At 44.9% G+C, this 567337-nt stretch overlaps 24 protein-coding genes and 1 long non-coding RNA gene across 128 annotated transcripts in view; 7 read left to right on the forward strand and 18 right to left on the reverse strand.

The window, feature by feature from the left end:
• Positions 1 to 68979: 68979 nt before the first annotated feature.
• On the forward strand, positions 68980 to 73267 carry pnpla4 (patatin-like phospholipase domain containing 4). Of its 2 annotated transcripts, none has more exons than XM_040187034.2 (7): positions 68980 to 69082; positions 69576 to 69766; positions 70314 to 70408; positions 71335 to 71470; positions 71723 to 71788; positions 72683 to 72835; positions 72925 to 73267. In XM_040187034.2, the coding sequence occupies exons 2-7, from the start codon at positions 69587 to 69589 to the stop codon at positions 73054 to 73056; spliced, it is 762 nt and encodes a 253-aa protein (XP_040042968.1). In that variant the 5' UTR covers positions 68980 to 69082; positions 69576 to 69586; the 3' UTR covers positions 73057 to 73267. The 2 variants fall into 2 exon arrangements, with proteins under 2 accessions (XP_040042968.1, XP_040042963.1); XM_040187029.2 differs by having other exon boundaries at positions 68981 to 69159.
• Positions 73268 to 74846: 1579 nt separating this feature from the next.
• sts (steroid sulfatase (microsomal), isozyme S) lies at positions 74847 to 82170 on the reverse strand. Of its 4 annotated transcripts, none has more exons than XM_078094389.1 (11): positions 81995 to 82150; positions 81264 to 81433; positions 80836 to 80977; positions 80169 to 80290; positions 79825 to 79947; positions 78657 to 79068; positions 78302 to 78438; positions 77088 to 77225; positions 76085 to 76244; positions 75704 to 75825; positions 74847 to 75439 (listed from the first exon to the last, which is right to left on the reverse strand). In XM_078094389.1, the coding sequence occupies exons 3-11, from the start codon at positions 80862 to 80864 to the stop codon at positions 75072 to 75074; spliced, it is 1611 nt and encodes a 536-aa protein (XP_077950515.1). In that variant the 5' UTR covers positions 80865 to 80977; positions 81264 to 81433; positions 81995 to 82150; the 3' UTR covers positions 74847 to 75071. The 4 variants fall into 4 exon arrangements, with proteins under 4 accessions (XP_077950515.1, XP_077950575.1, XP_040042930.2 ...); XM_078094449.1 differs by lacking the exon at positions 81995 to 82150 and adding an exon at positions 81841 to 81943; XM_040186996.2 differs by lacking the exon at positions 80836 to 80977 and having other exon boundaries at positions 81995 to 82170.
• An 11406-nt stretch (positions 82171 to 93576) lies between these two features.
• LOC120820775 (uncharacterized) lies at positions 93577 to 95620 on the forward strand. The gene is made up of 6 exons (XM_078091293.1): positions 93577 to 93856; positions 93943 to 94076; positions 94170 to 94306; positions 94400 to 94493; positions 94628 to 94966; positions 95462 to 95620. The coding sequence occupies exons 1-6, from the start codon at positions 93724 to 93726 to the stop codon at positions 95618 to 95620; spliced, it is 996 nt and encodes a 331-aa protein (XP_077947419.1). The 5' UTR covers positions 93577 to 93723.
• Positions 95621 to 112431: 16811 nt separating this feature from the next.
• On the reverse strand, positions 112432 to 117409 carry LOC120829098 (uncharacterized). Its single transcript, XR_013453685.1, has 2 exons — positions 113582 to 117409; positions 112432 to 113484 (listed from the first exon to the last, which is right to left on the reverse strand). It is a non-coding gene; the product is annotated as an uncharacterized LOC120829098 (long non-coding RNA).
• A 2292-nt stretch (positions 117410 to 119701) lies between these two features.
• Positions 119702 to 145170, reverse strand: LOC120818807 (E3 ubiquitin-protein ligase HECW2). Of its 2 annotated transcripts, XM_040175690.2 has the most exons (30): positions 144597 to 145170; positions 139056 to 139999; positions 136487 to 136594; positions 136220 to 136314; positions 135353 to 135428; positions 135085 to 135254; positions 133935 to 134077; positions 133455 to 133555; positions 132131 to 132984; positions 131879 to 132020; positions 131401 to 131556; positions 130282 to 130432; positions 130054 to 130157; positions 129833 to 129957; positions 128846 to 129031; positions 128424 to 128576; positions 128221 to 128323; positions 128036 to 128132; positions 127879 to 127962; positions 127572 to 127681; positions 126769 to 126889; positions 126551 to 126664; positions 125257 to 125409; positions 125036 to 125134; positions 124592 to 124721; positions 124050 to 124196; positions 123796 to 123910; positions 123524 to 123609; positions 123303 to 123415; positions 119702 to 122219 (listed from the first exon to the last, which is right to left on the reverse strand). In XM_040175690.2, the coding sequence occupies exons 2-30, from the start codon at positions 139468 to 139470 to the stop codon at positions 122108 to 122110; spliced, it is 4563 nt and encodes a 1520-aa protein (XP_040031624.2). In that variant the 5' UTR covers positions 139471 to 139999; positions 144597 to 145170; the 3' UTR covers positions 119702 to 122107. The 2 variants fall into 2 exon arrangements, with proteins under 2 accessions (XP_040031624.2, XP_040031625.2); XM_040175691.2 differs by lacking the exon at positions 139056 to 139999 and having other exon boundaries at positions 144597 to 144739.
• A 442-nt stretch (positions 145171 to 145612) lies between these two features.
• On the reverse strand, positions 145613 to 155703 carry gtf3c3 (general transcription factor IIIC, polypeptide 3). 2 transcript variants are annotated; one of them, XM_040175697.2, is made up of 19 exons: positions 155357 to 155703; positions 154642 to 154717; positions 153708 to 154039; positions 153498 to 153621; positions 153235 to 153426; positions 151218 to 151383; positions 150992 to 151139; positions 150388 to 150559; positions 150051 to 150151; positions 149784 to 149955; positions 149279 to 149481; positions 148884 to 148985; positions 148460 to 148586; positions 147779 to 148004; positions 147610 to 147664; positions 147073 to 147208; positions 146583 to 146707; positions 146305 to 146457; positions 145613 to 146228 (listed from the first exon to the last, which is right to left on the reverse strand). In XM_040175697.2, the coding sequence occupies exons 1-19, from the start codon at positions 155447 to 155449 to the stop codon at positions 146106 to 146108; spliced, it is 2826 nt and encodes a 941-aa protein (XP_040031631.2). In that variant the 5' UTR covers positions 155450 to 155703; the 3' UTR covers positions 145613 to 146105. The 2 variants fall into 2 exon arrangements, with proteins under 2 accessions (XP_040031631.2, XP_040031626.2); XM_040175692.2 differs by having other exon boundaries at positions 154633 to 154717; positions 155357 to 155667.
• A 2169-nt stretch (positions 155704 to 157872) lies between these two features.
• On the forward strand, positions 157873 to 160692 carry LOC120817046 (adenosine receptor A1-like). The gene is made up of 3 exons (XM_078096636.1): positions 157873 to 158370; positions 158923 to 159107; positions 159249 to 160692. Exons 1-3 carry the CDS (start codon positions 157954 to 157956, stop codon positions 159964 to 159966), a joined length of 1320 nt encoding a protein of 439 aa, XP_077952762.1. The 5' UTR covers positions 157873 to 157953; the 3' UTR covers positions 159967 to 160692.
• A 304-nt stretch (positions 160693 to 160996) lies between these two features.
• On the reverse strand, positions 160997 to 357621 carry dmd (dystrophin). 35 transcript variants are annotated; one of them, XM_040172735.2, is made up of 86 exons: positions 357358 to 357621; positions 299044 to 299105; positions 283049 to 283141; positions 281684 to 281764; positions 280513 to 280605; positions 274403 to 274504; positions 273395 to 273465; positions 272430 to 272548; positions 269259 to 269455; positions 265012 to 265140; positions 261979 to 262074; positions 261346 to 261444; positions 260910 to 261091; positions 259847 to 259997; positions 257797 to 257916; positions 253530 to 253631; positions 251832 to 251939; positions 251497 to 251676; positions 249378 to 249550; positions 249243 to 249278; positions 248621 to 248744; positions 246390 to 246468; positions 244667 to 244779; positions 243395 to 243523; positions 241068 to 241260; positions 237253 to 237398; positions 232659 to 232759; positions 231872 to 231983; positions 231673 to 231786; positions 231414 to 231569; positions 231148 to 231318; positions 229860 to 230042; positions 229293 to 229427; positions 228359 to 228508; positions 224874 to 225035; positions 222898 to 223008; positions 222355 to 222528; positions 222109 to 222264; positions 221859 to 222029; positions 221486 to 221665; positions 221230 to 221352; positions 220807 to 220977; positions 220120 to 220242; positions 219894 to 220028; positions 219163 to 219315; positions 217666 to 217836; positions 214110 to 214232; positions 213613 to 213785; positions 213368 to 213503; positions 210672 to 210847; positions 210313 to 210460; positions 209967 to 210092; positions 209292 to 209441; positions 209079 to 209177; positions 208888 to 208987; positions 207735 to 207904; positions 207509 to 207626; positions 206964 to 207175; positions 206683 to 206837; positions 204794 to 204983; positions 201084 to 201256; positions 200850 to 201006; positions 199765 to 199876; positions 198414 to 198685; positions 197193 to 197339; positions 194380 to 194442; positions 192932 to 192995; positions 191600 to 191663; positions 189065 to 189100; positions 176757 to 176818; positions 176588 to 176662; positions 174786 to 174987; positions 174601 to 174686; positions 173869 to 174026; positions 172551 to 172717; positions 171155 to 171266; positions 170430 to 170566; positions 169832 to 169870; positions 169421 to 169486; positions 167497 to 167562; positions 166205 to 166363; positions 165644 to 165887; positions 165394 to 165508; positions 165143 to 165232; positions 164515 to 164540; positions 160997 to 163416 (listed from the first exon to the last, which is right to left on the reverse strand). In XM_040172735.2, the coding sequence occupies exons 1-85, from the start codon at positions 357437 to 357439 to the stop codon at positions 164518 to 164520; spliced, it is 10977 nt and encodes a 3658-aa protein (XP_040028669.2). In that variant the 5' UTR covers positions 357440 to 357621; the 3' UTR covers positions 160997 to 163416; positions 164515 to 164517. The 35 variants fall into 35 exon arrangements, with proteins under 35 accessions (XP_040028669.2, XP_077951883.1, XP_077951833.1 ...); XM_078095757.1 differs by lacking the exon at positions 194380 to 194442 and having other exon boundaries at positions 191600 to 191660; XM_078095707.1 differs by lacking the exon at positions 194380 to 194442.
• Positions 357622 to 362051: 4430 nt separating this feature from the next.
• Positions 362052 to 384381, reverse strand: LOC120822623 (transmembrane protein 47). The gene is made up of 3 exons (XM_040182421.2): positions 383883 to 384381; positions 368626 to 368766; positions 362052 to 366386 (listed from the first exon to the last, which is right to left on the reverse strand). Exons 1-3 carry the CDS (start codon positions 384109 to 384111, stop codon positions 366208 to 366210), a joined length of 549 nt encoding a protein of 182 aa, XP_040038355.1. The 5' UTR covers positions 384112 to 384381; the 3' UTR covers positions 362052 to 366207.
• Positions 384382 to 416634: 32253 nt separating this feature from the next.
• LOC120816615 (mitogen-activated protein kinase kinase kinase kinase 4) lies at positions 416635 to 443350 on the reverse strand. 42 transcript variants are annotated; one of them, XM_040172466.2, is made up of 32 exons: positions 443010 to 443316; positions 442550 to 442615; positions 435632 to 435688; positions 432875 to 433000; positions 432556 to 432666; positions 432383 to 432473; positions 432141 to 432271; positions 431984 to 432038; positions 431819 to 431897; positions 430872 to 431047; positions 430707 to 430779; positions 430389 to 430599; positions 430116 to 430277; positions 429752 to 429838; positions 428926 to 429360; positions 427632 to 427784; positions 426747 to 427040; positions 426166 to 426266; positions 425926 to 426053; positions 425621 to 425715; positions 423450 to 423628; positions 423163 to 423271; positions 422478 to 422750; positions 421195 to 421312; positions 420848 to 421015; positions 420559 to 420702; positions 420327 to 420461; positions 420141 to 420241; positions 419912 to 420061; positions 419665 to 419824; positions 419442 to 419581; positions 416635 to 419345 (listed from the first exon to the last, which is right to left on the reverse strand). In XM_040172466.2, exons 1-32 carry the CDS (start codon positions 443064 to 443066, stop codon positions 419262 to 419264), a joined length of 4449 nt encoding a protein of 1482 aa, XP_040028400.1. In that variant the 5' UTR covers positions 443067 to 443316; the 3' UTR covers positions 416635 to 419261. The 42 variants fall into 42 exon arrangements, with proteins under 42 accessions (XP_040028400.1, XP_040028346.1, XP_040028338.1 ...); XM_040172412.2 differs by having other exon boundaries at positions 420848 to 421018; XM_040172404.2 differs by having other exon boundaries at positions 420848 to 421018; positions 423163 to 423292.
• Positions 443351 to 446386: 3036 nt separating this feature from the next.
• Positions 446387 to 449779, reverse strand: chst10 (carbohydrate sulfotransferase 10). The gene is made up of 5 exons (XM_040174248.2): positions 449176 to 449779; positions 448983 to 449092; positions 448665 to 448890; positions 448444 to 448549; positions 446387 to 448352 (listed from the first exon to the last, which is right to left on the reverse strand). Exons 1-5 carry the CDS (start codon positions 449327 to 449329, stop codon positions 447800 to 447802), a joined length of 1149 nt encoding a protein of 382 aa, XP_040030182.2. The 5' UTR covers positions 449330 to 449779; the 3' UTR covers positions 446387 to 447799.
• A 949-nt stretch (positions 449780 to 450728) lies between these two features.
• rpl31 (ribosomal protein L31) lies at positions 450729 to 452535 on the reverse strand. Of its 2 annotated transcripts, none has more exons than XM_040174261.2 (5): positions 452410 to 452535; positions 451756 to 451859; positions 451550 to 451675; positions 450879 to 450991; positions 450729 to 450792 (listed from the first exon to the last, which is right to left on the reverse strand). In XM_040174261.2, the coding sequence occupies exons 2-5, from the start codon at positions 451857 to 451859 to the stop codon at positions 450761 to 450763; spliced, it is 375 nt and encodes a 124-aa protein (XP_040030195.1). In that variant the 5' UTR covers positions 452410 to 452535; the 3' UTR covers positions 450729 to 450760. The 2 variants fall into 2 exon arrangements, with proteins under 2 accessions (XP_040030195.1, XP_077954141.1); XM_078098015.1 differs by having other exon boundaries at positions 452293 to 452533.
• Positions 452536 to 453578: 1043 nt separating this feature from the next.
• On the reverse strand, positions 453579 to 463574 carry zc3h13 (zinc finger CCCH-type containing 13). 3 transcript variants are annotated; one of them, XM_078098017.1, is made up of 21 exons: positions 463372 to 463574; positions 462649 to 462825; positions 462467 to 462570; positions 462182 to 462296; positions 461972 to 462083; positions 461667 to 461833; positions 461365 to 461513; positions 461042 to 461242; positions 460789 to 460956; positions 460291 to 460661; positions 459641 to 460117; positions 459269 to 459520; positions 458675 to 459161; positions 458384 to 458580; positions 457004 to 458209; positions 456293 to 456882; positions 456094 to 456256; positions 455869 to 456006; positions 455175 to 455375; positions 454881 to 455044; positions 453579 to 454694 (listed from the first exon to the last, which is right to left on the reverse strand). In XM_078098017.1, exons 2-21 carry the CDS (start codon positions 462814 to 462816, stop codon positions 454494 to 454496), a joined length of 5631 nt encoding a protein of 1876 aa, XP_077954143.1. In that variant the 5' UTR covers positions 462817 to 462825; positions 463372 to 463574; the 3' UTR covers positions 453579 to 454493. The 3 variants fall into 3 exon arrangements, with proteins under 3 accessions (XP_077954143.1, XP_077954144.1, XP_077954142.1); XM_078098018.1 differs by having other exon boundaries at positions 456094 to 456882; positions 458468 to 458580; XM_078098016.1 differs by having other exon boundaries at positions 456094 to 456882.
• Positions 463575 to 464261: 687 nt separating this feature from the next.
• On the reverse strand, positions 464262 to 466971 carry cpb2 (carboxypeptidase B2 (plasma)). The gene is made up of 11 exons (XM_040179654.2): positions 466814 to 466971; positions 466655 to 466730; positions 466457 to 466581; positions 466273 to 466381; positions 465986 to 466087; positions 465737 to 465841; positions 465520 to 465630; positions 465337 to 465427; positions 465028 to 465230; positions 464841 to 464925; positions 464262 to 464748 (listed from the first exon to the last, which is right to left on the reverse strand). Exons 1-11 carry the CDS (start codon positions 466888 to 466890, stop codon positions 464555 to 464557), a joined length of 1278 nt encoding a protein of 425 aa, XP_040035588.1. The 5' UTR covers positions 466891 to 466971; the 3' UTR covers positions 464262 to 464554.
• Positions 466972 to 467024: 53 nt separating this feature from the next.
• alg11 (ALG11 alpha-1,2-mannosyltransferase) lies at positions 467025 to 470474 on the forward strand. Its single transcript, XM_040179613.2, has 5 exons — positions 467025 to 467323; positions 467984 to 468205; positions 468345 to 468716; positions 469007 to 469572; positions 469655 to 470474. The coding sequence occupies exons 1-5, from the start codon at positions 467277 to 467279 to the stop codon at positions 469936 to 469938; spliced, it is 1491 nt and encodes a 496-aa protein (XP_040035547.1). The 5' UTR covers positions 467025 to 467276; the 3' UTR covers positions 469939 to 470474.
• A 65-nt stretch (positions 470475 to 470539) lies between these two features.
• spp2 (secreted phosphoprotein 2) lies at positions 470540 to 472547 on the forward strand. Of its 2 annotated transcripts, none has more exons than XM_040179694.2 (6): positions 470540 to 471072; positions 471153 to 471265; positions 471425 to 471547; positions 471904 to 472014; positions 472140 to 472188; positions 472280 to 472547. In XM_040179694.2, the coding sequence occupies exons 1-6, from the start codon at positions 471021 to 471023 to the stop codon at positions 472360 to 472362; spliced, it is 531 nt and encodes a 176-aa protein (XP_040035628.2). In that variant the 5' UTR covers positions 470540 to 471020; the 3' UTR covers positions 472363 to 472547. The 2 variants fall into 2 exon arrangements, with proteins under 2 accessions (XP_040035628.2, XP_040035637.2); XM_040179703.2 differs by having other exon boundaries at positions 472283 to 472547.
• Positions 472548 to 472996: 449 nt separating this feature from the next.
• Positions 472997 to 504351, reverse strand: raph1b (Ras association (RalGDS/AF-6) and pleckstrin homology domains 1b). Of its 8 annotated transcripts, none has more exons than XM_078098021.1 (17): positions 504041 to 504351; positions 487610 to 487729; positions 487169 to 487274; positions 486874 to 487068; positions 486207 to 486637; positions 485520 to 485591; positions 484977 to 485051; positions 481901 to 481978; positions 480087 to 480246; positions 479728 to 479849; positions 479435 to 479500; positions 479199 to 479342; positions 478611 to 478721; positions 478192 to 478290; positions 477975 to 478095; positions 477579 to 477715; positions 472997 to 477477 (listed from the first exon to the last, which is right to left on the reverse strand). In XM_078098021.1, exons 2-17 carry the CDS (start codon positions 487727 to 487729, stop codon positions 474571 to 474573), a joined length of 4944 nt encoding a protein of 1647 aa, XP_077954147.1. In that variant the 5' UTR covers positions 504041 to 504351; the 3' UTR covers positions 472997 to 474570. The 8 variants fall into 8 exon arrangements, with proteins under 8 accessions (XP_077954147.1, XP_077954150.1, XP_077954148.1 ...); XM_078098024.1 differs by lacking the exon at positions 485520 to 485591 and adding an exon at positions 485778 to 485813 and having other exon boundaries at positions 504041 to 504340; XM_078098022.1 differs by lacking the exon at positions 504041 to 504351 and adding an exon at positions 492217 to 492249.
• Positions 504352 to 505703: 1352 nt separating this feature from the next.
• On the forward strand, positions 505704 to 507921 carry LOC120821291 (uncharacterized). The gene is made up of 4 exons (XM_040179681.2): positions 505704 to 506050; positions 506552 to 506830; positions 506924 to 507063; positions 507452 to 507921. Exons 1-4 carry the CDS (start codon positions 505972 to 505974, stop codon positions 507566 to 507568), a joined length of 615 nt encoding a protein of 204 aa, XP_040035615.2. The 5' UTR covers positions 505704 to 505971; the 3' UTR covers positions 507569 to 507921.
• Positions 507922 to 507951: 30 nt separating this feature from the next.
• Positions 507952 to 513153, reverse strand: fastkd2 (FAST kinase domains 2). 2 transcript variants are annotated; one of them, XR_005712506.2, is made up of 11 exons: positions 511997 to 513153; positions 511809 to 511912; positions 511591 to 511699; positions 511294 to 511417; positions 511053 to 511192; positions 510776 to 510948; positions 510506 to 510669; positions 510172 to 510404; positions 509730 to 509826; positions 508863 to 508977; positions 507952 to 508613 (listed from the first exon to the last, which is right to left on the reverse strand). XR_005712506.2 is itself a non-coding variant. In XM_040179596.2 (11 exons), the coding sequence occupies exons 1-11, from the start codon at positions 512630 to 512632 to the stop codon at positions 508497 to 508499; spliced, it is 2016 nt and encodes a 671-aa protein (XP_040035530.2). In that variant the 5' UTR covers positions 512633 to 513152; the 3' UTR covers positions 507952 to 508496. The 2 variants fall into 2 exon arrangements, 1 of the variants encoding a protein (XP_040035530.2); XM_040179596.2 differs by having other exon boundaries at positions 510168 to 510404; positions 511997 to 513152.
• Positions 512592 to 515633, forward strand: mdh1b (malate dehydrogenase 1B, NAD (soluble)). 2 transcript variants are annotated; one of them, XM_040179621.2, is made up of 10 exons: positions 512592 to 513424; positions 513507 to 513619; positions 513723 to 513857; positions 513931 to 514073; positions 514148 to 514316; positions 514399 to 514735; positions 514822 to 514963; positions 515041 to 515210; positions 515294 to 515433; positions 515522 to 515633. In XM_040179621.2, the coding sequence occupies exons 1-10, from the start codon at positions 513403 to 513405 to the stop codon at positions 515564 to 515566; spliced, it is 1416 nt and encodes a 471-aa protein (XP_040035555.2). In that variant the 5' UTR covers positions 512592 to 513402; the 3' UTR covers positions 515567 to 515633. The 2 variants fall into 2 exon arrangements, with proteins under 2 accessions (XP_040035555.2, XP_040035563.2); XM_040179629.2 differs by having other exon boundaries at positions 513340 to 513424; positions 513687 to 513857.
• Position 515634: 1 nt separating this feature from the next.
• On the reverse strand, positions 515635 to 521633 carry retreg2 (reticulophagy regulator family member 2). The gene is made up of 9 exons (XM_078098044.1): positions 521288 to 521633; positions 520694 to 520797; positions 520332 to 520362; positions 519891 to 520020; positions 519606 to 519690; positions 519123 to 519260; positions 518789 to 518877; positions 518564 to 518699; positions 515635 to 518402 (listed from the first exon to the last, which is right to left on the reverse strand). The coding sequence occupies exons 1-9, from the start codon at positions 521539 to 521541 to the stop codon at positions 517642 to 517644; spliced, it is 1728 nt and encodes a 575-aa protein (XP_077954170.1). The 5' UTR covers positions 521542 to 521633; the 3' UTR covers positions 515635 to 517641.
• Positions 521634 to 522149: 516 nt separating this feature from the next.
• prkag3a (protein kinase, AMP-activated, gamma 3a non-catalytic subunit) lies at positions 522150 to 524889 on the reverse strand. Of its 9 annotated transcripts, none has more exons than XM_040179667.2 (13): positions 524734 to 524889; positions 524583 to 524622; positions 524355 to 524467; positions 524187 to 524268; positions 524025 to 524083; positions 523806 to 523851; positions 523647 to 523701; positions 523423 to 523549; positions 523156 to 523321; positions 523018 to 523079; positions 522759 to 522905; positions 522465 to 522656; positions 522150 to 522378 (listed from the first exon to the last, which is right to left on the reverse strand). In XM_040179667.2, the coding sequence occupies exons 1-12, from the start codon at positions 524776 to 524778 to the stop codon at positions 522540 to 522542; spliced, it is 1059 nt and encodes a 352-aa protein (XP_040035601.2). In that variant the 5' UTR covers positions 524779 to 524889; the 3' UTR covers positions 522150 to 522378; positions 522465 to 522539. The 9 variants fall into 9 exon arrangements, with proteins under 9 accessions (XP_040035601.2, XP_077954211.1, XP_040035610.2 ...); XM_078098085.1 differs by having other exon boundaries at positions 523791 to 523851; positions 524734 to 524886; XM_040179676.2 differs by having other exon boundaries at positions 523018 to 523055; positions 524734 to 524882.
• A 375-nt stretch (positions 524890 to 525264) lies between these two features.
• Positions 525265 to 529050, reverse strand: cnppd1 (cyclin Pas1/PHO80 domain containing 1). The gene is made up of 8 exons (XM_040179642.2): positions 528757 to 529050; positions 528149 to 528251; positions 527846 to 527927; positions 527639 to 527759; positions 527394 to 527522; positions 527242 to 527303; positions 527034 to 527151; positions 525265 to 526929 (listed from the first exon to the last, which is right to left on the reverse strand). The coding sequence occupies exons 1-8, from the start codon at positions 528817 to 528819 to the stop codon at positions 526300 to 526302; spliced, it is 1308 nt and encodes a 435-aa protein (XP_040035576.2). The 5' UTR covers positions 528820 to 529050; the 3' UTR covers positions 525265 to 526299.
• Positions 529051 to 529237: 187 nt separating this feature from the next.
• abcb6a (ATP binding cassette subfamily B member 6 (LAN blood group) a) lies at positions 529238 to 536476 on the reverse strand. Of its 2 annotated transcripts, XM_040187488.2 has the most exons (20): positions 536129 to 536476; positions 535255 to 535778; positions 534245 to 534385; positions 533960 to 534149; positions 533706 to 533798; positions 533425 to 533617; positions 533201 to 533322; positions 532956 to 533065; positions 532807 to 532872; positions 532545 to 532670; positions 532359 to 532435; positions 532208 to 532271; positions 532043 to 532128; positions 531877 to 531934; positions 531684 to 531788; positions 531335 to 531509; positions 531139 to 531251; positions 530895 to 530989; positions 530649 to 530717; positions 529238 to 530541 (listed from the first exon to the last, which is right to left on the reverse strand). In XM_040187488.2, the coding sequence occupies exons 2-20, from the start codon at positions 535768 to 535770 to the stop codon at positions 530391 to 530393; spliced, it is 2550 nt and encodes an 849-aa protein (XP_040043422.2). In that variant the 5' UTR covers positions 535771 to 535778; positions 536129 to 536476; the 3' UTR covers positions 529238 to 530390. The 2 variants fall into 2 exon arrangements, with proteins under 2 accessions (XP_040043422.2, XP_077954253.1); XM_078098127.1 differs by lacking the exon at positions 529238 to 530541 and having other exon boundaries at positions 530645 to 530717.
• Positions 536477 to 547715: 11239 nt separating this feature from the next.
• Positions 547716 to 567337, reverse strand: part of nrp2a (neuropilin 2a) — a 48554-nt gene continuing 28932 nt past the window's right edge. Inside the window, exons 8-18 of the mRNA XM_078091359.1 lie at positions 566122 to 566646; positions 565646 to 565825; positions 565400 to 565544; positions 560586 to 560666; positions 560308 to 560412; positions 557120 to 557385; positions 556400 to 556496; positions 554917 to 554949; positions 552775 to 553050; positions 550086 to 550148; positions 547716 to 549987 (exon numbers count right to left, since the gene is read on the reverse strand). Of these exons, the coding sequence (XP_077947485.1) occupies positions 549683 to 549987; positions 550086 to 550148; positions 552775 to 553050; positions 554917 to 554949; positions 556400 to 556496; positions 557120 to 557385; positions 560308 to 560412; positions 560586 to 560666; positions 565400 to 565544; positions 565646 to 565825; positions 566122 to 566646 (2076 nt within the window). The 3' untranslated portion in view covers positions 547716 to 549682. The remainder of the gene's footprint in view (positions 549988 to 550085; positions 550149 to 552774; positions 553051 to 554916; positions 554950 to 556399; positions 556497 to 557119; positions 557386 to 560307; positions 560413 to 560585; positions 560667 to 565399; positions 565545 to 565645; positions 565826 to 566121; positions 566647 to 567337) is intronic.

Here is a 567337-nt window from a genome sequence, read left to right on the forward strand (position 1 = left end):
CTCTGATTACTAACCGTGACACTTCCACAGGAGGTATGGGTTCCAAAGCAATCAACACACAAGCACACACACACACGGCTATTTACTTTGGGATGATAAGCTCATTAACTCTATGTGGCTGATTGGCATCACCCTAAGCTGTAATTCCCCGGCCAGCAATTTGTCCCGGGTGAGATATCAGCAATCACCATTTTAAATGAGGGAAAGTGATATGAAATGCTAATTCAGCAACCAGGATCAATACCGTCACCCAGAGGACCGAAGTCAAGCAGAGTGCTTCAGACTGCCGTCCTTGGCCCCCCAGTGAAAGACATGACAATTCTCCATAAAACTGAAAAAATACCACTTAATCTGGATGAATACAGATTTTCTGGTTACCTACAGGTCCCATTAATTAAAATTGTTTTGTAGAAACCTTGAAGCACAGTTAACCACAAAATAAAAATAGACATTTTTCCTCTTATGTACACAAGGTCTTCCGATTATCTTGTGTAAGTAGGTCATGATTTCTGAAAAGAGACATTGTAGTTAGGGTTGCAAAATTCCGGTAAGATTCAAAATAGGAAACTTTACTTGGTAATAGTAATTTAACTGTATTTACCTTGTCAGTAGTTTGGCCTCAATAGCCCTGCTGTGCATGTGATGAAGAAATACTTTTATTTGGCGTATTTGATCAAGTGAGGTGAGATAAAAAAAAATTGGTTTACAATAGCAAGCTACATCCTTTACAAGGAAATACAGCATTTGGTGCATTGCATACATCTTTAAAATATAGTTTGGAATTTGAATGTAATTTAGTTCTGCCTTTCATTTGCAGTAATTACTTTTATACATGATAAGTTGCCCAACTTGCACTTTTTGATGGACCTTAACAGCCGCGAATAATCGAGGTGATGATGTACCTTTGTGTGGACATACATACATCCTACTCTCACTGCTGTAAAAAGTCAGCCTACTGTATACAAACAAACGTGGTAATAAAATGAACATGGCTTCTGTATACAAAGTAATCAATTTGCTAGGTAATGACAAATATGTTTAGAAACAACAGAACATTTTATGTTTACGTTTCTGGCATATAATGTTCCCAACTAGCTGCATCCAGGGTCCAGCTGAGTTATGCTTGCATAGTCTTTCCTAAATTCATGCAAATTTCCCAAATTCCATAACCTCCCATGGAAAGTTTCCGGAAATTTACTAGAAATTGTCCACTCCTTTGCAACCCTAATTGCAGTTGATGTTTGCAGCACTTTTATGTTGGAGAGAAGGGTAAAAAGCATGAAACAAATAATATATTCTATTTGGAAATACCAGGATATCTGAAAAGTTTCATTTTTCCTTGAATGCATTATATCCTTATTTGGATATTCCATGCTCTATCTCTCTAAAGATTGTTGTTTAAAAAATATGGTAAATATTTCTATTTTCATGATTATGAAAAATGGGAAAAAACAATAGGCACTTCATTTTACTAAATGTCTCTTACTAGTCAAAATAAAGTAGGAGATCCTGAACATCCTGGAACAGCAGTGTTGACATTGTGTGTAATGTTCAATTTAGTTCAGTTTAGGACCAGATGGAACTATGATCTATCTAGATGACATCTTCTAACTAGTTTAGCTTCAGGAAGTAGCAGCTCCACGGTTGAGAACGCAGCTCTGGAGGCTACGAGACGTTAGTTGCGCGGTGTAATGTAATGTATAAGGTAATGTTTACTCTGAGAGGTGGCATGAGTCAACGGTAGACTCCTTCAGGACTGAGTAGCGATTTCAAATGCGCAAACTACGGGAGTAATAGTTTTACAATCAGTACCGGAGAGGAGTACGGAAGCGCGAAGCAGAGAAGCGCTTCAGAGGGGGACGTTGACTCACGTATTAATGATAATTTGGGTAGTTTTGAACTTCTAATTTCCGGGCTAGAAGGATCCACTGTGCATGGGTGAGGATAAAGTGCTGCTCAGGTGCCTTATTGCTTTTATAATACGGTGCCAGCGAATTTATACATAGTAAATAAATAGCGGCAGCACGATCATATTTCTGTAGCCTTTAGGAATGGTCCCGGTACGTGCAGGTAACCAAGGCACGGGACATCGAGGCTCGCCTGCGACATCTGGGTTACTATGAGCCCGTTCGACCAGGTGAACCAGCATCGCAGCCACGGGGCTTCACGCGACAACCTCTGTATGACAAGTCAACCCTCCACATCCACGCAGAGCGAAGGAGCGCGGCATCGGCAGTGCCGGGTCTACAATGGGATAGGCCTTCCACACAAGCAGCTAACACTTCGTCCACAGAATCCTAAGCAATAACAGCAGGCGCCTGTTGCACATGCGTGCACCAGAGGTTGTAGCATGGTGACGTGTCATGAGAAATAAATAAATTAAAAATTAAAAATAGAGAAGAGAAGATTAGCCCTCGGCTTCGTCGTTGTGCAAATGACAGGTTGACAATCACAATTGCAGTCGCCAACTGTCCGACTTCTTCCGAAGGCTAAGCTACTGAGGAAGGTGTGCAGCTTTAGGTTGGTCAGAGAGGCAGCCCAATGGGGTTGCTTCTCACATGCTGCTAGCTGGACATGCCGGTTTATTTGTCCCAACCTCCTCAACCAAAGCTGGGGACAGGAGCCGTACTGACAGAGCGTTGGATGGCAGTGGGTCCAACAGCAGCTTTCGGGTGCAGCAATGTTAAGACAGATGCAGGCCATCTGTGTGTTTTGGGGGGTTCCATCAAGCCACGGCAGGCCAGACCATAGCTCCCCTTTTTCAGTTGATTCCATTTGGTGTGACAATCCAGCGGGGTCGTTAATATGCGTGGTAACTTATATGCGTCAACTACGGGTAAAAGGCTTTGCCTTACGGGCTGTACCACTTAAGGAAGTTAGCCCCAACAGTACTCAGGGAATTATTTTATTATTATTATTTTAGGGGCAGCTACTGCAACTACAAACCAAGGTATCTCCTATTCATCCCTGCCACCAATGGGAAGTTGGGCTGCTGCAACCCCGACATTCACCAACTTCAAGGATGATGAGATCGGTTCAGGAAAGCCTTAAAAGGTCGGTAAGTCATGCATTTATTGATGTCATCATTCACATAGCTCCTTGTATATCGGCATTTCGTTTGCCCGGTGGCCCGTGGTACCAGATATCATTCATGCATGTTTGTTTCAGCTCTAAGTAGTCCGCACCGTTTATTCAAGGGGATCTTCGCTCGTGGCCCTAAACGTCCTAGCATGGCAGTGATAGACTCTGAAATTAAAAAATAATCTGGTCTCACCTGACCCGTTTGCAGTTCTGAAGAAGGAGGTCCGTCAGTTGACCTGCCAACCTGGGATCAATAGGTTTGTGGTCTTTTGTGACCAGTCCAGCTGACTTCATGGAGATGTTGCGGGCTAACCGGACAAGTCAAGCTAACACCGCTTTTTTGTAGCCTAACGCGACCTTCTAGCGGACTCCAGTCACACCTCATGGATATGGGGAAGCAAGAGTCGGCATGTTTCTTAAAACTGGGGTCATGAACAGAGTGGAGATCTACTTGGCTACGGAAGCCGCTATCTGCCTTGCTGCTGTTCTGCATGTTAACCGCCCTATCTTCGCAGGTTGAGCACCAGCTGTCGAGTCGGATGTTACCTTCCTGAGTTCTTTGAACACTCACCCTAGCTTCACATCACCGTGGCAGGTTGCTAACTGTCTCTGTAATTCTGGTCTCCAGACGTCCTACGGGCAGACATGCTGCTCCGGACGTGGCGCGTACTTCGAGCTCTAATAGAGGCGGTCCTACACACGCCCAATATGGAGGCCCTCGCTGGCGGGTGTCTCGCACTGATTGCCGCTGTGCTGGTTTTGAATCTATACCACAACATCTCAAGATCCACCTCCCCATTATTCTCAACCTAGAATAACTGCTAGAGCTGCAGCAGCTAACCAAGGCATTACCGTGACAAGCCGGCAGCTGATAGGGTGGTGGTCATCGTCTGCTGTGACGTTCCACTTTTGCCCTGACCATAACAAGCAAGCAAGCAAAGCAAAGCACTCTCAAGCCAAGATCTGTGAAGCCATAAAGAGCTGGTAAGCATGCATATAACTGGTGGTGGTGGTGTTTTCCCTTCTGGCAATGTTGGAAGGGCACTTCAGTGTCCCCTTGCAGGGGACCACCATTGTTCCTTACAGTCTCCCTTAAATCTAATCTTCTAGGTGAACGTGACCTGGCTTAACGTGTCTGTGTTTCCTGGGTTTGACGTTACCTGGCTTAACGTGTCTGTTTCCTGGTCTAACGGGACCACATCTATTTCCCAAAAGATGTCTGGATGGACCAGTCAAGCTGACAACACTGTGTTTCGCGGTCTCACGGAACCAGTCAAGCCGACTACCTTTCTGCTTTACGGTCTCACAGGGCCAGTCAAGCTGACTATCTTTCCATTTTGCAGGTCCCGCGACCGGTCACTCTAGTTAATAGCAAGTGCCCGGTCTGAGCTGACCCATCAAGCAACGGTGGTCCGTTCAGCGAGGCTAACCTGACCAGTCAGGGACACCCATGTAACCATCTGTTTTCCCGGTCTGAGCGAACCCGGTCAAGTTGTTCTGTGAGGGGCCCTCCGCAACTAAGTCTATTCTGCGGTCTCCCTTGACCCGGACTGTCCTGTTCTGCGGTCTGCCATGACCACCTCCGTCTTGTCTGCGGACCTAAATGACCACAACCCGTCCTTGTCTTCGGTCAACCTTGACCCTAACCTATCCTGTCCTTTGGTCTAGCAGACCCTCTCTTTTACTTCGGGATCTTTTGAAAGCCCACCATGCCTTACTGTGGTCCAGCTAGACCCTCGCTATGTCCTGCGGCTTCCCTGGCCCCCGTGTCCTTGTCTGTGGTTCAACTAGACCTTCCTCTTTCATTGTCCTGTTAACCTTTGCCATGGTTTCTCGGCTCCAAGTGACCTATATATGTATATGTATATGTGTGTATATATATATATATATATATATATATATATATATATATATATATATATATATACACATACATACATACATACATACATATGTCCCCTTGTGACACCAGCTCCGGATCAGGACCTTCAGTGGCCGTAAGTATTAATTTTATTCCATCAAATAAACCTGGTTTTGGGGGATATGCCTCGTCTCGGCTCGAGATCCCGGCCCCTGGTCTATCCTGCGGCAGGATGAAGTCCAAGCCCCAAACAACTTGCAATATCATATTATGCCTGTTATAATAAAGCATTGTTCAAATTTCAACAAGTCTCTCCGGATTGAAATGAAGCTTAGGCGAAAATTCAGTCAGGAAGACTGGACAGGCTGTGCCGTTCCCTGGTGGCCTCCTCTCTCCCTGGGGTTGCAAGGCCAGCTGATTAGGGGCGGGGGCGGGTAGTATCAGACGTGGGTGTCGTTACCGTAAACCAATCGCATTGGTGCAGGCAAACGTTAAAAACTGTTCTCTCTTTTTCTGTCAGTTGTCATTTCAGCACGCTCCAAAGGTGACCCGCCACCACCCTGGACACCTCCAATCTACAGCAGAACCTGGCATAGTAGGAGAGTTATGCAACTTGGGCTCTACCACCACCACCAGTGTCTGGACTCCCAAAGGGGGGGATATGCCTTGTCTCGGCTCGAGATCCCGGCCCCTGGTCTATCCTGCGGCAGGATGGAGTCCAAGCCCCAAACAACCTCTCAATATCATATTATGCCTGTTATAATATATATATATATATATATATAATATAATATATAAGCATTGTTCAAATTTCAACAGGTCTCTCCGGATTGAATTACAGCTATCTTGAAGGACTGTGGTACATGTCCTGTCAAGAAAGATTCATAATATCCAGTAAAGACGTACTAACTAAAGAAAAAACTTCCTTAAGTAGCTTTGCCGGAATCAGATCTAAGAGACAAGTAGAAGATTTAGACTTGGAGTGTTTTTGATCTGTGTAGTTGCATGCTGCCCTGTCAGCATGGTCTGTATTTTGTGCACTTTTCACCTCCTCTCCATATTAGTTCTACTCATGAAGTGAACCTTTTTTGAAACTGCTTTGACGAGTCCTGAAGCTGAGGATGTGTGGTATTATTTTTTGGTGTTCGATCAAATGACTCAGAGGGAGGCTGTAAGCACTTGAGACTGAAGTGTTTATCAAGTGGCTCTCCACCACTAATGATAATTATGATGCTTATTTGGAAGCATCTCCCTTTTCAATTAGAAGGTTGATTACAGGAAGAGTGAGCTTATATAAAACAGTTATTTTGATCTTGGAGAAATTAGTATACGTCACACAAAATTGTGTTATAGCAGACCCCTTTTCTTCATTGAGCACTGTAAGTCTTTTTTTTTACACATACACACACACATATGAACATATCTTCTTACTTTCTTGCTACCACAAGTGTAATTTGAATCATTAAAATACCTAATTCGGAAAAAGATGTATATTTTTACTTAAATATTTACTTGGATTAGAAAAATATTTTAACAATAGTAGTGTACATTATGTACAGGATGCTTCAAACAACTGTACTAAACAGTTTTACTTTGCTTAATTGTAATTTTTACTGAACATAATCATATAAGACACTTATAAAACCCCAAATTGCTCATACAAGCTGTGTCTATAAATTTCTCCGAATAGTTATTCCTGATGGGCAGGTGGCCCCCTGAATGGTAGCTCATCAGTGTATGAATGGATGTGAATGGGTGGATTATGACATGTAGCGTTGAAGCGCTTTGAGTGGTCAGAAGATTAGGTACGTGCTGCACAAGTACCATCCATTAAGTATTTATTGCGTAGTGAGGGCTAAAGGTGGATGAGGTCATGGTGAATTGAGAGCATCATAAAAAAAGACGCTACGTGAGATATGGATTGAAGGGATGAGTCGATGGGGCACGGGTTTGAGAAGTAAGTCGGCGTCAGCAACGTGCAGTCTGGGCAGGGATAAAAATGTTTTTTAAATAATTGTATTTTATAAACTTGTATTTGTATGTTTACTGTTTATTCTTTAGATATACAATATGTGTGTTATTTCAATTGTTGAAGCCAAATGTAGCAGTCATGCATAATGAAATGCAAAACAAATGGTACAATAAGCAGTGCTTTTACTTGCTCATTGCGGACAACAAGCGAAAAAAACATATTGCATGTATGCACTTCAATCCTGTATTCTTCAACATGTACGTCATAAAGCACAACTTTGTTGTCCCTAAATAAGAGCAATTCTTTCGCACGTCTTATGTGTATGTAAAAACAAGACATCGGTTACCAACGTCACATAACTTGATGTTATGTTATTTATACTATAACATTTCTATTGTTAGATTTAAAAGAGAATTATATTACTTTTTTTTATTTTAAAGTGAACTCCTGCTTCACCCGCTGCCGGCTCTCCCGTCTCATCCTGAATAAATGAATTTTCGTCGGCCTGCAATGCATGATGGGTAGATAGATCAGAATCGTTCTCCAAATCGCTGCCAGGAGGCCTGGGTCCTTCGATCACATTCAGAAGAGTCGACAGAATGATGAGCATCCTCAGGAGGAAGCAGCCAACCAAACAAGACACAGCTGAAGTCTAGGTTATGTGCTATTTGAAGGGTGTACCAGGGGTGTTAACCGCCTACCTCTTTCTGTTAACAGTGGTTTCTGTTAAATAGACAGGTGGTCATGCAGATGGTTATGAAATTTCAAATATATGATATGAAGAAAATTATATCAGGTTTTCAACACAACCATTTAATAAAAACATGGACATTGTTAAAAAAGCCCATCATACCCCCGATCACCTTGAGGCTAATTATGTTGTTCAGGCAGGCCACAGAGAATGATACACACACGGCATACGGGTGACGGGGACGACATTTTTTGAGACATCCATTGACCTACAGAAACAACTGGCCCTCTGTGTGAGGGCAGAGAATGGGCTAATCGTGGTAAATCACGATCCAGACTTGCACCATCATCTGCCAACTTTTAGCATTTCTTTATTGCAAAACCACTAGGTATGTGCTGTTGACAACGAAATGGGAAGATGATTAAAGAAGACATCTGATCTCTTATCCAGCATTAAAGCTACAAATCCATCGCTCGTTGGTCGTTTTAAGATAAGATACAATAATCTTTTTTTCGTCCCGTATAAGGGAAATTTACAGGATCTGTTACTGACTGAGGTTTCGGAACTGACGGCGGCATAAAAGAGAGACTCATCAAATTTGAGAGGATACAGACAGGAGACAACATAGCAGCCGTGTTCAGTTGGAGGAATATGGAAGGGTGAAAAAACAGTGCTGCCGTTGTGGGCTTGGGGTTGGGAGTCAGAGTTTACAAAAATGTAAAGTTACGATCAATTTTTTAATTTACCGTGAATACCTATAGTTAAAGGGAAATCACTTTAGAAAGCGTGTATTTTAGACTTTTTTTAAATCATTTGTGCTGCGTATGATTTGGCTGTTTCCTCTAGCAATGAAACAGTTGTTTATCTCCATATAGTATGCTCACTTTTTGGCTGGTAAATGTTAAAGCAAGGGTCCTGAAGTAATCATGTATTAAACCCCCACATCATGGGTAATCGTAATAGTGAGAGAAACAGGAGTGTGAGTGTTGATGATGATGGAATCTATAACCTGAAAACATACCATGAAAGGGTTGAAATTCTCAGAAAAATACGGATACCCAGACTGGACAATTTTGAACGTGAGTACTGATTGATCACAAAGTAAATGGACAATAACTTACTGAATGAACATCATACTGTATTGAAGAAGTAAGAGATTGAGACCAAGAACTTCTGTTTCTGTGTCTCTGCAATCTGAATTATTTTTGCAACAGAGCGGCTGCTCTGGTCTGTGTGACATTACTCAAGCGTTTGGGAACAAATGTTCAGGGACCACTTTAGCCAGAAGCCGCTTGATTATTGTAGTATTTGTCCTGATTATTGATTATTGTAGTATTTGTGCGGTATGTCAGAAAAATCCTTTTCTCTGTCTTCTGCACATTTTTTTTTACTGTTATCCATTGATCAAAATATTTCAAAATATTTTTCTTCATTCATTCATGAATGTCTTTGACCATTAATTGTTTAATATGGGCATATGGAGTGCATGATATGAAGCTGATGAATTTGGGGACAAGTTACTTAGGATGTATAATATAAAATTGTACAGTGGCAGGTGTACTCAAGATTTATAAATCTAAAATTTTTCCTGGGCTTACATTCACAAACATTTAGTGTTTTTTATATTTTTGAAATGAAAATTATTATAGACTTGTCTGCATTTATGAAATCTTATGAATTATATTATGCTTCTTCTCAAGTGCTCAAGTAATGCAGGAGACCCAGTGTGACGACTCGCAGGGACAGTGAAGATTAACTTCCTGTTTTTTTTCTGTAACCAGTGCACTTCCTGTATCTAGTTCCTCGCCCTTCGTTTCTCCCCACAGCTGAGTTTAGTTTGCAATTACCTCCACCTGTATTTAAGCCTCAGTTCCCCCCTCTTGTCTGTGTCAGGTTATGTTTTTTCCCTCCCCGAGTAGCATGTTTTGTATTCTGGTATTCCAAGTGTTAGTTTGTGGTTATCTTGTTGTTTTACTTCTTTGCCAGGCCCTTTTCCTTTTTTTGTATTTCTAGCAGAGCGTGTGAAGTCCGCCTGTGCTACCTCTTGTTTCACATTACTTTTTTTCTGCACGTAAAAGGTTCCAAACCTGGAAAGAAGTTTTACGTTGCCTTATTGCTCTGCACCTGAGTCATTGACGCCTCACACCCAGCCTGTTGGGAACAGATATCCATTTAGAGATATTCAGTATGCACGAAGGCTTAAAGTGTTTACTGAGCGAGCTTTCGGGCTGAGTCTTGACAGGTTTGTTGTTCCACTGTTGAGCAGTTAAAAGGAAAAATATTCACTGCTGTTGCCTTACTTTGTCTCCCCAAAACGTGACTTGTTTTTTTAATGGTTTATTTAGAGTTGTCTAAGCCCCTTACGTAAAACCAATCTGTTTCACAAATCTTTTGCTGGATCTTGTCCTGTAGTTCTTTGTTTCCTTCATCACTTTTTAATATGGTGCTTAAATAATTGGTGGATAATGGTGGTTTATTTGAATTCATAATGATCTTATTTGAGAAACTATCCTCCAGGCCTATAGATTTTATTGTTTGAAATCCAACTCTAAAGTTCAGGTTCAAAATTCTTTAAATGTGCACAGAATATCACTCAGGAGCAGCAATATCCATTTCCGTAAGCTGTCGACAGCAGAGATCTTCTCCTTGTCAAGTGTAACCCTTTGCTACATCAAAAATTATATTTAAGATCATTTAATGCCAATCTTGTAAATGTGGTGTAGGGAAAGTTTTGAGTGCTAACTGTTGTGGTGCTGATGGTCTTTGTTATGCTGTCACATGACGAAACACTTCTCTATGTTGATGCCACGCCCCCAAGCCAGAAGTCTGAAAGTTAAAAAAGATTTGAATCTGAAAATATGGAATCTGCAACTCAAAAATAAATTGAAATGAAAATAAGAACAGCTATTTCATTCAAAACAATTCCAGTATTTTTTTTCTGGTCCAAAAGCGTCACTCAAGTCCCCTAACCGGGCTGGTGCTGCTAACTTTGTAAAACTTAAATTAAGAATGCCGCTGGAAAAGGAAAGGATTTGAAATCAGAAAGAGTATGACAGCAAGCAGTGTTAGAAAAAGCTTTACCAATGAAACAAATGAGCCAGTATTAGGAGAGAGATCAATTTAATTTGGAAAACAAGAGGCTCAGTTTAATGACTGTGTTGTGTGACGGGTCACAGAATGTAATTTGCTCGAGATGATAATTCCAATGACATTTTCAGTAATTTACCCATGATGCCAAATTTTAGTAAGACGTTTTTTTACTCTCGTTTGAACGGGCTGCAGACATGTGCTGCTGTGTGTACTATATTTTTATAGCCAACCCTCGGTTCCTCATGCTTATTAGTGAGCGTTTTTTAAACAAATCAATTTTTGTCTTCCTTGTGCGCATTGTGCCGGGCTGAAGGGGGATGGTCGAGTTGCATGCAGATGTTATTGTGCTGTTTGAGTCACGTTAGCTACAGCTATGCTGTGCGTAGGCAAAGCTAACCCTAACATTGACTCTAGGGCTGGGCGGTGTGAAGGGGGATGGTCGAGTCGCATGCAGATCTTATTGTGCTGTTTGAGTCACGTTAGCTACAGCTATGCTGTACGTAGGCCAAGCTAACCCTAACATTGACTCTAGGGCTGGGCGGTGTGGCTAAGAATCCATATCACGGTATAGTTTTTTCAACTAAACACATTAATTCATTGACCCCTACCCAACTCGCTCTAACTGGCCGGCGTGTTAGCTTGTGTTAGGGATTTAAGCAAGAAGTGCACCCCTAGTGGTGGAAATTATAATACGTGTAATAATGTTTAGTGTTAGAATTGTAGTTTGTGTGTTATTAGATATTAGTTATTACATTAGCATGTTAGATGAAGTGAATGCAATTTTTTGCAAACACAAGGTATAGTCATTTAAATCATATAAACACTGTACACATTAACATTCTGTCACAATGTGATGTTAAAACCTGGGGACGGATGCTAGTTGCCATCCTTTATGGATTTCTCCCAATTTTCTCCCCAAAGAGGGTTTTTAGGGAGTTTTTTTCTCCTGTCAGGTAGTAAATGAATGAATGTGAAACTGAATGTAAGGCAGCCGATTGAGGCAAATGTCTTGAGAATTGGACCACATGAACTGTTTTAGATCTCATGAAGTAGTGTGATGAACTGTGATTATTAATGATGTGTTGTAATTAAGGTGTACTAGTTATAAGATGAAAACAAACTATGCACGCTTTGTTATATTCACTCATTGAGGCATAAAGCCAACTGTATCTACATTGAATGTTTTGGAATGTGAGAGACAGATAGGACAGAGAGGTTTCATGTTGCAGCAGCAGCTTCACACCTCGATGTGAAGGGGACAATCCAGGAGGGGACACTTGGAAGGAGAAGCCAATGACATTCAAACGCACCCAAGAAGACACACCTCAAGAGTTTTCAAAGGACCAAAGCGGGGAAAGGACTGTTAGAATTTTCCTGCAGCTGCTTTGATAAGTCACTTTAGACTTGCTCAGAGAATTCTCTATTTCGCAAAATATTTTACTGTTCGTTTTGTATTTCACTTTGTAATTGTATTCCTTATAATGTTGTTTAGTTATTAAATACTTTTCAGATTTTTGAATTTAAGCAAGCTGACTCTTTTGATTCTTCGTTTCCGGCCGGGACGAGAACAAAGGAGTGAGGCCTCCCTCGAGGGCTTTCCCAAACCCTTAACACTTGTTAGCGTGTTAGCTTGTTGTGGCTGCTAGTGTTGCCACCAACGGCTCGACAGACTTTGCAATAAATCGTTTTCTGAAATGACTGAGAGCAACTTCAGTTGTTATGGCGTAACACCGGTATGAACGGTACGTGAGAAATTGATACTGTACGGAAATCTTACACCGGTATATCGCCCAGTCCTAATTGACTCTCTTTGTTTAAGCTTGTATTCAATGTGTACAACAAGCCCATTTCTCTTTGATCACATTTTTACAGAATGCCTCTGTTCTCAAGCTCTAATTTAATTCACATCCTCCTGCCTATAGAGCATTTTTGAGAGTTGTTTTCAAAAGTTCTCTACAGGAAGTTATATTTCTGCGACTGATGACAGTGTTTCTTTCCCTTAATAATTCAAGATGTTCCACTCAATCGAGTTCATCAGCAACGAAACCGTAGCAGTGGTGCCACAGAGCCGGTACAATGATGGTGACCGCCTTTGTCCTTGTTGCAAGAGGGCCGAAAGGGTGGACAGGGGAGTGAAAAATGCAGAGAAACCTGGAACTGACTGGAAGAAATATGAGAGCAGAGTCCTTACATCATACGGTACGCTAATTATCTTGATGAGGTGGGGTGGGGAACCCAGCCTTCCAGCTGGCTCCGCCCCAACCAAACAGCCAATTAGTGGCATCACCTAAAAAGCACCTGCCACCTCATTCCCTTTTGGCCCTGTGCTAGAAAGAGAGACTGACTGACTGCTGTTTTGCAATTATATATTATGTAATCTTGTGTTTTAGTTTACTTTCTGCCCTTTTGTTTTCCCCAGTTGTTTTGTTTGCTGTGTCGAACCAACTTGCTTGGTTTTAATAATCTTAAACGCGTTTTTTTGTGATTTGTGATTACCTTGGTTTTATTGTTTTTTCAAATCCACCACCTCTTCCACGTACTCCATCGCAAAACCATCGGTGTGGGATTAAATCAGGACCAGGCCCACCTTTTGGACTCTCCTTTTAGTGTCCGCTGACTGTAGCACCCCTTTGGGACAAGAATCAGGGTCAAACACCGTTACAAAAATATAATTATTTATTAGAAGAACAATATGAATCTCAGGACATAACAGTTTGATACGCGTCCACCGGAACCCTACAGAATGAGCTACGTGCATACTGACCTACTGTCACAGACATATATGCTTTTATTTCACAAAAACAGTTAAATCCAAAAGGAAAAGTGTGTTACTTCCTTGAAAATAAATAAACAAAACATAATTAATCATGAATAGCTTCACTTCTCAAGTAAACAAAAACTGAATGTCACTCAATGTTACAATGTATGCTCCGTCACCCAAGTGTGAAGGAAGATCTGCTTCACGCTCAGTAATAGATACAAGTATTAATAAATTAATGAATAATAATGACTATATGATTTCATTAATGAGATTATTATGTTTTTACAAACATGACACCACCAAAGGATTATATGTTTTTGATGTTTTCTGGCGTTCTGTTGCAGAGCATATCCATCATTTCGTTTTTCCAGTGGTTTGTACGTGTGGTGTCCCTCCATTTCCAATTAATGAGGATTGTTTTATGAACAACAGTGAGAGCTAAGGGGAGTAATGGGCTCATCTGTCCATGAGTGATAGTGGTAGGTCTACCAAGCGCTGGAGGTCATCGTTTATTGTTTTGAGTATTGAAGTTGATGGTGAACAGCTCTGACAGCCTGTGGGGAATATTTACTCTTAAATATGTGATGACACTTGTGCATAGAGAGAAAGATGGTGTATGTGCTGCCACATCCCAACTGTTACTATCTACCGGATGGATGGTTAATGGAGTAGTCAGAGGTATAAGAAAATAAGATAGTAGTAGTAGTTTCCTGTAGGGATTTTGAAGGAAAAGAAGCATAGAGACCGATCTTGTGATGTGTGTTGAGTGTTGCATGTTCGATCCCTTTTTATTGGGATGTTCTGACAAATGGCTGCAGCTAACGGCTGGTGGGGAGAGAGTCGACATCCTTTCCTAATCCCCTTGCCTAATCCCCCCGTGCAATGCGAAGATTTGTTAGGTTTGTCCATTGGCAATAGCAGTGGGTGAAGGTGAAGTAGACAGAAACTAAACCCAGTTAATGATAATCTCGTCTCCTTCTCCTCAGTGCTTCTCAGGTTAGGGACGAGCTGCGTCCTCACTCACGTCTCCTGCCTTCCTCCTTCATAGCATATGGCTGAGTGAAAGGGGGTTGGCTGGCTCGGTGGACTGTTGGTGAAGACTTTGTTCATACACTTGTTTTGTATGTCTGTGTGATAAAGTCGTCAACAAGTGAGGCATTTTACAAAGCAGGCTTTGAAGGTGTTCATAGGGTATTCTTTAAGCTTGGTCAGTCATGCAAGCTGTTTCCCTTTACTTCCAGTGTCAATGCTAAGCTATAATAATCATGTTCCCGCTCAGTACTCAACACACAGCCCTGATATCTATATCTATCTAACATCTCACTCTGGGGAAGAAAGGGGAATGAATACATTTCCCAAAATCTTTATCTATTCTGTTTATCTATTTCTCTGAGCTTCATTTTGTTGTAGTTGTGGAACAGTAAATGTGCACATTTACGTCAAAATCACTTTGGACATAGTGAGCGCCAGCTCATTCTTTTGGCAGTGGAACAGGTCCAGAAAGTGTTGCTTGGTGGCAGAACATATTCTTGGCTGTCTTACTTTTTGCCTGGGAGGAGACTTGTTGATGATTGCAAATTACATTTTTCTGCATGTGATTCCCATTTCAGTGACAAGAGAGCGTTATGTAAAGCAAGCTCACTTATTGGCAAACGAAAGGAACGGTCGGGGAAGACTATTCTCAGGGTGAAAAATAAAAATCACTAGCATGAAAGCCTCTTGGGGTGAAGGTTTCTCAAAACACACAGTGGAAGGATCTGGTTAAGCTCACAGATGACAGGAAGCGCAGATAATCAATTGAATACATAGTTTTCCTATTTTCAGTCATTTTCATAAAAGTATACACACATACATAACTACTTGTTTAAATACATGAAGACCCCATTGATATCTGGCATTAACCTGCAGATGTATTAAAAAAGTGGGACGAATAGAAATAACCAGCGCATCAAAACTAGCTTTATGTCAAGATGGATAATGTTTTTATATCATGGGAAATCGGGTTGTCAATGCATTCGCTGTTCAATGGTTGAATTCAGGGATCCCTTAAGCCAGTGGTTCCTGGGGGGCGGTGGCCCAACAGGGGGTCGTGGTTTCATCACCAACTCTATCAAAGCCACAACGGTAAAGAAAAAAACAAAAACAAAACTGACATGAGGACTTGAAATACGCTGTGTTCGAAACAGGCCCCCCAGAGTGGTTCAGGGTACAAATGGACCAGCACAGCAAAGAGGCAGAGAGAGAGAGAGAAAGAGAGAGGGAGAGGGTGTGTGAAAGGGAGAGAGCTGGGGGTCGGTTGGGGGGTCTTACATTGTTCTTGTTGTTGGGCATAGCCTCACGCGGGGCACCATTTTAATAGCTAGTGTGAAATTAAATCATTGACATCAAAATAATTCTTAATAATCACTAATATAATTCACAAAATAAATAAATAACGGGGCACCACCATAAAAAGGGACTAATAACCAAACTATAAATCAAGTCTCATAATTGATTTTCACTCATTCACTCAAGGAATTGAAGGTTTGAGTTTGTACACTGGCTATGTTTCCAGCCAGCACTACAGTACACATATGGACAAAGAAATCACAGAAAACTGCTCCTTAAAGAACAACAGGGTTTATTAGCTTCCAACAATACAAATCAGATCGATGCCTTCTGAAATCAAAGCTACTATACGATATCCTAATATCTAAACAACAAATAAAAAGGGGGGGGGTTAAGGAAGGGAGCTAGCTGGACGCTAAGCTACCGACCACATGGCAAGCCATGTTGCTAGCAGGCTGTGTTTGTAAACCTGTCTTTAGGTAACTATATGTGTGGAGGTTTGCTGGTTAGTTTATTAGAAATCAAAGAAAGAAGGAAAGACTCAAAGCAAAGCCGCCATATTCGGAACAGTGGGGCACAATAGCGGTTAACTTTGTCACGTTACACAGTTCATAATCATACCTAATCTCTCGTTAAACAATACAGTAAACATCAAACCAAATAACGACACATGCTAATCTAACTTCTGCCCAGACTTAGCCTTACTGTGCGTTGATAGGGTTTTCTCCTCGAGTCTCGTTTAACTCGGTGTCCGCTCTGTCCCTTGTTGCAGGGATCGATTGGGGATGATGAGGACTGTTGGGTTTCTTGTAACACGCAAGTTGATTCCAAAGTTTCAGGGGCTTCATTTCCGAGCTTGCGTGAAGGACCGCCTCATTTACAAACGTTGCGTACGCACAAAAGAAGGCGTACGCCCCTCTCTACGTAATAGTTGGTATTCATAAAAAGCAAACTTGACGGAAAAATGTGCGGTCCCTCACGCAAGCTTGGACCAATGCGGACGCACAAAAACAGGTGAAATGAGAACCGTCGGCAAATGCATCCATCGGTTTCCTGCTGAGAACCATGGCCTCTTTTTGGCATTAGTAATGCCCATATGTGCCCTCCAACAAGCATTTTACTTCTCCTTTCCACCTCGCCAATGATCATTTCGACTTCACACTGAGTGAAGTTGCGTTTCTTCGTTTTCCTCAGTGTTTGTCATGATTTCGCAATCGATAAATATTAATTTGTGGGCGTTACACAGACTATATATGGGCAACTATGGGCGTGACAAGAAGCCGCAAAAGCTGCGCTGCATTTAGAAGTGATTTTGATTTATTAAGGGAGACGTGCGTGCGCACGCTTTTATAAGTCTGAATATTTCTGTGCGTACGCACGTCCCATGTTTCATCCGTGGCCTACGCCACTTCTGCCACAAATCCTATGCAAGGTTTTATAAACGAGGCCCCAGGTCTCTGAAGTTTTCCTTCTTGGTGAGATGCTTGGGCCAGAAGTGAAGACTTGGGCCTTGACCTCACACCGACTTGAGGCCAGTCCTGAAAGGGATTTGAAGAGGCTCAGAGAAGAGAAGAAAGTTCAAGAGGGGGAACTCACAGACCATAGCAGAGGGACCACTGTGGTGTCCCTGGCTTAACCAACCGATTCACCAAGAGAGAGAACTCACACCTAAAGCCTAGTTTACGGTTATGCGTTATTTAGAACACCTCCGTGTTTGCAAAAGCCAAAATGTTTCCACACGCTGGATGGATAAGTTGGTTTGTAAATGTCTCGCTCGCAGTCGTCTCCTCCACGCTGTGTTTTGTTGTTGTTCAGAGTTTCACGCGGCTGCCGCTGCGTACTGATGACGTCACAGACAGGCAGACTGAGTCGAGTAACGTTTAACGTGTCTAAAGTGCTAAAAAACAAACACACACACACACATCCATACCGTTTTTGTACTTAAATCCAATGTGCAGTTTCCAAGTATCGATACTATCGATTATGTAGCATTTCAATCGATTTGTAATCGATATATGTCGTCCGGAATGCCGATTGAAGAGCTACGGAATCATGATCACTTCTACAACAATGACTGCTGCAGCCACTGCCGTAGACGGTTTATCAATCTGGTAAACGCAATATCTCAACAACGCCTTCAGGGAATTCCCTAGATGTAATTGAAACTGGGTGAACAGATTTGATTTTGTGGTTAAAGGTCAATAGTCTCTGTGACCTAAAGTCTATCCTGTTCTTTTTACTGGCACACCTACCCCAACAGCTATTACCCTCACCCTACCAAATTATCTAAAGTACAAGGATTCCAGATTGAGGTCCATGGGAAATCCAAGAATAAACTGCTGAAAGAAACAATCATCATTGCGAAAATGTCTTCTCAAAATGTTATTACTGATGGAATTACTGCAATCTGACAAAAAGTTAACTGTTGGCTCTGGAAAGTCAAAATGAATAAATGTCATATGCCAGCTAAACATTTTTTTTGCGTATTTCATACATCAATATGCTAATTAGGACAATTTCACTATTGTAGAATCATCTGATGAGAGATGGACACGTGCATGTAAGCTGGTTGCTGTAATAATGTAATGTAAGCACAACGAGGTATTTCTAGTGTGACATTACGTGAAGTGAATGTCAGTTCCAGACTCTAGCAAAGAGTCCTGTGTTAAATAATGTCCAGCTAGAGACTATTGGGAACAAAAATGATCTGCAGCACACACTGCCATACAACAAAAGGCCATAACACAAAAAACAGTGGGAAAGAACCATCTATAAAGCTGTACGAAAACTAATTTCTGTCAACAGTGCACTCTGGAGTCTGCAAACATATTACAGCTGTTTGAAAGATATGTTGCTCCAGTGTAGAGAGATGCACTGCGATTTGAGATGCATGTTTTTACATTTAACATATTACATTAAAGAAATAAAATTCTAAATTATTTTGAAGCACTCTTTCAACCATTAAGACAATCTGCTGTAAAATCATATTGGTAATACATACTTGAAGTATCTGTTTCTTTGCAACACCCTAATGTAAACAATTATATGATTATGAATCTTTACTGCTTTGTTCTAAATGTGACCCTGGGCATTCATGTATAATCTTATGCTTTTAAATCCAAAGCATTATTGCTTCTCCAATTATACATGGTTGGCTGTACAGCAGGTACCGAGTGCTCTGTGGTGGTTGTCTTGATGAGTTTTCAGAGCATAACGGATTAACTGAGAGATTAATAGTAGATTACTCTAGTCTCATTAAGGTTTTCACTTTTGTTGTTTTGTGTTAGCCTTATGCAACATATATTTTATAACTAAGAATTACTTTTGGTTTGTGTGCATAGAAAAACACATTAGAGGAAAGAAAGATCACTTAAATCAATAAATTACTGTAACACAAAAAAGTACAAGACCACCAACCAGTTACTGAGGTGAAACAACTCCCAATAGCTTTGGCAGACAGCAGGAATGCTTAAATGACATTACATAACACTCCCCAAATCCAGAGGTGTGTGTGGGGGCTTTAAGATTCAGTGCCTGAATCCTCAGGATGAAACGCCCAGGTGGGCATCCACCCCCTTTTATAGGCTCTGCCCTCTAACCTTTTAACCTGCCTTGCCACAAGTTAATGAAATGAACAGTCAAAAACACCCACTTTATATTTAAATCTTGTATGATTGAAAACTTCAAACAGAAACGTTTTCAGTCTTAATCTGAAGCCACTAAGAGTCTCAGCAGATCTGCTGCTTTCTGGGAATTTTTTTCCAGATATGTGAAGCAGAAGAACTGAAGCTCTTTCTCCATGTTTGGTTCTGACTCTGGGAACCCTTGTTGTCCCTTGGTTTGCTGTGCTGCAAACAGGCTACAGGTGCATCACACTGTGCTTCTCTCTGTTGCATCTTGAAACCTTGAGAGGTCCGTGATCGGCTACGAAACCGCCCCCAGTGTTTTCACTGTCACTACACGGCTGTGCCAATTGACTCTGATTTGGAGGAAAAGCCTCCGCAGACAGTATTTTGGGAACGGCAGCGCTGGTTTCACTACACACGTAAATTTAGAAGACGACAGGAAGTCTTTCTACTAATGTATTAGAATACACAGAGCTCTTGGAGATAAAATGTCTCAATGAATTTTCCCACAGTTGTTTTAAAACAAATGCTTACTTAAGGTCCAAATTTAGCAACTAAAGAAACTAGTTAAAGGCCTCAGCTGCATGCCCTTCCATTTACATATATTACATAAAGGAAAGTGGATTTGTGATAACACACACAGCGTGGGTGAACAGAGCGGAGCATCTGGGTTCTCTGGGAGAGCCTGCAGGAATATTTAGGGAGCGCTCGCGATAAGGACTGGCTTGTATATTCAGACTTTTCGGAGGCACAGCAGAAATAATATTCTGCCCTACTTTTCCACTTTCCAACATTTAACCCCCACCAGTCCGTCTCACGAGAAATTAACTGCTTTCTTTATCAAAGACATTGCCGGAGTGAGTCAGAATGAACACTTGCACGTCTTCAGTGTATCAACAGTCGGCTACAAGGTCACTGAGGCTTCATCACACAGTCCTATAAAAATAATCAAATATGATATATAGAGATGTTGTGACAATCCAACAAAGGTCTTTGTACACATTATGTATTTTTACCCTTAATTGCTGCATGTTTAGAAGTGACAACCTCACATTGCGTCAATCACATTTCATCCCTCAGAACAACGTTCTGAACAGACTCCATTTTCTGTGCTGTTGTATATTTGTAAGAGTTGTTTGATTAGTCAAAGTCACTGTAAATGCAAACTTCATTATCTGTTAAGCTGATTAAAAACTGTCAATTTGTAGCGCAGCACAAACAAAGCAAAGAATGTGACAATAAAGATTCTAGGTTTGACATAAAACATGTGACAAATGAATAATAAAAAAACACTAAAATACAAACTGGGTGAAGACTCATGGGGCTCACAGGTGTTTCATCTCAGAATTCTGTAACAGATTCAAACAAAATGATTTCTATTCAAAAGTATTATAGCTTGACAAATCCTGGATTTGAGGCTGATATGATATAAATATTTGTGGGTACACATAAATGTACCTGTAGTGTGAAGGACAGTGTGCAGTGTAATTTATCTTTAAGACTTCTCTGTTGGACAAACTAAGTGGAAACACAGTTTATACAGCACTTCACAATTCAGGGTTGTTTTAATTTATATATATGTATATATATATATATATATATATATACATATATATAGAATTGTAAATAGCTAATGGTGGGTTGGCACCAGACACGAAGCGAAGGAGAGTAGATTACAGACAAAGTCCATTCAAAGACTTGAACGCTAAAAGTTTCTCGCGAGTTAAGATTTATTGGCTTCATAGACTCATAGACTGTTGAAGTCTGTTTGAGCGCATCAATTATAAATAAAAGGGACAAATGTAGGGATACCATTTCTGTTAATTAAATGAAGAGTTATAATTGACAAATGACTAAAAAAATCTACGTAGTGGAGGTTGTTTCATCACAGTTTCTAGGTCAAGGTCCTGGTTTTATTTCCCTCAATACATCATATTGTAATTTTGAATATATCAAATCAGTACTAATAAAGCCTCTGAATAGCTACTAACCATGAGACCAGATGTTTTTGATGAATTATTAAGAGCTTTAAATGTAAAACGACAATTCAAGATAAATAAGTACTCCTTTGTGCTCACAAACTATTACTGCAAGGGCAATGACTCATTTGTGAAAACGGGTTATTCGTTCAAGTGCACAAATGACTGCTTCAAAGCCAGGACATGAGGACTAAAGGCACTGAATGTTTTTAGTGCCTTGAATAAATTTAGAATCAAAAAGCGTTCTGGCACCTGCTGGGTTAAGGAGCTTGTTGAATGGACTTTTGTTTCCCTCAGGAAAAAAGGTTTTCTACATAAACTAAGAAAATGTGATGCTGTGTTCTCGTGACATGGCTCTGGCCCTGATTTAAATGGAGCGTTGTTCACCAACACTCCTGGTCTGTGAGGCCCTTTGGCTCAGTCAGTCTCCTGAGCCCTGACGTATTGTGTAAAAAGCACAAAGCAGCTCGTTGAAAATAGAATTCATTAAAACATAAATGCGGCGTGGACGGTGCGTATTATGTTGAATTATTCCTTGAGGGGTATGCACTGTAATCGCAGGGCTCGCTCTGTATGGGACGATGTGAGCACTCTGTGCATTCCAATTCCTCCAGAAAACATCAATATTGTCCCCTGGTTGTCCCTCGCCGATGGTAGAAATTATTTATTTTCATGAATGGTTTACAGGAGAAGCGGAGCAGGGAATGTTCGGTATTAGAGTGCCAATCAAGCTTCACACCGCTCCAGATTCCGTCTTAATGTGATAAGCTTGGTGGCGCTTTGGTGTGGAAACGGGAGAGACAGGCGGGACTCCCGGTGATTGCAACGAAAAATAGATCACCAACAGGAGAGAATGTGCCGTCTACAATGACACATAGAAGACCTGACAACATATGCTACCATACCGACACGTAGGACCGCCACGGACAATGTTAATGATTTCTCCACATCCGACCACAAACAAAAGGTGCTTTTTTTTAAATCTGTGCATAGTAACACTGGACATGCAATCGAGAAGCTTGTTTCCCACAGTGACAGAAGCGCCCTTCACAAAATGAAAAGGTTTAACGAGTATCGGACTTGTTGGGTCCACACAAATCAATTTCACGCGTTCCACAAAGTTGTATACAGATTCTGCCGAGAACATAACTGACAGTTCAAAGCTTTTAGTAATAGTTTTCAAAAAAATTCTAAAGTATCAGTAAATATTAATAAGAAAAAATCCTGCATTCCAAATCTTACCCAGTAGGCTGAGTGGCAGAGAAGCAAAATGCAACTGTATTTAATTGATGTATGTCCAAATTGGACAAATTGGAGGGTTCGCTGATGCTGGATAGTTCATGTATCATGTTTTATCCATCCCAAGCCACTTGTCCGTTATACGGGGACACAGGGGGGGTTGGAGTCAATCCCAGCTGACTTCAGGCGAGAGCCAGGGTACACCCCGGATTGGTGTACACAGAGACCAGCAACCATTCACACTCACATCCATACAAATACAGGCAGTGTAGAGTCTCCAATTAACCTGATCCCCAGAGCATGTCTCTGGACTGCGGGAGGAGAACCCACGCAGAGCCGGAGAGAACATGCAGACTCCACTCAGAAAGGCCACTAGGAGAAGTCTAACCCGGGACCTTCTTACTCTGAGGCGACAGTGCTAACCACCACACCGTGCCGCCTATCATGTTTTAATTATTGTATTCTGTGGATCTGTTACCAATGTATTATTAGATGTATTACCATTGTTATTGTTCCATCCATCCATCCATTGTCAAACCGCTTATCCTGCACACAGGGTCGTGGGGGGGCTGGAGTCCATCCCAGCCAACTTTGGGCGATAGACAGGGTACACCCTGGATTGGTCGCCAGCCAATCGCAGGGCTACACAGAGACACACAACCATTCACACTCACACATCTACGGGCAATTTAAAGTCCCCAATTAACCTGATCCCCAGAACATGTCAGAACAGAACTGTGGGAGGAAGCCGGAGAACCCGGAGAGAACCCACGCAGACACGGGGAGAACAGGCAGACTCCACACAGAAAGGCCACTGGGCGGAATCGAACCCAGGACCTTCTTGCTGTGAGGCGACAGTGCTAACCACCACACCGTGCCGCCTATCATGTTTTAATTATTGTATTCTGTTACCAATGTATTATTAGATGTATTACCATTGTTATTGTTAACCAACGTTACCAATAACATGTTTCATTCAGTTGAAAATAATAGTACATGGTTTCTGGTGCAGTACCGCACTCAAATTATTTTTGTCAACTGAAGAATGAAAGACGAATATTATAAGCACTTATGTCTTCATATTTAAATGATCTACCAGAGGGAAATCTATTCAATTATATTAATTTAATTTTGCATGGACCAAAATTGAAAATGACAGATTAGCCTCAGTAGGTTTTACAGTCGGTGCACATGTGACATCCTCTATCCCAGACGCCTCACATCGGCACAGTAAGAACTCCCCAAAAGCCCGATGTGTGAGCAGGATAGTAGTTACAGCGCTAAAGACTTCAGAAAGCTTAAAGGAAATGGAGGAGTAAAGCCTTTCTGCTGGCCTAAGCATTAAATCAGCCTTATTCATAGCTGACTGCTGCAATCAGTTGTAAACTTTGTAGAAAAGACCAAAGGATGACTTAAGAAACTGAGCGTTTTACTGCAGCAGTCAAAATGAAATTACCTTTTGTAATAACAACATGTATTATTGGGTGAATGGCACAGTATTTATATGTTATATACAGCATTTAAGCAACGCAAGTCATGTCTAGTACAACATAATACATTTCCCCCACAATTCTGTTCTGAGCAACGCAAATTGTCCTCTTTCTTTTATATTGATGTGTACAAATTCCTTTTCAGGATTTTAAGTTAAAGTTACTTTCGGGCAACGAAACAACATAATTTTCAGACAAACATCAAGGTTGGACCATCCCTTAATTAGATTCATGAAAACCACAAAGGAACATTCCTTCAAACACTTCAAATGTTTGCCTTCAGCATTGCTGTTGTCAGTTCACTTTCCTCACCGCCAACAGCTGCCAGTGTAACGGAGGTCTCCATTAACCCACTTCATTCAAGTTGGGCAAAGCAATTAACAGAAGAATAATAATAATATCAAGACATACCGTGTCATTTTCAAATAATACTTCAAAGAAGTTAATCCGCAATTGAAACTAATGATCTCATTCCATTTTTTTTCCCTTTCTACTGTAAAATATTTTACAGTGTAGAGAACATACAGATGTGTGCAGCTCATTTACCTTAGATGCACATAGTGTTAACTGGCCTCAAATAGTTAATATATTGCTAACTGCCAGAGCTCCGGGTGTGGAGACTGGATCACTCCAAGTGCTTCCGTGGATGGAGAAGCAACTCAAATGAAGAACAACCAGGTGGAAGTGGACCGGTTTAAAGTTTAGGCTGATGCAGCAGATTGCAAAAGGAGCTCCTCTCTGCCAGATCACTTAGAAGTTAGCCTGAGGAGAAAACGTTAGAAGCCCCCCCTCTCCCCTCGAGTGTCATCCACTCCCCTCAATCTGGGTAATAGAAGTTTGTGACTTTCAGCACTTCCAGGGCCAGGAGCACAGGAGAGCTCTTTTGCTAAAGTTGAAGACAGATTGACTTCCTGCACATGGAGAATGAGTCAACTGAGTCATGGTGGGCAGATGTGATCTGATCTTCCTTTGATTTGATCTTCCCTGACACATGACTGGAACAGAACACGCTTGTGTGTCAGTGCTGTGCAGGACGTAAAGGTCAGCTAAAAGTATATGGGACTGTGAGACATTAATTATCCTGTGTCTTTGCCTGAAATAAACAATTTACTCAATCACAAGTGTTGAAGGTCTGACATCTGGTCACAGTATGAATCTGAGTGAAAGACTTGACATTTAAACTGGGTGCAACAACCCGGGAGTAAATGTATTTTCTTCACAAACTGGGATTTGTGCTGAAGGGAAAATGGAAAGGGAAGGGATTGTATTAGTTTTTATCTAAATGAATGTTTTTTATGTTACGGCATGGGCTGGTCTCAGAAAAAAAACCCTCATACCTTGAAACAAATTTTTCGAATACTCCAATATGAAGAATGAAGAATGTCCCATCGGACAGAAAGCTCGTGCTTCAAACAGCAGCACGTTATTCTGAAAATAACTGTTCACATAACCACATGGCTGATTAGTATAGATGCAGTTGAAAACGCTAGACGCAAAAAATAGTAGACCTTGAAAGAATCAGCAAAGGAATACGTAGTGTACCTTTAATGCAAGCGCATGTACTTTGTGGTGATATTCATATATTCACAGGTTTCTATGCCAACCATTATGGTTGAGACAGTGAAAGTGATTGTGAAACTGTCAACACATGAGCGTTCTACAAAGCATCAAACCCCAAATCAGTCCATGCTTCTATGCTGCCACTTTGAAGCAAAGATTACTAATCGTATGGAGTGAAATCCATTAGAGAAGGAAATCAGTGACCTCAATCAAAAGGAATGCAGTGGAGTTTGATATTGGACTCGGGCCGGAATCACGTGAAAAAAAACTCACAGCGCCATCAGAGAAAGCAGAAGGCAGAAACTGGGTAAATGGCATTACGTCATCAGAAACCCTTGAATGCACTGAACATCATGATCAAAGCAGAGCTTCTAAAAAAGGTTTTCCGAGCGGATTCATTAGAGATTCGTTCCATGAGAGACTACGTCTGAATTATAAAACTGTCACAATCTCCGGAAGCAAGTTTAGATCCAAGCATGGATAAAGAGATGGGGAGCAGCAGGTGAAGTGGAATTTCTTCATTAAAACTAATAATGATAAGCAGGGGCGTTTCTAGGATTCAAAGAAAGGGGGGGCTTAGCCCCAAGGGGAGTGGCCTATTTTTTTAAGGCCCATTTGGGGCCGCGGATATCCATTGTTTCAGACAGTTCATCGATTGGTTTAATCAGAAAGAGTGTGATTTTGCGCGGTAGTTTTTCTTGCATTCAGTATATGATAACACAAGAGACAGAATGTCAGGGTCATAGTGAAATTTGACAACACAAATAAAGAGAGAAAAAATGTTCTCTGCTTTTATTTTAAAGGATTGCAATGTACAGAGAAAAACACTATAGTTCTAGATCCAGGATAGTATTAGAGGCAGATAAAAAAAAAACACAAAAATACATTTAAAAATTATTTTTTTTTAAATCCAATGCACATGATATTTCAGACAATTGGGACAGGGGTGGTATGGAATCACAGGAAAATGATTATTTAGTGGGTGGAAGCATCAAAGAATGCCTTCCATTTTTGAGGGTGGCAAATCGGTCTATCGGTGTGTTGTGACTCAGTCCCCCTAGAATGTCGCTTTCAATTGACATGGCTGCAAGACTGTGAAGCCTTTTCTGCCCCATTGTCTTACGCAGCCAGGAGTGCAGCCGACACAGTGCACTGAAGGACCTCTCACATGAGCAGCTGCTCAGGCACTGTTAAGGCAACTTGAAAGATTGCCTTCAGAGAAGGAAACATGTCGGAGTCGAGGAGGTTGTGCACAGCTAGCATATCTCGGGGTGGACATCCAGCCTGTTTTACGGGCAAGGAAGTTTCTGGCCACCAGAACCTCCTCTTTTTTCAGATTAATGCTGTAGTGCTTGGTAAGCTCATCCAAATGTGATTCACTTAAGAAGTTCTGAGATTTAGGGCTGCATGCCTGGATGCCTTTTAGCAGGCCTGCATCTACACTAGAAAAGCTTCTCTGACACGTACCTAACATAAACAGCCAGCTGCTCTGACCGTGCATCCCTTGCCTCATCTGCCATAATGGCATACATTTTGGACTTTGTCATCTCAGATACAATGACACTGTTTACTTCTTGAGCACAACACTCAATCATCTCATTCTGAGATGTTGGTGAGATGTAGGTAGCATTTGAGGGAGGGTTATATTTTTGAAGGAAAGGATCAAACTCAAAATTAAATGGCAAAAGTTCCATGCAAGCAAGAAAGTTGCCTGTTTGTGCTGTCTTGGCCTTCATCGCTGCCACGAAAAGGGAGTCCCTGTCGCCCTAACATGGAGGTGACTGCAACAATTTGCCTAAGATACTCCCTTCTCTCTACTATCTCACTTGCATGTGCAGATGCTATCATCTGTGCAACGTTTCCCTGTCGGCTAGTTGCCTGGTAGCTTTGCCATGCAACAACACCGTCCCTATGTGTCTGTGCCATCTCGTGCTTGCCAAAGATAAACAATGCTTTCTTCCAGTTCTTGCAACCACTACTGACCAAAGCATCATGTTTGATGTTTTTGCCAAACAATCTACATGGGAAGCAGAAAGCTGCATTATGGTTGACTGAATATTCCAACCAACTGTGCTTCTCAAACCAGTTGTGGTGAAATGACCTGTTCTGAGCACCAAAGCTGTCCTGTGGGTAACTCTTCAGCTTAACCTGTCTGGGCCCTGTGTCTTTTTCACCTAAATCATTAGTTGCTGCAGCTGCTTGGTCTCTTCCTCTCTCTGACTTGAGCAGCTTTCCTTTTCTGCCTCAGCCTCTCCTTCTGCATGAGCCTTTAAGATAAGTTCAAACATTGAAACATTAACTGATCAAAATCCAGAAGCCAATTTTATGACCTGGCATTAAAAAAATAAAAAAACAATCTAGTTTAGGCTATGCCTTGGAGTAGCCTAGGCCTGACAACAAATGCCTATACATTTCTACCACAGTAGAAGAAAAATAAAAAAACTCCACTCAATTCCTTCTAGACCTGTAGACCACTAACCTCCATCACACCGGCTCCTTCAGCCCTGTCAATCTCCTGATTCTCTCTCTCATCTGAGCTGCCACCTCTCCTAAAGAATGTTCTTATTGGATTGGATTGGATGATATACCGGCACAATAGCGTTATGAGGGACACTATGACATTGAGTTTTCACTAGCATTAACTGATTATAAATAACAACATTCTATAGGGACTGATAATATTGTTTTAAAATACTAGAGAGATACATCAATGCAAAGAATAGAGAGATGTTGGTAGTTATTTCTTGTATTTCGAATTCGCTAGTTTACACTCTTGCTAACTCGGGACAGTTTCTAACAAAGTAGCAAGCTAGCTTAGTTTTAACATAGCCCACTACAATATTCGCTTTCATTTGCCTCATATCAAGTAAACCTAAAGCAGGTAACACTCGTTAACAACTACAGATAGACACGTTCTGTAACTTCTTGTAGGCCTACTTACAATTTCACTCCGTGCATCATTTACTTTGAACTCCTTGGCTATAATACTGGCTGCCGTTGACGAGAGACGGTACTAGTGCCCGAGTTTGTATCGTAAAGTATGATGAAAGGCTATTGGATTATAATTTGAAGGGGGAGTAAACATACAAACCAGAACGCACGCACATATGTAGCATGTGAGAGTTATAAATAACTTGTCCGTGTGGGAAACAATAGTTTCATTTTTTTTTTTAATTTTTTAAGCCAATAATGCCAAATGATTTGGGGGGGCTGAAGAACATTTTAGGGGGACCCCCCTAAAATAGGCCTAACGACGCCCCTGATGATAAGTGATCATGTGACGCCAGTGTAGGACAGGCAGCAAGACCAAGCTGCCGGACCTGAGGAATGGAGTCAGATCGGGCCTCGGGGGGGCTCCGTCATGGCACTAGGCAGTAGGTGGTGGGCTTCTGAGCAGCTGAGGCTCTGCAACACTCGGCGGCTTGAGAATTGACCTCTCTACACCAAGTCTTTCTTTGTAGGCTCGACAGGATGCTAGCTGACGATGAACAAGACTAGACGCTTTGAGGAACTCCCTCTGCCAGACGAGCTCCCCGGCAACGGGTTTTGGGCTGGAACAGGCCCAGGACCCGGGACCAAAGGCTGATGAAGTTTAATCGAGGCCAGCTGCTACTAAACACAGATTCAACAGGTGAATACAATGTCTGAAAAGCTGGAGTAAGGTAATAAAAGGTGTATATTACTGTTGATAAAAGTCCAACAACTGCAATGTCTGTTTTCGCCTTAAACTCTGAACCCCAGGCAGCTTTTAATGGTTTAAATGGTTCAAAGGGGGCAAAACCTTGAAATGAGACACATAAAATAATGTTCATCGCATTTGACCTGAGGACCATTATATAGATGGATACTAAGACAGTTTTTACATCATCTGGCTGTGGTTGTTGTTTAGGCAATTATTTCCAGAAAACATGCTTTTCTATCCTGCATGCAGGTTTGGGTTTTCAGAACAGAACATTACGAAGATAATTATGTCTTGAAATGAAAGGAAAATGTAATGTACCCATTGGCCCTCCATCGGTTGGAGGTTGTTGACACCAGAGACCCAATTGAGTCTTTTCAATGGGGTCTTTTTTTTGACTAGTTATAATAATGCCAGATACCAATGGAGAATCACAGGATAGCTTTAAAAAAAAAAAAGAAAAGTCCAATTACACCAAGGTGTCATTGAGTTCATTTGCTACCAGACACACAGGAAAGGGGCATCTGGTCCATTAGGTGACTCACATGATCACACGCTTTAAAAATGGTCAGGATGATTCAAAAACCTGACCGCTGGCTAGATCCTTTTGGTTTACCTTCTATTAAAACGCTGTTCGGCCTATAGGAATTTGAGGTACACAGGAAGTTATAAATAAATAAAAACAACCAGATGTGATCATTTTCTTTTTTATATATATAGACTAGAGAAATATAATGGATCGTAAGCCCTGATATCCCCAGATCCAACCTGAGGCTTACGCGAGGCCAGCAAAGGGCACCAGCATCCCCGTCCCCCCCCCCGTCCCCCTAAAGGAGTCCCTCCGAGGTGGAGCTCAGACGGGTCAGAGCCGAGGCTCATCTCTCAGCATTGATATGTAAAAAAACGGCGTGTCTCTATTTACGTCTCACTTGTGTTTCTCCACCGTCGCTCCATCTCTACGTTTTCTGTGTGATGCACCAGAGACATGAGCCCCAAAGGGAAGGGGGGCGGGAGGGGGCAAGGGGGGGGGGGATATAACACTCAGTCTCTTTCTGTGCGCAGACAATGCGACACGGCAAATAGGACTGGTCCCATTTGTGTAATTTAGGAAGCGGCCGATTTGCATAAATTATGGCTTCGATCATCGCTCGACTTATCGATATGTTCGATAGGACGTGGGGGGGGGGGGCTCCTCGACAGCATCTTTTGAAAAACAAAGCGCGGCAGTGATTACTAAAACATCACTACTAGTTTACAGAGCACATTCCCCACACTAATTAGCACAATATAGTCCCCCCCCCCCCCCTTCTGACCCAGTAATGTGTCTTTTTGCATACAGATGGTGTGTGGGTGCAAAGCCGCCGCTGGATGCAATCAGCAGTTACATGGACGTGTAACTGCATGTGATACTGAGGCCACAGTAGGAGCACACAGCTGGGCCGCATGTCGAGTCAGCGTGGAGTTAATTAAAGTAGGCTTATGGGTAAATACGTATATATTGAAGCACTTGACCTTTTACTGTCTGGAGACTTTCCAGACAGTAAAATGTGAGGTTTAGAGCCACAGGGGGCTTTCGTCACACAGAGTGTAGCGGATCAGAGGAAAAAAATTGACTACAAATTGGATCGAGCAATACACGTAATGTCAATATTGACAGGGCACGTCTTTTATTTGACTTATTGGTGTGATGTCGAAAAGCACACCTCACCCATATGTAGCCTTTGAGGGTCATCGACTGAACATGCATTTACGGACCTCATCGCCAGCTTAAATTTTCCCCTCCACTTCCCGCTGATGTATATAATGAATCAGTCATAAAATAATTAGCCAAAATAACTCAATGGAACAGAATTTCTGAACAGTCGAACATCTTTCTAAAGAATGACGCTGCTGAAGTTAAATGGATTACACTGACAGGCGGATGTAATACATTAATGGCTATTGGATGGAAGAAACGTATAACATGTAAACATTTAATTCAGGGCTGTTGTATTACACCACACTGCAATAGCTTTATAAAGGTGTCATTAAGTACGGAAAAGGTTTGATATAGCAAATTAATCAGTTGATGTTTTAATGGATAGGGCTACATTCCACATACACACCTACCATTCAAACAAACAAAGGCTGACAATCAGTGTGGTAGTCCTCGTCCAGCTAAATGCACAAACATCACTATAAATTACATTTCAAATATACCTGAACCTCATCTGTGTCTCTACATCAATAGTGATTAACCCCATTGTATTTAATGTCTATAATACCGTAAGATAAGGGACATCATGAGTGATTAACCTCATAGTATTAAATATCTATGATACATCAATAATGCTGCAGTTAGATAGAACTCTGACATTGTCAAACAATAAAACAAGTAGAAATATTTTCAATTTTTACATCTGAAAAAGATGAAAAGATCTGAAACTTGAAGATATAAATTATAATTTGAATCTGACCAAAAAATATAATAAAGCTAAATGAAGACTTAAAAAAAATAATAAAACTGTCAACCCAAAAATACTTTTCTTCCATTTATTTTTATTTTGAATTTTGATACATTTTTCAATGTTCAAGACCAAAACTTTCAGCTTCACATTTGTAGTTCAAATAATCAAACCTTTCGCCCTGGATTTGGCTCCATTTATGTAATGGAGACGGCACCTCACATCTCCCACATCCTGCAAGCTAATAGTTAAGAAGGCTCAAGGTTAACAAACTGATAACAGAAATGTTGCTTAAACAACTAACTTCTAAAATTACATTCTGTGACTTAACTGTGTTGAATTTTATCAATACTACTATATTTATGTTGATTTTCCCGGCCATTCTCATGTTCTTCGACCAGCCGTTGTCTTTACTTTAACCACCAAATTCTCAGTACCCCCTTCTCTCTCTTTTATCTTAAATATGGATTATTCATGGGTTCATTCTGTATCCTTTTGGCCTTCTTGATCTAGTTTTTTAGTCTAAGCATACCCAAGTACCTAAATGCTCAGGGAAGGCAAGCAAGTGTTTAGATTGACTTCACCTTAAGACCATCCCTGCAACAGTCTTTATGGCGCACCAGAGAGTATGTTGACACAGGAATATGAAGAAGCATTGAAATGTGTGTAGCAGCCGGGATTCCAAAAGAGGGAGGGCAGACAACCGGTAGAGAGGGAGGGAGGTGATGTGTTGAGTCAAAGTAATACATAACTTAAAAAGCCTGGGCAATTTAAAGTCCCCTGATCCCTGTCTAACCGGAGGAGGAATCCAGCCTTACCTCCACAATATTATACAATATTCCTTCAGTGTAATACAGAGGTACTTGAAATGTTTCAGGTATACACAACAAAATCGTCTTGGTTAGGATTAGAGGATTTATTTTCATTTTGGTGAAATATTGATAGAGTAAACACATTCTTAAAGCAATAAATCATTGTTTCTTACCAAAAGGACCTTTCCCTCACACCTAACCATGTGAACTCCTAAAAACAGAACCATGCATAATTGGACACATTTTGCAACTCCAAATTTTCTCACTTCAACCCAATTGTATCCTGGATTTTGACCCCACCTGTAGAATGCGTTTCTTTCCTCATGTCTTTTAGTCGAAACCTGCAGTTTTCCTCCATCGTGCAGTCTTCTTCACTCTATGGACGTCGACCCAGTCTCCTGGCTGTGTTACATAATCTCCGGAGATTATGTAACATCATCAGGTTTACAGAAGACTGTCCTCACAACAATCAAACGCACACACACACACACACACACCTACCAATTAGGGAGCCTTGGGCTTTATCAAGGCCATCTTGCACCAGATTTTGCCGCTCAACCCTCCTCCTACTCCGCCTCCCAGCGATAGGAATCTAAAATACTCCTCTGCTGTCTGTTTTATCAGCAGCCGCTCTTAATGTGGCTCATTACTCTCACAGACTGGCCTGTAGCCAGGGGTAGAAAGATGGAGGACACCCTCAGATCCTTCCTCCTGACACCGGCCTCATTTGGAAAAAGCCCCGTGTGAGGTGCGTGTTTTCATAGCTGCGTTCCCACAGCTATTCCTGTGCGTCGTCGTCTTGAACCTGCCTTTAAAGGAAAAGTTGCAAGTCTTAAGAAGCCAATTTAGGGGAGTTTTCTAATATCATAAGAGATGTGTAAGTCACCCGTAAATGTCACAAAGGGTCCTTTTAACTTTACTAATGCTCAGCAGTTTATCACTATTCAAACTGTAAAACATTAATTCATAAATGTGAATGGTGAGTGAAAGAGAAATGACGCAGACAAGAGTTTAGAAGGAAATTGTATCCAGTGCCTTCTGGTGAGAGCCTGGTTTAACGCTGGACACCGTGTCTCCTCTTCTTGGATAATGAGGCGGCAACCAGAATAAGTCAAGCCAAAGCCTCTGTGTCTGGTTTGAGTTTGTTCTTATCGGTGTGAAGGTCAGAGCGAGGCGAGAGAGCGGGGCTGGTTTGTTGATGCCTTACTGTTAATAATATTAGCCTTGCAACGTGTGTACATTCTAATTTCCTTCGCTTGTATCCATGCAGTGTTGTATTGTACTTAGAATCAAACATTCATTCAAAATAAACACCTAGATCTTACCTAGATATTTTTTTTGTACTACAATTAATTCTTCCTGTATAAATCTGGGGCCTACATGACCCACAATGCGTGTGTGTGTGTGAGTGTGTGCGTGTGACCAAGTGTCACAGTGCCTCTTGCGGTTGCTTTTACTCCTACTGGTACTGTTCTTGCTGGCGACTGACCCTGTCTTCAATGAACAACGGTTCTTTCCCCAATACAATCCCACTGGGACCTTTTAACATGGAGGGCATCGCGCCCAAGGGCGTAAAGCTGGTTTCACAGCACAGTGCACAAAAATTAGGCAGCCAGCCACTGGTGAGTCGTCTGAATCGTTTGCTCAACGCTCACATTCCATCACAAAGTCCAGAGCTTCTCACCTTTACACTTCACACTTCATTATGGTTCTTACAATGGCAAACTCTGGGAATATAAACACGGTAAAATAAGGAATTGGTTGCTTTATGTTATTACTTTGGCTGAGTCGTGAATAATGCCCTGCCTTCCTTTCGATGGCTGTGACATGAATACACTCACAACATCCATTCTCACTCTTGTTTGTAAATCCACCCACCTTGACATAGTGTGGCAGCGTGCAAGGGTCCGGCTAGAGCCGTGGAGCATCGCTATAGCAACAGTTACCATGGGAGGTTTTATGTCAGCTGAAAAAAATCCACTGCATAGATGGATATCGGTAGCATCTCTTAGGCAAGTGATTGTATTACAGCGGCAGACAGGACTAAAGCACATCTATTTCAGAGCAAGGTTCTTTGGATTGTGTTAGAGAGCTGAAAAAAAAAGAAGGCAGGTCCAGGAGCAGCTCAAGCGACAGCCGCAGAGAAAGTGCCCCCCCAAATGACAGCAGAGAGTACTGCATGTCCACGGTGCACAGGCTCCCCGTGAGGAGCTGCTCGCAGTCCCAGAGGACTCACCTACGCATCACGTGCAATTCCCGAGTGCTCGCACGCCCCCACAGGCGCTAAACCGGCCGACGTGCACGCCAACAAACACTCGCAGGTAAATGTACGCACGTTACTCCCATCCAGGGATACAAGGACAGAAGCATCCTATGGCCGGGGCTTCATTGAAGAATCAATTACCAGCCATTTCTCAGCAAAACTGTCTGGCTAGGTAGATGTTGATAGCATATGTTTCAAAAGCTTCTCAAGCTGAATGGAATGTATATACATAACCGCGTCAAGAAGTCAGGTCTGCAATTAGATTTTCTTTATTTTTAGAAGAAGTATCATTATCCAGACAGGTTAGTGCTCTTCGTGTTATGCTTTGAAGTCTCCTTAAACATGAAGTGAATGGAATGAGTTAGATAGACCACTCAAAGCGCTCTGACACTAGATGTCATTCATGCATTCACACACTGTGATCGCCACATAAGGTGCCCCCCCCCACATCAAACCTATATAACTATAAACCGCTTTCAAAGCCTACAAAGTGGATTCTCCTCGACTGAGTGTCACAACTTCATGGCTTACTGAGACACTCAAACAATGGAGCAGAGCTGTTAGGAGAAACTTTTGTAGCACTGGACTCGTGGGGACAACACCTTTTTTTGTTCTTTATGGCAAACCGGTCCCGTATATGGCCCAGACAAAAAGATAAAAAGTTCTGGAGCACAAAAGAACCCAGTCTGATGCGCAGCAGGACGTAGCATTTGTTGCAGTATGTCTCTACCACTAGTAACTAAACAATGGTGAAACCAATTGTCTCTAATTTTGTGTTCTCTTTTCTGGCGTCCTCTCAGTTCTTACAGCTCTAAGCAGCCTCTATTTCACTGAGCAGCGTTCCTCGCTGATAACCATCCGAGCCCTAAAGATGAATAACACCGTGTTGGTGCTTTTATTACAGTGTAGACACAAAGATGTGGCCGCTAATTACTGACCTCTGCGGGTCCAAAATCAATCCACGCCGCCAACAACAAGGTTCTCAGGTCATAGCGGTGGAAAAACTCAAGCTCAGAGTTATTATAAACCCTTCTGACACAAATAGACACGGTGTCTGCTGTGCAGAACCGCTGGTGTGTAAATTGTCGGGGGAAAAAATGAAAAGAAAAAAGATGTCGGGCCAAATGTCATTTATTTTAAAGAAAACTACAATGCCGAACGGCGGCTTGACTTTTTGCCGAATGGTGGCTAACCTTTTCAGGTCAGATCCACGGATGGAATATAAATAAGTGAAAGAAAGGGCATCTGCATTCTGCCTATTGTGTCAGAGAGAGGCTGCTGTGCTCTGACAGAGCAATGTCAAAACTCAGCGGTGACCCTGCCTGACCCCCCTAACTGAAAATATGCTCATTAGAGAAAAAAAAAAAAACGACACCTATGCTAGTGCTTCACAGGCGGTTCAAATATTTTTATAAGTGATTGCCGAGCGCACGGAGGCAACGTGTGAGCTCTGGGTTGAAAGAAAAAGTCTCAAACAGTAAGCATCATATTTAGAATCCTCCGGTTTTACTTCCTACTATGGACATTTAAATGAGATAATGGTGGTGAACTGGAGTTCAAATGCTTCCCTTGCCAACAGATGGATTCTCTTACAAGATCAAGAAATAATTTCGTAATCAAATATCACACGATCAAACCACATGAAGAGAAGAGGTTCAAAACTACAGCAGCAGGCCACAGAGAGGTTAGAGTGAATGCTACGGTCAGTCAGTCAATCAAAACCACTAAATTAAGTGTAACGAGCGTCAACGCCGCATGTTTCCCCGAGGTTCGACACCGGGGGGGTGGGGGGGCGGGCCGATCACGGCGTGAGTTCTCTGGCTCGACACGGGAGACAGGCGGAGTAAGAGGAACTCTGGGCAGAAGACGAAACGGACTGACAACACAGGCCTGCAGGACCAGGGTGCAAATACAGCTGGTCCAATTGGCCGTAACCGTGCACTGCTCGGGAATGTGGCCGTGGGCAGCGTCTTGAGGTAGGACACCAAGAACACACACACACACACACAACGGGCACATGGCAAAACAAAGCAAACAGGGGGATGACAGACACGAGGGAAGGAGACTTGGGGGGGAAACATGCAAAACACACAAGGGGTCAGACAGGGATCCTGACACATTCTGTTCTATGAATCTATGCATAAGACATAAATAATACATCTTATACAAATATATATCGTCTCATATCTGAAAAAAAGGTCATGTCAATTTTCTGTGAAAATGATGTTGTGCTCCCACCAAAGCATGAAATAAAGGCAGCGCTGCAAAAGGATGAAAAAAACCCTGGAAGGAGTTGGTCCTTAATCTTATGTGCAATTTCTCGCTCTTGGTGAAATAGCCCTGATATCGGATTGGTCAGCCGCAGACACCACACAAGTCTTTGTTCTCTGGACGGAGAGATGATAACAGATTTAAATGTTAAATCCCTAAAGTACAGCTGGGACGCAGTTAGTGTGACCATATCCGCAAAGGAGGACACTGAGTTATTTTGTGAGGCTGTGAATAATTACTCAGGACTCTGACACACAAAGCCCGGGCTTTAGTTCGGCCACACATCATCCCCTTAGCTGTGGGCGAATCACAGAATATCTCTGGTTCCACCTTCGCGAAGCGGTCCACACCCCGGAACGACTGGTGGTGCTTTACAGCGTGGTAAAGCTTACACAGCTCAGCAGCCGACACTTTGTTATCCAACGGCGACGTACCTTCTGTTGCTGCTCGGTTCCCGCGTGTCTTTTAATGGCAGCTTATGTCAACATCACAGCGACAGAGCAGCAGAAGCCATGAAAGGAGCCTCGACTGCTTTTTGAAATAAAGTCATGTTCTTTTTTCCGTTCTGGGTTGAACGACGTCGGACGTTTTGGCGTGTTTTCTGCCATGTGTTGACTCTCTGCCATGTGTTGACTCTCTGTAGTCAGCAGCGTAGATATGACGTAACCAGCACACGGAGCTTTCATTACGTTTGTAACCAATGACAAAGGGTTGAACCTAACCAGATGTTTATTTGACAACGCTTTTAGCCAATAATTTTGTTGGATTGTGTTCCAGAAAAATATTCTATATATTCTGGACTCTTTAGTCCCAGTGCAACTCCAAAAAGGAGGACGACTACCCATCCGGCTTGATGCTGCGCCGGACTGGCATTAAAAATCTGGACTGTCCGGCCTAAATCCGGGCGTTTGGTTACCTGAGACGCAGTTGGGGTCAAGCCACCAACTACCGTTGACTAAGGCACTCACCAAGGCACTCATAAAAATAAAAATAATGCCGCACACCTAGAAAAACAGAGTCCGGGCTACAAAGGCAACTTATCTGTTTCGCATTTCTCCAAATACAACACCAACAAGCCCTTAAAGAGTTTTTAAAATTCTTTTGCAAATCAGTCCAAAGGGCCTTTATTCTGACAGATAAAAATGCCCATATAGGTGATGTAGTTCCAGAGAAACTCAACTTTTTATCATGGGATCTGCCAATTTTCAGAGCAGAGGCCAGTAACCTCTAGGTCCAAAGTCTCTCTTTCTGAACCAACTCTCGTCGGTGAGAAGTTAAGACTAGTTTTTCTAGTAAACTTTCTTTCCGGTTTGGCTTGGTAGAACGATAGGATTAAGGATTTAGGCTCCCAGCTGGGTCTTCAACCCAACACTTTCTGAACTCTTGTTGGGGACCCATGTTCTCACTGCTCCTGCGAGCTCCGGCCCCCCGAGTCCTCTCTCCCGGCCTAAGCAGCTCAACCAGAAAGAAAGCTTCTTCTACCCCCTTGATCCGGATTGCGTGTTAAAGGGCACAAACAACTCTTGCGTTCCCAAGAAACCCAATAGTTACACAGCTTAACACAGCAAAACCTATCAAGGCATAGTAAGGCTATGCCTGTGCAGAAGCTAGATTAGTATTTATTTATTTATATATCATATATATATCATAGATTTAGTTTAATGTTTTCATAGTTCTTTGTTTCCTTCATAAGGAGTGAATTTGGTTTTGATAATCTTTCGTAGTGCCTCCAGTTTTAACGAGTGTTTTTGTGATCTTGCCTCCGTTGAAAGAGTGCTTACCCGGTATTTTGATAAAGTTAAAAGCCTTTTTGTTTTCCTCCTAGAGTGGAGCGACATTTGATTGATCATTTTTATAGCCACATCCATCCATCCATCTGCAAACCGCTTATCCTGCACACAGGGTCGCGGGGGGCTGGAGTCCATCCCAGCCAACTTCGGGCAATAGACAGGGTACATCCTGGATTGGTCGCCAGCCAATCGCAGGGCTACACAGAGACACACAACCATTCACACTCACATTCACACACCTACGGGCAATTTAGAGTCCCCAATCAACCTGATCCCCAGAGCATGTCTTTGGACTGTGGGAGGAAGCTGGAGAACCCGGAGAGAACCCACGCAGACACGGGGAGAACATGCAGACTCCACACAGAAAGGAGGCGACAGTGCTAACCACCACACCACGTGCCGCCCCTTTTATAGCCACACTTCTTCCTAAATTGTTTATTGGGAGAAGTGTGATCTAGATCATTTTTAGCTCGTATTTATTTTCTCTGCCTTGGAGAGATCCAGTCTTACTAATAAAGACTACAAATCCCTTAAAACTCTGCAACTGTGTTCTGCCGGGTCGTGACATGTGTTTACTGGACAGATGTACTTTGTACATTGTACTATGCTTCCAGTCACCACCAAACTTAAACCTTCAATTCCTTGCTCCTGATTGAATAGATTGTACATACATGCGATATATGAGACTTGATTTATATATATTTATCTCCTGCTAATAGCATCCTTCTTTGTAACCCTCAACCATTAAAAACACAACAGAACCATTGAACAAATACTTGGGTGTCACAGGAACAACCAGTGAGTGAGATCAAAATAGACCTTCATTTCTCTTGCGTCTTTTGCATACAGAGCAACAGGTTTGACTGAATATAAAATACGTTTTTTTGGACCATAAAACTAGTATGTAAAATAAATCCTTTAAGACAACATGTACTCAGTGTTATCCCAACATAGACACTCCAACTTCTAACTGAAAGCCAAGTTAATGAAAGTCTTTCAGGCTGCTCTGACGGCTGAAGGCTTTCAGAGAGAGAATAGCCAGCGTCAGCCTTCACCGTTTACTGGGGGAAAGCATTCATTCTTTGATTTCATGTTTTATACGAAAGGTCAATATTGGAATGCAACCCAATTTCTGATAAGGTCTATTCAATGCACCTTTTATTTCCACACAAAAGTGTGAACTAAATGTGTACAGCAGCTATTGCAGGTCCCCTTGGGAATCCACCAGAAAGAAGATATACTTGTAATACCAACATTATATCTCAATCTATCTTACGTTTGCTAGGCTTATCCTACCCACCGAAAAAAAGCTTCTTGGAGTCAGGGGACTTTGAAACTTTTCCTCCCGTAGAAGAATGTGGTTATTATCTTGTATAAGTTGTGGTTAAGATCAACAGGATGAGCAAATAATCGATCGAATCAAACGACAGCCCCGTATAAAGTACTGTATGAGTCATTTCTATGCATTCCAACGACACATGTGTTGTGTATTGATATTAAGTTTATATCAATTCCGTAGGAATTAAGTTTCCTACGGGGCCGACTCAAGGTACTGATGCACCCCAGCATGGGCCTACACCCTCACCACTCAGACCCAGAGACAGTGGAATTGTAGACTTACCCGTACGTCGTCATTACCCCACAAGAGAACGACGACCCCCCCCCGGACAGATTGAACATGTAGTGTAGAGACTAACCTCCAACATTGGGGCAGAATACCCCCCAGGGTCAAGTCTGGGAATGGAGGTTGTCTACCATCTTTCCCTAGTTCAGGGGAATGTTACTTTTGTTTATCTGTTAAAGGTAATTTGGTAAAGTTGTTAAAGCAGAGGAGCTGTTATAATAAAAAGAAAAGATTGTTTACTTCTTTATGGTTGGGGAGTTAAAAGTAGAGGGGGAGGAATGTTGTGTATTGATATGAAGTTTGTTCCTACGGAGCATCCATATTGAAAAAGGAACCGGCACTGGATGCTGGGTATTGTTTGTCTCGTGCAACGTCCATTAAAAGAACACCCGTGATTTTCCTACAGGGTCTCATGTCTGATCATTTTGTTGTATTTGCAGAATCAGCTACACAACAGTATGGATCAGTCCTGTACATTCCAATGGCAAGGCCATTTAAGGTATGAGTTAATCCTTTAATTGGAATGAGAGACCCACATAAAGTATGGGTCAGTCATGTACATTCCTCTGATTAGTAGACGACTCCTGAGCCACAGCCACAAATGTCGACCTTTTTCTATAAATCAAATCTGAACTACATACTCTAGAATTAGATCAAATCCACAGACTGACATAAAAATAGACATTTTACTAAACTGGCATACGGTATGTGAAAGCGGGCTAATGCATAATTTCAATAAGCTCTGTAATATGCCCTTGTTGTTTGAGGCCAGTGATTTCACTAATTATACGGGCTTCCCTGCTCAGCATTTCCAGGCCGACTGCGATCAATGAAATTATCTGAACGCCCCACATGGACCAGGGGGTCTAAACGCACACTGGACAGGGCTAATGTCAGTCTGCCTCTCTGGGTATTGATTCTTCTACACTGTGCGGCCACTTGCTCACAAGCTGTGATTGAGCATTTCAATTGAAAGCAGAGAATGCCTCACGGCCTCCTGTTTATAATCAGTTTGTATGTTGTTCGAATTACTCAACACACGGCATCTGCATCCTTAGAGACTTGCCTGCCCTACAGCATACAAGCATGAAATGATGTTATATGTGCGTGTAATGAGGAAGAGGATTCCCTATAAAAAGTACACAGCTGCAATGTCTTGCTCCACATGTATAATATGTATACATAATTGAATATATATAATGAATATATATATAATTGACTAATACGAAATACTTTCCTATCTCCTAGCGTCGGGCCTAACAACACCGCCGAACTGTTACATTATTGGTATAGTACAGCCTCTTGTACCTTATTGCTTAAATGAGATCCCCCTCCATGAAGTCGCTCGGTTGTATTGGTGGCAGCGGTGGTTCTTGTAAACAGACTATGGACCGCGATGGCTATTTAGCGCTTTGGCGAGTTTTAGTGAGCACTTAGTCTAGCTCAGCGGTCTCCGTTTGGAGATGAAGACCCGTTTAACAGCTCGGGGCTGTTGGGCAGACGGACGGCCAGCAGAGATGTCGATGCGGACCTGCCTGTTCCGTTTTCTCGGCTGGATGGCACAGTCCGTCACAGTAGTCTTCTCAAAGCACATCTAAATAATAAACTCATTGCAAGTGTAACCACCGGTAGGTACAGAGGGGCGGTTATCGTCCTGTAGAGATTTTAATTAATCCACCACGGACCCACAGATGACCAGTGTAAACAGACCAAAGCAAAAATATTCCCCCAGAGTACAATATTCATTTGAGTTTCTTAAAATATCAAAAAGGTAACAATTCATTTCAATAATTCCTGTCAGCTCTGGGAATGTCGTCAAAGAAGGTTTTAATAAACAAATTCAATTCTATTGGGGTTGTAGGTTGCAGCAGGCTAAGAAGGGGAAAAGAAAGAGGGGAGGGGGGGTGCAAGCTCTAGGACAAGGCCCTCACTCCCTCCAGTGCCACATCCACTTCTACGCAAAACAATGTAAATCAAAAACCAAAAACATGCAACTAAGAAGGGGAGGAGAAAGTAAGAGGCCCAGTCCAACCAGCCCCACCACCATCCGGGTAGCCATGCTGCTGCCAGCCCCACGCACTCCTAAACAGAAACAAATACAAAGTGTATAAATTAACTTCTGGGGGACAAATCATAATTTGTTCAAGACACAGAAAAACTACCACAACGTAATCTAACTGAAAAAAATGAAACAAATGAGACACAAAACAGAAACAAAACAAAACCAAGCAAAACAGCAGTGCTTCACGGCCTGGGCTGCATTCTCTCCACCTGGGACGGCTCCCACCTGGTTTGGGCCTCCTTGAGGCACTGGGACTGGGGCAAAAACCAGAGAGTCACTAAGAGAAAATGTATTCTTTCTAAAACACGGGTAAAACTAAAAAAAGTACCAGCTCAAAACAGGTTGTCAAAACCAGACTCCGACACGGGAAGAAAGCATGCTCCCGAAGTGTCGTAAAATGGAGCCTTTATACGACTAATTGGTGAACCAGGAAGTGGGAGGGGATTAAACCTATGGTATCACGTGAGGGACATTTCCTCACTGGCTACACAAGGTGCTCAAACCTCACGCATTAACTGTGAGACACACGCATTTCAACCAGTTCACAGGCCACATCTGGTTGAAACCGTGTAGGAAAACCCGGAGGACAGACAAGAGAGAAAAACTGGTCATGAATCCAAAAAATAAGAGACAAAGAGAAAGAAAAGACTGTTCAATGAAAAGTGGAAGTCCGGTTGAGAATGGATGGTTTATGATCGAGCCCAAAAAAGAATGTGTTGCACAGATTGTAGGAGGTTTAAGAGGGTCTCTTTTGTAGTTGGGACAAGCAATTTCACGGTGGAAACAATAAAAGGACCATGAAGTTTCCGTTGGCCATGTCAAAAGGGCCGGGGCCTCCTCCAGACGTTCCCAGTTCACCCTCACTACACGCTTTTGGTTTACCGGGTCTGTCCCAAGTCTTCCCCCATCCTCTGACCCAGCTCACCACCAGACGGTGATCAGCTGACAGCTCTGAGCCTCTCTTGGATGGATGGATGTCAAAAGCATTGCAAGTAAACAGACAAAGACAACTAAGTATTGCATGTAGGTCCCTGGTCCTCATGAAGTCGGCGGCATAATCACACCCTTGCAAACAAATGCTTTGCTACTTGTTGAAAGCCAAATCCTTTCATGTAATGATTTTTACATGTCATTTAGCTCACACAAACACTGCTCCTGGCCCGGCCCCTCAGTCAAATGTTCGAACCCATTGTGGCCCGCGAGTCAAAGAGTTTGCCCAGCCCTGGGCCAGACACAACCACGATCTAAGGAAACCTGCGAGGTTATTAAGTTATTAATGTGCATTAATGTTGACAATTATAGTAATGGGAATGGAAATGGTGTTAGAAGCGGTAGGTGTCAGCAGGGCCATGGCAGGAGGCAGGACCAGAGTCCAGATAGAACCATGATCCATGGAAAGCAAAGAAATCCGGGGGAGAACCTGAATCAGTGATGTGCATTATTGAGATGTGAATTTTTATGGAAGGAAAGACAGAAGAGAGGCGCATGGTGTGTTCTAAGAAATCCCCAAAGCAGTCTAGGCCTATGGCAGCCTATCTAAGGGCTGGGCCAGACTAACCTGAGCCAGCCCTGACTATAAGCCTTTTCAGAGAGGAAAGTCTTAGGTTTTGTGAACCTGAAAGTGGAAGCTGGTTCCACAAAAGAGAAGCTTGATAACTGAAGGCTCTGGCTCCTCGACACAGCTCTCTAGTAGGGAAATATGATATTAGAAGCTCCTTAAGATAAGACGGCTCTTGGCCAGCAAACGCCTTGTAGGTGAGGAAGTACCTTGAATTCTATTCTTGATAAAACCGGTAGAGTGCAGAGAAACTAATACAGGACTAGTATGACCTCAAGATGAATTGGACGTTTGCGCACAAACATCTTGACAATCATCTGACTCAGAACCCGATGTGCCTCTGTGTGAGACATCACAGACTTTCTGTTGTCTAAGTAATCTTGACTACGGTGAAACATTATTTTTTCCCAACATTTGGAAACTTTCAAATTAAGTACAATAGATCTGGAAAATTCAGCATTCTATCATTTTGATGCAGAAGTTAATTCACTGTCTACATTTAAAATAGGTTTTTCGCACTATTGTCCTATTTGCACAAGACTAGTTTTACCAAAGGGGCTTGAGATTTAGAAATGCAAATCAGATGAGATGTCTTTTTACTTTTTTTTACTAGTTTACTTTTGTAACTCTTGAAAAACCTCTTTCCCATGGCTAGGTGTGTCTCTGTGCTGTGTAGCAAGATGAGCTTCTTGAATTTGCCCATACAATTCACAGACATGGCATATTGCATTTACAAGCATTACAAATAATAGTCCTGTGCAAATAGGGCTTCATATGCATAGGAAGAATTAGAGTGAGGGGTTTGAAAGTGTTTGCTAATGGCGGGGAAGGTTTATTGCAAAGATGCAATTAAATGCATTATAGGGGAGGTACAATCCAGTGTTCTCGAAGCTAGTAAGTTAGTAAGTCTCACAACGCTACATTTCGGAGTGATGTGGTATCAAACAGCAATTCAGCTCTACACACTGCAATATAGAATATTATTAACACATTTCTAACTTTCTTTCTTTTCTAAGAAAGTAATATGGGAGTTTTTTAATTGTATTGGTCGGTATTGTAACAAGAGTGGATTTTCCATTGCATCATCTATGCCAGTGTTATAATAATATTTTTCAAGATAACAAATACTGTGTGTTGTTCTTTAAGACCATGTAGGAAGTGAAAATACCTCTAATCCCATGTCTTGCTTGACTTTAGTTATTGATTCGATTTGTATAAACTGCTTTAGTGGAATGTAACGCCATGGAACAAGGCAAAATGAGTCAATATTTAATCAGTCCGAAAAAAACACTGTATGAAGACGCAGCATTGTATCTAGCTTCAAAGCAAGTAGCAATAATTCATGACGTTGATGTGTATCAGTTTCTTAGTGAAAGAGGGGACATTGTGGGCCTCATGTAAATATGGATTTTCAACTTTACCTTCCAGAGATGCCCAACCTCATGTCAGGTTAGGCCATTTTCACATCTTGTACTAACGTGTGACCTGTAGCTCAACATTGATTATTCCTTATACTTAACTGTTAATTTTATGAATTCTTTTCATGCTCTTGTTATCTGCACGGCCTCACTTGCAAAAGGTAACACTGATGTGACCATATTTTTTAAACCAGTGTTTCTTTAGCAGTAGTATTTCTTTAACAAATTCTGGAGTTACAAAACATGACTGATGTTCTATGTCAGGGGTGCCCAATAGATCGATCACCATCACCGAACGGCCGATTGGAGATTGGAAAAAATAAAATCATGTCACGCATGCACGGTTGGCCGCGGGAGCTAACAGGAAACTAATGCTAATTAGCAATCCTTGCTTGCTCATTCAAAAGCAATCCTGGCTGACTCCAATCAGTGCAAGTCATCCGAAGGTAATGCCCAAGAATGTACGGAATGGTTGTGACGGTTTCCTCGCTTCTGGCAGACAGGAGGCTTGTTTTTAAAAAAACATAGTTTCCTTTGTTTACCGCTACTTCTCATTCGCCCAACTACTACCCCCGTCATGCCCAGAATGCCGCTGTCTGCTGTGCAGCCACAGATGAGGATAAAGCAACTATTGAGTGCCCAGAAGCCTTGTGGAGGCTCAACCTTCACTGCACTGTGGCTCTATGGGATGGTGTCACACAGCCGGGGAGAAAAATGCTCTCTTGACAGAGCAAACCTTTGGAGCGCCCTCTTTAAGAATAGCTGATGTGATCAACGTTTTATAGAGCACACAACATACCGAGAGCAAGGCACCCCACGGCAGAGTTGGTGTGACAAACTAACCATATCCTGATGGTAGTGAAGAAAGAAAAAAACATTGAGCGAAATTATTCTTTGACCAAAAGGAGTTCGTCAAGACTTCAGGCCTACAGTAAATGATGGATTTGGCTGACAAGACGCCAAGACCTTCAGCAGGCATAAACCCAGGGAAGTCCTCTACTTATGATAGAGGCTATCTGGAGGATCGGTGTTTAAAGTATAATCAAGTCTGGGGCGACCGATTAGTGCGGCAGCATCTCCTCTCTGGACCTCTCTTTGACAGCAAAATTCCTGCAATATGAAGGTTGATATGGGTGCAACTTTCTGCTGGGTCATCACCATCCATACCTACATCCTAAAAATCCATCTTTTTAATTGTTTACAAGAGCACAGGGAGCGTCATAGATCCGGCATATTCATGTTGCTTTAAAAGAACAGCTTTTAACTAAATGTCCTCCTGGGGAAGCATTTCAGAGTTCCTTTGGGAAACACGTTGTGAAGCTGGATAGTGTTTCAGGAGAAAGGGATTTGGATTTCTTGTAGGTCCTAATGGAGGGTGGGAAGGTTTGCTTGTATCTTGTACAGTAGTTAGAGGTGAAGTTGTCCAATTACAACAAAGTCGCTGAACTTTTAGCCCTTTTCTTTCAAGTCGCAGAAAGTGATTGAATGTTGACTGAGCCTACATGTGATATAAAACCCTGTTTCCTTTTTTCCTTCTTGCCCTGCCTGAGCATCAAATCAAAGAATCCCAATTACAGTTTTTCCACTGCCTTCCTCTTGAAGGTTATTGAATTTTCCTCTCCTCAAATAGTTTGTCCGCCATTTTTTTCACTTCTGCTGCCTCTGAATGTCACATCCTGGCACAGTGTGCTCTGATACAGTGTTGCTGCTTTAGCCTGAACTTAATATGTGATCAAATACAATTCAATCTAGCCTGCTTGTTGTGTATTTGTGGAGGAAAGCTTCCGTAATTTACGTGAACCTTAAGTAACCGATCTTTAAATCAGTCTTGCAGGATCAGGAACATTTATTACCAAAATATGTTAGACATACAGGGAATTTGACTTGGATCAGGGCTTTGCAAGAAAATGCCCCCAATACTAAGCCAACATGATTCATGTTCCGACGAGGCAAATAATCCTCGTCATCTCAGACTGTTATGTAGATCTGCGGTGATATCACGGGTACGGGTCGACACTGTGGAGATGGGATTGTCCGTATGGCCTCAGCGAGCCGTGACCTCCCCCCTTTCATCTGTCACATCCATTCTGTTTCCGTTGTGTGGTTTGTCCTTCCCTCTCTGCTCAGTTTTCAATTTCTCTGTGACCCCTCACATCTTCCCCCCCCCTAATGAGTTTTTTCTTTTCTTCGATTGACAGGAACCATTTGATCTTTGAAATAGATTTGCTTTATCTGTGTGACCTTGAAAGTCTCTCCAACTTCACTTGTAAGGGAGTGTTGAGAAGGGGATGCAGGGCTTTCTCCTCAATCTGCGCATAAAAAAACTCTTAAGGGCATTATCAGCAGGGCCGAGCTCTAACAAGTTTAATTACACCCATACTCACCCAAGTCCTATCACATTCCTTTCTGGGCAAACACAACCCCACTCATCCAATGGATGTGACTCAGATAATATTCCTTCAATATTTTTCTGAAAGTACCTCTTAATTATTACTTTGGTCTGGTTAATGAGTCTGATATCTGAAATTGGACTTTTTCAGTTTCCTAAATCCTTGAATTTGTGTCCCACACATGCGCTCTGTTTCTAAGCTCTGCTTCCTTGCCACAGGCTTTCCACTCAATAACTACCCAATCTTCTAGAAGAACCGAAATTTAGGGTACTCGATATGAATATATATATATATATATATATATATATACTATGCAAATTAGTACAATAGTATACATCTTGGTTTGTCCTTTGATGCTAAACCCATGGCAAATAACACATGAAACAACATCAGCGCCGACTGTTCGCTCTCCTGGCTACTGAATCTAGTGATACCATTTATATTTCTCTCAGACAAACAATGGCGAAGTTAGAGTACCCGCCAGGCCATTGCATAGCAACATATCAGTTTGAAGTAATTAAAGGGTTTCCATTGTATGTGTCTTCAGAAGATAATTTAACAAGATTTAACAAGAAATGAAGCATTGTTATGGATCCATCCATGTAACGGCGTATACAATGGTTGAAAATAGCTTCACCGTAACCTGCTACACTAGGGGTGTCAAACCTGTTTTAGGTAAGATGGCACCTATGTTCTACACTATTCAAACACTGCTTACATAATAATGCATCAGTAAAACCAACCTGGTAATGCGAGTTATCAAATATAGCTAGAATGGGACAGGGGCTGTCTGGTGTCATGGACGTAGAAAATTATGCTGTCACTCATCGATTCAAAACACTGAAACATTTCTGCTAGTTTACAATGCTCAATTAAAAAATACATTATCCATCCTCCATTATGTCAGTAGACTACTGACACCGTTGCCTTGAGTCCCGCCAAGTCTTTCTCCACAGCGCACCTAATCCTCTTAACTCTATATGATAAGCACAACTTAAGGAGCGAGACATTTTTGCTGATCAACCAGTAAAGCTAAGAGAAAAAAAACTCCAATTCCAATGGTGACGGAGGTCTATAGCAAGTAAATGCTCACCGAAGTGGTTGCAGAGGAATCATTACACTCCAGGGGGTCAGCCGACCGATGTTACATCTTGGACTGGCTGCCAGTCAATCACAGGACTTACATAGAGACAGACAACTATTCATTTTCACATTTACACATCAACGGGCCATTTAGAGTCGCTAAGTCTGCTTTTTGGACTTTGGGAGGAAGCCGAAGTACCCGGAGAGAACCCACTCAGAACATGCAAACTCCACATGAAAAGCTTCAAACCCAGGCCCTTCCAGCTGTGCTAACCATCACACCACTGTGCTGCACTCATTCCCACATACAAGGTTGAAATTTTGCATTTGGGATATCCAAAATCAAACTCGTGACAATAGCGACAAGTAATGCACGTTAATAAAAATAAATCAGCACACATTCAGAAGACAACGGAAAAACTGTTAAACACGTTTGTTTCGGATCAGAGGGGCAGCTGATTTAACACGTGAGACTTCAGGATTAATCTTAGCCTGGCTGTTAGTCTGGTCTGGAGCAGGCTAGCTGCAATAAATCACCATGGTTACTTGGCTGGGTTTAATTCAACCTGCTTTTGTGCAACCAAGTCAAAGCTAAATTCATCCACGATAAGGTGAATATCCCGGCTTAATCCCTTATCCTGGTTTTGTGCAATAGTCCTCAGATGTCTTTATTTCCTCTTATAAATCAAATACACAGAATATACATATTCCAGACCAAGAAGCAGGTCTACAGTTTTATCCCTGATGTCCTCACACAGCTCTCTGGTCTTGGCCATTGCGGATAGGTTGGAGTCTGTTCAATTGAGTGTGTGGAAAGGTGTCTTTTAACGTGATCTAACGGGTGCATTTAAAACAGGTAATGAGTGGTAATCAAATACTTATGTCATGCAATGAACTCCAAAATATATATATTTTAAATCCTAAAATGTGATTTTCCATATTTTTGTTTTAGATTCCGTCTCTCACATTTGAAGAGTACCTATGATAAAAATGACAGACTCCTACATGCAAGTGGGAAAACCTGCAAAATTGGCAGTGTATCAAATATTACATTAGATGTCATTTAGCTGATGCTTTTATCCAAAGTTACTTACATTGCATTTTTAACCCATTTTTTTTTACATTTTACCCAGGGAGCAATTAGGGGTTGGGTGTCTTGCTCAGGGAGACTTCGCCATGGAACATGGAGCAGCCAGGGTTTGAACGGCGCACCCTCTCTAATCCATGCGCCACCGTCGTGAGATACTTGATCTCCCCACTGTATATGTACTATATGTACCTAACATCTGAATTCATTGCGTTTGACCTGATTGATTTAGTACAAAATAATTTAATATTTGGTAATGCATTGATCATTTTTTTTGCACGACTTTCACTACTAAGAGTTTTTATAATTATTTTTAGTGAAACTATTTACGGAGAAAATTGTATATCGTGTTTTCACTATATGTTTGCTGTTCATTTGATTTACTATTCCTTTTTTTGGCATATGTGCTGGCGTATTTTTTAATTTGACTTAACTCTTCCACTGCTTTCCTACAGACCTGTGTCTCTTTTGCCTTTCTTTCCAAAACGCTTTATCCCAATCTCCTCTTATGTCCACAATAACAGCCATCTTGATCCTCACCTTCAAGGAAGGGCACTCAAGAGAGACTTCCCTCCTTGCTGTGTGTGAGCAACCACCTTCTAAAGCAGCCTCTCTCTCCTCTGTCCTTATCCTTCTTGAACTTCCTGGTGCATTTGACACAGTGAACTACCAGATCCTTATTTCCTCCCTTTACTTCAGGAACTAGTGGTCTCTGGCTCTGCTCTCTCCACTCTCTCATCCTACCTCAACCGCCGCACTTAACGGGTAACTTGGAGAGAATCAGTGTCTGAACCTTGTCCTCTCAACACTGTCTCACCGCTGTCGTCCACTGCCATGGCTTCTCCCACCATACCCATGCGGATGACACCCAACTAATCTTTTACTCAATCTGAGAAACCGGTAGCAGCAGCAACTTGCCTGTTTTACTGACATCTCTCAGTCGATGGCCACGCACCACTTGAAAATCAACCTTAACAAGACTAAACTTTTTTCCTTCCCGATAAAGGCTCTCCCATCAGCCTGTTAAAGGCATGTTGCCTTTGACAACTCCATCCTGACTCCAGCCCTGACTTCCTGCCCTGAAGTCCCTCAAGACGCGTCTTGGGTGGAACTTACCTCCCTGCCCTCTCCGCTCTGCTTGTTGCTCCCTCACAGGAGCCAATCAACGGTGTCCCAACTGTTTGCTCTTCTGGCTCCTAAATAGTGAAAAAGCTCCTCAATGACATCAGGACAGCAGAAAGCCTCTAGTTAGCACTTACGATGGCACTTACTTATTGCAATTTATAGTTTGGCCTTTTTTTGATTGGAATAAAAGTGTAAAGTGTTAATGTAAACATGCTGTTTTACCAGTAAACGTAAGAAAATATGGCTATTCACACTGATCAGAGTCAGCGTATGGCCTGGTACATGTAGCAAACTTGGGACTAATGTTTAGGGTTTACCTTCCAGCACCTACAGGAAAAATGGTAATACGTGAATGCAGGTAGGTACACATGCCTACTAATGTAGACTAAACTACCAACTAGAAAAGGCATTTCCTGCTGAAAATGCGTTGGAATGCAAAAAGCTGAAAGCTGCACTGAATATTTAAAAATAGCTGAAAATACAGAAAGTTGAAGGGAAATTGAATACATTTGCTGAAAAGCTGAAATGAATTTGAAATTGCTGAAAATACAGAAATGGGAGAAGCTGAAAGGAATTTCAATAGATGTGCTGAAAAAGCAGAAATGAAAACAGCTGAAATAAATTTGAAATATTGCAAAAAAATACAGAAATGAATATTAAGAAATTGCTGTTGATAGAGGCATAAGAATAGCTGAAATTATTTTAAAGAACTGCTGAAAATACAGGAAGTGGGGAAGCTGAATTTCAATAGATTTTCTAAAAACAGAAGTTGCAGGAGCTTAAATTTGTTTAAAATTGTTTGTAGTAATATTAGTAGTAGTATTAGTTATAATTGTGGTATTAGTAGTACTAGCAGTATAAGCAGTAATAGTAGGTTTAGTATCAATAGCAGTAGAAACAGCTGTAATACTATTAGCCATAGTAGTATTTGTAATAACATTAGTAGTAGTTGTAGTATTAATAGCAGTAGAAATACTAGTAGTATGGTAGTAGAAGTATCAGTTGTAGTACTAGAAGTACGAGTAATATTCGTAGTGGGAGACAGAATGTTTGTTATTCACACTTAAAAGTTTTTAATTAATAGGCCTCATCACAGACATTACAGTAAAAATTCCCTCCATGGGGCTTTTATTTTGAAATTATTGGATTGGGTGGGTTGGGGGGGTGTAGATAGAGGGAGGGAGGGTGAGAGGGTGAGGAAGGGAGGGGTGGTGAGGAAGAGATAGAGAGGGAGAGGGGAGGAGAATTAGACAGACTGACTGACTGAGTGATTAACATTGAGAAGAGGTCAGGGTGGAGGGGGGAGGGGGGCGAGTGTCTTTATCATATTGGTCTGTTGACAGAAAGCATAGCTGCGTCATGTGACTCCACTAATCAGCTCATAGGAGCAGCTTTGAGTCACAGACAGATCCTGCAGCGTGTGAGCGAGTAACCACGACAACGGCGCACCTATTGGATTGGGTGGGGTGGGGGGGTGTAGATAGAGGGAGGGAGGGTGAGAGGGTGAGGAAGGGAATGGTGGTGAGGAAGAGAGAGAGGGAGAGAGAGAGGAGGAGAATTAGACATACTGACTGACTGAGTGATTAACAGTGAGAAGAGGTCAGGGTGGAGGGGGGAGGGGGGGCCAGTGTCTTTATCATATTGGTCTGTTGACAGAAAGCATAGCTGCGTCATGTGACTCCACTAATCAGGTCATAGAAGCAGCTGTGAGCCACAGACAGATCCTGCAGCGTGTGAGTGCTCGTAACCACGACAACACCGCACCTGTGCGGCTGCAAAAGGGGAGACATGGCAGCAAGTTACACAGAATCCACACCTCAGACAAATGGGAACCAGCGAAAAACTATAACAGCTATCTAAAAAATACGGCGTTTGTATGAGACCCAGGACTCTACCGAACGCGTGGAAGTGCTTTTTATGTCTGTCCGGTAATAAATACGGCTCCTATGGCCGTTTACAAAACGTGTACCTTGTGGATTTTTGTGAGAAATATGTCGGCAGATTTGTATTGGAGCCTATGGGGCTTTTGCCAGAGGTTGTGTCACTCAAACACTCCTTGCGCCAAAACTAAAAAACTCTGGGATTCCATGAACACATTAATCCAATCAGCACAACCATACCCTCATTAATCTGAAGAAATGAAGCCTCTAGAGTGTATACTTTGGCTGCAAGGACAGAAGTTCCATACTTTTTTAACCAGATTTCTGCGATGCCCCACACTCTAGCCTCGAGCTCTCCACTCTAGCAGACGCAATACACACTCATGTAAAAGTCAGAAACGGAGCGAAAAACTAGTGAAACATAATCAGTGATTATGAAAAAAGTACAATAGATATCAAGAAGCAGTTTTTTTCGTAAAATAGTTGAGACTTGTGTGAACATTTGAGAGTTGAAATGGTGTCTGTAGCTGAAAGATTGGCGAAGCTGAAAAATCTGAAAGTTGAAGAAGTTGAAGAGGATTTGAAAAGCAAACTCCATTTGAAAACCATGTTAAAATATTAATGATTATTGATTTATATAAATTCAAGCTTAAGAGCTAGAAAGCTGAACATACATAGCCCTCAAGCCAGAAAGAAGCTGAATATTTTAAAATTTGAACGGTTTAAATAGCTGAAAATGGGAAGCAGTTGAAAGGGGGCGCGGAAGAAATATAATAATAATAATAACTAGAAAATGCATTTCCTGCTGAAAATGCGTTGGAATGCAAAAAGCTGAAAGCTGAAATGAACTTTTTAAAATAGCTGAAAATACAGAAAGTTGAAGGGAATTTGAATACATTTGCTGAAATTATAGATATTAGAAAAGCTGAAATGAATTTGAAATTGCTGAAAATACAGAAATGGGAGAAGCTGAAAGGAATTTCAATAGATTTGCTGAAAAAGCAGAAATGAAAACAGCTGAAATAAATTTGAAATATTGCAAAAAAATACAGAAATGAATAGTGAAAAATTGCTGTTGATAGAGGCATAAGAATAGCTGAAATTATTTTAAAGAACTGCTGAAAATACAGGAAGTGGGGAAGCTGAATTTCAATAGATTTTCTAAAAACAGAAGTTGCAGGAGCTTAAATTTGTTTAAAATTGTTTGTAGTAATATTAGTAGTAGTATTAGTTATAATTGTGGTATTAGTAGTACTAGCAGTAATAGTAGGTTTAGTATCAATAGCAGTAGAAACAGCTGTAATACTATTAGCCATAGTCGTATTTGTAATAACATTAGTAGTAGTTGTAGTATTAATAGCAGTAGAAATACTAGTAGTATGGTAGTAGAAGTATCAGTTGTAGTACTAGAAGTACGAGTAATATTCGTAGTGGGAGACAGAATGTTTGTTATTCAAACTAAGAAGTTTTTAATTAATAGGCCTCATCACAAACATTACAGTAAAAATTCCCTCCATGGGGCTTTTATTTTGAAATTATTGGATTGGGTGGGTTGGGGGGGTGTAGATAGAGGGAGGGAGGGTGAGAGGGTGAGGAAGGGAGGGGTGGTGAGGAAGAGATAGAGGGAGAGAGAGAGGAGGAGAAATAGACAGACATACTGACTGACTGAGTGATTAACAGTGAGAAGAGGTCAGGGTGGAGGGGGGAGGGGGGGCGAGTGTCTTTATCATATTGGTCTGTTGACAGAAAGCATAGCTGCGTCATGTGACTCCACTAATCACGTCATTGGAGCAGCTGTGAGTCACACACAGAGATACTGCAGCGTGTTTACGAGTAACCACGGCAACGGCGCACCTATTGGATTGGGTGGGGTGGGGGGGTGTAGATAGAGGGAGGGAGGGTGAGAGGGTGAGGAAGGGAATGGTGGTGAGGAAGAGAGGGAGAGGGGAGGAGAATTAGACTGACTGACTGACTGAGAGTGATTAACAGTAAGTAGAGGTCAGGGTGGAGGGGGGAGGGGGGGCGAGTGTCTTTATCATATTGGTCTGTTGACAGAAAGCATAGCTGCGTCATGTGACTCCACTAATCAGGTCACAAGGAGCAGCTGTGAGCCACAGACAGATCCTGCAGCGTGTGAGTGCTCGTAACCACGACAACGACGCACCTGTGCGGCTGCAAAATGCAGAGACATGGCTGCAAGTTACACAGAATCCACACCTCAAACAAATGGGAACCAGCGCAAAACTATAACAGCTATCTAAAAAATACGGCGTTTGTATGAGACCCAAGACTCTACCGAACGCGTGGATGTGCTTTTTATGTCTGTCCGGTAATAAATACGGCTCCTATGGCCGTTTACAAAACGTGTACCTTGTGGATTTTTGTGAGAAATATGTCGGCAGATTTGTATTGGAGCCTATGGGGCTTTTGGCAGAGGTTGTGTCACTCAAACACTCCTTGCGCCAAAACTAAAAAACTCTGGGATTCCATGAACACATTAATCCAATCAGCACAACCATACCCTCATTAATCTGAAGAAATGAAGCCTCTAGAGTGTATACTTTGGCTGCAAGGACAAAAGTTCCATATTTTTTTAACCAGATTCCTGCGATGCCCCACACTCTAGCCGTCGAGGTCCCCCTCTAGCAGACGCAATACACACTCATGTAAAAGTCAGAAACGGAGCGAAGAACTAGTGAAACATAATCAGTCATTATAAAAAAAGTACAATAGATATCAAGAAGCAGTTTTTTTCATAAAATAGTTGAGACTTGTGTCAACATTTGAAAGTTGAAATGATGTCTGTAGCTGAAAGATTGGCGAAGCTGAAGAATCTGAAAGTTGAAGAAGTTTAAGAGGATTTGAAAAACGATCTCCATTGGAAAACCATGTTAAAATATTAATGATTATAGATTTATATAAATTCAAGCTTAAGAGCTAAAAAGCTGAAAAGTCATAGCACCCCTCTCCTGAAGGAGCTGAATAATTTAATATTTGAATGGTTTTAATAGCTGAAAGTGTGAAGGAGTTGAAAGGCGGCGCGGAAGAAATAGAAGAAAAATAATAAGTCGGAATAAAGATTCGAAGAACAATACTTGGAATGCATCTCAATGCATTCCAACAATAATAATAAGTTGAACTAGAAAAGGCATTTCCTGCTGAAAATGCGTTGGAATGCAAAAAGCTGAAAGCTGCACTGAATATTTGAAAATAGCTGAAAATACAGAAAGTTGAAGGGAATTTGAATACATTTGCTGAAAAGCTGAAATGAATTTGAAATTGCTGAAAATACAGAAATGGGAGAAGCTGAAAGGAATCAATAGATTTGCTGAAAAAGCAGAAATGAAAACAGCTGAAATAAATTTGAAATATTGCAAAAAAATACAGAAATGAATATTAAAAAATTGCTGTTGATAGAGGCATAAGAATAGCTGAAATTATTTTAAAGAACTGCTGAAAATACAGGAAGTGGGGAAGCTGAATTTCAATAGATTTTCTAAAAACAGAAGTTGCAGGAGCTTAAATTTGTTTAAAATTGTTTGTAGTAATATTAGTAGTAGTATTAGTTATAATCGTGGTATTAGTAGTACTAGCAGTATGAGCAGTAATAGTAGGTTTAGTATCAATAGCAGTAGAAACAGCTGTAATACTATTAGCCATAGTCGTATTTGTAATAACATTAGTAGTAGTTGTAGTATTAATAGCAGTAGAAATACTAGTAGTATGGTAGTAGAAGTATCAGTTGTAGTACTAGAAGTACGAGTAATATTCGTAGTGGGAGACAGAATGTTTGTTATTCAAACTAAGAAGTTTTTAATTAATAGGCCTCATCACAAACATTACAGTAAAAATTCCCTCCATGTGGCTTTTATTTTGAAATTATTGGATTGGGTGGGTTGGGGGGGTGTAGATAGAGGGAGGGAGGGTGAGAGGGTGAGGAAGGGAGGGGTGGTGAGGAAGAGATAGAGGGAGAGAGAGAGGAGGAGAAATAGACAGACATACTGACTGACTGAGTGATTAACAGTAAGAAGAGGTCAGGGTGGAGGGGGGAGGGGGGGCGAGTGTCTTTATCATATTGGTCTGTTGACAGAAAGCATAGCTGCGTCATGTGACTCCACTAATCAGGTCATTGGAGCAGCTGTGAGTCACACACAGAGATACTGCAGCGTGTTTACGAGTAACCACGGCAACGGCGCACGTATTGCATTGGGTGGGGTGGGGGGGTGTAGATAGAGGGAGGGAGGGTGAGAGGGTGAGGAAGGGAATGGTGGTGAGGAAGAGAGGGAGAGGGGAGGAGAATTAGACTGACTGAGAGTGATTAACAGTAAGTAGAGGTCAGGGGGGAGGGGGGAGGGGGGGCTAGTGTCTTTATCATATTGGTCTGTTGACAGAAAGCATAGCTGCGTCATGTGACTCCACTAATCACGTCATTGGAGCAGCTGTGAGTCACACACAGAGATACTGCAGCGTGTTTACGAGTAACCACGGCAACGGCGCACCTATTGGATTGGGTGGGGTGGGGGGGTGTAGATAGAGGGAGGGAGGGTGAGAGGGTGAGGAAAGGAATGGTGGTGAGGAAGAGAGGGAGAGGGGAGGAGAATTAGACTGACTGACTGACTGAGAGTGATTAACAGTAAGTAGAGGTCAGGGTGGAGGGGGGAGGGGGGGCTAGTGTCTTTATCATATTGGTCTGTTGACAGAAAGCATAGCTGCGTCATGTGACTCCACTAATCAGGTCACAAGGAGCAGCTGTGAGTCACAGACAGATCCTGCAGCGTGTGAGTGCTCGTAACCACGACAACGGCGCACCTGTGATCATTAACGATCTACTGCAAAAGACAGAGACATGGCAGCAAGTTACACAGAATCCACACCTCAAACAAATGGGAACCAGCGCAAAACTATAACAGCTATCTAAAAAATACGGCGTTTGTATGAGACCCAAGACTCTACCGAACGCGTGGATGTGTTTTTATGTCTGTCCGGTAATAAATACGGCTCCTATGGCCGTTTACAAAACGTGTACCTTGTGGATTTTTGTGAGAAATATGTCGGCAGATTTGTATTGGAGCCTATGGGGCTTTTGGCAGAGGTTGTGTCACTCAAACACACCTTGCGCCAAAACTAAAGAACTCTGGGATTCCATGAACACATTAATCCAATCAGCACAACCATACCCTCATTAATCTGAAGAAATGAAGCCTCTAGAGTGTATACTTTGGCTGCAAGGACAAAAGTTCCATACTTTTTTAACCAGATTTCTGCGCTGCCCCACACTCTAGCCTCGAGCTCTCCACTCTAGCAGACGCAATACACACTCATGTAAAAGTCAGAAACGGAGCGAAAAACTAGTGAAACATAATCAGTGATTATGAAAAAAGTACAATAGATATCAAGAAGCAGTTTTTTTCATAAAATAGTTGAGACTTGTGTGAACATTTGAGAGTTGAAATGGTGTCTGTAGCTGAAAGATTGGCGAAGCTGAAAAATCTGAAAGTTGAAGAAGTTGAAGAGGATTTGAAAAGCAAACTCCATTTGAAAACCATGTTAAAATATTAATGATTATTGATTTATATAAATTCAAGCTTAAGAGCTAGAAAGCTGAACATACATAGCCCTCAAGCCAGAAAGAAGCTGAATATTTTAAAATTTGAACGGTTTAAATAGCTGAAAATGGGAAGCAGTTGAAAGGGGGCGCGGAAGAAATATAATAATAATAATAACTAGAAAAGGCATTTCCTGCTGAAAATGCGTTGGAATGCAAAAAGCTGAAAGCTGCACTGAATATTTAAAAATAGCTGAAAATACAGAAAGTTGAAGGGAATTTGAATACATTTGCTGAATATTTAAAAATAGCTGAAAATACAGAAAGTTGAAGGGAATTTGAGTACATTTGCTGAATATTTGAAAATAGCTGAAAATACAGAAAGTTGAAGGGAATTTGAATACATTTGCTGAAATAAAAGATATTAGAAAAGCTGAAATTAATTTGAAATAGTTGAAAATACAGAAATGTGAGAAGCTGAAAGGAATTTCAATAGATTTGCTGAAAAAGCAGAAATGAAAACAGCTGAAATAAATGTGAAATATTGCAAAACAGAAGTTGCAGGAGCTTAAATGAATTTTAAAAAGTACAGAAATAACAAAAGCTGAGATGAATAAAAAGAGGTTTAAAATTGTTTGTAGTAATGTTAGTTGTAATTTGGGTATTAGTACTAGCAGTAGAAGTCGGTTTAGTATCAATAGCAGTAGAAACAGCTGGAATACTGATACTATTAGCCATAGTAGTATTTTTAATAACATTAGTAGTAGTTGTATTAATAGCAGTAGAAATACTAGTAGTATGGTAGTAGAAGTATCAGTTGTAGTTCTACTAGAAGTACTAGTAATATTCGTAGTGGTTATAGTAGTATTTGAAAGAGCAATGCGTATTTCAACGAAACCACTTCATGGTTAAGGTACAGATAATCATTGAGGCTTTTAGTTTGTAATGATGGAATTGGGTGAGGGGGGGTTGGGAGACAGAATGTTTGTTATTCAAACTAAGAAGTTTTTAATTAATAGGCCTCATCACAAACATTACAGTAAAAATTCCCTCCATGGGGCTTTTATTTTGAAATTATTGGATTGGGTGGGGTGGGGGGGTGTAGATAGAGGGAGGGAGGGTGAGAGGGTGAGGAAGGGAGGGGTGGTGAGGAAGAGATAGAGGGAGAGAGAGAGGAGGAGAAATAGACAGACATACTGACTGACTGAGTGATTAACAGTGAGCAGAGGTCAGGGTGGAGGGGGAAGGGGGGGCGAGTGTCTTTATCATATTGGTCTGTTGACAGAAAGCATAGCTGCGTCATGTGACTCCACTAATCAGGTCATAGGAGCAGCTTTGAGCCACAGACAGAGATCCTGCAGCGTGTGAGCGAGTAACCACGACAACGGCGCACCTAATGGATTGGGTGGGGGGGTGTAGATAGAGGGAGGGAGGGTGAGAGGGTGAGGAAGGGAATGGTGGTGAGGAAGAGATAGAGAGGGAGAGGGGAGGAGAATTAGACAGACTGACTGACTGAGTGATTAACAGTGAGCAGAGGTCAGGGTGGAGGGGGGAGGGGGGGCCAGTGTCTTTATTATATTGGTCTGTTGACAGAAAGCATAGCTGCGTCATGTGACTCCACTAATCAGGTCACAAGGAGCAGCTGTGAGTCACAGACAGAGATCCTGCAGCATGTGAGTGCTCGTAACCACGACAACGGCGCACCTGTGATCATTAACGATCTACTGCAAAAGACAGAGACATGGCAGCAAGTTACACAGAATCCACACCTCAAACAAATGGGAACCAGCGCAAAACTATAACAGCTATCTAAAAAATACGGCGTTTGTATGAGACCCAAGACTCTACCGAACGCGTGGATGTGTTTTTATGTCTGTCCGGTAATAAATACGGCTCCTATGGCCGTTTACAAAACGTGTACCTTGTGGATTTTTGTGAGAAATATGTCGGCAGATTTGTATTGGAGCCTATGGGGCTTTTGGCAGAGGTTGTGTCACTCAAACACACCTTGCGCCAAAACTAAAGAACTCTGGGATTCCATGAACACATTAATCCAATCAGCACAACCATACCCTCATTAATCTGAAGAAATTAAGCCTCTAGAGTGTATACTTTGGCTGCAAGGACAAAAGTTCCATACTTTTTTAACCAGATTTCTGCGCTGCCCCACACTCTAGCCTCGAGCTCTCCACTCTAGCAGACGCAATACACACTCATGTAAAAGTCAGAAACGGAGCGAAAAACTAGTGAAACATAATCAGTGATTATGAAAAAAGTACAATAGATATCAAGAAGCAGTTTTTTTCATAAAATAGTTGAGACTTGTGTGAACATTTGAGAGTTGAAATGGTGTCTGTAGCTGAAAGATTGGCGAAGCTGAAAAATCTGAAAGTTGAAGAAGTTGAAGAGGATTTGAAAAGCAAACTCCATTTGAAAACCATGTTAAAATATTAATGATTATTGATTTATATAAATTCAAGCTTAAGAGCTAGAAAGCTGAACATACATAGCCCTCAAGCCAGAAAGAAGCTGAATATTTTAAAATTTGAACGGTTTAAATAGCTGAAAATGGGAAGCAGTTGAAAGGGGGCGCGGAAGAAATATAATAATAATAATAACTAGAAAAAGCATTTCCTGCTGAAAATGCGTTGGAATGCAAAAAGCTGAAAGCTGCACTGAATATTTAAAAATAGCTGAAAATACAGAAAGTTGAAGGGAATTTGAATACATTTGCTGAATATTTAAAAATAGCTGAAAATACAGAAAGTTGAAGGGAATTTGAATACATTTGCTGAATATTTAAAAATAGCTGAAAATACAGAAAGTTGAAGGGAATTTGAATACATTTGCTGAAATAAAAGATATTAGAAAAGCTGAAATTAATTTGAAATAGTTGAAAATACAGAAATGGGAGAAGCTGAAAGGAATTTCAATAGATTTGCTGAAAAAGCAGAAATGAAAACAGCTGAAATAAATGTGAAATATTGCAAAACAGAAGTTGCAGGAGCTTAAATGAATTTTAAAAAGTACAGAAATAACAAAAGCTGAGATGAATAAAAAGAGGTTTAAAATTGTTTGTAGTAATGTTAGTTGTAATTTGGGTATTAGTACTAGCAGTAGAAGTCGGTTTAGTATCAATAGCAGTAGAAACAGCTGGAATACTGATACTATTAGCCATAGTAGTATTTTTAATAACATTAGTAGTAGTTGTATTAATAGCAGTAGAAATACTAGTAGTATGGTAGTAGAAGTATCAGTTGTAGTTCTACTGAGGTACTAGTAATATTCGTAGTGGTTATAGTAGTATTTGAAAGAGCAATGCGTATTTCAACGAAACCGCTTCATGGTTAAGGTACAGATAATCATTGAGGCTTTTAGTTTGTAATGATGGAATTGGGTGAGGGGGGGTTGGGAGACAGAATGTTTGTTATTCAAACTAAGAAGTTTTTAATTAATAGGCCTCATCACTAACATTACAGTAAAAATTCCCTCCATGTGGCTTTTATTTTGAAATTATTGGATTGGGTGGGTTGGGGGGGTGTAGATAGAGGGAGGGAGGGTGAGAGGGTGAGGAAGGGAGGGGTGGTGAGGAAGAGATAGAGGGAGAGGAGGAGAAATAGACATACTGACTGACTGAGTGATTAACAGTGAGAAGAGGTCAGGGTGGAGGGGGGAGGGGGGGCGAGTGTCTTTATCATATTGGTCTGTTGACAGAAAGCATAGCTGCGTCATGTGACTCCACTAATCAGGTCATAGAAGCAGCTGTGAGTCACACACAGAGATACTGCAGCGTGTTTACGAGTAACCACGGCAACGGCGCACCTATTGCATTGGGTGGGGTGGGGGGGTGTAGATAGAGGGAGGGAGGGTGAGAGGGTGAGGAAGGGAATGGTGGTGAGGAAGAGAGGGACAGGGGAGGAGAATTAGACTGACTGACTGACTGAGAGTGATTAACAGTAAGTAGAGGTCAGGGTGGAGGGGGGAGGGGGGGCGAGTGTCTTTATCATATTGGTCTGTTGACAGAAAGCATAGCTGCGTCATGTGACTCCACTAATCAGGTCACAAGGAGCAGCTGTGAGCCACAGACAGATCCTGCAGCGTGTGAGTGCTCGTAACCACGACAACGCCGCACCTGTGATCATTAACGAGCGGCTGCAAAAGACAGAGACATGGCAGCAAGTTACACAGAATCCACACCTCACACAAATGAGAACCAGCGCAAAACTATAACAGCTATCTAAAAAATACGGCGTTTGTATGAGACCCAAGACTCTACCGAACGCGTGGATGTGCTTTTTATGTCTGTCCGGTAATAAATACGGCTCCTATGGCCGTTTACAAAACGTGTACCTTGTGGATTTTTGTGAGAAATATGTCGGCAGATTTGTATTGGAGCCTATGGGGCTTTTGGCAGAGGTTGTGTCACTCAAACACTCGTTGCGCCAAAACTAAAAAACTCTGGGATTCCATGAACACATTAATCCAATCAGCACAACCATACCCTCATTAATCTGAAGAAATGAAGCATCTAGAGTGTATACTTTGGCTGCAAGGACAGAAGTTCCATACTTTTTTAACCAGATTTCTGCGCTGCTTCACCCTCTAGCCCGCGAGGTCCCCCTCTAGCAGACGCAATACACACTCATGTAAAAGTCAGAAACGGAGCGAAGAACTAGTGAAACATAATCAGTGATTATGAAAAAAGTACAATAGATATCAAGAAGCAGTTTTTTTCATAAAATAGTTTAGACCTGTGTCAACATTTGAAAGTTTAAATGGTGTCTGTAGCTTAAAGATTCGCGAAGCTGAAAAATCTGAAAGTTGAAGAAGTTGAAGACGATTTGAAAAGCAAACTCCATTTGAAAACCATGTTAAAATATTAATGATTATTGATTTATATAAATTCAAGCTTAAGAGGTAGAAAGCTGAACATACATAGCCCTCAAGCCAGAAATAAGCTGAATATTTTAAAATTTGAACGGTTTAAATAGCTGAAAATGGGAAGCAGTTGAAAGGGGGCGCGGAAGAAATAGAATAATAATAATAAGTTTAATAAAGATTAGAAGAACAATACTTGGAATGCTTAAAGCATTCCAACTAATAAGTTGAATAAAGATTAGAAGAACAATACTTGGAATGCTTAAAGCATTCCAACTAATAAGTTGAATAAAGATTAGAAGAACAATACTTGGAATGCTTAAAGCATTCCAACTAATAACTAGAAAAAGCATTTCCTGCTGAAAATGCGTTGGAATGCAAAAAGCTGAAAGCTGCACTGAATATTTAAAAATAGCTGAAAATACAGAAAGTTGAAGGGAATTTGAATACATTTGCTGAATATTTAAAAATAGCTGAAAATACAGAAAGTTGAAGGGAATTTGAGTACATTTGCTGAATATTTGAAAATAGCTGAAAATACAGAAAGTTGAAGGGAATTTGAATACATTTGCTGAAATAAAAGATATTAGAAAAGCTGAAATTAATTTGAAATAGTTGAAAATACAGAAATGGGAGAAGCTGAAAGGAATTTCAATAGATTTGCTGAAAAAGCAGAAATGAAAACAGCTGAAATAAATGTGAAATATTGCAAAACAGAAGTTGCAGGAGCTTAAATGAATTTTAAAAAGTACAGAAATAACAAAAGCTGAGATGAATAAAAAGAGGTTTAAAATTGTTTGTAGTAATGTTAGTTGTAATTTGGGTATTAGTACTAGCAGTAGAAGTCGGTTTAGTATCAATAGCAGTAGAAACAGCTGGAATACTGATACTATTAGCCATAGTAGTATTTTTAATAACATTAGTAGTAGTTGTATTAATAGCAGTAGAAATACTAGTAGTATGGTAGTAGAAGTATCAGTTGTAGTTCTACTAGAAGTACTAGTAATATTCGTAGTGGTTATAGTAGTATTTGAAAGAGCAATGCGTATTTCAACGAAACCGCTTCATGGTTAAGGTACAGATAATCATTCAGGCTTTTAGTTTGTAATGATGGAATTGGGTGAGGGGGGGTTGGGAGACAGAATGTTTGTTATTCAAACTAAGAAGTTTTTAATTAATAGGCCTCATCACAAACATTACAGTAAAAATTCCCTCCATGTGGCTTTTATTTTGAAATTATTGGATTGGGTGGGTTGGGGGGGTGTAGATAGAGGGAGGGAGGGTGAGAGGGTGAGGAAGGGAGGGGTGGTGAGGAAGAGATAGAGGGAGAGAGAGAGGAGGAGAAATAGACAGACATACTGACTGACTGAGTGATTAACAGTGAGAAGAGGTCAGGGTGGAGGGGGGAGGGGGGGCGAGTGTCTTTATCATATTGGTCTGTTGACAGAAAGCATAGCTGCGTCATGTGACTCCACTAATCACGTCATTGGAGCAGCTGTGAGTCACACACAGAGATACTGCAGCGTGTTTACGAGTAACCACGGCAACGGCGCACCTATTGAATTGGGTGGGGTGGGGGGGTGTAGATAGAGGGAGGGAGGGTGAGAGGGTGAGGAAGGGAATGGTGGTGAGGAAGAGAGGGAGAGGGGAGGAGAATTAGACTGACTGACTGACTGAGAGTGATTAACAGTAAGTAGAGGTCAGGGTGGAGGGGGGAGGGGGGCTAGTGTCTTTATCATATTGGTCTGTTGACAGAAAGCATAGCTGCGTCATGTGACTCCACTAATCAGGTCACAAGGAGCAGCTTTGAGCCACAGACAGAGATCCTGCAGCGTGTGAGCGAGTAACCACGACAACGGCGCACCTATTGGATTGGGTGGGGTGGGGGGGTGTAGATAGAGGGAGGGAGGGTGAGAGGGTGAGGAAGGGAATGGTGGTGAGGAAGAGAGAGAGGGAGAGGGGAGGAGAATTAGACAGACTGACTGACTGACTGAGTGATTAACAGTGAGAAGAGGTCAGGGTGGAGGGGGGAGGGGGGGCGAGTGTCTTTATCATATTGGTCTGTTGACAGAAAGCATAGCTGCGTCATGTGACTCCACTAATCAGGTCATAGGAGCGAGCAGCTGTGAGCCACAGACAGATCCTGCAGCATGTGAGTGCTCGTAACCACGACAACGGCGCACCTGTGATCATTAACGATCTGCTGCAAAAGACAGAGACATGGCAGCGAGTTACACAGAATCCACACCTCACACAAATGGGAACCAGCGCAAAACTATAACAGCTATCTAAAAAATACGGCGTTTGTATGAGACCCAAGACTCTACCGAACGCGTGGATGTGTTTTTATGTCTGTCCGGTAATAAATACGGCTCCTATGGCCGTTTACAAAACGTGTACCTTGTGGATTTTTGTGAGAAATATGTCGGCAGATTTGTATTGGAGCCTATGGGGCTTTTGGCAGAGGTTGTGTCACTCAAACACTCCTTGCGCCAAAACTAAAGAACTCTGGGATTCCATGAAAGCATTAATCCAATCAGCACAACCATGTCCTCATTAATCTGAAGAAATGAAGCCTCTAGGGTGTATACTTTGGCTGCAAGGACAGAAGTTCCATATTTTTTTAACCAGATTCCTGCGATGCCCCACACTCTAGCCTGCGAGGTCCCGCCTCTAGCAGACGCAATACACACTCATGTAAAAGTCAGAAACGGAGCGAAGAACTAGTGAAACATAATCCGTCATTATAAAAAAAGTACAATAGATATGAAGAAGCAGTTTTTTTCATAAAATAGTTGAGACTTGTGTGAACATTTGAGAGTTGAAATGGTGTCTGTAGCTGAAAGATTTGCGAAGCTGAAAAATCTGAAAGTTGAAGAAGTTGAAGAGGATTTAAACACGATCTCCATAGGAAAACCATTAGACGAAATATTCATGATTACTGATTTATATAAATTCAAGCTTAAGAGGTAGAAAGCTGAACATACATAGCCCTCAAGCCAGAAATAAGCTGAATATTTTAAAATTTGAACGGTTTAAATAGCTGAAAATGGGAAGCAGTTGAAAGGTGGCACGGAAGAAATAGAATAAGAATAAGTTGAAATAAAGATTAGAAGAACAATACTTGGAATGCTTAAAGCATTCCAACTAATAAGTTGAACTAGAAAAAGCATTTCCTGCTGAAAATGCGTTGGAATGCAAAAAGCTGAAAGCTGCACTGAATATTTAAAAATAGCTGAAAATACAGAAAGTTGAAGGGAATTTGAATACATTTGCTGAATATTTAAAAATAGCTGAAAATACAGAAAGTTGAAGGGAATTTGAGTACATTTGCTGAATATTTGAAAATAGCTGAAAATACAGAAAGTTGAAGGGAATTTGAATACATTTGCTGAAATAAAAGATATTAGAAAAGCTGAAATTAATTTGAAATAGTTGAAAATACAGAAATGGGAGAAGCTGAAAGGAATTTCAATAGATTTGCTGAAAAAGCAGAAATGAAAACAGCTGAAATAAATGTGAAATATTGCAAAACAGAAGTTGCAGGAGCTTAAATGAATTTTAAAAAGTACAGAAATAACAAAAGCTGAGATGAATAAAAAGAGGTTTAAAATTGTTTGTTGTAATGTTAGTTGTAATTTGGGTATTAGTACTAGCAGTAGAAGTCGGTTTAGTATCAATAGCAGTAGAAACAGCTGGAATACTGATACTATTAGCCATAGTAGTATTTTTAATAACATTAGTAGTAGTTGTATTAATAGCAGTAGAAATACTAGTAGTATGGTAGTAGAAGTATCAGTTGTAGTTCTACTAGAAGTACTAGTAATATTCGTAGTGGTTATAGTAGTATTTGAAAGAGCAATGCGCATTTCAACGAAACCGCTTCATGGTTAAGGTACAGATAATCATTGAGGCTTTTAGTTTGTAATGATGGAATTGGGTGAGGGGGGGTTGGGAGACAGAATGTTTGTTATTCAAACTAAGAAGTTTTTAATTAATAGGCCTCATCACAAACATTACAGTAAAAATTCCCTCCATGGGGCTTTTATTTTGAAATTATTGGATTGGGTGGGGTGGGGGGGTGTAGATAGAGGGAGGGAGGGTGAGAGGGTGAGGAAGGGAGGGGTGGTGAGGAAGAGATAGAGAGAGAGGAGGAGAAATAGACAGACATACTGACTGACTGAGTGATTAACAGTGAGAAGAGGTCAGGGTGGAGGGGGGAGGGGGGGCGAGTGTCTTTATCATATTGGTCTGTTGACAGAAAGCATAGCTGCGTCATGTGACTCCACTAATCAGGTCACAAGGAGCAGCTGTGAGTCACAGACAGATCCTGCGGCGTGTGAGTGCTCGTAACCACGACAACGCCGCACCTGTGCGGCTGCAAAAGGGGAGACATGGCAGCAAGTTACACAGAATCCACACCTCAGACAAATGGGAACCAGCGAAAAACTATAACAGCTATCTAAAAAATACGGCGTTTGTATGAGACCCAAGACTCTACCGAACGCGTGGATGTGTTTTTATGTCTGTCCGGTAATAAATACGGCTCCTATGGCCGTTTACAAAACGTGTACCTTGTGGATTTTTGTGAGAAATATGTCGACAGATTTGTATTGGAGCCTATGGGGCTTTTGGCAGAGGTTGTGTCACTCAAACACTCCTTGCGCCAAAACTAAAAAACTCTGGGATTCCATGAACACATTAATCCAATCAGCACAACCATACCCTCATTAATCTGAAGAAATGAAGCCTCTAGAGTGTATACTTTGGCTGCAAGGACAGAAGTTCCATATTTTTTTAACCAGATTCCTGCGATGCCCCACACTCTAGCCTGCGAGGTCCCGCCTCTAGCAGACGCAATACACACTCATGTAAAAGTCAGAAATGGAGCGAAGAACTAGTGAAACATAATCAGTGATTATAAAAAAAGTACAATAGATATGAAGAAGCAGTTTTTTTCATAAAATAGTTGAGACTTGTGTGAACATTTGAGAGTTGAAATGGTGTCTGTAGCTGAAAGATTTGCGAAGCTGAAAAATCTGAAAGTTTAAGAAGTTGAAGAGGATTTAAACACGATCTCCATAGGAAAACCATTAGACGAAATATTCATGATTACTGATTTATATAAATTCAAGCTTAAGAGGTAGAAAGCTGAACATACATAGCCCTCAAGCCAGAAAGGAGCTGAATATTTTAATATTTGAACGGTTTAAATAGCTGAAAATGGGAAGCAGTTGAAAGGTGGCACGGAAGAAATAGAATAAGAATAAGTTGAAATAAAGATTAGAAGAACAATACTTGGAATGCTTAAAGCATTCCAACTAATAAAGATTAGAAGAACAATACTTGGAATGCTTAAAGCATTCCAACTAATTAACTAGTTTCCCTATGTAGACGTTTTATTTTGAAAATCTGGAGCAGAAAAGGAAACGTGTTGCCACTGTGGCGGATTCTTTCTTGACCCCGACGTAACCGGAAGTGTAACAAGAAACAAGGTAATGTGTTTACAGGGAGCAGCTTCGCCCTTATCGTTCACCGTGAATAAAACTAACACGAGGGAACGCTGGATACGGCAAGTCCTCTTCTTCTACTCATGCGAGCTCACGTTAGCTCACGTCAGCTCACGCGAGCTAACGCTAGCTGACGTGAGCTAACGTGAGCTAACGTGAGCCACCTCTGCTCTGCAACGCTACGTGCGGGTGTTGAATGCTACTCTGACTGACCTGTCTACGTCATCGTTTTTCTTAAAGAGAAACCATACGGAACTCTGTACTGTAATGAAAATAGTATAAATACTAGTAAATCATGTATAGCTCCATTTGATACTTTGTCACTTTACATAATTGTATTAGTATTTCTTATGAAGATCATTTTAAATTGAAGACATGTCAAAATATAAGCCGTATCTACTGAAGAACACACGATATGCATAAGTATACGATATGCATAAGTATTCAGTGATTAGCCCCCACCATTCCCTCCCTGCAGGTGGTTTGGAGATGACCGTCCTGAACTTGTCTTTTGCGGCATGCGGCTTCTTGGGAATCTACCACCTGGGAGCCGCAGGGGCCCTTCTCCGCCACGGGGACAAGATGTTGGGCTCCCTCGGGGCCTGCGCGGGGGCCTCTGCAGGAGCCCTCGTGGCTGCAGTGCTGATCACAGCTCCCGAAAAACTAGAGGTAGGTGTTTGCCCCCTCGGTGGGGTCGGGGGGTTCCCGAGGACCCAGAGGAAAACGGGCACCGAAAATGTTTCTAGTAAGTTGTAGTCCGAAGTCACACTATGATCACTATTATTCTGTAAGGCTGATCTCGGAGAATTGATCTCAAATATCCATCCTCTTTATTGTAACATGGTCACTCTTAAAAATGTATAAAGCAACATCCAAAGATTATACTTGGAAAGCTTCATTTGGATGTCAAATAAAGATACAACTTCATAATTTAAAGTTCTTGAACTGTACCTAGGAAGATTACTGTCGAGGGCCTTCGTACTGGCTCTAGATTCCCGAAATGTGAATGTGTAGAAGTGAATGAACCCGAGTGAAAAATCGTTAGATTGTGTTACTTTTTTGATGTGGACAGGAAACTATATTCTATTGTCATCAACATCTTCAACCTGAGCTTCTTTCAGTTATCCAGACACCTTTACTGGGCATCTCCTGACACAGGTCACGACCTTGAATGAGGGGATGATGTCGTCATTACTGCGTTTGCGCTCTTCTCCAGAACTGCAAAGAGTTCACGTACAGGTTCGCCGACAGCGTGAGGCGGCAGCGCTTCGGAGCAGTCACACCGGGATACGACTTCATGCTTGCGCTGCGGTAATACACACATCTGTGTACCATCACCACTAAAGCGAGGTGTCCGATTTGTTTTAAGAATTTAGTGAAACTGATGGCACGATAATGTAGGATTCATGAGTTTATGGTCTCAACCTCTGTTTTAAGTCTTCTTCAATACATTGTGTAGTGAACTATGCTCTATTAAGGTCACACCGTAAAGGTCGATTTGACTCTTATTTCATTGTAAAATGACGGAAACTTCCGGGTGAGAAGAAGTCTGAATGGCGAGGGAGAAAAAGGTGGAGACGCGGAGACCGGAGAGGTCCACCAACCCAAGAGATGCAGCCTCTGCTTTGGAAGCTAAGGGCTACTTCGGTGCTTCGAGGACAACGAGTGATACGGACAGAATAAAGTACCCAAGACAGTCTGCTGACATTGCAGTTTTTTTCTGACGAGCGTCTCCCATTATGTCCACTCCCATACATCGTGTTTTTGAGTAAATACCTGCTTTTGTCATTTATAAGACATCATAAGCAAAAAAAACAGTTTGGGATAAAATAAAAATAAAATACAGGAAATGCTAAATGTGGGATGGAAATTCAAGTGACATAGAGAGCAATAGATGCTATTTACCTTATGCAGCAGATATCTGTTTCCCTTCACTAAGTCTGTTTGAATAGTTTCTCCTTCATATTCAGAACATTTTTAAGTCTGTTTAAATCTGTTAAAACACCTTTTTAGATAAAGAAAAGGAAACAACTAGATAAAATAGCAACTAAAGTCAAATTCTGAGCTGTGATTTGTTACCTCCATCATTAGTGCGCTTCTCGATTCCCTATATGATCAATAGCAGAAGGGATATGTAGATGAGGCAGAAGAGCACCCGGGGCCTATGATAGCCCAGCGGGGACCTCATCCTCACAAACCGGACAGATGAGCAACATCTGCGTGTGCATTGTGTCCAGGGAGGGCATCGAGGACATCCTGCCCAGCGACGCTCACAGCCTGGCCACGGGGCGCCTCCACGTCTCCATGACGCACTCCAGGAGCGTCAGGAACCACATCATATCCCAGTTCACCTCCAGGGAGGAGCTCATAAAGGTAACCCCCCCCCCCCCCCCCCCCCTCTCCCTTTCAACATAGATGTGACAGTCGGGTTCCTTCCTTCTTCAGCTGACTTTAAAACTGCACAATATCGATCAGCAATGGCACAAAAAGTGAAAGTTCTGCGCGTGTTGAATGGTGACAAGGGCAAACATTCAATGTCGAGTTGTTGACTATTATTGTTTCATGTAACTCTGGGTGAAAGTGCTGAAACCCCCCCCCCCCCCTTTCCCTGTGTTGCCTCTGCAGGCTCTGCTGGCCAGCAGCTTTGTGCCGCTTTACGCTGGACTCAAACCGGTGGAATTACAAGGACAGGTAACAGGCTTTTTTTAACCTCAAGTCCAGGTCTGTTAATTTGGGGAAGTTTTGTTCTTCAAACAACAAACAAATATGTATGTCACTTTGTCATTTGAGAGGGCCCGAATTGTGGGGGATATTAAAAAAAAAAGTGCTGTATCGAGTATTGACAACTGCCGCTACAATACAATTGTATCTGGGTGCATTCAGATTGCGATTATAAACCTAAACCAAATCGTGCATAAAAGCCATTTGGAAAGAATCCCAAACACAATTTATACAAAAACGTACTGTTTTTTTTTTTTTTTTTAGCGACACCTTGTCGGGTTCTTATGCTGAGATTAATTTTAATTCAGAACTGACATGATAACAGACGTAACAACATCATCCAGATCTATGGATGATTTGAATTTTGAATATGATAATGTTAAGCATCACCTGTCTTCGATAAAGTCCTGTGAGTATCAAAAAAGCAGAAACGAAAAGCTTTTTCCATGAGTTCGTCTTCATGAGCCTGTAGAACCGACCGGTAAACCAACCAGACCAGCTCCTGTCACTTTCCTTTCAGTATGAGGTAGTGATGTGGCTGCCATACATGTATGTAAGAATATTCCAGTAAAGGCATAATACCAGAAGTCATACTGTTGAGGAGATACATCTGAAGTTATCTGGGACGTCAACTTTTGGTCCTTGGTCTCTTTTTTGGAAAATCAATTACACTCAAAATATGGAGCTGTCGACAGAGTCTTTAACCAAAAACCAAAACTGTATGCATCAAGAGACACGGGGTTACTCGTCTATGTAAATTCTCGACATGATATCCGCATTTTACTAGAAATCCTTTGGCCTTTTGCTTTTAATATTTAATCCACAGAATGACAATCTTCATAGGCTCTGGTTCTGTTCTATTAGAAATGGATTGACGGGGGTTTCACTGACAGCCTTCCCATCCTCCCCACGGGACGCACAGTCACTCTGTCTCCGTTCGCCGGACTGCAGGACGTGTGTCCTGTCCACAGGGGGCGCTTCGCCACTCGGCTCCGGCTGGCCAACATGGACATCATGGTGAGGCTCAGGTCATCCCTCAAAAACAGTATTAAACAGACTCAATGTAGTGCTCTTCCAGCTCACAAAGTTCTCTTTGGTTTCCTCAGTTTTCCGTGGAGAACCTCAAACGTCTGAACCGGGCTCTGTTCCCTCCGGCCCACTGTGCCATGCGCTCTTTGTGTGAGGACGGGTTCAATGACGCTGTGAGGTTCCTCAAGAGCGAGGAATGGATGAGCTGACGGGCCAATTCGAAGAACACTTGCTCTATTTATTACCAGGATTGCAATTTTTAAAAATAAAATGTATTTTTTTTTAAATGCTATTCTTATTTATTGTATATTATGTTTTATTACCGTAATCTATTTCTGTACTTCAGCTGCTACAACACTTACATTTCCCCCATCGCCCATTCCAATAAAGGAATATACATGTATATTAATATAGAAAGCAGTGTATCACGCAAACATTCTGTGCTTTTTTTCTTCTGCTCTTCTAGTTTTCACGATGTTCTGCGGGAGGACAATAATAACGTGAACATCGGTAATGTTTATGGTAAAGTCCCCGAAGCTTTAGGTTGGAGCGTTAAATACAAACATCTCTTTATTTGCTGCGATATTTTAGGCAAGCGGGGGGACTTTAGGGCTGGATATTGGGCATCCCTATCCTTTTTTTGTACTTTCCCCGGGGCAGGGACAAGACGAGGGAATCCCAGGGACAGGCAGGGTTTGAAACAGGAAGTAAATTTGGGGACGTCTAGCACGATACTGAGGACGATCTGGCTGTGATTTGTGTGGTTTACGTGCAGCAGATTGGGCTGAGGACCAACCGGTGCACTATACACCATAACATTCAATTGTATTTTCACCCGTACAAGTGTATGATTCTGTAGGTCAGAACGACTTATTGTACTTTGTTTGTGTTAGACCACAAGCGATGGCCGCCCCCCCATGAAGGAAAATTTTGCTCAATAAACACCATGGGCAGAAGGACTTGCTGAAGCTTGAGGACCAGGGCTAGGCTGCTCTGGTTTAACATTTACTGTCCCTGTTGTGTTCAATAAATATATTCAACCAGGGTCCAGACGGAACTACGATCTACGATGACCTGCGAGTCGAGAAAGCAACAACTGAAAGAAGCTGAATTTGTGACGTGCATTAATAAAACGTGGAAGGTGAGAGAGGAGCTTGGTGTGTCCTGAGTCCCCTGGCAGTGTAGGCCTATAGCAGCTTAACTAAGGGCTGGTCCAGGCGAACCTGCGCCAGTGCAGAGAACCTAATACGGGGCTAATATGATCTTTTCTCAGTTCTCGTTAATGCTGCAGCATTCTGAATCAACTGGAGGGGATTAAGAGAGCAGCCTGATAACAAATAATTACAGTAATCCAGTCCAGAAGTAACCAAGGCATAAACACATTTTTCTGCATCACTTTGAAACAGGAAGTTCCTTATTTTCGATATATTACGTGGATGAAAAAAGGCAAAAAAGGCAGTCTTCTTTTTATGAGAGTTGAAGGTCATATCCTGGTCGAACAGATTCTTGATGGTGCTGCTGGGTACCAAAGCAATTCCATCCATAAAAACTATCACATGACAGCTGATTTTGAAGGTGCTCTGGGACTATCTAGATAACGTCTTCTAACTAGTTTAGCTTCAGGAAGTTGCAGGTCATCAAAGTTTTGATGTCTCCAAGACATTGTTGAAGTCTAACAAGCTGCTCTTCTGGCTTGATCGACAGATACAGTTGATTATAGTCTGCATAACAATGGAAATTTATGCATCTAATTCACTCATGAGTACATGTGTTAACAATAAGTACATCATTGTAGTGAACAGTAAGTGTGTTTTTGGCCTCGCATCTCCATGTTGTGGCTGATTTTTTTCAGGCTATTCTCAAAATTCTGTTTTTTTTGTGTGGTTTGTTTCTTCAGCAGTAAAATATATACTGGGTTTTACAGACCAGTCACAGGGGTTCCCCTTTGTCCTGACAGAACGTTTCTGTCTAGATGTTTGACAGTGCCAAGAGGCTGATATATCATCCTGATGAAATCATTTTTTATTACAGTTTACAGTATTTATCATCAGTTCATACGTGTCTGAAACAGTTTGTATATTTACAATATATTGCTTGCACAAAATTATTTCAAAAGAAATTGATTTAACGCCTAATGACACTTCTTCACTCCTCTTCAGTAGAACATGACACTCGCTGACCCGGTTGCAACTCAAACGTGGTCTTTGGAGTCAGCTGTGCATTATTAATCGTCTCCACGCTCTTCATCTCGCTCACACTGACAGAGCTGTGCCAGCGTGGAGCAGCAGGGCTGCAGCCAGGGCTTCCACATCAGGTTCCACCACGACATCTGGCTCTCCACGGGCTCCACAGACCGCCGATGCTGCTCCACGGCCGCCTCCATCGCGGCCAGGACAGAGTGAAAGGCCGGCTCCTCGTCGGGGGTCAGCGGCGTGCTCTCCGACGGGTCCCGCGTGAGGTCGAAGAGCAGCGGAGGGTCGTGGTAGGTCACGTAGCCCTTGGAGCAGAAGCAGGTGTGCGTGTGGAAACAGGCCGTCTCGTTCTCCGGGTAGAAGTTTGGCGTGAAGTAGAAGGCTTTCCACACGGAGCTACCTGAGGAAATGGGAGGCAAAGCCACAAAATGAGACTCCTTGGACAGAGTAACCTGAGAAAAGTCCAAGCTGCAGTTTTTCTTTCTACACTTCAAAAAAATAATAAAGAATTTTACATTCTCTGTAGATATAGCGGTTTGTTGGTTGATATGAAGCATCATTTTCATCATTATAATATAGAAATATATAATGCAGGGTGTTTGTAAGTAATACATGAGGGTGTATTTCTTCGCTGTGTGCACATGACACTGGATTTCCCGCTTACTGTTTTGGGGATGCCATCGGACCGCGTTCAAATAGATGTTGCAATAGTGGAACAGAAATTCATGGGTCGGCCTTTCAACTCGGCCCTGAAGCAAATCCACGAGGTCGCGGCCATCTATTTCCCTGAAGACCAGAAGACAGGAGCTCAATCAAATTGGTCTCATTACTGTCAACAGCCTTCTGATGCCCTTAAAGACCCCCCCCCCCACCCCCAAACACACACACACACACCTCTGTTTCCTGGCTCTCACTGGCATTGAGCCCAGAGAATCACTCAGGCTCTCCCCCCATCCTCTGTCCTTTTTTGTGACCTAGATTTTGGGATGCGCTTGTTTTGCCTGACAGGAGGAAGTGACGCCGTCTCACTGTTGCCTAACCTTACCGGTCCACTGGGACTGAGGCTCCGCTCAGCCGCACCAACGTGGGGAACAGGTCCATGTTGCTGGTGGGCTCGTCCACCTCTCTGCCACTGGGGATGTTTCCCGGCCAGCGCAGGATCCCCGGCACCCGGATCCCTCCCTCCCAATTTGTGGACTTCCCTGCTGCTCAGAGGAAGTACAAGAACACAAATAGATTTCACGTTGATAGTTAGATGGACGGACGGATGGATAGCAGGCCGTCACTGCCTCACAGAACACTACTCTTCCTATCAGGTCTGAAGAGATGATCGATCCAAACCTACACGGCTCCTTTCTGGGTGGAAGTCAAAGGGAAACCATTGAGTCTTTGAGGACAAACCAGTGCAAATGACTTTTAAGGAGGGAGTCTCAGAAGTGATTTTGGACGGATGGGGAGTGCTGCTTAATGGGATTGGGATTGTGGGATTGTTCTGTTAAAAGTGATATGGAATCTAAGTCGATTTCAGATTATTATTTTCCACATCTATTACTTCAATATAGGCCAGTTTCACTCAAGTATGTGAAACAAAGAAAAGTATTAATTTAATTTTGGGACTAGAGCTGTGGACCAATGATAGAGCGTGGTGTAAATCCTGTGATTCCCACAGAGGAGTGGCCCAACAATTTCTCAATGAGTTAGTTTTTGTTATAATTCAAGATGAAATTAAGTTCTATATCTGCTTCCATAATATTGAACTTTCTTGTTCTTCTGGCTTTGTATCCTTATGGTTGAAATGCACTTATTGTAAGTCGCTTTGGATAAAAGCGTCAGCTAAATGACGTGTAATGTAATATTTGTGCTCAATAGGTGGTGCTAATCCTGTCCGCATACAATGCTGAGCTTTACATCTTCGAGACATTTAATTGCTTGATCGTTTTTCTTCGTGTTTCGTGATCGTTAAAACGTTGAATTTGCAGATGTGTCCTGACTGAAATAATAACAAATCAAATTTCGGCCTTAAATAGCTGTTCGGCATCGTGCTGGACCTTTATATATTCCATTCCACCCTCTGTTGACCTCGCCCGTGGCGGAGATTTCCTCCACGTGGGCGCCCTGGTCTGATGTCAGGTAAACCAGAGTGGTTTCTCTCAGCTGGAGTCGGTCCAGAGTCTTCATGATCTCACCTGAGGACACATCACACGCACATGCAGGCGTGATTGGACACATTGTAGGTTCTTGGAATTTTTAACTGGTTCTGAATACATAAAATGCAGAACAAAAGATAAAAATGAATAAAATAATATATTGCTGCTCCCGAAGGTTGTGTGTGTGCTGCATAAATAGGTTAAGTCCTGATGGGCAGATTGGCATTGTAGCCCTGTGACTGCGTGAATGTGAATGGTGTTTAGTGTTAAAGTGCCCTTGATTGGTTGGAAGACTAGAGAAGAGAAATACGAGCAGTCAATTTACGCGTTATAAAAATATTAAAATCTGTACTAATAACTGTAGCATGCAAATCTATTTTGGTCTAATCTGTTCTTTATTCTAACCTTCAGTGGATGGAGACTAATCAAATGTAAGATTAATGTTTGATGACTATTGTTACCAGTAACAAAGCAAACACACAAATTTACAGCAGGCCTTGATTTAACCAAAATAAGCACTTCTGCCCACCCCAGGGCTTGTAGCTGCACTCCTATTTGTATCGGGTACAGACACAAAACTCCTCCCTGGAACATAAGCATCCAGTTGTGGGACTGTGAGTGTCCACATCTTAACAAGCACTGATTATGTGAAGCCCACAAACTGGGGCTCTTCCTCTTCTTCATTCCGGTCATAAACACACTCATTTGAATTCCAATGCAAGTGAAGGTAGAACAAAACAGACCGTAATTCATTTAGAAAATACATTTTACCCTCCAGCTAGTAAGTGGGGGGGGGCACATTGAAGTCAGAGGTTATCAACTCCCCCAAAAAGTATGTAGCTGATATATATTTGAACCATCAAGCGAATAACAAATAGTAATATTTTATGTAGTAACAGTGTTTACAGACTTCCTGTAGAAGTCTGTAACTCGGGAATCCCCACTTGTTAGTCTACTACTACTTTTACTAATAGTAAAATAAATCAGTCAATTACGGTTTCCCTTTGTTTTGGAACGCCATATTTATATATATATATATATATATATATATATATATATATATATATATATACATACACACACACACACGCACACAGCCGATTGTGCCGACCCACCTACGCTCCAGTCCACTTCGTGGACGGCATCTCCGTAGATGCCGTGACGGCTCGTCCCTCTGAAGGCCGCCGACGCAAACATGGCTGTGTGCACTTGGATGAAAGAGAAGAACAGGAGGAGAGGCCCTGCAGAGTTCCTGCACAATCAGGAAAATATAATATATTATAGTGAACCATGGATTGGGCTGCGGCTAATGATTACCGTCATTATAAATAAATCTGACCTAGTCACGAGTTGACTACTTCTAAACAATTCGTGTCCATAAGCATCACTGAACATGTGGGAAGATTGCAATTCCTATCATTAAACCATGAGCCAGTTTCCTGATCACAAGAAGACGGGCTGACGTCGTACCTCTCCAAGAAGTCCACGGCCTCGCGAGTCGTCCTCTGGGTCAGGTTCTCGGACGCGAATGGCTGCTCGACAACCAGGTGGTTCCTCATGAGTACGCAGTTGAGGTACGGCATCAGAGCCACGAATCCCACCGCCAGACCCGTGACCAGTGCCGCCAGACCCAGCAGGCCCAGGACCCGCCCTCCGCGAGGGTTGATGGCGCCAACGTGGCAGAGCGACCCGGCAGCGACCAGGACGGCGGCCAGCGCCCGGTATGGGATGTATTTATGGAACTGGAAGACGGTGCCGTGGCCAGACCGGCAGTCTCGCAGGTTGGTCAAGGGGATGCCGAAGAAGTAGTCGAAGCCGTGGACGCTGGGGTGGTGGCAGTGGTCCTCACTGCTCTCACAGTTTAGTCCGAGGTGCCACTTTCCTGGAAACAGCAGAGGGGAATCAAAAACAATCCCAGGAAACATTCCGCAAACACACACAGAACATTAATGCGCAGAAATGCTCAGTTTGTTGGGTACTGTGCAGGTGATCGTTGTTCAGAAGAGGCAGCAAATAAGCCAAAGCTAATCGCTGAGCTAATTGTTTAGCTGGGGATGTTTTTGAAAGATTTGTGAACCTTTATTAGATTTTCTGGAGCTGCGGGTGCAGTAATGAGCCAGAGGACTCCGTTGGCATTGAAATTGTATATTTAACAATGGTTAATCAAGTTGTCTGCCGTTTTTGTTAAAGACCATTTCAGCCGTCTTCCTTGTTCCAAGATTATGTTGATGACAAAATGATGACACATTATATTTCAGCAACAAATATGCAGTATGTGAACACAGCTTCAGAAGGCATTGCTGGAATCTTTGCCTGAGGCCCTTGGTTTGTTACAAAATGTGTGCTTGAAATAACACTTAGTTTGCAAAAATGTGTTCTTATCGGGGGAGTTTAACCTTTTCATCAGTCATCGGAAGTGGCTTTTGAGCCAAAAACAGTTATTCCTGATTGGTTACTTTATCTATAAATTATATATAATTAAACTCATGACTACTTAACACCACATTGATTTAATATGAAATTAACTTATGTTACAGCTCATAAACATGAGAGTGAAAAATATTTGATCCTCCTAATGGCATTAACCCTCAGCATCCACATTTCAGAGCTTCTGAAATCAAAGAAGATGGAGATTTACCAATCAGAGCGGTCTTATAGCCCTGTTGTTTTGCAATATTAGCAAAGGTGATCTCATGGCTGGGAAGACCTCCAGAGGCTGCGTTAAATAAAAAGACTCCGGGTCTGTGATAACCGGCCACACCTGTGGGAAAGGAGACACCATTGGAACCACGGGACAGTTGTAGGGCAGTCACTTCCTATATAAAAAAAAAATGAAAAGATTTAAAATGGGATCAGTCATTATTTGTTTGAACTGTGTGTGCCACCACAGTTTGCTGTGTATGGACTGGTCAGTTCATTAATGGGATTCCAGCTGGAGGAGGAAGAATCGTTTTGTTGATGGGTCGCTGTCTCTGAACTGGCCTGATCGTATCGGGTATCTCCCTGTGAGAAACGCCGCCCTGCTGGGGGTGCAGAGGCTCGCTGCGGCGATGTGGTGGGTCAGCTTCACACCCTCCTGTGCCAGCTGGTCAATATTGGGAGTTCTAAAAAATAATAGAAGTGCAATTTTACCTGTCAGGCAAGACAGTTTGCAGTGCTATTGGTAAACTTCTCTATTCTTCTGACCACTCAAAGCCCTATGACACAATGCATCATTCACCCATTCACACGTATTCCTACACTGATGGCTACCATACACAGTGCCACCCATTAGAACTAACCAAAGTGATACATTCATAGAGAAATAATAATTTGATAAATACAAACAATCTTTCCAAAGTCTTTCCAAAATCTGTTTCCCCAGTTACTGTTTGTCCAGTTACACAGTCAGTTTGTGGATAAACTATATTATACATATTATTTACATTACAGGTCATCTAGCTGACGCTTTTATCCAAAGCGACTTGCATTACATTTTTAACCCATGGCTTTATACATTTTGCCCAGGAAGCAATTAGGGGTTAGGTGTCTTGCTCAGGGACACTTCGACATGGGACATGGGGCTTGAACCTATATATATCATTTATTTGATCTAAAAGTCGCTGTCCAGTGCAAACTCGGGTTCCTCCGTAGGATGGCGGAGCTCCACCTTAGAGATGAAGTAAGGAGCTCAGACATCGGGAGGGAAATTGGAGTTGAGGAGCTACTCGTTCAAGTCGAAAGGAGTCAGCTGAGGTGGTTCAGGCATCTAACCAGGACGTTGCTCGGGAAGATCCAACTGGAAGGAGACCCTGCGGAAGACCCGGAATACGCTGGAGGGGTTATATCTCAGGGGGGGGGGCATTCAGTGTATGAATGAGCATGAATGAGTGAATGTTTACATGAAGTGGTAAAGCGCTTTGAGTGGTTGGAAGACTAGAAAAGAGAAATACGTGTACAATCCATTCATTGGTGACTAGACATGCAGTCAAAGGCCTCTCCAAACTAGGAAGGGACTGGAGTGAAAAATAAGTTTTTTTTTTAAAGGAATCAGTCATGAAAACAGTTGCTACGTTATAGAAGAGCGACATGTTTCACCTCAGAGTTGTGTTGCCATAGCAGCCTAGGTCTCCGATCCCCAGGTCATCCACCATGATCAGGACGAAGTTGGGCTTGGTGCCCTCCAGAGGAGACACGCAGCTCAACCATAAGAGCAGCAGCACGGAGGACGGCTGCATTATTGCCTTCATGACGTTGCGGCAGAAACCCTAGAGAAATCACAAAAAATGATTTTGTATTTTCTTTAGCTACAAGTGTGATCTTGCTATGGTACATGTTTGAAAAGTGTTTCATAACGTGACGTTTTTTTAAGCCTGTTAAGAGGAATGGTAAAAAATGAAAGCCCACTTTCTAAGGACTTTTCAATTGTCTCAGATGCGCAAAGGCTCCGGCTGATTCGAAGATCGTTCTTTATAATAAGAATACACAATACCTCCTCTCAAAGGTCTACATGTGATCAGGTGACCACGTGAGTGATGTTTTAAACATTACTCTCATTAACATGACTGTGTGTGTTTCACGTATCCTCACACAGCGGTTCGTACCACATGTAGTAACGTTTTTTACAGTTTTCCTAAGAAAGGCCAGTAACACTCAATTTAAACTCGTTACGTACGTTGGGCGCTTTTCAAAATAAACTTCCACTTCCGCGGGACACTGTCGGGTTGAGGAGGCTAAACTGCGTCCTTACGTCTAGTTTAACCACCGCCGAATGTGTCGCTAACGTCACCCGTTGTTACGGTACCGTTGCCCGTGTGTTTCACACGTACCTCCTCTGCTTTTAAACCGCATTGGACTCTTATCCAAAGGGCGTTTGCGTCCACGTCTTCCCCCGCGAGCGTCCTTTGCCCGAGACGCAAGGAAACGAGGAAACGAGATTTCCGAGCGAGGAGCCGAGCTTTGCTGCGTCACGTGACGCGGTGTCTGCTTGTGATACGGCTGTGCTGAGGTTTATAGAGTTATGCTGTACTGATGAAGGAGCACGGTTATTATCACCAGAAAGCAGCATAGTACTGTGTACCGGGTCCGGCCTTTTGCATTATTTATTCTAAGGTCATTATTTAAAAGACCAAAATAGAAAATGTGACGTCTTGTACTGCAAAATATTGTTTATGTTTATGTGGGAAATAATGTAATTCATATGAACCGGTAAAAAAATGATCAGACTCTGTGAAGGATACTCCCAAGTGGTCCTCACGGCTCTCCCAAATTTCTCAATGCCCCCCCCCAAAGGCCTTAAACCCTGAAGCCTAACTCATGTCTTCTGGTTGAGTGTGGTGAGTTTTTAACCTCCCTTTGCATTGAATTGTGAGTTATTCCCTTCTGGAGAGGAAGTAAAAATGTGCAAAAATTGCAACTAATCCAAACCAATTCAAAATAGGTCTTTTTCTATAAATTGGGGGCAGAGTGGATTTTGGCATAAATGAATGTTCCTGATGAATTTTACTTCCATTTGTATCTCAAACAGATACACAAGCCAATTCGATGAAATATGTTTAGTAAATCCATCAAAATAGTTTGCCTGCATGTTTTATTTGGAAAGGTACCCTCTTTATAAATGAAACCAAATGAACCAAATGAAACCGAGTGAACATATTTAGAGTAAAAGGCTCTTTCCTTTTCTCTCATTGGTTACACTAACATAATACAGTAGTCTTTTGAATCAGATTCAATTATCATAACAATGGGAACATTCAGACCTCCTCATGCGACTCTAAAGGGTACTGAGGTTATACGTTTTGGAAGAAATGTATTTTGCTCCCCACCATTGAGACCCATAGAAGACTATTAACAAGTAGTGTGTGTGCATCCAAAGCGCACAATAAGGGCCTGCGGAGGCAATGTCACCCCCGTCCCTAACCCATAGAAGAAAGGATGTTTTGAATGTGGTCCTTCAAACCCGGTTACTTTGGATACCACTGGACTGCATTTTTTGAAAAAAAGACAAAAGCACATTATTACAGCGAGTCCTAGAACATTGGAGTAAAGAACCGTCGAACAAAGTTTATCTTTAGAGTTTATTCTCTACTCAGACGTCATATAATAAACAGCGTGCCATGAAGTCTGCAGGCGCAGCCCTTCAATGCGCCTTTGTCCATCTGCCTCGTATTCGACCAGCAGGCCCCGCAGTGAGTAGACGAGGCACATCCTCCGTCTTATATGAACCGTCTGCATTAAAGCCCTTTTGTTTAAACCCCTTTCAAATAAAAAAAAAAAGTAGTTGGAGGTGGGTTTGTCATATGTGATGGATTTTAACCACCTTCTTTGTGTTCTCAGATTGTATTTACTCAGTGAGCTTATTAAAACTTACTCATTATTACTGGTAGAAAAGCACACATACACGCCTCCAACAACCAGTGCTTTTACACTTCATGTCATCATTCACACATTCATGCTGATTCACTGATACATTCCTCACCCAGGCCTTCAGGGATGTCCTCCACAGTCCCACCCGAAGGAATACCACCTGTGATCTCTTCTCTCGATGTCTCGCTTTTCTTGAAATGTCCGTCTTGAAAATGGCGTTGTACATCTGGGACTAAATTGATCTCTTCTCCTCCATTGTGGAGAAGTCATTGTGGGTTGAAACACAAATTAACTCGACTTGATGATTTTCCTGTGAAGACAGGAGTTTAAAGATTCTGGCATGTAATAAGCAGAAATTTCCGGTTTCTTCAACTTTTTAAAGGATAATGAAGAAAAATGAGAGAATGAGTTAGTTTAGGATATCATATATTAGGATACATTGTATCTGGAATCTTTTCCTTTATGTTGACTTTCATATAACATTTCAGGTATAAACTGCAACAACAACTCATCTAGCTCATGCAGAGAAAGGGATGAGAATAGCCGCACTTTTCAGTTTTTAAATACAAGAATTCTCTGACACACTGTTGCATCACTAACAGAAGTGATAGCAGACACTTTTCACCCCAGATAGTTTCTAGTAGTCCATTCATAAAATGCTTGAATGCAATAAACATGTGAGTTTTAACCTAAAGCAGGCGGAGCAAAGAGCATGTGCACGATAAGATTGTGGAGGTCAGTGGGGAAAAGTTCATATCACAGGATACACACAGCGACAGATAATCTAGGACTGTTTGTTAACAAACAGTTTTTAACTTTTTTTTTAAACATTATAGCTTGTGATAGTTTCCCCTTCAGCTTCAGATCTTTGTTTCTTCTGTTTCAGACTGATGTACTGCTTCGTTCATTTATCATCAGACTTATTTGACCCTAATTGATCCTACACTGTCAACAGGATCGATTCCCCGATGGTTGGGTCGGCACGTGGGATTTGTTGATGATAAGAAACATTTTAATTAAACAATATTAAGCATCATTCATTCAGAATCCTCCCAACTGTGTCTGAAATGACTCAGCGTACATCTAGACTGTTTATATAAAAAGCCATAAAAGTGTGCTGTTGGAAATATTCCATCCCGAAGTGAAGAGTGCTGTTATTGGGTGAACTCTGCAGTCCTTTATTCTGAGGTTCCCAGCTACACAAAAAGCAGCATTAGTAGATGAAAAGTTGGGTTTTGGGATGATGTTGCATTCTCTGCACCTCAGCATGGATTGTTCACAAAATGAAGATATATTCAGATATCTTATCTGGTTATACATTTTAAAAACTTTAGCAGTTTTCTCTTTTTTTATGTTGTATTTCCCCTAAACGACACCCGGTTGCTCCCTATGTAAAAACAATATTTTTTAGATGTAATTGAGCTACTTTAGATCCTTTTTATTGTATCAAATGAAAACAGACATCGGGACACACTGGTTTTTTACGGGTGCATGATAGTGTGATTTTGGAGGGATCAACTTCATTTATTTGAAATGTTCGAACTGCAAGTGTACATACTTTGTGTACACAAATATGATATTTAGAAGAAAATCAATTTCATGTTTTCTTCAACTGGATTAAGTTGGATTGCTAGAACTTTGGGTTTCCTTCTCTTTAATCCCTATTCTGTTTCCCCCTGGTCTTCTCTTGGCCTTTTCTAGTTTCTCCCTCTCAGCTGGAGTGCAAAACCAGTTTATTCCAATTGTATCATTATAACATACAGGTTTAAGATCCATTGACATTGTAGCAGCTGATTTGAGATTTCCTGCTCGTTTTATAGACTGGGAGATAAATGATGATGACGCCCCTTGTCTCCAGCAGAGAGCAGTGTTGCTACACAGGACAAACACATATGCAGTATATATATACACGACTGGTGTTGAATGCAGAGATGGGCCTAAGCCAAAGGAGCAGCTCCAATCATCCATTTTATTGGTGGGATTTCGATTGACCTCTCTGATCTCAGCAATCAACAGCAAATAAGCATTCCATACGCACAATCACAGAACTATTGTGAAAATGTGCCTTTTATGTGCAAATGAAAAATATTTCCAGGCTTATCAGATATTTGCTTCGCAGTAAAGTCTCTTTTTAAGACAGAATTTCAAGACTATTTCTCTCTGCATGTCTCCAGACAGGGATGGGAGTTTTCATCAAGTCTGGTTTCTTTTTGTGATATGTGTGATATTGCACATCACATGCATGGTACGCCCTAATTTTGCTGTCAGACACATGAACAGGCACAACTTTCCCAATCTTCTGCAGGCTTCAGATTCCCTTCATCTCTCTGACCTGGAGGGTGTCAGTGTGTGGGGTCGGTGTACGTGGGTGTGAGTAAAGCCTAGTTTATGCTTCGTTTTCAGAGAGACACAAGTACGCGCAGACGCAGGAGCCCCCAAGGCTGGCGCATGTTTCTGCGTCTGCGTCGTTGCGTCGCCGCACACGTTTCTATTCATGGTTCTAAAAGGCTTGCGTGTGTTGCAGAGCAATTCACCGCCAGAACAACAGGTGGAGTAACGTGTTTTTGTTAGACGACCTAGAGCATTGGTCACCAAACTAAGGCCCGCGGGCCGACTCAGGACCGCCACCCCCCTTTGACTGGCCCCCCAGCCCCTCTGCCCCCCACTACTTGAACCGGCCCAATGAGACAATCCCCAAAAGTCGTCATGGCATGACGGTCAGTTCACTTCCGATTCACTCGCTTGTTGCAATGTTGCCTGGGGCGAAGTCGGTGCTGACAGTGTTGGCAAGTTACTTCCAAAATGTAATTGTACTGTCACTCGCTGACTTTTTTCCCTCTGTGCCGAAATGTTTAATAAAATAAAAATTAAAAACACTTCCGCGCAGGACTTCACGTTAAAGTGATCTGCTACTGTAGCAGAGCTGCAAGTTTAATTGAAAGAACGAGCAGCGAGAGAGAGAGAGGCGGTCACTCTCTCTCTTCGGAGCCTTCACCATCTCCAAAATAAGCGCTGTCTTGCTCTCTTTTCCTCGCACATATTGATAAAAATAGTCATGGCATGTGCCGAAAAGTGATGGAAAAGTAGTGGTTAAAATGTGTATGAAACCTGAATATGGTGCTTCTTGTGTTCAATCCCTCATCATCATCCCTCCATGCCAGGGCTCCAGAAGGAGAGGAGATTGCTGTTGCTGACTCTGCCTCCATCCCAAAGACAATTCATCAACAAGTGCAAATCCAGCTCAACTACATATACTACTGATTTTGATTCCCATTATTTTGTATTATGGTTGTGCTTTAGTTTTGAGCCTACTGCTCATTTCATTTTCACCTTCACCTAAAAAATGTTTACTGAACATGCTCACCTGGACAGGCATACGAGCTGGCCAGTTGTTGTATTACTCATGTTATTATAATTTCAATGTTTTTTAAATTAATTTTATTAAATAGGCCTATTTCTTTGACCTTAAGTGCTTCACACAATTATTATTAATATCAACAGGCCTACCTATAATTTATAATTTTCACTCACCTTTGCCAGTGTCAATCACCTCAACTAGGCAGATGTTTCTTACCTTGACAGCTTCGATGTAATTTTTATTTGAAAATAAATAAATGGAATATCTGTGATATTTCAAATTAAAACAAAGTGTGAAGACTCGATTACTACTTTTAAAGATAAACAAATATGTGCCAGGAATCAAGTGTTGATATAGTAGTGGGGGTCGCTGTGCCAGGCTAGTAATCTCTACTACACAATGAGGCCTGCTGGTGGTCATTTTGATCTGGGTCATACAATTCTATGTTATATAGCTGACCCGGCCCCCCATCACAGTCAGGAACGATAATGTGGCCCCCAGAGAAAAAGGTTTGGTGACCACTGACCGAGAGAGTCACGTCTATTTATTTATTTGTTTATTTATCACAGACTTCATTGCCCCGTGCATCACACTGCTGTTTTTCATCGCGGACACATTTGTCCCGTATTTTCCTCCACAACTTTGTGCACCTCTCGACCGGCGTTTGCGGCGATCTCCCTCCGTGAATCCAATCCGCTTCTACAACCCGTCAATGATGGCTTGTATAAGCGGTCATATTTACGCATTTCTTCCGACAAAAGTTCTTCAATCCGATCCGTTCTCTCGTAAACATTCTTCGTTTTAATAACGGCGGTATCGGGCTATGAAAGCGGAAATGTGAGACTCTGTAAAGGACGTAGTTAGCGGACCAATCGCAGCCTGGTGCGCTGCGGGAGGCTAAGCCTATGTAACGGAGTTAGAAACTGTCATTTTCAATGCATTGTATCTTATTTTTGATTATTATTCAACAATCTTGTTGAGCGTGTGTGTGAGAATTTTATTTTGATGAGTTAAATTTGCGGAAATTGCGATTCATCTCTCCTGCGCCTCCTAGGCTTCCGTAGTCCCGTTTTTCCTTCACAGAAGCGTCACTCTGTTGAAGACCCTGTGTGTAGGGAGCTGATGTGCGGAGACCAGAAGGCAATGTCTGTGTTTTATTGTCTTCTGCAGGAGCAAATAAATGCTGAAAAGATCAGTACCTGAGTCGACTACTTCCATGCCCTAAACACATCTGTTACACTGGTGCCGTGACCCGCATCTTCAGATCAGCTTGATGCTCGTGCCGTGGATGCTGTGCTGACGTCCTGATCCGTACTTCGTACTCAAAGAAAAACAACCAAAAAATGTATCCCATAAGGATGAAGTGGTACGAGAGCAGCGCAGGCCTCTCAACCCAACAACTGGCAACAGGGTGCCGTGCACACTCCACAAGACCCAAACACAAAGTGCAATGCAGTACAGGCTCATGACACACACAAAAAAACAATAAGCACAGTGAAACATTATACCAACACACGTTTTTTTAGCCATAAAAAGGCATAAGCCACCCACTCATAGTATTAAAAAGTAACAACATAGGACCCGGAGTTACAACCGCCTCAACCTTGAGCTATTCCTGGACAACATCCTCCCTGCACATAGTCTGTATAAGCCTATTCACAGGATTGATTAAGCGACCAAATCTTGACCTGACCTGCGCATTAAAATGACCAGGGTGTGCGGATGAAACCTGGACCACAGTATGCAAAGAGTCAGACGTGTTATCTGTCTGTGCCATGGTATCGAGTGCAAAGTCTGACTGCCTAACATCCGTCGAGACGTCCGCAGCAGTCGAAGGGCAAGAATAACAAGTCACAGATTGATCAGTGGTGCTGCCCTCAAGTGAGATAGTTGCGTTCTGGGGATCAGAAGCAACACTCATGTCAACAATGCACGACTCAGCCAGGCTTGGCCCAGACAACTGAGTAATCCATTCAATGGTTCTGCTCTCCAAAACCACGGGCATGGTCTGGCCCGTGTTTCACCCTCCTGGATTTGGGACAAAACCGCACCTATGCCATCCAAGGACGCATCGGTTGACAGCATGTAGGGACGGTTGAAATCGGGGTGAGCACTGTGGACCAGTGAAGCTTTCAGACTTTCAAAAGCCTGTCCCTGCTCAGGTGTCCAATCAGCCACACACAGCTTCCTGCTCGACAGTTTGTTTTTGGGTTGTTTACCTCTCCTCTTTGCACCTTTCAACAGGTCGAACAGCGGCTTGGCCATAGCCGAGTAACCGGGCATGAAGTGTTGATAGTAATTTACCATCCCTAAGAAAGACCGTATGCGCTTTGGGGACGGAGTCACACCATCAGACTCCATGAGGTCAGTGCTCACCATGTTAGTGATGCTTTCAACCTTGCTGGGGTCTGTTAAAACACCATTCGCATCAACAATGTGGCCAAGAAACCTTACAGACCTCCTGAGGAGGAAGCACTTTTTAGGAGATAACTTCAAGTTGTGTCTACGCAGCCTCTTAAACACCATCTCCAGGCGCAGCAAGGCAGTCTCCTCATCAGGTGCAAACACTAGGAAGTCATCCAAGTAGCATAAGAGACTCAAATAGTTTTGGTCACCAAAAATGCTCGTCATCATGCGCATAAAGCTCCCGGGACTGTTGCAAAGGCCCTGCGGCAGACGGTTGTACTCATACAGACCCATGGGGGTGGTAAAGGCAGAGTACTTCCTGTCGTCCTCGTGGAGTGGCATGTTGTAAAAGCCGGAAGTCAGATCCATTGTGCTGAAAAGGCAGTTCCCCCCCAGCGCTGCTAAACAATCTGCCTGGTGTGGAAGAGGATGAGCATCCTTCAGTGTCCTTTTATTCAACCAGCGAAAATCTGTACAGATGCGTAGATCCTTGTTCTTCTTCCACACAAGCACCAATGGTGAGGCGTATTCACTAGTTGACTTTCTGATGATCTCCTTTTCCTCCATCTCGCTTAGTAACTGGCGCAAGTTTTGGTACTGGCCAGGGGCCACTCTCCTGTATGGGAGTCTGAATGGTCTGTTATCTGACAGGTGTATGCGATGTACAAAGTCCTTTGCCTCTCCACAATCGAGATGATGGTGCGAAAAGATGTCCTCATACTGCATCACAAGGTCAGTCATCTTCGTCTTACAGTTTACAGACACTTCCCACGACTCAACGTCAACAGTACTGAGCCCAATTGAGCAAAGCTTTTCCATGGCAGAGCCTGCATCAGTAATAGGAGGCATGGCTGATTGAGTGCAGCCGGCCACCTCTATTGGTTCAACAACATCCATGTCCTCGAGCGCTGCACATGTAAAAACATCAGCTAGTTTTGCATGTCGCCTCAAGAGCACAGGTCTGTCAGATGTATTGATGAGCTTCAGCGGAACCTGCCTGTCTCCCCAAAGTGTGGTTACAATCTTTGCGACCAGAACCCCTCTGGGAGCCGAGCGGGATGAAGTGGGCTCTGCCATGATGGTGCTACCTGGAGAAATCCAGAAAGAAAGCCAGCCGTAAGCAGACTGCAAGGTGGTCATCAGTCATGGTGGATCTGTATTTTGACTTGATGATTTTCATATGTGAAAAGGCAGACTCACACAAATATGTTGATCCAAAAAGTGTAGTCAAATTCTCTGCAGTTTGTCTGAGGTTGGGGTACTTCTCTTTCTGCATTAGATTCCAGAATTGGACATTCATGTCAGGTGTTGCTCTGGATTTGAGCTCAATGTCATTCTTCAGTGTGAGGATCTCATTCTCAACAGCACAGCTATCAGGGTTGAAGAGTGATGCCACTTTGGACGTTATACAATCCACATCTATATTTCCCCCAAATGGAAAACAGATAGCTGACAACAGGCTCAATGGATGCAAAGTCAGTGAAGCGCCTGTCAAATTCGGACAAGATGCTCTGCACTTGCTCATCATAACGTGCACTCTCAAGCTCCGCCCAGTCTTTGCCCATAGCCTGGACTGACAACTCTCACGCATTGGCCGTGAGACCCACGCATTTGATCGGTTTCACACGCGCTCACGCCACACCTCCGATTTCTCGCGCCAAAAAAATTGGGAGACTACCATTGAAAAAGAGGGGCGCCAGAACACAACAGTAATGTAAGGTTCCCTTTCCTGTCCATGGACACGTTTTCAACGCGCTCGGTATCGCGCTGCGCCGATACGTCCGCGCGCTCCCATCAGCGGAGCAGAAAGCGCGTCGTCGGTGTTCGTCTGCACCCCCCCCCCCCCCCCCTCTGCCAGTCTCACGCCAAGGTTTTTGAAAAAGTCGGCAGCTCTGTTTCCCTGTTTCTAAATAAATCTATTATAATCAAATTGATGTCTCGAGTTCCATTATCGAGAGTCGCTACAGTAGCGTGTTAGGCTGCGCTGGTAGGCGCATTGCATTATGGGACAATCTTTGGATCCATTTAAATCCCTATTTGTTATGTTCATGTTCTAGTGTTTAAGTCTATGTGAGTTTTTCTAGGTTCTGTTGTGTTGTGCTCAAATGTTACTGTTTAATGTGTAAGAGTGTGGGCACCATGACCCAACTTAGCTCAACAAAGTGTCCTGGGTTCAAAATTTCTCGCAGTCAACGGCAACCCCAGTTGCAACTCCAGACCGCGCTGCGTTAGATTGTCCCAGACTCGGGCTAGCAATCTCATCCATGTTTACTTTAACGGCCATTTACAGCCAATAGATGTACTTGCGTTGTGTATTTAGAACCAAAACCCAACAAAAAAATATATATATATATATATATATATATAAAATTCTTGATTGTCAAAAGTGGATTAACTTTTTTAAAACACTCTGCCCTAGTTCACAATCTTTTAAAAACCAGACCATATAAATATGACCATAGACCTTGTGTCAATTTGGAATGGTAAATGGTAATGGTAAATGGCCTGAACTTGTATAGCGCTTTTCTAGTCTTCTGACCACTCAAAGCGCTTTAACACTACATGACATGACATCATTCACCCATTCACACACTGATGACAGGAGAACCATACACAGTGACACCTGCCATCAGCAACTACCATTCACACACTGTAGTCGCAGCTACAGGAGCAATGTTGGGTTGCCCAAGCAAGTGTCTTGCCCAAGCAGGTTAGCCGGGCCTGGGATCGAACCGACAACCCTCTGATTGGAGGACGACCGTGCTCCCCACTCACCCACAGTTGCCCATAATATTTTCAATGGCGTGCAATCGATGAGTGCTCATCTATGGTAAAATTCAGTGGGAGTGAATGTAACGGAGTTAGAAAATTTGCCTCAGAGGTCTTTACAGTCTGTACACATGTGACATCCCCTATCCAGAAACCATCACATCGACACAGGAAAAACTCCCTAAACAATGAAAAAGCATTCGATGGAGAGAATAGAAAAGGGAAGAAACCTCAGCGATAGCCTGACGTCAAACATTGGAGTGTTGAAATTTCAGGGTTAAAAATTTCCGAGTTGATTCAGTGTTGGAGTTATTTGGCAGAGTTGATCATGTCAGTGTTAACCCAACTCCGCAGAGATGTAATTAAGCTCCGCCCAAGCCTTTCACCTCTTCGGTTAGAGACAGAGAAGACAAGTCTGCGCCATTTTCTACCTCTCATGCAGTACTACACGGTAAGTGCAATTAAGTTAAACTTACTGAAAAAATTACAAATTAATGCTGAGAATTTCAGTATGAACAATTAAATATCCACAGAGAATATATGCCTTACACAGCCGTGTTTGTTGCCAGGACTGAACAGTAAATTGGTCCTCGTGGTTAGCTAGCTAGTTAGCAGTGTACGGTAAGCTAGCTAACAGTTTGTTACTAAAACTATCTCCAACTTTATCAATAATGATTTAACAATTCACAGGCATACTCAAAGCTAGGAAGTACAAAGCATTATGATTTTTAACTATATAAAATCTTGTTTGAGGCTGGAGCTAAGGTTTTTTTTTCACTTTGAAGATCTTCAAAGGGACCTCAAAAAACGTGTCCCAACATGCAGACGGTGTTTCACGTGTCTAGTTCACGTGTCTAGCTATCCATCACATTCTATGACCTGCAGTGTTGGAAAAAATACTAATTTACTTAGGTAAAAGTATGTAAGTATTACCATTACTATTATTACCAAGTTAAAGCTAAAGTACAACATTAGCAGAAAATCGGGGTGTGACTGATATATGAAACACATTTAAGTGCATCATTGAATACTTATGAGTCGGTGCATAAGCAGCCGATTTTCTGGAAAGTAGTACTTTTTCCAATACTGCAGGTCACACAATCTGATGGGTCACCAAAAATGGTGTAACACTGTCGACTTTTTACCGTTCTTGCTTGAATGTTTATTTACTTGGTTAAATTTCATTGCATGTCTCAGTCAAAATGCTGGTCCAGGTGAAGTACAGCCAACAGCAGAAGTATGTAAAGTTGGATGAGGATGAAGGACTGTCTCACTTTCTGCAATTCCATGAAAAACATGGAATTGCAAAAAAGGTTTTAAACCACATCCATGTTCTTTTTAAAGCTCTTTACATGCCTTTATCAGACTCTTATACTGTAAATGGGTGTACATTGCTAAACATTTTCAGTTCTGCAATGTGTGCTTCATAAAGTATATATAATAATATACACCAAAACAGTCAATAAAAAAAAGGCAATCATCAATTTTTAAATTTGGACTTGGAAGGGAATGGGTTTTGTGAGGGACAAATGCTCTATGTCTATTTAATGATTATACAGTGTTGGATGTATGTATTTAACATGAACAGTTATTGGCTGTGAGGCAAGAAACAGTGCGGACTTCAAAAGCACATTCAGTTTGACCTTATCTATTCCAGTCATGGAGAGATTTGGCCTGCCACCTGATGCAAATGTTATATACAAGGATGCAACAGGGACAGAAGTTGATGCAGAAATATTCAGCGACCTCGTTGGACAAGGCAATGTGGTCCTGACAGTTTTCTCAGATCAGGGTGAGATATCAAGGCAGGTATTATAAAGCACTCTACACCTTAGTATATCATTTAATAATTGAAATGTTATTTATCTATTGCTTTAGAATTCTCTGATTTCTCCTTGTCTTCTGAGACGTCTGACTCAAGCTTCAGCTCAAGTGCATCAACTATAATCCTAGATGTTCCTAACAAGAGACAAAGAATTGAGGATACACGTGATGCTGTGTCTGCTAAACAGGTTGCTTAATGCTTTCACATTTTTTCACTCTGAGTCACTAGAAAAGCTGTTTATCACCATGTTTTGTATTCTCATGTTTTGGTTTTTAATAAGTTGATAGAAGCTGTGCTCAGAGGCAAGTCTGGAGGTGAAGATGTACTACAGGAGTACCAAACAACAGAAACCCTAACAGATGCTGCAAGAAGACAAATGGTTAATATCCTGGTGGCTCACATGATTGACAATCATGGGTATGTTTGTTTCACATTGTTTTTATTTGTGCCAAATAAATGCATGACCATTGCATAAATGTACAAATTTACTAATTTAATATCTCCTCTCAGGCACTGCCCCACTAAAACAATCAGAGAAGATTATGCACGTGGGATAGTGATGCTGTTCCCTTCCCTTAAGGATCCATACTCCAAGAAGGGCTATGTAATAGGCATTATTATTGTTTAAACTTTCATGTCTTGTTGTGACCCAAAACTGTGTGGATGACATTGATATTTGAATTCCGTGAGATTTCTCATGAGCCTGGTATTACAACACATTTCTTTTTTTCATTTCAGGAACACTTCTATGATGCTGCAAGCAGCACAGGATACATTTCTTGGCGTCTGAAAACAGTCCAGAGGAAGATTCGTCAAGGATCTGCACAGCCACCAAATGGCCCAATTGACTTTTCTCCAGGAGGCCCAAATTGCCAAAGGACTGTTAATGTTGAACGGCAGCTTGATGATGATGCTTGCCAAGAGGCAATGTCTTTGCTTAACCATACAGCAGACAATTTCCTGATTTTCCAGAAGATGAGAGAGACCTTTCAGCATCGTCAGAAGCTTGTTAATGACCCAGGCAGAAGTGTTGATATACTCTCCAGCTTCCCAAGATTCCTGGATACAAAAGGATTGGTAAGTTTGGGATGAGATGTTTGGAATGGCTTGAAATTTGAAGTATTTCCAGTAGTAGTAGTAGTAGTAGTTGTTGTTTAATATCTTCTTTCCTAAAGGTGGACCAAGACTTCCCTCTCCTATTTGACGAAGACACATCCTCCAGACTTCTTCAGAAATGGGATTTGTTCTTCAAGCCAAATGTCATTAAAGAGGCTAAGCGGCTCCTTTCACCACCTCCAGGGGGACTGAAGTCTCCAAAAATTAGTGCATGTGATGCAGTTGAAAGACTTGTTGTATTTTATAAGGTAATTATATTATTAAGGGGATTATAATAATTTGTCATGTCAACTTCTTAGCCACATATGTAAATGAGGGTTGTGGATTGTAATTATGTCTTCATTCCCATCTGGCACTAGCCAATAAGATGTTTAAATAATCACTTCTATAATGTTTTTTTATTTGGCTGCACATTATTCTTGTGTCTAATGTTCAGTTTTCTGATCTCAACCATAGTCATGCTGCAGTTTGGAGGAGCATCTCCGCAACCAGCAGGGTCGGCAGCCGTACCTCCTCGCTGTTGGGCGTCAGAGGAGCAAGATTGACAGCTTCTACATCACCATAGATCTCTCGTCTCATCCCATGCAAGGCAAACCGCTCCCTCGGGGCATGTGATGAACTTTTCAAAGCACATTTTGTGTTTAATTTGTCTTACGATGTGGCACGTGTGAATTTTTATACATTCCTGCAGACAACAGTGTATAACATTGATGTGGGGAAAATTAAGGAGTCACCCAGAGTTAAAGACTTGAGAGCAAGACTGCTTAACCAGCCAGTAGCATTCTCACCCTGTGAGTAAGAAGCTATAACAATGCTGACCTGTTTCATGTGTTGACAAATTAGCTATTTACAGAGAATTTTTATGACCATCATCATGCATTCAGAGTATTACGAAGTGCGGAAAGATGTTTACTAAAAATGTCTGGGCTTAAATTTCATAAACCGTTTCATAGTCAAAGCTCATACAATGTTTTGGATGAAAGTTTGTACATTATACCTTCATTCACAATGTTTTAATTCAACTGACTGCAAGGGAGAAAAGGAATACATGTTTTTGAAAATGTTTTTGTTTATTGTGATGAATTCTTATTAATATAAGTATATATATTTAATTAATACATTTAAAATTAATTAACATTTTTTCAGTGTAGATAATTGACATTAGGGAGTGTAATTAACACTACCAAAATAGTTAAAAAAATTAACTCGGAGCAGTGTTAGTTGTCTAATCCCTCAGTGTTACTTTAACACTGTTTTGTGAGTTAATAAAGGAACTCTGGTAGAGTGTTAAATGTTTTAACTATTTTGAAAGTGTTAATTTAACTCTGGAGAGTGTGGAGCTAAATAAACTCTCAAAAAGTGTTGAAATCAACTCTGTGGGAGTTAATTCAACACTGGACTTTTTGCTGATATATATATATGTATGTACATATATATATATATATATACATATATATAGGTGATATATAGGTGATGCTCTGTGTTCATGGATGGAGATGGCATCGTTCTCTCCATGTGCCACATCCCAATACAAACAGCAGGGTTGTTGCCATTGTGACGACCTGCTTACCTTTAAAGCATGTGACACCCTCCGTCCTTAGACCCTCGTTCATGTGAGGAAGGAACCTATAGAAGGACTATAGAACAGCGGAGACCAATAAAGATGATGTCATCACCAAGTAGCCCTGTGAGTTCTCCTGAAGAAGCTGCTGGTGGAGTTTCGCCGTGTCAGTATGAGCACATGAGATTCCTAGGTGCTTTAGCAACGGCTACTTAAGCCTACAGATGATTTGTGTTTGTCGCTGTCTCCTTTTATCTTTCCATGTGTGTGATTTAATGTCAAAATGTCTGTAAATTGTATGGAATCAGTAACCAATCACAACATGGAATGTGGGATTGACTTCAGTTAAAGAGTATCAAAAAATAGCTTTCATACATCACATTTTTCTTGTCTTTTTGCCAAAAAGAAGTAAACATTAAATGGAACATCGCTGTCAAATAAAAGCAGCACTACATCGGCTCTAGAGCTTGAAGGAAGGACGGTAAAAGTTTGGATTTGTTGTAATCTGTAACCTCACCGATGGAATAGCGAGATCCTACATTGGAACTACCAAACCACTCGCTGACCCTTTTTCAAATGAGACTATATGGTGTATGTGTGGTTGGTTAATGAGGAGTAGCAGTAACCAAACAGAACAACAACGCTGCATACCATGAGCGCAAAACGAATCCATACTGAAAAAATAACGAGCCTCTCGTCTGTCAGAGGCGAAGGGAACAACTCAGTCATTCCACACATTCTTGGTCATTACATTACACGGATGACTTGCACTGTTTGGAGCCAGGTTTGCTTTGGAATGAAATCAAATGATCCGTTAGTTAGCACGAGTCGATCACTAATTAGCACGACCAAGTTTTCTGTTCCCTCGGTCAAACCGAGCAAATCATGAAAGCATCTAAAGCATCATTTCTTAATTGAACGTATTGTCTTTTACGTTGTTCATTCTGTACATCAAGCGCTTTCGGTCTCTCTAAAGGTTCTTCCCTTTATTATCGAATGCTTTTTTATTTTTGGGGGAGTTTCTCCTGTGCCGATGTGAAGGTTTCGGGACAGAGGATGTCACATGTGTACAGACTGTAAAGCCCTCTGAGGAAATTTGAATTGAATCAAATAATCATGGCAAAAACTGGCAGCGCCCCACTGCGAGGGCCACGAGCAAAGTATCCCAGACAAGTGTAGAAAATGTATGGGCTCATTTTAGGTGCCTCATCACTCTAATCAATCAGATTATATTTCTTTAAATGTGCTAGCCGGCAGTCGGCTTCATGGATGCATCATCATCCAATGAGATCTTGCTGATGAAAATAATGATCTCAAAATAAGTAGATAAAAAGAAGCCCAAAGAGTCTAATTGATACAAATGAATAGTTATCAGGATGTATGAGCGCTTATGTATGTGTATACATGTATGTGTAGATGACCATATAGAACTAGGAGTTTTATTATGTGTGTGTGAATGTGTACGGCTGGTCCCTGTGTATCTATTATTCATTATCGGACATTTGATCAATTGAAGCAGTGAAATATGGAAATAAGTTTATTAAGCGCCAAATAAACAAACAGAACAAAAAAAGTGCACGACATGCATGTGTTCATGTAACGTTACAGCCCGAGAAGGTCTTCTTGTAAATAAACGGTTCCTGTCGGCAGCATCGATAGCGCTCGTACAGGGCGTCATCGTGATGTCGTAACAGATCTTTGTGATGTCGGAGAACTGTCTCTCTATAAAACGTTCATCTAATTATTATCGCTCCTTCATCAATGAGGAAGAGAGCTGCCCTTTTTTCCGAGGGAGTGGCGAACTAATCCAACTGGCTCAAATGAACCTGCTATGGAGGTATGAACAAAAAAGCCTTTTCTTTTCTCAAGCGATGAGACGCTGCACGATACAGAGTTAAGGCGGCGGAAACCACAGCGCTGCACTGCCACCTACTGGGCATAGATAGCACCACACGCAAGCAATGTTCTTCATTCAAAATGAATACAAATTACATGCAAACGTGACCAGATGCGATGATATGATCATCATCGCGTGACCGCGATAATGGTCACATGATCACCATCGCGTGACCGCGATAATGGTCACATGATCACCATCGCGTGACGCACACGGAATGTTGTGTGCGTCACGCGATGACGCACACAACATTCCGTGTGCGTCACGGTCACATGATCACAGGTGAAAGATGACTAGAAATAGAATCCAATGAAGTCATCAGTCTCTCGAATATAATGCCTGGAAGTCATTAACATTCTTCAGTCTGAAGGAGGCACACACAAGAGACACACTCACACAAGAGACACACTCCATATTTTAGACTTTAATCTTCAATATTTGGACACTCGAAACTACAGAACTCACGGTAAATTCAACAGCTGGAATAACACAGGGATAACATTATATAAAAGTGAATAGAACCACCTGGAATATATCACAATGTCCATCCAGGGCCACAAGGTCATGGGGCCACATCACCCAACTCCTCCCCAAGTGGAGAGGACCAATGCAAACAGAGCCAGTCGCTACAGAGGGCTGATCAACCCGCGACAAAAGGAACAGCAGATATCACAAGAGACACTGCGCAGACCTTGGGTTCCACCGAGCCACAGTGACTTGGGCAAACTCTGTCCAACTCCCCCACAAGAAGGGGCGAGGACGAAAACACAAACTGGCACTCAGTACAGAAGGCTGATCAACCCAACAGAGTCCTCTGTGGAAACAAGTCGTCTGCAGAGGAGCGATGAGGGAAGAAGAAACCTGGCAAAGGATGAATACCAGGATGTTCTGAGGACAAGACCGAGTGTATGGGAAGAGGTCGAGGCCGTACACGATGAGAGAAACATTCAGAGCAAACTTGTACAGAATGAATTGGGGGAATATCGACGTCTCAAAATGGAAAAACTACCTCCAGTTCGTCACCAACGCATGTCAAAGGAGGAATACCAAGATCTTCTGAGGACAAGACCGAATGTATGGGAAGAGGTCGAGGCCCTACACGATGAGAGAAACATTCAGAGCAAACTTGTACAGAATGAATTGGGGGAATATCGACGTCTCAAAATGGAAAAACTACCTCCAGTTCGTCACCAACGCATGTCAAAGGGTGAATACCAGGATCTTCTGGGGACAAGACCGAATTTATGGGAAGAGCTCGAGGCCGTACACGATGAGAGAAACATTCAGAGGAAACAGAATGAATTGGGGGAAAATCAACGTCTCAAAATGGAAAAACTACCTCCAGTTCTTCGTCAAAAACGCATGGCAAAGGAAGAATACCAAGATCTTCTGAGGACAAGACCGAGTTTATGGGAAGAGGTTGAGGCCCTACACGATGAGAGAAACATTCAGAGGAAACAGAATGAATTGGGGGGAAATCAACTACTCAAGCTTCGACAACAGCAGATATCACAAGAGACACTGCTCAGACCTTGGGAGAAGGGAACTGTTGTAATTGAGACAGTGAAAGAGTTGGACAACTTCAAGGTGTCCACCCAGGGCCACAAGGTCATGGGCAAACTACGTCCAACTCCCCCACAAGAAGGGGCGAGGACGAAAACACAAACTGGCACTCAGTACAGAAGGCTGATCAACCCAACAGAGTCCTCTGTGGAAACAGGTTGTCTGCAGAGGGGCGATGAGGGAAGAAGAAACCTGGCAAAGGATGAATACCAGGATCTTCTAGGGAGAAGACCGAGTGTATGGGAAGAGGTCGAGGCCGTACACGATGAGAGAAACATTCAGAGTAAACTTGTACAGAATGAATTGGGGAAAAATCGCAGAAGACTTGTAGACAGAGTCAAAATACGTTTAGCAAGGCGTTAAGAGATGCTAAACGACTGTACTCTGAGAAACTCCAACAACAGTTCTCAGCAAGTGACTCTGATTCGGTTTGGAGAGGCCTCAAACACCTCACTAACTACAAGCCAAAAACCTCCCACTCCATGAATGACCTCCACCTGGCAGACGAGCTGAATGAGTTCTACTGCAGATTCGAAAGACAAGGTCCTGATCCCATCCCCCACAGCTCCACCAACCTGCCCCAGTCCCCTTCCCCTCCCTCCCCCAGCCCATCAGGGGCTCACGCCTCTAAATCTATATCACCTTCCCCTCCCCCACCAGCAACGACCCTCTCTATTCTGGAGAGAGACGTTAACCGGCAAGGCAGCCGGACTCCGTTTCCCCTCACACCCTGAAGCATTGTGCTGACCAGCTGTCTCCGGTGTTCACTAACATCTTCAACACCTCCCTGGAGACATGCCTGCTTCAAGGCCTCCACCATCATCCCTGTTCCCAAGAAGCTCAGGATCACAATGACTACAGGCCCGTCGCCCTGACCTCTGTAGTCATGAAGTCTTTTGAACGGCTAGTCCTGACCCACCTGAAGTCCCTCACCCCCCCCTCCTGGACCCCCTGCAGTTCGCCTACAGAGCCAACAGGTCTGTAGATGATGCTGTCAACATGGCCACTACATCCTCCAGCATCTGGACTCCCCAGGAACCTACGCCAGGATCCTGTTTGTGGATCCTTCAACACCATCATCCCGTCTCTGCTGCAGGACAAACTGTCCCAGCTGCACGTGCCCAACTCCACCTGCAAGTGGATCACAGACTTCCTGTCTGACAGGAAGCAGCACGTGAAGCTGGGGAAACATGTCTCAGCCTCTCGGACCATCAGCACCGGTTCCCCCCAAGGCTGCGTTCTTTCCCCTCTGCTCTCCCTGTACACCAACAGCTGCACCTTCAATCACCAGTCCGTCAAGCTCCTGAAGTTTGCGGATGACACCACCCTCATTGGACTCATCTCTGGTGGGGATGAGTCCGCCTACAAGTGGGAGTCTGACCATCTGGTGTCGTGGTGCAGTCAGAACAACCTGGAGCTCAACGCTCTAAAGACAGTGGAGATGGTTGTGGATTTCCGGAGGAACAGAGCCCCACCTTCCCCCATCACCATGTGTGACTCCCCCGCCACTATTGTGGATTCCTTCCGTTTCCTGGGCTCCATCATCACCCAGGACCTCAAGTGGGAGCTGAACTGAAGAACTGGCTAAACGTTTTTGGTTTGGTTTACTCCGTGTGCTACGGTTTTCCTGAAAAAACTTTAAATCAATCAGACTAATGTAATCAAGTTAAGATAAGACATAATTTGGTAGTTTACACTATGGCCGTGCCGTCGGATGGTTGTCATTCTGTTAAACTGGTTGAATCTTTTTTAGTGGGTTTACTCCGTGTGCTACGGTTTTCCCAAAAAAATCAGATGAGCATACTCTCTGGCCCCCCTCCGTGATCCTTACAACCAGGACGAATTGTTTCACAGTCCACTCATCAGCACTAGTGTATAAAGCTTCAGGAAGAACTGGTGAGGAGCTGATCATTTGTCTCTGGGAGAACTTAAACATCAACAAACACACACAAGCCTTTGTAAAGATGCTCTAACTTATACTATTGTTTATTTAATCCGAGGAAGAAACTCAAACCTTAAAATGGCCCTTAATCCATTCCAGGTACCTACAATAAATATTGTTCTTTTTGTACAAATGTAAGAGCTGTTCCTTCCCCCAAAAGGAGCAGGAAGATCTGACCAAGTTGAAAAGGATAACAGGAGGTTTTATACACTTCAGGGAGGTTTGTGCTGCCTCAGCACAGGAGAGCCCGTCCCTCAAAGAGGAGTGTTTGGAAAAGTACCAGAGACGACGTGGGGGAGACACCGTCACCCTCCCTTAATGGACCCAGTCAATCATTACATTACATGTCATTTAGCAGACGCTTTTATCCAAAGCGACGTACAATAAGTGCATTCAACCATAAGGGTACAAACTCAGGAGAACAAGAAACAAGAAAGTGCAATTTCCTCAAATAAGCCAATTTACAATTTGCTATAGATGAGTGACGTTACAAGTACAATTTAAGTGCTACAATTTGTTAGTCTTTAGTCGAGGTAGAGTCTGAAGAGGTGTGTCTTTAGTTTGCGGCGGAAGATGTAAAGGCTCTCTGCGGTCCTGATGTCTTCAGAGAGCTCGTTCCACCATTTTGGCGCAAGGACAGCAAAGAGTCGTGATCTAGTCGAGTGTTTTGCTATCTACAGGATCGAGTTGTCGCAGTGATGTTGGGAATCAGGGAGAGTTGGCTGTCGAGTGTGACGCCGAGGTTCTTAGCGGTCAAAGTGGGCGTTAGCACAGAGTTTCCAAAGTTGACTGTCAGGTCCTGGGTAAGCGAGTCTTGTCGGGGTTGATTTTCAGATGGTGGGCGGACATCCACTGAGAGATGTCAGTTAGACAGGCAGAGATCCGAGCCGCCACCTGGGTGTCCGAGTGGGGGAAGGAGAGAATTAGTTGGGTGTCATCGGCATAGCTGTGGTAAGAGAAGCCATGCGAGCGAATGACAGCGCCAAGAGAGTTGGTGTAAAGCGAGAACAGGAGGGGACCCAGCACGGAACCCTGAGGAACTCCAGTAGTAAGAGGACAAGGTTCCGACACAGATCCTCGCCAGGTTACCCGGTAGGTGCGGCCGTCGAGGTAGGACGAGAGAGGGGAGAGAGCAGAGCCTGTGACACCAAGTTCCTGAAGGGAGGAAATAAGGATCTGGTGGTTGACCGTGTCAAATGCAGCAGAGAGGTCCAGAAGGATGAGGACAGAGGAGAGAGAGGCGGCTCTAGCAGTGTGGAGTTGCTCTGAGACAGCAAGGAGAGCAGTCTCTGTGGAGTGGCCTGCCTTGAAACCTGACTGGTGGGGGTCAAGGAGGTTGTTACAGTGGAGATAAGAGGAGAGTTGATTAAAGATAGCACGTTCAAGGGTTTTGGACAAAAAGGGAAGAAGAGAGACTGGTCTGTAGTTGCTTTCTTCAGAAGGGTTGAGGGTAGGTTTCTTCAGGAGGGGGTTGACTCTTGCGTCCTTCAGAGAATTGGGAAAACAGCCAGATAACAGAGCGTTGTTGATGAGACAGGTGAGGAACGGAAGAAGGTCAGGTGCGATAGCTTGTAGAAGTCACTATTGTGGATTCCTTCCATTTCCTGGCCTCCATCATCACTCGGGACCTCAAGTGGGAGCTGAACTGAAGAACTGGCTAAACGTTTTTGGTGAAAATTGGTGAATTGAGATTTTAAGCCTTACATATGTTTTTTAATATCTGATGTATGTATCCAGTACTTCTTTTGACTACACAATGGTTGTGGAGGACTATGGGCAGCCTCACACCTTCACACCCGCACCAAGCTGGGGGACAGGTGTCCCTCTGTGATGCTCATCTGATGCTGATGAGATTAGATGACAGGAGGACAGGTGGTCCACGCACACTGCAGATATATTATTAAGTAGGTACACACACGATCGCCCACAGTAATGTATAGTGCAAGCATGTATACCCTGTTTTCCATACATTCCAGGAGCACATTATGCTATTTTCTATATTTCTTGACTCCTTGCCTCTTTTTTTTTGTAAGTGAAAAGAAGATTTTCTAACAGACACAACCGCGGGAGAAACTCAGGAGGAGCAAAGACTAAGGTATGTTAATGACATGTGGTTCAATTAAGTACTCTCTCTTAAACTTTAAATCTTGAAAGAGATTATTAGTTTGTGTTTATGCGTGTGATTTTGAGTGGTGAAAGACAGACAAACACAGTCAGAACAGCCAGAACAGCCAGAGCAAATTATAGAAACAACAGAACAACAGACAGGACAAACAAGTAGAATACAATTATTAACAATATAGGTTAGGTTTCAGTTAAGAATTAGTTGAATAGCATTGTAATCAAAATGTCAATGAACCTAAATTGGTCAATTCTTAAACACAGGTCTATTAATTAGGCTATATTGTGGTACATAGACAGTCATTGAGGCACAGCAATAGTTTTCTGGTTGAATGTTCAGCTAAAGTCTAGAAGGCCCCACAAGTCATGAGCAGATGAACATATATCAGAATAAGTTCAGGCATACCACCCAAAAGTCCACTAGAATGCATGAAATAACATCTACCTAAACCAAAAGGTCCTGGGGGTGGACCATCAGCTATGTCTTTGCTTCACAGAATGTAACCAATGTTGTCCATCTCCAGTAGGCCGCCGCTATCAACGACTTTGGGCCCCACAAACCACCAGAATGCAGGGTACAACATGGGTACTACGCCAAATGAATTCCAATTTCCTGATATTTGAGCCACCTAACGTGTGTGGCTGCGTGCGCGGCAAAATTTTGGTCACCCCCGACAAAATCTCACTCCATGTTTTTTTGAAAAGTTGGCAGCTCTGGGATACTTAAACGGCACATTTTGAATGGTTTGTCAACAAATTAACATACACGACATCACGTTGCTTCAATATACCACTTTCCGAGTAACTTTTTTATCAGCTGTTACGTCAAAAACATTAAGTAACGTTGGTTATTGACGTTAGCTTGGTTAGCTTCTGCAGCTAACACATCATGTCGGCTGTATGTGCGCGTGTGTGTTACTGTTGTCGGACTGCGGATAGTTTTGTCATTATATACTCTGTAAGTTACCAGTTGTTGGTGCTGCCGTTAGCCGGGACCAGCAGCAGCTGGTTTACAGCAAAAGAAGTTTACGGAAACTAACTAAACCTTCCACAAAACGCCTCTTCTACCATTCAAAGAAAAGGCACTGTGACGAATGCGTTTACAACCAACGGGATGTGGCTGTTCAGGTCTTTCACCAATTGGCGTTAAGTCCCGCCCATAGTTTCACCTACTCCCGCCCTGCTGTGCTGTGATTGGCTAGTACTCCTGTCCTGACAGAAAAGGTTCATTTTATTGCTTTTAAACCCTTTATTCAATACATGGAGGAGGACGCATACTACCATAGTTGGTAGTAATAATAAAATCCTGTATTTCCCCAAACTCTGCAGTCTTTTCTTACAATGGTTATCCTCAGTGAGGTTACCATGGTAAACAAGAACACTGAATCTCTCTATTATCCCATGTCAAAAAAAACTACCGTCGGAGTATTCAACTAAACTGTTCCAGACGACTGGTTATTGGCTTATTAAACTTAATTTATTAAATGAATACTTGAAACTGTGTCAAATTGAAGTACTTCAAATGAACTTTGATGCCTTTACTTTATGAGGACAGATAAGCAAATGCTTTAAAACACATACAATCAATACTTCTAGGCATATTTCTTTAATGCCTAACTGACAAATATGAATATTCACTTTTGTTACCTAAATGCATATAGGAAGTGCTATCTAAAAGTTTAATTTACTTTTTACTCTAATGTTTCATCCTTATTTAAGTTGCATTGTCTTTTCTCTTGTGTATTGGTTTTGTGTTTACATTGTGTTTGTTTGTCTATGAATTTTAATTTTAAATAATTTCCTTTTGAGATTGTTTTTTTTAAGATGCCTTAAAGACATCTGGCCTGGGACAGTAGATGGAAGCCTCTGTGAGCCAGACTTAGCCTCTGTGGCTCACGTACAGTACAACTGTTCATTAGTGTGGATTGTCCCTGCAAAATAAATAAATACATTTGACGAGTTACAATTTATTCAGTTATATTAAGTGGTCTCAGATATCAATAAATTCTTTAGAGTAAATTTAAAGATCAAATCCTTAATACAGCAGTCAATCTGTGAACAGCAATTTCCAATTTTTTTGACTAGTTTATGAGAAGCATTCCCACAGCATGATGCTACAGTGCCTTGCAAAAGTATGGACCTCCCTTGGCATTTTTCCTATTTTGTTGCCTTACAACTCGGAATTAAAATAGATTTTTATTTGGATTTCATGTGATGGACATACACAAAATAGTCCAAATTAGTGAAGTGAAATGAAAAAAATACCTTGTTTCAAAAACTTCAAAGAAAAATTGATAACGGAAAAGTGGTACGTGCATTTGTATTCACCCCCTTTGCTATTAAGCCCCTAAATAAGATCTGGTGCAACCAATTACCTTCAGAAGTCACGTAATTAGTTAAATAAAGTCGACCTGTGTGCAATCTAAGTGTCCCATGATCTCAGTATATATATGTGTGTATATATATATATATATATATATATATATATATATATATATATATATATATATATATATATCTACACACACACACCTGTTCTGAAAGGCCCCAGAGTCTACAACACCATGAAGACCAAGCACCACCATGAAGACCAAGGAGCTCACCAAACCGGTCTGGGACAAGGTTGTGGAGAAGTACAGATCAGGTTTGGCTTATAAAAAAATAACCAAAACTTCGAACATCCCACGGAGCACCATTAAAACCATTATTAAAAAATGGAAGGAATATGGCACCACAACAAACCTGGCAAGAGAGGGACGCCCACCCAAACTTACATAACGCTGAAGGAGCTGCAAAGCTCCACAGCGGCGATTGGAGTTTCTGTCCATTCACCACTTTAAGCCGTACACTCCACAGAGCTGGGATTTACGGAAGAGTGGCCAGAAAAAAGCCATTGCTTAAAGATAAAAATAAGCAAACACGTTTGGTGTTCGCCAAAAGGCATGTGGGAGACTCTCCAAACATATGGGAAAAAGGTACTCTGGTCAGATGAGACTAAAATTGAACTGTTTGGCCATCAAGGAAAACGCCATGTCTGGCGCAAACCCAACACCTCTCATCACCCCGAGAACACCATCCCCACAATGAAGCATGCTGGTGACAGCATCATGCTGTGAAGATGTTTTTCATTGGCAGGGACTGGGAAACTGGTCAGAATTGAAGGAATGATAGGTGGCGCTAAATACAGGGAAATTCTCGAGGGAAACCAGTAAAGAGCGCAGAGCTCATTCTGGCAAATACAGCTGGACCACTAGTCATCAATGCTGACCACATTCAGTACGCCGTTCGGGCGCCACAGATTCCTCCATGCCATAAGCTCGGCATAAGGTCAACAAGCGAGGTGTTCCAGGTGCAACAGCTGTTTTCCGGGTATCTGTGTGCGATCATAGTTGATGACATCATCATAGGAGGGTGTGATGCCGCGGAACACGATACCAACCTAAAAAACGTGCTCGACCGGGCACGAGAGGTAAACCTCAAGCTAAACCCTCTCAAGTGCAAGTTTTGCTTGGACCACGTCTGTTATGTGGGTCACATATTCACAGGCCTCACGGCCGACCCTGCCAAAAAAGTGGCAATCGCAAACATGCCAGTCACTCAGGATGTCCCAGCCATGCAGCGATTCCTTGGTATGGTGAATTATCTGGGGAAGTTTATCCCAAACCTCAGCGACATTGCAGCACCTCTGAGACAGCTCACACACAAAGACGCTGCGTGGTGTTGGTTTCCACAGCATCAGCAGGCGTTCGACCGTCTCAAGTCATGCTTATCCAGTTCGACAATTCTATCCTACTACGACGTAAGATACCAGTCACACCGACCTGTGATGTTACGGACTCGGTGCTGCATGTCTGCAGGATGGGAGACCAGTTGCCTTCGCGTCTCGCACGCTCACAGACACAGAAACACGTTACGCTCAAATTGAAAAGGAGCTGTTGGCAGTGGTGTTTACATGCATCAAATTCAAGGAGGTGGGAAGCCCACGGTCGTTGAAACTGACCACCAGCAGATTTTATCAGTTAACCCATAATAAAGTCATAAAAGAACTAAACTTCATGAATGTTTTTTGTGACAAGTATCTGTTCCAATCACTCTTTCTAGAAATTATGGCAATCAAGAAATCAGTGGCGGGAGAGCCTGTGATGAAGGGTGGAAGTAAAATGAAATGATCTTTATTCAGCCATACCATTTATTCAATTGTTCACGTCATACTGTATCAAATAGTTAATTTAACTCTATTAAGTGTTGCAAATGAATCTTGACGCTGGATAATGACTCCAGCTCTTTCGTACAATTGACACTGTAAAGGTTGAATCAACTTTTTGCAGTGTGATTTCAACTTCAAGAGGGTTTCAACTCTTTTGTCTAACACCGGAAAATGAACTCTAAGAATTTTGCTGTGTACGTGTCACAGGTATGTATAAGGGAATGTGAAACGTTGAGTGTCCTCATAAGGGGATACGTAAAAAACATAAGTAAAATAATTATATTACGAATTAAATGTAAGTTTGTGGTTAAAACAATGAACAATGGAGTGGTTAGGTCAGCAGTGTAAAATGAAAGCAATGCATGGATGTGTGTCATGTGTACTGTGGAGGGGTAAAAGGTCCAAACACCTAAAATTTCGGTGTAGGGTGGATGAGAGCTAGAGGGAAGAAAGAGAGAGTGCAAGGGGGCCAACTTTTACAGCCAGGAAGGCTCAGGTGAGCAGGTTAAAGCCGACACCCCACCTGTCTGAAAGCAGCCTGCTGATGTTGGCCAGGACAGCCTCCAAATCGGAGGGAGAGGCCCTAAATATGCAATTGTCGTTTTTCAGGAAATAACACGTTGGTATGTTGGCAAGATATAAAGGAGAATTTTTTTTTCCCCTCCCAAAAATGTTCCTTATAATTTGAACCTCACTGCATATTTCTTACAGGTACACTTCCCAGAAATGTAGTATTTTATGAATTACTTTATTATTTAGTTATTTATTTTGAAAATAGTGTTACCACCAAAGATTCTACAATAGGAACCGTGGCGGTCAATATTCCCAAAATTTTAACTGGCTTATTTTGGTTTGTTAAAGTTGCCCTTTGTGACGTTGTCAGAGTTTAATGTACATTCAAATCGGAATTTTCCTTGGACCCAAATTGCAGGGTCCCTGAGCTGAAATATACCTTACCACACAGTTTAAAATGTGTCTTCCGCTTCATCCTCCTCTCATTCAGGATGGTAACCGTCTGGTGGTGTCAGGCTTGCACCCAGACAGTCGGTACAAGCTGGAGGTCAAGGCCATCACGGAGGAGGGGGAAGGTCCTCCCACTAGCCGATCCTTCCTAACACCTGGACACCAAAGCACCCTGAAGCCCAGTAAGACGTGGCGGTATTGAAAGATACTGTTTGCAGAGATGTAAGGATTCTTTGCTTTTAGAGATTGGGTTTGAATAAATCAGAACCAGAACCAGCTTTATTTAGCCATGTATGCAAGCAACTGTTTGACTGTTTTAAGTCAAAATAACATCCTCATTAGTCCATCTCACAGTGACAAAGACTGTAGTTTCTGCCTGTAGATTGGCAAGAAAAGAACCAAGCAGATCAAAGAGCATCACCGTGGCAGAAAGAAAGGCGCCCTCTAATGTTGAAAAGCCTCAGTCCCGTTTGTTATCATCCCTGGTAGGACATTTAGTATGTTTTCTTTTTGAAAGTCCCTTGCTGAGGATTAATCCATCAGAAGCACATGAGCAGTGAGTCTGGTTGTTTTATTGTCATGGTCTCATCAGCCAGGTATACGGTAACCCCTCACAAACAGGCCCGAGGAGGTGAGAAGGCAAACCAGAAGCCAAATCAAAGTCTGAGAGCGCAAATCAGGTCCATGCGAGCGGAAATCAAATATTCACAAGCAAAAGTCCTTCTTGCGCTCGTAAACTTGAATCTCCTCGCTCGCAAAGCTGTCTTCTGCTCACTCGCGGTTTTTCTCTTTGACAGTAAGTGATCGGACCCAGTCACCATGATTCAAGCCTGGTCTTTGGTTTGGCTGGATTTCATCCCTGTTGAGTTATGCATTACCACAACTGTGGAAGACCATTTCCACACAAAACAATGAAGGGGTTGGAAAGGTGAAATTATTAGATAAAACGTTGTTAAAACACAAACAAACAAATAGCTCGCGTGAAAAGGACTTTTGCTCGCGAATGTTTGATTTGTTCGAAATGTTTGAAACCTGTTTTGCGCTCTCGGAAATCGACTTGATTTGCCTTCATACAAACCCTAACTAGAGTGAAGGAGGAAAACTCCACGGAGAATTCAAACAATTTGCAAGTGAGCGAATGATTTGAATTCAAAAGTTAGGACTTGGAAGTAGGTTCGGTGCTCACCAAGCCAGGTTCCACCGACGCAACAATCAGTCAGCGTGAACAGAGTCCAAACGGGATGACGAGGAATCCACAGAACAGTGATCAGTAATGACAAGTGCAGCCTCAGGTTCATGATGGTGATGAATTCTTAACAACCATTTAAATCTCTCCCTGCAATATCTTACAGTGGACCAGGCTGTTATTGATGGAGCTGCTTCACATACTGCAGACATTCCATATCAGAGAAACCATTACTGACTAATTGGTAGCCGTTTGCCCTCTATCCTTCAGCCACAGACAGGGTCAGCCGCCACATCAAGTGTTGGGAGGCTTCACAAGAATCTTATTTTTGTCATATCATTTTTATTCAAACATCTTATTAAAACTTAACCAAAGCAGTCAATATTCAAGCGTGTCACTCAATGACACTAACATGGAGGTATACCACTTAACATTATATTTAGATATAACATATACACAAGATTCAATATCAAACACTCTTTCTGGAAACTAGTCTGCAACACTCTTAAACAACAGTATATAGTTTTGTGCACTTATTGAAGATGTTGTACATCCCTTTGTGTCCCAGCCGTGGTGCGTGTGTGTGTGTGTGTGTGTACATTGTCACAGCATGTAAATACGCTGCCATACCCGTTGTATTACCTGTAGGGCTGGGTTTCATTCAGATACAATCAATACATTCAAAATGAAAGCATGTTTTCACACCAAAGGTTGGTTTCTTATTACAAATGTCAAGCATTTAATATTATATCAAATGGTAAATTAGCACATAACTTGAATTAAACTAATTAAACTGTGGCTTAAGCTTAACTATGGCAGTTTGATTTGATTTATGTCTATCTTAGCTCACCAGAGTCAATGGTAGAAGCATTTACACATTCACACGCATATATATATAGAGAGAAAATCGGATGATCCTCAATCATACATCAGCACCTGAAAGGCTTCTCCCCTGTGTGAATTCCCATGTGTCGCTGTAAAGTTCCACTAAGAGAAAAATCTGATTTTTCTCAAAGACTTGAGTGGTTTTACACCATGGCATCACAATGTCATTTAGCAACAAAACGACCTGCTTCAAGCAACTTACCCGGAAAATTAGTTTGCAACAGTGTTTGAAACCGATATGCGGTTGGACAGGTAAACCGCCCAGCCAGAGCTTTTGCTAATGAAGTACAGTTACAGGTCCAGACAACTTACCCGTCGGGTTCTACTGGAAAAAACAGTAATCAGCAGTGCAGCTACAGGATCTCATACCACACAAAACCTGTGGTAAAATAATACTAAAAATAATTACATTTTAGTCTAGTTTTAGTCACATTTATAATCCATGTTAAACTTATTTTCTTCCCTTCTCAGGCCCCTGTGTTGTGTCTGTACCTGCATAATAGTCTAGCTAGTCCAGAGAGAAAGAAAACACTGTTGAATGAAAAGTGGGGGTCCAGTTTAGAATGGCTGGTTTATGATGAAGAAAATAATGTATTGCACCGATTGTAGGACGTTAAGGGGTCTCTTTTGTTGGGACAGTGGAAACAATAAAGGACCATGAAGCTTCCGGTGGCCACGTAAAAAGCATTGCGATTAAACAGACAAAGACAACAAAGTGTTCTGTTTAGATCCCTGGTCCTCATGAAGTTGTTACACCTTTGCCAATTTTTTAATTGCCTTGCAAATAAATGCTTTGCTATTTGTTAAAATCCAAATCCTTTCATGTAATGATTTTCCACATGTCATTTATATCAGCTCACACAAACACTTCAACCATTTGTTCTTGGCCCGGCTCCTCGGTCACATTTTACAACCCATTGTGGCCGCGAGTCAGAAGGTTTGCCGACACCGGCTATAGACCTGTCCTAGGAGGGACATCTGATGGACAACCAAGTACTGCAAGCTGGACTATTATGCAGTTGTGGACTGTTGTGGAATATTTCAATAAAAGCTCGGTAGAAGAGAATGATTTGTCTGATAAAACAGAGTCTTGATGAATGATCAAAGTTGCAAAAAGTCCATTTATTGCTAAGGACATTCTCCATGCCAGCTACGAGAATCTGCAAAGCAGGTTGAGATAAGAACCCAGGTGAAGCTGAGGGCAGCACACACACACACACACACAAGATCCTCCTCAGTGGCCGGTGCAAATCATTATTAATTGACATAAAGTAAAACGTGTATCCGGAACTATCGTACCGAATAAGATATGAACCAAGGCCATGAAGAGGAGTCCTTTGTTTTGAAGCTTCTATGAGATCGAGCCGACCGTCCTCCCTTCTCAGGGCACAGCTGCAAAGCAACATTTTGTATCATGCTGCTCTTTGCACATCAGGTTCAAATACAGGACACTTGAGACACGGCTTTAGCACCAAACAATGTTATAACATATTTTACCATCACATTCCACTCTTTTGATTATTCTTTAATCACACATAATATTGCAAAAAAATATGTTTTTGTGAGACCATGTCTCGTGTTGTTTAGCAAGCAAGTGTAAAACATAAAATATAGAACACCAGTAATGAACACAGAAACATAAGAAAATAAAAATGTGGGAACGAGTTCCCTCTGGCCTCGTGAGAAGGTTCCATGGGCGTTGTCGCTCCATGATAAGAGAAAAACACTCAGGTAGCGGACTACAGAATCACAGAAATATACTTAGATAATGAAACTGAAGCAAGCAATAACATGAATAAAACCGTAGTGACACAAACGACTACTGTGTCTATGTGGAGGGGTCCTGGCCGTGTTCTTCTTCTCGTGTTGGTCCGCAGGTACACGTTGGGATGTGGAGTCTGCCAACCTTCTTTCTTGTGAGGCATCCGCGTTGTGGACAGTCAACACAGATCACAATGCACTGTGTGTCTGTCGGTCAACTGCCCGTCCGTGGTCACTGCAACGGTGGTGTCGGTTGATTGACACTTGTTGTGGGGGTAGGGTCGCCTGAGCCCACTGCTGGTACTGTGACTGTTTTACCCGTAGCCAGTTTACAGGCCTCGGTCAGAGCGATGAGCTCGGCTGCCTGGGCTGAGAGGTGACATGGCAGAGGACCTGAACACAGCACACCAGAGTCAGAAACAACAGCAAAACCAACACGATTTTCACCAGACTGAGGATTACGGGAGGCGGATCCATCCACATACATTACCATGTCGCTGTTAGTTAGTGGAGTGTCCACTAGGTCAGGGCGAGGAGTGCACTGAGCTTGGAGCTCAGCCAAACAGTTGTGGTCCTCCCCATCCCCAGGAATAGGAAGTAATGATGCAGGGTTAAGGTTAGTACAACGTTTTATTGTGACATTCGGCACGTCGAGGAGACACGTGTGGTACCGCAAATAGCGAGCCGCAGAGAGGTGGGAGGACTTTTGTTCGAGGAGAATTAGGGACACTGAATGCGGAACGAGCAAAGTCAACGGTGCATAGCCAACTATGTCACGTGAGGCTGTGAGCGCTTTTTCGGCCACGGCCACAGCGCGCAAACAATGTGGCAGTCCTGCAGCGACAGGGTCGAGTTTTGCGGAGAAATACGCCACCGGGCGGAGTTTATCACCATGGGGTTGCAGCAGCACAGAAGTCATGCAGCCCTGTCTTTCATCTACTGTTTGAGTAAATGGCTTGTTTGGATTCGGCAGTCTAAGAGTCGGAGGAGTTTGCAAAGCACATTTCATTTGTGTGAAGGCCGCAAGACCCTCTTCAGTCCAGATTATTTCATCGTGTGCTGATTGTTCCCATGGATTAAGTTTGATAACGGTTGTTCCATTTGTGTATGAGCACATGCCCAAAAAGGACGTCATCTGTTTTTTGGTGTTGGGTTCCGATATTGATACGATCGCGGCGATTCTTTTTGGGGAGAGGGTTTTTCCTGCTCCAGATATGTCATGACCTAGGAAACGCACCTTTTGAGACACAAATTGTAATTTAGAAAGGCTAAATGTTTGAGGTAGTTTAAGCGTGTCTGTCTGACACTGTGCCTCATTTGGAGCTGCAATCAAACAGTCGTCAACATAGTCAGAACGTGGAGTGATGACGACCGGTTGGCAGTTGTTGATCAAGCCTACGTCATATTTGTGTGCCGCCCAGAGTGTCTGTGGAACAGAAGCAAGAGCGGGAGAAATCGACGTGGGAGTTGTTAAAAATGTTTCAACTTTGTCGTTGTGCTCATAAAACACATAGACAGATCGACAAGCTGGTGTGAGGAGCACACAGTGAGTTCTGTGAAACCCTTTAGAGGCGGAGCGCAGAACGAGCGGATCGATTGTCTCCTCCCAGGCAGTGAGAGCTTCAAATGGTCCCAAATCCCTCCATTGGTCAAGGTGTCCTTTAGACAGTGAGACATGGGGATAGGAGCCGGGAACTTGAAACAGCTCTTTCTGCGTGGGAGACAGAGAAATAGACACAGCCGATTTACAAGTTGACCAGTACAAAGTAGAACAGGCAATTGCATCATTGAGGGCCTCAAAAAATGTCTCTTCAAAAGAGCCGTCTGGACCCTCTGAGACACATGTTGTGCAATGCAGGTGTTCAGAGTTCATACGGTCTGCATGAGGAGAAACCCGTGCTTCACCAGCCTGGCTCAGCCTCCGAGCATCATCGATCGGGATCCACCACTGATACACAAAAAGAGGATTAGAGGGAGTCTTTTGCACCATTTGGAGTCCACTTTAAGGCCGCCTGGAGATGACGTCAAACAAATACCACATGTACACATCAAGTCTCTGCCCATCAGATTTATGGGACAGAGTGAAGAGAGTAAAAAAGAATGTTTTACTTTTATGTCAGGGTTTAGGTCAGTCTCGTCAGAGTGTACTCTCGTCATAGGTGCAGTAAATTTTTCTGTCACAGTCAAACCTGAAGCCCCTTGAGAATATACAAACCGCCCACTCATTTTTTGATTTGGAAAATGTTTTTCTTGAATTACTGAATGAGGAGCTCCGGAGTCTACTAAAAACATCAATTCTTTCCCTTCCACAATTACTCGTGTAGTTGGCATCTTTGTATGCATCTGATGGAAACATAGCATACGTGAGTGGTGGTGGTGTGGATGTATTCTGTTGCTGTTGCTCTAAGTGAGAAATGATGCTGAGCAAAACAGCATGTTGTTCTGCAGTGTGCGTGCGAGGAAGCAGGTCTTCATTGCAGCATTGTGTGTGCATGTGTATGTGGGTGTGCGTGCGAGGAAGCAGGTCTTCGTTGCAGCATTGTGTGTGTGTGTGTGTGCGTGCGAGGAAGCAGGTCTTCAATCTCCATCCCACACACACCGTCAGTCTGAAGTGCCCAATTGTTGACCCCCTCTGTCAGTCCCAGAGTGGCGTTGTCGTCCACGTGGCTGACGTACCAGGTTTGAACGGGAGGGGCAGTCTTTGTACCAATGTCCTGTTTCGCCACAGAGGAAGCATTCATCGGGTTGCACTTCTCGTGGGGCCCCTCCTTGAAAACGCCGTCTTCTCCCATGATATATTCCATACGCTCGTCCTCTCTGTTGGTCCCTCCCATAAAAATTTCCGGATGGGTGGGGGTCTCGTCCTCCTTCTGCACCCAGTGTCAACTGTTTTAAAGCTTGGAGGATCGCAAGCTGGGCTTTCTCCCCAGTCTGCTTGCTGCGTTTGTCTTGACGATTTGATTTTCCACATGCATTTTGTAATTGTGTCGTGCATGTTTTACCACTTCTGTGAGCCTTGCATCTTCCAGACCCACGACAGAGCGTTCAGTGGCAGTTTTGACGTCTGGCAGAAGCCCGTTCATGAAGGCGTACTTGAGATGAGTTTCCCACACGGTCATGTTGGTTATGTCTGTGGGCTCCTCGAGGCCGCTGTGAATCTGAAAAGCAGCCACAAGACGCTGATGGTAAAATGTTACATCTTCGGCTTTACCTTGTTTTGTGCTGTTGATGGGGGCCATGTTGACTGTTGCCGGAAAAGCTGTAACAACAGCTGCACACACTGCGGTGACAAATGCTCTGTAGGCGACGTTATCTGCATGATCCCAGTCGGGTGCCTCGTGGCGGGAGTCACAGCCCTGACCAGTGACCACCGCTCTGATTTTACTGAAATCACTCGGGCCCACATGTTTGACCAGAAGACGATGGATCTCGGGTCCGGTGGGCATGAATTCTTTACAGAAGGCCAGGAACTCTTTTCCAAAGGCTGCACCGTTTTTGATGTCGGGCAGGTGAGAGGCTGCCTGTTGAATATCAGTCGCTGTCCTGGGTCGGAACACGACACCACGATGCCCACCCGGTTTACTGTCCATGGTGGTGTCGGGACTAAGAAAATCCACAATTCTGCCGGCTGTGCCCCTCCAGGAGGATGGGTCGTGGATTGACCACGCAGAGTCCGGGGTGGACTGAGCTGTGGGGTCAGGTCCGAATGGGTTGAGGGGTGAGCGTGATTTGACGTCGGCACCTCCCTGGTCTCCCAGCCGGGTTTGACTGCGTGTTACAGGTCTGCCAACCGTAGGATCGGGGTTGTACGGTGGTGGTGATTGTTGGACTGGAGGTGGTGCAGGAATTTGATAACACGTGTTCAGGAGAGGACCGCCTGCCCCTGTCAGGGATGGATACAGTGGGGAAGACACACATGGATTATTCTGTGTTTCAATGTCAGGTTTTTCAGTTTTTAAACACGTCATTTTCTTCATCATTTGTTTTCTCTCCCTGCATTCACATTCCATTTTCCATTCCAACTCTTTTGTCCAGTATGGGAGACACTCTGTACATGTTCTCCCGTATTTCTGCTGCATCATTGCCACAATCGGACCCGACGTTCCGTGTGTTTTGCGGACTGGCCACCCATCTTTTATTGGTGGACCCCCCCGGTTTACTTATTACAATACAGCCGTCACCGTAAGGCGTAGTTTCTTTACTCAAGGAAAAACTTTGCATAAACCCCACTCAAAACTCACGCTTCGATATTGCCACGATCTTATTCTAAAGGTAATTCAGTAGAACTCACGTTTGGTTAACAAGAACAGTGATATCGTTTTACCTGCTCCGTGCTGCGGTCTTATTTTACCCGGGTAGTCAAGCGATCTGCGTTACGATCTCGGAGAATTTGTTCCGAGTGAAATCTCTATCGTACACGATCCTATCTACCTTCGCATAAAATGATGCATTAGAAATATCCCGGAATCATGTACTCAAAAAAAAATAAAAAAATATATTATAATAAAAAAACAAACCAAAATGTTAAAAAATAAATTGTATTCCCCAGACTATAACAACCACTTGCTCAGTCATCCGTCTCCGTTATGTTCAACTCTTACTGTTACTTTATAATTAGAATTTCAACTTCTTACCCAAGTTTGTAGAAATTATTTCTTCTTCGCTGGATTCACGTGACGTCGATCAGGACTCCTCTGGTTTCCGCCGGTCCTTTCTCTCCTGTCTAAGGAGGTATGAGGCAGGATCATCAGCTGGTGATCCTGGAAAAGGCCTTTTTCCCCGGACGGTCCCCCGGAGCCCGACGGACGGTCAGCGAATCCTGTTCGTGACGCCAAATTGTTGTGGAATATTTCAATAAAAGCTCGGTAGAAGAGAATGATTTGTCTGATAAAACAGAGTCTTGATGAATGAGCAAAGTTGCAAAAAGTCCATTTATTGGTTGCAAGCAGGAGGTCAAATACACAGGCACGTATCACAGTGCTCTGTGGAAATGAGTCTCTGAGCACTAAAAACGCTTTTTATACACATGTGGAGGACATTCTCTGTGCCAGCTACGAGAAGCTGCAAAGCAGGTTGAGATAAGAACCCAGGTGAAGCTGAGGGTAGCGCGCGCACACACACACACACACACACACACACACACACACACACACACACACACACACACACACACACACACACACACACACACACACACACACACACAAGATCCTCCTCAGTGGCCGGTGCAAATCATAATTAATTGACATAAAAGTAAAACTTGGATCCGGAACTTTCGTACAGAATGAGATATGAACCAAGGCCATGAACAGAAGTCCTTTGTTTTGAAGCTTCTATGAGATCGAGCCGACCGTCCTCCCTTCTCAGGGCACAGCTGCAAAGCAACATTTTGTATCATGCTGCTTTTTGATGTCTGAAGGAGCTCGGCGAGGTGTGTTTGTGTTGCCTCCCCAGTGCTGGGTGGGTGCCAGTCTACATTTGCTGCAGTGACGTGGAGCCGCCTGCAGTGGGAGCTGTCGGACCGTCCTCAGAAACAGAGAAACAGAAGACACCTGACAGAAAGACGGTCGACACGACCACGTGGACCACGGTATTAAAATGAATTCATTCTCTGTGGTTTGATCCAAAATTACTTATCTTTCTGATGTAGATAATTAAATGACACAGCAATGAATTAAATTATTGTGGTAAATTTCAAATTAAATTAAAAAAATGACTGTGCACATATTTTTGAATAAAAAAACATTAGGTAGTTTCTGTGGGTCTGGGGTCTTTTTTACAACACAACACTTTGTGTTTTGTGAACTCATGAGCACAGATGGACTTTTAATCATCGTTGGATGGTTGTTGGTTTTTCTTCAGTTTTCTTTTCATTTTCATGATTAAGGAAAACATAATATTTGAACCTTGTTTTCATTAAGAAACTAAAACTCCATGAAAAGATTAATGCTTTTGGTCATTTAGAAGTTGGATTAGTGGTGCAGTTCAGCCTCTATTATTCCAACAACAACCATTTTCACACCTTTTGTTTGTGGAGCCAATTCCAGGCCAGAAATTGTGATCATTTGAAAAACAAATTTATTCACTTTTTTGAAATGATCAAAACTAGTCATGTGAGGGGCCGTTCATGGCAATGGCGAGCACAAGCAGCAATTTTTCAAGAAGACACACACAGAAAACTCTTTATGGAGCTATTTTTGGGGGATTCTGCAGAAGTCTCCCCTTCGAGCTACCGGCGTCAGCGGTCCTTCAGGGCTCTCTTCCTTCCGTTGATCCTTTACATCGTTCAATTCCTTACCCCACGTCCCCACCGCCCTCCTCTTTTGTTCCTAAGTTCATTCCTGTAACTTCAACATGCAGTAAAACATTTGAACCTCTTTTTCTACAGTAGTGAAACATTACTAATTAACTAATTAAAAGCTTTTGGGTAAGCAAAGAGGTCTAGTGAATTTGAAAGGTAACTATGAAACTTATTAACGTCAGTTATGCTATATTCCTGAATCCAACTAAAAGGCTTTTTTTATGATTTAAAACAATCAGCAGGGAAAAAGAGAAGAGAGAATTGAAAAGAGTCTCTATCATGCTGTGAAAAAAATAGAAGACAAAAATATGAATTTTCATCTGATCTTGCTTTGTTTTACTCAGAGGAAAGTGACATGGAAAGAAGAAGGAAAAACTTGCATAGTGATAACATTTTATATTAGGAGCAGAGTGCTGACAAACATTCATATTCAAAGGTGAGGTGGCCTGTACAGGTGGTGGTTTGGATTAGTTAGATGTGTGGCAGCCGGGTAAGGCTCAAAACTTTGGTACATTCTGGTGTGACTGACGAAGGGCAGTGCGTTCAGTGATGGCAAGAATATATTTTCATTATAAGGTTGCAATTGTTTGATCCTAATTTAATTAAACTGAATTGGCAAAGGAAAACGCATAACAAAATGATATTAGATTTTGTAATCTGAATGAGTGTACATTTGTTAAAAATGTAAACAGGTCCTTGACTCGACAAAATCAGTTGTCATATTTCATGGTCATTTTCTGTGAGTAGCCCACATAATACATTCACTTAAATAGCGTCTTGAAATCCAATTACCTGACGTGATTTTGACACCAGCAGCCGTTGTGGCTCGGGGATTTAGTTTTGGTTGGCTGATATGAGGGGGGGCTGCTCACCAATACAATTGGGGTTGTCCTTACTTTTGAAAAAATGTAATTTTCTCTCTCACATTTCACTGATCCGTCCAAATAGAACCAGTTGAGAAATACGGTGACAATCTATGACTGATAACGCCCAATATCCAAAGCCAGAACCTTATGGTTACGTTAGCTAAAAGGTTACCGTTGATGCTGAAAGTAAGCTGTTCCATGTTTCCCGTTAGCCATGCTACAACATGGAGGAACGGAAGGCAATGGTGGTCGGTCTACTGCGGGTTCAGTAGGAAATATCGCAATAACTATCGTAAAGTTCAGAGTTAAATTTACTCAACTACAATTTGAGCTATTTGTCCTTGAGTATTGAGAATTTTATTACTTGTGCTACGCAGCAAGAAGTTGGTAGTTATTTACCGAGTACACCAATCTAACCATCTGTAACAGTTTATGCTACTAAGCAGGGGGGTCTGGAGCCAATCAATGCCAACTGTAGTAGACTCCAGAAGTACATCAAATAGTTAAGAAATTAGATTAAAATCGGCCCATTACTGAACTATTAGAATAATACAATGTGCACAAATTGTAAACAATATATATTGATGCTAATACTTTCTTCATGCATGTAACAACTATATTTGTAACTGGGATTTAAAGGAAATATGCCTTGTCGCACAGTGGCAGTAAAGGTAGAAATAATGTCAAATTAGGTAACTGAAATATATATGGTTCTCCCTCGTCCATGTGGTCCACCAGATCACATGATTTTGATGCATTGACAGTCAAAAAACACCCCCACAATAGAAAAATCACTTTGCAAAGTAATAAATGATAATGATATAAATATCTTTAAATGAGTAAAAACAAAACATATACACAATTTGTATTTTTTAAGTGCTCTGCTGGTGCCCTAAAACGTAGACAGCCACCCCCCTCCTCGGCCCCCCAGCGAGGCTTTTTAACCAACCCATTTTCTACATCCGCCTCTGAAATATAGACATTCGATTCATGTTGGATGTACATTTTTCTTTCAATCCTTGAGTGTAAACTACTTTTAACAAACTTTGAAAATTGACCTGGATCAAAGCGAAACAATCAGGGAAGATCCAAGTAAATTGATGGTTTTACAAAAGTGAGTGTTGCTTCTTGAACTCCTGGAGTGGTGGCCACATCTTTTTTTTGCCAATTGATCTAAAACTGGTAAAAAAATCAGTCTACATCATGAAGTTTTTCACATTCAAACCACAACATGTCACTGCCATATTATTAGAAAATCACTTTTTCTTGTAGATGAAAATACTGTAAAATACCAAAGCCAAAATCTACTGTAGAAGTTCAGGGTAAAATTGCAAAAACCTTAAAAATGTTGAATGAACTGCGAGAAACCCACTTCTGGATATTGTGTACATTTTAGGTCTATCCACACTAGAATAAATGAGTCTCATTCCACTGAGTGTCTGCATTGAAGGCAGTGATTGTGTACATTTGAAACTCCTGCTATCAAAGAGAAAGTGAAAAAAAAAAATCATCACAATCTCAGATTGGTCAAACCCCAACAGTCACTATTTCTGGTCCCAAAGGCAGTGCGGGTCTCCATTCGTCACATCACAGAGGTGAAAGGGTGTTACTAAGTAGGTTGGACATGTGTTCAGGTGCAACAAAAAACAAGTCTAACTGTGTACATGGGTCATTTCACAGGTTCAGAGCGCATCTCTCAATGGTCTTATCTGTAAATGACAGCCAATTATGAATCAAACACAATTTACTTTAAATCCAGGTTTTTGAACCATAGTCCACTGTGGCTTCCCCTTTTCTCCTGATGACCACCATTAATGAGGAAAGCTGAAATCTGTGTCGGTGGCGAGAATCATTCCAGCCCAAAGGTGCTGGTCTCCTCCACGGCCGTCAGCATCTTCTCATACAGCATTGAGAAGGAGGGGTATGGTGGCAGGTCCAGCCGATTGAAACAGGTATGGGCTCTAGACAGAGATCACAGGGAAACAGACACTAGTTTAAACAAAGTGTAATTCAAGCACATATCTGAATCATTTCTGTCATGGGCACTGAATGTGCTGTACGCATTTTAGGTTATGCATTCTGTACACATGACATCGGGATGGATCCCTCCCCTTCCTTCCTTCCTTTTTTCTGGCTATTGAAGGATGTTTCACTTTTTGAGTCTTTACTGTGCCGGTGTGAGGGTTTTGGGTCAGAGGATGTCGCATGTGTAGCCTACAGACTGTAGAACCTTCTGAGGCAAGTTTGTAATTTGTGATTTTGGGCTATAGAAAATAAAATTAGTTGAATTGAATGTTCCATATTGCTAAAATCTCAGAAGGGCCACGTTAACCCAATATGCACAAGGATTAAACATTTTTTAAAGCCAGGTAACCTTAGAGAGGCGCAGGGGTTGAACCAATCAAGTGCCATTGTTAATACATATGGGGCATTTTTGAGGAAAGTGATACAAAGATGTTTTTAATTTAAATAATAAAAAGGCAGTTGATCCATAACCAGTATAATTTGTTTATTTTTTATTTCTTTAATAATTTTTGTTGCATCAATACATATACATTTTCCCTTTTTAAAATATATTATTTCAATTGAAACATTTTGTTTAATACCACATTTTTTATCCCAAAACCGTTATTTGCAAGTCTTTTTAACTGGAGCCCCGTCTTTTCCTGATTTCCATTTTACAACTGAGCACTGGGGCTCAGTTGTAAAATGGGTGACAGTGTGTAGAAGTTAGTCCTGCTGGGCAGATGACACTTTGCAGGGTCGCCCCTGGCATCAGTGTATGAATGCGTGGAAAAAGGGGTATGATATTTAGTGCTAAAGCGCTTTGAGTGGTAGAGATACAAGAAAACTCAATTTTTGTCCAGAAACATCATCAGTTTGAGCCATTTCACATTTAACCTGAAAACTAGAAAACAACTAACATGGTTAAAGAGAAAATAAATCTCCTACCAGCATCTTTAAAGCTCATAAACGAATGCCCTTTGCACAAAGCTTGACTATATATTATAGACAGTTTAATGGAAACCCCAACGTTGATGTACCTGGGCAGTGCGGAGACCTTCCCCCACTTCTCCACACAGAACCTGCGGGGTCCATTGCTGCCTCGCAGAGAAGCAAAGCCCTCGTAGGGAATGCTGGATGTCCCGGTTACAAACTGAAGAAACCGATGGGAAGGTAGGAACAGAGGGACAGAGAAGGAAAACAAGGTGAAGAGGGCAACGTTTAGTCATTAACACACACACACACACACGCACACGCACACCTGCAGGAGCCGTAGTCTCTGTTCATTGTTGAACCTCTCCACTGCTGCCCAGAACCACCGGATCACAATATGGTTGTCGTGGTAACCTACAAATAACACATGATGTCATGTAACTACAGCAATGGATCACGGCGACTGCAGCCTCTCCACCTCCTCGTAGCACCGTTCAAAGTACATTAGAGCGTATTCGTTTAGCAAAAAGGGCAAACAGTCAGAATGCTAACATGGTGTTATACTGATCACCATGGTAACTAAATCATTGTGTCCCGTACCTCCTCTGTATTCGGTGTTGTTCCTCCAGTCGGATAAGTCAATCTCAGCCGTGCCGGCGATCACCAGCTCCAGTTCCCTCGCGTCAAACACCGATACGAGCCTGGCATCCACCACCTAGAGAACACGCAAAGCAACAAAATAGAATAAAGTCAAAGAATCAGCAATAAGTATAAAAGGTTGAACTTTTATTCATTTAGTCCCAGGCATGAAGAAAGGGAAATGTTAGAGTAGAGGAGGTCAAACCAATCCGTACCTCGTAGAAACCTCTGACCAGGCTGTCGGTCTGCTGCACCACCCCCCTCTCGATCCTCCACTTCACCATCCGCTCAATGTACTCCTTCTTGTTTTTCTCCGACACTGGGATGTTGGCTCCACCGGCCTTCAGTTCCCTTTCTGTTATCTGCAGCGAGCACAGAGGCACAAATAAAGTCCTCAAGTGTTTTAACAATGTGATTACGTCCTCTCCTCCACCTTGTCACACAGAGACCCTCTTTTGGACATGTTTGTGTTAGGTGGTCGTGGGTATGAGAACTCTGCACAAGTTCTATTCATTTGCTCGTACGATATATGAAATACGAGGATCACTGAATACGTGCAGACACGCAATTGTCAACGATCTACAGGACTGTCTGTCATAACTGTCCTAAAGAACTATTGTCAATAAGAGCATTGGCAACAGCTGCCAACGGTGTAAAGTAACACGATACTGGAGAGGTCTTTCAGAGATGTATAAAGAAATGACGTGATCATCGTGTGTGTGTGTGCGTGCGTGCTGCTGAGCACTCAGACCCTGACCTGTCCGAAGACCTCTTCATTTACGGTGAACGTGAGGTCCAGCATGTCCTCAATGTCGTTGTCCTTCATCCACTGAAGGGACTGGTGGAACTCCTCGTCCAGGTACTCCAGGTCGCTCAGGTCACAGGGACTACAGGGGGGAGAGTGTGTGGGACTGTAGCATTAAACACATACTGCCTGGGGCTTTTATTTCAACTCAAGCCAACAAACAGAACGTGTCCTCCGAGCGCCTCAGTTAAAAATAATCAAACTTCTCAGGAAAGCGCTGTAGAAAACAAAGGAAAGCCCCTAACATAACGAAGAAGAAAGCCTGTATCAATAATAAAAAGCAATCTATTATTAAATGGAGGTGAGAGTTGAAATTGTTTTTAAATGCCGCGCTTTGAGACCTTTGTCAATGAAACACTGGGATGAAGGTATTGGGACACAGATGAACACACGTACATGCGCAGTAGGCCTTTATAGAAGGGTCGGGTAAAGAAGGCATCCAGCAGGTACTGGTGGATCAGAGCCAAACCCAGAATACGACCACTGAACCGGAACCTAAAAAACACACACATTAACAAAGTTAAAGTGATCAGGATACCAAAGATCCCGTCTTAGCTTCGTGTGTGTGTGTATGTGTATGTGTGTGTGTGTGTGTGTGTGAGAACACCAAACCTCACCATTCGTGGTGATTGTCTACAAAAGCGGACATTGGGCTGATCTGGACGGTGTAGGTGTCGTTCGCAGAGTACTCAAACAGACCATAATAAGGGTTGAACAGCTCCCTGGAAACCAAGAAGAAGAACTCTCTGGATGGCCCACTGTAGTCCAACCTGCAAGGTACATACTCAGATATCAGCTGCACACATCGCATAGTGAATGAAGGGGGAGCATTGTCTGCTGAGCCCGTCATTTATGTTCTTTACAGACCAGAACCAGATGATTTGGCGTCTAAAATGTATATATTACGGGGTTTCGCCTGATTCAAACTATAATCAAAGTAGACTTAAAGAAATAGAAAACAGAGAGTATAGCTCAGTGAAACGATGATGTTTGGGAACCAAGATGCTGCTCAGGTTTTCTAAAGAATCTGCCAGCCAAACATACAAATCAGCGCAGCATCTACAAACTTTACAACGGAGTTCTCTTTATGTTCGTGGTAGCAGTTGTGGGGTCTGTTGGTGAGGTCCTCAAACTCTAAGTCGAAATGCAGCATTCTGTCTCTCTGTATGCCAAATAGTGAGGTTCTGGACTGTCTGTGATTGTTGTTGTAGTAGTTTTTGATGCGATGGAGAAGCAGTTGTCTGAATGCACTTTATCGAAACAATGGCGAGCCGGGTGCCACTACTCTTCTTAGGCAACGGTGGGAGTCTTGAAGCAGGAGGCAACACTTTCCTATGTAGAAAACGTCAGTGAGGATATCAGCTGTGGCACATGTTCTAAGCACACCACCGGGGACGTAATCGGTCCAAGCAGTTTCCCTCCCATCGGGTTTTTTCACATGTCCAGTGGCCCGGTCCTCTGCAGGAGGGACGGGCCTGATAGCTGCCGCCTTGTTCAAATTAAAGTGAGCAGGCAGTGTATGCCTGATAAGTGTTTTCTGTTATTTGATCTACTCCTGAACCTTTAGGACGTGGAAAATATTTTGAATGTGTAGAAAGTTTTAAACAGCAGAAAACATCTTGCTAAAACACTTTTGAGTAAATGAAATGAATTCATGTGTCATTATGGAAAAAATAAAATATGTGCGTTTGAGGGAGGTTAAAGACAAAAAAGAGGAGGGAAGAGTAAACAGGTGTAAAAGAGAAACTGATCTATAGAAAAGTAAATATTGGAAAGTAGCTTTACATCATGTTTAAATTTGAATGTTTCCCTTTACATAAATGAAGACATTACCGCCATAAATTGATGCGGAAAAATTCCCCACTTTGCAACAAACAGAGTGTATCGAAAACATGGGTCCCTCCTACTCACCCCTCCTCCCCGACGAAGCTGACGTAGAGCTTGCTGCGCTGCAAGTCTTTGCGGGAGTAGCACATGATCTGGTTGAAGGCATCCTCGAGCAGATGATCACGGCGGATGATCAACCTGAGACCCAAACGCGAGTAAGCGAGCAGCGAGTGGAACAGACGCATGCAGAGAAAACAAGAGGAAGAAAGGTCTCTCCTCATAAGAGAGAGCGCTCCACCTACTTTAGCTTCCCTGGTCCTTGGCCGTAGCCTTTGGTTTCCAGTTTCCTGTAGAAGTTGCGCAGTTTGGCCTCAAAGTCTCTCTTGTAGGGCGCTGGGGCTCGGGCGTTCGCCCTCGTGGTGCCTACAGGTGCGGAGAAACAGGGAAGTTGTGTACTCTGCTTTATGTGAAGTGTGTGTGTGTGTGTGTGTGTGTGTGTGTTTGGGAACCAACGTATTGCAAATACAAACGCACAGGCAGTTCAAAGCTGTAGCGAAAGACTCAAACACGCTCAAGAAAGTTTAAGCCATCCAGCGGGATCTTGGAGGGGTGTTAGACCACTGCAGCAGTAAATGATGTCCAGAATTAAATTCCATGTGATCTCCTCTTTTTGCCACTATCACTCCTCTCCATGTTCTCCTGTACGCTGCATCTGTTTCTATTATCCCCTTCCCCGGCTCACAGGTATATTTCATTTATCCCCCTACTGTCATGGTGGGAAAAGGCTATTCTACATGATGCACTAATGTTTTCTGAGAGATTTCAAAATGTGGTGATAATAAATGTTTTTTACACTGATGAAGTTATAGTGAGGAAAATTAGACCATTTGCTAATAGCCTATTTACAAAATGAATTGTCCAATCATAAGCGCGGCAACAATAACTAGGCACAATGAAAATAGGAAATTAAAATGTAAATGGACTTGTGGTTTGATTTTGCGTTTTGCTACTTCAGCAGGGCGTGATTCCGATCGTATTTATGAAAGAAAAACTACTGGCCGATCTAATAAAACATCTTTGTGTAATTAGTTTCCTGTTCACTTACCGGGCGAGTTCTGTGGGGAGGAGACGGGGGATCCCCGGGGTGACTGGCAGTAGCTTGGGTGAAGTAAGGCATGAGGAGGCACATAGGACATCACTTCATCTTCAAACAGACTGGAGAGACAGTGAATGACATCATTAGAGTGGCTAAAGTGTGTTTACATTAAGTTAGGAATGATAGATGAGAAGGTGATACACAGCTGATACAAGTAAATACGTAAGGGAGATGATAAGGAACAAAAATCATGGGAGGGATGTAGACACTTAGGGAAGGAAATAAGAAAGTAAGTGAGGAAGGAAACAGGTCCCACCTTAGTAGCATGACGAGATCAGCATCCCCTGACAGCCGGGCCAATGCTGAACCTCCATCTGTGCGTAAGAGCTGCACCTTCTCCCTAATGGCACAGCAATATTCATTCAATACCCATGCTGGCGAAACCTTTGGGTGTAGCTGGTTTGTGTGCATACCTGAGTGAATGGTTCCTGTTGAATTCAGGCTGCCTCTCCTGCAAAATCTCAAAGATGTTTGGCTGTCGAAGAAACGCCACGATCTTCTCATTGTAAGCTGAAGGAGAAGCGGACGCACTCATGTAGGTCGTCGCCAATCATTTCCAAAAGGTCGTGTGTGTGTGTGTGTGTGCGCGCGTACTCACCCACTGGCACGACGTCTGGGCACTGCCCCCTGTTGGGTGTTGTGAAGGTGCTGGAAGGACGCGGCAGGACGGGCGGGCCAGCGCGACGGGGCTCATCGCCAACCTACGGGGGGAGTGGCAAGGAGGTTGATATATTTTTTTTTTTAAAGGGGGGGGGTTCTCCACCTCAAACCGCTGTAAGCTGCGGGATTCCTCCGTCTCACCTGTCGCCGCGGGCTGACCTCCCCGGCGCTGTGGCTGCGCTGGCGAGTCAGGTGCTGGCGGTGGGCCAGGAGGCTCGGGGGCCGAGTGCTCTGAAGAGGGAGCCGGGGGTCGATGAAGGTGGTGGCCCGGCAGTTGTGGTCCACGAAGAAAGACTGAACGTGTGCACGCCACCAGAGACATGTCAGTCAGGCATTGGACACCGGTTTAACAATGTACGCAAAACTAAAAAACAACATGGAGGCTGCCGCTTCAAAAAGTGGATGTCGCCATTATAATGGAACAAGGGGCGTTCAGATTTATATGGCTGCAAACAACCATATGCTCCAATAAGCTCTCGACCCAAATTTCTACATGCGACTGTATCCAAAACCCTCGAGTTATTCATCTTTGACACAGATGTGGAGACGCGCGTGGCCCCCACCTTGCCGGTGTGGTCGTGCTTCATCTCCCAGCCTCTCGGCAGCTCCAGCTGTTTGTTGGCGAACATGTTGAGGAAGGCGACCAGGTCTCTGTTGTGCTGGTAGCGCTCAAAGTGGTGCGCATCCCGGCGAACCTTACTGATCATATGCTTCAGACACGTGTTGGTGGTGAACATACGGTAGGCACTCTGGGCACGCAAGAGACAAACGGGGGAGAGTTAATAGAGGGGAAACATCCCACCAGAGAAAGATTCTTCTGAATATATATATATATAAATATAATTATTTACTGAATAATGAACCTTCCCAATGTACTTGGCTTTCGGACATGGTAATCTTAGCTTTTCACACAACCAGAAGTGATACAAGAGGATGGAGCTAAATACAAAAAACATTTTCATGAGGGGAAAATATACTCTGTGAAAGGGTGGGAAAACACCCTAAAGCACACCCTGATTTATCGTCTATTTCAACCTATATGGGATCATTTCCAGAATGTTGGTTTTAAGAAAAATCTGAAACTAGCTATAAAGATTGTTAATTACAAACTGTAATAAATTAAGTGAGATCTAGGGTCTATTTATCTATGAATGAAGTGTGTTTTTCAACCAGACTTCCCCCCTGCTGTCCATTAGAAAGCCCTCGCTTCACAATCACCGGTTGCTGGTCGTCTTAAAGTGAAATGTCTCAACAAATACTGGATGAAATGCTGTTTCAATCCGTTTCCGGTCAAAATGTATTAACGCTGGTGATCATTTGGTCGACAATGGGTATACACAAATCAATAACCCAGCTCCTTTTCTAGCCCCACTAATGTCCACGCCGTCGTTTAACGAGTGTCTGGTCAACACAGGTAGAGGTGAAGGTTTTGCTATTCCTGAAAAAAAGTAATCCCCAGATCACAATCTGAGTGTGTGCCGTACGACATGGACGTCTGGGAAAAAGGGCAGTGGTTTGGTTGAGAGGAGAAAGAGGAGTGTTGCCCATACAGGGTTGGAATGCAGCACAGTGAAGAAGTCGGGGCTGGTGAGGAACTTCGCACTGGGCGACTGAAGCAGTAGAGTGAGGCGAGACCTGGGACTAGACTGAGCCACGCCGTTGTCCCTACGCACCTCTGCAACACACACACACACACACAGTCAGACAAAACTCCTCTGTTGTCATGCTTTACAGACTGCATAGACCAGAATGCAGCATGAGACAGGATTACCTGGTGTGGAGGGTTGCAAGTCAGTCTCATCTGCCAGCAGCTCATTAGCTGGCTGCTCCTCCGGTCTGCTGTCATTGGTTATCGTCCTACGTATACTCTGATACCTGGAAAGGAGTGTATTTGTCGGCCATGGTGGTGGATTAACTAATCAAGCTAATGGCATGTTGGGTTGGACTCTGCGGGATGCTTTTACAGCTTTAGAAGTGGAGTGTCCGTGTGTGATCTGACCTGCGGTTCAGCTGCTCCATCTGTTGAATGGAGCTGGACCTCTGGAGCGTCTGCGGGGCGGGGGGGGCGGTGGGACGCTGCCAAGTTGTGGTTCTGTTCACGTGGTCCACGTAAAAGATCCTACCGTGGCTGTCAATACGAGCCTCCCAGTCTGAAAGAAAGAGCGGAAGCAATAGCATGGTTATACTTAGGAGATGCAGAAGTTTGACATTAAAAAAAGAAAATCCAGACTAACATAATAATAGAGATCATACAAACTTCAAACAGGGAAATCCATTTGGCTTACACCCCTCTGCTGTTTGACACTGCAGCACCCAGCAGTCTATGACCTAAATAATATTAGTAAAGAAAGAGCCGACTAACAATAGCTTTGTTGCCACAGGCTCGGCCTTCAATAACTATATCTGAGGAAACAGCCAATGAGCACAACCAGACCGCTCCATTATGAGAGGTCTTCGTTACACACAAAAGTGCATTATTGGTTGTGGGCGGAATTTGATGACGGCTCCCACGGAGACAAGCCCCTCCCCCTCTCCGTTGAATCTAGCGAATGACCACAAATGGTCCCGGCAAATAACGTGACGTGAAAAGAAAGAATGCACCCACTTTCTGTCTTCTCCCAAAGGGGTTCAAAATACACTGCAGGTTGGGGACAAATGTTTTTCCAGCTGAAAAGCAATGTTGTTGTAATACTCATTTCAGCCACCAGAGACTGAAGCGCATGTTCTTATTAAGACTGAGAGCATTCATGTTTCTTCCTTTGGAGTGTTCATTTCTGCATGAACTCTACACACATGCACGCACACACACCCACAATATATGGTCATGCATAATCACCACCTAAAAAAACTCTGCATTAAAACTACTAATACCTGAATGCTCAATCCTTTGACACGGGAGGCATGACAAATATTAATGTTTAAAGGAAATGATTAAAACCCTTGATTTCCTCAATAACTATTATAAAGACCTCCAGTACGGCTACTATACTATCAATGCACCTGTTGCAACATTTTCCCTGTAAATAAAAATAATTATATTCATTGGGGTTTTATTAACCTTTAACTTTTTTAACCTGAAAAATAGGGCAAAAGAAGCCGTGTGCATCGAGTATCTCACCTGTGTCTCTCTCCACCCCCATTGCTCCGTTCTGACTGCCTCTGGCCCCACACGCCTCCTGGCTTTGGGCCGTGCCTCCGAAGGTCTGCATTGACTGCCTCCTCCTCCACACCTCCCCCTCCTCCTGCTCCTCCCGACCGCCCCCGCCTCTCGCTCCTGTAATTCACACGTTGTTGTGTGTGTAGAGCAACCAAGTGGAATCCTCACTATTCATATGGATATTGTTTTTCTACTTGCTGAGAACTAAACACGCTCCTACCAGATGCAGAACAGTGTTTAAAGTCCACCACAAAGACGCTTTAGATTATTTCCCCCCTCGGGACAACTGTGCTTGCATTGGAATGATTTTAAGATTTAAAAGTATGCACAATAACGACTTCTATGAGAGGTGGACCAAAAGTGTTTTTCGGTAACACGTGTAGACTGACCAATTTTATATTATTGTTAGAAATACTGCGCCCATGAACAGTGAACCTACCAACATCAGAAGTCCCTCCTCCTTGGTTAGCTAAGATGCTGCTCCTCGGAGCAGGTGCTGCTACTGGTCCATTTGCCTCACTGCTGGAAGACTCCCCTTCCTCCTCCGCCTTCGGAGCCACTTCTTTTCTGGTCTCCACCTCCTTTGGACACAGGGGGAGAAGAGAGAGCAAAGAGGAAGATTTTCAAAAAGGTTCTGTCCAACTGACTTCAAAGTCACGTAGCATTTAGCCACCAAACTACAGCTGCTCACCTGAATGGGGGAAAGCAGACCCAGTGAGATATTGCACGGTAACTCCTGGTTTGCCCCCATCCTACTGCTTTGCTGCTGACAGGTGCATTCGCCCACAGCCCCCACCTGCCCAGCTGCTGCTGTTTGTACATCAGTCCCCGATGCCTGAGACGAGCTAGAAGTGGGAGTGGGAGCTTCTCCGGTCACGCGTGCAGCTCCGGTCCCGGCTGCAGGCTCAGCAGCTGTCGATGTTCCTGCCTGTGCTTCTGTAGTCTCGTCTCCCGGTTCTGTTCCAGGCTGAATCCTGGCAGAGGAACCTGCCTCTGCTGTGGCCCCGGCTCCAGCTCCGCTCCGTCCTGAACCCTCATTTCCCTGGGGAGATTCAGAAGTAGCCCGCCCCTGTGATAAGGCTGAGTCTGTGCTGTCCTGTGTCCTTATCTCCTGGGGTGTCTCCCTGTGCTGTCCCGCCGTCTCCTCGTCCTCATCCGAGTCTATGTGCAGCATGGCATTGAGCCGCGTGTCTGTCGGAAAGCTGGAGCGGAGCTTTGGCGAAGGCCCCGCGTGTGGTCGCTCACCAGGGCTCCTCGGAGCCTCAATGGTGTCCAGGTAGTCGTTGAGAGACACCTGCCGGTGGGTGTGGCAGCCCAGGGACACAGCGAGCAGATCCTCCTCTGCAGGCTCCCGCCAAATGCTGTCGTCTCCATAGTAACAAGGACCATTGACCAACCTGGAGCCTTCATCTGGGCCTCTTGGAGAAGGTCTGTATGCACCGCGCGATGAGGAGGATTGGTGAGGGAGGTCTTCGTCGTCTGAGGGACTCCCAGAGTCACCGTTCACTGCCCCTAAGACGGCTCCCATAGCCTCCGGGGAGGCTTCTAGGGACGAGAGAGAGAGGATGGATAACAGATTAGGGATAAGCACAGAACCGTGGGAGCCATCTGGTAAAAACAGATGTCGGCCACGGACAGCACATAGCACATGGATCGATAGACAGGAAATGTTTTTTTCCTCTTCTGTTGAGGAAAAAAAGAAACACTCACAGCTTTTACGTTGAAACATATTATATGTTTCTGCCACAGAAATAATCCATTCATCCAATGGGGGTAAATAAGGAATTACTTTAACATATCCAGAGGTTTATATCATAAATTGAATTTGTCGCTTGAACACAACCTGACAGCAAATCCCCCAAATCCCCTCCAGATGTATTAACCCATTCACATGCATTCCCACATTTACTGACAGTCAAAACTATTTTTGGTCGCGTAAAACGCAGTGCACAGATGTGTGTGCTGCTTATTCACATGACTACCAAACAGTACAATGTAAACACACACACACACACCTTCATGTCCTGTGGAGGTGACGGCCACCCTGAAGGAAAGCTGCCCACTCACGTGGTCCGTAGGGAGACGACGACACAGGCTGTGACTGACCGGCTGATCGCTGCGCACACACACGCACACAAGTTATGTCTCTATCACGTCCCCCAAGAGTTCACCCAACCTCCTACCACTAGAAACATCTGCATACACGCTATAAACATGATTCGTCAGAGTTCATATCCCGCCTTCCGTCCCGGATCAATATCATATCAGTGCCTCGACCATGAGCTGATTAGGACGTATTGATCGGTATCGACTTATATATGTGGAGTCACTGTGGCTAAGTGCCGACTGTCAGATGACCGTCGACCTCTTCGAGGAGGCTTTCTACATGCTTGAGTGCTCGTTCAAAATCTTTCATAGATGTGCACCCACATTGAATCGTGCTGTGTGTGTGTGTGTGTGTGTGTGTGTGTGTCTGCGTGCGTGTGGAGCCTCACTCAGTGGTCGGCCCCTCCAGAAGCCTCTGCACAGGGATGATCAGCTGACCCAGAAACCGCTTGATGATTGGTCGGCTCTTGGCAAACTTATCCTTCACCTCCACCTCCAACACGTCAGTCATGAGAGCCACAAAGGTGTATTTCTGCAAGAGTTGCAAAAAAAAAAACCAAAACGATATATAGTATAGATGTATTGATAGTATGTGGACATTTACAAGTCACTTAGTGTGTGTAAATTGTCCACACGCAAGCACGTGAGACCAAAGATATTCAGTGTTATTCAGTGGTAATACTAGATTAACTGTTGTAACAGTACTACAGCAGTTTTTGAACCTCTAAGCACGTTCTAGTATAAATCCAGATTATGAAAATAAGCATTACGAAACATGACATATTCACCCTTGTAGTGTAGTACAGGAGGCTAAAATAAAAAATGTCCCATTAGAGATCTTCCTTGTTGCTCGGAAACAGAAGCTTGTAGTCTTTCAAAATATATAAAGTGAAACTACAGAACATCAAAAAAGGTATTCAAATCTAATTAAGTCATCATTTAAATACACACTATGGCGGATCGGGCCTGGTATAAGCACAATAATGAGCTGTCAAACACTTTAAATTGCTTCTGGAAAGAACTGCACTAATAAAAGGATACATGGTAGTGATGTATGTTGATTTATTTTCATGCGCTGCCACTTGCTTCTTCTTTGTAGTAACGGTTAAGTTCAGTGACTAACTAAAGTTTTAGGTTATACATTCATTCATCATAGGATCAAATATTTCCTTTACTCTATTGATTGAAATTGAGCCCTGAGTCATGTTTGATTTAACTTTTGGAATGGTGGTGCTCTTGACAAATCAGGTGGTTTTCACAGCGGTTCCTCTTTATCCTGACAGAAAAGAAATGTCCAGACAAACAAAGTAGTTCCAGTGTACACTTTCTACCATGGATAAGCCATTTTTGGAGCAGAGGACCAAAAACTGGCTAGCATGCCGAGGCATTAACCGGTTAATGACAGATTCTTTAAAATAAAATAACAACTGGGAAATTTCCCCGAAATGTAAATGTTCCCTCTCTTTGCAACCCCAAAGACCGACCCACTCACACCCCACTGTGCACACGCCACTTTAGTCTGTGTGTGTTTGCGCTGACCTCGCCGTGCCACACCGGGCTGGTGGTGTTGGCTATGATGGAGGAGCGTCTCTCTTGGCCGTGGTGGGTGAACTTGGGGAGGCCGCTCCTCTTCCCGGGCTGAATCGACATCTTCAGGTAGGGGTCCGGGTTAAAAAACATGCCCTTCTTCAGACCCACGGCCCGAATGTCTAGAGTAGAAAAACACATATTTATAAGCAATTGTAAGAATCTGCTACTGGACTACGAGAGCACCACAACACCACTGAATACCACGTGGTCCTCATACCAGATAAGGTGAAGCTGACTAGTTTACGACAGTGCTCAGTCACTGATTGGTCCTCCACTTGGCCTTCTCCGCCCACCTGATGAGGAATCAAACAACAGGGGAGCATTATGACCGCAACCCTCGCATTTCACATATTTAGAGAGGGGGGGGGGGTGTAGATCGCCATGACTTGGTCGATTGAAAAGTAGCTCGCAAGCCGAAAACGTGTGGGTACCCCTGTTGTAAATAGTTACTGTGTAAGTTGGAAATAACAGCGCCCTATTTTTAAACCCTCTTGAGGAATCACAGATAGTTAACCTACGACTAAATCTACCTCATCGTAGGACCTATTCTCAATGCCTGTGGCCCGATTGGATGCATCACTGACTGCGACGGGCACGGGACCAGGGGTCTAAAGTGAGTTTGGCATGAGAACACAGGCGTAAAAGCTTGCGAACAAAGCAAATTTTCAACGGGCGGCGGAAATGACCCAATGGCTCGACGCGGAGGAAGCGCAGCAAAAGAATTTGCCCGGCGCCATCTAGCGAAAGCCCGTCAGCGTTGTGATGCTACGCATAATGTGTGTCATTTCCACAAAAAGGACAGAACAGAGATAGTGGTTACTTCCATGGTGGAAAGCAGAAATGATAACAAAGACAAGCCACAGGGATAAGCCACGCCCCCTTTCAGGCCCAAACGAAGGGGACGCAAAATAGGGCAAATAATCTACAAATAGTCAGGCGAGTGAGCCTGAATTTGCGCTGCTTTTGGGTCTGAATGTACCATTAGGAAATCTGTGACAGTTGCATATGAAAGCGGGATAATTAAATGAGAGGTGACGGACAGAAGGAGGGACCGGAGATGTAGGCGGGACACACAGCAACGTACCGGCACTCCAGGGTTCTTGACGGTGATACACGGCGTCGTCGCTCTCAACGCTCCACTTACGCCGTGATAGTATTTGAAGCAGATCTTGGTCTCCGCTGTGGAGAGAACAGAGGCCCAAACGACCACGTCACTACGACATTGTCACGGTGGTTCTCTCAGTCCAGACATTGCTCCTCCGTATCCTCTGAAGACGTTTTACAACTAGTCTGAAACTGAAAAGACATTGTCGCCTTTAGACAAAACCCAGCGTCAACGGCGTCCACTCACGCTCCATGAAGTTGGGATCCGCCTCCAGCCTCCACACGATCTGCCCTCTCTGGGTGCCATTCACGCCACGGTTCTTGGAGTCCCACACGTTGGCCACGCTCGTCTCATCTGTGAAACACACATCCACCGGTCGGTCCCAAAGATAAACAATGTGCCGTTTCGATTGGAGCCGACGTGTGACACAGCCTCCATCGCGCGTACTCCACATGGAGCTCTTATAACATCTTCTCCTGGTGATGAAGAGGCAGGAGTTTGGAGTCTTGCCAACTGTGCCAAGAGGGCGAACTTCAGAGAGCTCGCTGCCTGAGCCGAGGCCAGTGTCTCCCTGAAGGGGAACGGGGGGCCTTCTTACAGTTACAGCCTGACACTTGATGGAAGGGAACTTAAATATGTACGGTTGACTGAAATGTGTCACGTGGGGATTGAAGCAGACACAAGAATAAAGGAAAGATTAGGAACTATTGTGTAACGGGGTTGATCCTTGGGGAGGTCCCGGAATGAGGATGTACACAGCAGGTGGGTTTAAAAGAACCTTTATTTTGCACACTTATTCAAAGTCAGTGGGCTCCCGGCGTCCAGATGACTGGTCTGGCGGCGTCTCTCCTGCCGCCGGGTCGCCACTACTGTGTTTGAAATACGGGGAGACAAACAAAACCTCCGTTCCCTGCAGCTGAGTCCAATTACGCCTCCACCTGGCACCGTCCCCTCTGCAGCCGGGCCAAACCACGCCCGCCACCACACATTGTGTTATTAGTTTGTATTGTTTGGACATTTTCACAAGAGGTTACCGAGCATGTTCCAGCGACAAAACCAGGACGCAATTACCGGTTCCTGAGGGATGCTCTGCGCTCATGTCATAAACCACCAAACATGTATGTGAACATCTTGTGACAAATGGTCAGTGTCCTTATGGATCAACGCTGATCTGCGCCTGCCCCCCACACACACACACACCAGCATACTCCATCAACCTGGTGAGTGACAGCAACTTCCTCATCCACACACACTGCCCCTTTTTCACACAATAACACAGTCTGAGTGGTGTGTGGCGGACCTACACACACACACACACACACACACACACACACACACACACACACACACACACACACACACACACACACACACACACAGCAGAAGGCGGGGTGAGCTAACAGAACTCTGGAGGCTGCTCCAAAAAGAAATCCCCCTACACAAGTGGATACAATCAAAGAGCTGCACAGTGGTTGATTGAACAGAGGGATTCCTTCACCGACTTTCTATTTCAGATAGATGATTGTCCCAGGTAATACCCCTCTTGTGGTCACCTGAGAGGACCTTAGCTTTTGTAAAATGGCGCATACAGTAGTACATTTGCTGCATATAACTACTCTTTCACACCTGGGACCTAGACCTGCAGGGCTTCACCGACTCCAGATTTTACCAGACAAGTTCATCCGGTGAGGATATGAGGCCACATTGGAATGAACAAAATCAGCATCTCAATTCCTGAGTGCCAAAAACATGTTTTGTCAGGCAACAGTGATATTTGACCTAATTCACCTAATTGAATTCAGTTTAATCATTGCAACTAATGAACATTTGAAGGATTATTTTTGGTCATTCACTTGTACACATCACTCTTGGATGACACCACATACTTGAAATTTAAACGTAACATGAGAAGAAACAAACTGCTCTTTGCAATCTTACACACAAACACATGCACACAATCCATTAAGCGGTTTACGACGCAGAAGTGGGGCTGATGAAGGATGGATCGCTAACGTATTGTTATCATCACACCACCAGACAAACAGCAGAACAGACAAGTGAACCGACAGGCAGGTACACGGATGCACTGAGAAAAACATGGATCTAGGAGAGAAAAGGAGGCTGCGAGGCGGCAATGGGGAAGCAGGAACTGCTGAACAGAGCATCTCAAACCAATTAGTTGTGGCAATGTGCTGCAACAATTGCTCCTTCAATTTGCTAACATCAATTAGACTACAGTGAAAATCTAAGGAATGTATTAAACAGTGGATCTGTCGGCTTTAGCGTAAGCTAACACTATTAGCACGCTGCGCAAAGTAGCTTATCAATAGTAAAGCATCACTAGCTGTTGCCTTTCTTTTTTAGGGAATATAGGTAAAAGTCACTGTGACAAACTGGTGATGAAAAATGTATTTAGTCTCAATGCTTGTAATCGGTGCCACCGGGTCAGATAGCCCAAACCTATTCTGCTTTTTATTTTAGTTTATTTGCTATCAGAACATAATTATTGTGTATATATTTTTGAAGAAGAAGATTACCAACCGATACCAAGCCACAAAAAGCCAGTTTCAGGACCAACATGTTTCTGAGCTGTGTGGCAACTAGTCTTGCACACTGAAGAGCTGAGGCTAACGTTAGCATTGCCAGTATCAATAATGATCATGCGAATGGAAGCGGTGTGTGTGTTGCACTGGCTATCTTATTGATGCCACACAACACAAGGCTTATAAGGTGGTTATTATAGACCATGTCCCCGCCGACCCACCACACGGTTGTGGAAGCAAAGCTCCCGCCCTCCAACCCCTGATTTGCTCACCAATGTGGTACAGGCCGATCCAGTCGGTGGCATCTACTTCCTCCTTGATGTCCCAGGAGATTACCAGGTGGCTGTGGCCTAGAGTCAGCTGGTACGAAGACGCCGCAAGTGAAGAGCGGCTGTCGGACGTCACCAGGTCTGTGTCGCTATTGGCCCGCTGGAGCCCAACTCCCGCGGTTTCTTGTTGGCTCCCTGACGACGTAGTGGGGGAGGAGGGACCAGCGTCTCCCGCTTCCTGGACCGGGCCCTGATCAGACAGGGTGCGGAGGTTATCCGGGCCAATCGTGTACGGCCGGGTGTGGGGGGTGCGCCGACGCACCGCCAGCAGGTGCTCCCGGGCGCTGCCGTTGGTAGAGGATGAGGACGACGGGGACGAGGGACTGGAGGAGGCATTGGCAGTGGCGGCCATCGCCATGGTTTCCAGGAAAGATGGGGAAAGGAAAGGGAGGGGGCAAGAAGCCAGAGAGAGAGAAGGGGGGTTGGTGGTGGTGTTGGTGATGGACTGTCCAATGAAATAAGATCTAACAAAAGGGTTTGGTGCCCTTAAAGTTCATTGCTTTGGCTCTGCTGCACCTCAAGAGTTGCCAGACTCCGCTAGCCTTCATTCAAGGTGTTATAAGGGCCATTTGAACCACAGATGAACTCTCTTTCATTGCTTCTTCCTGTCTCAGATCCGCCATGGATTCCACATTTCCAATTGTGTATGTCAATGCCGACAGAAAGGTGGTGCTCAAGGGCCCTAAAGTAGCTTGTAAACCATGCAGGTAGCAGTTATGCCACCGGGAAGCGGTGGAGATGGAAGATGAGCAGAAGGCAGCCAGAAGGTGAGACAAGGTGCTAAGGATGAGATGGGACCCGGGAATCCATCTGCTGGTCTGTCTGTCTGGATGGCGGGACGACGTTATGATCCGTGGGGAGGAGAGGGGGGGTAGGAGGTGGAAGACCTATCGGGAGAATGAAAGTGAGGGAGACACAGAGGGGAAAAAGAAGAAGTTAGAAAGATGGAAGGGGACAAGAGGACAAAAGTAAGAGCGATGGTCAGGTTTTTTGTGGCGGGGCTTTGAGTGCAGTGGGACAACGTTCACCTTTACATCCATAAACAGAATTACAATGGTAACTTCAGCATGTTATAGTTCCTTTATCTTCATCACTTAAGTACAAGATGAAGTTGATGATACACAAGTCATCTATTTTAGATGGCTTGTGTATCATTTTAAACACAATTTTGCAAAATTCTAACTTTGAGAACAGAAATGATTCCATCATTATCATCTTAATAGACATTAATATCTGGGTCTAAGCATCGGAGCTGGGTCGTCATTCAATCAGAGAATCAGTAGTTCGAACCCCGGCTGGTCCATATCGATGAGCCCTTGTGCAAGATACTATGAAGAAAACGGAGTCTTAAAAGCATTCCTAATAGCCATAAACTGTTGTATTAACACCCAGTGAATGACTGGGTGTGAATGGGCTGAATGATGACGACATGTAGTGTTAAAGCGTGGCCCGGATAATAGAAAAGCACTCTGCAAGTGTAGACCTTTTCATTTTCATCACTCACACAATGAGTGTGCAAAGATATCTCCACACAGCTACATCACAGGTCAACGGGTTCAATTCCACTTACCCAGTGGATAGAAATGAAACCATATCCTGGCAATCTTTCAAAACACAGACAACAATCCTCCTCCGTCCTTCTTAAAGTCTCGATTGATTGATCTCTCTCTCTCTCTCTCAACCGGATGCACTCACGGTTACACCGGCAAGCGGGGGCTCGGCCCCCTCGCCACCCGTCTCGTCGGTCCGACGGCTTCTCGCCATGAGGAGAGTGAATGGGCGTGCACTCGCACACACGCTACACGCCGTCCCCTGCAGCTCATAAACTAGCTGTGCGTCATGTTGCTGATGAGGGAGCTGGAGGACGGTGAAAGAAGAAACGTCCAAATGCCCAAATGTTTAGACTCGAAGCTGCATCGCAGACGTTTCAGCCACTTGGGCAAACTGTAAAAACGACACGGACTTATTACCACGTGATGAGGTTGATATGTAACTCTTTAAATGAAGATTTTCAAAATTGCATTTGATGTAACATTACATTTGATTGGCCAACTACACAGATTTCTCCTCCTGGACAGTATAAAGTCCCTTAAGGCTTTATTAAGTATCCTGCCACCATGTCGTTCTTTACTTTGGGAATAAAAGGACAGCTGGTGCTTTTAGAAAAGTATTTCAAATCAGCTCACGTGTTACGTTTGTGTGTTTAAGTTTGGGCCAGTAGGTTAAATGGTAACTCTGAGAAAGATCTGTGCTGAAGACTGGTTGTAAAGAGGCCGTTTTCTCTTCTGAGAAGGGTGGAAAGTGGGTGATCTGTGCTGGATAGAGCTGAAACAAAGGATTTATGAAACACTTTTCTAGTAGTAAAACTACAGCTTAAAACATACCTTTTTTGTATAAAGATTGGAGATTATTTGGTATGAGAGTTTTTACAAGAAGGGGATTGTCTAAATAAATTAATAATAAAATATGTAACAAAGAATTAGAATTTAAATGAGCAGTCCTGCAGCTTTAAATGTGATTGAATCAGGTGTAAAGTGATGTCATTCCCAAAAGCATCCGCGGTTATTAGACCACTTGTTTAAGCTCCGTTCCTCTCTGATGACATCATCATTGTCTGGGAGTGAATTCATGTGTGAAGATGCTGATCATATTGGGCTCGTGTGTTTTGTGGGCTCTTTTCTGTGGCTTGATCTTGTGTGCGAGTGCTTTGTCCCGTAGTGGAGCGTCACATTCCAATAATCGCATTGGTGTTGGTCACACACATCAACTATAACAAAATACAAAACTAATCTAGTTGATAAGCATGTTTATGATACTTTGATACCGGGATAGAAAAGCACAGAGTCACACACGCGTGCAGATTCCCTCCTACACATCTGGACTGATTATAAATAGCTCAGGGGGGAGGCCACTGTTCAGAATAGTGCCGCTGACCGAGTTTAAAGCCACTTGTACCCAAATAGCCGCCACACACCCACAGACACAAACACACACATCACACGCTGGTAAAATGATCCGGGGTGTCTGTGTAACAGTCTTCCACAGCCGCTCACTTTCTCCTTCTCAGGAAACACCAGTCAAAAACACACGCAGGATCACGCGGATCATGCGATACAGCAGCATGATTAAAACCCTCAGTGGGGGAGGGGGAGGGGGGGGGGGCGTTTATGGTTGACAGAATGCCCCGTCTAATCCGCTTCAATCTGCCGCTGGAACCGGGGCAGCCATGTTTTCTGGCGGGGAGGCGAGATATTTCTCTCAAGAAGTTTCATCCTTCAGAATTGAATTCGTACCCGAGCCTTTGTGAGTTGTACCAGGTCACATGACGCTGAGCCCTTACTGCCCATGTTGATCTCTGCTGCATGTCACCCCCCCCCCCCCCATCCTTATCTATCAGTACCTGTTCCTAATACTGCATCTCTTACTGCACAAGTATTTCCATTTAATGAGATCACAGCTCCTGTATGATGAGCGGAAGGAAAGTCTGCTTATCAGAGACGCTCCAACCCCCCCAATATGACCCCTTGAAGAATGTCGTGTCCCGTTTCCGCCTCGAGGGACTACAAACATGCAGCCCGCTGAATTCAGAGGGAGGAGGCAGGCGGTGTGGAGGCGGCACCTTGATAATGCCATCACACACACACACACACACACAGAGGCATAAAGTGGATTAAGGGTGTGTAGACGGGGTCACAGAGCCGATTCCCCACAGTCCCGCCGCTTCTAAGGCTCATGGCGTGTGTGTGAACTTGTGGCTACACTTTTGAAAACCCAATTCAGCATTTTTTGGCGTGAGGCTCGGGCCGGGGGAAGGCCTGTCAATCACCAGGTAGCCCAGACGACCAAACATACCTTGCTTTATCATCTGCTCTACTGTCAACGGGACAACCGTTTCCTGTTAATGTTGAACCCTCCGTCCCCGTATTGGAAATGTCGCCCTCAGCTCAGGGACATAAGTGCACGCTAGATTGCAGGTTATTTATAAACGTGAAACTGCGCGACTAAATATACACACGACCCAGTGAAAACAGATGCTGATGTCAACGCAGCGCGGGGGGGGGGGGGGGGGGGGGGGGGGTTTAAGCAGACGGGCCGTGTGCACTGGGAGTAATCCATGTACACCCACAACTGGATCTGACTCTACTTTCATGTCGATTTAAGACAAAGGAATGCTGGGCAGAAGGAGCTTGCACCCTCGGGTGTTTCCTGTGAAACTTGATGTCTGCAGGTGGAACATCTCGGGCCTTCTATCCCCGAATCCAAATACCGCCGTTGTCCCCTACTAGGCGGGGCGGCCCGTGGGTAGCGCGTCCGTGCAGATAATGCTACGTGACTGAATAAGTGTCACAGGCCTAAAAGCTGCATCGGGAAAGGTTCAAATATATGATGACACAGAAAAAGAAGCTGTATCAGCCTCATTAAAATCCCCAAAAGTGGAGCCACAGTGGAGACGGCTGACCCACTTGTACAGAAAGGACCACTATTGGACACACATGGATAAACACACACACACAGGCCTGAAATAGCTGTAGCGTGCCTGGAGAACAATGAGGTGGATCATCCAGACGGCGACAGCTTCCCGTCCCCAAAGCGGACCTCACATTCCTGTGCCGGTGGTTCTTCAGTGCCGGAGTAACAGCCAAAAGAACGACTGGTGTGTCACCTCGCTGTGGAGGCTCACTATCGTCTACTTTTATATTTGTGAAAGTCTCCGTTACATCCCGATTCAAAGATCCAACAAGGAAAAACAACTAGAAACAGGCTAAATAAGAAACGCACAGGATACTTGAGGCCCTCCCGTCAGTGGGGGTGTGGTGTATGGAAGTGTGCAGATTTCATACTGAAATGATCCTGACACTACATGTTCAAGCATCAAAGAGAATAAGATGCATAACTCCCCCCCCCACACACGAATCTGAGCCAGCATTCCTTTAATAATCACTGAGAACTCAAATGAGACCCTGCTCAGCCAAAAGAATGGATCCTATTATCAGTTTTCAGTGATAACCACGAGTCGGGGGGGATTGCTCGTGACAGCTAGTTGACCTGCCTCTCCATCACGTGATCACATGCCCCCCGGCCTCCACTGTGGGCTATTGCACGCAGATTACAATTAGTTTTCACATCCTGCGTGGAGCTACCGGGGGGCAGTAGGAGATGAGCTGGTATCGATCCGGTTGTGGGAACACAAGTTCCGGTCAGACTCGCCTTCTTTACGGCGCTTTGGTCATTCGTGCCAGCGGGGCGTCACAATGTGGATTTGATTATGTCTTTGTTGTTGTTTTCCATTAATAGGCCGTGTTTGTCACTGGAGCCCATTCGCTGTCCATCAAAGCAGGATGTCACAATCACCAACACGCGTAATGAATAATGGCTTATTAGGAAACAAAATGTGATAAAATACTCCCGTGAGGGGGCGCGGGGGGTTTGGGGTCGCAACACCTCGATCAGACTGCACCGATCCACGGGAGGCACACGGCTTACCTTTGATGACGCGATTTCAAAACGTGGTCCATCGCCACACCTGCAAGCGAGTATCTCAAAAAAGAAAACCCCCGAAGAAGTCGTTCAATCATGGACGACGGACCTCCGTATAGCCCGAACGCCACCGACTCGTCATCGGCTGCCAGGCCGGGGTCGGGCGCTCCGGAGCCGGTGCGCAGCGGCACCGCACCTCGGTGATCCAGCCTCCGCTCGCAGCGACGCCAAAAGCTCCCGTTACTCGCGTCGCTTCGTGGTTTTATTCCGATTTGGGAATCACGGTTGCCAGGTCTGTCGCCTCATGGCGTCGTCCGCGATGTTGCCAGGCTGCGTTAGAACGTTCATATCTTATTCATGTGTCTGGACCCGCTTCACATCCGCCTGCCCGGTTTCCGCTCCCCTCCTCGGCCGCTCTGCTCACGCGCTGCCGGGCGCGAGCGATTCACGACCCGCGTGGTCACAAGAAAAGGATTCCCCCCCCCACCGACGCCTTTTATTTGTGCGTGTTTAGAGACAGGCCTCGGTGTGGAAGTCCACGCCGACCGAGCTCAGCATCACGAGAACTGCCCTCCTCCCCTTATGGATCATGGTTTCCCAACCTGCGGTTCCTTCGAAAAAAGGGGTCGTTGGACAAAGGGGCACACAAACTGACATATAATATTACCTTTAGCCTATTTTCTAAACCCAGACAGAGTACAGGGTTAGAATAATACACAGTCAAATTGTGTTGTAATTTAATTAAATACATTTAACTTTTTGGGAGTTTCTTCACTGTTTCTGAACGATATTACTGCTGCTTACATTATTCAGTGACTGGGGGAACAACCCCCCCCCCCCCCCCACTGCCCTAGATGGAGCGCAGCGACCCGATGGAAGCAGACTGTTCGGATGGGAGAAAAGAGGGATTTGTCCAGTAATCCGAGTGGATAAATCCCAGCAACAACAAAAGGAAAAGTCTGTCAATTCGGGGGGGGTTTGGCACCTCAAATTAAAAAAAAGGGAAATAAAAAAAAATAAAAATCAATTAACAATTTATTTACATAAATAGTTCATCTTCACAAAATTAGTTATAACGACATTAATGGTTTAAAAAAAAAGTAGATTTTTGCAAAGTAGGGCTGTGCATACATGTACATATAATACAATCAATTGAATCAAACATTAGAACATGTTACATCCACTAGCAAAGGACTGCTGAACTAATGTATAAAAACCAGCCAGCTCTCAATACGGCTGAAAGGATCCTTTGACTTTTTGTCCAACAGTGAAATTAGTACCATCTAAAACATACATCAACAAAGAAAAATCAGTAAAAATAAAAAATTGATTCACTTTCATCATTTCATTTGTTTTTGAATTAATATCCAATTTTATTTGGCTTTTATCAATCTAAAAATAGTTACGTTTTGTTTTATTCATAAATAAATAAAATGTCCTGCCCTTTTTTTGAAGGCACCAATTTCATCCAGTTTTGAATGTACTCACAATGTAAATATATATATTTTTTATAAATCAAATAATGCAGTGTGTGTTTATGAGCTGGTGGGCCATCCCCATGTTCCCGCTGGCCTGGTAGATGAGAGAGAGGTTGAAGGCAATCTCCCTCCTCAGATCCCCATGATCATCAGGGAGACCCTGAAAAAAAAAGTTGTAGAATATAGGTCTATTTATTGTTCCCTTAATAAAAGTAAAACAAAACATGTATGCGTACCTCTAGTTTCTGAGCCGGCAGGTCGAGAGCCGCCTTGTAGTAATGTATGGCCAAGTGCGTGAGGCCTATCTGGTGCAGCGCTCTGCCCAGGTTGTACATGGTCTCCTGACACACTCCGCGGAGGTCCACGTACCGCCACAGAAAGGAGAAGCCCTGAAAGACGCAGGCGTTTAGGAAGAGCGGAGACGGATAGTGAAGTGTGACGCTCTGTAGTGCTGGTTTAATTTAATGTGATCGCCACAATACACAAACAACACATACACAAATAAATAAACTACCTGCATCACCAGCGTATGCCGTTTGTCGACATACTTCTGAGAGGCCATGTGGATAAAGGTGAGACCCACACACAGGCTGTGAAGTGGGACTGTGGGCTGGTTCTGGAAGACCTGGATGTACTGGCCTGTAGACACACAAAATGTGTTGGATAAATACCAATTGGGAGGCCTGCTGGCTAAAACAATCATGGCTTTCAGCTTTTTCCTTCACAAGGTTTTGGAAATCTCCCTGATGATTCGGTGAATCCCCAATTCATGATTCCAAATCCCATTTAAAGAATAAAAAAAATACTTTTTAGTTAAATTCAATTTAAATCATAGACTTACTGCTGCAACACTGTTTTGTTAAACCATTTTGTACTTAATCTACCAGGATATATTCAGGTATATTATTCCATCCTCTAAAACAGAACAAGGAGTGCAGTCAGTTGTAGCGGGCGGACGTGTGTGTGTGTGCGTGTGTGTGTGCGTGTGTGTGTGCGCGTGTTACCCAGTGCGTGTTTGAAGCTCCCCGACACCAGTGCGTTGTGACCGCACAGGAAGCCCAAGGCGAGGTTGGTGGGATTTTTTAACAACATACGTAGACAGAAGCGATGGTGACGCTGGTGATGGGAGGTTATGGTCAGCTGGGGGGGGGGGGGGGGGCGGAAAAAACAATTAGGACACATAGCAGCAAAAAATAATTTGGACCAGCTCAAAAAAGGAGTGTACCATGCGAATATTTTCACCACTATCATGGTACTCATTTGATTACCTCAGTGAGTAGATCCGCTACGCAAAGTCAATCCAAAAATTGACACGATATTGTTAATTGATTTCAATATGAAATAGCTGACAAATTTGGTGAATTGAGTGTTACCAAATCTAGATGGTGATAACAATCGTTCAACTATAAATAAACAGGGCATTTTAAACATATCGTCCAGTGCTTTACTTTAATTCAAAAGATCTAAATCGTCCCTTTAAAAGTAGCGCCCTATGCGATTAAAGGAGGTTGTTTTTTTAATGAAAAGATCTATTTACAGACCTGGTTGAAAATATTCCAAAGCTGAGGCCGATCCACAGATTCCATCAGCATCAATCTGTTGCGAAGAGGACAACAGACAAGTCACGCTGTGGTTTCCAACAACCGCCCAAGAACGACCCACGGTGAGCGACCGGTTCCCCGGCGGACGGAGCGGACGGAGCGAGCCCACCTGATGTAGTTGTAGGCCTTGTAGTGGTTGAGGTCGAGGATGGTGGCGGACAGGCCGAAGCACTCCATCTCCTTCCTCCGGGGCTTGTTGTCGTAGAACGAGTAGAACTCCATGGCGGACTCCACCAGCAGCTCGGCCTCCTCGTAGCGCCGCACGTCGCACAGCGTCAGCACGCAGCTCACCAGCAGCTGCCACCAGTCCTCCTTGGACAGGACGTTGGTCTTGCCTGGGCACGAGGGACGACCACATACACGTGTGCAGATGTGAGACGACTTTATCAAAGTTAAAGAACAGCTGATGATATAAATAAAGTTAATTAGCTGTAGGCTTTTCAAAATATTCTGTTACATGGGAATCAAGAAAAAAGTGAAACTGATAATAATGGCGATGTGGAATTTTCCCTTTTTGGAGGAGGGAGCTTGGTGATGAAGCAGAGGGGGGGGGTAACATCTGCAAATACCTACTTGAGCTAGCAGCTAGCAGGTGAGGGAGTTGCGTGTACAACCAACCGTCCTCTTTAGCGCCCTATTGAGATTAAGTCCCGCCCCCTTTGCAGCAGTCAAACCAAAATTGAGGGGTTGGATTTATATCCCTCGAGTCAGACCGGATCACATATTACATTATGGAATCCCCCACCGGGACGTTAAGGCAGACCGCCAACAGATAACGCACACTTCTTACCGGTATTGTCCAGGTAGGCCGCCTCGTGGTCAGCGATCTCTGGCAGGGTGGCCTTCACCAGCCTCAGGTGACTTTTGCCTGACACGGTCACAGAGCGCACGCACACCATGGCGCGCTGCATGGCCACCTGAGACAGGGAGAATGGATGGTGCATTAAAGTCTACGTTTAACAAAATACTCTGTATAACCTTGTATGATCCAGGAATACGTTGCATTACTCAAGTTTAAGAACAGAACGAGGTGAGAGTTTTGGCCTACAGGATAAAAATCCAACCGGACGCCCACAAGACATTAAATCACACCTACCATATTAACAAATAGTCTCAGCACGAACCGCGACAGAGGGGCAAAAGCTAACACCTGACCTAGATCGACCCCCTCCCCCCACCCCCCCTCTGTGTGTGCACGGGTCAGACTGTGGTACCTTGAGTAGCATGGAGATCATTGTGATCATAGCGTCCAGGTAGTCCTGTGTTTCTCCCTGAGTCTTTAGCAGTGTGGAACGATGCAGAAGCAGCTTCAATTCCTACAACCGCAGCGTGTAAAAGAAATAAGCATTAAAACAAACCCTCAAATCAGAGGAAAAGTCATGCATTATAATAACAAAAAATATATATTTATTAATTTATTGATCTCATACGGTGTCTAATAGTGGATCAGACCATTTTATAAGACCGAACGTTCCATTTCGTCCCCCCTGACCACTAGAGGAGTGCTTAACACCAGAAATCTTTTGTCTGTTATGTCAACAAAGTCACCTGTGACTCTCACACTAATAATAATAATAATAATAATAATGATGATGATAATAGCCCATGCCTTCTGTGCAGCCGATGAGTCCTGGGCCAGCGTCTCGCTGTCGTACATGGACTCCAGGGCCTTGAGGGCGCGCTCGGGCCGGCCCAGCTGCTGCTGCAGGGTGGCCAGGGAGAGGCGCGCCTCCAGGTGCTGCGGAGCCATGTCCACCACTTTGGTGTAGCTCTGCGCTGCCGCCTCCATGTGGCCTAGCGCCTTCAGACACTCTGTGTGGGGAGAGTCACAAAGGCTGCACATTGGGTTTTCCCTTTCACACATACAGCACAATTAAATCCAGTTCTGCAGACCAGATGAAATGTTTCACACACAGAGAAGTATGCTTCCAGAGATCCTGACGTTAACTAAAATGTTCAATTTAACTCTACTCTTCAGTTCATAGGAACCATATGCAATGGATAAGGTCTTCAAATGAACACAATATCTCATCAGATTAAGGACACATTCGCAGTTAAACTATTTAGGCCAGAAATGATCGTTAATTATTTGTGATATTTGACTCTTTAACTACCTGCGTGTCGCAGCCAGACGACAGCCAGGTTGTACTGCTCGGATATGACGAGGGCCGACAGCAGAGGCAGAGCGCTCATGTACTCGCCCTCGTCCAGGAAGGCCTCGCCCACATCCAGGTACAAGTCACCGATCTCATCCGGACTCTGCTCCATCAGCGATGACACCAGCCCCTGTGAGAGGGTGGGGGGGGTTCAGAGCGACGGAACGGGGGTCGTAACCACTTTCCGTTACCAAAAAAGCTTGTTTTTTTTTAAATTCTGTTTACCTCCAAGGGTGTGTTGACATGCAGGTGTATGAGGCAGACAGTCAGCTTGGCCCTAAGGTCCACCGGGGTGCTGTCTGGTACAAGGACATCTTTAATTTCACCTGGAGACAGACTGATGGTTAGAAAACCTGCTTCACCGTGGGAATTTAACAGAAAAGTTTAACCCGAATACATTTGTCATATTTAGCCAAGCAGTTATGGCCCAAACGGTTTCCTTGAGGTGACATTGACCTTTTACCTACAACACCTAATCAGTTCACTCTTGATTGACGTGTTGTCTGTGACAATAAAAGGGAAATATCTGCATATAGATGGACTTTTTTTCAGATTTACTCACAGTTGTCTTTAAGAGCAATTTCTGCCTCAGTCTTTGCGTCTTCTTCATTGGTCTCATTGGTCTCCTCTCCAGCTTTCTCCTCTTCTTCTTTTTCTTGTTGTTGTTGTTTTCTGTCGCACCCTGATGTGGATTCATTGCATTCCAAAACTATACCTGCAAACTGGACCAAGACCTGTGAAAACACACAAAATACACACATTCATTTAAAGAAAGACCAGGATTTATTTAACTCACATCTCATATATACAGGCAACTTTATTTTCTTTTATATAAGTCAAATGTCACCCGTGTTATAAGAAGGAACAACGGTTAGCTGCTATGTAGAACTCAAACAGTTTAAATTCTACAGTTTCTATGGCATCTAAAAACAAAATATACTGCTTTGCATAGTAAGTAGTGTTTTCGACAGCCACACCTAGTTACAAAATGATACAGGTGAAGCTTAATATGGGGATGGAGCGGGAACAAGCAGCACAAATAACGGGGGACTTTTAGTGTGATGAATTACTGGGAAATTGAAGGTTTTTACGACGACAATCAACACTTATTTAAGGAAGATGTGTAACCACTGCTGGCGGGACGGGAACAAGCTCCCGGCTTCTACCTGCAGCGCCTTGTTGTACTGCCGGTTGGCCACGTAGAGCTCGGCTGCCATGTTGATCAAGTCGTCGCTGACCAGGCTGGGGTGTCGCTCCAGAGCTTCCTCGATGACACCGAGGGCCGAGGGCAAGTCGTTACTCTCGTAGTAACTCCTAAGCGGGACACACATGGTATGAATGAAACTGTGTGTGTGTGTGTGTGTGTGTGTAGCAGGTTCGAGTTGACCCTACTTGGCCATGTCCTTGGAGAGCTGCATGAAGTGCTCTCCGTCCTCCATCGGCAGCAGCGACAGGATCCTGCGGTAGCCGTCCATGCACTGCTTGTGCTCCCCCAGGCGCATGTGCAGGCTGGCGCGCTCCCACAAGTAGCGCACGTTGGTGGGGTCGGACTTGATGGCTGCGGCGGGAGAGAGGATGAGAGGGGTGAGGAGGACAAACGCGACCGACGGACGAGGCTGTGCGAGACTGCCTCTGTGGATCGAGAGAAGACGTTATCACCCAGTGGTGGAGAAGAACCATCAGGTCACATGTTATTGGCCGAGAGGAGCATTCCAAAGACAAATGCCGTTAAAAAGCACATTTCTGTACGAGCGCTGAATGCGCATTAACAGGTGGATTTGGTCCAAATTAAGTCTTTATCATCGGTTTATGTGTAACGGCAGCTTGTTATGTCAGATGATTCCGAACCCACTGAAAATTGGTCCTATGGATGCTGCCATTTCATTTATAAATGTAACACATCTACTTTTTGTTACAAAAAGTAAAACTTAGGAAAAAAAAGTCGATCTGTCTGTTTCTTAACAATGAATCATTACCAATATGCAGTGTTTCAGAAGCAGACAGTGTGAATAAATAAATCACGTATGGAAATATTTTTGCTGCATGAAGAAGAAGAATCAATACTGTTTTAATTCCACATTGTGGCCCTCTGACTAGGGGCCGAATGGTGAGTTGCTTAGACATCCCCCCCCCCCCCCCTAGTTCACCCTGTAAAAAACACCAAAGTCACTCAAGAGAACATATTGAGACTACAGTGGACCAGCAACGTTGAGTGGCACACGGACCACTTCAGGATAGTGCCAGGAACATGTTATTAGCTGCCTGGCTACTTCCATCTCTACTCTGCACGGCACACAGTGTGCAGAGGTCCACCACTGTGCCACTAAAGGAAAGTGGTTTGGAATATGAGCGCGCGCAACATAAACAACATGAAAGCATGGCTCCATCCTGCCTTGTATCAACGGTTCTGCTACTGGTGGTGTAATGGTGTGGGGGACATTTTCTTGGCATACTTTTGGCCTCTTAGTAATAATTGAGCACCGTTTAAATGCCGCATCCTACCTATTGTTGCTGACCATGTCCATCCCTTTATGACCACAATGTACCATCTTCAGATGGGTACTTCCAGCAGGACATGTCACAAAGCAATCCTCTCAAACTGGTTTCTTGAACATGTCAATGAGTTCCCTGTACTCCAATGGCCTCCAAAGCCACCAGATACGGGCGATCCGCATCATGGATGTCCAGCCAACAAATCATGTCAATATGGACCAAAATCTCTGAGGAATGTTGTGACTAATATAGTGGGCGGTGAGTATAATTTTTATATATATATATATTTTTTGTTTTTGTTTTATAAAATATATATATATATACAGTAATCCCTCGTTTATCGCGGGGGTTACGTTCCGAAAATGACCCGCGATAAGTGAAATCCGCGAAATAGAAAACTTTTTTTTTTTTTTTACAATTAGCAACTATTACATGTATAAAAATACAGTGACTCGCGTGTAGGCCGTTTCACTGCTCTTCAGACTGGGCCGCTGCATCCTGACTGCGCTCTGCAGTGTTCTCTTCTTCTGAAGCCCGCGGTGCAGGTGTGTTTTTTCGGGAGAAGAACATAGTGATAGGCAGCTGTTGTCGCTCTTTTTTCTTCTTTGCAAAAAGATCCTTGTACACCGACATGCCACCATCGATTACGTTGGAGAACTGTAATGAACGGCTCGGGAGTGAGTTTTTAGCGAATCAGAATGCAGAGCACAATGCACCAAAAAAAAAAAAAATGCAATATGAAAATCCGCGAAATAGCGAATCCGCGATAAGTGAACCGCGAAGTGGCGAGGGATCACTGTATATATTTTGTTTTTGTTTTATAAAATATATATATATATATATTTTTTATACAATATATATATTTTTTTTTTTTCTTAAAAAATTCCTAAAAATAGTGAAATTGTGTCAGACTGACCTTTTGAGTAGCAGACAATGGCCTGTCTGATGTTGTCCTGCTCCAGAGACATTTCTGCCAGTCTGATCCACTCCTCACAGGCGGCGGAGTTCAGGTGGGCTGCGATCAGACCAAACTGCAGCGCCTTGTCCATGTCTAGGTCATCCTCATAGATCATGGCCAATGTGGAGAAAGGCTCATGGGCCAAAGGAGCTGGAAGAGAAGGGGAAGACTATTCATTTGCAAGTTGCAACTCCAGAAACGTGCAGGACTTGGTTACATACCCTGTCTTACGATCTCCATACACATCAGGATGGCGTCCTCCTTCTCTCCTCTGGCGTAGCGAATGTTGGCCTCGCCCATCAAGCCTCTCAGAGCTCGGGGGAGCTTGCTTCGATGACGCCGTTCCTGGACACGCACACACATGAAGTCAAACTGTCATATATCAAGAGCTGGGAAACAGGCTGACAACCCCCACACCTCCTCCTCCTCACCCTCATCATTTTATCGTTCTCTCGGCTCAGCTCCATCTCCAGGGCAAACACGTCCCCCACCGTTGGGTCCTCTGCTGCACAATCCTCGCTCTCTTCCTCCAGCGCTTTCTTTTTCTGGCCCCTCCGTCTTTTTCCCCGCAGCTTCAGCCTCTTCTTCGCCAACACCTTCTCCATCTTCGCTTTTTCCTCTTCCTCGACCTTGTAGTCATCATCTTCATCATCATCAGCATAGCTTAGGCTGTCCTCCTCCGGCTCGTCTGAAGATGGCGGCTCCGGCCTGTCTGCCAGCATGGAGGCAAAGACCTGCTGGACTCCCGGGCTGACTCCCTCCTCTAACAGGAGGGGAGCGTGTTGTCAAGTGATGTCATCAACACTTATAAAGTAATAACATCATATAATAATGTGAATTGTCTGAACCATATCTTCTTTCTGCCTAGTTGCAAACAAGGATTCCCGATTATCATCATGTATTGTTAGTACTATTATTATCAGGAGAGTTTAATGTCTTAATATCTAGATTTGTTTCTCAGGCAATATTAAAGTCATGTAACAAAGGTTTTAAAAAAAACAAGATAATTTGTCGGAACTAATGAGATCAATAGCAGATATTTTCCCAATTTCATATTGCAATAACATACAGCTTAGTGTCATATACGACAGAGAAAACCAGCAAATGTGTAGGACTAAGATATGGAAACAGGTAGGATTTACGTAGGTAACTTTAAAAAAAAAATGTTTTTATTGATTTCGGTTCTCGCAGTGAAAATGGCTCATCTATCTACATTTGAAATTCCTTCTAATGTGTATCTATAAGTACCAGATTTCACTCACGGAAAGTAAAGAATACTTTAAATGGGTCAAAGATCCTGACAGCGCCCCCCCACTTCCTAAACAAACGTAATTGGTCCCGATGTGTCAGACAGACCGTATTTACCAACGTTACTCGGGATCGGGGCAGATGTGGAGGGCTTAGCATCCTCCTGCACACCGTCAGCTGGTACCTCGGACTCCTGAGAGAACAAACAACACACAACGGTACACAACGGACACACGTTATCTACGCAACCACGCAGATCATAGACACGTTCCCTCCTGAATGCCGCTGTGTGTGACGATGCAGATCTCCAGTAGAGGAATGTTAGATCATTCCTGTGACACATGAAAGCTATTATGTAGTGGGATGCTGCTGTATGAGCTATGCTATCTTAGCTTAGCAAAATCAAACAATGCACATTGTTGGTCAAGTGTAATATTAGACTATTATAGTTTAACAATAACGGACGTAGTTACGTGTAAAAAAAACATGTGTGGAGTTAAACATGTTTAAGACGTAAAAGGCTATACTGCCGCCTCAGCTAACTTAACCTAGAAACTTTATCTATGCTAACGTAGCTTAGCTTTAGCTCCAGCTGGGGGGTTAGCAGGTGTAATCTGGAGGGAAGGAAACACCGAGTTTATGTGATACTGACAACAAACAATGCAAGTCTAATAGAATAAGCATAATAGTGGACTGCTAAAGCACTTCAGAATAATTGTCATTGCAAAGTCTTAACAGACGAATCCAACATGAAACAAATGAGTAGGATTTAAAACGTCGCCTTAGCTAAATATTCATGCTAACTTAGCTCTGCTAATAACGTGTGATGTACCGTGGCTTTGCGCTCATCCCTCCGCTGGTCGAACTCCTCGAAGGTGATCCTCCCCTCCAGGTAGTCTATGAGCTCGGAGCTGAAGCCTGACATCTCAGCCCGCGGACGCTACTTAATGTGTGTCTGTCGGAAGCTGACTGGCTACAACGCGTGCCTCTTCAGAGAATAACGCACCATATCGTAACTGAATGTCAACCTCTGACTGAGATAACTGATCCCGGTGACTCAAGGCAGCGTTTCGCTAAAGGCTAAAAACAAATCACCAGCATGGTGCAGTCACGTGACATGCAGTCTACCGGGTCCGGCGTCACGGAACGTGAAACCAAGCGAACGTCATCGCGTCACGTGGCGCACGTCGGCGCCAAGCCGGAAGTGTTCTACAAGCGTTTCATTATTTTGCGCATTTTTGTATTATCAATAACTAGAGAGCAATCAGGTATTGTTTGCATAAATCGTGATACTTGCTGCTGTGTTCATCAGTGAACTAAGTGAATCAGAAAATCACTGCTGTCCGGATGAATAAACGACCGAGCTGGTCTCATTTTCCTTGAACGGTTTTATTAAGCGTTTGGGCGACACCAAGCGGCGAGGAGTGGGAACGTACACGACACGTGTGTTCGTAATAAGAATTCCTACCAAATCTCAGTATAAAATGGAAATAAAGATACATATACACAGAAGACACACATACAGTACACATAGATGGCTATAATATAACTAAACAATTGGGTTTAATTGTGAAAATTACTTTTTAACTAACTACATCAATAAAAACTTACACATAAATTCAGTCTTTAATCGTACAAAACTTGTGTGATTTTACTTTTGAAAATTTGTCATTTTTACATTTATTTTTAAAATACTTTTCACGTTGTGCATTTGTTTCCTAGCGGCACAACATATATTCTACGTTTGGCTTACGCGTTAATTGTTCTTTTATGAAGTATTTCAGCACATGAAAACGCAGGTTAGTTGTACACAATTGAACATATATTACAATATGTTTGTTGTGTCCATTACCGGCTGGAGATTTACATCAAAACATATCTGCTCTTCCTTTTCACCCAGATCCAAATCCCCTGTGGCAACCGCTGCTGTTCAATAAACAGGCTTGTGATTGACATATTCTGCACCGTCTTTTATTACACAGAGAGAGGGATGGAGGGAAAAGTGGTGCTCCTCCTGCTCCCTTCCCAGCTTCGTCCTGCACATCAGTGCACTCTGATGCGCCTCCTCCCTCGGCCTCACATCGTATCAGTGTCCCGGATGGTCTGGACCATGCAAACTTTGTGATGATTGCACCTGAATCCTGTAGTGCAGGTGAGTGCTCTATGTGGACAAAACCTGAAGTATTTCATCCACCGAAAGTGATACTCAGTAAGGAATTCGTCTTGGTTTCTCTCTAACGGACTTGGGAGGCTGGTTGCATATTGTATGTTTCTATCTGTGTTTTTTTTTTTCAATATCGGTTTGGAAACGCAGCCTGATCCTTTGCAGTTATTGGGAATAGGTCATGGTCCTACAAAATGTGTCTGCATTATAACAAAACTAATTAGAGTTAACCCCTAATATCATTTAGAATGCAACTTGCAATTCTTTTTTTTAAATATGGAAATATTCCCAACAGAGATTACAAAGTACCCAAGATTGCATTGTTTTATACGACCAACATGAAGACATAAAATGTCGAATTAGTCGAAAAGCAGAAAATTATCACTTTTTAAAATTTGGCTTTAGCAAAGTTTGGCTTCATTGCGTGATGAGATTAATTAAATGATCCAATAAGTCTTGATCAACTTTCTGTGGACCAACTGTTCTATTAATAAATGCACAAGATTGGCATATGTTATTAAACTGTTCTTTGAGCACTTCTTGGCTCAACGAAGAAAGCAACTGGAGTGCTTGTTAAATACGACACACCATCTGTTATGTTGGTTCTGGAAATTCCCAATGAGAAATTTGGGCTGGACTAAAATGATTACTTTACCAACATATCAAGCGTGAAATCAAGGTAGAACTGAGATTAAGAGGGAGAATGTTGGAGGGTGATTCAAACCAAACTAGAACCACACATCGGGGGAAGCAAAACCAATAATTGTGTGAAGTTTCTAATAAGTCAAGGCTGATTGTCGAAATTACACATTTTCATAATTTGAATTGCTTACATAGCAGGGAAATGAGGATCTACTTAATAATATGTATATATATATAGTGTCTATTCACATGTGGGTAGAGCAACAACCAGCAGGTCTGAATCCCTATTAGTGCGTGTAAATAGTGAACTCTCTGGGACTGTGTCGTTGTTTTTGTCCCTTATCAGGAATCATTTTCACTGCTCAGTTGGTCGGCACAAAAGGCCGCACGCCAAGCCTCATAACAACCACCGTTGCTCCCTCCGTCCATGTGCTTTGGCCCAGATAATTGCTGTGTAAACGAGGACCGCCCCCCCCCCCACCTCCCTTGGCGACGGGCAAATTCAATGAAGTGGAAGATCCGTTGGACTCTCTCATTGAGACCTTCTTTACAAATGGTTCAAAACACTGCCATTATCTTCAGGTTGTTTTCCATTACTGCGGCGTCCCGGTGTCCCTCCCACCATGAACGTGACCCCCGGCGGCTGCTCGGCCCAGATGCCGTATGGGTACCTGCCCCGCACCAAGGGCCTGTACATCGCCACCGAGCTCACCATCGCGCTGCTGGCCATAGTCGGCAACTTCCTGGTCTGTCTGGCCGTCACCCGCAACAAGAAGCTGCGAACCGTCACCAACTACTTCCTGGTGAGGAAAAGCGTTTTCAAAAAGGCGGAACCCTTATCGCGACACACGGCAAGCGGCATAGCGACAGCACGTGTTTTGCTCTGTGCGCATGTGCGGGGGAAGGTGTCGTTGGCGGTGGCGGACACCCTGGTGGGCCTGGTGGCCATCCCCTGCGCGGTGCTGACCGACCTGGGCCGACCTCACCACGACCTGCCGCTCTGCCTGGTGCTGCTCAGCCTCCTCATGGTGCTCACACAGGTAGGTGGGAGCATCAACGCGGCGGCTCAGGGGGGACCAGAGAATGATTTTCTTTTTTGTGACTCATAATGCAGACATTTTTTCAGTATCAGATAAACGATGAAGCGTATGACGCTACACGTCGACATTTACCCACTCACACATGTTCGTACACTGATGGCGGGGGGCTGCCACGCAAGATGCCAGCTGTCATCGAGATTTAAAAACAAGCATTCACACACGCTCATGGACCTGGGGGTCTGGAGTCTTGCGCGGGGACACAATGACACAGAGGAGCCGGGGTTCGAATCTCCGGGGTTCCAGTTAGTGGACGACATCTGATGTCAGAATGCACAGTTCAGTCTGAAAACGGACTGCGATGCACATTTCATCGAATGTCTTCTATGATCGAACGCAATAGTGTACTTGCATTACCATTTCCCGACCCCCCCCCCCCCTGTATTATTTTTAGAATGTCTGTTAATACCGAGTTGATCCGACCTTTGACCTACACATCATTTTAAATCTTGTGTTTCCCCATTTGCAGCGTACGATCTCTGGTTTGTCTTGCAGAGCTCCATCCTGAGTCTGCTCGCTGTCGCAGCAGAGCGCTACATGGCCATCCTCCTGCCCTTCCAGTACCAGCGCGTCATGAGCCCCCGGAATGCCCAGCTGGCCCTGCTGGTCACCTGGGGCCTGGGAGCCATCTCCGGCTCTGTGCCGCTCATGGACTGGAAGAGACAACCGGCAAACTCGGAGTAAGCGAATGAGATGGCTGGATGAGGGAACCTAAAGGACTGCAGGCAAACCCAATGACTGCATTACGATGTATATTCGCACACTTGTTGCCGTTTTTATTTGGTGTTGTTACCATCAAACCCTTTCATCTGTTATTGCAGCTACTGTATCTTCACTTGTGTGGTGGACATGCACAACATGGTGTACTTCAACTTCTTCTGCTGCCTCGTTGTGCCCCTGGTGGCCATGTTCGTCATCTACGGCCACATCTTCGTCACCGTGCGCCGCCAGCTGAGACGCATCGCCGTGGCCAGGGGGGCTGCGAAGGACGCGGGAGGCGTTGCGAGCGGCGGGAGCACCGGGACGGATGACATCGGGAGCTCCATCACGGTGAGCGGAGCGGATCCCGCCACAGGCAGTGACGAGGCGGCGGCATGTGAGGGCGGAGACAGGGCTCGGGCGGAGGTGGAGTCCGGCATCGGGTCTAGTGTTGAAACCCAGACCACCGCGGCCTCTACAAAGCCAGGCCCAATGAACGCCTCGGCAGGACCTGCCAGCTCGGGCTCCGTCGCTCCCGGAGAACCCAACGGGGCCAAATTGGCCCTTCGCACCCGCCAGGAGACGCGTAAAGCCACCTCCCTCTTTCTTGTGCTGTTCCTCTTCATGGCGTGCTGGATGCCCATCCATATCATCAACTGCGTCCTGCTGTTTTGCCCGCGGTGCGATGTGCCCATGTCCCTCACACTGGCGGCCATTTTGCTCTCCCACGTCAACTCGGCCCTCAACCCGATCCTCTACGCGTACAGGATGAGGTCCTTCCGATACGCTTTGATTGGGATCCTGAGAGGATTGTGGAGCTTTAGACCCAAACGACAGTAGAATAGACTAGAGCTCCCAACTCGTCCCATATGGATGCTTGGACCTTCTGGGGTCACCAATTAAAGCATCGGGTGTCTCTTGGCGCCACCATTTCGCCAAGTCTAGGAAAGGCCGCGGTTTGGTTTTAACGCACCAGCGGTTAGAGGCTTATCTGGGGCTTTGTGTTAGTAGCAAATACTACATGGCAAAAACCAAGCGGAAAGTAAGATCCAAGAACACTTGCAGCAGACTTCATTGAGGCTGTTCTTGCCATCTCTTCTCTTCGGTAGATGAGCATAGAAGACACCTTTTTGTTAACCTTTTATCGGACCTCGCATAGTTTATTGTGTAAGTACACTGATGGAAAAGGAATCATCCTTCTAACTCTGTCCTTAACTCCCCGTTATTCCTAAAATAAATTATAAATATGTTTTAAATGTTTTTTCTTATACAAATTTAAAAACTGTACAATTTGTGTTTGAAATCCACGGGAGATATTAGATCTCTTTAGCGGTTTCCTTTTTAGGACTCAATTGGAACCCAAAGGAATTCAGGTTTTACCGGCCTGTCCAAATGCTGTTAAATGAGATAAGGCCGCATTCTACTATTTCATTTTCCCGTTTGAAGGTTGAAATCTATTAAAAATCTTTTCATCCGTGACAAATGACTATTTTCCTTCCCACTGGTGGGGAATCGTTAAGTTGCTCTGTGACGTCTGGATGTGGAAACAATAAAATACTTGCTACCTATTTTCCAACGATGGTTTAAATTCAAAAGCAGCGCTTCACCTGGACAATTCAGGTCAATTGGTTCTAAGTTTAGAGGAACATTTCTGTCAAAATAATTTTGAAAAAAAAGAAGATATACGCATAAACAGTTTAACTTGCACACGGGGAATGAATAAGTTCTTTATGGGGTTTACATGCATACAAGTGTGTAAGTTGCTCCAGACTTGAGGTCAAGCGAGCTGTTAAACTGGAGGTTAGTGTAATTTCTTTTGTTTATTCCGCAAAAAAAACAAGACAAAGACAAAACGAAGAGGCAAGTCAAATCAACATAACTGCGTGCTTTATTGATACACAGTAAAGCATTTTATAATACAGTAGTAAGGCATATATTTGGTGGAATCTGATATGTTGTGAAGTATTGTCGTGTTATTTCATGTTAGAAATGAAGAAAAAAAAACAATTCAGTGTCTGGATCAAAAAATAAAACAAATCCTCTTCGATCGCGCTGCAAGAATACGATAACACAAAGGGCATCACGCACCGGAGTGGTTGTACATTAAATAAAGATTGGAGTTTATTCAGTCACACATGCTAATATCAGAACACCTCACACGGCACACACAAAAAAAAAAAAGCATTTTTAACCAAAGACAAAGACACAGATAGAATAAAACCTCCACGCAGAAAACAAACGTCTAGCATGACCCAGGTGTGACAGTAGTGTGCACGGATTCCCCTGCACGTTCATATTGGAGGGGTGAATCTCAGAAGAGGTGAGCGATGCGGTGAATGCATCCCAACATTCGGCTCGGGCGGCTCCTCCGTCAGCGCTCTGAGGGACGGAGCTCCATTTCATTCAAGATCACATTCTTCTCCCTACAGCAGTACTTCTGACAGGGAGGATCGGCCCACTGGTACTCCTGTACGCGGAGTACTGCGAGTACTGTGTGTACTCCACAGGCCTAAGACGGTGAGAAAATGCTTCTTTTTGGGATCAAATCCTCACTTAAGTTGTACCAGTGCAATAAGCAGGAAGTCTTGGAGATGTGTTCCTCTTTTAACCGCACATATCGGCAGCTTCAAGAAGATGACCGTTTATTCCACACATCACTGACTACGTTTACATGCACGATTCCACTATTATTTAGGACAATATTCAAAATTTGACTTGGCTCATGTTAATAAAATACTTTCTATAGATATTCTAAATTAGGCCCTGTTATGAAATGAGCATTTTCCATTTATGACAGTGGAATCAGCAAACATTTCTCATGTTTATGGGCAATATTTGGATTAGGTTGTTGTTTTTTACACGCGGCTTTCATTCCCAGTGCGACACGTGGCCAAAAGCCTAAAGGATAAACACACCGTACTTCTAAGCAAGATGAAGGACTCCAATAAACAGGTTTCTTTCATATGTGCAAATATCAGCGTTTATCCAAAAGGGTGGTTGAAAGGATGAAAGTAGGAGACGACATCCAACAACCAGTCAGTCCAAACAAACAATGACGTTCCACTTGTCCCTACGTGATAAACAACGAAACAGGAATATAAGCACATTTTTTGTTTCATTAGCCAATACAAACCAGTTAGGAATACTGTCTTTCAAAATAGGGAACATTTAGTGGATGTAAACATGGTCAGTGTCCCAACACAGCCATCAATGAGTTCCACTGAAGTTGCATTGTGGGAAATGTAGGATCCAGTGTTTTACTCCTTCAGGGGGCAATCAAGTTAAAAGGGGTGCTGGAAATCCCCCCGTGGAAGAAAATTCCACAGAGAGATTAAAAAAAAACCCAATTCCTTGCCCCCCCGACTACTTGAGAAAAAAAAAAAAATTGATACTCTTTTCAACAATGTAGCTCAATTGTTGGCAAATAGTCTTCAAATAGATTTGTTTGATTTGAAGCACCCCGTGCTGAAAACCAGTACCGCCATCAAAAACAGGTTGCCATGGAGATGCTGATCGATGGATGGAGCGATGGACGGATGAATGAATAATTCAAAGGTTTTGAGGTTTGTCAAACCAACCCCCCCCCCCCGCCCCAAAAAGCAGAAAAAAAGCCGTTGTATAATGTGGAAATTAGGCACGACCACACAAACGCACACGCAAACAAACTCACACAGTTGCACTGACAACGTACTGTAAAGATCCAGGATGCCTGCATTGCCTTGACAGTAGTGTACGCTGTTATCGAAAGACATTTTCCTCTTAGAAAGCACCCTTATGATTACAATCATTCTATTTTTTGATACAAATATCTGAAATGCTTTTGCTTTTTTCCCGCAATTACAAAGAGATGGCAAATATTCAACTGCACTGAACACACCCATCTGTAGCTCACCTCACTTTGCCCACCCACCCCATCTCGTACTCGTTTTATACATTGCATAGAAGTTTAAAAACCAGCTTCTGTTATTAATAAAACTATTTCAGGACGTTTTAAGAAACTACTGAAATGTACACGTTTTTCTTTAGTTGTTTTTTTTGCTGGAACTGCAATCCTTCATAAAAATAGACGTTATATATTCTCTTTGTAAACTTTTCCAATTCAGTCGATATGAATAGAAAAAAAGCATGCGTTTTTAGGGAGAGAGGGAGGACGCGGGGGATGAGGGTCCGGTCAGTAGGGCAGGGCCTCCTGCTGTTTGGCGCTCTGCTCGTGTGTCATCACGCTGACCAGTGACTCCATGGCGCGGCCCAGATCGTCGGCCATGTGGAACAAGCTGCCAATGCTGCGACCTGGAGGGAGAGAGAGAGAGAGAGAGAGAGAAAGTAAATGCTTACACCCAACATGCTCACATAACAGTTTAGCGTGAGCACGGGTAGAAGTCTGCGCGCTCGTTACGCAACGAGACGTCTGCAGGAGCTTCGTGATGACATCACTACGGAAGCCCCGGGTGCTCGTTGGGAATTGGATCATGGGCTCGTTCCTTGCTCGGAGAGTCCCAAATCTACTTGGAATCTAGCCGCCGTTGGGTCTGAGGTTGATGACATCATCAACGTTCACCGGATCTGGCGAGCCACGGGTACCGCGTATGAACCTCATGATACAGGAAAGCCCTTCAAGCAGCAACACCACGGTTAAACACACAAACACACCAGCTGCTCCAGTTGGAACATTATTAAAGGCCCATTATAGAATATGCATACTAGAATGATACAATGCTTATATGTGACGATACACATGCCAATGAGGGAATAAGGGGAGAGCAGGCGAGTGGGGAAAAGGTTTAGTACGCCACAGAACAGCTACTAGCACATCGGACCTCCGGCAAAGCTTCTGATTCAAATACACAGTGGGGACCGACTTCTTTCCGTGGATCTGTGAACCGCCGGCCCCAACACGAAAAAACCCCTTCAACGGAGGTAAAAGGTCTGCGTATGGGGCCACAACGGACACCCTGGGGGGCCACATGGGAGCAGTACAAAGCTCGCATGGTGGCAGTCCACAGGTAACGCCGAGAGTTCACAGGAGCCACTGTATGATGACATTTCACTCACGGCTCAGAACTAACTGTTCTCATCGCATCAAATTGTGGCGAAATCTCCGGGGACCCCCAAATGCTGAGCGCGTGACCGTAGCGCTGCATGCATAGAGAGCTCTATGTTTCTACGCGCACACACACACGCACACACACACGCCGCTTCTCGCTGCTGTGCAGAACAGGGCGTCGGTGTGAAAGAAGAGGAAATGAAAAGGGAGGAAAAGACGCGTCACTGCACCACGGGGCCACAATCGTACCCACTACAACAGCCTAAAGTCATGAATGAGATGTGGAAAAGGGCGGCTGGAAATTCAGGTGGTGGGGGGGGGGGGGGTCAAGTTAAGCCACTAACCTTTCATGGGTGTCCCCTTCGCCCTGCTGGCTCATGGAGAAGAAGAGGAGGAAAGAGGAAGAAGAAATAGGAGGAAAGAGAAAAAAAAATCAGCCTCGTCGGTAGAGAATGAGAACGACAAGTAACGCTTTACTTAAGGCTCGCAGGGGTCATGAGGCTCTGATTGGAGCGGGAGGGGGACCAGCGGATCTTAATCTTAACCGATTTTTACCTTCAGTAAACATTGGAAACAGTTTGTGGTTGTGTGGTGTGAGCTTCAATACAGCATGAGGTTAACAGGCGGCGAAGCCCGCTGGGGGACCCTGATTCTGTATGATTCTATATGTAACATTCTGATTCTGAGGGTACGAAGCCGTAGTCCTGCAACCAAACCTCTGATTCTGACCTTTGAAAAGCTCTTGTTAGGGCCAAAACCTGAGTTTCAAACCGTCTACTTTCACTTTATCCTCGGCTAGTTAGCTAGACATGTTCATAATAGGCGTCATTCTGATGCTTTTAATAAGTTCAAAGCTGACCCCTTTTATGCCTTAAGTAAAGCTTCACTTCTCAGAAACACGTAAATGCTTTCAACCATGCAGTTGATTTCAAACAGAACAGAGTGGATGTTGTGGATTTGTTTGGTCGGTACCCTGGCTGTGTGGAAACGAATTATTGAGCTGTTCCATCACTTCTTCCAACCCTGATGCATCTTGGGAGGGGCTGGACAGCTCGTCATCACCTGAAACAGTAAGGAGACGTTTTCTCTCTCTCAATTTTCATAAACAAACTCATTGGCACAATTCCTTCACGACTACTTTAAGTCAAGGTACTTTCCAAAAAGTCTGAAACTAGAAGTAGAGTCACAAAAACAAATTAAAGGATTTCCTTGTGTGTTCTCACCCATTGTGTCAGTAGTCTGGCTGGCAGCCACACGTAGCAGAGGGAGGGAGGAGTCGGAGCGCTGAGAGGAGGTGGAAGGAGAGGACAGCGCTGTGCCGTTCACCTTGGAATCCGTCTGACACACACACACACAATACCACAAATAGGTGACGTCCAAGATACTGTGTCTACTTCTTGCAAGGAATCTAGGATCACCACTGGACACCTCAAAGAGTCTCGGCGTGCGGGGGAAGGCGACGCGACGGCGTACCTGCTCCAGCAGCTGCCTCAGCCGGTGCAGTTGGGACTCCAGCTGTTTGTTGTGGTCCTCCAGGATCTGCATGCGGGCCTCGAGGCGCCCCTTGTGCTGCCGCAGCAGCTTGGCCTCGGCAATGAGCTCGGCGTCGCGGGCGCTCTGTGGCGACGCCGGCAGCATCTCCGGGGGCGACGGCAGAGGGGACAGGCCCTTCCTGTCGTGGGCCTTCTTCAGGCGGTCGTACTCGGACAGCAGCTTCCTGCGGGCGAGGGGTTAAGGCCACACGTGAGGTATCATTGGTGATGGACGGGAGGTTCCGTCTCAATATTTTCTTCCTGTTACATTGTGTTCCCTGATAATAAAATGAGTTGTTAATAATAGCAGTGCAGTTTATTTACATAAATAGTGTATACGTTTACATAAGCATGAATTGGGATGCATGGATTTGATTATTAACCCTAATAATAATCACCCAGGTCAATCTAAATACAATCTATTAGATGCACCGATAGAACGTGGAGCTGAAACCCCTCTTAAGACTGGTGATGATGATGATGATGAGCGGAAGTCACTGACCTGTTCTCTTGTTCCAGGTCATTGAGGACCCTCTCCAGCTCGCCCTTCTCCTCCGTCTCCATGGAGATGAGGATCTGGGCGGGGCTTCGGGGTTGGCTGAGGGGAGAGCCTTGGTTCAGAGACTGGCAGTAGTGCTGGATCAACATGTGCTCGTCATCGCTGCACACGCACAAGAAATAAAAGAAAAAGGAAATCAGCAAGTGACAGAGCAGCTCAGCAGACGGCACCACAGAAGGAAAACAAAGTGACACTTGATGTTTTTGGAGCAATTTGATTGAGCCCTGCCAACTATTTTTCCAATGAGGCCAGGACTACAGATGCTGCTTTCAGCCCAGCCAGTCTACCTGAATAATATAAGCGACATGTGCTCGTCACGGCGGGGGGGGGGGGTGGCTCTCCGCTCTAGATCAAAATATCCCGCAGGTCTTTTTGCCTTCATCAAGCGATCTGCATTTGAAGATAAAGTTGACGTGTTACGCCGGAGCCATTTTTTTATGTATTTTTCAAACTGCAAATCTAAATACAGGCTTGATTCCGCGTGGTCTTAACTGTAGATGAAACCATCACCACTGTGTGTTGCTCAGACTGATTGGCCTTAAGGGGTTCTTTTCTACGCTGTGACCAAACTCATTTAGTGTTTGGCTCATTTCCTGGAACCAGCGTAGCTACAAAGCATGGCGAACTAGCGAGTCACTAAATAAGAAAAAGATAACGTAATCCACGCATAGGAAATCAAGGGGGTATTGCGGCATACAGACAAGATTTCTTTGTGGAAGCGGTGTAGCAGGAGAGACTGGTGAAACTATTCTAGCTAGCTAGCTTAGCTGCTAAAGGAATCACGCTCTGTCTGATTAATAACTCCAGATATGATCAACCGTCAGAACGATGTCACCGCCAGCCGTGACCGGACCTTAAGGCCCGCTTTGACCCGCTCTAATTACTCAAGCGCTTCCAGCTCCTAGCGCTTCCTCGTCCTCTCTCTGTACCATGCTAAACTTACGTTTGAAAATATCTTTGCATGAATTTATATCCCAATTGTAATGTCAATAGGACCAATCAGATGCGGTGACGGTGATATCAGGTGCATCGGTTTGTATGGGATAGGATTACGCGAGCACAAAAAACCTCGCCTGGGGTCGTACCCGGAATACTGAGCACATTCAAACATAGTCACTGAGGTCCAACCAGCCAATGGGGACAAAGACAACAGAGCTGGTACACACATGGCGGGCCAATCAGTGAGGGAGGAGGGATGGCAAACAACGAGCGAGCGAACAAGAAGCGTTTCTCACATGCTCTCATTGGGGGAGATACTGTCATTCAGATAAGAGCCGTTACGATTCTCCATTTCTGCTAACCTGCGGAGGGGGGAGAAACAGAGCAGTCAGTCCCGAAGCAGCAGAGTCTCGGGGGAAAGGCCCCTCAAATCAGAATGAATGTGCTGTACTAAGATGAATGGGGGTTTTCTGGAGAGGGTGTAGGAAAGCAATATATTACAATTACATGCAATATATGTAACATTCTGCTGCTCTCCATGTGCAACACTATTTTGAAAGAAAGCTTTGGCGACGTCCTGGAGGAGCGAGGGATCATGGGAGCTCTTCACGACCATTGCTGTCCTCGCAGTCAGCGTCAAGGTTCATTGTTCAAGAGTTTTAGCGAGAGAGGAGTTATCGTGACCAAAAAACAATTAAGATTAGAAATGGTAGGAATACTAATCAGAGCAGTTTCCATGTCAGCGATTTCCACGTGTGCGCCCGAGGAAACGGGGAGTCGTGCCGAGTAATCTCTGCCGACTCGGACCTCGGCGATGGATGGCTGCGACTGCTTCTTGTCCCCTCAGCGGGGGCTTTTCTGGGAGCGGTCGGCATCCTTTGGTGAATAAGCGCCTGACTGACTCAGCTTGGCAACACAGCCATACCAGTGTTTTGTCCCTCTGTGGGTTTCTGCAGAGCAGAGCGCTGACTCGCCAAAAAACACAACGCGTCACTTCATCATGGGAACACACAAGGGCCTCGAGACACAGCGGTTCAGCCTTGTGCTGTTTGTGGTCTTCATTGGAACTGGACTGTTCTGTTTTTCTTCAGTGTGAAAAGCCCATGCAGTGATAATATGTTTATTTAGGTGGGGCTGTATGCAAGTACTCATCCATGGCGTGTCGCCTAAGGTAGATGGCGGTCGGCAGGCACTTGCTGTCGTGTCCTGTCCACTTAACATGCTTTATATTTAGAATTTCTTCACTAATTGACGCTCTCTTTACTAAGCTGACATCCTTAGATGTCTTTGCTCCCGTGCTGGTTGGGTCGACCGCCATCTATTGGCGTTAAAACACTGACGATGGAGAAGCATATGGTTTGTCAATTCTTCATTCCATTTTCATTTGATTTTATACAACAATCATGCATGGACTACTTTGGAAGGACTGGCCTGTGAAGTCCTAAATATCTTGAATATTGATCAAGCATTAGTCGTTCAGCCGTTTAAGGTACCGGGAACCCCAAAACGTGAATAAATACGAATCACTGTTGCCAAGCCATCAGTTTTCCCCTGCTGTTTCTTCACTTCACTAAAGTAAAAATAGAGCTTTAGCCAAATAAGAAGCTTTGCTCTCACCTGGGAGCGTCATTTTCATGTGTATTTTGTGCACCTTCAAGCGCTTTGCACAGTTCTTAACGCACAGCGGGAAGAAACACGATTGGGGATTACGTTTCCGGTACCTTAAACTCATCCACGGGGGAATATAGGAGGCCACCATACGAACCGCATGCAAGCACAGACAACTGCACAAGACGTACGCTTGAGAGTATCAAAATGACTGAGATTCACAGAGTTGCGAGCAATGGCTTCCAGTCACTCAAAGGGTGAGTAGGTGGGGAAGCTTTCACGGGGGGGGAATAGTTGGCTTTTAGATCGACTGACAGAAATATATGAATGTGAACACATTGACCGCAAGCTCCCCAGAATGCATCAGGGAGGAATCAGGGCATCTGATCCCCCGAGAGCAGACCTGCTGCTTGAGACAGACGTTCCTACGCAGCAAGTGTGCTGTGCTTTCGGCACAATTTTTTCCCCTCCAAATTGAGTATCCCAAACGGCATCAATCATATAGTTTTCTGGCGTTTCGGACAGCTCTCTCCGGAGGGCGCTAAAGGGGCGTCCGGTTCGCAACTCTGTGAGCCTCGGCGCTGCCGGTGCTGGATGCAGACGGAGCGTTACCGGCTGGCGTAGTGCTCGATACGAGTATGCGTGTCGTCGTGCGAGAGCTGAGGGGACGATCCGGGCCTGCGACAGGGAGAGAGTAACAGACAGAATAATAAAAAATAAAAATAAAAGGCCGAGAGGGATCCGTGGATCCCGGTGCACACTCGATAAGCAGCAGGCGTGAGCTCCTCTGTAGGTAAACCTCCACACTCCTGGTTGGGAATGCATCTGCTTCGCTTTCCCCCCCCCAAAAAGAAGATCTGAGATCATTGTCTTGACGTCGTAAGCCGGGATCCTGTGGCACTAACCTGAGTGCCCACAAATAGGGACTTGTGCAGAATATTTAATAAGAATAGAGTGTGTGTGTGTGTCTTTTCCTCTGTTTCTTTGACCCCCCTGTGGTGAATGTGCCAGCCAGGTACTCACGCATGGTCTACAGGCCAGAAGTTGATCAGGGTGACAGGACTGAAAGAGAAGAGCGCTAGATGATGACACAGGAAGTGAGAGGACACCGTACAGGAAGGCATGATGTGATCAGTCACAGATTAACAGACAGAAAGGCGTGGGGTGGGGAGGGGGGCTGACAAAAAAAATCATTTTAATTATTCCTTCATGGCTCATTCAGCCTTGAATGAATAATTCTGACAGCCAATAGCTCCATTACATTAGACGGGACATCTTCAGCTTTTTGTAGCATTGCCATCAGTACCCTACGACGGTATATTACAGCTAATTGTAGGTTAACAATAAAAAAAACTCTTCAAGGTTCACCTCTCTCACATCCCTTAACAAGAAAAAATCATTACACATAATCTGAACAAACTCCACACATTTAAATCCACATTTACTGCACAAACACTATGAAAGGTGGATCTGTTGGCCAAATACTCTTCTGTGCAGTAGTAGCAGATCTATTGTGAGTAATGCATATGTCTGAATGTGTCAAGGAAGCTTAGTTTCTCTTTCTGTTTGACCCTGTGTCTGTGTGTGTGTGTGTGTGTGTGTGTGTGAGAGAGGGACTCACGTTTCCATGTTGTCCCCCTCCAGGATGGTCTGGACGGGCAGGTAGCCCATTCGTGGGTGTTTGGCAAAGTAGCGCTTGGTCCTGAATTTGTTCTTCAGCACCTTGGCAAAGTCCCTGACATCCTCCCCTGATGTAGTCTGGAGGGAGACAGGACACAAAGGTGGCTTTGTTCACTCCATGGGAGAGTGTGGGGGGAGGGGGGGGAACAAACACACGCATGCCACTTATTCATTTCAAGCCCTTTTCCTTCACTCTTTAGTGAGTTGTCGTGTCGGAGTGTTTCACTACAGTTCTAAGAAAGAGTCTTCATTTCCATCCTTTACCTTTAACCCTTTACTTACAGCAGCCGTTAGAAAACATGTCAGATATAACACCCCCCCAAAACAATTTCACCAAGTTGTGCTAAGCCAATCGTCTGATAGCTTATGTTTAGCATTGAGACACGAGAGAGGTCTAGAAATATGTGGCAACAGGAGTGCAGCGTTCCATGACCACTGTGCATGTTTCGTTTACGTTACTGGTTACGTCTCATGGAGCAGAATGACAGTGACGGTTACGTAATCTCACTTTTGGTTGTGGGAAATTTGATCCTGGATTTGAATTAGGTTTGTTAGCTGTCTCAAAGGCAGGAGAGCTGATAAACAGAAATGGCTGCTGGCCAAAAAAGAAAGAAAGAAAAAGAGTTGTTTCAAAATACAATGAAAAAAATATGTATGTATTCGTACCGGAGTGCAGTACTCCACCATTGGGTACTGCATCTTGTGTCCCTTAGCGACGCGACCGGAGAAGAAGCAGCTTTGGCAAATGTCATAGTTGAAATGTTTCAGACTCCGATACCTGGGGAGAGAAGGAAGGTAGCGATTGAGAAGAGAGCAAATAGAAAAGCAGCTCTTTTTCTTCAAAAAGACAGTAGTTCAAATTATTTTATCCGTATCAGTGTTACACACATGTGGACCTGGAGTTCTGTCCATCATTCATAAGCAGAGGTTAGGCTATTTACCGCCCTACTGCTGTTGAATTTATCTTTACCGTGAAGCTTATCTGTGTTAAGGTTTGCGTAAGTGGGAAAAATAAATTCCCCTTTTTTGTATTAATGGTTTAAGAAAAGGTGGAAAAAAAGGTTTGCCAAGGTTTGTCTTCTTCATATTATCTCACTCAGTATCACACAGTATTCTTTTCAGCCACAAGGGGCACATTCATGTTTTCTTCCAGCTTGTACGCCTGTGCCTCATTATCAATACACAATACGTGTGCTTTGTGTGCCTTTTGTCCCTTTAAGAAGTCGGGGTAGTGGTCCACCTCAGGCTCTCCCCAAAAACAAAAACATCTGCCAAAATATTTTTTGCCAATGGTCAAAAAGCCAATCAAATGATTCTGACTTCGTTCCCCACTTATTTCAGAGATGAGGAAAACAAAAGTGACTTAAAAGGATGCTCTTCCATATTCTATAATAAAAATATATTTTCACACAATTGTTGGAAAAACAATACCGCCTATATTTATTCCCAGAAGCCTTTGCACACAGGTGAGTTTCATAAAGAAGGAAAGGCAAGGTTCAGTGGTGCGCCAGTAAATGGTAAATGGACTGTACTTGTATAGCGCTTTTCTAGTCTTCTGACCACTCAAAGCGCTTTAACACTACATGACATCATTCACCCATTCACACCCATTCACACACTGATGACAGGAGAACCATACACAGTGACACCTGCACATCAGTAACTACCATTCACACACTGTAGTCACAGCTACAGGAGCAATGTTGGGTTAAGTGTCTTGCCCAAGGACACAACGGCATGCGGGTTAGCCGGGCCTGGGATCGAACCCACAACCCTCTGATTGGAGGACGGCCGTGCTCCCCACTCCCAGTAAACAGCATAATTCTTATTTGCTTTCATTTGGGCTTAATTGAAAATGTAATTAGTTCTGTGTTTTATCGCCTTCTATGTAATGGGATGAATATAATGCTCCGGCCGCAAAATGGCTCCAATTCTGCTCATTTTTTTTCTGATTAGACAGCCAGGTGCGCTTTTCAGGGGCACCATGCGTGGAACACTCACCTATTATGCCTAAGACAAACAAACATGGGTTCTGTAAGACACAATGAAAGGCTCTACGGACCTGAACCCGATGATGGGACACTCCTTGCAGATGTTGCACTTGGCCTGGTGCTTGGCGGTCTCGGCAGCGGCGACTCGGTGCAGAACGGGCAGCCACACCATGGACTGGGGCTCCAGGCGCATCCAGTCCAGGAACATGGCGGCTTCCAGCTCGGGTTTGTTATTGGCCTGGGAGAGGAGGGAGGAGGGAAGGGAGGGGGGGGTTACATTTCAACTGGTTTGCAAAAAAAACCAAAGCAACTCGGATCGGTATGACCAAACCACGGCGGGTCGCAACACACAGGGGAGCGTTGGTACGTGATAATCTGCATTAGTCGTCCATATTCGTTGAGGCTTTGAAACTAACATTCAACTCTGACTGATTTTGTAAGAATGGCAACGCAAAAGTAACAGCGGATGAGTGAATATGTAAGTGTTTGGATTTTTTTTGTGCTTGTTAAAAATAAAAAAATGAATGTTCTGATGTGAAAAATACAGCAGTGGTATTGTGTATACAAAGTGTGATACATTTATTTTCCTACAAAAACTATTAAACAATGGCCACACCTTTCCAGTGAGTGACACACGCACCGAAGTCTATTTTGACGATTTTTGAGTTTAAACTGGACTGAGAACCCTTATCTTCCTCTTTTTTTTCACGCTCATGGGAAAAAACAGAAGACAGACTGTGACGGATTAAGGTCCAAACAATCAAGGGTGCAGACGCTTGGACTTAAAGCTAAAGCTGTTAGCTACCGTTGTTGGAAAAAGACAGTAAGGAAAACTGGACTGTTGTTTTTTTGGTTTCGATCATTTTTCTTACACTCGTTTTCCAACATTACTAAACCCTGGCTTCAGACCGGATCATTTTTTCAAAGATTAAGGATAATCTGGTAATACTGCAATTAGTGGAGTCCTTTGTAGAAAGAATGATGTAAACGTCGGATTTGCTGCTGCTTTTGTGGCTCAACGTTGACTCTGTGTGCCCCCAAGATTTAAGAAAGAAGATTTCTTTCACAAAGAGAACGCTGGCAACCTTCCTTCCCTCGCTGTAACACACCATCACTTCAAACCCCCTTGTGAAGGTATGTTTACATATTGTGTTCAGTCTCTTCCACTTGTCAGACTCCTCCATGTTACATCTGCTTTCTATAAAAAATATTAAAACGGCGTAAAAAACGATAACACATCTGGGGGGCCTAAGGCATTAGTGCCAATGGACTTGTGGGCTTTAGCAGCATTTGACTGCAACCATTAGGAGTGAGAGCATTCGGCACTGTGGGCCCCACAGTCAAAACACGTCTCTCAGAATGAGGCGTCCCTGCCAGCGCCTCACTTACAAACTGGAAGCAGCTGCGGACTGACGGTTCGATGTTCGAGCCGCCGAAGGAGGCGACCTCGCCGAGCTGCCGGGGGATCTGGATGGAGTCGTGGAGAAGAAGACCAAGGCGACGCTGGTCGCAGAAACCGGTGGCGCTGGCGACTTGCCTGAACAAAACTGGAGGGTGGAGGGAGAGGAGGAGGATATGAGTCAAACACACAGAAATAAATAATCTGGAATTAGCACCTGGTTGTTACGTCCATGTTACAGTCCAACTGATGTTGGTGCAAAAAGTCTTTCCTTATGTATCTTGTGAGTGAGATGACTCGAAAGGAAAGCCGGGATTAAATAAAATCCAACAACTGACTACCAGCAGGGCAAGAATACACACATAATCAGTGTTTGTGCGTGCCACTGGCCTGTAGTTTACATCTATACATCACATTTAGTTTTCTGCCTGTCCCCGCCAACCGGGCAAAGCCCCCGGTTGGCGGGGACAAGGCAAGTGTGGCAAGTGTGTGCGGGGGCTCCTGCAGTTACAGTCCTACACTTCTACTCCACTGTTATTCTGAACGGGACAACGAGGGTTACTTTCATTAGACATTTTTTTTGCGCTTTCACCGAAGGTATAAAAAATGTAAAATAATCGCCACAGGTAAATGTCACCTATCGTGGTACAGGGCTCATGGGCTTCGTGTGTGTGTGTGTGTGTGTGTGTGTGTGTGAGTGAGTGTATGTGTGCACTACTCACATCTGTATTTATCCTCCAGGTGAGCCTTGCAGAGCGAGATAATTCCCGTTTTGAAAGACAGCGTCCTGATCTTCCCCGTACGGCCGCTATCAACCCCAAAACATTATAATTACTTTTTGGAATGTTATATCTCAGTGAAACAACAATGAAACAGAACCCTCGGCCGGTTGCAGCGCCACACGTACGTGTCGTAGACGTTGAGCAGCCAGTTGAGGCACATGTCCACGCACAGCGGGACGTTGACCAGGTGGGCGTGGTTCTGCTCCAGCCGCTGGTAGAGGCTGGTCAGACAGGCGACCAGCATTGAGATGTCCAGCAGCGGCTCGTTCTGCTTCAGGCCGTGCTGATCGAACACCTCGCACGCCATCGGCATGCTCAGCAGGTCCACTGCGGATGGAGACATCGCAAAAAAAAGGGGGGGGGGGGCGGGGGGCGTAAGTTAGTTGGAGACTTTAACAGAAACCTGGGGGTGTTCAGGTCCTCCCGCGTTTCTTAAGTCTGCTCGTGCCGCTTCAAGGACGGCGATGAGGAGGCGGACTCCGGGGGGGGGGGGGCGGGATCAATAAAGCACTGCATTATTCAAACAAAAGGGCGGGCGAGCAAAGGGGCAGAAAACATCAGCTAGACGTAATTAGACGTGATAGCAGGAAGGCCTCAGACACCACTCATATTCTCTGTAAGCTCTGCTTCCAAGGATTTCCAACCAGTCAAAAAATGTGTAATTTGAATCATTCATTTAATTTATATTCCCTTTGTGCATGTCTCAGAGCTGTTTACTGTAATACATTGAGCTTTTATCCAGTTTCCAGTCGCTTTTGCCATCCACTTCTAACAACTTGGCTGCTTTAATGATGAAGCACTTAACAGAGTCACATTATCCCTAATTCAGAGTGGTGTCCATCTCCAGCTGCTCAACATGGGTTCAATATTCACTAAACCCGGTAAGGGTTTGTCACAAAGTGTCACCGTTGCCATGAACATACAATTCGTTGTTAAAACAATTAATGACATCAGCTGTAACGAGTTTAGTACGGAGCAGCGGATGAAACTCAAAGGTTTACATGAGAAATGTATTTGTCATAACCTTTGATTTCTTGATTCTTATTTTGCATAATATTTATTCTTATTCTTATGCAGTCAAGGTTTTCAATGTATTTATATATTGTTATGTTTGAAGAAAAAAAAACTGACAATATCAAATCAAATCAATGTCAAAAATCAAATATATATATATATATATATATATATATATATATACACATTTGATTTATTTTCATATATATATATGTATGTTTTTTTTATTATAGAAAATAATTCTACAAAAACATGGTTCTTTTTAGTAGCACTCTCGAATGCTGTTTTGGCAAAAGAAATGAGCTGCTAGTGATAAGCAGAAGAATGAAATGCCTCCCAGTCTATTGCTGGGAGGAAAAGAAGAAAGAAAATCCTTTCGCCCGGGTTAATCATGAAACCTGCTCATTTGTATTTTTAGAAAGTCGTAACATAAATAGGCGCTTCCGTGCAATATGGCACCGTATACGCATAAAAACATCACGAGCAGCTCGTAGGTGGCTCACACTCTTCAGCTCCACTGGCGGGAGACGAGAAGGATGAGTAAACACACATATGGACACACACGCGCACCCACACACACACACACACGCACGCACACAGACTGTGGGAGCAGAATGAACTGGAGAGGAGACGATAGAGGAGAAAAACACTGTGGCATATGAGGTAAATAAAAAGAAAATAATAGAAATAGACTTGGAAATGGAGGAAAAAAAAGAACAAAGAAAAGAGTGGGGGAGGGCGGAAACACAATGGCACTCTTGGTTAAGGGAGTGCACTTGAGGCAGGAGACAAAAACCCTTTCACAGGAGGCATATACGTACATGCAAACTATATATATATATATATATATATATATATATATATATAGCTATATATATATATATATATATATATATAGCCGGAGGGTACTCACAGCAGAGAGCCTTCTGCAGGCGCCTGAGCTTCATGGCTGTCCGGTAGGCCGAGAATCGAACGTTGTTCAGGTCGGCTAAAGAAAAAGCGCGAGTCAGAGGGGGACATGGGGTGAGAAAATAGGAGAGGGCGGAGGAATCCGTCGCCTCATCCGATCATACAACTCTTACCCAGAGACTGGTAGAGCTCGGCCATCTTGGGATGGTCCCAGCATGTCGTCTGGGTTTGGTGGCTGTCGGGAGACGAAAAAAGAGACGGACAGATCAGCTCACGTCAGTTGAGGATCTACAGATTTTGTGATTGATAAAAGGAATGACGGTTTGACACAAGATGACATTCTCGTTTTATAAACAGATGGTAATTTGTACCAATTTTGTTTAAGTTCCCCGACAATATTTTCAACAAGGAATTATCTTTGTGGCGAGGAGGGAGCCCAGCATTCACAAACTATCGCAGTTCCATAGGCGTCTAAAAATACTTTCCCATGGACTTACATGACGAGGAGACATCTTTAACTCAGCAGATCATTATATCAGCATTAATAAAATCTGAACTTCAAAAAACAAAGACGGCTCTCTTAATCAGCTCGTGAAAAACAACGTGGCTCCGTTATCGAAAGAACAACTTGAGTTGTATATTCAAAAGATTATCACAAATGCCATTTGGCGATAAAAACATTTTTTTATGCACATTCCTTTTTTTATCTCTCTATACACTGACAAAAGAAATACAAGCCAGAGACAAGAGCAAAGCGTGGACGGATAAAGCTCAATGAAAGATAAAAACATTCTGTGCACAGGTCGATAACAGAATACTGACCAAATGAACAGATAACAAAGAAATGAGTGCAGACCAGAGGCAGAAGTCCTGAGAGCTTCGTTTACCCAAACAAATCCACCAAATCAAGCTAAACATTTGACAAACAGAGGTCACTGAAACAATGCAAAGAAGGGCTGGGGCGGTATGCCGGTTTCAAATTTCCACACGGTATTCATTTTTCACACACGTCATGCATAGCCGTGAAAACTGCTGTCGCTATTTGGCAGGCGGCAAAATGTATTCTCACTGCCGAGGCCACAGGGGTTACTTGTGGTACAGTGGGGAGAACAAGTATTTGATACACTGCAGATTTTGCAGGTTTTCCCACTTACAAAGCATGTAGGAGTCTGTCATTTTAGCATTGGTACTCTTCAACTGTGAGTGACGGAATGTAAAACAAATCCAGAAAATCACATCACATCCGCTGTACGTGTATTGAGATGGAGTTATGGTTAGAACTTTATATAACCTCCCTTTAACAGGGCGAAACACTAGAGACAACAGACAAATTGTTTGTGACACAAACGATTTGTAACATTAATAATTGTACAATTATAAATTTGCACCGCCGAACTGCATGCTGGGTACAGTTCAGCCACTATCACAACAAGAAGGAACTCCATCGCAACATGAAAACACGGACAAGAGCGATGCAGGAGGAACAACGAGAGACCAGAGATGCACCAACACAACTTGCGCCCAAGAGAGGAGCTGTGTCTGTTTTGGGTTTTGAAAAGTTGGATCACAAAAAGATTTATTGCAAAGTTTGTCGAACCGCTGATTACTGTGTGGTGTTTGTTATCAATGTACATAGGGAGTGATAAGGAGCTGGAAGTGGACTTAGGACCCATGGGAATGTAGGTGAAAAAAACAAGAGACAGAACAGAGGCCACGCCACACACACACCTGCTGCTCGCCGTTACGAGCGGTGAAGTGCTTTTCGGCATCAATGAATTAATGTGTTTAGAGTCTCTTGAATGCATCTAGAGAAAAAAAATATACCGCCCAGCCCTAATTCAAAGACATCTGTTTCTTCTTATGAACTACAGGAGGGGTCCTCTTTGGGTGACACGGACACCAATCTCTTTTTCTCCCTCCATCTTCTGACATGAAGAGAACTGCCCCCACACACTCAGCCGCTGCATCATAGACGGAGGAGATGGATGGCTGCCGTGTCATTCTGCCCTCACAGGAGCCCAGTCCTGGGTCTTCCCCTAAGCCTCCCCGGGGGAGGCGCCCAGCGGGCATCCTTACCAGACGCCCAAACCACCTCAAACGCAAAGGAGCGGCGGCTCGCGGATGACTGAGCTTCTCGGCCGCTCTGAGGGAGACGCCGGCCGCAGGTCTTTCAATCATGACCCGTCCTTCACGACCGGAGGCGAAGATCGACCAGTGGATCGGCAGCTCCGCCTTCAGGCTCAGCTCTCTTTTCGCTACGACGCTGCGGTAACCTCACACCCCGCTTGCCAACTAGACCACTTAGAATGAAGAGGATTCCACTATATCAAATCATTATTATAATAATAATAATAATGCATGTGGTGAAATTCCTCTTTGGTCATTTCAAGTGCAATTAAAAAATGTTCAGTGAAATCTGTTTGTACAAGCCAGATCCTTCAAAGAGCAGAACAGTCCATGAGCCGCGATTGACCGCAGTGAATAATATAATAATAATGATAGAAAACCGTTTGGAATAAAGAATTGTCAAGAAGATTCAATTCCTTTAGCCCCTCTCTGCTTCCGTACAGCAGAACTGCACTACCTTTTATTATTGTGTCTTCATCATAGGTCATAGATATATATGCAAAGATGCCGTTTAATGTGTCCGTTTAATATGGCCATCTTTTACTGCTGCTTATTACTTTAGATATGATTTACATTTATGTTTCAGTTTGATCCCACTTGAGTTCTAATCGCCGATCAGTGGCATCTTTAAACACCCACTTTAAATCGAAAGGCCATCAAGAAAATCGTTAAAACTCCATTTACATTAAAAGGCATGCATAAAAACGAACGCTGTTACTGTAAAGCACGGAGCAGATCCGACATGACGAGGAGATCTGGGCGGCTAATTCCTGCAGTGCCTCCATTTGAACAGTGAAATATCCTTCGCCACAGTACATATGTAGTGTGAGAAGTATAAGATAGTAAAATGTGATGGTAGAGTGCCAGCTGCCTGTTTACACAGAGCCAATAGGAGCCGCTCGGCTCATCCCTGAGGCAATTAAGGGCTTTTTGTTCGGAGCGCATACATTTGAGGGGTATTAAGAGATGCTTTCTGGGGTCTTACGCTCTACATGTCGGATGGTGGATAAATAGGCATTTTTGCTGTGTGCGACCCTGGAAATGAGAGCAGCTTCTCATTTAGTAGCACCTGTCAATCAACAGGTCTGTGAAGCTTCTTTGTTGTTAAGTTAAATATAGGACAGGCGGGGGCCTAGTAGGGTTCCTTTGGGTAGCTGGTGGCGGAGAAAAGGGCGAGCGACCCTTTCCCAGCTCGCTAAAAGAACACACGCCGAGTCGCTCGCACACAAACCGACGGTTGACCTTTGTCTGAAAAGCAGCCAAAAAATAATCCATACGCTGGTTGGTTTCCGTTTGTTTTTCTCTCCCACTGCAGGTAATGAGGGGAGGGTTCCTGCAGTGAGGAGCCGCTTTAAAAAACAGTAAGAAAAACAACCTTCAAGCTCAGAGTCACTCTGTGCCCGTTGGTGGCTAGCTGCTACGAGCCCGATGCTCCAATAACCGCGCAGAATCAAGCTTCACATTACGCAGTCTGCGCAATGTCCTTGGAGGACAAGACTTTTGTCCTCAAGCTTTTTTGTGTTTGGGCCATTGGGTCGACGTAGCAAAGTCTCTACAGGCGTCCCTCTTAGCAGCAACGCTGTCCAAATGTTCCCTAGAAGCCCGAGGTGTTCCCAAGGCAGCCCGAGGGCGGGCTGAGGCACCGGGATCAGATGCCCATTTAGACGGCAGCGGCTGTGCTCCGAGCCCCCCTGCGTGATGCGTGAGCTTCTCAGCCTCAGACCCCTGCTGGGCTCCCTGCTCGCCACAATCTTTTCACATAACTCTTGGATCAACGGATCAAACCTGCCGGTCCATCTCAGGCTCAGTTTAACTCGTGAACGCACCCCAAGGCGAAGGTATCCCTCACTTTGTGGCACAGGCTCACTCCCCAAATCAGAGGGCCCGACTCACGACTCACCGTTCCCCGGGAGAGAGAGCCATGGCCTCAGACTTAACCCTCACATTCCTACCCCCCCCCCCCCCCCCTAGACATTCACAGCCGCTGGAGGGTCGATCCACTAGCAAACAATTGAATCAGTGAAGACCAGCCGGCGTTGTTTGATTGGACGCTGTTGCCAACCACAAGTTAGGGAGAGTGTGTGGGTTGCTGTGCTTGAAACTTTCCCTCCTCGCCCCGACCGAGGTAATGCACCTCCTTCAGATCCCAAAGATAAACAGGAAAAAAAACTAAAAAACAGCGAGGCAATTTCTATCACTGTGATTTGCTTCCAAAGAAAGTCTGAAACAGAGAGACGTTACTGTGGAAAGTGTGATTGTTAAAATTTCCTAAATTGTTTTCTCGGCCAGGCCCAGGGAAAAGAGGTCATAAATAGGTATTGTGCATTAACTTTGAACTACAGATTAACTGTGCGTCTGTCTAGCACACACACACACACACACACACACACACACAACGACAGAACAATCATACATCAAATATGGCCTAAAGGAACCAAACATTTCTATTTTTTTTATTTATTTGAAAACTGACACCATGTCCCCGGGACGAGCCCAAGTGTTGATAATACATCGTAAACTGTCAAAAGATAAACCACGGCACGCCTTCCGCTCGGGGGCGATGTGATTCAAGCTGGCAAAGAACGGGGAAGAGTATTCAACATTTACACCCCCCCCATCCAACCATTTCCCAGCACCAACTGGGATAATAACCAGGGGGGAGAGCACTTAAAACTAACTTATTGGGACGAGACGGCTTAGAAAAAAACACGAGAAACCGGCTATAACCTATATGAAGTTCATTTTTCTCCAGGGCTTTTTCGTCTCTTCCAGAAAACATAAAGCATACTTTGTAGATATTCCCACCCACACACCCTAACCCTGAATACACAATGCTACATATTACAGTTAACAGGCAGCTAAAAGGCTTTTTGTGGCAGTGACAGATAGGCGTTGTGAATAATTGATCCACACAGAGACACGAGTGTCACTTCTCGCTGAAGTCAATTATGCCTCTTGGATGAATGATTAAAAGGTGGTTTATGGGCTACAGCAATGTCTCCCTCTGCACATCATCGAGACCGAGCCCTGGCAGAATGTTTCCAGCACCCCAGGTATCTGAGCGAGCTCAAACAATGGCCATTTTCAGGATCTGATGTGAGCAGGGGGTTAAAAAATGGATATTAATAGGAAGCCGTTTGTGAGGAGAGAACCAAAAACTACAGACCAAAAACTGAAGGATTACACGGAGGTCAAGGATGACGATGACAACATCATTGCACATCTGGATCTTGACACATACAGGACATTTGTGGTGTTTTATATTTTAGTTAAACGGGGTCACTGAATGTTTCAAGAAACATTATGCTTGAAAGAGCCTTTTTTGTCTGTCTCTCAGCCCCAAACTCATTGGTTCCTACTGAAGATTGAGATCTTTGAAAACAGCTGACTGATGCATATTTCAGTTTTTTGATAGATGAGAATAAATCAATCTCAATAATTTTCTTACTAATGCCTACACATTATGAAAGAAAACCCATTTTCAGCAGTGGACTGATTTATAATTGGTGCTTCAGGGGGGCATTTGTGGCAATGAAGTTGTATGGAATATTTAATTATTTTGTCATTTAATCTATTGGTTTATTAGTTAGTGTCTCAAATCGTAAATAGTGGTGAGAGAGATGTCTCCAAAGCCACAAAGTATATTCATAAGACAGAGGAAACCTAAAAAACGTATGAGAAAAAGGTTCGGTTTCATTATAAAAAATAATAATATGAAATATGAATACTACAGTAGCATATTAAAAAAATGGAAAGATCAAATTCTTTTATTCTTATTAATCAAAGGGTGGTATTTTTAACATCATAAAACACTTTTCCTTATGGAATGTTTTCTAATCACCGCCTCCGCTCGCCGAAATCATTGATGTGAAAGTGCATGAAAGGAGGAGAAATGATCTTTCGATGCTCTTGGCCTCTGGAGGTGGAAATAACTGGATAATATAGGATGTTTACTTTGTATACGAGTCGATTCCTACTACCAACCGATTCTCCACACAAGCCGCTTTCATGCACAGCGCAGTGTGGTGGGAACTTCCAACAGTAATGGCAGCTCTGGCTCATCCCCAAAGGTCTGGTCAAAGGAGAAACACAAGTTGTTCTCCCCTTCTGTGGTTCATTTCTCTACCTTTTGGGCTGTGGGCTGCAGCGATTTTAAGACTGGCTAAAGATTTTAGATTTTATTAACTTTTAATAAAAAGATTTTAAAGATTTTATTAACTTTGTCTGTGTAATTCAAAACATTGGCAGGTTACCTGGTCATAATACCGTCTAACCCCTGGATCAGAAGAGAAGAAAAAGGAAAAACTGGCTCACTATTTCAACAAAGGTGAATTGTCTCTACCTAATGAAATTAGGGCATACCGATGGCTAGCGAGTGTGTGTGTGTGCTAGACAGACGCACAGTTAATCTGAAGTTCAAAGTTAATGCACAATACCTATTTATGACTTATTTAAAGTTTACTTCCAGTCAAACTGCTGAAACACCCAGCCATGACAGCTGTTGGATCTACAATTTAGCGGTGCTGAAAATAACTAGCTAGCTAGCTAACTACCTACTGGCTAATGTTCTGTCTAGCGAACACAACGCAGACTATCTGTGAGTCGTCTGTCTCGGTACACATTAATGCATTATTTTGAAGGAAGTCACTTTTATTAGAAAGAATAACGCTGATAACCATACGACAGACAACTTCATTGGAAAAGCGCAACACAACGATTTCACCATTTGCAGAAATTAGCATGTGAACGTTTATAAGGCAAGCCCAATCATAAATCATGGACCAATTCATTCTCTGATGAGGAAAAGTCTGTTGTTATAGGAGGACGGTTTCCCAACTCGAATTAGTAGCATCATTATTTTATACCAGTAAACAGACTCTGGTGGATGTGTGGCCCTCTCACCAGTCACACGTTCCCCAGCGTGCCCACCGAAGACGACCCCCCCGAAGCCTTAGACCACTTTGGTTGATAGATTTAAGTCGAATTGATCCCCCTTCAAGTACAACTTGTTTAAGCCCGTCTTTCCTTCTCAACAAAGTTGTCTTGGACTTTTGCCCGTCTGTAAATAAATGGGTTGTTTGAATAAACTTTTTTGCTGGTTTTTAGTGAGAAACTATTCATATAAAACTTCATATCACGGTATTTTGAAAGATTCTGACGGTATCTCTGTATTTTTTTTTTTCTTCAAGTAAACACATTCATTCATTGACCCCGAATAGGACCGCCCGCCAACCGAACAGCTATTTAGCGCTCGTTGCTCGCTGTTAGCGTGTTGGTGTTTTAGCTTGTTAGCTGTTGCGGCCGCTAGTGTTTGTTGTGGGTAATTAGTTGTGGTAAACATTTTTAACCATGGCTTAATCTCTATGCACGTAAGACGGTAGTTACGCGCTCGGCTGGAAGGTGTAGAAATAATATCTGCAACCTGCCGAGTAGCAACGTCAGTTATTACGGCTATACACTGGTATGGCGGTGCGTGTAAAATTCATACCGTAAGGAAATTTGATACCGGTATACCGGTTAAAGCGGTATAGCCCACCCCGAATCGCTAGTTTAAAATATTCTGCAATACAGCATAATGTTCATTTAGTAAATGATGGTCCCTTTTAGTGTAAAATAGACCCTATTTGACAGGCCGCCACTGTCACCAGAGTTCAGGTTACAAAACATATAGTACTGAATTATGTTAGAACTTAAAACACAAACATTTGAAAGGCCTGGAGTTTGGAGTTTGAATATCGCAAAAATGTTATGTAACATTATAAGAAGTAAAGTTAGCAGCTATTAGTCAAATCTACCTAAAATTTACCTCTGCAGAACAGGGTTTAAAAATCAAATTAATCCAGAATTCTCCTTAAATTCTTAGAAATACCCAAATACAAAATGCATTTTGTCTATTGATTACCAAAACTGAATCCAAATGAACAGGATGTACCCAGTTCTCAATCAGATCGTGACTCCAATACGACCGATATAATTTATTGAGAACAGTTTAATATAACGGCCCCTGATTACTTAGGATGAGTCTACCCTGAAACGTTTTTGTCAGCTTCATGGTCACAAATTCTTTGTCAATACCAATCCGAAAAAAAGCCATTTTAACCAAATGTAGTGACATTCAGTTCTCGCTGACACAGAAATGTCTTCTCGCCGTTTATATTGCATCGAAGCGGCTAGAACTTATTATTCAAAGAAGACGTGCTGCTTGAATGCAAGTAAAGTTTTTTTCATCGCTAACTTCGAATCCAGAAACTGCCCCCTGGAACCCCCCCCCCCCCCCAAAGAAATAGCTTAATTTACACCAAATACAAAGACAGCAACCCCCTCCCGCGCGCGTGCACGCGCACACACACACACACACACACACACACACACACGCACAACAATCATGCCCCAGCACGTCAGCACGCTATCCAGCCTCCCGAGATGAATATCTATGTGCTAAAGCTGGTTTTATCCATCAGCTGCACACACGCACGCGCGCGAACACACACACACACACGCACAAAATGAGATCTGCCTCCAGCCAGTGCGCTTCATCCCCTGCTCTTATTCTAACTCCTGGAGTCACACGGGATTCGTGTCCTGTCCAACACTCTGATTAGCGGACGGTCGCGCACAAGAGGACCTAAACATTATTTTTATTTTTTAGCGCAGGCATCGTTTTTCCGGCTGGAAATAGCTGGTGTCTCCCCGGTGCTGACAGTGCGCAGAGGCTTGTGTTTTGCGCCTTCCCGTGCGCGTGTGTCCCTGTGAAGGAATGCAACACCGCGATGCATCGGCCCCTCTCTCTCTCTCTCTCTCTCGCTTTGAGCCATCGCACACGCACGTACAAATCCCTTCCGGGCGACATGCATACGGGTAAATAAAGGCAGGCCAGCACAAAGGTCCATTTGCATTGCGGTCGCTTTAAAGGATCCAATCCCCCCACTTTTCATTCCAACATGGCAGCAACTAGCCAGTGAAACCGGGGCTTTAGAAATAGGGAATGGACGGTTCGGGTGTGTGTGTGGGGGGGGGGGGGGGGGGGGGGGGGTCCCGGAGGGGGACGGGGGGCTTGAGGAGTCTCAAGTGGACGCACAACTCGCCCGCTTCCCGGGTACAACAGCCACGGCGGAGAAGGGTCCGGATGAGTGTAATGGCTACAAAAAAATACAGTTGTTTCCTTCCTTTTCATTGAATTAAGGTGCCGTTTTTTCCTGTCATGTGACACAGGCTCCATCCCTGAATGCAGAAAACACATTGTAAACTATATCGGGGAATATGCTGGCTGTATAGGAACATGCTAGGCAACATCCTTGTGGGGATCCATCACGGGTGGACTTGAAGAAATGGATTAGCCGCTCACATCCATCCCGGGACCATATTCCCCCACGTCATAAACCCCCCATATCATTTTATGTCACATATCGGCGCAGATTGTTGCCCACAGTGAAGGTGATTTCGAGTTGTCCGCTGAGGGGTGTGTATGTGATGGGGGGGGGGGGGGTTCTCACCGCCGATTCTAGCCATAAACAGCCCCCCCCCCGCCAGGGTGTCGTCTGCGTGCACAGTTTTACTGCATTACGACCAGCACAATTACCATCACCGTTATCAATCACCTCTATAAACAGCCCGCAGACCCGCACTCACTTCCGAAGCTGCTCCCGCATCGCTGGCCGATCAGCGCGCTCCGCGTCCGGGAAGAAATAAACCGAGTCCCGGGTAAAAAACCGAGGGCGATGTCCCGACCCCCTTCGCGGTCCGACCGAGAGTCGTCTACTGCCGGGGAGAGGTGTCCAAGATTACCGCGTGTACGCTCCGTGTGTGAGTGTTCCTCTGCAAGCAGCACCGGTGGGTTGCTCGGGCTGACTGGCCATCAAGACACGGTCAAGCCCGCGGAGTAAAAGGAAGACAACTTCCGCCTTCACGATTCAAAATAAAAGCTTCGGGTTGAAAGATGGCGGGTTTTTTCTTTTGATAAAATAACGTTATATTATGGAAACAAAAATGTATAAATTCACGGATCATTTAAAGCATTGCTGAGCTCCTTCTTTGTCATTGACTAGTGAATCCTGGGGGCCATTCAAGGAGGTCGTGTTGTGTCAGACACCGCTCATAATTTTTAGCCGCCTTCCCCAAGATTTGACCAGATGACACTTTTACCTTGAAATTAACCTCCTCATAGTTTCCGTTTTAGTCCTCTCAGCTTCTGGTAAACTTGACGCACTTTAGATAGCCGAGGCGTAGCTCTGCCCCTCTGCCTCCCTTCCCCCCATCCCGCTGCTTCTGAAGGCAAAGAAGCCTCCACGCAAACCGAGGAGGTTTTTCACCTCACTGACACGAGAGAGAAAAGGGAGAGAGAGAGAGATTGAGAGAGAGAGAGAGAGAGAGAGAGGGAGGGAGGGGGGGGGACTCTTTGCTTTTACAAGGTACACAAGAGACAGGAAGAGAGAGGGAGAGGGAGAGGGAGGGGGGGGGGGCTCTTTGCTTTGGGAATCAGTGTTTAAGGCCTGAGAAATTTGGAATGTTGCACCAGGACGAACAGAGAACAACCTGTAATTTATAGGCAAGTTCCAACTGTTACCAACCATAACAGTATATCTTACCTGTGTGTGTGTGTGTGTGTGTGTGTGTGTGTGTGTGTGTGTGTGTGTGTAGGCGATGACGTTGAGACAGAGAGATTCGTGGATTCAACACATGAATGAACCCCCACCCCATATTGATTTGTAAACTCTGGATTGCGTGCAGGAAGCAGTTGGTCAGCCGTATGTGGTCGTGCTGGACCGTCGAATGTGTGAGAGTGTGTTTGTACGCACGAGGCACGGCAGAGCGAAGCGTGTGGAAGGTGTGATGTGTGGACAATTCCCACACACAAAAGTATTCAGACAGCCCTGTGAACGAGGCCTTCTTTTGGTACCCGGCTTGTTGTCGTGGTTTGAGGCATGTTACTGACTTTTGTAACACTCCAAGGTAGGTGTAGTCTGCTAGATGAATATGCTTAACTCTGGGCTTGTATCAGATGCTTCTACATACAACTACAGAGCCTTAAGGAATGAATGTCAGCTGAGAAAGACCACACAATAAAGAAACTGGAATCTCAGGGCAGAATTAGTACCAGCTATATTGTACAAATTAACAGAACATATGTTGCATGCTGGGTGTGTGATTGTGTATGTGTGTAGGGGCGTTGAAGGTGCATAAACACAATACAATAAGTGTGTCACCAGTTGATGATTTTCAAAAAAAGTCAGAGTCTTTAAATATTTTGAAGCACCTTCCTCCAGACTTCTTTAAAGGATTTACATTGGTGTCGGCTCGGGGTCCAAAACGGTTTCGTCTGCGAACGAGTGACGCGGGAGCAGTGGGGTCAGAATCAATCAGAGGGGGATATAACATTAACAACTGCCATAAATATCAAGATACCCGATACTAGAATTCAATTCAATACCCCTGCATGTCCCCCCTGCGATCCCTCGCTGTGAGCGCGCACGCTGGGCAGCTCCGCCTCCTCCTCCGCTAGAGAAGTCGCTAGATTTGTCGCAAGTAGCTGTTGCAGTGCCTTCTGGGACTTTAGTATGCGTCCCTTTGACCGGCGGGCTAGTTATTATTGACACATTATATTTACTTGTGAGGCCAGATATAACTGTACCAAAAAGTTAGTAAGTTAGGTAGACAAAGATTAAATAAATAAAGACAGTGTGTGAATACAGAATACGAGTAGCAATCTACGTCTCAGTCAGTGATTATTAACATTAGATATTAGAGTCAATTTAACATGATATGTCCTGTGAAGCACAGGGCTTGGAAACATCAGTCCTGAAGTCCCAGACTATTTTTTTTACGAGCTGCCATATTGCCACATCTTTCCAACCCCACGCCTCTAGACGGTAATGTTTTCCTTTCAGGACCGAGCTTAGATGACATCCGATGACATCATCAGGGACATTCCAAGAAGTATTCAAAGTCTCAGTAAGACTGTTAAATGGGTATTTACAATATTTGTAACATTTGTGGAGTGATCCTTCAATATTAAGTTTATTTAAACTGTAAATGTACTCCTGTTTTACAAAAATATATAGGTTTTTATAGATGCAAAATTGCATATCCATGTTGATGGATTAAGAAATGTAGAGGAGTCTCCCTTTTGAAAGTAGTGGAGTCAAAGAATACAATGGAGTGCTTGAGTAAAGGAAGAAGAACAGCAATGACACGTCCAACAATCACATACGTTATGGTGTCCACGTACCTTTGGCCACATAATGTTTGTTTGCGTGTGTTTATAGATTTGTGATACTATATATATATGTATTCACGCCAAGTATAGTGAAGTATGTCGAGCTGTGTGTGTGTGTGTCTGCGTTGAGCGGGCACTCACAGGGCCTCGGTCATCTGGTCAGCTCCAGCTTTGTCACTGCATGTGAAGAGGAGAATCTGTCACTTCTAGTCCCCTCCATCCTTCCTCCTCTCTCTTTGTCTCAGTCCAGAGGGTTTTCTCCCCCCACATTCACGCGTGCGGTTAATTCCACGTCTCACTCGGCCATTACGCGTTAACTCAAACATAACAAACCGATAGTTACTGATTGCCAAGCCCATGCAATCTACCGTGCAAGCTTCCTCCACTGAACAGCGAGGTCGACCAATGGCATTGTGGGATTAGTCCGACCGATGGGCTAGGAATGTGAGGTGGGGGAGTCGAGCCTTCAATTTGTGAGCCACTCATCAAATCATCCTCGTTACAGCGTTGATCCCATTCAGGCTGTGGGTCGCTGTCAATCAGGACACAGATGGATGAAGTCTTGTTGCTAAATGCTAATGTGTGGTGCTTCAGTAGCACAAGTAGAGCGCGGCTATTGAAACAACCGAAACTTGCATCCGTTAGCCAACAATGATCCGTAAAGTTGTCAAATTGAGGATAGTGTATGTTTCATTGATAATGAATTCAACACTTTAATTTGTAATGGGAGAAAAGGGATACTTCTGTCTATCAAAAACCATAACATGATCTTGTGTTATGTATTTTCTCTACATGGTGTTATAATGGCCTGTACGACGCACACACTCAGGTCGATCTGAACAAAACAAGGTCTGGCAACGTTAAAGACTTTAAAGCCACAATGCATTTATCACAGCCCTTTCTCTCAAATATATATTCCGTTTATTAAGGATATTTCATTGATTGTCACCACAGAGCTCACTATATGCTAACACTGCTTCATTGCAGATGCTAACGGTCTGAGCCACAGTAGCATCACTTCACTGCTCCACAAGCGTGTTTGGAGGCATAATGAAGGAAATAATGTGGGAAATTCTGACCCGCTATACAGCCTGTGAGTTTTTACATCAGCTTGAACACATTTTGGGAACCTTGTAAGGATGATCATGTGATCGTCAGCACAAAGGAAAAGGCATAGCATGTGCAACTAAACCATGAAAGTAGCTTAGCATTAGAGTCACTAGCTTTGACCCGAGCACGTTGAAGGATTACCTGACTTTAAATGTAATCAGACATATTTCGCCTGCCCTTCCGAGGTGTCACCAACTATTAGTATTCAGTTACCAAGCAGTGACAAACAAGCTTACTCTTCCTCAAGCTTACCGGTGGCCAATAATTTGTGGTTTTCAATCACAAGTTCCCTGCCTTTACTGTCATTCTGACCCCAAATCATTTAAGTTTAGGCTTAAATACATTTTCACAGTAAAATATTGTGCCATATGAAATGGGACCTCAAACGCTTTGAACTTGATCAGTATGGGAGACTTTTACCAGCAACCCTCACTTGCCCAAGGCGAGTCCTTGTGCACCGTGCTCAAAGGTCACCTGGGATTTGGCTGGATAGTGGCATTGAAGGCTGGGTGAACAGGGGGTTAAAGCATTGAAAGCCCCAAATGTGAAAGTAGAGCTCAATGATTCTGAATCCTGATGCGTCTCTTGGCCACACTTGTCCTTCAGGCACCAGGAACGTCCAGGCTGAGTTTGTTCGGTCATTTGCCGTAACCCACGGCCCATGCTGACCCGGACTACTCGTGGCCAATGCCTCAACCCCAACCGACGCCACTGACCTCAATCAGCCACTAAGGGACGGCCTGGGAAAGGCAGTGGAATTCATATTCACAGAAAACTGGACCATCGAGTGAATTCTTCGAAGGATGATGGATGGATGTTAGACAAGATCAGATATTAAGAGATATTAGCCAAGCTAAAACAACACAGCAGTCACGGGCAACACAAATATGATTCTGTTAGCTGGCGTTAAGAATGCACACGTGGTGATGCGCAGACCCATGTGAGCTCCACAGCAAGACAAACGTATTTAACAATCTGGCCTAGATGTCTGTACATCTAGTGAATGAGTGGATATGCAAAACGTACGAGGTGACAGCTTATGTACCAACATCTATTTTCTACCACAGACAGTACAGGTGTTGGTATGAAATCTTTCCTCAGTGTAGTGCCTATGTGCAGTGACTGTACTGTAGACAACAACTACATGTAGTACAACATGTTCCCCAATGTTCTTGTCTCATTTCACAATTTCCTTGTGAAATGAGACCAAAACGAAGACATGGGAATAACTGATACTAATAGAGCTCATAGAGCGGCAAGTTTTACTTTGGAAGGGTTCATTTAACACACTGAAAGCGTGGCGGAAAAGCAACATCAGGTAATATCAGTGCAGAATTTGGCTCCGTCATAACTCGCAATTATGCTTTTGTTCCCTACAACAAACCGTTCCTAAAGTAAATGCTGTTTTTATACTCATGTGTTTATGTGTTTAAAATCATCATGTGTTTTCTAAAAAGAAAACACATGATGATTTGAGTCCCTCTACCCAGATTTAGTGAGACAGTGCAGCTAACTCACTGGGTCACACTGTGTGTGTGTTTGTGTGAACCAGTGGCAGCTACTTACTTGATGTAGTAGGGCACGTTATTGGGGGAGGTGCCTTGCTCAAAGGGGCTCTCTACAGATCCTGCTGAGACGGAGAAACAAAAGGTCAAAACAAGCGTGCACACCGCATGCTGTTAAACTCAAACTCATTTTACTGCACGAGCGACTTCTTGAGCGCGGCCGTCCTGGGAAACATGCACACGGCAAAACTGCACATGTGTAGTGAAAAGTTTGGTTCAAAGTAATATCTGCGCGATAATGAAAAATGGCACAAAAGAGTTATTGCTCATTATCTCGTTTATCATGCCCACAAGAGTTGGCTGCAGCGGGCTGCGCTCTGTGGGAATAGTCAGCACGCTCGGATCGCCCCTCCGAACCAATCGGATGACGAGGCTCAAGCTACCCGCTGTAATAGCGTTATTGCGCCCCGCGGGTGGAATCTGCCGCGGTTAAAAAAACAGCAGTGCTTCGAGGGACACATGTGGTGCATACCAATGCAGAAAAACGTGTAGAATCTCACATCATCCCTCATTGTACTACTGATTGTGCCCCAATCAGACTCTAACTGTCCTGTTACATTTGCTTATTGCTGAGTGATTAGGCGAGATGAAACATTCATATATGAGACAATAGGACATGATTTCTTTCACTTAGGTTTTGTACTGTGGATATCATGTTTTGTAGATGTGGTTGTTGTTCTGCCACCTTTTCCCTCCTTTAACGCAATATGTCATCAAAGTCTAATTTACATCGTAATTGTTCACTTTCTTTATTTATTTCTAGCCCCCCCCACTGTGGATTATGAATTATAAAACCGCCACGAGCGTCATGTGATTAAACTAGAGATAATTGATAAGAAAAAAGCAGCTAGCTGTTTAATGAGCGGCGCCAGGTGGACATTAAAAAGGGGAAAAAAACATGCTTATGGTCTCACATTGTAATACATAAACAATCTGCAATGTTTAACGGTTTCCAAGGGTTAGTTTCCTCATAATACTACAGGACCTGCGTCCAATTACTTAGTCTTTTTAAAAGAATATAGTCATGGAAAAAGAAGCGGGCAGCTCTTTGCGGCTTACATTAGTTAGCCCAGTGTTCTTTTTTTAGCTCTGCACGGGAAGAGGAGGACACGGCCGCTGCCCTTTCATTCAATGCATCGATCCATGATGAACTTAAATCCAAATGTGAATGTGAAACGAATGAGAGCCTCCCTCATATTGGCTGCAGCCCTCTGTTATGAACACGTTTCATAAACAGATCGATTACGCCGTCGTAGGCTTGTTGAAGAGTTTTCCCTCTCCCTCATCAATGCACCAGACTGCATGCAGGGAGATTTGTGTGCGTTTCACTCACCGTGCAGAAGGACAAAGTCCCTGTGAGCGTCCGTCAGCTGCTTCAGATGCTCATTGACGGACAGCTGACAGAGGAAGATGGAGAGAAAGACATTTAGACAGACTGATGGAAATCAATGGGTACTGTAGTGAGGGCGCAACTTTCTGCTTCCTCAAAGTTAGGAATGGCTTTATGCAATGGCAGGAGTGATTTTGTGCGAGTATCGCTGTGAACCATGACACGTGATGTGCCCAAAGAAAAAAGAAGAGTACAAGGGTGGGCGAGATGGAGGGACCGGTTGGGGAGGAGGCACAAAGACAAGCATGGAGGAGATAATTGAATCTATAGTGGAGGACTTAGAGGGAGGCAGTCTCCTGTGAGCCTCCTCCAGCTCTCAATGAGCCGTCTATCTCGATGGAGTCGAGGCAATTGTGCCAAATCAGGGCCGCTCTTACGTACACACAGGGAGGAGGGAGGGGGCTAAGCCCAGTGGGCGCACACACTAGCTTACAGATTCATTCATCCAACAAAAATACATTAACGATTCTCATTTTTAAAAATGAATTTCAACCCTCTTGGAAAAAGTCATTCGGCATTACGGCCGTTGTATAAATGAAGAAGAAGATGATAGAAGGCGTCCTATGTTAATCCCCGTGGGGAAATTGTCCTCTGCATTTAAACCATTAAACCCACACAGTGTGTACCGCCGTAAAGGCGCCCGGGAAGCAGTTAAGGGTTGGGTGATGATTGAACCTTGCAATTCAAAACTACAACTTTCTGGCTGAGTAAGTAAGCTAGTTTGTGACATCACATAAGCTGTGTGGATGCAAAATCTTAAATAAGTCATCTTTGACTTGCATGTCAAATATACATATAAAAGGTAAAGTGACATTAACAATAATGCAGTTTGAAGACGACACCCTGAAAGGAGGGGATACACAGGCCGGAATGCCCCAGATCACCTCTGGACTCTATTTGGGAATACGTCTCTACCACCCTGCAACTTCTCAGAAAGAGTTGCTTCCATTACGCCTTTGTAATCTGGTGCACAAATTCACATAAAAAGGGGCCGGCACGGCCACCTGACAGCGAGCTGCGTTCTGATGAAACCACCGACGCTTCCCTGGCACGGCATTCTACGCTCTGATGTTACTGGGCGACGCGAGCGGCTCCTGCCGGCATGCAGACCTTTGACAGACACTGATTAGCTGCTGAAAATAAAGAGAACCATCGAAAAGCTCTTAGACGGCTCAACTTCGCTTGATAGGAGTCCTGCTGCCGAGGGACCGAGATGCGTTATTATTACTCGGTTGGAGCGGACCGCTGATGGATGTGCCAACCTTTCATCCACGCCACAAATAAGTTGGGCCGCTAATGAGATATTGTTGGTATGGAACGGATGAAGATAATGAAGGCACAACAACGATGACCAGCCTTTAATGTGACATGAAGCCAAACGATGAAATTACCTTTGAGTCCACCTCACTCAATCCATTTCTGTCTGAGTGGTTTTTCCCCGTATCCATGGTGACCTAAATAGAATTGTACAAACAAGAGGTGCGGGATTGTTGAGGGGGAATTCGTTAAAATGAGCCAGAGTGCACCGTGTCCCCGCACCAACCAGTCAGCTTCAACCCTTTTCGGTACGAGACCCCTTGGAACCTACTGAAGTGACCCGAATGCACCACACACACACACACACACACACACACACACAGCCGTACCCCAAATTTCTGCCACATTTACATTTACAAAACATGAAAGAAGAAACACATATTGGACACGGAGCAGGCACAAGCCCACTTGGACCCACACACACACACACACACACACAGATATCCATCCATCACCCTGCCGATAAAAGTGAGGCCAATATTCCCGGGCAAACCTCCCGCTCTCAATAAACCACCTGCAACGGAAGCAGACTTTTGAAAAGCTGGCTGTTAAATCCCCTTTTTTCTGTCCAAATTAAATACTCAGCTCGTTTCTTACCATTTTTTTTATCCGCTCAGGCCTGTGAAAATGATAAAGTATCTTGCGGTTTCCCACGACAGCTGTATTTACAAAGCCATTAGAAGTGAAGGATGAAAGTAAGAATCCTTCCTTTTTATTCCATACACAATACACCAACAACACAATCATCTCACAATTTATCCAAAACTGGTATTGCACCATCAACTGTTAAGTTTCTAAAAGCCATTCCTCTTTTAGGGAGCAGTGTCTACCATGACAAGGTGTGTCCAAACGTTTGATCGGTACTGTATTTACTTCTTTTTTCAATGCTTTTTTCCACCGATGTCTGTCTACATCCACTATCCTGGTGTTCCCGCCTTCCCTACAAGAAAATGTGTGGATGTGTGTGTGATAGCATCTGGTTGGGCACTAACTTTAGAGACACTGGCCGTCTGGTCAGGTCAGTGCCTTGTCATCGCGGCGGCCATCTTGGCCTGTGAATCCGTCACATCCCTCAGCCCCTCTGGCAGCTGATTGGCTCTGGGTGTCGTCCCCGGTGATAATCACTGTCTGACTAACCACCGGCTTCATTGAGACCAATAGCCGCGCGCTGCCTCATATCACACCTTGTGTGACTACACTAACACACATATGCCAACAGGTCCACACACTCTTTTACGTGTGAATGCAAGTGTGATAGAGTCCTGCAAGGGATGCACCACCCAATGGATTGTTGACATCATCCGCTCCTAGAATGGTAAACCTATGATAAAAAAGTGTAAGAACTACTTTGTCTAATTGGGGATAAAGGGGACCCCCCTGTGAGTGCTATGTGTAAAAATCTGTTTATATGTTTCTGGTGAAGAAATATATCAATATTAGAATTGAAATTTTGAAAATTGCCTCAAAAAATGTCCTAAACATCCCAATAAATCCTATAAAACGTTGATAAACAAGGCTAAACATCTACATCTACGTGATAGCACTGTGTGTTGACAGTAAACATGACAAGTTTCACGTTGATAAGAATAAAGTACTCTAGAGAAGGCTTTCTCACGCCAGACAAATGGCACAGCCAAAAGGCCCTTTTCAAAGATATTCACTTCACTTCTCCTTGCTTGAAACGCCCCATTTCACCGCTTGTCTGGCTCGTCGGATATCACTGAATACAACGAAAGTGACGCGCAAATGATTCACAGCTTCCCCAGCTACTCAGAAGACAAACTGGGTATAGCGTTAAGTGACGCTCAAGATGTTTGATTGGCTGAAAAAACTGACAACCGAAGCCCCCTGACGACGATACAGAGAGAGAGAGGAGTAAGAAAGATGGTGCAGGCTGTAGTCCATTGCAAAAACACAGATTAATCCATCATATCTGTGAAAAGGCAAGATATTTTTATGATTTCTCAGCTTCGATGGCTTTTGGTTTTGTACTATAAGTTCGGCATGGTTTGTCGGAGAGAAAATGATACACACTCCCCGGATTCAGCACAATCTCCCCCAGCTCTGTGTGGTGTCATTTGCAACATTTAGCAAAAATTGTTCAACTGTTGTACCGCTGAGTGCAAAATTTCTGGACTAATTTGCATGGAATATATTTTTACTCTTAGTCCACTGACTAAAGTTGTGTTTGTAGAAATAGGATTTCTGCTTATTGTAGCTGTGTTCATGCTGTACCCCTTTGTTCTGTTCTGGTTATTGACACATATCTGATTCATCCGCTGCGATGGCATGGTGGGTATTGTACTTGTATACTATTGTACTTGCATGGTTTGTCTGAGATATGAATGGTATCACTAGATTCAGGGTGATCTGCTAATGCTGTTTGGTGTGTTTTTTGCCATTATAGCATTTACCAGCGTATGCATGTTTGGACTAATTTGCATAGTATATTTAACACAAAACTGACTAAAGATGTGTTTGGAGCATTTTCATATGAATCATTGCATATTGTAGCCAGGACTCTAATGCTTCAAACCGCAAAATATATTGATGTATTCTAAGGCATGAACAAATGGCCAAGAAGAGTATTCGTGGTGGGAGACTTTTCTTTTCTTTCTCCCAAATTCTAACCACAGTGAAATAGTAGAGCACATGAAAGGCCGTGTCTGTGTGTTTAATCACAGGCTCTCTGAGCTCTGCGGCGGGCAGGTTGGTGCAGGTTTTGCAAAGCTGGACTCCTGCTGGGCTCTATTAGAAATAGTCAGGGTAAATAACGCTACCGTAGTTCAACTAGTGTCATCATTCTTCGACAAAGCCATGGATTTCTCCTCTGATGCTTGTACAGTACATATTCCCATTAGATAGAAGCATCCGTATGCGTCCATACCTGCAGCAGCCTCCAGCGCGTGTTGAGATCTTCGATGCGCTCCAGGTTGCCGGGCGACAGCTGGATGTCGGGCGGACCGTAAGTGGACGCCAAGTGGTTCATGTGCGTTACGTCGTCCTGAATCGGAGCGATCTCCTCCTGGAACTCCTGGAACACAGACGCACGTTCAGCTTGAATTCGGGGTCATTTGTATCGGGCTGCATTGTTTAAAGTGCGGAGATGACATTTGGGTTGTTGGTAGTCCCGCCTTCAGTCAGAACAAACTGATGGACCGTCATGTAAAGTCCAGTTATTTAGCTTGTTTAATGTTTGCAGATTAATGTTTGAAGATTACTCTTCTCTGTCTTCCACTTTAAGCTGTGATGCGTGCAGCGTAAGTGGAAAGTAATGTACATCTGTGACTGTAACACGTGTTTTTAAAATAGGCCGTGGCAACATTTACAAATAGTAAACAGTATGTCATTCTCAAATAAGTATTCTGATCTTGGTACATTTACTAGAAATGGGGGCCAAGCCATGTGTGGCTATGGACGCTCTGGGTGGTATGCTCGTTCTCATTGAGGCTACTATGAGGATAGCAGTTAGCTTAGCTAACTTACTAAATAATCATTCTACAAAACTCTACAATCAAAGAGTCACCAGTGTCTTAACCGTAATCTCACTTCCTGTGGGTGAGTGGGGAGCACGGTCGTCCTCCAATCAGAGGGTTGTCGGTTTGATCCCAGGCCCCGCTAACCCGCATGTTGTTGTGTCCTTGGGCAAGACACTTAACCCAACATTGCTCCTGTAGCTGCAACTACAGTGTGTGAATGTTAGTTACTGATGGGCAGGTGTCACTGTGTATGGTTCTGTCATCAGGGTGTGAATGGGTGTGAATGGGTGAATGATGTCATGTAGTGTTAAAGCGCTTTGAGTGGTCAGAAGACTAGAAAAGCGCTATACAAGTACAGGCCATTTACCATTTACCATTCCTTTGAGTTGGATCTAATTTGTTTTCTTTCATCTGTTGAGTTCCTTACTTGTTTTCCATCTGTAAGTACAGGTGGTTTGTTTCGCTTAAGTACTCAATGTTCTAAAGTGGACAATTATTATTCTTTCCTGCCGGACACCTTTCAATTTCTCCATGTACCCTAAACACAACACATTTATCGTCGTATCCCTCTCCCTTTGCCTCTCGCGGGCCGCCCTCATACTTTTGAAGCAAGCGTCATTCTGTCCGACCTTGACTCTGTCAATGTGCTCCGGCAGGGAGGCGATCAGCAGGGATTCATCCACAGGTTCCCACGACTCCTTCACCATCGCGGCCTGCCGCAGCTGCCCGTCCAGCAGGTCCTCCGCCTCCTGGAGCTCCATCAGCCTATCCAGTGCCAGCTCCAGCCTCCTCTGCCAGTCGTCCGAATCGCCGCTAAGCCCGTCCCACCTGGTCGCCAAGTCGTCCGCCTCTTTGCGGAGGACTCGGCCGACGTTCTGGGCGCGCTCCTCAGGGCTGATGCCTACGGGAGGGCAGAGGGAAGAGGTCTCGGATTAACATCTCCGGGGGCAGCAGATACTGGATCCTTAAAGAATTTGCAAACCTACAATCCCTTATGTTTCTGCCCTGATTCATCTGATATATATTTATATTGCCGGGAAGTAACGAAAAAGGGATTTAAATAAAATAAAATGGACCTTTGATTTAGTGTTGATTTCATTTTTTAAAACCCCAATGGAGAGTGTTTGACGGAACCCTGTGGGCCCGGCTGCAATGCACAGCATAACACGGCCATTAAGGGGGAACCTGCTGTTGTTCAATTGAATGTCTTCACCTGGGCGAACTCAAACGTGATGAAGACGCCATATTCTCAAAAAGAATTCAGCGTTTTAGGTGTCTCCGGGCGCCGCCAGTTGGAAGGCAGAGAGAGGAAGTGAGTTCACCCTTTCTCCTCCGTGTCCCCCGAGTGTCTCTGAGTGCCAAGGCCACAGTTTAAGTTCAGCTGCCTTCCATGAGCCTGGTAACCGGGCTGCCACCATGGTGAACAGGGAAGTCAGTGTGTGTGTTTGTGCATTAAGGCCTGTGTGTGGTTATTACCAAGCTGTTACTAAGGTCCAAAGATCTCCGTGATCCACCTTATCAATCGATCTTTAAAATAAAACTTTATATATTTCTCCTCTTGCTTGTAGTGCCATTCATCAATCTAGATTATTTGGTGTGATTTAGCACAGTGTTGTGTCTTATATAAATATAAAAACAATCAAACTATTTCCCGGAACGAAACAAATCAAACCACAATCACATGACTTGGCCCCCCCCCACTCAGCTACATGATGGACCTGAGTGATGACGTTTAGTTACGTGGTACCAATAACCTCTTTAAAAATACGTAAAGGCTTTACAATTCTACTACACAACTATGTCGTGGAACACAATGTTAGAATCTCATACGCTTTGATTCAACCAAAGGCCCAGTAAACAACACACAGACTTTGGGAGGATGGAACAGGAAATGCAAAACATGTTAGCTCAGTACTCTCTTTTTACTTATTCCTGCGGCATTCTGTATGCAGACACTTGTGTGTGTGTGTGTGTGTGTACCCCTCTGCTCAGGAGACGGCGTGTCCCTGGGCAGCCCAGACAGAAAGACTTCCACATCGTCCAGAGCCTTGGTGACCACTGGCTCTTTGGCTCTCAATTCCCTCCTGAAGCCCTGTGACAACACACATGCACACACGCAAAAACAACACATGAGAGGATTTCTCAATGAACGCTGTTGCCTTTTATTGAAAATAAGGAACTATAAAACATCCCCAGGAGTCAACACATCTTATGGCATATGTTTTTGAAGCATTGGTAGAATGATGCACACTGTAGGATTCAATGGTTTGTCTCCCCTCATTTTAAAACGTGTCTGGATCTATTATGCAACGCTTTGACTAAAAGCCTTTTCACTAATGCATACCTTCTACAATTCCACACTTTGAGACTCATAGTTTTACACATGAAATGAACAAATCAGCAAAGCCATTAATCTCGCTTTTGTATTTTCCCTTTTTTGCATAAAATGAGTTTCCTTTAACCTGTTCTTGCGTTCCCTTTCTTGTGAGCCGCGGGATGTTAGTCAGAGGGACATTAAGTCTGCTTTTACAACAGAACACCAAATCTTTTGTCATGAAAGGATCAATTAGGCTCTTTCTGTTGTTTGCCTGCTGAGCTGAAGGTTCTGAGGCGTGTTCTTTTTATTATGACTCAGCATGGATAATTAGCAAGTGAGAATCCCCGCTGCGCAAGTCCCTGTGGATGTGCATCCTTGGGCAATGATGTGTTCTGATACCATCAGACGCCCAATTGTCCGATAGCAAAAAACAAAAAGTTCACGTTGCCACTTTCCATTGACTGGTTGGTGGACATGCGTGTGTGCCGAGGTGACCCTTGGGCCAACAAGACAACATGAACATGTGACTGAAGACTGATCAGTCAAATGAGTAAAATGTACACCAGAATTGGTTCGGAAAAATGCGTCTTCATATCAAATTTAGTGCCTCAGCTTTTGTTCGAAAGGCAAAGAACACCTTAATTTACTCTGGAAAAAAAACTATGGCCCCAGAGTCAGCAGCTTCTCGAATTCTTTGACCCGAGACGCTGCAGAGACAAGTGTCCCACGTGTGTGTGTGTCCTCCTACCCGGTGCGTGTCCAGCTGTGACTGCACGGCGGGCACGTCGCCCCCGACCGGCGACTCCTTCTCCAGCTGTTGACTTCTCAGCCGAAGCCAGTTGAGCAGCTCCTGCAGCGACATGTGGAGCCTCTTCCACGGGGCCATCTCAGAGTCCAGGTGGGCCCTTGGGACACAAATCCCAGTTGTTGTCGTCTGTTATGCTCCAATCAAAACTCCCAATGAGGGTTCCGGGGGCCTTACCTCATGCCGAGCGTCTTTTCACGCAGGTCGCTCCACCGCTGTCTCATGTTAACCAGACGTCTCTGGAGCAGAGCCCCGTCCTCCGAGCCCCCGAGCGAGGCCACGATCCTCTGGCCGTTCTCATCCAGGGAGTGGTACAACTCCGTCTGGCTGTCGATCTCCACCTGAAGGTCCTGGTGAGAGAGCAAGAGAGAGAGAAACACACTAAAGCCTGGTTTATGCTTCTGCGTTTTCAGAGCGACGCAGACGCAAGACCCCCTTGCGTGTCCCTTGCGTCGCTTTTCACACCTCCTTGCGTCCTTGCGTGTGTCGAGACATTTTTCTAGGCTTGCGTCGCTTTCGACGCAAGCAACGCAAGCCTCCCGCAGCGCACCAGTTGTGATTGGTCTGCTAACTGCGTCCTTCACGGAGTCTCACATTTCCGCTTTCATAGCCCGATACCGCCATTATTAAAACGAAGAATGTTTACGAGAGAACGGATCAGATTTAAGAACTTTTGTCGGATGAAATTCATAAATATGAATAAATATGGGTTGGATTCACGGAGGGAGATCGCCGCAAACGCCGGTTTGCCGGTCGAGAGGTGCACAAAGTTGTGGAGGAAAATACGGGACAAATGTGTCCGCGATGAAAAGCAGCAGTGGCGATGCACGGGGCAATAAAGTCTATGATAAATAAATATACAAATGAATAAATAGACGTGACTCTCTAGGTCGTCTTCAACAAAACCCGTCACTCCGCCTGGCGGTGAACTGCTCTGCAACACACGCAGAACCATGAATTGAAACGAGAGCGTCAACGCAACGACGCAGACGCAAATGCAGAAGCATGCACCGGCCTTAAGAGCAGTAAACCCTGTTGGAGCACACGGTTCATTTTCTTGTTAACAGTGGCCTTCTTTCAGTAAATTGGTCCGTCCACCGCTTGATCACGTAGTGATATGATCAGGATCGGAGAGAGCATTTGAAGGGAGCACCAGGATTGAGCCGTAATGCAGCGCTGTGCTGTGGATGGAGCCCTTCATGATGTGTTAGTCAGGCTGGAATCAGCAGGACTGATGTGACCCCGCCTGTGTCCAGCTCTCCAGCAGGCAAGGCATTACTGGAACTCTTAAAGGAGCTGTGCTTGACATTCGGAGCATTAACATGGCGGCAAACCGCTTTTATCTATGTGACGATTAAGTGCAGTAGGCTCCAACCCTGCTGTGTTTTTTGCTCAGTCCAAGCACCATGCCTTTTCTGTCCGAATACCTTAAAACAGATTCTTCATTCACGTGGGGAATCGGCAAATCAGCAAAAGAGGCGGAACGCATTGGGTGAAATGCGTTCTGGGAACCCCAAAGTTTACACTGGTTTAAAGTCAACCTGTGAACAAGCCACTTGTGTTAGAAATCCGTTTATACGTGTCTTCTGTTGACTTCAATCTAGCAAACTTAACTTGCCTATAGTTTGTAAATGATTGGAAGAATCCCAGATGGTAGAAGAGACATGGACAACAAAAGGATAACTTATTCAGCTCACCCTGGCCCTTTTTATTTGGTTTATGTGTAATTGTATTGTCATTGTCCTTTCCTACTTGCCTTTCAGTTGGTGTGGATTTAGCTCACAGATTTTTGTTCATATGAAAGGCACATATGCCAACAATGTGACAAGTTCCATGTTGCAGAAGCAAAGTGTGTAAAACTGCCCCAGGTGTGGCACATCTTAACTAATGCAATTTATAGGCTAATACTTAATACACTTAATGATTAGCTACATTTTATATCGGACGCATGGCACATTCTTCCTGAAATAAACCCCCCTCGATTTAGAAAAACAATGCCTGTTTGTTAGAGAACATGCCTCCATTGTCATTCCCAACCTGAACATGGTAGACCTTCCTTCGCAGCATCCTCGAAAAACTTTACTCTGGAATCCACAAAAGGAGAATGTCACGGCGGAGAAGAAGAAGAAGCATCATCTTCTGCTTCTTCAAGTCCCTCGAGATTATCACTCAACGTGACTGCATGAGCATGCCCTCTGCTCAAATGAGTGTGGCAAAGAGAGGGATCGGGGAGGGAGGGAGAGTCCAGAGAGCCCACCAAAAAAATGGAGATGGAGTTCTCGGGGGTGTGAGTCGGTACGAGTTTGAAAAGAGGCCGAGGACAAGACGAGGGGAGGAGAGAGGCAGAGAGAACTTGAAAGGGTGCATAAACTATGAGTGCGCTCATTTTCCAATTAAACGTTATCTGCATTCAGTGCCCCTGTGTGTGTGTGTGTGTGTGTGTGTGTGTGCGCGCTCCCTGGATGCTACGCTGTGTTGCTGCCCGCCATTATAATTGGACACAGAAGACTATCTCAGCTCTGCCTACAGTGCTGCTGTTGTATTGACAGTGTGTGTGTGTGTGTGCGGGCGCGTGTGTGCAATAGGAAGTGTGCCTCTGAAAATTGATTTCCAAAATGTTGCGGGTTTGCAGCATATTGTGTGTGTGTGTGTGGGTGCAGGGTGACGGCCGGGGGTCGAAATATGTTCTCTTGCAGAACAGAGCCTTCCCTTTAGCACCCACAATGCAGTGTGGGCGGGGGGGATTTTTACATTTGTCTGCCAGACAGCGACCAGCCAATAAGATGTCTCTATACTACTGTGTCAGCATTCCTGTCATGCCAGCCGGGGTGGGCAGTCGAGAAAGACAGGAAGTCCTATGTCCCTGGGTCACAAACTGGAATATATACAGACTGTCTGATGGGTCACATCTGACAAAATATTAAATTCATTAACATCCACTACTACTCAAATTTGAAAGAAGATCTCTGAGAATACACACAGATACAAAGATTCATGACGTCCTCACATGATGAAATCATCATGAAATGAAAAAGGATTTTTCTTTTTCAAGCAACCCAAAATCCAATAATAAAGACATTTCCCTCACAGTTGATGCGCACTTTTTTACTCTTATAAAGTAAAAAAAATAAAAAATTAAAGCAACTATTTTCCTATACCCACTATTTCCTTGTGTATATGTTTTGCATACAACCTTTGTTCCACAACTTTGCCATGTCGATAACTAGCCTGACCTCTCCTGTCAACTTTAGGAGTATATCATTTCAGGTCCTTTTTTAAAATTTTCATAAAATCAAAAAGTCAATGTCCAAAAGAATATTAGTGAGTACAGGGTGAATTTCATCATTCGTACATTGCTGACAGGACGCCTCACATGGCACAACCTGCCCATTTGTATCATTCACACACAGCACAGGCACAGCAACCAGAGACTATTTTGCGGTCAAGTGCTTTGCCCGAGGACACTAGTGGAGCCGGGGATTGAACCCCCGACCCCGATTAAAAGGCAACCCTGATCTCCACTGACCCACAGTCACCCACAAGGGAGTCAAAATGGTGATCGGGTTTGTTGAGTTACAAATGTGCTTCAGCTGAATTTCATGCGCGTCCCTGTGTTGTACGATGAGTGGAGGATCATTTGCGATATTTTGCTAGTTGCTGCACATTTGTAAAATTCTATCTTCAAAGATGATACTTTTTTTTCCTCACCTACAGGTTTCCGACAGTAAGATTTTGAGCAGTTTAGTGCTAAAAAGCTTTTGTTTAGTTGTTTCCTCTTCTGTTTTACGCAAGCATCAGGAACACAAATCACTGCGGAGTGTCCAGCTGGGCAAAAGCCTCCTTCACTTCAAAGGAATACAGACGTGATGCATTACATCGGGACTTACCTTCCACTGTGCCAGCAGGTTCCTGGCAGCCTCCGGCTGCTCCTGCATCCTCTCTTTGTTGGTGGCGTCTATTAAAACATTGCAGGTGGTCTCGGCCTCCGTCAGCCAGTTGAGGAACTTCTCCAAGTCGAGGTAGGACTGCTGGAGCAACTTCAGAGCCGCCTCCAGAGCCGCCTCCCGGTCCGAAACTCTAGAGGGACACACAATATGAGACGCACATTACCCAGGTGGGCTGACAGTGCACATTTATTCTAAGCTTCATTTTATTTTAGGTTCTAAAAATAAAAGTGGGGCGAATACAGAGCTTTGTGGTACACCATTCAGGCGCTTCGGGTCAGAGAATTGGACATCCCTGGAATAATCAACAATGTGAGGTTTTAGAGTTGGACTCAAGTTCAGGAACGAGTTTCAAAAAAAGGTAGAACAGAATTCCTGCAGAATTAAGATGCTTAAGGAGAAAGTCAAAAGAAGTAGAACAAAAGTCTGAATCATGTTACAAACTATTATCTAAAAAGACATAAAAAAGAGACTGGAGGGGTTGACTGGGGAACCAGTCATAAAAATCTGACAAGTTGTCACACAAGTTTGTTATACACTAGGGAGGTGCAGGTGATGAGACACGAGAGAACTCAATCGAGGGACGGGGCCGAGCATCACACACAGGGTAGGAAGTAAAGTGAACGCAGGACACAAGAGGCAGGGAAATACAAAATAAAACAGACAATTAAACAACAGTTCTATCTTCTTTATCTTCTGGGTGATTCATTGGCACACACCATAAACTCATGAAACACAGGGCCTCATGTACGTACGTACGACTATTTGAAATGATCTTGATGCCAATAATTGGAATATAGCAAAGAGTTTAACAATTGCAGGAATGGAATGTGAACGCTGAGTCAGATATGCAATGTCATGTCTGATTTCTTCCAGTAACTGTAATATTGCATGTCTGCTTAATCTGTACCGCGTAATGATTGTGTGTTCACTCAAACTTTACGCATCCCCTCCCATCTCTTTATGGGAAACTCACACGTTCCCATCGACCCTCCCGTGAATGCATATGCATGACAGGGAAGGCGCAATTTGCCATTTTCCGTTTCAGCAACAGACAGTCTGCACTTCCACCATATTGCGGATTGTTTGTACATACCTCGCCATGTACACGTACATTCCTCTATCACTGTCTGGTACGCTGCAGCCACAATCAAAGACAAGGGCAGGCTGCAGCGTGTCATCCGCTCTGCAGAGAGGGGGATCTCTCCAGGACTGGTTCGCTTCAAGGACCCTGAAGCAAGCTAGAAAGATGTAGCCAACCCCTCCCACCCTGGACAAAATCAGTTTGTCTCCCTTCCATCTGGCAGGAGGCTGCGGTCCATCAGGACCAAGACCTCCCGCCACACAACTAGTTTCTTCCTGTCAGCAGTCGGGCTCATCAACAAAGCCCGGGCCCCCCACCCCCCCACTCCCTTCACATGCACATACACTCTTGTCACTTGTCACTTTCACATACACTCACAGCACCGTTGTGTAGAGTATCTGTGCGCTGGTGCACTTTATTTTTAACTTTTTATTTTTTAACTTTTATTCCTTTATACTTAAATTGTATATTCTATATCCCCCTAACCCATAGTCTTATATTTTATTTAATTCCTCTTGCACTATGTTGTCCTATCTGTCTTGTTGTCTGCTTTTATGCACCAAATTCCTTGTATGTTTGACATATTTTCATAACAAATGCTTTTACGCGCGCGTTACGAAACAAATATGCCTGAATTGGGCACAAAAGCGTTCATGAGGCCCAGTGTTATATTTTGTGATGTCATGAGAGCTTTGGTCATCAATGGGAGGTACATCCATCTACCCATCTACCTATTCAGTGTTCTTACCGCCTGTTGATGTGCGTCCAGGTGACCACCATGTTGTCGTTGACCTGGATGACCTTGTGCGTGTCGTCATTAGCGTAAAGTGTCAGCAGCTTGCCAGCCAATGCGTTGGTTTCATCCACCTGACCCTGCCACTGCTGCAGCTCCCTTGCAAAGAGCTAAGGAAGAAAGGGACAGGGGCCAAGAGGGACACTTACCAACTGGAAGAACTCTCGACTTGTGTTTAATTACAGTTAATAATCACCCTAAAACCGAGATTTGAGCATGAAAGATTTCTCCCCGACCTTTAGCTCTGCATTTTGTTTCTTCAAGGTGTCCACCGTGTACGTGATTTCCTGCCAGCACTCCATCCTCTCACTGGCCCGCTTAACGAGGGGATCCACCCCCTTCTTGGCGTCCAGCCAGTCGGTGGAGTCCCGCTGCATGCTGTGGACCTGCTTTGTCCTGTCGTAGAGTTTCGTCTGGGAGTCCTCCCAGTGAGTCTGAAGCCTGTCAACTACGATGACCGGAAACATATGTATATGTATATTACAGCAGCACATTCAACAACTGTGTTCAGTCTAAGCTGGAAAAGAACTACGAGATCAACCAGAGCTCATAGCTACAGCTCGCTGTGGTCTTTGCACAAGCATGATCTGATGTGGTGGGCGGTGGGATACTGCGTACCCATTTCATTGGTCAACACTACGTTTGGTTGGGGAATTTTGCGCGCAAACAAGCATACAGTGTTAGCCAAAATCTGCACTAGCCAGGTCCAATCATTTAAATTCACAGCTTTCATCATAAATAGCATGCGCAGACTCAGTAAATATCTGTGCGTGGGACATACTGCGTTCAGTAATAGCGTTGCGGGTCTCCTGGTTGCTCGTCTTGTTCTTCAGGTTCTGGGCTGCTGTAACCTGTCTCTCCAGGAGGGGACGCCGCTGGTCCAGCTCCTGCATCGTCACCTGAAAACACCAAAAGAAGGTCCATATTTTTGCATCTGTTAGCAGGGAATCAGCGCCTTGTTCACAGATCACAGCTTCCTGCTTCCATGCAGGCTGGGAGGGTCTGACCTTGAGGCTATTGATGTTGTCGTCGATGTCCTCCAGGTCGGCCACCACCACGCGCTTGTTCTGCACCATGTTGTCCAGCATGGTCAGCCAATCGGTGAGCTCAGCCCAGGACTTGTTGAACTGAGCCAGTGCTGCAGAGTCAGGCAGGGAACTCCCTGTCAGACTTTCATCTGGGACACACACACACAACTTTTAAAATCACACTTATTTATGTCAAGTTATAGCACAGTTCCTGCAGAGATAAGATCAATGCAGAAGTGTCCTCAGAATTGCATTCTCCCTACTGACCACAAGGGGGCGACTGAAAGGTTGCGGAAAGAAGTGTGGTTGTATGGAAGTCTATGGGAAATAGGCAAACTTCTCACTTGATTCTTTAACAGTAAACGCTGTGTTAATATTAGTTTAGCAAAGCAAATAAATTGCCCGACACTAAATGCGAAAGCCAATCAGTGTTGCGTTCGTCATCACCGCCGTCCGGCTTCCAAAGCGTGAATACACTTTATGAAACTCCCGCTCACCGACAGGCACCGAGACACACAGGCGCTTCGCAGCTGAGCCTGAACGCCTGTAAGTTAGTTGGTGTCTGTCCGAGAGACGCTGGCACCGAGCCGACACAACAGCTGCTAGTCAGCCAGTCATCCACTTCCTGGAGGAGTCGGTGAAATTGAAGCTGTGTGCGGTGCCGGATGATGTCATGAACCTAAACACAACACCCTTTGCGGTTCTGACGTTTGTGTAATTTACACAACAAATCACAGCAGAAATAGTGGTTATTTATTTCTAAGGTGGATAGCGGAAATTATTATAACTGTCTCTATGGAGACGAGCTACGGAGATAGCGGGACGAAAATTTGGAAATTTTTGGTGTGAAGTCTTGCTATGTATGTTGGGAGGACAAATATATATGTATATAGTAAAGGTTTACATAAACTCACAGAAAAACCTTTGGCTGTTGTAAAGGACACTATAGGCAACATGTATATAGACATGGAGTTTTAGATTTAATTTTTAATTTCGATTACTTGTCGCTGCATAAGTGTGTGTGGGGGGGCGTACTAAAATAGCAATAAACACAGTTTGAAAATTGAAGAAGAAGAAGAAGAAGTGTGGAAACCATCAAAGCATTACTGCGATGGAGAAGATGGAGTCTTACTGGCTTTCTTGGCGACTAGCGGCACCGCCATCCTCTCCTTGTGCTGCCGCACCAGCTCCAGGATCACAACCCAGTCTTCCCTCAGGTGGACGTACTTCATCTGACGCCACACGCACACAGAGTTACACATCAATGGATTTCTACTGATCCAACTGCTGCTTTTTCTTTCCTTTTCTTTTTTATTTCCTTACCTTGTCCGGTTGGCCGTGAGGACCTTCCTTGTACAGCTGATCGGCCCGTTTCAGAACCGACTCCACTTCTGGCTCCTTGACCTTCACTTCCTCGATGAGCTGCAGGAATGAACGAAAAGTTTCACCTCTCAAAACCGGGGCACTATTGCGGCAGTGTGTGCGCGTGTGTGTGTGTCTGTGAGTGTGTGTGTGTGTGTGTGTGCGTGGCCTCACCCTTGCAGGCGGATCCTCCGGGCCGTGCTGCAGCCTTTCCCTACAGCTTGCCGCCCAGGCTGAGAGGGCGTCGAGTTGAGCCTGAAGCTTCTCCAGCTCCCTCAGCAGAGCCTCGAGCTCCTGCTGCCGCTCAGGCAGAGCCTCGGACACCTGGACGGGAACAGGATTCATTTATCAGGGAAAACATTCTTGTTTTCAAAAATTTTAAAAAACAACGCATTTAAATTGAATTCAACTTTTTAATTAAGATTGTTTTGTTTTCGGTAAAAAAAGTTTCCGAACATAATTGTATGCACCTTTCATACAGGTTGGCTAAAAAGGTTTTGCCAGTTTTGGGGGAAAAAAGTTTAACCATTTTGCTGGTTAAAATAATTTAATTTTTGGATTTGATAAAGGCGGAACGCATCCATTTGTGAGGTATATTGTGCGTTAGCAGGTTGTTCCGATTAAAGCGTAACGAGAAAAAAACACACATTCTGTTAGTTGTATTTATAGAACTTCAGCTTCTCAAGCTCATTTTGTCAAAAGTAATTTTGTTTTCACTTGTTCTTAAGGCAAACACAAGTGAGAAAAACATTTAGACAAAACATGGATCACCACATTTTTTTGGACTCTTGTATCGCTCTGAAAAGATGAACACTTTGTAATCTGATATCCGTAGTGTTCACAGCTAACCTGAGCCCAGCGAGTGCCGATGATCCTGATGTCTCTCTGTCTCTCAGCAGGAAGGGATATCTGTTTGTGTCGGTAGTTCAGAACCTCCATCGCCGCCCTCTTGGCAGGTAGCTCGTCCACATGTGCCTAAACCACACACACAGGCACACAAGCACACACACACAAAAGTCATACAGGCTGCAGAAATAATACAACAGCAGCTTAATGTAGAACAAAACCTCTTTCAATCTCATTATCTACACTAACAAAACCCAACACACACCGACCCACACTAACAAAACCAGATTTTCAAGGTTGGATTTGGTCGGTCTGCATGCACATACACAAACACACTCTGGATGGATACCTGGACTTTGCCCAGAGTGTCTCTGATGTGCTGCGGCTCAGCCGGCTGCAGAGGGGCAGCCAGGACGCCCTCTGCTCTGTCCAACCAGCCCAGCATGGATCCCATGTGTTCCTGCAGCTCGGCGGTCGCTGTGCGCGCCTCCGCTGACCTGCGCGAGGTGAGGGGGCGGCGGCATGAGAGAGAAAAAAACAGAAAGAAGGAAGTGAGACCAGCCAACGTGAGACGGCTGTGACGAGTATGCTGACAGAACATTCCGTTGAAATTAAAATACACCACAGGGGACACTTGAAAATTGATTGTTAATGAAGAGCAACTTGACACACACACACACACACACACACACACACACACACACACACCTCCTCTTGCGCTCGTTGAGCTGCTGGCAGACGTTGGCCCAGCGGCCGCCGAGTAGCTTGAGTTGCGTCCGGAGGCGCGACGCATCGTCTGGCGTGCTCAACTGGCTGATGTCCTCTCCTGCCGCACTCACTCTGCACAGCACCACCTCCTGAAGAGGTATGGCCTCCGTCAGGTCCTGCACACGCACACACACACACACACACACACACACACACACACACAGGGGGGGTGATTAGCTTCATTGTTGGTGTGTGTGTTTACCCGATGGAAATCATTATAAGGTTTTTACTGGATTTTCTTTCTGACCTGACTAACACTCTTGACAGAACACACGGCATTTTATCAGTGTCAAAAAAACAAACAATTGCGGTGTGTTTAAAAGAGTGATTTGGGGAATAAGAGTTTATTTACTTGTGTTTGACTAATACCGATAAGCTAATAGTCTTGCAGCTTCAAAATGATGCGCAGAGACTTTGATCTCCACAACTTCTTCTATATTCCTCATACCTGCGGAGAGCACATTTAAAGGCTTTGAGTGCAGATAACTTTGTGTGGAAAAAAAAAGAAAAAGAGATCCGACCATTCAACGAGCGTGTGCCCGTACGATGGGGGATCTGGATCAGGTGGCAGCTTGTTATTCAGGGTACCAGATGGTTCTCTGTCAACCAACGATTGTTTCTCTCTCACACACACACCTACACACACCCCGGTTGGCACTTGATTGGCACTTGGGCGCCGCATCCTCGTCTGCACAGATGGACACTGCGAGCTGATCACAGCAGCCCAAAGTGAAGTGGGCATGTCTGATAACATGGAGTGTTGGTTACAAAGTAACGCATTACTGTAATTCCACTACTTTTAGCGCTAACGAGCATGTAACGAAGTATTTTTTAAAATAAATGAACGCAGTTACAATTACTGAAATTGAAATGAGTTTGTTACTCGCGTTACTCTCTTTTGTGGCGCGAAGCGGAGGGCCGGCAAATAGTAAGTAAATAGCTGCCTGTCAGCACAAAATAGTTGTGGCCACCAAACGTTGAGAATAGAGTCGCGGTACGTGCATGTAAACAGCATCGCGTCGCTCATGACAAAAGAGCGCCGCCCCGCGGATGCTGCAGGCGCCGCCCCACGCAAACAACCAGGGCTCCACTTTACACGGACTGCAGTGCAGCCGATAAACCGGGCAGAGCTGAACAGATTGATCGCTCGCTATGTTGAAGATGAGATGCATCCCGTCAACTGTCGAGTCAGTTGCCTTCAGGCAAATGCCTGAAACAGTTATTTTGTATTAAGTTAAGTATTAAAAAGGAATTTTGTACCATTGCTTGATTTGAAGGCCGGTTGCCCTGTTGATTACAATAAATAGGTCTAAAAAATATGTTTATTGTGTTTGACTGTTCAGTACTATTTATATTCATTACATTTAAAAAGCAGACATAAAAGTAACTTAAAAGTTACTTTCCAGAGTAACTAATTACTTTTGATACACAGTAACTGGTAAATAATTCAATTACCTTTAAAATAAGTAACTAGTAACTGTAACTAAATACTCATTTTCAGTAACTTGCCCAACACTGCTGATAATACATATGCACGCACGCACACACGCACGCACGCACACATGCATGCACGCACACGCACACACACGCAGACTTGATAATGAGGTAGGACAAATACAGTCATCTCAGGGAGCGTGTGTGAATTCATCCCCCTCATACAGCCTTTGGTATCGCACTCGTATTAAACCTTTCCGTAATCCTTTCATTTCCGCTTTTGGGGTTGACGGAACATCGGAATGTTGACTATGATGACATCATATTGTTACGTCAGGCTTGTGTGTGGAGAGGCGGATGGAACTCACCGCCTTTTCCCCTGCCGACATAAAAGGAATGTTGTGGAAGACTAGTGATGTATTTCGTGCCTTACTAAGAGAAATAGGAGGCAGCTGCATGTCGTGGTGCAGCAGCAGCACAGAAAACTGTGTCATGTTTTCTCCTCTGGAGGGAACCCCAGAATGCACTTCATGGCGTTGTTTACATTTGTAAGGGAGCATCGGCACTGAGGGCACATCACAGGTGACCCTCGAGGATGCTGTGCATCCCGGAGGGCACTTCATAATGTTTTCTCAATTTTAAGGGCACCCGGGAGAAGCATTTGATCACCATTTCTCCATGTAATTTTTTGTATAATTTTTTGTATAATTATGAATCTAGTACAGCATCCAAATTTCAATGTACTCTAAACCATCCAAATGTGTCAGCGGGTTAAAAACACATTTTTCTGTGGTGCATTAAATTCTAACTATAACTAAATCTGGATTTTGAAACTAAAGACAGAAGCACTGAGGTGTGTATCTAACTGTGATGTTTCACAACATACAGACCATGATTGAATCACAGTGACACATTTTGATGTCACGGAGGCCAGATTACGTCTGATATGATGTGAGGCCATGTTATGTCTCATCTCGTTGCTTTCATGGTGTGTGTTGCTTAATCCTGCTTTGACAGGGAGTGTGTCTTTTTTTATGTGATCACTTGACAGTGTAAGAAAAAAACAGTGCAGATGGAGGCAGACTGGAGCTCTGTGCCGTTGCTCAAGGGCATTTTCGCAGCGTCAGTTGACTCCGGTGACGGGAATATGACACAGCCGTGTGTGTGTGTGTGTGGGGAGGGGGGGGTTCAGTGTGGGTTACCCTGAGGTGCTGTTTGTGTCCCGCTGGCTCGCTCTCGGCCAGCCTCAGAGCGCCTTCGGCTTCACTCAGCCACTCCTCCATCGCCCTCTGATCTGCAACCAGCCTCTGCCACTTGCAGCTGCAATCCTGCCAACGCCTACGAACACACACACACACACACACACACACACACACACACACTTTAGATTTTTGGTTCAAAATGTGTGCACCAAACGAGTCACTGTCCACACAAATGCCTCCCTTACCTCAGTCTGTCGTGGTAGAGCTTGTTGAGTTTGTCCCAGTTAGCGTTGAGGAGGCCGGCTGTGTCTCTGATCCTCTGACTCTCCAGAGGTCGCGCCCCCGACGACATCTCCTCTCTGCGGGCCAACACTCCCTCCACCGGGCCCCGCAAGTCCTCCACGTTGCCCTTCACCTCCTGCAGTAGTAGCAGTGAGTTAGTGGGTCTTCATGCTAAGCTAAGCTAGCAGGCCGTGAATCATAATGAAGAGCCAGATTTTAAATCTTCTCATTTGAACTGCTCTGTTCAGAATACAGTCTCAGCACAAGTATCCCTTTCTCTGGTTATCAGCTGTGAAGATATGACTGCACCTGTCGAGCTGCCCTGGATTCATCATTTCAACAAAAGATTTGGTTCTGTGTACATGATTGTTTTTTATTATTTGTATTACCTGGTCCTCGATTGTTCACAATGTTATGGAATACTACATATATTATCGGTGCATGTGAAAGTGGAGCTGACCTTCAGGCACTGTTCCTGCTGAGGCAGGTTGTAATACGCCGCAGGCCAGAATTCAGGAGAGTTCAGCTTGAAGTCCGTCTCCGACACCAAGCGGAGCAGAGCCTGCAGCTCTGTGACGTACTCCTGGACACCCACGCACACAGAGGAGGGCATCGGGAGGTAGAGCAGAAGAACATATTGTTATTCAAAAGAATAAAATACATCAACAAACAAGTTCACCATTGAAATACCTTGCAACTTTGAAAATATATAGAAGCTATGAATCGATCAATGTGTCATAGAGAGAAAAACATTGGACAGACAGATTATGTTTAGAATTTGGATCAGCAGAACATCTTGTAGTATGAAAATATCTGTAGAACTTATTTTTTTTAATACACATTTTAGATGATGACTAGAAGTCCCAGATTGTTTTCAAGGCTGTCAGACACCATGTGACACTTCACAGGAAAGCCCTACTCAAACACGTTATTAATCCGTATTGTGTATCGTGATCGCATTCACAATCATGTCAACTAACTTGGATGTAGTTTAAGATTTTGATCAACTGTTGAAATGTCAAATGGAATCGATACACAACACACAATACAGTAACTGGAACTTCCTCTCCCACAGTGCAGAGGTACTCGGCCATGTTCATTTCACCTCATTGCTCTGCTCCTGTAATCCAAGCAACTGCTTCATGACATTTGTTTTTAAACAACCCAGAATAAAAAAAGGGAAAATCAGCATGGTTAAAAGTACATAAATAATGATAATTTATTGCTAGTCAAGACAGGCCGAATCACTCACCAGCTGATGGAGTACACACTCAATCTGGTGGCTTAAATGTATATTTCCTACCTACTAATGGTAAAGGGAGGAAATATATATTTTTTTCACTGCATCACTTAAAAGTTTTTTTTCTCGTCAAAATGCAGGCCGCAGAGGCCATGACATCCAGATTTAGTTCCTATTAAAGCCTTTCGTTAGATTAGCAATCTGCAGTAATCTAAAGCATCTCAATGACATCAGACACTTGTGAGCAATGAGGTGCAATGGAAGGCCCGTTTCCCTGCTGCCTATTATTGTACACATCACACCGGCTTTTACGTTGGGCACGTTATAAGATATCGAAGAAAAAGTAAAACATTTTGCGGAGAAACTAACGTGATGGATAACGCTACACACAATTAATTAATTAATGTGAAGCTAGAGCATGCGGCTTGGCTTCGCAAAACAGTTTGCACTTTTTTAAAAGATGGGTCTTTAAGCTAAAGACTACTTTCAGTGGAGGAATTAAACACTACCATCTTCCACCACCGCTACTTTAAAAAGCCACTGAGGGAAGATCTCAGAGTAAAAAAATATATACGTTGAAAAACTCACATATTCCCAGGTTTAGTTGTTAAATTGAGAGATTTTTTGGTTTAGTTTTAGAGTTGGATCAATCGCATCACTCTACAAACACTACTATTCAATAACGTGAGCAAAATATATCAACATGTGAATTATATACAGAAGCTTATCGTCGCTCAGGGGCCATCTTTCCTGTACCAAAGGCACTTCAGATACAAATAACTCGATGACTTCACTGTCGACAAGTTTTGTGATGCAAAAATCGATCCTGTGAAGTCCTTCTATTTTGTATTTCTGTAATAATCCTAGAAGATATTTAATTTATTTTTAAAATAAATTTGGGATTTTTCTACTCAAATGTACCAATTTAATCTGGAGTAAAATTGGAAGAGATTAAGTGGTTTCTTTTTTTCAGAATTTTGCCCCTGTTGATTTTTATTTCCCTACAATGTACCTTTTATACTGCATATAACTCATAGACAGATCAAGGACTATGGATGATATCTTCCTTGTCTTTTATTAGTTTAAACACCAGGTGCCACAGGTGGATTGATGGCAATTACCATCCTTTCAGTGTTTACGAGGGTGAGGGCATTGTTTAATGAATATGTGAACTTATACTTAAGGGTAATACTGCGGCCATAAAATTATTATTTTTTAAAAATCTATTAGATTTCTTTGTTTGGGACTGATTAATTGAACCCAAGGGGACAGACTCTCCACTATCCGTCATCCAACGAATCCCATTTCTCAGCAAAAGGCCTAAGCCTGCTCTCAGTGTACACACACACTGACCCACCTGTTCTCACACAGCGTGTTTCATTTGGAACCTTTAAGACGTGTGTTTGGGACGTGAAAGCAGAGCAAACCTTGCAAATGAGAGGAAGCGGTATCAAGGTTTGAGGAAGACAATCCGCAAAATTGAATAACATCGGCAGGGAAACCACTTTCCCCTGTATGGAAATGAAGGTTGACTTAGTTCACAGGTTAGTGGGTTAACGATGTCTCACTATCACTGGGAAGTTTATTCTAAGCCTGTTTGGCTTTCACAGAAATGCCTTTTATCTGCATCTTGAAACTTAAACTAATGTAAGTTTGCACTTTTCTTAGTATTGAAATCAATCTTTTTTTTAATTTTAATTTGTGTCATAAATTCAAGGCTTGAATTTGTGTTTTCAGTCTCTGCACAGAGAAATGTCTAAACTCAAAATGGAGCTTCCTCTGATGAGCTGGTCTGCTCTTCTCTGTCTTCTACACCACTTGGACTAAATGCACATACACTCCGTATTTGTTTCAAATAAAACATGCTTAGCCGCAGTCTCCAGGGGTCGGATGTGTGGCAACGTATTGTTGTGGTTTATTTTGACAGATGCGCCATTAATCCAAGTGGATATCATCTGGTGTTAGTGGTTTATTCATGTGATTGGTTGACAGGATACATACATCTTCAGTGATCGGCAGATCAGGGAACTTTGTGAGTGTAAGGTGATTGGTTGGCTAGCCGAGCAGTGTGTGTGTGTGTGTGTGTGTGTGTGTGTGTGAGCGCACTCGGTGGGAGGGTGGCATGCAGGGACACAAGAGCAAGACAGAGAAACCAATGAGATTTGGACTGTGCTTCGCATGATCACATTAAGACATGTAAATGAGAAGATGCAAAAAAAAAGAACAAAAAGTTACACATTTTATTCTGAAAGTGAAAAATCCACTTTCGACTTAAATTAATTTTATTAATGAACATTACTAAAATTATGTTGCTTGAATGATGTCATCGTATCTTAAAGGGTCAAGTCCAGTGATATTGGTCTTTTCATAACTAAAATATTGAAGAACACGGAATAACCCATGCATAAAATGTTTATTGTTACAGATGAATATGGAGAAACGTCTTCTTTAACTAACTTGATTTTAGTGTACTGCCCTATATTCGCAAGAAAAATGGCTCTACCATGACTTAGTAACAGATTAACTTATTTGTTATTCTATGACTAATTGTAAAGTGCAAGGTTAATATTAAGCTTGATTAACTTCACTGGGTAGTTATTAGAAGCTGTCTGCTAATTTCATGCTAATGGTTAGTGAAATCAATGTCAATACCTAGTTAGAGACTCACAATGTCTTTCACATGTTTCCAGCTCAGTACTACGAGTATTACAACCCGGTCTGATTAGTATAGTATTCTCTGTTAGTGTATATAGAATTCGTGCCTATTGAAACTCACACAGTGTCTCTTGAAGGGTATGAACCTGCCCTCCACCTCAAGCCAGCGCGTGTTGAGCTGGAGTTGGCGAGGCTCCACTAGATTGGTGGCTCCAGCTTCTGAGAGCTGATTGGCTAAGCCCTGCACCTGGTTAAGGTCCTCCTTCTTCTTGTCGAACTCTGTGCCAATTTCCTATTGAACAAAATCAACGAGGGGGGGGGGTCACTTTCTATATGCTGAACCCACATGGGGGGGTATGGGGAGGGTAATGTTGATGCTGAATAATACACATTCACAGACACATAGTGATCATATATAATTAAAATAATAAAACATCAACATTGTTCACACACAGACCCACAACACATTGAGATATCAAGTTTGTCAGTGTCAAACAAGATTTATAGTGTCTCTTAATATTTTACTGAGTGTATCGCCATTTCAACAATCCATAAGAAATTAGAGAGTGCTTTGATAAATGAGGGGGAGCACACTGCCGTCAGACTTTATTTACATGGAGCAGGAGTACAATAACTGGAGTAGGTGGGAGGGGTCTGAGCTGGCGAGGGTTGCAGAGGTAATTGAGAGACAGAGAGACAGGTAAGATGAGCCGAAAGACAGACAAATGGACCGACAGATAGATGGACAGAGAGACAGACAGACAGACAGACAGGAATCTCGGTTGTGGCAATGACAGGGTAGTCTGAGGCGAGCGAGCCGGACGTCGGCTTAGCGAAATGTCATAGTGATCATCTGAAAAGTGAAAGACACACACAGAGAGTCAGGCGGGGCAGAAAAACGGGTGGAGGTGGGGGCTCCTCCGTCAGACCTTTCCACCACCAACTCAAATGCATCACTATCAATGTATAATCAAGGATGTACAGGGCTCAAGGATAAGATGGAATTCTATGGGGCCAAGTCAAGTTCAGATTTCTTATATACATATTACAGTACAGTATTTTATAGCTTTAATCTGATTAAAAAAATTATTTTTTTAAATTTTAAATAAAATTAAGAGAAAGTGAAAATGTATCTTATGATGTACAACAAATATTAACTAGATCATGCATAATATTACATTCTGATTATCAATCCTGAAGAATTGTAACAATTGACCTTGAACTTGGTGGTGCAAAAAATAGTTACTGTTTCACAAATAATGTATTCATAGTTTATTAACGTTATGGTTGAACACTTTTGACCAAGTGTCTTTCCAGCTAAAAGCAAAAGCTGTTGTCTCCCAATGGGGACAAAAATAGATCTTTAAATAGATCTGAAGAAGGTCCGCATCCCAAAGGAATGATCACGAAAGTGAGAAAAAAAAAGAAAAAAGTTCTTTCACAGGTGAATTGTACAATGACAAAAAGATTGAAAGAAACAGGAAGTGAGAGACAGACGGATTGAGATGGAGAGGAGGGGGGATGAGGAGGACAGAAGTAAAGAGCAGATTGGACATAAAGCTGAAACAGACCAGCTTAACAAAAAGAGTAGTTTATTTATGTGTGCGTGTTCTTTCACCTTCACCCTCTCTCCCTCGGGGGGGTCGGGCAGTTGGTCCACGCTGCGCTGGATGTCGTCCAGCCAGGCCAGCAGGTCGTGGGACTTCCTTCGGTACTGGTACCACTGAGGAGCGATGGCCAACGCCTTCCTGTTCCTCAGCACGCGCAGGTCCTGCACGCACACACACACACACACACACACACACACAAAGAGATACAGCAGTTATTGAGTTTTAGGGGCTGGTAAGAGGATTTTGTTCCCTTTGGACTAATCCAGGTGTCTTTATGCTAGGCCAAAGGAATAGCGCTGATTTTGTGAAGGTGGGGGGCTTCTTAACTGGGGTATCTGGAGTTTTACCTAAAGTCGATGTGTAGAAAAATAGGAAAAAGAATAGAAAATATATTTTTTATAAAGATTCAGAGCCACCAGACTACATTGGCAAAGTACTTTTAACATGTGTTCTTCCTCGGCCTTGATCTGTTACTTCAGTATATGACGTTGGCGTTTTAAAGGCTTACTTGAGGCAAAGGGGCTGTCTGACGGCAAGGAAAATAGTGGTAGAAAAAAGCTGCAATGTAGTATAAACTCAAACTGATATAGATATACGTGTCGTTTTAAGTGCAGTTCCTCCTGTGCGTCTCTCTAAAAATGAATCTACTGTAGGTCAATACATCTACTGGTGATGCAACCCCTTTAAAAAATGAATAGAATAAGCTATTCGATCTTAAGATGCAGAAGCCGTGGTCTACCTTGACGGTGCTGTACTTGCTCTTCAGCTCGTTGTGCTTCAGTCGGATCTGCTCTCGCTTGTCCGGATTCGGGACTCTCTTCTGCAGAGTCTCGCCCTTTAACAGTAGCTCCTTCACTGCACCTTCCTCACAGTCCTACAGAACAGACACACACCCACACATGTTCAGTAAAAGTGTGCACATAGAGTGAGAGCGAAAGTCATTATTCCGTTACAGTGTGTGGGACCTTGTTCTCCTGGAAGTCCTCCTCCTTAAGGTTCTCCCCCTGCTTGACCTCCTCCTCCAGGAGCTCCAGCCAGATCTGTACTTCGCTGTGGTATTGCTCCAGCTCCTTGGCCGATGCTGCCGTCTGCCACGCACACAGATGATCATTAGTGGCCTAGAGGAAGTCTATTAGTATGGAGTGGTCGGAGTAGATTTGGTCGGAGTTTGATGTAAATTTAGTGAGAGTTTCTGGTCTGTGGGTTAAAAGCATATTTAGAAAGAGTTTATTTTTATTAAGACTTTGAAGTCAATTTAGGAAGCCTTTGGTTTTCTATCTTATTACATTATTATTACAGATCATTTAGCTGAGGCTTATATCCAAAGCGACTTACATTGCATTTTTAACCCATGGCTTTTTACCTTTTTGCCTGGGGAGCAATTAGGGGTTAGGTGTCTTGCTCAGGGACACTTCAACATGGTACATGGAGCAGCCGGGACTCGAACCACCAACCTTGTGGTTCCCAGCGCACCCTCTCTACCCCTGCGGCACGACAACCCTATTTAGTGGAAGCTTGAATTTAAACTTCATAGAAATAGTTGGATTACAATCAGTAGAAAAAAAGTGTTTGCACATCAGAATGGTAAACAACAGCTGATCCTATCCGCCTGTTAGTGTGTGTGTGCTTATTGGCCGTTAGCCCCTCCCTACCAGTCCGGAGGCGATGCGCTGAGCCACGGTATCGAACCTGCGGTCGAGCCGCTCCACTTTGGGTCCCACCTGGGCCTGGCAGTTCTCCCCCCGTGTGGACATGAGGTCCCGGGCCAGACTCCTCACCTCCTCCACCTTACGCCTGGTCAGCTCCAGCTCCGCTCGCAACACCTTTTTGGGCGGGGCAATAAAAGCGATCATTTGTATGCACAAGTGATTTCATCCTCCACAAGGATGGAAATGCATCTCCACACACAGGAGGAGGATACCCTGTGTGGATTTGGGCATTTTAGACGTTTTACAGCCTCTTAACACCAACCGTTGACAGGAATGAATGGCGTTTATTATCCCCACAACCCGGCATGGATCTCTGAGACGTAGATCACACACAACATGCGTAAAAACAATGAGACGTTTTACAACCTTGAGCACAGCATCGTTGGGTCCCCGGCTGTCTATCTCGTCCATCTTCTTGTCCGCGCCGTCAATCCACCCATTCACTCCCTCTATCTCTCCATCCAACTTCTGCATCTGCCGCTGGTAGTCCTGAGATAGAGAGAGGTGTTGAAAGTGTTTATTTCAACGTCTTCTAACGGTTATTTTTAGACCTTTATTTTTAGCACAGGCAAAAAATACAAAATGCTTGTTTTGTGAATTATAATTTTTCCCTTTCTCCCACCAGCAGCAGGTTGAGCCACTCTTCCGCTCTGGACGTGACCGCGATCCAGTTGCAGTGCAGCAGACTGACTTTGTCATCCACCAGGCCCCCGTGGCCCCGCAGCACCGCCTTGAGGGCCTCGGCGAGCTCCGCCACGGTCTGCAGCTGCGGCTGGCGCCTCTCAGTCTCCCCGTGGACGGACTGCGGAGGAAGAAAGGACAGGGAGAAGCTCGGAGGACCTCTGCATCTCCTCTTTGCACATTTCTATAAGTCGACATACAACAATCCTTCCCCCTGGTGTCTTTCTTTTCCCGACTAGTGTTGAGGGAAAGCAAATAAATAGTCGGTAACGGACAACGCCAAATCCAACCACGCAAACGTGTGCACCTCGTACCTGCGCCCACGCCACCTCGGCCTCCAGGTCGCCAGGCATGCCGTCCACAGCGGAGCGCCGCGTCAGCTCGCCGTCGGTGGCGGCGAGCCACTCCGTCAGCCCGTTCAGCTCCTTGCGCAGCTTCCTGGACAACTTCAGACTCTTCTCCAGCTCCAGTTTACTCTCAGTGACCTCCATGACATAAAAGGGCACAACATCTGTATCCAAAGTGGACACGTGTGTGTCCATGGCCGCGCGCGTGTGTGTGTACCTGAGAGCCCAGCTGGTTGTAGAGCAGCTTGAGGGCGGTCACCCTGTCGTCCAGATCCTTGGGCTGCTCCGTCTGCTGCTTCTGGACTACCTGTCTCCCCGCTTTGATCACCGTCTCCACCTCCCCTTTCACTTCGCTCAGCACCTTATACAACTTCTGAAACACACACAGTGGGTGGGGGGGAGGAGGGTAAGGGGGAGGCTGAACACGGGATCAGGACAACTGATCGGGCGCAATGTGACCCACCATGCACTGGTCCAGCTGCGACTGCACCACGTCCTGCTCCACGCTCCGGATGTCCAGCACCCCCACCTGGCTCTTGACTCCGGCCAGCAGGCGCTCGCACTCGGCCAGGCGGGTGTCAAAGTTGGCCGGCTTCTGGAAGAGCCGGAACTTGGTCCACACGTCGGTCAGCATTTTCTGTGGGAGTAAAGGGGAAGAGAAGTTGTGAAGGGAGAGCCGAGAGGCCGTGTGGTACTGAGGGGGGGGCAGCAACCTGGATACCATCATTTATTAATTCAGTCTGCTTCTCCTTCACTTCTTTCAACCATCACACCTCCAGATGGTTTTCACCTTCAAGCTCGGGCCGGTCAGTGGAAGCGTCGCCCAACGCGTGGATCACACTTGGAAGGTTGCAGAAAAACCCCTGGACACTTTCATAAGGTCTACCAGCTGGACGAACCGACTGGGGCGGGTTCTGTTTTTTATCTCAAGGTTTTTGGACCTTTAGAGTCCAAAGTGTTTTCTCAAGGGGTCTAAACATACATATAGTGTGAGTGTGTGTTGTACCTGGGTAAGGTCGATCTGTCCCAGGATCCTGTGGGACGGCTTCTTGTCCTCGTTCTTCTTCCTCATGTCCTCCAGGGTCGCTTCATGGCCGCTAAGCTCCGACTGGATTTTCTGTAAAAAACGCACAAACAAAGACTCAAAAGCCAGATCGGCTTTTAGGAATGACGGCCAAACAAGGTCTCATATTAAGTTATGTTCAGTCAATTTAATAAGATCCGTCTGGAACATGAAACTAAATCCAATAAAGTTGGTACGGCTTGATAGTGTACCTCCTTTTGCTGGCCACTAGGTGGCAGGAGGCATCAACTAAATTAGATTTTTTAGATTAAGATTCAACTTCATTGTCATTGCACAGGGTACAAGAACTAAAGCAAGGAAATGCAGTTGAACATCCAACCAGAAGTGCAAAATAGCAAAAAGTGCAGAGTATGTGCATATGTAAAGTGTAATAGGTGAATAAATAGATATCACAACGCTTCCTAAAGAAGACGAAAAAAAGTGATATTAGAAGTCCGGCTAGCCACCATCAGACATGACCGAGGCAAATGATGAGAACAGCACGTGTTTTAATCCAGTCCATTAGCATTTAGCACAAATGCTGCAAACTTCAACAACTCGCTGAGCTTCCGCGATGCTGTAGGGAGTTCTACTAGCGTTGTGATTGGAGACCAACAGCCAATCACAATGGACCTTCTTTAATTCTCTGATTGGTTGGTTTTGTGGCACAAATGTAACGCTGCTGCAAGTCGAGCGAGCGCGTGAGTGAAACGTCGAGCGAGCGCAGCGTGAAGAGGTGGAGAGAGCGCAGCAACGGCTGCCTGCGCGCAGAAAACCAGTTTGTGGAGACGGCACCTCAGTAAACTGCGCGCACGGAATATGTTTTTCTTTGCTAAAATATAGTTCTCTGTGCTCAAAACTTAAAATTACGCGCTCAGGATTGTGGCACAAATATAACGGCATACGCGACAGAGCAGCTGCCATACCGTACTGAGATGCAGTTTGTAAGGATGCTCTCTGTGGTACAGCGGTAGAAATTCTCTAGAATCTGAGGAGACAGATGGGCCTTCTTCAGTCTCCTCAGGAAGAAGAGACGCTGGTGTGCTTTCTTTACCAGGGATGAGGTGTTGAGGGTCCAAGAGAGGTCCTCAGAGATGGGGACACCCGGGAACTTTAATGCTGGCGACACGCTCAACCTCCGTCCCGTTGATGTGGATGGGCATGTGTGTGCCAGCTTTCTTCCGGAAGTCTACAATTAGCTCTTTGGTCTTCTTGGTGTAAAGAGGAGAGGACCATCAAAAGCTCTCTCTCACAGACACACAAACTCACACCTGGTCTCTGTCACCCTGCTACCCTTAAATATCAAGTGTTCTGTAATCACATATGCTCATCCACGCCACCGAAATCCAATCCTGATCTCACCCTCCCCCGCGTGAGAAGAGAGAGAGAGAGAGAGAGAGAGAGAGAGAGAGAGATTGAGAAATTGTGGTCTTGTACACACATGGAAGAGAAATAGAGCATTCTACGTTCTCTCGCAGGTTCCCTGGTCCCTGCATGCCCGCCATCCCCCCACACACACTCACACACACTGAAGATCTGTATCATGCATACCTGCAAACTCATTAGGGGTGAAAAGGGTGACACGGGGGGGGGCTTCATTTAACTTCAATCACTATTGCAAAGATCACAACATCACCGTTTCTCCTTGTCCCACTCCATCCTGGCGCTGGCCGGCAGTTGATCCCCCCCCCCCCAAAAAACAACCTAGAATCAACATGATTCACGATGAGTTTGCAGGTATAATCCACAATCCAAGTATTTCCACCCTCATGTCTCTTTGTGTCTGTATGATGAGTATCCCTCGCCCAGTTAGTCCGACTTGGCGGATCCAGCAAAAGGTCGGGTGGTTGTTTTGTCAGCCCTGTTGAACTTGATGTCTTTTAACAAAAAACATTCCTTCGCATTCCACGCCGACTGACCTGAGCCTCCTGCGGTATCTGCAGAGCGTCGATGTGGTCGGCCAGGTACGCAGTGAGGTGGCGGTCGGTGTGGGCCAGTGAGTCCTGGATGTTCCTCAGGGTCTTGTCGTTCTCCTGAGCCCTCTGGACGCTCTTCTCCAGCTCCTTCTGCCTTAGGACCGCCTGGGGGGGAAAAAACAACAACACATCACACCTTGTCAATGTTGCTCACACATCTCAAAACAAAGGAAACATTTTCTACCAACGACTCCCCTGTGGGTTTTTGGACTCCCACTCTGAAGCCCTGAGCTTTAAACGGTTTTGGCCTTCGCCCTCTAGATTTTTTCGCGACAAGTGAACAGCAGTTAGCATGTTTGGAATGCTGCGCAGCGTGAGTGGAAGTAACCTGTTAATCACAAGGTAGCCACGCTCAAAGAGGGCACTCTGCTTCTCACTATGTGAGAAGTCATTTTCTCGGAGACTTGGATAGACATGACTTGATTTTGCAACCGGTAGAGTTTCCCCCTGCTGGCCATAAGAAAGAATGCAATTTTAAAACACTTGAATCAAAGTTGCAATATCTTCCTTCATTGTTTTAAAAGAGCGATTACTAACCTGTGTACGTCGCTTTAAGTCACACACACGCACACACACACACACACACACACACACACACACACACACATGCTGCATGTACCCTCAAGAAGGACGGATAGCAGGGTTTCTCTTTCATGGCGTCTGTTTGCGAGCGGCCGCACCGCAGTTGACAACGCAAAGAAACGACGCTCCTCTGACAACCTGTCCGCCTGGGACAAACATCCGTCTCCCCTGGCAACAACTGAAGTGTTCTTGGTGACTGCCTGGAAGATTAACTAGTGAATGGACCTATCGCAATACGTGAGAGGGGTTACAGGCGAGCATGCTAAGTCTTCTCCGAGGGATAATGACTAAGTTTAGCCCTATGAGCACGCGCACACACACACAGCTCTCCTTGTGTCACCAACAGATGCGTCCCCGCTGATAACGTACGAAATGAGAAGTGTGGGGAGATTAACTATTTAGACAAACATTGATAACAACCTTCCCTGTGGCGATCAACTGCGTTTCGATTTCGATTATAGGCCCATGAATTAATATTCTCATCTCACATTCCCTTATTACTTATCGCTCACTCGCTCTCACATAGACACACACAAACGAACGAGAGACGGAGGACTCGCCGCTCGCTTAACAGCCGCGTGTCAGAAACCGCCGGTGGCGAGGCGGCAAGCGAGGGCTTTTTGTTCCAGCGCGGCCCCCTCATGGCGGGTCCCGGGGGGCCGTTTTAGGAGAAGCTGAAATGAAAAAAGGGTCTCTTTGATCTGTAGAAACGCAGACGCAGATATGGGGAAACCTTGCTTTTTGCTTTTTTGAAGGAGGGGGGGTGGATTTATTTCTTAAGTGGGACATTGATATAACAAGATTATGTACAAGATTATGTACTTATTCCACTGCCACGTCTCTTTGCTCCTGTACATTATGAAGTGTTTCGTGCTTAAAACCAGCCACAAAAGAAAGACATCCAAGAATGTTTCTTCAGCTAGCGATGATTTAGTTTGAATAAAATAAAATAGAGGAAAAGAAAAAGGTTAAGGCCATATTTGGATCTCCATCTGTCTTGTACAGAGTACTCAAACTCTCCTCTTCCTCTTACAGATGACCAACAAACAGGGCTCAGAGCAGGCCGCCATTACCTCGCATGCACACATGCTGACACACAACCAAAGACAATACACGCTGCAACACGTCCTCCCAAAAAAACACAAAAAAGTCTGTAATAAAAGTGTGTGTGTGTCTCTCTCTCACACACACGCACACACAGAGGATGTCACCGATGGGTAGACAAACAAAAGGGAGGCTTATCTGGTTGCGAGGAGAACATTAATCTGCTTCTATTGTGAGAGAGGATCCACCCAGCGGGCAAGGAGAGTGTGTGTGTGTGTGTGTGTGTCTCGGGGTGCGAGTGTAACTAATCCGTCACAGAGGATCACCACAGGAGGCTGAGAAGGCATCGCCGCCAATGACGGCTTACGGTGGCTAGGAGGAAGACGGAGGAAGACGTTGGGAGAGGAAGAGGAGGAGGACAAGGGCAAAGGGGTGGAGAAGAAATTGACGGGGTACGAAATAAAGGGGAGAGGAAGTAGAGGAAGACGTGCAGCAGGGAAGAGAGATGTAGTTTTACTAGTTTTTATCAAGACCATGCTTGAAAAGTTCATCTCACAAAGATATGTGGTGTAAAATGGTGAACTCCTTGGCAACAGCCAAACTAAAATTGTTCCAAGGTAGATGAGCAATGCTCAGCTTTCAGTCAGTCCGTTCTGCTAATGTCACGTCCTTTGCAAAAGCTGTTGCAGAGCGATACCCTAACGCTGTCAAGGTCTTTAGTGGAGGTTGGGAGGAAATAAATTGACAACTTCTCCTTAAGAGTTTTGAACCCATCATCTCCCACAGTGCAGCAGTTTTGACTTCTCTGCGCCATTTCTAACTGAGGGGGAACACGCCGCGATTGGCCAGCACTTTTTCGAACGGAACCCATCTTATTTTGTCTTGCGAGCAGGTTTGCATGCAATTTGTTTGTGTTCAGTTCATTCAGGTGCTGAAATATATTCGCCACGCGCACAACACCCATCACCGCATCGCACCTCTCATCAGCCAAAAACACTTTTAGCAGCTCGTACACAGCGCTTTGCTCTCGGTGTGGAGCAAGAGGGCTTGATGCTCCGCCCCTCATTTCCCCACATAGAGATGCAATAGTGATAGTCAAACTCTCTCGTGCATCATTTAATTCTACCATCTTAAAGGTAATTCTTACGTTACCGAGTATTTAATGACTAGGCCAGCCACTGTATTAAATTGGACATTTTCCCACGGCACACCTGATGATCTCTCACTTCAGCGAGTGTAAAGTGTAACCTTCAAGGCGGGAGCACAGAATACTTTTACTGAAAAGGAAATTAACTAAAATGAAAGGGCTGGGAGGAATAAAATACATTTTAAACAACTTTACTTTTAATTTAAAAAAACACACATTTGAAAAGACGTTTATGAATGGACCGTCCTTGGTCGCTGCAGTAACTTGAATTCCTGAACTGCTCAAAATTCCGCCGTTGAGCCTTTATAAGATAAAGCTTTCGAAGCAAAACTTCACTTAAAGCGTCCCCATGGAAACAGCACTGGACGAAGTCCTGCGTTATTACGATGACTTTTCATCCCATCATAACTACTATGGCAACGGAAGGTGCCCTCCTGACAATACATGGTAACGGGGGGCATTCTCATGACTATAGGCATTCGGGACCGACACGCCACTTTTTTTTTTTCGGGACCGACACGCCACGGATTCGGGAGAAACACAACACAAATATTTGTTGCCGAATCCGACAATGGATTATTGAACTGGCAGAACATTCTAAAAGCATCAAAGGCAGCCCGGGACACCTGTGAATGTACAAGTGGTTGTGTCTTACCCTGGACATGAGCTCGTCCCACCGCGCGTTGAAAAGGTCCAGTTTATGCTGGATTATCTCATCCAGAACGCCTCCGTCCATCAGCGTCTGGGCCAGCTCCCGGATCTGGTTCCTGTTGTCCTCCGGGTGGCGCAGAAGAACCTCCAGGCCCTGTGCACGGGGAGACACAAGCACACATACACATACCACTGGAAAGTTCTTTTCATTTCTTGTTGCATAGAAACTCATGTTGCTGTTGTTGAAGGTGACTCGTGATGATTGACGCAGGACATGATCGTTAAGTGACAATGCTCTGGACAAAGCGAAATAAAAAGCTTTACGCCTTTTCGCATTGTTTGATCTCACCAAAATCCCTTTATAATGTAACATCTAGTCAGTCTGCAAAAGCACAGTTTAAGCACATCTACGGGTCGAGGTTGACCCTAAAACATTTTTAAGAAAGCCAGGAAGAGGAAAGGTTGAGATTCAATTTAAATCGCCTTTATTTTTCATTTTCTTGGTGTGTGTACTGCATAATGTCAACATTAGATGACACACTTTACGTCCTCTGAATGCCTGCTATTATCATTGACTCCTAGTTGACACAAAAAATTCTTTTTTCATTTTTTTTCTGTAGAATTGAAGCCAATGAGGAAGTGCCTCAAACATTCTCATGGAGACCGATTCCTCTGGTTTCAATTCTTCATCAAAGATCTTCATTTATTAAATTGTTATCCAATTAGAGTAGACCATAAAATCAAATTGGATTGAAAAATGTCATACTGGACACATAAAAAACCCACATGGCGGCCCCCGAACACAAGTTTTAAAAACAGAAACAGCCCACAAACTGATGTCAACTTTTAATACCCCCCTGGCTACGCCCTCCAATCTGACATGAAGCTTGTCTTATCGCGCATATCTCCTGGTTCCCGCCTCCGTCTCTAAAACTCACATCGAGGGCCTCCTGCAGCTCCTCCGCTCCTCCCTGGAGGTTTTCCGTCTCGTCCAGCTTCTGCTCCAGCTGGTCCAGGAAGGCGTTTTCCTGCTCCAAGTAGGAGAGCAACTCGCACCAGCACGCCCACACCTCCTGCACCACGGCACGCGCGCACAGTCATCACAGGCAGACCGATTGGCTAACAAAACTCCAAAAGGACAAATATGCTCTATTGAGAATTTATGGGTCAGAGGAATGAAAGACATAAACATTTGTGAGAGCGAGCTAGTCAACCGCACACGTTGGATACCAAAATTACCTGGAAAGTGAGCCCGTCACATGGAGGGAGGAGAGACAAAGGGGAAGGAGGGGGAGAAAAAGGTATATGTGTATGCATATGTGGGTTTGTGTGTGTGAATGTGTATGTAATTCCTGCATTTTTGAAGACACACGCTTAATAAATAAATAAATAGTTAAACGGTGTTGTGTTTACACTGCTATGTCTCCAGGGGGTTTCTTGGGGGGGGGGGGTTCTGTTGTGATCAACCTAACATCAAATGATCCCAGAAGAACTGAATAAAGTACCTCCAGAGTTTTGCATTTCCCATCCAGCCTGCTGCACAGGCGCTGGTAGTTTGCCGTCAGCACATCCAACTCAGAGCGCAAGGCATCGTGGGCCGTGGGCGGAGCCTTGGCGATGAAGCTGTTGACGCTGTCGGTCAGGAGCTTGACCTTCAGCTCCTTGGAGTGGACCTCCTCCTGGGCCCTCTGATGGAGTGACAGAGGAAGTGTTTGCCAGAGTCAAACAGGTCGCCCCGAGGCACTCTGGGAAACTCAGGTCTCAGTTGATTTAGATTGTCAATAAAACTCTCTCAGAAGGCATCCGGACGGGGGGAGAGAGGAGAGGCGGGGGGAAGGAGGGGAGGCAGAGGACTTAACGGATGGAGGAGCGGATACACAAACAACGTGCCTATTGACGAAGCCGCGCGAGTGTAAAGAGATCGAGGGAGGGAGAGAGAGAGAGAGAGAGAGACGAATCAATGGATGCCGGAGTGTAGATAACCGTTTCCCAAAGGAAGGGGGAGGAGCGGGAGTCGGGCAGGATTAAGAGAATAAGCGAGCGAAAAGAGTTTCTTTAGAGAAAGGAGGGAGCAGAGGAAAGGCAGAGGGGAGTGGAGGGGATTAGCATTAGAGTGAAATCCGTTTCCTTGTCAGAACGACCGTGAACAGGCACCGGAAATTGAAGAAAAATGTACACAAGTAAAAAATATTTTTTGACATTGAGGAAATATATATAACCGTTATCTATATACATATCTATGTATATTTATCTATATACAAGTTATTTTCAACACTGTGACTGTCAATCATTACAAATATGGAATGAATAACAGTATGACAGTGTAAATACAGGCGTAAATACTGTGTGGAACACCACCGGAATGGTTGTCTCTGCATCTGGAAAGAATGTACCTTTACGTGTCAGGAGTGAAAGTCCTTTTTGTTGTTTTTATACAGAATATATGGCAAAGGAAGGCTGAATTAACATTTAAAAACAGAGCCCAAAGGAACATTACAAAAGCCATCGTCTCCTCGCTCCCGCCAAAGAGTCAACTTGCAATGACTCGTGGGCGATTCCCTCTCGCAAAGTTAGCGTCTAATGCAGACTCACGGAAAGGGTTGGTCGAGGGCCCCAAATGGCTGCCAGAGAGCCCCTCAAACACTCAACCATGTGACAGCGGGTCACAAGGGGGAACATTGGGATCGGGACGATGTCAAACTCTCACACCGAAATGTAAATTCAGTATTAACCTAAGAAAAAAAACTAAACGGACGTTATCATGGCAGCAATAGACTGTTCATGGGCACGTACCTTGAGCTCCTCCACAGCCCTGCGTAGGTCTTCCGGCGTCTTGTACGTGAAGTCCCTCTCTAGGTAGTCCTCCTCGGCCTGGTTGATCCACTCCTGCATCTCCTGCATCTCCTTCCTCAGGGCCATGGTCTTATCGAGGCCGCCTTTCAGTGCCGACTTCTTAGCGTAAGCCTTAGAGGGAGAAACTCAAAGTCAAAACGGAAGCAGGAAGCAGGAAGCAGGAACCCCCCCCCCAACTCTCCCCTGTCGGGATGAAGGCCACTCGCCTGTTTGCAGACATTCTCCCACTGGCCGTTGAGCTCGTCCAGTTCTTTCTGGATGTGGATGGCGAAGGGGGGCTCGGCTTCTTTCTTTAGGTACAGACCCACTTCGTTGATGCCATTGACGCTGGGTTGAATGGTGTGGATGTCATTCACCAGAGCCTGGCCAGGTGGGACCAAGGTTAAACAGGTAGAGAAGTGACTATTTCAGAAGTATTTGGAGGCTGAATCCTAAGGTCCCGTGGAGACGCGTCGGCCTGCTCACCGTGCACTGCTCCAGCTGCTTCTCCAGAGCTTCGGAGTCTCCCAGGGCCGGCCACTCCTCGTTCAGGAACACGTCCACGTCGGCCATCCACTTCTTCAAAGTCCTGACGTCGTTCTGGGATGGTGGGACGGGGAACGGGGATTTTAAAAATGAAAAGAGAAAAGCAGGCAGATCAAGCAATCATTAAGGCTCCTCTCACCTCAAACTGCAGCAGCTTGGCCGTGAGCTCTTTGAGTCTCTGGCCGTTGTCCGTCAGCGTGGCTCCCAGTCGCCTCCAACGCGCCAGGACAGATTCCATCTCCATGCGATACCTGCAGCAAAGGACACAAGGTGGTTCAGAGACTCTCAGCGGCTTCAAATTCACTCAAGGCTTTTTTCTGTTGGCGGCTGGTTTTCATTGAACCAGGTTCAAGGAGGAGGTTTTTTCAAAACAACTAAAGAAAGGTTTGGGTGGAACCTTGATTCTGGGAACATAAAAAACTTCACTTGACGGAATTAAAAAGAGGATCAGGGACTAAGCCGTGGCATGTCTGCAATTTACTACTGCTTATTTCATAAACTCAAACACTAACTTTTATTGAATTCTTAACTTGTTTATAGTTTTGATTTTGTCTGTTTTGTCAGTTTTGTCTGTTATTGATGTTTTAGTCAATGATCTTTAAATGTCTTTTCTTTTGCCTTGTGCTTTACTTTTTACTTTACTTCTTACATTTTGTTTTGTTGTTGTGGAATAGAATGGATGAGAATGTGTTTTAAGTTGGTCAGTGTCTCATGGCTGTGTGGTTGTTAGGCACTGCTGACACAGCGATCTATCTCGTATGTAGTTTCTCTGATTCAATGGATTCTATAGCTAAAGAAAGACAGACAAAGAACATTTAGATTGGTTTCTATGTGGTTTCTATGTCTAATGAGTGTTTTGAGAAGAGTCGTATTTGACTTGAGTCCAACCCTTCCCACTGTGTGTGTTTTTATTCCCCATATCTCACTTTTGGCTGATGTCAGGTGGAGCTTTTTGGAAGACCTGCTCCACCGCTGAGGTCAGGTAGTCCACCTCCCCTTGGTGTTCAGCCAGAGCCACCTGGAGGGCCTGAGGGTTCAAGCATTAATAAAGCGGGGGCGGGGGGTACACAGAGAGGAAATACAGTCAGAAGAGACAATTTTGTTTGACACTAGGAGGTTGTACAAGCAGCAGGAGGAACTCGGAATTCACAGCGTAGAGAGATAAGGTCATATAAAGTCCTTAAAAGACAGAATTCACCAAATTCCATTGCATCAGTAAAATGTCTCCAATTACAAAGTGATTTCTTGCCCTTAATGACAACTTCAAACTGAAGACAAAAAAAAAATCCCAAAAGCGCAACAAATCAATGGTTTTCCAGATTTCCCTGACACATTTATCAATAAGTAGAACCCAAGTAGGACAGGCCCATCGGCACGTGCTTCATGGGATATGAGCGGGGGTAATGGAAGCGGGAGGGCTGGCGGGTGTGAGAGGCTGCCGCGCTGCTACTGTGCATTACAAGTGGAGAGGTGAGGGGAACCCCCGGTGAACATTTTGGCGGGAGTAAAAGCCTCCGAGGTCTTAGTTTTAAGCCAGGACAGGGCGCCCCTCAGGCGTTACTGGGGCTTACCCACAATCCACCTGCCAAAAAAATGAATCCCAAGCATGGAGGAATTAGACACTGGTTCTGCTCTGGGTTTTGGCTTTGTCTTTGCTTTTGTCCTCCCCTGGACTTACACCCAGCACGTGGACGAGTCTGCTTCTGGAGGTGACTTCCACCTTCACTTTCCCCTCATTAAAGGTCCACCAGACAGGTGACAAGGTGACGTATCACAATGCACAAGAATAGCATAATAACCCCAGTGAATATCATGGTCACCTTCCTCCTATGATGACATACAGTAGGATATGGAGTGGTAGAGATATTACTAAGCAGTGAGGGGAAAAGCATTATCATCATTAAAATCAAGATCAAAATCAGGACTTCTTATCCGCCGATTGGTGTAGATGGGAAGCAGGAAATCATGTTTCCATCGGGTGGATTTATCAAAGCTTCGAGAGCCAGGCGACTCCTTAAAGCAAAAGCATAGTGTCAGATAAAGCTGCACATGGATGCATTACATCCATGTGGCCAGCTGGCCTTACATACATATATAAAAAAGAATAATAAAATAATAAAATAAAATGAAAACAAATACCACGATATCACAAATCAATCATCATAAAATGTAATAATACTTAAATGATAGGTGATTGAATGCTGCAATCTGGTTTTTAGAAACTTCTACCAAGAGCTGCTGTGGAAGGTATTAATAATCATCTGACACTGACAATCGGGGCTCTTTTAAATATCTGTTGGGAGTTCAGAATTCAAAGTTCCAACCCGACAGGAACGCTTATTATTTAAATGAATAAAGTAGCTGGAGTGAGATATGAAACTATCACCTGGGTAATGGAAGCGTTGCCAACCACACACGGGCACACACACACATGCACACAGAGGGGAAAGTCTTGTACTATAAATTAATGACAGCCTCTTAGTATGCAGAAGGAATTCCTAATAATTATCTATAATAAACCTTAATTAATCTCAGCCTATAAGACATCACTCTGCTATGCAACAAGAGCATAATCAGGTCTAAAACGCACACATACAATTATGTACACACACTCACACGTACACACTCACACTTCACTTAAGTTGAAGATAGAACATTTCAGAAAAAACAAAGTGAGAACAAAAAATAACGAGTCCTTGTATTCTTTGGACTGGATAGACAGATTATTGTGCGTGTGTGTGCGTGCACATGTGTGCGTGTGAGTGTGTAGGTAGATATTGTGATAAGCAGAGGCTCTGATTTGCTCCGCCGGGATCGGCCCGGCCCGCCTCTCATCATTGCCGAGTCGTACACAAACACCCTCGCCGGCTCTGGCCTCACGCTCTGCATGTTGAGCAGCCGGGCTCCTCCTCCAGCGGCGTTTGTAGGGGTCTGACATTGGAGTTCGGCTTAGCTGCTGCTGGGAGAGAAAGCTCCGGTTTATCAGACTAGAGGACGAGGAGCTTCTCGGCTCGGTTCTAGAGTGACATGAGTCCACACTTCAAAAGTCATTCATGTGGTTAACCATTAATAAAGGATGATCTTAGCTTAGCGCTAAAGAGCCATTTGCATCCTCCACTCAAGCGTAACCACATGAACTGAGACAGGAAGTAGCATAATGGCGCAAAAAAACTCCCATGTTTCCCACGTTTCTTTGTATCAATAAACTGAAAACAATCGCAAATTATTACCTCCGCTGACAATGTCGCAACACATTGCGATATACTAAATTGTGTGTATACACATACAGACCAAAAAAAGGTTCTCCATCAACACTTTGTTTTGTCCAAGGCAGAATTGTTCTTCCTCAAAAGAGCTCTGTTTTAAAGTATCCGCTCCCACTCATCTAGCTGCATGTTTTTTATTCTTGTTTTGCTGCCGAGTGATATATTCTTAATACTCTGCCTCTGACGTATGTTTCACACTGCAGCACATCTCGTCTTCCCTCCATTCATCTATTTAAAATAATTATGTGTTGTTTGCTTCTCGCGAATGTCTCAATACAACTTCACAATGCAGCACAAGAGTACACTGAGTGATGCTTCTACTCATTCATATTCTCTCCCTTTTACCGCGTCTGCGTGCTTCTTCATATTCACGTTTTTTTTAAGGATGATTTTGTAACATCTGCAGACGCAGACTCTATTAACTGAATATTGTTGTGCATCCCTGTTTTGCATAATGATAATAAATGATCCTTCAATCTCTGAATCTGGTGCAAATAAATGAATATGTGCACTGTCCCCACCAAAAAGATTGTTCTAAAAGGTTTTGTTGCCATTTACGCAGTAATTTATTTTCTATGGCCCAAAATCACAAATTGCCTCATGAGACAATCTGTACCAGTATCATTCTTTGACCCTCACATCGGCAGAGCAGAAACTCTCCCTAAACAAAATCCTTCCACGGGGAAAAGAAAGGAAGGAACCATGTGGAGCGTCAGAGTGGCGGATCCCTCTATTAAGATGGACAGAAGTGTGACGGCTGTCATGTATATAGATGGACATGCAGAAAATGTACAATATGATCAATGCATATTGCAGAAATTACTCAAATATTAGTAGTAGTAAGCCACATAATGATTTAAGATGACTACTAATATTAACATCAGACTGACAATGACCACAAAAGAAGTAATGCGTCAGAAACACTGACTTCTTATAATAATGAGAGCAGCCGTGGACATCAGGCCAGACCACAGCAGCAACAAATGTGAGGCTTCACTACCTCAAGGAGACACAAAAACGGATCCTTCCTCAAGAGGATCCTTTCGCCACAAGCCGTAGAACTTTACTACTCGTAGTAAAAGCGGATTACAGTGTTACGCACTACAGTCTCTACAGACTGCAATGGCAGCTGAGTCACTATTTGCTCATACTAGGTGATGGGATAACACTGCAGCGACCCAATGGCTTGATTACTAATTTTATTTTAATTTCCGACAGCACGCTACACAACACATGGGATCCACGGCAGTACTGCAGGGGGGCGTAGAAATGTTGGTTCACTAGACCATTTATATTTATTTCCTGCAAATTGAAACAGGAATGTTGCGGATGGATGAATGGAGGCAGACGACGTCTTTCAATCAGAAATATAATAGTAAAATGAGAAAAACTTCAATTTAAATAACTTGTATGCATAATTATGATAGAAAATGTTGATATTGCCATTGGTATCAGTTTACAAAGTATGATCATAAATGGCAGCGGCATGCCCCCCCCTCGTCAGGGATAATTCATCTAGATGGTTAGAAAAGATCTCTGAAAAACATTTTACTGCACCTTGCACATGTAAAGAATAAAAACAGGAATATATGAACTTGTGCATCATTACAATAGCTTAGAATTGAATCCACAATAACAACATATATTTACACATGGCACAAGGCCCAGTTTAGTATAGTTTATACAATATATATATAGCACAGGGTCCTTACAATTTGAGGGTCCTGGGCGTGAAAACCTTGAAGACCCCTAATGGACATTAATAAACTAATAATTGTGCGGGCTAGTGAGGGGGACAATGATCAATCAGCTAGTGGACTTAACCTGCTGTCCCCTGCTGTGCATGTGTTAGGTTGTGTAGTACTTTACTAGTCTTCCGACCACTCAAAGCGATTTGACACTTCATGTTATCATTCACCCATTCACACCCATACACACACTGATGGCAGGAGCTACCATACACAGTACCATACACAGTGCCACCTGCCCATCAGTAACTAATAGAAGAAGCAGAAGTTTAAAAAAAAGCTGAGTTAAAGTGTGACATAACTTTATTTCTTTTTATTAAGTACTGGTGCTATAACATCCTGCTTGATAATTGATTTACAAACGAGCTGGAGGTGAAAAAAGTTTTCCCAATTGGACAAATAACTACAACTTGCATCACTTCTAAATGCATTGAGCTCCTTTTGGGTATTAAAGACATGGGTATATGGCTCCTCTGCAGCATGTAGTTGTGTGTGTGTGTGTTTACCTGAACGTCTTTCTGCCTCTGTTCCATTACAGGAAGCTCCGTCACAGCCGTGGAGGGAACGGCCAGCTTGGCCTCGCACTGCTGTAACCATGCCAACAGTGTCAATATGGTTTCCTTGTAACGAGCCGGGGGCAAGCTCTCCAAAACTGCAGAAAGGGACGGAGACGCACGTCAGAAAGGGGCCGCAAACTGCTAATGGCAGCTTTTCTAATTTAATATTCGAAACAAAAATATAGCAGCCGGAATAAATATTTCGTAATTACAAATCGTAAAGAAATTATTTGTATGAATAAATTATTAATTAACAAAATGCAAAACAATAGCATTTATGTAATTGAATCAAATCTGCGATGAATGGAGAGATACATTATGTAACTATAGCTCAGAGAATATAGCTAATTAACATTATTTAAGATACACAAATACTTCTTTTTTTAAATAGGTTGATGCTCCTGTTACTTAGATCCTTCGAATTACTGTAGAATGTAACTTACTTAAGGCAAACATCAAAATATAAATATACAAATAATTATTTGTAATCTAAACAAGGCCAGTGTTTAACAATGCGTTCCGTTTACAGCGACCATGACGGCTCAAAGTGCCTTTCCACGAAATTAACAGAATTAAATAGAATATTTAGTTAGAATCCAACGTAGTTCAAATATGTCTTTGTGTACAATTGAAAAGAACCAATTAAGGAACAAGAACCCTCCTTTGCTTACTTTATTTTATCTTTATATCATTAACTGGGTAATATTACTTGACAAAGGTCATGGCTCCTCTGGATCCTGTTGTTTTTTTCCCCTGCTTTTAGACATCCACCTCACTCATGGTCCCCAGAAGACAATCTCTACTCCCTTTGGTGATCTCAGAAATCAACTTATCACCTATAATGTATACGAAAATCTTGAACATACAAGTTCGTAACAATACATACGAACTGGCGGTGGTTAACCACGCCCCTTCAGTGAACAACATGGCGGACCATGTTGGATTCTTGAGTGAACGTCTCTCCGTCATGTTGGATTTTTTGAGGGTGTTAGGGTTAGTATTCTATTTTTATAAGTTAACATTGATTTCTCGTTAAAAATGCAACCATAACACGTTTATTTTACATCGTTAGACTTCACAAAGTGTGTTTATGGGGCGCAGGTCCCCATCCACACTATAGGGCGACATCATCAGTTGCAGTCCGTATTTATTTCGTATGTATCACTACGAATTTGTATGTTCAAGATTTTCGTATACATTTTTACAAACAGGTTTTGGAGATCAGGCTGCTGCAAACATTGTACTCTCCTGATTTCCTAATTGGGAATACTTTTTTACATCTTGCATTCACTACCATTTCTGACTTTTATACTTTATAATGTTCTCCTCTGGTAAACCTTTTCATTCGTTTTGATGAAGGAAACCTCCCCATCTCATTTCAACTGACTCACTTCAGAGAGAAAACCCCTAAAGGAAAATGTATAATTTACCGGCACATTCCTTCAGAATTTATTTATATTTTTGCGTATGTTTCTCTGTATTTGAATTTGGCACCGTCATCTTTTTTAGCTTTGAGCAGTGAGTGTTTCGGATGTCTCACCCCTGGCGTGGATAAGAAAAGTGCAGCGTGTTGGGAGAAGCTGTCTGAGCAAGTAAAAAATGTAGAATTTGTGGGTTAGCATCTTTTTCTCTCTTGGGTTTATTTTCTCTCTGCTTTGTTTTTCACATTCTCATTTATTCCCATCATTCCCATCCTCTTCAAAGCAAATAGCTCCACGCACTTCTTTTGACAGGGCGTTTGTCCGATTTAGCGTCGCCTCGTTTTGATGGCTGCAGCTTTCGGCCTCTTTATCGATCTCGCTGTCTCGCTGCCAATGTTTTTCACACACAGCATCTTGATCAAAACACGGTGAGAGCAGCACGCAGTTGGACCAAATGGTTCATTCTCACTTTCTAAACCTTTCTGACAATACCGTACACTAAAAGAAAAAAGACACGATTCATGAAAGGTGGAAGCCAAAACCACAAGGGCACATAGGTTTGGGGGTCTTACAATGTTCCTGTACTGAATAGACCTGTTAACAGATTGTGTGGACGGTCAGGCCCACAAAGTCAAATGCCATGAGATGCACTCTCCGAATGTGGAGACACAGCACAGGGACAAAGACACAGCCCAGGGTATAGACACAGTCCAGGGACATGGACACAACCCAGGGACAAAGACACAGCCCAGGGACAAGGACACAGCCCACGGTATAGACACAGCCCAGGGACATGGACACAGCTCAGGGACATGGACACAGCTCAGGGACATGGACACAGCCCAGGGACATGGACACAGCCCAACTACAAAGACAATGCACAGAGACAGAGACACAGGCCATAGACACAGCCCAGGGACATGGACACAGCCAGATGCGTCTGATGGGTCGTGGTTGAATTTGCATTCTGTCCATTCTGTAGCTCTAAAGTGATTTTCGGCCAGGGAAATGTGACAATAACATCAGCTCAACGGCACAACAAGAGACGTCTCATGGCAGATTCAATGATCCAACAGCCGTCTGCGATATGCCTCAATATGGCTCCGGCCTCCCAACCACCACGACACGTGTGTCAGAGTGTTGCGTTGTTGTTGTTGTTGTTGCTATGGGTGGGGACATTAGCCACTCCCAACCGCTCTACTGCAGTGTGGGCTCTAGCAGGCTGCCGAGGCCAACTTTCCACTGCGGGAATCTTTTTTGTTATTTTTTAAAGGGTCTGCCTTTTAAACACGTAATAAAATGACAATTTCAAGGTGCAGATATCCTAAAGCTTGATATCTCAAATTTCTTTCAACACATTTACTTTGGTTGGATGGATTAAAGGATGGTACGATTTTACGTGGCAATTGAAATGCCAGGAAAATGTTTTTTCAGAGAACCTTTCCACCCATTTAGATGAATTATCACCTGAAGTTCATCGTTACACATCTCGAGGGGAGCCAGTCAGAGTCAGCTGTCATTTGTCATTCAGCGATGCAGGGATTTGCCTCCAAAGTGTTAACGTATCAGTGGATACCTGAACATTGATATCATCAATTGTCCCACGAGTAATGGGGTTGTATTGAGAAAAACAACAGAAATGTTCAGAATGTAGTCAATTACGTAGTCGTATTTCGGATCACAGTCAGATTTAAAACAGTGTTACACAGACACAGGATTTCAAATACTTTACTTGTGTTTTCTTTTGCACATGTCATGTATATTGAGCTTTTCAACTGGTTATGATTTGGGATGTTTTTCATTGAATCCTGCTAGTTTTAATTACCACTGGGCTGGAAAGTAGCTATCTAATTTGGCTGCGGTAGATGTCGAGCTAAAGGCTAACCTGCTAGCCAGGAACATGTTAGTTCTAGTCAGCAATAACACAATACAATCACAATAGCTCACCAAGCCTGTTAGCTAGCTGACTGTTTATTGTTAGCTAACCGTCATTTAGCACGCTTTTTGTCTGTCTGCATGCAGGCATAATAATATCGGCTTATCCCACCATTCTTAATCGGAAAATAAGGCCTGAATTTAGAATATCCAAAAGGAATATGATGCTATCTAATAAGCTGCGATTGCTTCCTCCATTCCCTCGCGTCTAGCACTGTCCAGAAGGCTTTGCTCATCAAGTCTTTCAAGGTGAATTCACCATGAACATCAACACTGCTTTGATGAAAATTCCTCCAAATTAACTCTAACCGACTGCACCCATTCGACTGAGATCAAGAGCACCTACACAAATACAGGTGCTACAAGGTACAAGATTCTTCAGTGGAATCAGCGTCCCTCCTCTCTCACCCAGATGTAAGTGCTTCTCTCTCGCCCTCAGATCCTCCAGGACCTTGTGGTAGTGCTCTTTGAAGGCAACGACGTCGGCGTCCAGGAAGGCCGAGGGGTCCTCCTCCCCCTCCTTCTCTTCTCTCAGCTCCTTCAGCTGAGCCTCTAGAAGCTCCACCTGGGGCTGCAGGGAGGCCAGGCGAGTCACCTCCTCCTGCACATGAAAAAGCGCCACGTCACGAATGAAAAGCACGCCTTCACTTTACTGTTTTGGAGAAAAAAAAGGATTCCATGTCGTTGTATTCATACTCCAACACAAAATGATCTGTGGGAAAAAAGTTTTGTGTTCGCATCTCTAAGCTCCATTCCATTTGCCGTGTGCTCGATCAATTGTATTCTACAGGAATGTTAAAGCACAGTCCTTATTGTTAATGAGTAGTAAGCCAAGCAGTAAATTGGACCAGCTCAGAAAAATGTGTAGAAACTTTTCTCCTTTAACTGTACAAAGAGAACAAGATAAAATCCTAACTTTGTCCTCATTGGAGGAACACAGATTTTCAATAACTGCACTTACCTACGTAAATTGGCCTTAGAAGTAATGCTAGGCTCCCACTGTGAACAAATAGGCTGAAAAAATACACGCCTTAATCCACAAATATACACAGCACACAGGACTTTCCACTTAATCTGGTCTTGAAGCGGTGGAGTTTTGTGCTATTAGCTCAAGATAACATAGTGGTGGTATCAATGATAGTAGACTGAGGAGGCCGGATTCAAAGTAGTGAGCTGCATGTCTGTGTACACTTGGGAATACAAATATCCAAAAATGTCAAACAATTACATTTACATTACAGCTACTTTCAATGCTATGAGTATTTGAAGAATTTTACCAGGATTTGTTGCAAACACCAGAAATATAAAATGTCCCCGGGCTCATCCTTGTAGAGCAAAAAACTAGTTTCAACTAGTCCCCTTAAATCCCATCAAAGGGGAGAAGGATGAGTCCAAGTGAGCTGCAGGATGTGGCGGGTTACGGTTAGGGGTTAATGTTCACTCGTCTGTCCTGGGGGTTTAGGGCTCACATCCCCTGTAACACTGAGTCCGTGAGACAACTCTGGACTCCTTGTTAGTGATGATGTGAGAGAAGACAAGCATTTAGAACCTCCACCCAATATAGTTCCACAAGCTGACCATTTGCCATCAGGGAGGTTGTCGTGTAAAGCGTTTTATATTTTGATGAAGTCTGCTCCTGTTAAATATAACGGTAGGAAAGTATTTCTTCATTGGGAAGCATTTGTGTTGTGTGTTCTACCTTTTGTGTGTATAGAAGTATAAATGTCTGTGCGAATGTGCCAATGCAGGGAGCAAGACATACTTGTAGAAAAATGTCAGCGCTCCGTCATTTCAATTCTCCTGCCTTTCGTTTTTCTTTCTTGATACTTTTACTGTTCTTCTTTCTTTAATACTTACAAAGCTGTCAGCCTGGTGTGGTACTTTCTCTCAATACCTCTCTCACTTGAATTATTCCCCCCCTTCTTGCATCTCTCCTCTTTCCCCCCCAGAGCGGCTTGTCACTTCTCCTCCTCTGTTGTTTAGATGTTAGTGAAATCAAACAGCGTGAGTGTTCTATGCCATTCAATAGCCGTCCACCTCAAGACGCCCACTCAGAGACAGGCCCATTTAGTCTGAGGCAACGGTTTCAGAGCCGGACACTCCCCCCCCCAATTTATAAATTGGCCCGATTAAAACTATGGAAATCAACCTTTTTATGCAAGACAGCTATCACTGAGTAGCTTTTAAGAAAACTTTCAATTCCGCCGTCATGGGGGTGTGATTTCCTGTCATATTCATGAACTTTTATTTGTAACTTGATACAACAAAACACTTTTATTGTAAGGAATTTTATAGGAAACCCTTTTTTAACCTTTTTCTTCATTCGTAAACACAGAAGATAAAACAACTTAGATGAAACAAAAGATCAACAAAATACGTCTCTTTTGCATTCCAGGGCTTCCTTGGCAAACAGCTAACCCGTGCCTGTCAAAAGTTTGAAGAATTTGATAACCCCCACTTTTAAAGTTTTATTATTGACAAGTTGCATCTGGTTTATTAATCTGTACACCAGAAGAGAAAGTAATGATTTATCCTTCATCATTATGTCTACTCTTCAATTCTACAATAAGTGGCATTACTTTCTTTCTATAAGAGAATAAGTTAATTGAGTTTAGTCCGTGGTCGGTATCAATTAAATTAAAATGTATAAATAATATCATAATATATAAATATCCAAAAAAACAGCTAACAGGTGTTGCTAAAGCTTGTTGGATCTCCGAATCGTCTTCACTCACCCGGCATCGATCCAGCTGTGCTTTGAGCGGTTCTGGTTCGGATGCTGGTGGCGCCTGGACTTTGAGCCAGTTCTCACTGGCGTCCACAGCCTGATCACACTGCTCATACAAGCCGTAGAAGGCCAGCACCTGTGAGACGGACGCACACGTGGGACGCGGTCAGATTCAAGAGGGAGAGACTCTCTTTGTGTCCCACAAAGACACAAGCAGACGGCCACAAAACATCGGTCTCCTTTCATACAAACCTCTTCCCCTAGTTTGCAGTTGTGCTGCGTGATGAGTCCTTTAAGACGTATATAAGGAAGTATAAGGAAGTATAACTTCAAAGATATATGTTCTAATTTATTTTGGGTCATTATTTTGAATTGAATTGAATTGAATTGAATTGAAGTCTGCGAATAATGTCACAGCCCGCCTGCGACAGGAAGCCGTGGCTATTCAAAAATGTTATCCGCCCCAGAGTAACTGAATTTTATCTCAATAAGCAACCGGCATTGTGTTTAGTTTCATGAGATCTGTAACAAAGGAAATGGGTTCAGACTTCAGACAGTCTGTACATCTCAATGTACATTGCATTCGTTTACAAGCTGATCAATCAAAAGGTATCATCATTTGCATATCTATTCTGCCAGACTAAAAAACTCCACCAAAATATTAGCATTTAACTTCCTCCGCTATTAATTATGCAAATGATCTCAAAAATGATACTCATACAAATAATATCTTTGTACACCAAAGGTTTCACCCATCGTTTTTTTCCCACAAAAATAAAAGGTGATACATGACTAAAATTAAACTATGACCGGTATTTTCTTTCGCATCGGTCCATATGTATATATATATATTTGCAGAATTGCTGTCAACAGTTTTTGTGAAAGAAAAGGGAAATCAAGAAAGATTAATTGTTAGACATAATACATTTACATCTACATAAATAAATACTTCAAAATAAACGTGATAAAACATTTTAACAAACAATTGAACATAAATGTCGCTGCCAGTAATTCCACAAATAATTTAAAAATAAAAAGAACAGACAAAATAAATGGGAAAACAGTTTATTAAGGCAGGATCATGTATAATGTAGTCTGTGTTAAAGTTTTAATATATGGCATCATGTCTACTAAGACTCCTCCATGGGGCTTGACCCGGACTAGGGACGGGAGAAAATCATTGCGGTAGTGCAAAAGTCTTTGCCCGACGACGGGGATCGTCCCGCTCCACCACGGCCACCCCAGATGTGTGTGTGTATGCGCGCGTGTGTGTGTCTACCTTCGTCTGGTAAGCCAACCAGGCCACCCTTTCGGCCAACAGGACACAGAATCCCGACCAGCGCTGGTTCAGTTGCTCCGCTGCCTGTGCAATGTCATCAGCACGACTCCCCTCTGTGGAGGGGGGGCAGAAGAAGAGAGGGGGCTGTCAAACATACACAGGCACGCGCACAAGTGGTCTCTATGTACAGACTACACACAAAGTGTAGTGAATGTCCCGTGTAGGCGAGGTGAGCCATCAATACACGAATTGTGAGCTCTAAAAAGCTGTGTACTCACACACACACACACACACACACACACTCACACACACACACACACACACACACACACACACACACACACACATACCTCACTTTCACTGCTGACAGTAAAAGAAAAAATGTAAATGGACAATTCAGGGCGAATGTAAAAGGCCAGTGCCCGGAAAGTGTGAACCTCTAAAAGGTTCCAGGAGGGAATAATCAATGCTAAAGTTGTACGCGCGTGGATCCACGCCCGGCCTCTAAAAGGGCGGCCTGAAGCCCATCGGCCCGATGATAATTGGACCTGGAAGGCAGCGCCTGGTGTCTCCAGATTGTTGCTTCTTCCTGTAACGGAGCCTCCATTAGGTTCCACTTGCATATCGAGTGCTTGGCGGATGGCGTCTTCCAGTAAAGGCTACGTACTATAAATACAGCAGGAGTGTTAAATGCACCCTGGAAACAAAGATCTTCCACACATCAAAATATCATTTGTGTGTGTGTATATATATACATTTATATATATATATATATATATATATATATATATATATATATATATATATATATAGTAGTGCTGATTAGAATTTTTCTCGTCGGTTAATCGCAATTATTGTGTAAAATTCAATAATACATTTCCAAATAGTGTATTGTGCACTTTCATTGTGTGCATCGCTTTTAAACATATAACATGCTTTTTAACAGCAGTATTCCTTTATACAATAGTAGTGAAAGTATTTATTGTGAATCTCAACTCAGACTTAATTCAATTATGAAAATACAAATTAATGTAATCAAATCAAATATGAAACTAAAGCTACTTGAAGTCTTTTATCCGGGAGCAGCATAAACAGTCTATGTATTTATCAATAATAAATCTATTAATAATCTGTGCTCAGTAGCAGCTGCCGATAGAGTGAGGTGGTCCAGCACTAAGTACGCATCAGGGATTTGCTGAGCAGGGACTTTTTAGTCTGCAAACTGGATTTCGTGGATTGGATTTCCTTTTGGACAACCACACTTTCAGTGATGCAGGTTATTAATACCTTTGGTTCTAACAACTCCGTCTGGAAGCGATTTTAAATGAAAAAGTACACGTAAGTACTACCTTTCTCCATTTCACTCCATGTCAGCGTTAATTAATTAATATGTTAACGCGATAATAACGTTAACGTGCCCAGCCCTAATATATTCTGTATACAGACACACATACAAATACGCAGTGAACAAGTTAAGCAATGCTTTTCTGTCATGTTCTATTTGCATAGTAGTCACAACGGTGACAATGAAATGATCATTTGAGTGTGTCTCTGCTTTAGAAAGCTCAGAAGACTCCACAAGGACATGTCTCTCTCTCTCTCCGTCTGGTCCTTTCTCTACCAGTGTTTCTATGGAGACAAGGAGAGAGGGGGTGGGACAGGTGGAGTTGTTGCCATGGGGACAGACAGGGGCGTGCATGGAGGTACGAGAGTGCACGTTTACCCTGCTCGACCAAGGTCTGCGCCGTGCGCGTCGCTTCCTGGAGCTTACGGTACTTCTCCGGCCGCTCTCTCTCTATCGCCTGTGGCAAAGAGACAGCGAGGGGGAGAGAGATAGAGAGCGAGAGCAATGGGGCAGAGGTAGAGATAGGAGGTTAAAGAACGACAGCAGGATTATTTATTGCAAAGGAAATCGGGAGACTACTACTTCCACTGAGTAAGAGCTCCTGTGGCTTTTTAATCAACCTCTGACGTTTCTACCGCCGCGACATTCGAGGGGACCCGAGTGCGGCCGAGCATTTTGTGGGCACGACGACAGTGAGGTTGGGCGCTGATTATTTAAAGGCGTATTCGCCATGTTAGATGAGGAAATCAGTATCCAGGCAATCGTCGTCAAACAATTTGGGGACAGCGGTTATCTATTAATTTTCCAGTAGGTTGAAGTTACCAACAGCTCACAGCGAAGGGTCACATGGCAAAGAAGTCATGGCACAGTGATTTCATTCTCATCATTTCATATTTTTTGAGTTGTCTGATTTGCTTCTGTTTCCACTATTTATGCTAAGCTAAGGTAGTTCTAGAATTCAGTAGTGTGCGGACATGAGACGGTCTGTCTCATGTTCATCAGCTGTTCCTTTGCAGAGGTTTGGGGTGTGGGGTATAGTGCCATCTAGTGGTGAGGCTGGAGATGGCCACCGACTGAATACCCCTCAGCTCAAGGGTATCTACATAAGGGAACTACAGTGGCAAGAAAGACTAGTATTGGGTTTTCTTTTCAAAGCTCCTCTAGAAACACAGCGGACTCGATATAGATATGAATGGGTCAATTATTTGTAGTTTCAACTGATACGCTCAAACATATAAAATATCGTCGTGGCGCAGGGGGTAGAGCGTGTGCGCTGGGAAGTGTCCCTGAGCAAGACACCTAACCCCTAATTTTTCCCTGGTCCAAAATGTAAAAAAGCCATGGGTTTAAAGTGTGATGTAGGTCGCTTTGGATAAAAGCGTCAGCTATGTGACCTGTAATGTAATAATAAAACACATCATTATGAAAATGAAATGTAGATTACAAATATCCTCTCCAGTAGGGAGAGCCAACATCTTCCCCAACAGGGGAATAAAAAAAACATCCTCCATAATTATTTTGGTTCCTAAAGTGGCTTCCTGGAAGAATTTAAACGCAGGACAAAATATGAGCTGCAGCAGAGAACCCAAGAGGCCACTGAGGTCAGAGGAGATTGAAGAATTTGCCTCCCTTATTAAAATCCACCAGTTTGCATCTCTTACCAAAGTGCAGGGATCATTTGTAATGCTGCTTTTAGATTTAGCTTTCAAACAAGGTTTATGGGGATTGCAGGGGATTGTTGAACTGATGTAGTATGAATGATGGGTGTATTATGGTGTATTAAGAATGACTAACAGTTTGCGTTGTGCCTAATCTACAGCTTTAATTGTTTTTCATTTTATAAGACAGCGCTTGGTGAGCCATTTGGATGCTTTATCCATAGAAGCGCTTCTAATTCAGTGTGAATGAATTCATATGAGGGAGTATTTATACGTTTTGTCCTTTAATTTAAAGTTGAAACAAATGTTGTTGTTTTTTAAGAACAAGCACTAATTCAGAATGCATAACATGGGGAATGGGTTATTATGGTGTTTGGATTTAATGTCTATAAGTTATGGCTCTTAATTCTTACCAAATGTCATTACGCTTTATTTAGTTAATTAAAAAGCTTGTCCAACCAATAGTGTTAATAGGTTGTATTCCAACATCTAAATAGAAAAGCAGCCGCTCGCAGTGATGTGGCAACAATGAACAATCAGCAAATAGACCAGTCACTATGCTAAGCTCACTCAGATATGAGAGCGATATCGATCTTCTCTTCTTGCTCTTATGCAAGAAAGCAAGTGTTCTGTCAGAACTACAAAATCATTCCTTCGAGTCACATGGGAAGACATTGCTGAGATGTTGGTAAAACATTTTATATTATATATACTAGGGGGTTAGCTTTTTGGACTGAATTACTAAGCCGACTGAGATGGAAACTGGTTATCGCAGCGTGTCTCAGCAGATACAGCCACACAGGCCTCTTCAAGCTCCTTCCTCTCACCTTATCTGCCATTTAATGCTTATTCCCAAACGTAAGAGCCAAATCCGAGCCCTAAACTAGGCTTTTAGAGAAAGTGAGGACAGATCAAAATGTCCCGCCTCACACACACACACGGCGTATTCACCTGCACTTTGTCCCGCAGCTCCTGAATGCTGCCGTCCTTGCGTGACACAGAGAACTCGGGGCTCTGCAGGATGGCCTCGCCGCGGGTCATGTAGCTGTGGACCTCTGTGAAGTCCACGTCAAACCTGAGGACACACACGATCGCACGCATGCACGCACAATTGGCAATTTGAAATGCAATGCTGATATCGTTCTTTTGCTTTTGGTCAAGCAGCAATCAAACAAAACTAAAAAGTTACATAGATAAAAGAAAGTGAAAGCGAATGAAAAAAGAAAGAAATCCACCTCGTTTGATTGGATGATTCACTCCAATCAAACTGGAGAACTTGGATGGATCATATCAATAGATTATTATCCTTATTATTATACTTATAATGGAATTGGTTTCACTTTAAGTATCTTTATACAGTCAAATAGAAATACCCATGCAAAGTACCAATTCCTCAGAGCTGTATTTGTAAGTACAGCACTTGTTGAATTGGTACCCTCAAGAGTGAATACTTGTGATGATTCCACCACTGCATGTGTTTTCTTGGGTCAATGCGCTCTACGAGTATCAAGAGGACTTTCATTTCCTACTTCACTACCATCACTGGTTCCATCACACACTCATCATCACCTACCTGCTGAGATAAGACAGCAGAAAGGGGTGCATGGAACTGAACATTTCACACAAGTTACAAGATTTAATAAAACCGTGTAATGATGAATCACAAAGATGTGGCCCTGAGGGTTGCAAAGCGCGCGCGCCCCCCCACCTTTTCCGGAGCTCAGAATCCACCACGACTTGTCTCTTCTTCTGTGGGGGCGGGGACTCCCTGGTCTGCCGCACCGCAGCCGGCACCTTCTCCCTGGATACCACCTTGGTAACGGTCGCCGTGACGGAGTGGGTCAGCTCGGACTGTTGGACCGTGCTGGCGGCCGATGAGAGCTGAATGTACGCGACAACAACAACTGTTTGACAGAGCGCACACAACAGCACGCGGCGTCGGTTTACAACAATCCGTCAAAATAAAACTGATCCCAGATCGACATACGCAGTCACTCAGTCACACACACACACACACACACACACACACACACACTAAGAGTTCAAGCATCCTTGAGGCAATGAGTCAAGGATCAGTTATATCAATCACACATTATCACCAAAAAAGATTACAAGATGTGAGGGGTTGTGTGTGTGTGTGTGTGTGTGTGTGTGTGCAGACTGTTCCAGCAGGCAGGAGCTTTACAGTTAAGCTGCAAGTGCAACTACTAGGGCAGCTTTACTACTGTGGAAGCACACGTGCGTGTGTGTGTGTGTGTGTGTGTGTGCGTGTGTCTCTGCGTGAACGCAGTTGAAGTGGGGAAGACTGCGTGTGCCGGCAGAGGTCAATCTGCTAATCATCCAAATAATTATAATAGACAAGTGATTGCATACGTGAGAGAGAGACAGAGAGATGGAGTAAGCCACTTTTATGATTATTACCGCTCATGCATGAGTTTATGTATATTCCTCTACTCCTCGGCTCATACGGTCTTGATTTACAATATTTCCTCACAATTTTAACACAACACAACACAACAATATATTTAAAACACGTCGAAACAGATATCGTGTTCATAAATCTCTTTAACATCTCTCAGGCCTCCAAATGAGCCTCTCAAAGCATAAAAAAGATTTGAGAGATATGTCGATTATATTAGGAGAGGATGCTGATATTAGGTGAGCATTACTAGAGTGCTCCCTGAGAACAAGCACCTCAGGAATAAAAGTAATTCCAATTATCAATTTGCCAGCGTTACGTTCTCCGAAGGGCTCCAAGAAAGAAAAGCTACCTTGCGGCTACCTTACAATCTTTACTAAATTCCTCCAGCGCAGAGACTTAAAGACCAAGAGGGCGTTCTGGAGTAATGGAAGGACGCGAGACACTGAACATTTCCAGAGGTGATAAACATATCGCACACCCCAGGGCGATGCGGGTGAACAAAAAAATCGGACTACCCTCCCCGCTGGTCTGTACTGCGGCTTTCCTCTGCGAATGTGAGCTTGGTGCATCTTTTATGACAGAGAACGTCTGCAGGGCAACAAAATGAGTGAGACTCATTTTAAGAAGAAAGCTCGTCAGTATGGCTTACGACTGCCTTGGTCTTCTATGATATGAGTCACTTTAACATCATTTCGACTTTTATGCAAGCAGGTATTCTTTTTTTATTAGATTTGCAAAATTGCGCCATTTCTTATGGTCCAATTTTGAACTTTCAGGTGGTGCTTGACATCTCGTGTGACAAATGCTTCCACTGGGAAAAGCTAACTGAATTGTAGCTTGAAATTAAATCAAGAGTATTCTATCAAAGCACTTTATTCTACATGCCTCCTTTAATGTAATAAACGTTTTTTCACTAAGCAGATCCTGTGAGAAAAATGAAAATCTTGCCCTCCTCGGGACAACTGGGAAGCCATGGATGACTCGGCAGTCACATGACATGAATGGGGAATAGAGAAACCTATCTAGACAGTTAACTCTGTATGGCTAGTGGAGACAATATATATATATATATATATGAATTACAATAAACGCTTTTTTTTCATGATTCATAGCATCATACATGTATGATTTGGAATATCTCTTTCACCTTGTGTACACATAATTAGTAACAAGGGTCATTTTTAAGTCGATTTAACAGCAGACAGGACCACAAGTCAGTGCTGCTCAGGAGGAAACGGTAGGTGAAGAGGAAAAAACACAAGACCTTCCGTCTGGTTCGAGTATTGACTAAAGCCTTGCGGGAAACCCACCAACGCTCTGGACTCACTCATCCTGCATCATACAACCGGCTGTGACACGGCGCACACAGGTGGTGAAACCTGACAGAAGGTGTGAGGCGGCGTACCTGGAAGCTGCTGGTCTCCAGACTCTGGATCAGTCGGTCCCAGCGCTGGGCGAAGCTGTCCAGCCGCGCCTCCAGTTTGCTGGCCACCTCTTTGTTCTTGACGCTGGATAGCAGGTCCTGACTCATGGAGCACAGCTTGTCCATGGCGGGACGCTTGGCCTCCAGATCCGCTTTCACCGCCTGGTGGACCACACACACACACACACACACACACACACACACACACACACACACACACACATGCAAACGTCAAAGAAGAGGGACTCACATTAACGTTTCTGTTCCTCCTTTTTGCCCAATGAAAGCGAGAGCAGATGAGCCACATGGAGACTGACAGCTAGACGGCGGAGGCAGGTCACCATCTCGGCCTGGTCCTTCAGGTTGGAAGTCTTGATGGAGCGAACCAGCTCCTCCTTCTGAGTCAGCCACGAGTCAAATAGACACTGCAGGGGGAGGAGAGGAGTGTGAAAAATAATCCACTCTCTGTCCTTAATTATGGGGCTTATAAGTTAACAAAGCAGAACTTAAGAGCTCTTTATTTCTGGAAGGAGGAGGAGACAGGAGACAGGAGACGAGGAGGACAAAGAAGCACAGAGGAAAGAAAGACGTTAGGACAGAGAAGGAAGGAGACAGGAGACAAGGAGGATGAAGAAGCATGAGGAACGGAAGATGTTAGAAGAAGGGAGACTAATAACTACTAACTATTTACTAGTATTTGACCCAAAGATGAAATATGAGTGACTTTGATGCTTTTTCCTGATCTTTGGGAATAATTAATCTAATTAAATTGTGTTGGTATGAATGTCTCAAAGCGATTGCAGCCAATTATATCTTTTATATTATAATCAATTATAAAACAGTGGAGAGTTCACTTCATGATGCATACGTACGTACACACAGTATTCAAATGGACTTAGATAATACATAAATATATGCACCATCACTTTTCATCTGTAAATCTTCAGTTTAACAAAAACTGAATCATCCACAATTTATTATGGTGTTATTGACCAAATATATCAGGAGAAATTCTTGAAATATTCCTCTTTGGTTTTAATCAAGGAATATTCATATAATAAGGAAAACCAACAAGTGTTAATTTCCCTTTAAGTACACCATTAAAATATCATTTTTGTAAAATAAAGCATAAACAAAGGGTGGCCGAGACCCTGGAGGCCATGACACCCATCTGATATTGGGATTTTGAATAAGACTGATTAGTGAATCATAGAGCACGAGCAGATTGGATATTGTAACACATTTAATCTCTTTTAAAAAGTCTGCCGTGGCCAAAAATAAAATGGCCAACTAATGTTTTAGCTGATGAGCATAACATAATGACATGCTGATGATCTCCAGCTGTGCTGTTGGTTTGATACCAGTGAATAAGACGACTGGTGACACATATCACATGTTTCCTACTAGTATTGAAAAACCATCTGGATTATGATTATTACATATCGGGATAAGGACAAATGCATGTTAGCGCTTATCTGAATTTATGTCTACTTAATTCTCTGTGAGACGACAAGAAAATAAAAGTACATATACCGATATATCACACACATACAGACACATATATATACACACACACAGGTTGTATAGTCATTTTTGAAGTATTCATTTATGTCCCAAAGCATCACCATAATACTGAAATAAATAGTTTTGTGTTCATACTATAGTTGATAGCAGGTGTAAACAAGGTCAAAGATTAACAGAACAGATTTGACGTCTTGTTTTTTCGGGTGATTGTAGCGCCAATGATGTGTTTCAGCTCCAGTACGACGCTTCGTCTGAGTGGTGTGTACTGAAGTTACAGACTACTTCTTTCCTTCCTTTGTCACCATCCTTTCGAGAACACGTCTGCCTCAGCTTCAAATTGTCCCTGAAAGCCGGCGGAATGTGGGAGCAGACACGATCCTGATGATCTAATCTCATTACACATGCAGGAAATACTGCTGTGATCGTGCCTCAGCATCTCTCTCTCTCTCTATCTCTCTCTCTCTCTCACACACTAACACACACACTCCTACCTGTTCATTAGTGAAGTGCTGCCATTTCAGTAAAATGTCCTGAAGCAGAATCCAGCGTTCTTCTGTCCACCTACAAATGGCTGCCCAGCGGTCACCTAGCACCTGCACACACAGACACACACATATATATTCATATTTCTGTTGATGTTTACGTTCGCTCAAAATGCCCCTTTGAATTATTTAGCGTGACAGACTGAGACATTTTCATCGTGCGGCTTCAAAAACCAACTGATTCACATCTTCACTTGCCAGGTGCATTTTATTTATTTTTATGGCTCCCAAAAATGACGTTTGATTCTCGTTCCGTTCTCGGCTGATCGGGATCGCAGAAGGACGTACTTGTCTCTTCAGTGTGTGGATGACAGAAACAATGTTGATCAAGTGCTTTGTGATCAAAATACAAGATGGGTGGCTGCAATTTTAGATCATTCTTTATTACGATACATTTAAAGATGTGGGTTTTTTTTAACTTGTGAATTCAATTTATTTATTTATTAATTTAAATATCTCTCTATATATACGCTTTAGTTTTGCCACTAACATTTTATCTAGAACTCGTTAACAAAGAACTCAGTTAATTTTACGTCCTGTTTTATTTTGTACTCGCTTGACCACGCGTCCTAGGTTTGCGTTATTTCCTGCCATTGTTCCAAATGTGACCAATTAGCTCATCAAACTTCTCAGTGCGCCCCTGCACTCCCCAGGCTGTCCCCTGCCCATCAGCCACATTGTCTCAGTTCTTAGAACATCCTCTCGCTCTGGCGTTTTTTTGGGGTTATCTTTTGGATTGTGAAGATAATTCCAACAAATTCTTTTAGATTTAGAACCAACATTAACAGACATAAGTATACAGATGTTTTTCAAAGTAAAACACTGGGAATAGACTTTTCTGCAGCACAAATAAAATTCACAACCACATTGTTTCAAAAGTGAATAATCCACCAAAACTAAGAATCATTAACTTTTTGGTGTTTATGTCCCCAGAGGGCCACCGTAGCTCGCCAACACACGCATGTGCAAAGCTGTGGCCTCGTAGCCTCCATCGGACCCCCGTTGCCTCTGAAGCGGAGGAGCTCATTGGCAGTCGGCTGTTAGCAGAGTAAAAGTGGAAGGAGCCTTCTTCCGTTTTAACAGGCGTAGACGAGAAGCCAAAACAATGAATAAAGGGAGAGACAAGCGAACAGAGAGAGAGTCCCACCAGGTTCATCTGAAGACGAATGGCCAGCAATTAATCAAGTGTCAGCTCCACAGTGAGGAGGAACCAGGTAAGGCCACATTTACATTCAGACACTCTGCTCTCTCTTCTATTGGTCTCTCTCATCTTATCTTTAGTATTCAGACACAAACCTCCAGCACTTCAGAAATAGATTGAATTGTAGTATTTTTATTGATTTTGAGTCTGTTTATTGAAACAGATCAATACGACCGAAGGAATTTAAGAGGCTCACAGCAGCAATGTGTATTTCATCTACTGGTGCAAATTTAGTTTTTTTACCTTGTGGCTTCTTACTTAAGTCTCAAATTTTCACCGGATCGGCTTTTGGCTCCGAGCCACTTCCGTTTTATATTCAAATCTCTTCAACTCTTTCTCTCCCCAAGGAAGCGCTTCAGAACTGATTATAAATGTTTCTTTATTTCCTTTTTTGTGTCGCAAGCAACGACCAAATCTATCTGGGGCCGCTCCCTCGTAATTACTCCAAATATAATGAACTGCCATATCGCCCTCTTTTCTTCTTGTCTAAATTTTCCCACTAATTGACAACTTTCTTCCTGATTGCAAAGAAGTTTGAACCACTTCGGTCCAATCAATGACTTGTTCTCCCTCAGGTCCACAGGTGCTGAGGAATGAAGCTCCATCACCAAGACAATCCCTGTAGGCCTCAAGCTCGAAGCTTTCATCATTTCGATTTTAGATTTCTACCATTCTCAAAACAGTAGTGGACAGAATTACTTTCTCATAAACATTTCTTGGAAATTATAACCCAACAGACCCCTTTCCGGTGATCGCTAACAACAAGGAGTGTCAATTTGGGCCAATTGATTTTCTGACGCTCTTGGAAGGCATATTCTGAAATAAGGGAAGGCGGTACGGTAACATCCACAACCGGCTCCTAACTGAAGCCTGAATCCAACAATTATTTCCCCCTCACTGTGGAGCTGTCACTTGATTAATTGCCCAAAAAACAGCTGGGATCTTTTTTCCCCCAACTAAAGCAAAGTCGGAGACTGAAGCCGCGGCTCATCAGCAAGCTGCTTCAGTTGCACGGCTGCACTCTGTTTCTTCTTGCGCCAACATCTCTGGCCGATCAATGTCAGAGGGAGAAGCCTCCAGGAACCCGAAACCCAGGACCAAGTCGGCAGAGGTGTCAAGTAACGAAGTACAAATACTTTTTTGGGTATCTATACTTTACTGGAGTATTTATTTTTCAGACGACTTTTTACTTCTACTCCTTACATTTTCACGCAAATATCTTTTTTCTTTTTACTTTTTAAAAACAGCCTTGTTACTTCCGGCTTGTTGCAGTTCAAAAACACAAAGACAAAAAACCTGTCTAGATAAATGGTGCTATCCGGACAGAGTGCATTTGATTGTGTTTGGATGAGAAGTATAAACATTTCGCATCCAGACACCCGGTTGGTTTTCTCCGCGATGCGCCGGCAGATCGGAGCGACACCGGGTGGGAAAAGTGGTCTTTGGAAAGTTGGTATTTAGCGACATGGACCCTCCTCCTCTTCCTCACGCAGATTCCATGTAACGTTAAATGAGTATCTTCATGACCGTGGGTTTGTCCTAAATGTTTTATTGAGAGTCTGGCACAACAAAGCGACTTGCAAGTAGCGTATTAAATAAAGTGATGTGTGTCTTAATGTGGCTTGAGAAATGAACGCACGGGGATTCTGTATTTGCTCATGAAGCCTGAACATACGGGTTATTTGGCCAATGTTTTGATAACCGACCGCTGCCAGTTCAGAGTTTCCATCATTATAAACAGGGGCGCGCCCCCCCCCCATGACGTAGTACACTGCAGTCTACCTAATCAATGCGAACAACCTGTGTGTGACTCGTGTCACTGAAAATGGGTTGTGGTTTAATCTGTTTAAGTTAGAGACATTTGTTGTTTTGTTGTTGTGTCTCTGAATGTCGCCATGTTTCCACCATCCCAACGGCAGGTCACTGTCAAGGTGTGGTTCACTTCCTGTCTTATTTTGTAGTTTCCTGCCACTCGTGTCCCCGGGTAACTTCACTTCCTGCCTTGTCCTGTCATCCCATGTGATCGTCTAATCGTTTCCACCTATGTCCAATCACCTGCACCTCCCTAGTGTATTTAAGCCGTGTGTCTCTTACGTCACTTGTCGCGTCATTGTCTATCGTCCTGGATGTTCGTAGTTCCTGCCTGCTGTTTTTCCCCCTGGTTCCTGTGTCTTTGCCCCTTGGCCTTTTGCGTTTTGCCGTTATGAGTATTAAAGTCTTCTTTTGTTACTCAACTCTGCATTTGAGTCCTGCCTTCTCCCCACATCCCTGACAGTCACGTGATCTGCAGGCACCTTCTGATCACATTGTAACGGACGGACGTCTTGTGTGAGCGAGGTTACGCATTAAGAGTTTGTCCTTAATGGAATTTCTTACATTACTTTTATACTTTAACTAGTTTTGAAACCAGTACTTTTAAACTTTTACTTAAGTAAAAAGCTTGAGTCGATACTTCAACTTCTACAGGAGTCTTTTTAAACCCTAGTATCTGTACTTCTACTTCAGTAATGAATGTGAATACTTTTGACACCTCTGCAGTCGGGGACGCCAGGAATGACAGCGGTCAACATGGGAGCCGCCAGCTGCACTTAAGAGCGTGAGAGAGAATCAGAATGCGGCCGGCGCAGTTCCATTTCATCCTTACTGACCGCCAGAGCAGAGGCAGTGCTTAACAGTGGATAATCTTCTGTCTTTGTACCAACAAAGTCACCTGTGACCTTGGATGACCCCCCCGTCGTCTATAAGTTCTGTTGTCATCGTGAGATCAGTCCTACGAAATCCAGGATTCATAGGACCGTAGTTACATACGTAACGTTTGTTTTGAATGGACCGCAGCGATGGGAGTCCACAAGGGGAATGAGGGGGCCGTACATCGGACGCTAAGATGAGCGCTGAGAATCAGCCGCAAAAAAGAACGAAATTGGCAAAAAGATTAAAAAAAATCAACCCACAAGGTATTTGTCTTCCCACCAAGTCTCTGTGTTACCGAGCACAGCCCTCCGGTGGAGGGTTTACCTGTAGCTTGGTCTCCAAAGCGGCCGTGGCACTGTCTCCGCTGGTCTCGTCCACCACCACCACCATGTGGGTCAGAGAGTTCACCCTGACCTGCTCCTGCTCCAGGTCCTCCTGCAGCAGCTGTGAGAGGAGGGAAGAGACGTTGTGTGGTCGGGGTGACATTAGGACAAATGTACACTGTTATACAATCTCTTTCTGGTATCTGGTCTGTACTTTACATCTGCAAAGCTTCCATTTCCTCCAAAAAAAACGAACGCAGCAGTCAAAATGGAATTTGAGGGTGCAGAAGGGACATTGGGGGCAGAAACAACAGACGAAAAAATAGTAGCAGTGTGCTGTGTTTGTTTCTGCAACAATCCTTTGGTTTCAGCAGCGCCTGGTGTTTGGTGTCTGTTCATGGGGGTAACTTAACCTTTCAGAGCCCATTCTTTCCCCACTCTGGAAATGTGGTGAGATTTGCTTTGGAGATTTGTATTATTTTTCAGAGCCTTGTTTGGACTTATGATTGAACGTTTGCTCCCATTTGATAGTGATGATATCAATAGACATTTTATGACACATGTTGACAATGTTACAATATACATAATAATGGCATATCGTCATGAAATGAAGTGAAATATACTCATATACAGTTTATCTATCTTGCCGTACTTAAATGTACACTATTTTGGAAATTCTCTTCTTAACTGGAAAAAAGAAAATGTAGATGTAGTTATTGTTCATCCATCAGAACCACGACGGCGTTTGCGTAAAAATAGGTGGTATTTCCATGCTGAATAGCGGAACTGTCTTTCTGGAGACAAGCCACAGAGATAAGCCCTGCCCCCTTTCCGTCGAGAATAAAGCATATGCGATTGAAGCGAATTAACTACAAAAGACCAGGACCAGGTTTCTGTGTGCCTACGGTCCACATGAGAGCGCCGGGCCCTCAAAAGGCCGTGTGCTGTTATGCATCCTGGTGCAGCGTGTGGTGTGTGTTGAAGCTGTTGCCAACTCGGCGACTCTCTTGCTGAATCTGGTGACTTTCCAAATCCGCTCGGCGACTTGACAGAAGCAGTGAGCAAAAATTTGCCTGGTGTCATTGGAGCCTTTGCTTGAGTTATGTCTCTGATGTGAAAGAGGGTATCGTTCTAAAGTTACTGGGCCTACGGGTGCTGCCGTGAGCCCCTCCGTCCGTCTCCCAGAGAGCAGAGATGACACCTATACAAATAAACCATGTATGGGCAAAACCTCCGCTTATCCTGCCCGGCTTAGCAGAGCGGCATGTAAACGTTTTTTAAGTGATTAAAAAATTAATTGATTCATGTGAAAAAATAAATAAAAGTAAATAAGCAAAATCAAGAAAGTTCATCTGGATTTCTTAACATGATTAGTTTATTTTTAGTCTTTCCTCCTACGGCGTCTAATGCCATTATGCAAATTAGGTGATGACGTCATTCAGCGCGTTCTAGCGACTTTAAGTGCAGCCAATAGGTACTTTCCTTACTGAGAAGTTGCTATCGCTGGCTGAGCGCCTTGCTTCTTTGAAGGCAATTGAGCAGAAAAGCACTTGAAGTCCTTGGCATTTCTTCCACCGCCCGATGCCAAAGCTAAGTGGTTTGCTTCAAGCTTGCATTCAGCAAGCAAAAAGACATATATGACAAATGTGTGGCCTCAACTACTTTATTACAGTTCAGTTAGCGTCCTTTTTAGCCTGTGTTGGTAGAAGAGGAATGCAGAAGCTAAGGATGGGGGATTCGATGGTTGCCTAGTAACAATTGTTGCTGTGTGATCGGACACTTTCCATTGGGTTTAATGTTCTCAGCGATGCTTTTTTCCTCCGAGGTCAAACATTTACTTCTGCTATGTTTGCATCAACAACCTAAAGCTCTCACATTTGTGTGGAGAAATGTTCTTGACTTTGCTATCCTCACAAAGGCTGAATGGATTTCTTCCATTCCGACTGCTTTTGTAACGTCAAACCCCCTGCAATCTTTTCCTTATGAAAAGGGAAATCTTTACAGACTCAGAAGCTCTATAACTAAAGGTGGGTGGGGCCTGGCAAACAGACCTTATGCTCCTCCACTTGGTGCTTGACATCCTCCAGGTCAGGACCCAGCGGTTGGGCCCCCATCCTCTTAATCCGTGCCTCGGTCAAATCCAGCCAGTCCGTGAGGTGCTTTAACTGCTGGTGCTGCAGGTCCATCAGGACCTCGTGGAGTCTGTGGGGGTGAGACACAGTTCATTGAGCTGTCAATCACATGTGTGTCAAAAGAAGTCTAGCTCCGGAGCAGTTCAGAGGGGCAGACGGGGGTCTGGTTCAAACGCGCTGATGCCCCAAGTCGCGATTGCCGCCGAGCTAATTGGGAGAAATAGAAAAGGCCACTAATCCTTTTCTTAGATCCCCCCTTGCTGTATTCCTTTAAGTGGTATTTGGGAGTGCAGGCCTCGTCTGCACAGCTTTGTGGTTGAATCAACAATATTATCAAAGACCGAAGCTGAAGAGTTGATTAAACTTGGCTTGGTGTCAGTTATCATTGGATTCTGCATAATTAGAAAGGCCGCTGCTCTTTGTATCCATGAATGCTGGCTACTGTGGGGATTCCCATTGTGTGAACAGAGATGGAAATCCATTCATAACCCTGAATTAAGATTGAAAAAAGCATGTGGAACCATTGGTGTGTGCGTGTGTGTTTGAACGTGTACCAACATTTCTCAGTAGGGGGAAATGCGTTCTGTTCTGATTCCCCCAAAGTGTTGTTCTTTCCAAACTCTTTGTTAAATAACTTTGTCTCTTTCACGTCAACATTTATTTGGAAAGCTATTGCTCTTTAGATTGTGCTGACACTCTCAATCTAATACGAGTTGAAGGCCAACATTTGAGCTAAATGATAACTCTAGCTCAGCAAGATGCGCACAATGACAAAAAAAAATGCTGATCTTTGTCAGATGTACAGTTTACTATGTTTTTACGCTATCTTGGTTCAGCATATCAAAAGAACAAACCGCCCTGGAGACAAAGTAAAGCTAAGGGTGAAGGAAATGCCATTAGTTTTGCAGGTGTTTGGTACAACAACTTGGTACAACTCAAAGAAGACCACATGAGTTACATTTAATCCAGAGTACTTATCTACCTGCTCTGTCTCTCCATGCTTGCAACTCTCAGGTGCTCCCACCGGGCGTTGAGGAGGTTCATCTGCTCCCTGACTTCCGAGTCCTCGTCTTCACTCAGGTTCCCCTCGGCCAGTAGGGCGGCGCCGGCCCGGAGCACCCGCCCCACATTGCCTTGGTGGGTGGTCAGCTCCACCATGTACCCCTGGTAATAGACGGGGCAAAACAGTAAAGCTTACGAGCAAGAAAGCTTTCAAAACAGGTTTTCTAAAGAAAGCTTAAAAAAATGTGGCAATTCATATTGTGTGCGAGCCACACGATCAATAGTGCTATCTCCACAGATCTTGAGGGTCTTAGGGTTGTAGGAACATGGGTTTTTATATGTGGTATAAAACCAGGCAAAAAGGATGTTCTGAGAGTCAAACTAATGGTAAGGACTAATGCTGCTGTGGTTCTTACCTCGTGAGTGTGAAACTGCTCCTTCACCTCCTCCACATTGTCAGAGATGGAAGGCTGGCCCTGGAGCCCATCTTCAGCAGACAACAGCCATGTCAACACCTACAGATGTCAATCAACATAACGTACTTAAAGGATAATTCTGGATTTCTTATTGTCGACAAATCACGAAGAAGCCAAAGCAATACTTTCCGACTCTGCTTTCAGCCACAAGCTCATTGTTTCTTATCGAAGATGCAAAGGACCACGCAAACGTATAGCTTCATTTTTTTAAAGAATGGACAGTTTTGTCTTTGCCGAACTTGACCCAAACAGGAAGAAATGAAATGCATTTGTGGGGGACTATTATCAGTGGCGGATTAACCCTCGATTGGTGTTCTAGTGAGTATGTGGGGCAGATGAAGTCAAAATAAACTAGCAACTGTGTTCACGGCTGTGAGGGACCACGCTGCACAGAGCCACAGTATGGCCCAATGATGTGTTTCCAAAAGCTCCTGGACATAAGATGCTGCCCTACAGCACATAGGAAAAAGATCTGATGGCAACCAGAAAGATATAACATATCACCTGACTGGTCATTGAACAGAAGAGTAATACAAGATCAGAAACATTTGCGTCACCACAATAGTGGCGTACCTCCTCCAGTGCGGCCTGGTAGTTCTCCAGGCTGGTGGAGCCCGGGGGAAGAGGACTCAGGCCTCGCTGCAGCTCCTCCTGGCCGGGACTCAGGAACTACAGAGGGGAGGAAAGGGTGGCAGGTAACGGGGACATTCGTGAAGCGGGATGTGAGGAGAGGGAAAGCAATGGAGGGTGTTAGGGTAAGAGGGAAAGTATGAGTTGAAAATAAAGAATGAAGGAAGGGGAAGACAAGATGAGGAGAGACGAGAAGAGGCCTGTTAGTGTGCCGACAGGCAGCTGTGGCCTTTATCCAACCTCAACTGTCGCTCTCTCTCTCTCTGTTCCCACAGCTCTCTCTGTGTGCTGCGCTACTGATCTGGACACTAACAATCCCTTCTTATCTGGGCTCCTCCTCCTCTCGCTCTGTTCACCTCCCCGGTAATAAGGGCCGACCCGAGGCCCTTCCACGGCACTGGTTACCGCTCCGGCCTCACCTCCTCATGTCTGCTCCTGCTACTCAGAAATGACTCTCTTGTGGAATGATCAAGGGCGGAATGCGTTTTGGTCTAAAACAAGCACAGCGGGTGTGCTCGGATGAAGCTTAGTCCAACAAATTATTGTCTCTTGCTTCTCGCTCCTTTTTCCAGGTGCCAGCAGTTAAGGCACTTGGAAAAAGGAGCAGGAGCCCCCTGCTCATCGGTGCATGACATATTTGGGGGCCATATTTAATTGCGCGTTGGCGGTTTTACAAGAGCATCTGAACCTTTTTGAAATGTAAAAAGTAATAGCAGATTGGATGAATGATTTTTTTCAACAAACTGCACAATAGAAGGTTGCTGCTTTACAATGTTTTGTATCGAAGCCTCTCCAACCTCCCTTTGAGTGATTTGGTGGTACAATCACATGGAGAACGTCGGAAGATATACTGTACTATCTGCTAAATTATGGAGATTTGCTTTTGATGAGACAAACTTGAATCTCATCAGGCCAAAGAAATTGCATTCATATGTAATTTCTTCTTCATATTGTTGTCAGACACTTTCAACTGAGTCATTTTACAAAACAACTACTTTTAGTGAACGTACGCTGCAGCTTTCCCCCCCTCAACACTGGTCCAATTAAAAGTAAAAAAATGTCTCCCACATTAGTGACTTGGATGACTAATACATTGTTAAAATGGCATCACATGGCCAAATGCAATACATTTCAAAAACTGAATTGTTGAAATATAATGTGGTTGAAAAAATATCCAAATCGACATCGCCCATAGTTTCATATTTAGTCTTCGAATTTGACTACAAAAAAGTATATATACACACACACACACACACACACACACACACACAGTATATGTGTTTGTTTTCACTCGACACAGCTCCGCGCGTGTGTACAGTGCATCCGGAAAGTATTCACAGCACTTCACTTTTTCCACATTGTGTTATGTTACAGCCTTATTCCAAAATGGATTAAATTCCTTATTTTCCTCAACATTCCACACACAACCCACCCATAATGACAACGTTAAAACTGTTTTTTGCAAATTTTTGCAAATCTGTTAAAAATAAAGAGCAAAAACATAACATGTACATAAGTATTCACAGCCTTTGCCATGACACTCAAACTGTAGCTCAGGTGCATCCTGTTTCCACTGATCATCCTTGAGATGTTTCTACAACTTGATTGGCGTCCACCTGTGCTAAATTCAGTTGATTGGACATGATTGAGAAAGGCACACACCTGTATCACAAGGTGTCACAGTTGACAGTGCACAAACATCAGAGCATAAACCAAGCCATGAAGTCCAAAGAATTATCTGTAGACCTCCGAGACAGAATCGTATCGAGGCACAGATCTGGCGAAGGGTACAGAAAGATTTCTGCAGCATTGAAAGTCCCAATGAGCACAGTGGCCTCCATCATCCGGAAATGGAAGAAGTTTGGAACCACCAGGACTCTTCCTAGAATTGGCCGCCCAGCCAGACTGAGCGATCGGGGGAGAAGGGCCTCAGGGAGGTGACCAGGAACCCGATGGTCACTCTGACAGAGCTCCAGCGTTGTTCTACGAAGAGAGAAGAACCTTCCAGAAGGACAACCATCTCTGCAGCACTCCACAAATCAGCCCTGTTTGGTAGAGTGGCCAGACGGAAGACACTCCTCAGTAAAAAGCACATGACTCTCAGACCATGAGAAACAAAATTCTCTGGTCTGATGAAACAAAGATTGAACTCTTTGGCCTGAATGCCAAGCGTCATGTCTGGAGGAAACCAGGCACTGCTCATCACCTGGCCAATACCATCCCTACAGTGAAGCATGGTGGTGGCAGCATCATGCTGTGGGGATGTTTTTCAGCGGGAGGAACTGGGAGACTAGTCAGGATTGAGGGAAAGATGAATGCAGCAATGTACAGAGACATCCTCGATGAAAACATGCTCCAAAGCGCTCTGGACCTCAGACTGGGGCGACGGTTCATCTTCCAACAGGACAACGACCCGAAACACACAGCCAAGATAACAAAGGAGTGGCTTCGGCACAACTCGGTGAATGTCCTTGAGTGGCCCAGCCAGAGCCCTGACTTGAACCCGATTGAACATCTCTGGAGAGATCTGAAAATGGCTGTGCACCGATGCTCCCCATCCAACCTGATGGAACTTGAGAGGTTCTGCAAAGAAGAATGGGAGAAACTGCCCAGAAATAGGTATGCCACGCTTGTGGAATCATACCCAAGAGGACTTGAGGCTGTAGTTGCTGCCAAAGGTGCTTCAACAAAGTATTGAGCAAAGGCTGTAAATACTTATGTACATGTTATGTTTTCGTTCTTTATTTTTAACAGATTAGCAAAAAACAAAATGTGGAAAAAGTGAAGCGCTGTGAATACTTTCCGTGTGTGTGTGTGTGTGTGTGTGTGTGTGTATAAAAAAAAATAAGACTTGATACAACAAACTTTCTCTCAGCGATGGCGCAGGAAAACCAAGTGCAGACATAAAACAACGAGCACAGCCCAAACAGACGTGTGGACATTAGGCGTGCAGGGTTAGCGCTGTGAGACACGGACCTGATCAGTAACACGCCTCCTCTTTTGCTCGGGCGACTGGACATACGCAGCCTGGGTGTAGGCATAGCTTTTATAGCGAGGCTGAGGAGAGGGGCTCCGCACTCGGCCCTGAGCCACACTCACTGTGATCTGAGAGAGAGAGAGGCGGAGAGATGGAACAGGTTCGGGAGAGGGAGATGGGGAAACAAAAAAAAGAAAACAGACGGAGGGTTGCAAAACAGAGCAGACAAGAAAACAAGGAAAAAGGCCAAAATGTGCAGAGGAAGAAGAGGATGAAGCAAGAAGTGAATTGGCAGAGTGGAAACAGGGAGCGAGTGATGATGAGGAAAGATGAGAAGCAGAAAACGGGAGAAAAAAAACAATGGAACATGAATCATCACACATAAGCTCTGTCTCCATCCAAATGTCAAGCTAATTTGAGGTGAACTTTCAAAGCATGAATAACAAATAAAATACAGATTTTGTGCGTTTCCATCACGAGTGTGTCAAAAAACACATTTACAAGAAAAATGGAAAGTCTCTGTCTACATTGGATAAGTTATTTACTTACAGGTCAGCAGAGCTGTAATGGACTGTTTTTAGACTAAAGCTGTTAAGTCAAAAACTAACAATTACTTAAAAGAGGCTATTTAGTCTAAGGAAGAAAAACACCACATTATAGCTTATATGAAGGAAAAGTTGAGTTTAAAATCCAAAAAACACCAAGTATTACTCAAATATACTGTGTAATGGCTGATGTAGTCAAACAGCAGATCGAATCCTCTTTCCAAATATTGCATTATGATTAATTATTTAACCATACATAATACTTAATAAATAATACGCAAATTGTAATTGCAAAAAGTAGCGTGGAATGGAAAAAACTCACAAATAGTTGATAATAATAATAATAACCGCCGATGGTGGTTTTGTAAACGTAAGGTCACCTGTAATCTGATTAGGAAATTAACTTTTCTAACTGTAATACTATTTGGGTGGATTCGATGAATGCAGACATGATGGGAGGGCAGAGGGGGGGACAGAGAGAGGACAGATGTCATGCCGAAGATGGACAACAGACAGTTGTGCACAGTCAAAGCTCGTGTTTTTGAGCAGCCATTTGCTCCAAAAGCGTTCTGCCAAGACTCTGGCATCAAGATGCCTCACACACGATGCTCCCAAACTAGCAGCTCTGGCTAGCAAACTGGTGCAAACTGATCAGTTATTGGTCAGCAAATATAAAAAGTCGTCTTTTTTGTTACTGGCAGAAACAACCTTATTACAAGGTGAGAGAAAATATATGATCTGGGTATTAAGTATCTAACAGCGGTTGTAGTTTCAAATAAATGTTTGGGTGTCGGTTAACTTTCGGCAGCTTCCCCTCTTTTATGCAAATCTGTATTTACCAGTCATGAGACTTATCCGAGTTTCCACGAAAAAAGGCAGAGACAAGTTGAACCATTCTATTCAATTTGAAATTCAGAGCCTCCGCTTGCCTGTCATTGCGCCATAAAAAATGGGGAAACAAAAGCACGCAGACGCTGAGATCACAACACACATGGAGGGAGAGGCACTTTAACATTTAGCACCCTTAATTAGCAGGTGGAACAAAGACAATGGTATTGGCACACAAGTCATTCTAAAAGTTGGCATTTCATTAAAACAATGTTTTTTCTTCCCCTGCTATATCAGACAAGTAGCACAATGTTTATACGCGTGACATACGAAGGGAAGTCCAGCTATTGCTGTGGGCTTCAAAGATAATCAGTCATTTTCCGGGCACCTTTACAGGACTCTGACTTTATTTCCTGCAGAGAGACTGTGTCTGCCCCACGGCCACTTGGATTCAACCACAAGTAAACAAAAAGAGTCGTTCAAAATAACCACACAAAAGCCACTAGCGCAATGAAATCTGAGAATGAAAGGCAGACGCTGTCGTGTAAAGCTGTTCTATTAAACGGTTTGGTCTCAGATAATCATATTGATTGATTGATTGATTGTATCTTTCTGACACCTGGCTGTCACAATGACTTCTGTCAGCCTAAATGAATCCGCTCCTCCGAGTCACACTGATGCTATTCACCTTTGTATGCATGTTTTGCATCCCTGCTCCTGTTTCGACCCTCGCCGCCTTCCCTCCTTTCACTCTTTGAACAACCCGCCCCTTGATTTAAACCTGTTCAAGCAGAGAGCCCGTTTCCAATAAAGCCCACTTTGTTTAGTTTTAAGCAACATTGTGCCACGGGAAGCTCTCCTCCTCCCCGGGTACCAGGTGGTGGTAGCAGTGCGGCGTTGATGTAAGGAGGTGGTGACAGCGGCGCTCTGATGACGGATGAGGGAAGAGGCAGATAATAGCTGCTGTCAGTAACTCTTTTTTTCCTTCCCTCCCGTCTTTGCTCCACATCTCTCGTTTTTATTGCCACCTGACTTGTTTCCTGGCACTCCAAATTTGTCTACTGCATGTCATTTCAGTCCCCTCCCCTGCCCCCGCACCTCACTTTCCCCATCTCCATCCCTCGCTGCACATCCTTGTGAATTTCACCTACCCAACTTTCGTCTCAATGATGATTCCCAGTAGGAAAAGTCCGGCAGTTTTTCTCTATTCTGAACTGAGAGCTGATGAAAACGGAGTTAAGAGGAGGGGAATAATATTACCAGTCTTAACTTAAGAAGGTCTAAAAAGGTCAGCGCAGGTGGATCTAATTTGGGACTTTTTCCTTTTACAGGCGGTCAATTTCAGTTCCAACAAAATCTCACAAATTTCAGACTGACTGAGTCCCGCAGCATCTCATTCATTCACATCGCTCATGACGTCCACCTTAATTGTCCGGTTTCAAAATCTCGCATTGCCTGAAAACGCTAATTTGTGGGATTTCCTGGCCTCATTTCGGCGATCGCCACCGAGCTAAAAACTGAAATGTCAACTAACGGTCGCGCAAAAACTAACTTGTTACTTTGAGTGCGCAGTGATATGGAATGCTGGGATAATGTGAACAGCAACACTCAACCAATCAGAACGCAGGATTTCATCTACCCGTACTATAATATAATTTATAATTCATAATACTCAGCGGGCTGGATCAAAACGCCCAACGGGCCGTGGTTTGCCCACCTTTGGGCTATAGCCTACCAACACGTCATCATAAATGCTTCATATTAAATAATGTTCATTTAATGAACATCACATGAATGCCGTCTTTCCGTTTTCACAGAAAGTTATTATTTTCTGTGAATTTTCCTTCTGAAGCCTGCAAAACATTCGGCTTGTTACAAGTTCAAACTAAACGTCTCCTGTGAGAGAGAATTAAGACTTAATTTGGCAACAATAGTGTTCAGTTAGGAATAAATCAGCCTTCATGCTTCTTTCATCCCACTCGTTTCCCTCCAGATAGGGCGCACACAAACATTTGAGGAAGTTGCACGTTGGCGGGACAGCGGAGGGAATATTGACTTATTTTGCAACGTGGTGCGATAACGCATGTAAAAACTGTCGTCCTTTAGTTGTGTGATATGTAATATAATAGTATTATAAGGTATTTGTGAGGCTTTTTGTGAAAGCAAGTTTGTGACACCAAGCGAGTCTCCATGGCTGAGCAGAAGACGAAAACCATCAGATGAAAGGCTCATGGTGATCGATCATGGCTTCTTACTACCATACAGTAACAGGTTAACAGAGATCACCAGAGCGAAGAGGGGGCTCTCACTATTCAATTAGTTCCCATGATGACTGGGTGGGGAAACGACAATGGCAACAAGATGCCTCGATGACACTAGCTAGGCATCATTATTTTTGGTAACCTTCCTTCCTTAACTGTTCTTGTTTTGTTGGTATGATTGTTGCTGTGAAGTTTTTGTCTTTCCTTTTTTAAATAAAAGTCACTTTGGCACTCTCATCGCTATTATATTGGTATGACATCTGAAACGAGCTCTTAAGACATTATTAAGACATTAGCCCTGACTTGAAGTCTGCAACTATTAATTTCCAATAGACCACAAAGAAAAAAAAACACTTCACAAGGCATTATGGGATTTAAGGTGACGTGGGGTTTGAAATGTTTTCTAACAACATTTCATACAACAGAAGTTTATGAAATGAGGTTATAGACACAGGCCCACCACCAAAGGCAGATTTAGTCCACCAAAAACCTAAAATAACTACATACAGTTAGGCAACAAAAACAGATAGTTTTAGAAAAACTGTCAAAAAACAGAAGGTAATCTTCTAATTGGTCGCGCTGTTTTCAACGGGAACAGCGTGTGTGTCTAACCTGCTGGGAGAAGCGCTGCTGGGTCTGAATCTGGTAGTGCTCCTCGGTCGTCACCCGAGCAACGCTGGAAGCGGACACCCGTGGCAACGTCTCGACCTCTTTGATGGCTTCCATGGAAACGCTTTGGGGCAGTACCTGGAAAAGTGACGTCACGTACATGATGACGCTCTTCTTGTCAGGGTGAGGCACCGCCACATCTGAAGAGCAGGAAGTAAAAGACAAATTAAGTCAAAGTTGAGGTAACGAACTGAAGTTGCAATCGAACAGTAAAGAATACAAAAAAAAAAACATCCTACAACTTAAATACCTTTATACCTTATACCTTATGAATTGTATTCACAAAAGTCAATACAAAATAGAATTTGTTTCTCCATGATTTTGAAAAAAGACTTTGAGTTGTGCAATTTGGAAGAAAATTATGATCCTTCCGAATATCCCAAAATAATTTCATATAAATTGTACAGGATAGAATTTTCAAAATAAATCATTTATATATAATTACAAAAAATACATACATCTCTGAATCAAAGGAACATGAGTGCAGATTAGACAAACTTTTGACGAATCTAACCTTACTAGGTTGCTAGTTGCGGTGAAACTTATTCTCACTGAGGTTACCATGGATGGAACCCAGAAGGACAGACTGGACTACTAACCTTCAATTTGGCACTTTATTATTGCATTTGCCATGTATTTTGAATGTATATTTATGAATTGGGAATGCACATTTGTGCTTACAGTAATACCCAGCGGCGAAGCTGGTAGAGACGCATCACGGCGCACAAGAAGGCGAGGCCGAGGAGGCCCGGGAGCAGAAAGGTGGGAGAGAAGAGGAGGGACATGTAGAGAAAGAGACGCAAGCTAATGAGCTGCCTTTGGTGGCGGATGTGTTGACAGAGTGACGCGCGCAGCGTGGCCGGCTCACCGCTGTGGAGATAAATGAGCGGGAGAAAGGAGGGCGACCGCGTGGGGAGACGGCCGAGTGCAAAAGGAACCAAGAGATGTCCGCGTGTCCCATCAGACAGTCATAATTCTGGCAGCAGAATACTGATTCACCCCGTCATTGTTTGTCTGAGGAAGACTAACGGCTCTGTAAATAACGTGGATCTCGCCAGGATATCTGCACGGTTATGATGTCACAACTACACAATGTACGGAACATTTCAGTTTATTTCCTGTTGCAGTGGAAGTGAACCTTTGACTTAGAACTCCTTGGTACCAACCTGCAAGCCTAAAGATAAATATTATTAATATTAGTTTGTTCGTCTTTAAACTTTTCCTTAGCGTGACCATGATGTGGTTAAGTGGTTTTGTCTCGTTATACATCTTACACCTAACAAAAATAGGAATCAGTGCAATATGCTTTTATGCTATTTATTCACAGCTTTGGTGATAATCCGCTTTTCATAAAAAGACATGCCCTCAAGTGATTTAACTGAAGAAAAGGAATATAACAAATCCCCACTAAGGAACCTGGTGCAATTTATGTCCACACCAGAATATTCATTAAAAAGTGTTTTGAGCATTAATGCACAGCGCGCCCCCCCCCTCCCACACCCCACTCCTGCTCAGAACTGCTTGTTTGCTGTGGGATCGCTGGAGATCCTGTCTGCTGTGTCATTCCGGGGATTAAGCGAGCGCTTCGAGGGATTACATCGTTCCCCCGCCACGCCGGCTCAGAGGCGGAGGGATCAAAGAGGAACACCCCTCCCGCTGAAACTGCCGTTGCATGGAGCCCTATTTGTTTCAATAGGTGATGGAACTATGTGTCCATGGCGCACCCATTAGAGGGGAAGCAGCTGGATCTTCCCAGAGGAACCCGAACAGACTACTAGAGCCAAGTTTTACACAAGGTGTTTCCTTATAGTTACCAGATGGATTTACTTGTTATAGAACTTATCTCATTAAAATCTTTTTAGGCGGCGCAAGTACTGATTCAGGCTCATCTCCCGCCTGGACTACTGCAACTCTCTACTTGCAGGTCTCCCTGCTACTGCCATTCGACCTCTGCAGCTCATCCAGAATGCAGCAGCTCGACTGGTCTTTGACCTTCCTAATTTCTCCCACACTACTCCACCCCTCCGCTCTCTTCACTGGCTACCGGTGGCTGCCCGCATCCAGTTCAAAACATTGGTGCTCACGTACCATGCTGTGAATGGATCAGGTCCTGCTTACATCCTGACACACATTCTCCGCTCTGCATCTGCAAAACTGCTTGTTCCTCCCTCACGGAGAGCAAAACAATCAAGTAGATCACGACTCTTTGCTGTCCTTGCTCCTAAATGGTGAAACAAGCTCTCTGTTGACACCGGGACCGGAGAGAGCCTTCACTCTTTTCTATAGCAAGTTGTAAATTGGCTTATTTAGTGAAATTGCACTCTCTTGTTCTTCTGGGTTTGTAACCTTATGGGTGAAATGCACTTAGTTGATTTGGATAAAAGCGTCAGCTAAATGACATGTAATGTATCAAATACTAAATACTAAGGATCCACCTTTTTATTAATACGTTCTTTTCTGTCTTATCTACCACATCTGTCAAAATAGTAAAGGTCTTGTTTTAATCCTTTCATATATACAATATAAGAACACATTTAAATAAAACACAACTTGCACCATCCAACTTTATTAATATCTAGTTATTGTGTTTCTAAGCAATATTGCTGAAATTTTTCTTGTGATAAATGTAGCAAAAAGAACACCAGCACCACCAGCATTCATGTCAGCGAGCTGCCTGATTGAACCAGGTTAGCTTCACCCACGCTACCTCCGCCGGACAGTTTTGATTAAAGGTCTGTATACTGGTCTCAGGCCAGCGGCCACCCGGGCAGTGATGGACGTCAACCAATTCTGCGTGAATAAAGTGCAGTAAGGCCTCTCGGGGGATTATTTGCAAAAACATATTTCAAAAAAGGACTTTTCCTGCAGGTGGGAACATTTTTAGGCAACTTTTCAGTCAGGCTTCACTGATCATATCCTTCCACCAAGGTGACCTCAAGTGATCCCCATGGTTACGCCAAATCACAGCCTGATCGGGAGGCGTTAAATATGGTCCGAGCCGCAACTCACCCCAGGTGTTTTCTGGAATAATTGATGTGTCTAAGTGTTAGTTGGGGTGACATTCAGTCGAATGCTTTATCTCGGTGAGAGTACTGGGCTGTGTGTGCCAGTTACCCTCGGGGTCCAGCAGCCTGACTATCCCCAGGTGCTGCTCGGCCTTATTGAAGGCGTGTTCCAGTCTGTCGATCGCAGACGTCTTCTTCTCCACCGAGCTCCAGTCGAATAGCTCAGGTCTGCAGAGGCCAAGGGGAGAGAAACGGGGGGTCACGTACCATTCAAGCATCCAAATAACGAAGGCACACCCGAGCATTTAGTCCATCGCGCTCCCCGGATTAGGATGCGTTTTAATCAAGGCGACAAAGAGCATTCTCCAAAGAAAAAAAGTAACTATATAACTTGGATTCATTTTTTAAAGAATGAAATATGCTGCAAGTAACTTGTGTGTCAGCGACCGTGTGTGAGCGCTAGCTGCACACAGTCACCCCCTTAAAAAAGAAAAAGAGAAGGATTCCTCTATGTTATTGGATTGGAACATTTGCTTTGTGAAATCTGTTGATTGATCTCCTGATTTGTATTCCGGTAAGGACACTGAGAATATGCAAACTTACCATGATTTCATTCATTAGTTAATGAACAGATATGGCCTGAGACCCAAACTCTCACAGCTATCCATGAAGGCACCGTTTCAACTCAACGAAGGTGTTCATCCATTGATTGACTTCATTAATTCACTTACGTATTTCTTCATTCAGAGCAGCTAGTGCAGTAATTATTTTTCTATACCAACGTCTTTGGTTATGTAAATAACTGCAGAATCACAGATTAGGTTTAAAGAAAGAACATATATTTCTTCTGGTTGGCTTTCGGAGCAGTCCGTCAGTACCTGACAGGTTTTTTCCCCTCTTTTCTGAGTTCTAAGTGAGAATTGCCTTATTTCCCACCTCTGGGTAAATCTATTTGATAAAACAGGAGAGCTAAGGACCAGAATAAAGGCAGCCAATTGAATCTCCCTCCGAAACCTTTTTGAGATTCCACTCTAACACTAATACAGACACACACCACACAATATCTCCCCGTACCTGTGGCTGTGGATGAGGGCATTGAAGGCCAATCCATCATTCCAACTGCTGGAGAAGTTAACCACATTGACCTGAGGGCAGAGATGGTGGATATTAACCGAGCTAACCTTGACGAGTACGGCACTCACTGTCGAAGCGCTCTCGCCCCAATTGTGGCTTCCATTTTCATGGATACACGTCCGGTCACAGACGTCTGTTCCCTCTCAAAGTGAGAGTGTGCGCTTTGAATGAATGTGACAGAATACCATAGCTAACAAAAGTCTTTGAATGTAACGCGTGTGAAACGTTCTGTGCCGCTGCCGGCCATCTTTGATCAATTTAAGCTTAGGTTGGTTAAAAATAAGACATTTTAATATTTCCAGTTAATCCGTAAAAGGTTGTTCTTGATGGCTAACAAAGGTTATTTCGGCAATGAAACGCATTTTCAATTTGTGCAATTGGTAAAATTCGGGGGTGAAACAACAAGTAAACGCAACATGTCATCCAAACCAGTGGCATATGATTTGTTTTGTGTCCTCTGAGCAGTTTAGATGTGAGGATTTATACATAAGAGAACATTTTGAGCAGAGACAAAAAGCTAGATGGCACTGTACAAACGTGAACAAATACTCCAAAGGACAGAATGCCTATCCCTGGAATTTTAAGCTAATTGGATTTTTCACCCCTGAAAACATATTAGTAGGACTTTGGCTCAACTCTCTCGCTCTGTTTCGGTCTCATACTTAGGGCTATAAAAGGATAATCATCTCGTGGCAGTCATCCCAAGTTTGGATCATCACCAAAAACCCATCGATTATTCTTTGGCCCTGAGCCTATCTGCCAAACATTGTGGAAGAAATCTGTTCATGAGGGGTTTTAGATACCCACGCAGAGGATGGACAACTAAAAGAAGACATACGCTAAAAACATTGCACATCTCCAAAGAAGCCATTGCTTTTTAAATGAAGAAAGTCATTCGCTCCACATTTCCACGGTCAGGTAATGAGCCATAAGAAGAAGGTGACCGACCTGAGGGTACTGGCGCGTGTTCTCACGGACCCAACTCAGCAGGATCTTCTCAGTGTTGGTCTGCTGTAGGCCCGCCATCACATCCTTCATCACATCCTTTACCTACGGACCAACACACACAAGGTACAGCTGTTGTCAATGCAATTACCTTTTACCAGACAATCCCTCTTTCTTTTGATTAAACCTCGCAACAGGAAAAGCTTTTAACTAAATGATAATTTAGAGGGAATATTAGGAGATTAGGGCATTGGGCGAGGTTGACTTTTTGTTCGGTGGGGTGGAAAGGGTTAATCCCCTGAGGAGTAAGTCGTCCCAATATCGCTAGACGGAAATATCCTAGCGGCTATCTGAGGGACTGCCACAATATATTTTGAAAAAGAGCATTGTACTGAGAGGAAAAAGCGTTTCAAAATGATGTTTCTGTTAAATACTTACAACACATTTGATGGGTTCAAATTTGGTCAAAACATTCATGGTCCTTAGTGGATGAATCACAGCGACTCCTGTGATGAGTATGTGCTCAGTGTGTGAGCTCAAAGTTGAGGTTAAAATTGTTGATATAGAAGACAAAGAGAGTCGTTCATTAGTTAATTGGAAGGGCGAAATGAAGCTGCAAAATGCCCCAAATTGCTCCATAAGAAGTCTACCTGGATAGAGGAAAAGGATTAGAGCTTATGCTGATGTGACGCCTGCATATGTGACATCACCTCAAAAAGCCATTTCGGGTGCTTTCGAGTAAAGTTTTGATGTGCCCTGTCAGTGGATACTTTGCATATTCACACACACACGCACACAGTGGCACAAAGTAAGAGGACACCCGTGTTAGCATGCACATATATCTGATAGGGTAGGGCGGATATGGTTGCATCCTCACAGGCCGGTTGCTTTTGGCAGTCGTGACTGACAGTTTTGGAGCACTTTCAGAGCTCAGGGGAGGGAGAGAGAGAGGGAGAGGGGGAGAGAGAGAGAGGGAGATTATACTTTTCACTGCCCGGTTGTGCATTGCTTATGCATATCTTACTCTCACCTTTCTATCGGCTGCACGCGCTCACTAAAACACGCTGACACACTCACTAACACACCTCCTGTTATTCTTCCTGCAAGTAACTCCTCTGCCTCATATCCTGAGCCTTCTATAGTCCCAAACAAACGCACACACACACACACACACACAAACACACGCATGCAGCTAGGCAGCGTGGTGCTAGTAGAGCCCCAATGAATGAATGGAGGCTGGAATGACAACAAAAAAAACAACACTTGCCAAATGAGCCAAAAAAAACTACCTTGGCCAGCTTCACACACACACACACACACACACACACACACACACACACACACACACACACACATACACAGTTGCACAGAGACATATAAAGAAAGAAAGGGGAATAAAGAGTCTATTACACACCACACAAGCTAATAATAGAGCAAGGTGTATTTGGACTTGGGGTGAACTCCCAGGAAACTCACACACACACACACACACACACACACAAATACACACTTTTGTTAGCGATTCCTCATAGAATGTGGCCTGCTGGGTAAAAAAGGCACTCATTTGGGAATAGGTCACTGCATTCATTTCCACTTTAATTGGAGGGCCACTGTGACAAAGACTGCTGTATACACACACACACTGACACAGATACACACACACACACGCACACACACACACACGCACACACACACACACACACACACACACACACACACACAGAAGCCCTGGCGGACGTGCCCACGCACAAGTGAAACGATAACCTCCAGGGCGTAGAAGCCTTTGACAGGATTGTGTGCACGCATACACACACACACACTCACACACCTCATTACGGCATCGTGTTTTGCCATTAATCGCGTCATTAAGTCGATGCCAAAACTCGTGGGATTGAGACATTAGCCACTATTCAACTTAATGGGGAATGAAATACCGTTAGAATGTATTGTGATGGAAGCTATTTAAGATGACTTTACATGAAGTTGGTTTCAAACAACAAGTCTGTCATAAATAATTACCTCTTTAAACACAGCTCAAAGGAACCGTTTGTGGTGTTTTATTGACAGAAGTTGAACTATGTTTTCATTTGTGAAGAAGAACACTGAAACGAAGAAGAGGCTTTCTTTTCTCCAAGGGGTCCTCTTCATGTTTCTACAGGATGTGAACCGAGCAACTGACTCTATTGAACGTTCTTTTTCTTGGAAGGAGGGGGGTTACAATGCCTGAAGGCCACTAAGTTCATTTCAGTGTTAATTTGGTCGACGAAAACTATGACGAAAAATGTTCGTTAACGATCTTTTTTCCATGACTAAGACGTGACGAAAACAATCTTAAAAAATAAAAACTATGACTAAATCTAATCTAGAAGAGACAAAATTGTTGGTGATTGACGAAGTCACAATACTTTTCCCCCCTAAATTCGCCCGCACCCAACAGACAACAGACAGGCAAAGTACGGCGGATATTAACGCGTCATAATGACGTCATCCACGAACCCAGAACGCTCGCTCACATCTGTGCAGCGGTGGTTCTTGTGCACCGACGGACCGCGACGACTATTTTACGCTTCGGCGAGTTTGAATGTGCGCTTCCTTAGTTTTATCTACACTGTCTCGGTTTAGCTGACTGTTAGCAGGCTGAAGCCGCGCTGCTTCAGAGAAAGATGTGTGCGGAGATGAGCCGTTTAACAGCTCGGGGCTTTTCGGCAGACTGTCGGCCGGCAGAGATCCACGCGGACCTTTCTGCTCTGTTCTCTGGCGACGGCAGGCAGCGTTTCCTCGGCTGGATGAGACGGTCCGTTACACGCTTCTCCAAACACGTCTAACGTAATAAAATCATTGCAGGTGGAGGAAAACCCGCAGGACACAAGAGAGAAGAACTGGTCATGAAACCAAAAAATAAACAAAGAGACAAAGAGAAAGAAAAGACTGTTGAATGAAAAGTGGGGGTCCAGTTTAGAATGGCTGGTTTATGATGCAGCCAAGAAAATAATGTATTGCAACGATTGTGGGACGTTATGGTCTCTTTTATTGGGACAAGCAATTTCACAGTGGAAACAATGAAGGAGCATGAAGCTTCCGGTGGCCACGTCAAAAGCATTGCGATTAAACAGACAAAGACAACAAACTGTTCTGTTTAGATCCCTGGTCCTCATGAAGTTGTTACACCTTTGCCAATTTGTTAAATTGGCTTGCAAATAAATGCTTTGCTATTTGTTAAAATCCAAATCCTTTCATATCCAAATCCTTTCATGTAATGTTTTTTCATTGTCATTTATATTAGCTCACACAAACACTTTATGGCCCACGAGTCAAAAAGTTTGCCGACACCGGCTATAGACCTGTCCTAGGAGGGACATCTAATGGACAACCAAGTACTGGAAGCTAGACTATTATGCAGCTGTAGACACAACACAGGGGTCCCTGGGCCTGAGAAGGGAAGAAAAGGAGTTTCATTTGGATATTAAATGTGACTAAAACTAATTACATTTTAGTCTAGTTTTCGTCGACAGACCGGTCTGCGAGCTGGACGCATTGCTCTTAGTGTGCCGGTAATGATGGTAAATGATGGTTATAGCTGGTTGTCATCTACGGTCCACTACGGTTACCGAAGGGCGGCGTTTGTTTTTTGACAATGTTTTATCTCATAATTTCGTCTTTTTATCCCCTTTCTTTAGTGCGGAAATGGGCTTCTACAGTTGTGTGAATGCATCACTCCAGCCAATCCAAAGACGCGGTTTGTAACCAGTCAGGTGTAGATACCTTGGTGACTGGCTCCGCCCCCTCACTGTCAGAAAGAAAAACAGCAAGCGCATAGAAAACACCTTCGAGCGCGAGCAGAGACTAACCTCGCGAGCGAGGAAGTTCACGCTCCGCGAGCGAGCAAATATCTCGCGCGAGATTAACTTTTTATTAATTTTTTTTATTCCGATTATTAACTTTTCTGAATCGAGACCGAATCGTTCTAGAGAAAATCGAGAGAAATCGAAGAATCGATTTTTTTCCCCACCACTAAAAACTAATATGCATTTTTGTCTAAAGACTAAGACTAAAGGCTGGCGCATGCTTCTGCGTCTGCGTCAATGCACTTGTTTCTATTCATGGTTCTAAAGTCTTGTGTGTGTTGCAGAGCAAATCACCGCCAGAACAACAGGTGGAGTAACGTGTTTTTGTTGAAGACGACCTAGAGAGTCACGTCTATTTATTTATTTGTTCATTTATTTATCATAGACTTTATTGCCCCGTGCATCGCCACTGCTGCTTTTCATCGCGGACACATTTGTCCCGTATTTTCCTCCACAACTTTGTTCCTCTCGACCGGCAAACCGGCGTTTGCGGCGATCTCCCTCCGTGAATCCAACCCGCTTCTACAACCCGCCAATGACGGCTTGTAGAAGCGGTCATATTTATGAATTTCATCCGACAAAAGTTCTTAAATCTGATCCGTTCTCTCGTAAACATTCTTCGTTTTAATAATGGCGGTATCGGGCTATGAAAGCGGAAATGTGAGACTCCGTAAAGGACGTAGTTAGCAGACCAATCGCAGCCTGGTGCGCTGCGGGAGGCTTGCGTTGCTTGCGTCGAAAGCGACGCAAGCCTAGAAAAATGTCTCGATACATGCAAGGACGCAAGGAGGTGTGAAAAGACACGCAAGGGACACGCAAGGGGGTCTTGCGTCTGCGTCGCTCTGAAAACGCAGAAGCATGAACTAGGCTTAAGACTAACTCAAAAATAGCTGCCAAAATTAACACTGGTTCATTTGGATGCAATCTACAACTTCACCCCTAGTAGTTTAAAAGATTCATTTGGTTTCTTTTTCTAAGTCGTTTTCAGAACGCTGTCCTCGTCACCGCATTTTTAAACCTACTTTAGGAACCATACTGTAAAATAGAAGGTAAAAGTTAACTGTAAGGTGTGATTTCTTAAAAATACATTTCTTTCTCTTGATTAATAAGCATAATGGTTCTGCTGTTGTTTGTGTCGCATTGTGTTGGAGCATAATTTCCATGATTCCACCCATCCATCTTCATCCGCTCATCCAGGGTCGGGTCAAGGGGGCAACAGCTCCAGAAGGGGACCCCAAACTTCCCTTTCCCGGGCCACATCTACCAGCTCTGACTGGGGGATCCCAAGGCGTTCCCAGGCCAGTGCAGAGATATAATCTCTCCACCGTCCTGCATGGAACGCCTCCCTAAGCCGCCCAGGGAGCATCCTCACCAGATCAAACCACCTCAACTGGCTCCGTTCAACGGAAAGGAGCAGCGGCTCTACTCCGAGCTCCTCACGAATGGCTTAGCCACTCTCCTGAGGAAACCCATTTCAGCCCCTTATATTCATGACCGGGTTCTTTGGTCTTGACCCATTCTTCATGACCACAGGTGAGGGTAGGAGCGAAGATCGACCGGTAGATCGAGAGCTTTGCCTTCCGGCTCAGCTCTAGTTTCGTCACAATGGTGCGGTAAAGTGAGTAATACAGAGGAAAATAATAATTAAATAAATTATCACATTTTTAATATTGTTATTAAAAATCTGTTAATATATTGTGATATAATGATTTATTTTGGGTATATCACTATCTGAGCTTACTTGGGGTCACATGATGATACCCACAGGTACCCATATCCAAGTATATGCTGTATACATTGGTATCTCAAAGTGAACCCAAGACAGTTTTGTCTCCATAGGGACTAAAATGATTTAACCGTCCTCACTGTATTGAAACGTGCTTGTGGTGATCGGACTGCGATCAGATTTTGCCTGACCACATGGCAGTACAGGTCTATCTGATTGGGACGAAGGGATTTTGAGAGGCGATGCTTCCTAATAAAAAGACTCGCCAACATGAAAGCAGTAATTCCAGCTGTTTTAGCATTATTATCTTCACGATGAAACTTTGTGTGGCCCTTTGAATGGCCACTATGGAATAAGGTGCAATTATGAAGGGAAATGAATGTACATATAATTTATACATACAGGGACATTAAACAGCTTCGATTTTCTGTTTGTTTCAGTGCAGCCGGCTGAGTAAATACTCCTCAAGGTCACGGCAAATGAAACAACACAAACAGCTCTCTGAAATGCATGCACATACAAATGCACAAACACACACACACCTGCCAGTGGAGAATGATGCTCCAGATGAGCCCGAGGATCAGTTTGTGATTTCCATCAACAATGTCTGTCGCTCCGATGTTCACCAATTCCACCTAGAGGAGGGATGAAAGGGAGGCTTTAGTCCACAAAGCGCACTTCCTGTCACTCATTGGTTTCCGTCATCTTCGGCTGGTGACCCTTTTGAAATAAAAGGCAACATCCACAACGTGACATTGCATGTTTAACATGAGTCATGAGCAATTTTCTATCCTTTGCTAAAGCAATCGTCTACCCACAGCTCTGCACAGATGAGTATGGAATTAATGGCGTGTTTATGCTGAAAGGCCGTCTCTAACGCAAAATTCAAACGTTAGCACACCTAGCTAACTAGCACTATTTCCAAAGCCATTAGGCGTATCATCTTACAAGATGTTACTACCTCAGGGGTCAGGGCTGGGTGAGATGCATCAGTTCACATGTCAAAAATTCCAAGGTGTATTTGCGGCCTCAGCCCTAACTTCTGACATGGGGTCAATCGTACTCGCTTTCTCAACCCCCCCCCCTCCCAAAGCACCCACAGGTGGCACACTCCTCTCCATCCAGACTGGAAAGTTTCACACTGACCGTTGTTTGCACAACAGAAATAATCGGTCTATAATTGTAATGATAGGTTTATTCTGACTGTGAGACAGAATAAAGAAATGCAGAAACTCCTATTATATAAAAGTTATACATTGATTTGCATTTGAATGTGGGAAATAAGTATTTGATCCCCTACCTACCAGTTAGAAAAAAACCACCATGGCAAATCGTTCTCTTCTTTGTAAGTGGGCAAACTTACAAAATGACCAAGTGCTCAAATAATCATTTCACCCCCTGTATATGCGGCCATTATGTAAAATGATGTACTATTATTTCACCTTACCTATGACAACATATAAAAAATAATTACCTTGTATCACTGTAAGTGCATATTATGAAATGTGTTGTGTATCTATCTTGACGTAAAATAATATATATCAAGATAAATATGGTGAAGAGAAAGCCAGGGAAAAGAGGGAAGGGATGCTCTTTTTAGACAGAAAATGTAAGAGTGAACAGGAAGGTATTTGGAAACATTAATGCAGTCAAAGCGTCATCATATTCAACTCTTCGAGAGAAATGTCTCCGTGCCCCCGCACTTCTACTCACGTTGTTCTTCTGCAGGATCTGCAGAGCGCGGTTGACATTGTTGAGCGAGTGAACGCGTGTGAATCCCCTCTCCAACCTCACCTACACACACACACACACACACACACACAGAGGAAGTCATTGAGGCAAAAAAAGATATTGCCCAGGGGCATCTGAACAGACACATAACAAAGTGTGTGTTAATGTGTGATCGTATCAAACAAAGGAGCGGGGTGATAAGTCTTAATAGCTGAACCCGGATGTCACCTGGTAAGTGGTTTAGCGGGAGAGGCTTTAAATTCTTAAAAAGGTGTAAACACAAACATTACCGTTACAACGTCAAAAATTATCATGTCCAATTGTGGGTTTTTATTTTGTACCGTTTATGCCTGATTTGAACCTCTTCCAGGCTGTGTCCCCACAAGCACAAGGTCAGAGTCACTTGTCAAATAATTCACCTTTTCTGACAAAACTGCTTCAATGACTAAAATGATGAATGAATGAGTAGATATTGTCTGATTTCATGTGTTTTGTTTCACCTTTAAGTCTTAATGATTCTGCCTAATTTTAATACAACAGGCCTCCAACACATGTGCCGTCGTCTATATTGTCTTTACGTCTCCATGCTTTCACTGGCTGTCTCATTTTAACAAGCTAAATAACTGGACTTTACATGACGGCTGAATGAATGAATGAATAAATTGTGTGTAAGTCAGCATCTACAGCAGTCTTATAGAAGGGGTTCATAAAGGGCTCAAAATGTTTGCCAGAGAGCCCCCACACGGCAAGAAAGGCCAAAATAACTTTACAATTGTGGGTATTTATCTGAACTTTTTACTTCCTGTTTTCAATTTGTTCCACACTCATCTCTCATGAGATGACAGGTAAATTCAAATAATCCACCTACTAGTTTTTTTTTGTCAAAACAGCTTCAATGATAAAATGAGGGGTTTGAATGAATAAATCTTTTTCTTCCCTAATTGATCCTTTTTTTGAGGCCTCCACTGGTACCCCTGTGTATCCCCTACCGATGAATTGCGGGCAATTCCCTCGGGCAAAGTCCGCAGAAATCCGAACTCACAGAAAGGAGGTCACAGAGTACTCTGAATGTCTGCCAGAAAGCCCTCAAAAACACGACAACTTGACAGCGGGCCTTTAAATCCATGAGACTGGCATCGGGCCATGCCGTCGACCACAGTGCCCCACTAACGGACTCCACATGCCACAGTGACATTTAGCTTTCCACTTATGTCGCCAATAACAAAGTAAATCATTATTTTAATCGGCTCGACTCAGCATGCATCTCGCCAACAAATGCAAACAGAAAGATTCATAAACAGCACTTTGCATGTTCTTATGTCTGTGTGTGTGTGTGTGTGTTCCTACCAGCTCACGTCCCGCCAGCCCCTCCAACAGCTCCAGCAGGCGTCTTCCATCACACAGATCTGAGAATAGATCCTCCACGGGGAGTTTCCCTGTCTGAAACACACACACACACACACACACACACACACACACACACACACACACACACACAATTATACATTTTAACCGAATGTATCCAGCTTATAAACAATGGGCATTCATACGGAACACTTAAGCGTGTTCTTTAATGAAGAGGCTATGAAACAGCATCTTGCAGTCCGAGGAAGCGTTTGGCTTCATGGCTGTAAGAAACATCTGCAGGTACTGAGGTCAGTTTACTCGTAAGGCGTTCGGGGTCAAAGGTTGGATCCCCGTACCGGAGACATCCCTCGAGTACACACAGAGACGGGCCGTGTGTTTAATCTGAAGACAGCGGATAATAGCCAAGAGGTTTATCACTGCTGGTGAATCTGTGGTTAAAAACCAGCAGTAAATTCACTCTTGGAAATCGCGTACATCTACATTTCATTTGTTTTTCCTCGACAGGCAAAGAAATCAAGGAGCAGCAGCAAAGCTTGTGTAGGATCTGGTCAAGTTCCCATGATGCCTACGTCTATTACACATTACAGAAACATACTTAATAGGGACATCATTTCTTATTGGGTTCGAAGTTTTTTTGTTTGTATTTTCCAACAACCTACCAGGTCAGTGATAGAATCAACACATTACATTACATGTAATTTAGCTGACACTTTTATCCAAAGCGACTTACAATAAGTACATTTCAACCATAAGGATACATACTGAAAAGAACAAGCGAGAAGAAAGTGCAATTTCATCAAATAAGCCGATTTACAACTTCCTATAGATAAGAGCCATTGTGAGAAGAGTTTAAGTGCTACAAGTTGTTAGTGTTTTTAGTCGAGGTAGAGTCTGAAAAGGTGTGTCTTTAGTTTGATGATGTAAAGGCTCTCTGCGGTCCTGATGCTTGTCCCACCAATTAGGAGTAAGGACAGCAAAGAGTCGTGATCTAGTCGAGTGTTTTGCTCTCAGTGAGGGAGGAACAAGCAGATTGGCAGATGCAGAGCGGAGAGTGCGGGTCGGGATGTCGGGTTTGACCATGTCCTGGATGTGAACTGGACCCGATCCATTCACAGCATGGTACGTGAGCACCAATGTTATGACACATGGTAATTGCTACCTATGACATGATTCAATACTGATGAATGTTTAATTAGTGAAACTTCACTATTGCTGGAGAGTCAGAACTGGAAGCAGACGATGCTGCTGTTGAACTGCATTGTTCTTAATGGGTCAAACTATAAGGTCAATAAAAACGGCAGCCAGATTTTTTGTTTATGAAATTATTCCCCAATACGACTTTGTTTCAACAAGTACACAGGTATAAGGCACCACGGGGGCAAGAGAAGCCCCAAGCCATATGAATAACACTGGAAAACAATAACTGAATTAAACCTGTCTGACTCCCGAGAGGACTACAGCTCAATTCATCTTGGTCTTGCGAGTGACCTTCACATGCAGGCCGTTTATTAAGGGGTGTCATAACAGATTTGAGATCAGCTAATCCCGGCTCATTTTTTCCCTCGCCAACACTTGATTTAACACAGCGAGCGGGGTCGAACGGAGGATTCCAAAAATCAGGCAAAAGCCCAGTCGAGTAATTAATCATGAGAAAGTGAGAGACAAATTGGCGAGGACAGCAAAAGGGACAAAGAGGACATTGAAGACGAGTGAGCAGTGCAAAGTTTTACTTGTGCGCCCCATTCACCAATAACTTTGCATCATCTCCGCTGCCATCGTTACCGTGGCGGAGATCCCCTTCCCTGCATCAATCATGAATTATTACGACGGGCGCAATGTGTGGAGTCCTCCCCTCGTCCCCCCCGCAGAGTACAAAAGACAAAATACTCCCGAAGCCAAAAGAAAAGTGAAAAACTTTTCTGCAATGAAGGAATTCGGTTATCAATCTTGTAGATAACCGATTTCTTCCTATCGCCGGCTTTTTCTTCTCGGCCCTTTCATCTCTGCTCTCTCCCTCTGTCCTACATGTCTCACTCTGTCTCACTCTGTCTCACAGCCTCTCACACATCGCTCTCCCTCCCCTCATGTCCTCGTTTCCCTCCCTCTGTCCGTGTCTTTCTCCATCCCTCTCTGGCCCAGACCTTCACTTCTCGACAGAGTGTGTGTGTGTGTGTGTGTGTGTGTGTGTGTGTGTGTGTGTGCGCGCGTGCACGCGCGTGCTTGTGCGTTGGGAGCAGATGTGTTATTTGAATGGGCTGCGTGGGTGTAGGTGATAAGTGAAGAAAAGGAAACACAGAGGGAAGCGGAGGAAATGTTGCTCTAAAGAGGGATGTGCACGTCGGGATGTTACAACGCCGGCTAAAACAGATCCCCCAAAAGAGGTTTTCTCCCTCGTCATCATTTACTGGTACGATGAAGAGGGTCCTTTGGCTGTTCTCCAGCCTCAAATGATGTTCTTGTGTCTGCATTTCTACTTAACTTAAGAATTATAGAAAAAGTAACATCCAAAACAAATTTTCTGTCAACAGATGTTGATTTCACAGCAAATCCAATCCAAATGCTTTTCTGCACTCCTCCCTGTTTCATGGCGCAGGAGCAGAGCCACACGTTACCCACATGGGAAGTGTGTTTAGTCATGGCGCAGGAGCAGAGACACACGTTACCCACATGGGAAGTGTGTTTAGTACCACCATGTCGAAGGATAATTGAGTAGGAAAAAAGAAAGCTCAAATGCAAACCACAAAGCGGCACTTTCCTTCAATCTAGAAACTTGAGTATTTCCGAGCAAGATGATGTTTTCACAGCGAGTGGCTGCGCCGCCTGACCTAAGTGTGGAAAGATGGAATGAAAGCAGAATATTCTTAAGGGCATAAGTGATGTCTACGAAGAAGCTGCTATATGCAACACTCTTTTCTACATAAAGTGAAGTTGTAAAGTTTTCACATGAAGCCACATGCTTTTTGGGTTAAATAAGTTTGTTTGTTACATCGGGTGCTGCTAAGAAAAGTTGCCGTATTTCCCTTTCTCGCATTTCATTTGGAGTTAAACCTTTAAAAAAAAAGGATTAACACAGGGCAGCTGAGCTTTTCTCAAAGATATGGCATTTCATCAGTAATACTTTCCGAGCATTTTTATTTGACTTCTGTAATATTTGTCCCTTTTGTGTTGTATGTCACAGTTTGGGTTCATGTCTGGTTTTATTTTGTAGTTTCTTTCCTCTGTTCTCCCTGGGTCACGTCACTTCCTGCCTTGTCCTGTCAGTCCCCCGTGATTGTCTGTCATGTCATGATTGTTTCCAGCTGTTTCCAATCACCTGCACCTCTCTAGTGTATTTAAGCTACGTGCGTCTCTTGTCGTGTCATTTAATGTTCGGCAGCTCCCGTCCTCGGGCCACTTCCTGTCTCCTGTCCGTGACTACGTTTTTGCCCTTTTGGAAATCTGAGTTCTGACTATACGGCGCACCGGATTATAAGGCGCACCTTCAATGAATGACCTATTTCAGAACATTTTTCATATACAGGGCGCACCGGATTATAAAGGGCATGAGATACTGCAGTCAAACGTTTGACGTCGGGGCGGGTGGATGGGGGTATGGGGGTAGGTGGAGACGGTGCTTTCAGGGTCCGATCGATGCTGCGAGGTTCATAGCACAATACCGCCATTATTAAAACGAAGAATGTTTACGAGAGAACGGATCAGAGTGAAGAACTTTTGTCGGAAGAAATGCGTAAATATGACCACTTATACAAGCCGTCATTGGCGGACTATAAGGACGCGCGGATGGCCTCTGATTCATGGAGGAAGATCTCCGCAAACGTTGGTTTGCCGGTCGAGAGGTGCACAAAGTTGTGGAGGAAAATACGGGACAAATGTGTCCGTGATGAAAAGCAGCAGTGTCGATGGACAGTGCAATAAAGTCTATGATAAATAAACAAACCAACAACTTCCACACACAAAGACGTGACTCTCTAGGTCGTCTTCGACAAAAACACGCTACTCCACCTGTTGTGTTCTTGTTCTGGCGGTGATTTGCTCTGTAACACACGCAAGACTTTTAGAACCATAAATTGAAACGAGTGCGTTGACGCAATGATGCAGACGCAGAAGCATGCGCCAGCCTTTAGAATAACGTATTTTCCCCGTTAAGATGGTTCAGCTACTGTAGAGAAAAGGGCACCGTCTCTCGCTGTTTAATCTCATGAAGTGCTCGGCGAGAACGAAAGCTTTGTTTCTCCAACGCACCCTGAAACAAGCTCCATATCTCACGCCCTTGAGCGCCCGCTCAGCATCTCGCCGTCGTAGACCAAGCTTTGGCATGTTTGGCAGAGCGCCTTGAGCGCCGTGTACAACCAGTATGGATCAACTAATTAACCAATTGATCCATATATAAGGCGCTCCGGATTATAAGGCGTACTGTCGTTTTTTGAGAAAATTAAAGGCTTTTAAGTGCGCCCTATAGTGCGGAAAATACGGTAATAAAGTCCTTTTTTGTTCCTCTGCAAAACTGCGTCTGAGTCCTACCTTCCCCGAGAACACTCCTGACAGTATGACGCAACCAGGAAACGTCTCAGCAGAGTTTTTTCCCAGGAATCGTTCCAGCCGGATACCTCTTTTACTCGGGCTGCGCTCCCGGAGCCCTCGGTGGGCGTTCGGGTCGCCGCTCTCACCGTCCTCCACTTACCATGCCGCCTCCAGAGGAGGAGGCCATCTCGTGGTCGTCCGCCGGCGGATCACACTGGGACCTCGCGGCCCGGCCCCAGGCCACTAGGGGTGGGAATCTCTTGGCACCTCACGATTCGATTCCGATTCAGAGGTCAACGATTCGATTCTAAACCGATAAAACGATTATCGATTCTAAACTGATAAAACGATTATCGATGCATCTCGATTTTCAAAATTTTCTCAAATCTGAGTTTGCTACTCAGTGGTTGCTAATCACTTCCTACTTTATTTGATAATTAAAGAAAATCAACAGATGAATTACCTTCTCTAATTTGTTATAACAGAAAAAGAAATCTTTGTCACAAATATGATTTTCTATCAACAATGCAAGAACCAATGCAGCTTGCATTTCAACACAATATGGAAGTAGTAAAAAAATTTAACACATTAATTTTTCTTTTAAATGAAGAAAAAGCTGCTCTTAGTCTCAGACCGGTCCGTATTTGTAAAATACCGGAAAAAAGTCCAAATCTGTGAATATCTTGCCAACTTTCAATATGGATCGACTTTTTGGAAAATCAAAATAATGAGGTAAGATATGCGCAGGCTCCTCCATAGTTCGGTAAAGTTGGCAAGATATTCAGATTCAGACTGACAGACTGGTCTGCGAGCTGGACGCATTGCTCTTAATGTGCCGGTAATGATGGTAAATGATGGTTATAGCTGGTTGTCATCTACGGTCCACTACGGTTACCGAAGGGGGGCGTTTGTTTTTTGACAATGTTTTATCTCATAATTTCGTCTTTTTATCCCCTTTCTTTAGTGCGGAAATGGGTGACTGGCTCCGCACCCTTACTGTCAAAAAGAAAAACAGCGAGCGAGTAGAAAACACCTTCGAGCGCGAGACTAACCTCGCGAGCGAGGAAGTTCACGCTCTGCGAGCGAGCAAATATCTCACGCGAGATGAACTTTTTTTAAAATTCTGATTATTAACTTTTCTGAATCGAGACCGAATCGTTCTAGAGAGAATCGAGAGAAATCGAAAAATCTCTATTTTCCCCCACCCAGCAGCAAACAACGACTTCCAGCGCTGGGCCGCAGCAGCTTCCCATTCCGGCCTCCCTATCCAGGTCCTCGACTCCCGAACCAGTGCCCCGATCCAAGCCCCTGACCCCGGTGCCGGCCCCACCACCCCCGGTCCCAACTCGCCCAGTACCGGCCCCTCGATCCAGGCCCCCGGTACCGGCCCCTCGACGACTTCCCCGGGCGGCCCGACCAGCGTCTCTGGTTTCCCTCCCTCCCGCCCCTTGTCTGTTCTTTGCCGGGTTTGGGCCATCTGGAATTTGGCCCTTGAGGGGGGTAGTTCTGTCACGGTTTGGGTTCATGTCCGGTTTTATTTAGTAGTTTCTTGCCTCTGTTCTCCCTGGGTCACGTCACTTCCTGCCTTGTCCTGTCATTCCCCCGTGATTGTCTGTCTAATAAAGTCCTTTTTTATTCCTCTGCAAAACTCTGCGTCTGAGTCCTACCTACTCCGAGAACACTCCTGACATTGCTGGTTTATTTTATTTGGACAAAGATAAATATCAAGGAAACATCAGGTGTTTTATCCTTTATAAATGTGTTACCAAAAATTACCAAAGTCATCAATGTTAACATGACAGTTCTGCTTTTCACTTTGACCCAACAATTAATCTTGTAATGTGTGCTGTATAATTGAAGCCCAGGGATATTTCCGATAAAGCATGCACACCAGCCAGCTTTTAATAAATGGTAAATGGACCTGTAATTGTTCAGCGTTTTTCTCGTCTTCAAACGCTTAAAGTGATTTTAAACTACATATCCTTGACAGGAAGTGACCAGAGGAATAACGTCTTGTAAGAGAAGGCGTAAATACGGCTCTGGAAGTGACCAGTTAATCCCAAGGTGACCCCACCCTAAAGCACACTATGCTTTATGGTCTATTTGAATCCAATTACTCTTCCCTCAGGAAAATAAAACCTACATGGACAATTATTCTGTGAGTCTGACATCCAAGAAGAGGGCAAATGGCCTTCTGAGTGCATGACTCCTTGGGGTTTTTTTTAACGTCCAATCATCCTGACCTCTTAATTGACTTGGAGATGAGAACGGGCTGCTGGAAGATGGTCAAAATCCGCCAGCTAGCAACTCTAAAGCTCACAAATGAACATGTTACTTGTGTGACATGTAATTCAATCCCGGGCTCCACTGGGGTCCGTGTCAATGGTTCCTTGGGGCAAAACGCTTAATCCCAGATTGCTGTGACTGGTGTGTGTGGAAGGAATGAATGTTAGCTGATGATGGTGGTAGCGTTTGAATGAATGTGAACGGGTTAATGATAAAATGCTAACGCACCTAACATGCTTGGAAGAATAAAAAAGCGTGATACAAGTACATTCCATTTACCCTTGGACTTTCTGTTTTTGGACAGACAGTCAATAAGGTAAATCAAGCAATTTGAATAAAACTTTTCTTATTCTACCATTATTTTTCAAAGCCAGATAGAAATAGAAAGAAAAGAACATCCAGGTTTATATATCGCTCACTTCAAAGTCTGCTGTTGGGGATGATTGGCTACATTGTTGAAAGAAATCTAATGAAAATGGATAATGAATAAACCCTCTTCATGCTCCAAGAGACTGACACTTAAGTTTTGCGGGTAACGTGAAGGGCAGCCTGTTCTTTGCATCCGACCAACAAAGAGGTGTGAAATCCCCGGCTGCTTTTGGGACACACTCAGTCCTGATTTGTTTCAGCTCATAAGCATCTTTTTATCTTCTTCCAACACAAAAGTGAGGTTCACATGCCAACAGACATCCACCATCCAGACTCTACTGATAACAACCCCCCCCCCACACACACACACCTTTACATTACATGGACCAGAATGCCAAACACTCATTCTTCACTATGTGCCCCGATATACAAGTTGATTTGGTGTCTGGGATTACAGGCATCGATTATCCCGGTATCATGTCATATCCCATCTTGTTTTAGTTATACAGGAATACCAGAAAGTGTGACTCGCTACACAATCTGTACATGGTCACTTCCAGCACCAGAAACTAGTGAGCCATCTTGCTTTCTCATCTTCTCTGTTGAGAGTAAGACGGACCCTACCGGTCGGGAAGGCGCTGCATGCGAGTCCCGTTAGCATTGGCAAATGTTAGCATTTCGCCAATATGTTACACTGTAAAAGTCAATGTTAGCAAAGTTAATCACCAATTACATTGTGAAACTGTAATGTTGGTTCTCTAACAGTACTTTTAACTGCGAGGGATGGTTTTAAAAAGGGAGCGGGGACTTGGAATTGCCAGAGTGTGTCTCTAGGACAATGAAGATGGATAGATGGAGCGATCGATAGTTACTTTATTAACCCCACTAGGGGGTATGTTTTCGTCCAGCAGCATTTATATATAATGCAAGGGCTGTTGTCCCTGCAGTAGGTGGTAGAGAGGGTGGTATGGGTAATCCAATATGGATGATCATTTCTCCAGTGTTTCCCTCACCACCTTTATCATTTGGAGTAAGGTTTTAGTTTGGAGAATTTCTTTATATTCCATACAGGATTAACAGTATGTATGATGCATTAAAATGCATCCAACGATATTTTCAGATTTCAGAAAAAAACACAAACAAGTTTTTGCATTTTGTCCAAAGACATGCTCTGGGGATCAGGTTAATTGGGGACTTTAAATTGCCCGTAGGTGTGTGAATGTGAGTGTGAATGGTTGTATGTCTCTGTGTAGCCCTGCGATTGGCTGGCGACCAATCCAGGGTGTACCCTGTCTATCGCCCGAAGTTGGCTGGGATGGACTCCAGCCCCCCCGCGACCCTGTGTGCAGGATAAGCGGTTTGAAAATGGATGGATGGATGGATGGAAGTTTTTGCATTTTGCATGCATGTTGTAGGACAGTCCCTGACTCCAGCTGGTCTGTTGCCATCTACCGTCACACATGGTGCCATCAGGTGAAAATAACATCTTTGATGCTTTATTCTGCACGCCAGAACAACTCTGGGGAAAATGGCAGGGATGTTACTGAGGCCTTCTTTTTCGAAACATTTTGAACATATAATGGACAAATATTCAGTGGATATCCAGCCAACACTGTAAAAGAGGTTATGTTGATTGTATCAGATCACAGAATGTACATTACTTCTGTGTCTTTGTCTCCTTTCTTTGGATTTGAGTTAGGAGTCAGAGAGGAGGTGGTGAGATATCATCAATGACTAAATGAAAAACACAATGAGAAGCCCTTGTGAGCAGAGTATGTGTGTGTATTTACTGAAAAATCAGTGTAATGTTCTTCGTGCCTGTCATGAACCCATCATCCAAGAAAACAAATCAAGAGGAGGGAGGTTTTAGAATGTTAGGTTGAGTAATTGAATTTTTCAACGGATCATCCTGTGACTCGACTCCTGAATCACAAGGCGGAGACATGACACAAAAGACAAAGCGTAACCCGCACAGTCTCAGCTGAAGGAAGACGACCTTGTGACTGGGTAAACAGAGGGAGGCTTCCATCCGCACATCCCGCTGACTACTTATCTTCATTCTGGAATCCTCCACTGAGATAACAGCCAACGGGACCCGTTCGACAGCAACATCTTCCCGCAGCAGATAAATGGCAGCTGAGTCACCGCTCAGAGCGGCATTATCCTTTCAGATCGCTCTCCTCTGCTTGATGTCCTCACTAACTTTAGGACAAACTCTACATGAAGACAGAACGTCTGTCTCTCAAATGACGTTTCATTAAAACGGAACTAAAGTTCTACTTAATTCTCCTAAAAAGCCAGGTGAAAATCGTTGAATCATCGGCTGAAGATTCCATAACACAGACACTAGTTGGATGAATAACTTGCTACTTGAAAGACATTGAACCAAGTGACACCGACAAAATAATTAGATATAGAATTATTAAAAGTTGAGGGCCTGATGGTCCGTAAATTAACTATAAAACCTCATATAGCCCTTATTGATGCGAGCATATCATTTCGCTCTGGAATCAAACGACGGCCCTCTCTTGGAATGAAGCAGCGCCAATGATTGCTGAAGCCAAATCACTCCGTATTGTTACTGAATGGATACCTCTCTTATTTTAACAACCATCCTTGTGAAATCAGTACCCACATCGTACATCTGGTTCAGAATGGATTCATTAACGGGAGATACCCGTCGGCTACTATCCTTAATAACTCTCATGGCAGAAAGCAGAGCGCAACGTTTCGATCACCGGACGCACAAAGAGATCTTTATCTTTGTAATTACTAACTCACACGCTACAGAAATACAAATTTTGTCACACCTCCCTGAGATGGATCCAGACATCACACTCCAATCCACAGGCATGAGTTAGTAAGTGGATCGTTACAATGTGGATGCAGGCTTGGATTACCTCCCCACTACTACAGAACCATTGACTTAAGAAGATGCTGAAGATAAATACATGACGGGCAGGACGCCTAACAGAGGGGAGCACAACATTTTCGCTTTGTACGGTACGATATACAGGGCAGGTGTTTCGCTGATTCTGAATTACAAAGTGGCTTTTTAATGCCGTGATGTAAGCTGAGATGAAGTAAACTAAGTCAAGGTGAAGAGTTTCACTGCACTCCAGAATGCTGCCGGCAAACTCACAGGCAGGAAACCATGAAATGTAATCTATTTAATTCATATCTTGGAGGATTTTGGTCTCTTTCTTTGCGAGCTGCAGCACACAAACTGGAAAACATGCACATTCCAAGGTCTCACTAATTGTTGTTTCCAGACAGATTTTACTGCATTTATACAGTGTAACAGATTTAGATGATTTTGCTGCCTCCTAATACATGCTTTATCAATGAAGTGACTCATGACCGGATCGCAATTTCCCTCGGATTACGGGCTTTTGCATTATGACTAATAAAATAACTAGGTATAGTCTATAGTTGGCAACTATGAAATCTGACACTGAGGTGAAAGCATTCTCTCTCTTTTTCTGGCTAATTAATAAAAACATGAGGTTATTGAGGAGAGGAACGAGCAAACACAAACATTGTGGTGTAACAAAAAAGCATATATTTACATTAGAAAAGCTCCCATTTTGGATTGTGACCCTGGTTTGGTCGATTGCCATAAAACAGCAATGCTGGAGGGTGCATTATGTTCAGACTTGTGGGATTTGGAGAGGGCACGCCTCCGCTTCCACAAGTAAAAAAATAATGCATGTACACGGATTTGTATTAGCTTCTAAAATAAATGAGTTCTGCCGTCCACTAAGTTTCCTAAAGATCTGGCGTGTAGCTTTTCCATAATCTTTCTTGACGTAGGTGAAAAGATAAGTAGAAGAAATCCATGCCAAGGCAACAGAGGAGCTACAGGTGAAATGTGTGCGTTACAATATGTATAACAATGTGTGCGTTATAATACGCATAACGTGCTCGTCTAAGTCAAGTTGAGCGGTGGTGTCCTATGTGTCTTACTAAAACCAGGTGGCCTTTTTTCCTTGTCGTGTGACGACCTGTTGGAGCTGGTACACATTTCTTACCACCACTTACACAGACCAAACTTACTGCCGGAAAAACAACAACGCTACAAGGACGTTTCTTTCAACATGACTGATGTCATGATTTCCTCTACACATTCAACGACACATTCATAAAATATACTGCTTTAATCCAAATTTGCTAGAAAGGGGCTGCTCGAAAGCAATATTCCCACTGCAACTCACAAATAGCTGTTATATACCTGAAACAACCACACTGTGAACACTGAACACCGATTGCTCATCATAGGAGAGGAAAACAGAAACATGGCGGCTGAGGCCTTGAAGAGGAACGTATCTCTTATTCATAGATATGAATACACAACTAAGTTAAGAAAAACACCAAAATCCTTCAGGTACTATATATTACAGAAAACACCTTCATTCCATTCCATCTTTGGACATAGATCGTTCTGATGGCTATTATTAGATAGATAGATTTTATTGTCCCGAAGGAAATGTGTCTTTGGCTGTTGAGAAAATACAGTCAATAACAGAGCATACATATGTATTGTATGTATGCTACAACAACAGACTGTCGCCAGCCGGCAGGTACATTTCACACCGCCCTTGAAAAAAGACAAAAAGATTTTAAAAAATGTTTAAATAAATAAATAAAAGTCTGCGTAGCAGGGGTTAGGCTTTAGGCTTTAACCGCAGGATGCTCTAAACTGTGGCCTGGTAGAAGAGGAGCAACACTTATTGGTTGACACCAAAGCCCCTCGGCCTACTAAGGAACATTCTCTACCTGAACACTCCATGTCAGTTAGTTGTCGATGTGTACACCCAGGTATCTGTAAGAGTCAACCTGTGCTATGTTCTGCTCATTGATAACCACTGGTGAGTGGTCGCCAGTGGATTTGCGGTCCTCTGTTTTTTTTTACATTGAGGATGAGGAAGTTCTGAATTTCATGTTTGTATACAGCTGTATCTGATGTATCAGACAGGAGACCCAGGATGGCTGTAGTTTGCTTAACCACCCACCTTTTTCCATGCGGCACAACTTAAATTAGCATTTAGATTTAAAGTGGCAACAACTTTTTGAGTAAACAGTAGAAGCTTGTATCACTCAGCGGAGTGTTGACATGGATCGCCAGAGCAAATGATCAGCTGTGGACACATGGATTACTGCATTGCTCGGAATGGGTCAAGCTGCTCGACAATCTATTTAAAGCTGGAGTTACTCCGAGGGAGGGGGGCCGAGGGGGGATCTTAATATGTGATGTGAAGAGCCGGTGTGCGCGACAGAGCTACGTTGGTTTATTTTCCCTTCCAGTAACAACAAGACACAACACCGATCACAAAAGCTGTAATTTCACCCTGCTGCTTCACTCCTACTCTGCACTTCCCCTTGATGGTCACAGCCTTTTATATCTATAACTCCAATTCATTTATGACTTAATCATTTGTAGTGCCCAATGGCCAAAGAAGTACTTAAGACTTGTCTTGAAGCAGAAGTAATTCCACAGTCTAGAAATACTCTATTCTCTATACTCTATATAAAACTGTGTGTGTGGATTTCAACTCGTCCACTTCGAGCAGCAATCCACAGAATCACACCCAGTGTTAGAATTAAGTCCACACCTTCATAAACCTAATTAATGTTTGTGGGGTTTAAATGAGTAGTGTAGAATAAGTAGAAACTGCTCATTTACACTTACTCGAGTCCGACTACAGGTGGGAATCTGACCATCTGGTGACCTGGTGCAGCCAAAACAACTTGGAGCTTAACGGCCTGAAGACTCATCGAGTCCATCCTCTGCTCCTCCATCACCACATTATCCACTCTGCAGAGAGGGTGATCGTAGGGCTGGCCGGTATGGCCAAAAATCCACATAACGGTATTTAGATTCTGACGGTATGTGACGGTGTTGCTTTTTCAAGTAAACACATTAAGTCATTGACCCCGAAAAGGTCCGTCGCCGGCAACTCGAACCGCTGGTTGCCGCTCGCTATTCAACTTGCTCGTAATTGGCCCGTGTTGGTAGCTAGTTAGCCTATTAGCTCGTTAGCGTGTTAGCTTGTTGTGGCTGCTAATGTTGCCACCAAAGCCTCAACAGACTTTGCAATGAAGCATTTTCTGATGTAACGTGACTTACATCGGATTTTCGAAAACTAAAAACCCTCGAAATAGACACAGCTCCTCTCTTGGGCACAAGTTGTGTTGGTGCATCTCTGGTCTCTCGTTGTTCCTCTTGCATCGCTCTTTTCCATGTTTTCATGTAGCAACAGAGTTACCTCTTGTTGTGAGCTGCAGCGGTTCGACGGGACAATTTTATAAATGTACAATTATTAGTGATACAAATTGTTTATGTGTCACAAGCTGTTGTGTTGTTTTACCCTGTTGAAGAATTTTTGTTGTGGGTTATTCATTATCGTTAGAAATTATAACCATGACTCAATCTCAACACACGTAAGACAAGTAGCTCCGACCCCTACACGCTACTCGATGACGTCTAAAAATGTCAAAGCCAACCAGGTCAACCAGAAAATTAACGCCCCGCTGAAACAGCTCTCCAGAGTTCTCCATGTTCACCCACACACGCGCACGCGCAGACGCACACAATCACGTGCACACGCTAGGGGTCAAAATTGCTCAAAAATGATGAGTTTGAATATTCCCTTTAAAAAAACACATATATTCGAATATCTGGTTGCGCATTAGACGCGTCAATAACGACAAATTAACACAACGAGACATAACTACTTGTATAGGTAATTTATTTAAGTTTAAACCGATTTAACAACATATTACCTACACAAAAATAAGTAAATTAACTAACGGCCAAGACCGCAGATCTCTCGCTCGCACACACGCTCTCTCTCTCTCTCTCTCACTCTCCCGCACCGTCCCGCTCTCTGAGCAAAGCGGTTGAAATGAACCACAACAATAAACAAATGCTGAGTGCTGATCAAGAGTTTTGTGCGAGCAATTTAAGGTCGCGATTTTTGTCCCAAATATCTCTGGCTTCAGTCAGTGATTGAAACTGAAGGTTTTACAGTACCGGCATTGAACGCTCCGAGCGAGCTGCTGTAATCACGGAACTTCTCCTTGGCATGGAACTGAAAATAATCAAACTAGTGCATTTATCTGTTGTAGCCGATCTAGTCTATTTCATTCATGCAATATGGTTTTTTACATTTGAATATTCATTTTCACATACGGAAAGTTGTTTTTAACAACTATTCGAATTTAGAATTTCGTTGGCGGCCCTAGTAAGTATGAGCATGATGTTCACATGTAAAGATGCCACAGTTCAATATTCCAAAGCACAGCGCTAGCTCGGGCTCATGCTTGCTGTTATGAACAAAACGGCCCCTCTGTTGTCTTACTATTTAAGTGTCTTGTATTGTCTTTTAAACTGTTGGGATGACACACCAGGAGAAGTGGGTAAACATTCTTCGTTTTAATGATGGCGGTATTGTGCTATGAAAACGGAAATATGAGACTTCATATAGGATGTAGTTAGCAGACCAATCACAGCCTTGCGGGCTGCAGGAGGCTTGCATAGCTTTTGACGCTAGTGTAGAAAATGGGTCGACGCACGCAAGGAGGGGTGAAATGGCACGCAAGGGTCACGCAAGGGGCTCTTGAGTCTGCAAGAACGGAGGCTGAAAGAAGGAAGGAACACAAAGAGTTTCTCGCCCTGAAGTCTCATCCATCTAGGATGGGCTACTCATTAGGCTCCACTGAGTTTGGATGGATGAGGGGATATCTCTCTCTCTCTCTCGCCCATCCCCATTTTTCTATCCGTCTCCTTGCCTCCCATTTCCAAATTTACTCCCCTCTTATTTCTGGTGTGGTGAGGAAGAAAGGAAAGGAAAGGTGGAGATGAGGTAACGAAAGGAGAGACGGGAGAGTGAAGGAAGGAGTCTAGGTGATGGGAGGTAAGGGAGGAGAGGGGAGTAGGGGGGAAAAATGTGAGCGGAGAAGGAGAGAAAAGGAAAGACAGAGGAGAGAAGGAACGGAGGAGGAAGAGGAGAGGAAAGGAAATATAGAGGAGCTCTCTGTGCCTCTTCTGCCTTTGATCACCTGGCTCGGATCAGACGGTGCCTCAAAAGCCTTACTCGCACGCCCATAACAACAGCCATGTGCCGCACGCACACACACTTGCCTAAGTCTTCATCTCCATGGCAACGGCACACCCCGGGCACCCTTGTAATCAACTTAGAAATTGGGAATAAAAGCGATGCGGTGGCACGCATGCGATGCCCGCACACCACAAATAAACACCGAAATGTAATTACAACAACATTCAGAACAAGGTCATTCAGTCCCCATGAGGATGAGCGTGGAATTGTCCGTAGCTCGGCGAGGAACAGAAAACCGCCCAAGATGAAAGGAGGGGGAATACATTTCCTTCTATTTGTTTTCTTCTGAAAAGTTTTTGTTTTACAGAAGAGTTCGGACAGGGAAAAAGAGACTCTCTTCCGGCCCGGCCGGTTCTTCAAATTACCTTTTGTGAACTCTAGGATATGACAGACCTTCATAAAAACCTCAAAACCACGAAACCTTTGCATTTCTCTCCAGATGTCAAAGGTTTTGGTATTGTGAGAAGGGAGAAAAAAAGGTATGGAAACCTTTTTAAAAAAAGACGTCATTATCGAAGCACAGGGCCTCAGGCGTTAAAACCAAGAGATAATGGGCTCTGAGGAGCAAGCGATGGACGTTTATCTTTGGATGATCAAGAAGACAGGACTACGCAGGGACAATAGGAAGCGACCAGAGCCCCCCGAGGGAGAATAAGACATGGAGGAAAGACGTCTTACCTTAGCCAACTGTGAATTCACCCATTTTGTGAAAGTCTTCTTCTGGACGTCTTCTCTTTCATCTGCCGGAAGAAAAAAAAAGAAGCACAATCAGGAAAAATAAAAGATATTAAAAAAAGACTACTCGCAGTAAACTTTGAGAAATAAAACCCCACGTAGCAGACTCAAATTTTCTGACCTACACACACACACACACACACACACACACACAGACGAGTGGTGCTCAGCATCAAGAGGATCCTCTTATTTTGCACAGGACTAATTGCATCCTCATCAAATCAATCAGGGAGTGAGTTGCCCACTATGAGACAAGCCCCCACTCATCATGCGATAACAGTCCTCAAAGGAGCAAATGTGTGTTGATTATGTGATTAGAGCAGGTGTTGTTTCTTTGTTAACCAAGTGTCATTTGGAATGAAAGTAACACTTGGTATGAACAAAGTCTGAAGTTTGCTATAATGGGATTAATAGAAAAAAGTAACCTGTGTGGGTAAATACATGTCAAACTACCAGTGAATTATTATACTCAATAGTCAGTATATACAGAAACCGTAACACCTGTGATACCAACATAAAGGTATCATAGACTTAGACATAGACTCAGTCTTATTTCTGACCACAAAGAACAACAACTGTGATTTTACAACTTCACGGTTCTCTCCAGTCCCACTAGTTTTGCCATTACCTATTATTTCTTTCTTCACCGAGACTGAAGAGCGTCTGTTCTGTCAATCAACTAAAATAGGGGGCCATTTGGAGGAGTTCTGTGATGATATCTACACTGAAACTGAAGAGTGAACTAGGAGTGAGGATAAGGACCAGGAGAAACCGTAGAAGTCATTTACTCAGATACCCAATGATAGTCCCTCCCCCCCTTGAAACAGTCCCTTTCCCACTGTGTGTGTACTTCCATTACAGAGCAGTGCGTTGTGGCCTGTGACACGTGTTACAATGCAAATGGCGACACGGTGAGTCCTAATAACGCCTCTCTCATTTGGCTGGAAACAGGGTCAGTACCCTAACTGCCGATAATAAATGACACTCATCGTCAAACGGAACATCAGGTTAAACATTACATCAGCGCGGCAAACAGTAGTCGCTCAGCGTGTGAGTGTGTGTGCTTGTGTTGACACCAGCAAGGCATTGACTAATGGAGCTGATAATGAAACTTCTCCCTTAATTAAAAGGTCCCGCGTTGAGCGGTGCACTGTGTTGAGACGCTGGACACACACGCAGGTACACACACAGACACACACACGCGCACACACACACACTCACACGCTCACACACACATCCAAAGTAATATAGGGGCACGCTGATGCTGAGCAATGAAGCGCGAATGAAATAGAAGCAAGTAGCACACGATCTAAAGCAGGGGATCCATTCCCATCAGTGTACAGCGTGCAGTGTTTTCCCATGATGCAAATGTAATGTTCTTCCTTGTGTGCGCGTCGTACCGGAGGTGGGCCTTGCAATCTCGTGGCGATATTGACATTGAGCTTTTTGGTCAAACATAGAGTGACGTTTGATTTTCTCTGTATCAATCAAAAACCCGCTTTACAAATACGTGAAATTTAACTCTGATTTTGACTTTGCTCTGCACATACTGTACAAACCGGTTCTCTTGTACGAACCAGGACAATATAAAAATATAAGAAAAACTGGTGTAGGTAGAAACATAGACTATTACTACTATAACAACTATAGATATAGATATAATATATGCAAGAATACATATATAAAAACATAACTTAAACATATACAACAACCACAGTGAAGTGGAGGGGAAGTTCAAATGGAGTTACAGTATGACTGATTAAATGTTCACAAGGGAGACGGCCAAGCCGCAGATAAATATTGATATTGACAAACAATTGACGAAATACTAAAAGCAAGAAAAAAAAACACATGACTTTCACCATACCATTGTTTGTGTTTCTCTTGCTGTACTGTAACAGTTATTCTAAAAACGTTACATAACAAGGTTTTGTCACTTTGCATACAAAACCCTAATTTGCTAAATCCAACCTAAGTGGCTCTGTAGGAAGTTTATTTTGAAAAACACCATATGCACGTAACGAGCACAAACTATCGGGTTCAACACGTACTCCAGAACCTTGGGCGCCGTAGTCTGAGGCAGAGGACCACTGTTTGAAAGAACCCCAGGGGGGGGGGGGGGCAGGAAGCAGTTAAAGATCGACCGAGGGGGGGGGGGCACACATCAATATTCCATTTAAACCACTGTTCTGCCACGGACACCTGCGGCAGCTTCGCGCAGTCGCCACACGTGCACATTAACGGTAACGGCTTAGTATCGGGAGGAGAGAGAGGTAGGAGAAGGAAATACATGTAATCACGGGGAGAAATAAGGGAGAGTAAAGACTGCAAGGAGAAAATAGATGTCTTATAACCAATGAAATGTCTTATAACCAATTAACCAAGGTCATTCGTCCAAAAAAACTCTTTTCATACATTTAGAGTTTTGTCATTTTTGTCTGAAGATGTTATAGGTGGACACTTTAAACTATTTTCTGTTGCTTTATAGACCAAATAATGAATATTCTTCTTATGTTCCTCGGTAGAAGATGTGTGTAGCCGTCTACTCTGAATTGGTAGAAAGGGCCCTGACTTATTTACTTAATTCAATTGTGTTTTTATTCCTAATCAGCGCTATATTATTATTATTCTTGGATCAATAAAGAAACTCAGAGATATAACTTAAGTTAACTTAACAAACTGCTAGACAAATGTACCTTCTCAATAGATGTTCCCACTTTTTAAGCATTGAAAATAATAAACACACCAAGAAACCGTTTAAAATTCAAGTGTATCACTTTAATCTAAGACAATGAATTAAAATAAAACAGGATAATGAGTGTAGTCTTAACTTTGTGTTAAACTATGAAATATTACATTAAATCAAATAACGTTTTCTCTACACACTTTTCCTTTTGACAGTGCCACACACAGCACACCCCAGCTGGCAAATTAACCTTTACGTAACAATAGTTTGACCGGATAGTTAGCTAAAAACTGTCCCGGTCAGGAGAAAGTCACGTTAACTAACATCTGGCCTGGTTTGGTGCTCGGGATCGTAGAAACCCAAAACTTAACAATCATAAAAGTACACAGAGTGGTACCTTTTCTCTGAAATGAGGCAGACAAGGTGACCGGTCCACACGTGTCCGTCCAGGAGCACGATGCAGGGGGGGGAATATTCACGGAGCAGGTGGTTATCCAGTGTTATCCAAAAGAACTCTGCGCATTACCGGGCAACTCAAAGCGCTACCTGGTGGTCCTCTCGGTTAACCGTTGCCAACAGTCCAGACGAAGCCACGGCGATTAGCTGGGTTAGCTAGCAGCAGGCTAAAGTCCGTCCACGTAGCTAATTGCCGTTAGTTAATTCACAGCGTTATCAAAACTTCATGTGGAAGTTCACTTCTACTTCTCACACAGGTAGTCCACAAATTATCTTGCTTATTCATACTTTATGGAAATATTACCCTTTCTTTAGCACTTTTGACAAAAGACGTTTTTCCACCTCTCTCTCCCTCTCCCTCTTCCGCTCCCTCGCTCGCGCTCTTCCACTCTCGCGCCCCCGTCCGCCCAGTCATGTGACCACATACACTACTGGCAGAAAACCTTCAACCAAATCAACTGCTTCTATCAGCAAGGCAACATAAAAAACACCAATGCACTTTTAACATTCTTACCCATGAACTGCATTTCGTTGCCTCAGTACTTGTACCCTGTGCAATGACAATAAAGGTGAATCTAATCTAAAAAAAAAGAAAAAACATTATATTTGATTAAATATGTAGTTTAAACATTAACACTATTAAAACTATTTATCAATACTGGATTTATAAATGTGCTTTGTGTGGAGCTCTTAAAAGAAACATTGAGGATTGCTAGTGTCAAGATAAGTGAGTTCAAATGGCCGTGGGTGGTTTCTTAGTTGGAAAAGAGTCGGCAGGATCTGCAGTGACGGTGAGGAAAATAATTACTCTGACTGGAGTCTTTTCCAGCCCGACTCTTACACACTGACTGAAAATTGCAGAGTGCCCGGGACAGCTCACGGATCAGCACTCTGGACAGCGACTGTGGCAGAGCAGCCGACCGGCGGTGTATAAAACTGACCAGTCAGAGCTTATACGTTGAGCCAACTCATCGCTTCTAAACGGTTAATGGACTGGCACAGCGCTTTTTGGAGTCTCACAGCCACTCAAAGCGTTTTAATTCTACTGGCCATTCACGGCCATTTATACATTGAGGACGGGGGCCATGTGCACATCAGGGCCATTTTACCTAAGATCCACACCAATTTACACTCGAAATGCACAACCTTGGTGGTCCTGGACACCTAAACTTTGAAACGTATGGTTGGTTCATGAGCCTGGGATAACGTCAGCCCCTCCACTCCTCTTGATCCGTCTACCTTTTGTCGTACATTTTGTAATTTGAGGGCATAAAGGACTTTTGTGAAGGTGGTATTTATCAAAAGATTTCCCTCCGGACACCTGCTGGGATTTGTGCTTCGCTGAAATAAAAAAATCTCTTCAATTGATCTTAAAAATGCCGTCCTCTGTTCCCTTGAGAGAAACCATTGGAGAGCCCCCCCCCCCTCCTCCGTCAACAGAGGCCTTGCAGACCTGAAGCCACTCGTCAAACTGAAAAGAAGAAAGAGGGCATGCACTCACGACACAGGCTGCTGCATCGAAGCATTCGTCCGGCCCCCAAAGTCCTGTGAAACTGGGGGGAGGTGGACTCGATTCGTACTTTTAACCCATCGAGTTTTTCAGCTGATGCCGGCAGCAAAAGCGGTAGCTTGTTTCGGCGCCTTGTGGGAGCCAGCTGGAGCGTGTCCGCACGACATGAAATATGGAAATGTACGAGTTCAAGATGCAAAAATGTGCGAGACTTTGCATGAATGTACTCTCCTGGTCATTACTAATGCCCACAGCTAGGCCATTCATCCATCCATCCATTGTCACACCGCTTATCCTGCATACAGTGGCGCGGGGGGGGGGCTGGACCCACAGCTAGGCGTGTCACAACAATCAACGTATTAACTTAATCTAACGATATATGAATATACTCATGAAGCTCGATCATTTTTGGTGCTGCGATATATTATATGCATTTTACATTTAAATGGATGTCACCAACACTCTATTGGTCCTCTTGTATGCTTTCTTTGCCAAAAGTGGAGGGAGGGCTTAGGTAGCATCTCCACACACACACACACACACACACACACACACACACACACACACACACTGAGCAGACACTGACAGGGAACACGTGTTCTGAAGTGTTCTTTTTCGTTACATCTACAGTCCGGATCGCACCAAGCCTGAAGCTTCGCCCCGCTCCGTGTTCCTTGCACTTATTATTTATTTGTTTAATTTATTTAGGATATATTTTTTAACCTTCAGATTCTAATGTCTATTCTAAAGAATAAAACGTTCTTTGTTCATTGAAAGAGCGTACTTGCTATTATATTGTTATGTTGCCATTATGTAATCAGTGGCATAAAATGGTCTGAAAATTACAATAATATCATCTATCGCAATTCATTTTGGTGCAATAATTGCACAACAAAAAGTAGTTATTGTGCCAGCCTTACCCACAGAAACATAAATTCTTCCCAATCAAGTAACAAATACAAGCTCCCTAAATGCATGTTTTACTTGAGTTGTGTTCACATTTTTAAGCCTCAGCAGACAGTCATGTGGCAGATGGCTGACCAAAAGTGCGGCAGTAAAATAAGCTCACGGCATCTTTTGATGAAGCAGCGACGTAGTAAAAGTACTAGGCTGCTCGATATTTTGTTGAACTGATCTCAGACATGGAAAGGCCTGTTGGCACCACAGAGGGAGGCTTATTTGCCATGGACACCGGTGGGGGTTTCTCAGCGGCATTGTTAATAAACACCATGTGGAGTTACAGTTGGACACTTTCATGTTTAACTCCAGCAGGGAGTGAAGAAACGAGGTCCCCAGACAGCAGAGACAGCCGCTGGTGCTTTAGACAGTTTTTAATGGAGCCTAAAACGATCAAAGTATGGCCTCGGTATTGTCTCGTTTGTCCTTATGTCTGTTCCTCTGTTGACGTGGAGAAGTCTGCTCCTCTGAAAGAGTAAAAAATGCACTTCCAGTTTCTTGGAAAATGATTCCATCGGTCCATAGATGTCAAAAGTCTTTGCAGCGGAACAAAACTAGCAATAAAGTAAACTTCAATTTCAATTCAAACCTCTATTCGAACCAAACTGCAGCGAAGCTCTTTTCCCTTTTTTTTACAACTGTATGGTATTAGTGCTATTAAAGATAGCGTTGTTAATGTTGGAAAAATTAGCAGGATTAGCTCCTAACGTAGCAACAATGACAGCCCGCCCCTTCCTGCCTCCCTCCAAAGCTACTCCAATTTTAATTTCTTAAATGAAAAAAAAACACGATTACTGTTAGTAGTCGTAGCGCTCAAACTAGCGACTTGTGAGGACTCTTAAGACGTGCAATATGAAGGCCGTTCAATCATTTCATGGCATTTCATTCAGGCCAAATTAAATAATTGCACGGGCGTATTCCGCCATGTGACAGCCGCGGACAAACATATTTGATCTGCTGATTGCTGAAGGGATGAAAAGAACATGTTGACAGCTATAACAAAGAATGCGCTCAAAGAAAATGACCAATTGGAGCTTGAAAGTTTTACGAAGCTACAGATCTCCCCATACAGGCCGTCAATTCTCAGCTAATGTATCCTCTTTATGAAAGGGCCGATGCTGCTTTATCTTTCAGCAAAGGCAGCCTTCATGGCCACTGTCCATCTCATCTCACAGCTCTTAATCCTGTGGTATTTTACCCTCAAGCACCCACATCGCGTGGCATTATGCAATATGCTGTACGTCATGTTTAGGGCTCAGCTCCCAGCATGCCGAGCCTTTCCGTTTTCTCAGCGAAAGAGCTGAGCTCACACTCGAACGAGACGATAATGAAACGAGGCTGACGCTAAATGTCATTTATGCGTCACGTATCTGCCTGGACATTATGCAGAACCTGTACTTAACTGTATGTCTGATGGAGCGGCACTGTGTGTGTCGGACGGATAACTCCGCAGTAACCGCGCCATCCATCACGAAGGCCGGTCCTGATGGAGCTCGGTGAAAGTGTAGGAGCCCCGCGAGGCCGAACCAGCAATCCGTCTCCGGTGTGGCCCCCACGCAAACGGCCATGTTTGTCACTGTTTTGACACAGGCTGCCTAGCAACGGTCTCGGCCGTTAGCCGGGGAGGAAATCAGAGACCAAAATCCAATCAGATCGTGGTCATTACCGAGAGATAAGACGAAGAGATGCTGCAAATAGATGAAGAGAGAAAGAGGGAGAGACATAGTGACAGGGGGAAAGGAAGAGTGAACCAGGAAGTGACAACGAGAGAGGGAGAGGGAGAGAGAGTAGGATGATTGGAAAGTTAGGGGCATGACAAGCTTATGTCAGCCTCAATGACAATTAGCACCACACACACACACACTTACATTCTCACACAAGGCTAGCTACGTTTTTGACACACACACACACACACTATAAGTCCGACTGGTAATTCTGAATATTAAACGCAGATGTACTCCAACCCTTTCCCCCCGCCTCTCAAGCCCTGAGGGGCTGGGCGGGTTCCATAGTTGCGTGTGCGCGTGTCCGTCGGTGTGTGTGTTTCTGCGTGCGTCTGCACTTGCCCAAGAATAAAATACATGTGCAGGCCCCAAAACGTGGTGCTGATGCCTGTCATCTGCAGTCGGAGCACCACAGGGGGAAAAAAAGAATAAATTGGGCGGAGTGATGGCCGACAGATGTCGATGAAACAGTGATGAGCTATTTTTAGAGAGAGAAACTCAATTTACCTCTTTTATTAATACGTTTCCTCCAACTAGGGCCAGTACTGTACGGCACACTTTTTATATTTTAAAAACACAGAATTTGGAATTTCTTCTCAGGTGGGAAAAATGTCTGCCTGTCCTCAGTCCACATATTAAACACAAACAATTTGTAGGACCCTTTCGCATCAACAAGAGAAGCACGGAGATTTGGACTAACTCCGATGTAAACCCAGCTTCATCCGTGTTAGAAGCTCAGAGCAGCTGACAGCATATTTGGGGGGGAGAAAGTCCCTTAAGATGACCCAGTTATTTGTATGATGTCAGGTCATAAAAAAAGTTGGATGAAATGAGACTTTGAGATTAATGGGCCAAACATCTGTTTTCACTCCTGCCCCGATGCATCACCCATTGGTTTTATGGACTGTGGAGCCTGCTTGGTGGCTGTTGCTCAGTTTCAACTTGTCCTGGAGGGAGGACACTTAACACCAACCCGAAGGCTGTATCAATGAGTGTAATTTTTGTGCTGGTCGTGATGGGGCACGTGGCACCGTGAATGATGGCCCACGCCGCTCTCAGTCCATTTACCAACTGCCCAGCTGTTGGTAAATGCCTTACAAACCCACGTGCAACGCTAGGATGTATGTAAATCATTTTGATGTCACGACCCACAAATAATATACAAAGTGACACGATTACATTCCACATGGTACACGCATTCAAATGTTATAAAATAAACCGCTCTCCCTAAAGTCGGATCAGGCTTTGATAGAAAAGGGGATTGGAGGGAGAGAGCACAGATGACGAAAGATGGGAAAAAAATGACCACAATTAAAGAAGATGGAAGAAGAGTATGGATGCAGTACGACAGAGGGATTGGAGAGATAAAGGAGAAGGGAAAAGTCATTAGAAAGGAGGTGTGGTAATAAACTAGCACGACACGGTATCAGTACAATAAAAGAGGCTGTGTGAAAGGAAGATGAGTGAAGATTCATTTTTCCCCTTGCTGGTTAAAAAAAGAAAAGCTCCTGTAATAATGTACATCCACACCCCGGCTGGTGGAAACATATGGGGCTGTTTGAGAGTGTGTGTAAACAATGCACTGTGTGTGTGTGTGTGTGTGTGTGTGTGTGTGTGTGTCCAGCATTCAAACACAGCAAAGCAACAAAATGTGACTCAAGAGCAGCAATATTTGATTTTGCGGCTATTTCTGCAGAAGTGTTGATGTCAACAAATATACACACACACACACAGACACACACACACACACACCCAAACACAGAAGGATTGTAAATCTGCTGATGGACAAAAGTAAACAAAGTAAGTACACGCCAAAGGCCACAAAGCACTTCCAGAGCGAGGCAGAAATAATTAGCTTATTATATTAACTCATTTTTGCTCTTTTCTTGTCATTAGAATAAACAGAGAGAGCCACAGTTTACTGGGGGCGTTCATATATAATGTGGATTCCAGACAAAAAGGCTATTACAAATGCAACAATTTTGTGTTTAAATAAACACTTTCAAAGCTCACTTAGGTTTTCCCAGTCAAGTACACTTTTGTTTTGCTGGAAAAACAGAAACAAATCTCGTTCCTCCTTTTTCCAGTGGACAGGAGACGACAGTGCGTCCCATTCCCATAATGTCCCACGTGGTTATCGTCAACAAGACCTACAGTGTCCCACTACCGTAGACGTAGACTGTGTTTATGAAGTGGCCAGGTTCCAGGTGCATCTACTAGTGGTATTAACTGGATGATTAACTTTGTTAGCATAAAAAAAGTTCTGACAAAAAAAATGCACTTCAGGGAAGCAGCGGCCTCCTTAAATTATTTTAGCACGATTGCATGTTGAATAACGGTGTGGTAGTGACGCTTCAGTGGACCAATTTACTAAATTAACATCATGCCGTCCAGAGGGAGACGTGGAACTAGCGACTTGGATGATAAACTCATGTTTACACTTTTTACTGAGGTAATAAATCAAGAGAGAAAATGGGTCCTTTTCTCACAGACTTCTATAGTAGAAGTCGTTAGAAGTCGTTTAAGCGATTTTGAATTGGCTTTTCTGCCAGAGGTCACTGGAAAGTCATTCTAGTATTTGACGGTACTTGATTTAAAGTCTTACACTAATAATGAAGATTAAAATAAAAGGTTTGGATCTGTAAAATTTGTAAACATTTCTCTCGATAACGGAATATTCCCTCTCTGCCGTTTTGATTTGATTTTGAAATTGAACACAATTTAAACCTCTCTCAAAACATTCATGTTAACGAAATGATTATTGGTAATAGAAGCATTCAAACTAAGGGGATAACCAATGATTTTAAATACATGTCAATGCATAAATCCACTGAAGTCTTTTACTGCTGTCCCATGCGTGTGTGTCTGCATGTATGTGTTTGACATGACGTGGCAGCCACCTGTTTTAGATTAACCCAGTTTGCTACTTTGCCAGGTAAGGATTAACCACCCCACAAATGCAGATTAAGCACACATACACACACACACACACACAGATACGGGAAGCACTCACACAAGCAAACACACACACACACACGCACACAGACCGTAGGGAAGGAGACAAGATGGAAAAGGTGCAGCGGAAGGGTACAGTGACAAAGAGGAGAGAGCGAGACAAATAAGGTTGCAGACACTCCACACAGACAAGCACACGCACAAATACTCAGCTCCTGTTGACGGATTACGCGTACTCTTTAAACCTTCTACTTACCCACTATCTCTTACACCAATTTATGTCTTCATTAAAGCGGACGTTCTTGTAATTACCTCTTGAATAAAAAAGTAATCTTTCCTCCGGTTGTGTTTTCCACCACTGGGAATCTTTAGGGAGGGAAGTAAAGTGCTGCATTCACACATCGTGAACAGTAAACCTCTGCAGTTGTTGATGTTTGCGTAAACACACTGCCTAAACAAAGTCTCCATCCGTCATTCCTTCCGCTTCGATCTCGCCAAAATGTCTCCTTTGTCGGTTCATTTTCATCATTTGGGAGCGCTTCTCTGTACTTAATCACCCCTGCAATTGGAAAACTGTTCCTATCTGCTTTCAATGGAGGAGGGGGATTACTGGTGCTGGAAACAGATTTTGGGCCCAATTGAGACCAAAATAAATATCATATAAGATATTTCATATCAGAAAATTGCTCAAATCCCCCAAAATGTGACTGCTAGCAGAAGAGGTAGATAGCTTTTTTACTGCTCGTGTACACACCGTGGAAGCATTTACCGGGTTGCACGGCTTTTACTAAGGGATATCTAAGGGAATACCCACAATGCACTGCTCCGCAAACTCTTGTTTGAAATTCTAAACACACCACTTGTGGCTAAATTCAGGGAACTTCTTCAAATGTCTACTATCCGGCATTGGTTGCATCAACACTCATACGGATGCAAGTTCATCCAAAACAGACATATATAGAGTCCAAATACCGTGTGGTAGCGGCACACATGCACTGGTACACTAACTTGGTACAATGACTCCACTTCTCACTCGATTCATTACCTCTGTAAACATTGTGAACATGAGTTTATGGTCTTAACAGATGGCTCTAAGTCCTCAATCCAGCACGATGTTCACTTCCTTTCATTAAGTGTGAAGTATGCTTTAGGGCGGGGCTACCTTGTGAGTGACAGTCACCACGCTGCCAGCGTCTATATGTTACTCCTCCACAGTCCGAATATAGTCACTTGCATTCACTGTACCAAAAAACAAATGGGTGGAGCACACACATCCAGACGCAGACATGTGCAATGTGTGAAACAAAAGAATACACGTCTTTAAACCCTTCTGCTCCGCCTCCTCTCTTCCATCCACCCCTAAACCTTTTCCTTCTTGCCAAGCCCATCCTCTTCAGCCTCTCCTGCCAGTCAGTCCCATGGATAGATTAGCTAGAAGACCAATTTGCTTCCTGATTTTAACTTCTGTAGTCCCTAATTGGCTTGAGGTGATCTTGGTGGGGGATTAGTGGCAGGGTGGAGTTAAAAGAGAAAGCAGACTCTCCAGCTAAAATTGGACACAAATAATAAAGTGGAAGAGACTTAATAAAGCCTCTAATCTCTGACTGCGCCGTGATGACCTTTTGACCCCGTTGTTTACTCATCGCTTTATTGGATTTTAGACCTTTGACCTCTCAAAGAGGTTCTATTTTCAACCCATTTCTGTGAAATTCAGTGCAATTGATTTGACTAATCCCAAATACAGTCTATGTCCAGAGTGATGAAATGGACAGACACTTAATTTAAGTTGTAAACAAAGTCAATGTCAACCACCGTTGTTGGGTGGAGCGGTAAAGGCGAATGTGTTTTTTCCTTCAGACTAAGCATTTGTTAGTGAGCTCAACAGCAATCCTGCCAACACATACAGCATCAACCATTAATGTCACGGCAGGGTGGAGGAAATAGGACCCAAATGCAGTCTCAAGCAATCAAGACTTTATTTAACTGAATCAACATGCAAAACGCAGACCAGGAGGGTATTGCACAAAATAGAATAAAGAAATCCAGGATAAGTGAAAAAGCGCCGCTTGACTTAGTGTGATCGGCTCATCGCGGCTTAATTGTTTGCACGTTTGCCGACCCAGGATGAGAAGGGGGAGCTAAGTCAATTCAGGTGTACATAGCTGGGATAAGTGCACGTTCACAGCTTTCTTAAGTAGACCACGGTATCGATCACAGATTTGCCGCTGAGCAGCAACTAATTATGGAAAATGAGGAGGTGGGTGAAGCATAAAATCTGCAAAAAGGGAATATGGCAGCTGTAATTAAACAGAGAGAAACAGCCTGGCAGACAATTGCGAACTGACTGAATGTGGAAACATTTTTAAATATTTACTTACTAGGGAAGTTGAAAATTGCTTTAAATATGATTTTTTTACATGTTGGTTTTATTGCTGTATCTGTGTGTACGTGCTAAATGTGCTGGTTTTACTGTGTCTTGAGTGGCCTACCATGTAAAGCACTATATAAACCACATATAGTAGTAATATTTGACTACCTTTAGCCTGCCTTAAAAGTGAGCAGAGGGAATTGATCTTCCTCTGGATTTACCCTAAAGACTAGGCCTAATTTCAAACCCTTATTCACAATGCGAGAATATGTTTTAAGAAAACGGCTCATTTGTCTGGCACTGGGGGGAGGGCACCAGGCTTCACCTCAGCTGAGGAATTTTAAACCAAGGCAGGCCTGTGAAGGGATTCAGGGTGGCAGCTACTGACTATGTTCTACCTGCAGAAACTGCCCTCTTCATACATGGTACATTCTCCAGTGCTGCACATCAAACACACAATATGTGGACTGTCTTGTGGAAATCCTCTTTGATGTAACACATTCTTCTATGTCCAGGGAAGGTAATAAAGATGTGTGAATTGGACTTTATATATCGCACTCATCAAGTTTACAATTGTTCACTCCTCACTGCGCAGTTTCACCCCCCCCCTCGTCAGTCGGTCGGTCCGCCTGCAAAGACTACTAACCCCCCGTTATTTCAACGTGTTCGGTATCCGCCGGACCTTCTTGCGGTCCGCGAAATATTGTTTAACATGAAAAAGGTTGGGGACCACTGATCTAAACAACTGCAATAGTAGAGTTTAAAATCAAACGGGTCACGGCAATAGCGACAAGTAATGCATGTTAATAAAAATGTATCTGAAAACATTCAGAAGACAAAAGAAAAACTGTTAAACACGTTTGTTTCGGATCAGAGGGGCAGCTGATTTAACACGTGAGACTTCAGGATTAATCTTAGCCTGGCTGTTAGTCTGGTTTGGAGCAGGCTAGCTGCAAAGAATAAATCACCATGGTTACTTGGCTGGGTTTAATTCAACCTGCTTTTGTGCAACCAAGTCAAAGCTAAATTCATCCAGGATAACGTGAGAGTCCCGGCTTAATCCCATATCCTGGTTTCGTGCAATAGCCCCGAGGAATACAGGCAACCCCAAAACTCCCCCGACATCAACAAGACACTCAATGAAGAGGCAAGAGACACGCATGGTTAAAGTACACTGGGAAGGTGCAGGGGCCTCATTTATAAAACCTTTGCGTAGGATTTGCGCCAGAAGTGGCGTATGGATGAAACATGGGACGTGCGTACGCATAGAAATATTCAGACTTATAAAACCGTGCGCACGCACGTCCTATGCAGTTTTCCCTTAATAAATCACAATCACTTCTAAATGCAGCGCAGCTTTTGCGGCTTCATGTCACGCCCATAGTTGCCCATATATAGTCTGTGGAACGCCCACAAATTAATATTCATCGATTGCGAAATCATGACAAACACTGAGGAAAACGAAGAAACGTAACTTCACTCAGTGAAGTCGAAATTATCATTGTCGAGGTGGAAGGGAGAAGTAAAATGCTTTTTGGCGGGCACAGTATGGGCATTACTAATGCCAAAAAGGCACTTGAGTGGCAAAAGGTTGCAGCCTCACAACCTCGGGCCGTGGCCGAAATAGAGAAAAAATGGTCTGACATCAAAGTGGATGCAAAAAAGCGTTTAGCGCCATCGCCAAAGTGTGTCTGCCACGGGTGGGAAAGGGGACTGTCCCTCTTGATGAGACATCCACGAAGACTTAGGAGCATTACCGTGGGAAAAAATGTACATTTCTTCGAAATGAATGGCGTGAACGAGGGCAACATGACGGAGCTCAGTGGCGTTTCAGTCTCAAATCCCGAGGCAATAGATAGAAGATCGTTCCTCTCCACAGTTACTTTTTCTATACAGCCCGCAAAGCCATTTGAATATTTGCCAGACAAACACTGAATATAGCATGATTGCGGTCCTCTTCAATTTTTTTTTTTAAATCAATTATATGAAATTTCGTATAAGACAACATATTACCAATCAGATCCGACTGTGCTCACAAGTCCCTTAAACCAGTGAAAAAACGGGGCCTTTGACACCGGTCCAACTTGTGTGAGCACCTAGACAGATCTCCTGTTGGATTAACCCTGGTCCCTTATTTCTACTCCACGCAGTGTTTCCCCTATCATTATAACAGGGAGGCACATGGGTGTGATGACTCACCCCATCGGCGCACGTCATAGTAAAACAAGGGAATGCTCTTCCCTCAGTTGAAGTTTAGTTATAACTCTGAAAGCAATATGGATTGATGCTTCTGCCGTTAATTAGTCATTGAAAAATAGCCAGGGACACCTAGCAGAGCCAAAGCTCACGGATGAAGTTTTTGGTGTAAACCTTTTCCGGGGGCTGTGGTGGGTGGGGGTGGGGGTAGTGGGGGCATTCGGGTCTTAGTAACGACCCTGTTGCCATGCTTAATGGTTTTTCCCTAGGGGTGTAACGATTGATTTTAACAATGATTCGATTCGAATTGCGATTCATGGTTGCCGATTCGATTCATGGACGATCTGGGTTAATTTAGAACGATTCGATTCGATTCGAATCAGTGACTTGAAATCGATTCAGTAACTTTACTGGACAGTGCAGGCAAAGTTTCCGAGATCCCTGTTGTTTCTTGTAAGGAAATCAGGTTTAAATTAATTATGGATACTATACACAAGCAAACAACAATTAATGGCAAATGTATTAACCTTTTAAGTGCCATTTTCAATGTAAACATTACACAATAATTACACAATGTTTCGATCAATTCACAGAACCCCGGATTTTCAACCACATTGTAGGGTCGCATGTCTTTACAGATAAACTTGGCAATTGTTACTGTGATGTTGAGTTTACTGCTGGCGGCCTGAGGTGTCTGCAGAGCTGGAGTTACCTGCTGCTGCTGCAGCGGTGACGCTGCTAGAGGCGCCTGACTGTCGGCGTTGTTTAATCCCACGGCGCCTTAGTAGATGGCCGGAAAGATTCGTCGTGTTTCCGTGGTTTTTTATTTGGCTTCTACATATTCTACAAACAGCGACCGACTTATTTAGAACACCTCCGTGTTTGCAAAAGCCAAACATACAGTTTTTGTGCTTAAATCCAATGTGCAGTTTCCAAGTATCGATACAATCGATTATGTACCATTTCAATTGATTTGTGATCGATATATGTCGTCCGGAATGCCGATTTGCGGAGCACAGATCCATTCAGTTGGATCGCAGGAATATAAATCGATTAATCGATTCAGTGAATGAATCGTTACACCCCTATTTTTCACGGATCTCGGGTCAAATTGGAGGGCTCCTCACTCACTGAGCTGTTCCTTCCTTCCGCCGTTCAGCCACTCGAATCGCTCGTTGTTCACTTCAAGTAGAGGTAAAAAGATAAATGCTTCCTTTTAGGGTTGCGCAGGATATCATTTTCTTACATTCAAACTCTTGCTCAGCATCTCGGATGAAAATCTCGAACATAAAACTTATATTATTGCCCCCTTTTTCCTCCCGGCAAAGGCATCTTCTGCTCATGCTTTGCTATGATAGGACAAAATGGTCCTGTGTGGTCACTTTGTATGATAATTACCAGCCGGAGTAACTCACACATAGTGGAAAAACATTTTAAGAAACATATACATGTTTTGCACACGGTACAAGACCCCTTAGACTCATTAGAACTATTTTCTTTTTTACAGAATATAGAAAGCAAAAGTATGCTTGATTACCTGCCAATGAACCCTGAAAAAGAAACCAACCAAAAAATAAAAGTTTCTTCCCATGAACACATCTCAAACCGAGCAGATGTAGGAGTGAATATATTTCATATACATTTGGCTGTATTGTGCTGAATCAGCAGCATTTCTGAAAATGTCCCTCCCTTGTGTTTTCAGAGATTGCCTGAGATGAATGAGGGAGCTCTGAAGTGGGACCCACCTCCATCCATCCTAATTCCTGCTTGGCTTTCTTACTGTTATTGCTAAACCTGATTCCCAGATGCGATGAGTATATTTAACAAGAAAAAAAGATAACTCCGAAAACAATATCTTGCTGACTACTTCAAACCACCATATGTTGACGAGAATGCTTTCCGGCGTTGAGCTTTTGATGGATCATTATGATTATGGTAGCGGAGCCCGTTTTCCTCATATTCCTTCGCCGTCTACCACAGCAAGTCTCATTGTTTAGGTGAAGAGTTTGGCAGCTGCTCCTTTGGCTGTCATAGCAAACTTACTCTGTAGAGACATTGTTGTAGAATAAGTGCCCCAAGCGGGAACCTACAGTGTGAGAATAAGAGGCAAAAAACTGCAGCTTTACTGTATTATATCCATTGCTCTCCCTGTTTTCATCTCTATTCATATTTTCTACCAAATAGCGATGTCAGAGGCTGTCAAAGTTCCACGCAGAAATTGTGTTGCTCTCCAAATTATATCATGTTGCTGTGAAGGGGCCTGTCTCAGTAGGCGCTGCGCTCTTTGACTCTTTGTGCAGCATTGTGCTTTGGCAGAGCCTAGAATCAATCTTTGTTCTGACCTCTCCTTCCTCTGAAAAGCCAAAGTGCGCTTTCGATCTCCTGGAGGGTACAATTCTGTCCTTAGAGACGGGCCCACCGACTGCAAGGTGGGGGGCATTAGGTACATTGTGGTACATCTTTTGTGTGGAGTCACACCATTTGGAAAGCCGCCGCATTCTACAAAAACTACGAAACTTTCAGAAGCGATGACATTTGGATTTTTAAAAGAATAGAAAATATATCCTAGAAGTACATTGCAAATGTATATAGGAAATATGAAAAGGAAAGTGATGACAAGTACGAGTCAAGTCCAACAGAGCAAATAGTATTTTCAACCAGACCAAGGCCAAGTCAAGTCCATCAGAGCAAGTCCAGATCTTCGTCCATGTCTCAACTCTATCGGAGGAACTTAAGGTCAACTCTATTTTCATCTTTTCATCTTTGTCGTCGCTTTCCTTCTCTAGCATCCCTTTCTCAGTCCCGCTAGCTTCCAGTCCCTCTCTGTGTCCCTACAAGTTCTCCTCCATTTGTCTCTTTTTCACTCTCCGTCTCCTTGCCCAGATGGGAAATACTGTAACCGGACCTAAAAATACCAGCGCACCTGCCAAGAGGGAGGAAGACAAACGGCGTGCAGGTACTTGAACTTGAAATATCCCGACTGCTGTAAGTGTCTCCACCTCGCTCTGTCAAGCCATTCACGAAACCCCGTCTCTCTCTCTTTCTCCACCACCCTCTCAATACCTCTCGTTATTCTCTTATATTTTTTCACTTCTTAAATATTGCCTCTCTCACACTCAATCCCACCATCTCTTTCCCCAGTTTGGTGTTTTAAAGGGTTTGTTCGGCTTTAGTTAAGCGCTCTACTAACACGCACAGAGGTGTCAGCGGCAATCAGACACTTCAGACCTCAGGAACGGGTCAGTAATATACTTACCACTCATGAATGGTAAGTATTTGAATTCTCATGCAAAGTTTTACTGATGTATGGAAGCGAGATATCAAACTGTATCTACTCCGGAGATGTTTGCCTGAACTCCGCAGTGACACGCTGCTTCTCACAGTAACACTAATTCTAATTTGGGACCCTGCCTGTCACCAACGCTCGACAAGAGGCCACGAAGGGAGCGGGACCACGCCGGCTTTACACACTCTGTCTCTCATTGGACGATGGAGACGAGGCTGCTCGGGTAGCGCTCTAAAAAGGAACTCACACGGGACTCACATTCAATACAAAAATCACTGTGCTGAACGAAGCTTTAGATACTCTATTCAAGTAACATCCTACACAAGACCATGCAAATAGCAAACAAGAAAATATGTACAGTATCCATTTTCCTGAAACAACATTTTAACGTCACAATATATTGCCTTGATTACTGCGGAGTGTATTCAATTACAACCATCACCCTTGAATCGGAAGATCGGTAGTGTTAAAACGCTACTCTTAACATCAACGCTTGCCTTTTGTAGTATATTGAACATTATTAGAAGGCTACATTTCAATATTTAGGCTCTTTAGGATAAACTGCAGACATATACATAAATATTCCTTATACTGTTGACCTCCTCAAAAAGGAACTCTGCTAAGCTCAATCCCGGCCGTTCAGATATTCTTTTCTCTACCGCCTCCACCTCCTTCGCCCACCCTGCCAGCACAAATCACCTCTCCAATGACGGGACCTGATCGATAGTCTAGTCCTGCTCACGCTTGTCAAGTCAATTTGCCACTAATGGATCCGGTCTGACAGCGATCCTCTTCTGATGAACCATCAGACGTCGTTTATTGTCTGCTTGCCGCATCCCTGCTGTGCGGTTGGAAACAGAGGGGGTAGGCTTATACTAGGGCAAGCAACTAAACTCATATTGATGCATCTCGAGTTCCCATTTTGCTGTTTTCTCTGCAATTTTTCTCACTTCTGTGGCCCAACAGAGAGTCGTCGCATCCCATCAGGATATTTACAGCACAAAGCGGCAATGGAGTTTGATAGCACTTTGAGCGATTCCTCAGCAATCTATAAACATCAATAGTAAATGTCAGCGTCTGCCGTCAGCCTCTCACAATCCAAGAGCTCCATGCTCTTGTATGAGGGGGAGGGTGTGGGTGGGTGGGGGGGGGGGGGGGGGGGGGGTGGAAAGATACCAGTTTCAGATCTCTGAAACTGAATGACACCATCATGTGTCATGGTTAACATTGTTCTACCATGAAGTGAAAAAAATTGCGACGGGTGCATGCTAGGTCTCATATTGCCACCGTGCACGTGGCGGATCATGCACTACATATTCTTTAAGATCACAGTACGCTGCATCAGTTGAGGCTCAGTCACACTTTCCCGCTGCTCAATATTTATTTTTTGTGTAATTGTCGAGTTTCAGTTGGCAAACCGCGAGCCGATGCAGGCGCGCAGCTCCGGAGGGAAACATGATCACAACATTGAGCATTCTGCGTACTAATCGGTGCATCAACCCTGGGATCAAACACTGGATGCACTGAATAACACAGAATAATAAGGAACTAACTTTTATTCCGAGGGAGGATTTCTATTCTTTTTTTGTCGTTGATATGAAGCTGGATTTGTAGAATAAAGCGAGAGAAAGCCCCCAGGAGTTTTCACTTGGTAGAGACTTGGTCTGAGAGGGTGTTCGATGAGGTGCCTGTCACTCTCTTTCCCTCTCTCTCCCTCCCACTTCTCTCTTACAGACAAACACAACCTGCTGGGGGGAGTATTGAACGCTGTTTTTCTACCTCTTCTTCTATCACACACAGACACACACTTTGCAGGGGCGATCTCCATTGAACTCTCCTCCAGCCTTTTCTCCATGTCCCTCTCTCACACCCCTGCAGTGACCCTAGACTGATCTTCCACACACTGCGCGCACACACACTCAGGCACACAGACCCACACACACAGTTGCTCTAAATTCCCACACTGGCTCTGTAATGATCTGCCAGGCACTCCCAGCGCTGCATCTTTTACCTGTCCTCCCTTTCACTAAATCTCAATGGAGCACTCTGCACGTGTGTGTGCACGTGCTGGTGTGTGTGTGTGTGTGTGTGTTTTGGGATGACCAAAGATGACCTTTCCTGTGCGACAACTCTCATTAAAGTAACTTACAACTGTATACACACGTTTTATTTATAGTATAAGTTGATAGGCTCTTATCCATATGCACTATTGTCCTAAACACACGGATGCATTCGATATTTTTTTTAATGCATGTACATGTGGGTGGTGGTGATCATTTCTGGTGTGTGTAGCGATGCATTAAAGGGCAGCCCTACTAAGTCCTGGGCACTCACTGGACTACAGCGTGGCAACCATAACGCCCCCCATCACTGATGTGGACACAGCCGTTGCCATGGCCGAGTTGCCGACACCGGACGGAGACCAACATCAATCGATTAGTGTTTGTACTTGCCGTACAGCAATGTGTATTTAAAGAGTACAATATCTGTCATGACTTAAATAAGCCACAACCGCACACACATACACGCCACACGGCAACAGGGAGGGGGCTTGCAAACACTATCTGGCAGCAGATCGCTCTGCTACAGGAAGGGACCGGCTCAGAGGAAATGAAGACGTAGTTTGGCCAATAACGCTTCAAAGGAGATGACAGGATAAGGGGAGGGTGTGTGCTGCTCCGGCCGTGTCCATGGGGAAAGTCGGGAGCAGAGGAGGCAGGAAGTGGGTTTTTTAATAACAGGTTTGTCGAGGATGAGTGGATTTACCATCAGCAAGGCTGACCTTTGACCTCCTACTTTATATACAACGGGATAGATCAACCGGATATAATGCAGCATATTAAATCATTTTCTTATTTCTGGATGGCTTTATTGAATTAAACGGAAACCCTCACCTGTCAGGTTATTACCAGAATGACTCACAACGAGAAAGTGCACTCAGTAGATAAGTTGTTTACCTGAAATTCAATCATCACCGGAAACTACTTAAGTAGATTTGGGCCACTAAATTACTTATATTTGGGGAAAGATTGTTTGGGTTAATGGTGGCTTTCATCCGTTATCTATTATTATTATACTATTCTCTAACAGTCCAGACTGCGGCAAAACAAAACATCTCATAACGCAGCTAACTTTGGAGGAAAAGCGAGAGGTAATCAATAAGATGTTCATCAAAAAAAGTTTGAATTACTGCAACCACGAGATGTCCTTGTTTTGGTCTCTTTAATAGTCATAAAAGTAATTAATAGTCATAAAAGAGACTAGAATATTCTGGCGCCAGGTCCAGTAGTTTGAGAGATTAGCCTGCGACGGACAGACGGACACACAAGCAGGACTCATCACATGATCTCCCCACATGCGTACGCCTGCCAGAGATAACAAACCAACGACGCGCTAATCCTTCTGCTGAAACACCAGCGGAAAATTTGAATTTCACAGCGGCTTTTACCTGAAGGCCACACACGAGCCGATGCATTCAGCGGAGTGAACCAACGCAAACCAATCCTGTAAACTGCAGAGTCGAGAAAAATGTGCCAGCAGCTATAACCAATTGTCTTTTCGGGATGGTTAATTAATTAGTCAAGGCCACGGTGCATTATATTAAATTTACAGCACTACAGTAAACTCTGTCACTGCTGAAGGAGAGATAACCCACCTCGATTGCCTTAAACAGGCAGCGGCCCAACTGAATCAATAAGTGGAGGAAGAAAAAAATAAAGTGGAAAAGGCATATGCCTTTGAACCTGCACATTATTGGCCTCTGATGCAAAATCAACCCGAATTCTTGGTGATATTATTAGAAGGGGAGAGGACACTGATCCCCCCCCTGTGACAAGTGCATGCTCTGCGTATCGCTTAACTTATGCTGGTAGGGGAGGCGGGTGAGTAGCACTTGAGGGAGTCGGGTTGTAAAAGTCAAAAGGAAGCATGAGAGGAATAGTGCGGTTTACAGATCAAGACGGATACAAAAAAAAGAATGAAAAGCAAATGAAGTGGCCTGGCGTGACAAAGATGTAAACATTGATTTCCTCCGACAGGTTTGAGTTAGGACTAGTAGGAAGTGGCGTGATAAGGCCCATCTATTAGCCAGGAACACGAAAACATGATTACACACATGCACTCCATCTGCAGAGCGTCAATAGAACACGTCCTTCCTTTCTCTCTATCTGCACACGGGCCCTAACACACACACACACACACAAAACACTGAGTGAGACGACAATGAAGCTCTCTCACCGTTGTCAATCGAACCGGCCGACATGAAATCAATGCACAATCAGATCAAATTAGTGGCGCTCGGTGCAATATCTCCCGATCGAACCGGGTGACAATCACTCCGGGAGAATCCTCAGAATTCACCTGTTGACAAAGCCTTTATTTTTATCATATTGCGCAAACCGAAGGGGTGCGGAGGAAAAGAAAATTCCTCTCTAGTACGGCTGAGGAGGCCCGGTCTAGTCTCTGGACGGCATCTGTTTACAATGAGGTTTGTCGTTCCGAGCCGCTGAATCCCGACAAGCTCCCCGGGTCCGGCTCAATCCCTAACAGGGGGGCAGGATGAAACAAGGAGGGGTGCGTCGGCGGGAGGGGGGTTAATCTACAGATTGCATCTGTTTTCCCCTGGACGGCATCGCATTTACAGTCTATTTACTGGAGACTTGTTGTTGTCGTGGAGATACTGCACCAAAAAAAGGCACAAAAAGCATCTTCTCAGTCATGTAAGGTCGAGCTGTGCTTTTTGTTTCAAGTGGAAAAGATGCTGTGAGCCCCCGGGTGACAGAAGCCCAACGATACCACTTGCGGCCGCACGGAATGTGCAAACGCGTCCATACGCGATTACTTTTGTGGACACACAAGTAAAATGTATCTGTCAGGGAGAGCAGGTAACACTATTTAATAACTAAAAAGTTCCCAGATGGAGGGCAGGTAGGGGCCAACCCAGGACTCTTGTGGTTTAGTTGTGGCTTTATCGCCAACCTTTTTTTCCTGTAACCCAATTGGATTTGTCGTCTTGGGTACAGCGAGACAGTGACCTCAATGCAATGTTGTCCAGGAAAAAAGCAACACAAATATGAACATACGAACAACATAAAAACAAAAGATTGCATTTTTCTTACTATTTCCCCAAAATTGGACTTGGTTAACCGTGTGTGACTTCTATCGGAGGCAAAGAGACAATCTGAAAACTCTCTCTGTATAAGATCCAGACGGGGACAGTAGTGTGCGTGTGATTGTAACTGACAAACCAGTCAGCTACACTGAAACACATAAGTTCATATCAAAGCAAAGGCACAGACCCCAAACAAAACAAGTCATTGTTAAAATTAAAATATCAGGTGATCAATGCAGAGACAATATATGACGCAACCGTGACATTTTAAAATAATCTATTTGTTATGTGATGGGCTTAATGCACATCACATAACTGGCCCTTTGTCTTGATTCACAGAAAGGGGCTGTAAAAAATAGAAACTACATAATAAATATTGTCTGCATCTATCCACACAAGCATTTATTTCAATGTGTCTGGTTTATTCATTTATTATTGTCTACTCTCATCGCAGCCACCAGGTATTTAGCATGACATCCACTATTTCATCGCTGTAGTTTGATGTGGATGCTTGTTTTCCTTCCATTTCCCATTACATCATTTGTATATTCTAACTGCTATTGGGAGCACACACACACACGGGAAATTATTTAATCTAGGTTTTCTTTAGTTTCATGCCTGTGTGGCACGCTGAATTGAAAATAAATTGAAACTGCCGGTTGGGAGGGAGCTTCACACTGACAGCAATGATCTTGCATGAAAAGCAGAAGCAACACCTGCATTTATGACAGTATTTCTTTTTGATTAAAAGAATCGCTGCCCTCTAAATGACATGCAGGACACTTGAAAGGGCTTTTACCCGTATGACATATTTGCCTTTGTAGCCATGTTCTGGTGCTAACCCCACCTCTCATGGGGACAGTGAGACCTCCTCATTAAATGTGACGAAATGATAAAGACTGATCTTGTTTTCATCGGATGACTAGTGACTAAGTGGAGAGGGAAAGATGAGCGCATCGGAGAGGGACAGAGAGAGAGAGAAGGCACAGAACTGGCAGAAAGTCATTGTTTTCGTGGTCTCCAGGGGATGCACTTTGGGAAGCCTGAGAGAGCAGATATTTGAAATGTTACAACCATTCTTCCCTCGTTCTTATCTTTGCGCTGTGGTTTTCTCCTCGCTCCCTTCTCCCTTAACCATGCGCCTGAAAACACTTTGATATACTTTGCTTTTAACGGACGTTCTTGATCCCCTCACCCTCCCACTTCAAAATGTTTCGTCCACGGCCCCCCACTTACAGAGACAAAGGGAGCGCGGCGAGTGCCGGCCGCGGGGCTAAAAGCGCCATCTTTGATAGGAAAAGCATGTGAAGGGTACTGAATGATGCAGACTGTGCTACACACACAAAACATTAAATGGACATACTGATCGTATACAGACAAAAACATTCACACACACACACACACACATAAGCGTTAGCCAATATCAACCCAAGAGGGCTTTTACACCAATCCTCCCGGGGCGGTCTGTGTTATCAGGTTTAAAACGGTGACAGACTTACAGCTGAGGGCAATGTGACCCATTTTTTATTTGAGTTAATTAGTTTGGACAACCTATAATAGAAAATCCTGGCATATCTAGCATGAATTTATTACGTAGAACAATCAATGTTGTTTTTTGTATGAAGAACTTTTTTATATTCATATTAAGTCTGTTTCTTCAGCAATACTGTTTTGGAATGAATATATTTAGTTTTAGTTTAGTTTCTTTGAAATAATAATTTCAGGGCAGCAACAGAAATGACAACTGAAAAGTCCTTCTATAAACTCAACATCTTGCTGGACACAAATCTTAAGTGTAAAACAAATAGAATTCCTGACATAATCAAGCTTATTACGAGTAAAAACATCATCATTCCTTCCTACTATTTACATCCTGCTGATGTGATTCAACGTCACAGCTAAAGCGACCAGAGGGGGGAAGATGGGAGGGGGGGACATCTCAGCAAGAGGCAGAGTTTAAAACTCTTAGACTTATTTTAATGTTAATTTCAAATTAAAATACACAATAGCTTTCATCCTGGCTTGTTCATAGAGTGTCACAGTGCACTGTGGAGTTAACTTCAGTTCATCGGGTCTCTACCGCAGCTGTGTGACAGAGGGTGAACACAAACGGTGCCATTAAATCACATGACCTGAGGACTTAGCAACTATGTTGCAACTTTTCAGACTACCGTAGCAACTTTTTTTCTTCAAACTACACCTGGCAACAAATGTAGCTATTCTATATTTACCATTTTTAAGCAACTTTTGTAAAGTGACAAATTGCATTTTATGGCTGCAAAAGTGCATTATGAGTGACTCAACAGCAGGCGCCGTCATTAACAGTTTGTGCACGGGCAGCAGTCGGCTGCACAACAGCCTGAAGACAGCTGGAAAGAGATGCCTAGTCCATGCATCATTGATTGAGTTAAGTTGCTTGTTCAATAAAATACAATAGAAATATAATAAAATAAAATGTATACCTCATTAGCTTGTGACTATAATTCTTGATCAGTTTGGTAGCATGTTAACAAACACCAATAAGCCTGCTTAAAACTTTAATTGTTCCGAATGTAAAGGTTTACTAGGGAAAAAGAAAAAAAATCTCTTCAATAATAATTATCAGAACAATTTTGTACGTTTAAAAATATCTGATGATATAAAATGTGTTGTGTTTATATTCTATAAATGGTATGTGATAATGAACAAACAAATCTAAACTAACAAATTTCAAATAATTCTTGCTGAGATGGACAGTCAATTTGATTAAGGTTATTTTGTCATCATACAAATGACATAACGTCATTTAGCAACTTATAGCAACAAATCGACCCTAGCAACTTCTCCAGAAAATATGTTGACAACACTGATTCTATCTGGCCTATGTTGGCAACCCCCTCGAATGTCACTCCCCCACAAACAAACACTGGCATGCAGCTAGGTTTAAGCTTGTGCCACAAATTAAGGTAGCATGAGCGAACATCACAGGCAAACCTGGCAAATGCCGGCCAGCTACACTTTACTATCTAACCAACTCTCTCAACATTTCCAACTTCATTCTTACTTTGACGTTTAGTCCACCGGTTCTATTTCAAAGTGACCGAATTAATCTGCACCTCTCATTTGAGAGTAAATACAACAATAAAAGGTTTGTTGTGTGCATTGACTTCAGAAGATTGGCTGAGATAACACAGATACATGTTGTTAACCATGTGAGTGTGAATGTAAAAATGTTCGGAGAGATAAAGGATTGGGCAAAGGTAAATTATAAGCGGGAATAGTACAACAACTTGACTTGGTTGAGTAATTTGTTTCTACTTCAATCTGTAACATCTTAATTTACATTTACATATTACAGTTGCATCTGCAATTTTCTGCAAAAGCAAGCACACATTCTTTTGACCAAAGATGTTGTACCTTTCATTATTGCGTTGCATTAACGGTAATCTAATTTGAATGGTGTGGCTTGTCAACTAAATGGATGGAATGGTTGGAAGAAAAATGTAAACAATAATTGTGCATTCCAGAGCATACAGGCAGAGCAATATTTTCCAGGTGTCAGACAATGACAGTTGTCATATTAAAAGGTTCGGATTTTCTCCCCGCCACATTCCACAAACATCAGTGGGCAAAACAAGAATTGTGTGACTAGAGCAGAGCCTTAAATCCAACGTGACAAGACCAGATTTAACCCTGGAGGAACTCCTGAGTGACGGCAAAGTGTAAAACGCCCACCTTCACATTTGTTCTGGGGGGCCTTTGCTTTGATCTGCAAGGGAAGCTTCATAAAACTTTTTTTTTTTTAAACACAGACAGGCAAGCCTTTCAGGATCTACCTTTCTGCTTCACAGGAAGTTGGGAACGGAGCCTTTCCCTGGAAAGAGACGTCTCCCATCTGTTGGGTCGGTTCATTGATTTCACCCTTTTCATCCCATTGTTTTTCTTTTTGACAGGTACATATACATATGTTCATATTTGCACCACCACCTGGGCTAATCAGAGTTTCTGTGTGAACAAATGTCTATTCTCCCAAAAGATCTACTATCAGAGCGAGAGCGGTGTTGAAAACTTAATATCACAGCAACACATGTCGACCCAATCCCTTCTCGCTGCCACAGAGCCAAATCCGGGCCAATTGTGTTTTAATTTAACTGCCCTGAAAAAACAGTGATGCAACACTTTGCAAACTGAGAGCTTGCAAGGGCTGGAATGGAAATAATTTCCTCTGTCTTCCCAACGCCAGGCAAAGCAAGGTATTCCTGGAGAGGAACTATGACATGCACACAAAAGACACAGTCTCTCGCGAGACACAGACTCATGGGACGGATTCATTTCAAAACCAATGACATACCTTATAGTTATGGTAAGGGCCTATATCGAAATCTACTGAATGGAAAATAGATTACCTTCACAGTTACCTTCGATTAAAGCATTTGGCGCAAATTGGCATCATGTTGTAGTTTTTTGGCATCGCTGTTATCCGTTTATTGAAATTAAATCACATCCCAATCTGTTTATTTCGGGTTGATACAGCTGTAGTGAATCAGCTCGATGAAATGCATGGAGCTTCTATGGATAATCTTATGAATAATATTCATTCATCTATTATCAATTTCTAAAGCATTGTTGAACTGTTATTAACGATTAAGCCGGGTTATGAAATTGTTACTTTTTCCTACCATTGTGTCAGGGGGGCGCCCCTCCCCCTTAAATCCCCCCAGAACATTTTTTAAAAATGAATTTGTAATTTTTTGCGCAGGCAGTTATGCCCAACACAGTTATGCGGGCACATGGTGCTCGCAGCAGACAGAGAGCACGAGCGGACTATCTACCCCCCCCCCCCCCCGACGTTGTAAACCTAGGGGGAACACTGTACGAGACCCCAGCAAAGCAGAAATAGTGTTTAAAATAATGCCCAAGTTGACAACCAGCGTCTTCCATGGAGATAAGCCACTCCCTCTCTCCGGCAGGCATGAGTTAAGCAAATCACCAAAAATGGTCCAAATTTGATGTACGTATATTGTGATTATACCATTCAAACCTATTGTTAATGTCACACAAAGTTTTAAACAGTAAGACATATACAGCTTATATTTTATGCACATCACAAGGCCGCTTAGTGTTAGCACTGAATAAATGTTAAAGGGAAAGTTAAATGTTCAATGTTAAGTGTGTAGGTTTTTTAGATCTAAACGAAAACAGAACTGTTCTTAGTTTCAGAAGATGATACCCAAATGTATCATCTTCTGAAATCATTGTTCTGATTTCCTTATCCCATTTCTGCTAACATATATCCCCGATTGCTACACACTAGCCCTAAATTCCCTGGATTATCTCTGTAGCACTTGTTGTAAGTCGCTTTGGATAAAAGCGTCAGCTAAGTGATAAAAAATATAAAGAAAATATAGAAGGTACAGCCAAAAGAATAACAGGAGAGGCTATTTACTCCTTAACAGGAAGAGACTAGTGTGTTTTCTCCTCCTTCTTACCTGCTAAATGATTTGTCTGCAACAAGGATCCCAAAGACATCTCTCCAGAGTACTTAAAGTGACCTCGATGTGAAGAGAACAGAGGAGAAGAATGGAAAATAAAGGATTACAGCATTGTTAAGCCTTGGCTCGAGACTGCACTTACAGTACAGATACGATTTATTTTTCTCATGCGGATAAGTGCGCCAATTGAATTTACGCTGTGAAGTAATTTGAGCCCCTCCAGTGACCCCATACTAAATATTATGAAGTCATACGTGGAAACATTGAGGTTCCTCAAAGAGAGGAACAAACTCTAACTCTTAACTCAGCAGTGCAAATGCAGTTTAGTAACAAGGCAGATATCCCCCTTTGCTTTCATTGACCATCTCAATCACACATGAGCCATGTTGTTGTTGAACGTCATCCGGGTCCATGAGCCGAGTGGCCCGTAACTTCAGTGTCAATGGTGGCAGTTTGGACGGTTTGAATTAACATTTAAAAACAAACTAAATATAAATAAATGTCAAATGCAGAGTAAAACACATACTGAAGAATCAGAAAACCTTTATGACGACCGTAGCATACCTTCGTTAGCTTAAGTGCTAGTCACCAGCAATGAAGCGCTATATCCCAAACGGGTACGTAACAGGTAACCACGAAACACCCGCCTCAAAGCAGAGAAAATCTTAAACGAACGTAACGAGAGTCGGTGAAACACCCAGGGTAGTAGTTGGACCCATACTTGGCTAATCCTAGCAGATGCCCTGCTAGGATTAGCTTGACTGCATAGAAGGAGCAATTCAGCGCGGGGTAAATTGTATAATCTATTCATTACTCTTTCTATTACTTATTCAGCCCAGGGACCTTTTGTTTATTAACTGATTTATTACACAAGTGAAGTCAGTGTCATTTCTTCATGGACAACTATATAATCACTCCAGAGGAGTTGCACACTAAACCATTAGCCAGAGAATAAACGGCCTAGCTTTATCTTTAGTTGGCAAATTAGTCGTCACTGGTAACGCTTACCTGTAGTTCCGGTGCCGTTTTCACATTAAAATGCATTCCTTCACAAATGACATTTACCAGAAAAGAGCGGGTTATATTGAGGAGTTGCAAGAACGTACACGCTCTCATTAACTTGTGTTGGATTATTCATGCTGGACAGAGGCCACATGGAGTTTTTTGGAGGTTATAACATAAAACGATGATCAAGCTGTTGAGTTACGCTTGTTTTTTAACCTCTACCCGCCAGGCTTTATTTTTCCACCTAACGCCCGACTCCTCTAATTATCCGGCTCTCTCACCCTTTCGCCCGCCCCATCCGTCCACTACACACAAACACACACACTCGTGAACGCAAACACACACTCAGATTGAGGCTTAATAGGAGTGTGTGAGGATGTCACATTAACAGTCTCACAGGATGAGGGGCTAGGTGATTTATTGAGGGCTCGGCGGCGCCACAATAAGCTAGCTGTCAATACAATCACAGCTTCCGTCAGCACGCACACACAACCGCAAAGCTGTTCTTTCCATTGCTCCATTTGGCTGGCTAGACACACACACACAGCTCTCCCTCCGTCTGCTTTTCATGGCTCTATATTCAGCCAGCTGGTCAGACAGTCCAGCCATCATAAAAACGAGGGGGAATCCAAGCTTTCATTTTCCCGATTTTTCAGGCATTTCACACCCTTTCTCAACTCCCCTTCCCAAACCTATTATTTTCTTTAATTTATCCCCCCCCCCCCCCCCCCCATTTTAATCATTGACAACATCTCAAAAAAAGAAACGCACACAGCCTTACGCAGATGCACATATCTCGGATATGATAAAAAACATGGACAGCTGCTAACAAAAGCAACAGACTGCAATATGACCATAATAAAAGGATTGCTCTTCCCGTTCCAATCTAATGTATTCGGGCAATCACACCAGTGATGCACAAATACAAACAGCTTTTCTCGTGAAAAGCAGCAGCTAGTGTACAAAAAAGGGATGTAGAAAAATGTTCATTCTGATATTTGCTGATTTAAATGACAGATATGGGTCAGTACCCGCCAACAATGGGTTCCGAGCGAGATCTAGTCATGACTACCATAGTCCCCGGTGGCCTTGAACATGAGTCCTGCATGTGTCAAAGGGACCACAGCGGCACGAACTGCGTGACGGGTTCCACCCGTGGGGCTTTGACACAGCGGCCGAGTGATGGCAAGCATGTGAAGGGGAGGAAGAACGAGGAGAAGTGGTGGTGACTAAACTTTTGAGGAATGGTCTTTGCCAAACTCCACTCCAGGCGACCCCGCCCCCTTTTTTAGGTCATCATTTCAGTTCATTTTGATATTCAAATTTAATATAGAGAACTGCTTTATTAATCGTTATTTTTAATCATTTACAACAATGGTTGTTTTTAATAGTGCTGTCGCAACTCTTTTTATTATTGTAGTGGATACAATTTTACCTTCAAGAAAGTTCATTCCTTTCCTGATACCCCTCAGAATGCCTCACCATGTCTCTCTCTCTCTCTTTTAACACTCAAAGTAGTAAGCAATGCTCGCTCAGCTGCATCAGTCCGGACCTGACAGAGGGCATATTAGCCAGCCTGAGGGTGACAGGACAAGAAGAAAGGAGCACAGTTTAATGGATGGCAACGCTTTTCTTTTAACAGGACACCTCCAATCCCACTTTCCACGCCACCCCACTCCGTGTCACAGAGCCGAACCGGCTCCCGCCAAACCAAGCGTGACCAGCGGGCTCAACAGCAACAGTAGACCATACCAATCAATCCACACACACACAGCGAGAGAGAGAGGATAGAGAGACAGCGATACAGAGGGATAGGGAGGGTGAGAGAGGGAGGAAAACCAAAACAACATTTTCTTAAAAGAGGGTAAACATAGAACGAGACTCAGAAAGGTGGAAAAGAGAGATGTGATGTAAGAGAATAACCGAGGTGTGTTTGTGAGGAGGGGCTGGGGTGGGTGTGGGGGAGGGGGGGTGATTATGTTCGTCCTTGTCAAAAGAGGATAACGAGGGGAGCTGAGCTGAGCTGACCTAGCGTGGCAAATCCCAGCGTGCACCTGTGGTGCCTGGGAAGCATCCTGCAGGACAAAACGGACACAACCTGCGACACACATTCACAAGAGCGCACATCCAAGGACTGCCCTTCCCCGACTTTGTGTGGAACGTCTCGCATAACGGGCTGATATTAAATCACAGGGGGTGGATACGCAACATCTCGGGCAGTAGGGAGGATTTAATGAAGTATGTTTATGACTGGCTGACCCTTTGACCCAAGCTCACGTCGTGCTCAGGGTCAACAGTGGAAGCTGTATCAAAAGCACACAGTACAAACATGGCATTACAGGTTTAAGCCTTGCATTTGAAATCTCGCTCTGATTAAAGGCAGGCGAGTAACGCAGGGAGTGGGGGGGGGGGATCACGTACAAGGTATTTTTAGGTTTAAAATATTTTCTATTTGTCCCTTAATAACTATGGCCACAATCTGACGATACAAGTAGATACGGGTTGTTACGAGCCGCTCCCACAGAAAACCTTTACAGACAATTTATTTTGTTACTATGTGTGTGTTGTCAAAGTTAACGATCACTCCAAAGCACTGAGATATCACAAAATAGAAGAATCGATGGTGGAAGTCATCCTTGCACACTTATCTCATTAAGTCAATCCAGGACTTGAGTCCAGGCTGAATTATGTCATAAAAAGAAATATCTTGATTTTGATCACATATTCATGGTATTCATGCCATACCTGCAGGTCACGGTTTTCAGGAACAAATTGTCAACAAGCTAATTTTCAGAGCTAAGTGTTAGTATGCTAACATCGTAAACTAAGATGGCAAATAAGGTGAATATCATGCTGGAAGAGCATTAGCACGATAGCTAAACTAAAATGATAAACAAGGGGAGCGTTATGCTGGAAGAGCATTAGCACGATAGCTAAACGAAAATGATAAACAAGGGGAGCGTTATGCTGGAAGAGCACTAGCACGTTAGCATGTTGGCTAAACTAAGAAGATAAACAAGGTGAAAGTTATACTGAATGCTGATTTTAGCATTTAAAATCAAGGCACTACTGTACACATTAACTGTTCATTGCTTAATTAAAGATTATGCACAGATGAAATAATATATTGTGTTTCTTTTTTTAATTTAATTTTAATCATAATTTAATTTTAAGGAACGATAGATAGACATAACAACAAGGGAATGACAAAAAGGTAAATTACAAACCAAGCTTAAAGTGGACAATTTTCTGGGGAAAAAAAGGCGATGTCCCTTAATTTCGCTACTGCTCTCAAACACCAGCAATCACTCTCTCACACACACACACACACACACACACACACACACACACACACACACACACACACAAACATCAGCTGGCGCTGCAGCATCATCGGACCCGCCACCGGGCTGTATCTACAGTAAGGGACGTGTTTTTTTTTTACTAGTCAAGGGTTGCTCGGCTGCTTGTCGACTCGTCTGTAAATCACTATACTATTTTGGACTTTCTCGTTCCCTGGTTGAGTTAAACTAAAGAGAGGAAACGTGGCGATAACCTACCCTACGAAACAGAGCCAGTAGAAAACCATAGGAAATCACTGATGGGACCTCTTCATTCCCAATACAGACAACCGGGTTATGAGTAGTGTCTGATTAATTCTTTGTGAGTGGGATCATTCTTTTACATTGACAGCAACACCCGGATGGATTTAAACAAACTGAATGAACATTTCTTGTGATCCGACCACTCAAAGCCCTTTAATACTTCACATCATCGTCGACCCATTGACACACTGACGGCAGAGGTAACCATGCGAGGTGCCACTGACCTGCCCCCTAATGTGGCGAGCCTGGGCGACACGTTGACATGGACTAACGGTCCTCAGATGGAAGGACGACCCTGGTCTACTGAGCCTCAGCTGCTCGGTAATAAATCATACACAAGCAACTCATTAAAAGAAATCTATCGGGAAATGTAATTTAAGCATGAGGCCTTTAAATGGTGCAACAAATATATACAATACCTGTATCGCTGCATTTGTACAAAATGAGACTTTCTACAGGCTACCCCCTTTTTCACAAGACAATATACCTTCCTCTCTATAACAGTTCTATTCATTCATGCCACCCTTTAAAAAGCCCAGCTGTAAGTGAGGGAAGCATTGCCCATCAACGTGGAGAACAACCCCTCAGTGCTGAGGTTGAATGGCGCATCGCGTGAGGAGATGCGATGCTTTTGCCCTCTGGCCTCGGTTCTAAACTCCGATGACGGGTGTTTAATGAGGGAGGAGAAATTCATTGATGACAAAGCTGATTTGATTGATCAGCTGATTTATTTGAACAATTGAAATATAAATTGTATAGTATTGTAGTATACTGTGAGTTATTATATTGTTTCAGCAATACAAACATTTTTTAGCAGATATTAGGTGTTATAGAACAATCAATAAATATTTATTTAATTTATTTAAATATTCGAAGATAATAATGTTTACACAACTTCAACTGCTATAAACTCTATCTTTGAATTTGAGAAACTTTTTACTTTGATAAATGTTAGTTCTCTATTTTGACTATATAATAATAGATATAATAAATCATGTTCGGTGCACTTCCATGGTGACTATATCCCGATCTCCTGTTACTTTATGTGTTTATCTCCAACAGTAAAATCACAATTTCCACTTGCACTGTGCTTATGTCTCATTGGGGCCACTTTAATCGCATTGTTTGCACATGGGTTAAGAGTTACCTGATGCCACTTATTATTTCGGACATGCCTTCAGGGTCTTAAACTGTAGGTAAGGGTTTTTTTTAGTAGCCTCGTGGTACTTCCAAGTAATTCCGTCTGCTTTCTGCAACCTGTAACAGCAAGTGTTGTGTTTATGTGAACAAGCATCTTTGTGCTGTTTGTCTCCCAAGGGATCACCTTAATATTCCCACAGGGCCTGTCTGCGTTGGGTGTTTTTTTTTTAAGCTGCTACATGAGAACCTGTTTTAATTGGATATTCAGTCCAGGTCTGAGGTTTAGAAAAAAATCTGTACAAAACCTATAGCTTTTGGTAATTATTTCAGGATCCATCCATCCATCTTCAACCGCTTATCCGGGATCGGGTCGCGGGGGGCAACAGCTCCAGCAGGGATATGGATATGAAATACTTTAATATCCAGTCCCGCCTTTATTTCTAAGCAAAGTAGCTGTCATCACCTCGTGTACAGGGTAAACAACATTTTTTAAAAGCGGGGGGGGATTTGACGTTGATGGTGTGGGCGAGACAGGATACGCACAACACGCATAACACGCGCGCGGGCGAACACACACACACATGCAGCTGAGTCTGGCTGGTCCTCAGTGGCTCCCTCTCTAAATTGAATGACACTTCCATGACACTATGGAATGGACCGATCTGCAACCCGTGCACAGAATTAACAAACGACTTGCGGTAATCCCTCGCGCGCACGCAGGTTCACGCGCTTGATGCTGAGGAATGCCATTCACCCTCGCGTGCTTCTCACGCTCCGCCTGCCTTGTTTTTCGTGCGGAGTTTATTCCCGAAACAACGCGAGGATTGGCAGCAGAATTCTCCCAAAACTAAATCCTCATAATCCCCCTTTGTCAGAACGAGCTGGACATGTCTCGCGCCCGGCACGCCAGCTGGACTTATTTGACAAAAACACAAATAAAAAGAAACTGCGCCCCAAAACACACGCACGCCGGGACGGCTGAGGCGACTTCCAAGTGCGCGGTGCGCGTTCTTCCGGCAATCATCCCCGCGTTGCTTTCCAGGGTCTTACCTGGAATCGTGCCTTTCAGAGCCAAGAATAATCCAAGCCGAGCCGGGGGGGGGGGGCGAGCTGAACAGGTGTATGACCGAGGTGTGCTCCCGAATCTCCCCCCTCCCACCCCAAAGAAACCCGCGCGTAAAAGCGTCCTCTGTGCTTATCCAGGTGAACGCGCAAGCACGGTCGATGCAGGTGCGTGTGCCAGTGTCCCCGTGTGTGGGAAAAAAAGCCTGACACGGTGGAGAGAAGGGGGGAGGGAAGGAGGGGTGGGGGGCAACACACCGAAGTGTGTCAGAGTGATCCGCTCGCTGTCAGTCACAGTCCCGAGGATGTACCGGAGAAGTCCCGGTGTTTGCGAGCCTCCCGGTACAAGAGACTCCTCCTCCTCCGGCGCGCTCACCGTCTGGCGTCGTCTGGTGCACAAGTATTCTCTCTCTCTCTCTCTCTCTCTCTCTCTCTCTCTCTCTCTCTCTCTCTCTCTCTCTCTCTCTCTCTCTCTCTCTCTTTCCATCCATCTCTTGAGAAAACCACAGGCTGACAAACTGAGACTTCCGAGTCTGAGACGCTGTTGCTGTGTAACTGTTGAACACAATGATGTCATGAAAGGCGAGTTAACTGCAAAGAGAAATCTTTCAGGCGACAGCATTGTACAAAGAGTCGGGCCAATAATCCAAAGTTTTGTTTGAACTTCCTCCTTCATCCCCTTTAGTTGTATTTTATTTTGACACGTCACATGTTATTGTTGTGGTAATGATACATTGTTATTCAAGTATAGGTCATGTGAGATGCATGTACTGGTAAAGTATATTACAACATCGTTTTGTGCTAAAGCCGTGTCTCAAGTGTCCTGTATTTGACCCTGATGTGCAAAGAGCAGCATGATACAAAATGTTAGTTTGCAGCTGTGCCCTGAGAAGGGAGGACGGTCGACTCGAGCTCATAGAAGCTTCAAAACAAAGGACGTCTGTTCATGGCCTTCGTTCATATCTTATTCGGTACGAAAGTTCCGGATCCACATTTTTTACTTTTATGTCAATTAATTATGATCTGCACCGGCCACTGAGGAGGATCTTGTGTGTGTGTGTGTGTGTGTGTGTGTGTGTGTGTGTGCTACCCTCAGCTTCACCTGGGTTCTTATCTCAACCTGCTTTGTAGCTTCTCGTAGCTGGCACGGAGAATGTTCTTCACATGTGTATAAAAACTCAGCGTTGTTACTGCTCGGAGACGTCATTACACCGAGCGCTGAGATACGTGCTGGCGTGTTGGACCTCCTGCTTGCAAGCAATAGTTAGAGCCAGATATCTGCGGAGAATTGCTCATGTAATCTTTTTCTCTTCTAAATAAATGTTAACTTTTGTCTTTAATTGATCAACGTGCTGCGATTCTTCTCATCAACCAACTCGGGGGGATCGGAGATCCTGACAGTCACGATAGAAGTTCAATTTAACTAATACACACAGAGAGCCTGAAGAAAAGAAGTGTAAAACTGCAACTTGGATCTAAGCACACATTAAACACCCTTCATTGAGTGAAGCCTGGCATCAGTATTAAAACTAGCATTCTCTCTTCGGACAAACAACGTTATGGAAAACAACGTTACATAACAATAGGTTGTTTTTCCCCAACGTTGCTTGACATCTTTGTTACACCAAATAAAAAAGACAACAAAAAAAGAACCAAAAAAACTCAGGAAGCACATAACTGTAACAAACTACACGCCTGGTTCTGAGTTTTCAAGAACACACAATGGCGTCACTTTTCTCAGACAGTTGGCTGCTTGAGTCAGAAGATTTTGCCTCCAGTGAAAGACACAGGAGCTTCTTCTCTACAGCGAGATATTTGATATCAGAACCATTTCAAAGGAAAAACATTCCAAACGCAGCCCGTCAGCTTGACCGCCGCTGCATTAGCTTTAATGGAAAATGAAATTATGTCCAAGTTCTCCCTATCCATTTAAGTTAGCCGTATAGCCGGTAGTTAGCTGGCTTGGCATCATGGTGTTCATTTCTCAGCATTTTTAAAATATTGATAACTATTATTTACAAAAAAACAATTTTTTGGTATCGTGTTCACAATCATGCCGTGACAGTGGGTCACGTTTCCAAAAGATCTCAGCCCATCCTTTGCCTGTAAGTGGGGAGCAAATTGCTGCTGCCCAAATGAAACCCCCCTTCTCCCACCTCCCTTCCTTAAACGTGTGATTTATATGTCTTTCCTTGTCTACTGATCACCTCTGTGAGAGGAACTGGAGATACAGTATCAGAGGTCTTGAACATCCATCAAACCCAGCATTTGTAGACCAGGAAAATTCTACAAAACCTGAGTTGGATTTTGGTTTGTCCCAATGAGAAAAAAAAACTAAAACGGGGGGGGGGATTATCGAGCGTGAGGACCCGCACTGGGGGGGGCCTTGATCGCCGCTCTGCTCTGCAAAGTGTTTTTTCTCTCCTCATGAATAGAATATCAGCTCATTTCCTGGGTCATCTGCTATGGGGGTAATTGGCTGACGGGCTGAAAGCATACTGAAACACACTTAACCTCCACCCCCAGGGACACACGCAGGGAGTGGGGGGCGAGGGGTCACACACAAGGTATTTTTAGGTTTCAAATATATTTTGTATTCGTCCCTTAATAACTATGGCCACAAGCTGACGATACAAGAGGATACGGGTTGCTACCAGACGCTCCCACAGACAACCTTTACGGCCAATTTATTTTGTTGTTGTTTGGGGAGACGCTCACGTTTCATATTGATTAACGTGGATTGAAGCTCACACCTCACTATGCGTGTGTTTTCTAAGTTAACGATCACACCAAAGCACTGAGACAGCACTTAAACTCCAGCAGGACCACTGATCAAGAATGATGATGAAATGGATGAGAGATTCGGTATAAGGGGCATTGTTTCATACTTACACATTTGCCCAAGAAAGCTGCTATTTTTTTAAGTTATTGTGTTTTGGGGCTAATGGAGCCGAATAACTGCTTTATAGTGGGAGGCTCATGCTGCTGGGAGTGTAGTTAATCATTGTGTTGAATTGCACTGGAACACTTTTCACCTTCCAAACATTTTAATTTGGCAGTATTAACAAGTGAAATTGAAAAAGGAACGATTAGGAACCAAAGGAAAAAAATAACCTTCTTAATTAGCTTCTTTTTCTTAACGTACAATCATACTACAGTCAAGTTGCAGGTTTGTTGCTCTTTGGAAACAATGGTGTTTACTAGATTCATTCTGTAGTGGATCCCCGTCCTTTCATCTCATGTTGCACATTAACACAACACATTTACCACCTGATGAATATTACATGAACACATTTTTGCATTATGCATTTGGAGAATTTCCTCCTGAGTTGATAGCAGGAGCGGAATAAGTGTCAGTGCGTCAGAGCGGGGACGTGATGGAGGGCCCACGGAGCCATTCGTCTGCAATGGGATTAAAGCCATCGGTCAAATAAAAGTAGTTCTGTCAAGTGAGGCTTTATCTGCTCGCCATCAAACAACCACTGGCGGGATGTTGAGCCCACTGGTCCCAGCGTGTTAGACACTGGAGCCAAAGACACTCCGCTTCTGATAAGAACGTGTTGTTGTTTAGAGTAGTCACTCGGATAGAGAAGGTCACGTTCACGCCAGGGAGAGGTGGTATAACTGCCGGTATTTGTGCCACTCTCCTCTGACCAGAGCCACTGGGCCTGCTGAGCGCACCCAAAATCGCTTGCTTTACATCAATAAAAAATCTAAGTTGAATTCATTGACCACTTTCATAGTACTCATGTTACTTAGTTATTTGACAATATGAAAATATTAGTGAGTCATTTTAATCAGGGGGATTTTTGTTGAAGAGTAGTTATTGGCAGTAGTAGTTGAGTATTTCAATCTTGCTCTTCTTCAGCCAACTTTATCAAATTCACAATTGCACGTGTTTTTTTAATGATTAAAAGCATATTTTGAGCAAATGTGTTCAAAGCCTGGGGATAACAACCAATTCGATGCCACCATTGTGAATGGATTTCTTGGTTGATTGACTAGTAGCAGAATTTTCTGTTCCATCTGCACTGAAGCACTACTCATGAATAAAGCTGGTGTCCTGAGGTAAAGAGTGCAGTTCAATTCAGATTCAGCTGGAGGGTGAATATTAAAAGAATGAACTCACAACTTCAGTGTTGTTCAAAGACTACTTAGCTTACACCCTGGAACATAAAGGTTATTTTAATGCTTTCAAATTACATTTTAGTAATTGAACCTTTTTCTTGTTCAAATGCATGCCCATAACCCCATCGATCACTTTGCTACATTATGTGAACCGGAAGCTGGCATTTGCATCACCAGAGCCCCACGGCCGTGTGATGGGAGTCTTGTCTGTCTTGTGTTGACAGACCCACACCCCTCAGAGGTTGACAGGATAAAGCATAACGGAGAAGGCTGCCTGGAGGTCGTATTTAAGCTGTTAGGGTCTGTTGACTGAAGGGTGTCTGCTTCTTTCATCTGCAGCAGGGGGGTGGGCCTTGACCGCTGAGCAGCGGCGGGGGGGCCACGTACCCTGCTCCCTGATGAGACTGTGAGACGCAGCCCGGTGAGATGCTTCGAATACCAGGCCGCGTGTGTCCATCGTGACGAACTGGATCATCTGTATTCATGTGCAGCAGCTGCTGTAGTGTAAAAGTGGTTCTTTTATTTTTTTTTTGTCCCTGACTTTGCTGCCATTATTTCTCTGCCAAGCTGGGAATATGGCATTTCTACTTTTGGCTCGCTTTTCGCCAAGATTGTCGCCTGCCAGGCACGAGCAAGCAAGACCAAATGCTACAACACAGGACCTCACCCCTCCCGTCTCTCCTACAGCTGAGCGAGACTGACCTGTGACCTGCGACTAGTGGGCGCGTCCTCGGTGAGTGAGCATATGCCTTTTTATTTACAGCCATTATGGGCGCCGTTCAGTGCCGCCATCATTCAGTTAGTGTGGGGAATGGAGGGAGGTTTCCCGCCCGCTCATTGGCCATGGGGAAGGGGGGGGGGGGGGGGCACATCTTTAAGGAGTTTTGATTGTTTGGATAATGACCTTCTCTACGTGTGCCACCGTTTATGTGTATGTGTATTGAAAAGGGGGGTGACAGATAGGAACGCAGCCGGACCAGCTGGTTGAAAATCGCCGCAATCTGCTGCCTAGTTTGGCTGGTACCAGCACACACAGACACACACACACACACACACACACACACACACACACACACACACATTCATTAGCCAAAGAGTGAAGTACATTTATGCAATTGATTACTGGACATTTTGGCGTGTAGCTGTACACACTCCCCTTTCCTCCCATGGTGAAACCACTGCCCTGTGTCCTCTCCATTTCTCTCTCTCCCTCTCTGCAGAGAAGCGAAAAATCATTTGCGGGTTATTAAAATAATTTATTACAATTCCCAATTTTCTCTTAATTAAAATTCACTTATCGCAGTTGGAGACTAGAAAGCAGTGCAGTGAAGGAGACTGCATGTATAGGAATGTGCATATGTGTGTGCCTACACCTGTGTGTGTAAGTGTGTGTGTCCAAAACTTGGGCTTTTAATCACTAGCTTCCTTGATTAAGCCACACTGGGAGGCAATTCATTTTGGAAAATATTAAACCTCGCCATAAGGCGGTGTCTTTAATCACCCGGCACTCACACCAGACTGAAACGTTGTTTAAAAGGCAGTGCAATATCTATACCGACCAGCAAGGGAGGGACTCTTTTCATCGCTAAAGAATATTATAAGTCCATGAGAAAATAACATCATACATCTCACTTCAGAAAGTAAACAAAAGCAGGTTGAGAGTCTTGTGGATCAGCCGAAGCTAGCTGGCACTAGCTAATTAACGCTAACTAATGGTAAATGGACTGTACTTGTATAGCACTTTTCTAGTCTTCCGACCACTCAAAGTGCTTTAACACTACATGACATCATTCACCCATTCACATCCATTCACACCCTGATGACAGGAGAACCATACACAGTGACACCTGCCCATCAGTAACTAACATTCACACACTGCAGTCGCAGCTACGGGAGCAATGTTGGGTTAAGTGTCTTGCCCAAGGACACAACAACCCTCTGATTGGAGGGCGACCGTGCTCCCCACTCACGCACAGTCGCCCCAACTGAGTGAGTTATTTGAAAAACTCCAGTCTCTGGCAGACTTTTTAACGTCCACGTTCTTCCACAAAAGTCCTAAGTACCCACAGTATTCACATTCTGGGAGACGTCTTTATGTCTCCTGCTGAAAACATCGTCTCTCCGACAGCTTTTCAGCGTTCCTCCATGACACGGACAAAGGGACGCTCAGCTCTTTCAATTACAAAAAGCCCTAAACCGGGGATTTGGTAGATACAACGGCTCCCTGCATAAATGGGGCAGATACACACACTTGTGTGCGTACACTGTATAGGACTGTAGCCATGTGCCAGCTCCAGCTGCCTCTGGGCTCACTGGGAGTTAGAAGGCACCCGGGTTGCCATGGACCTCCGCGCCTCCTGTATTGTATCCCGGCTACAGTTGCTATGACATCGGCATTGTTGCGACAATGAATGTACTCATGTTCCCCCTGCGGAGAGCGGTCCCGCGGAGGGGAGGAGTCATTAGCTAAATGAGCGAGGACTCAAATGACGTGCACGGTTAAAATGTGTGCAGACACATCCTGCGGATTCACACACATCCAAAAAGGACTCACACCTGCCCACCGGTTTGTAATTACCACTTCTTTGTTCCCGGCCTTTTGATAAACAGTCAACTGGAGCTTTTTGGTAGCCGCTCTATGCTCCAGTGTGTCTCTTCGGTGTGTGCGGGGTTCACCTGTGCAGGTGTGGTGGTGTGTGGAGGACAGAGAGGGACGAGAAGGGACAGAGACTACTGTAGCCGGGCCTCAGTCATACACAACTCTGTTGTTTGATTTAACTAACGAGTCGCGGGGAGGTAAGATCACTATCAAACAGACAACCCCGCAAGCTAAACCCATCACGTCGTTTTACTTATTAAAGACTCCCTGGGTGAAATAATCCTTGTCAGTTGTTGAGTTGCAGACTTTGTTTGCTTAATAGAAGCACTTGCACACGGAGTAGAGAGGGTGCGCCGGGAAGCGCCGGGTTGGTGGTTTCAACCCCGGCTGCTCCATGTCCCATGTCGAAGTGTCCCTGAGCAAGACCCCTAACTGCTCCCCGGGAGCCTTTACGGCAGCCCACTGCTCCCTCTGTGTGGGACGGGTTAAATGCAGAGAACAATTTCCTGTATGTGTAAAATAATACTTGGCAATAAAAATGGCTCCTGGCTGGCCCTGCGGGCAATTCACCCGACTGCACAGCGATCATTTTCCCTGTGTTTTATGTCTGAAAACCCAAACTCAATCCCACTGTATCAATTCTAATTGCAATTGTTGTTGTTATTATTATCAGTATTATTCGAGGATGCAGTCCACCTGCGGGCAACTCCAATGATTGAATTAGATCAATTAGTGCTTAACCAGATACACACTATCCAGTGAATTACACCAATAGTGGGGCAGATAGTAAAATAATTCTGCTAGATCACCACCTAAACAGTAGAAATACAGCATTGATATTATTAAATGATCATAACCTGCAAAATCTAAAAAACATATGGCTAACGATAACCAAAGATCAGAATCAAAAGCCATTTGTTGCCACATATGCTACAAGAATACAATAAGATAAAGTGAAATATGATAAAACAAGCAAGGATTAACAATATAAACAGATAAGAACGTTAAAAAATGGGTGTGATCTGAACAATGAGGGGATCTGGAAGAGGTTAAGGGCCCCTAACCTATATTGGTGTGATCCCATCAACCAAATGTATGATCCAGAACAGGGTCAAGGCCGTAAACACAAACAGATGTGCTTTTGTTGGCTTGAATTTGAAATGTCTGTTGAAATAAGGTTTACACGTATTGAATATAAACACTTTAAACAGTCCTAAATCAATTTTGAAGTATTAACAAAATTAGTTTCCAAAGTAGTGGGACAGATAATTTCAGTCAAATATGGATTCAAGCATGTAGTTGTTCTCCAGAGCAAATCTGCCTGATTAGCCATTAAAATATCCGATGGCAGCAATTATTCAAGATAGCCGCCAATTGGTTCTCCAAAAATGAGTTTGTATTTCCCCGATTTGAATGATCTTGTCTATTCCTGTGTTTCTGGAGCTAGATATGCCACTTTATTATCCTTCTGACAAAAATATGGCTAACTAAGGCTACAATCATTAATTAAACGAGGCTATTTGTCCTATCAGTTTAGCGTCATTTTAAAGGTTGACCCTGCCTGATCATTAAATTGTTCCCATGTACGATTATGTACAGATAAATGGCGTGTCCTGTGACAGATATAACTAGTATATATTATATTTTAGGTTGTTGTCAAGTGTTCACAATTCATGTAATTGTTATCTAAGACAAAAAAGTTAAACAAGCATTAAGAAAGAAGAAGGAAGAAAGAAAAGTCAAGATCGTAGCTACGAAGCAGATATTCTGACTGTCTTATTGTATTCACAGCACAATACATTTAAATAAATGGAATGTGTCATCATTCAGTGTGTAACACCAGCATGGAACAGCCAAGCCAAGGATAACAGGGGTGACAGTTATCTGGATTGATTGGATTGAACAGATCACATAGGACTTCAGGAATCAGGAATCAGGAATCAGGAAACATTTATTAGCCAAAATATGTCAAACATACAAGGAATTTGTCTTGGCGGTTAGTGCGCGACAGTAGACAGACAAGACAACAGTGCACAAGTAATAAAATAAAGTGGAATGAAATGCTAATGCAATGGGTTAGTAGAATAAGGCTAAAGCTATGGGTTAGTATAAAACAAGGGAATAAAGTTAAAAAAATTTAAATATTAAAAAGTTAAAAAGAAAAATATTAAGCATAAAGTGCACTAACGAACAAGTAACAGACAAGAGACAAAGTGACAAGTGACAAAGTGATGAATTGCAGTTAAAGTGACATGTGCAGTGTGAGGGGGAGTGACCGGTGGAGTGTTATAGTCAGACAGTGGGGGACCGGGCTCTATTGATGAGCCCGACTGCCGACGGGAAGAAACTGTTCGTGTGGCGGGAGGTCTTTGTCCTGATGGACCTCAGCCTCCTGCCAGATGGAAGGGGCACAAACAGTTTATGTCCGGGGTGGGAGGGGTCGGCCGCGATCTTTTTAGCTCGCTTCAGAGACCTGGAAGCGAACAAGTCCTGCAGGGACGGCAGATTGCAGCCGATCACCCTCTCCGCAGAGCGGATGAAACGCTGCATCCTGCCCTTGTCCTTGGCTGTGGCTGCAGCGTACCAGACGGTGATGGAGGAGCAGAGGATGGACTCGATGATGGCCGTGTAGAAGTGGACCAACATCGTCTTTGGCAGGTTGAGTTTCTTCAGCTGCCTCAGGAAGAACAACCTCTGCTGAGCCTTCTTGGTGATGGAGCTGATGTTCAGCTCCCACTTGAGGTCCTGGGTGATGATGGAGCCCAGGAAACGGAAGGAATCCACAATAGTGACGGGGGAGTCACATAGGGTGATGGGGGAGGGTGGGGCTCTGTTCCGCCGGAAATCCACAACCATCTCCACTGTCTTTAGAGCGTTGAGCTCCAGGTTGTTCTGGCTGCACGACGACACCAGATGGTCAGACTCCCACCTGTAGGCGGACTCGTCCCCACCAGAGATTAGTATGACAGCAGATGAACGATCAAAGTGTAGGGCGACTGTATGAACTTGGTTGCGTCTCATACAGGAAAGTGTCCGCTATGCATTACAGGGTGGTAAAAGGATCAACCTTCTGTCACGGTGTGGTTTATTTCCCGTCTTATTTTGTAGATTCTGCCTCTTGTCTCCCTGGGTAACTTCACTTCCTGCCTTGTCCTGTCGTCCCCTGTGATTGTCTGATTGTTTCCACCTGTGTCCAATCACCTGCACCTCCCTAGTGTATTTAAGCAGTGTGTGTCTCTTGTCACTTGTCGCGTCATTGTCTATTGTCCTGGATGTTCCTAGTTCCTGTCTGCCTTTTTGCCCCGGTTCCTGTGTGCGTTTTTGCACGTTGGCCTTTTTGCTTTTGAACATTTGGACTATTAAAGTTTTCTTTTGTTGCTCGAAGTCTGCGTGTGAGTCCTGCCTTCCCCGCATTCCTGACACCTTCAACCCTGAATGTCCGACTTGCCAAGGATGAAATCTCTACTAGTGAGTCACAGACCACCAAATGGAGCAAGGGCTGCATGTTAGCAGGACGAGAAGGAAGACCTTAAGTCCCCCCAGGCCAATCCCCCCAAAAGAGGAGATAGTAGCTGTGTGAATCTGGAGAGGAATATTACCCATTTCCACTCACTGAATAGCACTATCCATCAAATTCGACCCTACAAGACTTACTGGTTGTGGCATAGAGGACTCTTCGAGACAAAAGAGCACAATATCATCGGACCTGCAGGCTGTTTAACAACAAAAAGTTAGACAGAGCCAGGAAAAGATCCACCCCAGCATCAAGCAGTGATATTGGTGCTAGAAGCAAGTCCAATGAAGTCCCTTTCATGAATTCAATGGTACAGCTTAAGCGCTTGTAAACAACTCCACAAACAGTCCCTGAGGCTAGAAACCTCCCCAGCCGAGGGAAGACCGGCTCATTGCGAAAAACATTCTGACTCATCTGCACTTCTGTTTGTGTCAAATTAAATCAGTTGGAGTTAACTCGGGAACCACCACACTTGAATCTGTCTCCAATTACGCTCAACTATACTGCAGACGCGTGTGAATTCTCAATGACAAAAAAAAATAATTAAATTGAGTATGATTTTGACAACTGTACTTTAAATGGCGTCCGATGCCTCCACTTTCAAAAGGCTTTTCATCCTCCTCTCCAGGGCAGCGTTTTAACCATCATCCAGGTCATAAACCTTAATCGCAGAAAGGTAAATCTCTAGGAGATAACAGATGGGGGATGTCTCGGCCTTAGAAGTTTGATTACTCAGGCGCTGTGTTTCATGGACTTTAAGTCAGGATCCAGAAAAAGAGTGCTCAGTCGCTGGTGTTGTTGTTGGAAATGTGCCTAATGGCAACACGCCTCTTCCCTTCAGTGTTTTATTGTGATAAGTTTAGTTTAGTTTAGTTCATTTGCCATTATGTTTTGCAAAAGGGAAAAAAATAATTTTTCATCACCACGCTTTCTGGAAATGAATCAGACTTTTTGACGACTTTATTGAGGCTTGAGTTGAATTCATTCATTTGATTCCAATATAAGGGCTTACACTCATTTTGATGATTATAAAGTAAAGCAAATATAACATTGTAGTAACACAACAGTAATATAATATAATAATATCAACTCAAAAGGGTGTATGATTTGTGAAGCCAAAGCGAGCTGATCAGGTCAGCGCAGGTGTTGGCTGCAGGCACATTCAAATTAAGGAGAGGATGGTAGTCACGCGGCGTCCTCCGTGTTCTCAGTGTTTCTTCTCTTATGTAAGTCCAAAGAAGGTCCCTGTCTGATTTGGAAGGCGTGTGCAGTGGAGGTCCTGGAATACAATCTATTGCTAATTATAAACCGAGGCTAATGGCGACCAAGCCGTCTCAAGGAAGAGCTCAGGGGCTGTAACCCGGAGGCCGGGGGGAGAATCAGCGTCTGCACACAAACACACACACACGGAGACATGCGCGCACCCAGCCCCAGAGTGATTAGACCCGCCCCACATGTGAACAGCAATTAAGTGCAATCAGAGCCTTGTGCCTCTCCTCCCCAGCCCTCCCACAGTGTCTCTCTCTCTCTCTCTGTCTGTCGGTGTCTCAGCCCTCATCTGCAAGTCTTGGCATTTTTTTAGTGTAGAGAGAGACCATGTCAATCAGAAATGTTGTGTCCACGTGTGTTGGATTAGGCCCCGGTCAGAGCAGGAAGTGCTTAAACAAAATGAATCCCAGTGTTTGTGTGAAACATCAGAACCAAGGGGATGTAGCGACTAACACTCAGAGTGCTAGTTCACCAACAGCTGTAGCCGGTAAGCTGACCGCTAATCATACTTTGGGTTACAGACGGCTCCTTTCCGATGCAATCTATGGAGGAAGAAGTCAAATGAAAAAGCACAGTGGTCGTCCTTTAATGAATCAGCCACAATGAGACCACGCTGGGGGGGGAGGTGTTGGTCACAGCTAATGCAAATTCAGAAACTAACAACACTAAAAGAGATCAACAACGCAGAGGGGATCAGGTTTTCGGTAGAAACACTTGACTGAACTTGCAAAAAAGAAAACATGTCGACACACATGTCTACACACATTGGACCCGCGGACCCAATTCTGGCCCGTCTAATGGAACATATCAAAAGCTTTCATTAAAACAGATTTGGCTCTGATTTCCTCGACAATCATTAGCTTAGTAGGAATAAACAGGTGTATCTTTTTTGTGCCTTCAGTTTCAAAAATCAAAATTAGAAGACATAAATCGTATTTAAATTTAGCTTCTATATATTTTGAAGATGAAAACAGTAGCAACTGCAGATACACAATTTCATAGCACTTCTTTTTCCTTGTGTGTGAGACGGCTTTTTCTAACCTTTTCTAACCTGCTTGAATTGCACTGCTGCTAGCTTCATGTGTCATCAAAGTAACAGATGTCAATCAAAGTGGTGCCCGCAGTAAGATAGATAAACCCTCCACTCTTATACATATAGCCTACTATGTATACATCCTTAATGTCCCATCATTCGAGGGAGGCCTCTCGCAGGGGGCATCATGTGGTGAGTCAGACCGCCCGCTTAGAAGCTCCCAGAACACCCTGCAGACCCTCACTGCCTCTCAAATTCACCAAGCACAACTTTCAAAAAACCTCTGCTCCACGGGCGCATTATCATTTTCTACTTCTTCATCTTTCCCCCATCTGGTTCCATCTTCCCCGTGGCCTCCTGCCTCCTCGAGCTCAACAACTCTGAACCCGTCAATCCCAAAGTGTTGCTCCTGCTCTTTCAACTTTCTCCCCTCCCTCGGTACATCCTTCATCTAAAATATTCCTGCGACTCGCCTTCCCAAGACCGTGGGCTCCTGGCAGGGTTGTGGTTTTCTGTGTTTGGTTTTATTTATTTTCACACTCCCTCTTTCCCTCCTTCACATCATCCATTGAACCTTTCAACCCTACGTGGCCCCGTCGGCCCTCGAGCCATCTGTCTCCATTTCTCAGAACTTTTCACTCACTCCCTTTTTTCCCAGCATCTGTATTTTCTAAATCATCTCCCCCATTTTATTTTTCATTTCCAAGACTTTCTGACACCATTTGAGCAAGCAAAAAAAAAAAGAGGACAAAACCGCTGACAACAGTTTCATAAAAGAGAGCGAGAAAGGGGTGAGGAGTAGAAGGGAGGTCGGGAAGCTCGGTGTGTGTGTGTGTGTGTGTGTGTTTGGCGCCTCTAATCAAATAAAAGATAACAAAACCAAAATGAAAGGAGTGGGGACAGACAGCTATGGAGAGACGAGAGCTGAAATGGCGGGAGAACAAACAAGTGGAAAGGACAGCCAATATAGAAAGGGGACCAAAAAAAGGAAAAAGTGCTGGGCTGAAATGAAGTCAGTGAAACTGTGGATCTATAACTTGCTGAGCCATGAGCACACACAGCAGGAGGCGCACTCACTGAGCTCCGGAGTGGAGGCGGTTCGCTCACAGCCGGACCGAGGCAACCCCTCCCTCGTCCTCCAGCCGTTGGCTTAATCGACTCATCAATACTTATTTATGTGTATGTATATTAAAGAACCAGTGTGGTCATGTCACGTGATGCGGTGTACGAAAGAGAGAATGAAGGAATGGATCAAACGTAAAATACATCTATATATCTACATAATAATATTTAAAGAACAGTGACAATAAGACAGAGAGCCACAGAGCGGGGATCAGGTATCCGATCACATCTCCAATACAAGATTTAAAGAAAAAGAGATGCTTTCAGTTTGGTGACACCAAATCCAAGATGGGTCACCATATCTTGAGAGGATAAATTGGTTAAGTAATAACCATTTAAACATGTTTTGACCCAATATAACATTCATGATTTCAGAAAGGAGGCCCACGATTGTATTGTTTTGGTCCCTCTGGCCGCTTTCATCAGTGTTTTTTCTTTTCCTCTTTTTTAACTTGTTGAGTGAAAACAACACAGAGTGAAATAAAATGAAATAGAGAGTGCGTATGAGAGCTGCACCGATGAAGTATTTTAGTAAGCCAACCAGGAAGTTAGCATTGCACAGGTTTCCTGGACGAAAAGACAGTTTGATTTTTCCCTTATATTGTGGAATATTGCAGGAAATAAACTGTGACAGCCATGTTTTGATTTTAAACTGATAGAAAAACCCAAACCTAAGATGCTAAAGGATACAAAACAAGGCTTGCAGACTCATTTATTTACTCAAGTGTTTCTGTATCTCAGAAGAAAACGTGGGGACTCTATTGAGCTTGTGTTAACCACAGACGTGATTTCAGGCATCTAACCAAAAACCAATTAACTTCCAGACTAGTGAATAAAAAGTGCAAAAAAACTCATGTGCAGCTTTTTATTCCGGCATGAATCACCTGAATACAAACTTTCTTGCCAACTAAAAAGCTGCTTGAAAATATGCAGACTTTGTACGTATTCATACATATGACATGATTTGTCCCCAGAAAGAAGTACTTGTGAAGTATTGAATGACACAAGTTCTCTTAAAGGAAAGTAACTGAATGCAAATGTGTGTCAATGAATGGTCCTCCCACGAGGGTCCAGCTTCTCAAAAAGGGCTAAAGGGCTGCCTGAGAATAAGGCCTGTGTACACGTTAACTTTTTCTGCCGCTGATAACTGGAGGAAGGGCGCTCTCCCCCATGAACGCATACGCATAAACACATTCAATTTTTCCCGATGCAGAATTCATTGAGTCACTCGCTCTTTTTCTGCACCTAAGATAGTCTGAAAGGGGACAGGGCGTTTTTTTCCCTCATACTACCAGAAAGAAATGACTGCAGGTTTAGAGTCAGGTCTTGAAGGATGCTCTTGGAAAAGGAAGACACAGCAGGAGTGCAGATGGGAGGTGATATCACTCTTTTAAATTAGACTCTCCCTCTCTTATCTGCATCTTTCCCCAACTCCCTCCACTTTATATCACTTATATCACTAAGCTTGTTATTTCCGCGTAGGGTACAGTGTGGAGTGTATAATCAGAAGCAATGGGTTTCCTACCTGCTTCTAATTCAAACATACTAGATGTTTAATGTAATTTATTTTTTCCAAGCTGAATGTGAGTGTAATACTATATGTATAATCCACCAGGGCAACTCGCCTTAAACAGCCCCTGATGGTTCGCCCCATCGTGTCCGCATTCAGAGGTCTGAAAACGTGAACTTCTTGAGCACACAACAAACAAATACACACAGAGGGTCTGATACTGATGCAGCAGAGAGGATCAGAGAGGATGCCATTTGAGATTTACATCATCTGTGTTTGCTGGCCTTTTTCCTAGTATGGGAAGGAAAGGGGTCAATTCCTAACTCAAAAACTCTTATTTTTCCTCTTCATTTCTGTCACTGTCACCTGCCGTCTAAAAGTGAACTAAAACTATTGATCCAATGGCCTGGGGGGGGGGATGTTCTGATCCGGAGAGAGTGGATGTGTTTGCCTGCACTCCCAGCCACCACCTGATGCTCGTTTTGAGTCCCATTTGCTTCCGTCTGATGGCGCCTCGCCACCGGTCTGAGAGGGCCATGGTAATGGAGGCTTGACAAATCGATGCAGCGCAAAGGAGAATTACTTTTTTGTTGTTGACTTAGGGCCCAGCGGGGCTCTTTCCTCCGACCCGATTGATCGGCTGTTGGCCCACTTCCAAGAGCACGGGGTGCAACCTGATTTGGAAAAAGGCACTTTTCCTGCCGTGAATCCTCCTAACCCAGAATTGATTGAACGGAAGGGGTGGGTAGGTACCTCTGGGATCTTCAACTGCCAGACTCATTAGGACATCCACACTAGCAGCCACCTCCTCCTCCACCTCCTCTTCTGGCCTGTAGTGACCCAGAAAACTCCATGTGGGTCAGATTCCTCACTGTCTGAGGATGTGGGTGCTCCTATATGTCACCACTCAGTCACCTCTTATCCCACATATTGCCCCCCCCCCCCCCCCCACCACCACCACAGAAAAGCAACTGCCTTTTTTTTCTCCACCATCGCTTTTGTTTCCCCTACCCTCCTCTCTCTCTTTCTCTACATCATTGCCATATTCAAATCTCCAAAGCACAGGCAGACCCATTTCCATTCGTCTTCATTGCCAGCATCTCAGAACAGGCTCTCTAAGGGCGGCCACGAAGCCCCGCCTGCCTCTGCCGCCATCTTCTGTCCACGAGAGTCATTGCCTCACTGAATCCAAGTTGAAGTTTGCATCTGTAAATTGACACTAGGATTTCGTCTACAGGAATAATGTGTTTAATTACTTCCAACCAGACAAGCTAATGTAAAATTGAATTAGGTTGTCCTTGGAAACAATACTAGTATTGCTAAGGCAAAAAAGCTTTTTTATTGGATGCTAACGATTGCTAAAATTGGCTCAAGCTTTTTTATTAAAATAATCCGTCCCTATTTAAAAAAATGCATTAGCAATTTAATTTTGTTTCCTTTACGCCTAGTTACCACACGTGAATATATTTCATTTTGATGAGCAATCATAGAAAATGATATATATAATTCAATAACATTTAATTTGAAAAGCCCAATATCTCCAAATTGGCTTTACAATATGCACCACCTACAACATCCTCTGCCTTTAAACCTTCAAAGGTGAACAGTTCAGAGAGCAAATACGTGTGTGTCCCCTCTCCCAGTACGGGCGGAATTGCAATAGATGTGTCCACATGGAAAGATTTATTACAGCAATTATGACAGAAAAGACGCACACACACACAGAGGCCTCCTCACGCCTGGAACAAAGTCGTCTTACATAACCACAACTCTGTCACGTGTTCACAAAATGTTCTGACCAAGATTTCACTGGTGTATTCGACCCACGGTGACGGCACATTTTAATGTTAGCACAGCCTTTACCACACAGTCCGTGAACACAGCGACATTATCAACGCGCTAAACCACAGTAAAATTCTTCTCAAAGAGCACGAACTGTGCAGGTAGCACGCTAGCTAGCTAACAGCATGAGTGTCAATGGCCACGTTCTATGCAGTCACACACACACACACACACACACACACACACAGACATCTGTCATTGTACGCGGTTCCCGATGAGTCCCACACTTTGTTTTATGAACCATATTTGTACAATGAGCTTTTACAATACAAAAGCGGATCAAACTTTTGTACTAAAGGAGAATAAGACAATTATTAGCTTTTCTTTTTTGCTACCGAGACACAATATTATTACTAGTAATATAAACGGTTAATGATAAGAAAAAGCAGTAGGCCCTAGTGGTAGCAAAAATAGCAATAGAAATGTGATTAATAATAATAATAGTAGCAGTGGGTGTTAGGCACGACCATGGTCCCATTTAACCAAAGACCATGGAAACCTGCAATCCTGTATGGCCCTGTTCCTATTATATCAAGCATTCTACCAAATACAAATTGGAATTTCCCAAACGGCCCTAGTCAGTCAGGCTTTAGAAATTAGCGATGTTTCATTTCCATCATTCCCCTGAGCTGGATGCGACGGGCACACGCTGACGAGCTGTCAGCTCAGCACACAGCATGCTGTTTGTTCACTTAAAGCTGTCTATCCACCGGTTGTTTGGTCCCGTGTTTCTCTTGTTTCTCCTGTCCTTGGTTTGAAGATGAAAATGAAATGTGTTTTTTAAACCTGTCTTCTTTCTCTTTCCACACTGAGCTGAGCCGAGCGGCTGTATGTAAATGCCCGGTGAAGGCTGATATTAACTGAACGGAGGGATCTCTTAAGTGCTGCATTAATTTCTCCCCAGACACTTTCGCCCTACTCAGATCTGTAACCCCCCCCCCCCCCCCCCCCTCTTTGCTGATGACAGATAACACAGGCTGAGCCTACAAACACCGCTGAGGGACACCTTTGACCCACAACTCTGTGTGTGTCTCCATGAGCGGCTTAGAGAGTCTTACTCATCCGCGTGGGTATTACAGAAAATTTGCCTTTGAAGAGCACAGAAGTGAAGTGAGGTACAGTGAAGTAAAGTAAAGGTAAAGTAAAACGAAGAAAGGTAAGACGAGAGACACGTAAAGAGAAGAGGGCTGAACAGATTGGAGATATGGGGCTACACCAAATAAATTGAATGGAATTGAAAAGTAGAAAAATGAGAAGTGACAAGAAGTAATATCATGTCAAACCAAAAGAAGTACAAAGAAGAGAGGAGAAAATAAAAGTCGAAGGGCGGGCAAATTAAGTGGGTTAAGATACGGGAAAGAAAGGGGGAAAGAAAAAGACGAGTAGCAAGGAGATGAAGTGGACTAAGATACACCAGGACAAGTGGAGAGGAGCGTCAAACAAACAGAAACAACGAGAAGAGAAGAGACCGTTTAAGACGGGTGAAGTGAAGGGAGGCCTTTACAGGTCAGCTTTCTGTCGTCACTAACGCTGTCCCTCCTGGACGCACTCACACTGTTTAGCATATCACAGGGGGTCCTCAGGGTGCGGCTGTCCTCACTCATGCCTGGATTTACCTGCTCTGATCAAGATAATAACCCAGAGGTCGGTGCCTGCCCGAGGAATGATGGGGAACAGCAGAGTGGCTGCAGACCTGCAGCCCCCCCCCACACACACACACACACACAGTGTCTCACACACACACGCACACAGCCTGGCGGCAGCATGTCGCTGGCTACATGCTCGTGCTGCTCGAGGTAATACATTAAACCAAATTGCAAATCAGGGTGCGAAAGGCCGACCCGGGGAGAAGCTGTCTCTATCCATCCGTGTGCGGTGACTAAACATCACAATGGAAGAATCACGCCGGGGCTCCAAAAATGAACGCCGACAGTTGCAAACCGCTCAAAATGAAAATAAAGGAAAAAAAACTAGTTTTTCCTATTCAATACAATCTTGATGGGAAACATTTTCGTTCATCCCTTTAATCTCGCCCATTTGATTATTTTTAATTATGTATTTAATTATTTTCAGCAATTTGACTTGTAAACCTTTCGGGATTTCAATGAAATGCTTCAGTTTTATAGGACGGCTACAAAGTGTGCAAGTTACATGGGACCGTGACACATGATATTATTCATCAAAATTAGTTGGTACGAGCTTCTTTTTCACTAGAGGAGAATATAATTAAATCTGGATCAAATTCAGAGATATAGATGACGTTTGCCCATTTATTGCACATATGGGTGCACAATATGACCTTGGATGAGATGTGAAGGTTTAGAAAGGGCCTTTAAAAGTCATCCGGACTTTAAAGGCATTACTTTTAAAGGATTCTCTTATCCTGTAGCTTTATTTATTTGTTAATAAAAGGACATTTTCCTAAAGGTTCGGTGAGTTTTTTTTTAAATCACAAAATTGAAAAACAAAACCCTACCTCACCTTACCTAACCTTATATTGTTGTATTCTGATCTTTCTTTGTAACATTTTTTAATAAAAGTTTATAGAATAATTTGTTTGCTTATCCAGCCTGTCTGTCGAAATATAAGAATGATTGACATTTCTTTCAATTTTACAAAAATGTATGGATTAAAATCTACTTAATACTTTATTTATACGTATATTAATACATAATGAAAAACATTAAACGGATTAGCTAAACTCACTTAAGTTTACTCTAGCTTCAAAATGTCTTTTCATTTTATTTCAGGTGTGCGTGTGTTAAACACATTGTTATGTACTTTTCTTAAGTATTAAGTATTTATTAAGTAATTTATTAAGAAAAGAAATTAAGAAAAGAAATTCAAGCCCAAGTTTTGGTGGAAACTTTATACCACATGTGGCATGGCATGTTAAAAATCTGAGTGAGACAGACAGCTCGATTTAGCCATGACAGACCATGCAGAAAGAACAACGTGGGGGGGTCCAAATACGACACAGGGAGGGGTCAAGTTTTACTGAGACGCAAGTCAGGAAAACTGAGGGATTTAGTAACCGATATAAGGGAGAAAATGAGAAAGAAAGAGGCTGTGGAGAAGGTGAAGGAAGAGGAACATGGGAGGCTGGGGAAAGGAGTAAATGAGAAAAAAGAATCCAAGCTATTTGACACTGCTCAACAGCCGCCAGCTGACCGCTATTTCCAGCAGGAGACGATCCACCAGCTGTGGGAGGGGAGCGGGAGAGCACACACGGAGACAAGAGAAAGGGTGAGGACGAGCGAGAGAGAGAGAGATGGGAAAGACTTTTTTCTCAGTCACTCAAGAAGAGTGACAGCAAAAGAGCTTCACCTCCTGACGAAGTGGAAAGGGGAAGCGGCCAGTCCCAGTTCCCACTGGTGTTTCACCCTGTGGACTAATCACAATGTCCCCTCTAAAGCCCGGAACCCTAAGCTCTGAGCCCTGCGCCCCAACCTCTACTAAGTTAAATATTTGATCAATAAACAAGATGCTACCTCACCGTACCCAACTCCTTAACCCCTTCCTACGGAAACCCTGATTGCTCAAGGGAGAAAGAAATCCCAACCGGGAACCCATTTTAGAGGTCCGATGGGGCAGAACTCAGGTAGACAAGAAGAGCGGGTCATGCGCCAATTGGAAGATTGATGGTTGGTTCCCTGGCTCTTTCAGTCAACATGCTGCCGGGCAAGATACTATTAGTTTACTTTAAGCGTTCCGTGATTAAATTCAGTGGCAGCTAAAGCGCTGACGGGCCTCAAAGGGTTTGCGATTGGTTCCAGTAGCGTTGACCCCAGAGAATGGATCACTCCAGAGTACACTAGTTGTGTACTTCTCAAGTACACTACACTGTGTTCCTCCACGAGCTCCACAACTCAACAAGGTCAAAGAGATCAGCTGTTTTTAGAATTGATCATTATCTTTGTCAACATCCTTTTGGCCAGAGGAAGAAAGTGCTCATGGGAAACGTAGTTTCAAGCAGACAGGCACCTGAGCAGCTTGAATACACCGAAAGGATATATGTTGAAAAATGTTGAAGAATATTAAATTATGACAGAGCTATGTGGGATGACACGCGGCACAGTTCTTTGTAAGATCATGCATATAAATACTTTTTACTGAAGACTTGGAAGGAGCGGCATCCTGCTGTGACCCGGTCCCCTCTCTGCAGTCTGCGTAATCACGCTTTCAATTGCACTTCATCACATCATAATTACATCTGTCACATGGAGGCAGCGCTTCTACACAACGACAGCAATCAGCCGCAGCAAGAGAACGTCCGATGCATGTGAGCATGTTTTCCGTCTTTCCTTCAATAGTAACAGTTTGATCGGATCAAAAGGCAATCGTTTATTTGTGGTTCATTTGTGTATTCTCCCAAATCGGTCCTTCAATGAGAAACACGGACATATATTTCATAAATGATCTTATTAAATACTCTGAGATTAAAAGAGATTTATGTCTGTAGTTTACCAGGCGGTGAGGCACCAGATGTAGAACTCCAGTGGGATTTTGGAGGCTGATCTCTTCTTTCAGAAGCACATAAGTGATATTTCCTGCGCTTTATCAAATTGATACTGTATACATATATATAAATATAGAGAGAGTTAGACGCTTCCTGTCGCAGTCTGTCATTCGTTTGCGTTAGACCGGTCTAGACCAGTTTACTGGATGCACTTTGCTGGACTTACAAACAGACTTTAGGTACGCTCTGGCTCACTAAACATGCGGTCGTCATGATAAAACCAAAAGCATCTCTTTGTTATTAAACTTGTCATCACTGGCTGCTGGTTAAAAGAAACATTTGTGTACCTTAGTGATTTTCAAACTGAATGGCCGAGCTCTTTCCCACGCTGTTGATGCAAATCAAGTAAATGTTACAAACACATTTTATATCAGCTACCAGTCAAAAGTCTAGCACACTTTCTCATGAAATTGAATAACAAAACGTGTCCATATTTTTACTGTATAGGCTTTTATATAATATGTTTTTGTCAAGTACGATCTATGCTGTATGATTTTTGCGATTATTAGCACATTGAGTCTACGTCTGTCACGGAAATGTGCTATTTAAAAGTACGGAAGCACAGAGAAAAAAAAAGAAACTAGTGATTCTTTGTTAGTTAATCATGAAAAGCCTTTCTAAGTTTCTAAGATTTCTTCTTTTGGTGTTGTTGGGATAAAGCAGATTTTGTAATGCTTGTTTTCCGCCACAAGGGGCTGAAACGCTCATAAATAGAACTAAAACGATTAATATTGTCTTTTTAATATTTAAGTTTGAATAATACAACTTTTTAACACAATCGATGTGAATATAGGCTATGAATAAATTAAAACTAAACTAGGAGAAGACAGGAATGCCAACTGGAGCACGGTGTGACGTCACACTTCAGCATCTTGTGGTCCAGATGAGTATTACAACAATAACCAATTAAAAAACAAGGCATGGAATTTAATTAGAAAATGGATCACCAGCTTATTTTCCCCTATTTTCACCTCCCATTTGCTTGCATGGCTGAAAGGTCAATCAGGAATTTAAAGTGGTTCTCTCACACAGCTGACTGGACCCCTTCAAGCGGATTCATAACTGTTTCAATACACTAATATATTTTCCAAACAGCTTGCTGTGACGTCAGTCTACTGAAAAAAAGTTGATGTCTGTCAGCAGTTGTCATTGAGTCGTCGATGTCACACACAAAAGCTTTGATCTCCTACCAGATCGACACTTGATGATCTCTCCGAACTCGTCCTCCACCGGCTCGTTGCAGTAGTCCTCGGGGCGCACGGCCTCCGCCATCGATTATGGGTCACCGGGGGGGGGGGGGGAGAGTGTGACGAAAGGGACACTTCGAATCGACCAGGAGGAGGGGGGGGATGGGGGGGGACTCCCAAAACGCCAATACGGAACAAACAGCCAAAAGGTGGAGCGCGAGCGGGTGACACGGGAACCGAGCTCCGGCGGGCGACTTGGAAGACAAAGTCAGGGGGAACCGGGCGGGTTGTTGGAGAGAAGGATCGGAGCAGGTGCGCATGGAGAGTGTGTGGGGGGGGGGGGGGTCTGGCTGTCAGAGCATTCCCACCTCTAAATAGATGGATGCTAGGGAGGTGGTCTCCGCGGGGGCCTCCGAGGCGCCATGCGTAAAACCCGAGACCGAGCGGACGCTCTGGGACAACGAGCTCGGCGCCAAACGTCAAGGTGAGTCAACCTGTTGGACCTCCGGTTGGGGGGGGCACGTGACAGGCCACAACCAAAAGTGTTCGTTCCTCTGCCGCGCGTGGATTTGGGTCGTGGAGTTTTGGAAAACTGACATTTTAATCCACTCTTACTATTATTAGGCCAACTGGTGAGCTGATATCGCCACTTTGGATTTCCTGGCGGTTCAAGGAGAGAGAGAGGTGGGAGGGGGTGGTGGGAGAGGTGGGAGGGAAGGGGGTCGGTTACTCTAACGGCTCCGTTGCGTGCGACGTGCCGCGCATTTATGAGTCTGCTATTATTAGGTACATGATGGCATGATGGGTCCAGGCGCGGCTTTGGAAACAACGGCTCCAAGCTATACTGAGAGGGGGGGGGGTCCAAAAACAGAAACCTCGTCACTGAGTGACATCCTGAGCAGCAGACTGTCTGGGCAGGGAGGGGGGAGACCTGTGTAGCTCAGCTGCTCCAGTTGCTGAGGGATGTTTAGGGAAACTTTAATAAACCCATATTTTGTTGACTTTTTTCAACTACAGCCTCAGGTAGGACGTTTCAAGCCTGTTGCACCTGGAACCACGCCCAGCAGTGACGTCACGGAGTACTTACAGTACATCACAGCAGCGGAGTATAAATATTTATATATTATGAGCATTTATGGCAAACCCATGCTCACTCTTCTGCATAACGGTGTAATGATATGATTTATATTGTTTATCCGCCGTTGTAGCATTTCTGTTGTATACATATACGTTTTTTGTGCTTTTTTACTCATTCATATTTTTACTATGCCCTGTATACCAATGCACTTTTAGGAAAGTGCTCACACAACAATACCCGCATCAGTATGTGACAAACACGGGGTTCCGAGAAGCAGGCGAGCAGGAAGAAGACGGCCGTCTGCACGCGGGCGGTATAGAGTTGGTGAAATGCCTTTGAAGAAGGTAGTAAGAGAAGTAGTTCATGCCTCAGTTCATCTGTTCTGAAATGTAAAGTTCCATTAAATGGATGTTTCACTAAATACTTCTTTATATCTGTTTCTGAAACACGAGCTTGTTTGAATGCTATGAAATAAACCTCAAAAAAAAAAAAAAAGACCACCTTATTGGAGTATTTCTAATCGACGCCCCCTGGTGGTCACACCGTGTAATGACCCGTAGAATGAGACAATCCACCAGCAGGCCTTGTTTCTTGTTCATTTGTTACTTCACAACGCTCCCATTTAGATTGTGTTGTATTAGAAAATGAAGAAACGCCGGACGGACAGAGGTCATCGCAGATCAAAGGGTTAAATCAAATGTATTTAATAAAAGACATGGTGTTGTGGTAAAAAGAACATCTCAGCTGAGGAGCCGCTGGTCTCAGCAGCCAACAGGCCCCAGGTCAGTCCTTTTGACCATCCCTAGTGCCCGTCTGTCGCCTCCACCAGCGAACTCGAGAACAATGGTTCCTACAGGTATTTATAACAATGCTTAAAGGTGTGAAAGTTAGTGTCCACACCTCTGGGAGTGGTCTTCTGGTGAGTTCAATGTAACTCGGATTTCGAATGACCCTTGGTCAATACCAGTTGTTGTTCAAGTATTACATGCATGCATTCCAGTTGATTACATTACATCAAATACAATCATAACTGCACATTGATGTTATTATATTACAGTTGCAGAATTACAGTGGTTTTACAATATTGTCATTACTTTATTGATTACACAGTTTCAGAATAATGGCTGTATTCTGTTGTACACTATATGCATTTTTATTAATTTTATGAACCGGGTCGTCAATTTGTTTCTAATATCCTACAATTGTCTTAGATACCAATACATCTCTCTTATGACACTTTGAGGAAAATAAATAAACAGGGCCAATCTAACTGCGAGAATCTATAAGGGCATATACATATTGCCTGGGAGGTTTTCACAACAATGATATATTCCTCTTAAATGTTATTCACTGATTGATGCTACACTAAGTCTTTGAAATATTAGTGCCTTTTCAGACTTACCAAACAGAGGGCAAAATATCTTTCTGAAGAATATTCCATATTGTTTCTGCGAGTTTCTTTATCTATGTCTTAAGATCCTCTGTGGAGCTGTCAATCATTTGCAATTGATCCAAGTAAGATCTTCGTTTTCTACTTTGTGTGTGTTTCACACATCGTGATGTTTCTGCTTTGTCGTGGCAGAGTGTGCCCAGCAGGGGGCAGTCCGAGCTCAGGATAGACAGCACAGTCGGAACCTCTACTGTAAACTGGACCAGTGAGTCTTGGAGAAGAGCTTTTTTGGAGCTGCACACCCAGACAGCCACTGATTGGCCGATTGATGCTAAACGAGGCTTAGTGCTCGGCAGACGTCGGGTGCTGATGAGAGCTAATCCAGGTGGACAAGGCATGCCGCTCCTCAGCCGACCTCGGCATCAGGAGAAGGTTGGCAAGGAAACCGTGTTTCTCTGCTGGAGGTTCCCGTTCATCAGCTGTGCGGGTGAATGAGCTCTGACTCTACTCACTCATTTGGCCGTGGCCGCCTGTGACGGCCCTGCCTATTGGTTCATGTCTGTGATGTCATTGTGTTTCTCCGAGGTGATACCATCAACCTGATTGAGAGCAGCTGGGGGTTCCGGCGGTATAAAAGCGCATGGTTGCTGCCTGCTGCTGTCGCTGGTTTCCCAGGCCAGCGTCCGCATCTTTGTTTGGGTCTCGTTGCGTTTCATTTGTGTTCACAACACTCTACCTTGCATGATCAACGCTGACAATAATATATTTTGTAGTCATTTGACGTATTTGCTTCACAGAATATTGTAATTTTATGAAAAAAAAAAAAAAAAAAAAAAAATATATATATATATATATATATATATATATATATATATATATATATATATATAACAATCATTTGATGAATCTAATAATACTGAATGGAAACAGATTAAAGTAAAGTCATCACATAAATAAACAATCAAATTAACAATTTTAATGACGTATCGATGAACCACTTTAAAAAGGTCTTGTGCCTGCTCTTACCTGGGAATACAACACCATTATTCAGAGGCAATTTGTTACTTTAGAGGCAATCAGCAATCAGGAGCAACATTGGGTCCCGCATGAATACCAACTATTATGTAACCTGGCAAGATGCTTTTTGTTCTGGCAGACGTCCTGGTGTTCCCTGCAGCGGCTGTCACACAGCAGCAACCACACTGCACTTCACTCTGCCCCTCTCGAGCTGCTCTTGTCACTCACGGATCCTCTCAGCCAGAAGTCAAATGAAATGGAAATGGAGTGACTGATTTATACATATACCTGTATGTTATACCTGCTCTGACTTTACAGGTCCTTTCCCTAAAATGATTACTTGGCATTGGATAAATCCTCTGTGGTCTCCCAGTGGTGGTGTATATGTTTGTCTATTTATGTATTGTAATGTCTGTTTGTACCATCCTGACAAGTAAAATTCCTCATATGTGCAACATTCTTGGCAAAAATGGTTCAAATTCTGATTCTAATTTACTTTCGGCTCTGATGTCACAGTTGAAGCTTATAAGTTTTACTTATTCCTGGGTGAAAATCTTGATTTTTCTGACCTCCAGGTTTAATACTCTACCTCGTGCGTAACCCGCATTCATATGGAGTCTGTGTAAGAGAAGCAGACCACCTCAGCTATCATCTGACCTCTGCTGACGACTCGGTGGAGGAAGTCTTTGCCTAAATATCCGCTTGGCCCAGAGATACCGGCCTCCAACCGTCATCAGATAGACACCCGATGGAGGATGTTGCGATGTTAACCTGTACACCTGTAAGCTACGAATTGTTAGTGCGCTCGCGTAAATGTACTTTGATTCAAACGCAATTTTGCCATTTTCTGTAAATGGTGCTGATATTTGCAAATATTTATGTGGATGGAAACCTGACTAAGCTTGGGAGGAAAATGTATCACAGACTGAACCAGAATAATAAGGTCTGAGAGAGCACAGCATGTTTTTAAACAAAGAATATGCTAGCGTAGTTATATATCATAATCAGTCCCCTGGGTGTACTTGATTAATTCTACCTTAGGATGCTCCTATTTGACAACTTTAACTAGAGTGCATTACTGCTGTGTATGTTGTGCTAAATTTAGATAACAACCACGCTGCTTGTGTAAGAAAACACTGGAAGTGAAATGAGCTCGACGGAGATGAGAAGAAAGAGGACAAAAGAAAGTGACCACGGAAGGAGACGGAGACGTTCTGTTCAGTGCTTTAATGTGCCAACGTACAAAGAGATAAATGCTGATTACTGACATCTCTACAATGGCATCTAAAACCTGCCAGCACACAAACACACTCTGCCACACACACACACACACACACACACACACACACACATATATACACACTTCCTAAATCCCTATGCACATCATTAGACAGTGTTTGGCTCCAGTCTACTAGAAGATGATGCATAACACAGTGCTGTCTCCGTTGGCAAGCCTCTACTTTTCATCAGTAAATGAACACGCAAGCAGGTGCTAATAGCTACGGGTCAGAAACGTACATGGAACCAGCACGGTTCAGACAACAAACAGGAAGATGACATATTTAGAGGGAGTTGTGTTGGTGTTTGTGGTTCTCCAGAACACTGAGAATGTATTTACTACATCCAAGTACTTCATTAAAAATCAAAGCATGTAGGTCATTTCTGAAAGCGGGCGCAAACATATTTGCATTGTCATTTGGAATCTCATAATTACAACCGACACAACATCGATTCCAACACCTCATTAAGAAACCAAAACACGCCGCAACGTCTGCTCGCTCCTGAAGGCAGCAGCGAGGGGAAGTCGGAGTGGGTTTGTTGTCTGTTTAAATCTCGGGTGGAAGACGACGTAATAACTGCAGTCAGTGCCGCTGACTGAAAAAGAAACGTACAAACTAATATTAGATGCTGAAAGTGTTCAATTCTTATTTATTCCTTGAAGTAATAATACAGATTCCATAATGAACGATACCCCAGGAAGCCACCGAATACGGTTTCATGAGCATGTTGGAGAACAACGGTGGCCTTCAGGTAACATCTAGGTGGGGAAGGCGCTCTCAAGAGCCAGCCACTTCGTTTACATGCACCCGGTATTACGCTTTTTGACCGTATTACGAAAAATACCCTATTTCTAATGACATGGCTAATGAAAACGAATACTCGGCTAATACACCTGTTTACATGCAGTCGTGCATTTTGCGATAAGCCTCTTCCTCATGAGCGGGGCCGGTGAATTCCACGTTGACGCCATTGTGGACCGAACTCGTTGTTACAAACTACAGAAGCCATTTTGTTTCCTTGCGCCAGGGTGGTCCATCGGGGGCTACCGTAGACCTTGAGGTGCAACACGGTGAAGAGAACTTGAGGACCTTCTAAGCTAACAATAGCACACTAATTAAATCCTAGTTTGGGGATATTATATTCCACTTCTGCTAAAAGTGGTCAAAAACTCCTACACCCGGTTCCTTTAACCCTTCTGGGGGGGATTGGAAATGTTTCCTTCAGGTTTTAACCAAAGTCTGCTACAGCGTTAGTGCCTCAGGCTCCTCTGCACCACCAAAGCACAGAGACTGTCTTCGATGCACTAGAAGCCACGTTATCTGTCCCACCGGGGTGACGATCTCCATCACAGCGCTGTGCCATCGTGTCGGGACTTTGGTTCCACTTGGCTTTCATGTGAAAAGTCGGTAGAGAGAAAAGAATTTCATCCGTGATCTGACAGGAGATCCGGTGACCCGACACAAGCTAAACACTGATCAACCCGTGCCCCCCCCTGACTGAACCTGTTAAGCTGGGATATCTTTCTAACTGAACGATACTGGAGAGCAGGGTCACATGCTGACAGGCGACTGCTGACCCATATAGCTGCTGTTGCGAATGGATTCATGGCTGTAACAATGAGCTCTACTTCTGTTATTGGTCAGTGCTAAATAGAAAGATGGGGGGGCCGCTGGGGGCATCCAGTCACTAAAAGAATCCACATAAGACTATTTGAAAGAAGAAAGAGAACTTGATCTACTTTATCCACAAGTTGGTAGAATATCCACTGTGATTTCACAACATCAGCGTGTCACCCTGAAAAGGCTTGTACGGTGACATTAGGTGACATTAAACGTTACCAAATTAATATAGTATATATTATATTATAGGCAACATGTTACAGAGCAAATATTTTGAAATTGCAGGGTACCAATGACGATATATTAGAGGGGAAATTAGAGAGTGCCTATGGAAAGGGCCTTTCCATAGGGTGACTGCCCTGTTACTGTCCATTTAAGCGGAATTTATGAGGTACACTTTTTTTTTTACCCTGGAAACATTTCTTTTTAACCAAATTGACAAACAAACTTGATAAGTGAGAATTTGGGAAATACTACTGTTTAGTCTCTTTCCCAGAATCAGGGGTGAAAACCAGTACCACTCACATGGCTTACATCTAAATGTTGTTAGCTTAGCATAAAGACGAGTAATCGGCACAGACCTTTTACTGCATTGGGTTCACCAATGGAGCTAATTTTAGAAGCATTGCTTTTTTGTGACAGACAGAGCTCATTACTGTTGTGTCTGTGGTAAACATCATGCTGTCAGTTTATTTGAAATGAATGGACTTCTGTCAGCTGCGACTGCACAGTTCTATATTTTGTTACGGTGGCGAGGGACGTAGCCTGGATCCTATTTTTGGGGGGGCGGCGGCTTGACAGCTCCCTGTCAAATATGTGACGACGCAGAGCACCGACAAGACGCCGCCTGTAAATTTAATCCGGAGAGTCCTTATTTTATTTTTGACTTGTGAAATTGCAGGGTGGGGGTTTGAAGGGAGACTGGGGGTTACAGGGTTGGACAAGTAACTCGGCCCATGGGGCTGAGAGAGAAAACATAAAGAGGTTTTCGCTCAATGAAAGCAGAAAAAGGCTTCATGTGCGGCTTTATTGCCTCATAAAATCTGTATAGAAGTTGTTTGATTTGCACCCAGATATTGAATCGCAACCATGGCTACCATGCAGACAACTCACGATTAGAGCCAAACCCAAAGGAATATTTAAATCAGCCCGTTGGGACAGGAACTCAGCAATTATCAGATGTTCTTTTCTGTACGGTGCTCATGCCTTGATGTAGGAAACAATCAAACTTTGTGTCGTTATGAATGTCTCGAATTCCCAGCAACCATATAATAACACAACAATACTGATATTTCACAACTTCAGTGGCTATGTTTATATGCACTATTGACTCCTCACACCCGGAGTCAGCCGATCATGTGATTGCGTCCTTGAAGGTCACGCTGATACGAATAAAGTATTTCTTTATTTTTAGATGTCTACAGTTCGTACAGTAAACTTCCACCGTATAGGTTCACCTGTTTTTGTAAACTAACAACCTGGTTCACTTTAGGGTTTAAATTAGTAGGTTTTTATGTAAAATAAGTGTACATAGGCTACGTCCCTTACTTAATGGCTCATAAACTCACATCAACACACACGTACACAAAAACCTTCCGATATCGAGCCTAAACCCTTGAGTTTACTGGAATGAGTATGTTTTTGTTTTTCTAATAAAGTTAGACGCCCTCCACAGGTGTTTCTTTGATTTTTACATCCTTTCAGCTGAGTCCATAATCAGATTACTGTGCTGCAATTGCAGAGAGGTTGACTCCATGTATTGATGTGCATGTAAACATGCCCACTATGTGTGGTTTGGGGGGGCGGACGGAGGGGGGGAATTGCTCCGAGCGTCACCTCAGCTCATTGGGAATCAAAGAACCTCTGCGGAGCCTTTGGAGGCAGCCGAGCGTGGTCCCGCCTCACACCTCCCGGCCGCGGCTAATCAATTGGGACCGCTCCATGTGCGCGCCCCCCGGGTTGCCAGGGTAACAGACAAAGTGGGTCGATAAGGGAATATTGAGCTGTTGTCTTAACTTTTTTTCCACCACACCCGCTACCCTCCGTGAGGAATCTCACTGTCGTATGAAAAGTTATGAAGCAGTGAAGTGTGGCATCTGATCCTCTCCGCCGAGGGGGGGGGCTTTCTGAGGCCCAGCGGGAAGATTTGATGTTGACGGGTGAGGATGGGTATGTGACTCTGCATAAGTTCATAAACATAATGCAAAATCCTCTCAGCCTCCCCTTCCTGTCTCACAAACCACCAAAGGTTGGGTTGCTACAAGTGTCTTCCAGTTTAGTCAAAAAATGAATCCCCAATATCGCCCCGCCCTACTGATGCAGCATACACCCCCAGAATTCCCCCCCAAAATACGACATATTGCAGTCCTTACAGTTCTTCGAAACTGAGCTGCTGAAGAAAAAAAAAAGACGGTTTAGCCCCATTGAATACCTCCTCCAGCACGAAGAGTTCTAACTTTCCATCAGAGTTAGTAATACTCCTCATAGCTCTTGGGGTTGAGGCAGTAGAGGACCCCCCCGCCAAAGGAGAAGATGGTCCCCCCCCAGGCCAGGCCGTAGCCCCAGTTGAACTCGTGGTAGATCCTCAGATTGATGCTCTCGATGAACTTGATGGGGTAGAGGACCAAGCTGCAGGCCTGCAGGACAACTAGAGCAGAGGAGCAGACAAATAAGCCCAAAACAAGGGAGCATTTCCTGGAGGGGACATATCACGAAGTTCATACTTTTATGAGTTTTTTTTTCCTGGAACATGTTTTTATGTACAAATAAAAAAAGTATATATCTTTTTTGTATACTGTATTTGGCTGCTGTGTATAGAACCTCTGTCTGAAACTTTGTTTTCATTTTAAATTTGTTCTGTGTAATTTAGCGATTAAAAAACAAGAAAAAACGCTGTATGAATCCTTTAAAGCTTCCAAACTAGGGGGTGAATATCTAAATAATATATAAATTAGTATTTATTGAATCAAAGGGATGTTCTTGGAAAACCTAGGGCAAGTCTGGGGATTGAATCCCATCATCTTTTTTCACATTTCTTTGCAGCCACGTACAAAACACTTTCAGGATGCACCTCATAAATTAGCATTGACAGGCCCGAGAAGAGAGTCACGAGCCCGGGGGGGACGTCATTGAGCTCGGTTTGGTTTGTTGGGTGCTTTTTCGAAGAGCAAGATGAATCAAACTTGATTGGGCAGGAGGCGATGGGAGGGGATGATGGTGGAGGGGGAGGAGAGCGGGCGAGCAGGGGGAGACTTAAGTGTAAACGGCACAAGTTCAGAAAGGGATGAGGGGAATGAGGGGAGTGAAGAGTTAGATGTTTAAAAAGGGAGGAGGGGAGAAAGATGGATGGCAGTGGAACAAAGGAGAGCACATCAATGGTTATTTTTTCAAAGAGAATTTATCTTGTGGGAACATAAACAAGCTCTGGCACGTTCAACAACAACAACAACAACAACCGGGATCTCCAAAAACATGCTAGTATTAAAACTCGACCGGTGTGGAAAAGACTTTAAAGAGGTATAAGTTGTCTGGTATTGTGTCTGTGATCTATCTATTAATAAGGGGTCTCTTTCTAGTGCAATCCAAATACACTTTGCTCGGCTTTTAAGATATCCCTTAGAGAGGCTTTTGTGCACTGTCATGGTGACAGAAACAGCTTTTTGATTAAAAATAAATTCCTAGATTGATTTTCAAAGTTCCAACGTGATATATGAAATAACAATTTGTGCAGAATTGATTATTGAATGAAGGCAATGCATTTGTATTTTCTTTTTCAATTGAAAGGCTTCTCTATTGGATTGGTGTATGAACACATTTTATTCACGGTTCCGATAAATGGTGTTATAAAACTACGAACAACGTAATCCAGGTTGAAGCACCTGTGGGTTCTTAATGGGGTTCTTATTCGACGGTACCGTTTGGCATTGCAGCAGATTTTCTTGTTGTTTCTTGTGTTTCTTTAATAAAACACATTGTAAAACATTTTTAGAAAGGCATGGCATTAATCAACCAAGTTTTAAATGTTCGGATTTGAATAAACTAAAAGCCACTTGGGTATAACGAATGATAAAAATAAAAAAACTATTTGAAGTGAATTTACGGTGGGGAAAATATTTCACTATTTTCACATCGTGCCTCTTTATAAGCTGGAATGGCACACACCTTTTTGCATTGTTGATGCTAGAGACACAAAAAGCGTCAATCATTACAGCATGCTAAATTATTAAATGACTGAGCAGTCAAATGTCAATGCAAAAGTGAGAAGGTATAATTCCAATCTGTTTCCACTTTTTAATTCTTATACAGGAATTGAAGTATTTTGGGCATAAGCGGACCACTGGTCCATGAGAAATCGCCCTAATGTTTAAATCGCTGCACGGGTGCTTAAATAAGATTTCTTCGTTAGTGCTGTATCTCACTTTTGCACAGTATGAATCAGAAGGCAACACATCCAGCATGGCAAAATGAAACCTTTCACGCCTTGAAAATTAGATTCTGCAATTATTCCGGGGGTTGGAAATTGAGGAAATGTGGAGACTTAACGGTTGTCCAGCTTGAGGTTTGGGGCTGACTGGGGAAATTGAAGGGACAGGCGTGACCGATCTGCTCCGACCCTCCTGGGCCAGACTCATAAAAATAGGATTCCTCTACAAATGAGATTGAGAAAGATATGAAATGAGTTGTGTGTGTGAGAATGGATTTGTGCCTATTGAATGAGTAAGTAAGGATTATCATTTAAATGCATGTCACTTTCCAATGTGATTACCCCGCAACCTTCCAGTTACCTTGTCCAAATTGACTAATTAACTGTGTGTGTCATTAGGAGTGTGGGTTTTCAGCGCATAATGAACGTGTGGTCCTCGAGCCCCGACTGTGTGTCCACTGACCTGCAGCAAAGAGCATGAAGGCAACTGGTGCGTAGAATCGCCGTCTCGTGCCGATGCACACGGCAACCAGAGCGACCAGGAACGACATCAGCACTAGGGCTCCGCCCCCTAGCAACAGGGCCAGCGTAACAACCTGCCAGTCTGGGAAGGAAGGTGGTGGGAAAGGAGGAAAGGAGGAGAGGAAATGAAAGAGGAAGACGCAGGGTTGAGGTGACGGATGAAAGTAGAAAAAGAGAAGGAGGAGATGAGAAAAGTAAGTGAGCAACGAGCAACACGTTGCATACAAAAAAAATCACATTAAGAGAACAGTCATGAATAAATGCAACACTGCAAACGCATATCGGAGCCAGCAAATGAAATGCTAAAGACCTCCAGTGTGGCCTGTGAGGAGATGGAGGCGCAGGAGACATTTTATTTTATATCACTGCTTTTTACACCACCAAGTATGTTTATTAAAGAGAGGACGAGGAAGAAGGTGAGGATGGACGAAGATAAGGTTTAATAAAGGAAAGGGTGAAGAATTCAATAGGATGGGGTCTTGAGGAAGAAAGAAGAAAGAGGAGAAAAAGGGATAGAAGTGGAAGAAAAGATAGGATAAATATGGAGAAGGGGCAGAAGGAAAAGCTGACACCATAAGGAGAGAACGGTGAGGGGCCACGAGTAATAGAAGGAAAGTTTCAAAAGAAAAAGGAAAGTGAGGGTGTGGTGAATGAAGGAAAGAACTGTGAGGCAAGACGACAGGAGATGAGGGAACGATGGATTGACAGAAAAAAAATTAAAGAAAGAGAGGAAGGTAGTAGAATGGAATGAGCAGGGAATAAAAGTAAAAATAAAAGAAGGGAAGAAGGAAGTAGAAGAGGGGAGAAGGAAGCAAGTGAGGAAGAGGCTGAGGAAATTGCACATGAAGGATAAACAGATAAATGAAGACACACTTGGAGAGGCCCCTACGTCATGTTACAAGGACAAAAAGGGGGGGGGGGGCGTTAAGAGGAGAGGGTGGTGGTGGAGTTAGAGGGAGTGAGTTGAGGGGATGGAGGACTTGATGGGGCCGGGGACAGAGCATGAGAGAGGGAGAGCACTTAGTATACCTGAACCGACAAAAATCCTCAGCTAAAAAGCTTTACTGGCATGTTATCAAAAATCTGTCCACATTTATATATAGGGAGCACTGTGGCTTGATGCACACTGAAATAGAACACACACTCACTCATAAAATTGGTACCATTTGCATGTCACACTCAGGCTCCAACCTCCCTCCTGTTCTGAATGAAGCCGAAGTGTATTAAAACTTCAGGATCAGGAAAACATTTATTGCCAAAATATGTCAAACATACAAGGAATTTGTCTTGGCGGTTGGTGCGTGACAGTAGACAGTGTAACAATAGACAACAAAACAGCAGTGCACAAGTAATACAAAAGTTTAAAGAATTTAAAATATTTAAAAAGTTAAAAAATATCAAACCTAAAGTGCACTATCGAATAAGTCACAAAGTGACGAGTGACGACAAAGTGACGAGTGAAAAATTACAGTTAAAGTGACATGTGCAGTGTGAAGGGGAGTGACCGGTGGAATGTCAGAGTCAGACAGTGGGGGACCGGGCTCTGTTAATGAGCCCGACTGCTGACGGGAAGAAACTGTTCGTGTGGCGGGAGGTCTTAGTCCTGATGGACCTCAGCCTCCTGCCAGATGGAAGGGGCACAAACAGTTTTTGTCACGGGGTGAGAGGGGTCGGCTACAAACTTTTTAGCTCGCCTCAGAGACCTGGAAGCGAACAAGTCCTGCAGGGACGGCAGATTCCAGCCAATCCCCTCTCTGCAGAGCGGATGACACGCTGCAGCCTGTCCTTGGCTGTGGCTGCAGCGTACCAGACGGTGATGGAGGAGCAGAGGATGGACTCGATGATGGCCGTGTAAAAGTGGACCATCATCATCTTTGGCAGGTTGAATTTCTTCAGCTGCCTCAGGAAGAACAACCTCTGCTGAGCCTTCTTGGTGATGGAGCTGATGTTCAGCTCCCACTTGAGGTCCTGGGTGATTATGGAGCCCAGGAAACGGAAGGAATCCACAATAGTGTTGGAGTCACACAGGGTGATGGGGGAGGGTGGGGCTCTGTTCCTCCAGAAATCCACAACCATCTCCACTGTCTTTAGAGCATTGAGCTCCAGGTTGTTCTGACTGCAGATGGTCAAACTCTCACTAGTAGGCGGACTCATCCCCACCAGAGATCAGTCCAATGAGGGTGGTGTCATCCGCAAACTTCAGGAGCTTGACGGACTGGTGACTGGAGGTGTAGCTGTTGGTGTACAGGAAGAAGAGCAGAGGGGAAAGAACGCAGCCTTGGGGGGAACCGGTGCTGATGGTCCGAGAGGCTAAGACATGTTTCCCCAGCTTCACGTGCTGCTTCCTGTCAGACAGGAAGTCTGTGATCCACTTGCAGGTGGAGTCGGGCACGTGCAGCTGGGACAGTTTGTCCTGCAGCAGAGACGGGATGATGGTGTTGAAGGCAGAGCTGAAGTCCACAAACAGGATCCTGGCGTAGGTTCCTGGGGAGTCCAGATGCTAGAGGATGTAGTGGAGGGCCATGTTGACAGCATCGTCCACAGACCTGTTGGCTCTGTAGGCGAACTGCAGGGGGTCCAGGAGGGGGTTGGTGAGGGACTTCAGGTGGGTCAGGACTAGCCGTTCAAAAGACTTCATGACTACAGAGGTCAGGGTGACGGGCCTGTAGTCTTTGAATCCTGTGATCCTGGGCAAGGCAGACTTCATCTCCGGCTTCGCTATCCAGCAGTCGCTTGACTTCCTCGCTCTCACCGAGACCTGGATCACACCTGAGAACACATCCACCCCAGCCGCTCTCTCCTCCGCCTTCTCCTTCAGCCACACACCCAGGCCCACTGGCAGGGGAGGTGGCACAGGTTTACTCATTTCACCCAAATGGAGCTTTTCTCTTTACCCTCTTCCTCCATCCACCCCACTGTCTTTCGAATTCCCTGCTGTAACAGTTAGTCACCCGGTGCAATTAACAATTGTTGTCCTTTACCGTCCGCCAGGCTCCTTGGGTCATTTCTTGGAAGAACTGGACATTCTCCTGTCCAACTTCCCTGAAAATGGCCCGCCGCTCATCCTCCTGGGTGACTTCAACATCCAGACAGAGAAGTCATCTGACCTCTTACACCTACTTTCTTCTTTCGCTCTGTCACTCAGTCCCTCTCCTCTTACTCACAAAGCCGGCAATCACCTTGACTACATCTTTACTAGAAACTGCTCTACCACTAACCTCTCTGTAACTCCACTTCATGTGTCTGACCACTTATTCATCTCTTACTCTCTTCCACTGTCTATAACTAACGACCCTGCCCCATTGACTGACTCTGTACCTGTTCGTTGCAACATTCGCTCCCTCTCTCCCTCCTCCCTAGCATCCTCTGTTCTATCAGCTCTCCCTTCCACCGACTCCTTCTCACTCTTGCATCCGAACGCTGCCGCTGAGACTCTCCTCTCAACTCTTTCCTCCTCTCTAGACTCTCTCTGCCCTCTGACGACCCGACGGACTGGCAAATCCCCTCCGGCTCCGTGGCTGTCTCAACCGGTGGGTGCCATGAGAGCCACCATGCGAGCATCGGAAAGGAGATGGCGTAAATATAAACGACCTGACGACCTGCTTGAATTTCAATATCTTCTCTCTTCTTTTTCTGCTTCTATCTCTGCTGCCAAAAGCTCTTTCTACCAATCCAGAATCAAATCTTCATTTTCTAACCCCAAAAAACTCTTTTCGATCTTCTCCAACCTCCTCGAACCCCCTAGTCCTCCTCCCCCCTCCACCCTTCTTCCGGCTGACTTTGTCAACTACTTTACCAAGAAAATAGCTGACATACGCTCCTCTTTCTCAAACCCACCTCCTACTTCTTGCATCCAACTGGCTTCACCTCTATCGCCATCACTTTCCTCTTTCACCCCCCTGTCTCCTAACCAAATTCTTACCCTAGTAACCTCTGCCCGTCCGACCACCTGCCCTCTTGACCCCATTCCATCACATCTTCTACAATCTATCGCACCTGACCTTCTTCCTTTCCTCACCTGTCTCATCAACAATGCTCTGTTATCTAGCTGTTTTCCCAATTCTCTGAAGGAGGCAAGAGTTAACCCTCTCCTGAAGAAACCTACTCTCATCCCTTCTGAAGAAAAAAACTACAGACCAGTCTCTCTTCTTCCCTTTCTGTCCAAAACCCTTGAACGTGCGATCTTTAACCAACTCCCCTCCTATTTCCACCATAACAACCTCCTTGACCCCCACCAGTCAGGCTTCAGGGCAGGCCACTCCACAGAAACTGCTCTCCTTGCTGTCTCAGAGCAGCTCCAAACTGCTAGAGCCGCCTCTCTCTCCTCTGTCCTGCATTCGACACAGTCAACCACCAGATCCTTATTTTCTCCCTTCAGGAACTTGGTGTCACAGGCTCTGCTCTCTCCCTTCTCTCGTCCTACCTCGACGGCCGCACCTACCGGGTAACCTGGCGAGGATCTGTGTCGGGAACGTCCTCTTACTACGGGAGTTCCTCAGGGTTCCGTCCTGGGTCCCCTTCTCTTCTCACTCCAACTCTCTCGGCGCTGTCATTCGCTCGCATGGCTTCTCCTACCACAACTATGCAGATGACACACAACTAATTCTCTCCTTCCCTCCCTCGGACACCCAGGTGGCGGCACGGATCTCTGCCTGTCTGACTGACATCTCTCAGTGGATGTCCGCCCACCACCTGAAAATCGACAAGACTGAACTACTTCTCTTTCCAGAAAAAGACTCTCCGACCCAGGACTTGACTGTCAACTTCGGCAACTCCGTGTTAACGCCCACTTTAACCGCTAGGAACCTCGGCATCACAATCGACAGCCAACTCTCCCTGACTCCCAACATAACATTACAGGTCATTTTAGCAGACGCTTTTATCCAAAGCGACTTACATTACACTTTAAACCCATGGCTTTTTCACATTTTTGCCCAGGGAGCAATTAGGGGTTAGGTGTCTTGCTCAGGGACACTTCGACATGGAACATGGGCAAGCCTGGAATCGAACCAACAACCTTGTGCTTCACAGCACACCTTCTCTAACCCCTGCGCCACGACAACCCGCAACATCACTGCGACAACACGGTCCTGTAGATATACTCTCTACAACATCCGGAGAATACGTCCTCTTCTCACTCAGAAGGCTGCCCAGGTACTGATTCAGGCTCTTGTTATTGTAGTAGTTCACATATACTACGGTAATGTTGACCATAGTGTTAAGGTAATTACGGTATCTGTATGAGCCACTTCACTATCTGTATACCGGCATTCGAGTTATAAGTAAACGGCAAGCAGACGTATCTTCTCCCTGTCTCCGTGTGCCCTTCCTTCACCTACAAATATTACAGTTATCTCACGCCTGGACTACTGCAACTCGCTCCTGGCAGGTCTCCCTGCTACCGCCATTCGACCTCTGCAGCTCATCCAGAATGCAGCAGCTCGACTGGTCTTCAACCTTCCGAAATTCTCCCACACTACTCCACTCCTCCGCTCCCTTCACTGGCTACCGGTGGCTGCCCGCATCCAGTTCAAAACATTGGTGCTCACGTACCATGCTGTGAATGGATCGGGTCCAGCTTACATCCAGGACATGGTCAAACCCTACATCCCAACCCGCACTCTCCGCTCTGCATCTGCAAAACTGCTCGTCCCTCCCTCACTGAGAGCAAAACACTCGACTAGATCACGACTCTTTGCTATCCTTGCTCCGAAATGGTGGAACGAGCTGTCTGAAGACACCAGGACCTTCACATCTTCCGCAAACTAAAGACACACCTTTTCAGACTCTACCTCAACTAAAGACAAACAAATTGTAGCACTTAAATTGTACTTATAACGGCTCTTATTTATAGCAAATTGTAAATTGGCTTATTTGAGGAAATTGCACTTTCTTGTTTCTTGTTCTTCTGAGTTTGTACCCTTATGGTTGAATGCACTTACATTACATTACATTACATGTCATTTAGCAGACGCTTTTATCCAAAGCGACGTACAATAAGTGCAGGGTACAAACTCAGGAGAACAAGAAACAAGAAAGTGCAATTTCCTCAAATAAGCCAATTTACAATTTGCAATAGATGTTACAAGTACAATTTAAGTGCTACAATTTGTTAGTCTTTACTCAAAGTATTATAAGTCGCTTTGGATAAAAGCGGATAAAAGCGCCAGCTAAATGACATGTAATGTAATGTCTGCAGGGAGATGTTGAAGATGTCAGTGAACACCGGAGACAGCTGGTCAGGACAATGCTTCAGGGTGTGACGACTTGCTTTCTCTCTACTGACCAACAGGAGGTAATTTCTGTGTTTCCATCCATCCATCCATCCATCCATCGTCACACAGGGTCGCGGGGGGGCTGGAGTCCATCCCAGCCAACTTCAGGCGATAGACAGGGTACATCCTGGATTGGTCGCCAGCCAATCGCAGGACTACACAGAGACACACAACCATTCACACTCACATTCACATTCACACATCTACGGGCAATTTAGAGTCACCAATTAACCTGATCCCCAGAGCATGTCTTTGGACTGTGGGAGGAAGCCGGAGAACCCGGAGAGAGACACGCAGACACGGGGAGAACATGCAGACTCCACACAGAAAGGCCACTGGGTGGAATCGAACCCAGGACCTTCTTGCTGTGAGGCAACGGTGCTAACCACCACGCCACCGTGCCGCCCCCATTTCTGTGTTTGCAAGTGTGATTGTTTAAATATCTATGAGAAAACTTTACAACATAACAGGATGTTTTCCCTCAGTGAACATTGTAAACACGAGTTCATGGTCTCAACCTCTAGTTTCAAGTCTTCTTCAATGCAGCATGATGTTCATTTAGTACACAACGCTCCATTCAAACAGATCAGAACTCAGAAGATTTTTTGGTTTGCAGAATTGGCTTACTTGATGAAATTGCACTTTCATGTTTCTTGCCCTTTTGAGTCCTAATCCTTATGTTTGAATGCACTTATTGTAAGTCGCTTTGGATAAAAGTGTCAGCTAAATAACTAACTCAAAACTTCTTATATAGACGTCTGTAAGTCTTTGGTCACACTCAAGAAGGTTTTAGCTCACTAGCTAGCACCTTTAAGGCCTTGTCACACCAGCAAACTAGAGGTAGCTGGTGAGCAAAGAAGCCAGCCGGGAACACCGGGAGCTCTCCTCAGGTGATGCGTTGGGAACTGGAGGCGGTGTTACCAGACATCGCACCATTCTTTACTCAGAAAGTTAAGTCGTGGTCGTCTCCTGTTGAAACCCAAGCTAGCTCAGCCGCTAATGGGAAAGTCTGCTCGGGCAATTTTCAGTTGTCTCACAAGCGAAAACATCTCCACAGATAGTGCTGTGAAAGTGGCCAATTCACCCCACAGACTTCTTTGTCTTCATGTTTGTGCACAACACAGAGTGATGGCCTTGTTTGACCAGTAATTACAGAAAGATATCAACTAATAACGAAGTTGATCTACTGCTTGTTTAACGTGGCATAGTATTTGTACTATCAAGTCACACATGATCTCGACGATTGAAAGTCACGACAATCCACTTGGTGTGAATATTTTTACCCGCAATATGCCATAAAATCTTATATTGCGCCGGATTTTACTGGGACATTATATACTTTAATATTAACTCACTTTAGTGTCGTGACACAAACATACACACGCATACAAGTCATCATCTAATCCATTTGGCTCTCAGGGAGAAAATAACTTTGACCCTTTATTTGACCTTCTATTACCGGTTTGCCCTAGCACTGTGATCAGATGGGATACTGACAAATTGGGCGGGCTCGTATATGCTGCTATAAAACCTATTTTGGTATTACATGGCTTAACCTGCAAGTGCTATTTGCAAAGTCTATAAATTAATAAAATAATCTGCACTCCTTGAGGACATACAGTAGCTCTTAAAAGGCAAACTTCAAATAGGAGACTGGATAGAACGAGCTGCGTCTGAAACTGAAATGTTGCTGTCACTACAGATTCAAAGTACTTGGCATCATTGCTGTACGGCAGGGCTGTGAAGGCATGTATTTAGTATTTTGCATCTCGGCTATATTTTGGCTGTGTAAATACGGTCGAAAAAGGTTATAAAAGATGTATGTGGAGGTGAGAGATAAAGGGAGTGAGAGATTTAAAAGCAGAGGGAGGGACAGGGACGGAGATGAAAGAGAAGATGCGGAGGTGGACGGTGGGAGGCAGAGAGGGGAGGAGGAAATTAAAGATGAAAGAGGGGAGAAAGTGGGATGGAGAGATGGTGGAGAGCAAAAAAAGGGGAGGAGAGATAAAAAACACTTATATATTAAATCTTATATTACGAAAGATTGTTTTCTGGATTCAGTTTTATTAAAACGTCCCATTCCTATAGTTCTAGTAGTATTTGCCAAGCTTCGGCTCTTGCTTCATGTTGTGGGTAAAGCACTCCTGGTTAAAATGCTGTCTTTCCCTTGATGTCGGCTCCACAAAAGCAACTCAAAATCTGTTGCCTCTTGAGAGTTGCCTTAAAAACGGTGCCCTGTGTAAGCAATGCAACAAGTCCATAGGTGTATGAGATGGAGGATTTTTTTTTAAAAGGGTCTCTGGAGCCTCAGGTGGTTCATTGTCCAGTTCATATTTAACTTTTACATTTCCCCCGAAACACAGAACTGGTAACCGGCCAATCAAATGGCAGCAGGAGAGCAAAAGGCATCAAATAACCAATCAAAACTAATATCAGCAGCCATGGTTCAGTGAGAATCCCATCTTTCTGCTCAGATCAGTCACATCATTGGAAAATATTATACTATATGTATGCGGGTCATGTTAAACTTGCAGGACCTAGAGTTTGTTTAAAGAGTTTTCTTCACAGGCAAAAGACATAAAAGTGGAAAGACGAGTAAATCACCAGATAAGGACACTTTAATTAAGGAAGGTCAGTGAAACTATGACCCTCCGCTACAGTCGCAGCAAACACGTATGATATGCTGTGAATTTCAACAAAAGGAAAAAAAACATGGTGTGGGTTGAAATCACATAGTAAATGTCCTGTATACGTGTTTGGGATACGATCAGCTCTTTTTAAAGCAAAAGAGAAACCTAGCACGGCATCACGAAGTTGGTAAGACCTGAAAGTTCTGTGTTTTTTTAATTTTATGTCAAGACACTCGGAGAGCATGTCCCCATACAATGTTATTTTAATTCATTTATTAAACTTGCTTGGGAGGATTGGCAAAATGCATCTAACTGTAATATCTTGTAATAGTTCTTACAATAGTTCTTGTAATATTCATTTATGTATACATGAATACATTTTTGTTATGACTGCATGACACATATGGTAAACTTGTACTTCTCCTTCACACACATACACTCGTTACAACGGCTGCAAACACCTCGCCCGCTCTTTCCGTTCTCTTTCATTCACTCACAAAAAAACGTGATCTTACTCTCGGACACGTCTGGTGACCCAAGAACCCGCAGCATCAATTCTGTCTCTCTCTGACTCTCACACACATCTCAGGTCAATCTGGCTGGTTGCATGACCTGCTAACTAGCGCTCGCACCAGTTTCTCCCACACAGACACACACACACTGTGCTGCTCTGTGAACCGTTCTCACTCGCGACGAGAGAAGTACCTCTTGCTGTAATATGACAATTTGCCATGTGACGCGATTACTGCACTGCAGTGTCACTTTCTTTTTTTCCCGTCCTGTAAAGGCTCTCCAGGCCGTCACTCTGATTAGCTGCTGAAGTCTTCTAACCAGTATAGATCCCAGTAGCCTTGCACAACAGCTGCAAAGGTAAAACCCATTGACTGTATGTATTAGCGAGCATAGTCCCCAAGTCACCCGTTTTAAAGCCTTGATTATGGGCAACGTCACCATGGTTTTTGGTAATCGCCATCTTGGAGTTTGGTCGCTTACATTTTGGTTATTTGTGGCAGTCACTTTTTTTTTTTTTGTCAGACGGCACCTTGGATCCCAAAACCTGCTCGCTGAATAGAAAAGCATTTCTGGCAAAGATGACAATTTTTATCATAGGTAAAAGCTGTAAAATAGCTTTTTCATTCATATTTATGGAACTCTGAGCTTCCCTTTCCTTCCCCAACATTGGATCGAACAATATTGGATATATAGGTTCCATAGTTTGCTAATTTTTTAATGAAATTATCAATGAAATTATTTTCTTATGGTTCATGGAACTGTAACTTCTGTAATCTGTAATCTGTAATTCTGCACCAAAGAGATCTTTGTGTTCTCTCTACGTCTTTTCCATTCAGGTGCAGCACTTACATACTGCAGAGAAAATCAAGGCCACAGAGAGAAAATGTGTAGGAGCAGAAAACACTCAAAGGGCAATGGGATCAGAGGGTTTAATGTTTAAAGGTCATTTTTCTGCTTTTGTATCAAACACTAGGGTGTTGGATCGAGCGGTGGGGTTGCCAAACCAACTCCTAACTCCTAACCAAGTGCTGTGAAGTGCTCAGCGAGAAAAACTTGAGGTTCAGACGCTCCAGGGACACGGGTCATAGAGACAGGGATCCAACCGCTAACCAGGACGATCCGCCACAGCCGTCCCCCGGTAAAGGAGAGAACTTATGGTGGCCTTTACTTAAAGAAAAAAAACGTTATAGGCCCTTTAGAGCCTTTGTTCGGTTTGTCCATTTGGTGCTGTACTGTAAAGGTCCAACACGGTGGACTCTGGCCTATGTAGATGTGAAGGACGTTTTCTTATTCTTCTATTCTTAGTTTTTAGGTGATGGCACACTCAAGAAAACAGGATTATGAATACCATTTTCCATTCTAGCCAAGAGTTTATAAACATAAATACGACCAATAAACCTAAAACTACCGCTGGTTTCAAACCCTGCTTATGACAGGTAAAAAAAACAGTATATGCAGAAAAATTAATTATAACTGCAAGTTAACACCAAAGGAATATACTGTAATTCCAATATTTAAGATACATTTTGTCATTTATTATTATAGAATTAGTTTATTTCAAGACTTTTACAGGCGTTTTGTGCGCTGCCACATGCTACAGCTGTGATACTGTAAAGCCTTTGAAGAAAGCTTGATTTGCATCCACCAAAAAGGATTATGTGTTTTCAGGCACGTGCAGCTCCCTTTGCCCATCATGCCTGCAGTGTGTGTGTTGGGAGCTGTATGTTCTTGGCTATTCCCCTATCTGCCAGTCCGCCACAGAACTGAATGCCACATCGTTTCCCATTCCCCGCTCAGCCGCTACAAATAGAACGGGCGTCTCCGGGGGGGCTCGGCTCACCGAGAGGAGAGAGGGTAGGAGGAGAAGGGGAAAGGAGGAGAGGGAGGGAGAGTAAAAAGAGGAGACTTAACCCTGGAGAAAATGGAAATTGAGATGGAGAGGGCTAAGGAGAAGGAGGGATGGTTAGATTACAAAAGGGAAAATGATACCATTAGTAAATGTAACAATGAAGCCTTCGGGGAGGGAGGGAGGGAACAAGGAACAAACAAAAATGAGTTGGGAGGAAGAAATGGGAGGAGGGTTGAGTTTCGGGGAAAAGACAATTCATTTTGAGAGTACGGATGAGAAAGGGTCAGGGGAGTGAAAGCAACGGACAGATCAATAGACAGATGGAGAAAGATGAGAGGAGCAGAGTTGCCGGGGGAGGAGGCGGGCGAGAGCGGGACAGCATTCATTGAGGTTTTTTAGGTCCTTACTGGTGACTAATCTCAAATCAGTGACAATAAAGACTGGTGAAGTTGGGTCAAAAATGACACCTCTTTGTTCGAATTGATTTCCAACCGCACCGGTCTACGAACTTGAGTAATTCTTCTGGGATTGATTCCTAAATGTGTAAATAAAGCACAAGCAAAATTGACCAATTAGCTGACATTTTGGGGTAATTTGAAACAACGTGCATAGAAAAGGAGAAAAGATGGTTCCCATTGCATTAAGAGATAATTTACGAGCAAATCCAAAAGCCTGAAATCTGTGAAGGTCGAGTCAATGACAAACACATTCGGCAATAGCACATCCTTTGCTATTATTGTGTTCCTGTTTCACTTGAAGCTGTGAAATAAATATTTATTGTGCAATAGATTGAGCGTGAAATCCGAGTTGTAGGAAAACAAAGAGGGAGATCGATGGGATAGAAGAGGCTTTGGTGGAGGAGGAACAGGTGAGCAAAGGAGGAAGATGAATATGGTAGAAGATGAGGAGGTGGCGTTTGAACTACACAGGAGGAGGTCGTGAGGGGGGAACAAATCAGGGTGGGAGGAAAGTAGGTTGGCTGTCAAGTGTAACTTCCAAGGCTTTAAACACCTTTCCACAGTGTGTGTGTGTGTGTGTGAGAGTCAAATGTCCCGGTAGGATTTCTCATCTGAAGCCATGACTTGATATCTTGGTGGTCCATGATCGGTGTCCCTTGGCTACTGCCATCAATACAGAAACCTCCTAACGTTTCCTCGTCCACTTGTTAAAGTGACGGCCCTTTTCTTTTTGTCATTCTGGTCCTTTGAATCAACTCATCATTCACAACAGGACATTTAACAGAGGAGCCACAGTGAGCAGCGGCTTAGCTTCTGATCCCTCACACGCTGCAGGTCGAAGCCTTAATCTTTTGGCCAGCAAATTTTAAGTGACTTTTTTAAGAAATCCATCCACTGGTTGGACAGAATGGGCCACGTAAACTAGTTGGGTTTGTAGCGGGTGGTGTGGGCTATTCTGGTGGCATTACTCCATCAGTGAAACAAAAAAAAAGAAGCTGAGGTTGCAGAATGAAAGCAAACCAAACCTGTATTTTTTATTGAATGTGTGTTTATACTCAAGCAGTGTATGCAACTTTTATGCAATACAACCAGTGGGTTTATTATAGAATTATTTGCACAAACCTCTTCACAGATAAGCCTCGTAATTTTAAAATAATTTAGCTGGAGCCAACATGACAAAAATTGAGCAGTTATCTTAAGTAAAAACTAGTCTTTTAAGAATTAAACTAAAATTAGGGTTATCCATCATCAAGATCATTCATGTCAACATGTGCAGCAGACGTTGGAAGTCCCGGTTTGCTGCTTTGAGGAGGCCAATGTTACAGGACACTTGTCCGTTTGAGAATATAGAAGCATAATGGGTCAACAAAGACTTTTTATTGTTGAAGAGCAATATTACATTCGGTTGTGTTTTCTGTAACACATGAGACTGTTAAACTGTTGAGTCATTTCGGAACCTCTGTATAATTGTACAGCAGGCAACATTCAACAAGTAAACTATTCCAATTATTTTGATCATAACAAATCAGTTCTTTTCTGCAAACACAGATCCTTCCTTTGTGCGTTTCCTTTTTTGATCTCTGTCCAATTAATTAGAAGTTATGCTGTGCATATTGCAAACCAGAGATGTCTGATGCATTGCATCCTTTTTCCTGTTGCCGGGGGCGAGACTTTTGCATAAAGCTAATAGGTGTTGATTTTCTTTTCCTGGTGTTAAAAATGGAAATAATGAGCAGGATATAAAAACTGTTAATGTATGCACACGTGTCATTTTATGCCACGGTATCCAGGTAGAAACCAGTAGCAGCCAGCTAATAGGCTTTCCTTTTTGACATGATTAATGTTGAACATTCATCCCTATGGGACCAACTAATGGATATAACAAATCTAAAATCCAATCTTTTGACTTCAGAAAATAAGTTTCTTCTTCTTCTTGCTGACTTTATCACCACACCGCCGTGACGCCCAAACGAATTAACACGGCTGACACAAACCTATCTCTCTAAAACCTCTAATCGTGTGTGTGTGTGTGTGTGTGTGTGGAGAGGGGAGAGTGGGGTGAGCAGGTCCGATTAGAGGTGGCGTGGAGATGCAACAACAGAGAAATCAGAGTGTGACATGAAATATTCAGCCGGGCTTCAGAGGAGACTGTCCAGAAATAGGTCAGCTCAACGTGGTAACCGAACACACACACACACACTTATTTACATACTAACATGCAGACTCCTCTCCTGACAACACAAATACACATGTACATTGCATACAGTAAAAACACACAGCACAGTCTTTTTTACACAGTCATGATTAAAGACAGAATGGATGGAGGAACGGGTGGATGGAAGGATAGACATAGATGTATAAGTGGATGGGTTAATAGACAGATGGAGACGGATGGAGAGGGGGGGTGGACGTATAGCTAGCAATGGAGTGATGATAGATAGTGTCCGTCACAGTGTCAGACGCTTTAAAGACCCGTTTGAATGATTCCTTTTTAAGGCCCCCAGGTCAACATCAGCAAGATGGTGATCATTGTCATTCTGCAAGTTATAGTTCCAAAGCAAAATTATGTTTACTTGTCCTTCCCAGCAGCGTGTTTAGGTGTATCAACATTTTTTTGTCTCACAAATTGGAGACATATCATCATCTTTTATCATAACAACAAGGAGATTATTTTTTACTTAAGACATAAATGCACCTACAAAGTGCATTTTAGAGCTGCAACTGACTTTGTCATAAAGATTGAATATAATGTGCCAAATGTTTCCCAGTCCAGGTTGAGGTGTTGAAATACCCACGGCGCAACAGTCAAAGATATTCAAAATATTTAAGCTGGAAGCCCGGCACATTTAATCAAAATTTACTTGAATGATTAATGGATTATCAAAAGTGTTTAAGTTGCAATCATTTCAGCTCTTAAGGCATAAAGTGGTGGTGGTGAAGCTCACCGCTGTTTCTCCTCACAAACCTGAGAGAGTGGCAGTGCCCATTAACACCATGGGTTAGTATTTACCGCACGTCTGTGTGTTTGTTTAAATGTCACGTCTGCAGCCTTTTGAGGATCAGAGGAGCGCTGAGAGGGAATGTAACACAATGACATGAGCGATAGGAGCCTGTGTTACAGGTAGTTCTTTAAAAAATGTATGATCCAATTATCCTTCACAGTTTTCAAGACAAAAATACGTGTTCACCTCCAACAAAATGAAAGTGAAACCCAGTGTAATTTGCAGCCTGTCAGAATGGGGCTTTGTTATGATTGGAGTGTGTGTGTGGGGGGGTTCTCGAGGAGTCGTCTTTAGGCTGGGTGCAGGAATGCCCTTAAGAGGTGCAGAAGCATCCCTCCATCATCATCATCATCATCATCATCATCCAACTCTTTGTTCGCTGGGCTCGTGTAACGCGTGGTGACGAGCCTCCGTCCTGTCCCGCCTGATGTTTCCTTTTATCATAAGCAGAGCTCTAGTGACTTTGTTTACCTGAACCCAGCGTGCTGCTGCACTGCCAGTTGTCGGTGCTCGCCGGCTTCCAGCAGGACTCCCACAGGGACAGGTAGTACTGGTCGTCGGCGGTCACCCACGCCGGGCTCATCACGGCTCCCACGTCCAGGCAGAGCGCCAGGAAGACGCACACCAGCCCGACCAGCTTCAGCGGCGTCAGCGGGGACCCGCGGACCGACTCGTCCGTCTCGGGCACGGCGGTCGACATGGCACACGGCTGGAGCGCGGCGAAGGAGGGTTTAGGGGAGAGGGAGAAGGAACGGGGGGGGGGGGTTACCGGTTGAAGTCCCGGGGACGATGCCGACGATTGCGTGGATGTTTGAGAAAGTCGGGCGGGTGGAGGGGGAAGCCTGAGCCGATGGTGCTGCTGCTGGTGCCGCCGCAGCCGCCTGCGTTGCCCGGTGGACGGACGCTGCGCCTGTGCGCACCGCTGCTGCCCCGCGCCGGAGATCTCCGCCGTTTAAGGGGCGCTGACGTCAATGCTGCCAAGGATCAGCAGGTGCTACAGGGTCCTAGAGTGAGAGAGTGAGAGAGGGGGGGCAACTTGGCTTATTATGCCAGTTCAACCGGCTTAAAACATCTTAAATATCGTGCCTATAGAACGTTAACACATTCTGCATGTTTCAGGTTATGCTTCTGATTCAAAAATCCTAAATTTAACTTCGGGGTTTATGCCACATTGGCACATCGGCATTATGCCAGCAGGGGACTCTTTTGGTTGCATAGAAATCTTTGAAAACATGAGAACTTCTAACCTGATTTCACTAAACGGTTACTCACAAAACACAGTAACTCAGTAAACATTATGTTCTCAATGTCTAGTTTCAAGTTGTCATCAATACATGATGTTATGATTTAGTAATCATAGTTTACATGATTTTGTAAACGATGGTCCATTTAGAGCAAATAGACCGGTTTGCTGGGATTGACAAGTCACTGACAGGTACCAGAGCCATATGCGGCATCTCTACGTCACTACTCAGCATTCAAAAACAACCAAACTCAGGGCTTAAAAACGCCAGTCAATGAACCAATGGGCGACGTCACAATAGCTACCTCCACTTCTCATATACAGTGTATGGTTAACCCTTAAGCCAGGGTTTCATTTGTTAAATGAGAATGTGTTTGTGATGTGCTTTTAATTCATTTCAAATCCACTTGCATAATTTGGGGCTGTTCAGCCTTATAAATTTGTGTTGCAGGGGTTTGCTACATAAATGATTACACGTACGTTCTGTAGATTAAAAACCTTGACCCAGGATAAGGGTGTGAAAGTCCAGGAATTTCCTTAAAAAAAACAATTTACAATTTCCTATAAATAAGTGGCGTTACAAGTACAATTTAAGTGCTACAATTTGTAAGTCTTTTAGTTGAGGTAGAGTCTGAAGAGGTGTGTCTTTAGTTTGCGGCGGAAGATGTGAAGGCTCTCTGCGGTCCTAGTGTCTTCAGAAAGCTCTTTCCAACATTTCGGAGCAAGGACAACAAAGAGTAGTGATCTAGTCCAGCAGAAAGTGCAGGTCGGGATGTAGGGTTTGACCATGTCATGGATGTAAGCTGGACCTGATCCATTCACAGCATGGTACGTGAGCACCAATGTTTTGAACTGAATGTGGGCAGCCACCGGTAGCCAGTGAAGAGAGCAGAGGAGTGGAGTAGTATGGGAGAATTTAGGAAGGTTAAAGACCAGTCGAGCTGCTGCATTCTGGATGAGCTGCAGAGGTCAAATGGCGGTGGCAGGGAGACCTGCAAGTAGAGAGTTGCAGTAGTCCAGGTGGGAGATGACAAGAGCCTGAATCAGTACCTGCGCTGCCTTCTGAGTGAGAAGAGGACGTATTCTCCTGATGTTGCAGAGCGTGTATCTACAGGATTGTGTTGTCGCAGTGATGTTGGGAGTAAGGGAGAGTTGGCAGTCGAGCATCACGCCGAGGTTCCTAGCAGTCAAAGTGGGCGTTAACACGGATTTGCCAAAGTTGACAGTCAAGTCCTGGGTCAGAGAATCTTTTCCCGGAAAGAGAAGTAGTTCAGTCTTGTCGGGGTTGATTTTCAGATGGTGGGCGGACATCCACTGAGAGATGTCAGTCAGACAGGCAGAGATCCGTGCCGCCACCTGGGTGTCCGAGTGACGGAAGGAGAGAATTAGTTGGGTGTCATCGGCATAGCTGTGGTAGGAGAAGCCATGCGAGCGAATGACAGCGCCGAGAGAGTTGGTGTAGAGCGAGAAGAGGAGGGGACCCAGGACGGAACCCTGAGGAACTCCAGTAGTAAGAGGACAAGGTTCCGACACAGATCCTCGAAAGGTTACCCGGTAGGGGCGTAAGTTCCTGGAGCGATAGATTGTAGAAGATGTGATGAAATGGGGTCAAGAGGGCAGGTGGTCGGATAGGCAGAGGTTACTAGGGTAAGAATTTGGTTGGGAGACAGGGGGGTGAAGGAGGAAAGTGAGGGCAATAGAGGTGAAGTCGGTGGGACACGAGTAGTAGGAGGTGGGTTTGAAAAAGAGGAGCGTATGTCAGCTATTCTTTTGGTAAAGTAGTTGACAAAGTCTCCTGGAAGAAGGGTGGAGGGCGGAGGAGGACTAGGGGGTTTGAGGAGGTTGGAGAAGATAGAAAATTGTTTTTTGGGGTTAGAAAAAGCAACACAGGACTTTGACTTAAGAGACTGCTGTTCCTAAAGGTTAACGTTTACAACATGTGTAAATAAGTTACAAACCGCAAAGCAGATAACAGCTGATAACATAAAAAATAGAGGGATTGCCATTAGTAAAAATAAAAATCTCCACTGGCTTAGGGAAATTGATTTTTGGACCTCGTTTGCTCTTCATATGCAAGCTCCAAAAAAACCTATTAGGTTAAACATAAAAGAGGTGCAGTTAAACAAGAAGCAAAGAACAGATGAGAAAAAAGAACAGACAGGGCAGAGAAAGTGACGGATGAAAGAATATTATTGTTTCTGCTGCACACTAAGACAAAGGCAAGGATGATACAGAAGGGGTGTGGTGGAGGGTTGAGCAGACTTGCGAGGAAGAGAGTCTGTGTGTTTATTAAACCGCGGCGAGAGAGAGAGAATAGGACTGATGGAGGGAGGAGATGGGAGGAGATGGCCTTGTTCACTCTCCATCAGGCCAACAAGGAGTGATAATGGAGGGGGCGTGTGCGGGGGGGGGAGAAAGAGAGGGTAAGTGCACAGGATAGAGGTGAGATTGATGGAGGGAGGGATAAAAATAGGCTCTTAATAAATACTCACACAAAACATCATCTTCATTACCCTGAACCTTTGTTTTGATGAACGAAATCCTAGTTAATTGGAAGCAATTGGTGCCATAATGGAGGAATGTGCTGATTTTGTGGCTCGACCAGTAATGGTACTTATTTTTTGTTGATTGTATTACAATGTTTCCTTTTGGTAGAACAAAGTAAATTAAAGTTGAATTAAGGGGAATTTAATTCCACTCTAATCTGCTTAAGTTAAAATGGTATGCAATTTAGGGGGTTCTGTACCTTCCTTTTATATGTAATTTATTAACATTCAGTGGAAGAATAATGACAAACTCCATCTATGTTCTTCATGAACCGATGGATCCTTGCTCAGCGGGACCTACGTGCAGCGCGGTCTTCTGCTGATGTGGCTGGATGAGAAACTCCAGGGACAGTCAGAGATGTTTGAAGGCTTCATGCTGATCTTCACTGAACATGTGACAAGCCCTCGAGACAGAGAAAAAATGCTTACCTGGATTTATTGGGAAATCGCACACAAAGCAAAACCTAGAATAAATACCCCAAATGCTTTATTCTTTACTTTGGACTTTCCTTCATTTTAAACTTAGACATGACAAATTATACGTTTTGCTGGACGTCTAAACGTCCCAAAGTTCTATTGGTCCTCCGTATCATTATTGTTGTAGTAAACACTGCACAGGTCAACTTTTGTATGATATTTTACAAACATATTAAGCAGGGCAATCTAAGGTTTAGCACCAGAGCACCAAGTTTAATCCGTTACTTAAATGTAAATGTCTTTTGACGACAGAGTGTCTGCTCTCTCTCACACAGAGAGGTGCATTGTGTTCCGGATCAACTGATAGTCAAGATGTTTGTGCGTCAATGCCCAGATAATCTCGCGAGGCCTGTGGTTCAGGAAATGACAAACCAAGGTTGATTACCAGCATTTGGTGTCTGTGTCTTCCAGCTATATATTCCAGTACCAGGGAAGAAGACCTGAGTATCCTTAATGGATGGCTTGTATGTGTGTTAATTATTTCCCCTACTCGCAAGCATTATTTATTAAATGTCCTCTAATGATTTTACACTGCTGTCGAGTAATATAACTCCAAACGGCAACGTGTCTAGACATTAGGAGGGTGATGTGCTAAAAATGGTAGCAGGACAAATAAATGGTATAATTTATCATAAAAGCCCCAAAGTAAAAAGCCAACAATTCCAACGTACATTTAATGGGAACACGATTGACACGGGGCACCGAGGACGAGGGAACAGAGTGAACCTTCAGTTTCTCTTCACACTGGTTTTGTCTGCTCCTGCCGAAGAACAATGTTTTTGGGTCTTTACCAGGATACTGGGAAGAGGGGGGTTGCACAGATTATTAGAGCTTTGAAAGGAGTGAGACCACTGCAGCCTGCTCAACATCTCTGCTGTAGGCCAGAGGCTCCAGGCTACTTTACCTGCTACTTGTGTAACTAGTGTGAGCTAAAAATGCATGTGGTCTTTTCTTTTTTTTCATTTAGCAATTCAGTTCAGTATGTGTGAATTTCATCTCAAAGAGCTCTTTTTCTTCAGCTTTGGTTTGGTGGTTCCTAGCAAAAGTGGCGTCTCCCCACTTCTACTACAACTCCAAAGCTTCTGTAGTGCAGCATTTCCCTCACAAAGTGTCTTCTGACGGGAAGAGAAAGAGAACATAGCTTTCATTTTCACAAGATAAAATATAACACGAGAAAGTCAAAGTTTTAAACAAACTAAAAATACCTCTCTATCTCACAACTTGACCTTTGATTGTATGTGTTGTTGGGGATACAAGAGAGTTTATACTAATGAGCTTCCACATAAGCCTACAGTATACATTACATTACATTACAGGTCATTTAGCAGACGCTTTTATCCAAAGCGACTTACATTACACTTTAAACCCATGGCTTTTTCACATTTTTGCCCGGGGAGCAATTATGGGTTAGGTGTCTTGCTCAGGGATACTTCGTATATGTATACAGAGTTATATGCACATTGACATACCGGCCTATCATCCCTCCACAGTGGTAGTGGCAGAAATGAAAGAATCATTATTTATAGCGACGTCTTTATAGAACGTGCAAAAAGTTTTGATGTGGCAGTCAAATGGTTGTCGCAGAACAAAGCAACACATTGTTCAGAAAACTTTTAGGATTTCAATCTGAAGTGGTAGTACTTTTTAGTGAAGCATATTGTAGACACACAGCTGCTCAAATCACACCACAATCACACAATTATTCCAAACAGTTTGGCAAACCACAACCATAAAACCCTGATGCTGTATCAAACATCGTCCTTCCGGTTAAAAGTCCAGTTTGTCCCCCCGTTGGCCTCTTAACTCGTCCTTTTGGATGTTATTATGGCCCCTAATTGACTCTTCTTTGGGTATGTTTTTGTGCCGAGCGACACAACAAACAAAATTGACTATTTGTGTCGATGTATACAAAACCAATAAGAATGCGTTTTGTGACAATTTCTCTCAGGTGAAGACAGTTTGTCCTCCGCTGTCCTTTAGAGGTAGAGTAAATTTTGTTTAAAATGTTAAAGTTAAAGGGGCATTTATGATTGATACGTTTGTGATCCTTGGTGGTTATTTCACTCTGGCTTCGACAAGGTTTGTCTGAGAAAAATAACTGATACGATATCACTCAAATCAGCGTCGTCTAGGCTGGCAATTTGGTGTCTTGGATGATTACTCCTCGGATTGTCAGCAACATGAAATATGCAACAATGTCTCACTCACACACACACACACAAAGAGGCCCAAAGATTTTTTTCTGTGTCAGAGTTTTCAGGAGGAGGTGTGTGTGTGGGGGGGGATGGAAGCGGGGTTGAGCAGCTTGGCCTTTCTCCCTGTCTCTTTCTGTCATGTGCACCAGAGGGAGTTTTGCGAGGTGTGTGCACACACATTGACACGCAGGCGTTGGCAGCAATAATTTGGTTTCACTTCAAAGAGAAGCGCGGTTGTTCTTCGCTGATTGGCCCCTCTAAACTAGGGTGGTTAAGGGACCCTGGGAGCTCCGGACCATTCTCTGCCAATACCGTGTCGCCGCGTGTGTAGATATTTAACAACCAAAATAACATTCCCGCTAATTTAGTCCTGTGGGACAAATATTAATCAAGTTGACAATAAATTAAGCGTGCAAGTAAAAACCAGAGGCGAGAGCGACAGTGTGGATCTCTGTGTTATAGTGATGTTGTTATTCAACCGGATAATAAAAAAATAGCCGAAACGTGTTTATTTCGCAGAAGCTAGGGACTGTTAGAGCTATCGCCGTCAGCTTTTCCACTTTCCAAAGGTCTTTGAATATGTGAAGGATGCTCCTCTAAGGAAATTGACCAAATTCAAGCTTAAAATAGTAATGTTTCAATAGATTCCTTTTTCGTATCTCATTTCAAATTCAAAAAATAAACTATTTAGACAAACAGTCAGTGAAACCTGGACGGAGAGCAGAGGGCAGGTGTAAAAATAGTTAATTATGTGTCGCTAATGAGGCGTTTGTTACCAGATTCCATTTTATTACAGCGTTGTGTATGTGTTTCCTTTAGCGTAATGTTGAGTACTAAAATATAAACATGAACGCTTACGCTAGAAAGAAATTACACTATAAATGCATAGTAATAATGGGTGAAGGCCGCTTAAAGGCCGGATTGCACCAACAACATGTATTTCAAGTCACAACACCAGCACACAAACATGTTGCAAAAAGATGCACCCACTATCTGGTTCAAATGCAGTTCAACAGGAACCACCTGTTTCCCGTTTTAAGAATAACATGTCCATACCTAGAACTACGCCTAGCACTCATATGCAAAACATTTTTTTATTATTATTATTATCTTGCACACATCTTGCAAACATCCTGATATGAAGAACTCATGAACAACAGGAGGCGTGTTGACGCCTAGAGGGATGGACACCCCTGTGCTCCAATGGGGCTCTCCGAGGGTTCTAAGCAGGAGCCGCCTCCATCTTAATAACCAATCAAAAATGCTCTTAGAGACTATATAATTCAAGCGCATTTTGTATTAAGCGCCTTCTTTCATGTTAAACTGCCTGAAATAGGTCTGTGCACGTTAAATTGCAGGACAGAATACTCTTGTTGCAAAGAAACTGTTATTAGTAAATTGTCACATTGCTTTGAGCAAAGTCTCCAGTCTAGTCCTTGTTTTGCTCGCACGACAGTAACCAGTGTCTGAAAAGACACAAAATAAGGAACAAAATACTGGGCTGTGCATATTTCATAAACTAGATAATACTGTGAGAGGCTGACAAAACTTTTTCTCTCTGTCAACATGTCATGACACACACCCACACTCCCTCCCTGCCACTAGCAGACCGTCAAATGGTTTGTGTGCATTTCAGGGAGAAGCAGCCCGGGCTTAATTACCGCCGTGCTAAGTGAATCCCAGTGTGAGTGATGTGCGGGGACAGGACTCTTGGTGACACAATGAAGATGAAATAGTATTAAGCAGCCAAGTAGATAATCCATTTAGGAAGGTCTGGGAAACGTGACGGATTATATACTCGTTGCAATACACATCCAGAGTTGTTTGAAATCTGAAATGTTTTCATTTTCTGCCTCTTTACCAGAGTTATTAAAATATAGAATAGAATAGTAAATACATGTTTTCCCTCTTACCTGCAGTAGTGTTTTAACAATGCGTCGACACGTCTGCAATGTGATGGGACGAGACGGTACTCGCCTCGTGAAAATACATTTCGAGAACTCGACAGCAATGTCTCTTTCCATAAACACGCTGAAGGAAATCCGCAAAAGTGTTAGTTTAATGAGATATCTCCAAAAGTAGACAACTTGCAGTGAAACTCTTTGGAATAGTAAAAGAAAAAGCATCACAGGTTAAAAGAAACACAATGTTTTGTTGTTGGGATGAGCTGTTCCTTTAAGTTGATTTTTAGGAACAGAATATTAAAATAACACAACACTGCCGTTGCTGGCTTATTGTGCTACATTTCCTGTAATGTAGTCGTTGCTGCAAAATAAGGAGTTAAATGAACCTTCTGCTTATTTTTCTTTTGCTTGTCCGTTCCCAGTAACACACACAAAAGGATCCCTAAATTAATTTATAATATTAATAGAGATGCAGCCCTTACAAAATGTCCAGGGGTCTCTGTCACATATGTCCCTTGGAATAATTCGACAACCCTCTTTCTTTACACACCGTCAGCCTGGTTAGTAATGTTAAATAATACACACGACAAACGCTGCTTAGGCACTGCCCAATAGGTAAAGAAAGGGGTAAAGCAACATTTCTTTGTGGAAATGTACAAAGGTTATTATCTTTATATTTAAATAGGAACAACGTGTATATATTCACGTATCTGTCTTTTACCGTCCACTTTATCCGCTCTCACCTTTTCTTGCCCCTTCCCTCCTCCCCGTTTGCTCCTCCTATCATCTATTACTCCAACCATGTCCTCGGCCTTCCATTCCTCATCTCCATGGTCTCTGTCTCTCTCCCTCCATCTTCTATCTTTCGGGTCCTCCCTCCATCTTTCCTCTCATCCCAAGGCTTCCTCACTCTTTCTCTCTGCTCCATTTTGGCCCCAGCAGGCTGCAGATGGAGCTTAATGGACGCATAACCAAGAGTAACTGCCTCGTGAATAATTTGGCGTGCGCGAGGTGAGCCGTAGGACAGCTCCGTGTGTGGCCGCACAGAAAAGTAGACGCACACAGGCAAACTCCAGGGAGTAAACCACGCAACATGACAGCCAAAACTTTACGGTTCCTCTCTACAAATTCCCGACGAATCAACAGGCACATTTAGAAATGTTTGTGTTTTGTTCGACCCGATTCACGCAGTGATCTCAATTAACATAAGGGCGAACAACTGCGAAGTAAGTTTCATAGGTGGGACAAAAAGTTCTCAACAATGCTGGAAAAGTCCCACCGGTTGAAGAAGAAACTCTGACGAGCCTCGCTATAGTGATATACACTGTAACAAATTGCTGTAAATTTACGGTGCATTTCTAACGGTATCAGTATGTCACAATAACTAACATTAAAGCTGTCAATTTACAATAATAGCAGACTACCGTAATTCAACTGCATGTTACATATATTTTATGAAGTGGTGGAAATACACATACATGTGCAGTGAATCACAATTCATCTACAGCTTTTTGTAGGTTAATGTATGGAAGCCCATATCAGCCACTGAAAAACAGGTCCTGTAAGTCATCATAATGAGATAGTATCTCATGAGATACGATTATGACTTTGACTTACAGGACATTACTATACATGCAGCTGTCACTTTTATCCAAAACGCCCATGGTTTGACAGAATTTGATGTGGAGTAGGCTAATTGGGGGTTAGGTGTCTTGCTCAGTGACACTTCAACTTGACACAGGGAGCAGCCAGGATTCAAACCGCCGACCTCGCGCTGCACGGCACACCCTCCCTATCCCATGCACCGCCTTCGCTGTTGTTTCAGTGGCCGGAATGTAAAGATTATAAATATTTGTATTATTCAAAGTGTTCATTGCCTAAAAGTTTGAGTGGTAATTGTGACCGACTGCTCCTGAACGTGACATCAGACGCGTAATCTCAGTCCATCCAGAACACCTGTCAGTGCAGTTCAACATCGGAGGAGTTTCTCATTGCCTCATCTCTCCAAGTAATGTTGGTAAGTGTTATTTGCCTAGCATGATTAACATTCTCCTTCCTTACATCTTGTTGTCTTCCTCAACTTTGTAATTTTAATATTTTACCAATGACAGTGTTTCTAAATATGTTATTTTGGTTTGTTTTACAGAGGCACTGGATTAAGGACGCCAGCCGTTTGCTGCGGTCAAGTGAAAGTGTTGCAAAGCGAATTGTTGCAGTTAGTGTACCTTGTTCCTAAGGATTTTATGATTCATTTTTTATTATTGTATACATTTTATGTTTTGTTTTTGGTTACAAATGCCTAACATTTTTTTCTTAAAGGCATCTAATAAACTCTAACCACTATGACCGAAATGAGTTTGGTTGTCTTTCTTTAATTTGTTGGGAATTAAATGCGGTTATAAGTACGGTAACATTCTGGTATTTATAACACAAAAACAGTAATCGTATGGTAACAAACTGTAATCCAATATACGACAACATACCGTAAATTACAGTAGGGCACTGTAAATAAAACAGTAAGTTAATAGTGTCGACTGCCAGTAAATTGCTGTTAATTCACAGTAAAATTCGTTCAAGTTTACGGTAACATAGTGTAAAAACAATTTAGGGTATTATACCGTAAAATAACGGTAAATTCCTGGCGTCCTTGCTGCCAATAAAATACTGTTAATTTACGGTGAATTTTTTAGAGTGTAGGAACATTGAAGGTTCTGCAGCAGTCGGAGACAGCGTCTGGCCAGAGGCAAGGCCTGAGCAATAAGGTTCCTTCAGCCCATCACCATCTGCCTTTCCATGGCCGTCCAAAGAGCTGCAACAGTTTAAGCCAACTAGTCAGCTGACATGTGGAGAAGCAGCGTGGCGTGGGACGAAGGCGGCTGGTGGTAACGCCATTAAACGCACGCTGCAGTGCGCCCACACGCAAACAAAGGAACCAAAGCTTTCGCCTGCTTTATGGGACTTATGAAACCAAGTGCATTGCAACAGTAACAGCTTAAGTCAGTCTTACGCAAACTAGGATTCTACATTTCATATCGGACAGGATCAATTTGTGGACTTTCGCTTTCACCTTTTTCCTGCTATTCAATGTCAGAACCACATTGAATCTATTTTGATTTGCAAAACAATGAAACGGAATGCTCCAAGGTTGGAGAGTACTTGAGGAATTGTATTGTATTGAGGAAATTGAACTGAAATGTGGAATGCCCATTGAGATTCATTAAAAAGGCTGAATATGCAGCCCCGGTTCTGAACGGAGCCGGCCCACACACTGGACAACCTCTCGAGGCTCATCTGGTTTGATTTATTGAAAAGAAGATACTGAGATTGTATAAAAGGTTGCAGCGTATTTGCATGTCGTCCTGTTAATGTAACAAAACGTGGAGCACTGATATTTTTCTCGGATATTAAGAAAAGGGATGAATAACAGTGGGGAGTTTGTTGCCACGTTCCATGTAGATGACAACTTGAGGGTTTTATTAATACGGGCCGCTCAGGGCCAGCTGACCCTTCTCTGCTGTCCTAAACAGCCTCACAAAGTTATGGCGGTCACAGCGAGGCGAGGCCGGGCCTCCTGCCTGTTTTGTGTGGTAGGGGCTCCAAACTGAGCTCATCCAGACTCCCCGATTTCACCTCCCCGACTCAGGCAACCAAGCTGCCTATATTTCTCATGCTTTGTAGTGAATAAATGTGACTGGTGCTTGTGAGTTGATTACATTGATTTGTATATATGCATTGTCCGTTACACAGCATCCCGTTATGCGTGTATTCATGCATCTACTTTTAATGTTACAGTGTTATGGGAATATGAGGTGTTTACAAAGAACAAATGAAAATCTGTAACTGTGGCGTCATAATGAGATTATTGGGTTATTCAACTGTAATAAATGTAATAATACGAACAGTGCATCCGTTTCTAGATACTGGCTACTTGGGCAGGAAAAGAACATCAATGATATGTAATGAAGTGCTGAATGTGTAGAGGTTGTGTGTGAAACGGCGAGTGCAACATTTGATTTTACTGATCACCTTTGTCCTGAGAAGAGGAACAATCGGGCCAATCAGGCTTCAGCTGGAATACAAAAATCCGAACAGCGTTTGCCTTCTTCAGCCCACGGATGAATACCACTGATTACATCTGCTTCCCCCTCATCTGTTCCCCTTCAATTGTCTCTGTAAGTGTAACTTCAACATTCCCATTTATCCACAGAAACAGGAATGTTTCTGCTTCTGGTGTGCAGCACTCACTTGTTTGGAAAACTTAAACAATGTTTTGTCTTAGTCATAGTAGTCATATTGCCTGAGAACGGCGTAACGTGTGTGTGACCTCCCAGCAGAGAAACCTTGATGTATAACTGTGTGTGATCTCAACTGATACGCAGACCTTGGCGAAGCCTTGATAAATGTCTTGTGTGCATATGTCGTCATTTCGGAGACTAAGATGCAGACCTTCAACCTTGACGCATAACTTATGTGTGTGTGTCATCTCAACTTTGGAGGCCGAGACCGTGATGAGAGCAGCAGATGGACGCTTGTCTCTGTACATATTTCTACTCTGCTCTTACCTGCAAGTATTTTGATAAAAGTTCTGTTTAGGGATTTTTCAACTGGGGTCGAGTGAGATTTTTCTAACACGATTGTAAGAGTTCTCTAATATCGGTCATGTCATCTCATCGCCATGCGGCGGAAACAGAACACGTAGATAATGGGAGAGCCAATTAGCGCCCCCCAACCCCCCCCCCGGCCCCTCCATTTCCTCACGGAGAACTCATTAGCTCTCGCAGAAAAGGACTCGACCGATGTCGACGGGAGCTGATGGATGAGCTCTGCACTCTGCAGGGGGTCACTGTCAGTGCAGAGCGAGGTAGAGGACAGCAGAGAGTAAATCCACCATTACCAGCTAGAGCAGATAGAGCTGACGGGTAAACCTCTCTAGTAACTACAGTGTTTATTTCAAGTAAAACGAGTGGATGTTATACTGTATGTTGAACTGTGACCTTTGGAGGAAGACTGCATGCAAGTACACGGCGAAGGAAACCATGTAGGATTTAATATTCTTTAAGGAAGGGAATATATTCCACACTTTTGTTGCACCTCAGAGATACTCACACATACACACGGCGTGTTCAGGTGGCTAACGCTAACCGAGCCATTTCTCTGCTTAACAGAAAACCTCCGCCGGGCACCTTGAAGCTGCACTGGCGGGTGCCGACACAGCAGCAAACAAATACTCATTTCTCGCCTTTTAGTATTATTTTTTTTACTTTAAAATACACAATCTGAATTCCATTTCTGAAGTAACCAAATCTACAGGATTCTCAAGTAAAAGCAGGTTTACCAGCCTGCCCAAGGACACTCAGACGTGAGTCTCGCTAACAGAGCAAAATGCAGCGAGAGACAAAAAGAAATGTGGGTTTGCACATTAGTGGGTTGTTTTCTCGGTGAAACATTGGGGACAAGAGCAAATTCCTCCAAAGGCAAAGCAGCACGCTTTGCCTTTGGAGGAATCGGCGCCCCGCAGGAGCCGTTTCATCTGCCGTGACACGGAGCCGATTGGAAAAAAGTTAAAAGTTTCCCTTTCATCTCTCCCTCGTCCTCCTCCTCATCTGACAGCAGGTGTGTGTGTGTGTGTGTGTGTGTGTGTGTGTGTGTGTGTGTGTGTGTGTGTGTAGCTCAGAATCGCACTGAACTCTAATGCAGCAGATCATTCTCATAACTCCTTCGAATGTTCAGTTTTCACTGTGAGTCTCCCGTTTGATTTGGCCTCCCCCAATTACCTCAGAGAGAGCGTATTAATAAATGAATGCAGAGGCCACACCCACCAAAGAGAGAGAGGAGGTAGAGGAACAGGAGACGAAGGAGGGAAGGAAACAAACGAGTGTAGTCATAACACTGCCGAGAGCAAGAAAGAGAGGCTGTGTGTGTGTGTGTGTGTGTGTGTGTGTGTGTGTGTGTGTGTGTGTGTGTGTGTGTGTGTGTGTGTGTGTGTGTGTGTGTGTATTCTTTCCTGGCAGTTGTGGATCTGTGTGTAAGAATGTACAACCACGGTGGGAAATAGTACTGTTTTTCGGACTTATTATTATTTTGACTGTGCACAAGTTTATATTCTTCTCCCTGCGTGTGTGTCTGTGTGTGCTCTGTTAAACTTAAAAGGTGTTTGTGTGCCTCCGTCGGAGTCTGCATACTTCTCTCTCAGTGTGCGTGTTTGTATTAGTTCTCCCTGATAATGAGTGTTTGTGTACGACTGCATTTCTCTCTGTGTGTCTACGGTGTGTGTCTCTGCACCTGTATGGTGATTCCTCTCGAGTGCAAAACGTGTTTGTTTGCTTCAGCTGGTAACACAAATCAGGGGAGTGGTTGAACGGGACAACAACTGAATCTCGGCAACAAAAAGACACAGTCCCCCGGCATCTCATTTTCAGGCATACTTGTTAACGCGTGTCACGTTGTGCTGTAAACAAGAGTGTGTGTGTGTGTGTCTGCAGTATCACAGTACCACAGCCCGAGGGGGGCATAGACCTGATTAGGGGTGAGTGTTGCGATGCCGTTCTCGGGGTCCGGACCTCCTTCTGAACGACCCGTGCACGGGAAGTCCTCTGCCATTGCCAGGGTAACTGGCCCAGGGGGGGGGTAACAGATGGGAGGAAGGGGATTGAGGAGGTGCAGGTATCATCATAAAATGTTGAATTTAAATGCTTATATATGTATTTATTCATGTTGGTTAGTGTTCCGTATGGACCCTGGTCCTGACTCCTGCCGGGCCCTGCTTCTTATAACACCATTATTATCCCATTACTATTGCTGTAAACATTAATGCGCATCATTAACTTTGTTTCTTCCACAGAGCGTGTTTTCTCGCCTCACAGGTTTCCATGGATCATGGTTCTATCTGGACCCTGTTCCTGCCTTCGGCCATGGCCCTGCTGACTCCTGCTGCTACTATCATCATTATTATTCTAAATATTAATCAAATTACTATTACTGCCATCACAAACCAACATTACCCACTTTGATTTTTTCCTGAAATCTTCTGCAGATGGTGGTTCTGTCTGATGGTGGTTCTGTCTGCAGTGGTCCTGCCGTACACCTGACTTAATACTAACAAAATTGGCCTTTTTTCCTCAAAGGGTTTTTTCTTTTCTGAGGGGCGTTTGTTTTTTTTGCCCATGGTAAACAGTTTCCTTCTTTATCGAACATATTTTGAAGCCTCAAATTGACCCGCATCAGAATGATCCCGATCATCACTTTACTGCAGCAGGACAGCGTGACACGCATTTAGAATTTGGGGGTAAAGTGAGCACAGCTATCGTGTCAGAAATGCTATTGAAATATAAAAAAGACAAATGGATGCTTTCCTATTTACAGACATACGAGATCCATCCTTTGGCGCCATCTGGTCTGGATCAAATGTTTTGCGCCATTTGTAGTAAATGGCTGGTTTTGTTGGTCGTCATTCCTCCACTAAAAACTACTACTCGTACTACCTGACTGGGATGAGAGTTAACTATTAACTACTAAGCATGGGTCACATGGTTTATGTCCTCGAAACGTGTTTCTCTGATATAGCAGGAACACCGGGGATGTAAAGATGGGAGAACTGGCACAGACCTTCCCGCCCTTGGTTACCAGCCAGCAACTCATCCCGCTTCCTCTCCAGCTGGAGGCCGCTTCACAGCGGACGGCACCAGGCGGAGAACTCTCGACGGCCGACACCACAGGAAACCCGAGGATCGGGTAAATCCAGCAGATGGTCCACGGGTCCGGCTCTGAGCTCAAACATGACGTTTGTTCAGAGCAAAGAACCATGCCTTTGGAGGGAGGCTGCCAGTGTGTCTGACTTGGTAAATTTCTCGCTATATTTTGATTTGGTTGAATAGTCCTGGCAGCCGCTTTCGTTGAAAAAGAGTTGGCAACATCGGGCCTAAACATTTGCATAAATATGTTTTATTTAGCGTTTTGTAGCTCAAATACAAATTTAGCAACTCTAGCTTGTAATGTGCTTTGCAACTGTTCAAATTGAGGTTTCATTTTTAGTATGATGCTGGATACTTCAATCAATTTCAATTGTTATTTCTATGAATCATATCTGAATCAGTGCCCTGTAATCTTCTCATCAGGTCAATCACTAGATTTTTGAATACATGTTTGACTCTGAAATAGAAGAGCGGCACAAGTGGCATGTGTAGTTGATGTGCTTTAGAGGTTGTTTTTAATATTAATTGGGCCACAATGAGCTAGAATAATGGCATAATTAAACTTTTTCCATACGTAAACATCTTAATAAATATACAGCTCCAGTAGCTTTTTTAGTTACGTAATGTAAAATATAATACGGACCAACAGCTATGCCCAACATGACTGCAATCAGAGTATATTTTTGCTGCTCAGTGTATTTTAGACTAAATGGATTGAATACCCAACATCAATGTCTATTGGTCGCAATGAAAACAAATATTTCCAAGAATTTGAACACGTTATATTTATGCTCTGGTAGGAAAATGGAAGAATGGCACATTCGTGTTACATTGCTACTCCAACTGCACTGGCATAGCTGGACAGAGTACAACACCATGAATGGAATAGAGCTCGTCACACTGTACGCAGCGCCGACAAGTAAGGCAGATTTAACTTCTTTCTTTTTGATTACTGTGGCATGCTATGGAAAAGAGCCTCTTTGCAGGAATGAGCTTTTCTTGGGACAATAACACACACACACACACACACACACACACATACCTCTGGCCATCTGTACTGTCGTTGCTGTTGGGCTTTATAGTGATGCAGAGCCAGGATTGTTGTAGCTCCATGGACATGGGCGCAAACACTACAGGCACGTCCAAACTGGCTCCTTCACACATCTGTACATGCAGCCAGAAGTGGAGGACGGACATCTGCACTTTTTTTAGAGTTTTGTCTTAGCAGCGGGCAAACAAACTGCTCCACACTTTTTTTTGTTATAATATCAGCGGCTGTAAAATATATTTTAAATTCTAATTAAAATGTTTGTAGTCATCTTAAGTGTTTATCTGTATGAAAGCCACACAATTAAAATTATTTAAAAAATGTATTTTTTAATTCTTTTTTTAATCCTGTTTTTGTTGGATTTAATTATGTTTTATAAGCTGATTATATCTCATATTAGAAAGTTAGACAAGTAATGATTCCTTCAAATAGCAAACTAAAACTTAAAACTCCATTTACACATTATAATGACATCATTTTTCTTTGTCTAATCATACGGGGGGGATCATGGTTCACCTACGATCTACTAGTCATAGATACTTGTTGTTAGCTGTAAAACCATAGAGTCTGGTTTCAAAAACTAACTTCAACCTGTAAGAAAACTTTCCCAGATTGTTGTCACGGTGGATTTATTTCGTAGCTTAAAGCTCTGCCTCATCCTACTGTCAGTCAGCTAAGCCTTACAGGAGAGGACATAGAGCACGCCGTCTTCTAAATTTGAAAACACGCTGATTTCAGACAGATTTCTGTCGTATTAACACAGCTAAGACATCATCTTTAGAGGTTAGCGGGAATGTCACGACTTTACACCTGCTCATGATGGAAATATTAGAGAACAGTCACATGCTGCTGCTGGAACAAGGTGAGCGCACTGAGAATGAGCCCAAAAGCTGCTGCCAGAAAACAGAGCTGAAAGATGAAAAGCTGAAGGAGCTGCTTAGGTGAATGTTTAATGGACCTGCATTTATTCAATAACTTCCTAGGCTGCCATGCAAGATGCCATCAGGATCAAAGTAAATACATTCTTTGACATAATGGCCCAGCCTGTAGGGTTGATTCTGGGTTCAGTATTTGAATCGAGGGCACTTCAACGCGTGGACTGGAGGAGCGAGGGATCGAACTGCTGATAACCCGACTGGAGGGTGGCCACTCTGCCTCGGAATTCCTTATAAATTAGCTTCAACCTACAGTGCATCCAGAAAGTATTCACAGCGCTTCACTTTTTCCACATTTTGTTATGTTACAGCCTTATTCCAAAATGGATTAAATTCATAATTTTCCTCAACATTCTACACACAACAACCTATAATGACAAAGTGAAAACTGTTTCTTTGCAAATTTTTGCAAATCTGTTAAAAATAAAGAACGAAAACATAACATGTACATAAATATTCACAGCCTTTGCCATGACACTCAAAATGTAGCTCAGGTGCCTCCTGTTTCCACTGATCATCCTTGAGATGTTTCTACAACTTGATTGGAGTCCACCTGTGCTAAATTCAGTTGATTGGACATGATTGAGAAAGGCACACACCTGTCTATATAAGGTATCACAGTTGACAGTGCAGATCAGAGCATAAACCATGAAGTCCAAAGAAATTATCTGTAGTCCTAGGGTACAGAAAGATTTCTGCAGCATTGAAAGTCCCAGTGAGCACAGTGGCCTCCATCATCCGGAAATGGAAGAAGTTTGGAACCACCAGGGGCCTCATTTATAAAACCTTTGCGTAGGATTTGCGCCAGAAGTGGGGTATGGATGAAACGTGGGATGTGTGTACGCACAGAAATATTCAGACTTATTAAACCCGTGCGCATGCACGTCCTACGCAGTTTTCCCTTAATAAATCAAAATCACTTCTAAATGCAGCGCAGCTTTTGCGGCTTCATGTCACGCCCATAGTTGCCCATATATAGTCTGTGGAACGCCCACAAATGAATATTCATCGATTGCGAAATCATGACAAACACTGAGAGGAAAACAATGAAACGTAACTTCACTCAGTGTGAAGTCGAAATTATCATTGTCGGGTGGAAAGGAGAAGTAAAATGCTTTTTGGAGGGCACAGTGTGGACATTACTAATGCCAAAAAGGCACTTGAGTGGCAAAAGGTTGCAGAGCAACGCTGCAGCCTCACAACCTCGGGCCGTGGCCGAAATAAAGAAAAAATGGTCTGACATCAAAGTGGATGCAAAAAAGCGTTTAGCGCGCCATCGCCAAAGTGTGTCTGCCACGGGTGGGAAAGGGGACACCGGAGCTGTCCCCTCTTGATGAGAGACTGGCGGCAATGATTGGAGATCGGGGACAGGGTCTGGGCCAACATCGGCATCAGGGGGTCGAGGCACGTTTGGAAGCTGTGCCACATTATGTAGCACAGCACATGCCAGCACGATTTTGCACACCTCTCAGGAGTAAACAATAACCTCCCTCCAGTGCAGTCGTGGCAGCGCCATCTCCCCTTAAACAGGCCGATGGTGCGCTGCATGACAGCGCAAATCCTTCCATTTGCCACATCTTCTAAGAGCGCAAGATCAGCCATTTCACGTCATTACGCATTGTGATGGCATCATGGCATTTTATTACCGTCCATTTGATTGCATCTGACAAGTAACAGCTGTGTTTTGAGGATGAATTGCATAACATGCCAATATTATTGCAGAACATATTTCACTTTTCTTTTTATTAGTACTATTATTAGTATTTTTGTTTGTTTTACGCTGCAGATTGATCAAACGGGTGTTCGTTTTATTTATGAGAGGCAGTATTGGCATTTCTTTTACACAACAGTCTAGTTTTACACACTTTCACACACGTTTGCGTGTTTCTTGGATTTGCAGACGGTTCTCATTTCACCCGTTTTTGTGCGTACGCATGGGTCTGAGCTTGCGTGAAGGACCGCATATTTTTCCGTCAAGTTTGCTCTTTATAAATACCAATTATTGCGTAGAGAGCGGCGTACGCCTTCTTTTGTGCGTACGTAACGTTTATAAATGAGGCCCCTGGACTCTTCCTAGAGTTGGCCACCTAGCCAGACTGAGCGATCAGGGGAGATGGTCCTTAGTCAGGGAGGTGACCAGGAACCCGAATTCTCACTCCAGCGTTGTTCTATGAAGAGAGGAGAACCTTCCAGAAGGACAACCATCTCTGCAGCACTCCACAAATCAGGCCTGTTTCACGGTTCATGCGACCTGAGACGTTTACTTACTTTAGGGCGACTGTGGGTGAGTGGGGAGCACGGTCGTCCTCCAATCACAGGGTTGTCGGTTCGATCCCAGGCCCGGCTAACCTGCATGTTGTTGTGTCCTTGGGCAAGACACTTGACCCAACATTGCTCCTGTAGCTGCGACTACAGTGTGTGAATGTTAGTTACTGATGGCAGGTGTCACTGTGTGTGGTTCTCCTGTCATCAGTGTATGAATGGGTGTGAATGGGTGAATGATGTCATGTAGTGTTAAAGCGCTTTGAGTGGTCAGAAGACTAGAAAAGCGCTATACAAGTACAGTCCATTTACCATTTACTTCATAGGACGGTGGCGACGGATCTTGCGACCTGCCGATCGGATACTGGAAACATGGCGATAATCAAAGAGGCATGGGAACGCTAAAACAATAAAGGGACATATGTATCGACCGTGCATGCTAAATAACCCATTTCCAGTGGTCGGGCGAACGGTTTGGCCGGGGTGCGGGGCGGGGGGGCTGTTGTCAGTCCACTGGTGCTCTCTTTCCGCTGGCTGCGGTCGGTTAACAAAACATTGCCCAAATGACCCTTTTCAGACTTTCAGACCAATACAGAATCCCTTTTTGTTTGTCATTTCTAAAACATCGCATTAAGACATACGTCACTTTATTTAAGACGCTGCGCTACTTGCAGGTCGCTGTGTTGTGCCCAATTCTCAATAAAGTTAGAAACAATGATTTACGGCGAACCCGTGGTCGTGAAGATCCTCATTAACATGTCATTTGCATTAGGAGGAGGAGGCGGGTCCATGTCTCCACTGAAAAAGGATCCTTCCACCGACCACCGGAAGAACCTACCACCGACCAATGCAACCTCCACAAACCCCGCCGAGCTCAACATCACACTCGCAGGTCACAGGCTCGCCGTGTCCTTCTTCAACAGAGAACTCGTGACACACGTGACAACGTGACACACTCAGAGACATTCATGTTGCTGTTCTTTTCGTCTCAGATAAGGATTCAAGTCGGGGTCCCAACTGCCATCGACTCACCGCGGACGAGGAGGTGTTCTCTGTCCTTCGGGGCCCCACAGAAGGCCCGATAACAGATAGGAGAATCAACACGGGAGAAAATATTCAATAAAGTGAATTTCTTTGAAGCAAAATGAAAGCGAGTTATTTAGCCCTGAGGCCCCCCAAAATGGTGGTCGGGATTGTTTTGGAGTGTTCAAAACTTCACAGCGTCAAACAATAAACTAACAAGGAAAGAATATAATTGTAATTGTCACGGTTTGGGTTCATGTCCTGTTTTATTTTGTAGTTTTCTGCCTCTTGTCTTCCTGGGTAACTTCACTTCCTGCCTTGTCCTGTGATTGTCATGATTGTTTCCACCTGTGTCCAATCACCTGCACCTCCCTAGGGTATTTAAACCATGTGTGTCGCTTGTCACTTGTTGTGTCATTGTTAATTGTATGGAAGCCCATGTCCACGTCATAGTTCCTGTTCCTTGACTACATTTTTGCCTTTTTGGATTTGAGTTTGGAATTTTTTACTATTAATGTCCCTTTTTGTTTCTGAAAAACTGCGTCTGATAGTGATGGCAAAGTGAAGCTTTCCAAACCAGTTTCCAGCCAATTGTATCGGAAAAAGGTTCATTCATTCAATGCATCGCAAACTCTATGATGACCTGCTGTTGAAACCTTGTAGTGCAAATGTTTGGAATAGCCTACCAGTATATTTTGGACCAGTCTCTGTGGGTTGAACATGATTATGAAAAGTTGAACCAATAAATCATCTAATAAATACATGGATTCCTATATGAATAAAACTATTGTTTTTCAGGTTTGAATTGTGTCCTTTATTTTTAATTTAACCTTTTTTAACCAGGTAAAAGTCCCATTGAGATCGAGATCTCATTTTCAAGGGCGACCTGGCCAAGAAGGCAGCAGCACACGTCGTTAAACAGCCATAAAATACATATAGATGACATGAGTAAAACCACAATACAAATTAAGTTAAAAACTAAAATACAAAGAAAAAATGGTCAAAAGCAGAGGCACCGTTCAATAGATTTTTGTTGTTTGTCCATTTGGAGACGTCGGAAAACATTAAAAGATACAAGTTGAGACAATTTCAGTTCAGCCTGGAGATTGTTCCATGTTGATGGGGCGGCAAAACTGAATGCTTTTTTCCCCAATTCCAGTGAAAAACCTCAGTGCACTGTGATATACAGTGTCCAGAGCTGCTAGGCTTTTGGACGAAGCACATACATACAGCACATCTCCATAGTCCACTAACGCTAAAAAAGTTGACGAGTCAAGCAGTTTACACGCTCTCAAAGAGAAACACAAGCGATTTCTGTAAAAGAAGCCAAGCCTTAGTCTTAGTTTTTACCAGGTTTTCAATATGTAATTTAAAAAAGAGAGCTCCAGATTCCAAATAACACCTAAGTATTTATAATTGGTGACAATCTCTATTGGGTTACCTTGGGCAGTTTTTACAGAAGATACACATTTTCATTTGAGTAAGGTGCTTTTGAGAACACCATGATTTTTGATTTGTTGGCATTTAAAACCAATTTGAGGTTTTGTAGGCAGTCCTGTACGGCGTTAAAAGCAGATTGCAACAACTCAAATGCAAGTACAACCGTGGACGCACAACAATAAATAACAGTGTCGTCAGCATAAAAATAATACGCAGCATTTGATACATTTACACAAAGATCATTTATATAAATAGAAAATAAAATAGGTCCCAGAGGCACACCTTTAGTGATCTCAAGTGAGGATGATGTGGCATTGGCTAACTGGACTGACTAAGTCCTGTTGGACAGGTAATCAGCAAACCAGGTGGATGCCTGGTTAGAAATGCCGATTTTTTTCAAGATATTGATCAATGTCTTGTGATCAACCGTGTCAAAAGCTTTAGAGAGATCGATAAAAAAGGGCAACACATACTTTTTTAAGATCAAGTGCTTCAAATATATAATTTAAAACTTTCAGGGCGGCGGTGACTGTACTGTGTTGCTTCCTAAAGCCAGAGTGGAAATTATTTAGGATACTATTAGTATCTAAGAAATCTTTTAATTGTTCGCTCATTATTTTTTCCAATATTTTTGCAACAATGCATAACTTCAAAATAGGCCTGTAGTTATTTACATCAGATGGGTCACCCCCTTTTAACAGGGGAAGGACAAAAGCGGATTTCCAATGTTTTGGAAGTATATTAGTGCTGAGACTGAGATGTTTGTGTATTTCAGTTCTCTGTACATTGGGAAGAAGTGGAACACGCATCTATGTGTCTTTCTGCACCTTTGTGCTTGTATATTTGTGATCATACTAGCAGAAGAATTAATAGAAGATATATATATATATATATATATGAGTTATATGTAAGCAATATAATTTAAAATACCAGCAAGTGCTTCCTACTGCATGTGCAGTTAATGGCAGTCATGGGGACTTAGGTGAATTGTTTGAATCTGGAATGTGGGAAATGATTTACAGAGGAAAGGTCAGTGGGGCAGTGATTGTGCTTTTGGACAGGTTTGTTATGACATAATATTGAGGTGCTTGTGGACACATGGGATGGGGCATGAAATTATTATTGATTTTTATTGAGGAACACAATTTTCTCCCCAGTATTGGGGTTGAGTCGGTTTCTTTTTGTAGAAACTATTTCCCCAGCTTTAGAAAAAACGCGCTCACAGGGCCCGGATGAGGCAGGAATGCACAAAAGATTACGTGACAACACAAATAGATGAGGGTACACATGTTTGTGTTTGACCCAATATTTTGGCTCTGCCAAATAGCTGGTGGTTTCCACAGTGGCATTGGCTGATGCACTTCTCATCGTCCTCTTCTTAAATACTTGCGTATCTAAAAGATCCTACAGTCCTGAAATGGTATAGAAATGCATTAAGATGTATATTATACATGTAAACAATATATTGACAGTAGGTTGTTACCTGAGGAATCAGACGCTGAAGGTGCATCCTCTGAAGTTGATGGTGTTTCATCATGCGAGGGTGCAGGATCAGGTGATTGTTGTCTTATCACAGTGGCTGTTTCAGCAGTAAGTTTTTTTATGGCATTTTGCTGGCTTGTGGGGTTGCAAAACCCCAACGTTTTGAAACGAGGATCCAGGAGCGTGGCCAGAGCATGCTGTCCTGCCAGTTCATAATTCCCAAGCTTCTCGTGCATTCGGCGTAGGCTCTCTGGCCATGTCATCCGTCAGCTGCCTTTGTTTGGCTGCAATTGTGTGGCGCAACTTCTTGACCAAGGGTATTATTTTTGAACCAGACACATGCTTCTCTGCAGAAAGCTCGACTGTTGCTTCTTTGAGCGGGGCCAAAAGTGCAATGCACTGACCCTATACTGGCGTACTGGTTTGAGGTAAGTGGTGAAAGATCTGTTTGCAGAGAGGCCAAGGCTGCACCCACTGGCTCTCTGCTCATACAGCCTTTGCAGCATGTCCAGGGTGCTGTTCCATCTTATTTCCACCTCTTGAATAAGTTTTGTACATGGAGCACCCATTTGCTTCTGAAGACAGAGAAGGCGCTCTCTAGCCACAGTGCTGGTTCTGAAGTGTGTGGCAATATCCTTCGCCTTAGTGCGGACCTCCTCCAGACCAGGTGTTAATTTCATTGATTTCTTTACAACTAAATTCAATGCATGTGCAATGCAGTGGCTGTGCCTGATCTCCATCATGGTACTACACAGGGTCATGTTAGAGGCCCCATCTGTTGTTAGGCACATAACTTTGGATTTGGGGATTCCCCATTCCTCCATTATGGACCCTTTCACAGAGGCAATATTTGAAGCTGTGTGCCTCTCCCCAAACTTGGCAACTGCCAGCAAAACAGTAGCCAACCTGTCCTCTTCATCCACAAAATGGCAAGTGAAGGCCAGGTACGAGTCTATGTGGATGGATGTCCACATATCAGAGGTCAAAGCCACAGCAACAGCCTTCTGGACCTTTTCTTTGGCCTTCTTCTTCTCCTCGTTAAACTTGGCCTCCACCATAGATTTCAAGGTCTGCCTTGAAGGAAGGACATGGGGTCCAAAAGAGACACCAAGGCCCTAAAGCCTTGATCATCCACAACCTAAACAGTAAAAGAAATGTTACTATGTGTTTTACACAAATACCTCCAATGTATGTGGCAAATAAATATCATACCTTGAAGGGCTGCGAATCCTTGACAATCATGTTCACCAGTGCCTCGTCAATCTTGGCCTTCCTATCACCTACAATACAACAGGCCATGGATACATAATATTATATTGTAATAATAGTTTTTAATGAGTAAATATTGGAATAAAATTAATGTATAAACATATTATATATTGTGATGTCACGAGAGGCTGGGTCTTGGAAGGGAGATACGTTCACCGGCGATGGCTGTAACTACTATGGCTCCATCTGCTGGTGCCCCGAAACTCAGAGCATTCCCCTCACACCTGAGACCCATCAGGGTATATATAAAAATAAAAGGCACATGTGTGGTGTAACTACAAAACCCAAATAAAAATAAACACCCACAATTACACAATACAAATGACAGACTTGGCCTGCCTATTACAAACCTCGTTAGAGGAAATCAAATTGAAGTGCTCCCACATCTCGGGGCGACCTCTCTTTGCTACAGGTTCCATTGTAAATTTGCGCTTTGCAACTAATACTACTCGAAACGGTCACGAAGCTTCGGACCTCACTGATCACGTGAGCAAACAAACCAAGCACCGATACATTTGCTTCACCCTGCACTGGTTCATATCTCGACACAAGCTTCGAAGCAGGGGGGTCGGAGGTAGCAACACTAGCGTCTGAGTCCTACCTTTACCCCACGTACCTTCCTGACAATAATGATGTTGCACCTTAAACTGCAGAACTGGGGCTACAGGAACGTGTAAGCCATATTAGCATGCACCAAACACAGCTCACCAACTAAATGAATGATCAAATGGCTCTAACGATTCTGATGAGGTGTCAATCACCCGGATGGCTGCACTGTTATAATCATGTTAGATTTATTGATGTCGGATTTTCAATCTGAGAATAGGCTGTTGTCATCAGAGGAATATTGGCTTGCCTCAGACGCAGACCAACAACCTGCCCAAAAAGGCTGAGAGGGGGCACATGCGCTGGATCCGGAGGAGCAGACTTGTCAATTGGATAGAGGGAGGTGTTGATGTGCTCCACAGTGGACAGGCCGTGAGGAGAAAGGTGAAGGATCAAAGCATTGGTTGAGTGGATTTGTCGGATGCACTCATCAGGCTCTAGAGCGTTTGCCACAAGGCCTTGCAGTAAAAGAAAAAAAACTTTTTTTACTACTTCATGGATATCACTGTTGTGAACTGTTTTCTTTTGCATTAGGGGGTGTTTGAGTCGAGGCAGGACCCCACCCAGACAAATCCCTTCACACTGAAGTACATCGGGGAGTCAAAGGTCAGGAAGTACTGCAAAAGATGCCATGATGCTGGAATGCCCAGGCTTCAAAACCTGTATTAATGCTTTGGTCTTCCTTTGTGAATCCTCACAGATGTTGTGTATTTTTAGTTTGTATTAGTAATTTCCATAAAATAAAATCTGCTCCATTTGGAATCAACATTCACTTCACTTGTGAGGTTATTTTTTTAATATAAAGCTTGAATTAAAAAAAAGGCCCCAAACTGTCTTATCAGGATGCAATGAACCCCATTTTAATGAGGAGAGACAAGTGAATAATTAGAAGTTCATATTTATTATGCTTGGTGGTGCGTTCAATTGTTGGGCTACATTCCAAATACACACCTACCGTTTGTCTTCTTGTTACTCAAACATCAGGAGGCTGATAATCAGTGTGGTGGTCCTTGTACAGTCAAATGTGCAAACATCACTATAAATTAAATTGAAAATGTGCCTGAACCTCATCTAGAGACACCTCTACATTAATAGTGATTAGCCTAATAGTATTGTATGTATATAAGATAGGTGACATCATCAGTGATTAACATAGTATTAATATCTATGATCATGGAGGCTACAGTTACTTACATTTTCAAGCAAGGAAATTAATAGAAACAGTTTCAAGCATATGCAAGCAGCTGACCTAGCGTGACCGTATCCACAACACCAAAAAGGAGGACACAAAGGAAGAGTTATTTTGTGAGGCTGTGAATAATTACTCAGGACTCTGACACACAAAGCCCGGGCTTTAGTTCGGCCACACATCATCCCCTTAGCTGTGTGCGAATCACAGAATATCTCTGGTTCCACCTTCGCGAAGCGGTCCACACCCCGGAACGACTGGTGGTGCTTTACAGCGTGGTAAAGCTTACACAGCTCAGCAGCCGACACTTTGTTATCCAACGGCGACGTACCTTCTGTTGCTGCTCGGTTCCCGCGTGTCTTTTAATGGCAGCTTATGTCAACATCACAGCGACAGAGCAGCAGAAGCCATGAAAGGAGCCTCGACTGCTTTTTGAAATAAAGTCATGTTCTTTTTTCCGTTCTGGGTTGAACGACTCTGGACGTTTTGGCGTGTTTTCTGCCATGTGTTGACTCTCTGTAGTCAGCAGCGTAGATATGACGTAACCAGCACACAGAGCTTTGATTACGTTTGTAACCAATGGTTATAAACCTATCAGATATTTATTTGACAACGCTTTTAGCTTCATTTTGTTAGATTGCGTTTCAGCAAAATATTCTTTACTCCCAGTGCAACTCCAAAAAGTCTCGATGGCGGTCCTCATGTCCTTTGATTAAACACCGTTGGTTTTAATGCACATTGATAGACAAGACGCCGACTTGTTGTAGAAACATCTCAAGGATGATCAGTGGAAACAGGATGCACCTGAGATTAATTTTGAGTGTCATGGCAAAGGCTGTGAATACTTGTGTACATTTGCAAAATACAGTTTTCACTTTGTCATTATGGGTTGATGTGTGTAGAATGTTGAGGAAAATAATGAATTTAATCAATTTTGGAATAAGGCTGTAACATAACAAAATGTGGAAAAAGTGAAGCACTGTGAATACTTTCCGGATGCACTGTAGGTCACTTTATTTAAGACGCTGTGCTACTTGCAGGTCGCTGTGTTGTGCCTGATTCTCAATAAAGTTAGAAACAATGATTTACGACGAACCCGTGGTCGATCATAAACATCTAATTTGCATGAGGAGGAGGAGGCGGGTCCATGTCTCTACTGACTGTGTCTCTCCCCCCACCCAAAAGCATTGTGCTGAATCCAAGGGACAATTGAGCAATTGTCTGGTTTTGCAACTATTGGTTACTACTAACTGTTTTTTTGGCAATGTAACGCTATAGTGGAGTAATGCTGACCTCAGCAGAGAATGACACCACTCTCCATCGTCGTAATCGGAGCATCTTTGTGTTCGAGGAGGAGCACAAAGATGCTCCGATTACAACAAGGGAGAGTCCCAGGTTCATCTGGGACTGTAATGCCATTCCAATAACATTTTCTCATTGTCATTTATCTGAAATAGTTGTTATGATCAAGATCCTTGTGACTGGAGCCTTTGCTTTCTGATGCCGATGTTTCCCCGAAGGCTCTATTCATTTTGCCATGTCATTGATTTTATTGTTTGCATCCCCCAGAGGTAAACAGGTAAACAGCCTCCTGTGCCTAAAGTGAAATGTACAGTGGGCCAATCAAAAGCATTCTCTAAATCCAAATCCAAGCTTTGTGTGGATGATTTGGAGCAATGAGGCAGTAAATTAAATAGGAGCACCTGCTTGAACTATTTTCAGGGGGGGAAAAAATGAATCATCCCTGCATCTGTGTGTGTGTGTGTGTGTGTGTGTGTGTGTGTGTGTGTGTGTGTGTGTGTGTGTGTGTGTGTGTGTGTGTGTGTGTGTGTGTGTGTGTCGTTATGTCTGGTGTGTGAAGGCAGGGCACAGTGATTTATGTAGTATTTACGGTGAGTTTTTCTGTTGGTGTCTGTTTGTATACACCTGAGGGCATGTGAACGTGATCTTTGCTGCGTGATTCCCTTCTCCAATGGATGAAGGACTGAAACGGACACCAAGCTGGGTGGACGAGTGGGGCGCCACTGTAAGCTGGAACACACACACACAGACAAAAGCAGGAAATAGCTGTCATGGGGACGGTAAGCAAGGCTAAACACACATGTTCTAATTCTTCTTTCCTTTCAGATGTGCAGCCTGTGTTTTCCTCCCTGACAGTGACTTTTGTTTGTTTGAAGCAAGAGGAAGTTATCAAGGGTCTTGGTATACAATTTGTTTCTTTTGGCGGAAACAAATACAATCAAACGTCCATTGAACTACAAACAACATCAAGGATAACGGTGGATCGATTTCCACAGGGGCTGGAGCCAGATAACAGATGTGTTGTATTCATCCAGAAATAATGGAACCGAATACTAAACAGATAAAAGGAGTGTGTACACTCACAATATTTCCTGATTCCATGTGCAGCGTGTAGTTTCTGGGGTTACTGTTGGCGACCATCACCGCCAGAGGCTGTGCTGTCGGGTTAACAACGGGAACGGTCAGACTGGTCCATCTGACAAACACACAAACAAACAAACAGTTCTATTTATCAAAGTGAAACAGACTCCATACAATCTCACATGTACATTAGATTAAGAAGATGCAGGGACATCCAAATACCTGAAGTGTGGTAGAATGAAAGTGTTAGGCTCCAGTGGATTTGGAGCCAGTGCATGGAGATCGGCACGCTCGCCCATTAACCCCACAAAATGTACGGCGTGTGTCTCGGTGTGCGTGCACCTACTTGCCCATCTGACAGCAGGCCGCTGGTAGAGTAATGACAGGAGGCGGAAGAGCATAAAGCTCCAGCTGATACCAGAACTCCCCCACCAGCTCGGACTGGAACACCACACTAGTGAAAACACAAACTTACGTACGCAAGTGGAAAATGTGTCTTGCATGTTTCAACCTATATTCATTTACAATAATTTCTATGTTGTGTGTTAGTGAAAGTTCCTGGTTTGTGAGACGGTACCTCACCACGAATCAAATAGAAGAAGTTCAATCAACAGAAAGTAGTTTAAGTACATTGGTGGGTATATTCCATCACACAGCTCAGGAGCAGGTCTGTAGGATCCTGAACGTAACAATCAATAGTTGTTATGTTCAGGGTCACAAAATAGTCTCAGATTCAGAACAGATTAGTGTGGAAGCCCATTTACGCCACAAAAAAAAAAGAAGTAAAAGTACAAATGATGACTTAAGATGTGCGCAGGCTGCTTGCAGCTGGTTGTTGACATCACTGCGGTTACAGGGAGGTGTGGTTTGTGTTGAACTGGAAAGTCTGACTTTGAATATCTTGCCAACTTCACTGAACAGTGAAAGTTCTACGGACACTTGCACCCCTCAAAGCAAACGGAGGGGAGGGGAGGGGGTGGTGTAGGGACGTCTCACGTACAATGTAAATTATCTTCGATATTTCCGAGTCCGAGATAAATCAAACTTAGTGGGAGATGAAATACGTTTCGTGATTGGTGACAATTGAAAAGTCTTGAAGAGAGTTGCCAGTGTAGCCAACTCCTCAGCGAGGAAAGACGCTGGAGGACCAGCAGCTGCTTTGCGCATGCGCGCTTCACTTCCAGCCTGACGCAACGTGGGTCTTCTCTGTGCTCTGACTGCAGCTGGACTGCTGCAAGCCGCCGGGTTTCTGTGAGACTCGCTGAGGACAATAACTGCCAAACAATACGTGCTTTCACATCAGTCACCACTAAAGTCTCCAATAAAACCCGATAAGGTCGCTGGATTTGTCGCTAATCGCTTGTAACGAACTATGAAGGAGCCTGCGCATCTTATGTCTAAAGTCATCATTTCAACTTTATATCTCATTATTTTGACTTTGTATAACTGAACCGACTTCATAACTTTGACTGTCTAAAGCCTCATTTTATTATTGTTTTGCAGAAATAGGCTTCCATGGATGTCTTTTTAGAGCCATCACACAAATTCATAAATTGGGTGGAGAAACCTTTCCCCCTCCTCCTCTAAAGGAGGTCAGGTAAGCTACAGTGCGTTGAGTCTTACCTGCCGGTGAGAACGTAACTTTGTAAGCGAGGGTCTCCCATGGGGGGATTAAAACCTGGTCGGCCCCGCTCAACTTGTCTCTTTCCAGGCACACATCCAGCATCAGCACCTCACCTTGAGGGTTTTTAACAGCGATCGCTATGGCAACTGAGCTCTGGGAACACAACATTTCATAGATGACATCTTTTTTTTTCTACACTGTGATGTTCTGAAGGTCTTTTGATCTAAGTGTAGAAAACATCTTTGTTACCAAAAACATGTTTTTCGGTAACAGTGGCCAGTAGCAGGAACACTACTTATGGACCTGCAGATTAAAATGTAAAAATATCACTCCGCCAGGTGGGCCTGCAAATATCACCCATGTGTTGCATTATTGAATGAACAAATCACACATTTATCCAATCTTCTGTCTAGACACTGATGGGCTGTAAAGGCATCGTAAAAATAACACAAAGACAAGTGGCGATATCTGCAGCCAGTGCTGTAGTGGTAAAATTAGAGGTGGGTAAACTCTGAATTTTGTGATCAAACAGACCTCGACGCAATGCGCAGCGACGCGATGCGAAGCAACGCAACACAGACCGTAATACAGTCAGAATGACTAGAAGAATTGTACTTCGTCTTTTGTTCCTGTAGAAACCCCACATCCGCCGTCGCTGGCAGTTATCGACCAGCTGCTCAACAAACACCGTGAGCAGAAAGACATGCTGAAGCTTGTGGACCAGGACTACGCTGCTCTAGTTCTCAACTCCTGTACAGACCCCAACAGCTTGCTCCACCCAACAACAAAACTACAATATGGGGAGGCGCCCTCACCAGATGCCCAAACCACCTCAACTGGCTCCTTTTCGACGCAAAGGAGCAGCGGCTCTACTCTGAGCTCCTTACCTGATCTCTAAGGGAGACGCCAGCCACTCTCCTGAGGAAACCCATTTCGGCCGCTTGTACCCGTGACCTAGTTCTTTCGGTCATGACAAGTGTTGAAGTGCAGAGTTGAAATCACACTGCATAAAGTTGAATCAACTCTTACAGTCAATTGTACGAAATAGCTGGAGTCATTATTCAGTGTCAAGATCAGATTCATTTGCGACACTTAAATTAACTCTAATTGAAATGTAACTGCCGCATGGAGTAGAGAGGGTGAGCTGGGAACCACAAGGTTGGTGGTTCAGGCCCCGGGGCTGCTACGCGTGACGCAGAAGCATAAACTAGGCTTTAGTTGGGTGTGTGATGTGATACAAGCGGGCGGGGACTTGGAAGTTATATCCACATAACCGTAAGACCTCCCTTGCAATATATTTCCTATTTGGTCGACAGTCTCTAATAAAGATAAAACATTTAAATCTCGATTTCCCGTTAAGAGGAAAGTATATTGTGATGTATCAATGCAGGCTTTACCAAACCAATATGCTTGGAAGTGACGTGAGAAGGGCCGGGAAGTACAACGGCGCCATCTTGTGGTTTAAATAAATAACGCGGAGTACGATAATTCAGATTTAACGAGGGAGGTTAGCAGAGCAGTTTTTCTGGAATATTGATGTATTTCATTAGAGAGATCTTCTGGCATTGAACTAGTTAGTTTATTTACTAGGTATTTTACACTAATACTCAGGCATGTGCTAGAATAAATGAGTATGGGGCGGTACAACTAAGTTTTATAATAGGTTATTACCGTCAGGCTAAGGAATAGGTCCGTTCATATTGTTGATGGGAAGCAAAACATATTGCATCAGTTTTACTACATCCACCATGATGTCCTTTTACATGCAAGCCCATGCTTTATTTAACCTCAAAGAAACTTGACAGTGCACATGACCATTGTACAGGAGACCTAGCTAATCAGTACTTTCCTTGCAGTAGCATTTTTTTAAATTGAATTAAAAACTACTAAAAAGAATGACATCACACTGTAAATTACTTCTGATTTTATTCAATGGGAAAAAAAAGACCTTCAGGAAAATACAGTGATTCCCATAGTACACACAGAGAGGACATAAATTAGAGGGGCATGGCAGAGAAAGACGCTTATGGGGGGACAGGTCACCTGGCACCTGGGTGGTAGAAAACATTTGATCCACGCTGCCACACAGCAAGGGGCACACTGTGCACACTATGCAGGGTGTCGAGGAATCAGTGAAACCACACTCTAGCCTTATGTGATTCATAATGCGAGCAAAGGTGGATTTTTCCTGCACACAAACATCTAAATGATAGTACAAAAAGGGAAAAATACAAAATACAAAACAGGGGAGAAACTGCCCTCAAAATAAACCATAAATATTCATATCGATGCACATTGGTTTAACAAAACAATTGCTTCTGTAAACATTTTCAACATAAGGTGTGCATTACAATTTAAAAACCACTGCAGTCGCATACTTATCTGAAGGATTACATAATAAAAATTGCAGAAACAAGACTAAAAACTAAGTCAGTTAAAAATATGCCGCTTAGTTCACGCCATCTGAAGTGGTTTTGTAACACTGCCATTAGAACGTGACTTTCTTTGCTTTTCACAGGTGATCAGGAGAGTGAAAGCTTCTCATTCCCATGTTCTGCAGCGCTCAGCAGGTCCCACCTTGGAAAGTGAAGGCACCACTTTTACTGAGAGCAGGGTCAAAGAGTTGAAGTTTAGGCGGGGGGGGGGGGGGGGGGGGTGAAAGTCCCGTAATATAGTTTTCTCATTCACACAAAACACACAGCTGCAAGATGGACCCTATATTTTAACAGTGGTTATGAGGCGGTCTAACATCAAGTGACAAAGTCTTTCATTGCCATTCGGGTTAAAAGAGGATGAGAGGAAGAAGAGTGAAACTAAAAGGGTTCCATTCTGGGATGGAAAATTATCCAGTTAAAAGTTTGTCTCTTCAATCCAGACTGGACTGAAAACACTCTAATCGCCTGTCTGAAGCCAAAATGGCAATAAAAGAAGGTCCAATGTTGAGTCATATGGCTGATTCAGACTCAAGAGTCCCTACAGTACATGAATACCAAACGTCACGTTTAACTTGACAAAACCTGCCGTGGATTTTGAGCCGCTTTAATCCGCTGGAGACCCTTCTAAGACAACTGCTCAGCTACGCATTAAGCTACAGTCTCTTTCAAAATACAGTTGAATGATTGTAGATGTGAGATTCAAACGTGGTGCAGGCGGAGGACAATCAGCTAATCGTGGTGTCCTCCCCGTTACTGGAGTGTGATGTTCAAAGCTTCTTCTCAGCCCCCCAGGGCCTATGCACACTTCCCTTTCCATCACTTCTGCCCACTGGCCTCAATGCTACCTTAATGGCCACCTGCTGATTCTGCATGTCTAATTCACAGTTTATCCTGGCGCTTCTCGTGACTGATGTTAAAGGGAAAATCCACCCGGTAATGCGTCTCACATCGCTGTGTCCATTTGAGGTTTTGTTTGCTAGTTTACATATTTCCAGTTGATGTTAAATTGAGCCAGGGAGAAGAGCCTCGCCATTTGGAAAGTAGAAAAAAAATGACAGCTCAATGATGAATACGGTAAATTTTTCCTTTAAAGCTCATCTAAGGGTGCGTCCTTAATTCCTTATGCTTTCTTTATGTGCAGCACAAAATATACAGTGTATGGAAAAAACTGGAGCTAAATCTGGTTGATAACACTAAAGTGACATGCTGTCATAAACAGGGCTTCTTCTGTCCGACATAACCTACAATATGTGAGGCAATGTGGTAAAAGTCGAGATAGTGTCTGTAAAACCTGGGAGAGTCTGGCGCCTACAAGGTAGATGTAGTTAGTATGTACACACTGATATCCAGTACCCTGTATTGAATGGATATATCAAGAAGGTCCCTTACAAAAAAATCTTCACTTTAAGGAAGAAAAAGGCAAAAAAAGTGAAGATACAGAGGCAGATTTACATGTCAAGCGTTATAATATGTGGCTGTGGGCTCGTGTCAATTGGCATGCTTGACGTGGAAATCTACCGTGGTGGGAATAGGGAGACAGCTTCCCCTGACCGGGACCCGGACTAAACTACAGCTACAAACGGCTACACTCGAGGTGTGCACATACAAGTATTTGCCTTCTTTGATACAGTGACAGCCGCGTTTAGCCTCTTATTGCCCCTTCAGTCGTTCACATGCTCAGTGTTTCCGCCATTCACATAAACACGATGCAAAGTTTTACTATGACACAAAGATTTACCGTCAACGGGCAACAGATCCGGAGGGAGGGGAGGAGGGGGATCGGCTCAAAGGGTCGGGTGAAGGGAAAACCCGGAGGCTCGGGGGAGGGAGGGGGGTTTCTGTTGTTGTAATATAGTTTACTAGTACACTCAGTGGACACGAACAGAACGCAGCCCCTCGCCCCCACCCACACACAAGCCCGCACCCCAGCTTCTTTTTCATGGGTACAGTCCAATCCGTTGTTTGCTTTCGCCTGGCGGCGATCACGGAGGTGAATTTTTTCACCTTTTTATTGTCGGCGGTCATAGTCACAATAGTCATCCGTTGGTCACTGCTTAGGTATGGTCGTCGTGTTGGCTGGCGTGGCGGTTGGTCGTCGCCTACCAGCTCATGAGGGAGGTGCGTCCCAGGGTCATGAAGTACACCTGGCTGGCACCTCCGGCGCGCACAGAGGCAAAGAAGACCTGACCGACAGGGGGAAAAAGGGCGATAAATCACTTACGGTACTTATAATGTAGGGAGAAAGAAGCAGGAAGGATGAAAGACAGTTATGTTCCCACCTTGTCATTCCTCTCACACAGGAACTTGAGTCTCTGGGCTCTCTTGTGCATGAAAACGCCGTCCAGGTGGCCCGTTTCCACCGAGCGGATCTCTATGGCCTTCTCACCCCAGCCCATGATCTGGTTCGACCTAATGTAGGCTGCGCAGACACAGAGGGAGATGAGACAAAGCTTCCCCAGCGAGCACTCGCTGTGCACAAAGACTTAAAAGGGCCCCACTTACCCACTGAAGTCGGCATTTCCCCCCACTGCAGCACCACGTCCTTGGTGATGCGCCCGTAGGTGTTGACGTAGACGCCCTCGTCCTCGTAACACACCAGCAGCTCGATGCCGTCAGTGTTGGGCAAGATGATGATGGCGTGGCACTGGATGCTGGTCTGGATCTGAGGGAGGAAAAAGGGGAGGAATGAGAGTCAAGAGACTGACGAGCGCGGAACAGAAAAGGGTATTAGAAAGCACTTCAGGCTTACGTGTGTGGGCAGGTAGATGTCGTAGACGGCTCCGGAGTCCACATCCACGGCGTGGAAGCCTGAACAGGAGCCATAGATGACCTTTAACCTCTGACCTTCCTCCACCGTCAGGTCAACCAGCAGAGGCTTGTGCACCAGATCCCCGAAAGACTACGGCAAACATGTAGGGAAATGTTAGTCAGGTCATTGTTGGGGGGTGGAACTATTCTTGCAGAATGACGTTGCTTACCTTGAAGGCCATGAATTTGTGGTATGGTTTGGGCGCCCAGGCGTACACCTCCACCGCGTTCTTCAAGGCCAGCACCAAGAACTTAATCCGCTCATATTTCACTGGAACGAAAAGAGTCATTTGTGAGTTATACAATTGCCTCACGTTGATTATTCATTCCAGGTTCAGGAATCTTTGGGGACGTACCGACTTTGTAGTGGACGCAACCCTCCAGGTCGCCCACATTAACCCAACCCTGCTTCTTCTCCACCTCGGGGTCATTGTGCAAAATCTTGTTCCTCAGCCACGACAGGTAGTACACTCGCAGCTTGTTCTTTTTACCTGCAGGGGGGCAGAGTTGGATGAGAGAAAGAAATGTCACACACCCTCTCAGACATCAAAAAAGAATATCTGTGCTCGATAGCCACAGGCGCTGTACCCGATATGGTGACCAGCACGTTGAGCCCCTCCAGGACATCCATCTGTTGGATGCGTCGCCTGTTGATCAGAGGGTAGACCTTCCCCTGGCCGCTCCGGTCCAGCAGCATCAGACCGCTCTCCGTTCCCACCAGCAGGTTCACTCCTGGAACAATCAGAGAAAGGAAAACACATTAAATAAATGTAACTGCCGTAGTTCGTGGCATAGTTCGATGAATGCCGAGTAGAATAATTGGGTGTCACAAGTGACCCCCCCCCCCCCCCCCCCCCTCCCACAGGAGGACACTCACCCCACAGCGCGGCGCACAGGATCTCAGAGTTGAACCTCTTCTTGTACTTGCGAATCTCCGGCGTATCGCTCGGCGGGCGCGTGTTGACCGGGTTGACGTTGACCACCGAGCCTTTGCGAGATGGGTCGGACCTCAGCGGGTCTGCGAGGCGTCCGTCCGGCCCAAACGCTGCTGGAGGGACAACACAGAAGTCAACGTTGATGCCATTGTGTATTTAAATGGTTATTGGACAGCGTGGTGCCGTCTCGGTTACTTCTCAGTTTCACTCTTTCACTCGGTAATACAATCAAGAGCACATGGGGACTGAAGCAGACTACGTACAACAGTTTTTAATTACAAACACGTACCCATGTTGTTGAGGGCGCTGCCGCTGGATGGAGAGATCTGTAGAAGACGAGGGTCAATGAAGGGAGTGAAGGAGGAGGAAGACTTGTGTTTGGACATGGAGTTGCTTTCTGACTGGGACTGAATGAGATTAAAAGACAAAGATTAGAAGCGGAAGATTTTCCAACTTTTCCTAAATCTGCATAGAAAAGCAATTTACGAAAACAATCAGGCCAAAATTGTAACACTGATTTGTAATTTATAAAACTGACTGAATGTTTAACTAATAGAAACAGGCCTCGAGTTACATTTCTACCTCTCGGGGCTCAGAAAACAGCGTTACTGTGTGAAATCAAACAAAAGTTCTGTGACAAAAACTACTGGGAAAACATTTTTTGGCTCTGCAACTCAAATGTGTGACTAAAATTTAATGCAAAAAAAGAAGGAAAAAAAGATGACGTGCAGTTATGTTTGAAAGCCAACAAGGACAGACTTGTTTGTGAGAGGGAAAACAGCGACAAGATGAAATGTGTTGATGGAAGTGAGAAACGATTTACATGCTGAAGTGTTAAGAGGAAAGCGCTGCTCCTGTTGAAGCACACAGGAAGATCGTAATTCCACCACCAGAGATGTGTGTTGTTAGCAATGCATGAGTCACACCTTGAAAGAGGCTTTAATCTGTGACAATAAACATACAAAATAAATGTATATTCAAAATCTAAATCCCCTCTACCATCACACCAGGCATGCAAACACCTCACACTGCTAGAATGTACTGCAGAAAGGTGCTTGTTCATATTTCGCCCCAAGAAGCTGCAGTTTAGTTTCCTCAATGCCGTGACCATGCTCTACCACCAGGTGGCACAAGTGTTAGCAGGGACACAGTGCGATGCCCTGAATTCCAGGATGGAAGGAGGTTTGCAGATTGGAGGAGTCAGCCAAGCCACAAGAGGGCAAAGTAGAGCCACAGTGAAGGCAGGAGCACACAGAAGGGCCTCAGCTTGGAGGCCCGTGGAGGCCCGGAAAGGCTCCGACCGGCGATCAAGGACTGGACTGGACGGCGGGGCGTGTACAGGCTTTGAGATGGAAACCAGTCTGCTGCAGTGGCAAATATTACGCAATCCTGGTCTAACTACTTAAAAAGGAACTTTCGCTAAAAATGTAAAAACGTCCAATGGAACACTTCTTCTCGAAGCAGTGTTGGAGCGGCTGTTCGAGTTAACCTTCTGCGCTGCATGTCAAAGCCTGTACCGCCCCACAGTCCATTCCTCAGTCGCTTGTCTCGCCGACGTAGAGGGTGACGTACCTCTATGCCAGAGAGCTCGTCCAGGGGGCTCTGTGGGGGCATGACGGGACTGGCATAGCTAGATGACGATGTGAAGGAGGAGGAGGAGGGAGAGGAAGGGATGGTTGTGGAAGAGGAAGGGGAGTGATGGCTCTGCTGGATAAGGTCTGGTAGGTGGTGTATGCGGCCGGCAAAGCCGTTTTTCTCTGCAAGGCCGTGGGTTTGGGGCTGGCCGTGCATGTGACCGAGGCCAGCTGAGGCGAGATTGACCAACTGCTTTAGGTCAACGGTGCTCTGGAAGCAAGAACAGGCACACTTTGGCTCGAGCAAGCAGGCGGAGAGACTGACGACTGGCTGCTAGTCTGCTGCTTGGCATCATGATCTACTAATCGCTTGATTCGTCTTTGGAGACTATCGCTGCTGTGCATGTCGCGTTAAATACAAGCTAGAACCATCAGAGGTATTAGATCAGTGATTGTGAAATGAGAAGCCGCAATGTCTGTAATGACTAAAACAAAAAATGGCATGGTAATATACAGTCACACGGCAGAAACGGTGGAGAATGTGGGGATGAACACCGGACAAAGAAAGATGAAAATTACATTTCTAAATGAATAAAAAAAATAAAAAAAAACTTGTTTACATGCAGAAATGTGCCTTTAACTTTTATGCAAAGAAGCAGTTAATCCATTATCCCCTTTCTTACCTGTCTGATGACCAGCGTTCCATCCTTGGAAGGCGTGACGGCTTGGTCGCTCTCAGAGTCCTCCAGAAGCATGGTCTTTGCAGACTCTGTCTCCCCGTTACTCAGCCTCCTGCGGAAGCCATGGGAATATCTGACGTCCGTAACCAGACCAGTGTTAACACGCATGCAGAAAAAAAGCCATGCAGCACTTGTGAGGTTACGGCATATGGTTTTTATTATTGTTTTAATTGCAAAGAGCGCGACAGACAAGGACAGCGGAGCCAACCAATCATTGCAGCTCTACCTACCCAGCCCTGGAGTCCTCGGCCCCTGAGGTGGACTCCTCTCCCGCCTCCTGGTCCACCTCCTCATCGTCTTCCTCGTCGGTGGTGCCCGAGTCCTCGCTTGAGGAGGAATAGTCGGTGACCTTGTGGGGGGGCCTCACGTCGTCTACCGCACGAAGCTCCTTAGCCAGAGCTGTCAGATCCTAAGGAGGGACAATAAGAAAGTCATGAGTCGGTTATCTGGGCAAAAATCAGGTATTTAGAATAATACCAAGTTTGTGCACTGACCAAATCAAAATAGACTCTCAATCCTAACAGTAAGTGAGCAAATTAGGTGCCAAACTTTATAAAGTTATCTTAATTGAAACTAGTGAAGACATTCCTTTCCACTTCATAAACCTCCTTATATTTACAGAATCAGATTTTTGGGTACATGTAGGTGTGCATCGTCTATATTTAACACAGCTGTACGCTCTTCTCTAACCAAATACCTGTCCTTGTGTTGGCACGTTTCTAAATCATTTGAGCCCTGGTCTAAGATCTCAGTTCCACTAAGTGTTGAGTTAAGTGGCACATTGTTCAAATCAAATGATGAGTTTAATCGTTTTCTTATTCCTTGATTATGCTGCACCCACTAAATTGCATGACATGTAACCACGTTGCCCTGAACTTCCACCGCAGACTCTGCTATGACTGTGCAGGCTTGTAAGTATGGCGTTATATTTGTGCCACAATCCTGAGCGCGTAATTTTAAGTTTTGAGCACAGAGAACTATATTTTAGCAAAGAAAAACATCCCGTGCGCGCAGTTTACTCAGGTGCAGTCTCCACAAACTGGTTTTCTGCGCGCAGGCAGCCGTTGCTGCGCTCTCTCCACCTCTTCACTCACGCGCTCGCTCGACGGTTCACTCAGGCGCTCGCTCGACGGTTCACTCAGGCGCTCGCTCGACGGTTCACTCAGGCGCTCGCTCGACGGTTCACTCAGGCGCTCGCTCGACGGTTCACTCAGGCGCTCGCTCGACGGTTCACTCAGGCGCTCGCTCGACTTGCAGCAGCGCTACATTTGTGCCACAAAACCAACCAATCAGAGAATTAAAGAAGGTCAATTGCGATTGGCTGTTGGTCTCCAATCACAACGCTTCCTAAAGAAGATGAAAACGAGTGATATTAGAAGTCCGGCTAGCCACCATCAGACATGACCGAAGCAAATCATGAGAACAGCAAGTGTTTTAATCCAGGCCATTAGCATTTAGCACAAATGCTGCAAACTTCAACAACTCGCTGAGCTTCCGCGATGCTGTAGGGAGTTCTACTAGCGTTGTGATTGGAGACCAACAGCCAATTACAATTGACCTTCTTTAATTCTCTGATTGGTTGGTTTTGTGGCACAAACGTAACGCTGCTGCAAGTCGAGCGAGCGCGTGAGTGAAACGTCGAGCGAGCGCAGCGTGAAGAGGAGAGAGAGAGCGCAGCAACGGCTCGGAATATGTTTTTCTTTGCTAAAATATAGTTCTCTGTGCTCAAAACTTAAAATTACGCGCTCAGGATTGTGGCACAAATATAACGCCATACGTAAGGTGAGTGGCAAGCAGGAAGAGGGAGGAGGGACACTTCCAGGCATGCTCAACAAAGCAAATGTGCCACATTTTATCAAACTACAAAGCTGAGTGAGAGTTGAGAGTAGAAGCAACTCTGGGAGGTACGAGGTAACATGAGGAATGTGGTTGCATTCAAATGAGGTTGCATTCAAATCGAGACGTCGGGAAGCCGCTGTGGAGGGTAAACCCGTTCTCGGGCCGGTCGTCGACTACAGGCAGTAAAGTGAGAGAGAACTGTGCAGCCACGGGGAAAGACTTGAGCGGAGGGCAAACAAATCACAGGCACATTGCAGAGTATACAGTGACAGAGGGAAGACTTATCCCATAAATCATCACAAAGGAGAGATGGCTCTTTTATCACAACCCGTTACCACATAATGCAATGAATGGAGCTATAGTGCAAGCATAGGTGTGGTTCAATATGCTTACCGCATCACCCTAAGAGGTTCCCCAACAATCACGAACCATCGGATTCATGAGCGGTTGCACCAGGTGATTGAATAATTAAAGTAGTAGAAAATGGAGAAAAACACAAAATAGTTTTCACCCATTCAGCAATAAACAACTTCAATCGTCACTTAAGCAACAGTGGACTTACAGCTGGTCGAGTAGGCCTGGCAAGGTTCTTTTCATCTTGCTTTTTGGGAACATTTTCAGGACGCTGGAGAGGCGACCCTTCAGATTTGGAGGAAGCTTTGAGGGAACAAAAAGAGGTTGAGTTAGTGAAGGGAAACGTGCAATCTTTAATTGCCCGTATAAAAAAATGCAGAAAGCACACCGGAGTGCGAGCGGATAACACAGAAATGAGCAAGAGCGGCGTTATTACAGTAATCACGATCATTTGCTGAGAAGCAGTTGGTAGAGTTAGTGAAATGTAGCCGAGTACAGTACCAGGGGACTCACAGCGTGGTCGGAAGCGGTCACCGGGGCTGGCCTGGGAGCTGGAGTTGGAGGAGCCGGAGGAGCTGCCGCTGCCCGGCCGAGGCTGCAGCTTCTCCACTCGGTCCCACAACGGCCGCTGCTCCACGTTCCTGCCACGGAGAATCACGCCGTGTTAACGAGCACGGGCAGCGCTCCCACAACACTTTCAAACTGTTTAAATTTACAAACCACCCTTCAGACACCCACGGCCTTTTTACTCACCCTGCAGCGATCCTCTGTCCCACCTGGTTGCCGGGCTGTGACGGCAGAGGGGATTCTCGGCGCGCCAGTACCGGAGACCTGGATGTCGTCCTTACTGGGACCTGGAAGTTTCAGATTGAGAAAAGATCCTCACATTGTGGCTGGTTTTGTATGTAAAAAGATGACAATTAAATTCCTTCGATATGAAAAAAAAAAAAAAAGTTTAACTTAAACTGAAAATCCAACATGAAAATGACCAACAGGTGTATGTAAAAAAAAAAACAAAAAAAAAAACAGAAGAGACATATTCAATACAACTGCTTAAACCAAATACTGCAGGGGCATGGACATCATCTTGGAAATACAGTATGAAAACATCTCAACTGAGCATGAACTCAGTCATTTAAAAAGGCCTGTAAATTATTTGTATTTCCAACACCGTTCAATGACGATGCTCACGAAATGAGCCCGAACAGGCAAACACAAACAGCATGATGAGTGAGGTGATTTACATGAAGAGGAAGTGAATGCGGCAGGCAAGGGGAGGAGGGGGCTGGGGATTGGGATGCGGTGGGGGGGGTGGGCCCTCGTCAGCTCCTTACCTTGGGAGGTATCTCCTCGCCGCAGGCCTGTTGTTCGGCCCTAGTAAGGGCCTGAGGGTGGTGGAGGGGAGGTTGGGGGTCAGTGCGTGCGGGCGATGGGTGGTGGTGATGATGGGGGTCCTGGGAACGCAGGTGGAGCTGTGCAAAGTTAGGGGTCACGCCGGCGGGCTCGCTGAAGGACTGGGAGCGAGAGACCACGGGCGGAGGAGGAGGAGGAGGAGTGGGAGGTGAAGAAGAAGAAGAGGGGGCTGCGCTGTTGCTGCTTTTTAGAGCAGCCAGGTGGGACCACTGGACCTTTTAGGGGGTGAGGGAGGAGGAAGGACAAGAGGAGGAGGAGCAGGAGGAGGTGAAACAAGCAGACAACACAGTGAGACATGAGGGAGGATGTGTGTGGTTTTGCATGTAAAGCATAGACATGCATACTGCAGACAACGCACAACACGACACGATGGTGTGATTCACTGTCTGGGCTTTGGATTGATGCAACGGCTTAAAAGGAACAGCTCAACATCATGAGAAATAGTGATCTTCTCGACCTAAATCACGTAAGTAAAGTCAAAGTTATAACCACAGCTCCTGCTGATTAGGGTTGGGCACCTAAAACCAGTGCCAATATACAACCGGTACCAAAGTGCAACGTAGATTTCGGTGCCTCGGGCCAATTGAAATGCTTAATTACACTACTCTGATGACTCCGTCCTGGCCGGGGCTGTAGTGGTCAAATTGGAGGTGAGTAAACAATTTTGCGATCAGACAGACCTTGGTGCGATGGAACATGATGCTGCTCTTGCTTCTCTCGTTCAAAAAAAGGCGCAAGTACACAAAGTTGGAAGTGAGGGAGGAAGAGAGCGTCAAGGATGGAGAAGCACAGGGTGGGTGAGTTACCTGAGGCTCCATGGGCCGGTGCATGGCGGAGGCCTCGGAGGAGGAGCCGCCATTGGAGAACGGTTCAGAGGAGCGGGGAGGCAGAGGGGGCTGCTTGGGAGGAGGGGCAATCTGAGGGGAGCCCTGAATGTTCTTACGGTACCGTTCATCAGCCTGATGGGGGAAATCGTACGGGACAGAGAAGGAAGGTCAGGAGAGACACCTCGATGGTTGCTGCTTTGTCGACCATCGAGGTGCTTCTCGAATAAAAATCAAGCAGAAGGGAACCACTCCTCATGATTAAAAAATAGTGGCAAAGATAAAATGTGTGCATTAATAAATGGTTCCCGTCTGCTAGTTTTTTCTTACATAACTGCCCCCCAGGAGTCTTTGGACATAGACACAGAAATCTTTATACTTTATGGACAAACAACATCCGGTGATGATGACATCAAACATGCTCGATGCAGAGAGGTGGAGACACGAGGGGGGGGGGGGGGTCATCGTTAATGACGGAACAGCGCTGTTGATGCCTGGGTGTCCTGCTTGTTAGTCTGGGCCTCAGCCATCCGCATGCAACGGCCCCGGTCTGCACACTGACAGTCATTAGAGCATCGTTGAAAGAACTTTGCAGAGGGCCACCCGAGATCAAGAGAAATTCCTAAACAGCAGCAAAATGTTGTTCTGAATTGTTTTACGAGGAGAAAAAAAAAAAAATGAGGAGTTGCGACTTAGGAGTCGCATGACTGTAGATAAGTGAAAAATGTGGGGAAAAGTGCGGGGAAAAAAAGAAAAAAAAATGTATTTGAAAATAAAGATGTTAATGGCAGCAAAAGTAGAATCTTGCTCATTTTCTCATACTAATTATTATTATTGTTTCTCTTGATCCGCCTCCTTTGAGTGAAAATTAAGGCATGAAGAAAACCTTCTGACACTGGCGGTTTTACTAGTCAAGGAGACGAGTGCCCAGAGGTAGTGGAGGAGAACAGCTCCATTTTCTTGGGCTGTAGTTGTTGGGTTCTCTTCTCCTAACCCCCCTCGCCTCCCCTCCCCAAACCTACATTCAAAAGGATCTGGCTGAGAGGGGCCTTGGTTGTAACAAATGAGCGACTGCTTTGGAATAACGCCACCGCATCCAAAACACAATGTGCCAATTAAATGTCAGTATTTTTGGGATGGAGAAAACCATTATTATGCGCTCAGACCACCTATGTTATAATTCTTTTTTATTATTGTTGCTGAGGCTGTGAGGATAAGCAAGAAGAAGCCAGAAAGAGCAGGCAGCGGGGTAGGCAGAGCTAACAAGGAGGTTCACCTCTCTAATAGGCGGAGGAGGATGACCGATGGGTTCTGCGGGGCTATCGGGCTCCGAACATTCTCCCTGGGGAGGCTCAGAGTCAGAGGGGGATTCGGTCTGAGAGGGCCTGGGGGAGTTTGAGAGCTGGCCGGGACCGGTTTCATCGCAGTCAGTCTCCTCCGGCGCTGCTGCCGGGGCCTTAGGGCCATCTGAGGGGACTGTCTGATGGTCTCGGTCGAGGACCTGCGCTCGGGGGGTCGCGGTGAGGACTCTGCCGGGGGGCATGGTGGAGGCCTGCTGATGTGCGCTACGATCTGAGGGGAGTTTGGTCTTGTTGCCGGGCGGCTGTTTGGATTCGTGCTGGAGCGACAGCAGGTAGGCCTGCTCCTGCTGCAGGCGCTTGTGGAGTCGCTCGGCCTTGCGCTGCTCCTCGAGCTCCCGCCACTTGAACTCCTATTGCAGAGCGTGTGGTTGATTTAAGGGGTTGAGAAGAGATGAAAGACCTGGCAGCGTGGTCGGTCCCGTCAAATTGACTACAAATAAGTGCCATCCTCTGTGCAGTCAGGGTTTGGCAGCATTTGTTACTGTAGTGACCCGTTTGAACCTTATTACAAGAAGAATACTCGGTAACCACATAATACGATATAAGAACACAACACGTCTTTATCATGCATACAATAAATCTATATGATGAATTGAAGACGAACTAAGAACAAACCTGAAATCAGTCTTTACAGAGAAAATCAGGGATGAATTTCAGTGGTTAGATGAAGTTGATGCACAAGTTCCTGTAAAATAGTTGTCTACTGTGACGGGCAGCATGACGTGCATGTGTGTGACTGACCAGCAGCATGGCCTGTTCACGGAGCAGCTGCTCCTGCAGCATCTCCAGGTGTCTCTGCTCCTCCTCCAGCTGACGCCTGATGTACTCCTGTCAGCCAAACAAAAGCAGCCAGTGTGAAACACTGCGGATACAAAGTCCAGCTTTAAAATATCTGAGCCAAGCAGTCAACATCTAATTTTGACTTACTGTCACTGGCAATGTGGCCAGTGTACCACCTTAACATGGATCTACAGACAGATTTACACACAGTCCTTCTGTACGCGCTGAGACTCTCTCGCCATGACTAGAAAATCTCAAAATTGGCCATAACGAGGCCTCACTTGAGAGATGCTTCCATTGGGCGTAGGAATGTTTTGAAGCTGACCTGTTCACGATCGTTCCTCCTTTTCTCGTCGTCGGCCCGCCGCCGTTCCTCCTCTTCTTTACGTCGGCGGTCCATTTCTTCGATCCGCCGCTTGTCCTCTTGCTCGCGGCGACGCTGCTCGCGCTCCTGCTGCCTCCTCATTTCTCGTTCGCGCCGCTGTTGCTGTGGATGACCGAAGACAAAAGAGGTGTCAAGAGGTGGCTAAACAAAGACGCAATTTCTATTCTAATCAGTCTCATCTCTTTGTACCGTAAAACAAAATAATCATCCTACCTCCTCCAGCCGCCTCCTCTGCTCCTTCTGTTGCTCAATGCGTTTCTGCCTCTCAGCCAGTAGTTGGCGTTTGTACTCCTCTTGCTCCCGCATTTGCTGCTCTTGGAGGAGCTGCTGGCGGCGCAACGCCTCCGATCGCTCCTTGTTCTCCTGCTGCAGGCGGATGAAGTCGCGCCGCAGGGTTGACTCACCTGGCACATTGACAATGGAGCTGCGCGATGGAGGGAATCCGGACATAGAGGTTAGATTTGAGGGAAACCCTTTTTTTTTAATCCTTACTCCTGCTAATGAGTTGGTACACTACTATTTAAGTATTACCTGGGCTCTCCCTCCTGCTCTGGGGGATCCTCTTCCTCCTCCTCACTGCCACTGTACTCGTACTCAGTCTCGTCTGCACACGGAATGATATGAGCGCATTATCTAATTATTTTGTCACATTTCTTTGATGGGGCAAAGCGGTTGGAAAAAGAGAGACAGACGCACCTTTCTCCCCCCTCTTCTTCTTGGTACGGTCGATGTGGTCTTTGAGCTGGATGCGGACTTGCCTCTCGTTGGGCTGGTCTCTGATGAAGGGGTGCTTCAGCAGCTGGTCTGTCGGGGGCCGCTGCGTGTAGTTCTTCACCAGGCAGCCCTCGATGAAACTGAAAAACTTTTTGGACCTGTGCAGAGAGCAGAGGAGCAAAGTCAACAGAAGGAGGGACGGTGCGAGACAGAGAGGGGGGACACATAAAACAAAAAGACAGCGGTGGCGGTAAATAATACAGCCAACAGAGCAAAGAGCACATCCAGGGATCCTCAGTAGAACGGACTGTTCTGCAATCAAGCTCTCATGGACCATCAGGCCTTGAAACAAGAAAACACAGCGGCCTCTGGTTTCATGGTGTAAATTGATGTTTATATGTGTGGACAGGCGTATACCATGAAAGCTCTGATTTATGGGGCACAGTACAATTCAATTAACATCACCATTGCACCTGCTGGCATTAAGGTGGGGGGGCATTTCACTTTCAATTGAATTATTCAGACGATATAACGGCAAAACAATTTGCGTTTGGACTATTTGTATTATTCCATGTAAGAAGGATCCATAATAGTGTAGAGGCCCGGCCATACCACTACGTATGTTAAATTTAGGAACTAATTCATCAGCTCTAGTGGCAGGAAGAGAGAAAAGAAAAAAGAAATTCTGCAGTGCGTTCAGAGCAGCGCTGCAGTTACGGAGCCTGCCAGACTAGGTGTACCACAGCTAAGGAGCAAGGCACAGAGGAAAATGCCAATTCAAGCCACCGTGGCTGCCTGCTTGGAGATAAAATAAAAACCCACTCCAGTACTCAAGTAAGAAATCTATATATAGAATAATCCTGTGAATTAAAATAGGATTGGGACGGGACAGAAATGCACAAGGAACATCCTTTCTGCGTAGTACTCACCATTTTTTAGACTTGAGCCTGGGTGGAGGGTTTCTTGGGATGAGGAAGAGCGCACGCATTGGGTGCATGTCACAAAGTGCTGCAAGAAGACACACAAATTGGAGCATCAATAGGAATTCAAGAGACCGAACTGGAGCGAGTTTGCTTATATAAAGAAAAACTCACGTGGCGCTCCTTCAGCCATTTCAATCGCTGTGATTCCACAAGACCACAGATCGCTCTGCAAGAAAAGACGCAGGCGTTAAACGCAGCAAGCACACAGAAAGAAAGAAGCATGCAAGAAGCCTTTTGCACACAATTGCATAACGTCAACGGCTCTTACTCTGTAATCATATGTAGCATCTGGGTTCTCGTCACAGGCAATGACCTCGGGGGCCATCCAATAAGGGGTCCCGATGAAGGTGTTTCTCCTCCCCACCGTTCGATCGAGCTGAGCACTCACGCCAAAGTCGACTAGAGCAAAAAGAGTGACCGGAGTCAGCAAGGTGTCGTTCACCTTGGACAGTGGTTGGCAAGCGGATGAAAAAATAAAAGAAAAAAATTAAGATCTGTGCCGGCACTAACCTAATTTGACCTCAGCGTTCTCCGTCAACAGAACGTTCTGGCCCTTGATGTCGCGGTGGATGACGTGGTGGGCGTGCAGGTGGGCCAGACCCTGAGGAGGAGGAGGAGGACAACATGAGTGTTACTGTGAGAGAGGAGAGTAGACTAGGAGACCGGAGAGGACAGGAGCCTACCCTAAGGATCTCTCTGGAGATGTAGGCGATCCAGTCTTCCTTCAGCTGGTTCCCCTTGGTGTTCTTCACCAGGTCCGTGATGGAACCAGCTCCACAGAACTCCATCACCAACTACAGAAAGGTACAAAGCATCAGAGGATAAGCTTGTGGTATTTGAGAAACAATAATACGTTTAATACATGAGCCATGTCCAAATTCCCTAAATAAAATAGAAAAGTTTGGTATTATAAATTTCTTTAAGAAATAATCATGGCAGCTACATATTTGTCACACACATCTAAGTCAACCTTCGATATCTTGGAAGGATTTGAGGACTTACCCATAGCTGGTCATCGTGTCCCGGGGGGCTCTTCTTAATGAAAGCACCATAGTAGGTGGCTATGTTTCTATGATGGGAATACTTCTTCAGCATATTGATCTCGAGTTTAATTTCCTCCTCTTCATCCTAGACACACATATAAACACACACACATATTACAGAGCTATAAACAGTCAAGAAGGTGTTTGTCCAACCACTGGAAACGCATTAATGGAAAAATAATGACTGTGTTGCAATGGCAATAAATCATCATTTGGCCCGGTTTGACATTTCATTTCGGATGAATTCACTTCCACCCTTGGGGTCATGGCAAGGGTCACAATCTGTGACAATGCTCTGGTTTTATTCCAGCCAGGCAAACAATGCAGAAGCAGTTGTCTGTCTACTGCCAAATGGTTCCTTTGTTTAGGGATTAATGATGCATGAGTGAGTCCATTAGTGAGCTGATGAGTACAGTAGCCATTATTGGTAAACCCTTGTAAAAGAAAAAAAACTAAATACACTAGATCAATGGCAATTCATATCAGGCGGCCTTAAAGATTAATGTAGCTCCTTGGAGCTGTGAAAAAAGCTTGGATTTATTTACAAATGCACTGCAAATATTGTGCCTCCTTTTATGGAAGAGGGAATTGGATGCCTTTACAACATCAAACGCAATCTAGAAAACAACATGATGACACACAAGCTGCATACAAACGGAACACCAAAGGGTGAATTACAGAGAAGCTAATGCAACCTTTAGAGTTTATAGCCTTGGTTGGGAGGGGCAAACCTGTCCCGTATCACATCTTGATAACTATAATTAAAAAAAGGTCAACTAGCTGCAGTGCTAACTCCCCGTTTGCACCCAATAGCAACTTGACAATGATTAACAGTGACACACTAATGGAACACATGGAGGGTTCAGGCCGCGAGAGCTTCGCTTTATGGTTACATGGCCTCTCCAATGGAAACGACAGTGGGAGGACGGGGGTGAAGGGGCAAGAGAAACTATGGCATGATCACTGCAGACCATGTCTCTTTATCCTAATAGGGATTTTACTAAATGATCACAGGAGGCACAGTGTGGTGGAATGAAGAAGAAGGTGATGCTTTGGCTGCATGTTTGCTCACTCTGTCCTGAGCATTTATCACCTCAGTTGTGCAGTTGGTTGCCTGTGCAGGCGGCCACACTGCTGCTGCATGACTCGTTTGGGTTGACGTAAGCCTTTCTGTTGTGCGCACCCCCCTCGGTCCCACCCCTTTCCTCTCCCGTCTACCCCCTCCCCCTCTGCCGTGCAGCTGTTGGATAATCGACTCGAAGGGCCTCGCCGCCACAAGTCACAGGGTGAGGGAAAGACCGACACAATCACATGGCGATGTGAGGAGGAGGAGGTGAGGTTGGTCAAATGACGGCACAGACAACTTGAGGGGAAACGATACACCAGGTCGCACAAAACATTCAACCATTGGGCATGAAGAGACACCTCAAAATTATGCATTGCAAGGCAGGAAAAGAAAATCTAAATGTTTTGTTGTCTTTTCCAACTTTAATATGATAATATAACCCCAAAACAAAACATGATGTTGCCTCACAAGAACAAGTCCCAAATTGTCCAGTCAACTCTATACCAGAATGATTGGATGAGCTTTTTGATCATATATATGAGAATCCATTTTTAGCTTGAAGGGCTGTACGGCAGCAGAGAACAGAGCCTTTGAGGAGGGTTTAGATTTGAGAATGCGGGTCAGAGTGACACAGGATGGGCCGGCATGCCTGTGGATGAGCACGACAGCCGGGACGAGGAGGGGACACGCGCAATGCGGGCTCACTAAACCACAGGGAAGATGATCAGGTAACCGTTAATCACACTCCTTGTGAGGGAAGATTTAGGGAAGCCACGCCCAAAGGCAGGTACTTCCTCTGAAGGAGTGCCCGGGAAGTTAACATTTATTGGTTAATGATTCTCCACTCATTTAATTGTAGTTTGGGTTAGAAAATAGGATTAGCAGTCACAGCCACATTGACTCATCGAGGACTACCTGAAAGGGAGCCTTATCAGGATATCAATGTGGGAAACCATCCACAATGAATCATTCGATTGTGTGCCGGCGAGATATAAGTAAAACAGGTTAAGGCTCAGTGTGCACCTGCTTCACCCAAGAGCGGATCTGTTCTGACATTTCTGGAAGGCACACCTACAGAAGCCTCCGGTCTCTCACACACACACACATACACAGAACCTGGAGCGGGTTGAGCAATATTCCCTACGCCAGATACACACAACCAGTGTGTCACTCGTGAGTCATCGTGACGTCGGCGTCTGAGAGTAGCGGCAGAACGCCAGTCCTGGGCGCACGGGGCTCTCTGCTGCTGCGCCAGTCGCCTCCTTCAGGGGTTTAGCTGATCGCGGTGCCAGAGCGTGTGGCCCTCAATAGCGACGAACGTGTCTTCGCGAGGGGAAGCGATGGGTTAGGTAAATCTCGTCGGTGACCTCCCCTCAAAGGACGCCGCAAGTGTGACTCATTCGTCAGAATTCAGCGGGCGAAGCCCGTTATTGGTGCGTGTCGTCACACTACGTGTTCGTCCGTCCTTACTGTTTCTGCGTGGGTGGGGTCCTCAGCAGGACTTTGCTGCTACTCTCAGGCCTCCGGCTTTGTGCTTCTGCATGTGTGCGTTCTCTCATCTGCACATCGCTGGCCGCCATTAAGCATCATGTTGCCCCGGTGACCCCGCCCCTGCTGTTTATTACGTTGTTACCATGAATACACCCTTACCTCTGTGACGTCCATGACTTTGATGGCAGCCAGCTGTCCAGTCTTGACGTGTCGTCCCTGTGAAGAGACAAAAACGAGTTGAGTGTCCACTTATTGTACTCTGATTGAAATGACACATTTGAGACCTGGAACTAATATCAGTGGTTTTGAATATTGTAAATGCAGTTGTTGTTGCTGCTAATGCTGCGGCTTTTAAATCAACATCAGGCCTCGTAAGACGTGAGGTTGTCAGTTTCATCTGGGTGTCAGACTAAATCAATCCCTTTTCCAGTAAAATGAAATGCCAGACATGTAATGTTTTTGTAATTTGAATATCTTTGGGTTTTGGACTGCAAGTCTCACGGTATAAATAAACCTGGTATATACAGTACAAACCACCGATGGAGCTATATAACCCCAGCATTCCCAGACTTCTCTGCTCTCCTAACACCCTACTGCCACTCCTACATTAACAAAGGACCAAAATAAAGGCCTCTGTACGACCCCTCCCTCCCACCTCCCGACCAGAGAAAAAACAAGAGATTTTTGGGCACTGGCCCAGTCGGGGTATTCGCCTTCTAGCTCTTTGGGAGCTCACTGCAGTGAAAGTGCTGCCGAGTCTCCGCAGTACGGGAGGGACACACACGCCGATGCGCTGGACGGACCTCATGCACGCTTATAGGTTAAAATAAAGACACATTCAAACACATGCACACACATGTGGATCTCCCCCCCCCCCACAAACAAACAACCCCACCATCATCTTAGCCAGTGCATTCCATAGTCAATTGAAACTATGGATTATGACAATAAAAGCCATGCAGGCTTAGGGGCCCCCTCTCTTTTCAGTGGGAAAGGGGAGGCCGTGGGGACACACACTTTGCAATGCCTTTAATCCTCTTCACTTTGATCCCAGGGGACGCCACTACAACAAAAACTGATGCTGAAAGCACGGCCATCTACCCCCCCCCCGCCCCCGTGCTCTAGCTGCTGCCTGAATCCCACTGCACTGGGTCCACTGGTCAAAGGTGTCACTACGAGGAGCTTGGTGCCTTAAATGCACTTGCTTTGTTCGTGAGCAGAAAGTTGAAGAGGATGAATGAATTAGACAAAGTAATGATTGGATTTAGAATAGAAAAATGTTATCTTAAGGCACCGAGCTATCACTCTGCCCTCCCTGGCCTCCTTCTCTACTCCTCTAAACCATGGCCAGATGTGCTGCGGGCCTCCGTCCAGCTTAGCATTAAACTCCAGTCAAACTCCACCCCAAAACAACATCTACCATTCTGTTTACACTTCTGCAGGGACACAAAGGCTTGATCACGTCGACTCAAGATCGCCTTTGGTGAAAAAAACAGCGACTTGTGTTTTAGGGTGGATTCTCACTGAGCAGTATCCTTTGAAAGGCGGCCCCACGAGGCGGTTGCGGAAGAAGGGGGAGTGAAGCACTCTTCCCCAAGGCTGGTTTCCTCTACATGACCAGGAGACAAAATAACCTCTCGCTAACTACACAGTTCACATTAACGGAGATCAATCACACTTAGAAGCCATTTCAAAATGCCGGCTGGCTATCAAACCAGGTCGACCTACTTTAACCCAGCACTGAAATGGAGCGACATGCTTTTGAACCAGCATTGTAGGTGCGACGCAAAGTCGGTTTCATATTATTAGTTCACGCAGCGAGGGAGGGTAGGGAGAGCTGCTGGGCGCCACGGTTTGGTTCTTCAAAAAGGTCACTGGTGGAGGCGTGGGAGTGAGGGTCACGCAAAGATCTAAAAGGCGACATTCGAACTGGCAGGGTGGGTCGACAGAGGCGGGGGGGGGCGGGCTACCTCGCAGGCCTGCGATGAAAGACGCGGCCCGACACGTCATGATGGACGTCATGAATACAAGAAATGATCAATCGGCAGTAAACCGTGACACATGACTTCCAAGAACTGTAACTCCGCCTCTCTGGGCTATTCCACTTTAAACTGCACACCAGCACACTGACCCAATTCTCACAAACACACACAGCCTTTCTTCCCCGTGCTCTGGCACTCTCCAGAGAAGCCAGGGTTGATAGTGAAGACAGAGAAAGAAGTGGTGGTGGGACAGGACGGAGATTAACAGACGCAAACAGGAAGTGAGGAGGAGAGAAGTTTCAAATGAGCCTCGGGTCAGCTAATGCGACTGTACGTCTATCGATCCCAGTGCAGTGGCTGAGTGCTGTAAAGGATCCAAGCTGCATGTGGAGAATATGCGCAGGCCTTATGAGGAATTAAAAACATTACAATTAAAGGGTGTATGAATCCACTAGAGCTGTTTGCGGGTTTTAAAAAGCAGGGAAAGATGCGCGTGAGATTCTAGACGTGAGAAAACACAGCCCTGACATGATCTAATTAAAATAATATACAATCTGATAAATGAGCTGTTTGCGTCGGTTTTTGGCAGCATTTAGCAGGAATGTATGTAAGCCCATTTCTGCCACAAAAAAAGGGTTACAAAGTGGAAATGATGACTTAAGATATGCGCATGCGCAGGCTCCTTCGTTGTTTGGTACATTGACTTTCCAAATCCTCTTGCAGACTTCTTGTCAAATCGACCAGCGACCGTATCTGGTTTTATTGGAGACTTTTGTGGTGTCTGACGTGACGTGACTGAAGCAGTCCAGCTGCAGTCAAGAGCACAGAGGAGACACACGTCACGTCCAGACTGAAATCAACACGCGCAAGGTCGATTCTGCAGTGTCTTTCCTCATTGAACCCAGTGGGTCTTAAAAAAAAGAATTGGAATTAACCCCGTAGAAAACCCCTGATTTGGACTGAGAAAAGATGAAATCATCTCGTCCCCAAGAGAAGACCAGAGGAAATGTGGAGAGACAGGCGGGAGACAGCCAGAGCCTTTGTGTCTCATCCAGACATTAACCGGGTGACGAGGTTTGTCAATGAGCTTCACACACACACACACACATACACACACACACACACACACACACACACACAGGGAGGTTTGTTCAGACGGCGTGGACAGTCAGGGGACGCCGTGGGTCTTGTGACACCCATTAGGGCAAGGGTCACCGTGGTCGAGACAGGGGGACAAAAGAGATGCACGCTGCCCGGTGAGAGGAGGCAGAGCCGAGGAGGGCGTGCTCGCTTCGACTTGAGCGGGACATTTTTCCATGACACGTTTTTCAGCCATTTAAAAACGGGCACAAACAAATGTGACTCCTGGCCCGTGCGCTGACACGGCGTGTGGATTGAAGATAAAAGAGCGCAAGCGCGACACATCGTTAACAGCCGGTTGATGCGTTCAACAAGCGCCGGGTCCGACCTCAAAGCGGCGCGCAGGCTCCTGGAGACCGTTACAAATGATCCGTGCGCAGGAATCGCTCGTTACAACCCTGGCGACGGCATCTCATCCGACACTCTGCCAGCAACAAGTCATGAATGTGTTCATTCATTTGCTGCTGCTGCAGGAATTAGTACAAATCAATCGCTGCAGAGCCATTTTTACCTTTTCATTATTTCCACCCAATTACAGTCGCCAAACACAGATTTAATATTTCAATACCAACACATTGGTAAACTTTTACAAACGCTCTTTGGTGGAAATACGCAAAACGCTGAATTGCACGGCCCCCTCCGCCGGTTGCATTTAATTGTATAGAAATACTAAGAAGATGCCGTTTCTCCTACATGGAAATAAAGATACTGTGCATCCGTCATACCAAATATATAGACCACACTGTCAACACTGACGATTCAGTTTATTGCTCAACTGCAAGAAATCTGCCAAATAAAAAACCCATTTGGGGATATCCTCAACAAAAACGTTTTTTTTCAGCGTATATAATCGAATATTGACAGCGATTGACCAATTTGCGATGTAATAATCGGTTATTGGTCGTGCTTTGGCACATGACTGAGGCCGTTGCGTTAGAGGGGAAAAAATCTCCCGCCTCCTCTCCGGGTGAGTTGACGCAGCATCACCGAGGCTCTCCAGGTAAGCGACACTCTTCGCATCGGGCATTCAACAGATATGTACATGCCTCCCATCTCAGCTCCCAACACGTGTGGCCATCAGGTGGAGATAACGCCCCACCCCCCACACCAAGGAGAGAGAGAGAGAGCGCTTCTTGTCCTGGGGGGCGTAGGGGCGAGGCTGCCCCTACGGTTGCAGGAGAAAACAAAGGTCATTAGCATGTGGTATCACCAAGTGAGCCTATGAGATAAAAGCCTGGTAATTGAAGTGTCTGTGCACAATCTTTCCATGTTGTGGTTATTCAACCACACAACCTTGCGAGGGATTATGAGCGAGTCCATACGAGTGGACCCGCCCAAGTCAATTCACCACAGCTTTTAACAATCGGGGACACACGCGCACACATCCGTGCACATGAAACATGGGGATGTTACAGTATTAAAATACGAGTGGCTGCACCCCATGGGGCATGGGGAGGGGGCGGGGGGGGGGGTCAGCAGGGGCTCCGCTGCCTGAGGCCTGACTATATACGGCCTTATTGTGGAGCTGAGGAAATCTTTCCGTGCATACCACACAAAATTTGGGGAATGATGAATTTTCCATTTCTTTTAACTCTTTGCCCTTTTGTAATTCCTACACGGAGAGCGAGGCACCGGAGATAGCGTGCAGAGTGAGCTGGTTCAGCGCCATCTGATAAGAAGCCAAGCGGAGAAAGACTTTCATTGAGAGCTTCGCTTTTCAAAGTGTGGGTATGAACGTGTTATTATAAGAACGCCTTTGAGTGCATGTGGCAAAAACACTATCTTCCACTGATCAGTTACTGAAGGTTTTCATAAATATCTGCTGGTTACACAAAATGGTATGGGTTGCAATCAATTGTCTTTGCAGCCTTTCTTTCAGCAAACAAGGAAAGTCTTAGTAGTTGGTGTTAAATTTTTTTCTATAAAAATTGTTATTTAAATTTAGGAGGTTAACCAAGAATAAGACCAAGCCAATCTGACCGAGGGTGATGGGCCAGGTATAAGGAGAAGCAGGGAAACGCATCATAACATCACCTCGGAGTTACAGACGGCAGACATTTTGCACAGAAATAAATAAAGCGTTAACAGCGCTTTTATAGACTTTTGTTGCGGAATGCAACTTGAAATGATATATTAAACCTGATCAGAAATTCCACTAATGTACAAATTCTTCTAATCTTAAAAATAACCCAAAGGGAATCAGAAAGAGCGAAGGGGCTTAGTCACATTGTGTGACCTAAAAAAAAAAAGGCCTTGCAATGTGCGACCAAGTGCTTGACAAAGCAGAAAAAGGCCTCCGAGGAAGAAGAAACTCCACCCATGGTCGTCAGCTGGGGGGCTCGAGGGATTATTCAGTCGGTTGGTGTTTGAAAAAAAAAAAAGAAAAGAAAAGAAAAAGGGGAAAAAAAACTGCAGACAAACTCCTCCTTTCTGTGGATCCAACCGACGGACGGGACTGAGAGACCGAGGACAAACTCAGCTTTGTGAGAGTGGTGGGAAGTTTCTGTCTGCAACTGGGCAGCTCAGCTTATACCAGCTGTAACCCCCCCCCCCACCCCCAGCCCCTCCAGGCCACATGCTCATTCGACTGGATAACATGACAGTCAATACAGTGACCGACAGCTGATCATCAAAAGGCAGGGTTTTTTTAGGCCTACAGCCGAACACTGGTGCACACAGTTTTCTTTTGGGGGATTTGGGGGGGGGGGGGTTGTCAGCACTAATCTGACAACCCACTCTCGTGCGAGCCACATCCCCACGCAGCAACCCCTGCACATAGAATTAGCACGGGGTAAGTTGTTCACTGTCCCTAAGCTCAACAAAAAAAACATCTGGCAGGAAGATAGCATGGCAGGCATCGTGGGCTGATCCAGGTGTGGCCGTCGGGCGGGGGGGAGGGGCTAAACCTAGGTATACGGTTTTAGCTTGGTGATTTGAGGAGGAGGATGATGATGGGGGGGGGGGTAGATGAATGCAGGTCACTGGAGCACTGTGGGTCAGAATTAAACACTCAGCTAAGCCTGCTGCTTAGCGCACAAGCAGGTTGATGTGGACTTTTTTCGTTAGTTTTTTTTCCTCCCTCTACGTTCTTCTCTGGCTTCCACCGGCCGACCGAGGGGTGAGCTAGCAGAATATAGACTCATCCAAATGGCATCTTACAGTGTAGCAGCAGGGGGGGGGGAACAAAATGGAGCCTTTGCTAGCTGCAGCAACAACAACACAGGGATGCCCATCGCAACAGAACTGGGACAAATGTACCTCCAATCCAAGGCCACCCCTCCATTAGACAACTCCACCACATCTTAAGACTGCCTGACTGCCCCCCCCTCGCTGGGTCTCTCCCCCGCTCTCATCGGCAGCAATGTTCATTTTCATCCGAGAAATGTGACACGGAGAGCAGACGGGCCAAAAAGTGGGATTCCCATCCAGTGAACCGCAAACAAAATGACAGATTTATTTTTTTAATTAAAGATATGATATGAAAATAAAAAAATTAAAATTAAACAGAAAGCTGCAAAGAGAGCGAGAGAGATGTGAGCTCAGCGGGATCTGTCTTATGACAGATCTGGTTTCTCCTTCATTGCCTCATCGCCTGCTTTTCAGGACGACAGGTGATGGAACGTTAGGGCAGGTCGATGCTTCAGACTGTCTGATTCACACCTTAAACACACACACACACACACACACACACACACACACACACACACACAGACCAACGAACTTAGATCAGACTGATACATAAAGCAAACTAGACTCGCATTGCATCTGGTGCTTTCAGCTTAGTCATCCACGAGGTGGCCTGATAGCAACATCTGAAAGGGATGGGGGGAAGGGGGGGGCTGTATTACTTTGTCCCCAGGTGTGATTACTGGTAAAAAATAAACATAAACACCATCTACCCTGAGCGAACACAGTGGGGGGAAAAAGGCCACGCAACGCGCCTCACACCACCGACCTTGTATACTTGTCCATAGGTGCCATTTCCCACCACCTCCACCAACTCGAATATCCCGGCTGGATCCTGGAAAAAGAACGAGACAAGAAAGGCCATTCAGAGAGAAACACATAGCGATAATATTTTTATTTTTTGGTTTGTTTTAGTCATTTCATACGGAACGTTGTCCCGTGCGGGCCAGCTGTTGAGCCCCGGTCTGCCCCACATGCCAAAAAAAATGCATGTGGAACAAAGGAACAGACACTGGCAACACCTCGCTACGGCTCAACGGTCATTTTTTTCCTCCTTCTTCTCTCCCAATACTTTCGGCTCGAGCAACAACGAGCATTTCATCGGAGGCCGTTTTAAACTCGCTATCGTCCGTCGGGCCGTGTGTTCGAACCGAGCGAACGTGGAACAGATGAAGGCGAAAAAAAAACACGAAGAAAGAAACATCGGCTCGGTTCGGGGCAGCACTCACCCGCAGTGAAGCCAAGTCGATGTCTACCAGACTTTTAGCCGGAGAGTCGTTCGCCATCTTTCAAATTAAAAAGGCCTCCCACCCCCCTTTGTGCGTTCAGGAAACAATATGTCGCCGCTGTATCATTTGCAGGGGCCTTCGGCGGACGAAACAGGGCAAGAAGCCGTCGCGCTAATTCCTCTCCGTGGGCTCTGCTTGTGAGCAGTAGGCGCTCGTGCTCCTCGCTACTCCATGTTGAGGTGGCACCAGCGGCTCCCTGTCCGCTATCTCTCGCTCTCTCTGCTCCTGCCGCGAACGCTCAAACCCTACGCTTCCGCCTCGGTTTCAAAATAAAAGCCTCATCGACGCCAATAGGTGGCTCCCTTTCTATGTTTTCAATCCAAAGACACGACGTTATTTTTTCTATCGTATTTTTATTTTTATAAAATAATAAGTAATATGTTGGTTGTGGACTTCATAACTTACTTACTAATTTACTGTATCCTTACATATTCAATTGTGTCTTGTTTTAAGTCATAGATTCACATTTTTACATTTGTTTGTCTTTATTTTTTACGTACTTTACACGACGAAATCTTACATCCAAGATTCGTATTGGCATCGGCTGCTTTCTCTGAAATAGTTGTGCATACGATAATGCATATCTATAACCTTCAAGGACCATGCGTCTTATCAAGGTGTGCTTACATTAGCCGGTGGCTTAAGATTTACTCATGAAAAACTGCAAAGTAAATCTTAGATCCAAGCATTGCATCGGCATCGGGTGTTTTTTCTGAAATAGTTGTGCATATGATAATTAATCTATTCTGAATCTATAACCTTCATGAACCCTAACCTTGGCCATGCAGTGGAGATGGTTGTGGATTTCCGGCGGAACAAAGCCCCACCCTCCCCCATCACGCTGTGTGACTCCCCCGTCATTATTGTGGATTCCTTCCGTTTCCTGGGCTCCATCATCACCCAGGACCTCAAGTGGGAGCTGAACATCAGCTCCATCACCAAGAAGGCTCAGCAGAGGTTGTTCTTCCTGAGGCAGCTGAAGAAACTCAACCTGCCAAAGACGATGATGGTCCACTTCTACACGGCCATCATCGAGTCCATCCTCTGCTCCTCCATCACCGTCTGGTACGCTGCAGCCACAGCCAAGGACCAGGGCAGGCTGCAGCGTGTCATCCGCTCTGCAGAGAGGGTGATTGGCTGCAATCTGCCGTCCCTGCAGGACTTGTTCGCTTCCAGGTCTCTGAAGCGAGCTAAAAAGATCGCGGCCGACCCCTCCCACCCCGGACAAAAACTGTTTGTGCCCCTTCCATCTGGCAGGAGGCTGAGGTCCATCAGGACTACGACCTCCCGCCACACGAACAGTTTCTTCCCGTCGGCAGTCGGGCTCATTAACAGAGCCCGGTCCCCCACTGCCTGACTATAACACTCCACCGGTCACTCCCCCTCATACTGCACATGCCACTTTAACTGCAATTCATCACTTTGTCACTTGTCACTTTGTCTCTTGTCTGTTACTTGTTCGTTAGTGCACTTTATGCTTAATATTTTTCTTTTTAACTTTTTAATATTTAAATTTTTTTAACTTTATTCCCTTGTTTTATATAACCCATAGCCTTAGCCTTATTCTACTAACCCATTGCATTAGCATTTCATTCCACTTTATTTTATTACTTGTGCACTGTTGTCTTGTCTGTCTACTGTCGCGCACTAACCGCCAAGACAAATTCCTTGTATGTTTGACATATTTTGGCTAATAAATGTTTCCTGATTCCTGATTCCTGATTCCTGATGCGTCTTATCAAAGTGTGCTCACATTAGCCAGTGAACTACTTAGATCTTTAATTTAAGTAGAGGTAGAAAGACTTTAGTGTAAACATAGCGTCCTAAATATAATACAATAAAGAAATATACATATAAAGAAAGTATTCAGCAGGAAGAATAACCCATTTTGTCTGTGTTTTTGTCCCACTGTTAGTATGTGCTTTTTTCATACAAACAATTTAAATCCACCACTGCTTTATATTGTATATTGAGTTGAATTTATAACAGTATCCTATTTCTTTTAATAATCAGTATGACACATCTGGGCAACATCTGTAAATCAATTGATGGTGAAAGCAAAGGGTTGAAGTATGCCTTATTCCTCATTGATATTTAGTACAAAAGGTGGTTTCTAACCGCATAAAATGGAAATTAATATAAAAAGGGAATTAAGTATACCTCAACATTTAAACTACAGTGTCTAAATACCTTACGTAGTGAATGTAGTTACTTTCCAATTCTTACTATTAACAATGTGTAGTTTGAGGGAAACAATAGCACTATTTCAAAATTAAACACGTTTGAAATAATTCATAAAGACATAAAGAATAACCGGCTTTCCGGGGTTTAAACCGATTGATGTTCTTGTTTTCAATCTTTTACGTTGAAAGCAAAACCGCTCCATTTCCGCTCGCGTCCCGCCTGCTTGCGTCCGACTTGACGCAGCTTCGCTTGAGAATCGCACAAACACAGGAAGCCGGGTGGCTCCGCACAGAAAGAAAAGGGCTGGGCCTCAACGCATCGAGCATGGAGGCTTTTTTTCAACGCACTGTCCAAACACACACGCTCGAGTTAACCACTGTTGTACCAGCATGAATGTTTACCTGTAAACAACTCACACGAGCTATGGGGCGGCACCGACAGAGCAACCCCCCCCCTCCAAACAAACAGCATCCTTGTGGACATGCGCATTATCGAGTGTCAATATTGGTGAGCATGGGTGTGGCAAACGAGCAATCTCAGGAGTGATGCTGGGCATGTTAATGCAGCATGGGACTGCAAATAGCATTCATTACTTGTATCATAGCGACGTTCAAATGTTAGACAGCTGGTTTTACGACCTTTTAAACCCTCTAACTAAATAACAGTGTCTCATTACATCGTGTTCGTCAGTGATGTTCTGCGGGGCAGAGCTCTGTGATGATTCTTAGGTATTTATTAAAATTAGAATATATATCACAGTAAATTGTTAGAGCTCAATCGAAGCACGCGATGTGGTGCAACCGCTGATGTCATCACTGACGTCATCTTTCTGCCCCGTGAGGGCAGGGGTAAGTCGTTCAGCCTCAAGCTTCTAGTATGGTGCAAATTAAAATATATTGATGTTACTTGGATGTTTACTATCAATTACAAAGTTGAGAGTGTTGTGTTAAGGTTGCTGCAGACAGGAACACGTGTTCAGCTGCAGCCTTCCAGTTCATTATTGCAAACCCACAATAGACATAGTGTACAGATACAGGGCGCAGGCCGAACCAGTCTGACAGGCTGAGAGAGGCAACCTGGCAGTAGGAAGGAAGGACACACGAGCGCACAAACAGAAAAAAACACACAAATCCTTTAGTCTGTGTAAGAATTATGTTTTATGGTCCGTGATACAACTTAAGTCCATCTGATAAAAGGTTAGCTTGCACTTTAGATACTGCTCCATCTGTCTTGAGGTGTTTGTTGCTGACTTATGGCTATAAAGTCATTGCTTTGTCCCTATTTCCATGTCTCAAATGTCCATAGCAACAACTGTGAGACGACATTTAGTGAAAGGCTTCAACAAGGGTTTGTGGTTTTTCTTAACGAAGTAGTCATATTGTAACATCGTAGGTCTTTTACTGCCGCCTGGTGGATGTTTTATGTTAATGCAGCAACAAACAAGATATGGGCCACGTCCTTAATGGTAAATATGCCTTAAACCAACACACAATTAAAATAAAAAAAGAAGGAACAGCACATCAATTCACATGGAACTTTAATACAGAGTCGTGTTACTTGTGTTATAATCACCTGTCCAAAAAAGTCCCCAGGTGGCAGAGTCCTACACTGTTGGTGCCGGGTTAATAATTACATATCATAAATAGCTAAATGTAGTAGAAATGTTGCGTGGCGAGAGACGCTAATAACATTCAAACATCTCTGATGGAAAAATGATCCTGTAAAATCCAGTGCCAATTTCCTTCAATGTCCCGGTGCGGTTAACAGCTGAAAAAGAAAAGCAGTCTTTAATCAATCTCACAAAGGACACACTAAGGACTATAGCCTTTGCTTCATTGTGTAAGTATTTCATGATATTTGAAGAGTACTATAGCATCTTCCAAGACGTTAATAGGGTAGTTTGGGTGTATGAGGTAAGGATCCATCGTCAGCCTTTACCTTTAGTGGGCCTTTTCTTTTAAGTGTATAATGTTTAGTGTTTCATGTACGTAGAGTCAACTTGCTTTGTTTCAGTGCAGTAATGCCTCCCTGTTTCTTCAAACATGGGGTGTGTCAAGAGTCATGTCCTGGGGGGGGGGGGGGGGGGGTTAATGAACTGACGCTGAGTAAGGGAATCACATACAACCCAAAACACCCAAATGACCCCTGTAACAAAATAATAAACAGCTAATTTGTGAAAAACGCTGATGTCCTATATGTTTGTCTTCTAAGCCTAACGTTTATACCAAAAAAAGTCCCTGATACAGGGTAGCTCTGCCTATGTCTAGCGTGATAGCAAGAGGTACAGAAAAGACGGAACGTGTCAAAACGCATGGCACTGACCTATGGCTGCCCCCCTCTTCCGATGACACGGCCACCCGTACGGTCCAGTACAGTAGCTACATTACAGGGCAACAGGTCTGTATCCCTGGAACTACAGAGAACACCTCTCTCTAAGACAATCGGTCATTCAAGATCATTAAATATAAAAAGGTAGCAACGCCTGTATTTTACCTTACCCTCTCCCCCCCACACACACAAAATCTTAAGGCTGCGTTAATCAGTTTTTAGTCCAGTAGAAAGTCAGGGATCGGGTAACCGAACAGCTGGAAGTCCCCCTGGTATCGTGCGTAGAGACGCCTGATGTCCCGCCGGCTGATGCCCGCAAAGTATTGCTCCACCTTGGTCCTGTTGTAGCGGGTGATGCCTGGGGGGATGGCGGGGTAGGACACCGCGTGGTCGATGCCCGTAGCTTTGAGAATGTGGGCGGCGTCCTGCTCCAGCGTCTCGTGGTGGCCCACCGCGCTGTAGTGAATCTCGCAAGGCGCGCACAGCTCCGCGTAGGTCACCCAGTGGATGACGTGCTCGCCGAACTGCCGGTCCATGCGCTGGCGGCCTTCCGCGTCGCCCAAGTAACGGACAAAGTCCTCAAAGTGCAGGCCGGAGGCGGCGAGCTCGCCGTCGCGGTGGATCTTGCGGTACTTGCGGATGATGGCCGGGGCGATGTCGTGCTTGTACCAAGGCTCGAAGCGCGGGTTCTTCACAAACTTGTCCTTGAAGGCCGAAATCAGCCGCTCGAAGGGGTCTCTCACGATGAAAAACTTAAAGTAAGTGTTTAATCTGTTGAGACAAACAATGGTTTTATTGAAGGAGAAAAGAAAAAAAAGTGGCGAGGAGGGGAGATTTTGTGCGACCTAGTCCCTGGACCAACCTGTGAGTGATCTCCTGCGGCCCGAGGGACGAGAGACGCGGAAGGCCGTTCTTCTCGTGGTCGTGAACAAGGTTTTCGGGGATCTCCTCCACAGTGGGGAACGCTCCTGCCGATGTTATCGACACAAGGCATCAACCAAATTAAACAAACATACCTTGTGCGTCGGCACCAGGGTTTTGTTGTCTACAAAAGGTTATTACCCACCAATGACCCTTACTCACCATTGAGCACAATGAGGACCTTTTTCCACTGCGTGTTTCCCACTTTAGGCGTCTGGCAGAACAAGATCTTGTGTTTGTCGCAGACGAAGATGCGGTCCAGGACAAACTTGCTGATGGCAGCATGAGTCGTGTTCGCAAAGCTGCTGTTCTTGCACACATTGGAGAGCAACTCGAGCCGACTCTCGACGACGGACTGCCAGTCGGTCACTGAGGGGACTGGTGAGGGCTGACAAACACACACACACGTACAGCAATAATGTGATTGAGAGCCTTTGTTAAAAAAAGTGAGTATAGAGAGCAATCAGCTGGGTTAGTCACCTGATCAGATGGCTTTGGACCGGGTTGTACTGGGTTGGAAACAGGAATGGGTTTGACCACCTTGGTGCCTTGCACTGTCCAACTCTGACCAACGACCCTCCCTCCGTAATCTGGAAACACACATTGGTCAGGGTGGATCGCATTCACCTCCTACAGCTGCCCGTGGTAAACAATGTCCGACTCATCTGCTCACCATCCACAGCTCTGAAGCCGATGAACTTGCTGACGAACATCAGGATGAGCAGAACCCAGCCGCAAGCCCCGAGGAGCAGCCAGTGGTGCCGCATCGCTTCGCCCGTCAACCAACGGCCATGAGAACCCCGAGCGACGCTCCAACACCTGGACATACAGGGAGCGAGCGCACCGCGGGGCGGCTTGACAAGCTAGCTTATCCGTTAGCTTCACTGTGCGTCGGGTAACGGGACTGATGGCACCGACGCGTCGAGAGTAAACGAACCGGGTTATGGAGACCGACGTCGAAACGTAACGGCATCGGCATCGGTTATCTAGCTATCAACAACCAGTAGCGGCCGTTTACTAAATTCACGCTAACCAGCTAGCCAGTCAGCTAGCCACTCCTGTCCCTCCCAGATAGGAGAAGGCGGTCCACCCAGCCTCCACTTGGATAAACACAGTCAGGCCAACGCGCACGTTATTTTGCGGTACGCGTGCGTACTACTGAGCATTACGGTAATGGTAAAGTTAGGAACTGACTTCAAAATAAGTGCAGTTCCGGTGAACGTGATAGAACATATCACATTGCTTCAATGAGTCTGCGAATCATATAAAGAGAATACATTCAAAATAGTAAAATAGATTCAATGTGTATGATATACAGTCTATAAATCATAGCTTTGAGCAGAATTATAATTTTCGCATGCAAACTGGAGAAAATATGTCAATTCAATTGTGTAATTACTTCTAGTCTAGTCAAATATATTAATAAAAAATACATTTAGACAGACCAGTTGGCTCATGAATGAGTCTTAAATTTTAAATTGGTACACCGCAATGTATCTGACGATATTTTAGATGGCGTTTAACCTGATAATCTCTGTGGTCTGCTATCAATCCCAAGTAGGAAAATGTTTGTAAATGTATGTGATTTACAGAATCAAATGGAAATGCTTATTTGTAAGTCAGTTCTTACACGCTAGTACCGTAATGCCCTATATACGCGTTGCGCAAGATAACATGCGGGCTGACTTGAATGCAGGCAACCTGACCAATGCTAACTAACCCTTATCGGTGGGGTTCATTATTTAAATGTCCTATAACAAGCACCTAAACCTTGCTCGACTTACCTGAATTCTGTTAAAGCAACTTCAAAGTCTAGAGGAAATATGATGCCGTTGTCTTGTATAACGCATATATACTGCAGCCGGGAGTGGAATAACCCTAAATGCATGCGTATCATTTCAACAGCCTACAACATTACTGATATATACTGATAAATTGTACAAAATCCATAACATCTCCTAATTGACCTGAAAAGACATTTTGTAACTTAATATATTTTTTAAAAACACCAACAGTTTCCCATTGTAGTAAAAAGGTAGTTGGTCTGTCTGCATATTTGAAACTGTTGTCTTTATGTGAAAAGGCAGATGCAGTCCAGTGAGCTTGGCAAACGTTTTTGGGAATACGGTAATTATATTTACAGAAATACATTAAACTGAATACAAATTGAAAACAGTTTAACCATAAGATTAAGTGCAGAAACAGAAGTAAAGACATAAGACAAGATATTCTTTTATATTTATTTCGACTCGCAGAGTTTAGTTTTCATCAACATTGACTGTCTGCAGACCTGTTGAAAAAAGGAGAGGTAGAAGTTTAGTCAACGTCTTTATTGCTTAGTAGGCAAATGACAGTGTCAGTTAGTGGCGTATTTACCTTTGCATGTGGTGACAGGTACGTATGTGACCAAGGTGTACAGTTTGTTGGGAGAGTCCTCGTCCTCATTACGCTTCCTGGACAGTCGTACGCGCATCCTGTATGGCACGTTCCTGCGCGGCACAAAACAACACTGGTAACTACATTCAAACTCAAATTTAATATATTGCCACCAGTATTATAATGGTCAGCAAATATGTCGCAGACATTATTGAATCAGAGCAAGTACAACTCCCCCAAACACCTTGTATACATTCATCCTGACAGTAATTTTGGCATGTTCACTTTCCACACACTAAAAATCATAAACCAATGTGACGTGTCAGGCCTCGCTACAAAAATGCACGTCTTGTCTCAGCAGACAAAAAAGGAAATACAATTTGTGATTTTAACTTATACGACATTAGTGCAAGATTAGATTTTTTTTTTTAATGGTCCCCAGCAGGCAAAAAAAAGTCCATAAAAAAAAAGTTTGCTTGAACCTGTAGGATTGTAACAACATGATTTCCCAGCATAGGTATTTAATTGATACAAATTCAGCCTCTTCCTGCCCCGCATACTACTACGAGCAGGAACCTGCAAGGTGAGGGTAGGTATACTATGATATGCATGGCTAGGAAGGCTGAGCATTCTATTCCTCAGACTAGAGTATTACTGGCATATTGTCACACCTGACACCCTTGCTCCACACTGCCTTGTTAAGGCGAGTGTCAATGCGGACATCAGGAGTTCCCATCTCCTTCATGGCAAACTTGCGGATCTCCTTGATGGCGCGGGGCGCCCTCCTCTTGAAACCACTGCAAGAAGATAACAAAATTGAATGTCAAAAAATATAGTGTCCCTTTAACACATTATAATACACCAATGTACTACTCACACTCCATGGATGCGCTTGTGGACATTGATGGTGTACTCTCTGGTCACAACCTCGTTGATGGCTGAACGCCCCTTCTTTTTCTCTCCTTTCTTATTTGGGGCCATCTAGAAACATACGGGGATCACTGCTTCAGCATACAGATGCTATGTCAAGTGTTGAAGTTACATACACTTAACTTTGTTAACTACCATCAGATCGGAGAAACATTAACTCCAAGAAGGATTACTAAGGGAGACTTAACAGCGCATCTATTTGATGGATCACAAAATATCTAACATTAGCACAAAGTTAGCTTGTTCTCACTAACGTTACTTCACGTCAGCTAGCTAACAGGCTAATAAGATAAACAGCACTACGGTACAACTGCAGTTAAAAAGGTGTCCAGTGGTTTCACGTAGAAACAATAAAATGCTCTGTGTAGCTTAAAGTGGGCACTGTGAAAGCGGGCTAACTGAAGCCATTACGGTCGAATCATCGCCGCAACGTTCTTCAACATTAAACGTCTTTTAATATATTAAAAGAGACCAAAAAACCCACACTCAGGACGATGCAACGCTAAGGTTAAGACTTTGAAAAAGAACGCGGCCAGTGCGGTCTTTAATACGGCAGGATGGTGATAGATTGTAGAAATATAATTTCCGAAAAAATACTCACTTCGGCTTGTAGTTGCGGCGGAAGTCGGAAGGACGGACCAAACGCAGAGGATTGTGGGTAAAGGAAGCCGGTCCGTTGTGTATGGTGTTCGTGTACAACAAACGTGCGGGTCAAGGTTCCGAGACCGTACGTAATGAGGATGCGTTTATGAACATATTTGAGATAATGGAGACGTGGGGATGTAAACCTTTGCATTATCTGACGTTATAAGCAAACCATGAATTTGAAATGTACACTTTTATATTCTGCATAAACATTCTGAAATAAATAAATGTCACTTAAAATGTGGTATGTTAAATACGACCTGTTTTTTTAACCACCTGGTATTATACATTACATGTCATTTAGCTGACGCTTTTATCCAAAGCGACTTACAATAAGTGCATTATAGTATTATAACATAATGGACCATTAATTACTAACATAAAGACAGACAGTAATAAGAGGAACTTCAACCATTAACAATCACTTAGATTTATTTAGTATGAAACAGACACCTGCACTATTCTGGTCTCAGGCCTTCCTAAAAACACTAGTATTGAACCTTATCTGTAACGCCCGCAAGCTTTAATTATAAAACAGTTGTAAAAGTTATAAAGCGCATGCCTCCTCAGACTGGCCGTCAAGTGTGGGGAAAAAAACGCATCCGTAAAATGTTGTGGTTACATTTCAAATTCTTACCTCAAAATGCAGATGATTGCATCTCGTAACCGGCCTCATGGATCACTGGTAATGTGACAAACCTAATAACTCATTTAGTTCTACAGTTGCCCTTATTTGGTAAAATGTCATTACAATATTTATTTAGTAAAAAAAAGAACAGCTTTAAATCAGTAATCAACAGCACATCTCAAAATTGACCTTCTACCTTAGACAAAATAAATATGTAGTAAGAAAAGAGTTGCGGCCAGACTTTAAGATAGTGGGCTGCTTCAGAACCCCCCTGTCTGTAATGTCACTTTCAAGTCACAGTTGCTTGGCTGGGAGGAGCTGCCACGTTGATTAAGTTAAGTTCTTTAAGTTGCTCAGTGCAACACTGACACTGCTTTGTCCATTGATTTGTATCCAAGCACTCAAAGCATGCATGACCTGCACTTCTCCTCTTCCCCTCCGCCCACTGTCAATTATTGAACTAAGACCGATGATGCAACCACGTCCCAGAGGTTCTGTTTATCCACCTGTACAAGTCTTTTTATTTGGACTCTGGATGGTCGATCACTGGAATCACAGAAACATGACGTGAATCTCAAACTAATTATCCTTTCAGTCACTTAGTAGAAAAAAAGGAAGCAGTCTATTGTCTTGGAAATTTGGGCTCTTTTTTAAGGATGTGGGCTGGTGAATGTTAAAAGGAAATCTGAAGTCTACTGTGTGCACTGCACTCAGTTCAGTTTGTAGACATCGACGAACCATTCAACACAAACAAGAAAAAAAGTAATCAAATGTCTCCAAAGACTAACAGTTGTATCAAATTAAATTCAATGAAGCATAGGTGGACAGTGCTTTTTTGTGGGAAACGTTCATTCAAGTCCTTGCAGGATGTTTCCGTGTTGTTGGTCGGTGAAACTCAGAAAACATGTTGCCATTTCCTCTGCAGATATTTTATAAAAATGAACCAAGCAGAAAAAAATCTAAACACAAGAGTATCACATTGTTTGAGGCTGAACAGTCACTTCATACAAAGCAAAAGACCCGTTAAACAAAATGAACATCTAACCATTTTAATTCTCAGTCGTGGTAACCAATGCACAACAAACAAAAAAGTCATTTGAACACGGTTAGGCAGGTGAAACCGACAATTAAAAAGCTGCTCTAAAACATCGCAATGCACACGAAACAGAAGTAGTTTAAGAAGTGTTTTTATGCCTCTCATACATGGTTCATAGGCCTGAATGTCCAGTTGTCTATAGCACAGGACATTGCGGATCATCAAATACATGTAAAGCATGATGGAGTAAGATTGACAATTTTGCCGTTTTCTTTTATTTCCTCTCATGACTAAAAATGCTGTGCATGAAATAAGAGGACAGTCGGACATGCTCGATTTCACGCGTTTCGACTATTTGGAAAAAAAAACATTTCTTTCAGGACACACACACCTCGGGCTGTGCCGTGCCGAGCTTACTACCACCGGCGGGAGCGACCTCGGCCGCCGGCACGGAGCCGGCGTCGGACCGCTCTGGGCCCGCGGCCTGGCCCGCCATGGTCCTTCTGAATAGACGCATGCTCATCTGCAGCAGCTCGTTGTCCACCACGGGCGTGGCGGGGTACTGCTTGGTTAGGCCCTGAAGAAGGAGAAGCAGATTTTTTTTTTTTTACACAAACAAAACGTTTTTCTCAGCAACGCAGATGCAAAAGGTACCAACAGCGTTCCAATGGCATTCAGAGAAAAGTTGGAAAATATATACAAGACCGACACAGTAACCGCGGCATTCGACCCGCTGTCCCGTCGGGGACGGGGGGGCATCTACCTTGTCGTTTTTTAACAGCTGCCGGCGGATGGCGAAGTCCCTCCGAGCACACAGGGCCTTGCAGCAGGGCCCGAGGTTTCTCAGCAGACCCGCCCTCTCCACCCGCCTATTCAGAGCGGCCATGTTCAGAGCCCCCAGGTCATGCTCAAACAGCTTGTCGGCATCTGGTAGGACAGAAAGGACAACGTTTCACTATACAAGAATGTTAAGTTAAGACAATATTAACGTGCCGTTTCAGGTTTCCGATGTAAAATAAAAGGAACACAAGGAAAGCGAGAAAAAAAAAGATCTCACCTTTGGGGTCGTCCAGCTCGGACTTGCACACCTCTCTGACCTGCTCCATCAGCTCGGGCCCAGCGAGGCGCCTAGAGATTCCCGCCCTCAGAAGCACGGCCCCCGGAGTGAACCGGAGCAGTGCTGCCCCCGCCGCCCGGGGCTCCTGCTTCGTTTTGGGCATCAGGCTGGACCAGTCCACGTCGATGACATCCAGAGGACCTGTCAACACATGGTATTCATGTTGGTTTAAAAAAGGAATATAATACGTGCACTTACATCATATTAAAAAAAAAATTCAAACTATGAATATATGAACTGCTAACAGTTTGCAGTAAGCTTACAGTGTCTCTGTAAGAGCCGGAAGTGTATGTATTAATTTATTGGATTTTTAAAAATGAATCATTTAATTTATGCTAATAGTGCAGGAACTAAAGATACTGAACATACATTGAATAGCATTTATGTTGGATTGACGCTCCTTGTTTGTCCCGATAGTGACTGCTCGGTGTAGCAGCGGCCCTCTTCGCTGTAGTAGCGTTCACACGACTGCGGTGCGAATTAATTTCTCTGCGAGCACAAGCTCTTCTCGGGCATATGAACTATTTCAAACTTGTAATTATTATTATTAAATCAACGACATGAACATATGAATACAACATTTCCTCTTCCAAGACATTTGGAAGTAAATATCCTTCCCCTTCAAAAAAGGTACCTGTAATTTTTTCGTCGTCCTGCTGATCCTCTTTTTTCTGGCTGTCAGCCAGTATTTCATCCAGCTCGTCATCACTGATTGGTTCATACTCCTCTCCCACGGAGGTGACTGACTCGTCTTCTTTCCCGTCATCGTCTCCTAAGAACATGAAGACTCCTTTAAACCCAGGTGGGAAATTTGACAAAAAGTGACTAAAGCACAGCGGAACTGTTGTGATCGTCTTACCATCAATGCTGTCCGTCTTCTCCTGCTCCCTCTGATCTCCCATTAGATGGTGACTGTTGATGGGTTTCTCCAACTCTAAAGAGCTGAAGACTTCTCTTGGCACATAGGCACATTCTCTTGGCTCAAAGTCGCTCCTCTCTTGTCTTATCATCTCCCCCCGCAGGTCTCCCCGCAGGTCTCCCCGCAGGTCTCCCCGCAGGTCTCCCCGCAGGTCTCCCCGCAGGTCTCCCCGCAGGTCTCCCCGCCCTGCGAGCCTGAGGTCCCCGTGTGGCAGGAGGTCCATCATCATCATCCTCTCCCGATCACCGCCGCCGCCTCTAACATCTCTCTCCCTCTCCCGCTCCCTCTCCCTCTCTCGCTCGTGTTGCTGGATGAGTCCTTCGGGGAGCAGGCGTTCCCTGTCCCTGATGTCCCGCTCCCTCAGGAGAGGTTCCCGGCCAGGACGCATAAGAAGGGGCTCCCGTCCTCTGCTGGGCCAGTCCCTGGGTTCGGGCTCCCAGTCTCTCTGCAGTTGAAGGGGCTGCTGGAGGAGCAGGGGCTGCTGCTGTTGGTGTAGTTGTTGTGCTGGTGGTGGTTGCTGCTGCTGCTGCTGCTGTGGCTGCGTGGGCGGGGGTTGTTGCTGCGGCTGCTGAGGCCGGAGGTCTTTTCGGTCTCGTTCCCGCTCAAACGGCTCCCTGTCTCTCTCCCGCTCTCGACTGTCGTAGGAGCCGGCGCGGGATCCCGACCTGGCCGGCCTCTCTGAGTCGGGGGAGCTGCGCCTGGAGCTGTGGCTGCGCGAGTCCTGGCGGTCTGTTAAAACAGCAGAGACGGATCGGATCAGGCTTGATTTAATATCATAGCTTAACTCATGTCAGTAGCATTTAGGAAACGTTTAAGGGGAAGGACAGTGTCAAGACACGTCTTCATCTACCTGACGAGGTGCTGCGACTGGGCTCCGCTCTCCTCAGCTGGTCAATTCGGGACTTCCTCTCGACCACCAGAGGTTCGCCCACAACCGGCCTCTCCCTTTCCCTCTCTCGGTCCCGAGAGTTGGCGCCCTGCAGCCGACCCCGGCGGGCGCGTGGACCCTGGGGGTCGTCTCGGTGGGCCGACTCGTTGGAGGGAGATCGCAGGCGTCTGGACGACGTGCGGCTCTGGTTGCTCCCCATGCTGCTGCTGCGCGCCTGCTCCGGGGGAAGCTTGCGGAGCAGCGGCTGCGACATGAGGGGCTGCGGGGTCAGAGTGGGCAGCAGCATCGGGGGATCTTGGGGGAGCAGGGGAGCGATGGCAGGAGGGTGACACCGCTCCCTGTCCCTGCCCACTCTGGGACCAGCGCCTCTCTTAAGGGGCTCAGCCGGAGGAGTTTGTGTCTCCAGCGGTGCCGCTCTGTCCGTGACCTCCTCATCTGACCAGTCGCTAAAGTTGTCCATTTTGGGAAGAGGAGATGGCTCCATGTTGCCCACGGCAGCACGGGGATCGGGCCTCATCGACGGCGGCGGCGTCCTGGGCCCTCGCTTCCTCTTGTTCTGCGGCTGAGGGGCAGACAGATCCTCATCCGACACGTCTGATTCCCCCTCTCGTGAGCGTTTCCTCTTCCGATCAAGCGCCTTCTTCCTGGCTCCTTTCTTGGGCGAGTGTACGGGTGGAGGCGCCTCGGCGGCGCCGCCGGCTGGGGGCTCGGGCTTGAAACGCTCTCCCGCACCTCCCGGAATGTTGCCGCCGCCGCCGACCTCATCCTCCTTGCGAACCTTCTTCAGCACCTTCCTCTGTGACTTTTTCTTTTTACCCTCCTCATGGGATTGGGAGCCGACTGTGTCTCTGTCTTCGCTGGCCGCGGCGAGGGCCGAGGGAAGGAGTGGCGGCGTGGACTCTCGCTGGTCCCTGCAGCCTCGGCCGCGGGAGTCGGACGGGCCATCCGCGACGGGCTCTCCCCGCCTGTCGCCCCCTCTGCTGCGCTCCCCGCGAGGCTCCGGGTCCTCGTGGCGGCCGCGTGCTTCCCTTTTGTCCCCGGCTCCTCTGCGCTCGTCGTCCTTCCAGTGGGCGGGCTTCTCGTCGGACGCGGCGGCCCTCGGCGGGGAGCGCAGCGGCGGCTCCTGGGGCCGCACCACCTGGCTCAGCAAGCGGTTCTTGTCAGCACCTGCAAACAGTAACATACTGGTCGTCTTACGCGGCTTTGACAGCAGACCACTGATCTTTGCCTCTTCCAGGTCTAACAGTCTATTCCCCCAGAGCAAAACATTTTTGGTGTGCATTTGCAGTTATAGTGCCCCTACAAACACGAGTGTGTCCTGGCAAAAAAGAATTCCCCTACTGTCAGGTGGATGCAGACACACTGGGGTTGGGAGGAGGGGCTGAGGGTGGAGCTTGGCCTGCCCCCGGCCAATTGCCCGCTCACTTTTTTCTTCCGCGCTGTTGTAGCCGTCGCTGTCCGCGGGGCTGACGTCGCGGGCCGCTCGCTTCGGCGAGGCTCTGGGGCTCGGGCTGCTCTCCACCCTGGGCCGCTTGCGACTAATGGGAGGGAGAGGAGGAGGTGTTAAAGAAAATAAATAAATACCACCACATTCATACTGGTAAATGGGCTGGAGCGTTCGAGGTGACTCGCCTCGTTTTGCGGTCGTCTCTGACGGTGCGGTCGTCCCTGGTGTCGTCTCTCCTTTCCCGCCTTTCCTCTCGCCCTCTCTCCCGCTCCTCCCATTCCCGCTGCCTCTCCCTCTCCCGCTGCTCCCGTTGCTCCCTCTCTCTCTCGCGCTCCCTCTCTCTCTCGCGCTCTTTCCTCTCCCTCTCCCGCTCCCGTTCCTCCCTCTCCCGTTCGCGCTCCTCCCGCTCCCGTTCCCTCTCCCTCTCGCGCTCTCTCTCCCTTTCTCGTTCCCGTTCCCTCTCCCTGACACGCTCCCTCTCCACCTCCTTCTCTCGCTCCTTTTCCCTCTCCCTCTCCTTCTCTTTCTCCCTCTCCCGCTCCCTCTCTCGGTCACGGGTCCTGTCGTCTCTTCTGTCCTCTGGTCTATCTGCCCTGCGGTCCTCCCTCCGGTCCTCCCTCTCAGACTCATCTGATCTCCCCTGGTGTCTGACGGGAGAGGCTGCTCTTTGATCTGGTGAAACAGGAAGTCATAATGCTTAGCCAAAAAATAAAAATAATAATAATAATAATAATACACCATACGTTTTTTAGTTGGTGGAAAATATAGCAAATCCTTACCTCCGCCTCTTTCTCGGTTGTCTCTCCGATCCCGCTCTCCGTGCCCTCCTCTCCTGTCGTACGAGGAGTCTCTGGCCTCTCCTCTCCTGTCCCCCTCGTAGCGATCTCGGTCCGAGCCCCTCTCGGAGCTCCGCTCGGTAGCGCTGCGATCGGTGCTCCTCTCCACACTCCGCTCACGCACGCCGCTGCTCCGGGACTCCCAGTTGTCATGGCCGCTCTCCAGTTGGGAACCCCGGGAGTTCCTGTTTGAGCCTGGAAGGAAATGACGGACACAGAGGAACTTTAACGAGCTGTCGGCGTGACCTGAAAAGCTGCTCGTTACTAAACATTTCCCACAGTATAACGAACGTATAATGTGATGTCAGTCCGTGCCTTTGTCAGACGTTTCATTGGCTCGCCCTCTCCCTCGGCTGTTCCTCTCGGTCCTGTCTATCCTGTTCTCCGTCCTTCCTTCAGCTCTGCCCCCATCCTCCCGTCCGTGACCTCGGCCATAACTCCTGTCCTCCTGAGCCGGTTCCTCCTTCCGGTGGTTGTCAGTCCTCTCCCTCTCCTTTTCTCGCTCTCTGTCTTTGTCCCTCTCCTTCTCGCGGTCCCTCTCTCGTTCGCGGTCGCGGCGCTCCAGCGACTCTCGGCTGGAGCGGGTCTCCGCTCGGCTTTCTCTGGTTTCCTTCACGTCCCGGTTGTCTCGATGGTCACGGGTCTCTCGGGCCGTATCCCTGCCTCGCGAGCGAGCGTCCCGTCGCTCGCGGGCCTCTCTGGTCTCCCGATCATCGCGGGCGTCCCGCGACGAGACCTGTTCGGGCTCGTAGTCCCGATCATCGCGCTCTTTCTCTCGCTTGCTGCGGCTTTCTGTTTAGAAGAGACAAAATGTTGAGCAACCGTCGAAGGAAATCACTTTAAATACAATTGATGGGGACCATATTTCATAAGAAACTGCTGAATCTGCTTTGCCAAAAACGACAGATGTGTTCACTGTATCGAATGGCAGACAAGAAAACAAGGTACTAGAACATAAAAGTCACCATCTCTGCGCTCATGCCTGCGCTCCTGAGCAGGCGGACTCCTCTCTCTTTCTCCGCGGCTCCTCTCGCGGCCCCTGGAGTGGCGCTGGCCGGGGCTCGATCGGTCGGACCGGCGGTGGGGAGAGGAGGCGCTGTGGGACGCGGGAGGGGACCGGGACCGCCGGGAGCTCGGAGGGGAGGAGGCGGACGTCAGGACCACCGCGCTCCGGTGGTAGGCGGGGGAGGACGAGCGGCGGCGGCGAGGAGACGAAGAGTTCCGCTGGGCCGAGGAACCAGAGTTGGAGGAGGGCGAATGGTGGCGTGGAGGAGTGGGGGTGCGCTTGTGGCGTGGAGGAGTGGGGGTGCGCTGGTGGCGTGGAGGAGTGGGAGACCTGCCGTGGCAAAGGACTGTCATTCCACTGCTTAAACCACACCGTTGTCATCGTGACCAAATAACACAGATACAGATTAAAGCGTGCTGAAAGAAAAGCTTTGCTCGGTGGCTCCGGGTGTGCTGACCTGCGAGGAGGGGAGACCAGCACTGGGGTCTTGTGGGACAAAGCTTTCGGAGAGGTGGACTTCTTCCTGGCCGTGGGTGTAGTGCCCCTGGAGGGAGAGGACACACTGCCAGAACGCTCCTCTGATGTCATTGAGCGCTTGGCCTTGTGGGAACTGTCTGACCTGTCCCTACGTTCAGGAAGAGAAATCCTCGGTTAAATGAGAGCACACACACGCACTCATAACAATAATCCACCTTTCATTAACACTTTACCTGCGTTTCTCCTTTTTCTCTTTGTGTTTTTCAATATCTCTCCCTCGATCCTTTGCCTCCTTCTGCTTCTCCTCAGACTTCTCCTTGTTCTTGTGCTTTCCTTTGTGTTTTTTACCAACAACAGGAATATCTAGAGGGACCGGGGGAGGGGGACTGGGGGTCCGGGGCCCTTTCTTCTTACTGTGGCTCCCTTTTGAAGGCCTGAACCAAAGAGGGTAGAATAATTATCTATCAGTTCTTTCCACCAAATGTCAGTGAAAACAGTAGTGTAGTTTATGAGACATCCTGGAACCTAAAAATAACGGGCTAACCCAGACTCTTACCTGGTAGATTCAGAAACTGGTGAGGGCACTACGGCCTTCTTCTCCTTCTTTCCAGAGCCTGGTCCTTTGTTTCCACTTTTGTGTTTTGGGGATCCAGTTGACTTCCGGGATGAGGGCGAGTCTTGCTTGCTTAGCAGCTCTGGGGAGGCCTGAGGGACAGAGGCAACAGATCAAGATAACGCTTTTTTTATTTATTTTTTATGTAAAAAGTCACAGTCCCTCCTAGCCGCTCTCTTAGAAACACTTTCCAAATACATAAAAATAAATAAAAATCATTAAATTCAATCAACCCAGTTACCTACCTTTGGCATGGCTTGTGCTCTTGTTTTTGCGGGCGTCTCATCTTTCTTAATGATAATTTCCTCCCTCTTGTCCAAGTTCTCCTGCTCCAATTTCATCAGCTCGCGCTGAATCTTCTGGCGCTTCATCTCGAGGGATAACTCGTAGTCGTAGTCACCGATATCGGAGTCTTAAAGGAAAAAGAAAAAGAAAAAAATATAATTCTATAGTAATCTGAATCTTAGAACATGTCACATTAAAGCCCACGTTAAGGAAATTAAGTTAATTTCAAATACCAACATTAAACAAATGAAAAAAACAAGCTCACCTTCGCGATTGGTTTCCCACTCTGTGGGCTCTTCTTCACTGGCTGGGGTGCGCTCCTTTGTGATCTTTATATCCTCCTTTTCCCTGTGTCGGCCTCTGGAGGAGTCTCTCTGCTGTAGACGCATATGCATACAGATGTTAGAACAACACCCACATGAGGGGTCACTTCCGTCTTAAAAAAAAAAAGAGACTGAAAGAGCAGAGAACTAACTCTAGCTGTGGGGGATGCGGGCTCGTCTAGGTCACGCTTCAAGTTTTCTGGGTCAACATCCTGTCTTTTATTCTTCATCCTCTCCCGCAGATCACCTGTGGGTCTCTCAGCTGACCTGCTCCGTTACGACATACACAGACATGGATTTGGGGGTCAACAAAGCTATGGGTAATAAGACATTTGTTTTGATGGGACCAAGATCGAAACAAAACCAGATACATTAATCAGAAGGTTGAATGCAGAAAATCACAACACACCAAAGTTACTAAAAACAAGCCACCTTACCGGCTGAAGCTAAATCCTTTGCCTCGTGGCTGAGTTCCATGTGTGTAGCGACAAGTGTTGCCGTAACTGCAATTACCGGTCTTCAGCCAATTTCTGCAGTGACTCTGAAAGATACATACAGACGAGCTTGGTGAGATACAGCAGCATCACACAGCGGGGATACATAACCAGGCTCCACATACATCAGCAGCATTACTCCCAGTGCTGGGGCCAAGTCTTTCAAACACACTGGGCCGGCGGGATGGGGCGGCGGGGTTACTGGTGCTGCTGGTCGTGGTGCTGCTGCTGCTGCTGCTATCAGATATGGTTTTTGAATTCTCCACTGTTACCTTCCGCCTGATCTTGGACATTCTGCAGGACTGGAAAAAGGACAAACAGTAATGAAGCGGCAATGATTAATCATCTGCATTAAAACACGAGACAGAATAAGACTGCCAGAGATGCACTTCCAAGCCTGATTTCATTCATTCTAAATCACAATTAACGTTTTCATAATATTATTTAAATCTAGCAGTCTTCCCTAAACATTGGGATAGGAATGTGGCTACGATCGTTGTGCCACAAGTCGCAACGCATCCAAAACATTAGACACATACAAATGGTTCGGCCCGTTAACGTGCGTGCAGGTGCTATTCGCTTAATGCTAGCTTAACGTTAGCTCCAAGTTCCCCAGCTAACTATTGCGTTTGCTTTTCTTTAAATGTGTTTAAACGTCACGCACGTATACGTGAGACGGGACTGTTCCGGTCGTTAATGAAAACACACAACCGAAGGGCGGCTAATGCTAAAGTAAGTGAACCGCAGAGCTAACGTTAATGACTTCATGTTTTCTTTGAGCGCGGGGCCTTCAAGCTGGACTCTGTGGCGTGCTTTATGAAAAAGTGCAGCTGCAAAAGCGGTCTCACCCAAGATATTGATTCGGCGTCGCATCTACTTAAGTCCAAGAAGTGGATTCAGCACTTTTAGAAATAAAAATGTTTATTCTTCCAAGCTAGGGGCAGAAACTGCCATCGGTGCCTTCATGGTGGCGGAGGCAGAGCGTCTGCTTTTTCTTCTTCGGTGGTTTTTAGAGGCCGTTTGTCCTCAAGGGAAATGTTGCGTTGCCGCCATTCACTCATTGGTCTCTTTCTTCTTCGTGAGAGTTTATTACCGGTTGTCAAAAAAGATAATTAGTGCAGTACTGCCACTGATTGGTATGGAGTGTGTATTATTTAACAAACACTTCTTTTACATTACATTACATGTCATTTAGCTGACGCTTTTATCCAAAGCGACGTACAATAAGTGCATTCAACCATAGGGTACAAACTCAGGAGAACGAGAAACAAGAAAGTGCAATTTCCTCAAATAAGCCAATTTACAATTTGCTATAGATGAGTGACGTTACAAGTACAATTTAAGTGCTACAATTTGTTAGTCTTTAGTCGAGGTAGAGTCTGAAGAGGTGTGTCTTTAGTTTGCGGCGGAAGATGTGAAGGCTTCTTCATTAATATTGGTTGGTCGATACTGAAATAGAACTTGATGACACCTTCTTTGTGAGTTATTTAGCAACTCATGGAGTGCTTTAAAGGTTCACATTATTTGGGTAACTGAGTGTATTGTAACCAACTGAGTGGCATGCAATGTTAACCTGTTATGTTAGAAGTGTTATTGTGATTACAAGAATAACACGTTCAAGATAAGAGTAGTAGTTATTGCATGTATGGTCATTGCAGTAACTGAGTTTATGAAATTGATAAGGCTCTTATGACATGCCATATATTTGTGTCATTGTCAGTGAAGAACCAAACATACCTTTGCTCATAAACAATAGTTTTTTATTATTTAACAGACTAACGTTATTAGATTGCATTACATTGTACATGAGATCTCATTGTTTAGATGAATGTATATAAGACCACACGCATTCAATGTATTATCTGTGCTTCCATTAGAGCTACTTTTCTGACAAATACATCACCACTAATACGTGTGCTTAGAAAGTAAAAAATAAATGGAAGAAGAACATTCAGAACAAACAGTTCTACGGCTTCATGTTTTAATGTTCACAAAAATGACTTTAAACATTGAACTCTCAGCCTGAATTGCTTAGTAAGTTTTCGTTTTCTCGATAACTTTGAGAGCAATGGTCTTCACAGCAATCAGAGCTTCGTTGCAGGCTTTGGAAATGTAAGACGGTGGCAGGAGGAAGCCATATCGCCCGCGGTCCTGCAGCTCAAATGTGAAGGAGTATTTGATGCCGAGTTTGTAAGCCCAATCGTCAGAACCGCCGGGAGCCAAGTCTGGAGAACAGAAGGAGACATGCATCGGACATCCAGTGACTGAATTGAGCCCGGCTGGTTTTGCTTTAAAAATAAAAGGGGGCCCTCCTTACATATTGTCTTTGCTCCAGATCCATATTTGTAGGTGTTCCTGTAGTGTCTTCTGATTACCTGGGCAGCTTCTTGAACCATCTCAAGCTTTTTAAAAAGAAGAAGACACAAACACGTGTCAGTGTTCCTGTGTTGTATTCTGCATTCGAAGTGACGGGATCAGGTCATTTTCTACGACCATCCCCTCACCAGGTCGTTGTGGTTCTCTGCTTCATCCAGGGTGCAGGAGTACGGGAAGAGCAGCATCTGCGAGTAGGAGTGGATGCTGAGGTACAGCTGCACTGAGTCCTTGTGACTGCGCAGGAAGTCGGCCACGGCCCGCGACTCTGGTTCCGACTCGGGATACGCACCGCAGTAGATCTCAGTGCAGGGCTCATCAGAGGCCCCCTCCGCTGGGAGACACGGAATCACTTCACCTTAGAGGTGACTCGAGACTCTCATATATGACAGAAGACACAGTTCAGTGAATTCCTCAAAAAAGACGGGTGCAAGACTCACTGCACCAGTTGGCATCAAAGTTTCGGTTGAGGTCGACCCCAATGCAGTTGTTGCTCCTGTTGACGGAGCGATTTTTCCTCCACATCCTGTTCTGAGGCAAATAAATCAAAGGGAATCACAAATTGTCGTAATTGTTCTCTATACAAAGGCAGGAGCACTCAGCGAAACAATATGTGTTCTCACTGTGGTCCATGTGTACTGGTATCCATCGGGGTTCATAACAGGCAGGATGTAGACATCCATGTTGTCCAGGATGTCCGTAATGTCTTGGTTTATCTTGTAAAATGCCAACGCCTGTGCAAAACAAATACAAGGAAAATGATTTTAGCGCTAGACCAGTCAAACCCTTGTACTGCAAAAGATTCCCCACACGATTGATACCACGTTAAAAGGCACTCACATATTGTACAAACCATAAGCAGAAAGCCGGAGAGATCCACTCTCTGGCATGGATCCCACAGTCAATCCACATTGCTTTCTTGTTCAGGTCGTTATTTAGAGACAGCTGAGATGGAGAGATGGAGTGGGGGTATAAACCCCAAAACAGTTTGAATTTCTCTCACAGGTCAGATCTTTGGCTGGAAAACAACGGTTTGAATGATTCTTATTCTAAGGGGGGGTGAGGGATGATCACCATTGGAGGGTGTACCTTCAGAGCGTAGAGGGGCCGCTTCTCGTACGAGGAGCCGATGAGAATGGCTTTAACTGTGCTCGGGTTGTCCTGTTGGGTCTTGTTTATCCAATAAAAGATCTACAGCGGAGACAGAGTGTTTGGATGTCAACAGTCACATAACAGTCATATTGACTTGAGATGCAGCGCATCAGCAGCACACCAATAATCCTGTACTGAAGAACTGTTTGTTGACGCAAAATCAATAGAAAAGTCAATGTTATGTTATAACTTGGAATCCAGCAGTTAAAAAATGAAAAGCATACATCTTCAAGATTGTGATATCTCTCGTAGAAAGATGAGCTGCTTCGGGGGTCAGTGGAGTAGTTCCTCGTTTGCATTTCAATCAGCTCGTTGGCGTTGGACAGTAACACCCTGAAACAAACATACAAGTAACTACCGAAAGCTCGCAACTCGTTGCACAACTCTGCTTTGTGACCGGCGACATACTCGTGTGTTATGGCCCCTTTGTGCAGAAGGCCCTTGACGGTCTCTGAGCTGTTTGCAGGAACAAACAGATGGACCTCCGTTTCTTCTTTGATGTAGTGAGACGACACGGGCTGCCATAAGGCTGTCTGGGAGCACGTATTTGACACAATGATTACAGACAGAAAAAATGTAATCACAAAATAAAAGTCTCCTTTCTACCTCATGTTGAGAAGAAATATTCTTCAAGATGTCCACCTGTTCCAGTGTTCTCGGGGTGATCGATAAAATTTGGTCCCTGGACGAAAAGAAAAGTCAAATTCTTTGTGGGAAAATTTAACTTCACGGGCACCAAATAACTTTTTGAGAAAATAAACTTACTGCGTTTCTTCGCAGCCTCCTGTCCTCAGGAGTTTGTCCGAATGTATTAATACAAACAAAATCAAAAGAGTCCTCATGTTGTTAGAATCCAGAGTGGAAATGGTCGAGGTTTATTAAAACCACAGGGTCAGGGACCCAATATTGATTGAAACTGTGTTTATTCAGAAGTTAAACATTACTGTTTTTAAAGTTGGACCATAGATCAGTCATAGTTGTTGAGAGGGAGGACGTTAGTATACTATTGGTGTTATATAGCCCGTAGGTGAAATATCTGATATTTTCAGCCTAAATTCATTTTAGCTCAACACTACATCTGTTTATCTATATGAGCTGAAAACAAGGGCGCGCTAATACATCCTCGCCGCTAGATGGCGCTAAATAAATAACCTTTTTCCTTTTTAGAAAAAGGACGAACGTGACAACTTGGAAGGAGGTGATGTGTTTTTAGATTTCTCCAGGCAAGATGTCGGGCCACGATCAGTTGGTCCACTGTTTGTGTGAAATAACAAGGTAAGATATTATACTGGCTTTCCAACCTGCTACTTTAAAAATATATATATATATTTTTATCTTGAAAAATGTGTTGCGCTCGTTGCATTTGTTTGTATGCTCGCTGCTGCTTTGGCAACGATAGCCATTAACCACCATGCTACTCATAAAAAGGTTGATTAACTCATTGTTCAGGTTATTTAACGTTAGCTAACCTGAAGCTAATTCCTTGTCAGCGTTTGCTTTGAGGGGGGTAAATACAACACTAATTTGCTCCTTTACGCTAGGCTAATGCTGCTAGCGTTGCCATGAACGAGCTCATGCGTGACGTCAGCGTTGTAACGTTATTCTAACAATATGTGGCACTAGTTAATATTCCCTTTTCTTCTTCTTATTATGCCTCCACCAGGAGACATGTATGAGGCTCCTTAAAGAACAGTTCTTTTCTTGAGAAGCCTCATCGGTGGCCTTTAACCTTTTAGGGTCACAGTCTTTACTTCTGACTCAGTAAATCTCGGAAGTTAACTGCACACATTTCAAAAAGCATTTTTTCCCCCTGTACTTTTTATGATTCATTACTAGTTAGATCAATACATTTCAGCGTTTACATTTCTCACTCATAAAACCGCCATGTTGATGTAATCACTTTCCTGCACTCACGGTGGCATCGCTGTGTTTCAGGTTGCTGTGGAAGATGCTGCTGCCGCTGCTGTTTCTGTGTGTGCTGCTGATCGCCGTCCTGGTCCTGCTGGTGCTGGCGGTGCGCTTCTGGCTCCAGAGCAGCAGGAGCGCGCGCCGGGCGAGGGACGGTCGTCCCACGGTGGCCTTCTTCCACCCGTACTGCAACGCCGGTGGCGGGGGAGAGCGGGTGCTCTGGTGTGCCATCAGGGCGTTGCAGAGCAGGTGAAGACCGTTTTTAATGCATTTTAGTTTCGATGTTCTGAGTGAGGAATACAACCCAAAACAGCGTATGCGATGCGGAACGGCTTCACGTTTACCCTTTACCGATGCGGTATCTTACGTTTGATTTACTCCCTCTCAGGTACGTGGACATAAACTTTGTGGTGTACACCGGGGACCTTGGTGTGACGGGTCAGCAGATTTTGGACGGGGCGCGGCGGCGTTTCAACATAGCGCTCCCTCGCCCTGTTCAGTTTGTGTTCCTGAGGCACCGGCTGCTCGTGGAGCCCGGCCTGTTCCCTCACTTCACCCTGCTGGGACAGAGTGTGGGCTCCATCTTCCTGGGATGGGAGGCGCTGACGGAGTTTGTCCCAGACATCTACATCGACTCCATGGGCTACGCCTTCACCCTGCCCCTGTTCCGCTACTTAGGAGGCTGCAGCGTGGGGAGTTACGTTCACTACCCCACCATCAGCACTGACATGTTGTCTGTAGTGAGAGAGAGGAACCCCAGGTAATACTTGTGTTTCTTCACAAAGACATTTGTCACAAGGGCAAGGTTGAGAACATGGCATTCAGGGACTTTTAAAAGATCGTATACCAGAAGCTATCATCCCGTTCCACACTGAATAATTAACTATTTCATACACATTGATAAAGAAAAGGCAATGTTGAATGACCTTTATTGACCTCTACTGGTGACCTGAAGTAACTGCCGTACATACAGAGCCGAAATGTATTGGTCATTTCAAGTAAAATGAGCTCCTTGCGAACCCCTCGAATAACAAACTGTTGATGTTTTAGGTTCAACAACCCGGACTACGTCACCGACAGTCTCTTCCTGAGTGCATTCAAGGTGGTATACTACTGCCTGCTCGCTCTGTTTTACGGCATGGCCGGCTCCTGCAGCGACCTCATCATGGTCAACTCCTCCTGGACCCTCGATCACATCCTGTCTCTGTGGCGCGCGCCCAACCGCACCAGCGTGGTCTATCCGCCCTGCGACGTCAGCGCCTTCCTGGATGTCCCACTGGAGGAGGACGGGAACAAGAAGTGCCACTCGATCGTTTCCATCGGGCAGTTCAGGCCGGAGAAGGACCACCGTCTGCAGATCAAAGCTTTCAAGAAGGTCTTAGACAGTAGGAGGGAGGGGCCGGGGGGCAGGGAGGCGCTGAAGCTGGTTCTGATTGGCGGCTGCAGGAATCAGGAAGACGAGGACCGGGTGCTCATGTTGCGGGGTCTGTGCCAGGAGCTGGGAGTCGCGGACAGAGTGGCGTTCAAACTGAACGTGCCCTTCGACGAGCTGAAGAGAGAGATAGCAGAAGCCACCATCGGACTGCATACCATGTGGAACGAACACTTTGGAATAGGTAAATAACCCGAGGTGAGGTTTGTTTAGATTGTCTAATTTGATTTCAATGATTTGAAAAGTGCATCTCTGTTCTCTTGTAGGCATCGTGGAGTGTATGGCCGCGGGGAAGGTCATTCTGGCACACAAGTCCGGCGGCCCCAAGCTGGACATCGTGGTACCTTTCGAAGGGGGCCAGACAGGCTTTCTGGCTGAGGACGAGGACAGTTACGCGGAGGCCATAGACAGGATCCTGGCGCTGGAACCCGCCAGCCGGCTGCAAATCAGAGAGAACGCACGTCAGTCCGTGGCTCGCTTCTCAGACCAGGAGTTTGAAGCCTGCTTCCTCGCCGCCATGGATCCTCTGATGTCAACACTTGAACGATGAGGAGAGGACTGATATTTTGCGTGCGTAGAGTCAACGTGAGAGCGGCTATTTCACACGTCAAGCACCTTTTAACTTTGATGCGTTTACACTGTAACGGTTTGACTAAAACCGATTAAAAATGAATCAAGGTTTGTAATAACTCTTAGTACAGATTAGGTGCACGGCTCAGACAGAGTAACAAGGTACAGATCAGAAAACATCAGATCTTTGCCTCGTGTGTTTGGATGGAATGCTGCCACAGAAAATTGTGTAGCGCTCTTAGTTGTATTTGTAAATACCAAAATCCCGAGCAATGGCATTTTTGCAGGACTCATTCTTTTGTCAGTGGTGTCAGCTCACTTAAAGACGTATTATTTTTAGTTGAAATGGCTGAAGGGGAACAAATACGTAGTTTAGACAGCTGAATAAGGTGCTGTAAAATGTAACAGATAATATATTTATTGTTTACAAGAACTTTACTTCATTACAAGCCCAAATTGTGAAGTATTTTTGATATTGACGATGAATGTAATAAAGATGTTATCCGAGTAAGAGATTATTGGATTCATGTAGTTTTTCAACAGGTGAATACGTTCTATGAAACCAACAGTCCAAAAGCTAAATCTAAATCACTATCGGAGAGGTGAAGCAAACACAATGAATTAATAAATGTACTGTTTGTCAGTGTCTCCAGTTATGACACCTTATCTGCAATTAACTTTAATTTTCTAGGGATCGTATTTGTTGATTTCAACTAATTAAAAGACTATTTATAAATGCCTACGGTCCCATAAGAAGCTGCTGAATGAATTGGATTTAGCGCAATAATTCAGATTTGAGCAGTATACAATAAGGTTGTGAACGAAAGCTGTCCGATCTGAATTCTTATCAAGGTGCTTATTTAATTTGGGGCATCGCAACGGGATCAATAGAGCTGGACAAAGGTTAACGTCTGTTGCGTGAAGGAAGCCAGTGAGACGAGAGGGGAGGGAGTTTTTAGGGGGTGACCGAGGGTAAGGGGCGGCACACGGGGCCCCTCGGGGACACACGTTAAGAGGGAGCTCGACGAGGAACTGAGCAATTTCGCTCTGGTGCTCGTGGGGATGAAGTCACACGTGCTCCTCTTGGCCCTGCTGCAGTCTCTGGGATGCTCGGGTGAGTGTCTCTCTCTCTCGCTATTTACTTCAAAAGTAGACGCTTGCGACTGACCCTTCGCCGCACCTTTGCCCTTGCAGGAATCCCGCTGGAGTCCCTGGCAGAGAGGGGCCTGGCAGCGGCTCTGGCCGAGGTCAACTCGGTGCACGCCGCCAGCCACCTTTACCGGGTCACTAAAGGCTCTGTCACGAGGGTGAGTCCACACACACACACACACACACACACACAGAGGTCTCCAGGATATATCTAAAGCGTGCCCATAAGCATTTTCTTATGCTGTGGAGGATATTTACAGTATGTACAGCAGTACTAGATGTTCTCTTTCATGACATCTTTATCAAATGTCTCCCAGGTGATTCCCATGGGCCTGAACACAGCTGACCTGCTGATGGCGTTTGGCATTAAAGAGACGGAGTGTGTAAAGGCTTCGGGAAACAACCCCCAGACATGTGCCTTCAGACCTGGCTTCTTCGTGGTGAGGCATTCAATGACCCATTAAAATGGGTGATGGTTTGTATCAGTTCACCTGGAGTGAAATGAATGATATGTGAAATAGAGTTCTGCCTCTTATAGTGTGACACTATATAGGATCAGCGGGGTGGGTTGAATATCAAACTGTATCTGTACACAACTCTTGGGCGCTGAAGGCTTCATATCTCAGTTCTGGGTAGGAAGCGTGTTGACCGACCGATGCAGCCCAATGTTTGCGTTGGCCCACGTTCACTGGGACAGAGTGTGTTGATCAAATCCGCGGCCGTGACGCAATGAGACGAGATATGTGCGTTATTCAACAACGCCAAAAAAAAATACCACCGTCTCCTTCGACCTCAGCAATCCCTGTCCTGCTCCAGTCGGGTTCGAATGTCGGCCACCTCGGCCCAGGTGGTGTCCCTCAGGTGCGGCAGCGGCTCCTCCAGCTCCAGCTCAGAGTCTAGCGAGGAGGTGAGGACACAAGCGGGGTCACATAAGGGGATCAATGCTGTCGTCTTTCATTTGCTCTTTCTTCTATTTGTGCAGTAACCTGAAGTATAGAGGGAACGTGAGTAACAAAAGCTTTTGTTATACAGGTGTTCTCTAGAGGGAGACACCAGTTCAACATCCCATTGGTAAATAGAGGTAAACTACAATCAGCTGCTGAATCTCAATATACGTTTCTCCAGTGTGATATTCAATGCATGGAACTGACCAGAGTCCCAACGTCTTTCAGCAGTACCGGATGCTTCCGCCCCTCCAGCCTGGCAGATCCCTCCGCGGCCTAGAGGCGACATCTTGCCCAACTATCTGGTGTGACATTCTAGCTCACTCTGGAGACATTTAGGTGCTAATGAGCAGACAAGTTTGAATTGAAAATAAAATATGCAAGTCATTATATGGTTGCTTTTTTGTGCTATTTGATGGAGAAACACGTTTACATTGTAGCTCAATCCCCTCAATTTAAATGATTTTATTTGACAATAAAAGACTGTTCGATGTGGTGTTGCGGTTTTCCTTCTCAGTGTAGGAAGTCGTTCCTAAACACTTATAGTTGAGGCCCTTCGATGATATAGGATGGACCCAAATGGGTTGTACCTTTTGTTTGGAATGAATTGCATTTCAACACATAAACTCATGTAGTTTGTACATATAACCTCACTTTTCCCACTTGTTTATTCATTTTAATGCTAATAAAATAGGAATAAAATCTACGACCCACTCTCCCTCTCCTTTGTGTCTGTGGGTTAGCAGAGATGGGAACCACTGGTGTAGGATAACAAAAAAAACACTAGAGGGAGTCTAAGCTCTACTTACCAACAAACATGGTTCCCATTTTAATCCTTTGTACATAGATGGTGAAATCATGGTGTCTAAATGCACTGCATGAAGCAGATCGCCTACATTTCTACACCTTATCCAAACCGTTTCAACAAATGAGGACAGATTCCAGTCTGGTTTTAACATTTATATTGTGATTTTCAGTTTATATGCAGGACACGTCTGCAACCATTTGTCTTCATTTCACTTGGCCCCACATGTTCACATCAGCACATCAATAACTTACATACTGCACTGTAGCAAACATCCGGTTAAGACAATGGTAATCAGTTATACGTCAATTTAAAACCAGTTTAAACAGTCTGAGATAATAATGATATGTCATCCTTGCAAAGAAGGACATGTTGATGAGGAGTTCCTTGAAACGGACAACATTAGCACCCGGAAAAATAAAAGGCATTGCTGCTTGAAATTAGAACCCTTCATGATCCAATCCAGTACATGATTTAATGATGTAAAATGTATTCTTTTATACTGGGTTAGCTTGTGTGGATGAGTATACTTCGCAGGACTGAATCCAACCTGTACATTCTACTTCCCAAACTGCGATACCATGTGACTTTAAAAAAGCGGCGGCGAGGATGAGGGGGGGGGGGGGCAACAGTAACTGAGTAGCAGCTACGACTGTACAGACACGATGTGAGGAACGAGGTCCAAAATCGAGCCAGCGCACGGGGGAACCCACAGTCACAGGCCTCCTGCTCCTCCATTTACATTAAATAAAGTACAAAAAACATGTCTCCTCTTCTTCTTCCTCCTCAGTCCAGGCACTGCTGAACCTTTAGAAACTAACTTACATTTTGCTTTTGACCTCTGTGCAACACTTTGGGGATAAGGCTTCCTTCTGATGCTTTGCTAAAGTGTTGAAACAGTCTAGAAATGTCGACAGATTTAAAAGTTTAACATTTATGCTGCTGAATCATTGCTTTTGTGTGTGTAACTCTTGTTCTTAATTACACCGTCCCAGATACATTCCATTGTGCCCTCGTGTTTTGCTCCTCTCAAGACTTTGTGAAGCAGCGAAGAAAAGACAGACGTACAAAAAAAAAAGAAAGAAAGAAAAGTCCTTCTGTTTATCGCTCATTAAATAATTCTTTATAAAAACAAACCTCACTGTCCCCCCTCCTCGAAGGCCTTCTCCAATGGTGAACTACTTCACCACCATATAATCAGCCACACATGCATGCATGTGTGGCTCTCTAGTCTCAGCTCCTCTCATGCAAACACTCGGTTGGTCTCACATGAAGTCCATGCAGTACCAATCAGAAAGATCCAGATGTATTTTGTTTTGTTTTTTGTCTCTAGTACGTGGTTTGGCTCAGACTTTCTTATTAGTGTTTATTTTAAATTTGCTTGGTGTACCAGATGGGCGGGGTTATACCATAATACAATGTCTTCCAGAGAGTTTAGACGATCGCAGAAAATTAAGACCTTTTTCTTTTCTTTTCTGTGACCTCAAACTTACCCGCTCCAGTCTGAACCCCACCGATCCGGAACGCTAAGCATGTTAAAGAAACGGCAATAATTAGCCAACACCAACGGACCCGTGGTCTGGTTTGGGTTTTAATATGTACACAGTCTCTTTAACAGGGCCGAAGCTGTTCAGGAGTTTGCTCCCATCTCACCAACGAGTGTTCAGTTCAATATATTCTGCTATTCAGCCACCTTCATAATGACCTCCGCGCTTCAACACTCCCCGGTAAGTTTGGTTGCGTCCCCTCGTTTGGGCGGTGCGGGCGGGGGTCCTCGTCGTATTGTTGCATAGCCTGAGATGTTTCCGGACATGTAGGCACCGTTTCCTCCGTTGCTCTGCTGTCCTTCGTCCAGGAGCAGCTCGGGGGGCGGGGGAGGCAGCGCCATGTCGTCCATTGTCCCCACGGCGTCCGGCTTGCCCGCGAGGCCGGCCGAGTTGAGGGAACCTTGGCGACCCACCGACTTTCGCTTCAGTGTCCGGTGGAGATCATCCAGGAAATTGGGCTGGCCCGAGCTGCCCTTCGGGGAGGTGGGCGGAGGCGGGGAGAGCGGAGCGGGCTCCGGCGTGGCGTTGCTACGCCGCACGAGCGTGGGCGGAGGAGTCTTCTTCAGTGAGCTCTTCCCCCACGTAGAGTTGCTGACGAGGGAGACGGGCGGAGGAGGAGGGGGAGCCTGGGGCTGTGGATTGACCACGGCCACCCGAGGAGGTCCTCCGCTGTGGGCGTCGCCACCGGGAGGCGGAGGAGGGGGGAAGAGCTCAGAGGCTGGCGGAGGAGGCGGGAAGTAGGCGCTCTCGGGTGGTGGGGAGGGGAAGTCCCCGCTGGTCTGCTTTACCTGGCTCACTTTAGCCTGCAGCGCCATGGGCAGGTTGGCCAGGTTGAGCTTGCCTGGTTTCGGGGGGGCACGGGGCCCAGTTGAAGGCTCCTTGGCTGGGGATCCCCTGGAGGAGGACGTGGGACCCGGTGAGGCGCTGTTCTGGGGAGGCGCAAACTTGCTGAGCAAGTTTCTCCTGGATTCCTCGTAAGAATCCGAGGCGTTGAACTTGGAGCTGGAGTCCCTCTGCGGGGCGGGAGGCGCTTTCTTGCCCCCGAAACCGGAGGACACGGGGGGTGACCTCCGAGACAAGGAGCCCAGGTTCCCGGGGGGTAGTGGGGGAGGTGGTGGAGTCGGCCCGGTGACGTGAGCTGGGGGCGGAGGCGGAGGGGGAGGAGGAGGCGGTGGAGGAGGAGGAGCAGCGGCGGCGGCGGCGGGGAAGCCAACGTTGTTGTCTGGAGGAGGGGGGAACTCCGGGGATTGCAGTTGCGGGCCGCCACCGGGCTGCCATCTCGGTTTGGTCTTGACCGCGGGTGGCGAGAGCGGCGGTTTGGGGCTCTCAGCGTTACTGGCTACTTGAGACGAAGCTCCTGGAAACTGACTCGCTAGTTGTTTCACCAAAGACATGGTGGGCGCCGCTTGTTTAGACAGGCCGTGCTGCTTGGGGAGAGTCGGAGGGGGGAGGCCCGCCTGCAGGTTGAACTGCTTCTTGAGGGGCGCAGGCGGAGGCGGGGGTGGAGGTGGGGGCGGGTTCGGGCCAGCCAAGGCGGCGGGAGGTGGGGCGGGGGGGAAAGGAGAGACAGGCGACACCGGTTTGGGGGCGGTGTGACGGACAAAGCCCGGGGTGAAGGTTTTGGGCGGCGCTGGTGGCGGTGCAGGGGGGGGCGGGAACTGGGCTGGCAAATTGAACTGCTGGGGAGGAGGAGGCGGTGGCGGCGGAGGCGGAGGCGGAGGAGGTGGAGGTGGCGGAGCGGGGGCAGGCGGTGGGGACTCCTCGAGGACCCCATTTGGAGGGAGGAGGTCCCGTGGCGGGCTGGGGAATCTCTCCTTCAACGCCTGCTTCAGCCCGTTGGGGTAGACATGTTGACCCGTAGGATACGGCGGAGGGGGCGGAGGAAACGCCAATCCGTTTGTCTGTGGAGCCGGAGGTCCTGGAGGCGGGGGAATAAAAGCCGGCGGGGTAGCCGGGCTGGGGGGGCCCCGCTTCAACATCGCCATGGCTGACCCGGGGGTCGGCATGGCCGGTGGAGGGGGAGGAGGAGGCGGAGGCGGGACATTAGTCCTCGCTGCGATGTGATTCACATTAACGGGCACCTGAGGTGCCGGTGGCGTCGGAGCCCTGGGCAGAACCTGCTGCCCTATCGCATGCAGGTGACCAGGAAACCTGTGGTGATTAGCCGACTGGGAGGCCATCTGGTTCTGCAGCCGGTTGATGGTGCTGAATTTGTACATGGTGGGCCCCGGAGAGTGGTGCGATACCGCCTGAACTAGGGGTGGGAGAGGAGGCGGCGGGGGAGGAGGTGGCGGTGGTGGTGGAGCCAGCTGTTGCGGCAGCGGGAGCATGTGGTTGTAGCCAGCGATGGTCTGCGGCTGCTGTAGCTGTTGCTGTAGTTGTTGCTGTAGTTGTTGCTGCTGCTGCTGCTGTAGTTGTTGCTGCTGCTGTAGTTGTTGCTGCTGCTGCTGCTGTAGTTGTTGCTGCTGCTGCTGCTGTAGTTGTTGCTGCTGCTGCTGTAGTTGTTGCTGCTGCTGCTGTAGTTGTTGCTGCTGCTGCTGCTGCTGTTGAAATTGTTGATGCGGTTGTCTCTGCTGCTGCAGCTGTTGCTGCGGCTGTTGTTGCTGTTGTTGTCTCTGCTGCTGCAGCTGTTGTTGTTGCTCTTGTCTCTGCTGCTGTAGCTGTTGTTGTTGCTCTTGTCTCTGCTGCTGCAGTTGTAGCTGTTGTTGCTGCTGTAGCTGCTGCTGTAGCTGTAGTTGTTGTTGTTGCTGTAGTTGTTGTTGTTGCTGCAGCTGTAGCAGTTGTTGCTGCTGCTGCTGCTGCGGAGACTGTGGCGACGGCTGAGGGCGCTGGGGAAACTGGGGAGCCGGCTGTGGTGCCTGCTGGGGAGACTGATGCTGGGGAGGCAGGTGCTGGTGTAGCGTTGCCACCTGGGTCAGTGTCTCAGGATGCTGAAGCTGCGGAGGGTGTTGTAGGACTGGTTGAGGTTGCACCTGAGGTTGGGGAGGGGGCGTCAGAGCCGGGTGATCCGCTGAATGCTGGCTGTGATGCCGGTGAACGTGGGAAGCGTGCGGCAGGGTGCCACCTCTGGATGCCTAACGGGAAACAAAAGGAAAGTCAATGTCATATTTGGTAACAGTGTTGCAACTATAGGGGATTTTTTTTAATCCCAGCTGTGTTTGACAGAGAGCCATACCTTGGAGCTTTCCTCTATCTGGGTACCTCTCTTCCAGGCCTCAGAAAAAATGGAGCTCACCACACTTTGGGACCGGCCATGAGAAGTGCCTGTGTCCACTCCACTGTCTGAGTGGCCTGAGTGATTAGACTGGGACTCTGAATGTACACACAAAGGACATAAACACACTTTGAGAGAAGGATATTGCCAGTGGAGTAAAATTATAGCTTTTTGATCTTTCTAGCACAGTATTAATAAGACTGTTGGATAGTATGCTTCTATTTAGGTCATGGTGTTTATGATAGTCTTCCTTTGCTTGCTAAATTCTTAAAAAGAGAGATGCCGTTGAGCGGAATACGGGAAACTGAGCATCTAGCGTTTTTTAAGCTTTACATACACTATATGAAATGAACTTACCAGGAATGCTGGCGGAGCTGGAACCTGATCGGATGCTGGCGGTGGAGAGCGAGGACCAATCGTAGGCGGCCTCAGTCCTCTTCATGGCCTCCTGGTAGTTTACATATAGTTGCTTGCCGTACTACATACAAAGAGATAATTTATATAACATGAATTATCTTAGAAGTGAGAACCATCCCTTTAGTATTCCCTTTGACAAACCAGAGAAGTAGCTCACCTTGGCGATGCGAATTCCATTCACCCATTGGTGCAGAGTCCTGACATCATCACAACACAGATACTTGATGTACTGGGACTTCTTCTGGATTTGGGGATGCTGCAAATAGAAGAAAATATTATTTTTTTCTCTTCTGAAATGATGCAGCAAAATATTTTTCACTATAAAATCCTTATAAATACAAAACTCTTTGCTTTAAAACTCTTTATTTTTTTAATAGTGATCAATAATAGCGATCAAAGGTTACTTGACTGGAAGTAATTTGCCATTCAAAAAACAGCAGTGTATTTGTTAATGCATTATGGCAATGATACTGCATTGCAAATGCACTTGTCTTAGAAGCTCTAAAAACTATTTATTTTACAACACACAACACAAAAGTCTCCACTCAGGAGGAAGGTGGAGGGACGGGGCTTCACCTTCAGGGCCAGGCAGTAGTCGGTAGGAGCCTTGTATTTGCAGCGGTAGTCCTGGCCGTAATACACGTTAACATGGTCCAGCTGCAGGAAGCACACAAGATCTCTGGATGCCTGCAAGGGCGGAGACAGAGGAGGGTGGAACAACTTTAAATATATGGAAACATCCAATGCAAAAGTCTTTATTTCACATTAATCACATTTTTTTTTTCTTTAGTCACAGTGCTCATGTTTTTGAGGGTAATCAGGCAGATCTAAAATGCAGTGCTCTTTTCTCTCAAACATTTGGCAGGTCTCCACCTACTTGGTTGCGCACACACGGTTGCGGGATTTGAATAAAGGCAGTAGAACAATCAACAGCATTGGTCTGTGGTAGCGCAGCCAGTGAATAATGCGATGTAATAAAATGACTTTGGAGATGAGGCTGGGGCTAAAAACGGAGCCCATGTGTTGTTTCTCCTCATTTCGATCAACAGGAAATACCACAGAGCGGCCTGTGTAAGTCTGGTTCTCATAACCCTCAACCCGCATCTCCGTTCTCCATCTTCACTCTGAGCAGCTCGAACTGAACCATCCAGAAACTTCACAGACCTTGGCTTTGCCTTTGGGGACGTAGTAGATCCCGGAGGCTCTGAGGAGGAAGTAACGTTTCTTCCACGACTTCTTGCCGTCCTCCTTCAGCCACAGGATGCCCTCGATCTCCGGCACGGACACCGACCCGCCACAGAAGCACTCCTGACGGACGCACAGAAATTCCCTTCAAAAGTCAGAGATCGTCCCGGTGTGTCGGAAACAAAAGGGAAGCTCGTGCTTGCCCACAACCTCACCTCCAACAAAGCCTCTTTATTCCGGTCAGCCATTTCCGACGTCTCCTTCCGCCCCAGCAAGTAGTTCTGGAGATGATCGAGAAGAACAGTGAGGGATGCAAGGCGGCGGCTCACCTTCTCTTATGTTAAATAAATTATTCACCTTTACTCGCTGTGGCGCTTTGACCTACTTCCAGCTCTTCTACACAAACCCACTCCCCTGTTCCCTGCCTGAGTCTGTGGGCTGTGCCGGCACTCAGCATGCATAAACGTTTGTGTGTAAAGCGTGCACAGAGGGGTATATTGACGGTCACCTGAGGGTTCTTGAAGAGGGCATATTTCTCGATGCGTTCGATGAACATCAGCTTGTTGTGGCTGTCCCGGGTCCAGTTTAAGAGATTCTCCACCAAGTTCTCGTGGTCCTCGAAAATACGCTCTGAGAGCGGGAGGAGAGAGAAGAGGGAGGAATGAAATGAAGATGGAAGATATGCAGTGTTCTGACACGCAAATGTGCACCTAATTTCATCCCTCTGGGGTCCTGAGATCCTGCAATCATGAAAATTAGCCCGCGGTTGCAAACAGTGACAATTTTTAGAACAGCACACGTTAGAGCCTCCAATCCATGCCAACAGCCTCGGACCATAAACAATGTTTATTTGTCCTCCTGTCTTACCCATCTGTAGCTCATTGATGGTTTCCACGAGAGACCAGTCGGGACTGTAGCCACAGTGCGACTTATCCAGCAGGCTGTCCAGCACCTGCCTCACCGTCTGCCTCTCGTCCACCATCATGGTCTTGGAGCTCTCGTCCGACATGTGGACCCTGATCACCAGCTGAGGAAGCGGAGGAAAGGAAAGGAGCCGCTGTAGGTTGACTTGATGCACAATGTAAAGACACACCAATATGATCTCTGTGCAGGCATTTCAGTTTGAATTGTTTATTCAAAAATGGCATCAGACGTAATTTTAAGTCAAGCTTAAATAATAATTATTCTTTAACAATTAATTTATTCACCCATTATTATATTTTACTAGTCAAGGCTTCTAATTATGTATTCTTGAGCGCTACAGTATAGCAGCATATTCAAATCCTATGGGGAAAAAAACACCCTCATGGCTTGTTGTTTTTGTTATTTTAGCTACGATTAAAGAACCCATGCAGGAATCTCTGAGAACGATGGGTAACGCTGGATAATTATTGCCCTATTGCCTCTAATCAGTTTACAGAAACTTTGACCAAAGGACCAATAACCCCCAGCGTTCAGATAAACCCCTAGAGGCCTGTTTCCTTGGGAAAATTAGCAATAGAATAATTTTGAACCGTCCCACTGGAATTAAGCCACATGAAGAGATGGAAGAGAAGAAGATGGAACGCGGTCATGTGCTCGCAGAGCACGTTTCAAAAGTTGAGGGTCACTGCGGTCACAATGGCGCCTATACAACCTCTCAATAATCTAAAAGTTTTGCATCCGTAGGCGATAAAAAACCCTCAATAACAAGCAGGTTTAAACTAATCTGACCACGACTAATCCAGCCGATTTGAGACTTGTCCTGGTGTGAAACGGAGTAAAGCGCCCTAAATTCTTTGACCTCCCGCTTATCCCCTCCCACCGGGGACCCTGGCATCCAATCAGGGGGTGGGTAGAGTGGATTGAAGGGACGCTTGGACTAATGGGAATGCCAAGAGTCCCGCTAGCCAAAGACATGGGGAGTCTTGACCTACATTTCTCACAGGAGGGACCCCTAAAACCTAAAAGCTAGTCTGGTATAGAAAATTAAATGAAGCCCCCCCCCAAAAATCCACACCGCATCGACGGGCTACAATCCAGAACCCTCAATCCAAACACGATCGAACTGTTTAATTGTCAAGAATCCAAAATGTAGCAAAGTGAGACAAGACTGCTGACAACCAGACTAAAAATGTAGCACATCGCAGCATTGTGGGGTTTTCTTTATGCGGCGCCTGCGCCAGCACGCTTTCTCTTGTCATATTGTGTTCACTTGGCAGCGCGGCGTCCAGCCCCGCTTGTCGGAACACTGTTGGGTCTCAACTATTCATGGCATGTAAGAGGACACCATTCTGCTGCTCTCATTCACAGGGACAGTTCCTTCACTGGGGGAAGAAATAAATAAATAAAGATGGAGGCATGCACGCGCCGCGGCTTTCAGGGACCCCCGATGTTCACCGTAAAATCAGCATTTGTTTGGTTGCTGGTGGTCAATAAGAGGTTCTGTGTAGAAGGTTTCCTCATTGTCTTGTTTCCTGAATCGTGCTCCCGATGTCTCGCCCCCCTCCCCGGCAGAAACGCACACGTATTTCAAAATACTGCAATGACCTATTTTCTTCTGCGCGCTCCGCCGCCAATGAAGTTCACAAAGAAAACGCACCGCCGCCGCAAATACGAACAGACAGCCGTTTGTCAGACGGGTCGGAATGGTCTTTCAAAAGGTTTCGTGGATGTGTGCAAAAAGAGAGCGGCGGCCCCACCTTTTTGACCTGTGCCTCCTTGATCTTTTCCAGGGCGACGCGGATCTTCTCTGCCTTCAATTTGGCAGCTTGTTCCTCCTAGATGGACACGGGGGAGCGTGGTTAACACGGGGAATTATTAACATGATTACACAAGCGCACACACATAAAACCATGGCGAAAAAAAAAAAATCCAACAGGGTTGTCTGATTTCAAAGGCTTGCCTCATCTTCTTCGCCCATGTCCTTCGATATTCCTCTGGCAAGAACAGGACATCATGCGCACATACAACTTCATTAAATAGTAAACAGCCTTCTCAACCATTTGAACAGCCAAGCTTCTGGCACGGTGGCTCATCGTGGGCAAAACCAAATCCAAATTTCTTCTCCATATCTTGGGTTGCTTACCTGCCCCCTCCAACAAGATGCCATCACCTCCATTCCGCAGGTTGCTTTAGCTTCCCACGTATGTCAGTGTGTTTTTTCCCCCCGTATTTTTCTTAATCAATCAGTGTGTAAATATTTGATGAACTGAAATGGTGCGTTGCTAAAAATCGCCGCTATTGGTCCAGTGTTCCCCTTAAACATGGCGCTCCGTTTGCAGTGTATGGCTCCATATTGGATTCGCATGGAGCTGCAGAGGGTTCCTTTGATCTCGCTATACAGCAGAAGGGAAACAATAGTAGCAGATCCCCGAAGGGCGCGAGGCTGCGGATGAATATGGGATCAGTTCAGAAAGCCTCTGTGCCCTCCACTCAACGACACAAGCATCTCCTGCAAACACCGCATTCGGAATTTAAGGGCGAAAAAAAAAGATACATCCAGATTTGTCCATAATAAACAATTATTTAAAAAAAAGAAGACCGCCCCCCAAAAAAACTTACTCCACAATGATCCTCAGCGGGTGACACTCAGCCGTGCATCCACATCTCCCATCACCTAAAGCGAGACCGAGTGACGGCGCAGGTTCACTGACACGCAGACATGTGCGCCCCCAAGATGAGCACAACTTGACTAAAACCCCAAATGAGACAGTCGGGAGGAGGATGCCCCTCCCCCTTCTGCCCTCCAACTCTCTCTGTTCCCTCTTCCTCCCCTCCCCTCCCTCTCCTCCTTCTCAATCACCCCCTTTACACTCTCTCTTTAGAACAGATGCAGGGGGTTTGGGAGCGTGCCCAATCTATGGAGCATAATCCCAACAGAAATGGTAGAAACCAGCCAACCAGAGGGCCCCCTACAGCAGGACCCTCCACCCTTTAGCCAATGAGGACGAGCGGCGAGACCGTGACCGACACTGCCCCCCCCCCGGGGAGCCAAGTGACAGTGTCAACGACGGAGAGTGGAATTTCGGCGACTGAATAGCTGAAGGTGCTGAATATTTCAAGTGTTGTGTGTGTGGGCTCAGCGATGATGGGGTCTTAAGAGCCTCTCCCCAAGCCTCTTATCGGAAGAAGAACCCCGGCCCCCTCTTGACCCAGACTACCTTTTTTCACATGACCAGCTCCCGGGCACGTGCACATTAACTCAATGAAGCGAACGCTATGTTTGGCCAACACACAGGGGCAGGCTTTTAGTCAGCCGAGTGAGAGGGGGGGAGGGGGTAGTAAAGATTACAGTCCAGAGTCAGTCTGTGTCACACTGTCGGTTCAGCTCCATTATTTGCTCTCCTCATGACACCGACACCCTGCTTGTTATCAGACATTGATCTGACACTTTTGCACTCAGCCGCACCAGAGCCAATGTTTAAAAGGCTCCTCCTCCAAGGATGAAAAAATTCTTGGCGGGGTAACCCTAACACATGGACTCCCTCACAGCCTGTACGCCACTGGTAATAACTCCACAAACCATCCGCGTATATTCCATCCTGTCGTAAAAGAAACCCTCCACCCTCCAGCATTTTGGCTGTAAACTGCCGGGAGGATGAGTTGGGTGGATATTACTGTGAGAGCCAGCTTCCCTCTGGGCCTCCAGTATACTCAAACAAATGGAAATATCTCAAAGGGTTTTGGAGAGCAATAGTCCATGCAATGCCAATGACTGCTAACAGAGCAATTTGAGTTTAGCCTCACACGAGTCTTCTATTTTGAAGTTGTTCAAGGACATCAATGTGGTGAAAATAATCAAAATAATCCTCCCTATCCTGCATCACATTAGTAGGACTTGTGGTTTGTCTCAAATTAAATGCTCTTGGCCCATTCAAGCTCTGCACTTGGCCATGTGTCATGCAGCAATGGCAGAATAAGCAGCTGCCAACTTTGAACCACAAATCTCAACACATCTGATCGTCATGAGCTTTGCACGGCAGCCCGAGGGCTGCAAAGAATGCAATGTCAGCAGAAACTGACTGCCGCCAAGATGTTTACAGTAAGAGTTGAGAGTCGAGAACTGACACATGATGGATTCCCAGATGTGATATCGTATATTAAACCGTGGAGCACAGATTCATTTCAAGTGTGGTGCACAGAAACGCACGGCTTTGAGAGTACAGCTTCAGCCGGTTTAACATCAGCAAGTGGGGGAAAAAAATTAATCTAAAGAAAAAACATTGGACATTATTTTTTTTTATCAACACACAGAAAAATCCTGGACCGACTCCATTTATCGCTGTAGCTCGGATAATGTCAAACGTTGCAAAGCAAACACCAGCTTCATGGAGAAGGAAGAAAAATGAAACACCATTGAGAGAAAAAAGATCCAATGCCAGTGAAAGTTAAAACGTGGAAGCGAGTAGGACAAAGGTGTCACGTGTGATAAGTCTTTAAGCATGTAAATGATAAAGAATGATGCAAGGGAAAAATCCATACAGATGCTCTCACCCTGTTTGAGGTCCATTACTCTCAATTTGCCTTGTGCATAAATGTTTCTCATCATTTATGCATCCCTACATTTCTAAGATTCTCATTTGGCAGCCTTCACAGAGAGCGTGAGACTGTTATTTCCGCGTATTTCTTCAACCAGGTGACATTTTCAGCAGCTGTTGGATTTTTCTATGCAAAGCTGAAAAGAGGAGCCGTGCACGCACACACACACACACACACACACACACACACAAACAAGAGTAAAATCAAAACAAAGAAGCGAGTGTATGAGGAAGTCACCTTGGTCAGGAGGTGAGAAGGCTTTCCTGCTATGCTTTTCAGAATGAGCGAGGTTTCTCGGTCCAGATAGGAGTGCTTGGGTGAGGAGAGGATAAAGATGAGGGCAGAGGAACAGAAAAAATAGAGAAGTCAGTGCCGGGTGATTCTTGGAGGGCTTATTAACCGCAGGTGTCCTGGTCTGAAGAAGTGTGGAAGCGTGGGAAGGTTCCCGTGAAGGGAGCGCTCAGCGGCCGTGGTGGATGTGGGCATGGAAGCGGTGGCTGTGAGTAAGTACTGGAGATGTGCACAGAGCAAACGTGACTGCAATATGTTGTGTGTATGTGTGGACCTGTGGTCTACTGTGCATTCTAGCTCATCTACAACACCACGATTCCTCTTTCACGCCACACACACACTTACCACTGACAGGTGCATGCATTAAACAAAAACAAAAGGCCCGACATTTCTTTGTCGGTGGGGACTTAAATGATACACATTACATGGGCCAATGCAAAAAAACACATTTGTGCACACATGCATGCGCTCGCTCACACACACACTTACAGTGGCCCGATCCACTTCCCCCTCCCGCGAGTTGAAGTCAAGCTGCCGTCTGGCCCGTCGCAGTGTGACATGCTGGGAATGTCAGGAGGTGCAGGCAAGGTGTGTGTGTGGGTAGGGACCACAGATATAGGAAAGGATGCAAACACAGATAACGTGATGACATGCAGGGGGAGGGGGAGGTTAGGGGGGTAGAGGGGTAGGGGGGTAGGGGGGCAGGGGAGGTGCATGCTAACTTCTCCTTCAGAGCTGAAATACAACCTCTCTGTCCCGGCGTCCTTTCTCTAGCTGTGGCGCCTAAACATACGTATGTGTTTTAGTACATCAGCTCGGAACCTTTTGCTCGGGGAGTGAGCAAAAGAGTTCAGAATGTTAACATTGTAATCCACACATAAGCGAGTCTCAGAGGAGATTACAGTGTGTCCGTGAACACACCACCGGATCCACAATACGCATCCGTGTCGTGGATCCACTCTCAGCATGCGCTTCCTCCCGGGCGTCATGCTGTTTGGTTAAACATGCAGGAAAGCGCTTACCTTGCCATTACGTGTGGAAATGTACGCGCAATCTTTCACACACACACCTTTTCATTAGCCGAGGAAAGCACGTCTGCCTCTTGGATATGGATAGGTTTTTCTGTGCGTGTCTGTGTGCGTGTGTACGGGGGGGGTGTTTCCGTGTCGGCCGTACCTCCGTGCTGGTCTGGTTCTGACCCTGTGTGCTCGGGCCGCTCTGGGCCTCCACCTCTCCACCTGCCATTACTTTGTCAATGTCCAGCGAGTCCATGCTGGACGCCGACGCGCACGCCGAATTCACGCTGGACCGCTGGGACGGCGCTTCCTGCTCGCTGACCGCGCCCACCGAGCCCGTCCGCCTGTGCTGCCCGCCGCCGGACGACCCCGACGAGGGCCGCCGCAGCGTGGCGGAGGAGAAAGAGGAGGACGAGGACGAGGAAGAGGATGAGGAGGTCTGGCGCGCCGCTTCGTCCATGCTGAGAGAGGCCTTCTCCAGCTGGGAGGTGATGTCATCCAGGGAGATGTTGGAGGCTGCGGGCCGGGCGTTGAGGCTGCCGCCGCGCACGGTGTTGGCCGGCGAGGCGCGGGTACTGCTACTGGTGCTCCCTGTCGGGGGAGACGAGGACAGCTCAGAGGAGCCGCTTTCTAAATGGTGTGTGACGATGCTTTTTCAAAATGAATGCAATATCAATACACATTATCACACACACATATGGCTATTGTATTGAAGCCACGCAGCCACGGAGATCATCATCGTTTTTATGGCCGGAGTAATGGTTTCTATAGTTGCTAAAATACTACAAGAAGCACCATTGTAGAGGCAAATGGTTCAGCTGGACTACCTCCACTGCTTCCTCCCCCACTGGTGCCTGTGTGCTTGGTGCTGGCACTGCGCCCCCCAGGGCCCCGCTGCTGGCCTTTGTTCTGGCCGCGAGATGAAGAGTTTGGTTTGGAAATGGTGTTGAGCTCCTGTTCAATGGTGCACAGGTCGGCCATCAGAGCATCCAGGTCCACCGTGTCGCCCTGATTCAACGCCTCTGCAGGGAGTTAAGATAAGCACAGAGACGGGGGGATGGGTCATGTGATTTCTTTCTCCGGGGGAGGGGGGATCTGTGCTGTGAAATATTGAAGACTCACCGTTTATGTTGTACATAGAGAAGCGGTAGGAGAAGTTGGCCATGTTCGTCTCCTGCCTGAGAGGAGGCTTCTGCAGCGGTTTCTGAGGTTTGCCATCATCCAGACTCTGCAGAGCAGGCACACACACACACACACACACACACACACACACACAGGCAAAGCATGAGATGCACATATGCAAAAACCACACACATTCTGACCCCACAGGCAAAGCACCGGTTCCAAGCAACCACGTCTGCCTGCTCGCGTGTTACTCACACACACGCTAACCCGCACAAATACATGTTACGGGAGGGGAGTTGCTAGGTTACAGTAAAGGGACAGGATTAGCAGTGTTAAGGTTGCTATGGATACAGCCCTTTTCTCCCTGCTCCTCTACCTGTGTGAGTGTGTACCTATCTAGCAAACAATTCTTTGTTTTGTGCGTTTGTGTGTGTTAACCTGTGTCAGCTTGTCCAGCTCGCCAAGCCAATCTCCAAACATCTTGTCCAGGTCCTGGTCCTCCTTATCGCTGTCCTCCTCCGCTCCGTGGTCCAGCTCATCGTCTGATACCTGCTCCATCTACACACGCAAAAACAGAGGTGGGTGATTACATACCTTTATTCAAATTCGCACACTGTCAGATCACACCAACATATGAGAAATCATCTGAGAGAGAAAAAAAAAAACAACTTCAGCTCAGCTCATGCAGACCTCACTGCCTGTTACCATGACAACTGCTCATGGACCCCTAGCGGGCACCCTGTGCAGTCTGATCGGTGGAGGGCACCTTAGCGTCTTGTGTGCCTTTTCTCTATTTCCAGTTAGGGAACCGAAAGAAAGGAATGTTGACGGAGGACTGGGGGAGCCGAGCGCCATCCAACAGTGCCTAATATCGACGTGCTGAGCTCCTTTGGAATTCTATAAACCTGCAGTGAAGCCACTATTCCAGTGGTGCACACGATTGGACAGTGGTGAAGGATTGAATCAAAGCACACTTAAAAAAACACAAGCAGGTGGCTTTTAATGTCAATATGGGGCCGTGCGAGTGAAGGGAGGCGCACTGTGCCGGTTGCAAGGACCCAGTTGTGGCAAAAGGTGATGACAGAGCTCCCTCTGCTGGACACAAAGGGAAGTGGTGGAACTGCAACATGAAGCAGTGTGTCTGGTTGACTCGGTTCCAGCAGCCCATATCTCCAGTATTGCAACATAACGGTTGATGGCCTCTGAAAGGCATCTTGAAATGTAGGACATAAGAACACTAAAAGGCGACACCAACCGCAGGACTCAAATAAAATGGCCTGAATACAAGAGACAAGAACTGCCCAACCCTTTTCCAGTGTTGGAAATCTGGCAGACGCAGGATTGCAGTTAAGACCTCAGAAATCAGAAAATGAGTCCAATATGTTGCATCAATAACTGCTGACGTGCCTCCCCCTTCCTTTATATAATTTCTAGGTCAGCTGGGCCCTCAAACTGTTTAAACAATCGGATATTACCCAACCCGCGGGATGAATAAAGACACATGAATGCCAGCCCTCATCCACAGGAGAGAATTTTGACCTCCAGTGGAAGGGAAGCACTGCTGAGTCACGCCTGGATAGCCAATAACGTCAAATCAGAGTACAGCCTGACGAGATACTGGCCCACTTAAGACAGCCCTGGCATTGGTACAGTCCAGTTTCCCCCATTGATGTCTTCAGGATGCGTCACTCCCTCCTGTTAACCACACTGTGTGGCGTCAGTCACCAGTGGGCACCGGGAAAACCGGGATTAACCCCTCCGACGACCCCATGTTTGATCCAGAAAAATGTGTTTGTGTGTGTGTGTGTGTTTTGGTGTGTGTTTAACCCTTTGTGGTTACACAGAGTCCTTGAGAGCAATCAGAAAGTGATGACGTTGTTCTTCGGAGGCGATAAAAGCTGGCAATAAGACACGCTGCGTTTGGCAAAGCAAACAGGATTATGACGGCTGCGGCATTGAAAAGCTAAACACAAAAACACACACAAGTCGAGGGGCGCTCGTTTCAGAAGCCATCACATTCCTGACTGCACACATGTTCTGCTCCTTTAAGTCACTGTATGCGGTGCTTGAACAAAACATTCTCCCCCAGTCTGCTTCTGAGCCGCCTCTAATGTGTGTGTGTGTGTGTGTGTGTGTGTATATACACGTGTCCATTACAGTGTTGATGATGGATAGCTTCCTGTTTTGGCGAGAATATCAAACACACATGGAGTTGTCATCTTGTCATAAAAGAAACAAGTCCATCAAGTGTGTGTGTGTGTGTAAGAAATGCTAACCATGCAATCATGAACGTGTGTGGGAGTCCGAACAGGAAATGGCCAGAATGTGCAGAATTCCTAATTTCCCTTATGGCCTGTTTTTGACAGGAAACAGCAGCTGTCCTTTGACACTTATTGGGGAGATTGGGGGGGGGGGGGGGGGTCCAGGTCGTTTACAGGCAGTATATACAACAGTTAGGCGTCATTTAGATTATATGGAGCAATAATTTCTCCATGTGGAGACCCTGAAATGTGCCACACAGTCATATCTGTTCGGGGGTTCCAGTGGGACCAGAGTGGAGTACCTCGCGTTAAGGAGTGACATGGCTGGCCGGGGGCAGGCAGCAGGAGATAATGGCTCAAATCAAATGAGCTCGCGTTGACATTTGCCAATACTGCGAGTGGTGCTTTCATATGTAAATACAGAAGCAGGAAATGAGTCGGACTGCAGCGCGGCTTAAAAGAAACAGCTGTGTTTAAACAGCAATGAGCCTGAGGGCCGTCACAACGGTTCAAAACACACATATTCACACAGTGTCAAGCCACAATATTAATATAAAAAGACGGAAAAATGACAAAAACAAAGAGCACTTTGAAAATAGCTCAGCAGCGCTCACTCCAATGGAATCATCCACTGCAGGTTTAAGTGAATTACCACCTGAGGCCCTGCTTTTAAGCTTATGGAGCATGACTTGCAGAGAGGAAGATGGGTGGAAGTTGTGTGTGTGTGTGTGTGTGTGCAAATGCACTCCTACTACACATGATCGCAAAGCACACAATGGCCTTGGCCTTCTCCCTCACCGATACTGCACGGCCCCTCTCGCTTGTATGAGCGTGACCAGCACTCATCTGGCTCCTGTGAGGGTTCGTTTGCTCAGAGGTCCGGGGTCAAAGGTTAAAAGGTCCGCCCAGTGGAATCCACCCCTGCAGCCTTGGTTCTCGTTCTCTCTCGTTCTTTCGTTCTCTCTCGGTTAAACACAGTTTCCGTCGATGCTGCAGCGTCGGCAGGTGAGGAATAAAGGCGAAGATGAAAAGTGTGTTCTGGGAAATTGGATCCCTCTAAATCTCAGAGACAAGAGCAGCACAGCTTCCGGTGCTGAGGCGGAGGAGGACTGGTCTATCTTTAGACTAAGTCGCTCACATAACAGAGTGTCGAGAGGATTGGAAAAGGGAGCTCTATGAAAACAAGATGTAAAGTCGCTGAACAAAGAAGAGCCTTCAATAGTTCCTACTCCCATCGACCAACTCTGAAACGACGCGGAACCGTCTGAATATGAATAGAAAACAAGTTTTGGGCACACGCTCCCAAAGACTACGCAAACCTTACACAGTCAATTTGTGCAAACCTCCACCCTGAAACAAGATCTGGAACGAATGGCGAGAAAGAGAGGGGAGGAGGAAAAAAGGCCGAAGGGAAAGTACTTGGGCGTGGTGCAACATGACATCATAGGTCAGCTTAGGTCTCCGTGGCTCGCTCATTCGTAACCATGTCATCCGGTTCACGTTTAGCGGAGTTTGGTACACAGACGGGTCAGCACACCAGCTAGAGGCTTCGAGACATTTTTGTGAAACCAGTAATTGAATCCATACAATTTAAAAAGAAGAAGATCGATGCAACAATACACACACAAATCATCACCTGTTAAAGTGCCACCTGTTGTGTTCTGGCATTCGGACATGAATTTCCTCCGATGTTTAAGGAACAAATGAAAGCCTTTCGTATTTCCATCAGACAGGAAATGGGAGGGCTGGGATGTGGACCATGACTGTTGCTGCGTAAACACTATTGTGGCCAGATACTCGTGCTGCGATGACCAGTGTCAGTGTTTCATCGAGCACTTCTAAACACACTATTTTTGGACCAAACACTGACTACCTGAGTTTGCGTTGCACTATAGGACCTTGAAGGTTAACGCAAGCGAGGACCACACCCTTCGGATCTCCTTCAGAAACATGGGATTACACACAAACTTCCAAAGCCGCCGAGCCCTTCCAGCTATTTCCTCTCCATTGATCCGTGCGAAAATAACTTGCAAATATCAGACACCTTCATTCTAAATATATTCTTGACGCGTCACATAATCCCACCAAAGCAAACTAAACCCAAGGAGAAAGGGAACGGAGGAGGACCGGACAGGGGGAAATCAGCAAAGCAGTTACAGAAACTCTGAGCTTTTATCGGGCTTTTGAGCCGAGGAGCTCGGCTGCAAATGTCGAGGGGGAATTCATGAGAGTTTAGTGGGACACAAACACTCGTACTGAGGGGAGACCACAGGGGGCAAGATGCAGACAAAGCTCCAACAGAGGGAACAAGGAAAACATTTAGCATACTGGTGGCTAGGAATAGATGGGGGGGGGGGGGGGGGGGGTAGTAAACAAAACAGCAGGAGAGACTGCAGCCTTATTTTGAAGGGGAAGCAGTGTGATTATTGGGTGTTTGCAGGGCCGTCGTGCGTGAGTAGGCACCTCATAGCTACGGGACATATTTTAATAACAAAGACACCGGTTATGTAAATGAAAGTGCCAGTATCTCATCACCATAGAGATTCACTTCCATGCCTGGATAAAAATCAGTGTAACTGAACATAAATATCATGTTAAAATTAATGATTTTCAATTAACTTAACAGCCTATGCATTAATTTAACATGGCAGAATTTTCCCTGGCATGACATAAAATAAAAAACGGCTACATTAACCGGTTTTCCTCCTCCCTGCTCATGTGAACCAATCCTCTGGTGTGAGCGCCGCCCCTAGCCCGACAGACTGTGAATCACCACTTACTCACCCGCGTGTCCGATCGTCACCGGGGCCATAAAATCTAGACATAAAACACAAACCTGAGTGTCAAGATATTGAAATGACGTCCTGTGTCAAAGTGAAACCGTCTATAGGGTAACACACACTTTGTAACCCGTCTTATGTGTGTGTTTGTGTGTGTAACTGGACAGCCGTTTGACTGCGGATATCAAAAGGTTTCAGTCCCGATGATAAAGCGATCTCGTGGTAGATGTGCGTGCATGTAGTAATGGTTATTTCAGGGCTCGTGTTTCCAGCGCAGTCTGTGGTTAACAGATGTTACAGCGGGAGAGGAGCCAACGAGAACAGATACACACGTTTTTGCAAGTGTGACGCTCAAAGTGACGTAATATCATGATACGTAGGGTGAATGCATCCTCCAAAGGTCAAAGGATTAATGATAGTGATTAGGTTTTAAAATCGGGAGAGGAATAGAAAATGGGTGAGAAACAGAACTTTCCACGTATACACTTGAATACCATGAACAGATGACATTTGAAGAGTTCCAGCAGTTCTTTATCCCGGTTTGGCATCAATACCCCCTCAAAATTAAAATCAAGATAATGAAGAGAATGCAGATCCGACACCTATATGAATGCACTCGATACCGGTATATTCACCAGAATGCCAGAGCTAAAATATTAAGTTTCTTTCTATGATTCTTCACCATAACAGAGGGGAGAGAGCATTGAAGGGAAGGAGGCGGCAGAGGCCAGCGTCGAGGCGCGGGGGAGGGACGGAGGGGACAATGAATAGGTACAATGATGGCGGGAGGGAGCCGTCCATTAGATGGTGAATAAAGGGGAGGCCCTTATGGCCAAAACAAACTGCTTCAGTGTCATTAGTCAAGCACAACAGAGGGACAGAACACACTCAAGCTCACTGAAGCACGGCGCAACACTCCTGGCTTATACGGCCAATTAGGAAAAAGGGCAAAGAAAGGGGCCGGGGACCGGGAGGGAGGAAGAGGATGAGGGGGGTGTCAGAGGTGGACAGATGGAGAGTGAGTAGGAAAGAGGTGGGAAGGGGGGGAGGGAGGGCAAGACAGAAAGAGTGGGCCAAACTGAAAGCAGGGAGCGAGAGGGAGTGCGAAAGCGCACGGTCACACTGGTGTGGGCGGCATCGGGAGTGAGCCGAACATCAGCTGCCGTGGCATCGGTTTGAGCGGCCGTCGCCACGGCAACACACGTGCACATTTCCACGCCGACGGGCCCCCCGCACCCGTCTCCGCGTCAGTCTACAATTTGAGCAGCACACAAGCGTTGATCGGTCTGTTCTCGTCTTATTTGTCTCCCTTTCCCTTCTTCTGGCAGTTGCCACACCCTCTCCCCCCCGCACGCAAACACACACACACACACACACACCGACCGAGGGTGTGTCCGCCTCCCTGCTTCCTCCAGGGCAGTACTCCAAACAAGAAATCAATAGTCTTGTCCCTGCCTTTGGGAGGCTGGGTTACACACCTCCATGTGCACGCGCACACACACACACACACACACACACACACACACACACACACACACACACACACACACACACACACACACACACACACACACACACACACACACACACACACACACACACACACACACACACACACACACGGGGCTCAGGTGGTCTGCTGCAGTGGGCTCACACCGTTTTTAACATGATGCATCACTGCTGCAGCAGACAACGGAGGCGGGCCCGTGGGGAGAGAGTAGCCGGACACCAGAAAGAGTCACTCCTCATCAAAGACAAGACACACTGCTCTGAGAAGCACACACACGTTTTAAAAAAAGGCTCTGCAATGCTGTGAAGTCGCTCTTCAACTGGCTTTCTTGTGCTGTTGCTGAGTAACGCTAAATGTGTATAGCACATGAAGGACCTGCTGTAACGGATTTAGATGACTCGATCGCAGTTGTTTAATTAAATTAAATAAATTTATATATATATATATATATATATATATAACACTTTAGGATTTTGCATCGCCCTCTCATCGATAGTTAACTAAAACCTTGACGGTGCCAACCGATTTCATCATTTTGTGTCTTGGTCGAGCAGAACAAGAGGTGCACATCTACCACCTGTTGGGGAATACAATCCACAGTACTAGCACACTGCACAAGCAACACATGCACACACACACACACACACACACACACACACACACCGTCTGAAGAACACATTCATGCTGCAAAACGCCAGCATGCTGCACCTAAAGGCAAAGAGTAATGCACACATGCCGCTAGCAGCTGGGAATGTCTTCCGCTGTTCGCGTATGGCGTTTCCTACCCCCCCCCCACCTTCCCCCCTGCAGCTGGCCCCTGATTGGCTGATGAAGACATTCTTCTTGTTATCTGAATTGAAAGAAACTGTCCCAAGCGGTGGTTGTAGTAGTTTCTCGTCAAATCAGTGGTATTTCCCCCCCCCGCCTACGCCACCTCCATTATTCCTGCCATCCTCTTGATTTCAGATTGCGCACACACACACACACACACATTCACTTATGTTGACATAGTCCTCACGGCCGTCCCTGAGACAGTCAGCTGAATGAATGAAACAGTTGCCATGACAACCTCATCACAGAGGGACAGAGACATTAATTGAAGCGCCGCCTGTAAATGTTGAATAATATCGATAGCCGAGCGTCAAAACATGACACACACACACACACACAACAGCACGCAGACATAAACCTCTCTGACACACAAGCATCCCGACTTCCTGGAACAGTTTGAGTCCAGAGAGCGGGCTTCCTCCTCTGAGCCTCTGGCTCCATCCCCTCTGCTGGGGTCCCAGTTTCAAACTCTGCTTCCTTCCACGTCCGCACCGCTGGTCTTTTTTTCTTTTTTTAAAACACATGCCAGGTTTGTGTTCCCGGTACAGGAAAATAATTCAGTAACTCAGAGCGTCTGGGACTTTGTCCATTCACATTCCACCCTGTCAGTGTTTTCTAGACACATTTAAATACTTTTCCCAGCTGACCACTTTAGCCACAAATCCCTACAGCTGTTGTGGTGCACTTTTATTTCTCAAACTCCCGAGTCGAGGGGGAAAAAAAAACATCAAATCTGACAGAAAGGTCCTATTATTAACGGTAGAAAAATAAACTTGGGGGGGCACACGTGGTCATGTGTGCGTTACATAACGCGACATCGCTTGTGCAAATACCAGTGGAAACACTGAGCCTCCGGGTTGCAAATTCAACGCAGATCTGCGATAGTGAGAGCGTGAAAGGCTCAGTGTGGGGCGGGCGCCGACCGCAGCGCCGTCGACCTCACGTGGTTCCACTTTAGCCTGGAATCATCTCCTTCGCCGAGGACGAGCTCTCCGCCGACGAGATCCTCAGAGGCTCGACTGCTTTTTCATTTGGCTTTGATTTACGTGGCTCTCTGGCGAAGGCTTTTAAGGCGGGAGGAGGGGGGGGCCTCCCTCGCCCTCCACCCGCTCTGGAATTACTCCCTTTTTATTACAAACACACAAAAACCACACTGTCAACTTGGGACTCCACTCGGGGAGGAAAAAAATGGCAACAGGCGGTAGCTGCTTTGGGCATACGGGGGCCGCGATGACAGCCGGCGTTCGGGACCACCTTAAACACAACTTCCCCCGCAGCTTGCTACAGCAGCAGCCTGTCAGGTATAATAGTCTCTGTGGCGCTGGAGCATCGCGAAGCTTCCTGGCAGCAAAGTCAACCGCGTTTCTTTTTCCCCCTCCGCTCAGAGGTGACGGCCCCATTTACTCTGCAGCTTACAGGAACTCTTACCTCTAAAGTGGCTTTCGCTCCTTCATACGGAGGTTAAAGGTCAGACGAAACCACCAATCCACCCCACTCTGCGTCGGAGCTTTTATTTACTGGAAATGGGAGTCGGGGAAATAAAATCAGATGTGATTACGGGTCTATTTTTGGGACTAAAGTAGAAAAACACAATCCGTGCCGTCCAGGGCCGTCAGCCGGTCAGATGCCAAACTTATAGATCCTTTGTTCCCTCTGAGACCCGGCGGCCGCCACAGCCCGATTTCACCGTCACAAGAGTGCAGGGGATTAACTGCTGAGTGCGCCTGGAGCGGGAGACTTACCGAGGCGTGGACGCACGCGACGCGCACAGCGAGACAGAAACCTATCGCAGGGGCTCTGAAAGCAATCAGGCTCCTCTGCCTCCGCCACAAACTGTCGCCGTCATTACTGCCGAGGATTAAGAACGTGACGTTTGAGCTCATCGCAAGCCTTCTCCATATCACACACACACACACACACACACACACACACACACACACACACACACACACGGCCGCCGTAATGAGCACGCCAACGAGTCAGAGCACAACTCCAAACTGTGCTCAAACTCTTACTTGCTACTCACTGTGACTCAACGGCCTAAACGTTTCAACTCGGCACTGCATATTCGTGACCCCCCCCGAACCCTATTGGATGCTGAGCCACAGCCTGGTCACAGAGGACAGCGTTGGTTGTAGGTTATGAACATTTCAAAGCTATGATTTGGTCGCAGTGTGTATTTACTGTGTGTCTGATGTCGCGGCTGCCGGCCTGTTGGTAAAAACCCTCGTGCGCTTCAGCTGTTCCGCAGTTCTTCTGCACGACAACTGTTGTTCCACCGAGCAGACCTCTCGTCACCAGCTCCGTGCGCCAGTCACCCATACGTGCGTGCGTGCCCGGGGGGAAAAAAGAAGAACCCCTCTCTTCCGCCCCCCCCACCCATCTCCGCGGTGTAATTTGCCCGCGGTTAACGTGTGATCTCACTCAGTCAACACGAGGCCATTGAGCAGGTGTTGCAGTGACACACGGATGGTTGCAGCTGCGCGGGGGGGGGGGGACGACACAGTCGCTCCAGTCACAACAGCGCGCGGGGGGTTGGGCAGCTGCTCCGATGCTGGGGACAAAAGGCCTGGCCATGAGGCAGACGTACGGGCAAACAGTGGCAGCTTCTGATCAAAGAGGGAAACCATTTGTCATTTTAAAAAGAGACTCTCTTCAGTCCGTATATTTATGGAGGCTGTGCTTTAAGCTGTATAGAGCAAGATGCCCTGGAAGATATATTGTCCCTCATTACTGGACACTTTGAAAACACACCCCTGCCCCCAAAAAAAGGGGTGCTGTGTGTCACTCTACCTGCGCGTAGTTGCGATAGACTTTATGTGGCTTGGATCAGTGCTCCACTTCAGCAGCAGGCTGAGGGGAAAACACTCGGTCCAATGTAGTGGACACAGGTGTGTCCTTGTCCACCCACACTCTGTCCCATTAACAGTAATCCTGCGGGGCAGCTCATTTCCTGTCAGGGCAGGAAGTGGGGAGGAGGGCAGGGCCCCGTACGAGCAGAGGTGACGATGATGTCAGAGCAGGAAAAGAAAGACGGGACTGTTGTCGGGGATGTACAGCAAAGCAGTGAGAGCGGGCCGGACGTATGTGGAAAATCCCAAATACGTGACAAGAACTTCCTGTGATGCGGATTTAATCTAATAAGGGTTTTACGTCTCATTCGGATTACAGTTTGGGAAAGACTACACCCATAACATCCAATAAACAAGCTTTATTTTATATGAACCACAAACATCTCTTCTATTACAGAATGTTCTATTTCAATACAGACCATAATAAAATGATTGGGTAACAGCAACAACAACAACAACTACAGCCTTAAAAATACGACTGTGCGGTTTCAACATCCCCCCCTCTTCCCTTCAGAAGATATGCTCCCTTAATTCAATCATGATCGGTACAGAAATGGCTGCAACCGGAGAGCTTTATTGATCAGAAACACGCAACAGCATCTCAGTCTGCTCTCAGAAAAAGATGGGGGCTTCGCAGTGACCCTGAGCCTTTGCACAGTAAGCGCATTGGGGTGAAGCGCCAGTCAGGTGACGAAGCCGATCCTCGCCGGGAAGCTGCATCGATCGAGTCAGATTGTAAAACATCCTACAGGCACCACCGTTGTTCCTCAGACGACGTGTCCAACGCCAGACTGTTTGGCTCAAGGGACTCGCGTTGACTTTTAGTGTTCAAAGGCCCCTCGGTCAAGTGACGAGCTGGGGGTCTTTGCACCCAACAAACAAACGACCTGGTCACGGCGCCGTCGAACCGACCTTCCACTATCGTCCTGACCACCTTAACAAGCAGGCGACGGCTGGTGGCAATTCCCAGGAGCTGATCTCCTCCTCAGCCGGATTTTCCACAGTCGTGCAGGCGAGGCGCTCAGCTGGGGAGAAACCACACATGGTGGGAATTACGGAATAATGCTGCGTCAGGAATGTTCCCACGATGGCCAGTGGGATCTGGTGGAGGTCCCAGTGGCTGGCCGCCCGCCAGCGGGGTTTATGGGTAATGTAACGCACACACACACACACACACACACACACACACACACACACACACACACACACACACACACACACACACACACACACACACACACACACACACACACACACACACACACACACACACACACACACACACACACACACACACACACACACACACACACGCTCAAGTGCCTCCGTGTCATAGTCCACTCGTGGCCCCGCTCCTGCGGTTGTTGAATCTAAAGTAATCCTGCGTGTTTCATTTGACTGCAACTCTCGCGCGCTCACTGCTGTGAGATTAACGCCAATAATCTCACCGACAGCAGCGGGAGGGTTAAGGTCAACCCATCCCGACCTCACAATCGGCGCGGCCTCAAAGCCAACGGCGGTGCCAAACCCGGGTGGCTGACCTCGGATCCAGTCACTGAGAGTTGCGCATGGGCCAAAATAAATCGGGAGTCACTAGAGAGTGAAGATCAGTGGAGCAGAGAGAGATCAGCAAGCTACTCGGCCACTAACTTAACCCAGAGAGCCATCCGAGAGCGGCTCGGGCTGCCGGGGTATTTCGTCAGTGGGATTTAGCAAAATGCACCCACACAAGTGCAGAAACACACACATCGAGAGCTCCATTTCGTGAGATTAAGCCTGCATGTCTGAGGGACTGTCAAGGGATTCTATTGCGCAAAAATGTGTCAATCGGCTTCTACCGCGGCGACTGTGCCTGTTACACTCGGGTTTTCTCCGCATGACTTTTGGATTCCTTTTTCTGTGTCCTCCATGAACCCTGCTGTAAAAAAGAAAAAAGAAAAAGAAAAGCTGTACAGTTAACGAGGAGCACTGGCTTGAAGTGAGAAAAGCAACAAAAAAAAGTGCAACTTCCAGGTCTTGGCAGAGGGAAACGAAGAATGACCTCAGTGTTTCCAAGCAGTGGTATTTCACATGACATCAGCTGCACTGAAGAACATTTCACAGACTCTCGAAATCCTCCATCTGATGCTTCTTTGCCTTCGCGTCGGCTGCGTTGTGGGGTCGCTGGGGACCTGGCAGCGCGCGGGGGACCCCTCGTGGCCCCTTGCCTCGGGGTGTCACGGCAGGGCGACCTCGACCAGGGCGTGCTGCCGGCGGACCGCCTGGGAAGTGTAGCTACTTCTAACAGACATGAAGTGGGGGTAGTTTCTGTGATTATGGGGGGGAAGTAGGCTAGAGTGCATATTTAATGGCGATAAAAACAGGCCATTTGAGTTTGTGAACCGCCGGTTCGTGGGTTGAACTGAACACAGAAACACTTACGAAACACTCGGGAGAATATACGAGAGAGCCTGTTTTTGCCTTTAGTTCAGCGCTCGCATGCAGTGCAGCTGGATCCCTGAGACTGCCACAGCTCAAGAGGATCACCAGTTAAACCCAGTGCCCCCTCAGGTCTGGGGATCCATTTCCAACGCGTGGTGAGATGTTCGTTTGTTTGTTCCAGTGACTTAAAACCACACAAGATACTGCAAACACAATGTGAGGCTAATCCGGGGACTTTGTAAGACGAGCAAGCGTCTTACCGCTGCTGTGCTTTCAGGGGGACTGGCTGCAGAGATCTGGTGGTTTTATCCAATTCAATTAGGGAGGCCGAAACGTGTCGCGGCAGAGAAAGTGATGCAGAGAGCAGGACATAAATCCCACTTTCTGCGTCTTGCACCAGGCGGATCAAACGCCGCCGAGGTCGATCGTGCACATTCTTTAATGCGGCGGCCAGACGGCGCGTGCAGCTTCCTCCGAGTTGCACTTTGTGCACCCTCTTTCTCTCCCCCCATTATCCTCTCCGGGCTGGACTGCCACGTCCATGGATGCGTCCCGTGGCGGCGGCTTTTCACTTGGTGCCGGGTTTCATGGGCAGGTTGGGGCGGGGAGAGAAAACACGGTACCATAACTCACTGATGTGCGTCCCGTTTTGCGTTCTGAGGACTCCCACTGGGATGACATTCCCTTTCCCCAACCTTGGATGCTGAGATCAGTATCAGGGGGGAGGAGGAGGTTTCCCTGACGGCGTGCAGCTTAACTTAAAAGACAGGTGTGCAAAAAAAAAAGTGGGCTCGGGGCTTTGAGACCGTTTTCACTTTAACGCGGTGAATGGAGCAGACTGTAACACAGTAGAGGAGGTGGGGGAGGAAGGAGGGGGGTGAGGAACAGCCACCTGCCAATGTCAAAGTCACACTGATTAATGGCTGCGTAAGCGGCTTAAACGTGCGGCGCAGTGAACGAGGTGGCGCACAAAAGGGACAATTAACGGCTGAACAATCAAGTATTATAGCAGATCAAACGGAATATAGGAAAATGGGTCACGGAAGAAAGTGGAGTGGAGATGAAGGCCGACTGTTACGTAGTTTAATATCTGGACCCGATAAATTACATCTGATTACAAAAGAAGTATCTTCACGAAAACATGCTGTTGCTCTAAAAGAGGCTTAATTCCAAACCCACAGTTTTGCACAGAAAGGAGGAAAACATACAAGCAAAGGCAGGAAATAACTGTTTCTCCAACTACAGTCGCCTCAGTAGACGGAGAATGAATAATACCCAGCGGCGTAAAAGTAACTAAAAGGGGGACTTTTCCTTCAAGCGTGCACGTCCCACCAGGACTGACCCGAACTAAAAATGTGAGAACTCGCTCGCCCAGTGGCACAGATATGAAAAGGAGCCGGGCAATCTAACCACGGAACCGTCCCTGCTGTCTTTATGCAAGCGGCGTTGCCACCTAACGGAGGCCGAGATCGCCCGTGGCCCCCCGAGAAGAGAGGCGAGTGGCCTCCTTCTGCCCGCTCCCATCAGCGTCGCAGCGGCGCCCAGACGTCGTTCTGACACACCTCGATGTCTTCCACGCGAGCGAGTAAAAGTGCACATTGGGGTTTTTTTTTTCCTCCCCCTCCTCACTGTTGACCTTGTCGAAAGCACAGATGTCAATCATCGCGATGGGAAAGGCTACATTTGGATTCAGAACAATTAATTTCCCACCATAGAGGGCGGAGGATGAACGTCTGCGGGTGCGTACGAAAAGGCCGACAGGAAGGGCAGCGTTCATTTGGGCACGGTGGAGAATTTTGCCGGCTACAGGCGGGCGGGGAGGCCATTTGTCTTTGTTTCCAAATGGCAGGGGCAGCTGCAACCAAAGGTCAGCAAATTGTTACCAGAACAAGGCCCTATAGAGGCCGGGGGACCACGTGCCTGCGACAAGAAGGAGGAGGAGGGGGTGTGGGGGGACAAACCCAGGTATACACACTCTCCCTCGTGCACGTTGTCGCGTGTGGCATCTCGTTTGGCCTTAAGAAGCCGGGCGCCAAAGGCAGCTGGTGGGAGTTTATTCGCGGCCTCCTCGACGCCGAGCCGCCGTACCCTCCAATCAAGTGTCACTATCAGGTTACAAGCCCCGCCCCCCCGCTCCAGGGTCTCTGTCAGAAGGTAGCGTTTGAAGCGCCATCCAACGACCCCTCCGCCCCCCCCGGGGTGTAACCCAAGCTGGGTAAACCTACTCCCCAACCTCCATCGCCACCTTCTAACCACCGACTCTGGAGCTTTTGTGCAGCCTTCTGCCCAGGGACACACACACACACACACACACACACACACACACACACGCTCATGGGATCATTCATCAAGCCCAAAATGTATTTGACAACTGTTGTGTACTCAACTAGATCAACTAGATTCCAAGGATATCGAGCCAAAAAGAAAATGATGAAAGTAAAACAGAGGGATGCAGGGATGAGAGCAGAAGAGCTTATGAGGAAACTGTGTTTCTGGTTACGTGTTTTTGAACTCTGAAATGTATATAGTTCTTCTCTCTCTCGGGTTTCTTTCCAACAGCCTCCAGACAGAAATCCATTACATGCACTTCTAAACAGGAGCAGCCCAATGACACGCTCTCGTCTAACATGTGTTTCACCTCCGTGGCTGGAAATGTAATTCACGACTGAGCTGTTTGCCATAGTGCCTGACTCGGACGTCCACAGAGTAGACGTCTTCCATACGACTTCCGGGACCTTTTACTTTGCAATGCCAATCAGTTTAAAATATAAAAAAATGTGTTTGGCATGAATAAATCACGACAATAAAACTTTAAGGAGGCGACATGGCTCGTCGGTTCAAGTGGGGGAAAGAACATGTCCCCCAAAAAGTTGCTTCAAACACTCCATCCTCCGTTCCACTTTACGGTTTGATCATAGAAGTTCTTACATTAGTAAAGTGACACGATAAAAATACAAACGTCTCCTCTTCTGCATCCATGGCTGGACAGTAATATGACAAGCTTAAAGACCTCTCCCCGAGGGGAGGGGGGCGACCAGGAGCCCGAGCAGTCATCATCATCCCGTTAACTTGCATTGTAAGCAAACGGGCTGCATTCTTGCTGCAATGTCTCCGAGAATAAAACATGGTCCTCGTCTGGCGCTCGCACGCCTTAAGGACACAGACGGCGCATTATAATGCCTCTGTGGGGGGGCGGAGGGGGGGGGAGAAGCCCAGGCCAAGTGGCCTTTTTTCTGTGTTTGTTTGTTTTGTGTATTAAACACAAGAGTTACAAAAAAGATGTAAACAACACTCACAGGCGGATGTTTATTGGATGTAAAAACCCTTGGGCCCATATGGTAGCCGGCCAGGCTGTGGCATGGCGTGCAGCCCCTCTACAAGTGACCTTTGAACCCCACTGTCAGTGGTGTGGGGGGGGGGGGGGGTAGTCCTTATCTTTTTTTTTTCTTCTTCCAATGTTCATGTCTGAGCCAAGTTCCCCGTCGGGAATCCGGACAAATGAAGCTGCAGCGGATGCTGGTATTAAACATGATAACAAAGTATGGACGTGTCATTCGATCCGCTGTCCCCCAACGAACCGAGGGGTTATTTAACCGGGTTTTGAGAACGTCACGTTCGGGTAAACGACTCCACCGTCGGCCATAAAACCAGCAGCTGGTCGCCTCTCCTCCGGTCAAAACAGGGTGGAGACCGTCCCCCCCCCCCCCCCCCCCCCCACCCACACCCCCATTGCCTCCTCTCCTCGGCCCCGTGCAGGGGAAGAGGAAGAGGACGCGGATTTGGGAAAGAATCCCTCCCCCGCGAGAGGGCTCGGTTCCGGCGGACAGACCGCATCGTAACAATGGGCTTGGGCCCGGCCTCCGCGTTCAGAAAACCAGCGTTTTCTCCCAGTCGGCCCGAACGCAGCACGCCCTTTCTACCCAAGAAAAGCGGGGGGTTGTTCAATGGCCGCACACAAATGCCCCCCCTCTCCGTCCTCCTCCTAATTAGACACCCTGCCACACAAACACGGACTTTGAGGTAAGAACACGTTCGTGCTGTAAGCAGCCGGCGGTGCTCGTGTAATAGCGGGGAGGTGCAGCGGAGTCTAGGATGGGCTGACGTGACACCCCGTCATTTAATTATGATTGACAGTGCTCGCTGAATACAAGGCGTTGGGAAGCAAAGCCGTTGGATAGTTAACACAGAAATAGAACGAAGAGAAAAACGCTTACATTCAAGCCGGATTCACAAAGGAGATCCTCTCTTCTCCTGTTGTTCTCCAGCGGGGGGAGCAAACACCGCCGACCTCGGGATGGGGGGGGGGGGGGGTAATAAAAAAAACCCTCCCGGTGCGCGTAGTTATCTGTTTAAAAGATGAATCTAGCGAAAAGAAAACGGTCCCGTTATCCTCATGTTTCCACACGCTGCCTCGTCTACACGCTCGCCCTCCTTCCCTTTCCCGTTCTTCTGTGCCGGAGCCGCCGAGGACGCACGCTGCGCGTCTCCGTCGCTTCCTGTCCAGCCCAGAGCCCGGAGCTGCCTTCAGGGCCCGTCGGAAATATATCACACTACGGTCATTTGGCAAGAAGAGTAGTTACCTAAACCTAATCATAGACTCGGGGGATAAATACACACTGCGTACTGTCTTATCCGAGTTGAACCAAACACTTATTATCGGTCAGTTTTCTTAGGATTCATTGTTATATAAATACAAGTACCCGTGAAAGGAGGAGTCCTGGACGAACTGTGAAGGCAGCATCAGTACCAGTAGCTGTTCAGCCTGAAGAGTGATGATGCTGATAATAATATTAATGATAATATTACCAATCATGTTAATGATACTACATGTATACTAGTGTCATTATTTATATCACAACAACAATATTAATAATGAATATGTTATAGTGGTTCTTGCTGATGCTGTCCTAAAGCCACCCTCGCCGGACAAAAGACACTTCCAGATTAGGAGACTATTGCATGTTATCCATATGGGCACATGGCATTACTAACCCGCCAATCCCCCATCATACATTCTCTGAATTAGAATTACAGACAACATTTTAGAAAATGCTATAATCCCCATTTCACAATCCCTTGAATCCGACACCATGTGTTGCCACACAATGTCAATATATCCCTCCGTTGTATGGTCTTTAATCCATTTTCTGGGCAGTTAAACGTGTATAGAACTTAAAATACATTGAAACAAAGTTATATGTTTTATTTATATACATATATACATTCTTTTTTTCCTGGCTTGTCGCGGCACCAAACTAAAAGTAATGCTTTGTCGCCACACAGTGGACACTTAAAGCTACAGCATCCTCCACCTAATCCTATTTTGTCGACAGAGCGATTGTTTGTTTTTTTAATCAATCATTCAACCAATCATTTGGTTTTTTTTAAAGCACACAAACTTGTGGCATGGAATTACATTCTCATACAGCTTTCCTAACTGACGTATGTTGACCGTCACTCATACGGTGTAAATTCAGTCTTTGTGAAAAATTTGCCACTCAAACAAATGTCAGCACTAAATGTTTTCTGTTTCTTAAAGTGTTTCGCTAAACCGTTGCAAATTATACACGGGGTCATCGCACTTTCAGTCACTCATTCACTCAACTCACTCACGACAGTTCCAAGTGTGGCTGCAACATAACACGACAGAGCAGAAAACACATATTTACACAATATCTTCTCATATTCAGTTTTGCAACGCTTATTGGCATTCATGCCAGTGTTGCTATCAGTGTCTGTACTTTCAAGCAAAAGCTCTCACATTTAGTTTAAAACGGGTAGCAAAAGGCGGTTTGTGTGTTTTATAAACATCCTGCCCCTGAATAAAACAAACAAAGTCAACTGGAACAGAACGGCCTTGCACCGACCTTTGGGTCTAACCGAACACACAGCCATCGTCAAAAGTCACAAACTCTGGGAGAGAGCGGAAACTTCAGAAAAAGAGGCGGTTTCTGTTACAGGATGTTTTTTCTGCATAAGAGAACGTGTGAGGCATCGTGGGAGTGCTTCAGAGAATACAAGCAGATCAGAGTTCCTCTCGCAGCACACGGTCGACGCAGTCCGCCGGAGGAGCTCAGAGCTTCTAGAAGGTGCACGAGGGAAAGCCTCGAGGCGAGTTCACGGTCTCGGTAGCAAGAACGTCAAGATGAGAGCGCGCTGGATGTTCATGGTGCTCCTGAGCTGCGGGTCATATCATGTCATCAAGACCCTGGACGCCTGCAAGGGTACAGTGTAAACCTCATTGCAACACACACACTCACATTCCTGCTTTTAGTATTTAGAAGTGCTGGTTGCTTCATTGCATTGTGAAAAGGTTTTGTAGCTCAGGTTGCCACCTCGTTCAATGTGTGGAGGTTGTCTTGAGGAACATGGAGGTGTTCCTCAGCAGCTTCCAGTGAGTAGATACGCATCGGCCTTTCATCTGGCGACTACCATTGTTCCTAAAATGAAGCTGGTAGTCTCCTACCGGGGGGATTTGTGGGGTGAGACATCAGAGTCAACAGAAGAACCTGAAAAGAAAGTGTGGTGGAGGGGCTGTGAGGTGACAAGTGGCACGAAGTGAATCTCATTCGGGGGGCATTAAAGGAACCTCTGCAGAGTTCGGGCTGTAAGAAGCAGTTTCGTTTTTACTGCATCAACAAACACCAACTGGGCCTCTTCCAGCTGTGTGTGTGTGTGTGTGTGTGTGACGCAGCCACAATTACAAAATCACCTTTTCTCTGCAGGCTCAGTCAAAGCAGAATGCGTGCCTGTCGGGGGAGAGGTGTCCGTGCCCTGTCCAAATGTGACGGGCGAGGACGTGATCATCCACCTCTACAAGGACCATACAAGGATTTGCAACCACCAGTGCACCGAGGCCGGCATGAAGCTGCGCCATGACAATCAATCCTACACGCTCACTGTGGTGAATTCCAGCAGCAATGGAATATACGGATGTCAGAGCATAGCCATGTTCCCGCCGCCCCTCACCAAAACTACTCTGTGCATTTTGGTGCTCGTGGATGGTGAATATTCCAAAAAAGCAACGGTGCACGTCTTCAATGTTGTGCGCTCGTGGCCCAGTGGGCTGATTTACTCGGTGTGAATGTTTCTCACAGGACACCAATGCACCGGCCCAGAGCAGCCCTGCAGGACGAGTGGGGATCAGTGCGATGGATTCCTATGGATTTGGATTCTGGGGCTTGTGCTTCTTTGCAGCTACAGTGTAATAATCACCATCATCGCCAGCATCATCTGGGTAAGATATTCCATATAAACGAACACCAGACGAGGAAGCCATGCTGTGAGTGTGTCAAATGTTTAAACCGTTTTAGGGAAACATTTCCATCTTTTACTGAAAAACAGCACGGTTGAATGTAAAACAATTCCCCCCTATTTTGTGTGGAGTTAGAAAGTTGTCACTTGTAATATCAGTGCGCATGTGAACATTGAAGAGCTGGATAACAGATGTGTTGCGCGTAAATAGAAGCACAACAAAATAGGGGACATGTACCGTGAAGTTCTCAGAAACGTTAAAAACCCAAACAATTTCTTTTTGCTTTTGGAAAGTTAATCAGCCTTCAGAAATCACACTTTTGAGCCTTTAAATAATTCCACGCAATGCTGTCGTTGGTCCCTGCCTAAAGGTCAAGTGGAGGTCATTGAACTGCCAGAACGACTACATGAACACCAAACCCAAAGCACATAAGGACCAGAGGAAGAAGAGGGGGGGGGTTCAAATCCCGATTTGCCGTCACTTCTGACCCCCCCGGCGTCTCATCACCACGTGCACGGCCGTCGTCCTCGTCAAGCGTTGTCACGAGTAAAGCTTTGTTCTTTTGTACCGTCAATACTGGTTGTCATGTGCCTACATGGCAAAAATGAGTAGTTTCTCCTTTGGCAGTTGTGGTTTTATGAAACATTAAAAAAAAGAAAAAAAAATGTACCCAACTTCCTGTTTCGCTTACACAGATTTTCAAATGGATCCCCTCTTTGTGGTTGAAACAGAAGTGGGTGTCTGAATGAGGGGATTTAACCACAGTTGTGGGGTTTAGTGGGCTCGTGAACCCACGTGGTGACACGCGAAGTCCCTGGTCCGTCACTGGTCTCTGGAATGAAGAAATAAAAAAAAAACAACACACACAGATCTCCTTCCACACTTTTAATTCCTGAGAAGGCAGAAACATCACCGCGTGTTTTGCGAAAAGTTAAAGTCGCTTACGTCGATGAGAACAAGATATAACCCAGAACAGGCAAACACAAGCCACACCATTTCCTGTGTTTCGCCCTCTTTTTTTTATATTCCGTCATTCTTTCTGCAAACGCGGCTGCTTCAAAGGGTAAACTTTACCTCGCTCACCTTGCAGCTTTTGTGCAGTTTCTGCCAGCGGCGCACAATCTGCTTTTATTGGTTTCATTCGGCGTCGCGGTCTCACTCATCAACCTGCGCGAGCATCAGCAAGAGCAACCCGTTCGATTAGCTTTTGAGGCCACTTAGAGACAGATGACAATGATAAAACGAAGGAGAAACGATTATATCCCCATCAAAATAAATCTTCATGTGCATCGCAGTCTATCCAGATTTGTTGAAATACTTCAAATTACTTCTTAACAGCACAACAAAATCTGGGTGCTCATGATGATTGCACAATTTGGGACTGCTAAAGCACATATAGCTCTTGGCATTTGTCCTCAAGACCCCCGTGACTCCACTTTGGGTTGCGAGTCGGCGCTGAGGTGTTCTGAGAAAATCCGCCTGCGGAGGAAAACCGTCCGGTCCTCCTCGGACTGCAGCTCCTCCTCCGTTACCTGGAGAACAGGATTAGGATTGTGTAAATCTTACCATCGTATTCAACATTATTTTTAAAAAAAATTGCATTTTCATTACATGTATTTAATGTGATGTATTTAATTAATTTAATTTATATTAAATTCATTTAGAAATATACATTTCAGGGAAATAAAATGCTCCCGCTTGAGAGGAACTCGTGGTTGCAGGCAGGTTAGAATTCTTGCACTACTACAAATTCATAAAGAAAGAAGACATATGACTCTCACCAAGATGGGCTCGTATCCCAGCATCTTCAGATGGCGAATCTTAACAGCCAGAGGGCCGCGGGGATTAGACGTGCCGTAGCAAAAGGCCGAGTGTGGAGGGTAAATGACTGCAATCCTAGGACATCAACACAGGGAGTTTCTCCGTTTCAAAACGGTCAGAATTTGAATTGGCGTACAGGAATGAGAGTGTTGAAACGTGATTAATAGACAGAGCAGATTGTGGATGGAAATCTATTTAGCTACAGTAAGAAGGCGAAAACATCTATGTGCGAGAAAAAAACAACTTGTAGAAGGGATAACTACGTACACACACACAAAACGAAACAATCCGACACCTATACTCTACGTATAGAAAAGTGAATGCAAAGTTATATCCAAACCATTTAAAAAGGTTGTAAATAGTAAAAATATGCACACTAAAAAACAACCTTATGTAAACGCTGGTGTTTGGATATTTTATGAGTTTCTGTTATAAATTAAGCTTTTTATAACGCATAATTCTTGACCATGCCGTAAGTCCTCAAGTAAATGGTGAATGAAAGAAGTACTTTGGACTCATTTAAACGTTTCAAATAGAATAACAGCGGCATCTAAAGCTTCCCCACCCCTTTCAGAGCTTTATTCTTTGACATTTTCTAGACCTCTCTTGGGTTGAACGTATAGACTTTGTTGCGTGCAAAGCGGTGGAAGACATTGGACAAATGCAATCATGCGTTAATGCCCAACATTATCACAACAGAAGGCGCAAACATTCTCCATTCACCTGCAATAGGCACATTTTTTAAAGAAAATTAAAATTAAAAAACAGAACGCCACGGCAGCGGATTGGTTTCCGGTGAAGTTATCACCGGCACATCGGCATCTTACCTTTGACTGCTCTCTGCTGGAGGACTCTCTGCTCCTGCACAACTACTCGCTTCAGTCTCAGAGGTTTGGTGTGGCAGCTGTTTGGTTATCACAGAATCTGAGGGCGAGGGCGCACGCGCACACGCACACGCACACACACACACACGTCACAGTTTCTATGGTAGCAGAAAATATCTTCTCTGAATCAACATGACTTCATTTATTAAAGCATTTCTGTAGAGAAACATTACAAATGAACCACTTATTGTGTCTTTCCTGGGACTGTCACGATAACCACTTTTTGTTGTGCGATTATTGCACCTAAATTAATTGCGATAAACAATATTATTGTAATTTCCAGACCATTTTATGCCACTGATTCCATAATGCCAGTATGTGTCGGCTGAAAAAGAACCCTTCACAACACAGCGGGCCTATCGCGACAGGCCTAGTCTTTACCTACAAGGTAGAAGTCCTCCACCACCACCATCTCATGCAGCGTCGTGTCCGCCTGGTCCTCCAGCACACTCCGCAGGCCCTGCGAGAGCCACGGGTTGACTGTTTGGCCACTGGGGTTGGGGGCTCCCAGGAGGGATGGGGGGACGGTCGCCGGCTGATGGAGCAGGGTCGCCTCCAGACGGAGGCAAAAGTTCACCGTCTGAAACATCCTCTCCTGGTTGGGGAGGAACCTGGGCACTGAGAAGAAACAGAGGACGCTCAGGCGGATGTGTATGAGGTCGCAGGGCAGAAAAAAGACGGACTGGACTGTCCAGTGGGAAGGGATTCCATCGACTGACCTGTAGCGTGAAACCTCTCCAGCGTGCTGCTCTGCAGGAGCTGCTCCAGTGGTGCGGAGGGGAAGTGGCCGAGGAGACAAAGATGGTACACGACCTTTAACAACTCAAACGCGGACATCTTGGGCAGATAGGAGTCCAGCGCCTGGCTCAGACTCTCCAGGAACCTGGAACAGCAAGACGAAACCACACAAAGCCACCGAGGAACTGTCACGTGCGTTATGCAACAACTACCGGCCGATGACATCAGATGAAGACGTGCGAGTGACCTACTGTTGTCTTTGGTGCTTCAGATCATAGTTGAGATAGGAGTATACCTTGAGGATACAGAGGAGGTCTTTAAGTGTCAGGGTGTCGGGATTGGCGCTCACATTCTTTGCAAACGCCTCCATTATGGCGGCGGGACAGAAGGCGAGGTTCTCCATCACAGACAGGAAGAGGACCACCTTAACGAAGAGGGGGGGAAACGCAGAACAAAAAAAAAAACACGCATTGATTAAGAATATTACACATTTCACAAAAGGAATTACAAAACAGTCCCTTGCGGCACCTGTTTTTTGGTCCATATGTCCATTGTAGAGGCAACGTATTCCGAAATGCCAGTGAGCAGATCGAAGTCTCTGTAGTGCAAATCCCGACAGGACTGCAGGACTGTAAACAGTCTGTTGAAGGGGATTCCATGGAGGTTTTCTACCAGAGAGGACAGAGAGGGTAACGAAAACTTTAAGACTTTAAGTCTTTTACGAGTGTAATAGTTAGCAACAATCTAATCTTGTGGAATTGGTTTCTACCTTTAATCGTCCTACTGCAGATATCTAGCAGTGGTTTGGAGTAGAAGCCCGTCGTGGCCATAGTTGAGATCATGTACTGGGTGTTGGGAAGGCTGAACTGGTCCGTCATTGATAGAGCCTTCACCTGTGCAGAATGAGTGAAAACACAGGTGATTTTGAAGTTAAAAAGTACAATGGGAGAGCTGATATCGGAGAATGTTGAGCAGTCAAGGAAGATGCCTGCACAAGAGTTGACCAAGAATCATTTTAAAATGACATATACCAAATACGGTCATACCCACAGACTCATGAACCAACCTCGAGTTTCCGTTTGAGGTCCAGTGGGGCGTCTTTCCCCAACAGACGCATACTGGTCTGAAGAGCAATAACATTCTTGATCCCGGGGAGACGGGCCTTAACTACCAACCTAAAACACAAAAAAAACGTCAATGCGGAAGGATCTGAAAAAGAACGGGTATATTTTTGGATGGTTGCATTGTTGGCTTCGCCATATGCATCCCTTCAATAATCCTGACCTCAAGCCCTCTTTAAGGGCAGTGACGTTGGTGCTGGCCTCCATATGTTCCAGACAGGAGGCCAAGATGGACAGGCCCTTCTCATCGAAGTCGTTCAGATTCTCCTGTTAGTGAACAACAAAACAGATCTTGAGAAACACTGAAGAAAAATTAGCTCCAACATGAAAAACACATTTCTCTCTGCCTACCTGACAGCTTCGCAGGAAAGTCTGCACCACGCGGCTTCCTTGGGGAACACCCAGTTGGACCATACTCAGGAGACAATACGCCACGTCCTCGTTGCGCATGTCTCCCACTCTCTTCATGGCTTTTTGCAGAAGCTTGTCGAACGCGGGGTTCTCAAACATCAGCTGCAGCTCGAAGCGCTGCTGCTCGTCGGACATCTTCTTGGCGGTGGACCACATGCGGGTCATGCAGTTGCTGACCTGTCGAAGTGTGGGCGAGTACCGAGTGGTGAGGTCCAGCACGTCCGACGGGGAGCGGCAGCGCTGGAGGTGGTCGTGGAAAGGCGGCCTCCTCGGTGTCCGCTCTGAGCCCGTCTCATCGGGCCAGATCTCATCGGACAGGGACGACTCTCCGACCGGAGACGAGAGACGCGTCTTCTCCTCCAAGTCCTCATTGTGAATCCCACCGCGAGAGTAAAACCTGACTGAACTTCTATCGAGGAATGTCTGGCTTTGCCTTGTGCTCAAAATGTGCTCACTCGGGAAAGGTGTGTCATTTACTGATGTTGTCAACAAGAAACTGCGCTGTTGCCATGGAGACCTGCGACTGCATACGCGCAGGACACGTCTCACGACCACCCCTGTTAGCTGGATGGACATGATTATTAAAGACTATTTAAAGGGTGAAAATAGAGAGTAGGAGACTAGTACGTCCTTAATTTAAACACGGTCACTAAGGGGGCAAATAGCTGACTATCAAATTAAATATATGGTAAGAAACGGTGACAACTACAAGCTAAGTTAACACACAATTAACATTAGCTATCTGACTGGTGACATTTTACACTTTCTGACACATATAACATAATTATTCAAATAGCGAGCACAAATAATGCATTACAGCGTATGACTAAACTGGCAACAAGGTCAACAGACTGCCTCCCTCGAATGTTAGCGGTTGACGTTAGCTACGTGACACCCCATAACGCATTTCTATATAACTGTTAAGTAACGCTCCCACAACAACACAAGGGACTCGCTAGACCATTTAACATTGGGAATCAGAAGATGTTTAGCAAAGGGGCACGGAGCTGACTTACACTAAAATGATTCAAAGACCAGCTCATGTAAGCTAGCATTCTCATGTGCTGCTGCTCGCTGCTATGTGCGTCGCCATATTAAGTCCCCCTGTCAACTTGGTTATGTACACTACGCACTCGTCAAAATATAACAAATAAAGTTGCTTTTGGAAATAATATATCTCAATAACAATATAAGTTAGGGTTTGAAAATTATTTAAAGGGTTAAATCATAGATTTCAATGTTATCATCACACGTTCTTCTCTTATTTGTTCTCGTGGTGGTTCCAATACGGACACAAATAAGTGTAGCATCCACTGTTTCCTAGCAACCAAGGTCTCCCTGACAGAATGGCAAAACTTGTGCTCGCTGGTAAAGGCCGATTTTAATAATCTGATAATATGTACGTGTATGTAAAATGTCACATTTCTAATTTGAATATGAACCCGTGCAGGCAAAGCAGACTGTCCACATTACGCCAAAGCGGAACTCTTAGCTGACAGACTGCAGCGATCTCTTCCTGACTTCCGGATTCACAAGATCTCCATTCTCCCACATGAGTGGCGGGTAATTATCATATTTTAAAACGTTGTTCAGCATGTTTATTTTTTTCTTATCATTACTATATTTTCAGGTACCTTATTTGTCAACTTTCACTGGTCTCTGATAGAAATGGCTGGAGGCCACCTGCACCAGAAATGGCTGGAAACATGAGAGGTCCCCCCTGGTTTGGAGGGAACTTGTGCACCAAGGGGGGAAAGGGATGCTGTTGGGGGGCTTCAGTGACTTCGTAGAGCACTGCCAGGTAGTCATACCTATTTAGTTTTTCACTTCTAAACTTTCATAAATGCCAATTTCTGTACTAATTTGTTGTGCAGGACTACTACAGCATCACATCAGACATGCTTACGGATTCAATGCTGGCGGTTGCAGCAGAGAATCTGGAAACCAAGATGAATATTATTGCAGAGGAGCAACGTCGTCTCAATCGCATTGAACCCCTTCACATATGGATCAGTAGGTGTGTTAGTCTGAAAAACTCAAATTCAAAGAAGCATAAGTATGTAAATGTTTTATTTTCCCCTACGTTTCCAGCGCTCTCAACCCAACCTGCAACTTCCTCATCCCCAATCTGCTCTCTGCTGAGGTGTTCCCCCATGTCTCCACAATCAGCCTCCACCTACTGGATTTGAAGGGGAACGAGGAGGGATTGCGGGGGCTGAGGATGGAGACAGAGGACCTGGCACTCCCTCTGCTCCATCAAGTATTCAGCTTTTATTCGGCATACTTTTTTTGTCACAATATCTGAAGGAAAATAAAGCCAATCTAACTTTTTACACTCCCAGGTGTCTATTCACACAGATCTGGATCAGGCTTTCCAAGGAGCGGATGTCATTCTACTGCTGGATGAGTGGTGGTCTGATGACGGTGATGGGGAGGAGCAGAAGAAAAATGTCAAGGGGATGTCTGACAGGTACATAGAGTACGGACAACTGATCGACACAAGGGCCAACAAGGAGGTGAAGGTCATTGTGTCTGCTGACTCATTTGCCAACTGGAGATGCTCACTTCTTTTGGAGCATGCATGCTCCATTGACAGCCACCAATTTATCACCATGGCAACTCAATTAGAGAATGAAGCCAAGGCCATCCTCGCAACAAAGCTGAAAGTGAGGACTTCAGGTAGTAAATTCTCTCTCTGTACGACTTCTACATATTCCCACTGCCTTTTTTTTCACCAGTGACAAATAATCTTTCTCCTGCTCTAGATATTAGAAATGTCATCGTGTGGGGAAACATCAGTGGTAGTTTCTACATCGACCTGCAGTGGACGAAGGTTTTCAACTATGACGGGGCAATCAAAGGACCAGCTTTCTTTTCCCAGCCAGCTCTAAAGCTTCTACACCAAAGGTTTGCCACAACAGTCAATCCGTATAGCTCATGGGCTGTATACCCGGAAATCCGACAACCTCTTTCCCCTCTGCCAGGAAATGGTTGGAGACAGACTTTCAAGACATGGCACGTCGTCGGCGTGCGGAAGCGGCTTCAAAGTCCTGCCGAGCGGCCTCCATGTCGGCCGCCGACGGGATCCTCGCCGTCCTGGCGGCTTGGAACGGCGGCTCCGATGGGGTCTTCTCTGTGGGTGTACTTTGCCAAGGTGAAGACACAACTCGACAATGGGACAGCGATTCGGGCGAATGTGCCCAGTGATGAAATGTGATTGTCTTTGGCTACTTGCAGGCGAGTATAATCTCCCGGACGGCATCGTCCTCTCACTTCCAGTGAATTTCACAGGCGGCAAGTTGGGCGTGCTGTCCGAGGCGACCATCGGAGACGAGCTAAAGGAGAAACTTTGTTTTTTTGCAAGGGAGCTAATGCAGGTATATCAGGTTAAAAAAATAAAAGATGTTGGACAATGTATATTTTTGTAGCTTCATACGTTTAAACAAAAAGTGTTTTTTTTCCCAGGAAAAAGAACTTGGATCAGAGGTTGCAGAGCATGGATTGTTATAATCGAAGAAGACAGTGGATGCCTTAAAATGATCAAAGGAAATAAACCAGATACGTCTTCGTGCGACAAGTTTGTTTCAGTTTGTTCTTTTATTCTCTCACTTTCAGATGTGTCAAACTTTAATGACAATAAATCTTTTTCGCTTTGTAAAACTCTTCCATAAGCAGTTATGGTTTTAGATGTAAAAGATCAAACTGAGTACTTTATGGAAAAAGGAGAAATTAGAAAATATATTCCTTTTAAAATTGTACAGTTCAGGAAGTGCATTTTTTTACAGTTGAATAAGCGATACTTGTAGCATAAAACACACTGGTACTGTACACAAACTAATCTGTTAATATCTCTCTAAATCAGATGTTATTATCCACCCACTTGCATTTACAGTTGGGCAGTCTTGAAAATAAAGACTTCAAAACTTTTCTTCCCCTTATTGGTAATTAAATATTTAACAAACTGAATTCAATGGGCTGGTTTAACCTGAAACATTCAAATAGATTATCTTTCTTTTCTCACAAATTGTGCAGTACTTTGTCAGATAGACAAGGAGAACTTGAATAGAGTGCTGTTTTTACATGCAGAATACATTTTTTTTTTGCATTTCTACACTATACACGAGGAGGCGTGGACTGAAAAAAGGAAAGGTTTGTACGAACGCAGTGCACTACGACAAGTTGGGAAATGGAGACGTTCTGCAACGTTATATTCAATGTGTACAACCCACCCCTGAGATTCGGATGCCGAGTGGTTCACAAAAGGCAAAAATCAGCCTCTTTGTACCATCAAGCTTGGTGCTAGATTTCCTTTTTGACAGGTCAAATGTTTCCCAGCAGATACAACATGTTAGTAAAGAATTAGGTTCTTCCAAAAACCAAAACAAAATCCGTAACACTCTTGCAAATTGATCATGTGATCCATGCATACACTTGTCGTGGCACAAAGGTTGTTATTTGTTAAATATACATACACCAGTGATGACTATACAAGCAACCAAAAGGTATAGACGGGCCAATCATTCAAGAGGTGCTTGTGTCTTTCAACGCGGTTGTAGATAAACAATATACTCCATTACATATGGGTGTATGATATGGATGAAATCTGCAAATATGAATAACCAGGAAGCATCAATCACAGAAAATTCAGGAAGATTTTTTGTTTTGTTGCTACATCAGTCACGTTTGCGTACGGGTAAAGATATCCTACCTGTCGACATCCAACAACGTCAAAGATTTAGTTTCCATTGCCAGGCAACAAGTGAAAAACCACTAACGACGGTCTTTGTTAAAACTAACTTGAGACTGAGGACAAAGTGAAGGAAAAGGCTATTGTTTGACTAAGTGGAACTCAAGAAATACGCAAAATACATTTTAAACCCGGACGTTCACGGTGTCATAATGGTCATACAATCATCACGGGCAACTAAGGGGATTCAATGGAGCTTTTATACTATCCCTCAATTTAACAGTAAAGTTTCATCAAATGACATTTAAATTAAATAATTTACAGCATATATTAAGTTATATTATCCCACATTTAAACTCTTCATAACACCATCTACACAAACATCTGAAGAAACACACGGTGGAAGTGTTCTGGAAGCTCTGAGCCAAGTTGGAAAATAAACGGACCGGGTTTCACTGCACCGCAAGAAATGTGGCTGTGGATTTATCAAGCAAATATCAATGTTAGATGATCAAGCAAAACCAATATACAAGATGCTTTGCTAACCCTTTGTAACCGTTAACCTGGGCCAGCTTTGCCCGAAAACCTGCTCTCATTGAACTGGAGACGAGGAGGCCGGTCACAATAAAACTCAACAAGTGGTACTGAGGCTGAACGGACTGTGTGCCCTGTAAATAAGGGCTGATTTAAACAGAACACCCAACGTACTTTCAACCATATGCCGCCTAATCAGCAACCAACTGCGTTAAAGGCCAAACTCTGATAAATGTTATACACTATATATATATATATATATATATATATATATATTATCTAGAAGGGTGGACATAATGTAGTGCTAACGTACAAATAAAAACGCTTGGGACCGGGAGGGAGGCAAAGGAGGGCGGGTGGGAAGCTATGACTGTGGTTGATGCTGAGGAGACAGAGGTTTCTCTGGGGCTCCTGAGGTTGCTCCCACCGCCTGCCTCTCAGTGACGGGGTCCATCCCCTCATCAAACTGATCCAGTTCACTCTGGTCCAGCAGCTCAAAGTCTTCTTCCTCGGTGGGAACCAGCGTGTCGTCGGGCAGGTCCTCGCCGGTGCCGCTTCCTGTCGTGACCACCTCATCATCCGGGTCCTCGTCTGTTCCCCGCGCTCCTTGCGCGGTGGAGGTCTCCAGAGCGCCCGCTGGGGCTTCGGCGGGAAGGAACTCGGCCATGGAGGGGTCCTCGCTGGAGCGCAGCAGCGCCGACAGAGTGTTCCGCACCACAGTGGAGATGGCTGTGCTCACGATCTCCTCGCTCAGGGCCTCCAAGGACTGTTGTGCTCCCTCGGTTACCGCGGTCTCCTCCCCCTCCTGCGCTCCCACGTCCCCCTCTGCACACGGCACGGGCAGCCCGCCCTCCTTGCTCCCGGGTGGTTGTCCGTGTCCGTTGAAGTGCGTGTTCACAAAGTGGAGCGGGGACGCCAGGTGCTGAATGAGGAGGCTGGCGGGGCTCAGTGGCTCCCTGTCGGAATGAGCCGTGGCCGGGGCGGCGTCGCCCTGGCCGGGGGCCCGCAGGGGGAAGTGGAGCAGGTTGTGCTCGATGGATGGGAACTCCTCCACCGAGGGGAACTCGGGAAGGTCCCGCAAGTAGGACTCCTCCACCTCGCTCTGCAAACTCTGCTGGTCCAGGTCTGCGGATGAAACGGGAAAAAAACTAAAGCATTTAAGCCAAATTTAAGAATAAAGAAATAAACTATAAATCACAAACATATACTGTTAACTTTTAAGCTAGTAATTAATCTATGGTTCCTGCGTGAACTGAAGTGCGACGTCGATACGAGCGATCACTCACCCTCGGAGACGTCGGTGAGTTGAGGAGTGGTGGCCCTGGACACAGAGAACCCTCCACTCTCCAGGATCGATGCCTCTTCATCCGACAGCTCAGAGTCTGTGATGGCCATCGCCAGAGCTGTGGTCTTTGCGTCCACCTGACCAACAAAACCACAACTTCATATCACTGCCGAAAACACCAATGTGCCATCGTCCTCCTCAGCTTTAAAAAGGTGCGTCTCCTCACCGTCGTGGCGAAACAGGACAGCTCCTCCTCACTCTCACTCTCAGTTTCGGCCCTCGGCTCGTCGCCCTCCTCCCCTTCCTTTTTCACCTCTGTTAAAAAACACACACACACACACACACACTTTTAAAATACATGTGAAGAGATGCACACCTTCGAATATCGTATATATTCCATATCAGAAAGAAAAACCAGTAAGATATTCTTCCTCATACACATCCTCCTTGCTTGGTTAAGTCCAATATTAATCAACTCAAAAGCATGTGCGTCCGTCACTGCAAGATTCTAAATGTGACCATTCAGAATGGACGGCCCGACGGGGTCCAGTAGCACACACTTCTCTTGTCGTGTTTGCGGTGCTCGGTCTCCCCCTTCATGCTGTAGTCCAGTTTCATCAGGATCGGCTCCAGGCCCGTGTACATCCTCTGGATCAGTTCGTGGTACACCACCAGCGGCCACAACAGCACGCTCAGCACTGAACGGGAGCAGAAAAAGAAACAGGAGAAAATGGAACACAGAATTTCTTATAAAAGCAATAAAATGCACACCACATGCAGAAAAAGGGTAGAGACAGATCTATGAATGAGGTAAAAAGCAAGTGATAAGTATCTAATTGCTCCAAAATATTTAAATACCAGCATGATCTTAGAGAGACATAACCTGCACAGTCAACAGGTTACCTGATATCTTAATACCTCATTAACTGCTAATTACTTATTATCTCCCACCCTCTGTTTGTCGGGACTACCACAGATTCCCATGTTAATTCATGGCTTAGCACAACAGTTTCCTTACGCCAAATGAGAAAGAAGTGACTCACCAATAATATAGGAGATCATGATTCCAGGTACATAATGCCCAACCACAGCAAGAACGAAACAGCCACTGCACATCATCAGACAGAACTGGAAAAAAAAAAAAAAAAAAAAAAAAGAGTAGGTGAGAAAAAATGGACTATTACACGTTCAAGCTGCACAGGGAAACTAAGTCGCTTTTGCTGTAAATTAGCAAGACCGCTTTTTAAACAGAAAATGATCCCATTCCATCGTCTGACTCATAAAGTTCCTTTCCTTGTGTGTCACTGGGCAGAGTCAAAGTGCTGTACCTTTCCATGGTTCTGCCGTTTGTACTGCAGCGTCTCCTGCAGGTACAGGCAGTAGGTCAGGTAGCTTTCCGCCAGGTGGTGGCTGAGCTCAGGAACACTGAGGAGTCGCTGCTCCCCGCTCAATGTGTCACTGTATCCAAATAGGAACACACACACAGTCATAGAGAGCACTTGTGAAATTACTCAAAAAGAGGTTAAATGAGATTCCTCGTGAATGACAAGACAGTGGAGCGCACACAAATAAACACCAATAAAAAAGACCATGCTACACTGGTAGCTCTGAATTAGTTCTGATGATCCGGTGCGACATGTGAACGAAATGTCACAAACGTGGAGAGACAGAGCCCTCGCTGTTGGAATTTGACGGACGGTCTCATTTGGAACAGATTCAGGAAATGAAAACACACAGATGTCGGTCTGTCATGCACACACACTACATACCGTTGTTCAGGGGGAGCCTCGGCGTGTTGAACTGCGGCAGAAGCGAAACACGCAGTTAGCAACAATTAGGTACTTTGTTAATAAGGAAATAACAGCTAACATATTGGGGCGGGGATCAAGTATATTCTTCAGGTTGTCATTACCTGAGAAACAGCAATAACACTACGCTGATCTTCTATCACTTGTGTGGTTCAAATCTTTCTTTAAGAATGTCAAAGGGAAAACCGACACTGTCAAAGCAGGTTTCTCCATCCGGTGAAGGTGCGGCGTCCCACAGCCATAGATTTAAAACGGGCTCAGCGACAGTTAAGAGTGACAAAGCCCCGGGACCATGTTCAAATCCCATTAACGGCTGGGCTTACTGGTAATGATGGGCAACGTGGGCTTCCACCTCTCCAGCAGCATCACACCCAGCAGGGCCACACTCAGCAGGAACAGAGGCCGCAGGCAGGTGGCTGACAGGAGCCTGTGCAGGGGCAGAAAATAAACAACGGCTTACGTTCTGCACAGGTTATGAACTTGACATTGGCGTGATAACGTAACGTAATACACTTATAACTTATTAAGCCGCTCTGTTGGCAGAACCGGTCAGCGGGTCAACAAGGCCCGGCCACTTCCTGGCCACTAAGCATGACACGAGGGTTTGTTTGGGTGAAGCAGAACCAAAGCCAACAGGTGTAACCCCTCTAAAATAACCCTATTGTATATTTCATCAGCACCATATCGTCTGTCCGATGAGTATTTAACACGTGACGGCGTATGTGCTCTGCGCTAAACTGTCTCGCTAGCTACGTTAGCATCAGGCTAGCGACGTGGCATTAGCTAACTTATTTTGACGTTCTCCTCGCAATACCATCGCCGGCGTTAGCCAGCTAGCTAATGGTGTCAAATGCGACATTATCGGGCTCTCGGAAGGGGTCGAAACGGGGGGTTTAAACACGGGTTTGGTCGGTTACCAGAATAATGTGTTGAGTGTCAAGGCGACAGTGATGCTGTACAACGGCCTCTCCCAGACCAGCAGCCTCTGCAGCCATAGCAGCAGGGACTCGTACTGCGAAAGCCAACCCTGGAGAAGCTCCCGCAGACGGACGAGCTCCGGGTCCTCGTCCCCGCAGACCCGCTCCGATGAACCTGCGGGGAACAGAGACTCCAGGCCGACCGAGGAGGAGGTAACCGAGGGGCGTCTTCTTGCCTCCTCTCCGCTCGCCATGTTTCCCCCACTGTTATGTTGTTTTGGATATCACGGGGTATATGGGGAGATCGCCATCAAAAGGTGACGAGTTTGCTAGCACTGAGCATCCGGTTGTGATTTTTGAGATAAAATCAATCGCCTTTAGCAACAGGTGGACGAAGTAGCAATGAGATGATGAAAATATGAATATTTGATATATAAAGATATTCACATTTTAAAAGTATTAAATGTAATTGTGTAAATTATTTGATGACATTTTATCAGATAGGTTTATTCTTTTACTCTGGAGGCAACACATTTCCGGTTGCATTGTTGATTATTTCTGACAACTTGACTCAGCCACTGGCAGATGGGCGGACGGATCACAAGGCCAGTCACGCAACAAAAAAACAAACATAGTCACGTGGTTCCTTGTCGTTGAAGCTCAAGTGTACCACCGTGTGGTTAGAGATATGGCAACATTATAATTATAAAACACTTGATACCTGCAACATCCCTCCCCAACACGTTCACCCCCCTGCTCGCCTGGGGCTTTTTGTTGTTATTTTGTGAATTATTTATAAACGTGCCCTTCGGACATAGTTGACAATGCTGCAATAATCCAGGAAATACTGCACACCAGCAAGTTTTTATACAAATGTTTAATACAGAAATATACAGCTGTGATCACTTTGATCAAATGCAGCCAACATATACATTGTGCTGGGGATTGAATACAGTATCAAGGCCAGCTCACTAGTATCATTGTTTCTTGAACGCAGCACATAGATAACAAAATACATATTAACGTAAAGTAGCAAAGCCGAGGGATTATTTCCCCTCTTGTGGTTTCTTATTTCACTCTCAAGTTGATTTCTGAAACACATAAGCAAAAGCTACAATCATTCCACTAAGCAATTATTGTCATTATCCTAAAAAAAAAAGAGGCTTGAGAGGCCTACCCAGCGGTGTACGCGACCAGGACTCAAGCGTGCACGGGTGGTGAAGGAGGGAAGGGGACATTCTGTCCTCTGGTGCTAGGACAGAAGGGCATCAACACCTGCAGGGGTTAAGACCATGCCCTGCAGCAGGTCAGACAAAGAGACGATGCCCTTCACCACGTTAGCCCTGTCCACCAGGACCAGCCGATGGACCTGAGGGTAAGGAGGAAAAAAGACGAGGGAAGAATGTCCTTATATTTCACAACGTATGGGGAAATGTTTGAGACCATATACGCCTTTGAAGAATCCACCCACCTCTGCGTGGACTATCCGGTCTACGATGGTTTCCAAGGTTTCATAAGGGTAGCACTTGATTACTCCCTCCACGAAACACGAGCGCCCGTGCACGGCGTCCCGCATGGGCACGTCTAGGTTGTTGTAACTCTTCTGGGCTGCTAGATTCTGCAACGGAGCAAACATGGAACCCCTTAGCGTGTGAGCAGGTGTCAGCGGACGACGCCACAAAACGCAAGGACGATCAACGTTAGAGAGAACACTAAGACGTAGTACTCACAATCACATCAAATCTTGAGTAGAGTGACACCACTTTGCCTGAGAAAACAATGATTGGTGTATCTATATGGAAAATGGTAACAGATGTTTATACTGAATAATACGGCACTGCATGTAAAACACGCTTTAGAGAGCATACCTTGTTCGTCCACCACAGGTAGTGCAGACACCCGCCTTTCCACAAATATGGCGAGGGCGTCATAAAGCGTTGCCGTTTGCTGCACGGTGGCGATGTTCTTGAAGGTACCGATCCCGAGCTCCTGGATCTGCCTTCTCATGAAGGCCGGCTTGGGAATTTTTCTCCACTGAAAACGCCCGAAAACGACACGGTAATAGAAGTGCATCAACCCGTGCAGACATGCAAAATCAGGGAGGTAAATCCCATGCTAAACGTCTGCTTGCTCACAAATATGTGGAGGAACTTGAGGATTCTTTTGTGGGTGAGAATGTGCAAGACGTTCCCAGACTCTGGATCAATGACGGGCAGCCTGTGGATCTTATACTTAAGTAAGGAATAGACAGCATCAAAGAGGCTAAGAGGAAAGAGTAGAGGCGACAATTTACTGCGAGTAGACCAAAATGTAAACTGAGGTGGAATGTTTTTCCATGGATTTGGCCTGAGTGTGTTACCTGGCCTCTGGAGAAATACTAATGAGGATGCGATTGGAGCTCTGAAGGTAGACATCTAGACAGGAGAAGACACAGATCTCAAATGCTGATTCACAGAGGCGGGTGCGCCCGAGATGTCAACACTGATCCGGGGTGGTTATTTACTTTCAAATGAGTCACCTCTCCATGTCTCGATCTTGTGGCTCTCCAGCTCGTACATTTGAACCTTTCAGAGGGAAACCCAAATGGGAAGATACGAGTCAAGTGGGTCCAATCTAAACAACTCTGCAAAACCTGCTTTCCAGTGCTGCATATGGGACATACTGGCTATGATGTGAATAATAAAACTCATTTCTCATCTATGCTATAAGTGTTCAAATTTAGTGAAGTCATTCTCACCATAGGGGACCTGTAATAGTAATGGAGGATGTTGATGAAATCGGTAATAGTCAGCATACCTATGACAGAAAAGGATTTATGTTCCCACAGTTACAATTCACAGTGGCCGATACTTCATCACAAATACTCCATCACAAATACTCCATCAGACCCTTAACTTACCCACAAACCTCTGCAACTTGCTGTCCCACAACGGCGCCGCCCTCAAGCCATTTGCCACTAGTGCTAAAAAGGCCTTTTTTACCTTTTGGAAGTCAAAATGTCAAACAGTCAGTGAGGATTTGATAAGAGAATAAACCGAGGCTCACGCGCACGGGTCGCGTTCCTTACTGGTAGTTTCGTATCAAATATGACCAGTTTACAGCTGGTTGGAATGGCGTCATAGCAGCTGTGGCTCCTCATGAAGTCCATGTAGACGGCAGCGTCACGCTCTGTGAGGAATCCTGTCGTAGCACACTTAATAAACAGCTGAGCACACTACCTGATGCATTACACACACACACAACAGGCGTGGGCAGCCCAGATCCATATGCGTGCGGCCAATGGCTGCGGCCGTACCTTGTTTCTTCATTTCCTGCATCTTCCCTGGGAGTGACACCTACAACAGAGCAAGGGAAACACGACACGGTCAGAGTGGTTAGAAATCCACAAGGGCGACTTCCTCTCCAATAATATTTTGACCTTCTAGTTATGCTCAACCCAAAAGTACCGTTTCACCTGCGAGGGAGGCCCCGTGGTTCCTCTGCGTGTCCATGGAAAAGTGGATTGGAGAACAAGTGGAAGACGCAAAGGGCCGCGGGAGCTGCGCTGTTTTTTTTTTTTTTCCCTTTCCCCCAAAGCCTTCGGGTCTATATTAGGAGCGCTCGGGTGGCATGCGTCGGGCCAGGAGAGGAGGGGAAGGGTAAGAGGAGCTGGCACAGGCTCGGGGAGGGGGGGGAGGGACACTGAAGGCTCTGCCAGGACCAGACATCGGCTTCCCTTCGATTCTTTTCATAGTTTTAAACATCTGCTGCCAACTCGGGATCACATAGCCACCGTTTATTGGCTTCAGAGGCGTTGAATTCACCCGCGGAGATGATTTTTGCGACCAGAACGACCATGTCAGAAATTAAAATCTATATGGAGTAAATGTTAAGGGTCTGTACAGGCAAAGTCTTTCCAAGAGGCGTAAGTTACGAAGCGCATCGTTGGCTATAAACAAGTCGCACGCTGACAACAATTGACGACAATTAACAAAAGGTCAAATAAGTGCTTCCTTTATTATTTCCCGTTTCTCCTTTTTACAGATTTGTACAATAATTGCATTTTACACCATGTACAAAATGAAAGAACATTGTTCTGTATCAAATTCAAATGTTTTTTTGATTATAAAGTCAACGTCTCGGGGGACCACGCACACCACACACCAGAACCCTATTCGAAGTGACAAGAAACCCGCTGGAGCCCATAGGTATTAATCTCGCTTAACCTTTACCATGTTACAGAGAAGCGCCTGTCAGACTATACAACATACTGTCAACCCACAAAAGAAAAATTTGACAGACCTTTAACGCTATAAATGACCAGAATAGGTGGAGGTTCTTTTTCTCTTCCTGTGTGGCCATCGACCATTTTGCTGAGGTGTGAAGACGGCGTCTGCATTCAAACTGTCTACTTCCTGAATAAACTTTGTTTCACAAACAGTAACAGAAATATGGTGTGCAAAATCAGTGCTTGCTGCACATGTATGACAATTGTCTGATAAAAAAAGCATGTAAGCCATTCATGAAAAACACAATGCTAAAACAAAGCAAGTACGGATAAGCCCTAAAAGAAGTAGTCACAGTTAACGGAGTTAGTACCTTCTTCTCAGAGCTGCTTCATTAAAGAGAAAACGTACTTAAAACTAAACTCTTTTTTGCTGTGCAACCTCCCCACACCTTCATTAACTTGCAAAGTAGCAAGCAGCTTCACCATCTGTAATTTAATAACTCAAAACTCACACCACCACCAGATGGGTCTGAACTTTCGACCGTTAAATGTCAGTGGCAAAACACTTAAACAGTGGGAAAAAACATAAACTATCTTTAAATTGTGAATGGTGATATTTTTTTGTATTCTGAACGAGCTGCAGAGCATCAAACTATGGCGTTTTTTTTTTTTTTTTTGGCATCCGGAAAAGTAAACAAAACATGACTTGACAAAGTTGATGAGTCATGAAAACACGACGCTGTTTTTTTTTTATTCCAGAGTCCACGAGCACAGGTCGACGGCAGGAGTGGGAGGGTGCCAATCGCTACCCGGGCATCAGCAGAGCTTGGGCTTTGTCAACGGGTAGCATGGACTTTGGGTGGGAGGGTCCCAGCTGTATGGGGGGAAACACCCCCAGGCGAGAGTTCAGGTTGGGCTGCGCCCCTCCGAGGAGGCCGGAAGCCAGCCAGGGCGCGCGGTGTTGATGTTGATGGTCCTCTCTGGGGCCGTGAGCTGTCGAGGTGTTTCGGAGACCGCATTGAAGAGGAGGAAAGGATGCGAGGCAGCCGGGACAGAAGAAGGAGGCGGGAGACCAGGCTCGGGGTGTTTCTGTCCCGGAATCAGTTTCAGGATGTATGTGACCCATCGAGGCAAGGAGGGAGCCCCAGAGACACAATAGCGAAGTTTCAGAGGTAGGGGGGCTTTGTATGGGTTCCTGGCCAATTCCAAGTGCACCGCTCCGATGGCTCACACTCTTGTTGGCCAGGTTGCAACAGGGGAGGGCCGGAGGAGGAGCTTCTGTATTTGGGTCGGTGTGAAGGTCGGGGCTAATCTCAGCCGGAGGTGGGAGCAGGGACTGTCCGCTTTTGGAGAGGCTGAACTGGTGCAGCACAGCGCTGGTTGCAATAAGGCCGGCCACACTGGTCAGGTACACCAGGCCAAGCATACAGGAAACCTGTAGAAAAAAAATACAATAAAATAAATCGGATTAAATAAATGGAGGTAAAATACAGCTGAAACATACCAAGCCTATAAAAACAGCCTCTCCATCCTTTTTACCTTAGTGAAGTGCTGGCAGATGGCTGTGAGGGCGTGACTCCACGCCGACTGCTCCAGTAGCACACAAAGGTCAGTGTAGGTGAACCAACCGCGTTTCATCCCCTGCCGCTCTGCAATGCTGGTGATGTAGGGGCCACAGTCAGAAATATATATTCCCCCCCCACACACAAAAGTTTGGTTTCAAATTTGACAAATCAAACTACGGTACCTGGTTTCCACTTGACTCAGCACATCAAATAAGTCATTTGGCTCCGTGAAGAGGCTCCACTCCTAGAAGATTTTAGGACACAGTGGTTGAGACAAAGAACTAGAACTAGAACACACACATAAAAAGGCAAATGCGTGCACACACAGACTTACAATGGCGTTCAAGAAGTTAATCTCCAGGTTATTGACGGTTTTGACGTCCAGTTTCCCAGCCGCTCCCCACTCGTCGTTGAAAACCTCTTCTTCCTCGCCTTCGTCGTACAGGTACTTGCTGGCAACCATCTTATTCGAAGAAGAATCGGTGGAATGAGATCAAACAGCAGTCTGGGACCCACATGTACCAAACTGCTTTCAGAAATCACGAGTGACACGTTCAGATCGACCCATGAACCACATACCATGGAGATCAGGAAGAGGTCAGAGGATGAGATCTTTTGTAGGTACTCAGGGTTTCTATGTCGGAGCCTTTCTATGTAAACTAGAGCCAGCATCATGGCACAGGGCGAGATGCAAGCCTCCCTGGAGTGAAACAAAATTCATTTGGTTTTAGATGTGTGACAGGCAGTGTACGATTAGTTCCTGCAAGAATGTTAAAAAGTACAAACCTGGAAACATGAGCAGCATACTTCTTCTGGAGCTTGCGTATGGGGCTTGGGGCGGACTTCTGGAATATTTCAACAGCGATATCTGGAATCACAGGACACGAAGACTAAAGTGATCTTGCGTGCGATCATAATCGATCGATCGGAGACGCGAAAGGTTTCACGTAACGTTACACGGGGGGAAACGGAACTGTATTATTCAGCAACAAATGTGCCCCTTTCTTTACATTGACTTACTACAGCGAGTCAGAAAAGAACAACTTGCAACTTGTGAGCGAACCCGCGTACATTCAGCACACAACTCACCTGTAACAGGAAAAGAGAAGGAATCTAGAGACACGTCTTGGTCCAGGCCATAATAGAGTCGCTTTCTCACTCGTTCTGTCAACCGCTGGTGTCCAGGAAGAAACTGGGGAACCACAACACCGGCGTTAGCATACGTTAGCTAACTACAATGCTAAGGTTAACTTAGTCCTGGGGGAAACACAAGTTAACGTAAACACAAAACACAGCAAGATCGTCTAGTACACCGCACAGTAATAGATGACGTGTTTACAGCAGCATGTAACGGTATTGTTATACGACACTGAAACGTTATAGCGTTAGCTCAGCTAACGTTATAACGTCAGTTAGTTAGCGAATACGTTATATCGTTAACTTAGCTAACATTAGCTAAGCTAACATGCGGCCTATAAGTTGCTCAAAGTTAACGAGTGCCAGCGAAAATATCCAGCTTTTCTTTACTAGGTCTCTTGAAATGGCATTGTATTAGAGACAATAATCGAATTTATTCGACATTAGCTAGCCAGGTGAGGTCGTAGCGAGCTCCCCGGGCACCATATTCGGACATAATCAACAGCTAGCTCAGCTAACGCCCGCGTCGTGCGTTGACCTGTCGTAACGCAACAACATACCGTGAACTCCTGGAAGTCCGAAAACTGAAATGTGTTTTCGTTGAATAAAGCGTCGAAATCCATATCTACTGTAGGTTTGACATCAGTCCGCCAAATGTTGAAAAAGACGACTGTTCGAGCCCCCCCAACCCGGATGACAAGAAGAGCGCCTCCGATAGGAACACGCCCTGACCCGAGACAGTTCTCCGGGAGCTACAGTTTGCTTTGTTGACACATTACTGCCACCTTCTGGAGATACTACAACTAGCGTTTTCGGCTTAAGCTTCGCGCTTTGGGCAGTTTGCAATTCGAGGTCTACAGCGCCACCCAGCGTTACGGAATATGAATAACGCCATTCTATTTTTAACTAAAGACAATATAATCAAAAACTAAAAACTACAAATAATTGAAACTCTATGCACACATCAGGATACTGTACACACAAATGCGTGCACAAACCAGCTGTCCTCAAATTAGAACTATACAAAAGCTGCACACACCCTCTTTATCCATCACTTTTATTTGCAGCTTTTGGGGGTAAAAAGTTTCTCCCGTTTCTGTGGAGATACATCGGTTTACCTCAGATTGTAAAACTTCTTCTTGCAAGGTCATTACAAGAATGCCCAACTCAGAGAAGTTAACAGTTAAATTGTAAATACTAGACTCCTTACTCTAAAAATGAGTAACTTAAACTTGACTTAAATTAAAATATCACTGGGAAATGCCTGCAGTGTTTTGATTATACAGTAAAACCTGCAATTCAAATATAAATATATATGTATAATATAAAGTAATATATATAAAGCTTTGTAATGCAAACACAAAACATCAATTGATTGCAAATTCTTACGTATATGAATGTAAATATAAAATACAGATATATTACATTCATTGAGAATAACGTTGTGTGTTATTAGTTTGAAGGTACATCTTCTTCCGGATGGATTATTTCACTTCCAATGCAGCAAAAGCAGATCGAACTGGTAACGTGCCTCCATGACATCCATGTACCAACATGTGTGGGAATGAACAAATCCAAAAACATTTTTTTAAATAATTCACATCAATTCTGACCTTTAATTGTTGTGTATCCATTAAACCCTGCCAACGATTTAGTGAATACGATGATCAGAAAAAGAACACACCAGCTTTACCTTAGCAATCACAGTTATACAGACACTTACACTAGAAAAAGTATTTTCATAACGTCTACCAAAAATGTAAAAACTTAAATGCAGCAAAAGAAATCCCTGACATTTTGTATACCAAAGAATGACTTGTCTTTCATATGACATAATGTAGTGGACAACTGAGCCATGAGCCTCCTGAGTGTTTTTATTCCCCTACCTTTAGCTAGTCTTCCCTTTTGAATAACAGGCCATAGAATATAAAGTGAATGCCTCTTTCATTTTCTGGCGACAGCAAAAACTAAACCACCAATGCTGAATACGAAAAAGAAAAAGGCAATATTAAAAAGCTGGCAGGACGGATTCATGAATTACAACATTATAAATAAAAAAGTAAACCCAGAAGTATGGAGCAAAATTAAATAATTCATTCCCTATTTAGCCTTGGTATTGAAGGTTTGAACCAAACATTCAGTTTCAGTAAAGAACAAAATAAAACTACCCCTAACAAAACACTAATAAATACATTCAGTGGCCGGAGGAGGTCGATGGCGGCTGCAGTTTTTCAGACGTGAGGTCTTTGGCTTCTGTGTCCGACGACGAATCGGTGTCCTGGGCCTGCTGCTGCCTCATCCACATGTCGGAGTACAAGCCCCCCTTGAGCAGCAACTCCTCGTGTCTGGGATGGCGAGAGAGAGAGAGAGGGGGGGGTGGGTCACTTGGAGCTCAAGGGGGGTGGGGGGGGGGATCATCGGCACAACTCTCAGAAAGACCCGTCACACTTACCGTCCTCGCTCGGCGATGCGGCCGTCGCTGATCACCAGAATCTGGTCGGCTCCGATTATGGTGGACAACCTTTTTACGTAGAGAGACATTCTTTAGTCAAAACAACTGAAACAGACCAAATTAAAACCCTTCAAAAAAAAAAAAAAAAAAAAAAAAAAAAAAAAAAAAATATATATATATATATATATATATATATATATATATATATATATTAAAAAAAATATATAAAATCACGCCATTTTTCACCTGTGAGCCACGACGACTGTCGTACGGTTGATGCAGACTTTGGCCAGCGAGGTCTGGATGTTGCGTTCAGTCTGCGTGTCCAGTGCAGAGGTGGCCTGCAGACAGAAAACTATTAGTTACAACTGACAGAACAACAACAACCGAGCCATTTAAAGCGGAGTGACAGGGAAGGCTTTGATTGCTGGGATTTAAAGTTTCTGTCTTCTGTGCCCTCAGGTATCACTGCTACGTTAGGTCATCTCACCTCATCCAGCAGGACGATCTGTGGCGCTTTGAGGATGGTTCTGGCGATGGCCACCCGTTGCTTTTCGCCTCCACTCAGCTTCAGGCCTCTTTCGCCCACCTGCGTATCGTAACCTGCAAAAAAAACAGAGGTAAGCTGGTTAAAACCTGGGAGATTCACTTCCCTCTCATCGCTTTTAATCTATTCTCTAGGTCACCTTCGGGGAAGGTCATGATTTTATCGTGTATGTCGGCGGCCAGGGCAGCCTCCTCCACCTCATGGTCGCATGCGGAGACGCGGCCGTAGCGGATGTTGTCCCGGATGGTATCGTTGAAAAGCACCGTGTCTTGGGGGACCACGCCGATGTGTGCGCGCAGAGATCTCTGCGTCACCTGAGGAAACACGTGGCACAGATATTTTCTGGAACTGGAAAGCTCATAATAACTCTGGTATATACACACTTTTTAAAAGTATGGGCCTTTGCTGTGCTTTTATTACTGTATTATATGTATATATATGCACATACATAAATATCAAAGACTGTCTATATGTAGTCAAATACTCACTTTTGATATATCTTGCCCGTCGATGTTGATGCAGCCTCCCTGAACGTCATAGAAACGAAAGAGGAGTCTCATGATGGTGCTCTTCCCAGAGCCCGATGGTCCCACCTGGGGAGATTAGAAGGAAAAGGCACCTCTGAACAGAAGGTTGGCACTTTGACTGTATTGGTAATTTGAATTGAGAGGTGTTCTTTACCACGGCACAGGTCTGTCCTGGAAGGACAGTGAAGGAGACATCCTTGAGAATCTGCTTGCTGGAAGGCAGAGAGAAAACGGGAGAACGGAGTCTCGTAATTGAATAAAATAAACAACTATTTCAGCAGCAGTCATTTCTGCTGCAACCGAAACACACGCGAACTAACCCGTCGACGTAGTTGAAGTAGACATTCTTGAACTCCACCATTCCCTTTTTGTACTGAAGACTCCCTGCATTTACATCATCTTTGACCTGCGCGGGAGGACAAATACGGAAGGCGTTAAAAAGAGGTCATCGCGACACAGAGGGTGAGAACACACAAAAAAGTCACCTCTTCGTCCTCTTCGAAAAGCTTGAACATGCTCTCCATGTCGATGAAAGAATTCTGGATCATTCTGTGGTAAAGAAAAACAGAAGGACTTCACCAGAAGACAGGACCGTGAGGGCCAATGGATCGTTACCGACTTAATGCTTCCTCTTACCTGTAGTAGGTACCAAACCAGTTGAGGGGGGTGTACAACTGGATGATGTAGGAACCAAAAAGAACAAAATCTCCAACCTGAGACAAGAGCATTTTTCATTTTTATTTTCTTTCCAATCAAACAGACTTCACTTCCTGATCGGTTTAAACCTGCAAAGCGCCTTGTAAAGTACGACGTCGCCGGTACCTGAAACTTTCCTTCCGTCACAAAGTAAGCACAGAGCAGGGAGCCGGCCAGCAGGCCCCCACCGATGATGACGTTCTGTGTCTGGTTGAGGAAGGCCAGGGACGCCTGGGCCTTCCACTCCGACACCTAAAAAGGGGCGGGAGCAGAAAAGATCAAATCGACCGATCCCTGCCCGGCCGTTGTCAAATACAAACTGCTGATTTGTAGGACACGAGCTTGATAAGATCTCATGTCTGTCCAGATTCAAAGTTGTCCGACTTGCCTGGTATTTCAAGATGGCGTCCTCGAAACGCCCGACCTCGTAGTTCTCTGCATTGTAGTATTTCACCTGTTGAATAGAATATAAAAAAATGAAATAAAAACTTCTTGGATTGATGGAAACTCCTCCATAAGACAAAATGCCTGATGTACCGTCTCAAAGTTCAACAAGGAGTCCACCGCCTTGGTCTTGGCATTGTTGTCCTTCTGATTCATGTCTCGTCTGTACTTGGTTCTCCACTCCGTGATGATGATGGTCAGAGCTGGGGGGTGTGGGGGGAAACACGTTCCACTAAGCTCACCACATCTTAAATATCGCCATTAAATGATAATGACAAATATATAATGACAAAATGACAATTTCTCGGATTGCCGCGTTTTCAACGGGCGCTACTTACTGAGGTACAGGCCCATGCAGACAAAAACTATGAGGCCGAACCAGGCGTTGAAATTGGTGATGAAGTAGATGATGGAAATGACAATGTCGGCCATGGTGGGGATGATGCTGAACACGATGTAGCTGTGGGGGACACGAAGGGAATCCGTGAGTTTATTACACGGCCAGAAAGAAAAAAGTAGGAGTCTGGAGGAAATCCCCTCATCCATTCCACGGCTGCCTCACCTGAGCAGGCTGTTGATGGAGGTGGTGCCGCGGTCGATGCTCCTCAGCACGTCGCCGGTCTTGCGGCCCAGGTGCCAGCGCAGCGAGAGCGAGTGCAGGTGGCTGAACAGGCGCACCTGCACCACGCGGTTGGTGAACTGCTGCACCCGGATCCACAGGAAGGAGCGCAGGTTACTGATGAAACCCGACGCGCCTGGGGGAAGGGGGAGCGGGAGGGGCAATGATTGGTACGGCGGACTCAAATTATCACTTGGGAAGTGTTCAACTTGTCTTGGTCCTACCTGCACCGCCGCCCTGCAGGAACTTGAGCAGGACATAAAGGCACACGGTGGTGGCCAGAGAGCGCCAGCTGCTGCCGTCGGTCAGCTTGTTCACTGAGAGGGACAAAAGACATTACGTTGTCACATCACGCATCCTATTAGCACGATTAGCGCGCCGCTGAGCTTCCCGGCAAGGCACGGCCCGTTTAACCCCAGAAGTGAATTAGGCAAACGTCTGGGTGTGCGGGGATCAGGCAAAGAGATCGGCCCCTCACCGATATTCTTGTAGTAGATGGGCACAAAGACGTTGACGACCCTCTCGATTCCCAGCAGCGTCAAACAGAAGACGACCAGAAGCTGGAGGAAGGTGTTCCCCCGGGGCCACATGTAGGGAAGAAGCACGCGGACCTTCTTCCTGAAACCCAGCCAGGTGGATTGGTTCTCTTCTGGTCCACCCAAAAGGCCCTGAGACAAAGAGAAATGTGTTGAATAATGAACATAAAAAACCCTGCATTGTGGCCCAATAGGAGCATCCCAGGGAAAACGTGCGCGCCGCTCACCCGTCCGCTGCCCTCTACGTCCCGCTCGTCTTCGTTAATCAGGAGCATGTACGGTTTCCGTGGCAACCCCGGAGCTTTGAGACCGATGAAGAAGAGCAGCCCGGTGCCTGTGTAGCGCATCAGCCACAGGAAGAACTGAACCTGAGGGGATCATTGGAAATTCAAAAAAGATCAATATGGATACCAGTGAATCCGCATTGTTCGGTGTTCATCATACAGTTTTGTATGACAAAATTACTAAATGAGGGGTGTCATTTACAACACAATGAAGTATTTGAGCAATTTACATCCATGTATAATAAGTTATTATTTAAATGATAAAATATTTGTTCTTGACTTGTGTTTGTTGTTTCAAGTTTGAAACTGAGCAGAGAATAAACCGTTTGAGGTGTAGATTTGGAAAAAACCCCACAAAACAACATAGCAAAAAACCCCTACAAAAGTCATGCTTACAATTACACAACTAGTTATGGTACTGACTCGGTGTGGGAGGGGCTAGAGGCGGGTCTGATGATTTGATTGGTTAGCAGTGGGCCTGGAATCTGATAGTCAGAATGAGTAGTGACTCAGCAAAAAAACAGGCTCTCCTCTTGGCCACACGGTTGCGGTTTCAGATTGCTTACATGCCTGCCTCCCTTTGTTAGCGTGCAATGGACACTTAACATAAGAAAGACTGGACGGCTTAGTGCCGGGTGCAGAGACATAGGCGTGTGTCATAAAAACACACCTACGTCTTCTTTAACATTAAAGAACCTTTGACCCACTAGCCGGTGAAAGCACACATAGCACATCCTTAAAACAACAAAAAGAGATGCCAGAGAGCGAGATTGAAATGAGATGAATAGATCGGAATGGGGATAAATGACATGCAGGCCCTGTATGCCGGTACGAAGCACAGCGGCATCTGAACGACATATGCAGGGTACCATATTTATATAACTGAAAACTGCATATCACTTGGCAAAGTCCTTTTCACCTCTAATGTGACATTTGACCCGCCCCCTCCTCACCTGTTGCTCAGCGTTCTCCAGGCCCCACCACCAGTGCGGACTGAACCAAGAGACGAAGGCCAAGTTCTCCGCCGAGAACGCCACGGCCCAGAACAGCAGCAGGGCCGCGCTGTGGCCCCTCGTCCGGGACATCAGCAGGGCCCTCCGTCTCTCCACCCTCAGCAGGGCTACGGACCAGCCCCAGGCCAGCGCGGAGAAGCAGCCGTACAGCACCGCGTATCCCGGGAGCTCTCCCCCGCTGGCGGCCCGCCACACCGCCCCGCCCGCAAACTGGAAGATCAGGAGGACGGAGAGGGCCAGCTGGAAGCCGTAGAGGCAGGAGCGCGGGATGAACTTTGGCTCCATCGCCGTGCCATATTTCTGGTAGAAGACGCAGTGGACGGTGCCCAGGAAGAAGGCCATGGTGAGCAGGATGGAGGGGACCAGGGTGAAGTAGAAGCATGGGGAGATGCCCTCGTCCACCCAGGTGCGAGAGATGGAGGAATTGGTTTCGCAGTAACCCTGAATGAACACCATGGCTGAAACTGGAGGGGGGGCAGAGAGTGTGTCAGCAGAGAAGCATCACAACCGGAAATAAAAGCACAAGTGGGTCAATAAACGTGGGACACATCGTCCTGCTGAAGAAGTGCCTGGACTCGCTTTACACACTTGCATGGGTGCAACACAACTCTGCCATAATAGGTGTAGTGGACCTCAGCGACATTTTTTTTGCTGAGTCATGGTTAACTCTACTGCTTAGATATGGACCGTATCCCCACAAACGGAGTGAAACGCTTTTGTGTTGGCGTTTAGTATTCTCCAGTAGCGTTCATATGGAGATAACAAAGACGAATGTAACACCATACACGTAGAACAACATTAACGGTAAACTCACCGTATTTGGCGGGCGGAAAAGGTTTACGTCAACTTCGGTCTTCTGGACGACGCACTCGTCATAAACAGAGGTTACTCCAGAGAAGCTAGCAAGTCACACAGATTAGCGGTGAGCTAGCTCGGTCGGCTTTACGCGACTTGAAAACAAACGGCAGTTTAAAACGTGGCGGAGCAGCGCTCAGGCGATGCACAGCCGCGCGTCTGTCATCGCTACCACCAAGTTGTCCTCGTTACGTGCATGTTGGTTCAAGTGGCTCCAATCCGTGACTCGGCGATTGACGCTTTACGCAACAGCGTTCGATTGCTTTGGTCTGTGAGGGCACGCGGCGCCCCACGGAGGCTTAAAACGTAGTAAAAAAAAAAAAGTAGAGGACAAAATAAAATTATGCGGAAGGTGTTTTTGGAAAAGAAGTTGTGCATTTACAATTTCAAGTAAATGTACAAAAGTCGGTTATTGCCAGCTACTGTAAGAACAAGGTTGTAATTAAAAATACTCATTATGGATTCTATTTTTCATATATAGGCCTACATATAGTTCACATATTGTGAGTAGTTTTACTCTCCTTTTTAACTACTTCATGTGTTGTTGGATTGTTTAATCGCATGATTTATGTTTTACCTAGTATGTTTTGGATTAAACTTTTAAACTGAATGTAGCTTGTTTCAAATAAATGTGGAGTATTGTATGTCCCTGTGAAATGAATATAAAGTGACAGGAAAATTTGAAGTAGTACCTCAAGCAAATATATTTAGTTATATTTCCCCATTGTAAATGAGATAAACTTCAACAGTTCAATGAAAAGAGCAATGCTATTCCTTGATCTAATATAACTTTACAAGCCGATTTTTGTCCTTTATTTTCAGTTGAGATTACATTTTCTCCATAAACCAAGCGGAGGAATGCAAAACTCTAATTTCATACCCAAAATGAAAAATAAAAGATAAAAGATAAAAGATTTTATCTATCTTATTGGCTTGTGATTGGAATAAATATACCTGGAATGAAAGGACACCTTGCAGTGCCACAAAATGATCAAGAGATGGCAGTAAATACTAAGGTATAATCAGACAAAACCGCCGTATTATACAATAGGCATTAAAACTTCCCACGAGAGACACAGGTGGTGGGAAAAAACAAGTCCTGGAGATGGGAAATGGTAATAATGAATAGCATTCTATCAATGCTAACGCTGTTATTCACAGCCATATGAAGTGAACAAGCGATTACAGAAACAACGCCTCTTCCTCCGAAAGGAGCCAATTTAAAGTCAAAGGAACATAGGAAGTCTTTCAGTGATGAGAGGGTTTAAGCTTAGAGCTTTTCCCATCAAAGTGTAAATTCAGGGTTGAGTACAAAGACTGGAAGTGACTCAAAAGCCATCTGTCGCGTCTGCCCTTCCTGAGGGGATGAATGAAAGACTCGGCAGACTAAAGTGTGTGTATTTGTGTGTACCTGCATGTGAAGGAATAAAAAATGGGAAGCGTATCCTAATGTGAAAGAGGAAGAAGCTTACGCACACACACGCACACACACACACAGGCCACAAGCTGAGATGGGAAAAGGGGTAAATCTTATCATTTAGAGCCTTCACAATGGGCATAAAGAGCTGCTAATCTGCTTCATCTCCCCGGCTCTTTTGTGCGAGTGGAAATGGACCTTCTGTCCATCGGCTGCTTCAAACCCCGCTCCTTTGTCTCCGAGTGGATGTGACGGCCTGCCCATCACAAACCCCTCATCTCTCTCCCCTTTTGTGGCTGTCTCCAACCTCAGCACACAGGCTCAGCTGGAGCCCCCGTAAGTCCGTTAAGGTGTTTCTTTTATTTCGCTCAATCTCACCTTTTTCCCTCATTCTCATTTATGCTTCTTTGTCCGCCTGAAGCTGTCTGACACGCGGGGATAGTAAAAGGCGGGGATAAAATGGATGTGTGCGCCAATCTAATCCCTTAATTTAGAGAGAAGAGAATGCCGGTACTGCTAGGAATGCTACGTCCAATCTCATTAGTACTGAAGGCGATCAATGAAGCTTGGGGTTCTGTTGAATGCGGTATTCACAGAAGGATTGGGCTTTGTGTGACACCGTTCTTACCAGTAGCCCAATGGCGGATGACCTTTGCGAATAAATAAAGATACAGCTCTTTTGCTGTTTATAAACGTGAAAGTATAAGCTGTGTGTCACTCTCTGTGTCGAGTTGAGTTCTCCATTTAGTACGTTTTCAGCCGGTTTCATCATAGTGGTACTCGAGTGGAAGGACCACCTCCCGCTTTTGAGTGGAGGCGCTTTCGTCTGACAGATTTTCTGCTAGGGGTGAATAAAAAAAATGCTCTTTTATTGTTTCCTTATACTTTATGAGAGTAAATTCAGAGCCTTGAAACGAGCGATGGCTCACGGGGTCGATGGACTCGACCCCGTGAGCAGGTTTGAAAGAGCTGGACGTCGTGTCTCTGAGCTTGAGCCTGGACTGTCGGGCCTCGGTGCCCCACAGCTAAGCCACCTTCTTCTGCAGGGATAGCCCCCCCCCCCCCCCAGCCAGTGAGGGGAGAGCCAGAAGGTGAGCGAGAAGTGGTTGAGGAAGACAGACAGAAGATGGAGTGTGTGTGTCTGTGCAAGATAACACAGGCTGGAGGAATTAGACTGACGCCCTGGTGTCTCAGCGTGTGGGCGAATCTGTCCCAGATACAGAGGCATAGAGGTATTGTTAGAGGAGACGCAAGGTCCCAAAAGTAACCTATCTACACATTTCAGGCACAACGGACTGGAAAAACTAGCAGCAGCTTCGTCCAATACGGCACACACACACACACACCCACACACAGACCAGTTGACATATAAATGTCTGGAGCCGCACACTCTACGTCTCCTTCCCTTGTGGACTTGCCAAACCTCTTGCATCCCGAGTGCCCCCCCCCTGTACAATCACCTTACAACTATTTCGCTGACTCACATCTCATTAACACTTGTAGCTCCCTGAGAAAAAGGGAAATGCAGATTGCAGAATGTTGATGGAACGAAAGGGTTGTGCGCCTTGTGGGCTGCATAAGACATATCAGTACAATGGAAGATGAGCTTGGCGATCCCCTTTTGGGCGAGTGCTTGTGCTGCATCGCTGACCATAATTCAATGTTGAATGAAGTGCACGCTTTATGGACTAGAAGATACACAGATTTAAAGTGCACTAAAGGAGGCGTAAAGATGAATGGAGGCGATGTCTAGAGAGGTTTCTGAAAACTCATGGATTTGATGCAAATTCTCTATTTAATCCCTTTGAATAATTTATTTTTTCCAATTTATTAAACTCTCTTAGGAACAGAATGCCACACATCTTCAAGGCAGTTCAAAATAATGCACAAGAAGGCAGGATTATCTCATCAAAAGCCAAGAAAATAAACACCATCTATCCTTGAAGCCGCAAACTATAAGCTAAAGGAGAAACGGAGCCATTTGAGGCATGAACAGTCTCCTGTTGCCCTCGCCTTCTTTCCCGTCACAGATTTGTAGACGCGGGGGTTGACGGCACCACCAGTGATGGAGTCTTTGATGAGTCCATCCTGCTGCAAGCGTCGTGAGGTGGATGCGCATGACCTTCAGGTACTTTAATACAACTTCTGCCAAATTACAGACCCCTCGAGTGAGCTGCAGTGGCTTTAGCACGGCCGTGACCATGGCTCCTTCTGGACATCTTCATACGGTTCCAAAACATTGCAGTGTGTTTCCCCAAAATAAATCTATTATTTAAAACTTTTAGAAATTGTATGTATTTCATCTATGCGGAATATCACCAAATACCATGTATGTTGTAAAGCACACATCACAGTGTTCTGGAACTTGCTGCAATCTGGAACAAGAAGGAAGTTGCATCACAGAATCCGAGCCGGTCTTCTCAAAGCCCCACAAGAGATTTCCAAAAGATCTTAATTGTTATCCATTTGAGTTATTAAAGCAACAAAATAGAAGCCGCTTGTGGCATTTGATGCAACTGTTGTTTAAGGGTTTTCAGACCTACCTACCTATATTCCACCATGGAACTTCGGTCTGATCAACGCCTCAAAAAGGTAAGTTCTTCTTTTTTCATTGGGTATGTTTTTTTAAACCACAAAAAGATGTGATAGATAATGTTTTTAATAACAAAATTAAACAAGACAAAAATGTCCCCCTTTCTCAGGCAAAGGGCCATCGCATTTCTGCAGAGCTCCAACATGCAGAGCCCCTACCAGTACAAATTGCATATGGATCAAGTCCCAGTAAAATGCACGGCAGTGCTGCTCCCTGTGATGAAAGAAGGTAAGCTTCGTATTAGACTTCCAATAACATCAAAAAAGACTAGATGTGGAGGAAGTGCAGCCGGTAAAATCTTTTAATACGTTGCAGCATGAAACATTTTGACATTAAGCTCAGGTGTGCATGTTATCACATGTGTGCACATACACATAAAAAATAACAGCAACCATCTTAACTTATCACATCATAACTGACACTGACACACTATTTTCAGATGCAGGTTTCAAGAGGCAGGTACTACAGCGAAGCCACCAATGAAGTGCTTCTACTCTTCACATACCCTCACTGAGGAGGTCCCACTGCCTCCCAGCCCTCCACCTGGCGTGATGGACATGGGAGACACTCTTGAGATCAACGTAAAAAGATTCAGATTTTCTTCTCCGGATGGACTCACACTTCCCCGAAGTTACCCACACGCTGCCGATGAGTTGGGCACGGGAGACACTCCCGAGAAAACGAACTCCGGAGAAAAACAAGACTTGAAGGAGGCTGGGTGTCCGTCTCCGCTCTCCCCGCCTCTCAGCAGGAAGGCTCGTGAGATGGCCCGGCCTCCAAGTCCTCCCGTGCCGCACGTGGGACCCATTCGCGGAGAGAAGAGGTACCGAGACTTAGGAAACATCGTCTTCCCTTGTCTAGATGATGACAGTGATCCTAAGCCTCCCAACCTGTTGCATCAGGAGGTTCCTCTATGTCCAAGTCCTCCTCCACCCGTGCTTTACATGGGACACACTCACCAAAAAAGATACCCGGATTTGAGAAACATCGTCTTCCCTTGTCTAGATGATGACAGTGATCCTAAGCCTCCCAACCTGTTGCATCAGGAGGTTCCTCTATGGCCAAGTCCTCCTCCACCTGTGCTTTACATGGGACACACTCACCAGAAAAGGTACCCGGATTTGAGAAACATCGTCTTCCCTTGTCTAGATGTCCAGGGGCCTGATTCGGTGCCCCCCGGCTGGCTGTGTGGGAGCCATATTGGACCACACCAAGAGAAGATATAGATTTATCTACTGTTACATTTCCTTGTCTGGACGCAGACATATGAGTCACACAACATAAAATCCTAAAATGTTCAAATTAATAAATACTAAATAAAAAATAAAATTAAAAGTGATGAAAATAAATCTTTGTCTTATGCTTATTAGCGCTAATGGGGAAATGAGGGATTAAAAAGCCTTGTGTTTAATAAACCTGGCCCAGGAGGCAGAAATGTAAAAGAAAAAGGCGGAGCTTCCGTAGTGTGCCGCCTGAGAGGGAGGCGTAGGAGGCGCGCTGTCTGGGTTTGCCAGCTGCTACCGATTGGACGGGAGGAGGTTCATTGGATTGCAGCCTTTTGAGAACAGGGAGCAAGAGCACAGGGACACACTGCAGAGGACATGCAACAGGTGCAAAAATGAGTGCAACGGGGGCACACAGCAGACAAAAAACACGAATACAAATATGTATTCTAGCAACAACAAATATATACGTATATTTATGTTATCTCGTCCAGGGTTTCAACACTTAGCCAGACACGAATCCACACTTGAGCGGTGATTTACCCTTAACAGCTTTGAATAATGGCAAATGAAGTGAGAAGTATTAAATGAACTGAAAGTGCTTCTACGACCCCCCCCCCCCACACCCCCACCCCCTCACACCACTGAAAGATTAGGCGGAGGAGGCTCCTTCCTGCATGAGCGGCGCTGCAGCCGGGCTGATTTACTGGCTACGCTGCCACAGAGCGGAGTGTCAATTTTTTAAAAGAGCATCTCTTTCCTCTGGGCTGCAGGCTGACGGATAATGCTTTTGTGCATTACCGAGAAGGGAAGGCCATCCATCATGGCTACGTGTGTGTGCACGCGTATGTGTGTGTGTGTGTCCCAGCATGTGCTGATTGTATGCAGGTAGTGTTGCTCTCCTCAAGGCTTCGGTGTGGTTATGGAAGGGGAGGAGAGGCCTTCCGGGTAGACGCGAGGAAGACGGAGCATCTGGAGACGGGGACTCTCCCCGGTGTGGAGCGGGGGCGGGTTATTTATTTGGTCGGGGGTCGTGGGAATTCTGGAAGCATCTTCTGGCTGATAAAGAGCTGATGCTCTCAGACACATTGAAATGCCAGCGGCGGTACGTGTTTGGTGTCAACGGCTACCTTTTCCACACCAGATGTTGTCAGGCTGATCGGCGGAGATGGGAGGAGGCACAGCAACGCACACGCACGCTCCTGTATGTACGGAGCCTACACAATGCATCGTTTTATATTCATAAGTTACGGGAGCTGTTTTTGAATGGCAACATTTTTTGACAGTCTCACCATTCAACGCTCAGCAGGGGACCCGACTGTGCAGCGGGAAAGTCTCACATTCTCTCTGGCTTGTTTGCAGGGAAAATGTCAGGTGGGAAGAAATAAATAAACCACGTTTTGGACACAAATGGCTAGAAAATACAAGTGAGAAGCAGTGCAGAATGAATTTATATGCACATATTTTTCAAAACCCCTTTTGCATTTTTCTACATAAATCTGAGAGGAAACCCACTCATTACAGAGACGCCCAAGTGTAGGAGCACTTCTCAGTTATTTAGCAAGCGGCCATGACAGACAGTTTGACCTGCCGAGCTCTGCGGGGGCCAACGTACAACATTCCGCGCTGATGCTGGTCCCGCAGACGCTCTTGTTTCCATAACAGCTTCAGGTGAAGGAGACGGGGCCACTAACAAAATAAATGGGAACTAAACCCGCTCACGCACAAGACGAGCTGGTCCACACACGCACTATAGCCGCGCTTCCACGCAGCCTGCTCTTGTTGTTTTCCCATTTCCCGTGAGTGTGCTCAGAGGAGGTGGGCAGGTGGTGCGCTCTCCCCATGGTTCCATCCTCCGAGGGGTTATTACTGTCACAAATAATCCCACGATGACGGCAAAGTCCAAACAGTTACAAAAAAAGACAGAGACGGGATACGGATTTGATATTTGCAGCAGGGGATTGTCAGTTAGTTTTGTTCGCTTGTTTGTTGTTCTTCCCAGTGTGTATATGGAAACTGCGGCGCTGCGTCTTTGTGTGTGGCCTTGGTCATGGGAGGAAGGCCCTTTTGTGCAACTTGCTTACTCCACTACCATGTGTTTACGCGACTCCCCGCCCGCGTGCCCCAGTGGCCTGATGCTGTTATGTCTCCCACAGCTCCGGACTGTAGCTCGAGAGGGGCTGATAAGCAAAATTGAGCAGGCCTCCTTTTTTTTTCCTCCCTCGTCTGTTTGGCAGGATGCAGAACGATTGTTTGCGACGCGAACGCCGTCCTTTTTCCTCCTGCTCTCCGAAGCCCGAGTGCACCCAAACTGCAAAATTCCCCTCTTCGATAAAATGATCCCGGTGTGGAAAAGAAAACTGAGAGGAGCTCGAGAAGATAAACTCGAATCCACCGTCGCGACATCACTCAGCGCTCAGAGTGTTTGTGTGCGTCTGGGTGTGTTGAGATACGGAAAAAGAGAGAAGCATTTCTAAGTCGGCAGTATGAATGATGTTTAACTGGAGCTCAGCACAGCTGAATGAGGCTGTAAATCCGCTTCCTCCTGGGCGTAGTTACTCAGAGGGCCGTGGTACAGAACCATCACAGAGAGAAGGATGTCACCGCATCACTGACGCACAAACACACCTACACACACACACACACACACGCACGCACTATTTCTGCTTCCTACGAGGCATAAAATATAACCCATACCGTCAACAGCAACCCACTCAGAGGATTGAGGATATATAGAGAACAGAGCTCCATCCCACATTAACCAAACACAGAGACCTCTCCTCTTGAGGCTTCACATGCACTCCGGCCTCCGCGGCTCATAGCGGGCTCACTGCTCGGGATCAAATCAAGACAAAACCTAAAGCTACAATTTCCGTCGAGGGGAGACGTGTCTAAATGGATGACGCAGCCGAGCTGAGTGGCGTTTGTTAATGGCCGTTGAGGGCAAAAACAGATTCCACGCTTTTCACGCTGCACCTTATTTTTCGCTGTGTTTCACACTGCAGTGTCCAACTCCCTCAAAGGGGGAAGCGTGGCTCGGGTTCTCTAATTTGATTCAGATGAGATGCGATGTATGCACAGTGACGAGGGGCTGCGTGAGGTTCGGCTTATTTTACGGGCAGAATCGTCAATTAGTCGGCCATAGATGGGTCTCAAAGGGCAATTGAATGTGGTTATCGCCTCGATGGAATGCAAAGTGGAAAGGCTCTGATTTGAGCAGAAAGTCACGAGAAGCCTGTATAAATCAGACCACGAACTAAACGGGGTGCGCCTCACACAACAGTTGAGATAATAATGATTTGCTCTTCCTTGCCCCCCCCACACACACACACACGATAATGACAGCGAGGGTGAATCGTGATGAGCACAGCTGTTTATTAACTTGTTTCCGAAATCTGCCTCGGCTGCATTCTTTAAAGCGCGCCGCTTTTTTTCCCATTGCTAATTGATTACGTTTTTTCACGATTTACACGTTTGTTTTTTTGTTCTATTATCGACACGCTTGCTCAGATAATGAAAGGCCTGGCTGCTTAACTCTGTAGAAATCATTTGACAGATGCAAAGTCAAGAATCGTCTGCGGGGCCGGCATCGGGCAGACTGGATTTAAGATGTTTTGTTCAAGAATCCTGACAACCTGTCAAGTATGATTGCTCCGCTAACCGCCCTTCTTCACTAAACTTGTGATTGGCAGATATATTTTTAGCTGTTTTTTTTTTCACTCTCAGGTTCAAGAGTTCAAATTGATTACGGTTTAACAAAAGCCGTCTGATCTGTTTTTAGAATTGGGTGCCAACAGAATGATCTCTCACTCTGAATACAGTTTTAAAGACTTGATCGCTGAAGGCTGGACTGAATGTTTAAAAGAGTGCTCAAATTAAATGGGAACTGATAGTTGTGTTTCAGAACAGTCCAAAGGTGTCACTATTTCTTTCCAGTTTTCCTCTTCCCCGCTTTGACGAGAGGCCCAAGAGTGACAGAACTGCTGGCGTCGTATTTTTAGAAATCCTTGCCCCAGGTATTGACAGGGAAAGAATTAAAAATAAGACCACACCTCTGTTTACTGCCACATCAATTTGATCAAGTGACTGCTTAAACTATACAAGTATTTCTCAAGCAGGGCTTCTACTGGAGTAACAATTGTACTGGTCTCAGATGTCAAACACTCAAGCTCAATCACACATCACCCCAGACAGATGGTTAGGACCCACCGCGCCTGGTCTTCAAAAGCCCCCCCCCCACCACCCTCCCCCGCAATGCCCGATAACAAGTTTCTCGGGCTAAATAGGGAAATGGTGACCGTAAACACACCAGCCTCAAGCGGAGCGAACAGGTGGCCCACCACATAGGGGGGTCACAGGTCACGCCGCGTGTCCACAACAAAGGTCCACCAGCGAGGAAAATGCTGGCAAGTCTGGCAGCGGGGGGATATTCCGAATGCTTGCGCAGAATCCACCCCTGCTGCTTACCGATCCCAGCACGAGGCGCCAGCTTCAGTCCAGCGTCCAACCAAAGAAGCGCAGAGAGATACCGTCACGCAGGAAGGAGAGTGATCATCCGTCTGGTGCTTACGCAAGACTTTGGCCGTGTTATCACCGGGTCTGTTGTCATTGGCGGGCGAGTTGCCACAGAGCCCCGTTTCCATCCTACACATACACACTCTGACCCATATAGGTGCTTTGAACCGCTGGCAGGCCAGACAAGATAATCTGGGCCCCCTTCCCAGGAAGACTACTGGGATGGGGGTGCGTAATGGTGTGTGTTTGTGTGTGTACATAAAACATCTCTGCATGTGTATATGCAACAGTTTTGCGTCTGGATTTTGGATGCCGTTGAAAGAGATCTCGCTCAGTCACTGAAGGCTCAGGGAGGAGGATACGGGGGATTTCTGATTCCTGAATTCCTCCTAAGGAGTTCTGGTGTAATAAATATTCTTCGCGATCCCAAGATGTTTAAAAAAAAAAAATCAGTTGCCAATGTGCGAACGTTAGAAAACCGAACAAAGACTAACTGCCTGTTTGGAGCCTCTTCCATCTTGATTAAATAATCCCCAGATTAATTAGCTGTGAGTTGCAGACACTTCCTGTGGCGCGACCCTCAAATGGGCCCCCTCCTCAGTCTGGCCTATCGACTTACAGGGTGCCAGAGCTTTACTTTGAAGGCCGTCTCGTCTTCAGAGGCGAAAAAAACCCTCTGATCTGACGGCTAAAGGAAAGGGCCCCCGCAGAGCGATAAAAACCAAGAAAAACAACATTTGCGTAAAGCACACACAGGAAGAGAAAAAAAAGAAAGAAGAATAATTTGGTCGTGAAAACAAGGGGCGGTATGGAACAATGACAATCTGGCTCCTTTGGTAATTTCCTGTCAGCGTTGCGCGTGTGATGTGGTCGAGACTGTTCTGCCGGGATCAATCAAACCTGCGAGCAGATGGCATCGTGCTCCCCCGGCGGACTCGGGGACAGTCTGTGTTTTTTCAGAGGCGGTAATTGGCCCGCTATGTCACGGACCTGGAGCGCGCTAACAGCCGCCGCTGTGCAGCGACAAAAACGCGCGTCGCCCGGCTTTTGAACGGCTCGTGATGCGCTACCTGAGCGGCAGGCCCCATTTCACATCGACCCGAAGTTTCTGTTAACCGCTGCGGTAGTTAAAAAGTTATGTCTGTATCAGAAAAGAAGAAAAAAAAAACACCATTTACAAGCATTAACTTCGGCTGCCTCATTAATCTTCAAGGCTACGGCTGTAGCAACCCCCAGCAGGAAATGCGCCCCACTTCGGCTGTCTTTCTACGGCGGACCGGGAGACCCCAAAGAGTCAAAGGTATCACCTTCTGCATCTGAAACCGCGCTGTAGTTGCCAACAGCGTTTGCATTTAGGTGAGGGAAGTTTATGTGGGTAAATGGAACCGTGTGTGGGAGACTCAGCAAGCTGTATAAAAGAGAGGCAGTAATTGCATGTGTACTGTACCAGTGTGTGTGTGTGTGTGTGTGTGTGTGTGTGGCTGAGATGCCGAGCACTTCAAAGCTTTGATGTTGGAGCTCCTAAATGAGGGCCACCAGAGGTCCAGACTAATGGGACATCATGCGGAGATTAGAGGCCGAGTGTAGCGAGCTGACAACATGGTATTATGTGTGAATGTGTGTGTGTGACGGAGAAAGAGAGTGATCTTTTGTGCGCATTATTTTTTGCAATTAAAAGGGAGAGTTTGACTCAAAGTCTCAGATGGAATTGGTGTTGCAGGAATATCAATAACGCACAGAAAGATGCTCGTTCACACAACGTATCAAAGTAAGAAAGTCCTGGCAAGCTTCTTCCTCAGTATGGTATAAATCCTTTATTAAATAATCATAACAATAATTATAATAACAATCATAAAAAGAGAATTTCTGTACAAAGACCCCTTTAAAATAAACAACAGCAGTCCGAGCAGTGCGAAAGGGTGGGGGTGTGGGTGGGGGTCCTGTCCTTTTCATGTTTGGTCCTCCTTGGCAGATGGGGTCGCTGTGACTGTCGCTGTCAAGTTGCTCTGTCTGATATCGCTCCAAAGGCAAGCTGGATCCCCGAGGCTCCAAGGCACTTTGAAGAGAGTCAGTGGGGTCCAGAGAAGCGGCCCTCGGAGGAGAGGGACCCCTTATGTGTGTGTCTGCGTGTGTGTCTTTGTGTGTGTTTACCTGTTGAGGGTAGATGGGGTGAAATGGCGTTCACGTTCTGCATGGTCTCAAATATAACAACCAGTGTTCCTTTCATTGTTAGGTCTGAGCGAGAGAGAGGGTGGGTATTGTTCTGTATATACATCTGTATATACAAGTAGAGTAATGTGTGTGTGTGTGTGTGTGTGGGGGAGGGAGAGTTCTTCTCTCACCCTCTCCTCTCATGGCTTATGAGTCCATCCAGAGCGTGCAACACAAAACCATTTCTGATTGGCTCAAAACGGTCCAGAAGAATGCCCTTCTGAAAAAACAAAACCGAATAAAGAAATAGCTGGCCACAATCAGCCGCCAGTTTGAAAGGAGGGCAGCAGGGTTGTTTGTGTGTGTGTGAGTTAAGGGGGGCCGGGAGGCGATGGGTGGGTGGGTGGGGACTAGGTCCTTTAAATCTTTAGATCATGGCTTTTTGAGGTCCACATGTAAAAAGAGAGAGATAGATGCCTCCTCTCTTGTCTTGGTGTCGCCTCAATGTTCCTTTTTCAACATTTCCGCTAACAGTTCGCTTTTAAGGCTTGTTGTGCGTCGCACACTCGGTGGATCGAGAAGAGCCGCCTCCGGCGTTTGTTTTTCCTCCCATTTGTCCTCCGCGGAGAGAAAGAACGTCGCCCGAGTGAGAGAAAGGGCTTTTCGTGCTCAGTCATAGTCTCTCTCACCCTCTCCTTGTTTCTTTAGTGGTTTTCAGTCTCCGCCCTTACCAGCAATCCATAGGTTGCACTGACCAAAGCTCCTTTTTACCATGAACCACATGTAAACATGACCTTCTCTTTCACAGGGTCCAGTAACAACAAAATCGAACAATAACTCTCTCTGTCATTAAAAGAATGTGATAAAATCCCTGCGCCCTCCCCACCTCTGCACAAACATTTCTTCGCCTCTTTTTTTTGTCCTTCTACTTATCAGCCATCACAGACTTGCTAAAGGCCAGACGGGAAAACATTAAACAGAAAGTGACCGAAAAAACTCGGACGGACGTCTGTGACTAAAAATACCAGAGACTTTCAGGAACTAAAAGGATAACTGAGGCCGATAGGTAGCCGAGTCTGCGACGGAACCAAAAATAAGCCACACAAAGGAGCTAAATTCTAGGCCACTGTGTTCACGTGTGATCAAAACAAGACGCTTCCTAAGCACGTTCCTAACCTACGACCTTTCCAACACAATGTGTAGCTTACGGAATCCGGCTTCAAGTCCACAATTCATTTAGAAACAGTTCTCTGTTGGTGGAGCAGGAATCTGTAATTGATATGTGTAGATATTTTTTTTATTTTTTTAGGCCTAAAATCCCCGCTATGGTCGCCACAGTCTTTCTGTCATTGGTTTCTTTCACCTTTTTTCCGAGCAGGAAACGAGTTGACGCTCGAGAAGAAAAACAAGAAGAAAAGAAAAGTGTCTTTTCCTGTTGTCCACGTGTCCAAAATTCTGCTCCACCAAAGAAGTCAACTGAAAGTGAACCGGAGGAAATGAAGAAAATAGCGAGAGGCCTTCACAAAACGTCGGCGTGTCTCGCCCACCTCATGTGCGCTCTCTCTCTCTCTCTCTCTCTTTCTCTCTCTCTCTCTCTCTCTCTCCGGAACCTCCTCACGCCTCGGTGCAGCACCGCTGTTGGTTCAGCTTGACCTTGTGCTTGAGGCCGTCGTACAGTTCGAAGTTGTAGTTCTCCAGGGTGGTGGAGGAGCGGGACGACAGGCCGCTGTAGGAGCAGGTGCAGTAGAGGAGGAGGCCGGCGCACACCGCCCCGAGCAGGACGCCCAGGGAGCTCATGACGATGATGGTGACCAGGATGGGGTCCAGGGTGTACAGCCAGGAGTTGTCCTTCTCTGAGACGCGGGTCACCGGAGGCTCAGACGACGGGGAGGCCGTGTTCCACTCCGGGAACTGCAAAACTGTTGGGGAGGGGCGGGAGAGTAGTGAAGTCAATTTCACAGCAGCGACTAAAATAAAGCCTCTTTGGATGAAAACAGGTTAATTCCTTGTGCCTCACCCCCACCGAGCGGGTCTCTGCCGCTGAACAGACGCCCATCTCCAAATTCATTTGGTCTCTTAACTGTGTGAGGGAAGCACAGGAGACACAACCTTTAAGCATAAAGCAAATTGCACACAGAACCATTGTGACGTAGCACAGTTTTGTTGATTTCTGGCTCAGATGTAATACTGTACACTGCAATGTTAACAATCCGCAACAACACAAATTTATTTATAACTAAGCCTTTTGCATATTGTAAATTCATTTACATCCTGCATTTGCACACACACACACAAGTCTTGGAATAATAGAAAAATATTACTTTATTAATAAAGAAAGATCATTATGATACATTCTTGTCAAAAACACAGTCATCACATAGCATACTGGTGGTATAAGACTGTTCATTCCGTGTGAATAGAGATGCAAACATCACCAAATAGTTAACATTACCCATCATTATCACCATTAAAATCATCGGCGCTGTCGCTGTCAAGTTTAAGAGTGGTGTATAAGATGACGAAAGAAAAAAAAACAACAACCAACGGCAACAACATTTAAGTAGTGCTTGTCTTTCTGTTCCGCCTCGTGGTGTGAACTGAGCATTGATATGTACGGCGTGGTCTGAATGGGAGGATTATAAAGTGCGGTAAAAACGGTAAATGGCTGCAGCACTTTAGTAGAGCCGGATAGCTCGAGTGTACTTTTACTTTCAATGAGTTTTCTGTCCACTCCGGTGTGCGTTTGCGAGTGTGGGTTTGCACTAGCTACTCTTGGCGAGCGCGCAGGGACTGGAAGTATCTGCTTGGCAAGGCACACGTCTCGAATCAGCAGGTCTTTGATGGCCAATGGCGTTATCGATACTGTTTCCGGGGGCAACGGAAATTGGCAGCTGAGGTGCAATAGACGGGAGGGAGAAAGTTAATAAATGTTATCTGTCCATTAACTAATTACCACTATTAGAGGCTTGGAGCGTAACGATGTCGAGATGGCTCAAGCAGGGGGTCCAATCCCTCTTCCCCTGAGATGATTTAAAAGCACATTGAGCGAGCGTGCCAAAAAACACCTCTTCCTCACTCTGAAGTGCAGCTCCTAAATCGCGGCAGCAAATCGAGGCACATTCTGCTGAGCTGTGGGGTAGTGCGTGATGGATTCTTTGCTGGTGTGACAGATCACGAAAAGCACGGCCCGTTAAGCCACAGAGTGAAGACCCCAATTTCATTCAATCCAAGAGTGCTAAACCGAGCCTGCGTCCAATCTCACCACCTCTGCACCGACTGATGAGAGAGAGAGACTGCTGCCAATTTGTCTCGGCTCAGTTCTGAGATATTTCACAATAACACAGACTTTTGGATCCCATCTTTGTTGAACATGAGTAAGCGTTGCATTAGCTATGACTTGTGTTAATATCCATTCACGGGAGCGCCATCGATAGCTGGAGCTCTGCTCTGGTTCTCATAACGTTTTGGATCGCTCTCAAGGGCGTATATATATATATATATATATATATATACAGCCAAACCCTTCAATTATGCTTTCCAGCTGGTGAAGCGGCATTGTGGGATTTATAGTATAAATCAAGACAGAGATGGCGATGTCGGACAGCTGTGTCTATTTACAACCCTAAAAAGCAACGAGCACATATTCCCATGGACATCGCGACACGGCTCGCCGCAGCACGAGTTTCATCTGGGCAGCTCAAAGACATGGCGAACAACGGGGGGGGGGGGGTGGTACGAAGCGCGAGTGGGAGTGTGAACAACGTGCTTTATTACGCCAGAGGATCGAGATGAAGCGCTAAACACTGAGGGCGGCTGCATCCATCACTGGCGGATGCCTTCATTGGGAGAAGACAAAACGCTCAATCAAAGGAGCTGGTTATCACCACGTGTGATGCAGGACTTAAAGTATGATGGATTTGTATTTATTTGTTTTGAAATGTGCACATGCTGTGTTGAAAAGCACCCGGATGGACGGATTTATTTCCCTCCTCCGATGCGACGCCCCCCCACGCGATTGCAACGCTCTCGGTACCTTTTATTACAGAGGTACCGAGAGCTTTATTTTCTGGGCCTTGCCAGATCATTTCCACAGCCAGCACGTTGAATGCCTCTCCGCCCGACAGTTTCCTCCCCCACTTCTCTCTCTCTCTCTTAGCACTGCAGGGCTCCTCGTGTCTCTGGGGTCTTGTTTTAGCCTGTGGTTTGGCAGCTCTGGCTGGCCCTTGCAGCGGAACCAGCTCGACCTCCTTCTCTTCCCAGCCCACACAAGTCTGTTTGTTCATGCTGGGGTCATTCCGGGAGGACCGCTGGGGTAAAGAAGGGCCGGACGGCATTCAATGGTCCGAGACAAGCTGTTCAGATAAATAACTTACTCAGACGTCAGTGCACTCATCAGGAGGAGCATAGTGTGAAAAGACTACAGCGAACTCCTTAATGGAACAAAGAGGAAAACAGCAACCGAAGCTACATCCATTTGAGACACAGAGAGAGAGAGAGAGAGCACATGGTTTCTTTGCAAATGTCCACGTGGCAGGTTTTTTTGGACAATATCATCATCTCCGTTGCAACTGTAAACTAGATGAGGGAGAGGTTCGTTGGGTGGGTGTCCCGTCAAGTGTTGCGGTATCGCGGCTCGCGCTGCCACCGGCGTCACGAGTTGGCGTCTCTCCTCTGCCAAAACACAACGTGGCTAAGTGCTTCTCTTCAGCAGAGGGTACGGTGTCGGTCCCGGCTGTCCAGCCTCACGGTCAGCACTGGCTCCACCCCTGGGGCGGCCATACTGGAGGACCAGTTAGAATACTGGAAGCACTGGGAGGAGCTGTGATAGGCCACCGACAGCTGGCTCTTCTTGGTGGCCAGGTGTTGTCGGCAGCAACAGAGCGCCCTGACCAAGATGGCCACCGCCAGGAGAAGGAGGGCGCCTCCGACGGCCATAATGTAATACCAGTGGATGGGCAAGGGAGGCACAGGAACGCCTCCCCCTGGTGAAAAGATACAGAATAATTGGCCAGCGGGAAAAGAGAGGCGTGGCACTTGTTTATTTTCCACATTTAACCGTCTGTTTTATATCCCTATTGCTCTTCAGTGTACAAACAGCAGGCGTGCACCTCATATGAGCATGCACAAACATGCCACTTGCCAAAAAAACAGGGCATACTTAAAATGCATCCATTTCTCTCATGGCCTGCAGTTGAAGGAGAGGTTTTCACACCAAGATTATCAAGATATTTGGTTTGAAATCAGTCAAAATGGTTCATCCGGTCAAATTCAGAGCAATTCTTTTTATTTCCCCCCAACGCTCCGACGGAATGACTTGGTGTGAAACAAAAGCCTAAATGATTAGTTATGAAAAGCACTCACACACAATTGAATTAAGTAGCTTCCTCTTCCTGTATTGCACCGGCACAGGAAGTCCCGAACAGCTCAGAACCATGCAAGGATCGGTCCGACGGACCCCACATGGGAATCCAATGTTCCAGAGCTCTCGCAGCTTATATCGGATTGGGATTTGTTGTTTAGGTGACTGGAGACGGCAGATTTGTTTTGAGTACATAATTTATCCTGTTCTCGGTTCTTTCCCATTTTCTCATGCGTCAGCCTCCTGGCCGGTCCTCTCCTCCTAAATCCAAGCTCCTTGGAGACTATCTCCACAGATCCTCTACTCTGCCGCCCTTGGCTTGAACCCCTTCCTCAGACTCTTGGTAAGAACCAACTAACCACATTCCAAGAAGCCTCTATTGGACTATCCAAGGCTGCTATACCAAAACGAACCCCTGAAGACATTGAAAAATAATACTGAATATGGCATCCAAACTTGTGGGGGTTGTAAAACCGGGAGAATGTCAAATTGGAGAAAGGAAAGTGAAGCAGAGCTGAATACATCCTGATTTTTGGACCGTGTCATATAATTACAGAGGGAAATGGTGCGTGCTGCTGCTGCTACTTCACACTGCACACACTCATTAGACAGAGCTCAGTTAGGCAGAGGAGAGAGAGAGAGAAAGACACCCGTGCTTGCCGCTGCTCAGTCACTCTATCTGATTGCATTTCACTGGGGACACTGGTGTGTATGTGCGAGGTGATATTAATGTGTGTGTTGGTGCATGTTTGTCAAGGGTTAGAGACTGTGCTTGTGCGTGTGTGCGCGTGTGAGTGTGTGTGTAAGGGCAGAGGAGTTGAAAAGCCCAAGAAGCGCACACACACATTACATTCGCACTGAAACGCCGAGCTTTTATCTTATTGGAAGACATTATGAGACGCCGAAACACTGACATCAATCTCATGGAGTCACCCCAGATGCTCTAAATATTTTTCATGAGGCAGACAGTTATTTAAAACCCTTCAGGCTGTGTGAGGCAGCGCAGAACTGAGAATATGGAGCTCTTTTCAAATATCCGACTCCATGAGGTATGCTGGATTTAGCTTGCCTTGCACGCAGAGCAGCCTCTTTTGGGACTAATCCTTTGTTTTCACTGAGACTGACGAGGTGAAAACTGGCGCACAACAGCTCATTAGAGAAATTATCTATTTTCCAGCTTTAAGAAACTTCATTTGGTATTTGGAAATTTGATAATCAAGACTTTAGCGCGGGATTTAGTATTTGTTTGGTGATGTCTGCATGCTGCTGCTAATGCCACGAGGCACTAGCTTTAATAATGAATGCAGATTTATTCATCTGGAATCACACAGCAGACTACTGCAGACTCTGCTTCGGTGTTGTGGACTGGTTTGGGCCTGTATAGCAATTCAAAGGCACCAAGCAAAGAAATAATAAACAGGCTAGTGCATACCAACGGGCAGGGAGCAAGACCAGAGAGGATATTGCATCATAAGATAATCAAACTCACCTGGATTTTCAGGAGAAAAAGCTGCAAAGGGTTCTGTGAGAGCAGAGAGCGAGAGAGAGAGAGAGCGGGACAGATAAGGAGGGAAAACTGTTAGATCATTTTAAATATGAGGGAAAAGTCATCCAAATGTCACATAAATGTCACAACACTATCAAAGTCCTCCTGGGGAAAATTAAGTTAATTCCTCAAATAACTCACATGAGTTATGGCATTCACAGGCACTTGGCCCCTTCGCCAGAATGCAATTTCAAACACTGTGTGAGTGAGGAACCTGAGATGGTGTGGGCTGAGGATTTTGTGTGTGTGTGTGTGTGTGTTTGAGTTCCCAAAAGTTCACGCATTTCAAGTTGTTTATAGGCCAAGTCCAGTTCAACTGGAGCGGGCAGCTTTCCGTTTTTTTTTTTTTTTTTGGCTTGCTGCAAATGCACCGAGCAGAACCTTGACTTTGATTTCCTGGAATGCAAAAACAAAAACTGATGTGTGTGTCTTAGTGTGTGTCGGTATGTGTGTGTGTGTGTGTGTTGTGTGTGTGTGTGTGTGCGCGTCGATGCGGGGGAACTGACTTGGGAGCTGGCGCCTCTTGGCTCGAACCCTAACGTACTGTGAAAAAGTCAACTGCGTTGGGTGATAAGCAACGTCCCAGAATACTCGGGGAGTGGCGAAGCTGGGGAGGGAAGGGAGGAAGGAGGAAACACTGCAGCGCGGCAGGGGGGGCGCACACACGCTTCCCCGTCGTGGTCCAGCTCCAAAGCGCACTGGACACAAGTTGGAAGCGATGACGGCAAGATTTTGGCACTGCACCCTCCCCCCCCCGCTCCCCTCCTGCCCGGCTCGGTCTCTGATCCTTTTAAGACCCTCTCCAAAGCCCCTGCTCGGGCCAGATTAGGGAGGCTGCGCCCGGCTCACACCAAGCACCCGGAAAGTTGCTCGGGAAGCAGCCTGTCAAGTAATTCCCTTTGACGGATCGGGAAAAGCTCTGTTTAGAAAAGCGACGGAGGGGTGATGGAGGGAAAGGAGAGAAGGAGAAGAAGAGGAATCTAATGAAACATAGATTAGCATCGCCGGGGCCCAAGGGGCGTTTATGGCCTACTTTTACTATTTTTCTTTTCTTCTTTTTTTTTCGGGGCAGGAATGAATGCTGTCCTTCCCTCTCCTTCCTTCTTTCATCTCTGCTTTCAGCGGGATCTTTGGAGGAGAGAGGCTGCCTCGGAAAAACTGGGATGTGAGCGCGGGGAGGATTGAGGGTGTTTATCACTTCACGTGTGCCACTGTTCAAGGACCTTCAGGCTAAAAGTGGTGGAAAAGAAACGGCAGATTGATGGCGGGCGGGATGATGAGGCAATGGTGGATGAGAGGGAGTAGGTGGGTCAAATGTGGATTTATTTACTTTTTCTATGTTTGTCTGCGTGGGAAAGTAAAAAAAAAAAAACAGTTTGTCCCAGTGTGTCAGTGAGAGAGTCCCAGTGTGTGTGCTTATACTTACGTGTGCACTCTTTCAGAGGGATGCTAGAGCTCAAGTAGATGTTGTCTATCCAGATGTGTCCTCTGGTGCCGTGCACAAAGAAACCCTCCACGACAATCTACCAGGGAGGAAGAAGAAGAGAAGGAGGAGGTAAAAGTTGAAAAAGAGGAGGAGGCAGAGGAAGGCGGATGAAGGCAACAGGGAGCGACAGAGGAGGGGTTGGTGCGGGGAGGCAAATTGAGAACGGGGACACACAAGGGGAGGAGAAGGAAGAGGAAGAGGAGGGGAAAGAGGATAAAAACTTAATGGGGTGCCTGTGATTTCAAAGTTGCACTCAACACTTGCAATCGTTGCTTCTCTGCAAGCTTCTTCAACTCTTTATAGGAACATAAACCGCTTGTGATGTCTATGACAAATGCACACCGATCCCCGAACAACCACAAAGCCAACAGAGACAGCGTGGCTTACTTTGGCTCCTTCTGAAGTCAAACCTGGCCTGTGGCGACAGACAGTGAGAGCGATGCTTTCATGTGCCCCGAGATGAATGTGTCACCAACACTGAAAAAGGACGTTCTTCGTCGGAGGCGGGTAATAAAGGGTGTGACCCAGATACGTATTATCAGGCACATACTTTGATATTGCTGAGATCGGCCATTAAGCTTTCATCGCATTGCTGTTATGACTCACTATGTTCTTTCAGTACCGCACTCTTTCATAAGATGATGGGTAATTCGTAATTACCTGGAAGTCTTTCGGGGAGCGAGGCAGGATGGTACGGCCCTCCCTCCAGACGGGGCCCTGATCGTCTTTCAGCGTCCACAGGACGGTCTCCTCGTTGTGGGCGTCCCGCAGGAGGACCTTCAGGTGGCCCTGGGCCTCCCCCCACAGCTGGTAGGAGAAGAGGAGGCAGAGGGGCCCGGTGTCGGCCACCACCACGGGGCTCACGAGCCGGGCTCGCTGCTGCTCCGTCTTCAAGCTGGCGTCCAGGTACAGATAGCTGTTCAACTCTGCGGGGGGGGGGGGGGGGGGATGAAGGTGCTCTTAATGCATGAGTTTGAAAAGCTAGTGTAAATGCACAGTCCACGTACCAACACACTCTTTAAACCGCTCCGCTTTCAAAATGGAGAACGGCTCCAAATTCAATCCAATTGTGAGTGATTTCAGCTTTTTGAAAACAGAACTGTGTGAAGTCAAGAATATATAGACAACCGCGACATGATTCTCAGCAACTATATTCAACCAAGCTGCTTTAGTGTTTGTGACAAAGTGCAATAAATGAGCAGAGCTCTGTTTTAACCTTGAGTATGCTGGTTGCTACAGAAGAGAAAAAAAGCCTGATTTAATGGGTTTTCATTCCAGCCCTCTAGGCATTAAACACTAGGAGATTTGAAAGGGTGCGTTAGACTTTCACATTGTGTGTGTGTGTGCGATTATAATCATTATTCATCACATACAGGCAGACTTAGACACACACACACACAAATAGGGATTTATATACACGTATGCACCCGTGTACAGTACGTTTTCACACATTTACACATATCTCAAACAAAAACAGAAATTAATCACCAGTCGCTAAAAGGACCGGAACCACTCCAACACAATAGCAACGCCGAACCATAGGGAAATGACAAACATAAACACACAGAAGAATAGGTCCTGTGAGAGCGTCATGCTACCAGAACTCCAGCCAAGACCCTCGGGGACTATTTCTCTTCATTCCCTTCCAGGTAAATTACTTAAGGAACGGAAAAGTCGCTCAATTTTGTTTACACCAGAGGATGTTTAGCTTGCAAATTGGATGCCAACATGAATTCCATTGTGGGAGATTGGTAGGCCTACAATATGTTTGGAGTGTGTGTGAGAGAGTCATTCGAGTAGGAGGCTGGGGGAGGAAGATGTCCAGCATCAATAATCTGCAGATGAAATCACCTGCTGTATGTGTGTGTGTGTGTGTGTGTGTGTGTGTGTGTGTGTGTGTGTGTGTGCGTGCAACGAAAAAGTAGTCTGAGGCAAATCAGGTAGTTTTTTTTATTTTACTGTGTCGGTTTTCGGTTTCCCAGCAACACAGCATGTGCTTTTTTGTCCAAAAGCACCTGACAGTAGCATCCAGCTGGGCTGGAGTTATTGAATGACTGGCTCGATAGCCCTCCGCTGTGTGCGTGCGTGTGCAGTCTCTCCAGCAGATCCGACACACGCGGTATCTGGAGGGACAAATCTTCCTCCGACTTGACAGCTCCCTTCTGCCCACCATACGCCCAGACTCGCCTGTGTGTGACACTTCAGACAGTGTGTGACAGTGTGTCCCTTGGTGGCACTGAAACGAGTGTGTGTGAGTGTGTGTGTGTGTTTCAACATGACACTGTTTTCCTGGGTATGAACTGCATGCGTGGAAAGGCCGATGGGGGATGAGCAAGTAACACAAACTTGTGACTCTGCGAGGGGTTTCTTCCCTCGTCTCTCCGGCGTTGAGGCGCAGCTTCTCGCGGTGAACACCCCCCCCCCCCCCCCCCCCCGAGCGCGCTGTTGTGCAATTTAGACAGCTCATAATCGAGACCGCCTTGCTGTACCGCAGCACAGCAGAGCAATATTAATCCATTTCACAGCGGGCTCCTGCAGCGAGAGGCAAACGTTCTTTCTGTGAACCCTATTTACGTGTTGGCGGGGGAATGTTAAGCCAAATATACACAGTGCATTGGGACTAATTCCACTCGTGTGCCCTAACAATTGGTCTTATGACGGAGGTCAAGAGGTGAGGAGATCGTGGTTTCTGGGTCAGGTGAGAAGAAGGAACCCTATAGAAGATTAAACAGTGATTTGATAGCAGTGAAATAATGATCCAGCGTTGGCTGGCATTACCGACCTCTGACATCTGCAGGAAGGAATCAAAGGCCGGCGCGGCATAACGGCTGGAAATGATACTTCATACATGAAAGCCACAACAGGACTGATCCAAGCAACCTTTTCCAACCCGGGCCAGGATGAAAGAAGCTGCTTTGAAGCTCTCTGTCAAAGATGGCTGTGACCTAAAATTGGTCACGCTTCAGGAGCATTTCTTGCCTTTTGCTCTGAGATTCCGTTGCTCCGCTGAACATGACCCCGGTGACATCACAAATTCGACAAAAAAGGGGGGTCGTGCGGAGCCTCTTGTTTAATTCTCTCCAGCTGCAGAAATGCTGAATGTTTCATGGGGCCAATGAATTAAGACTCCCTTTACGCTGCCTGTGAATAATTATAAATAGAGCTTTAAACCTCCCTAAACCCGCTATAGTTTTTAATAACATGCCCAAAGCTGTAAGTGCGTATATATGAAACGAAAAATGAATTATTCCATCAAGGTGTGTCTAAGTAGGTGGAAGCCTCCACGGCAGAATAACAGCTTTTTCTTTTGGAATCTCCTGCTCTGACCATAATTGGAGCTGGTGGGTCTTAACCCCTTCCTGCCGAAACGTCACGCCTTCCAACGGGGACGCGGCAGCCCGGAGAGATGGCGCAGATCGCCGACGACCCTCGGCCATTTACATCTTCATCCGCTCTGAAAGAGCGGCGTGGCTGGCAGACGACGGCGCCGCTAAATTAGACCGGTGTCAATTTAAGGAATTATTTTAATCTAATTGAAAGGACCTCAATGGAGAAGCACTAGGAGAATGACTCCATTCAATTAGTGTCTTGTCTAGACCCAGTGCAGTTGATAAAATAAAGGTAATGCATTTGCGCTTGTGCAATTTTCTGTGCCCAAATGAAACCCGCCTTCGCAGCTGCACACATAGAAGCTCTGCAGCAAAGGAGCTGACGCCACAATTTCACTTGAGCTGCTGGCGGCATTGTTTGTCAAAATCCTTCCGGTCGGGCCACCTGCAGGTTTCTGTCCATCGATCGCTTGCCACAGGGAGGGACAACTGGAGTCTTGGCATGAGGAGCAGACTCACCGTGGCTGTGCAGAGACCAGAGCACAGGGGCGTTGGGGTCGTGCGTCCACCCACACAGGCCGTGGTCGAAGTCACAGGCGCTCTCGGGCGGAGGAGAGGCGGCCACTGCGGAGATGGAGAGCAGTGAGGAGGGAAGCGAGAGTGAGAGCCAAAATGGGCAAGAAAAAAAGAAAAAAAAAAGGGATGAGACATCATCTCAGAAACGCCGTTTGTCTCTTAATAACACTATTAAACCGCGGGTTTCTCTTCATTTCCCACACCTTGTTGCCTGGACCCACCTGTAGTCGTAAGAGGGGCGGTGGAGGTGTCCATGTCGGGGGGCAGTGTCGGCGTGGCGGTCTCGGCCGGCGTGCTGGTTTCTGAGGAAACAAACGAATCGCAGCTGTGGTCAACGGTGGCCGTGTGAAACAATCCCCAGATATTAGATTACTGTAAAGAGGACAAATGAATCACCCGATGTTTGTTTTAAGATTATTTATGTGCAGTTTCTCCTCTCACGGTAGCACGCCCCCCCCCCCCCGCAGGGCCGGGAAAAAACAGAAGCGAGAGGAAGTGATAAGCGACAAAGGCAGAAAGGACCAGGACGTAATGAGGTATAGTCTTTATGTACCTTAAATAGCCCTCAATTGCGCCTGTGTTCGGATAGCGAAGTGAGTCAGAAGGAGCCAACAGCTAATAGATTGATACTAATACTAAAGCCAGCAGCCGATTAGCGAGGCATTCTCCTGTGTGCGAGGCGCTGCGCAGTCATTTTCACCCATAATGCATTCATTCATTCATTCATTGTCCGAAACTAACTACCACTCCCGGCGCCATCCCACCCAGAGCGCCAGATACAGAGAGGGGGGGGGGGGCGGAGCAAATAGCCCAAGAGCACCCGAGGGAGCATCCCGTCATGTTTTGTCTGGGTGCTCAGGCGTCAGTGTCTGATATGCAGACTCACACGCGTCCACATGCTGACACACACAGACACATTCACGTCGATACAGAAGTGGGGTTAAGGCTGATGGATGGACGTGTCTAACAACCCCACCCTCCCCAACCTTGAACAGCATGACCACACTCTGGGAATACGCTCTGGCTGTTAGAGAGGGTGGACACACACGCACAAACACACAGCTGTTTCCCGCTCGTGTGAACTGTTGTGTGTGTCACAGGAGGTCTCTCTCACTCTATAACTCATGCGCACCAAGAAGGAGGGAGAGCAGACACAAAGTTCAATCTACGATTTCTCTCTCTGCCCCTAACATCCTCTAAGCAAACGCAAAGCAGAACAACACACGGAGGCATAACAATTTGCTCATAGAAACGCAGCGCATGTGCAGAAGCCGACAGATGTGGAGCAGTTGGAATGCAAAGTGGGAGCAAGCGCTGTGTTATCAGGAGCAGATGAGTCTGGTGTTTTATGGAAGTTTACACTGAGGTTTGGGTGACTTCAGAAGGTCCAAATTTATAATGTGAATTAACTGGGCAAGATGTTTCAGTCCATTTAGGCATCTGTTTGAATAGATACCTAATAGACCCTAGACCGACATTTAGGACCACTGAAATGGGTATAAATGGCTGCTTAAGCATATAGTATTTCCCACTGCTTTGTGAGCTGCTCTAACGAATAAAGATATCCTGAGAGACAGAGCAGATCAGTTGGAAAATAAACAGCAAGCATGCAAACATAAAAAAAAGGGGAAGAAAAAGCCACATGGATTCATCACCACACTCTGCTGGCCGACTGTTAGTGGCAATATTAGATCCTCGTACTGGTCCAGCTGCACGACAGCCATGATCATTAAAGGCACTATCGGACACAAACGCCGCATGATACACAATTGATCCGCTGAAAGGAACTTCCTGTGGAAACGGCCGCGATGGCGCCCCAGTTGGAGAAACGGCAGACATGAAAGGGCCGACCACAGCTGGCGACGCCTTGTGACATTACCCCAGCATTAATGTCATTTCCTTTATTCCTGTCTTTGACTTCCCTAATGAGCCTCTCATCGCTGCCGGCCCACCGGGAGGCAAAGGAAGCTTCTTCCTCAAACCCTCCTTCTCCTGTCCCCCCCCCCCCCCCCCCCCCGTTTTATAATTATAACTCTTCTCTTTGCTTTTCGCCTAACCTTTTCGTCCTCCACTTTTCGTCTCGGGTCCGTACGTGAAAATAAACCTACCCCCCTCCTATACATTACCCGTGCGTCCCTTGTGAGCGTACAACTAAACACACATGAACAGAAAACACAAGGTCGAGTCCATTAAGATTCCACCGAGCTCTTGAGCAATCTATGCTTTGGAAAGGTCAGGCCTTGTCACAGCATAAATGCGCTGACCTTTCCGGGGTGTGACAGGGGTGTCGGGGGGGGCAATGCGAATGGGACAGACTTGCGCGTATGTTTGTGTGAAGCGGAGAGAGCGAACAAACGTATGCCACCTGCCTGCCAACCCCCGGAGCGCGCCCCCCCCCCGTTGACGGGCGCGGCGGCACGGAGCTGTGCGAGGGGGCCCGTGCGTGCGGAGGCAGGGTTCTGCTGTACATGCGCAGCAGAGCGGGCCTTGCAGTGCGGGAGGAGTCCCTCCGCAGCGGAGTGCTGTCTTACATAATGTGCCCACCGCTGCAGGTGATGATGCAAGACATCATCATGCACGGGATGAGACGCCGGCGCTTAAAAACCGGACCCCGAGGTGCTGCCGGCGTTGATAATGGCGACGCACGCCCCTCACGCACAAACGCACACGGCAACTTCACATAGACATGCCTCGCAAAAACACACACATGTGCCCTGCTCATTTTTTCGACACGTAGACACACCCAAAACACATACACACGCGCGCCTAAGGGTGGGGGGGAAAGCTCTCTGCTAAAAGATATTGCTCCCTCCAAAAGAACCTGACTCGGCATTATGTCAGAGAAGAGAGAAGAAAAAAAAACTTCAATTATGTAGAAAGCTTTTCAGTAAATCTCTGCTTGGCAGACACAGACGCACACACACACACACACACACACACACACACACACACACACACACACACACACACACACACACACACACACCGAAATGAATGCACAAGCGTGGCACACTCAAACACACAAACTCCGAAAGGACATGATGGGAAAGATAAGTAGCCATTGTTTTATATTCTAGTTGGTGGGCCTAAGTGCTCAGATTAACATTTGTACACACACACACACACACACACACACACACACACACACACACACACACACACACAGATGGGATACAATGTTATTATATAAATAACTTATAGGAACAGCCAAAATAAGTAGGATTTAATAAAGAAAAGAAAAGAAAATAACTACTGAGAAGCTGAGACCCCTGAGATGTGCATATGTGACCTACAACTCAGTGCTCCTGACTCAAAGGACCCATCCAAAAAAAGGAGATATGATACATATATATTTTTACAGATGTCTCTAAAATTTCCTTCCCGAGCTGATACATTTAGATTTTTTTCAAGCCTGAAAAATCATTCACTTTGAATGCTGTGAATGTGTGTGCGCGAGAGCGATAGCTGTGCGTCACCATGGGGAAACCAACAGCATATGAGGAACGGGGGAGGATGCGAAGAGAGGAGACGTGGTAACAAAGGAAAATGAACAAGAAACATTTACAGACCCACGCACTGGGCCTCGGGGTGGGAAAAGAAACAACAGCAACCATGTGTAGGAAATCGGGAGGAAGGCCAGCCTTACTGTGGTAGCTGCTGCTATTTAATTTGCTTATTTTACACCGAGCAAGATTTGGGATAAAGAAAAAAAAAAAGAAGAGTTCTCACTTTATATAAATGAGAGCAAATTCAACAGGGAGCAGAAAAAGTAAGATGTGAATAGTGTGAGTTTTAAAGGAAGTGAATGATTTGTAGGTTGTCAGCAGTAGTTCACTATTCCTGCTGAGTTTCGGAGGCCTGTGAACAATGTGTGACCCTCAGCAGCAGTTTTCTTTTACGTGTTTCCCCTCAAATCCCCCACGCCATCTGATAAAAATCACCCCTATGCAAAAAGTGGTAATCCCTTGCCGTGGGGGTTTGTGTTTCCGTTGTTCACTTTCCACCTTTCAGTGCAGAGCAAAATTAAACACTACTTCATGCGCATGTGAATTCAAGCAGATTTGTGCTCCATCATGACCAGACGGATTATTTTCTACATCTTTTCAGAGCCTGATATCCACACGAGTTGCAATAATGATAATGTGCTCTTCTCTAAATTGCTGTGGAACCTTTGACTGCTTATGACACAAAATCAATTTAATACTCACGACTCTTATATCACCCACATAAGCAAGCGAGATCGAGAAGCGAGAAGATCGTCTATCTCTTCACAGTTAATTCCAGTGAAATCACACTAAATCTACTGGTACCGTGAAACACTACCCCTTTTGTCCACAGGGACCGCCAAAGTCAAAGCAAAGTTCCTGGTAGTGGCCTGAATAATTAATCTCTCTTTGACTACAGAGTAGTGCACTTTATCAGCGCACACACACACGTGCTGACATACAAATCACCTCAACGACGGATCATTTGCATTTATAGTTATGTGATTACTGTACAGCGGTTTGTGTGTGTGTGTGTGTGTGTGATTGTCAGGAGAGCAAATGTGTTTCTGTGTATGCTGAACATGTTGTGCTGTACAGATATACAGTCATCCTTTTCAGGCACAGAGGGAGTTGCAAGGACTCCATGTGATACCCGATCGGCTGAATATGTGTGTGTGTTTCTCAGCTCCTACCTCACATCTGGAGAACAGACCACACTGGAAAGTGAACAAACCAAATGATCCCCCCTCTCTCTCTCTCTCGCTCGCTCTCTGGGGGCGCATTCCTTCAAGCCGAACCCTGTCCACTCCCTGTCGATGCGGGCACTCCAGGTGAGACAATCTCTCAAAACTTTTTTGGATCGATCTGTGCACCTTCTGCAGTCTCTTCACTTCTGGCAGACTCCTATGACTCTCATGCATATCCCAATGCGGTTCCCTCGCTTTTACACCTTCCTCAAGGTCCAATGAGTTCAGTCAATTACAGCGGGGGCCCGACGTTCCCATATATGAAATGATTCCCTGCCACCCACGCAGCGGGGAAGGTCCTACCTGGAATGTCACAGCCAAGTATCTCGACTCTCATCCCGATCCCTGCTGGAGACCACCGCTCCGGATACAGCCTGATATACTGGGACACTATCTCGTCAAAATGCCGCAGCTCTGGGGTGTCGAAGTGTGTGTTCCCCTCGAAAATCTGTCACAAAGGAATACACAAGCGACAACGTCGTCATGGTGATTCGTCCGCAACGTGGTGGAGGGTCATTTGCAAACGCGTCACTCTCTTCCTCCACCCACCTTTGGCAGGCTGGTCTTGAAGTCCATGATGAAGTTCCACTCCTTCCCGTTCAGGCTGTGGGCCACTTTGTACTTCCTGACAAACGCCCGGTTATCCGTGGTCGCCCCGCTTCCCGCGTCTCCTCCCCTCGCTCCCTGGGTGATCACGCCGCGCACCGTCGTAGGCACGCCGAGGTCCACCTGCGGAGATCAGATTCAGATAAACGCGCGGTGGACCAATGTGCTTTACACAAAACAACGCATGCTCTATTGCAGCCGGGCTTCTTGTTTCAGCAGGCTCGCCTTTGGCATTCGGAGTACTACTTATTGAAACAACATGACATTTTCACTGTGTAAATGATAACAATTGACTAACTTTAACCCTCCAAAATAACTGACACAACAGCAAGACTGTTGTCTAGCAAATCTGGCACCAAACATGATCCAATGGCACCGGAAAAGAGAACTGCAACGACACAAAAACAACCCCTCCTTACTTGGAGCCACTCCTCTCCAGCCAGAGGCTGCGCGGCAGCTGGGAACCAGCCCGAGCGACTGGCCACCAGGCGGGCGGTCCCCGGGTTCCACACCATGTCCCTGGTGGAGGAGGCGGAGATCTGGGCGTCGAGGAGAAGGCCGGACAGCAGGCCCTGCAGGTCCGAACACGGAGCATCTGGAGAGGAAAGCGCAGAGGGCGAGGATAACGTTAGCCTTCGCCTCGAGGGGGGCCCGCGCGGGTTGATGGAGACGTTTCGGCGACGACCCAACACACACGCTCGGTTACACGTATTCCCTGGGGAGCTGTTAAGCTCCACCACAGGGTTGCACTGCTGGCCACTGAGCAAAAGAGTAAGAGTAAAAGCTGCAGCGAAGAGATGCTGAGGTGAGGGACCGGAGATGTGTAGAAAAAGAAGCAATTGGACGCCCATTAGTGAGATGAAAGCATACGTATGCTCCCCTGTTTTGCATTCAAGCCCTTCATAATCTCTCACAAACATCTTAAATATGTTATTGTGTCCTCTCTACAATCGCTTGCTGTGCACGTTTTATGAACACTCACTCACTGACTGAAGGGACATGCAAAAGCACTTGGAAATGAAGCTCATTCAGATATGGATGAGCGGGTAGCGTTGAAAGTAACTAGCAGAGGGAGTTGGAGTGAGGCAGAAGTGAGGATTAAGGGGATAAAAGAGGTATAAACACGAGGAGTCGAGGATGACGGCTCGGGGGAAGCTGGAAGGAGCAACATGAGGCTCCTGCGAAGACAAACGGAAGGATGGAGGGAGGAGCAGCGAGAGACTGGGGGGGGGGGGGGGGGGGGGGGGGCGATGGGTGGGCGTGTTGAGGAGGAGAGAGAGGGCAACGAGGAAGGGAGACGGGGAGATGTTAGTTGTGCTGACGGTTTAAGAGAACACAGATCAAAGTTTCATGCTGTTATGTCACTGCAAAAGCAGGAGATGTAAATAATGAATAAAAGGCACAGGAAGTGTTTATGTGCGTGTGTGTGTGTGTGTTTTCCCCGGTGGGTGGTGTCTGTGTACATTTCAAAGGGTGCATGCTTTTCAAGGTCATCTGCTATATTTAGACGCCTGTCTGCCTGTGTGTGTCGTGAGTGTGTGTACCTGTACTGTAAGAGCTAATAGTTATTTCGATAGTAGCGGTTGAGCCGAATCACAGTTTCTGGTGTGGGAGTGAACAAGGAGCCATGAATGA

The sequence above is a fragment of the Gasterosteus aculeatus genome, chromosome 1 (assembly GCF_964276395.1).
Source record: "Gasterosteus aculeatus chromosome 1, fGasAcu3.hap1.1, whole genome shotgun sequence".
Classification (NCBI taxonomy): Eukaryota; Metazoa; Chordata; class Actinopteri; order Perciformes; family Gasterosteidae; genus Gasterosteus; species Gasterosteus aculeatus.

Excerpts from the sequence above, each read along its gene's own strand:
- pnpla4 (XM_040187034.2), top strand. The coding sequence starts at position 69,587 with ATGACCGTCCTGAACTTGTCTTTTGCGGCATGCGGCTTCTTGGGAATC. Across the intron at positions 69,767-70,313 it reads CAGCTCCCGAAAAACTAGAG|AACTGCAAAGAGTTCACGTA; the intron begins GTAGGTGTTTGC and ends GCTCTTCTCCAG. Across the intron at positions 72,836-72,924 it reads TGGCCAACATGGACATCATG|TTTTCCGTGGAGAACCTCAA; the intron begins GTGAGGCTCAGG and ends TGGTTTCCTCAG.
- sts (XM_040186996.2), bottom strand. The coding sequence starts at position 81,415 with ATGAAGGCAATAATGCAGCCGTCCTCCGTGCTGCTGCTCTTATGGTTG. Across the intron at positions 80,291-81,263 it reads TATGGCAACACAACTCTGAG|AACTCCCAATATTGACCAGC; the intron begins GTGAAACATGTC and ends ATTATTTTTTAG. Across the intron at positions 75,440-75,703 it reads CCGATGGCATCCCCAAAACA|GTAGCTCCGTGTGGAAAGCC; the intron begins GTAAGCGGGAAA and ends CCATTTCCTCAG.
- LOC120820775 (XM_078091293.1), top strand. The coding sequence starts at position 93,724 with ATGGAGAGATTTGGCCTGCCACCTGATGCAAATGTTATATACAAGGAT. Across the intron at positions 93,857-93,942 it reads GACAGTTTTCTCAGATCAGG|AATTCTCTGATTTCTCCTTG; the intron begins GTGAGATATCAA and ends CTATTGCTTTAG. Across the intron at positions 94,494-94,627 it reads CATACTCCAAGAAGGGCTAT|GAACACTTCTATGATGCTGC; the intron begins GTAATAGGCATT and ends TTTTCATTTCAG.
- LOC120818807 (XM_040175690.2), bottom strand. The coding sequence starts at position 139,470 with ATGGCGATGGCCGCCACTGCCAATGCCTCCTCCAGTCCCTCGTCCCCG. Across the intron at positions 131,557-131,878 it reads AGGAGGGACTTCTGATGTTG|GAGCGAGAGGCGGGGGCGGT; the intron begins GTAGGTTCACTG and ends TGTGAATTACAG. Across the intron at positions 122,220-123,302 it reads AAGGTCTCCGCACTGCCCAG|AGCCCATACCTGTTTCAATC; the intron begins GTACATCAACGT and ends ATCTCTGTCTAG.
- gtf3c3 (XM_040175692.2), bottom strand. The coding sequence starts at position 155,449 with ATGTCAGGCTTCAGCTCCGAGCTCATAGACTACCTGGAGGGGAGGATC. Across the intron at positions 154,718-155,356 it reads GGGATGAGCGCAAAGCCACG|GAGTCCGAGGTACCAGCTGA; the intron begins GTACATCACACG and ends TTGTTCTCTCAG. Across the intron at positions 148,986-149,278 it reads ACTCATCGGCTGCACAGAAG|GAATTGAAGCTGCTTCTGCA; the intron begins GCATGGGCTATT and ends CTGCGGTTGTAG.
- LOC120817046 (XM_078096636.1), top strand. The coding sequence starts at position 157,954 with ATGAACGTGACCCCCGGCGGCTGCTCGGCCCAGATGCCGTATGGGTAC. Across the intron at positions 158,371-158,922 it reads TCCTCATGGTGCTCACACAG|AGCTCCATCCTGAGTCTGCT; the intron begins GTAGGTGGGAGC and ends TTTGTCTTGCAG. Across the intron at positions 159,108-159,248 it reads AGACAACCGGCAAACTCGGA|CTACTGTATCTTCACTTGTG; the intron begins GTAAGCGAATGA and ends CTGTTATTGCAG.
- dmd (XM_040172664.2), bottom strand. The coding sequence starts at position 357,439 with ATGGCGGAGGCCGTGCGCCCCGAGGACTACTGCAACGAGCCGGTGGAG. Across the intron at positions 274,505-280,512 it reads GCATCATTCTCCACTGGCAG|GTAAAGGATGTGATGAAGGA; the intron begins GTGTGTGTGTGT and ends GTTGGTCCGTAG. Across the intron at positions 231,787-231,871 it reads CCAAGCTGCTGCAGTTTGAG|AACGACGTCAGGACTTTGAA; the intron begins GTGAGAGGAGCC and ends CCACCATCCCAG.
- LOC120822623 (XM_040182421.2), bottom strand. The coding sequence starts at position 384,111 with ATGTCGACCGCCGTGCCCGAGACGGACGAGTCGGTCCGCGGGTCCCCG. Across the intron at positions 368,767-383,882 it reads CAGCAGCACGCTGGGTTCAG|ACTGGCAGGTTGTTACGCTG; the intron begins GTAAACAAAGTC and ends CTTCCTTCCCAG. Across the intron at positions 366,387-368,625 it reads CTTCATGCTCTTTGCTGCAG|TTGTCCTGCAGGCCTGCAGC; the intron begins GTCAGTGGACAC and ends CCTCTGCTCTAG.
- LOC120816615 (XM_040172377.2), bottom strand. The coding sequence starts at position 443,066 with ATGGCGAACGACTCTCCGGCTAAAAGTCTGGTAGACATCGACTTGGCT. Across the intron at positions 442,616-443,009 it reads TCGACTTGGCTTCACTGCGG|GATCCAGCCGGGATATTCGA; the intron begins GTGAGTGCTGCC and ends TTCTTTTTCCAG. Across the intron at positions 420,242-420,326 it reads TTGCGTCCACTACAAAGTCG|TGAAATATGAGCGGATTAAG; the intron begins GTACGTCCCCAA and ends TTTTCGTTCCAG.
- chst10 (XM_040174248.2), bottom strand. The coding sequence starts at position 449,329 with ATGTCCAGGTGTTGGAGCGTCGCTCGGGGTTCTCATGGCCGTTGGTTG. Across the intron at positions 449,093-449,175 it reads CGGCTTCAGAGCTGTGGATG|ATTACGGAGGGAGGGTCGTT; the intron begins GTGAGCAGATGA and ends GTGTGTTTCCAG. Across the intron at positions 448,353-448,443 it reads CCGCAGGAGATCACTCACAG|ATTAAACACTTACTTTAAGT; the intron begins GTTGGTCCAGGG and ends TTGTCTCAACAG.
- rpl31 (XM_040174261.2), bottom strand. The coding sequence starts at position 451,859 with ATGGCCCCAAATAAGAAAGGAGAGAAAAAGAAGGGGCGTTCAGCCATC. Across the intron at positions 451,676-451,755 it reads CACAAGCGCATCCATGGAGT|TGGTTTCAAGAGGAGGGCGC; the intron begins GTGAGTAGTACA and ends ATCTTCTTGCAG. Across the intron at positions 450,992-451,549 it reads GTGTGGAGCAAGGGTGTCAG|GAACGTGCCATACAGGATGC; the intron begins GTGTGACAATAT and ends TGTGCCGCGCAG.
- zc3h13 (XM_078098016.1), bottom strand. The coding sequence starts at position 462,816 with ATGTCCAAGATCAGGCGGAAGGTAACAGTGGAGAATTCAAAAACCATA. Across the intron at positions 461,834-461,971 it reads GTGGGAAACCAATCGCGAAG|ACTCCGATATCGGTGACTAC; the intron begins GTGAGCTTGTTT and ends TTTTCCTTTAAG. Across the intron at positions 461,243-461,364 it reads CCAGTTTCTGAATCTACCAG|GCCTTCAAAAGGGAGCCACA; the intron begins GTAAGAGTCTGG and ends TCTTTGGTTCAG.
- cpb2 (XM_040179654.2), bottom strand. The coding sequence starts at position 466,890 with ATGAGGACTCTTTTGATTTTGTTTGTATTAATACATTCGGACAAACTC. Across the intron at positions 465,428-465,519 it reads ACCAGTACACATGGACCACA|AACAGGATGTGGAGGAAAAA; the intron begins GTGAGAACACAT and ends TATTTGCCTCAG. Across the intron at positions 465,231-465,336 it reads CTTTGATGCCAACTGGTGCA|CGGAGGGGGCCTCTGATGAG; the intron begins GTGAGTCTTGCA and ends CGTGTCTCCCAG.
- alg11 (XM_040179613.2), top strand. The coding sequence starts at position 467,277 with ATGTCGGGCCACGATCAGTTGGTCCACTGTTTGTGTGAAATAACAAG. Across the intron at positions 467,324-467,983 it reads TGTTTGTGTGAAATAACAAG|GTTGCTGTGGAAGATGCTGC; the intron begins GTAAGATATTAT and ends GCTGTGTTTCAG. Across the intron at positions 468,717-469,006 it reads GTGAGAGAGAGGAACCCCAG|GTTCAACAACCCGGACTACG; the intron begins GTAATACTTGTG and ends TTGATGTTTTAG.
- spp2 (XM_040179694.2), top strand. The coding sequence starts at position 471,021 with ATGAAGTCACACGTGCTCCTCTTGGCCCTGCTGCAGTCTCTGGGATGC. Across the intron at positions 471,073-471,152 it reads GCAGTCTCTGGGATGCTCGG|GAATCCCGCTGGAGTCCCTG; the intron begins GTGAGTGTCTCT and ends TTGCCCTTGCAG. Across the intron at positions 472,015-472,139 it reads GCTCAGAGTCTAGCGAGGAG|GTGTTCTCTAGAGGGAGACA; the intron begins GTGAGGACACAA and ends TTTGTTATACAG.
- raph1b (XM_078098019.1), bottom strand. The coding sequence starts at position 490,278 with ATGAGTGCTGGTCACGCTCATACAAGCGAGAGGGGCCGTGCAGTATCG. Across the intron at positions 487,069-487,168 it reads CTCTATGTACAACATAAACG|AGGCGTTGAATCAGGGCGAC; the intron begins GTGAGTCTTCAA and ends AACTCCCTGCAG. Across the intron at positions 481,979-484,976 it reads CTTCTCACCTCCTGACCAAG|GAGGAACAAGCTGCCAAATT; the intron begins GTGACTTCCTCA and ends GTGTCCATCTAG.
- LOC120821291 (XM_040179681.2), top strand. The coding sequence starts at position 505,972 with ATGAGAGCGCGCTGGATGTTCATGGTGCTCCTGAGCTGCGGGTCATAT. Across the intron at positions 506,051-506,551 it reads GACCCTGGACGCCTGCAAGG|GCTCAGTCAAAGCAGAATGC; the intron begins GTACAGTGTAAA and ends TTTTCTCTGCAG. Across the intron at positions 506,831-506,923 it reads CATTTTGGTGCTCGTGGATG|GACACCAATGCACCGGCCCA; the intron begins GTGAATATTCCA and ends TGTTTCTCACAG.
- fastkd2 (XM_040179596.2), bottom strand. The coding sequence starts at position 512,632 with ATGTCCATCCAGCTAACAGGGGTGGTCGTGAGACGTGTCCTGCGCGTA. Across the intron at positions 511,913-511,996 it reads CTTTCCTGCGAAGCTGTCAG|GAGAATCTGAACGACTTCGA; the intron begins GTAGGCAGAGAG and ends GTTCACTAACAG. Across the intron at positions 511,700-511,808 it reads GCCCTTAAAGAGGGCTTGAG|GTTGGTAGTTAAGGCCCGTC; the intron begins GTCAGGATTATT and ends TTTGTGTTTTAG.
- mdh1b (XM_040179621.2), top strand. The coding sequence starts at position 513,403 with ATGGCAAAACTTGTGCTCGCTG. Across the intron at positions 514,074-514,147 it reads CTTCACATATGGATCAGTAG|CGCTCTCAACCCAACCTGCA; the intron begins GTGTGTTAGTCT and ends CTACGTTTCCAG. Across the intron at positions 515,211-515,293 it reads TGTGGGTGTACTTTGCCAAG|GCGAGTATAATCTCCCGGAC; the intron begins GTGAAGACACAA and ends GGCTACTTGCAG.
- retreg2 (XM_078098044.1), bottom strand. The coding sequence starts at position 521,541 with ATGGCGAGCGGAGAGGAGGCAAGAAGACGCCCCTCGGTTACCTCCTCC. Across the intron at positions 520,363-520,693 it reads CACGTTGCCCATCATTACCA|TTCAACACGCCGAGGCTCCC; the intron begins GTAAGCCCAGCC and ends CTTCTGCCGCAG. Across the intron at positions 520,021-520,331 it reads GAGGCTCCCCCTGAACAACG|TGACACATTGAGCGGGGAGC; the intron begins GTATGTAGTGTG and ends ATTTGGATACAG.
- prkag3a (XM_078098085.1), bottom strand. The coding sequence starts at position 524,778 with ATGGACACGCAGAGGAACCACGGGGCCTCCCTCGCAGGTGAAACG. Across the intron at positions 524,623-524,733 it reads CCTCCCTCGCAGGTGAAACG|GTGTCACTCCCAGGGAAGAT; the intron begins GTACTTTTGGGT and ends GCTCTGTTGTAG. Across the intron at positions 523,852-524,024 it reads ACTATTACAGGTCCCCTATG|GTTCAAATGTACGAGCTGGA; the intron begins GTGAGAATGACT and ends TCCCTCTGAAAG.
- cnppd1 (XM_040179642.2), bottom strand. The coding sequence starts at position 528,819 with ATGGATTTCGACGCTTTATTCAACGAAAACACATTTCAGTTTTCGGAC. Across the intron at positions 527,928-528,148 it reads CTTCTCTTTTCCTGTTACAG|ATATCGCTGTTGAAATATTC; the intron begins GTGAGTTGTGTG and ends CTGTGATTCCAG. Across the intron at positions 526,930-527,033 it reads TCTGCCAGCACTTCACTAAG|GTTTCCTGTATGCTTGGCCT; the intron begins GTAAAAAGGATG and ends TTTTTTCTACAG.
- abcb6a (XM_040187488.2), bottom strand. The coding sequence starts at position 535,770 with ATGGTGTTCATTCAGGGTTACTGCGAAACCAATTCCTCCATCTCTCGC. Across the intron at positions 534,386-535,254 it reads TGGAGAACGCTGAGCAACAG|GTTCAGTTCTTCCTGTGGCT; the intron begins GTGAGGAGGGGG and ends TGATCCCCTCAG. Across the intron at positions 530,718-530,894 it reads ACAGTCGTCGTGGCTCACAG|GTTGTCCACCATAATCGGAG; the intron begins GTGAAAAATGGC and ends CTACGTAAAAAG.